Source organism: Pelodiscus sinensis, chromosome 5 (genome assembly GCF_052426305.1).
Source record: "Pelodiscus sinensis isolate ZL-2025 chromosome 5, ASM5242630v1, whole genome shotgun sequence".
In the NCBI taxonomy this organism is placed as follows: domain Eukaryota; kingdom Metazoa; phylum Chordata; order Testudines; family Trionychidae; genus Pelodiscus; species Pelodiscus sinensis.
In genome coordinates, this window is record NC_143056.1 from 32,538,193 (window position 1) to 33,080,930 (window position 542,738).

A 542,738-nucleotide genomic window follows, 5' to 3' on the forward strand; every position below is an offset into this window, starting at 1 on the left:
GGGCAAGATACGGCCCCCAGCTTGCCTGGATCCAGCTCCAGAGGTTCATGGCTCCCCTGCTTTGGGGAGCCTGTGTTGGTGCTCCAGCCCCCTCCTGCTCTACTATGGGGCTGGAGCACACAAAATCTAGTAGGCTGGGTCCCCTTAAGCTCTGGTGAGCAGGAAGAATGTGAGGAGTGTCTTTCTGCTTCTCAGTCGGGCGCCACATCAGAGAAGGTTTTTTGTTTGTGGCCTCCGACTGATTTTTCTGTGCATCAGTGGCCCCTGACGCAAAACAGGTTCACCATCCCTGATCTATGTAATAGGGATGTAAGCAAGCAGTCAACTACTCTCATTCCCCCTCCCTGCTACCTCTGTAAAAGACTCGCCGCAGGCAGAGGCTGCTCCAGTAGCAGCCCCTGACCGCAGTGGTATGGGCTGGCTGCAGGCAGAGGTTGCTCCAGCCGGGCAGGTAGCCCGGCTCAGTCCCAGCTCGCACTGGGTTTGGGATCTATCCCTGCAGCAGCTCTACAGTTTAAATGTAGTAAGAGTCGGGTAAGCAGGCAGCCCGGCTCTTAGTATATTTAAAATGCAGAGTCACAGCAGGGGTAGGTTGTGGACCCAGAGTGAGCTAGGACTAAGCCAGGCTGCCTTCCCTTATTGACTAATTGATTAGTCAATTAAAATTCTATCATCTACTCCATTAATCAATTAACCACATCTTAACATCCCTTAACACAGGGGTAGGCAATAATTTTTGACAGGGGGCCACTCCAAGAATTTGAAAATGGGTCAAGGGCTGCACTCCTCCATGATATTAATGGAGGTGGGCAGGGTCTGGGATGGAGGTTAGGTGCAGAAGGGAGCTTGGGGTAAGGGAGGGAATTTGGGTGAAGGAGGCCGTTGTGACCTGGGGCAATGAACTGGGGTTCCGGGGGTTGGACTGAGACCTAGAGCAGGGAATTGGGGTACAGGAGGAGGTGCAGGGGTTTGAGTTGTGAGCTAGTGCAGGAGGGGACTGTGATCTGGGGCAGGTGATTTGGATGCCATATCTGGGGGGGGATATGGGTATGTGGAGTAGGGGGCAGGCGTTTGGAGTAGAGGGTTGGAGAAGGGAGGGGCTGGGGTGCCAGAGGTAGGGTCTGCCCAGGAGATTTACCAGCCAGCAGCTGGTTCCTGGATCAGCCTCCCTCCCTGCCTGCCTCACCCCTGCACAGGCTGCAGCCATGTGCTCTGTGAATGTCTACGAGCCCCTTGTTCTTCATGGCTGCCTGTTACTGAAACAGGTAACTCCTATTGGCCACTTTCTGGCCAGAAGCTGGCCAATGGGATTGTGCTGGGGGCAGGAACAGCTCCTAAAGCTTCCTTCTACCCTCTGGTCTCAGTTTTGAAAGTGAAACTGCCCCCCAGCTGCATTTCTGAGCAGTGTGTGGGTGGGGTGAGGCAAGCGGGGAGCCTGTCTGGAGCATCTACGGGCCGGATCTGGTGGCTTGGTGGGCCAGATGCGACCACAGGCCATATTTTGCCCAGGGCTGATGTAATGGGTCTAATCACAATTAAACTCCATGTGGCCTTCTTCCAATTGTTCAACAAGGGAAGCTACTGACCAGCTTTCACTAATAGGTACTAGAAACTATGAAACATAATCAAACTCAAAGAGTAATATACAGCAGCATTCTCATTTAGTTCAGAATACAACTAGTAGATGAAGAGAAATGTGAGAAATCTAAACAGCCAAAATAGGCAACAGGTTGACTCTGTTACTGATTTATTCATTGCCTAGAAGATAGATGAAAACTCAGTGGGTATGTCTACACTACCACCCTAGTTCGAACTAGGGTGGTTAATGCAGGCAACCGGAGTTGCAAATGAAGCCTGGGATTTGATTTTTCTGGGCTTCATTTGCATCTTGCCGGGCACCGCCATTTTTAAATGTCCGCTAGTTTGGACTCCGTGCCCGCGGCTACACACGGCACGAACTAGGTAGTTCGGATTAGGCTTCCTATTCCGAACTACCGGGACACCTCGTTCCACAAGGAGTAACGGTAGTTCGGAATAGGAAGCCTAATCCGAACTACCTAGTTCGTGCCGTGTGTAGCCGCGGGCACGGAGTCCAAACTAGCGGACATTTAAAAATGACGGCGCCCGGCAAGATGCAAATGAAGCCCGGGAAATTCAAATCCCGGGCTTTATTTGCAACTCCGGTTGCCTACATTAACCACCCTAGTTCGAACTAGGATGGTAGTATAGACATACCCAGTTGCTTTTGTATCTCAAGCATAAGCTACTTTGTTGTTCACAGCTCTTCTGCAAGCTGTAGGCTCACAAGGTGTCAGCATAGTTCAAGGGAGTTGTAAAAGCCACTGTCAATCAGAAGAGCTATAATTATCATGATCATATTCTGTGGTGACTAATTAGGAATCAAATGATGATGTTACTCTTTTTTGTCATACCATACCCTGTAGTTTCTGAAACTCTGATATTTGGTAGATTAAAATATTATAATTTCTGTACTTATTTGACATAATTATTTACTGTACTCATCCTGAGAACAGATGGCAGGAATGTTCACAACTGAATAATGTTCTGATAATGGAAAACATCAACAATTCATCAGTTAATCAGAGAAAAACACTACAAAGTTTAACCAATGAAAAGCCTAGATTTTTCAAGGCATTTAGATGTTACTCCATTGAGCAGAGCAAGACCTGAATAGGAAGGTATTATAATGCTAAGTGGAGCAAAGCCTAAACATGTTTAAGATTCTGGACCCAAATGCTTTTCTTTAAGGTTATATTCCGCGACTGCTAATATGTGTATGATGGAAACCTAACATGGAAAACTACAATGAGCTGGCTAGTGTATTTTTACCTCTGACCTCTACTGGAGTGAATCAGAACTTCTCATCTGTGTTTCATAGGCCCTATACTACTAACAACTAAAGTAATGTTAACATTGGCTCAAAGAAAAATTCTCTTGGTCCCCACCTCATTTGAACCAGTGCAAAGTACAGTTCTGCTGGACCAAAGAATTGGACCCTGTATGTTACAGTTCATGTGACCATTGAACTTTTCCCTCCATCTGCAAGGGAGTGGCCCTTCTGCATCTTCTTACATTAAAATATTGGTATTTAGAAGCTCTTTTCCTTTTTCAAACTTACCAGCAATTTAGCAACTATATCCCACCCCTCAGATGCTAGTACTGAGGTGTAAATACCCAGCAGCATGCTCTACAACTGGCATCCAGCTACAACAATCAAAAATGAACTTAGCAACACTTTATCTGTTCTAACCAACAGACGGTTCTCATGTTAGGTGTCCTGTCGATCTCCACTTGAAGTATGGACTTTTTGCCTTTATTTATGAGAAATCCTGTTATACATTAACTTTTATATTTTCACTCCACAGAAGCAAACTCACAAGGGGAGACAACAAGATCACATTAAACATATTTTGACACAGGGAAGAGATTGTCAATTCAGAAGGCTACTGGCATTATTAGAGATATTTTGTTAGCTGACATGTTTTCACAGTTAAGTTTAATTTAGGCAGTCATGCTGAGATATTGAATCAGTTTCCAAATATGCCTTAATACTGATCTGTAAAACTGGATTCTTCAAAAGCTTATCACAGAGGCATCCAACCACCATGTAGGCTGAGCATTCATTAGAAAAAATTGAACTTTTCTGATGAAAAGATATTCAGTTTTATTGGGATTGTACACCTCACAAAAGATTGTTGCCTAGGCAGGCCCAGTACTCTGGATCAGTGCTACAGCTGTTATACTGCAGTGTTACACTGAAATGGAAATGTTTGTAATTATTCTATATTTAAACACAAGTCCAACCACATTTTAGCCATTTTTCATACTGATTAAAGCTAACTGCATTTAAAAAAGGGGTTTTCCTCCTCAAAGTCTGGCATCACCATTTGAATTCCCAGAGTTAACTCAGCATTAAATTCTGGTACTTCTTGCAAGCCCAACTACAGATGCTTTTTTTTTCTGGGTGACAAAATCCTCCTCTCAGACCAGAAGCAAGACTTGGGTATCCGTGCACTGGACCGCAGACACACCCAAAGGCCATATTAGTACAGCAGCTCACTATACTCTTTCACCATCACCTCCTGTGTTTGGCTTACTGATATATATAATCTGCAGTGCAGACTTCCTCTTGGCTAAATCTCTGCAGACCCCTCCATACTCCAGGCCTCCTCACTTCCCACCACTTCCGCACAGCAGAACTACAGCAGTTCCATTGGTTTTGTGGCCTGTGGGCACACCTCTGTTCTTATTCAGCAGAATTCCCAAGAACTTTAATTGGGGTTTCACTTAAGTAAAAGAGCCAGCTAAAAACTGCAGAGTTTTGCCCATGGTACTAAATGCAGAACATTGCCATTTTCTGCACAGACTGTAGCGGATACGGCTTGAAACTGTGATAGGGTTGCCAGGTGTCTGGTATTGACCCAGACAGTCCGGTATTTTTGCCTCCTGTCCAGTAAAAATATTCAGAAAATACCAGACACCTAAAATGTCCAGTATTTTCTGATTTTTTTCCCCTACCAGGAGGTGAAAATACCAGACACCTGGTAACCCTACGACACACTCAGCAACTGGTCCCAGCCCATGGCTCGCCCTCCCTTCCCCAGACTTCCTGCTTACCTGGGTCTGCAGGGAAGCTCCCTTCTGGCTCAACAACAAAAATAAGATGGCTGCTGGCAAAAAGCCTGAAGACCTGAGCACGGGGAAGCAATGCCTTCCCTGAGTCTTAGTGCTCAACCTCTCCTCTTCCTATTTGTATTCTGACTGCACGCACTTAAAGGGGACATGCTGTTTTAATGCTGTTTTATTTATGTATTTATTTATTTATTTTTGCTTAATAACTCTTGGGGTCTTTTTTTTGCTCAACAACTTTGGTCTCCCCCCTTTTTTTCCTCTCAACAGAATTTTTTCCCCAGTGGTTTTTTTTGGGGTGGGGGGAGAGGGAGAGTGGTGTTCGGTATTTTTGATTAAACCATCTGGCAACCCTAAGTTGTGATAACATTTGCTTTCTTTGCACTGGACCATTTATATACATTTATATAGCAGGAGGAGGAGGGGGAGGAGTCCCACAGCACCTAAGCTGTGTTTGGGTTCTACTCATGGACTGACACCCTGTTGAGCTAGGAGCTCTGCAGCACAAAGACAGTCCCTGCTTCAAGGAGCTTCTTATCACTCTGCCATGTAACTAGTCACTTGACCTTTAGCCTCATGTGCCTTAGAATAACACCCCTAGATACAGATGCAGTATGGAAGGCCCAGCATGCAGTGGAACTGGTGCCCTTCCATTTTATCGGAAGCAGGCAGGATGACAAGAGTGCAAATGAGAGGTCCACGTCCCTGCCTGCAAGGAAGCTTTGCTCTAGCTGATGTCCAACAACTTCTGTATAAACCTAATTTCTTTTCTTATTTTCTGGTGCTCTGGGAAGACGCTTAGGGCTATAATTCCAGCTGCTGTTTCTACTTGCTCTGAGTTGACATGGAAACATTCCCAGACAAAGTGGCTGCATAGAGGCTCCTGTGACTACAAACAAGTGGCTGATATTTCTCTGCAGCTGGAGAGAAAGTATAGGAAGTTGCTGCTGTTTTAAAGCAGATGTGGAAGGCATCATTAAGGTCAGGCATTGCTGCTTGCACATATATATACTTTTCATTAGAAACTGCTAACCCATCAGTACTGTAGTGCTTTCCATAAGGGTACACAACTGGCAGCCATTTTGAACACCAGCTAGAATCAGCCCAGTTTTGTAGTCTAGAGAAGACTGACCTGACTGAGGCAGCCTCCACTGAATCAGTGCATCAGGTTCCAGTACAGTTTCCTATAATTTTGCAGGTTAGTTGGGCCTCATTGCTTTGCAGCACTTACATGTTAAGATAAATTTAAAGTTCTTAGTTCTAAGAAGGAAAATAAGTATTTTTAATATTTATTTATTTATAAATAATATAGACTGTTGCTTTACTCTTGTTATTCTAAGAAGCAAGCTTAGAGCTAAGTAAATGAGGCAGCTGAATTTATGTGAATTTATTATCTCTTGTTGAGATACAAGGCATGGCTTGGCTCTGTGATAAGTTGATGAGCACCAGTCAGATCAGGGGTGGACAATGATTTTTGATTGGGGGGGCACCTCAAGAATTTAGTAAGTGGTCAAGTGCTACATTCTTCCATTATATTAATGAAGGAGGTATGGGGAATCTGGGATGGAGGTTGGGTTAAAAAAGAAGCTTGGGGTAAGGTATTGGGGTATGGGAGGGAGTTTGGGTGAAGGTGGGGATTGTGACCTGGGGCCATGAACTGCGGTATGGGGGGGTTAGGCTCTGGGAGGGGAGTGTGACTTGGGGCAGGATTGCAGGAAGGGGTGCAGGAATTTGGGGTAGGGATACAGAAGGGGGCAGAGGGTTGGGAGAGGGAGAAGCTGTGGTGCCAGAGGCAGGCTCTAACTGGGAGACTTTACCTGGGTGGCTCCCAGCCAGCAGCCCAGCAAGTTCCTTAACCAGGGTCCCTGCCTTCCACACCCCTGTACTGCTCACAGCAGCTACAGGGGCCATGCTGCCTGTCCTGTTTTCTTTTGGCTGGAAACTGGCCAATGAGAGCTACTGGGGGTGGGAGCAGTGTGAGAAGACTCTGTCCGGTCCCCCGGGCTCTCAGCATTCAGAAATCCACATGGCCCTGCAGCAGCCAGCTTCACTGAATACCTGGGGGGAGGGGGGGGGAGACAGGCAGAGTGCTGGCTGAGGCTCTTGTGGGCCAGGTCCAGTGGCTTGGCAGGCCAAATTCAGCCCACAGATCATATTTTGCCCAGCCCTGAGTTAGATCCAGACCAGCCCTGCAGGGGGAACACAGAGCTGTTAATAGTGACTCAGACTGAATCTGTGAGTTGGGTTGCAATACAGTTTCTGGTAATTTTACAGAAGGCAGTGGGACTGATATTGAGAAAACACCATAAAAGAGAAATTGTAGACTGGAGGGCAAATGTCTTCATGCGTTGTACAGTGTAACTGTACAAAAACACAATGTGAGCAGAACAGCTACAGTAATTGTTAGTTTTTCTTTATCTGAAATTGTGTACATGCTGAAACAGTTGGTTTTATCTCATTGGCTCTATAATACCCAGGATGAGGCTATGTGAAAGCAAATCTCAACTTGTCAGAAGTCCCAAAAACTACATTTGTAAAATATAAATACATACACTTCAGAATGTAGGCCCTGTATTATAGTCTTAATTGTAAAGGAAATTAATAAATCTGTAGCTGTTCAGAGGAGGGGTTGTGTGGTTAGGGTGCTATATGTTTGTCGAACGATGACTGGGCTGTAACAGTTTTATCTTTGGAGTGTTGCTCAGTAAAAAGAAACTGAAAACTGCTGTGTATTTGTGTGTGTGTGTGCATGCAACTGTCTTATGATAAAAACTGGTACTGGATTCTTAAGAAGAGAAAGTGAACCCTAGTATAGTTTCCACTTTTATTAAAGCTGTGTCTACACTATACACCTTAGATTGGCACAGCTGTACTTAGGGTTGCCAGATGGTTTCAACAAAAATACCGTACACACTTGACATTACATCACAATCTACATTACATCTTATTTAGAAAATACCGGACATTTATATTTTCTCATTTATATTTACGGAAAGCTCAAATACTGGACAGTCCAGTTCAGAATCAGACACCTGGCAACCCTATCTACATTATACACCTTAGAATGGCACAGCTGTACTGCTGCCAACTGCAATGCTGTATGGTCTCCCGTGTAGACATTTCTTTGGGCATAATTATACCACCCCCAATAAGCAGCAGCATCAGCCCAATGAGAGTGTCTCCTGTTGGCACAGCATTGTCCACACTGAGGGTATATCTAGACTACAAGCCTCTTTCGAAAGAGCCTTTTTCGAAAGAGAGCACCCAGGCAGTCTGCATGATCTCTTTCGAAAAAGCAGTTTGCATTACATAGCACCTTTTTTCAAAAGAGCACTTTTGAAAAAAGGCATTTTTCCTCATAAAATGAGGTTTTCCACGGTCGAAAAAGCTGCTGTGTTCTTTCGATTTACTTTCGAAAGAACGCGGCAGCAGTCTAGAGGCAGGGGAAGTTTTTTCAAAAACAGTCCACTTTTTTCAAAAAACCCCTGTAGTCTAGACACACCCTGACACTTTAGTTGGTGAAACTAATGTTGGTCAGACATGTTTTTTCACACCCCTGACTGACAAAAGTTTTACTGACAAAAGTGCTAGTGTTCACAGAATCTTAGAGGGTTCCTATAGAAAATGCATTAGAAGTCTCTGAAAAAGGATAAGCATTCACCATCTCTGCAAACCTCCCCTCTATATGGGTTATATCATCATAGGTGATGTTCACAGAGCATGGCCAGCAGAGGCAAGGGGATGTGTTGGGGTATGGCTGGTAGATCTATGACTACGTCAGTTCAGTGATCAAAACCGTCTATTGGGAAAGAGGATGAATCTGCCACAGAGACCACCAGGGCCACTAGGAGTCAATTTGGATGCATACGTTAGGGGTGGAGGAATGGGATTCCTCAAATTACCATGGAATCCCATGCAGAAAGCATGAGCTTTTGGGTGGAAGCTTCGCTCAAATGAGAAGGCTTGGCACTAATTCCCAGGCAGAAATAGGCTGTAATGCCTTATTGCTTCAACACCTTTTACCTTTCTTATGAATCCAGCCTCTGTTATTTCAGAAAGTTGATATAGATGACACTGGACAAAGTAGTTCCTATTTCTGTGGAGCATGTGTCACACTTCAAATGACCCATTTTGCAGGAAGTGTGTTGATGTTAAATTTAATTTAAAACATTCTAATTCAAGACTGTCTGACGCACTTTATTTTGTTTCTTCAGTTGCTTGTATGGCATGGTATCCAGGGCTGGGCACCTGAGCACCTCATTCATTGCCAGTTAAGACAGACTTTGACAGTCCAGAAAAGAGGGATTGGTTCACTATGCTGACTGCTGTGGTCCTTTGAAGCTCTGCTCCTTGTACTGGCAGCCAAAGCACCCCCTACAACTTAACTGTGAGAACTACCTGGGCCCTTAATGCTGTAGGACTTTTTTGTACTGATTAATATTTGTAAAATTAATAGTAATATAACAAGCAAAATAATTAATAAATAATAACACCTTTCATATTAAAGATCCAGTGCAAAGAAAACATTATACAGCTAACAGTGATAGCCTTTGACTTCAGAGAGAATCAGATCAAGGCCCAAGTGAGAGCTGTCAATACAGGCAGTCCCCGGGTTACGTACAAGATAGGGACTGTAGGTTTGTTCTTAAGTTGAATCTGTATGTAAGTCGGAACTGGCATCCAGATTCAGCCGCTGCTGAAACTGATCAGTTTCAACAGCGGCTGAATCTGGACACCAGTTCTGACTTCCATACAGATTCAACTTAAGAACCCCAGGCGTCCCCAAGTCAGCTGCTGCTGAAACTGATCAGCAGCTGATTCCAGGAAGCCCAGGGCAGAGCAACTCTGCCTCGGGCTTCCTGTAGTCAGCCGCTGGTCAGTTTCAGCAGCGGCTGACTTGGGGATGCCTGGGGCAGAGCATCTCGGGTGCTGCTGGGTTGGTCCAGTAGCGCAGCCGCTCCTCGGTGCTACTGGACCAACACAGCAGCACCCCAGCTGCTCTGCCCCAGGTGTTCTGATTCAGCCACTGCTGAAACTGATCAGCAGCGGCTGAATCAGGACTCCTGGGGCAGAGCAGCTGGGGTGCTGCCGGGTTGGTCCAGTAGCGCCAAGGAGCGGTGCTGTGGGACCAACCAGCAGCGCCCCACCTGCTCTACCACAGGCCCCGGGCTTTGCTCCACGTCTCCCTGGTCTGCTGGGTGGGGCACTAGCTGCGTCCCCCCCAGCAGACCAGGGAGACGCTGAGCAAAGCCATGGAGGACCCGGGCCGGACCCGCGGCGCTTCCAGATCATCCAGAAATGAATACATTTCTTCTTATGCCTTTCTGCAGCTTGCGGCACATCCCTTTATTTCAAGATACAGCATACAACATTTTTACTCTTAAACTCTTGGTTCTGTGAATATTGAAAATGAAATATACAGGCAGTCCCCGAGTTACGCGGATCCGACTTATGTCGGATCTGCAGTTACGAACGGGGATTTCCTTGCCCCGGAGGACTGGAGCGGTGGGACACCTGGTCCCGCCGCCCGCCTCCTCCGGGGCGAGAAAAGCTGCTCCCCATCTCCCTGGTCTGCTGGGGGAGCCAGCAGACCAGGGAGACGGGGAGCAAAGCAGCGGAGGACCCGGGGCCGGACCCGCGGCCGCTTCCAGATCAGCTGGAAGCGCCGCGGGTCCGGCCGGGTCCTCTGCGGCTTTGCTCAGCATCTCCCTGGTCTGCAGACCAGGGAGACGCTGGAGGAGCAAAGCCGCGGAGGACCCGGGGCGCTTCCAGATCAGCTGACCAGGGAGACGCTGGAGGAGCAAAGCTGCGGAGGACCCGGACGGACCCTCGGCGCTTCCAGCTGATCTGGAAACGGCTGCGGGTCCGGCCCCAGGTCCTCCGCCGCTTTGCTCCCCGTCTCCCTGGTCTGCTGGCTCCCCCAGCAGACCAGGGAGACGGGGAGCAGCTTTTCTCGCCCCGGAGGAGGCGGGCGGCGGGACCAGGCGTCCCGCCGCTCCAGTCCTCCGGGGCGAGAATATCCCCGTTCGTAACTGCAGATCCGACATAAGTCAGATCCACGTAACTCGGGGACTGCCTGTATATTTCATTTGCAATATTCACAGAACCAAGAGTTTAAGAGTAAAAATGTTGTATGCTGTATCTTGAAATAAAGGGATGTGCCGCAAGCTGCAGAAAGGCGTAAGAAGAAATGTATTCAGTACTATAGCTGTTTCACAGAAGTGCCTATTTTAACAATTATATCAGTAACTACAGTAAAACTCCAATAGTCCGGCATCCAATAGTCCGGCACTCCTGATAGTCCAGCATCAAAATGGCAAGAGCCTAGTGAGTGAGCTTCGGCAAAAAATGAGTCACAAGGTAACAGCGGCAGCAGCTGAACTGAGCGAAAAGGGTAAAAAAGGCTTAAAAAAACTAAAACGTTACAGTATACAGTATGTACAATAAAAAGGGTTAAGAACATTTTATATACAGTATATAATGTATACAGTATATATATAACCAGTTTATAGTACCTCCTGATAGTCCGGCATATCTGATAATCCGGCACCACCTAGGTCCCATAGGTTCCGGATTATCGGAATTCTACTGTACTTAGGTTCTTAGAATTGTTGGGCCCTTCGTCAAAGCAGGAGTGGTGGTGGCTCTGTACCTGAAGAAAAGGGTGGGGCCTCAGGCACAAGGGTCGGGTCTGGGGTCTAGCCTCCCCCTGCCAATCCTTCAGTGCTGTCTGGAGTTGGCCAACTGGGTCTTCAGCAGCAATTTAAAGGGGAAGCTGTGGCTCGAGTCTTGGTTCATTGAATCACCAGGCCCTGGGGCAGTTGTGCTCTTCTCCCCTCCATCCCCATTGGCAGGTCTGGGTTGATTCATTATTATATTTGCTACAGCAAAGGATAATCATTTCCCTGATCATGCAATATTAGAACAAAATGATTTGGGACTTTCATAAACCTTACTTTGGACATTTTGAAGAGGTTTTACAGGTCACTGAAATTGTCATATAATGTCAGTCACCAAGATTTATCCATAACTAGTACAATTGAAAATTTTACCCAAGTGACTTAGAAGCTTAAATCCCATAATCAAAAGTGACATTATCAAAATTATCAGACGCCTTACAAACAAACAAAAACTATTAGGAATTTAGGGCCAGATTTTAAAAATGTGTTATCTAGTGGAATTTTCAAAAGCAAGCAAGTAAGTATCATTAATTTCCATTGGCGATGGGTACCAGGTGATTTTGCAAACCCCACTGTGCTCCCATTTGCATCTGTAGGCTCCAATACAGTAGGTATTAATGTCTCACTGAAAGCCCATTGGACTTAGGCATTTTTGAAAATTTACTCTTAGGACCCAAATCTGGCAATCAGTTATAGACATGCATGACTACTGAGGTCAGCATAACTTCTTGCATGCTTGAAAGTAAGCAGCTACATAAATATTTGCAAAGTTGGTACCTTAAAGCATAAGTAGGTATTAAAATAGGTGGCTTAATTTTCAACCATGACAGCTATTCCCATTGGTCGTATCTATTCACTTAAAAAAAATCCAAAATCTTGACATTTATATTTGCCTAGTTTAAAGTCAGGTTGTTGGGTTTTTTAATATTTATCCTGCCATCTGGAACTTCGTTAATATTAAATCTGGGCAGGCTGGTGAAATACAGCAGAATCATTTTGACCTTTTAGATACTGGTAATTGGTTTCCTACTATCCTGCCGAAGTTTGGAGGAGAAAAATTGAAGTTTTTTCAAAGCATTCCTGTTTCATGTGAGGGCCCAATTCAATCACTATATTCAGGTGTTTGCATCACAGAAGCATGCACATGGCAGCAGAACTGTGAAAATCCATTTTCTGTAGCCTTACAGCAGGGCTGTGCTTTATTAAAACTTTATTTATATCACACAGCTGCTGGACATCCAGTTCCACAAGCTGAAAACATTCTATTGGATAACTGACAATTAAAGACAAAAAGCCAGGAGAGACTCTGCCTCAAATATTAGCCCCTTTGTCATTCTTAAATAAAGAACCTCTCATCTCTCAAATCAAAATGTTCCCCAGTATAAAAACACTTCCTGTTTATTCACACTTAGGAAGGTGATAATATTCACAAAAGAATCATTCAAACCATATGATGCAGCCCATAAACTTTGGGACAATGGTCAAATGTCATCCCAGTGCTCCCTGAAAAATCTTCCAATTTAGATCTTTCTGGTCTCTCAGCATTGTGCTGTCTCGACACAAAGTTTTTAGGAAAGGTTTGAGGTAGATAGAGCATTGGGGTTGTGAGTCAGGAGATCGAAGCACTATTCCTCTGTTACTGTTGCATGACCTCTTCTGTTTTCCCTCCTACCTTTTATCTTGTCTATTGAATTTGAAAGCTCTTTGAGGCAGGAACTCTCTCTTTCTACATGTTTGTAGTATTCCTAGTACAATGGGGCTCTGATCTCTGTTGGTGTCTTTGGGCACTAGCATAATAGATAAGCATGTGGGGAAGACATCAAATGGGCACAAATGCAAGGAAAGGTCTGTCTGCCAAATCTGTAGGTGAATTTTCAAAAGTATTGACTCAGCTCATAGGTACTGGCTCAGCCCATAAGCTTCCAGCAAAAGGTGCTGGCTTTGATTGGGGGTTCATGTCCCATTTCTGTCTCAAAGGCTGAGAAGTTTGATTGATTATTCTCAGTGTTAAATTTGGCCTGCACCCACTTTTTGAATGGGATATGAAAAGCACTTCACAAGCAATATAAATATAAAGCATTCCTGAAATGTACAGTAGAATCTTGATTATCCAACCTCCTTTATTCGACATTCTGTGTTACCCGACATGCCTGTAACTGCCTAAGGCAATTGAGCGGGCAGTGGAGCCGGCAGAGAGTAGCGCGGAAGGGAAGGCGTCAGGTGGTGTGGAGACAAAGGTGGTGAGAGAAGAGGGAGGAGGGAGCAGGGCCATGCAGCAGGATGCAGAGCCCAGCCGTCCCCACCCCCTGAAGGTCGCGGGGTGCCCTGATTTCCCCCATCCTCTCCAGCCAGCTGTGCTGCCCCCAACCTCCCCTATCTCTCCAGGTCAGTCGCGCTGCCCCCGACCTTCCCTATCTCTCTGTCAGCTGGTGGTCAGGGCAGTGAGTGGTGTGTGTGTGTTATACACCCAAGACAACTGCTAACACTGGGGTCCCTTTGCAGCGGGCAACCTGGAGAAGGTTGACGGGCGCCCCAAGAAGTTTTATGTCTGTGTCTTTGACCGCTAGGACCGGGGTCCCTTTGTGGCGGGCAGCCAACAGGCTGACAGACACCCCAAAGTTTACAGGGAGAGCTTATTACACCTTAGACTTTAACTGCTAGGACATAAGGTCCCCTCTCAGCGGGCAGCCTAGGGAAGGCTGAAAGATGCCCCACGGATCTGTCCCCTGGAGGCAACATGATCCAAATGCCCAGCTCTCCCTATATCTGTCCCTTATGACCGGCTGGAGTTCTTTTTGTTTGTGTTCGGTTCGGGTACAGCAGCACGGGTTCAAGTCAGAAACCTGACAGCACTTGCTTATTTGTAGGAGAAAGAAAGAGAAAGAAAAGGAAAGAAAACTTGGTTCAATATATAAAGTGAATGAGGGCACCAACTAATTTTTACTATAATTTAGGCAGAGGTCCGAAAGCAAACCACGACGATTTGATTGACAGGAAAATGATTTCTCGGGGCTTTAAAAATGGCCATCCAATTTATGAATGAAGCAAAATGGCTGCTGCACCTTTGATTGACAAGCTAATGATTTTTCTGCAGTCTGATTGGATAATTGCTGACCGCAGGTTTCCAATGAAACAAAATGGCCACTCGGAGTGCTTCAATTAAGGAGAAAGTTTTCTTAAGTATGACTGACAGCCTAACAAGATACCGGAGTTTACATAGAAGGGAACGGACGTTCTAATAGAAGTTAAGTGTTTATTGCAGTTTACAGGTAGATACAAAGACTCCCTGCGGTTTGATTGACAAATTAATTGGGTTCCGCAGTTTAGAGCTAAATCACATTATCAAAGGCAGTTTTACAATAGAAATGAAACAGTTTGACTTAAGAAACTATAATAAAGTAATTGTGATAGAAATGTAGCCATGTTAGTCTGGTGTAGCTGAAACAAAAAACAGGACTATGTATCACTTTAAAGACTAACAAGATGGTTTATTAGCTGATGAGCTTTCCTGGCCAGACCCACTTCCTCAGATCAAATAGTGGAAGAAAATTGTCACAACCATATATACCAAAGGATACAATTAAAAAAAGAACACATATGAAAAGGACAAATCAAATTTCAGAACAGAAGGGGTATGGGAGGGGAGGTAAATGTCTGTGAGCTAATGATATTAGAGGTGATAATTGGGGAAGCTATCTTTGTAATGGGTAAGATAATTAGAGTCTTTATTCAAACTTAGGCATAAAGTGTCAAATTTAAGCATGAATGACAGTTCAGAGGATTCTCTTTCAAGTATAGTCTTAAAAGGCCTTTGAAGCAGGATGCAGGTAATCAAGTCGTTGAGACAATGTCCTTTCTGGTTGAAATGGCAAGAAACTGTTTTTTTCTTTGTGATCCTGTCTAATATCTGTTTTGTGTGCATTGATCCTTTGGCAAAGTGTCTGAGACGTTTGTCCAATGTACATATCAGGTGGACAATTTCGGCACATGATAGCATATATTATATTTCTGGATGAGCAGGAATATGTGTTCTTGATCTTAAAACTCACTTGGTTAGGTCCAATAATGGTATCAGCAGAGTGAATATGTGGACAAAGCTGGCAACAGAGTTTTTTGCAAGGGAAGGTACCAGGGTTGGTATTAGTGTGGTATGTCCTGTGGTTGTTGGTAAGAATCATCTTGAGATTAGGTGGTGGTCTATAGGAGACTATGGGTCTGTCTCCCAGAGTCTCTTGGAGTTTATTATCCTGTTCCAGTATAGGCTGTAGTTTATTGATAATGTGTTGGACAGGTTTAAATTGGGGGCTGTAGGTGATGACAAGTGGTGTTCTGTTGTTGGTTTTCTTGGGTCTGTCTTGAAGTCGACACTTTACGCCTAGGTTTGAATAAAGACTCTAATTATCTTACCCATTACAAAGATAGCTTCCCCAATTATCACCTCTAATATCATTAGCTCACAGACATTCCCCCCTCCCCCCCCATTCCCCTTCTGTTCTGAAATTTGATTTGTTCTTTTCATATGTGTTCATTTTTTTAATTGTATCCTTTGGTATATATGGTTGTGACAATTTTCTTCCACTATTTGATTTGAGGAAGTGGGTCTGGCCCACGAAAGCTCATCATCTAATAAACCATCTTGTTAGTCTTTAAAGTGCTACATAGTCCTGTTTTTTGTTTCATAAGAAAGTAACTAAGTTATAACAGAGTGACAATTAAAGTGTACACATAAAGAAACACATTGCAGGTATAATTCTCACCCCTGCGTTCCAGACTTGGCGTGGCCAGCGTCTTTCTCTCAATCCCTCGGGAAGAAGTAGGGCGAGGTTGGGCGTCCCACAGACCTCAGGAGACAATCAATACCTGCCAGCAGGTATAGGTGATTGGAGCTCAAATGGGGTGGGCTACTAAACCCCTCTTTATACCCCTTGGGTCACGTAGGCTTCTTCCTGGTCTCAAGTGGCCAGTTAGGAAAAATGGCTTTGAACGCCAAGTTTCCCACGAAGGGTGCAAAGCATAATTTACACCTGGGAAAATGCAGACAATGGGCACCTCTGGTATGTGATGGGTGAAGATTTCTCTCCTGGGACAGCGCGGGCGTGTCAATTACTGGTACTAGCCATCAGGGCGACGGGGGGCCCCCAGTCGTCAGCTAGCCCATTTACTGTCTAGTTTCTGTTTGTGGTAGAGTCAGGGACAGGCAGCACACCTGCGTTCCCAGGGTATCAAAGGCTGACTGCCTTTCTCTTCCTCTCTGGGGGTGGGGTGGGGAAGCAAGATGGGGTTCATGTCTGGCTACACTCTCCCAGCCAGTCTCCCAGCCAGGCAGTGCGACTGGCTGGGAGAGATGGGGAGGTTGGGGGCAGCGTGGCTGGCTGGGGGAGATCAAGGAGGTCAGGGGCAGCACGGCTCCCCATGAAGCAGCCGAGTATCTGCAGAGTGGCAGCTGATGGGGAAAATACCTTGGACCCCACAAGGTATTTTCTGTATTATCTGACATTTCCATTATCCGACCATCCTTCGGTCCCCTTTAGGTCGGATAATCGAGACTCTACTGTAGTTACCATCTGGCCATGAAGCACACTACATGAATCAGCAGAACAGAGATTGTCCAAGAGTATAGGTCAACCTCTTACCCTAACAGTAAAAGCCAAGGAATTTTTAACAATAGATGCAAATAGATGTGTTTAATTAACTTTTCAGTTGATCTAACAGCAGCCAGTTTGAGACAGGTCTCCTGCAGAGCTTCCCATCTAAAAAATGCTGACTTTGTCAAGGTCTGAATCCAAAGTTTCGAGAACGATGTTTGCTACGAGTGAAAGATGCTGTTTATTCTTTAGCATTAACCCATTTTACAAGATGTATCTGTCCATGCAGACCTGGTTTGGATAGTCCCATTTATTTTTAAATTTTCTTTCATGCTTTTTCTAATTTAGCCCTGAGCTCACCTATCTAGTGTAGATTGCCCAGAAATAAGAAAATATTCTATTTAACTGAGGTTTCTGCTGCTCTCCCTAGAAAGTAAATCCTTTGCTGTTGCTGGTGGATCTGTTCTCTCTCATCATCTCTTTCAGGATAAAATCCTGTTTTCCCTTTATATAATCATTCATACAGCATTGTATAATCAAATGCTTTGTTCAGTAAATGGTCCTGAGAGAACAGATACATGAAAAGTGACACAAAGGTGCTGTCTAATTCTTTTTTTATCAGTCACGTAAATGTCTGATAATATCACATTATTCTCTTTTCTTTAAGAAACTCTTTTTTCTTTCTTTCCACTACTTCTGTATCACAAAATACTTTTGAACTCTGGCTTTAGAATTTTGGCTTTAAAATGTTCCCAAAAACTTGGATCTGATCTTTTAAACCCCACAAAGTTCAAAGGTGCTCAGATCCTTAGTGGCTGAGCCTATTAGAGACAGGGTCCTCTCTCGATTTAACTTAGGCATTTCTTCAAGGGTTGGGTAAGTTCATGCCTGGATTTTTGGTTCAGACTCTTCACTAAGATTTATTCATGATTTATTTGTATTGCTCCGTATCTTGACACTGAAAAATACAAGAGTTTCATAAATCCAATATTGGACCTAGTGCATATCTGAAACCAAATTTGACTCAGAATATTGTAAAAATATTGTAAGAGCAGGATGGATAGATGGATGGAGTTTATCCAAGTCCAGGGCTTAGTTGGTTTTGCCAGTTAAAAAGGTTGTTTTGTTTTGTTTTTTAATAAAAGAAAACTTCTAGGATTGGTCTTATATTTCCAGATTCTATGGGAAGAACATTATTTAGTAAGAATATTTCCTGATAGTCACAGCCTCACTCATTTCATGAGAGTGTTCTCAAGAAACAGCAATCGGAGTCTTATTGACACATATTTCACTTCAGCACAAACACTACAATGCATTGTATTTAGTCGAAAATAGTACATGCTACTATGTGTTAGAGAAATGGGAGCCAGGAGAGATCAGGTAAAACTTCCCAGTCATCCCCTGCCCAAGTAGACTCTATCTTGTTTGTTTCAACAAGGTTTACGTTTTAAGTATTAAGCTTACAGTTTGTTTTCCACTTATTATTTATTTCTATTGTGACAGAACCTAGCAGCTGATGCCAGGACGTTATTGTTCAAACAGAGAAACAATGCCTGCCAGAAGAGCTTACAAGAGAACAGATTAAAAGTTTCAAAAAATCAGAAAGTGGTTCCTGTCATAATACATCTCTTGTTACGTCTGGGACAAAGAGCTTCAGAGGACATCAATCATAATCAGTGCTGGTTTCGCTCTTCCAGATAAATTAAAATCTGAAACAGGTAATAAGTCTGCAGGACTCACAATGAAGCATAAATGGCAGCTCTTCTGAACAGCTACCACTTTGGGTGAGGATGCAGGAAGTTTGAGGGGGAAAGATGGGAAGTAGGTCAGAATGATGAAAAGCCAATACGATGAACAATTTTTCAGAAGATGAAGCATGATGAGCTATGCTTGCAGGGAATGGGAATCAAGTTCCTTAATTATTTCCTTGGATGTGCTGACAAGCCCCTAACACTTTTCTGGATCCTCCTGTTGCCTCATTGTAAAAAAAAAAATAGTAATTGAGGGATAATTCTATAACTAAACTGGATTATATTGCTTTTCTGATAAACAGAAAACTACATTGTTTTTGTCAAAACAAATGCTTGTGAAAAGTGCTGCCTTTCCATGGAAAGTTTTGATATTGCACCAAAATCCAAAAACAAACAACTCTGTGAAATATTTCAGCTGAAAATTGGAGCATTTGCCTCATTAGAGTTGTTGTTCGAGAGCCTTATACTCCTATTCTCCTCATGGGTTGGACTCTCTGGCTGGGCTCTCCCTTATGTAGTTCACTGAGGGCACAGGAAAATGTCTACAATAAAGTCTTTAATAAAAAAAATACATTTGCTTGTCTTCAAGTATGGAATGAATTTTACAGGTAAATGTATTTAATGTCATGCAAGGTTGCAATGCCAATAAGAGTTAAACCTGAATGGCAAGGTGTTCCATTTTAGCCACTTGAAGTATTGGGAGGTCTGATTATCCCATTTTACATGTAGGGAATGGAGGAAGAGAGAAACTAAGGGTGCGCCTACGCTGCACCTGTAGCTTGAAATAAGCTACACAATTTGAACTACGCAAATTGTGTAGCTTATTTCAAGTCAATTTTGAAATAGCTTATTTCAAAATTTGGCACTGTCTACACAGCACTTATTTTGAAATAAATCACTATTCTGAAACGTCCCTTATTCCTTGTGGAATGAAGTTTACAGGGACGTTGGACTAGCAAGCCGATTATATTTTGAAATAATGGGAGCGCTCAAATGATGCGGAATAGCTATTTTGGGATACCTTTGGTATCCTGAAATAGTGCTGCAGTATAGATGTAGCCTAAGTGATTTGCTCAGGAACACACAGGAAGTTCCTAACAGAGGACAGAATATAACCCAGGTCCTCAGCTAGCACCCTAACCACTGGCACAAACTTCCTCTTATCCGCTCACCTTTCTTCTACAAGGAGGGATGTTGTAAACCTTTCAGTAGGAAAACTTAAAATCATAGGGAAAGGAATGTGGTACACAGATGTTCACTACCCCCTGCCATATAGGAGACTATGTTGCTGTGTGAGGTATGTTTGCTTGCATTTGATGGTTTATTCCCATTTTGTGCTTCAGATTAAAGCAAAAATACTCCAAAGTCTTGTCCAATGTCTTCAAAGGGGGAATTTCTATCTGACCCCAATTTTAGTGACCTGTTTAATGCTGTGCTTTAAGCAAGAATCATATTCTTTTAGTATCCAATCCTGTTTATATTGCTAATGTGATCTGAAGCCCAGTAAAGTGGATCTTCCCAGAATCTCCAGTGATAGAGATATTCTGACACTGATTAGACATTTGGGGGAGGGGGGGGAGGGTTTCTGTGTATTTAATTCAAATGTTTAAACTTTTTAATTTCTACCATGTTCCTGCTTGTCAAAATACATTAACAAGTAAAATAAATATGAAAATTATGAACTAGAAAGTATGGTGGAAGAGGTAGGTCAGATTATTTAATGGAAAGATTGTATTTAAACCAAGTGTCTAATCCTTAGTTTGTTTGCTTTTAGGATCAGTCCTAATCTTTATAACAGATATTCCTCAGAGCAGTAGTAAACTCCATGGCCACTGCTTCTTCTCTCCATAGGAGCATTTGGTTTGTGGATCAATAAGTTTTGTAAGGACAAATTTTTAAAGGTATTTAGATGCTGAAAGATGCAGATAGATGCTTTTGAAAATCCCATTGGACATCTAGGTGCCTGAATACCTTTAGAAACCTGGTCCTTATAAGGTTCTGCTTCCACTACAGTGAGTAGCCCCTTTTCCACAGACCACTTCCTGAAATAAACGGAGCTATAGGGGAATAAGGGACAAACTACAATATTCTTCCTCAGTAAAAAGGGACTGTACTCATTTAAAAACACCACACATTGTGACATGAACAGTTGCCAATATTGCCAAGCCCAAGCGTTAAAAGAGCAGGAGTCAGCTCCTCCCCTGTCATGAGATTTAATAAATGATACATTTTAGGGTTCTTATAATAATATATTCTGATATCCAAACTTTTGGGTTGCACTTAGGTCACATTTTCTCCTACATTTTCTTCACATTTCTGTTTTTTTTTAAAAAATAAAAGCTCAGCGCCTCATATAATCATTTGTCCCTGCCCAAAGGAAAAATAAGACAATGCACAATTTCACAAGAGTCAGGAAGAAACAAAGTTGGCAATGAATTAATATTTTTTAAATGTTTTCATTTTTTCCATTCATCATCATCATCATCATCATGTTTTGTTATTGTCCACTTTACCTCTTTTGTTGTTTTTATTCTCAATTGACTGATCCACTGCCTAGTGTTGTTAGGCAGTTATTACAATAAATGTCTTCCTTCTTCAAATGAGTTCTGCAGTTTTTGCAAGTTGCATAAGCAGAATGAAAGATACTTGGTGCTATTGCCTCTTATTCACAAACTATGTTACTGTATTTACCAAGATCCAGGGAACAATGGTGCCAGTATAAAGGGAAGGCTCATGTTAAGCTCTTAAAATAGCTGTTAACACCTGTGGCCCTAATTTGCACAGTCTCCTTATTAAGAATCACAAATATCATATTTGTGAAATCAATGGGAACCACCCACACATGAGCGTAGGCAGAATTTGGCCTATTGTTTGTAACCAGTGAATGACTGACTATATGTACAGAGCCAAGTTTCAGAGCACAGCATAGCTACTGTGTTCCACTAGCTATTTCAAAAGGCAGGTGACCAGTTTGTACATTTGCAGAATGAGTGAGTAGTGTGGATTTTCATGAATAGAGTGCAGAAGTATGGATTAACACCCTTCAGACAATAACAGTGCTCACTAACAAAACTCCCTACACCATTGTTTCTCAACCTTTTTTTATAAAGTACCCCTTTAAAAATATATATTTATGCACCTCCTTTAAAAAAAAATATAAGTACCCCCAGTACCTACAGTTTTCAGACACACAATTTTTTTCTACCATTGCAACACTTTTGTTTAAACAACTTAATCATAGCCAGGTGGACTATGAAATTTTTGGGTGTAAAAAGTACAAAAATAATAAAGCGCTGTAAAATTTAAAACAAAAATTCAGTTTTCTCCAAATTTCAGTTGTGGTGACGTACCCCCCAGATTTCTCTCGAGTACCCCTGAGGGTACTCGTACCATTGGTTGAGAAACACTTCCCTACACCATTATGTCCACAGTAGATTACACAGTGTTGTCACCATGTCGGTCCCAGGATGTTAGAGAGAAAAGGTAAGCGAGGCAATAGCTTTTATTGGACCAACTTCTGCTGGTAGAAAGACAAGCTTTTGAACTTACACCAAGATGAAAAAGAGCTCCGTGTAAGCTTCAAGCTTGCCTCTCTCAAGAAGAGAGATATTACTTTATCCACTATGTCAGCAGTAGATTCTGAAATACTGAAAACATAGGATTAATTCATTGAATAAATGCCAAAACTTCCCTCTTCCCACATGTTACCCTGAACTAGTCATAGAGTGGTAAACACCACGCATATAGCTCATGGGGCTTACAGGAAAACACAGATGATGTTACCAAAAATCTGTTCCAAGGGAATACCACACAGGGTCAATCTTACTCACTCCACTGAGTTCATCATGTGCGAGTAGGACTTTGTCCTGGGCATATTAAACCTTTATTATAGGGACTGTGGTACTCACTCACAGCATGGAATGGATACACATTGATCTGAAGATATTGTTGCCGGGATCTTTTCAGAACAAAAGCTAAAGGCAGTATAGCTCATCTAAGTCGAGGGATTGTTATAAACCTGAGACGAATGCTCAGGTTTTTGAGGTTACCAAACATATAGCACAAACCTGTATAGTGATTGCATGTGTTGCAGACAACAACTTTGATTGATAGAGGTTACCTGGGCAGCTCAGACTAGAACCTTGGTTCTTCATTTTGAAAACAAATCCTCTGTTACTTGGTGTGATGTGATGTAAAAGGTCTTTCAACATCTCTGTGGGCCAGCCACTAGAAGCCCATACCCTGGTCCCTTGCCCCTACAATGAGTTTTCAGAGCTACCTGATTGGGGTACAACTGATGCTGTTATGCTGGGAGGTATTACAGGCAACTCTATGAATCAGAAACCTCTTTGAGACTGAGGATGAATGCACCCTTCACTAAACATGACTGTCAGACTAGTTAACTAGAAGCCTCCGCCTAAGACAAAAGAGGGTTGTGAATCCCACCAGGATTCTGGACTGAGCAAGCTGAGGGATTCTGCTGAGGATTGTTTGTGTGTGTGCAGGAAGGTAGAACACACAGAAACTGAGATCAGACACAGAGGCTGTGTCTACACTGGGCCACTTATTCCGGAAAAGCAGCCGCTCTTCCAGAATAACTTGCCAGCTGTCTACACTGGCCGCTTGCTTTTCCGGAAAAGCAATGACGATCTACTGTAAAATTGTCAGTGTTTTTCCGGAAAAACTATGCTGCTCCCGTTTGGGCAAAAGTCCTTTTCCGGAAAAACTGTTCCGGAAAAGGGCCAGTGTAGACAGCACAGTAGTCTTTTCCACAAAAAAACCCCGATCACGAAAATGACGATCGGGGTTTTTTTCCAGAAAAGCGTGTCTACATTGGCCACGGATGCTTTTCCGGAAAAAGTGCTTTTCCGGAAAAGCATCCTGCCAATGTAGACGCGCTTTTTCCGGAAATACTTATAACGGAAAACTGTTCCATTTTAAGCATTTCCGGAAAAGGGTGCCAGTGTAGACGTAGCCAGAGAGAGGCAGAGGCAAAGAGTAAGAAAACCAAGCAGTAGCTAGTGAGCACAGTATAACCAGAAAAAAGCTAGAGTTCATGGATCTGCTGGCTAAAGCGTCTTGGGGCTGTAAAGTAAGAAACTGCTCCTTTTTTACTTCATTCCTCCTGTGTTCAGAGCAGAACTTTGAATGTTCTTTGTAAATAAACAAGATTGCATCAAAGAAGATAACAGACTCTATTAATTTCTATATCCAGCTGGAACATCCTGGGGCTGATCTCTGCTTATCTGTTCAGGTCAGAAAGGGGTAATAGTGCATCAGGAGTGCATCAAGGCCCTGGATCTGGATTCACAGTGCTTTCTGTTCCTGACTGCCACAGTCATTCTATGTAATTTTGAGCAACTCATTCATTGCTTGCTGAACTTCAACTGTCCACTTTTAAAAGGGGAAGATAATACTTCTCTACCTCTCAGATATTATGTTCATGGTTGCTATAGAAAGGACAAACTATGGCAAAGCAAATGTGAAAATCTACACAGTGTTTCTCACACAGCTGATTGCTGAAGATAGATTCCCCAGTTTCATATAACCTCAAACAAAGGTAGCTTTCACACTCATCACATTATTCATTTAAAATCCATTGGCTCTTTTCAGTGAGTTGAGGTGTAAATGTGAGGGGACAATCTTTGAAGGACTGAAATAAAATCATCCCTCAAAGGAAGGATTTAGCTTATTAGAAGATGAAATGACTGAGTGCCAATGTACAGAGAAGCAGATAATGATAGAATGATTAATAAACTAATCACAGTTCATAAAAGTTATTTGCAGTGTTGCTCTGGCCATGTTCATCCCCGGATATGAGACAGACATGGTAGATGATGTAATATCTTTTACTGGACCAATTTTCTATAAAAGTTAGTCAGGTACTGTTTGTTAAAGAGACTGCAATGACAAGATAAAACGTGTTCCTGTTTTTTCTGTTAGCTTTTTGGAAGATTTGCCTTATTTCATCAGTGGAATTGTCTTTAAAATAGCCCTGTGGAGTGAGAATTTTGCAAAGTCTCAGCATGACAGATGCAGACTTCTGCTTAATAATATTTGCAGTTTGCTTATCAGATGTGAAAGTGGCTCTCCTGCTCTACCTTTGGAAAGTAGAGATAGGCAAACTACAGCTCCTTATTCTGAACCAACTTGAATATCGTATGTTGGATAGAGGCTAGAATTTGGGAGACCTCATTCAAGTCCCTTCTGCACCAGAACTTTAGAATCATAGAATCATAGCATTAGAAGAGACCTCATTGAGTCCAGCCACCTGCCCAAAGCAGGACAAACCCTAACTAAATCATCTCAGCCAGGTCTTTGTCAAGCTGGGATTTAAAAACATCTATGGATAGAGATTCCACCACCTCCTTAGGTAACCCATTCCAGTGCTTCACCACCCTCATAGTAAAATAGTTTTTCCTAATATCCAACCTAGTCCTCTCCCACTGTAACTTGAGAACATTGCTCCTCATTCTGACATGTGTCACCACTGAGAACAGCCTCTCTCCATCCTCTTTGGTAGTTAAAGGCTGCTATCAAATCTCCCCTCAATCTTCTCTTCTGTAGAATAAATAAGTCCGAATCCCTCAGCCTCTCCTCGTAAATCATGTGCACCAGCCCCCTAATTATTTTTGTTTCCTTCTGTTGGACTTTCTCCACATCTTTTCTGTAATGAGGGGTCCAGAATTGCACACAGTACTCCAGATGTGGTCTCACCAGTGCCAAATAAAGGGGAATAATCACTTCTCTAGATCTGCTGGCAGTGCTCCTCCTGATGCACCCTAATATGCCATTCTCCTTCTTGGCTACAAGGGCACACTGCTGACTCATATCAAGCTTCTCATCCACTGTAATCCCAAGGTCCTTTCCTGCCAGGCTACTACTTAGCCAGTCAGTCGCCAATCTGTAACAGTGCTTGGGACTCTTCCGTCCTAAGTGTAGGACTCTGCACTTGTCCTTGTTGAACCTCATCAGATTTCTTTTGCCCCAATCCTCCAATTAGTCTAGGTCACTCTGGACCCTATCCCTGAACTCCAGCATATCTACTCTCCCCCTAACTTTCCTGTGTGATAATGGAGAAGTCTTAGTTTCTGTGCCTTAGCTTTTTAATCGATAAAATGGGGATTATAGCATTTCCCTACCTCAGAGGGGTGTTGTGAGGATAGCTACATTAAAGATTATGCAGTGCTCAGGTCTTACATGTACCATAGGCAGCCTTGAATTATAATGAGTTTGTGTCCCACATAAGAGGTCTATGAAAATTATTCAATAGAAGTATTGAACATGACCCATGAAGGAAGATGGAAAGAACTGGGCTTGTTTAGTTTGGAAAAGAGAAGATTGAGAGGGGACATGATAGTGGTTTTCAGGTATCTAAAAGGGTGTCCCAAGGAGGAGAGAGAAAAATTGTTCTCCTTGGCCTCTGAGGATAGAACAAGAAGCATTGGACTCAAACTGCAGCAAGGGAGGTTCAGGTTGGACATTAGGAAAAACTTCCTAACTGCCAGGGTGGTTAAACACTGGAATAAGTTGCCTAGGATGGTTGTGGAATCTCCATCTCTGGAGATATTTAAGAGCAGATTAGATAAATGTCTATCAGGGATAGTCTAGACAGTACTGGGTCCTGCCATGAGGGCAGGGGACTGGACTCGATGACATCTCAAGGTTCTTTCTACTCCTAGTATTCTATAATTCTAAGTATAGATGAAAAATGGAATAGAATGGAGAGAAAGTGAAAAATACTGTAACTGTGAAAGAAGAGAACAGAGGGTAGAAAGGAAGGAAAAGTAAAGGCAAGTAATATATATCATTCCCACTAATGAGGGGAGGAGACCAAACCCGATGGATCCCGAGGGAGGCAACATGAAAGGGGACTATGCTTTTTATTATCCTCCTTTGGCTACTGACTGGGGGTACGTCTAGACTACATGCCTCTGTCGCCAGAGGCATGTAGATTAGGCTACCAGACATAGGAAAATGAAGCGGCGATTTAAATAATCGCCACTTCATTTAAATTTACCCTCCTGGGATGAGGTTTACCTGAGTGGTCGACAAATACCTTTGATGTCGACACCCGCGCGTCCAGACTATCGCGCTGAGCCGACAAACAGCTGATCAGCTGTTTGTTGGCTCAGCACGGCAGCCATGTAAATTTAAATGAAGCGGCGAATATTTAAATTGCCGCTTCATTTTCCTATGTCTGGTAGCCTAATCTACATGCCTCTGGCGACAGAGGCATGTAGTCTAGACGTACCCTTAGTGGAAGCCTCTCTGTGGGTGCATCTACACTGCACCCGTAGGTCAAAATAAGATACATATGCTATGCAAATTGCATATCTTACTTTGATCTAAGTTCAAAACAGCTTATTTTGAAACGTCCCTTAACCCTCATGGAACAAGGGTTACAGGGATGCCAAAATAGTGAGCCCATTATTTCGAAATCTATTTTAAAATAACAGGCACACTTAAATACGTGGAATAGCAGATGTAGCCTGTGTGTTCTGAAAATTAAGAGGTTGTGGGGCTCTCTCCCTATCACTGAGTCTGTCCCACGTCTATAGGGAAATCACCCAGTATGTTGGTATTGACCCCGCCCCTCCATAAAAAAGGAGTCAGAGATATCTGCAACTGAGAGCTTGTGTGAAAGCTCCTATTGGATTCATATGAATCATCTGATACTGGCTACTTTAAGGCATGGGACTAGATGGGAATTGCAATATTGGCTCAAATGAATGGTCCATGTTCCTAAGGCATTTTAATTAAAGTCCCAGACACATTTTGAGGAAAAGCTAAATTGCATTTCTAAAGTGTCTCCTATAACTTTGATGTTTCTAATGTCAGTTCAGAGGAATTCACTCCTCTTTGAACAAGTATTGTAAATGTTACTTTAAAATGCTGCTGAGAAGCACAGGAGAGACTTGAAGCCTTGGGAAATTTGTTAGAATTGAATAATATGGAATTTGGGGCAAAAGTTACCAGTGGTCAGGGAAGGTAGCTATGAAACTTTTGCATTTGTATAACACTCTTCATATTCATGAGTATCTCAAAGGCACTTTACAGATATTACTTAAAGAAAGCTGAGAGGTATTAGCCCCAACAGGAGACTGAAATGCCAATAGGTTTAACAGCCAACTGGGTATGTCTGCACAGCATTTTGGAGTGAGCCTCCCAGCCGAGGGATGATAGATTCAGACCAGTGGGCCTTGTGCTAGTGCTGAAAAAACACTGCCTAGACAGCACTTTGAAATTGTGGGTCAGGCTCTCAAGACTAAGGAAGGGGATGGGCTTCAGAGCCCAAGTCACAACTTCAAAGTACTGTCTAGCAAGAGAGAGCTAGCAGGAGTTATGTCAATCCAGGCTGCGAGGCTGACACCAAAAGACTGTGTACACACACCCACCATGGCAAAACTGGGAACAGAACCCAGAACTGGATTGCAGACCCTATGCATTAATTCACTAGTATCTCACATAGAGAAACAGTTCAACAATGTGCTTTAGCCCATCTTTCAATGACTGGGCAAAGAACAATTTAGAGATTATAAAGTAGATTTAAGAACAAACTCTTATTAAGTATGAAGTTCATTCCTCTGTAGTGTGTCAGAGCACCCACAGAACTTTCAGGATGGCATGGACAACCAGCTGGGACCACAGTATTTATGCTGTTGCTTGAACTGGATCTGTCACATGTTGACTTTCTAATTTCAGAATATTAATGACTACTCAACAGTGAAAAGAAAACAGAAAAAAATAACAGGCCCAAAGGTTGATTGCATTGATTTTTTGGGTTGGTATGGAATGAAGAATGGTGTCTTGCCTGTGGTAATGTGCAAAGTTAGCCCATGTCTAAACATTGTCTCACACTGGCTATGTCTACACTGGCCCCATAAAACGGAATAGTCATGCAAAGCAGGTAAGTCAGAATAGGGAAATCCGCGGGGGATTTAAATATCCCCCGTGGATTTAAATAAACATGTCCGCCGCTTTTTTTCCGGCTTGGGGAAAAGCCGGAAAAAAGCGTCTAGACTTTCAAGTAGGAATAAGAGATCCTCCGGAAAAGGGCTTTATTCCGGAGGATCGCGCCAGTCTAGACGCTTTTTTCCAGCTTTTCCCCAAGACAGAAAAAAAGTGGCGGACATGTTTATTTAAATCCGCGGGGGATAATTAAATCCCCTGCGGATTTCCCTATTCTGACTTACCTGCTTTGCATGACTATTCCGTTTTATGGGGCCAGTGTAGATGTAGCCACAATGTCCCTGTTTTGAATTCAGTGGCAGAAAAGACCTAGTAGGTCACTCAGTTCATGATTATTCTCTTTAATACATTCTAGTGTTTTTCCAGACCAGGTTTAAATGCCCAAAAAATGGAACTTCAACCCTCTCTTTTGGAGAGAAGACAGGCTGAATGAGGCCTGGGCGGTGTATTCATGGACAACATTGGGAAAGTAAGGGTGCATCTACACTGCATCGTAGGTCAAAATATCTTGCATATCTTATTTCAATGTTATTTAGAAATAGCTTATTTTGAAATTTGGTGTTGTCTACACAGCACTTATTTTGAAATAAATCACTATTCCAGAACATCCCTTACTCCCTGTGGAATGAGGTTTACAGGGATGTTGGAATAGCGAGCCCATTATATTGCCAAAGAGGTCCGGGGCTCCTGGCCACCACATGGCAGCAGCTGGAGCCCTGTGTACTTTAAATTACCACTGGAGTACCACGCGGCGTGTTCCATGTGGCTCTGAGGGCTAGAAGGTCATGCCACATTCTGGGCAGTGTGGAGGCTGGCTGCTCTCAACCCCTCCCCTTCTACCTGAGGCCCTGCCCCTTCTGGAAATGCAGAGCTGCTCCATTGCCTTGCCCAGAGGCTGTTGGCACCCCTGGGACAGATTTGCACAGAGAAAGCATTTCATCCATCATGCTGGACATGGACAAATGGACAAGTGAGATTGGCCTCTTTGGCAGAGATTGCTAAGATAAGATACAAGAGCAGACGGATGGAGGCAGCCAGGGGTGCAGGAATTATTTGTATACTAGAAGTGCTGACAGCTATTGAACCAAACTGTAAACCCTCTATTGTGATGGAAACCGCTTCAAGCCAAGGGCTGCAGCAGCATCCCAGTACACCTAGTTTCAGCACCTATAGGGGACAGCACTCTGATGAGCCTTAAAGATGACTACAAGTATCTTAAATTTGCTATGGTGGGAAAGGGAGAGCCAGTGGAGAGACTCAAAGAAGGAGTAACATGGACAGAAATACTAGCACATGTAGGCTCACTAATATAGATGTATATAGATGCACCTGTCTGAGACTGGGAAAGATGTAGCCCATTTATAATAATCAGTCCAGATGGCCTTTATTAAGTCCAAGTACTGGATAATCTCCTCTTCCCCATCCATTATGAAATTTTGCCACACCTGGTGGAAGAGCCAGACAATTGAAAGAGAAAGGAGGGTGGTGTCGTATCTATTAACTGGAGCAAAGCCTAATAAAGTCTAACAGGATTGCAGCTAATTTTGCCACAGTTCGTAAGAGAGATTGCTGCCCAGTGACACCAGTTAGAGAGGCCATTATTTGATAAAATGTCAGCTGATACCCTCAGGTATGGTGTGTTGAACTCCAGCTTTGCCTAGATAGTGAGTCATACAAAATTTCAGCTAATAGGGCTCTTCAAGTATACGGGGATACTATATAGACAGTTTGCTCAGTACCATGACAATAGGAAGAGGGAAGCAGTACAACTTATGATCTATCTTTAAACTAACAGTTTCCTTCTGAAGTGTTTGTCTGAGTTACCAGGAATACAAATCAGTTGTTTAATGAGAGGTGGAATTAGCCTCTCTCTTTTTTTAAGAAGGCTCTGATTTTGTAATTGCCAGGACCAGGCTGATCTGCAAAATCTCAAAGCACCATTGTCATTTTCCCTTTCCTTGGACTCTAGTTCTTTTTTGATGAGGAAATACTCAGAATAGCCACTTAAAACTGATGAGGTTTCAGAAGCTTATCATGGAGAGGTGCAGCGGTTATACATGGAGAACTTTAAATGGCAAGTTATCTTGATAGTCTTGTGATAAGCACACAGTGAGCCACTGTCTTGGAAGCTCTACAACAAGTCTGCAAGATCCATTTCATTAAGAATTTAGCAGCAAATTGGATATTATTTTATGTTCAGCACAGATATGGAATGGCAAAGCTGCCACATTATATGGCACTATGTAACACTGCCTCCCTGAGTTCATTAAAGAAATGTATAATAGTGTAAGTGCAAGCCAGAAATGTAGACCCGGAGCAAGCTGCACTACTGGTGTAAATCCTGCTGTATATTGGTGGAGCACAAATGCATAATGTATGTGGAGCGATACAACCAGACTGATGTTATTATTCCACTATACATTTTGCTACTGTAGACATGAGCTTTATTTCTCCAGATCTAAAAAGTAATGTCTGACCATTACCTAGGATATGTGAAATGTAACAAAGGGCCAAATGCAGAGTTACACATGCTTATGGCAGAACTGAATTTGCTCCCATTTTTGGCGACAACATGATATGTGCCAAATCTGAGACCAAGACACTCCAGAATGAAAAGAACATGGCTGTGTCTAGACTGGCAAGTTTTTCTGCAAAAGTAGCTGCTTTTGTGGAAAAACTTGCCAGCTGTCTACACTGGCCGCTTGAATTTCCGCAAGAACACTGACGATCTCATGTAAGAAATCAGTGCTTCTTGTGGAAATACTATGCTTCTCCTGTTGGGGCAAAAGTCCTTTTGCACAAAAGGGCCAGTGTAGACAGCTGAGATTTGTTTTGCGCAAAAAAGCCCCGATCACGAAAATGGCGATCGGGGCTTTTTTGCGCAAAAGCGCGTCTAGATTGGCATGGACGCTTTTCCGCAAAAAGTGCTTTTGCGGAAAAGCATCCGTGCCAATCTAGACGCTCTTTTCTGCAAATGCTTTTAACGGAAAACTTTTCCGTTAAAAGCATTTGCGGAAAATCATGCCAGTCTAGACGTAGCCCATATGTTTGGAATTCGAGATTTTAAAATGTTCAGTAAAGGCTTCTGCGGAAAATGACATTTTATGTGAACGGGTAAAAAGAGGATTTTCATTAAGATCTCAAAGAGATCTTAATGAAGGCAGAATAACAATTGAAGATAGAAAATTAACATGGCTATTTCAGACATTTTGGTATAAAGTCCATAAATGGCTAACAAGCGGAAGTATGAGTAACAGATTATATTGTTGGCCCTGTTTGCTTCTTGCAACTAAAAAACCCTGTGGCTAATGAAGATTACTGTGACTAGAAAAATCTGCCAGGAAGCACGTCTATATACACCTTATCACAAGAGCACAAAAAAATGAAGTTTCCTTGAAATTCTTAGAGCGGGCAAAAACTCCTATGGATGTGTTGCTATTTTAGAGCACAAAAAGAAAGTCAGAAAGAACAGAGAGAATTTGAAGTGACTGATATTTCAGTTTTATCATGGCAAGAACTTTCATACCATTGCTATTTTGAGACAGAGCAATCATTTAGTCACTGTAATCTCAGGGAACTTGTTGATTATTTTTTCATCACAGAACTGGAAGGGACCTGAGGAAGTTATCAAGTCTAATCCCCTGAACTCATGATAGGACCAAGCACCATCTGGACCATCCTTGACAGATATTTGACTAACCTGCTTTTAAAAATCTCCAACAATAGAGATTCTGCAATCTTAGGCAATTTATTCCAGTGCTTAACTGCCCTGACAGAAAGTTTTTCCTAATGTCCAACCTAAACCTTCCTTGGTGCAGTTTAAATCCATTATTTCTTATCTTGTCCTCGGAAGTTAAAGAGAATAATTTTTCACCCTCCTCCTTGTAACAACCTTTTATATGCTTGAAAACTGTTATGTACCCTCTCAGTCTTCTCTTTTGCAGAATAAACAAACCCAATTATTTCATGTCATGTTTTCGAGACCTTTAATAGTATTTGTTGCTCTTCTCTGGACTCTTGCCAATTTCTCCACATTTTTCCTGAAGTGTGGTGCACAGAACTGGACACAATACTCCAGTTGAGGCCTAATCAGTGTGAATTACTTCTCATGTATTGCATACAACATTCCTACTAACGCATCCCAGAATTAAGTGGCGTTTTTTGGTTTTTTTTTTTTGTTTTGCAACTGTATCACACTGTTGACTCACATTTAGCTTGTGGTCCACTGTAACCCCTAGATCACTTTCTGCAGTACTCCTTCCTAGACAGTCATTCCTGATTTGTATGTGTATAATTAATTGATTCTTTTTAAGTGGAGTACCTTTAATTTGTCCTTATTGAACTTCATCCTATTTACCTGATATGTCTACTCTATGCCTTCATCTGTAGCAGATGACACAGTGGAAGTAATTTAAAATGTTTTTACTGTAAAACTGGTCCAAAGCCAAATCCTTAAGAGGAAAATGAATCTGAAGGAGGAGAACTACATAGCAGTGAAGACTGGAGACATATTTGGAAGCAGGTAGGCAAAACTGACAAGTTAAGATTTGCTCTGAGCTAATATGCAGCAGTGGATAAAGATCATACTGTACCAGTGTCAAAACAGGTAGGCAAAGTCTTCCTGTGCCTGCCCTGAGGAGTCTCCACTGCTAGCCTTGCAAACAATGTAGGCTGTCAGCATTTAATAAGGACCTTCATGTAAGTTTATTTCTTAGCTTTTCACATAAACAGCAGCAGTTGGCATTTTCACGTAAGCTATGAAGTGTTTCAGTTCTCATCCACCTCAGGAAATCTACAGGGTTGTATTTTGTTCAGTGGAACTGGAGGCAGGGGGCCACAAGTTCCCTAGAAAGACTGTCACTGAGGCTACATCTACACAGCAGAGATATTTCAGGATACTGAGGTATCCCGAAATAGCTACCCCATGTCTTAGAAACGAGCCTGTTATTTCAAAATGTTATTTCAAACATTTTTTGAAATAATGAGGGTAAAGGGATGGCTCGAAATAGCGTGTTACTTTGAAATTGACTTGAAATAAGATATGCAATTTTCATAGTGCGTAGTGAAAATTGCGAATCTTATTTTGAATTTAGGGTGCTGTGTAGACACGAAGGAAACAACAGGTCATTTAGGCTGAAGGCAACTCAGCTGAATGTACAGGGTTTGAGAAAGTTCCACTTGTTCAACTTAACTGGTCTTCAGTTTCATTTTTTGCAAATGAAACATGGCGGAAGCATGTGAGCTCTGAGCGTCATCCATGGAACTCAGTCTGAAGCCCTTCAGAGTCCAGGATTTTGCAGACACAAACCTAATCCAGCAATGGACCTCAGGTCATGCACACCATTACAAGGAGATGGCCAACAATCCAGTGGAAGCAGGCAGTAGAGTATGACAGATAAGCCAAGGCTCAACCAGCCCTGCAAAAATCCAGTCCTGGGAGGATCCAGCCATTAACATGTCACCAGAGGGAGTGGGCTAATGGAGTCTGAGGGATGCAGAGGCACCCAGATCATACAGGGTGACTTCAAAAGAGAAGCAAGTGATCTGAAGGAAAAGGAAGGAGACAAGCCAGCAAATACAACACTCAAATACAGCCTACAGGGATCACTACAGAATGAAGAGACAGACAACCATCCAAAGGTCGGCTCCACAGAAAGCTTGTTTGCTAGATTTAAAAAGGGTGATAGGGAGATGTTGTGGGGTGGTCCTCTCTTCTTTCTCCCAGTGTAGGATCTCAGGTCCCCTGGGCTGTCTGAATCCAAAATTCACCCTGCACGATAGGTCAAACACCAGTAATTAGACCCTTCCCCTGGGGCTGGATAGCCTGGGGCCAGAGTCAGTAAACTAAAATCAAAGGTTGGCCCTTTAATGCAGGGCTGGATGGCCCAATGGCCAGAGTCAGTAAGTTAGAGTCAAAGCTGGCCCTTTAATGCAGGGCTGGACGGCCCCCTGGCCAGAGTCACGGGGTGGGGGCTGTGCCCTGGTACGGGGACCCAGCCCCACCCTACTTCACCGGGTCCTGACCCAGGGCCCTGTGAGTGGCAGAATGGTTCACCACTCCCTCGGCAGAGAATCTGACCAAAACACACCGAGGATCTCGGGGTGGGAGAGGCCGCTTCTGCACCCTCCCAGGGCTGCTTCCTACCAGATCTGTCGAGTTGATGTCCCACGTGGCAGCCGGATCCTCTGGCTCTTCAGGGGCCACTTATCCCTGGTAATCTGCCGGGGTTGCGTTCCTGCTGTCGCCGGGGCCTCCACCACGCTTGGCTTGGACAGCTGACTGCTGCTGCTCAGCAGCTCCAAACAGAGCTCCTTCTCCTTCGACCACCAGCCCAGACTGAGCCTCTCCCAGGCTTTTATACCACGGCTACAGCATGAGCATGTCTGGCAGGGTTGTGGGGGAGAGGGCTCCTCCACCCAGGGCAGCCTGGCTATACCCTGCTTGTTCACTGCGGGGCTGGTACACCCTGCCACAGGAGACAAGACAAATCACTCCTGGTGTGGCTGACTGATGAAGAGACCAACTTACCTCAAAGACTGTTTATGTGGTAAAAATGAGATTCCAAATCAGCCATCTGCTAGCAACCTCTCACCGAGGGGAAACAGGGTCCGGGTCTGAGCACTTATTATTTATTTATAATGTTTATATTAGAATGGTTGTAAAACAGGCAAGATGTACCATGATCATTGGAACTGAACTTACAGGCAACACATTCCCTGGAGGAATGGCACTGTGAAGGGACACCAGAGAAAAAGATAACTGGTGAAGTTAGGCTAGAAGCATCTCAGCCACATAGCTAGAGTAGTCCACAAGGCTTACTCAAGTTCCACTTGTTCAACTTAGTATGCATTCAGCTTCACTCTTTGAAGCTAAAATGGTGGTGGGAAAGTGCAACATAAAGATGGAGAAGAATAGAAGCATTGGAAGGTTTGACTCAAATAAGCAGGTTAAACCTATGCCCTACAAAGTTGGCAGAATTCTAGGAAAATTGGTTTGAATGAGTTCAAGCAGCTGTTAGGCAGCTATAATGAATATGGCTAGGAGTTACAGAGACAATACTCTAAGTCTCATTAGTTGGAAAAAACAGGCAAATAAACTGGCAGCATTAGCTAATACAGTTCAACAGCCAAAGCTTTTTGGAGAGAAAGCACTTTGGGGTGAAAGGTTGTAAAGCCCGACAGATAATTATGTTATTGTTGTCATATAGCTGTACTTCTTTTCAGTGGAGTTTCCCCAGGGTGTATCTGGACAAATCTTCTTCCCCGAGGGTTTTGATCTAGCAGGCTACTTTAGATTTTACTCTCAACATTGGTGATTACATATCCGTTTCTTCCTAGTCACCAGGGGGAATAGTTTGCCTTCGTATTATTTGAAAACTCATGCCTAGAATTTTGAAGCTTAAACTGCAGCCCCAAGTGGCTGTGGTGATGCAGATATCACTTAGAATGTTCATTACTTTCGCCCAATGCTCCTGCAGTGCACACCTATCATCTGCTGGTCCCATGCCAAGGAGTCAAATCAGAGGTAATATACAGGAGTATCTTTTGAATGTTCTTGGAACAAAGTATAGGGCACCATATTTTGCTGAGCACCTCTCCCTCAATAAAAAAGAATGGGAGTGAAGGTTCTCAGCCCTTTGCAGGAGGCAGACAGAACCCTGGGGGACTGGATTCTGTCATGCAGGCAACAAACACAAAACTTCATCTGACAAATCTTACAACTCGGAAGATAGATAGGTCTTCTAGCTAAAAACAAGGCAAAGATGAAGATTCAATATCACCTGGCATTAGGTATCGGCTCTACTCTGTGATACTTTCTCTAGTAACAAAATATATTCAAGTTAATTTCAAGTGAAAAAGAGAGACGAGGTAATTTTTCCACAAGTACCATTTCTGTGCCACATTTCAAATTCCATTTAAAATTCTCCGAGAACCCTTGTGTACCACAATCAGGAAGAAACAGAACCTATAATCATCTCAATTTCAATCAGACATTTTATCTTGAAGAAGTATACTATGGTACGGGAAGGTATGAAAACTCATTTTTCTGCTGCATATCAGATAATTAACTTGTAAGGGTTACATCAGCTGCATATGGGGGAGAAAAGTAGAATTGACTTAGAAGTCAGAGAATGCCTTCAGCATGCTAAATGGCAAATTTCCACAAGCGTCTATCATTCTACATACCGAGGGTCTCCAGTCTAAATGGAGTGTCTGACATGCTGAACCAAAATGATGGCCATGAGAAACAAATGAAGCCTCTTGCATTTATTTTAATCAGCAATAAGTAGGTTTGAATTGTCACACTGGCATTAGCATATGACAAAAGCCTACGTCAGTCTGGAAAGAAGTATTCCAAGAAAAGTAAAAAGGCTTAGTAGAAGAGATAAACAATGTGCAGAGATGGGGGAAGGGAGGAGAGGCCTAGAAGGGGAAATGGTGACAGGCTATCGTTCTTGAAAATTCATTCATCTCACTGGCTGAGAGTTAATGCCCTAGCAAGCCTCAAAAAAAAAAATTATTATATTACTAAGAACAATTTTTTTAACTGTCAAAATGGCAAAGCGTTTGGCCCATCATATTTCAGGATCCAGTTCATCAGTCCACTGAAGTAAGTGGATTTACAGCAGGGATGAAATTGGCCCATTGTTCACTAGCACAAAAGAATCCCACTCTCCTGCTACTGCCTATTAAATATGTTTAATTCCTTATGCTAGTTAATGTTTCAGAACAAACATTCTTTTGGACACAGACTCTTCTGAAGTGACAGGAGTTAAATGAGGCTTGGGGCCACACATTGAATATGGAGGATAAACAAGAAACACTGAATAATTGAATGAGATAAGTGTCCCGTGGGAAAAATAGCATGTGATTCTGTAATTAAAGACTAACATATATGCAACTAAAAGAGCTGAATTAACCTATACCTAGGCTGCCACAAATTTTGCATTTTGTAATTTTTGAGTGCTGGATTTTGCAAACTTCACTTTAATTTTAGAAATATAATTCCATACGCATACTATGGGGAAATACACTGATGTCTCTATTAATCAGGCCATTAGGGGTAAGAAGTGCTCTCTTGAGAGAGGTTGTTGTTTACTAATGGTGCATTTAACATCTTTGGCTGTGTGGGTAGGTGTGATGGAGAATGGACCGTGTGTTGAAGGATGCTGAGAATGTAGCAGCTCCTCTGCCCTGACCAGTGTTTCCTGAAGAAGCAGCAATGTTTGTGGAAATCAAGGAAGCATTTTTATCCCTAAAAATGTCCTGGACCAAGTTGTTTGGAATTTGTAGCTTCACACCACCCCAATGCAGTCTAACAGACTTGACTGAGCCATTGTTTAGATGAGACATGTGTGGGAATGGAATCCTGCTTGTTCTCCCATAGCTGCGCTGGTGCTAACGGAGTAAAAGTCATCTAAAGTCATCAGCTACGACCCTGAATACACTCAGTAGGCAGGCCTGATGAGTAAGAAGGAGGCCTTTTTTATAGAGCTGAATTGCACTTGAAAAAACAAAACAGGTCTGCTGGCTTGATTTACGATTATAGATACCAATTAGAACATAAAAACATAAGAACGGCCATACTGGTAAGACCAAAGGTCCATCTTGCCCAGTATCCTGTCTTCTGACAGAAGCCAATGCCAGGTGCCCCAAAGAGAATGAACAGAACAGGTAATCATTAAGTAATCTCTCACCTGTCACCCATTAAATTAGAATACTCATTCCACATGTAACCCTTCTGCCAGGCCGAGTAAATAGCAGCAAGGGCCGGGTTCTGTATCTAGGGGTCTCCTCCCAACAAGGTAATACAACACCGGCTCGAGCCCCCACCCAGTGACCTGGGAAATCTTACATACACCTCTGGGTGCCTCAAAAGAGGCAATTCTTCCCCTCTCGCAAGCACAGAGCCTCAGTATAGTAGCAAACCTTTAATAACATGAGGTAACCACCATCAGCATTAAATTGGGGAAACAGCAGAACTCGGATTTACAGACCAAACATGAGCGAAGGCCCGCCGCTCCGTGGGGTTCTGGGGTTGTTCTGCCGCTGCCGTCGACGCAAGTCACTCCACCTGTCGTCCAGTGAGCCCCTGTCGTCCAGTGAGCCGCCTCCACTGTCCGGCTGGTTGCCAGCTGGTTGCTCCTGCCGCTGGTCCACGCCCTGGCTGCCAGCTGGTTGCTCCTGCCGCTGCTCCGCTAGCTGTCTGCTGCCGCTCCTACCAGCCACAGGCTGTCCCGTTCGCCCCCACCAGCTGCATCTGCAGTTCACCTGCAACCACCGGTCGTCCGTCCGCCTGCGCTTGCTGGTTGTCCCTTGCAAGCTGCTCTGCTAGTAGCCCAGCAGCTTAGCACCAGGCTCCCCTCAGCAACAGTGATTTCAGCTCTTGTTCCACAGCACAGCACCAGGTTCCCCTCAGCAACAGTGATTTCAGCTCATAACAGAGGAGCCTTAGCACTAGTGCTCCACTGGCTCACAGTGAAGTTAACTCCACAGCTCACAACTAGACTCCTAACAGAATCCAAATTAACTCTGATAGTCCACAGTGGAGAGGAGAGGAGAGGAGGGTACAATCAGTGTTATATAGGCCCTCAGACAGGGCCCCACCACCAGGTGGGTGTGTCTATGCAAATTGGGCTCAGCCCCTGAAGTCTCTTTGTACCACTTGCCACAGTTCACCACCAGATGTCAGGATAGAGTTTACCCTGACCCCGCTTACACACACAAACAAATGCGAGTGCAGGGGATAAACTTTACTTTGCTATTACTTGCATATGCCAACAATATGAGCTTGCAAAAAAACCCAACAAAAACAAAAATAAACAAACACCACAGCCATACCTCCCCCAGAAGATCAAACCCCAGAAACCTCTGCTTATTCTTTGCAAACAGCTAATTTATTTCAAATAAAGGGAAAATAAAAAAGTCTGTGTGTCACATTGGTGGCACATTAGTCAGGAATGGAAAAGCAGCCACAAAAATAACGTCCTAAGAATAAGACAGAAATGAAGATGTCAGAACAATCTTAAGTTAAATTCACCCTCCATAACTGCACTAATGGAACTATCTGTCTTTCCATGATAGGTGTGCATGAGAGCCACGTGTGTAGATTAGCAGGAACAAATATGTGATTTAGCCATTTACTGTCATTTCCTTAACATCTTGTTTAACTCATGAGAGCATTTTGATGAATGGTGTTTAATAGGCTCTGTTAGACACATCATCTAGCAATAATCAAAGGCTAATTTCTTGGCCTAAAGAGGAACTGAGGCACTAACAAGCAAATTAAATTAGACCATATTTAATTGATATACTCTCCTTTCAAAAATGAACCTTGATGGTCTCTTCTCACTGAGAGTGCTTAGCAATGGCTGATGTTAGGCCTGCAAAGTGGCTTGAGCATCAAACTATTATAAGGATACAATATGAAGTGAACCATAGATATTGAGGTCAGATAAAGTCAGGCACCTTCTGTCATGCACCCCGGCCATCCATTTTGAAGAGTGAATCATTGCTGCACTGGAGCAGATCAACAGGCTTGTAACCTGGCATTACTTATATGTATGAGGAGGCTCTGCCACCTGTCTAGGGTTATAATGGGGTCAATGTCTAGTGCTACAAAACAGGGCCAGGTTAACCATTTGTGGACTCTGTGTAACACTGATAGGTAGAACTGAACCTGGGACCTCTGGAGCTTAGTGCATGAGCTCTACAGCTTAAGCTAAAAGCCAGCCAGCTCTCAGCTAAGGTGGTAGAGCAGACTCATTCTCTCACTCTCTCTGTAAGTGGCCTAAGTGCCAGTAGGTAGAACTGTGCACAACACACAAAAGGGTGTAGGTTACACCAACACCAAACATATTTGGGCCCCCATACAACAATGAATCAGGAGTGTCAGACTCTTCCTGTGCCGTGCATCTTCTGCCCAAGGCCCCACCATTCACTGCTCATTACTCTCCCTCTTCCTCCTTACTCATTGCTTGATCCTCTCCATTTCCCTGACTCCCAGGCTACGTCTAGATTGGCATGAAAAGTTTTCCGTTAAAAGCATTTGTGGAAAAGAGCTTCTAGATTGGCACGGATGCTTTTCCGCAAAAGCTCTTTTTGCGGAAAAGTGTCCGTGCCAATCTAGACGCGCTTTTGCACAAGAAAGCCCCGATCACCATTTTCGTGATCGGGGCTTTTTTGCACAAAACAATACTGCGTTGTCTACGCTGGCTTTTGCCCAAACGGGAGCAGCATAGCATTTCCGCAAGAACACTGACAATCTTACATGAGATCATCAGTGTTCTTGCGGAAATTCAAGCAACCAGTGTAGACAGCTGGCAAGTTTTTCCGCAAAAGCCAGTCTAGATGCAGCCCCAGGGTTTAAGCAAGGTGAATGAAGTCATCGTGTGCTTTGCCTTTACATATCTATATACTTCCTTTCAGACATGCAAGAAAACTTAATCACATGGACCGTATATTCTATTTACGAGAAATGTAAGTATAAACATGGATGAAGCATAATTTCTTAATCTGATAAAGAAGTACAGTGTTGAATTTCTTTGGCATCCAAAAATCAAAGGCGTCTAGACATGATAACAAATTCTACATAATAATAAAATAATAAAACAAAGCTATATATCTGTGTGTGTGATATATATCATATAATATATTAAGAATGTTAAATTTAGATTAATCAGCTAATCAGATAGTCGATGCAATTTGCATTGATTATTCAATTAGTTGATAAGAGTACTTCCGCCTTTGTAGCAAGGGGTGAGAGGTGCAAGCTGTGCGAGGGAATCTGGGTGTAGGATAAGGTGGACAAGAGGATGCTGGCTCAGGGAGGGGACTCAGGGCTGGAGAGTGTTGGGGTCAGGTGGAGGGTTGGAGTGCTGAGCAAGCCATAGGCTTGTGGAGGTGGGGGTGCAGGAGTTTGGGTTGGGATGTATCAGGGGCTCAGGGCATGGGGATTGGGTGTATGATGGGCTCAATGCACAGGTTTGTGGTGTGTGAGTTGTGCAGGAGTGTTGTGGAACAAGACTGGGAATGTGGGAGTGCAGGAGTTTGAGGATGTGGGGGGCTCAGGGCAGGGGGCTCAGGTGTATGATGGACTCAGGGTTGGGGTGTGTAGGAGATGCAGGGATGTTATAATGCTGTGGCCAGATGGGGGCTTGGTCCCATTTAGGGACTTGTTCACTTTTTGGCCAGGCTTCATTTTTAAATAAAATATTAAGTCCAACACAAAACGTTTCAGCATTGTCTTTATTTATGAGAGGGGCGGGGAACCAGTTTTGGGTTAGGAGCCACTGACCCATAGAAAAATCAGTCTTGGACCACACAAGTGAGATGCAAAAATACAACTCCAACCTCTCCCCGTACCCCAAGCCTAACTGATGTGGCCCCCGACTGAGAAATCTCACTCCCCCTGGCACTCCAGCCCCATGTGGGGGGAGGGTAGGTAAGACTGAGGTTCAAGGCCTCAGGCCAGATTAACTCTTCTGGGGTTCCAAGGGTAATGGATTTTGTAGCCCCCTCTAGGCTCTGGGGTGGGGCCAAAAATTAGGGAACCAGTGTGTAGGACAGAACTGCCAGTGAGTGGGATAGGGATGGGGGGTGAAGAATCTGGGTGGAAGGTAGGGTACAGAAGAAAGCTAGGGGTAGGAGCAGGGGAGGATGTAGGGCAGGGCGAGTGGGGCGGCTGCCCTGGGCCCCGTGCTTCAAGAAGCCCCGCGCATGCCCCGTGTCAAAGGGGGGCCCTGCGAAATTGTGCTGCCCTGGGCCCCACAAAATCATCATCTGCCCCTGGGTAGGAGTCTAGCCAGGAGGGAGGGGGGAGGAGCATGGTGCTGGTAGGTGTCTGGCTGGGGACAGGAGCAGGGTGCTAGTGGATGTCTGGCCAGGAGGCAGGGGCAGGGTGCCAGATGGTGTCTGGCCAGGGGATAGAGTGCCAGATTGTGTCTGTCCAGGGTGCAGGATGGTGTCTGGGCCAGAGTGTTGGTGGTTGTCTGGCCAGGGGGCAGGAGGCTGGTGGGAGTCTGGCCAGGAATACTGGTGGAGGTCTGACTAGAGGGCAGGAGCAAGGTGCTGGTGAGTGTCTGGCGAGGGGAGGGGCCAGGGTGCTAGTGGGAATCTGGCCAGGAGAGAGGGGGCTGGTTAACAAGTAAGTACCTAGGGGTCTCCAGGGATGAGGATCTCTGGGGCAGGATCTGCAGATAGTGCTCAAATAAGCACACGTGTAGCTCCTTTAAGAAATCCAGCTGCTCCAGATCCTGCGCCACCATCTTAACCCTCCCCACCCTCCCACCTTCCCAGAGCACGGAAGGAAGACAAGAAAGAGCACGCTGTCGTGGGGAGGGGAGGAGCAGCATGTGCTTCCTGAGAAATCATATCTTGCATGGAGGTGCAGGATTTACCCCTCAAGCCGCAGGAAACCAGAGCTAGCTCCATTTTTGTGGGAAGCTATAGCGCCATTTCAGGCTCTGGTTAGGGATGGGGGGGACTAAAAGGGGGCTGGGAAAACTGCCTTGTGATCGACTGGTCAGTGACTTACAGCTTATCTGACTTACAGTGAGAGATAAGTACAAGGGAGCTCTACAGCCTAAGCTGAGAGCCTGCTGACTTTACAGCTCAAGCTGTAGACGCTCCTACATGTTGTGTAGCAGGTCCTTTTGACCACAGCCTTGCGCATATTGCCCATACTGCCACACAAAAGCCCCTCACAAGAAAAACACAGGCTGCTGAGGCGGATCCAGAGACAGAGCTTGAAGTCCCTTGAGTGCTCAGCATAGTTCTCAGTAAATGGAACTTAACTTGGCAAGCACACGGACCAGGGGCCTTCAAGCCTCAGTAAATGGAACTTAACTTGGCAAGCACCTGGGCCAAAAAGATAAGAGCAGGGACACAAGCTGTCCCATACACTAATTAACGAGCACTAAAAAAAACAGGACAAGATAGGAATAAGAGAAATGAGCTGTCATATACATCTGTTAACAAGCACCTGGAGCAGGGAAGCAAAAACAGCTAGCTTTCACATGTGCCAGTCATGTCTGCATCAGGCACTGACCACAATGCCCTGAGGCAGACATCATGTCACAAGGAAGGAACCCTAATATGGTACCGGATATCAAATAACCCTAATATGGTACCGGATGTCAAAATTATAGTATAAAGCACCCTGAGCCCTAAGCTTCGGGAGGTTCCGTATCAAGATAGAAGGCACGTATCGTCCAGCCTGGCTAAGGGGTTGATCACCCAAGGCCACCTCCCACCCACTGAATCATGAAAGGGTGTACGAATCCAGAGCATGCTATGTGTTGTTTTGTGTCTGTGTATCGTAATTGTTACTCGTCTTGTGAGTATTGCTTACTATATTGTATTAACCATTTCCTATTTAGAGGTTAAGTATATGTAGATTAATGACTAACTCCACCAGCTGTTCAAAGATAATCATAGAAGGATTGGCTATGGGAGGAGTTTTTATTATTGCTGTATTGGTTGTATTTGTTATACAGGCAGTCCCCGGGTTACGTACAAGATAGGGACTGTAGGTTTGTTCTTAAGTTGAATTTGTATGTAAGTCGGAACTGGTACATATTGTAGGAGAAACTCTAGCCAAACATTTCTCCAGAGCTCAGTTTTATTCTCCCACACCTCACTTCCCTCAGTCCTTTATGCTCAAGCTGAGGTGTCTGCTGAGAAAAGCCGCTCCGCGTCTCCCTGGTCTGCTGGGGCGGGCGCTAGCTTCGCGTCTCCCTGGTCTGCTGGGGGGAAGCAGGTAGTGCGGGGTTGCCTCACCCCGTTTGTAAGTAGGGATCCGATGTAAGTCGGATCCATGTAACCCGGGGACTGCCTGTATTCTTTTTTTGCATGCTGTGCTGTCTAAGATGAATTAGAGACAGCGATTTAATATAATCAAATTAAGTTTGTAATTGGTTAAGTGCATTTAAGTCTCAGGCTTTCCTCCTTCGCAGCCCCAGTCCCTCACCACAAATGCCACCCCCCTACATAATCTTCAAACCTCTAGTTCATCACTACACTAAGCTCCAGAGGTCCTTTGTTCAAAACTGCCTTATGGTGGTTACAATGAGTCAATATAGTCTATCTTTCACCTATTTTCCTGTCCTGTAAGCTTGCAGGTACCTCTATCATCCATTCTCCTTCATAGTCAGAAAGACCTTGCTTGTGCACAGCAATCCCAGTATTTCCAGCACTGAAAAACTTTGGGTTAGACTTCAAAAAAATGTTTTTAAGGTTATGTTGTGGGTTTTGGTCTGTCTTTTGATTTTTAAACCTACTACACTGTTGCCAGCTTTATGGAGTAGGGTGACTTTGGCTCCTGCTGTAGGGGCTCTCATTGGCTGCCATGGGGCTTGCAACTTCTTACCAAACCCAAATATTATAAGTAATTAATTAGGTGCCCCTTTTAGCCTCACTTCTGCACATCCCAGTCATAAATTAGCAAAATCCAGATTATAGTGACTTCAGAAGCAAAATTTCCATTGATTTGAATTGGACAAAAATTTGGTCCATTACAGGTGTAATTTGAGGGTGAAATCAATATTTCCAAGGCAGAAGCCTGGGTCACTCGGTAACTCAATAAAAACTCTTTAGTGGCAGTCTTTCAGTCCCTTTCCTTCAGAGTGGGTGCCACACATAAACCAGGTCCTTTCCTCTGACTGGCAGGACTGGAAAATGGGCAGTGCAGGGGAAACCTTCAGGAGCTTATCTACTCCCTTTAGTAATCAGTGATCTGTAGACCAACCATCACACCTACTCTACCATATCATGAGGAAGCAGCAACAGAACACAATCATAACCACCATTTCCACTTCTCCACTGACTGAGCAAGGAAATGCCTATATACTCCCCAGCAGGCAGTCTTGTGACTCAGTCAGCTGGGCCCTTTCCTAGCTAAATGTGGTGACCCTAACAGTCTGAAACACATGTTCTTAAAAAGGCCCGCCCTTTGGAACAGAGCAATCTGTCCCAAGCTCTGGGCTACTTTGAGTTTAGAGGCCTCAGCCCAGCCCCAGTTCCAACCCCAGGTCGTATCTAACTTCTCATCCATAGGGTCATACTAAAACGAAAAGAATATATCAACAGGAACACTTGAGACATTTATTTATTAACAAGTCATTATACCAATTATTGAAGAAAAATCTAATTTACATGCAGCATCACTATTAATGTTAAGCATCACGAGCCCATTCAAATGCTCTTGTACCATTGTAGAACGATGATAGTTCTTTACTTGTTTTAACACAATGAATGTGCATTCACCCAAAGCCACTGATGCAGGCAGAATGACAAAAATACATAATGCAGTTGTGACAGTAGGAAATGCAGTCAACAGGGCAAGATTGAATATTTCTGGAAGCAGTTCTTTTGGCTTGCAGTCTGATTTAAAATTGGTGGAATGTATGTGTTGCAGGAATACGATCTCATCACAGAGATCTCTTGAAATTTTACTGTTGTACCTTTGTTGAAACTGTTCAGGTGCTAAATACAGATCTTTATCACTTAGTTCTATGAAATCCTAAAGGAATCGAAAAAGGGCACAAATTTGTTGCAGTGATACAAAGCAATGTGTAATACCAGATTTGATGGAGTCAAAAATAAAAAAAAATTGACTCGATAGTTCCTTTCTGCATCAGACTGAGATGTTAGGTTGCAACTCGTGGAAAACTCAGGATACGTCTACACTGCAACACTGTTTTGAAATAACTAGCTCTATTCTGAAATAACATAGGGTATGTCTACACTACAGCGATATTTCGAAATATCTTATTTTGAAATACTTAATTTGAAATAAGTTATTTCAAAATAATATGTCTACACACAAAATGCATTTCGAAATAGCGTTTTGCTACTTCAAAATAGCATGTCCACACTGAGTGGACGCTGAATCGCATTTAAGGCTAGCTGGAACCAGGTCCGGCAGGACATCAGGTCAGGAGTTACTTTGTGTGGCTGCTGCCTGAGGCTATCTGAGGCCTGTGATTAAAGGGACCCCACTCCCACTCTCCCCCCCCCCAAACAGCCAGTTCTCAGGTTTCCCTGCTTGCTTACCTACCTCGATGAGGGACAGCAAAGCATTTTGTCTCTGCATGCTCTGGTTGCCCTTACTCGGGATGCCACAGCACTCTGCAACATGGAGCCAGAGCTGCCCCTGAGCACTCTGGTGCTTCTCATGGACGCGTTGCTGTGAGCATGGCTGCACTTTCTACAGGCTGCCATCTGGGAGGTCCTTCGGGGAGCTGTCAGATTCCAGGATACCCTGCGGGAGAGCTTCCACCCTGAGGAGCCTCCCTGGTCTGCCCTATGGGGGCTTGTGCCTCATTCCTCCCTCACGTCCTTCCACTTACCCCTCCCTATCCCCCCTTCCTAATGTCAAATAAAATACATGTATTTTCATTAACAAAAACTCTATTTAACAAAACAGGGGGAGGGGGATGAAACTCGGGTGAGACTGGGGAAAGGAGGCAGGAGAGGGAAGAAGAGAGGGTGTGGGAGGGGGAAACCTGGGAGGAGGGAGCTGGAAGGGGGAAGCAAGGGGAAGAAGGGGGAGGGAAAGCTCAGGGCTCAGGGTTGGGGGTCTCGCCGGACCAACTTGATTTTCATGTGAACCTGCTCCTGGGTTCACATGTGGCCGTTAGTGGCCAGGCTGGCAGCTATCCTGCCATAGATGGCCGCATTCCTCCATCTAGTGTGGAGATCATGGATGTTGGGGGCATCCCCCCCGAACCTGAATAAGGTCCATGATCTCCACCCTTGACCAAGAAGGTGCCCGCCTTCTCTGTGCCCTGGTAGGCTCCTGGGAGCTGGCAGATTGCTCCTGGGGAGCAGTGGAGGGCTGGCTGCCAGTGGCTTGCTGGCTCATGTTTTGGGCCCACTGGGTCAGGGGCAGTGACTGCTGGTTCAAGGCTGGCAGGCTTGGAGCTGGCACAGGCACTGTGGCCAGAGTCTACACTTTAAGGGCTCTGGAGAGGGGGGGAGGGAGAGGAGTGTACTTGGTTGAGGCTGGCGTGGCCACCAGGGCACTCTGGGGCGGGCTGGAGGCCCCCTATTTCGAAATAAGTATCTACACAGCACTTAGTTCGAAATAGCTATTTTGAATTTGGTGTTATTCCTTGTGGAATGAGGTTTACCAAATTCAAAATAAGCTCTCCGCTATTTTGAATTAATTTCGAAATAGCGGTTTGACTGTGTAGACGCTGGTAAAGTTATTTTGAAATAACGGCTGTTATTTCAAAATAACTTTGCTGTGTAGACATACCCTAACTCTGCATCTACACAGCAGGCAGTTATTTCGGAATAGTGTCAAAATACTGTCAAACTGGAATCTTTCCAACTCCTGTAACCCTCATTTACAAAGAGTAAGGGAAGTTGGTGGAAGAGTGCTATATTTTGAAATAAGTGCTGTGTAGATGTTCCCTATTTCAAAATAAGCTATTTCGAAATGAGATACACAATTGGTGGAGCTCAATTTGTGTAGTTTATTTCGAGTTAAGCCCTGCAGTATAGACATACCCTCAGATGAAATATCAATACCCTGTACTACAGATTTAGACTCAGAAAGGATTGTGTCTCATTGATCACGAATCTTTTGAATATCTTTAAAAAGTCATTCAATGTTATACCTCTCAACATTTAAGGTAACATTGTGTGCTTCAATTATAAAATTAGTTTTGTGGATCATTTTTAGCAGCTTCATCCACATGGACAACATTAAAATGCGTTCAAATTTGGATGTATAATTCTGAATGGACTTATGCTCAGTGTGAGTCTGTGCTGTGAGAGTAAGAGATTCAAACTCACTTAAAGCTAATCATCTTGTTGTTGACATACCGTGAAGGAAAACAGATACTGCTTCAGAATTTTCCACTGTCGAGGACTGCTACTGAATGAGTTGTACAATTGCTGGATTGTTCCAAAGTATGTGATTGCTTCCTTTCATGATTCAGCACAATCAATGCTGACAAGATTTAGTGTGTCGTTGCCATAACTAGAAAAAATACAGTTTGGATTTTACTCAAGAAGGACTGCTTGTAATCCTTTGCAATTCAAAGTCATATAGGATCCATTGTCATAGGCTTGGCTAATGAAGATTTGAAAATTTAATTTGAAGCCTTCCAGAATTTCTACTACACGAGCAAGTGATTTCTTTTCCAGGTTTTTTTTTGTGAAATTATCTAACAAAATGAATCATTCTTCAATTGAAACCTCTGAACTTCCTACATTTTTAAAATATCGAACAAACAAGGTAGTCTGTTCTTTATGAGAACAGTCTGGAGTTGCAACAATAATAATCAAAAAGTACTTTGCATGTCCAATAAGAAGTCCTGTGGCACCTTCTAGACTAACAGATTTATTGGAGCATAAGCTTTTGCGGGCATGTTGTATCTTTTCAAGAACTGTTGTTTGCACAAATGTCCTACATAGCTCAATAAATTCGTTTTGCATTCTGGTAGATAATGGACTTGCATTTGTTTTCCACTCTCTTGTGATTCACAAACATGATTAACATGGCCTGATAAAAGTGGGTCATACTTGCTAAGAAGCTCAAGTATACCAAGAAAGTTTCTGTTCGTAGGATCACCGATATGTTGACTGTAACCAAATAAAGCCAATCCTCATCCAAAAAAACAAAGAATGACATTCATAATGCACTCAAGACTTTTTTCCAGTTATCAGTTTCTGTGTTTATTTCACTGAGGAGTAAGTTTTCAATTGAACTGTCAGCTAGTGCTGCTCCAGTAGCTGATTTCCATCTAACATAGTTATCCTTATGTGATATTGAAGTCTCATGTGCAGATATTCAGTCTTTCAACTTCTTCCAACCTCTACTGATGCTCCAACCAGATGGATCAGACAGTACTGATGCATTTGAAGTATTGCTGTTAAAAATGACACAGGGCACAGTACAGAGCCTGCTTTTCCATGCTACAGCAGAAGCCATCTCTTGTGTAGATCTTTCCATTTGGAAGAGTTTTTGTCAGCATACGAATAGGAAAAGCATTTTCAGCAGCTTTTGGTATATTATATGATATATTATATGGAATCTGAAAAAACTGCATTTGAGCAATATAGTTCTTATCAAGAAGTCTAATATCAGGTTCTGATGCCACTGTTGTTATACAGTGTCCTGTGTTAGTCATAAGTTCTTGCTTTTGCTGCGTAGCACCTGCAAGGTCCTCATTTTCTGCCTGCACAGTCTCTAAATCAAGCCTAGATTCTGCATGTATCAGTACTGTAGGCATATCTGTGTCTTGATTAATGACCTCCTCACTTTGAGGCTGTGGCACTGAAATGTCATTTGTGGGTACAAAGTTTGCATCATCAGAACTGGAAGTGTCACTGTCAGTATGGTCAGTGTCTAATGGCTGAGGAGTCTTTTTCTATAAGAAATGATGTTATTGGCTTTAAACTCCTAACTGCTGCCTCACTCAGTTTCTTTCACGGTCTCTTACTTGCACCACTTTCAAATCTGCTTCATTTTTATAAAGGGATTCTTTTAAAACAGTAACACACAATAAATTAATTCACTAAAGGCTATTGGTTATACAAAATTGTAATTGTATATACTAAGCAATTAATATTATATAATAATGGTTTGAGGGTGTTATTTCCTATGGCCAGTATAGCCTTATTTCGAAGTCTTCAAATTTCATCTGCTAACATGTTCCTGTTATTAAATTCCTCTAATAACTGGTGCATTATTATGAATATGAATATGCAGTGATTGCCAGATTAAAGTTTATTAAACAACTAGAATTAAAAGTTTATTATCACAAAAAAGCCTTTAAAAGTGAATCTAAAACTGAATGAAGAGGTAGCTTACAGCTGAGCCTCAGATGGTTATTGTATACGAAGACACACAAGAAAAAACAGGAATACAAAAATCTCCTATGCAGAGATAAACATCTTATTTAAAGGTTAAACTTACTCTAAGACCAAGCAAAATAACTTAACAGTAACAGAATTAATTATGATTTTCAAAACCCCTAAATTATGCAAAGACTATAAACAGAATTTAATAATGTAGAATCACTAATCACAGAAGCTACTCCAGTCTCCAGTCACACAAATGAAAACTTGGATATGACTGAAAAATTGGTGAAGGCCCGAGGTCCAACAATGATTTAAATCAATTTTTTGCAGGTATATATATATATATATAGCTTCTTTCGTTGTCTCTGTTATAACTGCAATGTGTATAATAAATGGAAGTGACTTGGTAGAAAAATGTCAAAAATTGAGGCCCTTTTGTCTCCTGAAGCCTGGGCCAAATGCCCCCCCCCCCGATAGAACCTGATCTGGCCCCAAACTCTACTGTCCGGAAAGGTGAAGCCTGCCTTGTTATACACGTCAAACTGCTATTTGTTAAGGAATGTGTTCTGTGCTGTGTACTCATTAACAGGACAAAGCAAATAACTTGGTCTGGATTATGTGATAAAAGAAAAAAGTCATCATATATATGATATCATCACTGTCTTTTATTAAATAGAAAAATAGCATCAGTATATTAACTTTTAAAATAACTTACAAACCATGTTTAGCCAAGAAAATAAATGGATTGCATGCTATCAAATACTTTCAACGGCTTCTAACATTCAGAAAACAGACTCTGAAGCTTTATGATCAAGAATATTTCAGAGAAACAGCTGTTACATTATTTTATTGCTTACCAATAAACTACACAAATCTTTCTCATATCTGGTCAATAAGTCAACCTCATTAGGACACCTTCCTGAGAAAATGTCATTAAAATGGTACAAAATGATTCCAAATGATTTTAATTTGATAACATTTTAGTCTTAGTTTGTCTATTTTTATAAACCTCACTCACCTGTCTTTATAATTAGCTTAATGTTCGATCTAGATTAAGTTTTTGTTCCTGTTCTCAAACACTGCAAGTAAATAGCTACTAAAAATTGAATTTGACAGATGCACATAATTTCTAATAAACCAGACAAAACAATTCATGCTGGAACACGTATTAATTAGTACGCACATATTTACTTCCATACAGGGCCCTTAAGTTAAATGAAGTCTCAGTACTGTTCCTGTAGTCTTGTTATTCTAATATTTTATTGCTGGTAACATGAAAAATATGGAAACCCCAGAAAATTAATATAATAATTTCATATGAAAGAGATGGCCTAATGTTTTAGTTGTTGGTGGCTAATGCTTCAAAGGCCAGATTTTCATCTGGTGTTGTGTATATGGAGTTATGCCTGTTTACACTGGCTGAAGATCTAGTCTCAAAAGCCACATAAATTTTAAACATTTATAAAATTCACCCCAGATAAGAGGACACTTCAAATGTTTTGTATAGAATTAGAACAAACTTGCATTTGTACTAAGTAACCCTGAGCCTAGCAGAAACACTTTTGATAAATGTGCACACAATTATACTGTTTTGTTATTTTCATAAAGATTTTACTCTGACATTGAATATATTTTGCTTTTGCCAGAAATATATTTAAGTGTTTTTTTTCTTTAAAAGGTCATTTTTTTATAACTGTGCAGCCTAGGAAAACAGGAATTACCTTACAGGCTATCAATAGAGATCTATTTAGCCTGGTATCTAGTCTCCCGTGCCAGATGTTTCAGAGGAAATTGCATTTAATTGCACAATAATATAGCCATAATCAGAGGTGATCATCACCTAGCTGACCCTAGCTGGTTAACACTTTATGTCCCGAAGCATGGAAATTTAAAGCCCTTATAATTTTATCCCATTTAGTGCAACTATTATTTATGTAAAAGTCTAATAATTTTTCTTCTTACTAAACTATTTGCCTGGCTAATATGTGGGAGAAAGTTCTCTGGGTTAACTACACATTGCGTAAGAAGCATGCTATTTCCTTCTATTTGCTTTCAATTTTTGCCTTTTAATTTCAATTAGTGCTCCTTTGTTCTTCTATGGGAATTTCCATGACTGGGTCTTCTACAATATTTTCTTAATTAATTTACAGACCTCTCTGATACCTCTTTTCACTATTCTCCAGTCTAAACTGTGGTCCTAAGGCACTGCATTTTTATATAAACAAAATTCATACTGATTCAGTAAGTGGGATCTGTAATTACACATTTTAAGCTCTCATTGACTCTCTTTGTACTGAAGTCATTTTCATTGTCCTTCTTTGGTATCTGGACAATTTGATTTCTGCCTCTAATGTTCTTTTTGACATGCCGTGAGAAAAATATAACTGAATAATCACCATAAAGTTATATCACTGATCTATAAAATGCAATAACAATAATGTCTGTATTAACATGTATAGTCTTTTTTCATATAGTTCAGCATCTTAAACATTCTTTTGACCTATGTAGCACACTGCAGATTTCTTCATTTAACTGCACACAATCACATAGAGCTTGACTGTTCACATACAATTAAGAACTTATTGTGGATAATATAATATTTTCTCTTTAATGTACAGTACATTGCACTTGATTGTAGTGAATTTTATCTGCTACCATGTTTCCTACTAGCCCAGTGCTTCTGGAGTTACTTAAAATACTCCAACAGCCAGACTGTCGCAGGTGGCACAGATGTGCAAGGGGAATGGCAAGGGCAAAACAAACCTCTCTATTCTTTCAAGGACTCTCATGAGGTGAGCCAAACTTGCTCTGTTGGCTACTTCTAGACTGCAGGAATTTGTCAGCAGAGGCAATGCAAACGAAGTGTTCATTAGCAGGGCTCGACAATTAGGGCAATTACTCCCTTATGCCTCCTGCAAGGAGGTTACAGGATCTGTCGAAAAAGCCTTTCTTTCTCAACAGATCCCCCTCTAGACTGCCACTTTTTGCCGACAAAGTGCTGAGTTGGCAAAACGCGGCAGCCATTTTTATGCAAATAAGCATGGGATATTTAAATCCCTGACTCATTTGCAATGTCGACCTACCTAATCTGCATCCCTCTGCCGACAAAGGGATGCAGTCTAGAGGGATGCAGTCTAGACATACCCTCACAGAGAAGATTTCATGGAAGAGATCCTATCCTGCTTGGGCAGCACATGCACTCTTTCACATTATCTCACCAATGTGTCCCAGCTCTCTTTTGCAGGAAATAATCATCTCTATTGTAGAGAGAAGAATTTTAACCTCACCAAAGTCAGGCCAAAGTCAGATCTGATGTAAACAGAGTGAATTCATCTGCTATGAATTTGGTGCCATGCCTATTTAATATATGACTTCTCTGTTGAGACTGGGGCACAGTTACATTAAAGGTGATGGCTGTATAATAGGAGGTGATTGCCCAAACCTCCCACAGCATTCAGTGTGAATTTAGTATGCTCCACTCCACACAGAAGGGGCACTGAAGAAAATGCAGAAATGTGCCCTTCTTCCGTAACCAGCATTACTGGTGTAATTTTACATTAGGTGGTTTGGCACAAAGAATGCTTACCCCTTAAAGGAAAACTGCAAAGTAATTTAATGAATTACAGTGACATCTAAACTCTACAGGCTTTTTTGTGCACCTACTGAAGTCAATGGTAAAACTTTCATTGATTTTCAATGAAAGTTATAGTGAGTCCTGAGGCCCTAATTCAGCAAAGAAGTGAAGCACACGCTTAAAAAGTTCAACATGCGCCTGAGTACTTTGCTGAACTGGGACCTCAGTTATTAATTATAATTAGAAGTTCAGAATAATTAACAATCCAGAAGAGTCTGCCATCTTAACCGTATTCATTGCAACCCCTTCAGAATGGATGGGAAAGTACGATCCTCAAGGGTCACTATCAGCTACATTTAATTATTTTATGGTCGTTTTAGGGCTACTTTATTGGCAGAAAAGGATAATGGATTTTACTTCTCCACAGCTGTGGGGGCAAGATTCTCAAACTGCCTCCCCTAAACATACCCACAAAACTGTCTGAGAGTTGCTATTTGCTAGTGACCTAGTATGTGTACATACCTGAATGATGATCTCCCTCCTCAAGCTTAACGGGGGAGGGGGCGAAACATAATAGGAGTTGACAATACTCACTGGCTAGGAGGGAATAGCTGCCTACAGCTACCCGGTACAAAATGGCAGCTTTTGGTGTAGAGCTGCTAGTCATTCCCTACTAACTAACAAGAGCATGACTTACACAACATCGATGTCAGCAATGACTAGATTAGTACAGAGGAAGGCGTATTTGGGCAAGTGCCTGCATTCCCATCTTTCTGTGAGGAAGGGAGATGTCATTTTCAAAATTACCTAGGCAATTCAGGAGGCAAAGTCATTTTCAAAAGTGACTGGGGCACTTCAGACCCTGAGTGCCATTAGCTTTCAATGACACTTAGGCTACTGAGCCACTTTGGTGCTTTGGAAATTTTACTCTGAAGCTGGTGCCTGGTTTGTTTGAGAAAGTTACATCCTTTGCTTTGATGTTAGGCTTCCACAATAAAAATTAAAATGCTTTTCAGACACCAACTGCTCAAAGTATTTAATGTTCACCTGCCTTGCAGGATTACTAGATCTATGTCTACAAGGGGGACTTTTGCTTGCACATTTCAGGAAGGCACTTCTGAGCTAAATTTTACTCTAATTCACACCCTGTTCTACCTCATCGACTGTAAGGGGATAACAGGAATTTTCATTAGGATGTCATAAATGTAACTAAGAGTGAGCTGTGGGCTCTGCTGATGGCCCTGTGCACCAGTTTCTGCTGCCACTGCCAGCACCACACACCAAGTTCCAGCCCCCACATCTGGGTTCCCATCCGCCACTCCCTATGTCAAGATCCCAGCTGCCGACCTGGTATGCTGCTGGGGCTTTGTTCCTGGCTTCAGATGGAGCAGGTGTTGGACACAGGTAAGGAGGCTGGCATTCAGCACCCCCGCTCTTTAAAATGTCCTCCCTCCATAGCTCCATTTAGGACTAAGGACTCCTTAAGCTAAGTGTTGTTTACATACTGCTGCCATGTATCAGAACAAATGTATTCACATTCATGAAGCCTAAGGGACAAACACGTACAGTATATTGAAATACTATCAAGACAATGCATTTTATACATTTAATAAATATTGAACTCTCCCAGGTACTGTGACTAATCAAAGCAGTTTACCGTTAACAGGTGTTCGTTGAACTTTCCTTGTGATGTGTATTTAGCAATGAATCAAAGGACATTTGTATCCTCGTTTCTTTTCCTTGTGAGTGATCTGACACATATAACACACACCATTAAACTTCCCCAAAATAATCCTTAGAATGTTGCTTTTAAAAAAATCTGAACTTAATTTAAAAATTGTCAGTGATGGAGAATCCTCTACAACACTTAGTAAGTTGTTCCAATGATTAATTACTCTATTAAAATGTACTCCTTCTGTTCAGTCTGAATTTGTTGAGCTTCAACTTCTAGCTGATCACCTTATACCTTTCTCATCCCCTCACAGATCCATAGTTCAAAAAGACAATCAACAGTGTGAAGCCTCAAGGCCACTTACAGGCAAACAGTGTATTGAAAAAGCTTTTAGACACAAAAGGACATGGCTGTTCTCTCCTGCAATGCCCTTTCCAATCAGGTTAAAGAGTAGGGAGAGATAATTACACTTAAAACAACACTCAACAGGCAAAGTTAAATTAAACATTGATTATAAACATATTGTTGATGGAGAGCATTATTCTGTTCTGCTCTCGCATGACTTGTTTTAGGGATTTATCTTTAGACCGGAAATTGCTGATGGGTAGAATCATCCATGTATCCTCCAAAATACTTTCATAAAAACAGAAATCTCCTATTTGACATTTCCACTAAGTTTGTCATTCTTGCCAGCATTTAATGTGCAGTTATTTACCAAAAGAAGTGACACTGCAAAATGGCACTGTGGAGTTCCAAGTTTGGGTCTTAGTCAATGTTCCCTCTAATATTTTCCATCCATGTGTGGAATAATATTTTTATGTGCACTATGGCATGCGTGAATGTGCAACACCAGTAGAAACAAAAAACCTAGCTGTGGACACTCTGCTAATCAGCTGGGGAACATCTGAATCTCTCCTGACTGGCTGCACAAAATGCACATCTTACAGGGAATGATGGTCTCAGTGACTGTAGCTGACATGTGCAGGGTTTACAAGTAAAAATATTTTTTCCAAACAATCAGCTCGGGCAGCTCGCCCCAGCTGTCTGTGTGGGCCTTTCTGGCACATGCAACAGTCACAATGAGCTATGAGAAATTTTTCCAACACATCATTATTTAAATGAAAAATACATTTTCAGAACATTATATGCAAAATAAGTTGGAAAAAATGCATTAATAGTTTTGACTGAATTTTTGTAAGCATCTAGGCCCTGGACTACACTAAGAAATTATTTCAATATAACAAGCGGAGAGTCCATACTATTTTGAAATAAGGGGCTGGTTATTTCGAAACAGTGGTAGTATGGCTGCTTCACTGCTGCTGTTTTGAAATAACTACTCCCCAGAGTCATTCAAAGTAATTGCTCCCCAGTGCTTCCTGGGGCTCTAAGTTGAGGTAGCACATCCACACTAAGGGCATTAAGGACATTAAAGCCTGCAGCTTTCAAAATTGGGTGTATATCTTCTTTCAAAAGCTGCGGGCAGTCTAGACATGCCCTAAGAGAGCCTGCCTCCGACTAATTTTAAGGCTTCCCTGTAGTGTGAACACGCTATTTCAAAATAGTTATTTTGGGAGTTATTTTGAAATTTCCTACTGTAGACATGGCCTAAATATTTAATTTTGACCATTTCAAAACATTTTGTTTCAATATTTTGATTTGAAACAGGATTTCAATATCAAATTTGGACAATTTTTTTTAAACCCCTCAAAAATGAATGGGTAAAAAAAAAAACCACCTGAAACAGCTGAATTGGGAAGAAAAAAAACCATTTTGAGTCAATCAGAACATTTCAGCTTACTGGAACAAAACAAAATTTTTGCAGTTGACAGAAAAATAAAATTGGTTTGGTTAAAATCAAACCAGATACTTTGCTCAATTATTTGGATTGGCCCTCAAACTAAAAATTCCATTATTTGCTCAGCTCTAATCACTAGCAATAAAGATTTTTCAGTTGTAACTTATTGTCATTAACAATTCTGTTGATGGACCAGATAGAACAGAATCTACCCCACTCTGGTAGCAGCAGACATCAGTCAACGGACACGGACATCTGCCAAGTCACAGCATTATTTACATGGTGTAAACACTAAACTTTGCAAATAGGGTGATTTATTTCAGCTGTACTCTTAAATAGGTAAGTTTAAGTACCCCCAACTCAAGCCTAGGATATCCAAACAAGGGAATAGAGATGCTAGTGCAAATAGCAAAAAAGTTGATTGGAATAATAATAAAACCCTGACAAGATTAAAGGGATCCTAATTTAACAATGTTAGAACACTGCAACAGGCCTCACCCTGCCTTGCAAGTATTACCAGTTCTATGACATATGGGAGGGAGAAAAATCTTAGTGTCAACATGGAACAAGTTCTTGAGCCAAAGACAATTAATTACAAAATCACTACAAACTAAGGGTAAGTCTACACTTGCTCCCTATCTCGAGATAGGGATGCAAATGTAGCCGACCGAAATTGCTAATGAAGCAGGGATTTAAATATCCCGCGCTTTATTAGCATAATCTCGCCCACGCGCTATTCCAATCGCCAGTTGATTCGAACCAGGAAGTGTGCTCTCGGTTCGAACTAACATTACGCCTCATTTTTTGAGGAGTAACATTAGTTCGAACCAAGGGGTTTGATTCGAACTAATGCAGCCCAGAGCGTGCTTCCTGGTACGAATCAGCTGGCGATCGGAATAACGCGCCGGTGAGATTATGCTAATGAAGCGTGGGATATTTAAATCCCTGCTTCATTAGCAATTTCGATCGGCTATATTTGCATCCCTATCTCGAGATAGGGACAAGTGTAGACGTAACCCAAGAGATTAACACACAAAGGAAAAATACAGTAAGAATGCCATAGTGTTGCTCCTATTACAAGTGTGAAAGCATATTCAATTTCAAACAGACAATGGCTAAAAAACTGCTGTGGAAACAGCTACACAACCTATGCCAGAGATGCCACTTTCATATCATCATTTTTTTGACCACAACTATCCTGATAGAAGTAGACCACTCTTAGGCTATGTCTAGACTGCAGGCTTCTTTTGGAAGAAGTTTTCCAAAGAAATCTTCCGAAAAAACTTCTTCCGAAACAGTGTATCCACACCGCCAAAATGCATCGAAAAAGTGATCTGCTTTTTCAAAAGAGTGTCCACACCGAATGGACTCTATCTCACATTTCAGCTGTGTTTACTATGGGCGGAATGGTGACCAGGGCACCTGTGTTTTTTCCTCTTTCCTCTTCTATTGAAAGAACTCCCTCTTCCCCGTCCATACATGCCTTTTTCCGAAAAAGCTCTTTTGAAAAAGGCATTCTCCCTCGTAGAAAGAGGTTTACCAATGTCAGAAAAACCCCTCTGTTCTTTTGATCTTTTTTCAAAAGAACGTGATTGCAGTGTGGACATAAGTGAGGGTTTAAAAAAAAAAAAACTGCCGTTGAAAAAAACTCTGTAGTGTAGGCATACCCTTAAAATCAGCCAGACCTATGCTTTTATCTCACGATAGTAGTTTAGAAGACCTAAGTGATATGAAAAGACTGCTTTGATTTAAAAGACAGGTTTATCCCAGAACTAAACCCTATTGTTTTGTAGCCCAGACTTAGATCTCAAGATGTTTATGCTCCAGCGACGCTCATCAATAGGGAGTGAGCAGAGTCTATTTAGCATTTGAACAGCTACAAGTGAAGGCAAACCACAATGGCCAATACAGTTCTTTGCTTCTGCAAATGATTTTAAAGTAAATGTAGTTCTTTTGAAAGGTGCTGAAGGAAGAGCCCAACAGGAAAGCTCCCCTTGATTTCAGTGGGAGCAAAATTAGTTCCAGTCTAGTCAGAACCCAAAACTTCACTACACATGTGCAGACCCAGTGCAGGGTTCTACAGCTTTCCTACTGAAGGGCATAAAGCCCATTCTGGAGGAACTACATATAGGGGAATTTAGGCTGACTGACGCTTTCAATCCTTGCCTTCTGGAATAAAACTGCCAACAAGGATGCTAAGTAGGGAAAAGGACAGGGGCAGAGGCAGGTACACCTGTCTGCTATTAGACTGAGAACAAGCCTTCCCATTTACCACAGTGTCCAAATGTAAAGGACAGAGTAAAAATTCTGGTGTGGTAGCAAGGCCAGGATTGCAGTGTGGGGAGACAATGCACAGATACCATGCCCTCCTTAGCACAGCACTGGATTTCCAGCTCTAAAGGAGTTTCCTTCACAGCTGTAGACCAAGCTGGTTAGGGGTGGGGTAGGCAAAGACTGGTGATCTGCTGGATGTGCTGGTTCTCAGATCGACTTCTGCCCCAGTGCAGGTAATCTAGGGATTATGGCAGCTACTGGGTTCCTATAATGGCTAGAATGGTTCCATGTTCACTACATACACCGGTAGGGGATGAACCCTACTCTTTTAATCCCCCTTCCCGCACCTCCCTCCAGAGTTCAGTAGCTCACTACTCAGGGAGCAAACTGATTCCTGTGATTTGGGTTTAAATGTGAAACTTAAATATTCTGGTTCTTTATTTTTAACTGGAATTGACCATTCAGAAAACCGTTCCCTATCAGAAAGCAGGAGAACTCTGTTGTTAAATTCTTCATGTTAAAGTGATTTAGCAGCACAAAATAGAAACATGTCATTTTTGTTTTATTTTCTCCGCTGGCATAGTTTTCATTTCAGCTTAACAGAGAAATGTTAAGTATCTCTGGTGCAGACCACAAACATAACCTCTCTGTGTTGGATGCTTGCTTAAAGGACTGTGAAAGAGATACCTACTTATCAAGGCATTTCAATGATAAAAGTTTGAAAACTGGGCCACCTTGAATATGTCTCTCTTACAGCCTCTGCTCAGACATAAAAGCTGACTTAATAAAAAAGCCATAGAGAATCCTAAATAAGGAAACATATGAGACATAGAAAGTGAGGTTCTTTATTCTTCTCTTATGAAACTTTCTCTTTATAAAAAGACCATGGAGCAAACAAAAAGTTTTTATTTTAAATAAGTCCCATTGATATCTCACTCAAATCCTTGTAAACACATTTATCCTGCTAAGTTGCAAATAATTCCAGCTGAACAGAATTTGGTTAAAATATTTATAATAGAATGATAGAAAGCCAAAATAAAAAAAAATGGCTCATCTGTTCCATTTCCTATATTTACTTATGCTTTGTGTTGATTAGTTTAAATGTCTGACGTGGCAGGACTTCTCTCTGGTTTATGCGGTACAGTGGGCCTGTTGATATTACTCTCTGCTTTGCTGCAGCACACAAACTTCTGAGTACCTGGATCTACAACACCTCAGGGCTTCATTCTGCAAATTCAAATTATTTTTTCTCCATGCCTGGCCCTCCTTCCACTGAATAGCGATTTTTCCATCAGCTTTGATAGGAACAGGATCAGGCCCTTAACACCAATGGGTCTAACCATGTGAGTAATGGCTTTACAGGAATGGGACCTTTGCTCTTACAATTAAATGTAAACTTTCAGCTGGCAAGCATGAAGCAAGTGAGGGAAAAGAATGCAATTGAATATAAAGGCAATGCTACCAAAAGCAGATGGAAAAGGGGGAGCACATTCTTACTGTGCACTAAAGGAGTAGAATATAGTGATTTCTTTCAGACAGACCCTAAACACAGATATATTTAACAGTTTTTGCTGCCCAAATGAAAAGCAGCAGGTTAGTGATTCTCCACAACTTTAAATGTAACTTCCCAAATGAATTTTCACTCCTTGGAGAAGCCTGGTAATCTGTGCGGACTACTGGACTATAATTACGCTGACAAGAAATGGGAACTAAGGTCACTTTAACCGCTATGTTGCTATCTCAACAAAGACAGTGATATTTACAGACTGCATGTTCCCTCTGTACAGGCACAGAAGGTGAGGGAATCCAAAAATGAAGTTTCTTCCACCTTGAAATGAGCTTTCAAAAGGAATGTAATCAGCCTGCCTGAAAGCTCTCATCCCTCCTCTATTAGGGTACGTCTACACTACAGCACTAATTCGAACTAACTTAGTTTGAATTAGTTAATTCGAACTAAGCTAATTCGAATTAGCGCATCTAGACTTAAAAACTAGTTCGAATTAGCGTTTTGCTAATTCGAACTAGCATGTCCACACTGAGTGGACCCTGAACTGAGGTTAAGGATGGCCAGAAGCAGTGCCGGCAGGGCATCAGGTTAGGACTTAGAGCGTGGAGCTGCTGTCTCAGGCTGTGCTTAAAGGGATCCGACCCCCACCCCGGACAGACAGTTCTCAGGGGTTCCCCGCTTGCAAAGCAGTCCTGCCTTGGAGTGCCCTGAGTGCCCACACTCGGCACATCACAGCACTCGGCCATCAGCCCGGCTGCACTTGCCGCAGGCTGCCATCCGGAGGGGGGGGGTCAATCAAGGGGTTTCAGGAGAGTTTCCACCCCAAGGAGCCCGCAGAGCCAGCCCAGTACTCCCCATCGGGGGCTCGTACCCCATTTCTCCCTCACTTCCTTCCACTTACCCCTCCCTAGCCCCCCTTCCTGATGTACAAAAGAAAGGACATGTGTGTTCAAAAATAGAAACTCTCTTTATTGAACAAAACTCGGGGAGACTGGAAAAAGGAGGTGGGAGAGGGGAAGAGAGAGAGTGGGAGAGGGGAGGGCAACTAAAATGATCAGAGGTTTGGAACAGGTCCCATATGAAGAGAGGCTAAAGAGACTGGGACTTTTCAGCTTAGAAAAGAGGAGACTGAGGGGGGATATGATAGAGGTCTATAAAAGCATGAGTGGTGTGGAGAGGGTGCATAAAGAAAAGTTCTTCATTAGTTCCCATAATAGAAGGACTAAAGGATACCAAATGAAATGAATGGGTAGCAGGCTTCAAACTAACAACAGAAAGTTCTTCTTCACAAAGCAAATAGTCAACCTGTGGAACTCCTTGCCACAGGAGGCTGAGAAGGCTAGAACTATAACAGAGTTTAAAGAGAACTGAGATCAAGTCATGGAGGTTGGGTCCATGGAGTGCTATTAGCCAAGGGTTAGAAATGGTGTCCCTGGCCTCTGTTTGTGGAAGGCTAGAGATGGATGGCACGAGTCAAATGGCTTGGTCATTGTCTTCGGTCTATCCCCTCCAGGGTTCCTAGTGTTGGCCGCTGTCGGCAGACAGGCTACTGGGCTAGATCGACCTTTGGTCTGACCCAGTACGGCCATTCTAAGCTCAGGGCTCAGGGTCGGGGGTCTCACTGGACCACCTTGATTTTCATGCCATCCTGCTCCTGGGTGGCCAGGCTGGCAGCTATCTTGCCCTAGACGGCCACTTTCCTGTGCCTAGTGCGGAGGTCGTGGATGAGGTCCACAATGTCTGCACTAGACCAGGCGGACCCCCGCCTCTTGCGGACCTGGGCAGGCTCCCGGGAGCCGCCAGCCTGGTCCCAGGAAGAGGCGGAGGGCTGGGTGGCAGTGGGTGGCCGGCTCGAGCCGTCTCAGGTGCAGGGTCTGCTGGCTGGGTTCTGGCAGGCTTGCACCTGGCACAGGCACTGTAGCCAGCCCATGCCCCTTTAAGGGCTCCGGGACTGGGAGGGGGGCAGAAGAGTTTCCCTGGTAGTGTCCAGAGTGGCCACCAGGGCAAGCTGGGGAGGGCTAGCCTCCCACTAGTTCGAATTAAGTGGCTACACAGCCCTTAATTCGAACTAGTTAATTCGAACTAGGCGTTAGTCCTCGTAGAATGAGGTTTACCTAGTTCGAATTAAGTGCACTGCTAGTTCGAATTAAGTTCGAACTAGCGGTTTGCATGTGTAGCGTCTATCAAAGTTAATTCGAACTAACATCTGTTAGTTCGAATTAACTTTGTAGTGTAGACATACCCTAATGTGTTTCTCCCAGTGAATTAAATGTGAGAAATAAAATCATCCTGCACCTGATGGGTGGCTCCACCTTCTCCTTGCTATTAAATTTCTAGATAGTTCTAATGCAATTAAAATTGGAGGAGGGCAAGGTTAAGTGAATGAAACAGTAACCCATTGCTGCAGATGTTTTGGTCTACATGAAAGCTTCACTACAAAAGGCTTTTAAATAAATTGCTCCAGCACAGCAACACTTGAAAGTGCTGGCCCCACAATGTAGTCACATTTCTTAGGGACATGGCCAGGTCAATTTAGACTTAAAATATAAATTTTGCTGCAATTTTTCAATGTGCCTAGGACAATTAGTGATCCAACTCCCACTGAAAGTCAAGGAGACTTGGGCAACTAATTGACTTAAGTAGGAGTTAGATGCCTTTGAAAATTCAAATCCCCACCCTTTGTAAAAATAGAGTGAAATCCTCAAATGGTGTAAACCAGCTGAACTTCACTGCTACCTACTGATGCCAGAAGATCCAGGCCACAAAGTTTTATAAAACCTATGATCAATTGAAAAATGTCAAAGAACTATTATTTGGTTAATTCCAGTGTAATTTTTGTTGTTGTTGTTTGTTTTTGGTGTTCAGTGTGTCTAACCTTTACATCCCAGCACTATGCTAGAGTTCAAGAGCCAAAGTATGAAAAACCAGACATTAGCTAGTATTATTTTCACTCCCCAACCTGAGTGAACTGCAAAAACTAAACTACCAGAATAACAATTAAATGTAAATAAGAGTTAAATCTCTTTTGGCACGTCTATACAGTAGGACCAAGGCCAAAATAAGCTACACAACTTAAGCTACATCAATTGCATAGCTTAAGTCGAAATAGCTTATTTCAGCTTTTGGAGCTATCTACACAGCAGGTAGTCTGAAAAAGAGCACTCTTCCTCCAACTTCCCTTACTCCTCGTACATTGAGGGTTTTAGAAGTCAAAGTAAGAAGTCCTTCAGCTCAACATTATGTTGACATTATGTTGAAATAACTGCTTGTTGTGTGGATGCAGACTATGTTATTTTGGAATAATGTCAGTTCACTGTGTAATTCATTGCCTTCAGTCATGCTACATATGGTCTCAAGACCTGACAACTGCAGGACCAACACCTCATTTTTCCAAGGTTCTCTTAAATAGCACATCTATTACAAAATATATATACATGATCCAAATCCTGTTCTTCTCAGTGCAAATCCACTGCAGCAATGGAGAAGCACAAATGTAAATGAGAGCTGAATTTTGACCTATGGGCTGAGACATCCAAAGCTAAGTAAGGTCTACACAGTAGCGTTATTTTGAAATAACAGGCTTCTTAGTCTGACTTAGTCAGTAACCATCATTTAATGAGGAGTAAGGGAAGTTGAAAGGAGAGTGTTCTTCCTTCAACTCCTGAAATGTAGACAACGCCAAAAGCCAAATTAAGGTACTTCGATTTCAGCAACGCAATTAAGGTAGCTGAAGTTGCATATCTTAACTTGACTTTAGCCCACAGTGTAGACATACCCTCAACTGTTTACGTGCCCAATTCCCATTAAAATTAAAAGGAATAAGGTATCTAAATCTGCTATGTAGCTTTGAAAATCACAGCCATGGTTATTAACCTGAGTGTGTCCATTTATCTTCCCATTGCTATTTTAAAATGGCATTTACCTCAAAATACTCTCTAGTAGCCTAGAAACTATTTGGCTCGAAAGAGAGGCATTTGGCACCTCTATGCTAAGATACAGGCTTTGGCACATTGATGCTAATGTTTGCAAGCAATTCTAAGCCCTCACTATTACCATGGTGAAATGTGAATATGCCTTGTTTGAGCTGAGGATGTCTCAGTCCCAGGGTATTGTGTAACAATTATTCCAGTATCACTGAAATGGGGCCTGAGCTTTTTTCAATTCCCAGAATTTCATCTGTTCATAGATGTTTTCTCTAACAATCCTTCTCTTCTTAGAATCAGACATTCCAACAACCATTGTTCAGCAAGTCTCCTAAAGGTTAGGAAACAGCATGCTACACCAGCATGAAGTGGAACACATAGTAAAGGCCCTAGTCCTTCATCTCTGAGATCTGGATTCTAATCTGGACTGGGGTTACTAGATAAAAATGGCTGTGATAGTCTTATCTAAATACACAGGGGACATGTGATCAGATCATAACCACTATAAAATTAATTGCAACTGCTCATAAGAAGCCCCTGCCTGAGATAGCACAGGAAAGTGAAATTCAGGATTGGTATATAATGGCAGAGCTACAGTGTATGGAAAAGTTTATGCAGAACTGTTCTACTCTATTTCTAACTCTAGACTGAATCATAGAATATTGAAACGGGACAGTACCTTGAGAGTCTAGTCCCCTCACTCAAGGCAGGACCAAATACCAAATAGATCATTCAGGAATAACCTACTCTTAAAAATCTCCAATGATGGAGATTCCACAACCCCTATAGGCAATTTATTCCAATATTTAACCACCACCCTGACAGTTAGGAAGTTTTTCCTACTGTCCAACCTAAACCTCCCTTGCCGAGACTTATGCCCGTTGTTTGTTGTCCTATTCTCAGAGGCTAAGGAGAATAATTTATCTCCCTCCTCCTTTGAACAACCTTTTAGGTACTTGAAATTTGTTCTCGTGTTCCCATTCCAATGACTGGTTGGGGGAACAGTCAGCATAGTTTTTATAAAGGGAAACCATGATTCATCAATGTATTACAATTCCATGCTAGGGCAGCAAATATGTGGACAAAGATATTTCAAGGATATAATACAGTATTCTTCTATTTTCAGAAAGCCTTTGACAAGGCCTCTCTCCAAAAGCCCTTAAGCAAAGTAAGCAGCAGTCATAGGATATGAGGGAAGGCCCTTTCATGGATCAGAAACTGTTTAAAAGACAGGAAACAAACAGTAGGAAAAAATGGCAAAAATGGAGCAAGGTAAATAGAGAACTGTACTGGGACCAGAGTTGTTCAACATATTCATTAATGATCTGGGAAAAGGTTAAACGGTGTGGTTGCAAATTTGCAGATGATACAAAACTGCTCAAGATAGCAGACTGCAAACAGTTACAAAAGGATCTTGAAAGAGTGGGTCATTAGGCAACACAATTGCACATGAAATTCAGTGTCGATAAATGAAAACTGATGAGCATTGGGAAACATAATCCTAGTTATACCTACAAAATGACAGGATCTAAATTAGCTGTTACTACTCAAGAAAGAGATCTTGTAAATAGTTCTCTGAAAACATCCACTCAATGTGCAGTAGCAGTCTAATAAGCTAACAAATTGTTAGGAACCATTAGGAAAAGGTCAGATAATGAGACAGAAAATGTAATAATGCCACTGCATAAACTCGATATGCCCACATCTTGAATACTGCATGCAGTTCTGTTTGCCCCGTCTCAAAAAAAGGTTAGAACTGGAAAAAGTACAGAGCAAGGCAAGAAAAATAATTAAGGATATGAAATAGCTTCCATACGAGGAAAGATTTAAAAGACTGAGGTTTTCCACCTTGGCAAAAAGATGACTAAGAACAGATATGATAGCAATCTATAAAATCATGAATGGTGTGGAGAAAAAGTATTATTTGCCCCTCCACATAACACAAGAACCAGGGCTCACCCAATGAAATTATTAGGCAGAAGTGTTAAAAGAAACAATAGAAGTTCTTCACACAATATGGTCAACCTGTGGAATTTATTGTCAGTGGATGATGTGAAGGCCCAAACTATTGCAGGGTTCAAAAAATAATTAGGTAACTTCATGGAGAACAGGTCCATCAATAGCTATTGGCCAAGATGGTCAGGGATGCTAAACTATGCTCTGTGTATCCTTAGCCAGAAACTGGGAGTTGTCAACCAGGGATAAATCACTCGATGACTGCCTGTTCTGTTTTTCCCCTCAGAGCACCTGGCACTGGCCACTGTTAGAAAACAGGATACTGGGCTAGATCAGTGTTTCTCAACTTTTTTTTTATAAAGTACCCCTTTTAAAAAATAAATAAATAAATGAATAAATAAATACAATGGAATCATAGAACACTAGGACTGGAAGGACCAAATACTGTCTAGACCATCCCTGATAGACATTTATCTAACTTACTCTTAAATATCTCCAGAGATGGAGATTCCACAACCTCCCTGGGCAATTTAGTCCAGTGTTTGACTACCATGACAGTTAGGACCTTTTTCCTAATGTCCAACCTAAACGTCCCTTGCTGCAGTTTAAGCCCATTGCTTCTTGTTCTATCCTCAGAGGCCAAGATGAACAAGTGTTCTCTCTCCTCATGACACCCTTTTAGATACCTGAAAACTGCTATCATGTCCCCCCTCAGTCTTCTCTTTTCTAAACTAAACAAACCCAGTTCGTTAAGTCTTCCTTTATAGGTCATGTTCTCTAGACCTTTAATCATTCTTGTTGCTCTTCTCTGGGTACTGGGGGTACTTACATATATAGGTACCCCCAGTACCTACAGTTTTCAGATACACACATTTTTTTTCTACCATTGCAACTCATTTGTTTAAACAACTTTATCGTAGCTGGGCAGGCGATGAAATGTTTGTGTGTAAAAGTACAAAAAGAATAAAGTGCTGTAAAACTTAAAACAAAAATTCAGTTTTCTCCAAATTTCAGTTGTGTTGACGTACCCCCCCAGACTTCTCTTGAGTACCCCTAAGGGTACTTGTACCACTGGTTGAGAAACACTGGGTTTGATGGACCATTGATCGGACCAGTATAGACCTTCTTCTGTGTTGTTAGTGCCTTGCTTTAATGACCATTATATTTTCTCATTATTTTTTAATGATGGTAAATGTTCTTTTTTGACAGTGAATAACAGGAGCTTAGCATCAAGAATAAGATTCCTTAGCTAAAGAAAAACACAATAATTGTCACACACTTGAGGAACACTGGAAACAATCCATTGCCCAGGTTAGTGGTCTGCTACTGGGATGCACCATTATTCTATGAGCTAAATAACCATTGCCATACTGTTAGCCAACTCCACAGATTATAATACTTTACCAGTCTCCTCTACTATGCAACTCCCATGTTCTTTTTCTGTTTCCTTTCCCACTGCTGTCTAAGACATGTATGTCTATAAACAGAAGCTATTTCTTTTCTAATTTAAAATACCTCATTCTATCTAAATTATCTTGTTTGTGTTGCAGTTAGAATGTTTGCTTCATGAGGCAGAGACCTTGCCTTCCTCTATGTTTATATAACACTGACCATCAGATAGAATAATGGCATTCAAAAAATAATAAACTGTTTGCCTATATATTCTGGCCTGATTCTGATCTCATGTTTGCACAAATAAAGAGTGATCCCATTGAAGTCAATGGAAATGCCAGCTGTAAAAAAACTCAGTGAGATCAGAAGGCTTACTGTCTTCAAACAGAGCTACTAAATGTGTAAGCAAGATGAGCAGGATTTGGCTTTGGATCAGGACTTTAGCTGTCGAATCCTATGAACAGCTTACTATTCTTTGCAATTTAATTGTTAAATAGGCAGTGCAAATGTGCAGTATCTTAGGGCCAACCAACATTTTTTTTAAAGTGCTGAATTGTAAAACCCTCATGAGATGTCAACATATTTTTAAATGCAGTATATATTTAGTGTGTGTAAATATTCTCCTGAAGTGTTATGAACTCAGACACAAGAGCAACTAGCAAGGCAGAAAGGGAATCCTAACACAAATGAGGCCAGTCCACCATGATCCACGTAAATGAAATGAAAAAAGAATCTGCATAAATATGAAAATTATATTAGATATTTAAAATGTCTTTAAATTGTGATAATCTAAACAGTATTATGGGTAACACAAGTAAGACTTTGTTTAACTCTCTCTATCCAAATCCCCTGACTTCAATAGACACTAAAAAAGGACCCATGTCACCAAATTCTTCACATTTACTTCCACATATCCTCACTTACTTTAATAGCATAAGTGTAAAGGAAGCAAGAATATGACCTAGAATTTTTACTTAGCAATATCCTTTGAATTTAATCCCTTATTTTTACTGTCACCTAATGCAAAATGCCACGCTACCTCCATTAACTTATCTAATTTCCTGTTTCCATGTTTTTCTGACCATTAAAACAGTTCTCATTTAGGTCTTCAGCCAGTTCATAATCAGCACTGAGATCCTTTTATTTAGCAAAATGATGAGTTATACATTTTCCATTTTCTTAATCAAGACCCTATCATTATCATCACCAAAGGCCAGAGCTGGTGGAATAATATACCAACTCAAATGTTAAAAAAGAACACTCAAAAGTGTTTTTCATCACTTCTTACATTTCTTGTGCTAATGGGTACTTGGAATAATGTCTTGTAATGCTGACGTTGTAATCTGTTTCTGCAATGAAATCTGTTCATTGTGTAAATATTCTTACACGGTACATCAGTGCTCATTAACTGCAATCAGTATGGGGCACTGTACACACATTTTTAGAAGCAGTCCTTGTTTGTTATTGTAGGATTGCTCATGAGATCTGTCTATCCATATTTAATTTTTTTAAAGAAAATTTAATTGATTCAGTTTTTAGAGGAAAAGTTAACTTAGAAAATATTAAATGTACTTTGCAAACGCACATAAGAAAGCAAAAGTAGGTCTAATTTTCACTTTATCATTTTTGACAATGTCCTCTCAGGGGAAGACTAAGTTACATTCTTAAGACCAACTTCTGTTCTCAGTTACACTAGTGTAACAGCAGAATAATTCTGTTGACACTGATGAAATTACTCCAAATTTATACTGCTGTACTGGACAACAAATTTTTACTTTACTGACATAGTTGTTTCAGAACAGGAATTTGTTTTGAGAAGACAGATTTAGTAAAAATAGTTTGCTTTTTACTCACTTAAATTAGGAGTGCAAAAATATAGATGGTGCAGAGAAAGGCTTATAATGGTTCCTCTTTTGGTTTCAGACAAGCTACATTCAGAAACCAGGTCTAAAAGGATTGGAACAAAAGCAAACAGAAACCCCAATATCAATTCTGAACTAAAAATAAGCTCAATGCAGAATTTCATTCCAATATTATGGAAGGTGATTTCTCCCAAGCCATCAATTCTTTATTCCTGAAACTAACCATAATGTAAATACACGGGGGGAGGGGAGGCCCATAGAAAATTGGTGTTGGAGCTACCTTATATTTAGTTTGAAAATTCTCCTTCAGTGACCAGGGTCCAAATGGAAGGGGGGAAAAGAAGGTAGAGAGCTGAGTAGTGCAAAAAACAATAGATATTAACTGACAGTTCCTTGCCAAAAACTGAGAGATCTTCTCACAGAAGGTGTCCTTTTCATTTAGCTCTGCCTCTCTGATGACATTCATTGGCTAGTTATTTCTATACTTGTTGATGCATTTTCCATTGTTTTGACTTTTTTTTACCTATCCACGCTTGTCTCTGCCAGCCTGTTATTCATAATTGCCAGGGCTCCTACCCCGCCAGAGAATCCATTATGTTTAGAACTAGAGTTCAACTGCCTGGGGTAGCCATTGGCAGTTTCTGACAGCTGTTTCTGCATGATGGCCAGTGAGACTTTATTGGAGGCTAAGAAGTCTTTCATAGAGATCATCTCGCCAGACAACCGGCGTCCGTCGGTGTCACTCTCATTGACACCATCAGTCTCAATGGAGATGTTTCGCCGGCTCCGCACATTCCCCGGCATCACAACATTCCGCCGTGACCTAAACAATTTTCTTTGGCATCTGGGGCAGCACCGGCAATCCATCTTCTTTAATACCCAGTTTATGGACTGTTTGATAACAATTGAGATCACATTAAATAAGGAATAGATGCAGCAAACCCCCATGAGTATGAAGACAAAATTGCCAAATCGGTACAGGCCTTGGCTCTCATACTTGGCATTTTGGCTACTAACCAGGTCACCAAAACCAATAGTACTGAAGGCCACGAAACAAAAGTAAAGTGAGTCAAAGTAACTCCACCCTTCGATAGGTGTGTACATTGCAGAGGCACAACAGGAAATGATGAGTGATGCGACACATAAAATGAGCATGACGTAGTACACAGATGGTTTCCACCCTGCTAAGCTGTCCACCTCAGAGTTCCCTGAGCCCCGCCGGCTGTCATGAGGGAGGACCCCTTTTCTCCTCAGCTGTCTTTCATGGCAGGATTTCATGATGTAGGCTATGACTGTGATCAAGCGCTCCAGGAACAGGTTAAAGAATAAAATGGTCCCTGCACATCCTATAAGGCCATAAAATATCAGAAAAATTTTCCCTCCAACGGTGGCTGGGGTGGTCATGCCAAACCCTGGAAGACAAAACAGAAGAGTTTAGTAAAATAACCCCTTAATTACAGCATCAAGGGTTTTGCCATACGCAAGCCAAAACAACTGGCAGGAGGAAATCATTTGGCTCCTATTAGCTCTAACAGAGTAGCTGGGAATTCTACATTGTTGCAGTGTTAAAAGTAAGCAGAAAGCACAGACGCAGAACGAATGCACTTCCCCCAATTAGAAAGGAAATGAAATAAAAGATGAAAGCAAATAAATTTGAAGGAAGAGCTGTTGAAGTGAGGATCTGAGCTCAATTCTCTGGTTCAGACCTAATCTTCTGAATTACTATGTTGATCTCTTCTTCTCCTGCTCTGTTCTGCTTCATCAGCCCAATCAAAGTCCAGTGAAGTCAATAAAAAGATTCCCATTCACTTCAGCGGTCACTGAACAATCAGGCCTATGTTGGTGCATTACAACATTTTCCCTTCTTTCCCACTTGCCCAGGCTCTGCTTCACAGTTCAGATCTATATTAGAACATTACAGGGGCAGCCTTGGTTTCTCATCTCCTGCTGAGTTGTTGTTTTCCAACTCAGATCTCTTTTGTAACTTAATAAATGTTCCCTCATGAATTTTTTTTTCTTTCCACTCTGAAAATTCTATTTTTGCTTGGGGTTAATATTTCTGAAAAGACAAAATTGCTGTAAAGATTTTTATAAAGAATCAAAATGAATAAAGATGTCTTCAATGTAATGGGCATATTAAAGGTAATATACATGTGGAATATGTTTGCTGTTATTTGAATAGGGTCTAGAGAAGTGGAACAAGTGATTAATTAACTGTCTAATTAAGTTAAAGCTGTCTTCTTGAGAGAACAAAAAAATAGCACATTGAATAAGACACGTATCTGCATTTGTCCTCCTCCGTCTCTAAGTGCAGGATATTAACTGCATGACAAAGGAACTAGAGAATTAGATACAAGGGAAATGTACTCAGTATTTCAAAGTGCATAGGTCTTGTCCTCGGAGACGGGATGGGGAATTGGGAACATTCCTGTTTTTACATCTACAACAGGCCGTAAGGAAAAAGAATGATTTGTAGACTAAATTGCAAGTGGAGAGGAGGTGGGGGTTTGCACAGGATAATTCCCACAGGGCACAGCAAAACGTATAGCTAGCCCAAGGTAGTTAAGGCAGATTATTTTAAATTATGTGTTGGTGTTAGTGAGGTGGCATATCTCATGGAGGCTTGATCCCCTACCAATGGAAACCAATGTGAATTTTGTTATTTTCTTAGTAGTTAGAGCTGGAGTCCAAGCCTATCAAATTCATATCCCGTATAAATTAAAATTCTTATCTGAGTCCGTATTTCCATAGATGGAAGTCTAGCAAAGTGTCTACAAAGACATTCAAACAGTCAAGAGATGAAACCCATTATGAACTGTAAATAGTGGAAATTCATGACATTAAATCAGAAAACAAGTGAATCCAGCCTCTTTCTTGTCCTTTTTTTCCCCCCCTGGAGGGGGCTCAATTTTGACCTTTTAGAGAAAGAAAATGCCTTTTTTTCCTTTCTAATTATAAATCTCAAATGTATTAATCAAAACTAATGATAATTTCATGTAGTGAAAACTAAAAATGCTGTACAGTATAAATATTAATCTAAATCTAAAAACATTATTCTTTTGGAGGTTGTGGAAAAAAACTGTAGGCTTCTAATCACAATGCTAAATTAGTATGAAAAATTGCTTGTAGATCCATAAATACTTTGGGCCAGACTGGTCTCTGGTGTCACTCTAAGGACCTCAGTGAAAGATTCTATTTAAAAATACTAGGTGGCTGCGCCCTCTGCTCATTATGTTCGCTCTTCCCTCCCCACCCCACCGCTGCCGCCAATCTGGCTGCTTTCGCTTCGCTGAGAGAGCCTCTTGATGCTGCTGACGTGATGATGTCATTCTGTTGCTTGGCAGGAAAAACTTTTTTATATATAGAGGGAGATTGTTATGCAAACAGCCCAACTGGTCATTGCAAATATTATATGATGGGAAATTGTTTCCCTTTTCTCCCTTTTTTTATTCTAGTGTGACATCGGGGTAGTATAGATCATTCAGTGTCTAAAAAGAAAATCAATAGAATTCATGTCTAGGTAAAAGTACCCATGCTTGTATACTCTGCAAACACAGCATCTCTTTGCCAAAAATCAATCTCTTTGCTAGATCATAAGCAGCTCTAAAACTAAAACCTCCCTTTTCTAACCAAACAGCAACAAAACAGCATTGCTGCTTGTTGTCTGCTTTCATAAGCCTTCTCCTTAAAATGTCAAAGGGTTTGGGTGAGGAACTAGGGATGTTAAATAACGACTAACTGACTAATCGAATAGTCGATGCATTTTGCATCGACTATTCATTTAGTCGATAGATTGTCTCTGACTTTGAAGTGTAGTCCTAGTGCTGTTGCTACATTTCAAAGGCGAAAGCGCTGCGTGGAGCCCACGTTAGCATTTGGGCTCCCCTGATGACCTCAGGCTCCATGTGTGCTGCCGCTTTGAAACACCATGGGAAGCCTGGCATCAGGCTCCTTGCAGCGTTTCAAAGCAGCAGAGTTGCACAGAGACTGGGGTCTGTGGGAGAGTCCATGCAGTGCTTTCACCTTTGAAACGCCATGAGGAGCCTGACGCCGGGCTGTATAGACGCAAACTAAATTATTTTGGAATAACTCTAGTTATTTAGAAATAGTGTTGCAGTGTAGATGTATCCATCATGTCTAAGCTCCCTTTGCTAAGCAAACTAAATGAGAAGCTAGCCACCACACCCTCTGTCAGCACCTGTCAGCTTCAGGTATTCTGGAGAAAACTGGTTAGAAATTTTTTCCCCAGCTGCAGAAAATTCTACTTTTAGGAACAAAAAAACAAATTAATAAAGGAAATGTGTTTTTTTTTCATACAAACAATTCAGGATTATTTGGGATTCCATATTATCTCCCTTTATGAGCTTCCTTTAATTTTCAAAATGCTCTAAAAACCTTGTGCATAATGAGATTACTTCCCAGAAAATACTTTTGTCCATTCTCTCTTACTGCCTCTACCTGGTAGATGTGCTGTCAGCTACCACCTGCCTTCCTCTCCATTCCTCTCCAGCCCTACTGGAGGACTTCTTGTGCCTCTCTCAGTTGTGCCCAATCATGGCCCTTTAAAATCTCTATTCTCTCATAAAACATGGAAAATGTACTGTCCCAAATCTATGTTAAATCTGATTGGCAATGCCTCATACCCTTCCAGATGAGCCGCGGTCCTGCCGCCTGCGTCCTCCGGAGCAAGAAAAGCTGCTCCCCGTCTCCCTGGTCTGCTGGTCAGACCAGGGAGATGGGGAGCAAAGCCTTGGAGGACGCCCGCAGCGGGACAGCTGCAGCGCGCCTGGGCTGTCCCGCTGTGGGCGTCCTCCGCAGCTTTGCTCCGCGTCTCCCTGGTCTGACCAGCAGACCAGGGAGACGGGGAGCAAAGCCTCGGAGGCCGCCCACAATGGGACAGCCGCGGCGCACCTGGGCTGTCCCGCTGCAGGTGTCCTCCGCGGCTTTGCTCCGCGTCTCCCTGGTCTGCTGGGGGGGGGGGGGGGGCGCAGCTAGTGCCCCCTCTCCCCAGCAGACCAGGCTTTTCTGCCCACGACACCTGGGGTAGAGCAGCTGGGGCGCTGCTGGGTTGGTCCCGCAGCGCCGCTCCTCGGCGCTACTGGACCAACCCGGCAGCACCCCAGCTGCTCTGCCCCAGGCGTCCTGATTCAGCCGCTGCTGGTCAGTTTCACCAGCGGCTGAATCAGGACACCTGGGGCAGAGCAGCTTGGGTGCTGCTGGGTTGCTCCAGTAGCACCGAGGAGCGGCGCTACTGGAGCAACCCAGCAGCACCCAAGCTTCTCTGCCCCAGGCGTCCCCAAGTCAGCCGCTGCTGAAACTGACCAGCGGCTGACTACAGGAAGCCCGAGGCAGAGTTGTTCTGCCCCCGGCTTCCTGGAATCAGCCGCTGATCAGTTTCAGCAGCAGCTGACTTGTGGACGCATGGGGTTCTTAAGTTGAATCTGTATGTAAGTCAGAACTGGCATCCAGATTCAGCTGCTGTTGAAACTGATCAGTTTCAGCAGCGGCTGAATCAGGACGCCTGGGGCAGAGCAGTTTGGGTGCTGCTGGGTTGCTCCAGTAGCACCGAGGAGCGGCGCTACTGGAGCAACCCAGCAGCACCCAAGCTTCTCTGCCCCAGGCGTCCCCAAGTCAGCCGCTGCTGAAACTGACCAGCGGCTGACTACAGGAAGCCCAAGGCAGAGCTGCTCTGCCCCTGGCTTCCTGGAATCAGCCGCTGATCAGTTTCAGCAGCAGCTGACTTGGGGATGCCTGGGGTTCTTAAGTTGAATCTGTATGTAAGTCAGAACTGGCATCCAGATTCAGCCGCTGTTGAAACTGATCAGTTTCAGCAGCGGCTGAATCTGGACGCCAGTTCCGACTTACATACAGATTCAACTTAAGAACAAACCTACAGTCCCTATCTTGTATGTAACCCGGGGACTGTATTAGGCTGTAGGGACGTGCTGGTATGTATCTTAACTCTGCATTTCCTGATTTCCGATTTGTTATATTTTAGTTCTTTATTTCTGAATTTCAGAAGATTAAGCATGGCCACTCAGTACCCTGGACTGCTGGTCAACTACAATTCTACATTAGTTACTTGTGGAATAATGAATTTATGTATGTGTGGGGGAGAGGAGAAATTATGATACATTTTTCAATCCATTTTAGATCATGCAGGGTTTTTTTTTACAATGCTGTGAAGTTTCTTTCTTGCTACTTACTGCTCTAGCAGGTTTCATTTCCTTTTTTGAATATGTGTGTGTTTGCTATCAGTGTTATAATTAGATATTCCCACCCTTTCCCAGAAAGATGAAGTGGACAGAAAGAGGGGCTAACACTATAGCAACAGTGCTGCAGGATCATTCATTGTTTTTTAAGTTTTTACTATAGCAACAGAAATGAGTCACTGTGATGCTGCTAATATTGAAATGACTTTGCAATTTAACCTACAATCAGACCTTTGATTGTCTGCAATACTGTACCTATACTTATATCATCTTTTTCAACCAATACGTTTGATTCTTTTCCTCAGTTTTATGCACCAATTCAATTTCTTATTGTATTTTTTATTTGATTAAAAATCCTTTGGCCCTACTGCTTTATTTGACACCTATAGGTTTCTATAACTATCTCAGGATGCATTACCTGCTGTACTCAATTTTTTCAGGCTAGATGGCTTCATAGTACTACATGATATGTGACACCTGGAGGTACTCAAGATGTATGGGAACACCCTACTCTTACACCCCTAAGAGCAATTACCAGTGTTGCAGATATGGAGTGTCAGCTAACTAGCTCCATCATCCTTCCCAGCCTCATTTGAGGAGACTAGCTCCCATAAGAGCTGGGATTGAGCCTGGCCCCTGTATAGAGGAGAAGATAAGACAGTTTTGATGTTTACACCTTCTCTCATTCCCTGCCCATGGGCACCCACAATCTGGGCCTGTCATTAGAAATCAGCACACCAGCCACAATGTTTGTGTCTTATAGAGCAGTGTTTGGTCTCATTTTGTAATCCTTACTCATATGAAAAGCTGGGTTGAAGCCAGTGAGAGCGGATACAGAAAACAATTAACCTCCTAGACTAAATAAGCCTTATAAATAAAGGTACTTCTCACAAACACAAAGAGCTGCATACCTGAGCTAAGTTGTGAAAGTGCTGAGCATTCCACTCCTTTAATGAACAGCACTTAGGGTGCCAGTTACAAGGGTGATGGACATTAGAGTTCTGGTGTTATTAAGGGAGGGAAGGCATAAAAAAAAGACTAACTTTGTAGTTTTAAAATGAAAATCATATTTTTTTCATTCCTGGCCTGCAAAGCTCCTGAATTATAGTTTCCATAAATTGCCTCCTTCATGTTATAACTGCATGAAATATTGAGCTTTGCTTTGCTTTGCTGTTCTCTACCTGCCATGCTGCAGCTTTTATCACTTAATCAAAAGGAAACTTATAAAACATTCAAATCTTCCTCATCTTAGAAATAACCAGATCAGCTAGCTAAACAATGTCATAGGTTGTTGGGTAAATCCATATCTTATCCAGTCATACAACAACATGAAAATAGCTGAGGTGTGGGGAATCACGAATAAATATCCATAAGACTTTACACTGCATCAAGGGTGTCATCAACACAGCAGTAAAAAGTTAGGGGAAACATTTCCCTCTTTTCTCCCAGTGGTTGTATCTACTGTCTTGTGTATCTAACCTGAGTGTTGCTCTACTTTCCTCTCTCCAGTTCTACTGTAGAGGAGCAGACAGTCTATGTTGTAATGTCAGGAAATAAGAATGGCTGGGAAACTGATCTATACTTATTTTTTGCTGACATAGATGTGTATGGAATGTTTAAAAAAATCACTCTCCTGACATAACTATGTCAGCAAAAGCCCTGTGGGGTAAATACTTATTTCAGGAAAAAAAGTTATTTTGTCAGAATAGTTTATTTTGTTTGCAGAACTGCTATAAAACTTATCAGAAAAAGCACTCTTCTTCTGATGTGGCTGAGCTACATTAGAACTGTATTGCTAGTACTGTTATACTGGTATAATTGCACTGAAAAAACATTTGTAGAGCTGTTCTACATCTAGACACACTCCTGCTAAATATTCTTATGCTGACCTAAGCCCTGATATGGACACCACTTTAGATTTCTGTCAACTTAGCTACCAACTAAGTGATTTAGTTGGGATTGGTCCTGCTTTGAGCAGGAGGTTGGACTAGATGACTTCCTGAGGTCTCTTCCAACCCATATTTTCTATGATTCCATGAACTCTTGTGGGGGTAGATTTAATACAGTGATGAAAAAAAAATTCTTCCATCAGTGCAGCAAGTGTCTACATTGCAGCCACAACATTGCAGCTGTGCTGCTCTAGTGCATCTTGTACAGACTTACCTCTAGTGTTGGTATGTCTATACCAGCAAAACTGTGCTTTTGCTAGTGTAGGTCCTCTTTACTATAGGAGCCTCTGACTTTTATTGGGAAGATCCTGCAATCTAGCCTGAAAGACTACAACTCCCATAATGCCTTGGGAAAACAGGGGCAACTGCTTTCTTCCAGGAGTGCTCAGTGCAGAGAGCAGATAGTTGATGTGATGCTCTTTCCATACCAGAAGCGGCCACTAAGAAGCTGTAGCCTGCTGCTGAGATCCTACTGGGCCTTTGATCAAGCAGGAGCTTTCAGAGATGGTTGGTGGCTTTCCCTAGAGCAGCAGTCCCCAACTGTTGGTCTGTGGACTGGTGGCAGGGCGTGAACCTCTGTCTGCTGGACTGTGGCACATTGCCAGGCCTCTCCCCCAGTTTTTATTAAGGCCCAGCCCCTGGGGGTTCCCAGGGAATTCCCCTTCCCACCCACTTCCCCATGCAGCAGTAGGGTGAGTGGCGAGGCGGCAGTCGGGTGTGCTGCGGCAGGAGCTGGGACTGTGGTGAGGCTGTCCCTACTGGGGCAGTCTCACAGTGGCCCCAGTTCCAGCCTGGCAGTTGCTATGTGGCCTGGCTGGCAGGGCCAAGTGGAGAGTGGCTGCCCCAGCCAGGGGGCCAACATCCTAGTGAAGGGAGGCTGGCCAAGCGCCCGGGGGAAAACAGCTGCCCTGGCCAGTGGGGACAAGCACCATGTGTTGGGCAGCTGCCCCACGATCCCATTCTCCTCCCTCTATGCTTTAAAAATACTGAAATATGCTGAAATTTACATTCATGCATAAAATAAGTTAAACTGAAGTAAATGTGCTGTTTTGAGCCATTTAATACGAATCACCATGAACAAACTTTTACTCAAACTGGATTACTCAGAAATCTTTAACTCTCAATCATCCAATCAAAGAGAAGCCAAGATTTACCACACAAAGCACTGTTATCTTGCAATATCTTCACATGCTGCTCTTAGAAGCTCAAAGAATCTTCACTAAAGTGTAAATTGATTAGTATTCCAGCTGCAGGAATATTTCTATTCTAGCAGAGATGTTTGGTTCACTATTCTTATAAAAATAAGGCTTCTCCAAAAATGAGTGAAAACCAGATCTATTCTGCATCCAGATGGAGTGGACATTCTGGGGTGGGATAAATGGTGGCAGTGTCAATGCCAGTTAGATAAGTTTCATTTATTACTATAGCCATATTAGAATGGGTTTATTCCTGGAGGTTCCTAAGGCACACTATTGAGTGTGTACATGGGCCAGCCAGGTGGAGGCACCACCAATTTTGAATTATTTTAGAAGGGACTGCAGCAGAGAGGTGAATAGAGGAGTCCCACCTTTCCAACATCATCATGGGGATACTCAGGGTCTCCTTTAATATCAACATCAGGCACCCAGGCAAACAGGTGAATCTTACCTGCTCCCAAACAATCCAGGAGGAAAATGGCAGTTATATTTTGAAGGTTCATTGTTTGGTGAGAACCTCCCTTGACTACATGGGGGATGAGTAATTTATTGTGGCAAACATTTGACAAATTTGTGTTTTTAAACAAAATGGAACCCCCTGGTGTGCAACAACATTTAATTCATTGATGGTCCTCCCTGCCATCTCATTCATGGAACTTCTTAGTGCACTGCTGCAGAGAGGAAAGCGACTGGCATACACAGCAGCACCTACTTCCCCTTTGTTCTGTTTCAGCTGCAGATCTGCATGTATGAATGGACTATGTAGTTTACACCCATAAAACTCCTGAAGGGTCAATTCCATTCATATAGGCAATATTGAAGTAGAAGCTAATGCCAGAAAATGTTTTGGTGAAACAATAAAAAACATCCACCACGCATGCTTTTTTTATGCTTAGAGATCCCCCCCTTTCTAATCTCACTGGCAGATAACACTGTCTCTACTGTGTCCAACAATGTTATCTTGTTCTTAAAGGAGGTGGAGACCAAACCATAAACCACGTTTGTCCATAATTATTTTTAACCAAATGTTTAATCAGTGCTAGAACTGGCCTCATTCCAATCATTAGAAGTTTCCTACCTCATTTTGCAGTCTTGTCACATAAATCTGTAGTCACAAACAACGACAAACACCAGCAAAAGGGATCTGTAATTCTGGAATCTCCTTTTATGGGTCCCCCATTATTGAATTATCTGAACAATCTTTAATGTATTTATTTTCACACCACTCCCCTGAGGTAGGAAAGTGCTATTATCTTCTTTTTAAAGATGACACACAAATGACTAAGTAACTAGGGATGTTAAATTTAGATTAACTGGCTAATCGAAGAGTCGATACAATTTGCATCAACTATTTATTAGTCGATAAGGGTGCTTCTAGGGCTGTTGCTACACTTCAAAGATGAAAGCGCTGTGAGGAGCACAGGGCCAGAGGGGGAGTACCCCTTTAACCCTGGCTGACCCCAGTCCCCAGCTGATCCCGGGCTTCACGTGGCACTGCTGCTTTGAAGCACCTGCACCTCTTCCCCCCGCCTTGCTGCCTTTTTCTGACAAGATTTAAATAAAATAATTTATTTAAAATAATGGAGATTGCCTATCTCCCAGAACTGGAAGGGACCTTGAGAGGTCATTGAGTCCAGTCCCCTGCCTTCACAGCAGGACCTAGTACCATCCCTGACAAATTTTTGCCCCAAATGGTCTTCTCAAGGATTGAACAATTGAGAATGGTCTCCTCACAACCCTGGGTTTAGCAGGCCAGTGCTCAAACCACTGAGCTATCCCTCCCCCTGAGGTGAAACAAGAAATTAAATCCAGGTTTCAACAGTCCTAGACTCTACCCACTATATTATTCCTTCTCTCAGCCCAGTCCTTCCCCATCTTTTATGATTTATATTAAAATTCTCCAAATGTATTGTTTTTCTATCTTTCTTTATTTGTACATTAAGTGGTCAAAATTCTATCTAAAAGGGACAAACAAAAGAACTCCACAGTGCAAAATTAAAGGAGCTCTCCAGTCCTGCTAAAGTGCCCACATGCTCAAGTCACTTGGAGCACTATGGTCTCCTCTGTCCTCCATCTATGCTTTAGTAACCTATACACAATGGGTAAAATCCTAGCCTATAAAGTCAAAGGAATTTTTGCCATTAATTTCAGTGGGGTCTGAATTTCACCTTTAATATAAGAGCATAAAAAGAGAAATGAAGAACTATATGGTCCAAAAACAAATAATTAAAAAGTAGATTTCACATGAAAGAGAGAGAGAGAGAGAGAGAGAGAGAGAGTTCTAGTTGTCTGTTCGGATATAATACATGGGTGAAGTGTGTGTTGTGCCCCATGTGTCCATCAAATGACAATAGCAGGGGTGGGCAATAATTTTTGATGGAGGGTCACTTCAAGATTTTGGAAAGTGGTTGAGGGCTGCACTCTTCCATGATATTAATGGAGGGGATGCGGGATCTGGGATGGAGGTTGGGTGCAGAAGGGAGCTTGGGGTAAGGGACTGGGGGTGTAGAAGGGAGAATGGAGTCTGGGAAGGGAGTCTGGGTGAAGGAGGTGTTTGTGACGTAGGGCAGGGGACTAGAATGCAGGGGTTTGGGATGTGACCTAAGGTAGGAGGGGATTGTGATCCGGGGCAGGAGATAGGGGTGCCAGATCTGGGGGGGGGGTATGGCGTAAGAGGGGGACAGAGGGTTTGAATATGTTGGGGGGGGGCAGAGAGTTGGGACAGGAAAGGGCTGGGGTGCTAGAAGCAGGCTTTGGCCAAGAGACTTACTTGCTAGCTGCCAAACTAGACTGCCTGCCTGCACAGCTTAAAATATTTCCCAGCCAGCCTGCCTGCTTGCCGGGTCATGTGCTTCAAGAATAAACTGAGCGGAGTGGTTCTTCTTGATTGCCTGTTACTGTAACAAGCAGCTCGCATTTGCTGTAGTCTGCCAGAAACTGGCCCATGCTGCGGGCGGGGTGGGGCGGCTGCTAAAACTTCCCTCCTCCTCATTGCAGGAGGAGTAATGGTAGTTCGAATTAGAAGCTTTAATTTGAACTACCTAGCTTGTGCCGCATGTAGCCACGGGCAGGGGGTTCGAACTACCAGGCATTTAAAAATGGCGGCACCCGGGAACATGCAAATAAAGCCCGGGATATTTTAATCCCGAGCTTCATTTGCAAGTTCGAATGACTACATTAGCCACCCTAGTTCAAACTAGGGTGGCAGTGTAGACATACCCTCGGATATTGAGCCGTCAAATAGTTTAAGGACCCCAAGATGCAGAGAATCCTCCAGCTGTGATCTGTGCCCCATGCTACAGAGGAAGGCGAAAAACCTCCAGGGCCTCTGCCAATCTACTCTGGAGGAAAATTCCTTCCAGACCCCAAATATGGCGATCAGCTGAACCCTAAGCATGTGGGTAAGACTCACCAGCCAGATACCCAGGAAAAGTTCTCTATAGTAACTCCTATCATCCCTCCATTGGCCTATTTACCGCTGATAATGAAAGGTCAATAGTTATCAAGATCATGTTATATCATCAAACCATCCCCTTCATAAACCCATCTAGCTTAATCTTGAAGCCAGACAGGTCTTTTGCGCCCACTACTTCCCTTCGAAGGCTGTTCCAGAACTTCACTCCTCTAATGGTTAGAAACCTTTGTCTAATTTCAAGTCTAAACTTCCTACTAGCCAACTTATATCCATTTGTTCTTGTGTCCACATTGGTATTAAGCTTACATAATTCCTCTCCCTCCCTGGTATTTATCCCTCTAATATATTTAAACAGAGCAATCATATCTCCCCTCAGCCTTCGTTTGGTTAAGGTAAATAAGCCAAGCTCCTTGAGTCTCGTTTCATAAGACAGGTTTTCCATTCCTCGGATCATCCTAGTGGCCCTTCTTTGTACCTGTTCCAGTTTGAATTCATCCTTCTTAAACATGGGAGACCAGAACTGCACACAGTATTCCAAATGAGGTCTCACCAATGCCTTGTATAACAGCACTAACACCTCCTTATCCCTGCTGGAAATACCTTGCCTAATGCATCCCAAGAACGTATTAGCCTTTTTCACAGCCATGTCACAATGGCGGCTCATAGTCATTCTATAATCAACCAGGACTCCGAGGTCCTTCTCCTCCTCCGTTACTTCCAACTGATGTGTCCCCAGCTAACAACTAAAATTCTTGTTATTAATCCCTAAATGCATAACCTTACACTTCTCACTATTAAATTTCATCCTATTGCTATCACTCCAATTTACAAGATCATCCAGATCTTCCTGTATGATATCCCTATCCTTTTCTGAATTGGCAATACCTCCCAACTTTGTGTCATCTGCAAATTTTATCAGGACACTCCCACTTTTGGTGCCAAGGTCAGTAATAAAAAGATTAAATAAAATTGGCCCCAAAACTGATCACTTATCCACCTCTCAATTTTCATATTGATCCCCATCTTTTCCAATTTAACCAGTAATTCCCCATGTGGTACTATATCAAATGCCTTACTATAGTCGAGGTAGATTAGATCCACTGCATTTCCTTTATCTAAAAAGTCTGTTACTTTCTCAAAAAAGGAGATCAGGTTGGTTTGGCACGATCTACCTTTTGTAAAACCATGTTGTAATTTGTCCCAATTGCCATTAACCTCAATGTCCCTAAATACTTTCTCCTTCAAAATTTTTTCCAAGATCTTGCATACTACAGATGTCAAACTAACAGGCCTATAGTTACCTGGGTCGCTTTTTTTCCTCTTTCTTAAAAATCGGAACTATATTAGCAATTCTCCAGGCAAATGGTACAGCCCCTGAGTTTAGAGATTTATTTAAAATTTTTGCTAATGGACTTGCAAGTTCATGTGCCAGTTCCTTTAATATTCTTGGATGAAGATTATCTGGGCCCCCCGATTTACTCCCATTAAGCTGTTCAAGTTTGGCTTTTACCTCGGCTATGGTAATATTTACCTCCATATCCTTATTCCCATTTCTTGTTACCCTTATCCCTAAGTTCATTAGACTCATTAAAAACTGAAGCAAAGTATTTGTTTAGATATTGGGCCATGCCTAGATTATCCTTAACCTCCACTCCATCCTCAGTGATTAGCGGTCCCACTTCATTTTTTTGTTTGTTTTTCCAATTATATGACTATAAAACCTTTTACTATTGGTTTTAATTCCTTTTGCAAGGTCCAACTTGTCGTGTTTTAGATGCTGCTTGTAATTGAGAGCTACAGAGGGGAGCAGCAGCAGCTTTGTAAAGAGGTTTCACCTTTGTTAAATAAAGGCCTGTTGAAGTTTGTTACTACCTTGCTTGCATGATACAACACAACTCTACATGACTTTTAGTCTGTCTTACTTTGTCCCTACATGCTCTAACCTCAATAAGGTAGCTTTCTTTGCTGGTCCCTCCCATCTTCCACTCCTTATATGCTTTCTGCTTTTTCTTAATCACCTCTCTGAGATGCTTGCTCATCCAGCTTGGTCTAAAATACCTGCCTATACATTTTTTCTCCTTTCTTGGGATACAGGCTTCTTATAGCTTCTGCAACTTTAACTTAAAATAATCCCAGGCCTCCTCTGCCTTTAGATCTATCAATTCTTTAGTCTAATCAACTTCTCTAACTAATTTCCTTAATTTATTAAAGTTAGCCCTTTTGAAATAAAAAACCTAGTTTCAGATTTATTTTTGTTTATCCTTCCATTTAATTTGAACTAAATTAGTTCATGATCGCTCGAGCCAAGGTTGTCCCCTACAACCATTTTATCTATGAGGTCCTCGCTACTCACCAAAACCAAATCTAAAATGGCATCCCCCCTTGTTGGTTCAGCAACTACTTGATGAAGGAATCATCAGCTATCACATCTAGGAAAATCTGAGCCCTATTATTATTACTAGCACTTGTTCTCCAGTCTATATCTGGAAAGTAGAAGTCTCCCATGATACGCAGTTTCCATGAGTATTTACTTCATTAAAAACATTAAAGATGTCTCGGTGGAAAAGATTCTCTTACAATGTTGCTGCAATAGTGAGCTCAATGGGGCTCTGATTCTGGTCAATACAAATAAACAACAATAGATATTTGCAAAAATAATGATACAAGATACGGTGCATTGTCACTCAGCTTTAAGAGGTCTGAACAATTCAAACTAAAGACTTATTCTGGCAGATACTACTGAACAAGAGCATGTCCATGTGACTAGTCCCCTTACACACTGCAGATGCAATTCTGAAAGATGTCTAAATGATCTGATCATCCAATTGGTTCAAATGTCCCGGATGGCTTTGAAAATCTCACCTGCTATTAATATTTTACAGAATCAGGTCTAAAGGAAATATCAGTCTCTAAATACACACTTGAGAAGATTTTCCCTCCATTTAGTAAAACTACTGAATTGCTGAAGTGACTCTTATTCCAATAGAATCCCCTCCTGGAGGCTGACAAATGGGACCAAAAATACCATCCTTATTTTTGCTTGGGTCTTTTGAACACAACCCCAACCTGAGAAACGTCTTGCTGGCTTCTCCACCAAGTAATCTCATAGAACAAGAGAGGCAAAACTTTTTAATTTTGAAACTTCTACATGTTTTCCATAGTTTTTTTAAAAATGCATTTCCTATTCCTTTGTAAACTAGGCTAATCCCTATTCACTACTTCTTATGTTAAAAAATACATTTTTAAAAAAAGCACAAAAACAACAGAGGAGTACAGTTTAAACTCTTATCAGTGTTCTCAATGCTGTGGATAAATTTGCCCTGAATAGTTCTTATGTTCTAGACACGGGGTTATCAAACATCATTGCACTGCCACCCTCTTCTGAGAACAAAAAAATATTTCACAACCTCTGGAGAGGGGATTCAAGCCTCATCCTGTTCAGCACCATTGCCCTGGGCCAGGGAACCAAAGCCTGAGCCCCTGCCCAGAGCAGGGCTTCAGCCCCAGACAGGAGGCCTGCAACTTGAATTCTGACACTCAGCGTGGAAGTCCTTAGGCTTTGGCTTTGACCCTGGGTAGTGGGACTCGCGCATCAGCCCAGGGGCTCTAAGCCAGCCCTGGTGATGTCATTTAAAGGTGGTCCTTTAGGGTCCTGATCCACATTTGAGAACTGCTGTTCAAGATAAAGTAAGAATATGACAAGCACACGTTTCTCAGATATTAATTTAAAAGAAACATAAATGCTGTAGGAAAGTTAAAAGTATGAAATAGAAAGATGCAATATGGATCAATATTATGACATTCATGTGCAGATTCCACCCCAGGAAATTAATAAGAGTAAAATTTTTTTTAAAAAAATTACCTCTTAAGACTTAACAAGAAGTTCTGTGGAAATTGAACAGCAAATGTTTATTCTGTTGCTAACTAAGTACAAGAAAAATAATCCAGAATTCTTAGTAATTGTTAAAATCTGTAATGACTTCAATATCAGAGCACTTAAAATTTGCTTAATTGCTTGATGCTAAAAAAAATTCTTCTCTCTCTCTCGTCCTCATTTCAGCATCTTCCTATCAGCATCTTCCTCTTTCAGCATGATGAAAAACAGGGAAGTGGAACCAATCAAATCTGATACCCCTTGCAGACAGGGGCTGCTGCCAAAGCAGCCTTTGTTCACGGCCAGCCCAGGCCCACTGTGGACAAGAGCTGCTCCGCAGGATGCAAGGCAGCCTCTGCCCACGGCAAACCTGGGCCCAGTGTGAGCAGAGGCTGTTTTGCATCATCCCCCCATGCTGCAGCCTTTGATAGAGGCAGCAGCATGGAAAGGGGGCAGACAACACTGCGGCAGCAAGGGGGTGGGAATGTGAGTAGTTGACTCATCTACACGATAAGCCTAGGCTTACTTGGTAATTGACTACTCGCGTACATCTTTAACTGCTATACTGTTTAACTTCAATGTAGACACTAGGGCTTGGACTGCTGCCCCAGTTCTGGGACTGTCCCATCTCGCAGGGTTCTTGAGCCCAAGCCCAATTGTCTACATTGCAATTAAAAGCCTCTTAGCCTAAGCCTCATGACCGAGTCAGCTTTCATGAGCAAGCTGTTGGTTTTTATTGCAGCATAGACATATCCTGAATGTCTGGGTGCTATGCATCCTTGAATCAGCACCTTTCATCTTAGCATCCTATCAGCAACACTCCCTGATTTCTACCTGGCCTGTCTAATACCCTGAGTCCAACACAGCTATAGCACTGCAAATGATTATAATTAGTGAAATTCATCCTGTGCAAAAGCTCAACACAGGACCTATATACCCACTTAAGTACTCAAAATATGTCATAGGCCTTGTACTGGTCCTCTATGCAGAGATGGATTTAATCCTCTGAGTTCCACAGATGGAATTATACCAGGTGTATCTGAAGAGCCCTTTTTATCAATTTTTCATTCTTTTAAGTGACCGATAGATATTAAAACACCAGGCAGGACTGGGCAAAATTTCCTCTTTGTTAAAACATAGAAGATGTGGTTTCACACAACAAGGATATGAGCTGGAGAGCTGGGCATTCATAATGAACAGATCTCTGCAAACAAAGCACATAAATCTTAAATGATAAAAAAAACAAGTAAATGTGTCCAATCTGTCAGCATCTCACACCTCTAGAACATAGGTTCTTCATGAAGTCAGTGTTATGGAGTCCTTTGTGATTTATAAGGTGCCCATCACTTGGGTATATCAGGGCTTGATCGCTTTAAACTGCAGGCTTGCTCCCTCCATGTGGCTCTCACCTCCAGGAAGCGAAAAAGGTTTGTGCTGCCCCCATCCTAGTTCCTACTAGATCAGTGCTTCTTAAACTTTTTGAGACTGAGGAACACCAAACAATAATTTTTTTATGAGGAACACCAATGATTTGTTGTTGAACCAATAAATAAATAAATAGATAAAATAAAAATAAAAGTTTGGGGTGGGAGTTATTGAAGAAAAAAAAGGTCTTCTGCTCTTTTAACGGTGGCCATTTTGAACTCTGTTCTCCACAACACACCTCTGACTGCCTCGCAGCACACCAGTGTGCCACGGAACACAGCTTAAGAAACACTGTACTAGATGGTTGTTTCCAGCCAATAGGAGCTGAGAGATTGGCTGGGGTTAATTCCTATTGGACGTTTGTTTCCAGCCTATAGGAAATGAGGATTGGGCTGGGGGGCCAGAAGATCACACAAAGCCTCCCCCTCCCTGCAGAGAGCTGCATGGACTGCACTTTAAACCATGGAAGCTGCGTGCCCTTGGCCCGTATTTTGCATAGCCTTGCATTAACAGCAGTGTTGTGAGCAAGACACAAGAAGTCATTCTTCTGCTCAACTCTGTGCTGATTAGGCCTCAATTGGAGTATTGTGTCTAGTTCTGGTCACCACTTTTCAAGAAAGATGTGGAGAAATTGGAGAAGGTCCAGAGAAGAGCTACAAAAATGATTAAAGGTCTAGAATACATGATGCATGAGGGAAGACTGAAAGAATTGGGCTTGTGTGGTCTGGAAAAGAGAAGACTGAGAGGGGACCTGACAATAGTTTTCAAATACCTAAAAAGATGTTACAAGAAGGAGGTAGAAAAATTCTTCTCCTTTGCTCTGACGATAGGACAAGAAGCAATGGGCTTAAATTGCAGCAAGGGAGATTTGGGTTGGACATTAGGAAAACTTTCCTAAGTGTCAGGGTGGTTAAACACTGGAATAAATTGCTTAGCGAGACTGTAGAATCTTCATCACTGGAGATATTTACGAGCAGGTTGGATACACATCTATCAGGGATGATATAGATGGTGGTTGATCCTGCCATGAGGACAGGGAACAGGATTTGATGATCTCCCGAGATCCTTTCCTCTTCTAGTGTTCTATGATACCATAGGTTTGCAATGTGGTCCAAGATCATACAGAAACACTATACAGCAGCTTTGCCTGCTAAATGAATAACCTAATCACCGCTGTCTTGAAAGCAAATAATTTTATATACAGGACATGAAAATTCACTTGCTAAGAGACCACCTGGACATTGGATACATATAAAAAAATATTGGTATGAAACAGATATTCACTGTGGAGCAAATCCTGTGCATATGTGGCTTGAAATAATTTCCATCAAATACAAGGTTTACAGTTTGGTCCAATGTCTGTCAGCACTCCAACTATGCAAATTGTTCCAGTGCCCCTGCTTGGTATTCAAAACTCAGTTATGTTGCTTGGTTTTGGATGTACACATACATCACATGGTATAGTTTCTCTTCCCTATTTAGACAGAATTAGTGGTCTTGTGTGGAGCACTTGCAATTACAAATTCAAATTTCACTTCCCACAAATATCTTTTCACAGTCACTCACAATTCACTCCCTTCATAGTGATAGAAATGTAGCCGTGTTAGTCTGGTGTAGCTGAAACAAAAAACAGGACTATGTAGCACTTTAAAGACTAACAAGATGGTTTATTAGGTGATGAGCTTTCGTGGGCCAGACTCACTTCCTCATATCAAATAGTGGAAGAAAATTGGCACGACCATATATACCAAAGGATACAATCAAAAAAATGAACACATATGTAAAGGACAAATCAAATTTCAGAACAGAAGGGGGAATGTGGGGGGGGGAGGTAAATGTCATTAGCTCCTAACAATATCTCCTAAAAATTTCATTGGGAACTGGCTATGATCAACATCTTGCAGGATTCAGCCCCAGAAGGATAACTACCCTGGCCAATTTGTATTCAGTATCACAAAGTACTTTCGGTCCTATCGTATAAAAGAGCCCATTAGATTATGAATTAATAATCAATTGGCTTTAACCTCTTTCAAATGCATGGGAGTGCATCACAGTACAGTGAAAACTGTGCACACAAGTGTAATAGAGGATTTAGAAAGACGAGATCAATGAGAATATATTTATTGGGCCCAGCTTCTGTTGGTGAGAGAGACAAGCTTTCAAGCTTACACAGAGGCCATGTCTACACTTGCAAGTTTTCTCACCAAAAAACCCCCCTTTTTGGCAACGAAGCTCAGAGAGCGATTACACTACAAGACAAAAGTTATGTCAAACACCCAGTTTTGGTGCCAAAAAAATCCACCTCCACACAAGACTTTTGTCTCTCTTCTTGCCATTACTGTTGACAATCATGTAGTGTGTACTACAGTAGGCTTTTTGTCGATTTATTGACCTCCAGAATGTTTCCCACAGTGTCTGATTACCCACTCTGGCCAGTGTGGTTAGTCACTGTGTACTGTAGCAGGTAGGGGTGGGCTGCAAAGGCACAGGTGGTAAGCTGCTGTCGGAGAAGAATGAGAGAGGGTGGATGGTGGCTTGGAAAGTTGCTCTTGCAGCTGGGGTGCAGTGGGTCAGTGCGGGATGAATGGAGACTGTCTTTGTGAGAGCTGGCTAAGCCCTGCCTGAGTCTGTGTTGTGTCCACACACAACACTGATGTACACAGAGCTATTAATAGAACTTCGCTGGGAGATGGTGTCAAAGCTTTGCCTGATGTACTTATCAATTTTCTCATGGATATGCCATGGCAGGGCTGCCATTTCAGACCAGACCTTGAGATGTCATGCATGTTCACCAGCAGACAGACTCCATCAACTAAGGAAATAAACATGGAAGATGAGGGAGGATCTGGTTAAGTATGTGTTGCATCACTCAACACTTCAAGCACAGAAAAGATTTACAGAGTTCAAAGGGAGAACACAAATCACTAAGCGCATGCTAAAGCTGATGGAAGACCAAAATGTCTTATCATGCTGCAGAGCGAACATCACCAGAAGCCCCACTGTCAACACATAAAGAAATCTTTTCACAGCAACTGTCCCTCCACATCCACACATCAGCCTCCATGGCCCCACAAGCAAAATTCTCTATCCAGTATCCTCCCTCTATGCCCACACACACATTTTCACAATCAAGTAATGTTGTTTTCCCCATCACATTCACTCCCTGTGAAAGCAGCTGTGACATTAACAGCTGGACATTAACACCATTGTGAGGTTTTCCAGTTACTCTTACCATTCCTTAAAACCGTCCATCTTGATTGAAAGACATCAATAAAGACAAAGGTTTATAAAGACATGAGTTTATTTTGTACCACACAACCTGCACCAATCACTCTGGTCCCTATAGAAGCCTGAAATATCCTTTGGGTTTCATGGGAATGCCGTGGTCATGATGAGCACTGTGATGAGGAAGGGAAGAAATCCCAACACATAGAAACGTCAGCGCCTCTCATTATTGTCAACGTTATTCTTCAGAGCCTCTCGGATATTGATGGCCACCCTATGGGCTCCTCTGACCGCACAAGACTCTGGCTGCTCATACTGGGTGCCCATGTACTGTTTCATTGTTCCACCCATGGTCAAATGCTTCACCCTTACTCACACACAAATTATGTAAGCAACAGTATGCAGCCACTGCCTTCAAAAGGTCCAGACTGCCACACTTCCATCTAGCTTTCAATCTGCCAAAGGCACATTCAACAACTACGCAGCATCGGCTTACCCTGTAGTTGAACTGCGCCTCACTGCTATCCAAGTGCCCTATGTAAGGCTTCATAAGCCAGGGCTGGAAAGGGGTAAGTTGCGACATCTGGGATCACTGTGGGCATTTCCACATCTCCCACTGTAATAGTCTGGTTTGGAAATAAAGTCCCAGTATGCAGCTTTCTGAATAGGCTAGCAATCCTGAAGAACCTTTCCAGACCACCCCACTTTTTTGTATGTGAAATGGCCATGGTCATCCACAAGCGCCTGAACCACCATGCAGAAATACCCTTTATGACTGATGTACTCTGAGACAAGGTGAGGTGGTGCTACAATAGGAATATGGTTCTATCAATTGCTCTGACACAGTTTGGAAAGCCAATGTTAGCAAAGCCAGCTACTATGTCATTCACATTTCCCAGAATCACAGTCCTATGCAAGAAAACGCAATTTATTGCCCTTGAAACTTGCATAAGTACTGCCCCAATGGTAGTCTCCCCGAATCCAAACTCATTTGCAAATGAACTGTAGCAATCGGGAGTCATCAGCTTTCACAAAGCAGTGGCAACATACTTCTCTATCAAGACAGCAGCTCTCATTCGGATGTCCTTGTGCTGCAGTTCAGGGACCAGCACTGCACATAGCTCCAAGAAGGTTACTTTACACATCCAAAAGTTCTGCAGCCACTGGTCTTTATCCCACACCTGCATGACAATGTGATCCCACCACTCAGTGCTGGTTTCCCTACCCCAAAAACGATGTTTTATAGTGTACAGATAATCTGTGACAGCCCAGTGCAATGCCAATTTATCAGTGTCCCTTTCACCACTATCATCTGTATCTGAGTTGTCCTCAATATCAATTGCAGAAGTAGCTGTGCTGCAAGACACAATGTCTTAAACACACTGAACACAGCAAGGGTGAGGATTGTGGGATCCATGATTTCTCATGGCAGATGCTGGCATTTGCAGCATGAACTGTCATTCAAGTGTCACAAAAGTAAGTCAGGAGCTCAGGGAGGGCTGAGAAGCAAAGGGGTAGCTAATGGGACATTTTTTCACATTCCCAAAATGTATAGTGCTATGTTGTGCATTCCTACAATGCCTGGCAACTGAAGATGATTCTGACCCACATTGCTTTGCTCTATTAGTCCACAGGGTGCTAGCAATGTGGCCATGAAATGTCTACAGTAGGAAGCAGAAAAACGTGTTTCATGGGTTTCCATTTCTCTTTTGCTGTCAACAGGGTGCTAACAAAGTGCCTATGAAATGGTGACAATGGGAGGCAGGAAAACCAGTTTGACTCTTTTTCACTTCTGACAACTTTTGCATGTCAGCAGCACTTTTGTTGCCAAACCTTCCCAATGCAGACATAGCCAGAGAATCTCTCTTAAATCCTGGGACTAAAACATCTGCAACATCACTGCATACAATAACAGATCACTTGATTTTTAAACCCTGTATATTAGAATGCTCACACAGTGGAGAAGCAAATGAATATGTAAAGACATAGGTAGCACCACATGTACAAATAACACATTTTAAAGGGAGAAGCATGCTGTTTTTATATTAATGAGAAGCATTAATGAGCAAGCATCCCTTTCCTACACATCAATTTAAATTTGAATGGGGTGTTTTAAACCTGAAAACATATACCTTGAACTTCAGATCATTATAGTCTCTACATATACTAGCACGTGTCTGTAATCACAGATTTTCTTTCAATGACAACCTGGCAATTCGTACAAATGCTCTGAACAGCCTTGCATAGCATATTATTCATCAGTTAAAATGCACAGTGCTCCATAAATGACTTTCTGCATCTGTTATATCACAAGTGAATGCCTTCAAGTTTCCAAGGAGTAAGTTGTACTGTACCCTGCACTGTCCTCCTTCCACAGAACATTCACAGCTAAAAAAGTAAATGCTTTTTCATTTTTACTGTGTGCCAGTTGACTCTGAGGAGATCTGATGATCCAAGTAAACATACTAGTGGCATTCAATGTTTTTAATACAAGGAAATCATCACAGCTGTCTCTCAGGAACCTGACTCAGTAATGGTGAATTATTTCTGGGTATGGCTGTCAGCATCAGTCAGTTACTTTGATAGCTGCTAACAGCCAACTATCATAGGATATCACCTAGCCTTTTAAGAAGGAGCAGGTCCTATGCACCTATGACTGATCAGTTGACTCCAACTGGGCTAAAACAAAAGGGAATGGGCCCTAGAAGGGAAAGGATGGGTGAATCAGGCCAGGCCTGAGATGATCAGGTGGAGGAGCAAAGACCTGGGGGGAATGAAAGGTAAAGGACAAATAGCCTTGGAAGCTGGAGTCCAGGTTGGGCTGAAGAATTGTTCAGTCTTACTTTTTGTTCAGCCAATTGCTAAGACAAAGAAGTCTGGGTACATTTGCAGAAGATAATGCTGACCACTTCTTTATAATGTCTTCTTAAAGTGAGAACAGATGTTTGCAGGCTACTGTTGTAGCTGCTGTTGCAAGGTATTTTAGAGCCAGATATGCTAAATGTTCATCTGCACTTTCATACTTTGATTTGTAGACTTTAAAGTTTTACATTGTTTTGTTTTTGAGTGGAGTTTTGTAAAACAACAAATTCTACATTTGTAAGTTCCAGTTTCATGAGAAAGATTGCAGTGTACTTGTATTAGGTGTGCTGAAAACTAACATTTCTTTTATCTTTTTAACAATGTAATTATTTCTAGTAAAATAATACACAGTGAGCACTGAACACTTGCATTCTGTGTTGTAATTGAAATCAATATATTTGAAAATGTAGAAAACATCCACAGATATTTATAATACATTTACATTGGTATTCTATAGTTATTTAACAGAGATTAAAATTGTGATTAATTCTAATTTTAATCTCATGGTTAATTATGATTATTTTAATCTAATAAGTAACACAGAGCTTAATAGCATTTTCTTGCATGTACCTGCAACTCAGGTGGAAATTCTATGTTCTCTCTAAAATTCCAATAAGACTTCCATCTAGTATTTAAAGGCTTATTAATTGTCTCCATCCCATGAGCTTTGACTCACAAATGGTTCCTTCTCAACCATTCACAGTTTATCAGGTTTTGCTGTAGGTTTGCCACATCTATTTCTCTTCTAGATTTTCATTTGGACATGACAATAGCCATAGCTGGGGGAAACAGAAATAATGCTCAGCAAAATAATTTTTTGATGTGAGAGTGAGTTTAATGATTGTTAAAATGGCAGTGACCTGATCCAAGAATATGGCACACAGAAGCTATAAACTCCCTATCAACAACTCTGACACAACACTATTATCCATGACTATTATCTATTATTATCAACATTCTGTGATTGCAGTCAGTAATCAGAGATCTAATTAAGCTGAATTGAGCCAAATGTTTGTGGTGGTTTTGCTATGTAAATAAATGGGACTAACGTAATGTAGAGGATACATGGGTACAGACCTGGTCCCATGTAGCTTAACAGGGTATTAGTGGCTCATGTTGAATACAAAAGGCCTAAAATCTGACCCCAAGTATTGAGGTTGTTGTGATCAATGGTCTGCAGTATGCATGGTAGACTAAGGAACTGTGTCCATATTGTAGTCCTTGTGGTAGCTAACTTAGGCCATGTCTTCACTAAATGGAAGATCAACGCTGCTGTGATCAATCCGGAGCTTGATTTAGCAGATCTAGTAAAGATTTGCTAAATCGAATTCAGAGGGCTCCGCCATAAATGGCCTATTCACCTGCTCCTCGAGGTGTAAGGGAAGCTGACGGAAGCGTTTGCTCCCATTGGCCTCCCACTATGGAGACAGTAGGGGAATTAGAATCAAGGTAGAATGCCTCCTTCAGTGTAATGTTAAAAAAAGAGCTAGATAAATTCATGGAGGTTAGGGTCCATCAATCGCTATTAGTAGGATGGGTAGGAATGGTGCTGTTAGCCTCTATCAGAGGCTGGAAATGGATGACAAGAGACAAATCACTTGATGATTACCTGTTCTGTTCACTCCCTTTGGGACATCTGGTATTGGCCACTGTTGGCAGACAGGATACTAGGCTAGATGAACCTTTGATCTGACCCAGTATGGCCATTCTTATGTTCTTAGATCTGGCCTCATACCAGTGGCTTTCAACCTTTCCAGACCACTGTACACCTTTCAGGAGTCTGATCGGTCTCATGTGTCCCCAAGTTATACCTCACTTATAAACCATTTATTTACAAAATCAGACATAAAAATACAGAAGTGACACACTGCACTATTACTGAAAAGTTGCTTATTCATTTTTTATCATATAATTGTAAAATAAGTCAATTGGATTATAAATGTACTTACAGTGTATAGAACTGTATATAGAGCAGTATCAACAAGTCACTGCATGACATTTTAGTTCATACTGACTTTTCTATTGCTTTTCCTGTAGCCTTTTTTAAAACTAGGTATCTATCTAGATGAGATAATGTACCTACAGGGTACACATATAACTGTTTGAAAACCACTGTTTTACAAGGTCTACTTTGTACTTTTCACCCGGGATAGGGCTTGAACCCACCTGCAAATTGCCACTCTCCTCTGGCTTTGCTTTGTATACCCAGTATAACTGGCCTTCCATATTTGTACCATATTTCATACTCTGCTAAATGCTCTTCCACATTTGGTAACAGTTGCTCTCCAAAGATACATTTCTTTTATGACCTTACTCACCAGGAGAAGTTGAGAAAGCAGAGCTCTTTCTGCAGTTACTGCAGATACTGGCAGAGCTTCACTCTAGAGAAGCCTGAATTGATATTACTGCAGGCCCCTTCAACTGAGTGTTACTATGGGAAACAATATGCAGGAGAATGCATGCTAATGGCAGAGAAAGCCAGAGAGATGAAGGGGGAACAACAGGTCAACAGGAGCAGCTCTCAAAACTAGTATAATTGCTAGCAGATCTAACAGTATAGGCAGCCTGGAGCGAACTGCAGGCAGTATACCATGGCTTGAAGTCACTACTCAGCCCTGGGAGAAGGGTGGAGCTATGGGCAGTCATGATGGTATGGCTGGGGGAGGCAAGCCCCAACCATGCCCCTTTTGCTGGGACCTGCCCCTCACGGGAGCCAAGCTGCCTCACCACACTCCCACCATGGGGAAGTGAGGCAGCACCCCGCATGTGCCCCCACATGGGGCTGGGGGTATGAGGGTGCATGGCTTCAGTCTCCCTGGACCCAGAGCATGGGGAGGGCAGAGGGTGCACCGTTTTAGCCTCCCTGGCCAGGAGTACTGCAACACGTGTTCAAGAGGCAGGGCCAGGCTGGCAGTTTGGGAAGGCAATGCCTTCCCGCGCCTAGCATACCGGCCGCCCATGAGTGGAGCATTTGTACTTCCTAATTGCCTAAGCCAGTGTTTCTCAAAACAAGCAAGCAAATTAGAGGGGGGGTCACAGCTGGATTCAGTTTTTCACTTGAGACCCCTCTCTCTCAGGCCACAAAGAGCAGCAGGGCAGCGGAAGGCAGCCACTGGCAAGCCACGCAGCGTGGCTGGGGTTGCGGGACTCGAGGAGCGTGGCTCAGCTGAAGCAGGAGGCAAGGTGGCAGCAGAATGAGGCTGGCGCCGGAGCAGGGGCGGATGTGCGAGGGGCTGGCTGGGGCACGGTTGCCGTGCAACCGAACGCTTCCCAGCTGGGAGATAGGGTTGCCAGATAATTGAAACAAATATACCAAAACACTCACCCCCCCCCAAAAAACGGGAACAAATTCTGTTGAAGGGGAAAAAAGGGGGGGGGGGGACCAAAGATATTGAGCAAAAAAAAGGACTCCAAGGACTTATTATGCCAAAAAAAATTAAAATAAAGTACAGGGATAGCAGTGAGTGCAGGGAGCACTAAGACGTCTTTTGGCCGGCAGCCATTTTGTGCAGTCAGCCTTGGGGAATCAGGTAAGCATGGTGGTTGGGGTCGGGGGCTTGGGGGTGTTGGGAGACAGAGAGGGGCTCGGGGAGGGGGAGGCCGGGCTCTGAACATTTGTAGGGTTGCCAGGTGTCCGGCATTTTCACCTACTGGCCAGGGAAAAATTCAGAAAATACCGGACATTTTAGGTGTCTGGTATTCTCTGATTTTTTTTTACCGGACAGGAACCAAAAATACCAGACTGCCCGGGTGAATACTGGACACCTGGCAACCCTACTGGGAGAGGGCGGGGTCCCTCAGGCAGCGGGCTGGGGGATTGGGTCGAGGCAGAGGACCCGGAGGTAAAAAAGGGCACATGGGGGTCAGAGGAGGAGGCAGAGGAGACACTGGAGAGGAGTGGAGGATGGAGGAGAGGCAAGAGAGAAGGAACCAAATGGACGCGGAGTGGAAAAGAGGCACAGAGGAGAAAGAGATGGGGGAAAGGAGTCTGCAGGGGGGAAGGGTATTGAGGACCGCAAATGCCTTGAAGGAACCCCAGGACGGCAAGGAGTCTGGTGAAAAGGGGGGAGAAAGTGACCCAGAGCAATGAAGGGCTACGTCTACACTGGCCCCTACTTTGAAGTAGGAATAAGACCCTCCGGAAAAGGGCACTTTTTCCGGAGGATCGGGGCCAGTGTAGACGCTCTTTTCCGGCTTTTTTAAAAGCCGGAAAAAAGCGGCGGACATTTTTATTTAAATGCCGCGGGGGATATTTAAATCCCCCGCGGATTTCCCTACGACGACTGGTGAAATTTACATGCCCCTTCCGGAAAAGGGGCCAGTGTAGACGAGCCCAAGGTGTGTGTGTGTGTGGGGGGGGGAGTCACACACATTCATTTAGCATTATAGGGGGTCGTGGTATCACAAAGTTTGAGAACCCCTGGCCTAAGCAAATGGAGCTGGTTATTTCTCTGAAGATGTAGAGCAGATGACCCCGTCAGATGGAAGATGGTGTGGAGTGAAGGAACAAATGAGCCAACTCAGCATCTTTCTGTGCTGCTGCCTTTCCTCCTGGGAAAGTTAGCAAAGCCTTATTCCTCTGGGGCAGTGCTGTCTGCAGTGAGAAATAGCTATTGCCGCTTTCAAATCTAGCATAGCACAATTACATCTGGTTCATTCTGTACTACCAGAGAGATTTGTTTTTGTCTCCTAAGCAACTACAGAGCCCTTTAAATGTCTGTACAGATGATGGGACAAACCAGATTAACATTACTATTTGATCTTCTGGAAGGGGGGTCAGGGCCATCAACAAAGTGCTGCTCCACAGAGTCATCCGCCTCACTGATGTGGACGTGGTGATCGAGGGCAGGGGTGGATGAGAGTTTTGCGGGGCCCAGGGCAGCACAATTTCGCGGGGCCCCCCTTTGGAGAAAAAATAGAAAAAAAAAAGGCATCACATGCATAAATTGAAGGCTATTTTCGTATTAAATGTAAATTAGGTACGTTTGATAGAAACATTTAGTTGGATAATTTTTATTTTAATTATATTGTAAGTCATTATTTTGTAAGTCACAAAATTCTGCATTAATAATTAAAGATTTTCATTTGTATTTGTCTCCTCCCCCTCCTGCCTCTCTCTCTCTCTCTTCTCCTCCTCCTCCTCCTGCCTCACTCTCTCTTTCTCTTCTCCTTAGTCCTCCCCCTCCTGCCTCTTACTCGTGGCGCCCAAACAACTGTTTGGGCGCCGCGCGGCATCCTGGCTGAGCGGCACAGAACTAAACCGAGTGCCACGGCAGGAGGCGAAGGGGGGCGGGGCGGTGATGTACACAGCCAGGGGGCGGGACCTGGAGCCTCTGTCATGCCCTTCGCCTCCCACCCCCTAGTCATGCCCCACTGGGCATGCCCCACTGGGGCCTTGTGCCTTATTCCACCCTCACATCCTTCCACTTTCCCCTCCCTAACCCCTCCTTCCTGATGTAAAATAAAAATAAAAACACGTGTTGCCAAAAACAAACTCTCTTTATTGACGATAACTGAGGTGAGGGGGGAATGAGGGTAGGAGCTGGAAGGGGGAGGAGAAGCTCAGGGTTGGGGGTCTTGCTGGTCCACCTGTCTCCTAGCACTGCAGGTGCGGGGGCCTTGGCGTCCCCGGGGGGGGGGGGGAGTGGGTGGGGAGGAAGAAGCGGGAGGGGGAGCAGGAGTGGGAGGAGGAGCGACAGCTAGGGCAGCCATGGGGGCTGGCGGCAGCAATCTCTGCACCAGAGTCTGTAGGTGGTTGCAGATGGCACGGCCCTGGTCAAGCAGCTTCCGCAAGCTCTCCCGCTGCTGGCCCGGGTGTGGGAGGATGTCCTGGGCAGGGTGGTGCATCCTGCACTCACAGCTGGTGCGGCTCTGGAGAAATACGAGAAGTGGTCAGTTATCCCTGGGGACACAGTGGGTGAAGCCCCGCCCTGCTTTGAAAGGCGAGGATGGCAGGTCTCTGCACCATCATGTCCTGCTATCCCCGGGAGTGTGAGCTGGCCTGGGGCTGCACCCATGCCCCTGTGATGTATATAGTGTGGGGGGAGGGGAGGGGAGATGTGCCCTGCCTCTGTGTAGAGGGGGCTTGTGGAGGGAGGGTATTATGCAGTGTCCCTCCCCGGGGTCAGGAGCATGTCATGTGCCTTCATACATACATGCGTGTGGGTAACAGGCCAGCACCCCTGCGTGGCAGCCAGCTGGGGCCACATGCCTTGGCTGGCACGCCACATGCACAGGTTGCTGCGTGATCTGTGGTCAGCAATTCCCACATGCACAGTCCCTGGGTTCCCTCTTCCCCCGCCCCGCATAAGGGGACAGTGATGGCACTCACATGACAAGGCCTCCCTGGCCTTGGAAGACAGTGGTGACATGGCTGCTGTGATGGCTCGGGGGTTCTGGGCGAGTGCCACGCTCCCTCCAGGCTCCTGCAACTCCTGGCCATCGCTGTCCTCCTTCTCCTCCTCCTCCTCCGTACCCTGGTCAGGGCCCTCTGCCCCAGGGTCAATGACCACCTGAGGGGCACGGACCACCCAGTCCTCCAGGATGCAGTCCAGTGCATCAAAATAGGGGAAGAGGTTTAGGCCTGCCCCTGGTTGGGAGCTGCCCCCTGTAGCCCAGGCATAGGTCTGCCTCAGCTCCTTTATTTTTATGCACACCTGCTCCTGGGTGCGCATATGGCCTTTGGTGGCCAGGCTGAAAGCCATCTGTCTGTAGATGGCCGTGTTCCTGCGTCTAGTGCAGATATCATGGACATTGGAGGCATCCCCCCAAACCTCAATCAGGTCCATGATCTCTGCACTGGACCAGGAAGGTGTCCACCTTTTCCAGCCCCTGGCAGGCTCCTGGGAACTGTCAGACTGCTTCTGGGGAGCGATGGAGGGCTGGCTGGTAGTGGCTGGTTGGCTCATGCTGGCAACAGGGTCAGGGGCAGTGCCTGCGGGCTCTGGACTGGCAGGCCTGGAGCTGGCACAGGCCCTGTGGCCAAACAGACTCTACCCCTTTAAGGGCTCTGGGGCTGGAGAGGAGAAGAGGAGTTTTCCTGGTTTGGCCCAGAGTGGCCCAGCTGGAGGCCCCTTATTTCAAAATAAGCATCTACACAGCGCTTATTTCAAATTAGCTATTTCGAATTTGGCATTATTCCTCATAGAATAGAGGTTTACAAAATTCAAAATAAGCGCTCCGCTATTTCAAATTAATTTCAAAATAGCAGTTTGGCTTTGTAGACATACCCTTAGTTAAGAGGACCCTGAAAGAAGCATTATGCCAGCTTCATTACTGGCGTCACTCGGGAGAAATCTTCTATACAGTATATTTTCATACATTTTCATACCTAGAATGCAGAGAAGAGTCACATTTTTCTGATATTACATCAAATTTGCCCTCCTGAAGAACGCAAAACAACATAAATAAACCACTGTAGGAAAAAGTTATGAACTTTGTGTGTTTCCTTGTGGCATACATCATCAAGAGAATATACAGACAACGACATAAGACCTTAGAGGAAACACAAGCCAGGTCTACACTAGAAACTTCCATCAGTATAATTCCATCTTTATGAGGTGTGAAAAATTCATAACCCGAGCAATGCAGTTATACTGACTTAATCCCTGGGGTATACAGTGATAAATTTATTGGAGAATTCTCCTGTTGACATAGCTACCATCTCTCATGGAGATGAAGTAACTATACCAATGGAAGGAGTCCTCCTCCAGTGTAGGTAGCATCTGCACTGATGCACTGCAAAAGTGCTGCTTTTGCTATATTTCAAGGGTAAATCTACTCATATGCCTAATTATTTAGCTTTAGCTGTTTCTGCGTATCTGCTTGAAGCTATCATGAAACAATAGTGGACTCTATCTTGGCAGTTAGTTAAAATGTTTCTGTCAAATTAGAACTCACAAATCAAACTCTAAAGACAAGAATCCTCACTTATAAATAAATGCTGAGAGCCAAATTCTGACACCCCTCCCCAGGGCAGCACAAAAGGACTACAAATTGGACAGCTGCACAGCACACAATTCCCCTGGCTTGGTACAGTCCTATGTAGACAGAACAATTGGCTCTGCACCTTTCTCTGCAGCTGCTGAAGTAGTGGTTGTATTAAGGACATTAAGCATGGCCAGAAAGCAGTTATGTTCTGGCTATTTCTGACTGAAAATGGGCATGAAGGTGCTATAACCAATCGAAGAATTCATTTTGTTTGTTTGCCCTGCATAATACACACAGCACCTCTTTGAATTAATTTCTGCTTCAAGTCCAATAGCTGTAGTTAGAGTATATCTTTTAGAAAAACTTCCAATTCAATCTTCTATTTTAAAAATTTCAGTAATCCACCACAACCATTATTGGTTCCATCTTCTTCCAACAGTTAGTTGATCTCACTATTAAAACTGTTTGTGCCTTATTTCTCATCTTAATTTATCTACCTTGAGCTATTAAATCTTGTCATCTTTTAATCTGCTATATTGAAGAGCCCTCTTCTCAATTTTTTCTTAATAAATTCTGAGAGAACTCTAGAAACTTTTGTTGGTTTTTGGATGCCTCACATTTATCATGATGATGGCCTCAGGAGTGGAAAGTGGTGTGATACTGGACCCTTTTCCGGTTAATAATGTCACTAAATACGGTTGCATGGTCACTCTCACACTCTCTTGAATTCTTTTTTTAGCTTTGTTTATGGATGAATGTCAGTATATTGACAGGAGTATTTATCCAGTTCCAGAGTGATAGGAAGTTGTCCAATCTGCAATGCTTCTGTGTTTGCATGAAATGTCAGATTTTCTCATTAAGGAGCTTTTATTTGCTCTTGACTGTGAATTGATTGTTTTCTTGATTGATATTCAATTTATAACAGATAACTTTGCTCATGCAGTCAATTGTTTTGGTTTTACAATCAGCCTAAAGAAGACTAAAGTAGTGTAGCAACTTGTGCTGGAGGCGTGTTCATATCTATCCAATTATCATGATCAACAAAGCTGATCATGTCCATAGAAAACTTTCTTTTACCTATGGATTGCTCATCCAGATAGCTGCAGCGACACAGGAGCCAAGCAAACAGAGCTGTAAACAGGGGAGTTTGAGTGGGAGTTCTGTTGGAGGAGAAGGGCAGTGTGCTGGGAGAGAAGCTGTGCCCTGATTAGGGGGCGGGGCTTCACTGATTAGGAGTCCTATAAAGGCAGCCTTCTAGTCAGGTAGTGGCACAGATAGCTGCAGTGGCACAGGAGTCAAGCAAACAGAGCTGGAAACAGGGGAGTTTGAAAAGGGAGTTTGGATATTGGAACTTGTTTGTTTTTGCTGTGGAGGGGGTGTTTTGGTTTGTTTTTGTGTTCAGCGGACTAACAGGATTTTGGTGAGAAAGTAGATAAAACACAGAGGCATTAGTGGCCATGGCCCAAGTAGTAGAGAACACAAGGAGGATGATTGGATGTGGTAGCTGCGGTATGTACATGATTCTGGAGGGGGTACCTGAAAGGAGTTTTGTTTGCATGAAGTGCCGCCTGATAGAGCTGATGGAAGAAAGGATCTGAGGATTGGAGATGCAGGTGGAAACTCTGGTCGAGTTTAGAAGGGGGTTTGAGCAGATGATGGGGCAAAGGCATGATATGGCTAAAGGGGAAAGCTTAGATATGCAGATGGAAGCAGGATCAAGGACCTCAGAGGGGGGACTGCTGGGTGAAGAAAATGCACAGTGAAAGCATGTGACTCAGAACCAGGCATAGGAAAAGATGGGTCAGTGAAGGAAAAATAGAGCTCAAGAACAGGTATCTGGAGCTGGAGAATGAAGAAGGGGTACAGCAGGTAGATAATGAAGATGGAAGGGTAAGGAAGAAGAGAAGAGTGGCTAGTCCCATAGATAAGGGGAAGACTTAATGGAGACAACACCAATAATGAGCATTAGGAGGATACAGGATGGGTTAAAGAGGATTACAAGGGAAAATAGGAATGGCAAGGACTTGCAGCCAGAGGAAGCTAGAGATAGACTAGAGAATTTCACTGTCACCAGGAAAAGGCAGGTCTATGTGATTGGGGACTCCTTATTGAGAAGAAAAGATAGGCCTGTAACCAGAGCTGATCCAGAGAATAGAAGGGTGTGTTGTCTGCCAGGTGCTAAGATACGAGATGTGGAACTGAGGTTGAAGAGGATTATTAAGGGAGCAGGAAGGAATCCATTGATCATCCTTCATGTAGGAACAAATGATTCAGCTAGATTCTCGCTGGAACGAATTAAGGGAGACTATGCTAGGCTGGGGAGGATGCTCAAGGAAATTGAGGCTCAGCTGATTTTTAGTGAGATTCTGCCTGTCCCTAGAGAAGGGCAACTAAGATGTGATAGGATTATGATGATCAATAGATGGCTTAGGCAGTGGTGCTATAAGGAGGGCTTTGGGATGTATGGTCACTGGGAGGCATTTATGGACAGAGGACTGTTCTCTAGGGACGGACTTCACCTAAGTAGGGAGGGAAATAGACTTCTAGGATGGAGGCTGGCTCAATTGATTGAGAGCTTTAAACTAGGAATTTGGGGGAGACGGTTGGGAGATGTCCAGGTAATCTCTACGCCAGATTTTAACACTGAGACGGAGGAAAACGAAGTAAGAAAGGATATAGTTGGGGGTAGGAGAATGAACATGAGGAAGGGTGGGGTGGATACTAGTCTAATAGGTCATATTGGAGGTATAACGTCTGTGCCAAATTGGGTAAAGAATGTGAATGAGGCCAAACAGCAAAAATAAAGATGTTTGTACACCAATGCGAGGAGCCTAGGTAACAAAAAGGAGGAACTAGAGCTATTGGTCCAGGAAGTGAAACCAGATATTATAGGAATAACATAAACATGGTGGAATACTAGACATGACTGGAGTACAGGTATTGAAGGGTATGTGCTGTTTAGCAAAGACAGAAATAAGGGTAAAGGTGGTGGAGTCGCATTGTATATCAAAGATGAGGTAGATTGTAAAGAAATAAAAAGTGATGGAATGGAGAAGACAGAGTCTGTTTGGGCAAAAATCACATTGGGAAAGAAAACTATCAGATCCTCCCCTGGGATAGTGCTTGGGGTGTGTTATAGACCACCAGGATCCAATTTGGATATGGATAGAGACCTCTTTAATGTTTTTAATTAAGTAAATACTCATGGAAACTGCATAATCATGGGAGATTTCAACTTTCCAGATATAGACTGGAGAACAAGTGCTAGTAATAATAATAGGGCTCAGATTTTCCTAGATGTGATAGCTGATGAATTCCTTCATCAAGTAGTTGCTGAACCAACAAGGGGGGGTGCTATTTTAGATTTGGTTTTGGTGAGTAGTGAGGACCTCATAGATGAAATGGTTGTAGGAGACAACCTTGGCCTGAGTGATCATGAGCTAATTCAGTTCAAATTAAATGGAAGGATAAACAAAAATAAATCTGAGACTAGGGTTTTTGATTTCAAAAGGGCTAACTTTAATAAATTAAGGAAATTAGTTAGGGAAGTTGATTGGACTAAAGAAATTATGGACCTTAAAGTGGAGGAGGCCTGAAATTATTTTAAGTTAAAGTTGTAGAAGCTGTCAGAAGCCTGTATCCCTAGAAAAGGGAAAAAAATTATAGGCAGGTGTTAGATCAAGCTGGATGAGCAAGCATCTCAGAGAGGTGATTAAGAAAAAGCAGAAAGCATATAAGGAGTGGAAAATGGGAGGGATCAGTAAAGAAAGCTACCTTATTGAGGTTAGAGCATGTAGGGACAAACTGAGAGGCTAAAAGTCAGGTAGAGTTGGACCTTGCAAAGGGAATTAAAACCAATAGTAAAAGGTTTTATAGCCATATAAATAGGAAAAAAAAAAGAAGTAGGACTGCTAATTACTAAGGATGGAGTGGAGGTTAAGGATAATCTAGGAATGGCCCAATATTAGAACAAATACTTTGCTTCAGTCTTTAAAGAGGCTAATGAAGAGCTTAGGGATAATGGTAACTTAACAAATGGGACTAAAGATATGAAGGTAGATATTACCATATCCGAGGTAAAAGCCAAACTTGAACAGCTTAATGGGAGTAAAACGGGGGGCCCAGATAATCTTCATCCAAGAATATTAAAGAAACTGGCACATGAACTTGCAAGTCCATCAGCAAAATTTTTTAATAAATCTCTAAACTCAGGGGTTGTACCATTTGACTGGAGAATTTCTAATATAGTTCCGATTTTTAAGAAAGGGAAAAAAAGCGACCCGGGTAACTATAGGCCTGTTACTTTGACATCTCTAGTATGTAAGATCCTGGAAAAAATTTTGAAGGAGAAAGTAGTTAGAGACATTGAGGCTAATGGCAATAGGGACAAATTACAACATGGTTTTACAAAAGGTAGATCGTGCCAAACCAACCTGATCTCCTTTTTTGAGAAAGTAACAGATTTTTTTAGATAAAGGAAATGCAGTGGATCTAATCTACCTTGACTTTAGTAAGGCATTTGATACAGTACTACATGGGGAATTATTGGTTAAATTGGAAAAGATAGGGATTAATATGAAAGTTGAGAGGTGGACAAGCAACTGGTTAAAGGGGAGACTACAGCAGGTCATATTGAAAGGTGAACTGTCAGGTTGGAGGAAGGCTACTAACAGAGTTCCTCAGGGATCAGTTTTGGGGCCAATTTTATTTAATCTTTTTATTGCTGATCTTGGCACCAAAAGTGGAAGTGTCCTAATAAAATTTGCGGATGACACAAAGTTGGGAGCTATTGCCAATTCAGAAAAGGATGGGTATATTATACAGGAAGATCTGGATGATCTTGTAAATTGGAGTGATAGCAATAGGATGAAATTTAATAGTGAGAAGTGTAAGATTATGCATTTAGGGATTAATAACAAGAATTTTAGTTATAAGCTGGGGACACATCAGTTGGAAGTAACGGAGGAGGAGAAGGACCTCGGAGTCCTGGCTGATTATAGAATGACTGAGCCGCCATTGTGACATGGCCGTGAAAAAGGCAAATACGATCTTGGGATGTATTAAGCAAGGTATTTCCAGTAGGGATAAGGAGGTGGTAGTGCCATTATACAAGGCACTGGTGAGACCCCATTTGGAATACTGTGTGCAGTTCTGGTCTCCCATGTTTAAGAAGGATGAATTCAAACTGGAACAGGTACAAAGAAGGGCCACTAGGATGATCCGAGGAATGGAAAACCTGTCTTATGAAAGGAGACTCAAGGAGCTTGGCTTGTTTACCTTAACCAAAAGAAAGCTGAGGGGGGACATGATTGCACTTTTTAAATATATTAGAGGGATAAATACCAGGGAGGGAGAGGAATTATTTAAGCTTAATACCAATGTGGACACAAGAACAAATGGATATAAGTTGGCTAGTAAGAAGTTTAGATTTGAGATTAGACGAAGGTTTCTAACCATTAGAGGAGTAAGGTTCTGGAACGGCCTTCCAAGGGAAGTAGTGGGGGCAAAAGATCTATCTGGCTTCAAGATTAATTTAGATGGGTTTATGAAGGGGATGGTTTGATGAGATAACATGATCTTGGTAACTAACTGACCATTCATTATCAGTGGGAAATAGGTCAATGGAGAGATGATAGGAATTACTAGAGAACTTTCTGGGTGTCTGGCTGATAAGTCTTGCCCACATGCTCAGGGTTTAGCTGATCGCCATATTTGGGGTCGGGAAGGAATTTTCCTCCAGGGTAGATTGGCAGAGGCCCTGGAGGTTTTTCACCTTCCTCTGTAGCATGGGGTACAGATCAGAGCTAGAGGATTCTCTGCATCCTGGGGTCTTCAAAGTAGTTGAAGGCTTCAATATCTGAGATATAGGTGAGAGGATTATTCTGGGAGGAGTGGGTGAGATTCTGTGGTCTGCACTGTGCAGGGGGTCAGACTAGATGATCATAATGGTCCCTTCTGACCTTAAAGTCTATGAGTCTATCATCTAGTCATCACACGTTCATTATAAGAATACTTTCTCAGCAGATTTGACAAAACACAAAGATTTCTAAAAATAGCTACAGCACTCAATTTAAGACTTAAAAATCTGAAGTGAGGTACAAAATCTGAGAGGGCCAAGGTGTGGTGCATGCTCTCAGAAGTCTTCAAAGAGCAACACTCAGATGCAGAAATTACAGATTCCTAATCACCAAAAAAAGACAATCAAACTTCTGACTCAGATGATGAAAATGAATGTGCTTTTTGGTTTCTTATTGAGGAGAACCTATCATCACCATGGACATGTGTCCTCTGGAATCATGGTTATTTAGGTTATTTTCTTTATTTTGGGGTTCATTGGACTCCTCTGTGCTGTGTCCAGCTACCCTTCTCCCCACACTGTAATTTTCAAACTGTATCCAAGGGAAGCAGTTCTCTGTGTTTAATCTTGTCTTTTTCAATTGCTCTGTAACACCTACCAACCAACTAATGCTTTACCACATTTCTTCTTTGTTTTGTTAATAAAATAATCTTTTTAAGACTATGATCTGATGCCTGTATCTTTGAAGGTAGGAGGTTATTTATGCATGTGCCTAAAACTACTAAGTCAGCTAGGAATTACAGTTTGTTTTCTAGATCTCTCCTGAGGGAGAGTTAAAGAACTTGAGGGTATCTTCAGGCAGAAATTTCCAAGTTCATCTTCCTGGCTTCTCAAAGGGGTTTTTGCATTTGGGTGTGGCAGTGTATTACCCAAGGTCAGGAAACCTATGACTTTGAGGAGGTTTTTTTTAGCAGAATTTTTTAGTGGCAGGATATTTTAAAGTCTCTTGCAGGCCCCCACCTTTTGCACTCAAAGTGCCAGAATGGGGAACAGCCTGGACAATTTATATGGGAATATTAGGGTTGTATTTACTCACCCCCTGCCTCTTTAAGACACACATCCAGCACTGTCAGAGCCGCAGCAGCTCTGTAGAAGGGCAGAGGGAGGGGCTAGGAATCTACTCAACTCTTTTCCCTCTGGGAGGGGCACTGAGGAAAGAAGCAGAATTTCCAGTCCCATCTCCAGCCTCTCCACAGAGCTCTGTCTCTGGGTACAGGTCTGGAGGAGAGAGGGGCAAGGCTGGCAGTTCTGCTCCTTTCCTCACTGCCCTTCCCAGGAGAGAATGGAGCAGAATTCTGCCCCCAGCCTTGCACACAGACATGGCAGCTTTATGCAGGGGATGAGGGTTCTGTTACTTTTCTCACTGGCATCTGCCGTACCACCCCTCTGGCCCTGAGATAATGTGGGACGAGAAGGTGAAAGAACATGGGGGGTCCTGAGCTGAGGCCAGGAGGGAGTCACATGTGGAGGGGGGGCTGGCATGTGGAGGTCATGTGTCCCTTCCCCTGTCATACCAGCAAAAACTTTTGTTTGCTTGTGTAAGGGGACTGTTAGTCCCTTACTAAAATTATCAAAAGGGGAAGGATCCATGAGAAATCAGGGCCCTGAGACTGACAGACCCAAGTGACAATGGAAAGCAGCCAACACTCCAGCTCGGCCTGATTGACAGGTTGGACAGGCCAGTGAGGAAAGTAAGAGGCCAGGCCTCGTCCTCCCTGTGAGCTAGGATTTTTCTGGATCTCTCTGAGCAAGGAGAGAGAGCTGAGAGACAGTTAAGAGGAGCAAGCTGTGTGGAGAGGCAGTCCTGCAGCAACAGAGCCAGACACACACAGCCCAAGGAGTGCAGACCCTGTGTTGAGCAGCAGACTGGCAGTGCTCAGAGAGCCAAAAGGGACAGAGAAGCAACAGAAGAAGCTGGAGACTGGCAAAGCAGCACAGCCTGCAGCTGGGTGTGGTGAGCAGCTGGGACCAGCAAAGTTGGGGGAAAGGCTCCGGGCAGGGAGATATCACCAGCCAAGAGGCCCAGCAGGCCTGACTGGGAGAGGGGTCTGACCACCTAGAGCTTGAGGCTGTGTGGTCACTGCCAGAGCAAGTGTCCAGCCTGCAGAACCCCTGCAGCACATCCAGGGCCTCTAAAGAGCCTATAAGGAAGAGACTGTGAACTGTCCTTACACTCTGCGGACTGTTGTTTGTGATGTCCCCGTGTTACAGAGCAGGACTGTGTGTTCTCATTTAACCACTCATTTTTTTTCTTCTTTTCTATCTAATCAGTTGATGTTTAATAAATTGTATTTGCTTTGAACTTTATGGAATGATCACTGGGCCAAGAAAGCATGCGGTGTGACGAGAGCACCCCAAAGTGGGGACACTCTAGCCCCTGCCCCAAGTGACTACAGGTTGGGGATTAAGCTCCAGGAAACCTGGGCCCAGCTTTGTTGGGGTTTTGAGGACTCTGCTACTCAGGAGAGTGGAGGGGGGAGCCCTCAGGATCAGGGAGGCCGTGGAGTGAAGGAATTGGGAGCGGGGACTCAACCTTTCGTTGGTCCATTTCACCGGGATGGTATAGAACTCAGAAAAGTTCCCCACAATAGCGGGACCATTCCCCCGCTTACACTTGCACTACTGATGGATATAGACATAAAATCAGAGCAATAGAGTGGCGAGGCAAACCCAAGAATGCAAATTCAGTGACACAAAAATGTACTGTAAACAACAGATGTAAAATTTTGTACAAGTGACTCAGAATCTAATAAACAAAACAAATATTATCTGGTGCTGATGACTAACATTGAGGAAAAAACTTAAGTAGGTTTTTAATTGCCTGTTTGACGAGTAATTAGTTGCATTACACAATCAGCTATCTGTGTTCTGATTTTACACAGAACCGCTAAAAAGGTTTTGCCATCTGAAAACTAAATATTGAGTATTAAAATAATTTGTATTAAAATCAAATATTCATTGTATCATAGAATCTAGATTCAAAGGACCTATTATTCAGAGGGCTTATTTCCTTCCAAGTCTATTTCCCTGGAATTGTAGGAAGTTAACATATACCAAGTAACGGGACTCATACATCTTCTCATGAAGAGCTTTTCAGGGGCTAATTAGAGGATCTCATTTTTTTCATAATGTAGACCACAACTCACCTCTTCTCCCAATCATGATTTTGCAGACCAGTTCTCTTCCCATTCACATGCACAATTCACCCTTACGCTGCAGTAGTTAACTTGGAAAGTAATAATAGGAAATGACTAGGTATATTTTTTTAGCTTCCTTTAATGCAATTTATCTCAGAAAAAAGGGGGGAGAAAGAAAAGGATGCACCATAAGTGCTAAGTGGACCACTAGTAAGCCACGAACCACAGTTTACTCATCAGTGAGCTAAAAGATCTCAGTTCTAAGAAGATTTTCCTGAAACATCCTAAATTTTCTCTTCCTTAATTCCAGTCCTTTAGACCTAGACCTCTTTATTATCCTAAATAATTCCTGTTCTTTCTGGATATTTTTATCCTTCAAACATTTGTAGATTATTATGAGGTTTATCCTGCACTATTAAATATCTGCAGTCTGTTAATTAGTTGTCTCATGCCTCACTAATATTTTTCTCCTCACCTTTCTTCATCCGTCAATCCTTCCAAACCCTTAATAATTTTTGCAGCTCTCCTCTGAACTCCATTCAGTTTGCAGACAGGAAGTCCAAAACTGGACACAATAAGCCAGATGAATGGCACTAACTTATATCAGCTAAAGTTTGGCTTGATACACGTAGGCTGAGATTATCTCCTTTCCTTCTGTCAACAGAATGGACCTTTTGCATGAACAGATCCTCTGTACATTAAGGATAAACAAATGTCATCCCTGACATCACTTTCTTCTGGGACTCTATGTAGGGCTTATGAACCAGGAAGGGTTACCACCAGGGACTGGCTGTGTCACATTACCATCTCCCAAAGACACATACGAGTCAACAATGGAGTCATGAAAAAGAAAACATTCTGGGATGTATTAAATGGAGTGTCATATATAAGACATGGGAGGTAATTGTGTCATTCTGCTTGGCACTGGTCAGGCCTCAGCTGGAATATATTCAATGTAAGGATGTAAAATTCTGATTAACTGGCTAATTGAACAGTCGATGCAATTTGCAGCAACTATTTGATTAGGCAATAAGGGCACCTCTGCCTTTGAAGTGTAGCAACAGCCCTAGGGATGTTGCTACATTTCAGAGGCAAAAGCACTGCAGGGAGCATGGGGCCAGCAGGAGACTCAAACAATCCCCCCACTGGCCCCATGCTCCCCACAGCATTTCAAAGCAGCAGCACTGCAGGGAGCCCAGGGTCAGCTGGGTACTTTAAGTCTTGGACTGGAACCCTAGGCTCCACACAGCGCTACCGCTTTGAAATACTGTGGGAAGACCAGCGTCAGGCTCTACAGCACATTTCAAAGCAGCACCACCACATGGAGCCTGGGGTCAGTGGCTCCACCCGGCACTGCCACTTTGAAGCACCCTCTCTTCTTTCTCCCCCCCCCCATTGCTGTCTCTTTCTGATAGAGGCAGCAAGTGGGGGGGGGGGGAGAGGAGTGACTAGTCAACTAGCGTGTCAACTATCCGATAAGCATTTGCTTATTGAATAGCTGACTATTTGTTCACATCCCTAGTTCAGTGTTGGGTGCCACATTTTTTGGAAGATGTGGACAAATTGCAGGGAATCCAGAAGACTGAAACAAAAATGATGAAAGTTTAAGAAAACCTGTGCTATGAGGAAAGGCTTAAAAAAAAGGGACAGGTTTAGTTTTGAGAAAAGAAAACTGAGGGAGGACCTGATAATGGTCTTTAAATATGTTAAGGACTGTTATAAAGAGGATGGTCATCAATTTTTCTCCAGGTCCACTGAAAATAAGATAAGAAGTAATGGGCTCAATATGCAGCCAGAGAGATTTGTTAGGGTATGTCTACACTGCCACCTTAGTTTGAACCAGGGTGGCTAATGTAGGCATTCAAACTTGTAAATGAAGCCCAGGATTTAAATATCCCGAGCTTTATTTGCATGTTCCCGGGTGCCGCCATTTTAAAATGCCCCGTAGTTCGAACTATCTGCACGCGGCTACACGCAGCATGGACTATGTAGTTTGAATTAGGAGCTTTAATTCAAACTACCTACTCCGTGCCGTGTGTAGCCGTGAGCAGGTAGTTTGAACTACGGAGCATTTAAAAATGGCGGCACCCGGGAACATGCAAATAAAGCCCAGGATATTTAAATCCCAGGCTTCATTTGCAAGTTCGAATGCCTACATTAGCCACCGTAGTTCGAACTAGGGTGGCAGTGTAAACATAACCTTAGCTATTAGGAAAAACTTTCTAACTAGAACACTAGTTAAGCAATGGAATAGGCTTCCAAGGGAGATTGAGGAATCCCTTTCATTGGAGATCTTTAAGAACAGATTAGACAAAGCAGCTACAGGCAGTCCCCGACTTATGTCGGATCCGCACTTACGAACGGGGCTCTCTCACCCCGGAGGTCGGGGCGAGAAAGCCCCGTTCGTAAGCTGCTCCGGTGCCCCTGGTCTGCTGGAGACCGTCTCCAGCAGACCAGGGGCACCGCGCGGGGAACCGCCGCTGCTGCCGCTTCAGTCTGGGTGCCTGTGGTCTGCTGGGGACGGTCCCCAGCAGACCACAGGCACCCAGACTGAAGCGGCAGCAGCGGCGGTTCCCCGCGCCTCTGAGGCTTTGCCAGAGCAAAGCCTCAGAGGCGCGGCACCCCGCTGCCGCTGCGGCTCTGCTCCCCATGTCCCTGGTCTGCTGGGGGGAGGGGGCGCAGCTAGTGTGCTCCCCCCCCCCCCCCAGCAGACCAGGCTTTTGTTTTGGACTCTGGGGCAGAGCAGCTGGGGCGCTGCCGATTGGTCCTGCAGTGCCCGCTCTGGGCACTACTGGACCAACCCGGCAGCACCCCAGCTGCTCTGCCCCAGGCGTCCCCAAGTCAGCTTCTCCTGAAACTGACCAGCGCTGACTACAGGAAGCCCCAGGCAGAGTTGCTCTGCCCCGGGCTTCCTGGAATCAGCTGCTGATCAGTTTCAGCAGCAGCTGACTTGGGGACGCCTGGGGTTCTTAAGTTGATTCTGTATGTAAGTCAGAACTGGCGGTCAGTTTCAGCAGCGTCTGAATCTGGACGCCAGTTCCAACTTACATACAGATTCAACTTAAGAACAAACCTACAGTCCCTATCTTGTACGTAACCCGGGGACTGCCTGTATTAGGTACTGCCTCTCTGCAGTGGCTTGAACTAGATGATCTCTCAAGGTTACTTCCAGTTATACTGTACATTGCTATGATTCTGTATTCACTGTACTGAACAAGGAAAGAACCACAGTTAATGATAAGAATAAAATAGCCAAAGCACATGGACATTGGGGCAATGTTACCATTTTCAATTAATAGTTATTATAGCATGTGTGAAGAGTATTCACTTTATCTAAAAACTGAATTATGTAGTGCTATAAGTACATACATTACTATCCATATGCAGTAAACTTCCGATAATCCGGCACCTTTAGGACCCAGGGGGTGCCGGATTATCAGATATGCCGGACTATCAGAAGGGGGGCTATGAGGGGTCTGGGGTGGGGTGGGGTGGGGGGATGCTACCAATGGTCCAGCTGCCCGGAGCACTTCCGGGTTCCTGATGGTGCCGGACCATCAGGAGTGCCGGACTGTCAGATGCCGGACCATCAGAGTTTTACTGTAGTTACTATGGAAAATAAGCCATTTGGGAGAAAACCACCTTTTTAATATACAGATCATTTTGACATTTGCCTCCAGCTTTCCCATGTTCTAGAAATGCAGATAAGCCCATTTTCTTGCATGCCAGCTGCAATTTGAAGCTTTCATGACAGTCCCTATACTGAGTCTGGGTGTGATTCTCCTCTTATACCAGTTTTACACTGGCGTAACTCCAATGTACATTGGCCCTTCTCCAAATTTACACCACACTAAATAAGATCAACATCAAAACTTCTGACTTGCTACCTAGAAAGTAGTGAAATGTTCAGAAGAGAATTTCCAAAAGAAACGAAGTATGTCAGCAGACTGTGGAAAGATACAGTATAAACAAAACACACCAAATAAAAGACACAAAGCAAACTCATAAGAAAAAGTTTTAATGAACAGGGATATCCTGATACCAGCCTTTGGAAATAATGTCAAGAGGGTCACAGCAATCCATAACAACACAGAGACAACCACAATAAACAGGGAGATGGGCTCATTGACCCGTAAAAAAAGCATTTTATTGCCAATAAAAAAAAAGAGTAAAAATAATAACCGAGTTAAAAGACTCAGCATCACTGTATAGAGCTCAATGAAAATCTCTGCTCAGTGCTTAGTCAACAAAATATTAAGATGTGTAAAGAATGGGATAGAAAATAATCCTGGAAATATTACAGTGCCAATAGGATTACACCCATCTTTACAGATAAACATGTTTTGCCAGATTTGCAGTCAAAATAATTGGCATCTTCCAGGATGGGCCCCTAAATCATGCATTCCCTCATGTGACATAGTGAGTTCAATGCCTTATCATATCCTTCCTTAGTTTCCTCTCTTCTAAACTGAACATTCCAAGTCTTTCTAATTTCTTCTCTTATGGAATCTTTTCCATACTCCTAATAATTTGTTGCCTTTTTCTGCACCTTTCCCAATTCCACTATATCTTTTTTGAGATGGTGGTTGACCAGAACTGCATGCAGTATTCCAGGTCTGGCAGTATCATGAATTTATACATCAACATTATATCTTCAATTTTTTTTAATCTATCCCTTTCTTAGTGGTTCCTAACGGTGTTAGCTTTTTTTGACGGTCTCTGAACACTGAGCGGATTGATATTTTCATAAAACTATCCAGGATGATAGTCTTTCCAAACTGGAGAGAGAAATACCACTCTCTGTGCCTGAAGCTGAGCCAAGCCAGGCCCAGCCCTTGCACCAGGAATTGAGATGTGGGACATGAAATGGAAGAGGTGGGCCTCCATCTTAGTACAGCAGACTTCCGATAATCCGACACCTTTGGGACCCAGGGGGTGCCGGATTATTGGATATGCCGGAGTATCAGGAGGTACTCCGGCAAGGGGGCTATGAAAGGTCTGGGGGGGGGGGGGGGTTTGGGCAGGGAACGGCATGGTATGGGGCGAACCGGGTGCTGGTGAGGGGCGGTACTGCAGGACCACCCCAGCTGCTCTGCTCCACAGCTTCCCCAAGTCCGCCACTGCTGTAACTGACCAGCGGCGAACTTGGGGAAGCCCTGGAGCAGAGCAGCTGGGGTGCTGCTGGGTTGGTCCCACAGCGCCGCCCCTCACCTGAGCAGCGCTACGGGACCAACCCGGCAGCACCCCAGCTGCTCTGCTCTGGGCCACTTCCCCAAGTCCGCAGCTGGTCAGTTTCAGCAGCGGCAGACTTGGGGAACCCGTGCGGAGCAGCTTCAATTGTCCGGCTGGCCGGAGCACTTCTGGGTTCCAGTTGGTGCCGGACTATCGGGAGTGCCAGACCACTGGATGCCGGACAATTGGAGTTTTACTGTAGTAGCAAAGCCGGGAAAAGAAGATAGATGACACTTCCTGTTGTAACCTTCCAGCCCTGAAGACCAAACTGGGCAGCACCCAGTCCCCTGAGGAGACTGAGGCTAGAGAGGAGCTGCTGAGCTTGCTGGTGGCCAAGTACCCTGAGGATCAAGTACAATGTTCAGTACCAAGACAGAAAATCCTTATCCTTTCAGCACCTTCCTGGATTATGGTAGGAAGTAGCCCTGGGAAACCAGACTTTTGTCCGGTTTTGCTGTTAGTGTTCAGGATGGTGTGTTTTCGTAAGATGCCTGCTGACCTAGTGATGAAGCCCTCTGTCACTGTCAGAGCCATGGGCTGGGACCCGGTGGAGTAGAGTGGGTCCAGAACCCTCTGCCTCCCCTGGAGTGACTACCCAACCATTTTAGACCAAGAGACCATTGTTTGTCTGCCATCTGCCTGAGCAAGGAGAAAAGTGGATTGTTGCTTTGCCCTGCCTCGAGACCAGGCTTATCAGTTAATTGTATAAATGACTATAAGCAGACATCCCTAATTTAAAAACAATCTCCCTCTCACAAACATCAGTTGGCTAGCTCAAGTTAAATTATGCTTCTCACACAAACGAGTTTTCCTTTTGTGAGTATTGAATTATCATTTAAAATTCCATCCTTGAGTGAAGTTAACACAGCAGGTAGTTACAGACCTGCACATTTGCGGTGCATATGTATAATTGTATACATTCTACCACTAAGCAAATCATTAGTCAACTTCTAAAAAAATGTCCATGAAAATATTGCTAATTTTTAGTAATTTCTATTTCCATTTTCTGTACATCACCTAAATGTATATGATCTGGACCTACTTTGTCTGCCTCTCTGAAGTGTGTCTGACTGTAATCTGCACTGTTCCTATCCATATGTACCAGAACATACATATAAATACGTTTTTCACAGTGCTGTTGTAGTAGTATTGATCCCAGGGTATTAGAAAGGCAAGATGAGTGAAGTTGATCCAAAAAAATATATATATTACCTAAGCCATCTTGACTCTCCAAAAATATCAGTTTGTTGATAAATCTCCATCCTCTTCTGGGAAAGCAGAATCATTTTCTTGTCATTTCATTATTCCCCTGTCCAATTCCACAGGATCATTTTTAACCTTACTCTTAGTTCCTGCTTACTGTCACGTCAGTATGTTTAAGCTAATATCAAGTAGAAAGCCACATAGTCCTATTCTACATGGCATAGTTTTCAGTCCTCGTCCTCATGAATTGTCTTGTGTTCTGTACAATCCTTTAAAACTGCCATTTAAAGGTGAATTGCGAAGTAAAATGTTTTTCCCTGGGTATGTCTAAACAACATCCCTCTTTCGAAAGAGGGATGTAAATTAGACAGATCGAAATTGCAAATGAAGCCGGGATTTGAATTTCTCATGCTTCATTTACATAATGGTGGCCACGCAGTCTTTTGAAAAAAGGGCTTTTAGAAAGTAAAACTGATGTCTAGACACAGTTCTTTCGGGGGGGGGGGGGGGAACCCCTCCCACCTTTTTCAAAAGATTCCGTACTCATTTCGAAAAAAAAAAATTTTTCCAAAAGAACTGCATCTAGATGGCGGTTTTAGTTTCTAAAAGCCCTTTTTCAAAAGACCGTGCACCTGCCATTATGTAAATGAAGCGTGGGAAATTCAAATCCCGGCTTCACTTGCAATTTCAATCAAAGTTACATCCCTCTTTTGAAAGTTACATCCCCCCTGTGTATAGTTCTTTGATCTGCAGGAACATAGCCTCATACATGTAAGAGTTCTTCTACTTGTTTTTATATGAGAAGTAGCAGGATTTCCCTCTTTTTTGTAGAGGAATTCTTCAGAGGACTGTGAGGGACTGAAACATTAGATTACATTATTCTGATTTGACAAAGATGTGACAGGGCAGAATGAGCACGTGCAGTAGAAGATGAGTAACATCTTCATAAGAGATTCAGGGCTTGTCCACAAAGAGGCAGTGGGAGGCCCTAAGTATGCAAAGGCTTGAGTGTCCATGCTGCATATTGTCCATAGATTGAAAAGGTCTGGACCTGACATTGTTGTGAGCCCATTTCAAGAAAGATGGGGAGAAACTGGAAAGAGTCCAGAAGACAGAAAGAAAAATGATTAAAAATCTAGTGTTTGGTCCTGCCGTGAGGGCCGGGGATTGGACTTGATGACCCCTGGAGGTCCCTTCCAGTTCTTGTGTTCTATGTTTCTAATTGTATTTCAGTTGTGCCTAGAATTCCAAAGCACCATCACATATGCAAGTGAAATGCCAGTAGGCACAAATATGAAACATATACTAGGGTTGTATAATCCTGTTTAATTGGCTAACCAATTAAACATATTGTTTAACTGATTAAGAGGGGTAAACAGAGGGGCTGTTCTAGCCAGCTGCTAGGCTGGAGCTCCCTCCTTTCTGCCACAGGCAGGGGCTGCTCCAGCCAGGTCAGAGCACCTTGTGCCTGCGCTGCCCAGCCCCGCTGGTCGGGATGCTGGAGCAGCCCTTGCCTATGGCAGACCAGTGTCCTGCAGGCAGGGGCTTCTCTGGTGTCCGGTTTGACCACCCCTGCCTGTTGGGTGCCCTGGCTCATCACGGACAGAGGTTGCTCTCGCTGGGACATCGGAGCAGCCCCTCCCTCCCTGCAGCAGGCTGGGGTACCATGCAGGCAGGGGCAGGTCTGGCATCCTGACTGGAGCAGCCTTGCATGCGGGACACTCTGGGTTGCCATGAACAGAAACTGCTTTGGCCAGGACACCAGAGCAGCCCCTTCCTGTGGGGTGCCAAACCTGCCACAGGCAGGAGCTGCTCCAGCTTAGCCCCCACTAGTTAACATGAACCAATTAAACCTTCACATCTCTAGCATATACATGTACAATCTTTGGACATGACTTCTGACCTACATTTAAAACTAATGCATGGCTCCTAGTATATATATCGGCTGTATGTGGCCTCATGAACAGCTCATTTTCAGCTACATTCCCAAAGTGATCTTACACACTGGTAAAATTCAGTCTAGTTTAGTTGTCTTCTTCACTAGGTTGAGGTGTATTTGCACACACACACAAACAATACTTTGACAATGTGAAGCTATTCTGTAACCACAGATCAGCTCTGACCAGGCAGGATGTTTAGGAACTGGCACTGAAGCACTCCAGTACAAGTCCTCTAAATGAATTGCCCTTCTTTGAACATGTTTATTATTATAATTCATAGCCACCATGTTAAAAATTAATCTATAGTCATAAGCCTCTAATGTCTGAAAGTTCACAAAGAGAAAGATTGTCCTATCAGGATGCTAATTTAAGGTTCAGGAGACCAGGATTTTTGTGACCCTGGAGACTTTGTTTAGTCTCCCTATCTTATGAGATTAATAGTGCTTTCCTACCTCACAGGTATATTGACAGGACAAATACATTAATGATTGTGAGGTGATGATCTACTAGGTGAGCCACATAAATAGCACAGAGCAGTGTATTTTCTTCAGTTTTCTTGGAAGTCTGGAGCAAACCCCGTAAGTCATCTGAGAATTTATTAGAAGTCAAGCAGAAAAACAATGTTCTTTGTTGTACATTTATAGCATTTTCCCCTACAAATTCAATATCATCTCCTCCCAACAGTAGCATTTTTCACTCTTCTGTCTTAGTTTAGCTAATCCTTTTGTAAAATCTGTTGACCAATTTTGAATGGAAATTTTGTATCAGTGAGGCTAACGGAGTGTAAACATTGCAAAATGTGGCCCTATTTTATAATGCCAGAATAATTTTCCTGGTATACTCATGTCGCGTTTGTTCAATTATAGCTTCTCTCTAAAGAAGTGCTATCCACTTTAGTTTACCTTTTGTGGGATTGTACTATTTGGGTGTAATATATATTGATTTTCATCCTTTTGCACCATTCTTCTTTACCTTCATATACATCATAGCATATGAGGCAGAATCTCAATAAATCCTTCATTATAATCAAAATATCCACAGGGTCTTATGTATTGGCAAGCAGATCTCCTGCCTCCTAATCCCAAGATGTAACCCCATGATGATTCTTACATTTATATAATACAATCATCAACAATCACCCTTTGAAGTCAGTAGTTACTCCAATTTACACTAGTGTCAGTGAAAGCATTTGGCCTGCTTTATACAAGACAGGGTACTGTGTGATACTTGTAGCGCTGAGAATCCATTTATCTGTGGGATTTATCCATGTTGTACAAAAGTTTGGGGGGTAGGATTTATCCTTTGTTTTGTCAGACTTATTGCAGAAATAAATGTTGGTAAAACCTTGTTGCTGCAATAGATTGGCACCAGCGTCTTATTACGTAACACAGGTCACTGAGACAGATTGGCCCCTCTGCTCTTTGCAAAGAAATTATTTAACAAACAAATCTTGTTCTTTCATTAAATGCAATCTGCCCTTATCTCTCTGTTTTCACTTTGAATTGGTGACACAGAGAAAGATGAACGCTGCTTTATTTGGTAAGAATGACAGAATAAGCGGTCTTTACCTGCTGGCCTTAGAATGAGACATTAAACCAACATCCCTTCTACACGTGCATGGATGCTGTGAAGCCAGAAGGTAAAGATTTTCAAAAAGCATAAGGGATGGCTCTGTAGCTGCTGCTGTAGCTGAGAAGTGCCCCTCCCCCAGCCAGGCAGCTCTGTGCATTGAGCCCTGAGCCTCTGGCTAGGCAGGACTCATTAACCAGATGTGAGGCCATGCTACTGTGCAGCTTAGAGGGAACCTTAGTACTGACCAACATTCCTCTTGCAATAATTTATTTTTCTATGTAGCCTTTTCTAGCTCCAGTCATACCAGTGTAGGCTGTAATAATTTTAATTCTAACAAAGTGCAAACCCAGGATACTGAAGAAGGTGAAGGTAGATGATTTCAATAGTCTTCCTTTTGTACCAAAAAGGTAAAAAGCCTGGAATCTATTAATTTTTTTTCACGTAGCCTCCCTATTCCCCCTAATAATTTTTGTACTTTTCACAAGCACATTTTCTTCCCTCTCTTAAAAGGGAAACTTGCCTCTTTCTGCTGCCTTACAGGCCCACACAGGCAGAAGAAACAGACTATACAAAGTGCTATCAAATGCATAAAGGAAACAAGCTGATAGAATAGAGACATGTATTTTTCTTCTAATATTTCAGTAACAGTAATTTCAGTAACAGTAATTTTAAGTGTCACTGTTAACTGTACCAGTTAAAATATTTGCAGGCAAATACAATTTAAGTCCCTGATCCTCAAAGACTTTCTCATGTTCTTAATTTGATACACATGTAACCCTTCTGCCACACCAAGTAAATATCTCTCAATTTGACTGGGTTTGGAACCCATGCCCCTTGTCTAGCGAGTGCTACTTAGGTTATGGCGAATCCCTCTGTCATAAACAGTTCCACCATTCCATTGTCCTTGATTCACCTAATCAGGGTAACACCACTTTTATCCCCCCTGCCTCAACAGCAGAGAGACGGGGGATCCCACAGTGGCCAAAGTGACCATTTGGGCTGCTGTGAGCACATACTAGACAGGGTGGGTGTGTCTATGCAAATTGGGCTCAGTCCCTGAAGAATCTCTTTGCACCACTTGCCACAGTTCACCACCAGATGTCAGGATAGAGTTTACCCTGACCCTGCTTACACACACAAAGTAATTCTATTGACTTCAAAGATCCAGATCATCAAATGTTTTTGGACTTCTATCTTCCACTACTTAGAGCACATAAAGTATGTGCATAAGTCTTTGCAGTGTCAAGGCCTACATTGACTTTAAATGGATTAAAGCCCTACACTGAACAGAAATGTTGGCTAAGCATTGGCAGGACAGTACTGCATTGGCAGGACAGTACTGTATAGTGGTGATTAATTTATTAAAACAGTCTGTGATTCTGGTTACTGGATGACAACACAACTACAGCTGTGACAGGCCATCACAGTAGCTAAATAAAACAACTAGGAAAGTGGCATTTATGTCACAAAGATTTGCCCAAAGAGAAAGTGATGCTCTTCTTGACACTGGAACATTGAGTCACCTGACTCTCCTTTACTCATTCCTAATGGCTGGTTTGTATCTTCCTAACAATTGGAGGAAAACCAGATATTATGCTGCCAATTCAGGCCATTAGCCTTTCTCTGACAAAAATTCTTGCTGCCAGTGAGGATGGCTGCTGTCCCGAAGGCAGCTAAAGCTCCAGGTAGCTGTTTTCATTATAAGTCCATATATGACTCCAAGATAGGTTTTTTACTTCATGACTGCAAGATACAGTGAAGCGATCACTCATCCACTGCATGTGGAAAGGATATTTGTGAGGTCAGCAGTGAAAAAATGTTTGCCCAGTTCTCTTCTGACTTACACTGTTTTTATACCACTGTAATGTCAATAACCTAAGCAAGATTATTACAAATATATAACAAGTGGGAGGAGTAACATAACTGAAGTCCTTCACAGGTTTATGACTATAGAGATCATGGATGGCCCAACATTCCCTTTTGCCCCAAGAGAAAATAAGAAACTTCTAAAAAAGCTGCTAATGGCACCAGCCTCCTCTTATTAGCCACATAGTTTGCAGAGGCAGAAGCTAGATCTTTTAGATAACCAGTTACAAGTTAATCCAGCTCTGGAGTAGCACTTTTCAGTTAAGATAACTCATGGTCTAGTGGCAGCAAGAGAGCCTCAGTTCCACCTCGGTGATCACAAAACACATGTGAAATTGTCAGAAAAAAAATATCCTCATGCAAAGTTGGAATCCACTCAAAACATTTTTATAAAAAAAATATAAAACACATGAATTGTGTATATTTAGCAATAGTCATTTATATCATTTCACTATTAGATGTGACGTTTTAAAATCTGACAACATTAAAATTCTGTAAAGGTTTTAGAATCTCTGGATTGACCATTTTTGTGCAACAAGTCTCCTTTTTAAGATGAAACATTTCTGTTTAACTATCCAACTTTATGACTTCTATTAGTCTATATTTGGCCAAGATAGAGCACATGATCAGATGAAACAAAGGCAAGCCAATACATGCCCACCCTTTAGCTCTGCAATGTTTATATCCACATGTGCTCTGATGGGTCCAGCAGTCATTTTTTTTTTTTTGTCCTTGATGCTATCAAATTGCTCTGCCCTGAAAAGGCAAGTGCTAATGCTAACAAAGAATCAGTGGTTCCTTTTGAATAAAATTCTGTTCAGAAGTCTCCAGTCCTTTGGAACAGCTGCTGTTCTTAGTATTTAAAAGTTACATTTGATGACTGGCACTTTTGCTTCTTTATGTCTGTAGGCTCTTTGATCACCTCCTAATTAGTGAACTGATGACAACCAATTAAATTTATACATAACAAATGATTATGGCAGATTACAACAATACACATGGTCTTCCCTCTGGAATATTATCATCATGTTGTCATTTAGACTATTTTAGATCTTCCACACCTCTTCTTGATGTTTATTCCTTTTTAACAAAGTGAGGACTGTTGATAAATATGACTTGCTAGAAAAATTAGTCTTATTAACAGCTCAAGGAGAAATTATCCTAGCTGTTGTGAGGATGCAGAGAGTCCAAAGTGCAGGGGAATTACTGATGTTTTGCTGTGCAGTAGTTGAAGATTTCCTGAAGCAATGACAGACTAGACATCTTCCAAAGCCCAGAGCACACTCAACCAAAACAGAAGTATTGTTCAGGGAACCATAATATACATAGTTTCCCAGTGGAAACAGTGTGTGCACTGGAATGTTTTGTTAGAATTACAGGTGATCCTAACAAAACAAAACATACAACTGTACACACCATGGGAAGAAAGTGAAAGAAACTTACATGACAAATGTTAGTCATTTTGTTTCATGCACTGCTGTGAAGTAGTCATTTAGTAAGGTGATGAACTTATAGTATGATATAATAACCTCTCTAGAAGAGAAGTTCAGTTAACAACAAAAAGTCAGAGAAATCAGATGAGATTAATTTGGTCACACAGCATTGCAGCAACCTTCAAAATAATCCCATATGGATCCAAACACTTCTACTGCATATGGATTTGACAAGCTTCAGATTAAAAAACCAACCAACCAACCAAACAGTAAATTTCAGAATTTTGTGGCTGAGCACAGGACTGAAAGAAAAGCAACTCTGCCATTGCCAAATTACTTAGGCCGAAAATGTTTAATGGCAGGTCTACACATAAAATGCTGTATCAGAATAGCTAAGTCTTTGTAGCACTTAACCGAAGATGCCTGACTGGAGAGATTGTCCAGTCAACATAGTTAATCTACCTTCCTGAGAGGAGGTATCTATTGTAACAATCTTGGGGTTCATTAAATAAGCCAGAGAATGAGAAAGGAATAAAAAACTTTAATAAAACAAACTAGAAAGCATCTCTGGTGAACTCTGCACACAGTCTTGAAGTGTTCCCAACCTCCGCCTCCAGAGCACATCTTCAAATTCCTATGTTCATAATACTATTATGAGGAAGCATCTCTAAACTAGAATATTCTATAAACATATCTCTACATCTTCTCTCAAATAAAAAACAAGTCACTCTTTCTCTATATCTATATCTGTCTATAGACAGATACAATTACCTAACAACACATACATGAAATTCTCAACCCATGCAGTACATTTCCATATATCCAATGTGTCAACTACCTAGACAGGAGAAGTACCAGAACATCACTCCCAAGTGAATCTTTACCACTTACTTTCCACAAATGCCCCTTCTTCAAGCAGGTTAGAAAATCTCTATAAGTCATTCTGGACTTTGAATCTCACTTTGTGATCTGCTCAGTATTAGCCTTTCATTAGAGTCTAAATTGTTCTCTCTCCTAACAGCTTTTTCTTTGTGTGTTGATGATAAAGGATCAATCAGATGGGAAATGCCAGAGTTCACCTCAGCTGTCAGTGTGTTGGTTGGAACTTTCTGGAATTACTTATAAATCCCTTTGATTTAATCTAGTCTGTCTAAACTACATAAGACCTTGGATGCAGGTGTTCTTTAATAGCTCCCCTTGGCCCCAATATTAGAGGTGTGATTCTTCAGGCACACTGTCACGTAGGTTAAGAAATGGAAGATCACAGGCCCCTTTTGTCAAAATAATATTTCTGCTTCCACTTGTGATTTTCTTTCATCTTCTTTATGATTTCACGGCTATGAGATTTCAGCAAGTTATCAGTAATTGGTAAATTAGATCTGATCCTTCTTTGCATTAACAGCTGAGCTGGAGAAAAGCCATTTTTCAGGAGTGTACTTTGGTAAACCCAGTGATGATTTATACAAATTATCTCATTGTCAAAAGTCTTTCATAAAGGTTCTTTACTGTCTGTATAGACCTTTCTAGAAGTCCATTTGATTCGGGGCAATTTGGCCTTGATATTTTGTGATGAAAATCCCTATTTATAGCAAATTGCCTAAAATCTGCACTGAACATTGCAGCCCATTACCTCTAACGACTTCATTTGGAATTCTATTTCTCAAGAGAATAATCATCTGTGACTATTAAATAATTTGTTGCCAGATAAATAAGTCAGTACCTATCTTCTCATATGGCCTTTGTGGAACTGGTTTTGCTCAGCGTTCCAGGGCACATCTCCAAAATACGTGTGTTCACAATAATGACCCTCATGAGGGAGTTTCTCTAATTTATAATCTTTTACAAAAACATATCTTTACAGCTATATCAACAGGAGAAACTCCTCCATCAACATGCAGGATTAAATTGGCACAACTGTGTTGCTCAAGCCCTGACTGATGTAGAGTATAAATCTGTAATGTACACCTGGCCTCAGTCCTCAAGAACAGGCTATTTTTGGGTCAAATTCAGCTCTCTGCCTGTAGGTCATACTCCTTCACATGGTATCCACTTATGTCAAGCTTAAAATTGGCTCTGAGGTAGGGGTACAGTCTTCTGACAACCTCTGTTGACTATGCCATTGGATTCCAGTGAAATATTGCCTGGCAATGATAGCTTAATTGCATTAGAATAAACTGAGTTTCAGATACTACTATTGTTGTTTGACAAGAGAAAAGCCTTGCTTTTTCCCCCTCTGATGTATTCGTTATTGCCACATATTGGCTTAATGATTATTTTAAAAATCAGAAAATCTCAAGCAAACCTCCCCCCAAACAAAAACAGAAAACATCTCACATACAAGTTGTCACTAAGTAGCAGGGCTCCCCCTAGATCTCAGGCTTGTAGCACTGTAGCTACTACTCCTATTTCCCCTTCACCCTGGACCCGTCCAGAACTCTCTCCCATTTCTGGGTGCTTTTGTGAGCTCCAAATTCTTTAATTCACTCTTCACCAGACTGGCAACAGCGTTTGTCACAAAGCAGAACTCAACAGCTCAAACCAAACACAAACTATTTAGTCAATTCCAGCTTCACTCAGTCTCCTATTTAGTGGGCTTCCTTAGCTTACCAACAGGCAACCTACCCCTAGTAGTCTCTCCCTCCCCGCTTATATTTGAAACACCTGGTTTCTCTCAGGTAAGCTTGTTTTGTCATCAAAGCTGGCTTTCAGGCCTTGGTTCTTCAGGCCCCAGGGCAAACCATCCCATTACAAAGTCTTTCAACAGTTTACCGATTCTCCATTTTAATACTTGGAAATGTAAGTGAGCTGCAAAGCTCTGAACTGGATTATTTCCAAAGTTCACAATTGTTCAGATCAGGGGATTTGTTCTGGACCTATTACTAAGTTGTTTCTGTTATTACTAGAGTAAAACATCTGTTTTATAAACAATTATGTTATGTAAAGCATCCTCATTGTATTACTGTTTCTATTATGAACAATTACTTTGCAGAACTCAGGGCAAGGCCTTGGGCAGCCACATATATATCTGACAGACATATGCCCACCACTAAGAGATGGATGATTTTATAACCAGTGACACCATATAAATTATGGAAACTGAGATACATGTGAGCAATGGAAAAGGAAGTGTAGAGTGTTTGTCACTGGCATTATCCTTATTATTTCAACAGCTGTTGAGCTTTATGCCTCACAAGTTGACAGCCTTTGCTAAAATTCCATCCTTAATCTGTAAAATAGGCAATTCTACCTGTGAGCCTGCTGCATCTCACAGCTCTAGCAGGAAAACACACATCAGAAGCTGAACCGAAGTCTTTGCACATATCAGATGTGTTTACTTTCATGTAGATCTAGGCTACTGTCCATTACTTTCTTCTTGGGCAACTTTTCCTCACACACACACACACACGCACGATCAGTCATCCATTTAAAGAGTTTCTCATAGAGCACACAGAAAAAATAAAGAGGGGGGGAAAACATATTTTAGGCCAGGCATGTGATAGCATACACATTTAAATGGTTATACACAATCCCCCCACTTCCCACAGAAGTAGCAGAGAGCTGATGCTCACAGGGAGCCTACCTAAAGGCCCACTCCCCATGTGGTTCAGCTCCTACCTCCTTCCCCCTCCCCGCTGCTGATGCAGCTTTTAAGCCAGCTCCCCATGAGCACCAGGTCCTGCATAGTCGGTCCCTCCCTCCTCCATGTATAAACATGTAAGCACTGAAAATTTCAGCAGTTACACGTTTACCAAAAAATCAAAAAGCAGCTTTTTTAAAAATTTATTTTAGACATGGATTCTAGCCAGCAGCAGCAAATAAGATACAGATCACATAATTAACCCCAATGACAAAGTTGGGGCCAGTTATACCCCAGGCACCCACAACACAAATAGTTCTGCCTACAGGATTCTCTCCTAGGGGACTGCAGTTAGCAGTATTACATCCAGATGACCCACTGAAGGCCCGATTTGAATTCTGGCAATAATTTTACAACAGCCCCTTCGAGGGAGGATGCTGAACAAATGATAGATCTCTGACACTTGGGTGCTAAAGTCTCACCTGTTCCGTTCAGAATATTTGCTCACAGAAGTCAGTTAAAAATATTCTTGCTGGAAGGTAGCAATGTAACAATATTTTATTTCTGAAGATTCAAAATTACACACAAGAACACAAACCTACACACAGAGGATAAAACGGTCTGCTCCCTGAGACAAAGAGGAATAACGCACCACACCCTGCTTCAGCAACTTATTAAATACTGACTGCTGCTCCTATATGCTTCACTACAGAGGACCCTCCCAGCCTACAAGCAGAACCAGGAGAATGCCCTGCTTCACTTTTATAATGATAACTTACAACACAGTACACCACCTTAGTTGATTTTGGGGCTGGGGATAGGGTTGCCAGGTGTCAGGTATTGACCCAGACAGTCCAGTATTTTTACATCCTGTCCGGTAAAAAATTCAGAAAATACAGGACACCTGGAATGTCCGGTATTTTCTGTTTTTTTCCCAGTCAGGAGGCAGAAATACTGGGCACCTGGCAACCCTACACACTTGGCAACTGGGCCGAGCCCCCGGCCTCCTCCCTTCGGGCTCCAGCCCTCCTGCTTACCTGGTTTCGCAGGGAAGCTCTCTTTTTGCTGCTTGACCAAAAAACCAAGATGGCTGCCAGCAAAAAACCTCAAGACCAGAGTAAGGGGAAGTAATGCCTCCCCTGGGTCTTCCTGCTCAACCTGTCTTATTCTTATCCCTGGCCTATATTGACTCTGCACACAATTAAAGGGGCCATACTGTTGTAATGCTGTTTTATTTTATTTATTTATTTTTTGCTTAATAACTCTTGGGGTCCTTTTTTGTTTTTTGTTTTTTTTTGCTCAACAACCTTTTATTTCCCCCCCCCCAACAGAATTTTTTCCCCTTTTTTGGGAGGGGGGGTGCGGGAGGGGTTTGGTGTTTTTGTTGAAACTATCTGGCAACCCTAGCTGGGTGGCTATGGGCTTCATCACTTCTGTCCAATGAGATCAACCTACAGAGGCCATTCAGCCACTGGAGTGAACACATCTCAGAATACACAAACTCCAGATGCAAATACCCCCCAAACTTTGGAAAAATTGGGATCTGTATCTAGATCTTAATAGACTGGGCCTTTGAGGCAACGTGCACTGTTTCTTTAACCAGGCAGGAGAAGGGGCCAGAGAAGGTTCAAGACAGAAATGCCACAGTAAAATAAACAGAGAACAGTGATAGAATAATATGCTTTTCCTTTTTCTAATAAAGCTCCTCATTAGAAGAAAGTGACTTCCTCTGTGACTTGTTAGTATTGTCACATGACAGGGCGTGTTTCTGCCCCAGGATTGACAACTTTCTAATCACACAAAACCAAACTCTCTTGGCTGATTCCAAGGATAGGTAACAGGGACCATACACTCCACAGTGGTTTCCTGAAAAGACAAACAGGCACATGGTGTATGCAGTAAATGATCAGCTGCACTGAAAAGATCCTTTAATTACATTAAAGCTTTTCTCTCTCCAGGAAATACAGCTTTGTCAGTTATTAAAGAAGCCTCTAGCTGTAAGTCGCTAATGAAGGAGCAAGACATTGTGAAAAGCAGCATCAGTGCAGTGTAATAACTGTCATGTATATGGAGTGAACCTCTTCTTGACTCATTAAATTCAGAGACAGAATGTGAGGGAAGAGCTTATGGAGCACAACTCTACTGTTTGAAAGGTGGTGTCTAGTGTAATCAAATTGCATATGTTGTTTAGTTACACCTGTGTTTCTGTAACATCTGGAATCTCTTTTAATGAGGGATAAAGAAAAGGTATTAAGCATGGATAATGTTCAGTGCTACTCAAGCAGAGAGGCTGGGATTAGTACCTTGCATTTCAAGTAATAGTCTGCTGCTCCTGGGGCTGAGCAAGGACCAAATTGTGATTCACAATGACAAGGTGCTCTCCACTTCGTTCTTGCTCCATGGTGGATATAAGCCAGGGATGGGCAATAAGTTTTGAAGTGGGGCTATTTCAAAATTTCTGAAGTGGTCATGGGCCACCCTAGAAAGGATGGGGGGCCTTCAGGTGGTAGGGGGGGAACCTTTAAACAGCAGGAGTTAAAAGGGCTCGCATCTCCTCTGTGGCTCCCAGGCAACAGGTTAACAGTGGGTCCGGGGGCTGCGAGCCCTTTCAACTGCTTCTATTTAAAGGGCTCGCACCTTAGCAGCCACATGGAAGGAGCAATTGAAAGGGCTCGCAGCTCCTGGCCTCGCCACTAACATGTTGCCTGGAGCCACCAGAGAGACACGAGCCCTTTCAACGCCTGTTATTTGAAGGCTTGTGCCTTCCCTGCAGTTGCTAACACATTGCCTGGCAGCCACTGGGAAGGCACAAGCCCTTTAAATAGCAGGAGCTGAAAGGGCTCACACCTCTCCCGTGGCTCCCAGGAATTGTGCTAAAGGTAGGGCCATAAGCAGCCATGAGCGGGATGAAAGTGCTAGGCAAGCTGAATGCAGTCCTCTGACAGCCTCTTGCTCAGCCCTGAAATAAACCATGCCAGCCCTTTTCCTGATGCAGCTTATTTTCTCATGCATGGTGGCCCAGCTATGTTGGCTACTTACTACCCATCTTATCTGTCTATTCCCCACTCTCCTGCTTTGGGGAGGGGACTGGCAACTGTGGATGGCTGTTCTCCATTCTATGCATGCCCTGCACTGATAGCCTGAGTAGGGGAATAAGCAGGTGCTTTTTGCCATCTTACGCAGTCTTGTTCACTGTCTCACAATTAAGCCCAAAACATTTGAGAAAAAGCTTTAGAAATAAATCAATAAAATAGCAACAATGGGAGAGATATTATGATATTTCTCCTCTTCAGCATATCTGTTTTCTGGACATTCACAGTCATACAGTGTTCCCTCTAGATTGTCAGCTCAACATGTGGCTGATGTACAACATGCACCACCTAGCTCCAAAGAGCCTCCTTAACATTAAACATGGAGATTTCTAGCAACCCTTCCGTTTAACAGATTTTTCAAGACTTAGTGTGTCCTTTTAAAACAGGAGTGGGGAACCTTTTTCAGGTCAGGAGTCATTGACCCACAGAAAAATCAGTCAGGGGTCACACTCAAGTGAAAAGCAAAAAAACAAAACAAAACAACCCCCAAAACCAAACCCCACAACCAACATAAGAACGGCCGTACTGGGTCAGACCAAAGGTCCATCTAGCCCAGTAGCCTGTCTGCCGATAGTGGCCGGCACCAGGTGCCCCAGAGAGGGTGGACCGAAGACAATGATCAAGCGATTTGTCTCCTGCCATCCTTCTCCAGCCTCTGACAAACAGAGGCCAGAGACACCATTTCTGATCTGGCTCCCTAGTGGAAATGAGAAAAAAACCTTTCACAACAGAGAAACTTCCACAGAAGGGAAGAGAAGCTGAAGCTCAGGGCTTATTCCCAGAGCTGGATTAACTCTTCTGGGGGCCCAAGACTAGTGTGATCTCTCTAGGCTCTGGGGTAGGACAAAATGAAGGGTTCAGTGTGCAGGAGGGGGGCTGCTGGGAAGCAGGCTGGGAATGGGGTAAGAGGTCTAGGTGGGAGGTAGAGTACAGAACCAGGTTGGGAGGAGGGGAGAGGTAGGCTGCAGGTTCTGTATGGGAGGTAGGGTGCAGGAGCAGGCTAGGGTTGGGGTGCAGGAGCTGGGCAGGAGGTAGGGTGCAAGAGCAAGCTAGGGTGGGGGTACAGGTGAGGGTACAGAATCTGTGCAGGAGGGAGGTGCAGGAGTGGGGTGGAAGTGCACAGTCTAGGCGGGAGGCAGGATGTAGGAGGAGGCAGGACATGGGGATGTCTAACTGGCACAACTCATGGGGTAACATAGGTGTCTCCATGTGGCTCTGCGTGCTGCTGGGAAGTGCTTCCTGCAGATCCACTTGCCATGTCCCTCCCATTGGTCATGATTCCGGACCAATTGGAGCGATGGGAGGTGGTGCCTGCAGGGAGCAATTCCCTGTACTGTTCAAAGCCATGTAAAGCTGCTTCCTCCTCCCTGCCAGGCAGTGTCAGTTGGCTCAATGTGGCTGTGGCTTGCTTTGATCAGGCCTGTGATGCTCGGGACTCGCACCTCTCACCAGTGGTGCGAGACAGTACTGGTGCTCCAGCCACAGTGCCCTCCACATAGCTGGAGCTGGAGCTTGCACCACTCCAGTGAGGCCAAGCCCTAGCCTCACAGGGCACATTTGGCCAATGGGCCATAAATTCCCCATTGTTAGAAGTAAATAAGACCACTTTTAGTCAGAAATAGGCATGTAAGCGACTAGTCAACTATCCGATAAGCAAATGCTCCATCAGATAGTCGACTCAACTAGTTGCTCCCCCCCTTGTTGCTTCTATTAGAGAGAGGCAGAAGGGGGGGGGGAGCAGGAGCCAGTGCTGGGGGGAACTGGTAATTCTGGTTTCCCTCAGCACCATCTCTTCAGGGGGCTGGAAAGACAGAGGCACAGTGGGAAACGGCTCAAGCGGGAACTGCTTGAGTCCCCACTCATGTTGGTTCCCACTATGGGCACTTCTGCTTTTGAAATGTACAAGAGCCCTGTGCTGCAGGAAGCATGGGGAGAGCAGGAATTCAAGCAGTGCACTCTGCGGCACCTCCCCCCCTCACTGCAAGGAGAGGCAGCAAGGGGGGGCGGAAACAGGAGCTGGTGCTGGGGGGAGCCGGCTTAAAAGCCAGTTCCCCCCAGCACCATCTCCAGAGTACTACCTACGCCTTCCACTGCCTCTGTTAGCGGCAGCAGAGAGGGGATAGGGGCCACTGCTGCGAAGCAGCCCCTGCCCGCAGGGGTCCTAGCCGGGAGGCTGTCTGTCCTCCCTTCCCCTACCCCTGAAGACACAGGCTGTCATGGCCAAGCAACTCCTGTTCACAGTAGCCAGAGCTGGCCAAGTGCAGGGGCTGCTGGACTCAGCCTGAGCCGGGACTGAGCAGACCTGGCTCACGCTGATCACTGCAGCTCTGCATTTTAAATCTAGCAAAAGACCAGTAACTCTTACTACATTTAAAATGCAGAGCCGCAGCGTGGGTGGCTCTGGAGCCAGCACAAGCCACGACAGCTCAGTCCCGGCTCAAGTCAGCTCCTCTCGAGCTACCCCCACGGCGGCTCTGCAGTGGCACTTAACTAATCGTTCAGTTGATACAAATTGTATTGACTATACAATTATCCAAATCGCATTTTAACATTCCCTTATTCAGAAAACAGTATTCTATATTTCCCTGTCCATGATTGCATCTAAACACTTTGTAATCAATATGAAGCATGTTATAAAATATTCCTTTAAACTATAAACTAACCCAAAGTTTCTGCTGTAAACAGTGGTCCTGTTAATTCACTCCTCAGGTGCTCTCTTGAACTAGTTCACTAAACAGGAGATAACTCATCTCTGAGAAAGCAGCAGGGAAAATACAGCAAAAGGAATATTTCTTTTTAATGAAAGGATCATTTACAGAACAATAATCCAGATCCCACTGCATAAAGAACAAAATATCCAAGAACTAATTAAGAAGTTCTCTCTAGAATTGTCAGTCCTCCAAGATAGTCTGGTAGGTCTCCTGGAATTAAAAATTAATCTCTAATTAAAGATTATGTCATAGGGTGAATCCTTTACGAACTGGCAATGCTACTCTGCACTTATTTCCTGGATTCCAAAGAAATCAATAATAAGGATGAAATCCTGGGAATTTTGCAATTGTCTTTAATGGGATCAATATCAGGCCCTTAGAACTGAAACATTATTTCTACAGGAAATTTATAATGCTAATAACTTCAGTAGCACATTTAATCCTGAAACATGTTATGGATCTTATAGTGCACAATAGTAGCAGCCACATAGATTTAGGGTCTGACAGGCTGGTGTGTTTGTCACAAGGCATGCGTGCTCTGTCATTCTCCCTTTGGGCCTTCTGAGGCAATGCAGTCTCCTCTCTTTGCTCAGGGATTGTACAGCCATCTCCTCGGGACCTGCAAGTCTCAGTCTGACTCTCTGACCTGTAGTCTCTCCTTGGGGCTCTGGAGCTGCACAGTCCTTCTTGGAGCATATTGTCTCTGGAAGTGCCTCTACCTTAAGAGAGCTTTGCTCACTGTTTACAACCTGCTTACAATTAGGCCCCAAGGGCCTTTTTTCAAGCCCAGGTGTTCGTTATTCAATTAACAGCCTAGATAGGCTCACTCCCGTTAAATTAGCTCATTATGTGCAGCCTAGGCCTGGACTTACTATGAAGGGTCAGCTACCTCATGACATCCCTCCCTTCCCATGCCTGTGGAGACGATGTAGTATAGGTAGGCTATGATGTAAAAAGGTAGGCACCACAATGACAAATACTTAGTCATGTTCACAAGCTGGGGGAAGCTTTCTGTTCAGCAACAACCAGGAAATCTACTAAGTTCTTGGAAATGTTCTTATCCTCTTCAATAATGTATTACTTGACCAGAATTTGGATTCCACTATGTTGTAAGTGCCTCATGTGGTGAATATAGTCCTCTGTTGTTCATGGTATGTCATAGTTCATTACATGCTGTACTCCCTGCATGTCTAGTTTCTCAACTACTTCTGTTGTGGTCAGCATCACAGAGCTTTCACCACAGCTGAAATGACTCAAGGCTATAGTTTGGTCCCTTGGGGTACAGACACAAGAGCAGCCACTAAAATAAACATCACTATCCACATCCAACTTCCTTTCAGGTCTTCTGAACACTAAGGAGTAAACTCTTTTCCCTACAATTATTAAACAGTTGAGAACTCAGAACTCATTCCTGCTCTTCCCAGTCCTAGAATACTTTTTGAATGTACTGTAGTGTTAGATGGGTCGTCTTCTTTCTTTGGGCAAACGCCTTAATTTTAGCAGGCAATGGCTGTAGTTTGGCCTTGCAGCTTTGCTGTGATCCCATTTTTTTACACTCATGGCAGGGCAGTTCTTAGCAGCAGGCTGATTTACCTCCTTGCTCAATCCTTCTTCCTGTTGTAGTGGCTGTACCACAGGCTTCCAGCTCCTTTTCCTTAGCGACAATGGATTTTAACCCCTGCAGGATCTGTAGGTTCACGAGCTTAGTCAGCTTTTTCTGCAGCAACAATCGCTGGTGTTCCCATTTCCCTTCCATCTCTGAGACTGGTCAGTTCCTGCCCAGGCTTTATGGTTAGTTCTATGATCCTTTGCAGTGAAGAGCACATCTCTTCCAGCTCCCATCAGGAGTCAGACATCCCCATCTGAAGTTCCAGGATGATTCTATCAGTAGCTGGAGCCTTCCCATCCAGTTCAATCCATTTGATCATCATACAGTGCTACTGCCATTATCATAGCTTCTATTGTGCACAGGATCCTAATGTTTGTGCTGCAGGACACTCAGTCCTTTGTCAAAAACAGTCAATTGTTCCTCTTGGAAGACCTTTCCAAGCCTTCTGATACACCATTTTAGTGCTGTCTCATGACATCTCTACAAGTGCTCCTGCACAATCCTGGGCCAGTTTTCCACACTGCAAAGGTATGTCTGGCTGGGTGGGTAGAATTACTATTTTAGTGGCCCATTCTTGAAGCTCACTAGTCTTAGGGTGTATCTAAACTACAGAGTTTTAGGGTGTATCTAAACTATACCTGCGTCTACACTACCGCTGAGTTCTGTCGACATAACGTCGACAGAACTCAGCAGTTTTGTCGACGCTGGTAAACCTCATTTTACGAGGCATAACGCCTTCTGTCGACAGAGTTCTGTCGACAGAAGATGTTATTGCATGTAAGGTTGTGTCTAGACTACAGGGTTTTGTCGACAAAGCAGTTTGCTTTGTCGACAGAACTGAATGTAGTTTAGACGCTCTTTGTCGACAGAAGCTTTGTCGACAGTATCTGTCGACAAAACTTCTGTCGACAAACCCCTGTAGTCTAGACGTACCCTTAGTGTTCAGTTCCCTTTCAATCTTGGTTTCCTGCTGCTTCAAGGTATGCTTCACATTCTCTAGTTCCAACTTCACTTTCAGACTTTCTTCCATTCTTGTGCTCAAGAAGAGGGTTTCTCTATCACCTGTTTCTGTACTTCTGTACCCGTAGCTTCCCATTTGTCTCTACAGTAGCAGAGCATTTCCTCTTATAAACAAACAGAAATGAGCTGGAATGTCTATCACTGAAGTTTGAGACCACTTTCCCAAGGTTCTGGTTTAGCTTGGCCCCTTTCAGTACTTCTTCTCATATTCCTTCTGGTCCACCTTGGTACTGAGACTCTTGCAACATCTGCGGTCAGGGTTCTCAAGTCTGTCAATTTACTCATTGGCTTAAATGGCATGCTGTCCAGTGGGGTTGGCTGTGGGGAGCTGCTTTTTTTGGGCTTATGCACAGTTCTGTTATTTCCTGTTAAGCTACTAGTTGTTCGTTTGAAATATAAGGCACATGCCCCATGTTATTGAGGCCTGCTTGTAACATGCCCCATGTTATTGAGGCCTGCTTAAAGGCCTGTACTTTAAGGCTGTGTCTACACTGGGCCACTTATTCCAGAAAATCAGCCACTTTTCCGGAATAAGCTGCGAGCTGTCTACACTGGCCCTTGAATTTCCGGAAAAGCAACGATGCTCTACTGTACAAAATCAGCCGCTATTCCGGAAAAACTATTCTGCTCCCGCTCGGGCATAAGTCCTTATTCCAGAACACTGTTCCGGAAAAGGGCCAGTGTAGACAGCCCAGCAGTCTTTTCCGAGTCTTTTCTGAGCACTGCGGCAGCCAGGTTCCACATGGCACTTGGCCCCAGATAAGCACCATGGCAGTCGGGCCCCTGCTAAGTACAGCTGCAGCACTCGTCCAGGGCCAACCGCCGCGTGGAGTCCAGCTGCTGTGGCGCTCAGCAGGGGCCTTGGGTATCGTGGCACTCAGCTGGAGCCAAGAGCCACATGGAGCCCAGCTGCTACAGCACTCAGCTGGGACCAAGTGCCATGTGGCAGCCAGGCCCCTGCTGACCACTACGGCAGTCAAGCTCCACGCAGGGTTTGGCCCTGGCCAAGCACTGCAGGTGCCCCTCACAAGACCCCATCATCCTCACCACATAGCAGCTGCTGGAGCTAGAACTGGGGCCACGGTGAGGCTGTCCCAGCACGGACAGCCTTACTGCGGCCCCAACTCCAGCTGCAGCACACCCAGTTGTCTGTCAGGCTACTCACCCTGCTGCTGCATGGGGAACTCCAGCGTGTGGGCTTATTAGCATCTGGGGGGTGTGGCCTGGAAGCATGCTGCAGCCCAGCAGACAGGGGTTTGTGGCCCACGGCTGGTCTATGGACTGACGGTTGGGAACCGCTGAGTTAAGATATACCTACAAATATTACATCTACGTTGGGGCAAAGAGGAAGCAGGTGGGAAAAAACAATGGAACAAGGAAAAAAGGGGAAAAGGGAAACTGGATTCATGCTTGCTGGAAACTAGTTCCAATAAATATTGAATTGTTTGCAACTCCGGACTTTGAGTATGACTGTTCTCTGGTCATGCAAAAAGGGCAATGGAAGTGGCAAAGGTGAAGGAATAAGCCCTCCAACACCCCACACTGAAGGAACATATAGGTAGGAAGTAGCCCAGGGTGGCTGACAGACTCTCTGCAGAGAAGATCTTTCTGATATTACTTCCCACCAGGCTCTGGGCAGGAATCTGTTGGACAGGGAGGACACATGTCCTCCTACCATGGCAAAAGCTTAAATGTGGTGGGAGGCCTGCACTGGGGTGGAGTGCCATCCCCCTCCCCCACCTCAGCCAGGCTGGAGTGGCCCCCAAGCCACAAGCAAGGGCTGCTCCAGCCCAGCTGCTTCTGGTCCCGAGCTGGGAATCAGCAGCCTTGCACAGGTAGAGTTGCCAGGTGTCCAGTTTTGAACCGGACAGTCCAGTATTTGAGCTTTCTGTTCAGGAAACAAATGGAGAAAATATAAATGTCCAGTATTTTCTAAATAAGATGGAATGTAGATATGTGATGCAATGTCACGTGTGTCTGGTATTTTTGTTGAAGCCATCTGGCAACCCCATGCACAGGGCTGGAAGTGGCAGTCCCCTCCCCAAGACTGCCATTTCTGGCCCCGCGTAAGTCTGCCAAGTCCTAGCCTGCACAGCGAGCCGCAGGAGGGAGGCTGCTTAGAATGGTCATGAGCAACACGTCTTGAAGAAAGGTAAATAACCGTTTTCTTGTGTGTTCCCCATAATGGCTTAGAAAAAAATAGTTACCTAACAAGCAATGTACAGATGTTACCAATAAAAAAATATCTTAAGGGCACTTAAGTACTGTGGTGATGAGGCAAATGTAAGTAGTCGAAAAGACATATTTTCCCATTTATAACTGAGATTCAGAAGCAAATTAGGGTATGTCTACACTACTACCCCAGTTCGAACTAGGGTGGTAATGTAGGCAACCGGAGTTGCAAATGAAGCCCGGGATTTGAAACGAGGAGTAATGGTAGTTCGGAATAGGAAGCCTAGTCCGAACTACCTAGTCCATGCCGCGTGTAGCTGCGCGGCACGGAGTCCGCACTAGCGGACATTTAAAAATGGCGGTGCCCGGCTTTATGCAAATGAAGCCCGGGAAATTCAAATCCCGGGCTTCATTTGCAACTCCGTTTGCCTACATTACCACCCTAGTTCGAACTAGGGTGTTAGTGTAGACATATCCTAAATTAGTTGTTACTTTACTGAAGGTGGTCACTGGTGGAATGGGCTTTCTGATCAGTTGGTGCAGTCAGAATTATTGTATATTAGTAAAATGTGAATGACTATAAGGAATTTAATAAGTTAAATAGGAATTAGTTTTATGGCTGTATGTAGCTGACCACTATTCCTGTGATTCTAGAAACTTTTCTCTGGTCATTCTACTTACATCATCCTGGTGGTGGGCTGGTGGGGGGAAGGAAATAAAGAATGTTTAGACATAGATCTTTTCCCTTTTTTGATTCAAAAAGTGTACTTTTAAAAACTGTTTTTAAAAGTACAAAGAAAAAATGTTTCAGAATATTTTCAAAATTTTTAGAAATCATTTAAAAATGAAGTTAGAGAGAGGTGACAGTTGTCATGGACAATCTGAGAGAAGACATGAAAATTAATTTATGACTATGGATTCATCCCCACAGATTTTGAACATTTACAGTTTGCTTCTGAACATATTCCAAAGTTTTGTTGGCAATAAAAGGGCTATTGACATCTACCTAAAGTCACCTCCAATGAGTGGATACAGAGTAATGCTGTGGAAGTTAGCTCTACAGAAAGTTAAAGCAAAGTACTTGAGTCTGTAAACAGAGTATCCAAATCTCTAAACTTACTGCTCAGAAAAAATGAACCACAGTATAGAAAGGAACTTTTTTCATATGTCCATAGTAAAGCTTGCTGAATGCACTGATTGCTGTGGGACATCTAGGCTCGACAACAGGGATGGGGTAAAAGGGGCAATTGCCCCATGGCCTGGTATTTCATAGTGGTGGCAGCGGGAGCTCCGAATCCCTTTGAATTGTCACCGGAGTGCCATACCTGGAGTTCCATGCAGCTTTAAAGGTTGCAGGCAGGAACCTAGGGCCGTTCTCCGGGCAGCACTAAGGGCTGACTGCTCTGGGCTCTGCCCCTTCCAGGGTCACGGATCCAGGCCCCTCCATCTTGCCCAGGGCCACTAGGGCTGTTGTTGCCACTCGGGACAGGAGAAGTTCTCAGTCTAAGGCTGTTTCTGGTGCAGATTGACCCTAACCACTTCGCTCAAAGCTCCCCAGGATAATCATACTTGTCTGCTCCTGTGATGGATCCCCTTCCTGTCCATGGCAGAAAGATAGTGACAGGCTTGTTAAGAACACCAAAAGAAAGAGGAGCAATTTGCACCTTTTCTAACAAGCAGAGTGTAGCTGGTCCATTCACTAAAGAGAGAGAGCAGATACTACTTTCAGAGATGTGATGCCCTGGGGCTGAGCAATACACTTCACAGGCTAATTGTGACTCATTTCCGGACCTTTGTTTAGCGCATTGTGACCTGAAAACTAGGTACCAGGACTGTCATTGCATTGTCTAATTCTAAGGCATCCATCAGTTGTCAAACCCCAGGCATACTGAGTAGCACACTGCCATCTAAGCTGGAGGTTAATGCCACATAATGCAATATACAGTAATAAGGCTGTTTTTTGGCAGGAGTTGGTAACACACACAGTCCCAAGCTTCTCTGTTTCCTGGAGGGAAATTACTTTTCTAATTGAAAGCAAAAGCCTAATCAGTGCTGAGAACATTAGACGTGCCATGAAGTGTGAAAAGTTGGACAGAGAAAAGAAAAAGAGTAATGTGATGAAATTACTTTCTGGATATAGGAGCAATTGTAATTTGCGCAGTGGATCAGTGTTACTGACACACAAAGTTTTGGTACTTGAAATAATGGGACTGTTCTAAATACTATACAAGAGGCTATTCTGGCAAATCGCAATATTATAATTAATATTTTTATGAGTCTTATACCTGAATCTCCCTTATGTTTAAATTGGCAAAGGAGAATTATCAAATATCTTATAACAATAAAATAAAATCTGGTGGAGTTGCTGAGTATAGTGTGTTTTCTATTGCACAGAAGAAAAGTGCTAAGATCACAGTATAGCACTGGTAATCATCTGAGATTTGACTTGAAAATGTGAACAATTGCAACTATATCATAAATTTAAATAACTACATTATAAAAGTTTTTTTTTCAGTGTAGGGATGTGAACGGGTAACCTTAAAGGGCGATGTTTACTGGGTATTGGTTAAGCGTCTCAGGCATGCAAAAGAATAGTGGCCAGTTCAGTAACTCTACGAGTGGATGTTATGGCTAGTAGGAAAACCACCTTGGCCATAAGTGTGGATAGTGGGCAGGTGGCTAGTGGTTCAAATTGAGGTCAGGTAAGGGTGTCTAGGACCATTTCTAGGTTCCATATTGGTGGTGGTGTTCTATGCAGTGGGTTAAGATTGCAAAACCCTTGATGAATCTCTTTGTAGTACGGTGTACAAACACTGAGAAACCATCTATCATGTGATGGAAAGTGGTGATCGCTGCCAAATGCACTCGGAGGGAGGTTATAGCTAGCCTGGATTGTTTTAGGAAGAGAATATAGTCTAAAATCTGGTGCAATGGAACTGAATATGGTTCAAGTCGTCTACCAGTGCACCATGAGACAAATCTGTGCCATTTTTGCAGGTAAGTAGAATGTGTGGTGTTTTTCCTGCTGTGCATCAAGCTCTCCTTCACATGATCTGAACATCTCATCTCGGATTCGCGGAACTAACAAGGAACCAGGCTATCAGCTACAAAACACGAAGCTGGGGATGCAGAGTGCCCCATTTCTGAGTCAATACATCATTGTGTTCGGAGAAGTGATAGGGTGAATGACGAGACATCTAATAGAGATAGGGAAACCACATTTGACAGGCCCAGAATAGGGCTCTGAGTACTGCTATCACCCTGTCCTTGTTGATCTTCAAGGACTCTTGAGATTAGCAGGGTTGGAGGAAATGTATAAAGTAGGAGGCCCTTCCAGTCGAGGACCAAGGCATCCCCTAGCAATCCCGATCTGGCTCCGGCCCGGGAGCAGTACTGAGGGCACTTGGCATTCTCGCATGAGGCAAAAAATTTCTATTTGGGGGAATCCCCAAAGACAGAATATAGGATGAAAATCCTGGTAATGTAGTCCCACTCATGGTCATGTACAAAATGTCTGCTGTGACATTGATGATGCCTGTTAGGCATGATGCCTAGGGATGTTAAATATCGGTTAACTGAATAGTCAAGTAACCTCATGATTTTTTGTTAGTTAGCTGACTATTCTATAGCCCCACTCCCGACAAGCCCCCTGCCACTGTATCAGAGCCCACTGGTCTGCGAGGGGAGTCAGTTTAAAAAACAGCTGTCCTTGTGGACCAGCTGTCTGTTGCCCTGTGCTGCTGCCTCTGATAAAGAGGCAGCAGTGCAGAGTGGCAGCAGTCCCTGTCCAGGTGGGATCTGAGCTCCCAGATCTAGCATGAGCCAGAATTGAGTTGGGCTGCCTGCCCACCTGGCTCCTAGAACACTTTAAATGCAGAGCTGTAGTGGGGGTAGATCCCAGACTCGGTGCGAGCCATGACTGAGCCAGGCTGCTGGCCACCCTGCTAAAAAAATAACTGGTAAGAGGAAGGGGGAAAAAAATGCATGTAATCTATAGCATTAACCTATAAGCTTTTGCTTATTAGTTAATCGGTTAACCAGCTATACTATTACATCCGTAATGATGCCACCAGTGTCACCTTGTTGTGGATGCACCAGTTCCATAAACATATGGCTTCTGCACCCTGGGAGCATGATCAGGTGCTGCCTTGATAGTTTATGTAATACATTGTTGTCATATTGTCAGTAAGTATCGTGACTGTAGTATTCCGAATGCGTTGGCGACTGCTCTCAATTCCAAAAGATTTATATGGAGTGATGATTCTTTTGTGGACCATAGACCCTGAGCAAGATGACCACCCAGCTGTGCTCCCCATCCAAGTAAGGACGCATCTGTAGTTATCTATATGGTGGGTTGGTTCCAATGGAATGGTACACCCACAAGTAAATTCTGTGGGTTGGTCCACCACTTGGGTGACATTGGGTGGAAGAGAGACATGTTTGTGGATATTGTATCTGGATGGAACATACATGGAGGCTAGCCAGTGTTGCAGGCATCAAAAGTGCAGACATGCATAAGAAACTACAGATGTTATTGCTGCCATGTGCCCGATGAACTGAAGGCAGGTAAGTAATGGCACTACAGGGCTCATGGTCATGATCGCAACAAGGTCCTGTCTTGCCTGGAACTTCTGGGACGACTGGACTCCACTACAGCATGGGCATACCTAACAAGCTCCCATGAAATCCAGGGACTGAGTTAAGCACAGCAATAATCTCTGATCGTTGATAATAAGGCCTAGAGATTTGAATATTTTCCTAAATGCATTTGTCTTTGAGTGTTTCTGGAAAGGAAGAGCCTTAGACAATCATCAAGGTAAGGAAATATTCTGATGCCCTGTCGACATAGTAGGCCGCAACCACTGCAAATATTTTTTAATACACTCTGGGCATGGAAGAAAGGCTGACAAGTAGAACCCAGTACTGGAAGTGCTCTGATGCTATTTAAAATCTGAGAAAACTTCTGTCAGCAGGATGGATGGTGATGTGGAAGTAGGTATCTTGTGGGTCGAGGGCTGCATTGTCCAGAGCTGGGATGATGGATGCCAGGATAACCATTTTCAACCGCTGTTTGAAAAAATATCAAATGAGTCTTCAAAGATTGAGAATAGGCCTCCAACAGCCTATATACTTCTGGGTGAGAAAGTAGTGAGAGTAGAAGCCCTTGCCCCTCATCTGGCACCTCCTCTGCTGCTCCAATGGAGAGGAGGCGATAGACCTCGTGCTTCAAAAGGTCCTTGAGAAGGGTCCCTGAAAAGGGATGGGGAGGGTGGGAAAGGGATATAAACGGGATGGTGAAATGGTAACCAGATGTAATGATTTTGAGAACCCAGCAGTCAATTGTAATGGAGGTCCAGCGGTGGTAAAATGGTTTCTAATGATGTTGGAAGCTAAGTATAATAACATTTAACATTCCTGGGGTGGGAAGAACACCTCAGCAGTCCAGCACTTTGACATTTAATTTCAAAAAGGGGAATTACACAAAATTGAGGAGATTAGCTAAACAGAATAAAAAGGCACAGTGACTAGAGCGAAATCCCTGCAAGCTGCATGGAAACTTCTTAAAAGACACCATAATAGAGGCCCAACTTAAATGTATACCCCAAATTAAAAACATAGTAAAAGACCTAAAAGTCATTGTGGCTTAACCACCAAGGGTACGTCTAGACTACATGCCTCTGTCGCCAGAGGCATGTAGATTAGGCTACCAGACACAGGAAAATGAAGCGGCGATTTAAATAATCGCCGCTTCATTTAAATTTACATGGCTGCCGCGCTGAGCCGACAAACAGCTGATCAGCTGTTTGTCGGCTCAGCACGATAGTCTGGACACGCGGGTGTCGACATCAAAGGTATTTGTCGACCACCCAGGTATACCTCATTCCAGGAGGCATACCTGGGTGGTCGACAAATACCTTTGATGTCGACACCCGCGCGTCCAGACTATTGCGCTGAGCCGACAAACAGCTGATCAGCTGTTTGTCGGCTCAGCGCGGCAGCCATGTAAATTTAAATGAAGCGGCAATTATTTAAATCGCCGCTTCATTTTCCTGTGTCTGGTAGCCTAATCTACATGCCTCTGGTGACAGAGGCATGTAGTCTAGATGTACCCCAAGTAAAAGAAGCAGTGGGGGACAAAAAGGCATCTTTCAAGAAGTGGAAGTCCAATCCTACTGAGATAAATAGAAAGGAACATAAACACTGTCAAACCAAGTGTAAAAATGTAATAAGAAAAGCAAAAAAAGATTTTGAGGAACAGCTAGCCAAAAACTCAAAAAGAAATAACAAAATGTTTTTTAAGTACATTAGAAGCAGGAAGCCTGCTAAGAAAGCTGTGGGCCCCCTAGACAATCGAGATATAAAAGGAGCAATCAAGGACGATAGAGACATTGCGGAGAAACTAAATGATTTATTTGCTTCAGTTTTCACGGCTGAGGATGTTAGGGAGTTTCCCAAATCTGCACCATCCTTTGTGGGTGATGAATCTGAGGAGCTGTCCCAGATTGAAGTGTCATTAGAGGAGGTTTTGGAACAAATAGAAAAACACAATGTTAACAAATCACCGGGACCGGATGGCATTCATCCAAGGGTTCTAAAAGAACTCAAATGAGAAATTGCTGAACTGTTATCTGTGATTTGTAATCTATCCCTTAAATCGGCTTCCGTACCTAATGACTGGAAGGTAACTAACGTGACACCAATATTTAAAAAGGGCTCTAGAGGTGATCCTGGCAATTACAGACCGGTAAGTCTAACTTCACTTCCGGGCAAATTAGTCAAAAGAATAGTAAAGAATAAAATTGTGAGGCACATAGAAGAACATAATTTGTTGGACAAAAGTCAACATGGTTTCTGTAAAGGGAAATCATGTCTTACTAATCTATTAAGAGTTCTCTGAAGGGGTTAAGAAACATGCAGACAAAGGGGATCCAGTAGATATAGTATACTTAGATTTTCAGAAAGCCTTTGACAAGGTCCCTCACCAAAGGCTCTTGTGTAAATTACATTGTCATGGGATAAGAGGGAAGGTCCTTTCTTGGATTGAGATCTGGTTACAAGACAGGAAACAAACGGTAGGAATAAATGGTAAATTTTCAAAATGGAGAGGGGTAACTAGTGGTGTCCCACAAGGGTCAGTCCTGGGACGAATCCTGTTCAACTTATTCATAAATGATCTGGAGAAAGGGGCAAGCAGTGAGGTGGTAAAGTTTGCGGATGATACTAAACTGTTTAAGATAGTCAAGACAGAAGCAGACTGTGAAGAACTTCAAAAAGATCTCACCAAAATGAGTGAGTGGGCAACAAAATGGCAAATGAAATTTAATGTGGATAAGTGTAAAGTAATGCACGTAGGAAAAAATAACCTCAACTATACGTACAGTATGATGGGGGCTAATTTGGCTACGACAAATCAGGAAAGAGATCTTGGAGTTATTGTGGATAGTTCTCTGAAAACTTCCACACAGTGTGCAGGGGCGGTCAAAAAGGCAAATAGGATGTTAGGAATTATTAAGAAAGGGATAGAAAATAAGACACAGAATATCTTACTGCCCCTGTATAAAACTATGGTACGCCCACATCTTGAATACTGTGTACAGATGAGGTCTCCTCACCACAAAAAAGATATTTTGGCCTTAGAAAGGGTTCAGAAAAGGACAATTAAAATGATTAGGGGTTTGGAACAGGTCCCATATGAAGAGAGGTTAAAGTGACTGGGACTTTTCAGTTTAGAAAAGAGGAGACTAAGGGGGGATATGATACAGTTATATAAAATCATGAGTGGTGTGGAGAGGGAGAGTAAAGAAAAGTTATATATTAGTTCCCATAATAGAAGAACTAGAGGACACCAAATGAAGTTAATTAGTAGCAGGTTTAAAACTAAAAAAAGAAAGTTCCTCTTCACACAGCGTGTAGTCAACCTGTGGAACTCCTTGCCAGAGGAGGCTGTGAAGGCTAGAACTATTACAGAGTTTAAAGAAAAGCTAGATAATTTCATGGAGGTTAGGTCCATAAAAGGCTGTTAGCCAGGGGATAGAAATGGTGTCCCCGTCCGCTGTTTGTCAGAGGCTGGAGAAGGATGGCAGGAGACAAATCACTTGATCATTGTCTTCGGTCCACCCCCTCTGGGGCACCTGGTGCTGGCCACTGCTGGCAGACTGGCTACTGGACTAGATGGACCTTTGGTCTGACCCAGTAACGGCCATTCTTATGTTCCAAGCTAGGAACCTGATCTTGGCGTGGACATATGTGGGGGAGTCTTGCATACCCGTGTCCAATGCCTCAAACCAGCTGTCTACTGTTCTGCTGAGCAGCAGTATGGTTATTTTGTGGGCGCTTTCTGGTATGGGATTTATCGGATCCCCTTTGTTGGTATCTTGAGTATGCAAATTCACAGTATTGTTTTCAACGATAGGGGGAGCATAGATGCTCAGCATATATAGAGTTGGTTTAGAGTCCTTATTCATGTGTAGGACCTCATAAGTATTTTCTGCAAACAACGTGAAGGGGAGGTCCTCTACTTTGGATTGAACCAGGATGCTCTCCACATTATGATTAAGATTGCGGTGGAGCACGCTGCTGTATCTGCCATGTCAAGAGCCATTTATAAAGCAATTTGCACCATTCTAAAACCCTCGAACAATCGACTTTAGAATTGATCTTTTGTTATCTGGTAAATATTCCATGAGACCACTGAGTTTCAACTAATTATCGAAGTCATGATTGGCTAGAGCCATGGAGAACTGAATAGTTTGCGATGCGCAATTGCAAAGTAGAAGAATAGACTTTTCTACCGAAAAGGTCCATGTGCTTACTCTGTCAGCCTCGGTTCTTGTACTGTGGCACCGTAGCTCTCTGCTGGGCTATATCTGGGTATGTCTACACTACCCCGCTAGTTCGAACTAGCGGGGTAATGTAGGCATACCGCACTTGCAAATGAAGCCCAGGATTTGAATTTCCCGGGCTTCATTTGCATAAGCGGGGAGCCGCCATTTTTAAAACCCCGCTGGTTCGAACCCCGTGCAACGCGGCTACATGGGGCTCAAACTAGGTAGTTCGAACTAGGATTCCTATTCCGAACTACCGGTATACCTCGTTCCACTAGGAATCCTAGTTCGAACTACCTAGTTCGAGCCCCGTGTAGCCGCGCTGCACGGGGTTCGAACCAGCGGGGTTTTAAAAATAGCGGCTCCCCGCTTATGCAAATGAAGCCCGGGAAATTCAAATCCCGGGCTTCATTTGCAAGTGCGGTATGCCTACATTACCCCGCTAGTTCGAACTAGGAGGGTATTGTAGACATACCCTCAATTACCAAGGAGTTTGATTGTGGGTGGGGAAAAAAAAAGTACAAGCCTTTGGTAGGGACAATATACTTTTTATCGGCCCATTTGTTAGTGGGCGGGGCAGAGGCTAGGGGGTCTACCAAATCTCATTGGCTGCTTCCATAATGGCCTCATCAATGGACAGTGCAATTTTTGCCCATTGGGAGTGTCATGATCATGAGGGTTAGCCAGCAGGGACTAAGGGGTTAACTACACCTAAGCCAGGTGGAGTTAGCCAACAGGAATGCGTGTAGGAATTTCAAACTGGGACAAAGGAATTTTTGGGTCTTCCCTCTTTTGTCTCTGGGGCAGTTTTCTCTCCGGCTACTGAGGGAGACAGACAGAATGTCTCCCTCCAAGAATAGACTCTTCACTCTTCTTTAAGTAGGGTAAAATTTAGATAAATCAGTTAGATTTTATTGTTTTATTATTTGGGAATTAGGATCTGATGTCAGTGCATTTAAATGGGTTTTTCTCTCTTTTACAACTAAGTTTGGGCCCATGGTGGAAATCCCCATGAGTATATTACTATGTGACTCTACCATCTAGTCATTATGCTTGTAACAGGAATATTGTGGTGATAATAAAAGTTCTTTCTCTTTTCTTAACCTGGTATTGGTTAATTTTTTTGTCCTGGTTTGTCCTTTAGGGGTGAGATTTCCCAAGTGATCTCTCCCCTGATTTTCTTATCATTACTTGGGTGGTGGCAGTGGAGTTTTTAATCTCCAAACTCTAGGTTGTTAAGATTTTTGGGGGGAAGTTTCTACCAAAGCCTGGAAAGATAAGGTTTTGTGGGCCCCCACTGTGCATTTATCATGCCAGAGTGGGGAAGGAACCTTGACAGGGAGAGTTGGAGATTCTTAAGGAGATGGTGCTGCTTGTTGAACCTCAGACAACTGAACATCCTGACTGGCCACTAACCTCTTAAGTCCTGAAATTATTTCAGGTCATCCATAGGCGAGGTATCGCCAGGTAACACTGCTTCGGCTGGAGAGGAAAAGGACTGGTCTGAGTGAGCTGTCAGGTGGTTGTTCAGGTTCAGACAGTTGTCCTCCAAGTTCAGGTTGTTGGTGAGGAGGACTGGTGCTCTGAGGAGGTGAAGTGGCAGGGAGTTTACAAGCAGTGATTGAAGAAGCTGTAGAATGGCATCTGGACATGGGTCGGTAGCAACATGGAGACCAGTGCCTATGATAGGTAAGCAAGTAACAATATTGTGTAGCCCAATGGGGCAAAGGATCATGATAGCCTCTGCATCTGTGATAATCTTAGTAAGATTGCATGGGGGAAGAATGTCTAGAGAAGATACTCCTATGATCTTTATAAAAGGTTGCATTTGTTGGTAATGTTGGAGACCTGGGGAATCTTACCGAATTTCTCAAGGAAGGAGGAGATAATGATCGGTGCCAATGTGGTGCATCATGAGTAGATATAGGATACAGCACAGGAGAGTAGGGGGAAGACATGCATCGATTCCAGTGAAGACGGCACCAGAGAGAAAGTTACCTGTGCCAGGATAGGGGACATCAGTGTCTTTTTATTAGTCTTTGAACAACCCTTAGACAATGCCAGCAGTGCCATAGTGGGGGATTGAGTCTCTGGCTCCTGAGGTCTTGAAGTGGCTGGGGGCATGGCTGGCATCAGTGACGGTGTCAATTTCTGTGCCAGTGCCACAGCTGTAATGGACGGTGCCAGATGCCATGATTTGATTTGGGAAGAGTTCTTGGAGCAGGAGGAACCTGCGCGGGATGTCTCTGGTTTATCACTGACACGGGTGGATGAATATGGTGGTAAAGACTACGCCAGTGGGGCCCTTTTCTTAGCGAAAGAGCCTGAACTAAGGGAAGTGGCTCTGCATTTCTTGGCCCTAACAGGGTCCGAGAGAGGCATAGAAGGTGCATCTGATGGCTGAAGGGCCTTGTCGAACAGGAGCAAGCGGAGCCGCATCTCTCTGTCTCATCGCATTCTAGTGGTCAGTTTAGAGCAATGAGAGCACTTCTGTAGCATATGAGTTTCCCCGAGGCACCTGATACACAAAGAGTGCCTGTCTGGCTAGCCTGACATGATATTTGTGGTGATGATTAACCATGAACAATTCTTCTGACTAGATTCTGTGAAGAGGAGCTTGCTCCATCTGCAACCGAGGACGGTAACAAAGGAACTGGTGGGAGCCAGACCAACCGCATGAAGACAAAGGCGTGAACAGCACGAGGCACCTACCATGCATGTGCGGTCCTACTGGCTACTGCTAGAGAAAACTCAGATCTGCAGTGCCGGGACAACCCAACACCGGAGCACCCACAGGAACACCACTAGAAGAAGAATGTTCAGCCACCATAGGTAAAAAGGCTGAGTGTGGTGTAAGCTGGAACTTGTCCTCATAAAAAACTGTGTAAGGAGATTCCAATGTCAATGCCTTGAGTTCAGAAACCTTCCTAGCCACTGTGATTGCTACTAAAAAAAAACCACTTTCCATCATATATTCAAGAGGGAGCATGTTGCCAGTAGAGATGTGAAAGTGTAAATGTGCACACTGTTAACCAATGAGCCTGAACTCATCATTCAACCTTCATGGTTACATATAGCCTGCCTCTGATCCTCCTTGTCAGAGGCAGTGGGGGGAGGGGGGGAGGGAGAGGATCGGAAAGAAGAGGTAAGCAGGATCCAGTGCTAACAGTTGTCCCCAAAGACAGAATTCTGTTACTATTACCATTGTCTGAGTCAAAATTAAACACTCATGTTGACTGTGTCTAGACTGGCCAGTTTTTCCGGAAAATCAGCCGCTTTTCCGGAAAAACTTGCCAGCTGTCTACACTGGCCGCTTGAATTTCGGCAAAAGCACTGACTTCCTACTGTAAGAAATCAGTGCTTCTTGCGGAAATACTATTCTGCTCCTGTTCAGGCAAAAGTCCCTTTTGCGCAAAAGGGCCAGTGTAGACAGCTCAGATTTGTTTTCCGCAAAAAAGCCCCAATCGCGAAAATGGCGATCAAGGCTTTTTTGAGGAAAAGTGTGTCTAGATTGGCACGGACGCTTTTCCGTGAAAAGTGCTTTTGTGGAAAAGCGTCCGTACCAATCTAGACGCTCTTTTCCGAAAATGCTTTTAACGGAAAACTCTTCCGTTAAACCTTTCCATTAAAAGCATTTCCGGAAAATCATGCCAATCTAGACGCAGCCTTCAGGTACTTACACAATCACAGTAGATTATTAGACCAACCATGTAGTCAGCAACTCTGAGCCAGCTGCAGAGATAGCTGTTTTCCCAGAACTTATCCCTGTGCCATTTAGTGAGGCCCTTTCACCAGAAATTCCAATTAGTAAAGTCTTGCCTGATTTGTGCTATGACTTTACCATGATATTCTCCCCAAATATGGGAAACATGCATATGATAAAACATCATCTGCAGACAGCATGAGAGCAATTTGTTAGGAGAATCCCCAGCCTTTACCAGCGAATGTGAGACACACAGCCAGTAGAAGAGCAGGTGATACTGAAAATCATTGACATCATGAGAAGTCCAAAAGCAACTGGAGAAGCCCTATTTTCTTGGTTTCCTTCAACACAGATGAAATGGCCTGACTTTGTGCCAGCTTTTGTAAGGTCAGTTCCATCGCAAAGTTTCTTCTTACTCAATGAGTGATTGGACCCAGTGCAGAACCTCAGCACATTTGACCTTTATCTCCATCCTTCCAGTGAAAACAAACAAACAAACACACATTTTCAGACACCTTTCATCATTTTAAACTATGCTGTGGCTTACCTAGATGACATGACCATCTATAGCCAGACATGGGACAACCACATGAGACCAATACTGACTTCCCTAGAGCAGGCTGGCCTCACAGCTAACCCTGCCAAGTGTAAATTGTCCATAACAGAATCACCTTATTTAGGGCAGTAGTTCTCAACCAAGGGTATGTGTAATCCAAGGGGTATGCAGAGGTGTTCTGGAGAATACATCAATTTCTCTAGATATTGGAATCAGGGATGGTCTAGACAGTATTGGGCCCTGCCATAAGGGCAGGGGGCTGGACTCGATGACCTCTCGAGGTCCCTTCCAGTCCTAGTATTCTATGATATTTGCCTAGTTTTACAATAGGTTACACAAAAAGCACTAGTGAAATCAGCACAAACTGAAACTACATGCAATGACTCGCTTCTACTACTTTATATAGTGAAATATAAGTACAGTAGTTATATTCCAGTAGATTTATTTCATAGTAGATGATAAAAAGGAGAAAGTAAGTAATTTTTCAATAATAATTCACTTTTTATTTTTATGTCTGATTTTGTAACTGGGTAAGATGAATTTAGGGCACGCAAGACAAATCAGACTCTGGAAAGTTTGAGAAACACTGGTTCAGGGTATCAAGTAGCAGGAGGCCTCATGAAGACTATGCTGGATACAGTCTATATATTTAACTCCTGACACATACCCTAGTCCAAAAAACATCTATGCTTCTTCCTGGCCCTAGCAGAAATTATGATGGTTACATCCCCAACTCTTCTAATTGACCTTTATAAGGTCCAATGGGACAACCAGTGTGATGAAGCTTTTAATGCCCTGAAAGCAAGGGTGGGCCAAGTGCCTGCGGCTTGCTTGACCTGGACTTCATTCTGTATATGGGCACATTCAACACTGACCTGGGAATAGAGCTCTCCCAAAACTTTGAGGGGGAAGATTATCCAATCCTACAATTAAGCAGAATAGTGATAGAAATGTAGCCGTGTTAGTCTGGGGTAGTTGAAGCAAAATGCAGGACAATGTAGCACTTTAAAGACTAACAAGATGGTTTATTAGATGATGAGCTTTCGTGGGCCAGACCCACTTCCTCAGATCAAATACATATTTGATCTGAGGAAGTGGGTCTGGCCCACGAAAGCTCATCATCTAATAAACCATCTTGTTAGTCTTTAAAGTGCTACACTGTCCTACAATTAAGCAGACATATATATTATTATTGAGAAAGAAGCTCTGACTATCAAGTGGACTGTGGACTTTCTCAAGTCATGTTACTGAGTTGTAATAGGAAAATGTAGAGTAGTAGAGCAATGTTGCACCCACTGTGTTTTTGCCCCAAACTCTGTGTAAGGTGGGCTATGTGAGGTATCTAATGAAAGTTTATTCTAGGCTGATTCTGTCTATGCTAGTCATATACTTGTATGATTTTTGTATGTACAGTTATGAATGTAGGCTCTGTACTTGTATTTTAAATGTTTTTAGTTTGGGAGACAGCAGCAGGCACCGTCCACCTATTGTGAGGGGTGGTGGCCCAGTGAATGCTGCATGGACACTGGCTCTTAAGAGTTGGAATTGACACCTGAGAAGCACACAATGGCCCCTTACCTTAGAAGGACACACCTGGATACTCTATGGCTCCTTGCCCAAAAAGTGACAAATTTTTGAAGTGCTTATACTCAAATGTTAGAAGTCTAAATAATAAAATGGGTGAACTAGAGTGCCTAATTTTAAAGGAGGATATTGATATAATAGGCATCACAGAAAATTGGGGAAGTAAAAATCTTAAATGAGCCAAAATGTTCTAAAGAATCTCTATGAATAGTATTTCCATGCTCCAATAATAAGAATATATTGAATATATGGAGGAGAGAGAGAGAGACGGAGAGAGAGGCAGAAGGCGGAGGAGAGCTGAGGGGGGGGAGGGAGGAAGTAGGAGGAAGAGGAGAGAGAGAGAGAGAGAGACACACACACACACACACACACACACACACACACGGAGCGAGAGACCAGAGGCTCAAGAGAGAAGACCGACGTGGAGGAGAGACCTGAAAATCTACCTTATGACAGGCTAATTGGCTAGTATAATAAGAAAAGCCAAAAGTTTGAAGAACAGCTAGCCAAAAACTCAAAAAGTAATAGCAAAATGTTTTTAAGTACATCAGAAGCAGGAAGCCAGTTAAACAACCAGTGGGGCCCTTGGATGATCGAGATGCTAAAGGAGCACTCAGAGATGATAAAGTCATTGCAGAGACACTAAATGAATTCTTTCCTTCAGTCTTCACGGCTGAAGATATTGGGGAGATTTCCAAACCTGAGCCATTCTTTTTGGGTGACAAATCTAATGATACCTCAATCTGCAACAATTCCTCAGAGGAGGTTTTAGAACAAATTGATAAACTTAACAGTAACAAGTCATCAGGACAAGATGGCATTCACCCAAAAGTTCTGAAAGAACTCAAATGGGAAATTGCGGAACTATTAACTGTGGTTTGTAGCCTATCCTTTAAATCAGCTTCCGTACCTAATGACTGGAAGATAGCTAACGTCACGCCAATATTTATAAAGGCTTAAAAAGGAAAGCTGAATTGGAGAGAGAATCTGCTGAGTTGGAGAGAAAAGCCTGACAAATTGAGGAGAAAACTGCCAGATTTGAACTCCAAATGAAAAAAATGGGAAGAATAGCAGAGACTTTATCCTCTTTGGAGTTCAAGGTATAACCATGTTAGTATGTGGTTTGTGACATAGCAGATAGGTTTAATCAGGCTAATGACTTAACCCTGCCCCCAAATATGCATGAGTGTAACTGTGTATGAGTGTATGTTTTAACTGCAACTAACAGGGAGATTTGTGAAAGACGAGGTGCGTAACTGTAGGCAGTTGTTGGTGTCTAGCCAGTCTTACTGCGACCAAGCGGAGAGTTTCTATAAATGTTTGCCTGAGAAGATAGCTTTTTGTGTGTGCAGGAAAGGAGTGTATATGAGAATGACGTTTTTGAATTCCTGTCTAATGTCTCAGGATTAGGGATGTAAACGAGCAGTCGACTATACGATTAACTGATAAGCCTAGGTGCGCCATGGAGCCTGGGCATGCTGTGGGCTACTTCGCAGCAGCCTCCCCGGTTCCCTCCTACCGCTGCTGCTCTGATACAGAAGCAGCAGGGGTGGAGGGAGGAATGCGAGTAGTTGACAAAATTAACCAGCTTATTTGTTAATCATGTAGTCAACTACTTGTTTACATCCCTAATCCCGACATGACACTAACTTGATTTAACCAAGTTACAGCATCATTCTCCCCAGCAGATGCAAATTTAAGGCCATTTGCTTTCTGGGCTCTTGTTCTATCCAGAGCCAACTATGGAACAACTGCTCTAGCCTCAGCCATCACAGGCCAAGAGGCGCCTTCTACAGACAAAGGACTAAAGAAACTCTTCCTCCACAGGCATGCTGCTGCCGTGGCCACACATAGACAAACAATTGGAGACAGTCTCTCCTTTGTCCCAGTACCCATGGCTGATCTCAGACACACCTGGAAACTGAGACAGCTTCTTTCATAGACATATAGCCACTCCCAGCAGGTAAACTCCTAGTCTCCACACACAGTGGCTGATCACACTGAACTCACTCAAACAAATCATTTTCAATTTGTTCAGGCCCAGTTTCACAAGCTTCACTAGCCAACATTCCATCAACACATCACTATCTTTTTCCTTTTTCTTGGGCCTGCAGCAAGCAAAGGCTACTTTGGTGACAGCATCCCCTGTCCTTGGGTTGTCCAAGCTCCCTGTGGACACAGGCTACACTCAGCTTCTTTCAGAGCAGCCTCTGTCTGTGGCGAGCTTGGGCCCACTGTGGACAGAGGCTGGTCCCCAGCTGCAGCCCCTGTCTGTGGTGAGTAGTCAACTACTAGTTTACATCCCTAATCTTGATATGACATTGGATTTAACCAAGTTGAAGCATCATTCTGACCAGCAGAGAGCTAGTATGGGCTCATGCACTGAGCTCCAGAGGTCCCACGTTTGGTTCTGGCTGTTGGAATTACATAGGCACCTCTCACCATTCTACATGAGGGCCCAATTTGGCCTCCTAACTTATGCCGAAAAGTACTTTGTAACAGGATGGCAGTTTCTGAGACCGTACATATGAATGCCAACTTCCTGTATAGAGCCACTCTTACCTCAAGTGCTAGAATCCCTCACAGAATGCAGACAGCTGACAGGTAGATTTTAACAACCTCAATTAGGATGTACGAGGGTTTGGAATATCTCTTTGGGATGTGAGGAATCAGAGTCAGACAGTGGAAGTCTGGCAGGGAAGCTCTAGAAGCAGCCAAGTTTGGGCAGAAACTTTAGACCAAGGGGTTTCAGATTTTTTTTTTTTGAGTTATCAATAAAACCAAACCCTTGGAAGGGGTTAATTTTGTACTATTCATATATGCAGAAACTACAGCTCCTCATATACCTCTTCAGGACAGCAGTCAATAGGAGGAAGAGAGAGATACAATTGTTTTCCAAAGCTGTTAGGTAAGAGGGCCAAGCTCCTCAAAGCTACTTTGGCATCTAACTCATTGATTTCATTGGAAGTTTGGAGCTTAAATACCTTTGGAGATCTGGGCTTACACAGATAGAACAGTTGACTAGGATTCTGAAGCCTGTACCTTATCTCATTTAGCAGAGCAGTAAAAAGGCATTATAGTGCCCAGGGCAAGCAAGTACATTTGTGCCCCATCCTTTTAAAGATTACATGAATTAAGATGTGATAGAATAATGATAATGCATTTATTTTTGCATATACATTGCAGACAATAAAAGCTACTGTATGATTCTATTAGATGCCACATTAAATGTTCACACAATATGGATACAGCAATGACAATGATATGAAACATATTTGACAAAGCATTGCATTTATGCTTATAAAAGGGATACTGGCTTTTTTTCATCACTCTACAGTGACATTGTGACTGAATAAACAGCCACCTCTCTCAGTGACACTTTGGAGAATAAAACAGACTTTGAGAGTAAAAAATAAATAAATAATTAAATAAATAAATTACCATGGAGGTGGATTATATAGAAATTGGTGATAGTCCTAGTTTCGTAGAAAAGGGTGTCAGAAACAAACTGGTTGGGTCACAGCCCAGAATGCTACACACACAGGTCACAGTAGACATACTTCTTTACCAGTGCATCACTCATCAGCAGCCCATGGCAGTTTTCCCTGTTGGTTTCTTCACCTACATAGTGAATGGTCTATATTTTTACCTGTCTGGGCACAATTGAAAATTGTCCCTACTCCAAATGAGAGGCCTTTTAAATGAAAAGCTAAGGCGTATTCAACATCTGGAGCCAGTCTGCCCTAAAGGTGTCAGTTCCCTCATGTGCAAATATACCAATTGTTTCCCATAACTGTAGATCACAAACAGTCCAGGACCTCTTCATTTTCCTCATCTGAATGCTTGCTCTTAAGCATGGAAGCCCTTATCTCCCCCACTCTTTTTGCAAACAGAGCAGAAGTCTCGTCTCATCAGGGTAGTATTTATCCCTTCAGCCTGCCTCTCTCTCTGTGCCTATGCCCTCCATTCCTGCTAAGGATCTTTCTCATAGATGGAACTGGAAAAGCCCTCCTGCTTCAACTCATTTTGTACTTGCTTTATTATGCGTGTGGCTGTGCTTGTTCTGCTTGTAAGAAGACAGCACTGCAGTTTTATGACAGATCGTTTGTTGCTCTCTACGTTTCTCACAATGCAGCTTTGATTTATTCAGATTTGCCCTATGACATAAAAGCATTTCAGCAAGTGAATGCCGTGATGTCTCTGACAGGCAGCCCAAGCAAATAAGCCCCTCCAAAGCTTGTGAGCTGTCCACAGTATGCCTGACAGACGTAATTCCTATTGTGCTGAAATTGCTGCCACCAAGCTAGGAGGCAGAAACAAAACATCACAGTGAGGATGCAGCCAGCATATATCTTGCTCTCACTATAGACTAAAGATGTTAAAGACTAGTCAATTATCTGATAAGCAAACAAGGGGGTACTTCAAAGCGGCAGCACTGTACAAAGCCTGGGGTATGGGCTTCGTGCGGCGCTGCCACTTTGAAATGCTGTGGCAGAGTTTCAAAGGGGCAGCGCTGCACAGCTGATCCTGGGCTCTGTGCAGTGCTGCCCCTTTGAAACACTGCCACAGCGTTTCAAAGTGGCAGCACCGTACGGAGCCCTGAATCAGCTTGGGAGTTCCCGGCTCCACGCAGCATTTCAAAGTGGCAGTGCCGCATGGAGCCCGGGGTCAGAGGAGGACTCTCAGTTCCCAGCTGACCCCAGGCTCCATGCGGGCACTTCTGCTTTGAAATGCACAAGAGGCCCCACTGGAGACTCTTGTACATTTCAAAGCTGGTATGCCGCATGCAGCCCAAGGCCAGCAGGAAGTTTCACTGACTCCGAGCTGCACATGGGCCTGCTGTGCATTTCAAAGCGCATGGAGCCCAGAGTCAGCGGGACTTCCTGCTGGCCCGAGCTGCATGCAGAGTTCCAAATTTGAAATGCACAGGAGTCCCTGCTCTCTTGTACATTTCAAAGGAGGAATGCGGAAGTGCCTATCAACTAGTCGAGTAGTCGATGGAAATGCCATTGGCTACTAGACTAGTAAATTAATCTATATTTAACATCCTTACTATAGACACAACTGGCTGGGAGTATGAAGCACAAGTAGAACAATGTCAGGTGAAGGCCACAACATCAGCAGTGCTGACAAAAAGAGAAGGTCATATATGAAACACAGAAAAAGGTACTTTGGAGTAGCTTCTGACCTCCTCCTAAAAGTGATAGTAAGGGCTGGCCTATGCTACTGTGACAAGTTGACCACTTACGCTACTCAGTCACATGAATATCATAACTGAAGTCGATGTAACTTAGATTGACCTACACAGCATCTCCACCACACTATGTCAATGGGAGATGTTCTCCCACCAACTTCCCTTACTCTTCTCAGCGAGGTGAAGTATTGGAGTAAACCAGAGAGCACTCTGTGATTGATTTCGTGGGTCTGGTGAACACCCACTAAGTTAACATTGCTTTGTTGCTTCAACTCTAGTTCAGGCTAGAAGTGGTTGACACACAGTTCTGTTGATGGCTATTTGGTAGCTTTTGGGAAATAAGCTAGTGATGTCTGTCCAACTGCTAGACAGATGTCGACATCCCACTTGGTACATTTGTTGGACGTTTCAGCAGAAAAGTCAAGTGTGGCTGTGGAAAGTTAATTATTTTCAGACACAGAAGCAGTCCCTCCCAAATAAGTTTTAGACACACTGGTTGGGAACCACTGCACTGTCTGTACTCTGTGAATACATTACTCAAGTTTCCATGGCTGTTAGTTCAGCATTACATTCACTTTTAAAAATGTAATTGATAAAAGACATGGGCAGGACACTGTGCTTCGCTGACACACCAGCAAGTACTTTGTGATTGTGATTTTTAATTCTAACAGTGTTAGAGCACAAAGACAAGATGTTTTCTTCTTTTTCACTCTGCCAATTGTTTGTAGCCTTTAATTCCAGCCTCTTTGTTTAACATCTACTTTCTCTTATTGGCACTGTGCAGGTCTTGCCATTGCTTGGTCTTGTTTTTTTTTGGGGGGGGGAGGGCAGGGGAAAGTATCTAAGACATCTGCTAAGGAAGGTGTTAGGTGTTTTCTTAATTAACAATTTCTTTAAATGTAATTGCTGCATTTCCTGAACAAGTTGTACCTCTGTGCTTTCTACATTAAGGCCAGGTTGTTCACATCTATCAATAAGTAGGCATCTACAGGACCAGTATCTGAAATTATCAGTGTAATTGTTTGAGGCTTTCTTGGTTCTTAGGCTACGAAGGGTTCTCCCAACAGAATGTTTCATTGTAAATATGAGCTCTATAATTAATAGTGTTCATTTACCCAAAAATATTTCTTAGACTCCATTCTTTTCACATACGTATACCCATTGTTTCTTAACTGAGTGTAGTGCCTAATACATGCAATGTTAATAACTCCTACCATGCTTCTGGTGTCTCTTCTCTGCTATTTCTATTTGCCAGGATTCTTCTATTTTCTGCAGAAAAAGTAAGATCTCTGAACACATTCAGTAATTTGCAACCAGGCAAAAATTAGTCATTTGAAAAGTATGTCAAGAGACAGATGCTACGCACAGTACATTCCGAGTTCTGGACAAGTGGAAGAGGTCAGACAAATTACAAAGTGCATTGTATGGGAGATTCAAAACAAATAAAAGGAATGGATGCCTGGGGAATTATAGACCAGTCAGCCTAACTTTGAAACCTGGAAAGATACTAGAACGAACTAGTAAGCAATCAATTTGTAAGCACCCAGAGGATAGCAAGGTTATAAGAAATAGTCAGTATGGATTAGTCAAGAGCAAATCATGCCAAATCAACTGAATTTCTATCTTCAGCAGAGATACTAGCCAGGTGGAAAGCAGAAGACAGGATATATCTTGATTTTAACAAGACTTTGATATATGATATTTTCAAATGAGGGAAATGTTGTCCATATGAAATAACTATAAAGTGAGTGCACAACTGGTTGCAAAACCATATTCAAGGAATAGTTTTCAATGTTCACTATTAAACTAGGAAGCTATATCTAGTAGGGTACCACAGGGGCCATTCCTCAGTCTGGTGCTACTCAACATATTAATTAATTATTTAAATAATAGAGTGGAGAGTATTCTTATAAAATTTGCAGATGAAAGCAAACTTGGAGGGGGGGTTACTTGTACTTTAGAGAACTAGAACTTTGGAGGATTAGAATTCAAAATAATTGACAAAGTGGAGAATTGGTCTGAAAAAAGGTAAAATTCAATAAAGACAAGTGCAAAGAATACACTTGGCAAGGAAAAATCAAATGCATAACTATAAAATGGGCAATAATTGGTTAAGTGGTAATACTGCTAAAAAAGATATCTGGTAATAGTGGAATATGAATCAAAAGAGTTACCTGTTTTGTAACTGGTGTTCTTCGAGATGTGTTGCTCATGTTCATTCAACATAAGTGTGTGTGCCTGCCATATGCACTGGTGCCAGAACTTTTCCCCCAAACAGTACCCATATGGGCTGGGGTCCCCAACACCCCCTCGAGTGGCACACACATGCTGCACTATATAAGGCACCCTGAGCCCTTCCCTCCTCAGTTCCTTCTTGCCAGCATTCCAGAGGAGAGGAGGGTGTCAGGTTGAGTGGACATGAGCAATACATGTCAAAGAATACTAGTTACAGAACAGATAACTGTCTTTTCTTCTTCGAGTGCTTGCTCATGTCAGTCCAGCACAGGTGACTGTAAGCAGTGTCTGCAAAGGTGGGTGGGAGTTATGGGAATGCAGACTGCAATACTGCTCTGCAAAACACAGCATCGTTCCTGGCCTGCTGCATGATGACATAAGACGTGAATATATGTATAGACGACCACATCACTGTTCGGAAAATGTCCTGAATTGGGACATGTGGAAGGTAAGCAGGTAAGGAGGCCTGAGCCCTAATCAGCTATGGTGGCTGGGCCCCTGCCAACTCGTAGCACATGTGGATGCAAGAAGTAATCCATTTGGACAAGTGCTGGTAGGAAATCAGAAAACCCCTCCTGCCCTCTATATAGGCCATGAAAAGCTGCGTGGAATTGCGAAAGGCACGTGTCCACTCCAGGTAAAAGGCCAGTACCCATTGCACATCCAGTGCATGGAGGCGCCTTTCCTCATTGTTCGCATGAGGCTTGGGATAGATGACCAGTAGAAAAATGTCCTGGTCCACATGGAAAGAAGAACTGAGTATATGGCAGTTCCAACATCAGTGCTCGGAGCTCTGACACCCGTCTAGCCAAAGTGATGGTGATCAGGAACGCTACCTTGAAGGAGAGCAGCAACAAGGGACATGTGAGCAGAGGCTCGAACAGAAGGCCTTAGAGCCGCACCAAGTCCAGGTCCTACTACAGGAGAAGATTTCTGGCCTGAGGGCAGAGACGCTGCAGGTCTCTCAGGAACCGGGAGGTGACATCATGGGAAAATACTGAATGGCCTTGCATAGGCAGATGGAACGTGGAAATGGTCACCTGGTGGGACTCTCATGGCAGCCAACGCAAGGCCTTGCCACTTCAGGTGTAGCAAGTGATCCAGGATTTCCTGGATAGAAGCTTCGGTCGGGCTGACTTGCCATTGCCATTGCATTTGTGGTATGCGAAAGAGTAACTAACACCTCCCTATTCACTTTTTCCATATCATTCGTGATATCTTCTGTTTTATTATCTATCCCTCTCTTAATGGTTCCTAACATTGTTTGATTTTTTGATTGCTTCTGCACATTGAGTGGATGTTTTGGAGAACTATCTACTGATGACTAAGATCTCATTCTTGAGTTTTAACAGCTAATTTAGACTCCATCATTTTGTATGTATAGTTGGGATGATGTTTTCCAGCGTTCATTATTGTGCACTTAACACTGAATTTCATCTGCCTTTTGTCAACCAGTTTTGCAAGAGCCCTTTGAAAAATCTTTGCACTCAGCTTTGGAATTAATGATCTTGAGTAATTTTATACTGTCTGTAAATTTTGCTACCTCATTGTTCACCCCATTTTCCAGATCACTTATAAATATGTTGAACAGCACAAGACTCAGTGCAAATCCTCAGGGACCTCACTATTTACCTCTCTTCATTGTGAAAACTAACCATTTATTTTTCCTACCCTTTGTTTCCTATCTTTTTAACCAGTCACTGATCCAGGTGGTGCTCTTTCCTCTTATCCCATGATTGCTCACTTTTCTTTAACAGCCTTTAGTAAGGGATACTGTCAAGGCTTTCTGAAAGTTCAGCTACATTATATCCATTGGATTACACTTTTCCCCATGCTTGCTGACTCCCTCACACAATTCATGCCTCGCCAATCTACAAGATTAACTTTTACAAAAGCTCATGTTGACTCTTCCCCAACAGATCATGTTTATTTACACGTCTGACAATTCCATTATTTATTAGTTTCTATCAATTTGCCTGATACTGAAGTTAGGCTTATAGGTCTTTAATTGCCAGGATTGCCTCTGGACCTTTTAAAACAGGCATGTCAAACAAGCGTCTGGAGGGCCGCATGCGGCCCAATCAAGCGTTTTGCGGCCCACCACTACATTTTATAAAAGAATAAAGTGCGGCCTGTTAGTCGCTCAGAGCACGTTACCGAGTGCAGATCACAGCTGGCCAGCTGCTCTGCGTAGTGCGCCACAGCAACTGCTCACAGCCAGCTGGGCTGCTCGGTGCTCGGCCCTCCAGCACGTGCTCACGGCCGGTCAGGCTGCTCTGCACAGGCATCAAGCAGCTGCTCACAGCTGGCCGCTGTACTCACACCGCCCCAGTGCCTGAGGAAGAAGTGTGTGGCAGTGACGTGGCTCTGGGAACCAGGCATTAGGTATGGGGGGGGGGGAAGGGGGCTGGGAGTGCCTGGCTCTGGCGGGGGGCACTGGAACACAGCCCTTTAGCTCTTCCCCTTGTACAAGCATGCAATTCAGTGTTAAATGCATGGTGTGTCATACTGTTTCTCAAATAATGATAGCATACAGTTTTTTTCCACCAAATGGAATGGAATCAAGAGTACTGTAATACACACACACACGGGGCTGATTTGTGGTTGTCAGTTTAATTTTCATATGTCCTAAGTTTTAAGTACCTAACTTAAATACTACTGTGTTAATATTTGTCATATGATTTCCTTGGAAGGTAGGCATTGCTAAATCAGCCAATGGGACCCTCTAGTCTAGTCCAGTATTGTAGCTACAAAAGTGGCCAATACGAGATGTGTCATAGAATGGTGTGTGTGTGTGCGCGCACGCACTTGCACCTGTCCACAAGAAACTATAGTGGACAGTTATCTCTAGATAGGGAATGTTTCTTCTTCTCTCCCATCAGTTTGTGGCTGGCTTATGACCTGAAACATGAGTGGGCTTTAATCTGTTTATCTTACCTATGGTACTTTAGATGTTTTCATTATCAATAAGCCTTCATCATTTAAAAAAAAAAAAAAAACACTTACAAACTTTTGACCTCACTGCTATTTAATGGCAGTGAGTTACACAGATGAATTGGGTAAAAAAAGTTTCCCTTTATCAATTTTTTATCATGTTTTGGCAGTTTGCTCATCAATTCCCACTTTGCACGCCTGATCTTACATTTTACCTATCCTTATTTCATTTTCTGCTCTGTAGACTTAACTTGGGATATGTTTCCAATTTCTGAAGGATACTTATTTGGCTCAAATAAGATCTGCTTTAAAGATAAAAAAGGAAAAGGAAATTATCGAGTTTTATATCTAAGAAATACCAGCTAATCAAGGGTAACCTGGGCATACCAATATTGCTAATAAATATGCACTTGTACATCAGTCAACCAAAGGGCAATTAAGTTGTTAGTCTTGCATGGATTATCTGTGTAAGAATATTACATGTACCTTTGAAAGTGCAAAGTTTAAGAAATACTAAGGATAGCATAAAGGCCAGCTTTGTAAGCCACTCGATTAGTTTTGGTAATCCTTCTGGGGGACAAATAGACACTTAGAGCAGGCGGGGGGAGGAGGTATGGATGCAGAATAAGGCAGCCAATACATTTAAAGATGTCATCTTTAAATTCCAGGGCAAAAAAAGAATCAGCATGTACCTGGTTTACACTGTTTCTTTAAAGAAAATTCAAAGGCGATGGTTTGCCAGGCTGAAGCACTTATTCTGAAATATGAATCTCCCTTATTGTTTTGATCTATACTTGTTTTTATTTCAACAAAACAAGTTATGTATCATAAAAATAATTTAAAAGTATCTTAAATTTATATTTAAAAATTATATATTAGCAAAATTATATATTCACACAAATTATTGTATTAAATTTAAACAAGACCTGAAAAATATTATACAATATACCTAAAACATAATCTAATAATAATAATAAATAGTTACAACTTTCCGATAGAAGTACATTGGTGGCCCTGAAAGCTATCAGTTTGTTTGTGTGGCCCTCAGCAGGCTTCGAGTTTGACAAGCCTGTTTTAAAATATAGGTATTACATTAGTAATGTAACAGACTGATTTAAGTGACTGGTTACATAACAGAATAGTGATAGAAATGTAGCCGTGTTAGTCTGGGGTAGCTGAAGCAAAATGCAAGACAATGTAGCACTTTAAAGACTAACAAGATGGTTTATTAGATGATGAACTTTCGTGGGCCAGACCCACTTCCTCAGATCAAATAGTGGAAGAAAGACTACTTTCTTCCACTATTTGATCTGAGGAAGTGGGTCTGGCCCACGAAAGCTCATCATCTAATAAACCATCTTGTTAGTCTTTAAAGTGCTACATTGTCTTGCATTTTGGTTACATAACAGTTAGCGGTACTGTAATTTCATATCAGAGTTCCTTCAGAATGGTAAATATGACTTCTCTGTTTAATTCAATTTATTCCAAAACTCCTCCATTGATACTTTGATCTGGGACAAATCCTCAGATTTGTCACCTAAAAGGAAGGATTTGGGTGTGGGTATCTTCCCACACCCTCTGCAGTGAAGACAGGCACAAGAAATTAATTAAGTTTTCTCCACAATGTTTGTGTCTTCCTTGAGTGCTCCTTCAGCACCTTGCTTGTCTCCCCCCTGAACTGTTTTGCCCAGTGATCTGGTGTACTTTTTTAAAAAAGCTTCGAGTATACTTTAGTTTATTGTTCTTAGCTAGCAGTTTTTCAAATTCTTTCCTGATCTGTCTTATTATACTTTTACCTTTAACTTACTATGCTAGACTTGATGCTCTTCTACTTTACTCACTAGAATCTGACTTTTAGTTTTTAAAAGGATGCCTTTTTGCCTTTAATCACCTCTTTTATTCTGTTGTTTAGCCATGGTGGCATTTTTTGGTCTTTTTTTTTTTTCTTATTTGGGAGTATACATTTAGTTTGAACTTCTATTATGGTGTTTTAAAACAATCTCCATGGAATATGCAGGCATAACTGTTCCCTTTAACTTCTGTTTAACAAACTTCCTCATTTTATGTGATCCCTTTTTGAATTTAAATGCTACTGTGGTGCAGTTTTTCTTTGCAGTTTCCCCCCCTACAAGGATGTTAAATTTAATTACATTATGGCTGCTGATAATGAGTGCTTCTGATATATTCATCTCCTGGATCAGATCCAGTACTTCACTTAGCCAAAAAGAAGTCATTAATGGTGATAAGAAATTTTACTTCTGCATCCTGTCCTGACATGACATGTACCCATTCAATATGGAGGTGGATAAAATCTCCCTTATTGTTGTGTTTGCGGCTTCTCTACTCTCCCTGGGCATTTTGGTCAGGTGAACAGAAGAATATTCCTACTACTATACTCTTTATTATTCAAGCATGTAATTTCTATCGCTGTTTAATAGTTTGAGCCATTTAAGATTATTATATTTGACTCTATACTTTCTTTCATGTATTCCTATGTATTAGTACCCCAGTGATATCACGTCCTGTTGCTTATTGTTATTTTCCCAAGTTTCCACAATGCCTGTTATATAAATATCTTTATTTAATACAAAGCACTCTAGATCACCCTACTTAGTTTAAATATTTGCATTTGTATATAAGCACCTGCACATTATGTCACTATTCAGCTGCTTGCCTTTGTGTGTTATATGTAAATTTCCAATCCTTCGAAGTCCAACACCATCAGCCCCTCCTATCCCCTATAGGCTTTTCTTCCACTTCTCCAACCCTGCAAAGTTTGGGACAAAGCAAGATGTACAGAACACACTGACTTGTTGATTACTTTCTATAGCACAAAGAACTTGCTTGATTGAGAGTAAACAATCTATAAAGCCAATTGTACATTCTGTAAAGTGTGTTGTATGGGATATGTTATGCAGGAGGTAAGTCTAGATCATCACAATGGTCCCTCCTGAGTTTAAAATAAAACAAAACTTTAGTTTAGGTTTTGTTATAAACAAGATTTTACAAAACCTAAAAAAAAATCAAGAAACATCAGTGAAGACAAAACTTAGGGTTTATATGTAAATATTCCTCTAAAGGGTTCCTCAGTAGAGAACTGGGGGAATTCATCAATGCAGGCACATGAAACTGAGCAGGAAAAAGTCAAATTGACTACTGTCACTGCCCCAGTGGAGTAAAATGCAAAAAACAAGAAGTTAACATGAATGATTAAAAGTCAATGAGAATTTAAAATCTGCTTCCCATATAAAAGGTGTGAGGTGCATCATGTCAATATTAGGGATGTGAAAGCCTAACCAAACATACAGTTAACAGATGAGCCTAGGCTTATCAGTTAACCTTCATGCTTACAGTCTCCCTACATGCACCAACTCCCCCTCCCCCCACGTAAACATGTAAGGCTGCAAACTTCAGCAGTTGACACATTTACTTAAACACATTTTCACATCCCTAGTTAATACACATAGGGACATTTGCTTGTTTTACACCTGATTTTTCAGTTGAGAGTGTCCCTTTAATAGAAAGTGAGAATGAATGAGGTGAAAGATGTGACCATTTAATCTGTACTCTAGTGAAGTGTGTGTTAAGCCACCAATTCAAGCAATTGGGGTATTTAAAAGGATTATTAAAAGAGAGGGGACTTGTATGCCATGTGTGGGGGCACTCTGTCCCATATTTTCTCAGTCAAGAAGCTGCCTAATTAGGGTTTCATTATGAGTGGGGTATCCCATTTTCTCTGGGTGGCTGTGTAATCTTGGGAGTGGGATAATGTAGACTTTTTAGGGGAATAAAGTAGGGGCAAATGATAGCTCCAGGGGATTGAATCCCCCACCCCGATGGCTAAATTAGTTATTTCCCCCATGCCACCCTCATGGGTCACACTAGAGATTCATCCTGATCGCCAGAGACATTACTGCCATTTAGACTTACCTATTGTTGAAACCACAGTCCCCACAAAATAAAAGGCCCCGGTAAAATCCCATCGGGGTCTGATGTCATCGACCCGAATCCCGGCTACACTGGCTTCTTGGTATTCCCGGAGGAAATCTTGCAGCTCCGCCCGGCTCAGGTTGTGCCTCTGGCTGAAGTTCACGAACCTCTCCTCCCACTTCTCCTTGGCTTCCCTCTCGGTGGGCAGCTCGATGGCCGAGAACACGGCGGCCCCGCACAGCATGTACAGGATGATGAGCGCGGCCAGCAGCAGGAAGCGGGCGTTATCCTCATTCAGGTGACCCAGGCTGGAGCAGCAGCAGCCGCGCCACGCCATTCTCCGCCCCCGGGGACCAGGCCAAGGGGACCGCTGGAGCCCGGCAGTAAGTTTGCACCCGGCTGTAGCGGCCCCAAGCTCCCACAAGCGTAGCGGCGACCTGGGTTAAACACCCGGGGCCTCGGCTGCCAGCGGCCACGAGCAGAGCGATCCATGGCCGCCCCGCATCTCTGCCGGCGGATCCAGCCCGGCTCTCCAGGGCACTTGGACGGCTAGGACGTGCTGCGCTGCGTGGACCTTTATCGCCCCTTTCCCGCGGCTCTCGGAGCTGGGGCTCATCCTCGGGTGCTCGGGGCCATTTCTTAAGGCGCCCCCTGGGGTCTGCTGGCTCAGACAGTGACTTTCCGCCCTCGGGACGCTGGCGCGGGCAAACAGCCAGTCTGCGCGTCTGAAGTTTCGGGTCCTTCCTTCCTCCGCCCCACACGCCTCCACTTCAAGAAGGGAAACCAACTAGCACAACTTCAGCTTGCCACGGGGCCTGGAGGGGACCTATCTCCATGCGAAGTGGCTGCCTCTGAGGCGCTCAGGTGCGAACTCGTGAAAGACGCGGAGAGACCAGTCAGAGCCGTGCTGTACCTGAGCCTCCCCGGCATGTCTGCGCTTCAGAGCGGCCGCGGGAGCTCCCCGAGCGCGCAGCCACGCGGGAGTCCCCCTTCCGCTTCAACAGGCAGGGGAGAGATCGGAGCAGCCCCCTCCATGGTCACCGAACCGTGCCCGCAGCCTGTCTCCCGGCACAGTGCAGATCGCTGGGCCGACGGTGTGGAAAGAGCCCAGCCGAGCGGGCGGCACTCCGGGAGGGACTCGTGCAGAACCAAGGGGAGTGGAGCCTAGAATGATCAACTCGGTTCAGAGCCTCGAATCCTGGAGCTGGAGATCTGGGGCATCTCTCCCCCCATCTTGCCTAGGGAAAGTCCTCGCCGGCTTTCACTCCCCGGCAACGCCGGGTTCGTAAACTTGCTCAAATCAAACCCGACGCCCCGCGGCGGAAGCGGTAAAGCCCAGACAAGAGTCAGGCACCTGCTGGCTAACACGGCTCGGTAGTAACCGCTGAGCTAAAGCGGAGCGACGCCTCGCACCGACCACGCGGTGTCAAGGCAGAGCTCACCAGCCCGAGGGGCTAACATCCCGAGCCAGAGCGGATCCTGGGTCCGTGTCCTTCGAGCACCCCATTTACCTCCAGCTGCCGAGGTGCCTGTTGGGGGAGGGGGGTCAGCCCTGCAGTGGTGGTAGGGGTGCCAGAGCAGGGCGGTGCTGACAGCCCTTCAGCCCCGCCCTCTTTCCGGACGGCAGGTGGGGTCACTCCCCGCCCAGTCTGCTTCTCTGCCAGCTGCAGAGGACGAGGCTCGGACTGTCCCTCGGTCTCTTGCCGGTCGGCGGCCGCTGTTTTCTCCTCCGGGAGTCTCAGCTCCTTCCCTATGCCCGGGGACCAGAGCAAGCAGCGCCCCCCTTCTCGCGGCGCCCGCTGGGCAGCAGCCGGGTCAGCGTCTGGGGGAGCCTGCTGCTTCGCTTCGTCTCCGCCTCCGCCTTGGCGCCCTCCCGCTTTTCGCCAAGTGCAGCCGGGTGCAGCGATTCCTCCACCAGCCGCCGCCTCCCGCCACAGCGCACCCTAGGCGGCACACAGCGCTGCAACAGGCGGAGAGCAACTACTGCAGCTCCCGCGCTCCCCCGCCGCTGGGGGTCGTGCAGCGCTGGAGCGGGAAGGCCCCTAGGATGGAAGGAGGAAGGAGCAGGAACTGCCCCAGTCCACAAACGAGCTGTCCCTTGGCGCATGCTGTTTTCAGCGCACCGTGCTGAATGCTGCGTTTGGCCGGTGCAGCAGCTCGGCCAATGTTTGCGCGGCTCAGTCGGCGGTCAGGTCAGCGCTGCGCTGAGTGCGGTGGGGGAGGGAGGGGTGAAAACCTCTGTGCTTTGAGCGGTGTGCGTGGGGGCGCGTCCAGCCTCGGTTTCGGGAGCTGGACAGCCAAGCACAAGGGAGGGCCCTTCCCTAATAACAGGCTTTTTTACACCTGACGTCCAGAAAAGGCAAAAACAGCCTGTGGCTGCAAAGAGAACCGTAGAGGTTAGGTATTTCTGGCTTCTCCTGTAGTATCCGGGGGGGAATGGCCAGCTGTTAATGGCTAAATTGCGTGCAACACCTTTTAATGATTCTGGACCATCACCTCTTGTGCACAAATCTTGCCAAGGTTACAATTTGATCTTTTATAGTTCTCTTCTTCCCTCCTATTGTTTGTCACACTCATCTGTTGCATCTTGTCTTAAATTATATCATCCTGGAAATACTTTAGTTGGCACCAGTAGTACCAGGGAAGTCCACAGACTCCTCACCATGACTAATAATATCTAGCTGTTAAAGGTTTTTCATCATTAAGTTTCAAATGATAAAGTTATGCATGTGCTTAAGTGTTTACAAATCTCTTTGTAATTCTTTCAGGGCATATTATGTATTTGTACAGCAAATAACGAGTCATCTGAAGAAGTGGGCTGTGCCCATGAAAGTTCATGACACCATATACATGTTTTGTTAGTCTATAAAGTGCTACCAGACCATTTGTTGTTGTTTTTCTGTACAGACTAACTCGGCAACCCCTTGAAGCTTTAGAACCTCAGAGTTAGCTTTAGAACCTGAAGACTGGAGATTAAGTTGGAAAGGTTCTTAACTCTGGGAAAAGGTTGCTCTTTCAAAAGTTTACAGCTGAACATAGACTTCATGCTGCTTTGAAACTTTACTACACAGAAGAAAAAAATCCTGCTTTCCTTTTTTAATAGTTTATATTTATTATGGTACTGTGCTGTGTTTACTTGTTTTTATCTTGTCTATGTTGCTGCCTAATTGTTTTCTTCCAATTCCAAAGGAAGTATGCGATTGATTTGTCAGTTTATAACTCAGGGGTTCCTAATTCTTAGAGTCTAGTGTACAACTTGTTGCTCTTTTCTTAAAAAGTTGCTAAATCCTCCACTGTGTGAGATGCAGTTCTGAAGTTGCAAGAGGGTTTAAAGATGTAACACATTGAAAAGTCCTCTATCAGCATAGTTTTTGGAAAGATAATTATGAAGAAAAAGATGAAAACAATGAAGTACCAAGCAATATCTAGCAATTATAATAATGATAAATTGTGGTTGAAAATCATTTGGATACATACTAGACATTATTAATTAGGGGAAAGATGGCTTTTCATTGAAGGAATAATAACAGTCAGCATTTTATTAAAATGGCAGTTCAGTGATTTATTATTACAGTGCTTACATACTGTATTTTATTATGTATATTGCACTAACAGTGGTCTAGGAACTAGAGACCTATTAAAAACAAGATCCTAAATCTTTATATGATATAAATGTAAAGATATTTTTGCCTAGTAACAGAGAGGAAATTAATATTATAAAACTTGATAAAACTTTGTTTAATCAAAAACATCAGGTTTACTAACATATTTTAGTAATATTTTCAATTTTCTACTATTTTTCACTAGAGTTTAAAAATAATCTTTTACATACTTTTCCCATTGGCCAGTAAATTTAATTCCTACTACTATAGATGGTCTTTTAAAAATATTACCACAAAATTGCAAAATTCTTACCTTATGTGTCAAAGTTTGGGGGCTACTGGGATCTGGCGTGTTGAGCTGAGTCCCTGAAAGTACTTTTTTGCACTTATGAACTGCTCTAGTGAAAGGTACTAAAAAGTGCTCTTATGTTTTACATATGGAGAAACTGAGACACCGGAAACTAGGTGACTTGCCCAAAGTCATGCCCATGGCAGAATCTGACAAAGAACTCAGATCTTTAAAAATAAGGTAAATTCTGCTGCAGATTGTTACTTTATTATCCATTATTAGCCACAGACTAATGTATGGCAGGAAAAATTAGCAGTAGTGATGAAAAGAAAAGTTAGTGTTAATCTTCCTATAAATGGAAAATTAGATGCTGGTTGAGAGCTAGGCAGAGAGTACCAAGTGATTCGGGCAAGTCCATTCCAAGGGTCAGCATGCCTATACTGTAAATATGGACAATTTCCAAAAGGAAAGGACCATATTTCCCCACTAGCCTTTACTACATATGTGAGTCTAAAGCACAGACTGTGGGGCAGAATTCTCTCAGCACATCCAGAACTTTAGTGAGAAACACCAGCCTTCATTCAAGCCTCCATCCTCTCAGGAACCTGCTCTTGCTTGCTACCATCTTGCTAATTTAAGACATGATCCTGACATTTTTTTGCTAACATCATATAAAATGAGATTGTTACATAGCAGCTTCATGTCCACTACACAATCTAATTTATATAATATATTATATGCTATTATATGAGTGAGAAGAAGGTAAATTCTGTCAGGGAATGATTATTTTAAGATCTCCTTTTCTCTGACGTGCTTTTGTTTTATATAATACTTGTTTGATGACGGGATACTACTCTCTCAGCTCCCAGAAGTAACAGAATTGCACGTATTGATCACAAATTAGACATGCTGAGGTAATCACAGTTGATACACAGGGGACTGCAACTCTGATGTGTGAGAGAAAATCATATAATTACATCCTGAGAGAGGTGATGGACCAAAACCCAAGAGAAGAGTGCACTTAATGAGACCAGGAAGAGTCAGAGGGGCAGTTACCCTGGTAATAGTGAGATGGAACATTTAAATGTGGTTTCACCAAAAATGCCCAATGGGTTGATCAGAATAGTGTTTTGAACCTATCAGTATCTAATGTCCATGTATATAGCACGAGAGCTCAAGCCCTTTATGACTGAGCCATTAGTGACTGAGCCGTGTCTTGTCCACGCTTCATGCTAGAACATTGCTTCCCAAAGGTATGTTAATGGGATACACAGGGGATGTATAGGGAATAATTTTCTTCTCAGAGTCTAGTATGATCCTGTATTACTGCAAGATACAGTATTCCAGTCCCTTACTCTTTCACAGGGTATGGATTTAATATGATTGTTTCAAAGAGCCATGACAATGTAAATATAGATAATCAAAGAACAAAAAATCTACATTTAAATTTGGATCAAGTAAAAAATATCCTTACAACTCTTCCTGGCAAGTAAATTAATGGAAAGGTGGAGTAAACCTCTCATGGGGCAGGCAATTTGATGCAGGTCATTAACCTTCACAAAATGCTCATTCATAGTGTCACATAAATGCAAATTAATTGAGATTACATTACATCCTCAGAACAATGAAACAGTTAAGCATCATTGTGTTTATGTATTTTCATATTTATCACTAATCTTACAAATGAAGGTTGGGTTTTTTTTAGTAGAACTATAAATAGTTAAATTACTATGTTGGGGCTTTTTAGTGTTTGATTTAAAATATAGTTTTGTTTATACTGTGCCCTTTCTTTAAGGCGTGATGCAATGATTCAGTATCCTTTATATATTAACAATGATTATTTTTCCAACAAAAAAATTGTGCTGCCAAAATAATGTCATAATTAAGGCACAGTAAATAACCTGAAGCAATCTCACTGAGGATATTTTGCTAGTGTGTCTCTTTGACACACTGATGCTTTTTAATTAAGCCTCACATTTGGAAGAGTAAAGCTGGTGCACTTTGAATTAAAATGGGAAGTTTGGGTTTGATTCATGAAGGGAATTAAGCATTGCAACTCTGAGCATCATAAAGCCTAATTTTTAGGCACCAGAGAATATTTCGACTGAAGAGGTTAATTTTTGTCTTAGGCACATAGCACTGTAGAAAGCTGCACAAATTCACATGAAAAGCAGTAACTGGGGAATTAGTTTATGGAGACAGAAGGGAGACAGTAATTGTGAGACATTTGAAGTGGATAAATTGTAGCATACTAAAAGGGAAAACACGGGAGCTGAAAGAAGGTGTAATTGAAATGTGAGACATTTTATTTTAATTCCCAGTTCTTTATAACCTCATTAGTGCTGTTCTTGCTATGTTCCTGTCTTTAGCCTGCTGCAACTTTCATCCGGAGGAGCTACGTGGGCCAAATTCAGAGGGTATGAAGATGGTTGGTGCTACTCCTAAGGCCAGATTCTGATACTCTTACTCATAGTGAGTAGTACTCTACTCAACACATAGTTCTGAAATCAATGGGACTATTCATTGGGTAAAGTATTATTGTCCCCGAGTGATGGTAGCAGAATCTGGTCCTAAATTTGTATGATGTGGGCAGTGGAAAAAGGAGTCAGTTTACTATCTAAATTACACTTGTTTATTCACCTTGGAATTAGGCTCTTGATATCTAAAGTGAGAAAACCTGCATTTTTTTCTGCTGATTTTATTTGGATTTACTCTACATCATTTTTTCTGATTGTTTTGTTCATATTTAAAGTGTTTATCAGCAGAAGTATCAATATATGGAAGTTCTAAAGTTCCAAGAGTACAAAATACAATACTGTACTGTGGCACTGGAGGCACTGACTCAAAAAACACAGTAGCTATTTAATAACACCAGAAGACAATGAAAGTACTGTAATATGTCACATTTTTGTATTCAGTTTGAAACATTTGTTATAACTTTAGTGTCTTGCTTTTTGCCTTTTGTGCTGCTGGCTTCAAAGGAAAGGCTCTAGTCACTTTGTGGGGCTTTAGATGATGGTCTTCAGTAGGGCTTGGTAATTTCTGAACTAAAGAAAATGCATAGTTGTGCTGCCCCAAGAACCACCAAGGAAGAAAACTTGAGTCAGGAGAATCACACTGTCTCAGTCACTCCCCTGTTCTAGGGAGAAGGTAAAATGTACTGAATGTCATCTGCAGGTTATATAGATTAAGTACGCTTTACTGATTTGTAGCTCTGCAAAGCTTGGTTCCTTCCCTGCCACGTAGCACTGATCTAGCTTTTACAAAATTCAACTTCTTGTACTAAGTCATTAGAAAAAAAATCTACTCTTTCTTAGTAATCCAATAACAGGCATCATTGCAGAATGTATATCCATTAACATGCCTGTTATAGGATAGGCTGCTACACAAAACCCGGCTCCTGACCTGAGATAAAGGCAGGCTGCCTGCCTTAGTTTCCCCCTTCACATTTCCAAAAAGTCCACATAAGGAGAAGTCTTTGCACAAAAAGAAACCTAGGGTTGGGTTTCTCAACATAAAAGTAAAGTTCACAATGTCCAATTCAATTTACCATTTTTACCAGACCACACTGCTCAAGTTGGCTGGAGTCTTGTTCTCCCAGCATCTCAAATCTGTTCTGAAATCCTCATCTCTGCAGTCTACAGGAACTTCTTATCTCCACCACATCTTACCAGACCTTAGCTGTGTCTAGAGTGCAGGCTTCTTTCAGAAGAAGCTTTTTTCAGAAGAAATCTTCTGAAAAAAATTCTTCCAAAAGAAGGCGTCCACACTGCAAAAGTGCATCAAAAAAGTGATCTGCTTTTTCGAAAGAGCGTACAGACTGAACGGATGCTTTCACATTTAAGCTGTGATTGCTATGGACGGAATGGCCACCAGGGCACCTGTGCTTCTTCCTCCTTCCTCTTCTTCTGGAAGAACTCCCTCTTTCCCATCCACACACGCCTTTTTGCAAAAAGGCTTCTCTCAGAGAATGAGGATGACTAGTGCTGGAAAAAACCCTCTGTTGTTTCGATTGTTCTTGCGGAAGAATGCAGTTGCAGTGTGGACGTTCCTAAAGTTGCAGGAGGGATGGGACAGGAGTAGTAGCTGCGGAGCTCTGGCAGTGGCAGCCATGGTGCTCCAGCTTCGGCTGTGGTACAGCTCCAGCCCTGGCTGTGGAGTTCTGGTCCCAGCAGCAGCCAGGGAGCTCTATCCCCAGCTGTGGATGTCCAACCCAGTGGCAGACAGGGAGCTTTATCCTTGGCTGCAGCACTTCAACCCCAGCGGCAGCCATGGCCGGGCAGGCAGCAGCAGGTTAGGCTGGAGCCCTAGCCAGAGGCAGCAGGACAGCACAGGACATGTTGGGAAGGACCTCCCCTGGTCCAGCAAATCCCCTCGTTCGGGACCTGTCAGGTCCCCAAGGTGCCAGATGAGGGAGGTCCAACCTATATTACTAAGGTTAATGTCTCATATATTTTTTAGTAAAAGTTACAGACAGGATACAGGTGATAAACAATCAAGGAAGCCTCAACACGTAGGGCTGTAGTTGCAGAGGTCATGTAAAGTTATGGAATCAATGACTTCTGTGATCAACTTGTCGCCTTAATTATGATCTCTGTCATGCTGTCTGAATTGGTTCAGACCATGAGTGCCTACCTCAGGGCAGACTGTCAAAAATACAGCAGAAACCTCAACGCTGGTGATATGTTCTATTATTAGATTTTACCAAGCCAACAACAAATGTAAACTCCTGGATCACTATAACAAGACTTGCCACGAGACATAGACAGTCCTCTTAGACCAGTGGTCTCCAACCTTTTTAAGCACAAGATCACTTTTTGAATTTAAGTGGAATGTAAGATCTACCTCAGACCCAAACACCCTTGCCCCACTTCCTTTGTGCCCCTTCTCCAAGGCTCTGCCCCTGCTCACTCTGTCCTCCCTCCTCCATTCTCCCTACCTTTCACCAGGCAAGGGCAGAAGGTTGGGGCTCAGGCTCTGGTCTTGGGCTAAGGGATTTGGAGTGTGAGGGGCCTCTGAGCTGAGCCTGGGGCAGCAGTTGGGGTGCAGGAGGGGGTTCAGGGTAAGGCTCTGTAAGGGAGCTTGGGTACAAGGGGCTCAGGGCTGGGACAGGTTCTTGGGGTGCAGGAGGGGTTCCGGTGCTGTAAGGGAGTTGGGATCCAGGGGGCTCAGGGCTAGGGCAAAGCCTTGGGGTGCATGAGGGGGTTCATGACTGGGGCAGGGTTCAAGACAAACAAGGCTGTTTACAGGTCATTCAGTTGATCATGAAGCCATCAGGCATCCGGGGCATCAGTAACAGCTCTCATTAAGAATAGTGATAGAGATGTAGCCATGTTAGTCTAGTCTAGCTGAAACAAAAAACAGGACTATGTAGCACTTTAAAGACTAACAAGATGGTTTATTAGGTGATGAGCTTTCGTGGGCCAGACCCACTTCCTCAGATCAAATTGTGGAAGAAAATAGGCATGACCATATATGCCAAAGGGATACAATAAAAAATGTGTTCACTTTTTCTTCCACAATTTGATCTGAGGAAGTGGATCTGGCCCACGAAAGCTCATCACCTAATAAACCATCTTGTTAGTCTTTAAAGTGCTACATAGTCCTGGTTTTTGTTTCAGCTCTCATTAACACATTTAAAACTATAAACAGATGCACACTTCATATTTCTAACTTCACATGCAAGAATGATACATACATTAAAATAGGATATACAGACCCAGCAGATTGTAACATTAAAATTGATAGGTTACATGAGGCATATTGTCTAAAGCTTTTTCAAATTATGCACATTTATATGCATAAGCCAGTTTTCATAAAGTATTGGGAGGGAGGAGGGGTGGAACCCATCACAAACTGTTTTTAATTTTCCTCTTCCAGCATTCAAAGTGATGGGATGAGATTCTCCTTGTCTGCTGCCCTGACTTGGACTCCTGCCCTTTTCACTGCCCTCGGCCCTCCTGAGACCTGCCCCCCTCCACCAGCCCTTCTCTCCCCCCTGTGTCCACTCCTCCAGTAGCTCCACTCTGATCATGTGAGCTACCCTCCTCATCCCCTCTCCTAAAACCTTCCTCTACACACCTGCCCTGCCTCTCTCCTCTGGTGCTGATCCCTCCGCGGCAGGTGTCTGAACATAAGAACATAACATAAGAGGTGTACCGGTAGTTCGGAATAGGAAGCCTAGTCCGAACTACCTAGTTTGTGCCCCGTGTAGCCGCGCTGCACGGGGTTCGAACCAGCGGGGTTTTAAAAATGTCGGCTCCCCGCTTATGCAAATGAAGCCTGGGAAATTCAAATCCCGGGCTTCATTTGCAAGTGCGGTATGCCTACATTACCCCGCTAGTTCGAACTAGGAGGGTAGTGTAGACATACCCTTAGTAGTGGATTCACTAGCATTGTATTATCACGTCTTGTGCAGCTGCCAGTAGCACTCCAGGGCCTGGCAACTATGTCACAATGCCATCCAGGCCCGAATTGTCAAAGCCCTGCCACTGAGCCTGGGTAATGTCCATCAGGACTCCATCGTGCTGAGCATGGACAGTCTCCTCCGGCCTGACATCATCATCACCAACGAAGAGGCAAAGAAGATCATCATGGTGGACAAGTCCGTCCCGTTTGAGAATCAGACCGTGGCATTTTGAGTGGCAAGAATGAGGAAGATAGAGAAATACACCCCCCAGCAGACACCCTGAGAGCCAGGGGCTACACCTGTGGCATTAGGAAGAGGTACGCCCACCTCATAATGCAGCTGATGGTCTCAAATGCCATCCGATGGTCCTGTGACATTTACATGGAATACATCATGGGCCAGCACCAATACCAGGAAGAGTAACGGAGACTACTAGGGAGGGATGTGGGGGGCCAGCCACCACCCCTTTTCCCCACCACAGAGATCCACCCACCTTTCTGTCACCCACCAACCTTGCAGGTAACGTCTCTCAACTGCAAAACTTCACAAACATCAATGACACGTGGGACATTGAGACACTCTCTGCTCCTCCCCCCACATATTGAGTTACATACTATTGCCCATTGAGGGGGGCATGGCAAGAACACAACTAGAAGCACACAAGACTATGGGAGGGCTTTTTGGGTTCCCCCCCCTATTTTCCCCCCTCCATAAGGGCCAAGTTACCATTGCCCACCAAAGGGGGTATGGCCAGATCACACCCGGGGCACTTCCTCACCACCCCCAAAAGGCCATTTTCCCCTCAACAGGGGCGGCTCAAGAAGAAAAGAGGACAAGAATGCGGTGGAAGAGGATGCCAAGGGATATAGAAGACTTGGGAAAGCATTGGCTTCCCCCAACAAAAGACTAAATGTCACATGAGACTATGGGAGTTTTTTTGGGGGTGGTTCCCCCTTTTTCCCCTCACATGGACTGGGTTACCACCACCCACTGAGGGGGACATAGCCAGGACACATCCAGGGGCACACCACTCACCTTTCCCCCGGAAGGCTATGTTCATAGGCGGCAAGTTATATGGGTTCGTGGTGTCCATGCTCCAAGAATATTCAGAGCCGGGGGCCCTGCTCCACCTATATTTGGAGCTGGGTCTGTCCACCAGCTCTGCCTGGAGCGGGCCCTGGCCCCTACCTGTCGGCTGCCCCCGCCCCAGAGCATTCCACACCCCCCCCTCCCCGGCTCCAGAGCGCATGTGCGGCATACTGAAACGTCACGCAACAGCTGAGAGGGGAGACACCCGGGCGTGGCATGACATCACGGCCCGGGACTTTACAACCGCGCCACCCAGCTCCAGGGCCAGCAAGTGGTCTGGAGCCCTGGAAGCAGCTGGGGGCCAATCACAGACTCCAGAGCTGCTAACTGGAAGGAAGAAGGTAAGGTAAGGAGGGGTAGGGGAAAAATAGGGGAAAGGGGTGAGAGAGGAAGGGGCTTGTGCTGAAGAGAAAGGGCAGATCAGGAGAAGAAAGGGGAAGATACCAAGGGACAGGGTGGAGGAGAGACAAATGCCAGGTGTAGGGTTGCCAGGTGTCCGGTATTCACCTGGACAGTCTGATATTTTCGCTTCCTGTTTGGTAAAAAAATTCAGAGAATACCAGACACCTGAGATATTCGGTATCTTCTGATTTTTCCCCCGGCCAAGCGGTGAAAATGCTGGACACCTGGCAACCCTACAAACACTCAGAGCCCGGCTTCCCCCAGCCCTAGTCCCCCTTCCCAGTCCCCAACACCCCCAGCACCCAACCCCAGCTCCCATACTTACTTGGTTCCCCAAGGCTGCTGGCACAAAACAGCTGCTAGCCAAAAGACCAAGGAGAAGCTTCCCCTGGATCTTAGTGCTCAACCGCTCCCCTGTTCCTATCCCTGCACTCACTCTTAAAAGGGACATGCTGTTTTAATGCTGTTTAATTTTAATTTTTTTTTCTCAACAACTTTGGTTTCCCTTCCCCCCCCCCCCTTTTTTTTCTTTCAACAGAATTTTTTCCTGGTGTTTTTTTTTGGGGGGGGGGGGCGGGCGGGTGTTCAGTATTTTTGTTTCAACCATCTAGCAACCCTAGCCAGGCAGCCAAGTGGAGACTGAGGAAAAGGGCAGGAGGAGAAGTGTCAGTGGGAGGGGGGACAGGAGAGAGGAAGGGCATTGGGGACTAGAGGGGGGAGGGGGAGGTGCTGGGAGAAGAATTGAAAGAAGGGGTGGGCATGAGGAAGGCCGGGATGGAGCAAGTCATATGTGAGGGCACAGGGGCATGAGAGGAACAGGGGGAAGACTGTGGTAAGGGGGTGGGCATCAGGCAAAAAAAGGGCAAAGGGGGCAGGAGTAATGAGGGAAGGGGGAGGCACCAGGAGGGTGCAGCAGTAAGGGAAGGTGCAAGTGCAAGGAGATTAGTTCCCATAATAGAAGAACTAGAGGACACCAAATGAAATTAATGGGTATCAGGTTTAGAACTAGTAAAAGAAAGTTCTTCTTCACACAGCGTGTTGTCAACTTGTGGAACTCCTTGCCAGAGGAGGCTGTGAAGGCTAGGACTATAACAGAGTTTAAAGAGAAGTTAGATAATTTCATGGAGGTTAGGTCCATAAAAGTCTATTAGCCAGGGGATAGAAATGGTGTCCCTGGCCTCTATTTTAAGAGGCTGGAGAAGGATGGCAGGAGACAAATCGCTTGATCATTGTCTTGGGTGCACCCTCTCTGGGGCACCTGGTGCTGGCCACTGTCGGCAGACAGGCTACTGGGCTAGATGGACCTTTGGTCTGACCCAGTACGGCCATTCCTATGTTATGTTCTTATGTTCAGACACCTGCCGCGGAGGGATCAGCACCAGAGGAGAGAGGCAGGGCAGGTGTGTAGAGGAAGGTTTTAGGAGGGGATGAGGAGGGTAGCTCACATGATCAGAGTGGAGCTACTGGAGGAGTGGGCACAGGGGGGAGAGAAGGGCTGGTGGAGGGGGGCAGGTCTCAGGAGGGCCGAGGGCAGTGAAAAGGGCAGGAGTCCAAGTCAGGGCAGCAGATGAGGGTGAGGGGTTGGGGGGCAGCAGGCACCAGGGGAGCTGATGGAGCAAGGGGAGGAGACATGGCAGCAGAGGGAAAGGATAGAGGTTTATAAAATATTTATTAATAACTTGGGTGCCACAGTGGCACATCCAAAGAAGCCACATGAACTCAGTACTGGTGCAGAACACAAAATTCATTCTGCTCATGGGAGGAAACTCTTAGAGGGAACACTTCCCCCAGCCTCTCTGCCCCCGAGTTAATGTCACATACAGTGGATTAATGCAATTGCAGGATAGTTGCATGAGGGGGATTTGATGGGGGCCAAATTAATCCCTGTTGGTAGGAGAATGGTGGGAAAAGTCCTTAGAGAGGGGACTTTATTTCTGGTCATGTGTCTATGAGAGAAAACATTAAGAACATTCCCATTTCATCACAACAGGTAGAACAAAATATAATATAGTATATTTGATGCACAATGGAATCCACAATGGGTTTGTTCCATGCTTATGCTACTATGGTGTTTGTGTGGATAACCCAGGAAAAAAGGTTGCAAATATAAAAAAAAGTGTGAAATATATATTTCAATATATATTGAATATTCAGTATAATATATTGAAGTGGTCGAGTGCTGCTTCGGACTTTCCACTTTTACATTATTTAATAAAATATGTATCGGCTTACAGGGTGGGTGGGCAGGTGAGAGGGGCGGGACTAGACCCATTCTGGGCACCACCAAAAATTATACAAACCTGCCACCGCTGGCTACGTTCCCCCCAATAGGTGTGGCTCAAGAAGAAAAGAGAACAAGGATGCAGAAGAGGACACCAAGGGTCACAGAAGACTTGGGAAAGCACTGACCTATCCCCACCAAAAGTCTCTGGGACTCCTTAAACCACCCATCGAAGTGGGACGTGGCCGGGGCACCACCCACTTCACTCCCCTAGTGGTCATGAGCCCCATGACGGAGGGCACCAAAGAAATCATGAGGATCAGAGTGGGGGAAAGCACAGATTTCATCCCTCAAGTAATAATATATTTACTACCCCCAAAGTAACTGGGGACATAGGTCTAGGCCACACTGTGGGGTGTGCACTTACCCTAATAATATAGACCAGGGCTACTCAACATGCAGCCTGTTTGTTTGCAGCCAGTCGTGTGGTTTGGGTTTATGCAGGGCTTAACACACATCTCTCTGATGGGATCCTTTGAATGTGGCCTCCACTGGGAACACACTTCACAGCAGCCAGGCATCTCCCAAGCAGCATGAGCATTGAAGGAAGCAAGCAGACAGGCTGGCTGGAACAGATGTCGGCTTTTTTTGCCTTTAGGAAGGAGGGGTCAGGAGCGCCGGGGCATTGTGGGAAGTGCTTTGTATTCATGCCCATCAATGTGAAAGAAGCTATTTGCATATATATTTGCATGCATATGCAACCACACTTAAGTTGCAGCTTTTGGCATGTGCGGTGAGTAGCATTGTGGCCCCCAGGGCTTCCAAAGTTGAGTAGCCCTGATATAGACTGTAGTATTACCAACGGTTTGCCTACTCTCAAGGGAAGGCACCCTCAACTAAATATAGACTTTGTTACTAAAAACAACCACTCACCTGAATCTGGAGCAATGCAGGATACACTCCTTGGCTGCGTCTAGACTGGCAAGTTTTTCCGCAAAAGCAGCTGCTTTTGTGGAAAAACTTGCCAGCTGTCTACACTGGCTGCTTGAATTTCCGCAAGAACACTGATGATCTCATGTAAGATTGTCAGTGTTCTTGCGGAAATACTATGCTGCTCCCGTTTGGGCAAAAGCCCTCTTGTGCAAATGCTTTTGCGCAAGAGGACCAGTGTAGACAATGCAGTATTGTTTTGCGCAAAAAAGCCCCAATTGCAAAAATGGCGATTGGGGCTTTCTTGCACAAAACTGCGTCTATATTAGCATAGACACTTTTCCACAAAAAGTGCTTTTGCGGAAAAGCATCCGTGCCAATCTAGACGCTGTTTTCCGCAAATGCTTTTAACGGAAAAACTTTTCCATTAAAAGCATTTGCGGAAAATCATGCCAGTCTAGACATAGCCCTTATGTTCTGTTTGTATCTCAAAATTCATCTGCTGTAACTCCCCCCACCCCAATCCATCATCCACCAGAATCTGTACAGGCAGTCCCTGACTTACGTGGATCCGACTTACGTCGGATCCCTAGATACGAACGGGGTGAGGCAACTCCCGCACATGCGCAGCAGCATTCCCGGGGCTCGCTCACCTGGGTCCTAGGATCCTCCTCCTCCTCGGGCCGGCTCCGACTGGGGTCCCGCAGAGCTGCCGGGCAGAGGAAAAGTGCCTCCCCACGCCCGCTGCCCCCCCCCGCCCACCTGCCAGCAACAGGCTGCCCCCCCCCCCCCCTGAGCAACAGGCTGCCGAACAGACAAAAGCAGCCTCTCTGCCCCTCCTCCCCGGCTCCCGGAGCGCAGCAGCGTCCCCGGGGCTCGCTCACCTGGGTCCTAGGATCCTCCTCCTCCTCAGGCCGGCTCCAACTGGGGTCCCGCAGAGCTGCCGGGCAGAGGAAAAGTGCCTCCCCACGCCCGCTGCCCCCTCCCCTGAGCAACAGGCTGCCGAACAGACAAAAGCAGCCTCTCTGCCCCTCCTCCCCTCTATACATGCCGGGCTCCCGGAGCGCAGCAGCGTCCCCGGGACTCGCTCACCTGGGTCCTAGAATCCACCTCCTCCTCCTCTTCGGCCGGCTCCAACTGGCCTCTGCCTGCAGCAGCTGGCCACAGGGACAGGGATCCCGCAGAGCTGCCGGGCAGAGGAAAAGTGCCTCCCCACGCCCGCTGCCCCCCCCCCCCCGCGGCCTCGTATCCTGCACGCCTCCCCCCTCCCCTCCTGCCAGCAACAGGCTGCCCCCTCCCCTGAGCAACAGGCTGCCGAACAGCAGACAAAAGCAGCCTCTCCGCCCCTCCTCCCCCTATACATGCTGGGCTCCCTGGGCAAACAAAGACTCCACCAAAACAAACAAAGTGCTGGCCTCATTGTGTTAGCAAAAAAAGGACCCTCCTCCTAGAACCCTGGGTGGTGTGTGGAAATAAAGCTATTAGCTCAAAGCATGGTGCAGAGCTGTTTGGTATTTGATGAGTTACTCCTTTAGTCCTGAGTTTGTCACAGGGACAGAAATAGATGTGAAATCTTCTGAACAGGGGAACAGACAGCAAAACAAACATTAGAGGGGAGTTAACCTTTCCCTATGCTATCCAAAACTAAAAAAAATGTTTGGCTAGAGTTTCCCCTACAATATGTACCAGTTCCGACTTACATACAAATTCAACTTAAGAACAAACCTACAGTCCCTATCTTGTACGTAACCCGGGGACTGCCTGTATACGTATTTGTCAACCCACATATGGGGCATAACATATATTCACAGCAATGTGGGTCTCCTTTATGCGTGGGTCACTCCCACCGGGTACATGATGTAATGCAGCAAAAGGGCATGGAATAAGTGCACTGGGCTTGGGCAGCACGTTACTGACCTTGCTCGTTATGTACCCACCCTCCCCCAACCGAAACTTGTCCCCACATTCTCTATTCACTCCATAACTGTTAAACTTGTAATTCAAACTTGCTTTCAAACATTCGCTTAATACAATTTGTCAATCTATTTGAGCACCAGGAAACTGATGAAAGTCAGTGCCAGGTTCTCTGAGACTGAGAGTTGTGGCCAGAATTCAACCCTTACATTCCATAGTGCCAAGTGCCAATTGTCAACCACACAATACTTAGAGCTGTGCACAGCATTGATAAAAACAATACAGATCTAACTCACATTTGTCATCTCAGGTTTATCAACTGTTCTCTTCAAACAGCCCATCTTTTAAACCATACAAATCTTTTCTCCTAAGGTATGGGAATCCAGGGCAGCTAAGGAAATACCTGGAGAACATGTATTCAGCTTTCCAATTAATGACTGACACGAGCAGTGTTTCCAGACAAGGTATCCTTTTATTGTTGCAAGCTACAATCCCACATACAACAATAATCTCATACACAAATCCCTTACAAATTAAAGAGCACTGCCTTATGGTTTCAAGCGATGATAAAAGATGTGTCTAGTTTCCGATGGTCAGTCTTCCAACGATTGCTGACAGCAGTTCTTAGATTTTTTTTTGGTGTTACATACATAAATTCCTCTTACAATCAATACAGCAAAACACATTAATCTTTACTAATCCCCCCACCTATACACAACTTAACTATGACTATAGTTATAACTATAACTTTGTCTGGCATTTATTCTGGTGACTACACTGCATTCTCTCCTTTGTACTCTCTCGGAATATTTGTTCCTCTCCCTCTTCTGAACTGTCTATTTAACCTGTCAGCTATACCTGAAACAATGACCTTTAGTGTTTCAATCCTATATTTAGACACATCCTTATCCTACTTGTTTACCTTCTTTTGTTAACTGCCAGTGGTATTTTTAGACGTGTAACTATTATTTACCGCATTATGGCAATCTGCAGAGTCACTATTGCTTATTACCTTTTCCTTAAACTATTTCGGTTTTCCCGGCAGTTCTATATTTAGTGCTATGTGACCTGCAGCCTCCCATATAGTGGTAGAGTGACTCTTACTTATTCAAAATGGAAGCCAGGAATATAAAACTGAAATTTGGGGATTTCAAGTGTGTCCTGTTTGAGGACAGACTCTCTCTTTTCCTCAGTACTTGGGAGGTGATAAATACCATAAGACTGGGCTACTGAGTCCAATTCCATTTCATGTCATCATCCCTTTTTAGAGACCAGTCTCATAAGCCTGTGCTCCTTCAGGAAGTTTGGTCTCTTTTCACTATGGCTGTGTCTAGACTGCAGGGTTTTTTCGAAAAAAGTAGCCTTTTTTCAAAAAAACATCACCTGCGTCTAGACTACAGCTGCGTTTTCGAAATTAAATCGAAAGAACGCGGCTTTTCTTTCGATGGCGGTACTCCTCATTTCACGAGGAAGAACGCCTTTTTTCAAAAGTGCTCTTTCGAAAAAAGGCGTTCTTGATGCAAACAGGGCTTTTTCGAAAGAGAGCATCCAGACTGCCTGGGTGCTCTCTTTCGAAAAAGCAGTTTGCTTTTTCGAAAGTACTGCTTGCAGTCTAGACGCTCTTTTTCGAAAGAGGCTTGCAGTCTAGACGTAGCCCATGGGAGCAACCAAGGAAGTTACTCCGCAGTTTGTAGGCTAGGGTTTTTATTTTCACTATTGATCACCAAATTCTAGAGAGACTGAGACCCATATTAGGCCTTCATGCTCTTAATGGATGGGCCATGCAAAGTGCATGCAAGGGGTCCCCTTTGCTCAGCCTTGTCCATCTCTGATACTTATGACTGATGTTTCTCAAATATTATGGAGCTCTCACACAGATGGCACTCAATCCCCAGGGGTCTGATCAGAACACAAGGGGAATCTCTACATCAACATCCTCTTAAGTTCTGAGCAATTTGCAGCTTTAGGGGGCTTTCTTCCATATTCTGGGACTGTTAGTACAGACTCTCACTGAAAACACCACCGTAATATACAATCTAAACAGGGTGGCCCCTTGTTCCAGTCAGGTCTATTAAGAGGCACTCGGCTTTCACGAGTTTTGCCTCACAGAGGACATCAAAGCTGTAGCTGCACACTTAATTGGAGCCCAGAATTGGCTGATTTCTTCAGGAGGAGATTCTCCCTTAACCACAAATAGTTCCTCAAGAGCAGAGTATTAAGGCCCATCTTTCAGTCATGGGTCATTCCTTCAATTAACCTGTTTGCAGTAAAAGATAACTAAGAAATGTCACCCATTTTGTTCTTGGGCAAATCAGTCTAGGTTCAATAACTGCCAATTTCACGTTGGACTGAAGACCAGATCGAATGTTTGCATGCTTCCTTCATCTTGCAATCCTTCTAGTTCTGGCAAGTCATTCAGAAACTGAAACGAGACCATGGCAAATTACCCTGAACTGGCTAAGGCAATGCTGTTTGAGTTTTTTTTTTTTTTTTTTACTTCCTCTAGCTTTCAGTTCATCCTTTTCACCTCCTGTCTCTTTTCTCAGATTTGCTGTCACAACAGAACAGTTAAATACTGTATCTGAATCAGTGCAGCCTCATGTTTCAGGTTCGGAGTTGCTAGCTGAAGAAGAGTGTGTACTTTAGCAGGTCAGGAGATTCTCCTCAACAGTAGAAAGCAGTCATTGAGACCTACTTACCTGGTCAAATGGAAATGGTTTTCCATTTAGTCCACTCATAGTGGAATACAACCTTTGAGATCCCAGATATCCTTGCATATCTACTACATCTGAAATCATTTGAGTTACTTAAAAATTCATCTTGCAATGATCTTGACCAGCCACGCACCAGTCTAGGGTCAATCAGTATTCTTCAATCCCATGATTACTAGAGTTCTTAAAGCCACAACTCATCTCTTTCCAGTAATCATGGACTCAGTGCCCTCTTGGGACCTCAGTACTGTACTGGGATCCCTGATGGGCCCAGTGGTTGAACCTATGACCACTTGTTCATGGCCTCTCCTAAATCAAGAAAGCACTTGCTGTAGTGCCACTACACTGGCCAGGAGAGCATCAAACCTACAAGCACGGATGGTGGTGTCAAGCTATGACTGATGAGCATGGATACCAATCTCAGGGCACACTATGAAGAACCAGTGTACCAATCCCAGATTGGCTGGAAGAACTATATTTATATTTTACCAACCAAATATATCAAATGTAAACTCCTCAGGCACTACAACAACCTAACCATAGTCAATCTCTTGTCACCTAGGCAATCTTACCTTTGTGATAGATGGTATTTTACACCATCCATCACAGGAATCACAGGAATATTCAGGATAGCGTATGCGCTATCCCAAGAGTTACTGATGTGGGGAAAAAGTCTGACTATTGTGCGCCTGGCACGAATACATTTAAGTGGAATATGCATCTGCACACATCTCAAAGAACACGTAAGTAACCATTTGGGGATTTTGTTTTGGAGGTTGGCTATTTTGTTTTGTTTTTTGCAAGATTCCTTGTTCTTGTCTCAATGATTTGAAAAGAAAATCTGCTCCATTTACAAAACTGTTTTCCTGATTTCCATCTCTACAAACTCAACATGGAATAGTCACAGAAAGGTAGCTGTGTTAGTCTGCTACATGACTGCTTTTTTGTTTCAACATGGAATGTGAGTGAAACTGGATTCTTTCTAGCATAAGAAGTAAAGGTTAAGCATGTGCAATTTAGGCTACAATGCTGTTGATTCATGAATCAGACTAGACTCCAATTAATTCACTAAAAGATATGCTGGCTCTGCAGAGCTAATTGGAGTAAAACAATATTTTATGTTAAACTAGAACAATCTAGTCAAACTAAGCAGATGTGACTTGGAATATACAAGTGGCTTTTTAAAAAAATAGTAGTTTACTGGCTATAGCTACACATTACATATAAGGCCATATTTAAAGTCAGAAACTCACTTGGTTTTGTACTTTTAACTTTTCACAATTAAAATAGAAGCTGGATACTGATCAAAGTCCATTTTAATAACTTCTTTATCTATAAATCAATAGTTCAACTACTTATACAAATTACAGTTTGTTTCCATGTTAACCAGTTCTACCTTTTGGTATATAGCGAATGTAATTAACTCAGTGACAGTATTTAGTTAAGAACAGAAGATGGAAAACAATCATATGGCATAGTTATTACTGCAATATACACCATCTGTCACTTTGCATTTCCTTTTCGGATGTCATAAGCCATTACTACATAACGACCCTTCTGAAGTCATCTCTGTAGTTCTGAAAGCCCAATAGTGGAAGTGTCAAGTCACTGCATGCAGATAAAATTAACTTAGAGACAGACTGTGCTATTTTTTATTTCTTTCCCAACTGACTGCAGTAGAAATAAGAAATTACAAATTCAATAGGAATGTTTCAACTTCAACTTCAAATGCCATATTTTTGTCTGTTGTAGCTATGCCTGTGTATCAGGGCAAGAGGGTGGGGGGAAGAATTACTCTGTGCTATTTATGGACATGACGCATGGTACTTGCTCCTCAGTGCAAGGGGGCATCTGGAAGGCAGACTGTGAAACTCTGAATCATGATGTGTCTTTTACATTGTTCTAGGGGCAGCGCAACAAAATACATTGCCCTTTGCTCAGGGGTAGATGAGTTGCAGAACTCTCAGGATACATAGAAAATGTTTATTAGGAACATTAAATGTGGTTTAAGTGGTTAAATTCTAGGTCAAACCCATTGCTGGCAGCAGTTATCAGCAACAGACAGTCTTTATGGTATAGACATAATCTAAACCACCCTTGTTACAATTTAAGCCCATTGCTTCTTGTCCTATCATCCGAGGTTAAGGAGAATAATATTTTTCCCCCAACCTTGCGACAACCTTTTATGTAACTGAAAACTGTTATGTCACCTGCCCGTCTCCTCCTCCCCAGATTAAACAAACCCAGTTCTTTCAAACTTCTCTGATGGATCACGTTCTAGACCTTTAATGCAGTGTAGAGAGGAAGAATTACTTCTTGTGTCTTTCTTACAACACTATTAGTAACACATCTCAGAATGACATTGAGAATAATGAAAAAGAAACAAGACAATAGGAAGGGCAAGAAGGACAGGAATAACAGTTTATAGGGTTGTCCACTTGGTACTTGATTGATTTTCTGTTTAATTTTTGTTTGTTTTCATTAAGTGGATGTTTTTCCTGCATAATTTTATGTATTAAAACAGGGCTTGAACATGGGGGGGAGGGCTTATATAGAAACTTCTCTTTTGGATCTGCAGAAAAGGGAACATTACATTATTGCTATTAAAAGTAGCTTTAATTCCCCTGTTCACTCTGCAACTTTCTCCTCCAAAAGGGACCTCAATGTCTAAATGGCAGCACTGAAACAGCTATCCTGAAAGATTTGGTTGGCATCTGATGGAGCTTATTCAGGAAGAACTGCACTGTACTGTTGGGCTTCAGACTGGAGAACAGCTGTGTTGCATGTGGCCTCATAGCACTCAAATCCAGCTACTTGCTTTTATATAGGATTTGGACTTCGGAGAAGAAATGGGGAGGAAATGAATCCAACTCTGTTAAGCTCTCACAAGAGAGGACAATAATTATCAAAGAGGTGAAAGCAAAGGGCTGGTAACATGTTGATGAAAAATGTAACAAAATTTCCTTTTATTCATTTTCTAAGTTCAAATATACATACACATCTCTTACTATGATCAAGAGGGGCCCCAAAACAGTCCAAAAAGAATACGAACACATTTGAATATATTCTGGCTAAGAACAGTAGAAACCTCTGATCATAGCTTATATTGTCATTTTAATATGTTCCAAAATGCAATGGCTACTACACTAGGAATATATAAAATGGTATTTTAAAATTACAGTTTTAAATGTTTAGGAAGTCCATAAAGATCTATATGGCTACATATTCTCCCAGGATTCATCCTTCCTCTCCTCCCCCAAATAATACTTCAATGTTATTGACATATGACGTAAGACGTTAGTTACTCAGTGAAATGCCACATCTTAAAATCAGAAACAATTAGTTTCACAGCTATGGTAATAGGTTCAGTGTCAAATCCTGATATCCCACAGTAGGTTTGAAGCTTTTATGATGGAACCCACATGTTTCCATGTGTATCAGGTGCTTTGGTATAAGGAATATTCCAAATCCATGGGCGATCTGCAAAAAAAAAAAAAAAAAGAAGAAAAATCAATACATACAAAAAAAAAAATGCTTATGACAGACTTATATACCTTGACCACAGTGAAGTCAATGGCGAATTCCCATGGACTTTATTGTGGTTCATCCCAAATGGAAATTCAACGTAGTGATAGCATTTACTAAGCTACTACTAGCAGTGAGATACAAAGATACATTTTAAAAGGCTATTTTCCCCCACATGGGCTGTTCTTTTAAATATGGATATTATAACCTGACAATTATCCATTAACTATGATAGAAAGTACTTTTCATACAGGGTTTATAAACATTTTGCTATTTCAAAAAGTTTGCTTTAGTTCATTCAGTAGAAATCAGGTATTGCAACATAAGAAGATTATAGCATGGAAATATCAGTGTTTTTCACTGGGTCAGCTATGATTATATTTGGAAAAGAAGATACTGTTAAGTGATCTGAGAGCAGCCCTGCATAACATGAATGGCTGAGCTCATGTCTCAGCTCTGTTAACATTCAAACGTGCATGTCCATCAGTAAATCACAAAGCCCTGTGCTTCCTCTCTCCATTTCCGAAAATAGAGAAGCCAAACTTTCCAAAGCCTGCCCTTGCAGGAGGGAGGAAAGTGAATTGGACAGAAAGGATAGAGTGGGAGTGCTGGCTCTTCAATATCTTCATGTGCCAATTCTCCAAAATTCCTCAATAGGCTCTCAAAACAACAAGGGTTCCATAAAAGTTTAAGATGGAATGTGGGCACAAAAGTCAGGACATTTCCTCAATCTGTGACATACTCCCCCAGATTTTCTATCAGAACTGTGATTGGAGTTAATACTTCTTCAAGAAACACTGAATTCTCCTATAGCAATGGTCCCCAATCTTTTGGGGCTGCCAGGCCGGGCGGGGGCGCAAACGGGGAGGTACCAGAAGCAGCTATGCTGCCACTGACAAGTGTACCACAAAAAGTGGAGAAAGAAGGTCCAACAGAACAACTGTACCGAAGCAATGGACTTCCGTGGGTATTTTATGAGCAGTATATGTCTCAGGGTAAGTGCTGGCTTAAGCAGCCAAACTTACTGAATCTATTTCTCCTAGCTCTCTTCTAATGGAATGAGGCGGAAACAATTTGAGGGTCAATTTTCTTAGTTGTGAGCGTTGCAAATAAGAAACTATTCTATAGCACAGGCTGTCTCAGTTTCCACTGTGTAAAACAGAACTTGTAATTCTTACCTATGATACAGAGGGATTAAGATGATTAATTTTTTTAATGTTCTTAAGGCACACAACGTGGAAAGTGATAACTAACTGTATGCATGTATAAATACTACATGCATCAGAGGGGAAAAGCAGTGAACAGTCACCTCATACAGATTCTGTATTATGAACTAATCACAAGAGTGGCACAGAGCAGGTAGGCAAGTCACTTTATCACTCTATGCCTCAATTTCCCCTATTTGTATGATGGGGCTAATATGCTGACTGCCTTTGTAAAGCACTTTGAGATCTGCTAATGAAAGCTGTAAAACAGCAAGGCATTTAATGTTCAGTTACCAAAATAACAAAGACACTTTTCTATGCGACTGTATCTAAAGTAGTGCAGTAATATATGACTCTGTTGGATGTGGAAAATGTAAATAGATAATAAGGTAAGAAGATTCCTTTAATAGTAATGGATTCTATTAATAGATTTTTTTTTTTTTAGTAACTACTATGTAATGTTAATTCTGTGGGATTCACCTGGGATTCTCTTAAAAACAGAATATTAACAAAATATGAGTAGGTCAACAAAAGGGGAGGTAGTTATTTTGTGTATTTTACAACAATTGAGACACTGTATTATAACAGGCCCGGGCAAAATACGGCCCACAGGCTGCATCCGGACCGCAGAAGCAGCAGCGAGCCCCAACCAGGTTCCCCTGCTTGCTCCACAGCCCCATGCAGAAATGCGGCTGCTGGGCTCCGTTTCTGTTTCAAAACTGGAGGGGAGGGGGAAGCTTCAGGAGCTGCCCTCACTCCAAGCACAATCCCATTAGCAGGTTTCTGCCTAGCAACCAGCCAATGGGAGCTGCTTGTTTGAATAACAGGCAGCCAAGAACCACCATGCTCCTTCTCCTTGGCTCAGTTATTCACTGAAGTACATGGTCAGGCAAGCTTGCAGGCAGGCTGGCTGGGAAATGTTTTAAGCTCTTCAACCCATAGCTCTTCAGGTGGGCAGGCTGGTTTGGCTGCTGGCTGGTAAGTCTCCTGGTCATAGCTTGCCTCTGGCACCCCAACCCCTCCCTGCCCCAATCCTCTGCCCCCCCCCCACACTCAACAAACCCAAGCCCTCTGTCCCCCTCTTACACCCTTACCCCCTCCCAGATCTGGCACATCAATCTCAGCTCGAGATCACAATCCCCTTTTTCCCTAGGTCACATCCTAAATCCCTGCACTCCAGGCCCCGCCCTAGTCACAACTGCTTCTTTCACGCAAACTCCCTCTCAGACTCCTGTCTCTCTCCTGCACCCCAATCCATTACTCCAAGCTCCCGTCTACACCCAACCTCCATCCCAGATCCCTCATCTCCCTCCATGAATACCATGGGAGAGTGCAGCACTTCACCACTTTCCAAAATCTTGTAGTGGCCCCCTCGTCAAAAATTATTGTCTACGCCTGCTGTACAGGGAGATCTTGGAGGACCAGTAAAGTGCTTGGAGCACTCCTGCTTATTGCCAAAAGCAACCAAAGAAGGAGTCTTTTCATAGGCATAAGCGGCGAGGAGTCCTGTGGCACCTTATAGACTAACTGAAGTGTAGGAGCATAAGCTTTCGTGGGCAAAGATCCACTTCATCAGATGCATGTAGTGGAAATTTCCAGAGACAGGTATAAATATGCAGGCCAGAATCAGGCTGGAGATGATGAGGTGGATCCAATCAAGGAGGATGAGGCCTACTTCTGGAAATTTCCACTACATGCATCTTGCAAACAGGGGGTAAAAAGATGTCCATGTTGTCTCAGCATTAGATCATAAGGGAGGTCTTGCAGATCCTTGACCACACCCTCAAATCTGCTGTTCTGTGGCTTGGTCACTAGAGGGGCGACCCTAGTTGGAGCGCTTTATCTGTGCCTTCTGGCTTTGTCTGGTATCTTTATAGGGTCTCTGTGGTAATTGATTATATTGCCCATATCTGTTGCAGTTATAGGGGGTGTTTTTGCCTGTAGGGTGGAGTGTACATGCCCAAAGTACAAAGCGTAGTTCTTGAATTTTTACTATCGTGCAGAACTTTGTTCGCAGCTACGACAGACTACTTCAATTTATCAAATGGTAAGTCTTCCACTTTGGACTGAAGTTCATGGGCAACACCAGAGGCCTGTAGCCAGGACGCTGCTGTAGCTGTCGCTCTAACTGCAGTATCAGCGACATCCAACACTGTAGAGCAGTGCGGGTGATTGTATGACCCTTGTGGACTATTGCTTTGAGGACAGGTCTTTTTGATTCAGCGAGGTGTTGCATGAGATCTCCCTATTTGGAATATTTATCAAAATCGTGGTTTGCCAAAAGGGCAGAGTAATTAGAAATTCTCAACTAGAGTGTGGAAGAAGAGCATATTTTTCTGCTGAAGAAATCTAACTTCTTATGATCTTTGTCTTGGTTACCAGACCTATACTGTGGCAATTGAGATCTCTGCTGGGCTGATTCTACCACCAAGGAATTTGCTTGGAGGTGGGGGGAAACAGAAATTCCATGTCTTTTGGAGGAACAAAGTATTTTCTGTCTGCCCTTTTGCTGGTAGGTTGAATAGATGCAGGTGTTTTACATACTTCATCCGACGTTTTCATAATTGCCTCATCTATAGGTAAGGAAATCGTCCCATTTAATGTAGGGTATAGATTTTTAAGTAAGCGGTGCTGTTTCTCTTGCACTTCTCGGAGGGAGAATTGTTGGCTTGCTGCCACTCTTTTAAATAACTCTTTGAATTGCTTAAAATCGTCTGTCGGGCAAGTGTCAGATGGTATGACCGCATCATGTGTTTGTGATGGAGAGTTATTTGATTGAAGCACATCGAGAGCATGAGTGTCCATGTCTGTCAGGAACTTGACCCTCCTCCTTCTCCTCTGAGTCTTCTGTAGGAGGCAGGAATCAGGGCAGGGACAAGCTTCTTTTTGCTGGTGTAGAGTGAGCTGAGGACCAGTGTCTAAATGGGTCCCCAGTGTTCCCAGTGTCTAAATAGGTACCAATGTTACTGTAGTGGATAAGGTGCGGGTGGGTAAGCCCAGTATGGTTGCCAAGGGCTTTGATGTGGGCAAGCTCCATAATGGTATGAGCATGACCTCATCAGCAATGTATGCTGTGAGGAGAATACTGTAATCTGATGATCATCATCGGCTAAAGGACCTGGTGAGACAACTGCGGAGATTTTAACATGTGAGGAGAGCCACTAGCTGAAGGCCTTGCAGGTGATAGACCTGCAGAAGGAGGGCATAAGTACTGATTCCTGCTCTGTTTTGAACATCTGAATGGAGCATTTTGGGTGCTGTCCAGCTCAGCTTCAGGTCCGTGAGCACAGTCAGCGCAAGTGTAGAATCACAGGACACTAGGACTGGACGAGACCTCGAGAGTCCTACACAAAATCCACATAGAAGGGGCTCTTGTCATCCTGATAGCTCCATCCTGGTCGCGCCACACTTGATACCCATACCTGTACAGACTAGTGGTTCAACCTCTCTACCCATTACCATGGCGAGCAGACCTTCTCTCTCAGAACGGGAAGATGCTGCACCCACAACTACATACACTTCATCTCCAGGCATGGCTTCTCTCTGGTTCTCAGAAGTAGAAGACCGATGTTCACAGTAGGTGAAGAATGTTCTCCATATCAGGAGACTGTCTACACGAAAAACTTACCTGCAGAAATGGACATGGTTCTACCAGTGGTGTCAGAGAGCCGAAATAGACCCTTGGACCTTCCCACTGAACACCATTCTTGACTACATGCTAGATCTTAAGATGCAGGGCTTTCACTATCTTCTCTAAGGGTCCACCTTTCCACAATAACAGCTTCTCACACCTTTGTGGATGGTTTCTCCATATTTGCTCATCCCGTCACAAAAAGGGCCTCCACAACGCTGTTGGATCTGGTGCCGCTTTAACTGAGTAAGCTGCTTTTTCTTGCAGCTCCATGGCTTTTTCTGATGCCGGTTTCTCATGTGGTGCTGCATGTATGGAGTGCTCTCAGGCTTCTGCCAGCACCCAGGAAGCACACACCGGACAAGGTTCTAAACCTGAAGCTCTCCCAGCTGCTCTGGTAGCAGGGGTCCCCGTGTCTCTCCTCTGCTAGTTCCTGGGGAAGAGAAAGCGTCTGATGATGAGGCTCTCTTTTTTGAAGTTTTCCTGGGGAGTGGGGAAGTCTTTTTTGAGGCACGTCTTTCCATGGTCGGGGGGTTTTCTGTGCCTCAGCCAGCTGTAAAGCTTTATCAATAGGATCATCCTGAGGTAGAGCTCTCTATCTTTACTGGCTCTCGCTGTGAGGGAGGAATAATGGTCACATTTTTGTGGTGTGTGGGTTTTCCCCCCAAAACTGTACGCATAATGAATGACTGTCCGATACAGGCATGGGTTCCCGGCACTCCTCACATATTTTAAAGCCTGAGGAGCCTGACATATTTGGTTGTTTAAGGTGCTCTCTCAGTATTTCCTTTCCTTTCTTCTTGTCTTTCTCTTGGTTTTTTTTTTTTTTTTTTTTTTTGAGATGGGGAAGAGCTGGGAAAAGCCTGGTTCGCAGAGGCACTGAGTGGAAAGCGGCATTCAAAACCCGAGGGGAAATTTTTAAATTTATTTTTGGTAAATGAACAAAGGAAACTAATAACATGTGGAACAGTAAGAGAGGTAACAGGCTGACAGGGAGATACTGGAGTTCCATCTGCTAATGTGGGCGGTTAAAGAGGAACTGAAAGGGAGGGATTGAGCCGTGCGACTAGCACACTCTTGTGGGAGCATCTCGAGACGCTTCTTGCACATGCATGGCCCAAAGTGTGAAACTGTTTTGCAAGGCTCTGATCTGCGGCTCTGGGCAACCAGTCTCCGACAGTGGAGTACCCATGGGGACATCACTCAAACTGTACTGGGCTGCTAGTGAGATATGCCCTGGTGAAAAAGCATGTCCACTCTGATCTGTGCTAGTAGCATTCTGGGCTGTGACAAAGCCAATTTCTGACACCCTTCTCTATGAGACCAGGACTATCATGTTGGTGATCTGCCAATCTAGCCCCTGTAACCATGGCATTGACATAGTCTCACACTGAAGCACAGCATAACCTAATTTCTCAATCACCACAGCCATATGCCTTCTTCTGTCTACACACAGGTGCGAGTGGCCTCACCTGGCCAGAAATCAAATAGGACCACACAGAGTTAGAAGGCACTGTAAGAGTTACCTAGCCAAGCCCCCTGCCAGGATGAGTCATCCCTCTTATCCACCGTCACAACATAGCTTCCCAAATGGAATGATACTTCCTTCCCTGGTCATACACAAACAAGTCATGCTGCTATAATTCTTCACCTTTAAAGGGGCATACTCACAATTTGCGTGGCAGGATTCAGCAAGAGAAATGATCAGGTCTTAATATTGTAAACCTTAATCAAACTTTAAAGATCAAACCTTAATATTGTAGCAGGAAGCAAACAAAAATTAATACTCTTCTTAAAAAAAATCTCAACGCAAAAGGTATAAAAACAAGTCTTCCATGATCCCCCACCACCATAAAAGGCTGTTTCCCTCATATAAAAGCCAGAGAAAGAGTGGCTTTCTTATTATATCAAATCAGGTGCTATGTTGGTAATTCTATTGCTAGATAATCCACCTCCATGGTACATTCATTCTTTGTTTACTCTCAAGCCCCATTCATTCTCGGCTGTGTCATTAAGAGATACAGTTTATTCTAGTCACAGTTTCATAGAGGCGTGATGGAAAACCACCAGTATCCCTTCAATTACAAACATAAATGAAATTTTACGTTGAATATATTCCATGCCATTAAATCATGCCTGGGCAAAAATACAGCCCAGCCACTGGATCCGGCCTGCAGAGGCAGCAGGGAGCTCCAGGCAGGCTCCCCAGCTTTCCCCATAGTCCCGTGCAGAAATGCAGCTGCTGGGCTTCGTTTCTGTTTCAAAACTGGAGGGGGGAGGGGGGAAAGTTCAGAAGCTGCCCCTGCCCCTAGCATAATCCCATTGGCCAGTTTCTGGCCAGCAAGCAGACAATGGGAGCTGCTTGTTTGAACAACAGGCAGCCAAGAAGAACCACGCCCCCTCTCCTCAGCTCAGTTATTCACTGAAGCACATGGCCAGGAAAGCAGGCAGGCACACTGGCTGGAAAATGTTTTAAGGTCTGTAGGCGGGCAGGCTGGTTTGGCTGCTAGCTGATAAGTCTCCTGGTCACATCCTGCCTCTTACACCCCAGTCCTTCCCCACCCCAATCTTCTGCCCCCCCACGCAACATACCCAAACCCTCTGTCCCCCTCTTGCACCCATATCCCCTCCCAGCTCTGGCATCCCATCTCTAGCCCCAGATCACAATCCCCTTTTTCCCTAGGTCACATTCCAAAGCCCTGCACTCGTCTCCTGCCCTAGGTAACAACCAGCTCTTTCACCCAAATTCCCTCCCAGACTCCAGTCTCCCTCCTGCACCCCAAGCTCTTATTAGAAGCTCCCGTCTTCACACAACCTCCATCCCAGACCCCACATCCCCTCCATTAATACCTTGGAAGAGTGGGGTCCTCAACCCCTTTCCAAAAGCTTGGAATGGCCTCCCTTCAAAAATTATTGCCCACACGTGCATTAAATAATTGCAATATCCATATTTGTGTTATTTTCAGGGGAGATTTTTTTTATACCTATCAATGAGTTTACCTGAAGCTTATATGGGAGGATACTGCAGAGATGGTAAAGGATTATGTAAAAAGTAATGTGGTTCCTAAAAGAATAATACAGTAACTTTTACTGTCTATGTAATATATGCAAATATAAATGTATTCTCATTACCCTGTAATATCTTAACACATATCATCTTAAAAAAAACAGTGAGAGGAGTAAATGTACTTGTTCATCCCAGTGCTAAAATGCCTAGTTCTAGCTCTCATGCTGCAGAACTTCAGTGTTATTAAAAATAAAATATCTGTTCCACACAACCGTATTTCTTTCCGCATGCTGCTTCCTATAAGTCCCTACTATTCAGTAGAAATGTTGAAGCACATTGTGGTAAAATACTGGTACCTTCGTATTTGTCACAAGAGCAACTCCAGAATAGACCTGAACCAAATTCCCTGCAACTATTGTTGGGAAGAAGGGATTGGAGGTTTGGAAAAAATTCAGACCTTGTCTGTCTGTCTGTCTCTCTCACCACCCACCCAAATAATATCTTAAATCTAAATGCACTGGAACTTTGGGCAAATCTGAAGTCTGGATATGGAGCTACATTATGTGGCTTGAAACAATCTACACAACACACTGCAATAACCTTGTTTAACTTAATATAACATGAAGCATGTGGCAGGTTTTGCTGAAACCAGAAACTTCAAGATCTCTACCTACTGGAGGAAATAAAAAACAAATTGAAAGAGCCAGACGAATACCCAGGAACCATTTACTTCCAAGATAGGCTCAAGAAAACCAACAATAGAAGACCACTAGAACACCTGTAGCCCCCAACTTAAACCTCTCCAACGCATTATCAATTACCTACAACCTATACTGGAACAGGATACTACACTCCGAGAGGCTCTGGGGGGACAGACCCATAGTCTCCTATAGATAACCACCTAATCTCAGGAAGACTCTTACCAACAACCACAGGACATACCACATTAATATCAACCCTGAAACTTTCCTGTGTAACAAACCCCATTGCCAACTTTGTCCACATATTTACTCTGGTGACACCATCACTGGATCCAACCATGTCAGTTATATGATCAAGAAAACATATTCCTGTTCATCCAGAAATATAATTTATGCCATCATGTTCCAACAGTGTCCTTCTGCTTTTCCCTCCCTCTTTCTCACCCCACCTTCTGTACTCAATCTGATTTGTCAGTTTAATAATGTGTTCGCTTTTTTCATTGTATTCCTTTGGTATATGTAGTCATGCCAGTTCTCTTCCAGAATAGCAAGGCTGGCTGGAAAGGTATCAGGAACTGAATTGCCACCGAAAAGTCAAGCAACATGCTCTATAAGCGCTAGCATGGCCAGGCTGGGGCTGTGAGGATCACCTGCACTCTGTCTTGCTTGACTTTCATAAGGATCCTGGGGAGCAATGGCACCAGAGGGAAGGCATACGTAAGAGCCCTCATAGGAGCAGATAAGCATCTGACAGGGATCCCTTGTCCAAACCCCTCACTGATCAAGAGACATGGCATTTCACATTATGTCTGGAGGTGAATAGATCCATCTAGGAAGTTCCCCACTTCTGGAAGATGAAACTAACCACCTCACCTCCACTCGTGGCCAGATAAAAAGGTCCCACTGAGGCAATCTGCCAAAGTGTTCTTGGCCTCTGGAAGGTGAGCAGCAACAAGATGCATGTTGCACTTCAGACAGAGATCCCAGAACTTGAGGGCTTCTTGACAGAGAGCTGTCAAACAGGCTCTGCCCTGCTTGCCAATATAAAAACACAGCAGCCATGTTGGCCAGAAGGAACCATATTACCTTGTCCTGTATGAGGCAGGAAGGGTTGATAGGCTAGGTGAACCACTCTGAGTTCCTGGACATTCATATGCAAGGAGCAGTCATGGCTGGACCCATGAACTTGTATAAAAAGACTGCCCAGGTGGGCTCCCCACCTCCAAGTCCAAAGTGTTGGAATGAGGGTTGTCCGTGCAGCCAGAGCCACAAAGCAGACCCCCTTCCAGCACTGTTGTGGGATCTTGCCGCCAAATGAGAAACAACAGCATTCCATTCCTGGGGACAAACTGAAACCAGCCATGTCTGCAGGGCCTGAGGCACAGCCTCTTGCGCTGAACCATGCAAGTGGAGGCTTCCATGTAACCTAAAAGGCTTAGGCACACAGAAACTCTGAAATATATAGTAGGTAGATATCTCTTTCTCCACCCCTGCTCCCCGCATACCCAATGGGGTCATAAGCTGTCCCAGTTCCCATCTCGGTCTCTTGCCCCCCCCCCCCCTCCCACCATGGTCATTCTTTAGTATAAATGTCCTTTCTGCCAGACCCCTTCTTTTCCATTTTATGAGAAACAACTGAATTCCAGGCACCTCCCATTGTCCTGGCACAATGAAACCCTTACGTTGCTTTAAGTTATGATAAGAAGCTGCATACCAAATTTGGTGGTTCTAGCTCTGACCATTTAGGAGGAATTTTTGAACAAACGGCCTCACAAACAGACACACACAAATTTCTTAAAATATATAGTAGGAAGAAGATAAAGCACTTTGTGATCCTTCTAGAAGAAAAGTGCTATTAAGAAGTTTAAGATACTGTTTCAATATAATTGACAGTAGAAATAAACTTGACTCTTTTCCTTGATGATTAATTTAAAAATGTTTCCCCTAAAGAATTTTTTAATTGAAAGGAATTAAGCATATCAGCCTCTGTGACTGTGCTGTGAATGAAATATTTTTCCATTTATTCTGAAAATTACTCTAATTATTGGAAGCATAGAGAATTTCTTTTCTTCAAAGCATCAGACTCGCTTCATTGTCATTATATGAGCAACTATTCAAACTATTCTTCAAACACGTAACATTAATTCACAGAGCAGTAGTCAACTTGATTGTGCAATGTACTTTACAATGTTCCATCTACCTTATATTTAAGCATAAATGAGGCAGTCAGTAGAATCATTGATATCACCACCCAGCTAGTCATTAACCTCAATTAAGCATTCAATAGGACAGTTATGACTTATAGCAGAAATTCTATAAAATGGTATTCAGTTTTACAGAAATACATTTTGGGGGAGCGGGGAAGATGCTGGTTGTGGTGGATCTTTTAGTTTTTAATGTTTTGCAAAGTTTTCTCTTTGGTGAGTGTGACAGGAGACACTCCAATTTTAAATGGTTTAAATTATCCCTATATTTTGTTTTTACTTGTAGAAAATGTTAATCTGTTTTTAGCTAGGTAAATAAATTAATATGGTACAAAATTCTGCTGTTGGCAAATACCTGCACTTGTAGAGCTGTTTTTATAGAAAATGCTTTCCCAGTCAGTTTCACTCTCCTGGTGCAGGGTCTTGGGGGATGCACATGTCCAGCACCAACACAGATGTTATCTTCAACAGTTTCCTCTCCATTTAGTGAGGGCCATTGCCACAAATAATGCAAAATAATACTTTTCACGCTCCTACACCAGCCCACCCAATCACTAGCGAAGGACAAAACTGACCAGGACTGTGTATTTCACACTTCTTCTGAGGGTGCTACTGTCGAATTGCTATCTGCACTAGTACAGGTACAACTATAGGAAAGAGGAAGGCAGGGACATTAAAAAAGCAAGGAATATGGAAGGAGGAAAGAAAGAAAATGAAAAATGAAGATTTTCCTAATGTCCAACCTAACTCTCCCATGCTGCAATTTAAGCCCATTGCTTCTCATCCTATCATTAGATATTAAGGAGAATATTTTTTCTCCCTCTTTGTAACAACCTTTTAGATACTTGAAAGTAGTTATGCCTCTGGTCGGTCTTCTCTTTTCAAGACTGAAAGGATTTGGATTGTTTAATCTGCCCTCAGAGGTCCTGTTTTCTAGACCTTTAAATTATTTTTGTTGCTCTTCTCTGGACCTTCTGCAATTTGTCCACATCTTTCCTGAAATGTGATGCCCAAAACTGGACAAAGTACTCCAGTTGAAGTCTAGTCAGTGCTAAGTAGAACAGAAGAATTATTTCTCGTGTCTTGCTTACAACATTCCTGTTAATGCATCCCAGAATGATGTTTACTTTTTTTGCAACAGTGTCACGCTGTTGACTCACATTTAGCTTGTAGTGCACTATGACCCTTAGATCCCTTTCTGCAGTACTTCTTCCTAGACAGTCATTTCATATTTTGTATGTGTGAAACTCATTGGACCTTCCTAAGTGGAGTACTTTGCATATATCCTTATTGAATTTCATCCCATTTACTTTCAGCCATTTCTCCAGATCATTTTGAATTTTTATATCTCATCTTCCAAAGCACTTGCAACCCCTTATAACTTGGTATCATCTGCAAACTTCATAGCGTATCTCTATGCCATTATCTAAATCGTTGAAGAAGATATTGAACAGGACCAGTCCCAAAACGGATGCCTGCATAACCCCACTTGTTATGCTCTTTCAGCATGACTGTAAACCATTAATAACTATTCTCTGGAAACAGTTATCCAATCATACCTAGACTGATCTCTGGTATGACTCAATATGGCCGGTCTTATAAAATTACAATCAATTACTTATGGGGGTAATCATGTAAATATGTAGGATAGATACACACATGTATAATACCCAAGGTTTAGTTTTGTATATAAACAGTTTTATATAAACTAGACCCGTAGAATGTTGCTTGTGACAGGTTTGCTTGTAAACTGAAAGAATGCCTTCTGTTATATCATCCGTTAGAAGAGTGTATTTTGCAGCTAAGTCTCTAAAGGATCCAAAGTGTAGACAGACACTGAAATACAGCTTTTTATCCTTACACCCTGGTTCATGAAGGAAGTGAACAGTCATGCTCATTAACAAGGAGTGTGATTAACAAACCCGTGGCAATGTATAACCTAATTCTATATTGGTAAAATAGTAAAATATAAAGCTATATTTAAACTTCTGTGAATTTTCTTAGCTTTCCTGTAAAGAACTGTCATTAAACTGTTTCTTCACAAATTGTGTGCAAATATGCAGCAGTTAAATCTTGATAGATCCAAAATTATATAGACAAATGAGACTTTGTGCTTGCACCAGGCCTTCCACCCAAATAACGCAAAGACATTTACAAACATGCATTAGGGCACACACTGTCCTTCTGAGATTCTGTAGGTGAGAATTATCACACATTTTATAATGAGTCTCAGAGAAATTAAGTGACCAGCCCACAATAAAAGAAGCAGTTTGTGGCAGAACAAAGAATCCCACCCAGGCTCCTGATTATCCACTCAACCGAAGTTGCAAATTAAGCCAGGGATTTAAATATCCCGGGCTTCATTTGCATCTTGCCGGGCGCCGCCATTTTTAAAGCCCCGGTAGTTCGGACTCTGTGCCCGCGGCTACACGCGGCACGGAGTAGGTAGCTCGGATTAGGCTCTCTAATCCGAACTACCGTTACTCCTCGTTCCACCTTCCACGAGGAGTAACGGTAGTTCGGATTAGAGAGCCTAATCCGAGCTACCTACTCCGTGCCGCGTGTAGCCGCGGGCACAGAGTCCGAACTACCGGGGCTTTAAAAATGGCGGCGCCCGGCAAGATGCAAATGAAGCCCGGGATATTTAAATCTCTGGCTTCATTTGCAACTTCGGTTGCCTACGTTAACCACCCTAGTTCGAACTAGGGTGGTAGTGTAGACATACCTAATTTTATTAGCATAAATTAGAAATAAGTCCACTGAACTGACAGACAATACACTGGATTAAAATATGTGCGATAGGAAAATCAGGATCTATGTCTCTTGAATCCAGTCCTATACCTTACTACAAGATAATCTTTCTCCTTAAGTAAGGCTAGTTAATACTGGTGAAAGAGTATCCTTCTTCACTGAGAAGAAACAGAAATCTAGTTACATAAAGAATAATTTTTTTTTCCAGAAAAAGAGATTTATGGTCCCACCCCTAGTTTGTTTAACCGTATATGTTCAGAGCTGACCGCACAATGAATGTAGTCAATGGTACTGTACTTTGCCTACAGAATTACGAAAGGGTAAAGGTGAGATGTGACAAAAGAGTTTGCAACTGAAGTTACATCTTAAAAATAAAACATCTGACATCCCTCTGAATGCATCCCAAGAAAATTAAGCATTAAGGTCACCAGAAGACTCGTTGGAAAAACAACAAAAAAACCAGCTTACAGTTCATGTGCACATCTCCCAGACTGAGCTGGGCAATATAATTGTATTTTTGTCTACATTAATTATCTGAGTATTGAGTGGATGACTCTCAAAGTGTCATGCAGAACTTCATAAGCTGTAAAATGTCCCTTTGTTGTTTAAATGGCCTATTGGTTAAAAAAAAAACCTCACAGGTAGTTATGTGAGAGACTTATACATGAAATGATGACAGGTGAACTGTCCACATTATCAAAGCAATAGGAATAGCTACAATATGAATTTCTTTTGTAAACGCCATAATAAGTATGTTTTTCACAAGTGTATGGAAACTAGCGATAAACTTGTCAACAATCTGTTGCTCACAAAGGAACTTTGGTACTGTTAAAAATAGCTACATATCTCCAAAGAGTTGGCAAATAAGCGTTAGTCATACACATCTGTAAATTAGGTGCTAAGAACAAATGACAGCCACTTCACAGAGCAAGGATGACATTATTGGAATAAAGGCACCATGAAAATAAATTTCCAGATTTGAAATAAAAGAGAAATTGTTGTTATTTGACATATGTTGTCATATATACCTTCCATTGTAGATGTAAGTGCACGCAATGTCCTTTATGATGAGACTCTTGCCAGCAATACTACTAAGCAGCTTGTACACTACTGATCACCTCACGTATCAAGCTGAGGGCACTGCCACTGCCTCCATGGCCACTGCCTCCATCTTCGCTCCTTTGCATCTCTGCATATACAATGTCCAAAGTAGTGGGGAAGGTGGGAAGATTTTTCGCCAAGTAATGTTGTGAATATAACTGTAGGTGACTCACTAACAGTTCCTTTACAAATGACAGGACTTTGGAGTTATTTAGATTGCAGCATTGATTTACCAAATCTAGTGTGTCATCCTTAGAAGCATGAGTAATGGCATAGTATCTGGAGAAGGTTTGTAAAGATGACCACATTGCAATGGGTGGAATAGAGGCTTCAATAACAGAAGGGCAGGACCATACGCTTCTGGATATCTTGTACAAGTATGGGTAACTGTGGGAAGGTCGCAGCACTAAAGAGAAAAGACATCTGTCTTTCCAGATAGATTGGAAAAATGTGGTCTTGGTACAGCTGCTATCTCATCATCTAAGAGCAGACTAGGATTTAAGAAATGCCAAATATTGCACACTGTGTTTACAAATTTTGGCTGTTCTGCTATCAAGGACACAGATATAAGCATCACCAAATCTTCCAGCTGCTTCCCTGATTCACTAACATTATTGCAGTCCTGTCTGGAGTAAGTCAAAGTCAGCTAGTTCCTACCCAAGCCTGAAGTTTATTGAGGCAGTGGGCAATTCATTCCACTAATCTAGCTAGTCAAATGTGATGGAGATATAGAGCTAGGTACAGCCAGCCCATCAACCTTTTCCTCAGCAACCTTCCTGGTCATTTCACAGATACAGGGAACAAGAAAGGTTACGCTACATACCATGGTGATGCCCTGCAAGAGATGGTACTCTTAAGGCAAAGGAACAATTGCCTACAGCCATCCTTTGCATTCTCCCAGAAAGAGAACAAAGCCATTCAAGAGCAGTTCCATCCATCCAGTTCCAGCCACAAATGAACCAAGCCAATTTTCAGATAAAGTATAAAGCAGTATAGAGTACACAAGCTTCCTAAAACTCAAGGTCAACCAAAATTAGGTTACCTCTCTCCCTTTCTCTCCCCAGTGCTGGTGAAGTCCATCACCATTCTTTGGTAGTACGTTTGAAATGTAAAAATTGCCACAATTTTTGTTTCTTTTCTCCACAAGAAGAAACTCCATATTACTGAAACGCTTGGTATTAAAATATTTTCGATCAGGATCCAGTGGTGGTTTCCTATAGAGTTCCTACCTCAGCTTAAAGCTACTCCACCATTGCAAACTGCATTGGAGCACAGGCAAGAATACTATCCTATCTTCCCTTGAAGAGAATCCGCTCTTCAAGGGAAGGTGTTATAATGACACTATCCTGCACCAGCTTTAGAAAACTTAACTTCTATTTCATTCAAGAGTGAGCAAAAGACATACTGAAATACAGTATAGCTGAAAGCTTAGGGAGAAACAACAGATGTATTTTAAATTTACTTTGTGCTATATAAAAATGTACTCATTCATAATTGCTATATCAGTGCCATCTTAAACACACAATTCTCAGTGAACAAAGCAACATCTCAATCCTTGATTATTCAGCCACAGTGGGATAATGAATCACTGTAGGAGGCAAAATAGGAAGAAAAAATAGTTATTGGTTTCTCATGAACCTAGCAATAGCTACTTTTTGGAAAGCAGTGAAAAAGTCGGAAAAAGACATAGCTAGGACAGTTCAGTTTCTAAGAGTTCTAGAAGTCACCTGATCTGTCTGAATTTAGTATTTACATGTAAATCCTACGTGAAAGAACCCAGAAGGCTCAGTCAGATTTTCTCTGGGAGTGTACAAGGCTGCTGATTCTATCTATAATGAAATATGCACATTCTTTAGATTCAGTGATCAAGAATTATAGGGAACTTTGCTATAATCATGTACCTGACACATATGGGCAAAATAGTTTTAGAAAAGGAAATAGGGGCCTCATCACTTTATTCCTACTGACTTTAACTGGCTTTAAGGGGAGCTGGATGAAGCCCAAATATTACTGTAGATGGAATCACCCTGCAATGGGACTCATCTGCTGAAGAATTTTTCACTATATATAGTAGAAGTGGTCCACTGCTCCCACAAATTAACAATTGTTATTACACTGGAGTGTAGGTCTTATTTGTTACGAGGTATAATCTATATACTAGATGAAGAAACTCGAACCGGATGTAGTTTTTCTACTACTTTTGCAAGTTGAACTACTTTTTCTTGGATAGGATGTTCTTTAATAAATTGATCCTTTCACATTGTGCTTTTTTAAATGATATGAGGTATAGTAGAGCAGATGTCTGGCCCAACTAGTATATGTCTGGTCCAAGAACTGATTTTGTACTAGTATGAAATAATATAATTTTCTTCTTCATACCTTCTTGATACCTTCCAACAACTCTTATATGGAAGCCATATTAGATTCTTCTGACTGTTCATCATGTATCCAACAGTTCCATCAGTTCTCATCTTCTGTTATTGATGGGGATTTTTCTGGTTATATGACAGTGCCTTGTATGGTTCTTTGGCTTCTCCATAACCATAGACTTCACTCATTTATGAAAATTCCTTTGAGCCATTGTTTCCAGGAGTAGTAATCCAGTCAGTAGGAATTCTTCTTTAGAGGAAAAATAATGACCCATTCATATTTCTCCTTCTCAGAAGACTTCATTTTAAATGGATTCCTATTTACCCAACCACATTCCCCCTCCACCAAGAGTTGAAGAGTGAGGATAGCAATCTTAATGACTGATTTGTTTTGGTGATGTTTCCATATCGTCCTATAAATATTCTTTGGGCATCTATTCCATTAAGATTTCAAGCAGCTCTCTACTTCCTGCTCATCAAGGAAATGAAATGGAATGGAATGTCCTTGGAATGGACAGAGGAAAGAGGAGACTGAGGCACTGATAATTGGTCTATGAATGAGATTGGTTTGCCTCTGCCTCAAAAGATCTAACATCTTTGCAATGGTGACTTCTGGTTTATCTCATGATAAATAGCTGACATAAAAATAGGAATCCAAAAACAAAAATTACAGCAAAAAGAAGTACAAGGGCAAAAGTTCTTTTGACGTTGCCTGTTTTAAAATATATTTTGATTAAGTATAATGCCATTGAAAGCACTGGAGTGGGTTGCCTAGGGAGAAAGTAGAATCTCCATCTCTGGAGATTTTTTAGTCCTGACTTGACAAAGCCCTGGCTGGGATGGTTTTAGCAGGGGATTGGACTGAATGACCTCCTAAGGTCTCTTCCAATCCCATGATTCTAAAGGGAAGGTAGAATGCCAGAACTGTAGTTGGAAGAGGAGGGCAGGGAAGGAAGAAATATTAAGTAGCTAAGAATTTTTATAGGAGGGGAAAAAATAATTCTAGTCAGTTTATGATTAATCACGAGTCTGGATTTTTAATTTTTAATCTTTGTTTTAAAACAACAAATCTGTGCAAAACATTTCAAGTAAACATTTAAAAAAGCACAGCTTGGATGAATTATGTATATACTGAGTGTCAGTTAAGTCCTTGACATCAGCAGCTAGATTTCTCCAAGCACAACATCAACTGACTGCAAATAAGAGTTTAATTTGTATGTTTATGCGTGTACAGTTCCCACTGGAACTTCAGTTAGCACTTGCCATTTAGTGATTTATTAGAAGAAAGTAGATTTCACTAATTGTGAATTGCAGACACTAAATGTTGCCCCATTCCATTAGTTATTTACCCTGTTACTCTGAAAGACGAACTGATTTAGTAGTATTTACTAGTCCTACAGACAATGTTGAATTTTACTCTTAGATACAATATTTGTGGTATGGCTACATCTGCACTTCAAATTTAAGTCTGTATTTTCACCAGGGAAATTGAAATGGCACTTAAAACATTTGAATATGTGGGGGAAATGAAGTACTGAAGAGTTCCACAGACCAACTTTTTTTTCCTTTTAGCTTTTCCTAACACATTATACAAACAGTGTGACATACTCTAACTGTGTACGTCTTATGATGATGGGCTCAAATCTTTTCTCAAGTTAATGGCAAAACTTGCAGTGACTTAATAGGAGCAGGATCAAATTTAATGTGATCACAATTTTGTGGGTGACTGACATTGTAGTAGATGTGAATTAAAAACAGGCGAGTCAAGAGGGCAAGGTGTGGAGGAAAAGAGAAGAGCGAGGGGTAGCAGGGACTGTGCCTGAGCCAGGAATCAGCTGAGAAAGATTCCTTCTGCTTTTGGAATAGCTGTCCCAAAGGAGGATTCAGCAATAGTTTTCGACAAAAGTATACTATCTGGCAAGTATCTGGATAGAACTCCACATAGCTGTCCTGCAAATATCAAGCTGGGTCACCTCTTGAAATGATGCTACTGAGACTGCTTGTGCCCTTGTACGGTGAGCCCCTACCCTGTGAGTAGAAGAAAGGTGTGCCAAATGATAACAGAGTAATGATACAGGCAGCGATTCACTTAAAGCTTCTCTGAAACATAGCTTACTCTTGTACTCTGCTATGGCAACAAACAGTATACGTGACTTCCTGATCTCTTTACTTGCCTGCAGGTAAAAAAAAAAAATATACAGTGTTCATCTTCATTGCAGGAATGAAGTCTCCTTCTCAGCAGAGTTGTGACTTTGGGGAAAATACCACAAGTAAGTGAACTGACTGGTTTATGTGAAATTGCACTATCTTCTAAGTGAATTTCAGGTGTAATCATAGTGAGACATTTGTCCTTCTGGAATATTGCATATGGTGGATGGGCCTTTAGGGTCCCAAGTATACCTACTCCTCTGGCCAAGGTTATGGCAACGAGGAAGTGACCTTCACTGACAGGTGAGACAGAACACATAGCTAGTGGTTCAAAAGGTGGCTTAGTGAGTACCAAAAGCACTAAGATCCCTGTGAATTTGGCTTCTTTACCGTCAGAATTGTTCTGATCAGACTCTTCAAGAACCTGGCGGTTACTGATTGAGTAAGATCAACTTCTCCTCCACTAAGAGATGCTGCAGTGAGATAAGAGAAAGGTCAGTAATCATGCCAGTAAGATGACACTTTAAAATAGCATAAGTATCTGCTGTATCGGGAGATATAATTTTGCTGGATAAAAACAGAGAATGTTTCTATTTGGCATGATAACACTTCCTGGCAAGTTTTCTGCTGTTAAGAATGGTTTGCACAGATTCAGAGCGGGAATGCTCTATACTTTATGCCCATCCACACAGCATGCATCTGGGTTAGAATACCTGACCCTACCATTCTTATGCGTTGAGAGATCCATGAAGGATTGAATGCTGATAAGATGGATGGGATGACATTTGAGAGAGACTTTGCAAGAGAACACTCTGGACCATTTGGGGCAATGAGGATGATTCATGCCCTTTCCAGATTAATCTCCCCTAGAACCTGAAGTAGTAGAGGGATGGGAGGGAAGCAAAGCTCAAGTGTGCTGCCCAAGGCAGTAGGAGTGCATCACTTCTAAAGTACAGTTCTTGAGCTCCCTGGTGCACTATATGTTGCATTTCCTCTTTGCCTGGGAAGCAAACAGTTTCCAAGTGTGGGGTTCCCCACTGAATGAAGATGCTGTAACTTCCACTCACAATTCTGAAATGTGTGCCAGTGAATTCCAAGCATCCAGGTGATAAACATTCAGTAGGGTGATGCATTTCTAGATACTCAACTTCCTCCATCTATGGTTACTTGGTTATGTTGTCTGACATCATCTGGCCATGCGGGGACTGTGTGAATGGCAGGAATGGTATGTAAGCTTCGGCTAATGTTCTCAGTTTCAAAAGATTCGTGTGTATTCTGGTTTCCTGACTATACCACGTGGCTTGCACTAGGGATGTTAAAATGTGGTTAATTGACTAGTCAGAGGCAGAGGGGCCGGGGGGGGGGGGGGGAAGGGGGAAGAGAATCGACTAGTTGAGAGACTATCCGATAAGCAAATGCTTATTGGATAGTTGACTAGTCCTTAACATCCTTAGCTGCACTATAAAACTGCTCACCCATCTGGGCTCCTCAGTCTAACAGGGAGGCAAATTGATGGAAGCTCATCAGAGTACCCAAAGTGTGACTTCTATCCATGGGGAGGAAATTGAAGGCTAAGTCCCTGAAAATGTTTTGGATCTCTATGGGAAACCCTGAAGACTGCAGTCATGATTCCCACTGCATCACAATGGCTGTTGCCATGGGTCTCGTTGCTGAATCATCTGCAGCTTATAATGAAGTTTTGGCCACTAATCTGTCCTCATCAATAAAGGCTTGAAAATGAGCCCTGTTCTCTTAAGTTAACTTGTGCCAAGAATCCAGGAAATCAGAGTACAGGCAGTCCCCGGGTTACATGGATCCGACTTACATCAGATCCCTACTTACAAACGAGGTGAGGCAACCCCGCACTAGCTGCTTCCCCCCAGCAGACCAGGGAGACGCGAAGCTAGCGCCCTCCTCCCCAGCAGATGAGGGAGACACAGAGCGGCTTTTCTCAGCAGACACCTCAGCTTGAGAATAAAGGACTGAGGGAAGTGAGGTGTGAGAGAATAAAACTGAGCTCAGGAGAAATGTTTGGCTAGAGTTTCCCCTACAATATGTACCAGTTCCGACTTGCATACAAATTCAACTTAAGAACAAACCTACAGTCCCTATCTTGTACGTAACCCGGGGACTGCCTGTAATTCAGAAAATTGTATTTGGTAATAAGGGCTTGATAGTCGGAGACTCTAAACTGAAGGGCGGTAGATGTAAACAGTTTCCTCTTGTGTCTGTCACAGAGGTAGTAGAAATCATGGATTCTGTGACCTTCCACCACCTCCATGACTTCTGCAGTTGACAGTGTGGCTGGCGCTGGGACTAGCTGCTCAGGTAGCCTCAGAAACAGCCATTCCAACAACTGCTGGAGCAGTTCTTCAACTAGCCCGTTAAGGTAACCCCAAGACCAGCTGTACTGACCATTGCTCAGGTGGCCCCAAGCAGCTAGCCTGAGATTACCCAAGCAGTGGCCACGGAGGCTGGCCCCTGGGATGGCCTGAGTAGCAGTCTCAAAGGAGACAGGAGCATCAGCAGCTGCAGCTCAGAAGTCTCTAGCAGGAGTGTCAGGGGCAGCTTAAGAACCATTATTTGGCACCCCCAGCAGCTAGTGCTGCTGGCTCCACAGCACCTACTCAAGCAGTGTCCCTCCCTCCCCACATGTCAAGCAGCAGCCCTCCCTACCCCCAGCTAATATTCAGTCAAGGACAGTTGTAGTATAAGTTATGGAGAGGTCAGGGATGGTGATTTTTTGTTTATTGCCCTGACCCTGTATACGACTTTTAGTAACACATCCATGACCGAATCATAGCCTTATCCATAAAATATAAGCTTATATCAGTCTCTTCTCAATGTTTTCTTCAGTCTTTCATGTATAACCTAGAACGTAGTCAGGAATTTTTTTCAATTTTTTTTCCAATTGCATTTCCTTTAGAAAAAGATATATAAATTGAACCTAATAGTATGAGACTTTCAAAAGTCTCCAATTCCACAAGGTCGTTACCTTACCCACAGAATAGATAAAGCAGTAAACAAGTATATGCATGATGCTGCAGGAATAGTCAGAGCTTAGAATACCCTGAGAATTATGGTGATGCTTCAGGGAAGCCCACCAAATAAAGGATATTTCTTTGGATGCGGGTCTCTATGTTTATTCTATTCCTGGATATCCTACAGTCTGTGAGATCCAGTCAGGTTGTGGTCCCAGTAAATGAAGCCATACCAGAATTGACAAGGGCTGGATGGCACATACTGGCTACTCCAAGTCCCGACTCCCAAGTGGCAGAAAAGCAATACTCTGTACCAGACAAGGGAGTAGAATTGATGTTCACCCACTCTACCCTGAATTCCTTGGTTTTTCCAGGCAGCTATGGAAATAGCCAGACAACATCCAAGAGCTACTCTTGTAGATAGAGAGGCCACAGAATCTAGATCTTATGTAGAGTAGCCTTCCTTATGGATTTATTTTTTCTTTTGAATTTATTTTTTCTTTTGAATTTTAGTTCACACACACTTTCTTATTTCATGTTCTCTCTGAACTTTGTTATTTTTCACCATACTTAATGCTTCTCCTTCATATCTCTACTTTCCTTCTCCTAAAGTCTTTGATTTCCTCCAACTCCCAGACTCTTTTAAAGCAGCTGTGCAAAATCATTATAACAGAGCACTTGCCCAGGAACAAAATCTACTTGCCCTATCCCTAGAATGGAAAGGGTAACTATTCAACTCACTTAACCAAACCAAAAAATAAATAAACCAAATCAGTCAATAAAAGAACAAAAGACCTTTGTGAAGTTTACAAACTCTGAAAATCACACTAGAAGTAAATACAAGACTTCATGTTTCTACATGCATATACCCCCTAGCTGTATTAACCTCTTGCTCTATCTTCTCACTAGTAACATTACAAAAAATCCTCAATCCCTTGCTTTCAAGCCACAAAGCAGTGTACTGGAAGGCATAAATGCCAACACAGAGCATATGAGGGGGTTTGAAATTGGACAAAACGATTTGGCTTTGGTGTACTATGCACACTTTTCCCTCCAAGAGTACAGTACGTCTTACCTTTGCTTCCATACTGTTCTGGGGGCAGATCATAAGGCACAGGAAAAGATGTCATAGGCTCATTACTTCCTGAAAACATTTTCGTCTTCACATGGAAGTAACCTGTATCCAATCCCTGTCAAAAATATACAAAAGGAAATGACTGATTTCTTAGTTTTATGAAAGTAAAAACACTCACCTTATCACAGGATGGATTTCCCTCACTATCAATAACAGCAGCTAAAAATACAGAACAGTTTTGCTTCTCTTTCTGGGATATAAACTGTGTACCAAACATGGTTCCATCTTGACAGCCCAGGCTCCCTTCCCTGGCTCCAGTCCTTTCTTCCTCTTTTGATAGCCATCATCTTGGCCCTGCATGTGGAACAAACCGTAACTGTACCCATCCTCTTGTCATTTAATTCTTTACTAATCTAATTCTATACAAGACTAGGAAAAGTTGTCTTTACCTGGGGAACCCACACAAACTTTTGTATATTGATAAGCAGGCCAAGTTGGGAAAAACATCCCTGGTAGCAGTTGTCATCATTATTGTTTGTTGAAAAGAGGAGCCTTTGATAAGACAATTGTCAAGGTAAGGGAAGATGATGATGTTCTGTCTTCTGAGGAAGGCTGTAACTATGGCTAGCGTCTTCAAGAATACTCGAGGGGCTGTAGATAGACCAAAGGGGAAGCCCCTGCATTGGTAATGGTCTTGACCTATGATGAATCTGAGAAATCTCCAGTAGGTCAGGTGGATGGTTACATGCAAACATGCATCTTGAAGGTTGAGGGCTGAGAACCAGTCCCCTTTGTCCAGAGTAGGTATAATAGTTGCCAGAGCCACCATCCTGAATTTTGTGTTGAGGATGAACTTGAGTTTCCTGAGGTCCAGAATTGGTTTCCATTCCCCCATTTTTTTTTTATTCCCCTGTTTTTTTGACTGTTAGGAAATAGTTGGGAGTAGAATCCGCTTCCTCGATATTCTGTGGGAACAGGTTCTATTGCCCCTAGGGCAAATAACTTTTGCACCTCTGCTTGTAATAGGGGCTCGTGAGATGGGTCCCTGAAGAGGGACAGGGTAGGAGGTTGGGTGGGGGGCATGGATGTGAAGGGGATTGTGTAACCTGATTTGATCATTTCCAGGACCCAGATTCCAGGTCTGTTGTAATTTGGGCCAACTGTTGGTAGAAGGGTCTCAGGCGGTGATGGAAGGTGGCATTGGAACACACTGGAACTGTGGGGTGGTTGCTCAGACCTCAACCAAGACTTCAAATTTGTTGGTTGTGTGAGGTCTCAGACTATGTCTACAGTCGGAGCTTCTTGAGTCAGAAGTATGCAAATGAGGCTAAGCGTGGGAATATCACCGAGCCTCATTTGCATACCTAATGAACTGCCGATTTTGCAGAAGAGGCTCTTGCGCCAGAAGGAGTTGTCTACACTGCCCCTTCTTGCGCAAGAAAAACCTTCTTGCGCAATCTTGTTCCACCAATTATTTTCAGGAATAACGGCATTGCGCAAGAGGGTTTTTCTTGCGCAAGAAGGGGCAGTGTAGACAGCTTCTTCTGGCGCAAGAGCCTCTTATGCAAAAATGGCGGTTCATTAGGTATGCAAATGAGGCTCTGTGATATTCCACACTTAGCCTCATTTGCATACTTCTGATGCAAGAAGCTGCTAGTGTAGACATAGCCATAGACTTTAAGGTCAGAAGGGACCATTATGATCATCTAGTCTGACCCCCTGCACAATGCAGGCCACAGAATCTCACCCACCCACTGCTAGAATAATCCTCTCACCTGTGTCTCAGATATTGAAGTCCTTGAAATGATGTTTCAAAGACCCCAAGATCTTTCAAAGACCCCAAAGACCGCAAGTGACCTGTGTCCCATGCTCCAGAGGAAGGCGAAAAACCTCCAGGGCCTCTGCCAATCTACCCTGGAGGTCGATTGAGTGGTGGAGGACTGATATTTCTGCATCCTTTTCCTGTTAGGGCACTGTTTAGGCCTGTTGTCATATGGCCTTTGGTGTTGCCTGTAAGTTATAATTATAGTCCCTTGGCCTTTGGTAGGGGGTATACTTGAGTTTATTTAGGTGGGGGTATACATCTCCAGAGTGTGGTGCGAGACTCCTTCATTGAGTGCAGGACCTCATCTTTCTTTGTGACGAATAGCTGTTTTCTATCAAAGGTGAGGTCCTCCACCTTCTACTGCAATTCTTTTGGGACTCCCTGATGACTGCAGCCACAAGGCTCTATGCATTATGATGGATGTGGCTGTGGCCCTAGCCGCAGTGTCAGCGACATCCATTGCGGCCTGCAGGGCTGTCTTTGCTATAGATAAACCCTCTTTAATAATGGACTGGAGATGTGGTCTCTTAACGTCAGGAAGGTCCTGCAGCAGGTCCTGTAGTTTAGCATAGTTGCCATGATCATAGTTGGCCAGAAGGATATCATTTGATATCCTGAATTGGTGGCAGAAGAGTACACCTTGCGGCCAATGGTGTCTAGCCACTTACACTCTTTGTCGCAGCGCGTAGACTTAAACTGTGGGTTCTTAGCCTTGTGATTAACCGAGTCTATGATCAGTGAGTTTGGCTGGGGATGTGCGAAGAGGAAATCCATATCTTTTACAGGGACAAAATATTTTCCTATCTGCCCAGTGGTTTGAGTTGGATTTTGCATCTGATGGTTCTAGGATAGCCTCGTTGATCATAGAATCATAGGTCTGGAAGAGACTTCAGGAGGTCATCAAGTCCAGCCCCCTGCCCAAAGCAGGACCAATCCCAAATAAATAATCCCAGCCACGGCTTTGTTAAGCCAAGACTTCAAGACACGAGAAGTCTACTCTGCACTGGTTAGGCCTCAATTGGAGTATTGTGTTCCGTTCTGGGCATCGCATTTCAAGAAAGATGTGGAGAAATTGGAGAGGGTCCAGAGAAGAGCAACAAGAATGATTAAAGGTCTAGTGAACATGACCTATGAGGGAAGGCTGAAGGAATTAGGTTTGTTTAGTTTGGAAAAGAGAAGATTGAGGGGGAACATGATAGCAGTTTTCAGATATCTAAAAGGGTGTCATAAGGAGGAGGGAGAAAACTTGTTCATCTTGGCCTCTGGGGATAGAACAAGAAGCAATGGGCTTAAATTGCAGCAAGGGAGGTTTAGGTTGGACATTAGGAAAAAGTTCCTAACTGTCAGGGTGGTCAAACACTGGAATAAATTGCCCAAGGAGGTTGTGGAATCTCCATCTGTGGAGATATTTAAGAGTAGGATAGATAAATGTCTATCAGGGATGGTCTAGACAGTATTTGTTCCTGCCATGAGGGCAGGGGACTGGACTCGATGACCTCTTGAAGTCCCTTCCAGTCCTTGTATTCTATAGGGATGGAGATTCCACCACCTCCCTAGGTAACCCATTCCAGTACTTCACCACCCTCCTAGTGAAATAGTTTTTCCTAATATCAACCTAGACCTCCCCCACTGTAATGTGAGACCATTGCTCCTTGTTCTGCCATCCATCACTACTGAGAACAGCCTCTCTCCATCCTCTTTGGAACCTCCCTTCAGGAAGGGAGCCCATTGAGGCTGGAACTATTATGGAAGATACATCCACAGTTGGTTGGGCCACATGGGATGATGATGTAGGGAATGATCCGGATATAAATGCCAGGAAACCATTGATCCCTAGGGAGATGAATGGCATGATGAAAATCTGCTCCTATGCTTACTGCCACAGTCAGTTCTTGGTGAGAGCAGTGTAGGCAAGTGAGGAGCCCTCTCACATATGAGTGCACCCCTGGGTATAAGACACCACTGACGAATGTGGTGAACAAGCTCCTGATCTGAGTGGTGTGACTGGCTAAGGAGATTTTTGTAAGTGCCACGTCTTGTGCAGTGCTTTTTTATGCTGAGGTGTCAGAGCGCAGTCAAGTTTGGTCTGACTAGTCTGTTCAGGAACTGTAGAGGTGCTTGTAGGAGCTGGTACTGGTAGCATATGCGGATTTGTGGGTGCTGCTGCCTCAGCAGCACCAATCGGTGTTGTGCACTTGGGTTCTGATTCAGCTCTCCTGGCTGGTGCAGACTTGCATTTCTCTGCGGTACCGGAGACTGAAGGCACTGGGGAATGAGAGGCTCTGGGCAGTGCTGGTAATGAGCCTGCTGGGGAACCCCCCTGAGGCTTGTGAGCCTTTGCGGGGTGGTGAGGCAACCCTGTCTGTGGGCTTCTGCTGTCCCTGTGGGTCCTCAGGTTTGTCCCATGGAGGTTGTAGGGACTTCTCCCAGAGGAGGTTTTTGAGCTGCATTTCGGTCTTTTCTGGCTCTGGCTGTCAGTTTGACAGTGAGGGCGCTTATGTGCTGCATGAGGACTCTCCTGGGCATTTAGCACTGGACATAGCCATCAGAAATAGGCATCGAGTCTCAGCATGAGTTGCATCTTTTAAAGCTGGAGAACCCAACATGTTGAAGAAAAAAGCCGCCGCCATGGCACTTGTCTTTTTTTTTTTTTTTTTTTTTTTTTTTTGATAATGAACGTTGAAACAAACAATAACTGACTAAACTATGAGGGAAAAGTCTAAACCAATTCTAATAATCTGGTTTTCCTGTCAGGAAGAAGAGCACTGCTCTGACTCCATCTTCAGCCAAGGACGGTAAAAAAGGACGTGTGACCAGATTCGCGCCGCACGCACACTCAACAAACGGCCGGGGTGCAAGATACTGGGTGTGCAGGCGTGGCATGAGGGTCACTGCTCACCAAAAATCTCTGATAGGCAGGGCAAGGACGCACTGAGACCTGAGTGGAGCACTGTAACAGATTCAGTCCCATCAGCAAGAGTCCCTTAGAGGCTACAAGGGGGCTCACAACAATGACCTCACCCACTCAGGGTGAGATACAGTCCAATTGGCGGTCAAGGTCCAGGGCTCCCCCCTGGCCCGGGGTTTCTTCCACACTGCCACAGGCTAGCCTCCTGTTGCAGGATCTAGCCTTGGTTCATTGAAAAGGTCCAGCTCCCACTCGGAGCTGGCCCAGGTGCTGATGCTCCCAGCCAGCCCAGAGGTCTGGCTAGGTTGAGCTCCACAAAAGAACTAACTGACCTTCACTCAACAGCTCCTTATATACCAGGCTGCCGAACCCCGATTGGCTACAAGGACAGCTGCCCTTCTGCCCTGCTTGGAGGCCCTCTCTACTGTCCCCGCTGCTGGCCAGGGTGCTGAACGGCCTCCAGTGGAAGATGGGGCTCTATCCACCAGATCACAAGCACCCACAGGGGCACCACTCGCTTAAGAAGTGTGTTTTATTCGATATGGAGTTAAAAATCCAAATAAAAAAACCCACAATGTTTGTGAAGAGAATACAAACATCCCTTCACAGACAAATCTCCCAGGTACTATTATGCTGACAAGTTCATTAAAGTTTTAAGAACTCTGGTATGAAAACAAGAAAATGTCTGGAAATGGATGACAGGAGAGGGATCACACAAAGATTACCTGTTGTGTTCCCTTCCTCTGGGGCATCTGGTATTGACCACTGTCAGCAGACCGGATACTGGGCTAGATAGACCTTTGGTCTGACCTAGTATGGCCATTCTTATGTATGTTCTAAGCCTCTGAAGTGTATTAAAGTTTTGCAATGGGCATTATTATAGAGAATGAAAGCTTAGTGATTAGGAGTTTGAAAACAAACAAAACAAAGACATCTGTTTTATGCAATATAAAGGAAGACAAGGTGGCCCCATGCATTTTAAATACATTTGGCAGATGCTATTAGGTCAATGGAATCCCATTATCAGACTTTTATAACAAATTGCCCAAAATCAACCCTTTTAGAAATTCAGACTCCTTTGGGTGAAAACAGCATCAGTTCTATTTTTTTACATGAAGCTAATATAAAAATTAAATATTTTAAAAACATAGACTACGATCTGAGGAAAAAAAATCTCCATCCGTTTGATATACACAACCCTTTACAAATGCCATCATAGCTGTGCTCTTGCTAGTCTTCAACACCTACCATTATCTGAATTTTGCTTGATTCCTGGACTATTGTTTCTGTAATACTAGAAGCACAGTGTCAAATAACCCTTGAGTTAAACGTTTGTTTACAGCATAATTAAATGAAACTGTTGGTTGAAAAGACCACAGCATTTATGTACAATAACCCTCTACTACTTCATGTGTCTCTATACTAAATTGTCACTTGATCTGAATACTACTGTTTTAAAAAGGTATGTATGGATGGATGGATGGATGGACGGACTAGCTAGAGGAATGTGCATTGTGCTGTCACATGGAAGAATGATGTAGAAAAATGGTCACTGATCTTTTTTCTTTACATTTTGGAAACTGTGAAAGCTGTATGTATGACACTTTATCCTGAATAAAGCTATACTAGGGTGGCTCCTGCTGGCTAGTCCATGAAATAATATGGAACTTGATTTGGAGGAAGATGCCCATTTTGTCCCATGACTGGAAGTACTAAGCATCCATGACCTAAGGAAATGGATGACAAGAAGATCAGAGATGGTACCTAAGTGAATATAGACACATATATTAAAGGAGGACAGAACAGCTCATCTATGAGAAGGAAAACTTTGATATCAAACCAAAGGGGTCAGTCTTGGAAAGCCAACTGGGAAAGTCTGTCCAATAGATATGCTCATGTGAACCAACATCCATGTCAAATGTACCCTAGCAGGCTAGGGTATTCACCACTTGCACCAGTTAGTGTTGCAAAAAGGCAAGGGCCACCAAAGTTAAGGAAGTGAGTAAGCTGAGATGTGCAAGTTGGACTTTATGAACATTGAATGGGAGAACTTTCAGGAATCAAGTGATATAACTGACTAGGATAACATAATGGAGAAAAGACCATCTATACATTCACCAAGGCAAGAAAGACAATAGAGAGATGTGATGTGAATGAGTTTGCTAACATTAGAAATGCATATGATACATTGCAAATGAATGGCCAACCAAATTTTGTAGTGATTATTTGGAAGACTGATGAATGAGGAGAATCCAAACAAGTAACTAAGAATGTAAGTGGAGCCAGGGCATGATATATTGCATACAGGAAATAAAGGTTGCAGAGGCACTTAGGAGAAATGAGAAAATACCTGGGTCAGATGAAATACCAGTAGTTATAGTAAAACAACTAGGAGGGAAAGGCATCTTAGAAAGCGCAAAATGGTATTCGCAAGAAAGGAAAAATGCTAAATGAGTGCTGTTAAAGACTTGGGGGAGGGAGTGTATTTTTAAAGAGAAAGGAGATGTTACACTGTGTGCTAATTATTGCCCACTTAAGCTGACAATCACATGCTATGAAAGTAGGGAAGATTATTGGAAAGTGTCTACATGATGCCTGCAGGAAAAGCAAGTTAACAAGAAAATGAGAAAAGGGACAGAGCATCAGCACTCTTGTTGTTTGTTTCCCAGAACACTTTGCAAGAAGAAGAGGGGGAAAAATACACTGATTTTTCACTATTGAGGGAAACAGAAGACAGCACTTTTTATATCAGTGGACAGTGGATTCCCAGCCTTATGGATCAGCAACTCTGAGAGGCAGCTTTAGATGAGAAACTGCTTTATACAAGGATTGCAATACACTCAATACACACATCCTAAAGCTACTCTCTTACCAGTATAGTAAGATTAAGCAGCATTGCATGTATTGTTGCATTTATTTGACCCAGTGAAATAAACATATCTGTAGTCCCTTAGCAAGTCACAGTCTGTGTCTATCTATAATCAAAATGCTGCTGCGGCACGAACAGTAGAGCTGGGACCGTAGTTGATACATGGAGAATTTGCTAGTGCTCTTTGCAGAGCCAGGTGGACACATTGTCATTTTCCCTATATTTTTACTTCCCCACCACCTTTTTTAGTTTTTTCTTTAGCTGTGGTTTTCTACTTGGAGCCCCTGGGCAATGTTTCAGAGGTCAACAAAAGGTTAACACAAAACAGTGGTTTCAACCTATGGTTTGAAGACTGCTGGAGACACACAGATTATATCTAAGTTTTCTGAAGAGGTCCACAACTCCACTCCAAAAAAAAATAAAATAAAAAAAAATAAAAATTAAGAGTTCACAAAAGAGAAAAGATTGAAAGCCATTGCCCTATTAGCCACTGAAATTAAGTGTTAACCCTGGCTGCCTATAAAAGCACCTGGAAAAAAGAGAAAAAGCATAGCTGTCCCTAAGGATACCTAATTAAGAGGACAGAATATAAGATTTGTTCTCAAGGAATGGAGCTACCAATGGAACAATTAACTATTTCTCATGTAAACAATTGCTGCAGTTACCACTGAGAAGTTGAGCAATTTGTGAATAGGAGGGCTGGATGTGGTCCACATTACAAAAATATCAGAGAGTCCACAGATCTGGACAAAAATTCATGGACAAGAAAAGAGCAAAACCAGAAAATACACAATTCAGTTGCTGGGAGTCTGCTGGCTTCGAGAATGTATCAGACGTATCCATTGGTTGTTTCACACCCAGTGGCATAGATATGGGGTCCTTATGGGTATATTTAACTTAACTGATAAATGTATAATCTGTAAATTATTCATTTTCTACCAGGTCTCTTTAAGAACAAAAAATGCACACAGTTCAGAAAGCTGATGAGTCATTTATTTAAGAATAAGCACAACTTGGATCAAAGAAGAGCTGTGGAAGTTCAACCTACAGATGTTTTTCCAATTATTACAGATTTTATCATTTAACAATATCTAACATTTCAGAGAGCTAAAAGGAAATGAAAATGGGTAATATTAAAATAATTTAAAGCTAGTAACTTTAATAGAAAGTTATTGTAATGTTGCAAGTATTCGATACATGCACTTCTTGATTACTATAGTCACTTGAGCTTGGGTCTGTTCTGTTCTGAATGTTCATGGTAGACTGGAGGCCTAGTTGCATCTATGCTGGCACATAAATATAGAGCAAATCTTAGTAAAATCCAAACACTCTTGCCCCACCTCCTTCCTGACCCTTCTTTAAGGCCCTGCCTCTGCTCACTCCACCCTCCCTTCTTTTCCCACCTTCACTCACTTCTATCAGGCTGGAGATAGAGGGCTAGGGTGCGAGGGAGGGGAATGAGGTCTCTGATCTTGGGCTAAGGGATCTGGAGTGTGGCAGGGGTTCTGAGCCGAGTCTGGGTCAGGGAGTTGAGGTGCAGGATGGGTGCAGGCTCTGGGAGGGAGTTTGGGTGCAGGGGGATTCAGGGCGAGGGGCACGTGTTTGGAGTGCAAGAGGGGTTCAGGACTGGTCCCAAGGTTAGGCTTAGGCACCATTTACCACAGGTGGTTTCTGGGTGATGGTGCAGTGGGGCTAAGGCAGGCTCACCAATTCCCTGGCCCTGCACCACTCCCAAAAGCAGCCAGCAAACTCTCTCCATCCTTACCCCTCTGCTCTGTGGAGGCAGGGTACAAGGTAGAGGGAGGGGCACCCTGACATCAGCAGCCCCTCCTTCTTTTTGGGTCCTGCACAGCAAGCAAGAGGCTCCTGGGGCTAGGGCAGCTCCAAGGCAGAAGACAGGAGCAGCATGGCAGTGCTTAGGGGGGCAGATGAAGTGGCAGCACTTGATAGCCTCCTGGCCAAACCTGTCAGGATCACCTGTCAAAGGCTCCAAGATCTGCCAGTAGATCCCGATCTGATGGTTGGTGACCACTGCTCTAAGACTACATATAACTCAGTGCTCAGATGTGGCTGCTGCTATTGCTTTGCTACACCAGTGCTCCTACTTTTACATGGTAAGATTAGTGTGCAATTTTAGGGAAAACTTCCTAACAAACAAAGACTCTGAGTCTCTGCAAATTCCTTTGGGTTCTTAGTCTCATGTGTCTTGGGGGCTATAAGCCTTTTTAAAAGATATCCCTTGGATTTTGCAGATTCTGATGAAACTCATGGGGCTGCTTCTTCTCAAGTGGCAGGTGGCAACCTGAACTTTTGCTGAAGGGATGTTGGTACTTCCTCTGGAGGATGGGTGAATTCTGGTTGGTTTAGTGTGGATTTAAATCTTGTTTGTTTGATAGTTTCCTCTGTAAAGCTTTTCACTCTTGGGTTAAGTGTACTTGCTTGGAAAAGCTGTGTGGTCACTGCTAAAAACATTGTCATTGTCCTCTCCATCATTCACAAAGGACGAGGTCTGCCCCACACCAGCTAGGTCAGGTTCCTGCCTTCCTATTGGCTCCTAGTTTCCACAGTCAATTTGACTGTGGCCTGTGGTCCTTGTAAACTGAGATTTGGCGGCTACCCAGCTGGTACCATGTGTTTCTAAATATGGTGCACACCCACACATGCCTCGATGAACTTAAACATTTATTCCGTAAATGGATGAAAAAAATAGAACATTGACTGTGGCCACACCCACCCACTTCCTGAATGGAAGTGGGTCCTTTGCAATGGGCGAGGCAGTAGGTAATCAGAGCTTGGTAGTGTAATGGCAGAGCCCCTTCCCTGCTTCATGATGAAAAGATAATGGGCCAGGGCAAATCTGAGTGGTGCAGAAACCTGATGCAGGGGATCCTGCTGTCCCATCTTTGCCTCCATTCTAATCTCCCCCAGACACAAGCCCATACAGTAGGTTCCGCATGGTCACAGGCTATAGCTCTATCTCCCATTGCCAAGCACCGTTAAATTCCCATCTTAGCACGTGGAGGTACATGATTTTACAAACTGCACATGTGGAACAGATCGGCTTGTCAGATTATTATTGCTGAGTAGCTTTGGGAAAACAAATTTATTTCTACTTATTACTCAAAACCCCAGATTCTGAAATAAGCATAGTTCCTTTGACCAAGGATACTTAAGGGTACTTTTACCTTTGCTCCCCCACCTGCTTTTTTGCACGCACACACTATCTATCTATCTATCTATCTATCTATCAACAAAAATGTCTGAAAACAAAAACAAAAAAACAAAACCACACACAATCCAAAAACAGAACAGGAAACCACTGACTACACACAGACTGGCCTTTGAGGCATCTGTAACACTTGAGAAGGTTGATGTTAATAATGCAGAGAGATCTGTCTTTTAAATGTCTCATCCCTGTCTCAAGTAAGCTGACTTTCCTTAACAGCAGCTGTAAACAGCAGAAGCCAGTTCATTTCCGTGGGGTCAGCTGCTGACAGAGTCAAATAAATCTTGGCCCAGTGATAATTTCTGCCTAAGTCACTTCATGACTATCAACAAGAATTATTAAAATGAGTTTCTTTTTTGCTGTTTTAGAGAGTTTATTGAATCCAAAATGATCAACCCTTCTAGTCAATTAGGAGGTTTTCTTATTTCATATCCCAGCACTGTCACTAAATATTCTGTTGTACATCAGGAGAGCAGCATTTGAGGTTATTATGAGTCTTAGATAATTCTAAGGACCTCTGAGAGCAATACGTTTTTGCTTCCCTATGATTTTTGCGATTTTTTTTTTAAATTATGGAAATGCTGCCACCATCTATGGATGTCACCCAGTACTTGCTTTCAATTGCTTAGTAAGTTTCAAGAGTGTAATGTGACACTTCTCCCAGAATAAAAAGCCACAGCAGGAAACCAGCAATTCTATTTTACTAATCAGAAACTGTAATTACAAATTATTATGCATAAATATTTTCATGAAATCTCATTCTTTAAAAGTGCTCTGTTGGTTATTTATGTATTGTCAAATTAAATGATGAAATTATGTGTTCAGTATACATGATCTTGGAGGAATTTTGTTCCAATGAAAGATGCACCTTAATTTATTTTCTCTGGCAGCTAGAAAATCATCACCATGAAAAAGGGAATTTCAGTGTTTTCTGGTCATAGACAAACTGCTACTGCTGGTCTCATTTTGATAATAGATTCATGTAGCACTTTCCAGCCCTTGAAGATTTGTATTGTTTTCTATCTAGGAATTATTTTTAGCATGTTCATCTATAATAAAGTAGAACACAAAGCAGCAACAACATATTCATACTTTGCAATTATATTGCATTTTTCATCAGGAGAACTTACAAGTCCTGTTTTGCATGAAGAAACCGAGACACATGCAGGTTAAAGCCAAAACTTTCAAACTCGTATGCTTTAAATTTTGATATCCATCCAGACATAGCTAAGTCTGGAGTGACAGAGCTGATAAGCACATTTACCTTCCATGGACTTCAACTGGAGTTTTGTACTCTTAATCTCTTTGAAAATCAGACTAAGTGTCAAGGTAACTAAAAACTGAACTACATGAATTGAGTGTATGTTCTTGAATATTTCTGCTTACTTGCCCTACAATGAACCAAGTAGAGAAACTGAAGTTTTCTAACTCTCAGTATTCTGTTCTACTGCTGCTTCTCAAAGTCTATTTTGTGAGTTTATATATAGTAAGAATATCTAGTAGCAATGCTTCTACTTTCCAATTTTGCCTTTGATAACTAGATTATTAGAATACTATCAGTGGTATCAGTAGTTTGCACAGAAATATGAAAGTTTGCTCTTAAAAGTAGTGACTCTGGGAAAGGGCAAAGTGACACTGTCTGATGACTATCATCAGTGGATTTCAGGAAAGTGAGTGATCAGAGGGGATTAGAAATATGATTTGCAGCTCAAAACAACTTTTATATAGCTAGGATATTGTGGTTATAGCTTCTTTTTAAAGATCACAGCAATGGCAGAGTGTCTGAGTTTTAAGCATTTGTTGCTAAATTATGAACTTACAAATGCTGATGGCAGGAAAAGGACTCCAAGCTCATATGAACGAATCATCAATTGGGTACCGTTTTTCTCCAGAGCTCCCCAAGCAGCTTTAGAAAGATTGGCACTACAAAGAGACAGACAACAAGTCAGTGAGGCACAACCTTCACAACAGCAACACACAAATACTACAGCTGTAACAATAATGCACTTCAATGAACAGTAAAGCCTTTCCCCAACCAGGAAGTAATTTCACAAAGAGTAATTAGGGCATTGTTCTTCATTACTATTACTAGGGAATTGTGAAGGTTCCACATCTCAGGGCAGTTAAGTACAATGGTATTTCCAGCTTCACCATGTGCAAGTAACCACTGTCAGCCTTTGCATTACTACCAGGGACCTTGAATAAGGAATTGTGAATAATCAACCAATTTTGGCCTTTTCCCTTATGCATCTCCTAATTTGGACTACTTTATATTTCTTGATACATTTATTACCAAACACCTACAGAAAATAAACACATAAGGCATTTTTTCCTCATTGACACTTTCTCCTTTGATAAACTCCATGAAGATTCATTACTTTATAAAACAAATAATTTTTTAAAGCAAATGTTGCTTTCAGCTCATCATGTCCCTATTCCCATATCAGCCAGGAAACAGTTCTCAAACGCAATCTGAATCAAGAAAATGTGATGATCCGTTATCAAAATCTGTTCCGCTAAATAAATACATACATTTCTTTGAATTAAATCGGAATGGATAAACACATAGTATATGTCTTCTAGCTGGGGCGAAGGAAAGGGGGAGGAGAGAGATGGATCCTGCATTAAAAATTTGAGTTGGCTGGATCAGTACCTACTTCGCAATATCACAGCGAATATACTGGATCAAACCAATGAGCCATCTAGCCCAATATCCTGTCTCTGGCAGTGGCAGTCTTAGAAGAAAGACCCTAGAGCTGGATCTACGTGAAGGACAGCTGTTTTAACAGCCAGCTTCCAGATGCAAGTAATTACCATGTGCTTTTGGTAAATATAATTATTTACACTAGTCTCAGTTTATGAACAAGTTTATTTTGGAACACAACGAAAAACTAAAATTTATAATGAATGAGGGACAGGTGTGTGAAAATGAAGTTATTTAGAGGGAGTTGATTAGGTTCCTATACAAACGGATTCAGATCCACACAGATTCTCTAAGATTCTGACCCATACCGCATATTGAAACAAATATAACCCAGACTTCCTTTGCATAATTTACAGATAATCACCCTTAGATATCCTAAAAGAGTGGTCACCAACCAGTAGATCCAGATCTACTGGTATATCTTGGAGCCTCTGATAGGTGATCCTGACTGGTTTGGGCAAGAGATTATCAAGCCCAGCACTTCAGCTGCCCTCCGCAGACTGCTGAGCATTTCCTGCCCTTTGCCTTGGAGCTGTCCCCTCAGAAGCCTCCTGCTTGCTGTGCAGGGCAGGAGGGGGAAAGGGGGAAAAGGGGGCTCTGATGTCAAGGTGAAGACAACAGGACTTGGGATGGAGTTTATTGTCTGACTTGGGATGGAGTTTACTGTCTGCTTTTGGAAGTGGTGCAGGGCCAGGACAGGGGTGAGCCTGCCTTAGCCCCACTGCACCATCACCCAGGAGCCACCTGAGGTAAGCAGTGCCCACATCCCAAAACTCTATTCCAGTCATGAATCCCCTTCTGCATCTCAAATAATTATGTAAGTGCAAAATTTTGATGTAGTTACACAATTATTAAATTATTCAGTATCTAACATCCCTAAAGCAAGATAGACCCTAGAGTTCTTTCAGATGGCATCGCCCTGTTCAATACTATTAAAACCCTCAGAGGACTTGGAAACCAGAAAGGAAGCAGGGATCTCAGTACAGACAACTCTGCCTCTCTCTACATTGTAACTCCATTGGCATCTTTCTCCTGGCAATACAATTAATGCCATACTTGGAATCCTGCCAGAACATATGGGGAATCTTCCCCTCTCCTCCCCCCATTCTTCCCTTTAGCAACCATCTATTTTTTGGCATGTCTGGAATGGAATTACCTCAGCCAGTGGTTCCTACAGCTTATCAGCAACGGGTATGGAATCCATTTCCAGTCCCTTCCTGTCTTTCACCCTGCTTCCCAGTCCCTTTTCATCAGGGACCTTTCACAAGATACTCTAGATGGGAATCTGCCTCTTGCTTCAGTAACTCAGAACAGCGGAAGAAGTGCCATTAGAATTCAGAGATAGGAGTTTTTATTCCTACTATTTTCTCATTTCAAGGAACAAGGGTTGTAATCAAATTTTGGCCTGTTGATGTCTCAAGTTTTGATGTCTTTTCAAGTTCAGGATAACTCTGGTCTCCATAATCTCTTCATTAGAGTTAAGGCTAGCTTCTGGCTCTCTGCGTCAAGATGACTATTTTCATTGACTTATAAAGCCAGCCACAAGCAATACCGCAGATTCCTAGAAGGAACATCTTTCGAGGAGTACAGGGTCCTGCCTTATGGTTTGTCCACAGCGCCAAGGGTGTTTACCAAGTGCTAAAAAGTTGTGGAAGGTCATCTAAGCAGACAAGGGATCCAGGTTTTTCAGCATCTTGATGACTGATCCAGCAGCTTTACCTTACTGGATGACTTCATCTGAATAACATGGAGCGTGAGGTCAGAAGAGTGTGTAAGCAACTGGAAGTGGGGAACCAAGAAAATCTTGTTGTCCATGGTGGATGTGATGGAGCACATGGCAGCTTTCCAGGATGCTCACACGCACAGCCTCTCCCTCCAGCCTTTTGGACCAACAAGGAATATTTTCAAGTATTTTGTGTATTTACTTGAACTGCTGCACTGGGAATGACTGTCCAAATCCAGTAGAAAGGGAAATTGTTTCTTAAAAGGACAAATAAGCTAATAAGGCAAATTACTGACCTTCCCTTGTGATCATAGGGCACAGGTAAATGATAATATGAGCAAGAAAAATAATGGTATATTAGAATTCATTTGTTCAGTACAAATTTTCTCTGCTGATCTTTTTTTGACAAATATTACATGCATATTATAGAAAACAGTACCATAAGGAAAAAAATTAATGAAGAATTTTAAATAGCAGTTATTCCACTTTACTGATTTTTGCATTGAATAGTGAAAAGCTTCATTTATTATCAGTGGTTATTTCCACTTGCAAAAATGTTTTGGCTATGGTCATCATGATCATTTTTCTTAATTGTTCATTCAGTTACAATCCTAAATTACTTTTTAAATGAATAATTAACCTCCGCAGGTAGCAAATCAGAATGAGGCCACTGTGCTGTAGAAAGCAGGATATTGATGTCAGGGTGTTGAGCCAGGGCTGTACAACACAGAAGCAGTGAGGTTTACTGAAAAAGCAGGGACAACTCTTTATTGTTCTGGGTGAATTTTCGTATCTTTGAATGAATTATGTAACATTAAGAAAAACAGTTGAGATATACAGGAGGACCCGTCATGCAACTGCCCGAGTTCTAACCCCCTGCACTTACAGCCATTTTTGTAAGTGTGGAAGGGGCTAAAAGACCCCCAACTAACGTGCTCAGCCAGCACTTATGACAGGTGCACTGCACCTATAGTAAATGAGGGCTCGAGTTATGACGGCCCCAGCTTGTGACACTTCCCCAGGAATGGATTGCATCGCAAGTCGGGGGGGGGGGGCAGTCTCGCTATCTCACTGTAGACACAGTTACATTATGTTAAACAAAGACAACACTGATCAAATTCTTTCTTATCTTACTTCCTTACACTTGTATTGGTGGGATTGTATATGAAAAACAATTTGTAGTCTAGGATGTCTAATTAAGCTAACATGTATACAGTGCTTCTACAATGTCATATACACTATGGTCCCTATGATAAAAATACTTTAGCACGTGTACAAATTTACTCACATGTAACCCCATTGATTCTAATAGTTCTTTTCATGTGGTCAAGTTACACCTGGTTTGAGTGTTTGCAGGATTGGGGCTTATATGAGGGAATGCTATAAGTTATCATATTTGCCCTCTGTGACGTGTTTTGAGATCTACAGATGAAATGTGACATTAAAAGCTAAGTATGATAATAAGTTACAAAACGTATTCACTATTGGGTTAAGATAATGCACAGAAAATTAGTCCAAAGGTAAATGTTTGAAAAAGCTGAATTTGTGTTATCAGAATGGAAACAAATTTACAACCTTAACTACCTGCAATAATAAAAATATCCAAATAGTCTCGTTGGCTAATATTTTCAGACAAAGAGGAGGAGAGAATCAATTGAGAGTGAAGTTAAGGTTTAAAGAGAATTGATATGGGAAAAAGAACAAAAAAATAAATAAAATAAATGGAAGGAATCTAGAAGGAACAGGTTTTTTTAAAAAAACAAGATTAGTACTTTTGACAAAAGCTTATGCTGTTGACTATTTCCTTCTACACCCACCAATCTTCCAGCTTCATTTTCTCAACCCTACATCCACTTCAAGTGCTTCTATGTCAGCATAGGCTACAATCAACACTTTGCAATGACATGAATGGCAGGAGTGGGATAAGTAAGGCTGACAGACCCCTGAGGAAATCAAGTGCATCAGCTCTGCTATCCACCAACCTAGGGAACAGACATACAAAAGCTGATTTGAAGCCCAGGAATCCTAAGCTCAGCTATCAGTTTTTACTGTAATTTTGAAGAAGTAAACAAATATACATAGAATATAGGACTAGGGTGCAAAAGTTGTTCATGTAGTATTTTCCTCGTTACAACGGGGCTGCATCTGATTATTTAGCAGGTACCAACTCTTAGTAGCATCAATGTTCAAAGCTTAACAGTTTGAAGTTCGATATGCTCTTTGAGCCTTACATCTCAGCTTCACTGCTGGCTAATGATAGCAGAGAAATTTAGTAAGTGATCTCTACAAAGACTTCTTTCCCCCATTCTAATTTTGACCCAAGTTAAAAAGTTACCTCTAATGGTTAACAAATGAAGAAAACTAGGCTCCCTATCATAAGATGACAACCAGTAAGAAAAAAGATTAACTTGTTTCTAATAAGTCTTTAACTACTGGTCAGAGTTTGTAATCCACACTCAGTTTGACTGTAGTAGTATATACTAGTTTGAGTAGAGTTGAATATGCTGGTGTTTCACAGGGATCTCTTTACTAAAGAGAAGGCTTTTTCAGGAACAAGCACAATTCCACAGCAATAGCTAATAGCTTATTCCACAGCTGACACGTACACATGGTCCCCAGTATTTCACATGGAAATTCTGTTCTAGTTTAAAAAGGGCACACTATTTTGAATTTCACTCCATAACCAAGTCATTGTTCTGCAGCAGTCACTTTCAGCAGCACTCTGAAATTCACCAAGTTTTCACTAGAATATTGGACCATTAGTGGAGACGTATTGACACACTAACATTTTTCAAGTTTTACTAACCACCATATTCTCTATAACACTTATTCCGAGCAATGAAATCATAAATGATGGTATTTGGATGCGACTGGTCTGTATACCTGCTGAGCTGCTAATAGCTAATGCCCTGCAGAGATATACTCTTCAAACGAAACAAATACAGATTTCATCTACTTGACACATTAAAACTCTGGAAGGCTTTAATCACAGTACAGAATAACTCATCACAATTTCTTATTTAACCTAATACACTCCTTTCAACTCACTCATTTCTTTTATTCATAGAACTACTTTCTACCTTATCATAATTGATCCAGTCCACGGAATGACTACCCTCTGAGTAGCAAAAGGCAAAATTGTATACAATTTTTTTTAAAAGAAGAAGCTACACCTGTCATGATTATGAGGGTTAGCCAGCAGCCAGGTGGAGTGACCAGTAGGAATGTAGGTGGGACTTTCAAACTGGGACAAAGGAATTTGGGTTTTTTCCTTTCCCTTTTGTCTCTCTGGGTGAGTCCTCTGCAGCTACAGAGAGGGACAAGCATGTCTCTCTCTCCAAGACACCATTCTTCATTTTCTGTAAGTAGGGTAAAGTTTAGGTAGTTTCGTTAGGTTTTATTGTTTTAAGGATTGGGTATGGGATCTGAGATCTGGCACTGTTTAAAATATGTTTTAGCTTTTCTTTGTAACTAAGTTCTAGGCCCATGGAGTTTCTCCATGAGTATATTTTGTTACCTCCCTATCTAGTCATTATGCTTGCAACAGGAATATTGTTGTAATAATAAAAGTTCTTTCCTTTCTTTTTATTAACCTGGCATTGGTTAATAGTGTGCCCTGATTTTTATTTTAGGGGTGAGATTTCCCAAATGATCTTTCCCCTGGTTTCTTTAGCAACATTTGGGTGGTGGCAGCGGAAGTTTTATTCCCAAGATCTAGGTTTTTAAGATTTTGGGGGAAGTTTTATACCAAATCCTGGTAGATAAGGCTTTGGGGTACACTTGCTGGCCCCCACTTCTGCATTTATCATGCACTACATTTCACTTTTGCAGGAAGTTACAGGGGAGGTCTGACAATTTTTTATTTAGATATTGAGATTCAAAAAGTTAATTTATCATACTTAAATATTAAAAATAAATAAAGCACTATTTTTCTTACTTAACATGTTTGAAAAATTTTATCATCAATGGACTTGTAGATTTGTGCATGCACAGTGAAATCAGCACACTGACATTTATCAATAAAATATGATTATTCCAAGCCTACATATTGTTTCTCCTCGAAAGAGAGACAAAAAGTTAAATGAAAGTTAGTTCAATCAGATATTTCTAAAATTAAGGTTTTTTTCCTACTGTTTCCAGAGGTCTGTTGTGTAAGAGAATGGACAAAGCTCACACTGAATTCCTAAGGTTGCAAGTTTGATCCCATAGACTGATTTTAAAAAAACCACACAACAAAAAAGCTCAAAGCAAATGGACAAGGGAGGAGAACCTTTTTTCTGTCACGAGCTATTGACCTCCAAAGGAAAAAAAACAAACAAACAATTATAGGCCACCACAGAGACTTGGGACTTCCCCTGCAGCCGGGCAAGTTGGCACATGCAGCTCCAGCCCCACCAAGGTGTGTGTGTGTGTGTGTGTGTGTGTGCGCGCGCACAGGCACACTATGGGAGGGATGAAATTAAGCCACAGGATGGATTGGGTATGTGTTGTAAGTTCCCATTCCTGGGTTAGAGATCCCTTAGGTCCATTCCGTTGTTGACAGAAAAATTCTTGTAATATGCAGCATTGCCAAAGCCAGACAGCCAAACCAATTCAACACTCCATAGAATCATGAGATTTTCATGAATAGATTTTAGATTGTTTGTTTTCTAAGTTTTTAGAATATATTAAGGTGATGTTTTTTAAGTTCTCTCCATAACCACAAGGGCTAGAAACGTCTTTAAAAATACCACTTCCATCCTATTATACGCATACAAAGCTACTACCATCAAATACTTATACTACATCTTCTAAGGTGAGTAGAAAAACATCTTGCAACTCATAACATCTCAAGAGTTGGCAGCATTGAATTTTTTTCTACCAGACTATGTTTTTCAACTACAGAAATATTGGAAAGTTGACTCTTAAAATTAGCCAGTTTAAGAAAATTCACACACAGCATCCCATTAAACCTGTTCCCAAAATTATCAACTCCTCAGCCAGAGATTTATTAGAATAAACAAGTAATAAAATTGGTTTAGAATTGCTCAGAATTGGCTTAACTTTTCTCATCGATGTCAATGAGAGTTGCCTTTGAAATCAATGGCACAGAATGAAGGCAATGCTCAGCTGAAAAATCTACCAGCTGTCTCCAATGAACATGCTCATATAAACCATGACTGAATTTGGACCCTACTAATTAAGTTAGTGTCCAAAAGGTTGACCTGAATACTGCCTTGCACAAACAGATTGTGAAACATGGAAGGCATTTGGAAGTACACACACAAGGCTGTGTCTAGACTGGCAAGTTTTTCTGCAAAATCATCTGCTTTTGCAGAAAAACTTGCCAGCTGTCTACACTGGCCGCTTGAATTTCCGCAAAAGCACTGACTTCCTACTCTAAGAAATCAGTGCTTTTTGCGGAAATACTATGCTGCTCCTGTTCGGGCAAAAGTCCCTTTTGTGCAAAACTTTTGCACAAAAGGGCCAGTGTAGACAGCTGAGATTTGTTTTCTGCAAAAAAGCCCTGATTGCGAAAATGGTGATCGGGGCTTTTTTGCGGAAAAGTGCGTCTAGATTGGCCACGGACGCTTTTCCGCAAAAAGTGCTTTTGCAGAAAAGCGTCCGTGCCAATCTAGACGTTCTGTTCCGAAAATGCTTTTAACGGAAAACTTTTCTGTTAAAAGCATTTGCGGAAAATCATGCCAGTCTAGACGTAGTCACAACTGCTTAGGTCAAGACTAGAAATTCCTTTGCCTCCTTTCATGAGCATGATGAGAAAAAGTTGCTCTCAAATATACACCAAAGAATTTTGCTAGTTTTACAATTAATGTCTTTAACTGGATACATTCTCAATGTGGTCAGCAGAGGCTTTTATACCCCCTACTCTACAGGGGCAACAAAATCTAATGATCTAATATTTTGCTTTCCAAATTTAGCAGTAATCCTAGAAAAACTAAAAAGAGCATCATGAGCAGAAATCAGAATGAGGAGCTAAAGAAGAAGAAACTCGCATCCAGGAGCTGGCATTTGAAATTGTTTCTAAACCTTTTCCTTCAAAAGCAGACTACCTTCTATATTTGACATACCTCAGAAAGAACGAACACTGGCTAATTTACAGCTCAGAAATCTTTTCCTCATTACATCTTTAAAACAATTTTTGTTTTTAATAAAAACAAGTTAAAAGATACAAGATTTTGGGTAAAAATAATGAAAGTGGAAGTCGTTTTGATGTCACTCCACTAAAGAAATACCTTTTAAAAAAAGTAAGACTGTTACCAATCAGCTATTGCTTTTCCTAGTGCCTTAGCTGAAAGCAAGTGTTCCTGTAAAGCTACAGCTTACTGGAAATTTTGGAGCAGCAGGTGAAGAAGATCTGGAATAAAAAACAACAGCAGGGGAGAAATTCTAGGGGCTATGGGAAATGTCACAATTCATACATTTTGAGAGAAGGAAAACTGCAACCATGGATACAACTCAACCTAAATGTCTAGGAGGCAAAACAAGAATTGGAATTTTGCACTTTAACTTGCTTGTGGAACTAAATCTAGTATTGGCTACGGTTAGAATATGGGACATGGTGTCAGGACATCAGGTCTGTCAGACATGCCATGACCTCATGTAAATCTTATTCGCTGCCTTAATTTACACATTGGCAAAAGAAGAACACTCTCCATTCATTTTATAGGACATTAAACACTAGCATTGGGCAAACCATTTTTCAGGACCAATGCATTGAGATAGAGAGAGAGAGAGAGAGAGAGAGCGAGAGAGCGTGAGAAAGAGAGCATAAGAAAAGGATTATGTCAAATATTTTAAAACAGAAGCAAATGGACAAAAATCTGGAGCAATGAACAAGATAAACATTCTGGCTCTGTAGTCCACATAATTGTCAATATGATATTCTAACATTTGAATGAACACAAAAATAATAAAAATCACATTCATTATTATTACCACAGAGCCTCTGAAAATGTATTACTGCAGAGTGTCTTCAAATAGAAACTGTTAAATTTTATTTCTTGATTTGAACAGTGTTTTAAGGTCATTTCCTAACTGTCTCATGTTGTAGCCATCCTGTGCACTGAATGAGGGGGGAAAATGACTGTAATTTTGGAATGGAGAGGGAGGAGAAGAGTTTGGAGAAGCAATACCCAAACTCTTTGGAACTTTAATGCTATTTTGGCATGCTTTCATATTTCCCTGAAGATCGCTTGTAAAAAAACAGAAACTGCCATTTTTAACTGTTTACAACTCAGCAAAAGCTGAATGGATTCTAAGGAGAAGCGAAAGGCACATCTCTCACTCCAAGACTTTATCCCTGATGAACCTCAAAGGTTTGCTGTAAAACAGTGAAAATGTAAGAGCATCTTTAAAAGAAATTGCAAGAACCTTTTATAATTGTAAGTAGCAGGAAGGATTTTATAAATATGGGGATCATGACCAGCCCTCCCTATTACAGTAGTAACAAACATGCATTGGAACTTAAAGTTGGCTACAAATCATCTTTTTTTCCAGTTTATTAATGCACACTTCACAGCTTTCTGTATATTTTCTGTTTCACTGTTTCCCCAAATAGTAGATTTCTATCTTGTTGAAAAAAATCCTTTAAGTATCAACAAAAGAGCAGAAAATTACTTATAAAAATATCTCCCCCAAAACAGCTCAGACATACTATTTAAGAGTGACACACCATAAACTGAGACTTGTTGAAATTAAAAAAAAAAGTTGAGATTGTTCCTTTAAGTCGCACAATGAACTCTTAAGTGGCAATCTTGCAAATTTCAGGTGGCAGGACTGACTTAACCTGCTTGCAGTATTATCTGTACTTTAGTTGAATTACTTGCAATTTCATCCTCAGAGGTTATTATGCCAAACAGGAACTAAAAAGGCAGAACACACAGTTCTGGCACTTGGTACCAAGAATGATACAGAACTTTTCATTCATATTTTCACATGTCTATTGCACAGTTTGGTTTTTTTGGATTTGTGTTTATAATTTATAGTGAGGTAACATGGCATCACTCCTGCAGATTAACCATAATGTCTGAAATAAATGTCAGGTACTGTGGTTATCAGTTAGTATTCTATGAAAGATTAAAAAAAAAACCCTACTGGTACCGTCTCTCATGAATACATACTTATGCATTTGCAATAGGTCGAATGCCTTGTCCAAAATTCCCACAAAATCATTGTGTAAAATTTTATCTTGGTAAAATATTTTCAAGCAACTGTACTGAAATTTTATTTACTGTTTCACTGAATTCTATAACATTCTTACTCTATCCATTTCTGCTGGGATGCATACAAATATGGCTAGGGCAGCAAGACAGATGGGAAACACTACTTCAATTTATTTATCCTAACCAAACTATCAAGTTGTGCACATTTGACCTTTTTGTTACTATCATTTTCTGTGGACTATTCCCTAATGTTTGCTGCATTTTCTATCAATTTAGACTAAGCTCTTCAGAGCAGGGACTGTATGTTCTCAGGCTTTTTTTGTACTGCAGTCAGCACAATGTGGCCTGGACTCCAAGAGCAGTCTTTCAGTGACAATACTCAATGTATTTAAATAATTTTTCTCCCAATCCAAGGTAGTTAGGCTATATGCCCCAAAGGTAGAGGGGTTTATGTTTATTTTTTACAGGTTTTTAGGAATTGAATGAAATTCCTTTTGATTACTACATCAAATCCCAGTGCAAATTTTCAAATGATGCATTTATCTTCAAGCAAGATGCATTAGAAATAGACTGTAGCAACACTGCCCCTATTTACTGACAGGAGACTAAGGAAAATAAGATGGATCACAGGCATTAGGGATCAGAGGTTTTTGCCTTCTGCTCAGACGTTTTTGTGAAAAACACTTAGTCAATTAAAAGAATACAGTTTCAGAGAGGGGAAACTTACAGTTTTACACAAAGCATAAAGTATTAAATGCAATCAGTTACAACAAAAAGATCTATTTTGGGAGAATTTGCATTACCGTATGCGGGCAAATAAATCAAGCAAGACAAAGTGACTGGTCACATGATTAGTGTTCCCTCTAAAATGCATGGCAACACAACTTCACAGGTGATTAATCAGCACAGAGGCTCAGGGATCCATTCATGGGGCTGAATTACTCGGCAGGCCTGATGCATCACCAGTGATGCTGTGCTATCACGCAGCTTAGGGGGAAAACACTGCACATGATGCACTTTTTTTTGTCCCATAATTTTATCTGCATCCCATCACGTTTTTGCCTCTTCTTAAAAGCCCTGCAAACCTGTGCATCCATCATCTGTCCGAGAAGCATGGATCCTGAACAGCTCTGCATTACTGTAATGAGCACTGAGACCATAGCACGCTGATCCTGCAGTATTTGCAAAGCCACCAGAGGAGCCACAAGGAATATGATGATTACTCCGAGGCTAGTTTGCTGTTATACAAAGAAACAATTCAGGGTTGTTGGCATTCACGAAGCAGCAGAAAATAGTGAAGAGCTGGCTCTGGGTCCAAGAAACAAGCAGTGATTGGTGTGATTGCTTTCTTATATGGGTATGAGATGACAAGCTGTAGTTGCAGAACTTTGTTCCTGGATGTGTGTTCAAAGCTTGCTCTAGCCCTCGGCATAGGGACACCAAAAAGAATGGTAAGTGGAAAAGTGACTGATGTGTGGAAGCTTGCAACATCAGATTGTTACTGACCATTTGGGAATCAATTTGGAGTTGGGAAATCCACTGAGATACAAGTGTGCAGGGCCATTAATTTCATCCTGCTATGAAGATCTGCAACTCTAGGCAGTGTGCAGGAAATAATGGATGGTTTTAAAACAATGGAGCTCCCACACAGTGGTGGGGCTATAGATGTCATTCATATCACTATTTGGCATCAGATATCCTTGCCCACAGAACACTTCAACAGAAAGGCTACTTTTCTATGTGACTGCAAATGCTAGATGATCACTGGTGATGTTTTATCAACATGTAATAGTTAGGGAAGATGCAGGATGTATGCATTTTTAATGACAGAGGCCTGTTCAGAAAGCTGCAAGTAGGGACTTTTTTTAAACCAGAGGAATCTCACTGAGGATGGTGAAATAAAGACCCAGCCTATCCCTTATTCCCAGGGCTTAGGAAGACAGGCCAGCTGGACAGCAGCAAGGAGTGTTTCAACTACAGGGTCAGTAGTTGTAAAATGACAGCTGAATGTGCCTTTGGCCATTTGAAAGGCTGATGGCACTATCTACTCACAAGATTAAACTTATGGGATTCCCCCCTCTCCCCCACTATAACTGCTGTTGTGTCCTTCATATGAAGTAAAGGGAAAAAAGTTTCTGCTGGGGTGGAGGTGGAACTGCTGTATGCTATTTTTTAGTAATCAAATACAAGAAGAGCTCAACAGGGAACAGATCATTTTAATCGTGCCAGAAAAATCCTGGCATAGTTTTATTTGCACTCCAGTATGACTCTTGTAATGAGTGCTCTATGTGTAGTACAACGTTGCAAATGTACCTATTGCTATTATCTGTGAATGATGTCAGCCCTACCTTTCATCTTCTATACTTGCCTCCTTCCCACTAGCATTCACTATGGTAGACATTCCTTCAACAGACTTCTCGGTGAAGACCGAAACAAAGAAGTCATTAAGCATCCCAGCCATTTCCAAGTTTTCTGTGACTTTCTCCCTCCTCAAAAAAGCAATGGGATTACCCTGTCCTTGGTCTTCCTCTTGCTTCTAATATATTTATAGAATGTCTTCTTGTTTCCCTTTATGCCTGTAGCTAGTTTGAGCTTGTTTTGTGCCTTTGCCTTTCTAATCTTGCCCCTGTACTGTTTGCCTATATTCATCCTTTGTAATTTGTCCTACTTTCCATTTTTTATAGTGTAGGGATAACATATTAATGTATTGAAAATGATTCCCCCAAATGGAAGTGACTCCCCATAATTTGTTCCCCACAACTTAAAGTGTTTAGATTTATTATTAATTCTTCTTCTTATTATTATTATTATTAGTTAAGATTGTTAAATGTTTAGATGTATTATTATTATTGCCCCTTTAGAATATAATGTATTAGGTCATGTAACTTAGAACTGTTAAGAATATAATCCTATGTAGCCAGAAACAACCCCTCCCCCCCCCCCCCCCCCCCCGTGTCCCAGGGCATGCTCAAGCTTGTACAAGGGGCTGCTTGAAATTGACATTGCAGAGATACATTGTAACAATGCATTGTCAAGCCACTAACTCTGCTATGGGAGCCATGCCCTGTAATTGACTAAGGGCATTGTTACATAATTGACGCCTGTTCTTTTTAAAACATTGTAACTTTACTCAGCACTCAGAGAATGTTTTAAGCAATACCACCCAGAAACTTTTGTAACTACAACTTTTTTTATTATACAAAATACTGTATGTGAAACATTAATTAGGGAATGTATGTAAGAGATAGAGTGCTTGGACGATGAATGAATGGTTCTGAGAGGTGCCAGCCTGAGAATACAGCAACAAAGGGCTGAAGAAGGCATCAGGTGCCAGTGCAACCAAAAGGTGTCAAGTGGAGAAAACCAAGTACTGGAGGTCCACCCGATGAGATCACTGACGAGCACCTGGCAGCCACCCTGGAGACATCAGCATGATGCAGCAATTTCCACAGACTGGCATAGGAAGAAATTCCTATAAGAACTGGACTAAAAAACTATGGAATCAGAGTCCAAGGTTCTGCTGCCAACCTACCAGGAGCTCCAGATGCGCATCTGATCAGGACTTCGCTCCCCACTACCATCACTTGTGTACAGAATACCCGGCCAGTATTCTGTCACAAGCAACTTCCAGGCTGGTAACTATAACAAATACACAGAACCTGAATGAATGGATGAATGAATGTTTATATGTATAAGGGTTAAGTAGTTAAACAACTTTGTTTGCTTCTATCTTTTCTTTATTTTTTTATTATTATCTTTACAATAAATGTGGCTTTTTGCCTTATCCCCCTCATAAGATCCTGCTTGCTTTTATTTGGTATAACAATAGGACTCCTTTTTTATTTTTAGATCATGCAAGATCTCCTGATTGATCCAAGGTGGTCTTTTGCCATATTTTCTATCTTTCCTATGCAGCGGAATAGCTTGCTTTTGGGCTCTTTATAATGTCCCTTTGAAAAACTGCCAGCTCTCTTCAGTTGTTTTTCCCCTCAGTCTTGCTTCGCATGGGACCTTACCTAGCAGCTTTCCAAGCTTACCAAAATCTGCTTTCCTGAAATCTATGTCTCTAATTTGCTGTTCTCCCTTCTACCCTACCTTAGAATCACAAACTCGATGATTTCATGATCACTTTCACCCAAGCTGCCTTCCGCTTTCAAATTCTCAACCAGTTCCTCCCTATTTGTTAAAATCAAGTCTAGAACAGCTTCCCCCCAGTAGCTTTTTCAACCTTCTGAAATAAAAAGTTGTCTTCAATGCAGTCCAAGAACTTATTGGATAGTCTGTGCCCCGCTGTGTTAGTTTCCCAACATATATCTGGATAGTTGAAGTCCCCCATCACCACCAAATCCTGTGCTTTGAATGATTGTTAGTTTAAAAAAAAGCTTCATCCACCTCTTCCATCCCATCACAGTCCAGCCCTTGTCCCAGCTGCACCCACAGCAGTTCCAGCCTCAGGACAGAACAAGGGACCCTCTGCCCGAAGCCCCCAGAAGAGAAGAGGTGACAAACATAGCAAGCAGGGTGCACAGCCCCTTAGCATTTTACATTAAAGCATAGATTCTGATACACAACTCCATAGTATGGGGTTAACTCCATAGCACAAACAATAGCACAGAATCACAGAATTCAGAAGGTCTTGATTTGAGGTCTGCAAAGACTAAGATGAACTCTAACTATTTGAATGGATAATACTCCCAAGAGACAAATTTAGCATTGTACACGGGTGTATTAAGTCTTTGTAAACAACTGCAAAGGTGGTATTTTATGCTAAATATCAGGAAAAGCTTTCCAATGATAAGATATTGGGCTTTTGTTAAATAGTTAGAACTCAACAGGCATTTTTCTTTCAGGCTGTGCTTTGGCAACTCTGTTTTGTTAACAAGAGGAATGTAAACCTCTTATTTGCTAAATGCTGCTTTAAGAAAAGAGAAAAATAGCATTCCAGCAAGAGACTTTATTACCTGAAAGGGTATCTCAAGCCAGGAAAAAGCATACTGAACAATGAAAACTAAATTGAATCCAGCAATTTTGAATCAGGAAAAAAAAAATCTAGATTTACACTTGTAAGACCCTCACATCTGGTTAATCTAAGTAGCACTACTGAGCACCATTACAGTATTTAATAATTTATAGCTCACAGAACAATTTATATAGTAACCCAGGGTAAAGCTAATGACCACACACAGCTTGCTGAGTTTGTTTACAATTGGACATATTCACAATTTGTTTTAAAAAGCGGAATTAAAAACAGATAATACAACCACGCTGGCATAACTCATAATTCCTTTTGCTCTTTACAAAGGCACTTGAACAGTAGTCTGAACACCTAGGTGGATAATGCACCTCTCTCACCCATGTGAAAACTATACTGCTTTTGCTCAGTGACATTTCTTTGGTTCCACAATATCGCTCCTGCTGGTTGCTAGGCAACCCTAACAGTTCCACCACATGCATGCAGCCAGTTGTAAATGATAGTGTTTTGTTACAGTTCTTCACACAGAGATTTCTCATAACTGCCCTTGTTTACCAATTACCATTGTTAGTAATGTTCAAACACTCCTACATCCCATTTTCTATTTCTAGTCTACCGTGAAATGAAATCAGTATTGCACTTTTTTGAAAATATTTTGCACTAATGCTGTGTTTTCTAGCTGAGTATCTCAAAGCACTTGGAGAATACTGATTAAGCCTCACAACTCTTTTCTGAGGATGCATTATACCCATTATACAAATGGAAACACTGAGGTACAGTGGTTAAGTTATTTGCTCAAAGTCACAGAACAAGTCAGTGAAAGAGCCACGGTGACATCTCAGGAGTAATTTAGAGGCAACATGTTTTACTCCATCTGCCATATAGTCATGGGTTATATACCCCTTAACAAGGTAGGCTCAAATAGGAGGAAACCCTTATTGAACATCTAGCTCTTATACAGGCAGTCCCCGGGTTACGTACAAGATAGGGACTGAAGATTTGTTCTTAAGTTGAATTTATAAGTCGGAACTGGTACATATTGTAGGGGAAACTCTAGCCAAACATTTCTCCAGAGCTCAGTTTTATTCTCCCACACCTCACTTCCCTCAGTCCTTTATTCTCAAGCTGAGGTGTCTGCTGAGAAAAGCCGCTCCGCATCTCCCTGGTCTGCTGGGGCGGGCGCTAGCTTCGCATCTCCCTGGTCTGCTGGGGGGAGAGGCAGCTAGTGCGGGGTTGCCCTCACCCCGTTTGTAAGTAGGGATCCGATGTAAGTCGGATCCATGTAACCCGGGGACTGCCTGTACAAGGCTTTTCATCTGCAGAATTCAAACTGCTTTACTGAAAAGGTCAGTATCATTCTGTTCATTTTACAGTTGGAGAGCCAGGTGAAGTAATTTGCCTGTGTCAACTCACAAGGCCATGGATGAACAGGATTAAGGATTTGCTTCAACAGAGTAGATTACGGAAAGTTTGTTATATTAATCTCATTACGTCACTGCTACTACAGAGTTAATGTTGCTGAATTGCTGTTTTACAGCTATTATAGAGTGCACATCAGCAATGCTACAGAGCAATGCATATAAGAGTAAAAGGCACTTGGAATGCTTATGTTCCTTCTACCACAGGGACTCTAGTCCCTGATCCTCGCGTCAAGGGCCATGACAGACATGGATCCAGCTGGGAGGGGGAGGGAGAGGAGGAGGGAAGAGAGAAATCCAGGGCATCCTTTGAGGTCTAGGTCCCTGGTGAAAACCCACCAGATATAGGACTCCTCATACTATTTATATCACAGTTGTTTACCAGGTGTGAGCATACTGACCCCACGCCACTCTTAGCATTCTCATCAAGCTGAAATTGAGGTTGATGTGATTTATTCCTCACTACATTCACAGCTCAAATGCATGGGCTGCGACCAACAAAGGCCATCTGGTGTTTGCATTTTCAGGGATCAAAGCTGTACTAGGCTGCGTACTCCAAGGATGGAAACTTCCATCCTGGCCCTCTGGGCTGCAGGCCCCGTGTATGGCTTCTTATATGACAGCCTGATGTCACCCTGCAAGCAGGTGATGAGACTATTTTTTGCTTAGACACTCAAATACATGATAAAACCTTCCTACGGCTACAGCCATTCAAAGCTATGTTTTACTGGTTGAAGATGGTAACTAACCTAGAGACCGATCAGCCAGGAGAATAAGTTCTATTTATTGATTTCTTCTACTACTGGAATAGACCCCAAAATGTCATAAAGATAAACAGATAGGATTAGCTATATCCAGACATGTTCAAGGTTAGAAAACGAGGTGCGATGTAGGTCAGGATTGAATTGCCATGAAAGAGCTATGTGGTAAATTTACACAGCCATGGATTTTACTTGGAGAGGTTCACATTAGTGTCATTCAGAAGCACTCAAAATTTAGAAAAAAATAGAGCAATCAATAGGCAAAACAGAGACTAAATCGAGCTACAGATTTGACAGGTCTGAAAGAGAATGCAAAGTCACTCCTAGGTTCTAAACCACATTAATAAGTATTTACACAGTGATGATCTATATTGCTGTACAATGTGTAACATTCCATTTTCAGATGGAGAAACAGTACAAGTAAAGTACTCAGTTACAATCAGATTCATTCAAAGGGCAGGGTTTCTTTATGCCATTTTTCACTGGCCAGTGATGCAGTAGCTATGGCAACTATAAACCACAAAGCCTCCCAAAACATACTGCAGTGAGAGTTGGAGCCCAGATAATACGTTTTTGCATAAACAATTGCATATGGAGTGATGAGTTCATGAAATCCCTTTAATAAATGAATAAATAAATAAGAACTCTTAATATTTTCCTGTCACAGACCTGAAAGACCACTACTTCTCAGAACAATTACTGAAATTTAAAGAAAAGTCAGTTAGAGACCCCAAGAACTTAGTATCTTCCTTTTACCTGTGGATGAGATACCTGACTTTTCATAGTCATCACAAAGAAAATTCTCAAGTAGAAGTTATATGAGCTCATGGCTTAAAAGCCATTTGTCACTTTAAGATTTAGAGTTCTTCAGCTAGTTTTGTTGCATGTGTTATATGTAAGCTGTTGGTGAATAAATAGAAGAAACCTGTTGGGCTATCTAATCCATCTCCTTGTTAGTATAGAATTGTTCCCAGCAGTACATTTTGTAGTTCTTTGGCTGGTATGCTTTAAGTACAAAATATTGTGGCTTCCATCACTTCCACTGGGAGGGCTTAACAGACATTTCACCATCCAAAAAAAGAAGAAAAACCCACAATGGATCAAAGGTTTTTAGCCACTCTGACTATAGATCATGGAAGAATTAACCAATACTAGGAAATGTAAGCTCTGCTAATGACTTGTCCAAAGTCACACAAGTTATGCGGCATTCCCCCCCGACCTGTAAACTGGAGCTAGTATTCACTTCCAGGCGTGTTATGAAGTGTAATTGTGTCACTATAAGCAGATAGGAGGTACAACAGAAGAATAAAGCATTGCTATTAGGGCGGGTTTTGTGGACAACTTCAGCATATGTTTTAGGGTTACCAGGTGTCCAGTATTGACCCGGACAATCCGATATTTTCGCCTCCTGTCCGGTACAAAATTCAGAAAATACTGGACACCTAAAACGTCTATTTTCTGATTTTTTTCCCCCCCACTAGGAAGCGAAAATCCTAGGCACTTACCTGGTTCCGCAGGGAAGCTGTTTGGCCCAGAGCAGGAAGACAAGATGGCCTGTTAGGTCCAAAAAGCCTCAAAGGCATTTCTTAAAGGGGCCATGCTTTTTTTTTTAATTTTTAAATTTTTTTTGCTTAACTCTCGGGGTCCTTTTTTTGCTCATCAACTTTGGTTTTCCCCTTTATTTTTTCCCTCAACAGAATTTTTTCCCTGATGGCTTGTGTGTGTGTGTGGGCGGGGGAGGGGGAGAATTTTCGGTATTTTTGTTTAAAACATCTGGCAACCTTAATGTTTATACACTACCATTTACTTTTGTAGATGAGGTAAGAATTTTGTTCTGATCAGCAGGCAGCCTATTTTGCTTTTAACAGAAATAATTTCTTTGTAATTTTAAGCATCATCTCTTCAAGAAGGGAAAGTAACAAACAAACTGGAAACAGAAAAGCTGGTATAATAGTGGAAGACTTTCATACAATTCATCAGGTTAACTATTTACCAAAGGGAAAAAAACAGATTGTCAGCGCTAACCACCAACAAAAAAAGAAGAGGCAAATTCTGACTTTAGAATGTCCCTGGTGCCCAGTGCATAGATTGTAGCACTGAATATTTTCAAAACCATGTACAGAAATAATGGACTTCTATTCAGACAAGAAATTCAGCACAAAATTCTGCCTCTCTTGAGTTAAATAAATCTTTTTCTTTTTACATTTTTTACTGACAATATGTTGGATACTGGTCAGTCTATGGATCTAAGTCTCAGAGACCCAATGACCTATAACATGCATAGATCATACCCAGATATCAAACTCACAGCTGCTTCTCATTCTGATCATTAAAATGCATAGTTTTTAATAGCACTGTTGCCTTGTTCACCCCACCCTCATCCGTTTATAGTACTCACTTGTTGTCTCAACTTAAGATTCCAAATTCTTTAATGCTGGTATGTGTTTGTACAGTGCCTACCACAATGGGTCATCAACCTGGATTGGGAATTCTTTATGACACCATAAGAGTAATGATATTTACATCAGAGAAGCCCTGAATCACTAATTAAAGTCTTAGAGTCTGCCATGCTGTTATACACCAAGACACCTGTGTCATACAGAGGGGAGGCTGGGTTGTCACAGAAAAGGGTGAAAAGAGACACTAACTCCTCCACCTATTTATCTTTGTCACCTAGCCATTTTTACCAATCTGGATAGAGGTAGAAAAATACAACTGCAGCAGAGGTGCTTCTATGAAGATTAAAATTTACGCATGAGAGGCATCCATGGGTCTTTAAGGCAAGTAATTTTCCAATTAACTGATGGCATCACAACAAAAATGAGCTGTTAAAGTTGACATTTAAATTTCCAATAATGTGGGTTTTTACAATGCCTCCCACAATGGAAGCCTATTGTTGGTTGGCTCTTTGGCACCGCTACAATAAGCATAAAAATAATCTAAATATAATGAATGTACACTACAGCAATGAATTTATTCTACTATTAACTTTGACACATTGTTCAAGGGATTGTTTCAAACATTCCTAGCATGCCTATATATCTCTTTTTACACTGTACAGTAAAACTCTGATAGTCCGGCATCCAACTGTTCGGCACTCCCAATACTCCCGGCATCAAAATGCCAAGCACTCCTGATCAGCTGATTAAAAAGTCTGCTGCTCAACACAAGTGCTGGCTGTAACCCCAGGGAGCATAAGGTTGGGGGGTGGGGGGGAGGGGAAGAGTGGGATCCTGTTACAGTATGGAGAAGAGCATTTTGCTTCAGCAAAGGGGAGAGGGGAGGGGAAGGGGAGGAAGATCAGGTTACAGCATGGAGAAGCAAAGACAAAAGGAGAGGGGAGAGGGAGGGAGATTGTGTCCCTGCCAGCTGTTAGTGCAGCTGTACCAGGACCTCCCGATTCTACGGCAAATCTGATAATCCGGCACCACCTAGGTCCAAAAGGTGCCGGATTATCGGAAGTCTCCTGTACTTTGAAATATCTAAGCTGACTTACTATGCAAACACCAAAAATGCATGAAAACAAAATATCTCTTATGCACATAAGGTACAATTTACTGATTTTAATGACTTACCACAACTTCTTACAAAGTACTTTTTTTTTTTTTTAAATGGTGGTGGTTCATTCATACATTTCTGCTCTTTGGACCTGATCCTGTTTCCATAAATAGCAGCAGTTATTCTTACTGAACTCAGTGATAACAGATTTATTCATTGGGCAGCTGGTGTAGCTGGGGCTTGGGGAAGCAGGCCCCGAACCCCACCTACATCCCCATCCTGGGGAGAAGGAGCAGGAGCAACAATACCCTCCCCCCACTACAGGGAGGGGAAGAGCGTGCACACCCCTGCATACCCAAGAGCAGCAGGGAGGGAGGCGGCTGCGTGGCCTGAGCTGGCCCAAGCCTCTCTGTCCCCAGGAGCAGCAAGGAGGTAGGAGGCCATAGGGCTCCAGACTCCCCAGACCTCGGAGTGACGGAAAGAGAGGCAGCTGCACAGCCCAAGCTTCCACAGAGCAGTTGGAATGGAAGTGACCCCAGGCTGCCCAAGCCTCCCTTTCCCCCAGGAGCAGCAGGAAGGGAGGCAGTGGCCCGAGCCATCCCAGATCACAAGGAGTGTGGGGGTACTGGGGGGCAGCAACGCTCCACCCCCAAAATGCCTACAGCAGGCGTTCGGGGGTGGAGTGTGGGCGGGGCCAGGCTGGCACTTTGGGAAGGCAGAGTGTTCCCCTACCAAACACACTAGATTACCATGGAATTTTTTTTAGATTACACAAGCTTTTCCATAAATACACAGGAGGAACTTTAAATGGATCAAGACGAGGTGAACCTTACATACAACTTTTTTTATTATTACTTTTCTAAGTAACAAAAAGATTAATATGGTTCAGCTGAGCCGACAAGAAATATGCAATCTAGGTATAGCAGAAATTAGCTTTTTAACAATAAGTACAAGGACTCCACACCCAAAAAGGATAATTATAACAATCTAGTCTGACCTCCTGTATAATACAAGCCATAGAACTTCCTACATAAAATGTCCAGAACCTATCTTGGTGAAAAAAACATCCAATCTTGATTTACAAACTCAAATATTAGAGAATCCATCATGACTCTTAATTTAAACTTATTTCCAGTGTGAATTTGTCTAGCTTCCACTTCCAGTCACTGGATCATATTATATCTTTCTCTGCTAAATGAAAGAACCCATTATTAATTATTTGTTCCCCATGTAGGCACCTATAGTAAATCAAGTCACCCCTTGGCTTTGTTAAGATAAACAGACTGAGTTCTTTGAGTCCATTGTTATGATCACCTGGTGCGCACCTGCGCAGACACGCACAAAAAATTCTCCGCCAGCCCACCTCCTTTGTAGAGTTGCACAGCAGCACTCATTTCCTGCTTGAAGGTGAGGGGTGTGACAGGTAGCTACTCCAGCAGGTGGGGCTGACTGCAGCATTGCGGTGGGGCTTCCTCTGGTGGCTGGAGCCTGTTGTAGCTCCACAGCCACATGGGGGGGGGGGGGCCTGCTGCAGCCACATTGGGCGGGGGGAAGGGAGGAGGGACCCTGATGCAGAGCCTAGGGGCCTGTGCCAAGGCCATGTAGTGGGGGCTGGTTGGGGCCCGCAGAGCCTGCTCTGGTCATGTGGTGAGGGGGCCAGTGCCTGCTCTGGCATCTCTGTTTCCCCCCTCCCTCATCTTTCCTTCTCCCCCTCAGAGCCTCCTGGTTCCTAACCCCACCCCACATATGTTAGTGAGGTGCTGTGGGTGGAGCAATCTCTGCAGATGCTGGGTGCTGGAGCAGAAGGAAGCTGCTGCCAGGTGGGGGCTCACAGACAGCCCCACAAGGGGCATCCCCTGCCCTGCACACAAATGACCTAGGGAGCAATGCTTCCTGGGTGGGTGGGCAGGCATGTCTCACCTTCTCCCATGAGAGGTGTGTGTGTGTGTGTGTGTGTGGGGGGGGTACAACCTGAAGAGTCTCTCAGAGCCATGTCACTGGTGGGTGCCACAGTGGCACACATCCAAATAAGCACACGTGCCTTTATTGTTGGCGCACAAGACAGAACTCACTCTGCTCATGGATGGAAAAATCTTAGAGGGAACAGGTTATGAGATATGTTCTAATCCTTTGATCATTTTAGGGGTCTTCTCTAAACCCTCTCCAAATTTATCAACATTCTTCTTCATCTGTGCTCCAGAAGCGATCACACCAATGAAAATAACTTTTCTACTCCTACTGCAGAGTCCTGTGTATTTGCACTCAAGGTCTATATTAGCCTTTTGGCCACAGTGTAACACTAGGAACTCATATTCAATTGATTATTTACCACAACCCCCAAATCTTGTTCTGTAGTTACTGCTTTCCAGGACCATGTCCTCCATCATGGAAATATGGCCTGCAGTCTTAGTTTGTAGTAATTAGGAATGTATAGTTCATTTACCTTGTGACTAAAAACCATGCAATCTTCTGGAAGTCAGGAGATGGCCTCATGTAAGTCTTAATGTGTGGCATAGCATGACTGCGGCCTGAGGCTTCTGCTGACCATTTGCTACAAAACAAAAAAAGGAATTTACTTCAAATAAGCAGCTTTAGTTTTGTAGCTCCAAAAGTCACTGTACCATATAAAAAATATGTAATTCCATACTTACTCTAACCACATGGCTGCAACAGTCCAAGTTTGATATATTTTCTAAATTAGATTGCTATACTTAAAATTAATTTTACTGTAAATAAATAATTTGAAACCTTTTTCAGTTAGGCATCTAGAGATTACCTGAAGCTCAACACACAACACAGATGGAAGTCAGGATATATTCACATATTACAATTTTTATATAAATAGATAAGTTTATGTTGTGCCCCAGCATGACTTGAGGAATATTCCATTCCTCTATCCCAGTTGTTCACCACAAAATACTTTAAGAACTTATTCCAAACTTCCAGCTAAATTGAAGAAAATAGCACATCCTTTGGAATTAAATGATTTACCCAGCCAGAGGTTCATTAACAGTACTTTTGATTTGTTTGGCATATTCCAAGACGGTCCTAAAGAAGCACACTAATGTTTAGTCATGTATGTCTCCACAATTCTGTTAAGTGGGACCAGCTTTAGCTCCATCTGTAATCAGTGGTGAAATGAAGGCAAAATGAGATTAAGTAATTTTCCCAAAGTTACATTAGATTTTTATGATAGAGACAGGAATTAAACTCAGATCTTCTGAATTCTGTTTCTTTTCATAATCTAAAATACCATCCTTTCTGTTGTCCACCAAGCTTATATTTAGCCTTTGGAGTAATCACCTGTTTCCACTTCTCTTCTGCCTCTCCCATCATACAAACTAATTTTATTTTAATGTGAACACCAATTCCCTTTTATTTAAGCACCAGAATAATCTAGCTACTGTAAATCCCTGTAACAGCCCAAAAGACCTACACAGACAGTGGTGTTTCCTCCAAAAATAAATAACTAGAGCTATCAGAAAGTTAAATTGTTATGGCTAAGAATTTCCTTTGATAGGGCAGCACCATTTTGAGCAGCCGAGGCAGGAAAGAGGAAGGAGAAGAATCAAACTTCCCACTTAATTTTTTCTTTTCAACTTTTTTTAGAAAGTGATGACAAAAAATGTCACAGGAGAGTTTAGTAGCAGGGAAAGTGAGATTGGAAAGAGTTTTTAAAAGATGCTGTCAACCTAAAAATATTATATAGCAAGGAAACAAAACATTTTTAAAAACTGGATAAGAGAACTTAAAAAACCAAAGTAACTGGCAAGAGATTCTGGGCAGATGCAGTATCTGCTTAACTCCATGTTTGAAATCTAACTAGACTTCAAGCAGACAGTGGATTTTTTTGGCATATTTTAAAATCCTACCAAAACAGATTCTAAAACCTAAATACAGAAGATTGGGGAAATCATTTTTTGGCAGCAAGGTTGAAAAAGGGGGAAAAGGCATTTCAAAATCTCTCTCTCTCTCTCTCCTTCCTGTTATACATCTTAATTCGCTGAACATGTATGCATGAATGTAGTTAGCCTTGAGCACGGCTAAAGGCTGATCTTGTGCCACCCTAACAACCTCAGACCTGTTCAATGTGCTTCAGGTTAAATAAGGAAAGTTCAAAGTGTCTAGCTTTGAGAGATTACAGGCAGTCCCCGACTTACGCGGATCCGACTTATGTCGGATCCGCACTTACAAACGGGGCTTTCTTGCCAGAGCAAAGCCTCAGAAGCGCGGGGAACCACCGCTGCTGCCGCTTCAGTCCCGGTGCCTGTGGTCTGCTGGGGACCGTCCCCAGCAGACCACAGGCACCGGGACTGAAGCGGCAGCCGCGGCGGGGTCCCGCGCCTCTGAGGCTTTGCCAGAGCAAAGCCTCAGAGGCACGGCACCCCGCTGCCGCTGCGGCTCTGCTCTCCGTGTCCCTGGTCTGCTGGGGGGGGGGGGGCACAGCTAGTGTGCCCACCCCCAGCAGACCAGGCTTTTGTTTTGGACCCTGGAGCAGAGCAGCTGGGGCGCTTCCGATTGGTCCTGCAGCGCCGTTCTGGGCACTACTGGACCAACCCGGCAGCACCCCAGCTGCTCTGCCCCAGGTCCTGATTCAGCCGCTGCTGGTCAGTTTCAGCAGCGGCTGAATCAGGACGCCTGGGGCAGAGCAGATGGGGTGCTGCTGGGTTGGTCCAGTAGCACCGAGGAGCGGCGCTACTGGAGCAACCCAGTAGCACCCCAGCTGCTCTGCCCCAGGAGTCCCCAAGTCAGCTTCTGCTGAAACTGACCAGCGCTGACTACAGGAAGCCCGAGGCAGAGTTGCTCTCTCCCGGGCTTCCTGGAATCAGCTGCTGATCAGTTTCAGCAGCAGCTGACTTGGGGACGCCTGGGGTTCTTAAGTTGATTCTGTATGTAAGTCAGAACTGGCGGTCAGTTTCAGGAGCGGCTGAATCTGGACGCCAGTTCCGACTTACATACAGATTCAACTTAAGAACAAACCTACAGTCCCTATCTTGTACGTAACCCGGGGACTGCCTGTATTATAATACAAAAGCACAGCTTGAAGTAATTATTTTGTTGAAAGTTAAATTGTGTTAAAGTGTCAACTAAAGGCTAAGGCATGCATGGCAACGGGAAGAAGAAACTGTGTGATTAATTTTGCTTACTGAAATTATGTAATCGGCATTATAGCCAAACAGTTTGTGCCATTACCCCCTCAACCCTCAGTAGCAGTTTACTTTCAAACAAGAAACCCATTCCTCCTCTTAGTTTTGCTAGTACTTAGTTTCCTTTCCTCTTGAAATTTTGCAAATTTTGCCCATTGCTCAATTATGTTATGACTCCACTTCTTTAGGGGAACACTTGTTCCATTTGGCAGTCTGCTAGTCACTCTGTCTTCAAGGGACATGTGTCTCGATTATATGCAGCACAACATAGTATGCTAAACTAGCTGTTTTAGTTACATTACCAAATTAGGGTGGAAGAGGAAAATCTACCATCACCACCACAATAGGGGTTCTTTAAAATTTCAGTCAACACAGAGCTCCTTCAAAACAACTCTAGCACAGAGAGACACTTCCTTCCTTCACATTCATGCTAGTCCACCACAGTGCCATTCAAGGGTTATTCCTTACAATATATTCTGAAATGTTCTTCCCAGTTCACTCTTACATGAATTGAGAATTGGACTTTCACCACACCTCTTGGAAGATATTGCCCAAAGAAAAAAAGGCTAAAGTCTGTTTGCTCAGTTTCATCTCCCTACTTTTAGGCACAACTGTATTGCACTGTTCTAAATAATTCCTTCTACTTAATACTTACAATATTTTTTCAGAAGAATTGTAAACTGTTAAGTTTCTTTTGGGATTCACCCACCTGTTTCCATGCTAGCAGATTTTAATAGCATTCCTTACTCACTAAGGATGAGACTTAAAGGACGCAAAAGAAGGGATGTGAACCAGTCAAAACACTAGTCAACTAGTCGCTTCCCGCCCCCTTCCTGCCTCTATAAGAGAGTGAGAAAGAATGGGGTGCTTCAAAGCAGCAGGGCCGTGTGGAACATGGGGCCAGACCTTGGGCTCCACGCAGTGCTGCTGCTTTGAAATGCCGCCTGTAGCCCAAGGCCAGCTGGGGAATCTCCCACTGGCCCCATGCTCTCCAGAGCTTTCACCACTTCAAAGGTGGAGGCACCTTTATTGACTAATCGAATAGTCGATGCAAGTTGCATTGATTATTCAATTAGAAGATTAATCTAAATTTAACATCACTACTCAGAAGTTTAAGCTGAAAGTCAACTGGACTTGTGCTCCTAATTTACTTATAGGCACTTGTAAAGCATAGCAGTCTTTATTTTTTCACTTCTCAAAAATTGGGTACTTGAAATCTACTATCCTCACAGTGTATATCTTGTGATCTCATTCTCTATTATTCTAAATTCAAGTAGCTCCTGGTTTCCAGATTTTATTTTTATCTGAATTTCCAAATGTTAAGTAGATAATGTATGTTTTTCCTCCGGATGGAGTCACTACTTTTTAATTTATGAAGCTGCCTTCTATGTAATTTAGGAACCAATTTTATTATGTGTGTCTGGTTATTTCCCACCCACCATTTACCTAGCTAGTTGAAATCCTTCAATAGTACAGCATCCTGAACATAAGGTGTATTCTTTAGTCATCTTGTAGGTTTTTTTATTTTGGGTTTTCTCCTATCATGGAAGACAAAGTGCCACAGTCCCTTCTGTTTTTCATTCCTTGGATCCTTCTCTAGAGTATTTCTCCACAACCTAAAATGCTGCATAGGTGCTAAACACACGTAAGCTACATAGAAACACCCTATCACCTTTTCTTCCCATCTCTACTGATATTCTATGTATAAGAATCATCTCATAATTTTATTGTTTTAGCCACTAAATTCTAATTACCATAGATTCTAGTAGATCTTTACTTTTCATGTTAATGTCATTGTACATCAGCATCTGTCTTAGACTTCATAGTACATCAGAATCTGTCTTATTTGTCAGCTTTTATTTCAGAATTTCATCTTCAGCCTTGATTTGTACGTTGGGAAAAATGCTAGACTGCTGTCCTACCCAAATTGAAGATATTGAAGATGGAAAAGACCAAATAGCCCACATAATCAGAGCATCATGCACTCTTTGAACACCACATACTTTTCAAAAAATTAACATTATGATGTGCTGTAATATACTTATAATGCTTCACAGAATTTTTTACACGGTCATGCATTTTGGAGAGCAAGATGATCTTTCTATTTTGAGCTAATGCAGTAAGTCACCTCCTTACTTCCACTTTGAATTTTTGAAAAATTACTCTTAAAAAGGCTATTTTAAATCTACCTCATCCTCACGCTGTTGAGTACTATGGCACTGAGGCATGTCTTCAGGGTGGCAGACTGAGAAAGCCCACTATGGAGTGATACCAAGGGTTGAATAATGTGAAATAAGGTGCTGCGAACCAATAGTACCCTAGGAAGAGGAAACCATGAATTTCAAACTAGGGCAGAAAGAATTCACTAAGCCTTTTTAAGCACATCTGTCTGATTGCAAACCTGCACTCCCTCCCTCCAGGCTGAACGTCACAATTCCTGTGCATGACAGTTGGTATAAGAAGAAATAGTGGGGCTGGAACTCACAAGTCAGTCTCACTTAAATCCATTCATATGTGACAATATCTCTCTTGACTAGTGATGTTAAATTGTGCTTAATCAACTAATCAACTAGTCGCACCCAGTACTCCCGCTGTGCTTCAGCCTTTTAAATGTATTAAGAGCCACCAGGGGTCTTAATACATTTAAAAAGCAGAGGTGCGGCATCTGGGACTGGGTGCAAGCTGGGAATCAACTGATTCCTGGCTCACACCCAATCCTCCGCTATGCCTCTAACTCCCCTACCCCCCATGGAGACTGTGCTGGGGGGGAAAACCAGCTTTTAAGTCAGCTCCTCCCAGCACTGGTTGCTGCTCCCCCGCACTCCTTGCTGCCTCAGAGCGAGTGGGGGAGGGCAGTGACTAATTAAGACACTAAACTATCCACTAAGCTTATGCTTATTGGATAGTCAAATAGTCTGCATGTAGCCTGTGGGGGTGACTGTCCACTGAACAGGAACAGCCTCTAATCCTGTGGGGGTGACAAAAGCAGCCCTATTTAGGGAAAGCGCTGCTTTCCTTAAAAGAAGAGGGGGAGAGAAAATAATCCCTCATTACAGCTTGTTCCAATTGACTCCTGTTGGTTAACCACGACAGACTGGATACCCCATTTTGCAGTCACAAGAGAAAAATCAATGATTAAACAGAAACTATACTTTGCATATGGGAACGTGTGAATCCTTCTTGTCAGCAATGATTGCCATGAACACAAGTCAGCAATTATAGTAGAGAACTTGCATGTTATAACATCCATGTCACAGCCTTAAGCAAAATATGCATCTCTGGTTCCAGACAGTTCACAGAGATTGGAGCAGGCTATTCATACTATTTGTGTGAGCTATACTGAGGTGCACCCAAGAGAAGTGGGAGTTGGCTTTACCATCAGGACTTCACTAGTTTCCCAGCTTGAATTCCAGCCACACACCATCAGACCTCACCTCATGACTGCAAAGCTTAGACTGAAGCATGGACAGTGCCTTTCATGTGTTAGTGCATATACTCCCATGCTGCCTGCTGCAGATGATGGAAAAGAGGCTTTCTAGGAGAACTTGGAATTAAAAGACACTGAATTCAGGCTATATGTACTTGGCAATTTTAATGCTAGATTTGGTCAAGACATCACATGGCATAAGGTGCTTGGACATCATGGTATTGGAATGAGAACTCAAATGTCAGCCTCCTTCAAATTTGTGTGCAGCATGAGCTTGCCATTGCAAACACATTCTTCTAACAGGCAAATACAAAGATGTGAATTCACCTTCATTTTAAGCAATGGCATATGATTGACTATTTCATTATAGTACAAAAAGAGACATCTCAGATATTAAGTTGACTTGTGCAATTGTGGAACTGGCTCCTGGTCTGGCCAGGAGATGGCATGCAGTGTTGTTTCTGAAGTTCTGTCTACTGAAACATCATCATGCAGCTGTGTGTCAAAAGAGTTGGATGTAGGTAAACTTGAATTTTCTGTGACATGTGTATTGTTTCATCTCAGTCTTGACGCCTCCTTAACCATTGACAATGAAGGACCAGAGCAGACAGTCACTATTAAAGACAACCTATAAAACTGCAGTTGAAGTACCGGGTTTCCAAATTCAAGGACTGGACTGAGAAGGACAAAGATGCCTGAGACACACCTGCCTTGGATAAATGATTAGAGAATGCCTCCAGGAAATCAACATACATTTGAGCTAGGCAGAAGGCACAAGTCAAATTATATCAAATGAAGCATCTCTAAGAAAAATGTAGTGACCAACATCAGGATCTCTACCTGATTTCCATTGACCTGACCAAAGCAATTGAAAGGTAAATAGAAACAGACTTAGGAAGGTATTTGGGTGAATCAGCAGTCCTGAAAAATTCATCAATACAGTTCGGTCTTTTCATGAAGGTATGCTGGATCACATCCTTAAAAACAGACACATCAGTATCTTTTGAGGTATCAAGGGGGACAAAGCAAGGACGTGTCCTTGTTCCTCTCCTGTTCTGCATCAACTTTCCAGTGATGCTTTTAGTTACTTTCAAGGATTGCCAGTTGGACAGACCCATTCAGTCTGAACTGACATCAGCATTTCCAACCTCTGAAGACTTCGTGCTTACACCAAACTGTTCTCTACAACTGTCCTCTAAAACTGATCTCTTGTTTGCTGATGACTATGCATTGGTGGCACATTCAACTGAGGATGCACATAAGTTTGATCATTTTACTATTTCTGCCATGTGGACTCACTGCGAACCCCAGAAAAATAGAGGTTGTGTCTCAAGTCTGTCCAGAAAGAGCCCAGCACTGCAAGGTTCACTATTACTGACCCTGTCTTTTAACCGTGACAAGTTATTGACAAGTTCTACTACCTTGGAAGCATAATGTCCTCAAGCATAAACAATGACGACTAAGTAGCTGCTCCACTAGCTAAAGACAGTGTTGCCTTCAGAAGATTGAATAAACACTTACAGAATTACCATTGTGTTAATTTAATATGAAGATAGCAGTTTCAGGCAGTCTTCCTGACTATCTTGCTGTATGGTTTAGAGTCATCTCTGCTACCTTTCAAAAGATTACCTATTCCATATGGTCTGCCTCAGGAAGATCGCTGAAGTCAATTTGAGAGACAAAATTCCAAGCATGGGGGTCCTTAACATGCATGGCATCATGGACAAGGATGCAATGCTTATGAACAAAAAGTTTCACAGGATTGGTCATGTTATGAAGATGGATGACACATGGATACCAAAGATGGTCTTCTATGGTCAGCCTGTTTGTGGAAAATGTTTTCTGTCAGTCAGCATAAGCATTATATAGATAGCCTAAAGACTAGTGTGAAGTCACGTGGTATATATATCTCAGTGATCTGGAAGAGATAGTTCAGGACAAACTAATCTGGTAGCAAACTATTGCACAGGCTCTCAAACACTTTAAGAGTCAATCCATCCAGACATTACAAGAAAAGTGTAGAATTCAAAAAGAGTGCATAGCACCTACAGATGGAGGTTTAAGTGACATCTGCAGATAGATTTGCTGATCAAGGACTGCTTTAGTTGTTCAGCAATGGGGTAACAGAACAAGAGATCCATCGATTGACAGATAGTCCATCACCCCATCCAGAAAAAGTAACTTGGTTTGTAAGTTACATCTTATGTCTTTTATGATTCCACTATAACTATAGCTTACCTGACTAATACACAGGCTAAAATGAAGTCTGAACAAGAGACTGATACAAGTATGTGCTCTTCTAGACGTACCAAATAAGGACCAATGAGATAATTCCTCCATCTGTTAAACACCAGGAAATTGGCATATCTTAACGATGTTGTTAATCAGGCAAGATAATATTATAATGAGTAATGTTATTTCAAAATGCAGATCTTTGCTACAAAAATAGAAGAAAACACTTATAAATTCCTTCACAATATATGGTGATAACTCGTTTGCTATCATTATAGCCACCTGCACAGTTTCAAAAGCTTGGCGCTTTTACATATTTGCTGGATAAATTTTTTTTGTTCCATTCAGAACTCATGCTTTTGAAAACAAAATGAGAAGGGCAACCACCCAAACAGGAATTCAAAGGACTTTATATGAAAACACAGTATTTTTCATCTCTTCAATTTATATAGCCATTCCAGCCTCTCTGGTTTTTGGTACCTGCTTTTTCTCTTCAGGGAGAGGGGAAATTTGTCTAGCACAACACCATTCAAGCTCCTCTATGCAATCTATGCCTGCCAATGCATGTCATTAGAGCCAGGAATGATCCATTTCCTTTAATATCAGCCCCCTGTAAAATCACAGAAATTAAGAAAGATTAGTTACAGATTTTATAAGATTAACCAACATCTCAGGAGGTTGGTAATCAGGCCCAGGCATGACCAGAGGAGTCTATCAGCAACACTGATGTGAAAACAAGTGATGCTTGGGAAGCAATTGAGACACTTCTGTGGATAACTTGAGGTATGAGAATTTGGTGACTGAGGGGTTAAAAGATGACGCAGTTTGCAATATAGGAAGGCAAACCTGCTTTACCCTGAATTTAACAGGCCTCAAGGAACAACACTCACTAAATATGATCAACGCTCACTAAATGTAAGAAATATAATTAAATGCCAGTCCACCTAGTTGTATAAAAAAAACCCCAGACCTTCTCAAACTAATATGATTTAATTATCTGATGATAATATAAAATTGGTTGATAAAGCTGACAGTGTTGATAGAGTATACTTAGATTTTGGTAATGCATTTGACTTGGTACCGCATGACATTCTGATTAAAGCACTAGCACTATCCAGTATCAATTGTGCACACACTAAATGGGTTAAGAACTGGCTAACTGACAGAAAATAGTTAATGGAGAAACATCATCAAATGAAGATGCCCACTGAGGATTCACAGAGACTGATAGTAGGCCTGACACTATTCTACAGTAAATAAAAATTAAGGCTGTTATAATTTACATATGACAAAAATTGGCAGAGTAATACATAAGGAAGAAGATTTCTCATACAGAATGATTTCAATGATGAGATAAAATTAGCTTATTCAAACAAAATTAGTTTTAGTACCACCAAATGCAAAGTTTTCTATATCTAGGAAGAAGAAATGCAGGCCATACCTACACCAGAGAGGATTGTATCTTGGACAAGAGCTGGGAAGGATTTAGTTGTAATAGTGGGTAAGCAACTCAACGTGAGTTCTCAGTTCAACGTTATCGCAAATAGGGCTAATGCAATCATTGGGTGTAAGAACAGGGAGAGAGCCAGTAGGAACAAGCTTATAATATAGCAAGTAAGTCATCTTACTGCTATATTGTATTTGGAAAGACTAATACTGCAATACAGTTCTGTTATTCAGATTTTTAAAAGGAAGTTAAAATTTGGAGAAGATGCAGAACAGAGGCACAAAAAAGATTCAAGGGTGAGAGAAAATGTCTCACAGGGAAGACTTAAAAAGCATCAGCCTTTTGGTTTATCAGAAAGAAGATACGGTGATCTGATTAAAAGCCATAACCTTTATGGGGAAAAAAATACCACATATTAAAGGGCTCTTTAATAAAACAGAGAAAAGCATAATGAGGACTAGGGGCTGGATGAGAAATTCAATTTAGAAATATGGGTTGCATTTTTAACAGTGAAGATGATTAACTACTGGGAAGTAATGGATTCTCCATCTCTTGATTTTTTTAAAATGACTGGATGCTTTCTGTAAAATTTGCTTTAGCTAAACCCAAGTTATTGGGCTCTATACAGGAGTAACTGGGTGAAATTTTATGGCCTGTAATATACAGTAGGTCAGACTAGATCAGCAATAAGCAACCAAGGCTAGTGAGAGGGCTGCATGAGTGGCCCTCCATCTCAGTGGGCTGCAAGATTGGTGTCAGGCCTGTTCCCCTTACCATGATCCCAAGATTAAATACATTGATTCTCCTTTATCATGCCTTTTCAACACAAAGAGATCCATCATTAGGAGCAAGTTAAATTGCTGGGAAAAGCACCAAAGAAACAGAGGGATTTTGTGTGCAATCAGCACGTGCCTCACACATGCCCTCGCTTAAAGTGCACATCACTTCTCATTTTTCCAGGGGCTGCTCAACCTTCCCTGCCACTACTGGTCCCACCCCCATTTTAGCCCTTCCCTCAACTGCACCACCCTTCTCTGCCTCTTCTCCTGAGCGCACAGTCCCTTCTCCTTTCTCTCCCTCCCAGCATTTCCAGAACTTTGTGAATGGGCTGATTTGCATCCAGTCTTTGCTCCTCCACCTCCCTCCCAGCCCTTCAATGCTGTGAATCAGCTGAAGGGCAGAGGGAAATGGCATAAGCAACATATAGAACCCCAATGGGCTGTATGTAGTCCATGGAGCATAAGTTGCTCACCCCTGGATTAGATGTTCTAATTCTTCCTTCTGACTTTATACTCTAAGAATATATATGAAGCATAAAGCACAGAACACCAGGATCACTTCAAGTACCGGATGTAACAGAACATCTTGTGTTATCTTAAGGGTAGAGTAAAAATGGCATAAAGGGTACTCTAGCGAAGACCTTAAAGGTTTATCAATCTGGACAAAAATATAGCCCAGTGATAAAAGAGAACATAGCTAGAGGAAAAAAAATGTATTCTGTATCACAAAAGAGTAGCTGCCTTGGAACAAACCGTACTACTTTTACAATTACACTCTAGTGCCTGATGCATGATTTGCCATGCTCAGAAAAGTGCATCCATGACATGAAGTTGTGCACATCTCATTCTTCTTATAAGCATGTACTTCAAAGTTCATCTATTTAAATAGAGAATGGCATTACAGGGTGTTGGACTCATATTTGGCTGTTGGAAGTGTCAAATTATCTATTAAAACTGTCTCACTTTCAAAATATAGGAAGGTATTACTAGCTTTCTTTCTCTGGGAGTATAAGAAACCATTGCGTGCATAATATATCAACAAGTTCCCTGTCTCTCTCTATTCCTTTTCCCTTTCTTTAGAATGTTTATCTTCTCTCAACATCTGTTTATTTCTTCCAATTCCTCAATTGTGTCTCCAGGTTTTAGTCTCACTCATTTTTGTCAGTGAAGGAGACCCTTCCAAGGCACTAACTTCATCGCTCATTTTCTCTCCCACCCGAAAGCCCCATAACAGCAAGCTTCTAGGAACAAACACCACCATAGCTCATCAGGAACAAAGTAAGTCACATGTTAGAGGACTACTAGACATTCTGAGACGGGTTGGATAAAAATCAATTATGTAAAAAAAAAAATGTTCATCTTGGAGAAAACTTGTTCATCTTGGCCTCAGAAGATAGAACAAGAAGCAATGGGCTTAAACTGCAGCAAGGGAGGTTTAGGTTGGACATTAGGAAAAATTTCTTAACTGTCAGGGTAGTTAAATACTAGAATAAATTGCTCAGGGAGGTTGCGGAATCCCCACCTCTGGAGATATTTAAGAGTAGGTTAGATAAATGTCTATCAAGTATGGTCTAGTCAGTATTTGGTCCTGCCATAGGGGCAGGGGACTGGGCTCGATGACCTCTCGAGGTCCCTTCCAATCCTAGTATTCTATGATTCTATGAACTCTCTCATGTGAGTTTATCTATCTTCACTTTAAATAAATAAAGTAAAATATGTCCAACACAAAAGGTTTCAATGTTTTCTTTATTTATGGCAGGTGTGAGGAACCTTTTTTGGTTCAAGGGCCATTGACCCACAGGAAAAAAAAATCAGTTGGGGGACCACACAAGTGAGAAGCAAAAACACTCCTCACAAAACCTCCAATCTTCACTGATGTGGCCCCCAACTGAGGCACCTCACTCTTCTGACACTGCAGCCCCCACAGAGTCAGGGGCAGGGACAGGGAGGACAGAGGTTCAGGGCTTCCCAGATTTACTTTTCTGGGATTCCAGAGTTAACTCATTTTGTGGACCCCCTCAGGCTCTGGAGTGGGAACAAACATGAGAGGTTCAATGTGCAGGACAGGGCTGCCATTGAGTGGGACAGAGATGCAGGATCTGGATGGGAAGTGGGGTACAGGAGGGGGTGAGGAGGGCAGGGTATGGAAGACAGTTTCCAGCAGGAGAGGGTGTGGGATGGGCCTATGAGAGAGAGTTTGGGAACACAAGGGTCCTGGGAAAGTAATGCAGAAAAGGTGACAGGGTTAGAATGCAGCCAAATAGCTAGCTGGGGAGGGAGGCAAAGTGGGGAGTAAAGGAAAGTGCAGCTTCTACAAAGTAAAATTGTATCCCTCCCCCCCCCCACATCCTCCCTCTTGCTCCAGCATCACTCCCCCTCAGCCCCATGATTCTCCCCTCCCCCCAGCAGCCTGATCTCTCCCATTGCCCCATGCCCCTCATTGCAACCACTGCCCCTTTCATCCTGCCCCTGCAGCCTGATCCCCAGCACTGCCCCACAGTACAGAAAGCTGCAGTAAGAGAAATCTTGAGTTGCCTGTTGCCAGTGTTATTTTCTTATTTTATATTACATAATATATAATACATGCCTCCTATTTTGGAACATCAGGGTCACAGACCCTAATGATGATGCAATAAGCCTATTTTCTATTTTACTTTAGCATAATTCAGCTTTCCCAAAGGAATCCTATCCTATACTTGTTTTCCATGGGGCTTACACCAAAATTAAGTGCACTGTAAGCAGTCCGCCATAGCTTTTTTGGTAACTTGGAATCAGATCTGCACCAAAATGACAGTGGGGATGGGGAAGAGGAGAGCTACATTGTAGAAGTTTAAGGACACCATACATTTAGGCTATGTCTAGACTGCAGGCTTCTTTCGAAAGAGGCTCTTTCGAAAGCATCGCGTCTAGACTGCAGGCGGATCTTTCGAAAGAGAAATCCGCTTTTTCGAAAGAGAGCACCCAGCGAGTCTGGATGCTCTCTTTCGAAGACGGCCTCTTTACATTGAAGAACGCCTTCTTTCGAAAGAGGAACTTTCGAAAGAAGGCGTTCTTCCTCGTGAAATGAGGTTTACCGCCATCGAAAGAAAAGCTGCATTCTTTCAAAATAATTTCGAAAGAACGCGGCTTGAGTCTGGACACGGCCTTAGTGTTCTGAGGACTTGCTTGTCAGGCAGTGGTTTTCAAACTACAGATCACAACCCAATACTACATTGTGAAATGTCAGGCACTGGGTCTCATTACTGCAATCAGATGAGCAGTGGGTGTACTAAGGCAGACTGCACTGTTCCCCAAAAGCAGCTAGATATAGGCCCAGGTCCTAGGTGGGGGAGGAGGAAGAAGAGCTCTACACACTGTCTCTGTTGTGAGCACCAGATCTGCACTCCCATTGGCTGGGAACTTGCTACTGGTTGCTTTTGGGGAGCAGAGTGGTCTGCAGTGCCAAGAGAGACAGAAAGCCTGCCTTAGCACTCCTGCACTGTACAGGGTGTCCCTGCTATGTTGCCCTGGTATACGTTGGTTCCACACCAGTGTCACTGAAGCTTGTGGGAACTGTTCTAAGTCCTCCTTTTCCCCGCTACTCTGTCACACAATACACAAAAAAGACCAATTTGCACAAACCTAAATCAGCTGTAGGAAAAAAAAAAATCTCTGCTTTATGTCCTTTTGCTGTATATCTACTTTTTCTGAACACATCTTAGACGTATAGCAGGGACCTCTGTACCACTAAGTGGGAGCCCTCAAGGTAAGCCCCTCCTGCCCCAGTCCTGACCCCCTCAAAACTGGAGCCTCTCCTATACCCCAAAGCTCTTATCTTCAGCTCCACCCTGGAGCCCACACTCTACCCAAATTTTGTTGGGTGGTAGGCATCAATAATTTTCTTCAGCTGGGTCTGAGGAAAAAAAAAAGGTTGAAAACCACTGTGTTAGAGTTAATCTTTTTTATTTCAATATTCAAGAGTTTGACAGCCATCAGCCAGCAACTCAGAAGACTGCTGTAACTGAAGATGTGAAACATTTATGTAACCTTTTTTAAACTGAAACTTAAGTAAGGGCTATTGTGTTTTTATGATTTAGTTTTTAGTTTTCCTAATGTACTGCTGCTGCATCTGAAACGTGACACAGGTAATGTGTATTGTGTACTATTTTCTAAATTAATAAAAAACTAAAAAAAATTACACAAATATACCCTCTTAGATGTTGTAAAATGTTGTACTGAACTGAAAGTAAACATGTTTTAGTTATGTTTGAACCACTGTTTGAAGAAATATGTCAAGTATCACCAGTAGGAAACTTGTTTTAAATCGATTATTTTTTGGTATTTAAATTGAGATTTAAATTACCTTGATTTAAAAATCAACCCATCCAGCTCTGGCTAAAACAAAACACGGATTGCTTCTGCACTCAGTTGTCATGCTACACTCCTCTAATTTCCAACAGGAGTCACAGCATGGACTGATTTCAGTGCACAACCTGGCAAGATGTTGTAGAAGCTGGTGGAGAGGGTCAGTGCCATTGTTCTAGAGACACAGTCATTAATCAGAAAGGAATATTCTTTAGTGCTCACAAGTATTTTTGTATATTGCAAAGGCACAATCACTGTTGCATATAAGGTCACAAGTGGTTTTTAATGTGTGTACAAACAAAGAGTTAATAGTATGCACTTAACATTTACTTTAATTTCCGACTACTTGAGTATTAAATTTCCCTCCAGTATATATTACTTTAAAAAATGCTAATGCATTTAAAATAATTTGGGAATGGGCTTTCATTTGAAGTTCTTAGAAAAGGGATCAAAAAAGGAGCTGCACTGAAACGTTTTCTGGTGTATAAATGGCAGCTGGTACAATCTGTCTCATTTATTCGTATGTATTTTGGTCTACAGCTGAGAATGCTTTTTCATTTTTCTTGGTTTCAGAATGCTAAAGAAAAACAAGTTAAGTGCTTCTGGCTGTAGACAGAATGAAGTACGCAAGAATCTAGAAAAGAGAATGACATCTATATTGCCATGTAAAAGGAGACCAATGCATTGCAGACAACATGCTGAACAATTTGCAAAGGAAGGCCTAACTGACATGACACTTCAAATGTTGGTCATCTATCTACACTAAAGTTCTCTAGGTTGCTCCCTTTTCAGGAGCTGAACCAGTGTTAACGGGTCTGAGAAATGTTACAAAATTTCCCTATGCAGGTAAAGTTTGATTTTTAAATAGTGGCCCTTTAAATTCTTGGAAAGAACACAGCACTTGTATTAAAAAAATTGGACAACTGAAGACGACATCTAAAAGCCTCCTGCTTTCAGTCACTCACTTACAACACATTTCAATAAATTATAATCTGTTGTAAAGCGTTTAATCAATAATGAATCCAATCTGAAAGTTCTGCAGTCAAAGGAATTATATAGTTAAATCACAAAAAGGGAGGCTATGCAAAAAATGGTAGTTTTCTTACTCCACAGATTTTCTCCATGTTTGTAGCATATGCTCATTTTATACTGGCAAAAGTGATCACTACTTCCTCATTGCTCTCTCCACTGTTAAATATTTTGGTTGTGCAGTGATATGGGAATGTGAGCTGGATTCGATTCTGTTTCATGCATCAGACTTAAATACATTCCTGTTTCAGAATTTTAATACTGCTGACAAGCCAGGGTGTTTCAGGGGAACTTTCATAATGCAGCTTGCAGGACTGGCTGAACATAAATTATTTTCATGTGTAAATTAACCAATTTATAACTCACATCATGAGATACCACAACACCATTTTCAGACTAACGTTTTTAAGAGTTTAACCACCCTTTAAAGTTGCATTAATGCATTTTTTCCCATTTAAAACCATGAAGAATGTATCAGTCTCTTATAAAGCATCTAGAAAATAAAAAAGAAATTAGACAAGTTATTTGGTAGAAAACCAAGGTCCATTGGGCTGTAGAAAGAATCTAGTGCAAATTCCTGTTCTTTTTTTACTTTTAAATGGAGTATTCCTCAAAGACTTCACCTGAAGTCCTGGCCCAAGTGAGATCAATGGTAACATTCATGATGACTTCAATGGACCTGTACCATAGCTGCTGCACTGCAGTAAAAAATGTCTTCCTGACCCTGCTGGGACCAGCTTAGTTAGGGCCTACAGCAAAACACTCCTGCCCAGATCCTCAGAATATGGGGCTTAGGGGAAAATGTAGTACAACCATACATCCTTTCCAGGTTGAAAAGGAAAATTTAGACAAAGTCTTATTGTACAGATTTCAGTTTTAAAAGCAAGTTTCTGGTGACTGCCTGATCTGGACATTTCATAACAAGATTCTATAGTGTCTGCAACTTCTTGTAACAGAGCATATATTGAATATCTGTGTGGTACGCAAAACACACCTAACTTTGGCAGCAAAGAAATTAAAATCCCACCAGGCATCTGAGTAGTTTGCCTAAATTTTCATTACACACTATAGTGTACTGTAGCAATATAAGTTTAACCATACTGTCTGATAATCAATTCTGTAAACTAAGAACCAAGAGTTTCACTTACTGGAAATAAGAGTGCAGCCAAAGTTGCTTCTGTGCAGTTTGTATACTGTATGGAAGAGAGCCACCAGCTCAAAAGAAAAACAAAAAATTATAAAACATTGGTATTTGATTTTTTGAAAAACGTTTTGAAAACAGTACAAAAATACATTCTCAGTGGAGGTGGTACAGGAATACATTAGCTCCATTTTCATCTCATAAAATGTTTCCTTGAAAAACAATTCAGAAGCCTCAACTGATGCTAATCGGTTTGTCTAGTCAGAAAGAAAAAAATTAAACACAAATTCCCAAACATTAGGTTATAAATTTGCACCAGAAAATGAATTCAGAAAGTTCCGATTTATGATTTACAGTTCAATCTCTTTTTAAGATACCTCTGTGGATATTTTTCCTTATAATGCCCAAAGGAACGTGCACCCCATAATCAAGTCCATAGGTGGATGAGCATTATTCATTTATAAAAAAAAATGAAGAAAGCTTCTCCAACTCAGTAATCATTGTTTGAGGGAGCACTTTTGAAAATGGGTATCACGAACTAGCCATTGAGATATGACACTTCTGAAAACATGGTCTGTGTCAAACTTTAAGACATGCATTTTTGCACACAGACTTTAGGAATATGGACCTGGGAAGAATGAACTGATCAACTGTAGCATGGAATGTTAAAATATCACATGAGCAACCATTGCCATTCCTAGGATAAACGTATTATTCTCTATTACATTCCAAGTCTAGGCCCTGGTTCAATGTCAATCAAGCCTTCTACTATTCTTGCTTTCAAAATGCAGTGTAGAGAAGACTGTGACACAAGCACAACAAAATGTTTCCGTTTTTTGTTAGATCCCACGTACCACTAAATCACATTTGTGACCTGGAGCAGTATTCAAGGCCTGACATGCAAACTGGACAAACAGATTTGTAATTTACAAACCAATACATTAAAATCTTTGAAGTGCTGGTGTCAGAGTTACAAAAACAAAATCATAAGACTGGCTGGTTGGCCGACCAATAATCTAACAGTCTTCCCAATACAACCAGCAGCTTGAGGCTCACTCTGAAGAAACACCAATTGCTGAAACATTTACACATTGGCAGACAGTGCACTGTCACAAAAACTTTAGAAATATTTTTTCTATTCATTAATTTACCAGGATAGCCTTCCAAACTTTGCCTCACATTGTCCACAGTAGGGTAAATCTAAAAAAAAAAAAAATAATAAACAAAAATCAAACCAAGATAACGGAAATAATGCAGTTCTACTACAACTTTACTCACCTTGACATAAAGGTATCAGAATCCTATCTTTTTAGGCATTGAATATTCTGAGAAGTCAAATTCCTAGCAAATAATGTAGAGTAAAAAGGACACTCCTCCAGAAAAAACAAGACTCAAAATTTATCACGATACAGGAGTCTTATTAGAATAATAATAATAATAATAAAAAGCTACAATCAAAATGTCATTGGAATTAAACTAAACAAAGTAGGAAATTAGTCATGATCCAGTAACAAATATTTAATGCTTATAATGTCCGTCATCTCCTTCTAGGTGAATATACATGAAATTCAAGGTTGAAAGGAGTGGAGACTCTAATGAGCATATTCCAAGTAATTCTCTTGAGGTTACTGTTGGCTTTTCCCCTCACTGAAAGGTTTATTCTTAATTCTAGTTTAGAATACTCTGTCCTTGCTCTTATTTTATTTTGTTTCTAAGATGGAGGAGTACAAGTAATACAGATACAGCCATTAGAGGAAACAGATACAGCCATTAGAGGAAACACAAAGAGGGAATTTTAAGATGTGGAATAACACTACACCTCACATTTTGGGAACTCCAATTTAGAACACTTTGGTGACTGAACTTAAAACAAAAATAGATATTTCTGTAATCCTATCAGTTTCCAAAATAGAAAACATAATTAAGATGTGGGAAGAGATTGCAGAGCACTTTGAGGGACCAGGTATGTTACTTCATCAAGCCAAATACATTTTCCCTCCGTAGGGTAAGTCTACACTTAAAATGCTACAGCAACACATCTACAGTGCTCCTGTGTAAATGCTCATCTCAACAACAGGAGGACTTTCCCATCACTGTAGTTAACCCACCTTCCTGAGAGAGGGTAGCTAGGTCAACAGAAGATTTCCTCTGTCAACATAGCCCCGACTACATCAGTGCATTAGGTTGGCACCGCTATGTCTGTCAGGGGTGTGGCTCTTTCAATATAAATTTTCAGCAGGGGTGAAAGTAATTGTCAGGACTTAATGGAGTCCTTGGCAAGATAGATGATGTGGGGTGGGGCCAGATGCCCCTATGCCAGCCCTTGACCTTCTTTAACCACTGGCTGCCATGGTAGCAGCCCGGCCTCTGGTAGCAATTTCAAGGGCCCAGGACTGCCAACCAATCAATGAGCCACTTCTACATTCTTCCTCTCCCCACTTTCCACTCTGGCCAAAGGGCTACCAGCAGGACAGCCAACGGCAGGGGGGCAGGAGGGAAGAGAGGAGGAGATCAGGGGCAAACGGGGCACCAACTTTAAACTTTAACACTGGCCATGTATGGACCAGTACTGGAAGCCAGCTCTTAAAGGTATGCTGTACTGGCACACTTTGACCTCTGGTTTTCAGCCCACAATCTTTTCATTTTCCTTGCCACTCAAAAAAAAAAAAGTTATTTCTTTCCTTCTCTTCCCAAAACCTAATATGTTGCTGTTCAAAAATTACTGCTACATCCTACTCCAGCGGAAGATGCATTTTAGTGATGGCCAACTCTCCTGCATATAGCCTCAGAGGGGTAGCCATGTTAGTCTGTACCTTTAAAAACAATAAGCAATACTGTAGCATCTTAGAGACGGACACATTTATTACAGAAGCTTCAGGGGGCAGCCGAGTTAGTCTGTACAGGATAAACTTAAAAAACAACAAAAGGTCTTGTAGCACTTTATAGATTAACAAAATATGTAGATGTGATCATGAGCTTTTGTGGGCACAGCCCATTCACTTCTCTGAAGAAGCGGACTGTGCCCATGAAAGCTCATGATACCATCTACATGTTTTGTTAGTCTATACATTTATTAGTTTTCAAGATGATCTAGGATCTTTTTACCAGTCTAGAACTCTATTTCTCCCTCCCTTTGACTGTTAAAACCCAGATGGCCATGGGGGTGCTTTAAGAATACTGACATAATTACAATACATCCTCTTAATGTTAAAATGAGTTTTTCTACTGGAATAGACAAAATGGAATAGGCACAATATACAGATGTATATAATAATCAAGAAGTAACCCCTGGGAACTAGTTTTGCCTATGTTACCGACAAAATACGACAACATTTTGAAATAATTATGAAAGTGAGAAAAATACAAAAAGACAAAAAAAATAGAGTTCTAGTTTTTACAGAGTTATCATCTCCAATGATTACAGATTGAAAATAACTGCATTTCTTCTGCCAATTCACCTCCTTTATTATTGAGTGTAATCACAGAGGATAAACTTAATTCTCAATCTGCTGATAGAATGCCAATGTCTTAGCCTGACATAAGAAACGCTGTCCAGTAAGTTGAAACCTGGCAACAAACAGATTGTACAGCTTATTATACTTTTTAAGTGTAGCTGTATGATTTTGTACATCACATAGCTATAGTGTATCACAGGGCTACTCAATACACGTCCCATTTGTTTGTAGCCCGCAATACAGTTTGGGTTTACACCATGTTCAAGGGTGGGATCCTTTGAACATGGCCTCCACTGGGCATATGTTCCACAACAGCGAGTCAATATAATGGTCTTCTGTTGATATGCGTTTTAGTAGTCAAATTCCTGGACTGTCATTGCTCATTAAAAGTGAGGTCATATGGGCAGAAACTGGGTAAATATTGCATTTTATTAATATCAGCAGAACTGACTTTAATGGGGCCTGCATGTTGTGAAGTCTTGCCTTAATCTTTATATTTATGCCCCTCAGTATAAAAGAAGCTATTTGCATATATTTGGATGTATATGCAACCACACTTAAGTTGCGACCCTTGGCATGTGCTGAGAGTATCACTGTGGCCCCCGGGTTTCCAAAGCTGAGTAGCCCTGGTGTATCATTTTATCATTAATTGTAGGAAAAAATTCTTCCACTTTGGCGCTAAGTGAAAAATCCTGAAGGTTTTTTTTGGGGGGCGGGGGAGGGGGAAGGAGTTCCCCAGAAGCATTGGTAAACTCACGACAACAACGAGACTTGTCTGTTATCCTAGCTTTGAACACTGGCAATAAATAAATAATCAGAAAATAAAAAATACTAACTACTATTACCTACAAAACATACCAAATGAATAGGAACATCAGGTTTTGCTAGAGTCTTCGTGTTACTGCCTAAAGTAACCAGGCTTTCTTGAAATTCTGAACACAACCATTTGGACTGGTCCGCTCCCATTGATCCAATACTTGAAAACTGTCCTATCACTGGCCAAGATTCTTGTGCTGGAATTTGTGATGTATACTCTTTCAAAAGCTATTCAGGAAAATTAAAACACTGTTAGACCCCAACATATCAAACAACATAACAAAATATTTATAGCCAGGTTTCAGTTTAAGATCTTGTATAATGCTCTCTATAATTAAGCAGTTTATTTGCCACCAATGGAAAAAAATTGGATTTTCTTGTCATGATTCCAATATAAAAACACTACTCAACTCCAAAGAAAAACATAATGCTCTTTTCCATGGAGAAAAGAGATTATGAATAGTTTCGTTCAGATGTGCTAAAACCACCAATTTAATAGATGAGTATTTAAAAAAAAAATTCAAGATACTTCCTGAAATTTATAGGCTGGGATTATCCACTAACCTAAGAATCTAAGGAAATTAGTCACTCGAGTCTTTTGAAAACAGATGGATATCAGACACCTAACTCATTTTCTCTCCTTTGAAAGTTCCCAGGCTCATATGGCCCAGAAAAGAGTGAAAGGGACAGAGAGAAAGGTGGTGGTGGAGGTAGGGGGTACCAAAATAATGTCCTCTTCAAAATTCTTCCTAAAATATTCTTACTGAAAGGCTAATTAGAAAAAAAAATACACAAAGCCAAGTTCACAAGGACATGAATGCCAATTAAATTATCTGAGAAAAGGACAGACATCACAAAAGCTCTAACTAGCTTATGAGAAAAGCATCTTTCATACGCTAAAAGGCACAAGTTTTACACGCCAATTATATATATTTATTTTACAGCCGGAGTGTAAAACTTGCACCTTTTAGCATATGAATGCAGCTCTTATCATGAAGCCAGTTAGAGCTTTTATTCAAACATCCATTTTACAAGGGGGATATAACTTTTACAATTTTCTTGTATAGTGAAGGATTGACTTTGTCATAATGAGGTAGCATGCGTAGCTCAGATTCCAATGAGAGAGCAAAAGAATGGATATTCCTTTGAGTAGAAGACGAATGAACTAAGAGGACACATTTCACAGATCACAGACGTCCCCTTGGGGTTGTCTCCAGGTATACTAATCATGCCATTGACATCTACCTTCCTTCCCTCTGGGATTCCCTACCATCCTGATCTGCTGGGCCAGAAGCTCTGGTCTCCCCCAGACAAAACAGAGTTGCAGTAACAAACCCCCTGCAAAACAAAATGGACACTGAGCCAGTTAGGGCTCAGCTTCAACGGCTCAGGAACCCTGGAAACCAACCCCCAAAAGGGACCAAGATGCCAAAATAAATCCATCTTACTCTGAGAAAGTTTTACATAGTGATATCTTATAAATTTGCCCTCTATATCACTGAAAGAGATATATGCACAGTGGTTGCTCCTCCCCAGGTAAAATTATTTACATTGGGCTTGATAAAAGTGTTTTTATTAAATACAAAAAGGAGAATGTAAGTGGTTGCAAGTGAAAACAGTCAGACCAAAGTAAGTTACTAAACTAAAACAAAAAATGCCAGCTAGTCTTAATCCATTAAGAAACTTGTTACATGCAAATTTTTACCCTAAATAATTGTTCTAAACATTTTTCACAGGCCAAGCAGCCTTCTAGCTTGGACCCGATCCTTCCTTCTGTTCAGTCTTAAATGTTTCTAGCAGGCATCTTATGTGGTAAGTTGGAGGCGGGTGGTCTCCTGGCATCTGGCAACTGCCCCTTTGTGTAGTTTTCCACTCCCTTGTATCCCTTTTGTCCAAGTGGCGAGGGCGGCAGGGGGTGATTCTTGGTGCTCAGTTTAAACTTCTCTCACCTCAAGTGGAAAAGTACAAGATCCAAAATGGATTTCAGCATCAGATGGCCTAGGCGCATGTCTTTCTAGGACTACTCACAGCGTTTGTTTACAGGTCAAATAAGATTATCCACAGCTCTTTGCCTTGAGTACCAAGTCATTAAAATCCTAATGGCCCTTATTAGCATTAAGTGAGGTTCATACTTCATATTTCTAACTTGACATACAAGAATGATTCATGCACAAAAATAGGAAATACAGATTCAGAAGATTGTAACTTTATGTAAAATGCACCATGTAACGTCAATTTTAACATCTCAAGTTATCCATATTTCATAAGCCAATTTTCATAAAGCATGGGGGGAGACTGTAACAACTGACATTTGTGAAAGATGGTGTTAGAATCTCGACCATGACAGGTAAAAAGTTTGGAAGAGTATGAAATTACCATTTGCCAAAGAGGAGTTAGCTACAGGGTACCTTCCCAACTTTGGGAATGTGCATATAAAAGACAATATAAAGGCATCTTCTTGCAATTCTGAATAAATTTGTACAGAAGCATAAACATACAATTCCTAGTGGAAAGATTCTCCAGTATACTATGTAATATTATATGAAGCTTTATGAATGTGGCTTAATAAATTGATTATTTAGCAAATGGTGTAGAAAATCAGTTACTCTCTAACCTTAACCAGTTACAGCAAGCCAAAAAACCTCAAGTGAACTTGAATATGCTTATTTTGTTCAATCATATTTGCAGGCCAACCTCCTGCATTTTCAATTCATTATCAGTGTAGTTACACTTGAAATTATATAGCGTTTTCTTTCCCAGTCATTTAGGGTACGTCTAGACTACGGAGGTTTTCCGGGATACTGTTTTTTTTGCGGAAGAGCTCTTTCGGGGAGCCCTGTATACCTCATTCAACCAGGAGTAAGGGCTCCTCTGAAAGAGGAAGTTTTCCCGTCATATGGCCCCATCTAGACGGCCTCTTCCAGAAAAGCAAATAGGAAAAAGACACGCAAACTGCGGCACGCAATTTGCGTAGCTTTTTTTAAAAAAAGGCTATACTGTAGACCTAGCCTTAGAGACAAGGTAAACAAAAGCCTATCTAATAGCGACTACAGCCACTTTTTAAGTATAACACTGAATGATCCTATTCTGTAGGTCAGTTATACTAAATTTGCCCTTTTAAACTATCATGCCAACTGTCACGCCTACTGACGACTTCTGCTATGCATCTTCTGAGGGAAGTAGTCTTCTTCCAATAAAATGGCTTCTGATCTGATATTTCCCGACACATATTATAAGTCTGGCATCATGATGTACAGTCCATAATGTATGGTTTTAGAATGGTCCTTAGAAAGCGTCATTCCGACAGCAGTACATATTGGAAACAACATGTTAAGCAGCTTATAGTTAATATTAGAAAACTGTAATGCAGAGATGGAAAGTTTAAACACAAACCAAAAGAATTTCCCACTAACGTTGTTTATGAAAAAAGAGGGAAGGAAAAGAGAATACAACAATTCCTATACCTTTCTAAGCCTAAGATGACCCCATTTTTCTTTTTGGTTGCCTTGGTATCGTCCTGGTGTGGATCCAAGCAGATATACTCTTAAGAAGATGAAATAAGTTAATTGCAAAGTGTGGAACAAAAAGTGGAAGATAAAGCACTTTATAGACAAAGCCATCATTTACCATTTAGCATGTGCATCTCAATCTGGATTGAAAAATCCGCTCACTAAAGAGAAATTTACCCAACAGTTTCTGTAATGGAATACATAGTTTTCATTTACAAGATTCAACACTGATTTCAATGTAAGTAATTATCAGCATAGCCTGATACATACATTAACAAAATACAGTATACATTACTACAGCAGAATTAGTAATACAAAGTAGCTGGACTATATTTGGTGTATTTTGTTAATACCGTCCATTGCTGATTTTTAGACTGATAGTAAATGCCAACCTCTCTCTCTAGCATCTTTTCCTCTTCTCCCAAAGTGGCACACAGTTTTGTTTTTTCCTCTTTATCCAGCAGTCTTACACTATTGCTAATAGAAAATCCCTTCCTAGATTTTTTTTTTTTTATTTTGTACAAATGACATAGGAAAGGTTTTTTAATCTCTTCTCTGATGTTGGGTTCTTTGAATTTTCAGCATGGTTTACAGATGGCCTTTTAGTTTTCCAGTTTGTTATTGCATATTCTACTGGGCTACGTCTACACTACAGGCTTCTTGCATAAGAACTTTTAGGGCAAGAGTTCTTGCACAAAAGTTCTTGCACAAGAGCACATCCACACTGCCATGTGCTTCTGTGCAAGAGATGTGCTTTTCCACAAGAGTGTCCATGGCAGTGTGGGCGCTCTCTTGTACAAGAAAGCTCTGATGGCCATTTGAGCCATAGGGGTTTCTTGCACAAGAAACCCCTGTTCCCATCCACACTGCCTTCTTGAGTAATAGCTCCTGCACAAGAAGACTTATTCCTCGTGTGAAGAGGAATAACTCTTGCGCAAGAAGCCCTCTCTTCAGACGCTTCACTGTAAATTTCCTTGCGCAAGAACACGTGTGCAGTATAGATGCTCCACAAGTTTTTGCACAAGAATGGCTGTTCTTGCGCGAAAAGCCTGCAGTGTAGATGTAGCCAGGGGTTCCAGTGATTCGGGCTAAATTTAGTATTAAAAAAACCAAGAGACTTTGTACCTACTAATGCACATTCCTAGATTTATTTTTCTTATTGCAATTCTTAAAATCAATATAACAAATCTCTTACATAGAACCCTGCAAACTCTACATAACCAACGGATTCAGTGCCTAGTCTTTTAAAAAAAGAGTTAAAAAAGGTACCCACATTAAAAAATAGGCTGAGATGATACATACCTAGTCTCTGAAAGATCATGCTCTTGGATGATGTCAGCCCATTCCTTGAGAGTAGGGGAATTATAAGACATCAAATAATTTATTAGGTCAGACTTAAAATTGGTTAAAGATTCACCAGCAGAACCAGTAGTCCCATGTGGTAGCCGTGAATATAGGGGGCTTAGCCATATTCTAAAAGAAAGTAGCAATGAAACAATAAGGCACTACATTTTCAAGTCACTATATTTATTCACTTATTACATATCATATTACATATATTCAAAGAACAAGATACAGCAGCCTACTCAGAATGCCAGGTAGAAACATTTGAGTTATTTGATGATTCTGGTAATTGTACTAATAAAATGACTGTCTTAATTTGTTAAGCATGCATAGTAACCGCAGATCACACTTCAGACGTAAACAGAAGGTTAACTATGAGTGCAGTTTATTATTCTGCCAGAACAGAATTGAAAACATACTATCCATTATAAATTTCCTAGAACACTAAACTGTAATTACACTCAATAGGTCACAGACTATGCACTACTTTGACTATTCATCCCCTGTAGATGTACAGTGCTGTGTAAATGTTATATGGTCTGAATGCAAATATTCGGCATGACTAGTAATAGTTGCATCCAGAACTGTGATAAGTTGAAAATTGCACTGCTTTAAATTAGAATTGTCTACCAATTCATGGAACGAGAAACAGTGAACCAAAGCTAGAGAGCCTGAAAGATCTATGTCCCACTTCCTTCTTCTAAGGATAATCATTTGTCACTCCAAAATGCATAGAAGAGGGGACACAAGAAGAGGGAGTCTGTCATCTCCCAAAATCCTTTCTACTATTGAGAATATGGAGCTGCCACCATCCTCCTTCAAAGGAACCCAGTGTTGGCCTCTTCGGAAGATTAGGATTCTAGACAGGGCACCATTGCTCCTGTCACGAGTCTCCTCACTAACCTAAGTCTCCAGTTCTAGCTTCTTCGATATCTTAAGAGGAGTAAGGAAGAGTTTTTCTCTCAGCATACTAGAAGATAAGACAACCTTTTGAAACTACTAAGGCACAAAGAAGTTCTCCACACATGATTTCTATGATATGCTGTTTCTCAGTTTCCAAAGCTAACATTTCATGGCCAAATTCATGTTGGTCCCAGGACATTAGAGAGACAAGGTGAGTGACCATTCTACTGGACCAACTTCTTTTGCTGGGACTGAGTATACTGACCAGAGAAAGAAGACGAGCTCAGTGTAAGCTCAAAAAATTGTCCTTCTTACCACCAACAGTTGGTCCAATGAAAGAAATAACCTTATCCATCCTATCTTGTTTTATTGCTAAGAAATTACAAACCACTCCTTGAATTAGATTGTGCAAATCTAAACAGTACTGCAGCAATTGCACAGAAGGAAGAATGGCTACAGATGGCCCTCATCTTGCAAAAGGACTCTCAGGAAATAGCCTTATTCCCATAATGGGTCTCATGACTGAATGGTTGCCAGAGTCTGCCCACATGGATACTTTGGAGAGTCTGGGCCTAAACGAGCAGAGCCATTACTATTTAAAACAAAAAAGAAAATTAGAGGCTAATTATTCAGAGTAGTTTCAATAATAACCCACTGCATCTCAATAATTCCTCACAACCCAGACGTAAGCAGGTTTCCTTCTACGTTTGCCACTCTGCTTTGATTGGTTTACGTAAGTAACACCTAAATCTGGAATAAAAAGATGTATATTTAATAGTGGGTGTAGGCTTCTTCATCAAAGCAACCAGTACCAGCTACAGCAGAGGATGACACACAAATCATATAGTCTGCCAGTCCTATCTCTTCATCTGTTCTCTGAATCAGGAGGATCTGAACACAGAAGTGTCCCTGCCTTCAAAGCGATGACATCTCTAACTTTTGAAACTTGAACTCTGGATTTTTCTCTTAATTCACTGTAATGCCATTAGTACTCCTTCAGATCTGCTCTGCATCCTACCCACACAACTCTTTAAGCTTTGTAGCTTCATTCTGCTGTTTGCCCAGTGTACTTCCTACCCCTCCCCTCTCTTCTATCCAACTTCATTTCCTTTCTACTTTATGTTCTTTCATTCACCCCCACCCTCCCGCCTTCTTATGCCCCAAGAATCCTTTCCTCATGTCATTCCAGAGTCCTCCCTCACCAGAAAAAGATGGTTTTGGTACAGAAAATAAAACCATACAAACATTAAACAAAACACATGGAACCAACATTTTAACTGTCTGCCACCACCTAATTATTCTGTGTATAGATTATAAGTCTCCCGCACCATTTAGAGGAGCACAAAAGCGTGGCAAGGAGAGAGGTAGAGAGTAGGGAGACAGAGGTTACCTTTTTAAATTTCAAATTCTGTGGGAGGAGAGAGTCCTTCCAGACATTCATCAAGTCTAATAGCCCCTACTCATGATTTGGGGCCTTTTGACACTAATGCTATGTAAAATAAGTGGCATTCAAAGAGATACAGATGCTGAAAATGCCTTGCTGCTATTGCTTACCCCATCAGTACAGGTTCGCTCAAGGTTTCCAATTAGTGATCATAGAAAATAAAGCACTATCTTGGACATTCCAGAACAGTGAGTAATGCTTCTTTCAAATTCAGGAACAATAAAATATCCTACTGTATGCTGATCGAAAAGACAGAACCTCTGCCATTAGTGATGTCGATGTAGCATAGATCTGCTTTTGTGTGAACAGTGGTTTTATCACATCTAACAATCTACTAGTTGCTTTTAAAAAAACATTTTCTCTTTAAAAAAAATCTCTTGTCCTTCAGCAAAATTGTCATACACAATGTATTTTTTCCTTAGGGAAAGAGATTAAGAAGGATTATTTATAGTCAATTTCAACCACCACTACACAAACCAGAATTAAACACAGACTTTTTTTGAAAAAACAAAACATTTGGGTTTTATTTTCTTCCCTGTGGCAAATGGAAAAGCATCCTTATGAGTTAATCTGCATTCTAGGTAGACTAAACCAACATCAAGATTTCTCTCCAGTTTTACATTACTGTAGCTATAGTAACGAAAGCCTTTGTTAAATTATCAAAGGATATGCACGGTCTTCCATAACTGAAACATCTACAATTCTTGTGGAAGCCATCATACCAGGAATCCTGCATGTTGTTACAACTAGATGCCAGAGGTTCTACACACACAAATTCTGATGGAGGAAGTTCTGATCAATAAGAAATTATTCTTTATTTTTAAATGATTCAGAAGTAGGGAAATTTGTTAGGCCAGTTTCATGCCTGGTTGGTTCTCTGTAAAATCCAACTGGAAGAAAAACACTAGATAGCATTAAAGCTCTGAAGTGAAAGACATCTCTAAACAGATATTTTAAACCCAAAAATTATGATGTTTTTTGCTGCTTCTGAAAAACCTATAAAAGGCATTTGCTTCTGTGAAGTGATGAGCTCTAAAATTCGGACGTGTCTAGTAGAGATTAAAGATGGCTGATGGAAAAATATAGCTCTTGTACAACTATTTTAGAAATGGTTTGCCAAGAAAAGTCTCTCAGAGCACATCTACACAGCAGGGCTAAAGCTGAAATAAGCTACGCAACTGGAGCCACACCAATTGTGTAGCTTAAATTGAAATAGGTTATTTCAGCTTTTGGCGCTGTCTACACAGCAAGAAGTCCAAGAAAGAGCACTCTTCCTCTGACTTCCCTTACTCCTTGTGAAATGAGGGTTACAGGAGTCGGAGAAATAAGTCCTTCAGCTCGACAGTATTTTGACATTGTGTCAAAATAACTGCTTGTAGTGTAGATGCAGACTGTTATAGAATCATAGAATACTAGGCCTGGAAGGGACCTCGAGAGGTCATTGAGTCCAGTTCCCTGCTCTCATGGCAAGACCAAGCACTGTCTAGACCATCTCTGATAGATGTCTATCTAACCTGCTTTTAAATACTTCCAGAGCTGGAGAGTCCACTGCCACCTAAGGCAATTTATTCCAGTGTTTAACCACCATGACAGTTAGGAAGTTTTTCCTAATGTCCAACCTAAATTTCCCTTGCTGCAGTTTAAGCCCATTGCTTCTTGGCCTCTGATGAAAGGAAAATGAGAACAATTTTTCTCCCTCCTCCTTGTGATATTTCAGAATAACGTCAGTGAGGGATGAGAAAACAAAGATATTTTAATGGAAGCTCTTCTTCCAACACTTTTCTTAATTTACTGTCACTTATCAGACCAGCGTGTTAGCCAGGACTTCCCGCCATAAGAGAGTGATTTAAGAAGGCCCTAAATACTGTTTCAGCCTTATAACTGTCTTGAGAGAATGCTTACGAGCCAATATTCCTCAAAAATCTGTTAAGTTACATTTTTTTCTCATATTAGTATCTGTTACAAATCAACAGAATTGGTATATATCTGCCAACTATAAAAGAAAACATTTAAATTTGTGTATTTTTAAGTATCTGCTTTGGTTTCTTCATAATATTCAGAAAGTTCTATCTAAATGGGTGAATCTTTGCAAAACTAGTGAGTACAACTTCTCATAATGAAAGGCCTGAAATTTGCCACAAAACCGTAAGTGGTCAGAAATGATAAAAACGATGCCTGCTTAGATTTCTGATATAATGGTAAGGGGACAATGTTTACATATAGCTACTACAGCTAAGAAAGGTGTAATTTTTTTTAATTCTGAAATTGTGACCACAATTTGTTAAAGTTGTGGTTTTGATGTGGGGTTAAATTTCAGTTCTCCAATCACAATGCCCCTCACTCAAATTTTGGGCAATCAGACCAAATTTGAGCGTGTATGCTGTGCACCAGGTTGCAAAGCATTATATCACCACTCAAATCTTTAGCAATTAAAAAAATTAGCCAACTTAAATGTATGTTGAAGTTGTGGATTTCACAACAAAATTCCCCCTACCAAAATCTGAAACGGAAGCACGTTCCTGCAAAGATGAGCTCAACTCTTACTGTTGAGAGTTACCTCCCACGCTGCTCATCCTATAAGACGAGCCATCCTTGATTTCTTCTCATCGGTAATGACATTTTAGTGAAGACATTTAGGGAATTAGTTGACTCACCTGATTAGGGGATTTTTCAAAACATTAAGCACTTCACTACTAAGGCTGTTAGAAAGCATTTTTTAAACTTGTAAATCGCTGAATTTTTCAGCAGTTATATGTTTACACAGGTGGGGAGACAGCACTGTGAGGGGAAGGGAATGGTAGGCAGCTCCGTGGGAGCCAGTACACATGGGGAGCTTGCTTAAAAGCCTGCTCCTCTCCCAACCTCCCAGGCTACTGCCTCTGATACAGAAAGCAGCGTGTGGGGTACTCACTACATCTTTAGACACCTAGATTGCTTTGACAATCTGGCTTAGGCAGTGAGAATTATACACATACAGTATTTGAACAATCAACTCCTAAGGAAAAACAACCATTATTAATACTCACCTGGAAGCCACCACATTAAAGTGCAGTTTTATTCTGAAAAGATACACTCTAATAATGGGATCATGGAATGTTTAGTTGCATCTCAATTGTTTCCAGACAAAATTTGGTCAGTTAATAAGCAAGAACATACAATAGGCCAAGAATATTTAAAAAAAAAAAAAAAAACATACTTGGCTGCCTATATTTAGACTCCTATATCTACCTATCGTTTTTTAGCATATATAACCTGTGGCTTATACACGTTTTTGCAAACCCTGCCCCCGCATCCCCTGTGAGGTATACAAGTTTATTTTTACTCGCCTGCACTGCGCTCTCCATTCCCCCCACCCAGAGAAAGATGGGCTGAGCCTGGTTGCAGGTGCAAGGAGCCTGGGTGCGAGTGCAGCTCCCCTCCCACAGGCCAGCCAGCTCACCTGTGCTGCGCTCTAAGTTTCCCCCGCTGGCAGCAGGTTGGCTACCTAACAGAAGATGCAGTTTATCCTGGTATGTGCTATCACCTTAAAGTAGCGTATATAACCCGCAGGTTATACATGTCCACTGGTTAATTTTTTTTTTTTAAATATAAACACGTTTAGGAAAAACCACGGGTTATGCACAGGTACAGGTTATATATGCTAATTTACAATAAATCTAGACATCTCAGAATACCTCCCTATTTTCAGAATGAACTGAGCAACTGTATCTTTCTTGGAAGTCAATAGGGATGCACAAGTTTATGCATGAGATAGTCATTTCACTTGCTGAATGACTAAGTGAGGATTAACACATCCAAATCTTAACATTTTGACGATAATTTTTTCAAATCCATCCATATCTGAAAGTCTGACTGTGTTTTTCTATGATCATGAATTAACATCAATTAAAGGCGGTGTGGGGTCCAAATCTTGTCTCCAGTTGTGTGTTCATTGTGATTGCCCAGATAATACCAGTTTCTCAACATCATGTTGCAGAGCCAATGCAGATAGTAAAACTAGGACAACCTGCCCCTCCCCAAAATACAGCCAAACATCTGGCCTTACTCATTTACCAAGAAAAGTGGAGGTAAAAAGTCCATTCCTAATAATTTTTCAGGCCATCTTGAACACACAATACAGCATAAGACATGCAGCCTCCTTATTTAAGAGCTGGTAGGTATCAAAGACTCTAATATAACAAAGAAATGGTTGCTTACCCCTGAGTTTTCTGGTCCCAATCATCATCAATAAGATTTGATGTATGTATCACCACTCGAAGACCTTCTTCATATAATAACAACATCATTTTCCTTAGATATAAATGCACAAAAACCATGAAGTATCACAGTAAGAAAATACAGAACACAATAAAAATGCAAAAGATTATACTATTAAACCCCATTCCTTCCAAATAATTTGGAAATTAATGACTGTATAGGACTGGTGCTTTAGTAGGGTCTGGTCAGCCTGACACCTAAGTGGAGCTCACTGCAGTATCAGGGTCTAAAACTTAAATCCTGTAATGTGCGTGCGTGTGCCCACACGGACAGTTTTGATTTTTTAAATACACATGAGTGCACACCCCTGCAGTGAAAACAGGTTTACAATGGACCTCCAGCTCATCCTTTGCAATAATATCATGCAGCCTCCTTATTATGGAATCTAACTTGAAAATCATAAGGCTGATACAGCATTCTGAAACTTTGCTTTAATCTTTGAACAGTGCTGAACACTAAACTGGTATTGAATGGTACCAGATATTGAAAAATCGATACCATAGTTTCACTTGTGCTCAGGAAGTAGTTGAGACAAAGTACGTACAGATCTCAACATAATTTTGGGAAACTCATACATCAAATTCATTATCCCGGAAGGTTAAACTATGAAGTATTTTTATGCTACAGTGTGAGCCAAAGTCAGCTTACATTTAGTACTCAAAAAGATAATGGAGCAAGTAATTCAGCATTCAGTTTGCAAATATCTAGAAGATTATAAGGTAATATGTAAATGTCAGCAAGGATTTGTCAAGAACAAATCACATCACGTCAACATATCATATTTGACAGCAAAACAAGCATTGCAGATGGAAAGAAGCAATAGTAAGGCTTTCAGTACTGTCTTGCATCACATTCTCATGAACAAACTAAGGAAATACAACCTAGATAGAACAACACTTAAAGTTTGCAGACATTACAAAGCTGGGAGGGCAAGATTAAAATTCAAAATGATCTAGACAAACAAGAGAAATGGTCTAAAGTACGTAACCCGGGGACTGCCTGTACAAGATAGGGACTGTAGGTTTGTTCTTAAGTTGAATCTGTATGTAAGTCAGAACTGGCGTCCAGATTCAGCCGCTGCTGAAACTGACCGTCAGTTCTGACTTACATACAGATTCAACTTAAGAACCCCAAGTCAGCTGCTGCTGAAACTGATCAGCCGCTGATTCCAGGAAGCCCGGGGCAGAGCAACTGTGCCTCGGGCTTCCTGTAGTCAGCGCTGGTCAGTTTCAGCAACGGCTGACTTGGGGACGCCTGGGGCAGAGCAGCTGGGGTGCTGCTGGGTTGCTCCAGTAGCGCCGCTCCTCGGCGCTACTGGACCAACCCAGCAGCACCCCAGCTGCTCTGCCCCAGGCGTCCTGATTCAGCCGCTGCTGAAACTGACCAGCAGCGGCTGAATCAGGACGCCTGGGGCAGAGCAGCTGGGGTGCTGCCAGGTTGGTCCAGTAGTGCCCAGAGCGGCGCTGCGGGACCAACTGGCAGCACCCCAGCTGCTCTGCCCCAGGGTCCACAACAAAAGCCTGGTCTGCTGGGGGGAGGGGGGCACACCAGCTGCGCCCCCCCCCCCCCAGCAGACCAGGGACACGGGGAGCAAAGCCGCAGCAGCGGGGTGCCTCGCCTCTGAGGCTTTGCTCTGGCGCGGGACCCGCCGCCGCTGCGGCTTTGCTCCCGATGCCCCTGGTCTGCTGGAGACGGTCCCCAGCAGACCAGGGGCACCGGGGCACCGGGAGCAGCTGCCTGCGAACTCCGGGGCGAGAAAGCCCCGTTCGTAAGTGCGGATCCGACATAAGTCGGATCCGCGTAAGTCGGGGACTGCCTGTAAACCGAATGAAATTCAATACAGACAAATGCAAGTACACCACTTCAGAAGGAACTATCAGTTTCACACATACTAAATAAGAAATGACAACCTAGGAAGGAATACTGCGGAAAAGGATCTAGTAGTCATACTGGACCATAAGTTAAATATGAGTCAACTAGGGATGCAAAAGTGCAATAGTTTAAATGGTTGATAAGCATTAGCGTATCAGTTTCCATTCTGGTTATACACCTGTTCCCCATGCTAAGGGCTCTGCAGTATAAAAGTTATATCGCACAGCCCGCAGCACATATAACTGTTATGCTTTTACATCTCTCAAGTCAGTGTAAGACTTGAAAAAACAAAAGACCACACCATTCTGGGATGTATTAGTTGATCATCATGTGATCCATAAGAATGGCCATCCTGGGTCAGACTGAAGGTCCATGTAGCCCAGTGGCCAATGCCAAATGCCCCAGAATAAGTGAACACAGGTAATCACATGATCCCTCTCCCATCATCCATTTCCAGACAGAGGCCAAGGACACTATTCTTACCCTTCCTGGCTAATAGCCATTGAAGGACTTAACATCCATGTATTTATCTAGCTCTTTTATGAACCCTGTTAAAGTAATTCTTCCGCTCTGTGCTAATAAGGCTTCAACTGAAGAATCATGTCCAGTTCTGGGCAACACATTTCAGGAAAGATGTAGACAAATTGAAGGCCCAGGAATGATGAGCTATGAGGGAAGATTCAAAGAATTGGGATTTGCTTAGTATGGAAAAGAGAAGACTGAGAGGGGACATAACAGCTTTCAAATATCTAAAAGGTTGTTGCAACGAGGAGGGAGAAAATACTTCTCCTTAACCTGTGATCAGGACAAGAAGCAATGGGCTTTTTAACTGTCAGGATGGTTAAACACTGGAATAAGTTGCCTAAGGAGGTTTGGGACTCTCCATCATTGGAGATTTAAGAGCAGATTAAACAAATACCTGTCAGGGATGGTCTAGATCCATGGTCACCATCTGGCCGCAGCATCATAACACTCCTGCACCCCCCCCAGACCCTAGATCTGAGCCTATCATACACTGGAACCCCCTGCCCTGAGCCCCTCACATACCCCAACCCAAATTCCTGAACCCCCACATCCACAAGCCTGTGGCTTGCTTAGTACCCCAACCCTCCATCTGACCCCAACACTCCCCAGCCTGGAGCCCCCTCCCCGAGCCAGCATCCCCTTCTTCACCTCCTCCTGCATCCAAATTTCCTCCCAGAGCTTGCACCTCTCACCCCTTCCCACACCCAAATCCCTTATTCCCACCCCAGAGCCCACACATCCTGTCTCAACCCAGTGAGGGTACAGCTAGACTGCAGGAGATTTTCCAGGATTTCAGAGATATCCTGGAAAAACTCTTCTGCATCCAGGGATGCATTTGTTCTGCTTTTTTTAGTGGAAGAGAAAACATGCTCTTTCGGTAACCTCTATATTCCTCGTTCCACAGGGAATAAAGGGGATTCCAAAAGAAAGGGGTTTTCTAACATAAACCAGTCTAGACAGGCCAAATGTTGGGAAAACCTCTTCCTACATAAGAATTGGGGAAAACAAGTGGCAGTATAGTGTATAAGGGCTAGGGATAGCAAGTGATGGAGAGAAGTAGAATAGAGAGGGCGGGGCTTCAAGGAAGGGGTGGGGTCTTGGGGGAAGGATGGGGCGGTAGATCTTTGCTTGTTCTGAGATTTAAAAAGTGATCTTGGGTGCAAAAAGGTTGGAGACCACTGGTCTAGATGGTGCTTAGTACTGTCATGAGTGCAGGGGATTGGAGTTAATGACCTCTCAAAGGCCCTTCCAGTCTTACGATTCTAGGAAATTCTAATCTTCATAAGAACGATCAAGTTAAAATTTGTCAAAAATACTCCTCCAGCAACCTAAAAAGAACCCCCCACAGCGGTTGACTCTGTGCAGTCCGATGCCACAAAAACAAACAAAAACCCACACAAACCACCCACCCACCCCCCATAGGAATACACAAAGAAAGGGTACACTCCTATATTATAGTCCTTTCAATTTGTCTTGAAATGAAAAGGGTATTGTCATGTTCCAAGATCTACAATTAAAATATTTTCACTTGCTGGACCCACAGGAGACCACAAAGCTCCATCTGCAACAGACTGGATTTTTAGGGTAATGCAGCTTTGATAGTCAGAGATACACCATTTAAAAACATTAGTCAGAGAGAAATAATATCATAATTTAAAACTAAAAAAAACCACATTGGGAGAACAGAATGTAGTGCAGGATACAGAGAATACATTAATGAAGATGGAATGTTCATGCTATGCTATGGAATATTATTTGTACCACTTAATTATACACACAAACATTTGAAGAGTTTTTAAGGATGATAGTGGAATGACAGCATTGCTATTGTTGAAGTAAAGAACTGCTTCTTTTGTAAATAATGAACATAGCAGCCTAATGTTTTTAAGTCAGGAAAAGACAGTCTCATCTGCAGAGAGAAACTGACTGGAACAGTATGACTCTGTTACAAGTACTGATTTCTTTTCCCCTGGCCCTACCTTCCCATCCCTAGATAAACAAGATGAAGGTCAGCTGCAGGCATATTAATGAAAAAGTTCATTTAAGATGCTAATTCTTCCAAAATCACTTTCTAGTTTCATTTAATCTTTTTATAAGTTTCAATGAAAGTCAGCAACCATTTTCAACAGGGCTAGGTGTTGGAACATCTAAAGTCTAAGTACCTTTTTTCTATCTTAAAACCAGAAAGTGTCCAATGACTAAGAACATTTTCAGCTTTTGGTTATCAGATTGCAAACTCAATATGCCACTAGACCAAGCTGTAAAGAGTCCATCTGTGACAGTTTTCCCATTTTCTAAAATTCCTTTCTGAGGCAGTTACTTAAAGATCTAACACTTTTGCTTCCCGTTTTTTCTACTCCTCCCAAAACAAGACTGTTTTATTTGCCTATAACTTTTTTTCTAAAACAAAGAACAGATGGAGAAAAAGAAATGTCAAAGATGTTCTGACATTTCATTCTGCAAGAGCTTTTGCGGTCATGTCTAAAATCAAAGTTGTCCAAGATTAAAATATGCCACTGGAAAGTATCAGTGATAATCAAGTGGAAAGGTAGGGTCCCAAGCCATATATCAGTGTCCCTGCTCCTCTTCCATACTATGTGTGATCATGGGAAAAAGTGTAAGAGCATCTAGGGTTAAATTCATACCAGTTCAGAATGTGTAAACCAGCATATGCATCATTAAACAAAAAATTATTATTGCTTAAATAGTGCTTAGAGCATGGGTTCCTAAACTGGGGGGAGTGCCCCCTGGGGGCTGTGAAGAAATTCCGGGGGGGGGGGCGGGAGAGACGTGAAGCGACCCAGCCACACATACCCCCATCAATCCCACCCCAAGTTTTGCTGCTTTTTGGGGAGGGGGTATGAGGGTTTCTCAAAAATAAAAAAAGGGGGCGTGATGCTGAAAAGTTTGGGAACCACTGGCTTAGAGAATGGTAAGTTCCTTCTCAACTCAGTGACTTTCACCATAACTTCTGTTTTACTGACAGAAAAGTTCTTAGCTTATTTTATCATTAAAAATCCAGGAAGGCTGCTGCTGATTTATTATACAATGCTCAGATTCCAATCTTGACACTGTTAGAAGTGTTGTTTTTAGCAATACATCCTGTCAATCACAAGCATTCTATAAAATGCAAGTTTCGTCTTAAATGTGTGGGTGGAGATCATTCACACACATGCGCATGCGCACGCGTGCACCCACCCCCCATTTAAACTTTCCAACAAGACATCAGCTTCCTTTTGATCTTTATTTGGTACACAATGACCATTAGTCTGGCTTAGGGATGTCAGTGGTTAGCCACTGCCTGCCCCCATTTAAAGAGTTAACGGATTAAATGAGATTTTACATCCTTAGTCTGGATTTGTAAAGATTTTTAAAGATATGTTCGTGTGGCACCATAAGCAAGAACTGTAACTGCAAGAGTAAATATCAGCATATCGGAGTGACCTGTTCTACTGAAAGCTGTTCAACATTCATTACAGAACAGCTGCTTTAATTCCTAAACTATTTCCAAAATTTGATTCTTCACTGTTACCTTTAGTTTCCAGACTACGTAATTATCCCTGTAACTCGCAAGCCTCCATTACTCCCCCAATTTCAATTTTTTAAACAACCAGCTTATTCTAATTTCATAGAATTTTTTGAATCAAAGATTAGAAATCAAATAAAAAAAACCAAGCTAAAAACATTAAGCCTCCTTCATATAGTTAGCTATGGCTGAGAAATGAAACAAGTCACTGTGAATGGGGCCCTACCAAATTCATGGCCATGAAAAACTCATCATAGCCCATGAAATCTTCTCTCTCCCATGATATCTAGCTATTGTAGGGGAGGGGCTGGAGGCACCTAAGCTGAGAGCTCCTACCATAGGTGGTCCACTCCAAGGGACACCCCCATATATCCTGTGACAACTCTGTGCTATTTCTGGAATCAATGCTGGAACTAGAACTGGGCACTGCCAGCTTGAAAGGCTGTGCCCCTGCCATCAGCAGTGCAGAAGTATGAATGGCAATCCTGAAACTCTTCACACCTCCTTTGGGAGGGCACTCTTATGGTAACAGCAATAAAAGACTGAAAAATTCAACTGTAAACATCTGAAGAACTATGAAATTGATTATTTTTAAAATCCTATGACTATGGAATTGACCAAAATGAACTGTGAATTTAGTAGGGCCCTACTTATAACCATTTGTAAATAATTAGTGTTCTGCATGGTCTTCAAAACCTCAGTCTCAACCAATGTGCAGACTAGCCTTTAAGTTCAAAAGCAAATCTTTATATCCCTGTTTTCCTACCCTATGAATTTTTCTTTAAAGTACTAGAAGTAACTTGTCCAAATGAGCCCATTTTATACAGCATCCTCAACATTCTCTTTAAAAACTGGACTTTCCTATTTCATTGAAATTACTTACGTGTGGTGGGTTCCAAACGCAATGTCCAGCTTTGCCTAGAGTAACAAAAAAACTACGTAATTATTTTGTTAAAAAAAATCCTGCTGCTTGTATTTTACTTTAGCTTACTGCTCTCTAGTGGAAAAGTCACATAATTCCAAGAACGTCACTTTTAACCCAAGCATCTATACATGCAATCTCCAATTGCTAGAAGTGAGTAATCTTTATATATCACACCATTAACCATTGTTGTTTGACACTGAAATTAGTCCCAAGTTCTTTTGGTATCGTAAGAACAGTGTATTAAGCATATTAGATATAGTGTAATTGAATAGTTATGTAGAGACATGAAATCTTAGTGGTTACACAACTATTTGTGCCCCATGGACAGAGGCTGCTCCACAGCAGAAGCAGCCCGTCTGCAGGGACCATGGGCCTGCTGCAGACAGAGGCTGCTTCATGGCAGTCTCCGCTGCTCTCCCTTTTTCCAGCAACTGCAGTGCGGGGGGGGGGGGGGGGGGGGAGAAGCCGGCCCTCAGAGCCGGTGCTGGTGGGGGGGAGGGGGAGAAAATGGCTTTTAAGCCTCTGTAGGAAGCAGCGGGGGCGGGGGCGAGTGAGTCTGCGGGAGCCAATACACATGGGGAGCTGGCTTAAAAGTTGGCTTCCTGTGCGTATGAGCTCCAGTGTATACCCCTCACTGTCTGTGCTGCTGCCTCTCTATCAAGGTGTGAAGGTGGGGGGACAGGTAGGTGCGGTGCTCATGGGAGTCAGTTTTTAAGCTAGCTCCTCACAGGCAGCAGCTCCCGCTCCCGCCGATACAGAGGCGGTGAGGGAGGAGGAAAATGCATGTAGTTGATAAGATTAACTGAGAAGCCCAGGCTTACTGGTTAATCATGTAGTCATCTACACAATGACATCCCTACAGTGTATCCAAAGACACTAAAAGCCTTCTGGGGTGTAACAGATTTGTTGCATGCAGCTTCAAATAAGGTTTATTTGATATGGAAAGAGAAGCGAGACATACAGGAAACTACACATGCAAGATAATTCTGTATTTCCACACTATTTACACTGTCCAGGGAGAAGAGGAGCAACACCCTCAGATCATGCCACATCATATACTTTTAGAGTACAATATTTTACTTTGTAAACCACATGAATTGATTTTTTTTTAAGATATGGTTTCCTTTTAATTCAGTAATAGGTTGAATATAATGCATGTTTTACAGTAGAAGAGCCTACAGCAACGGTAGGATTTATGTTCAGATACATAATGACGTTGTAGACAAAACAAACCCTCTACGTGAATTACCTGGCAAAGGCGAACATTTTCATATTGGTGTGCCTGCGCATGCAGCTCAGCCTTGGATTCTCGCTTTTCACCGTGTACTATTAATAATGGTTTTTTCCTTAAAACAAAATTAAAAAGTGGTCATTTTAATAATGATTAAAAGTGGATTGGTAGGATTACTCAGGCAGCAATTGACCATAGTAGCTCTTTCACGTAACTACAATTTCTGGTTCTCATCTCCCATGCTCTGGCAGAGAAAGGGAGCTATAATTTGCAGTGCCCATCAATAACATCAAGGGTTGGTTTAAAGAAGTAATTAAGACACAAGCTTCTGAGAAAGAAATTTACAAACTCATTTGGAAGAAAAGTGGAAGCAATTTAGAAACCATGAAGGTACGGTCTCAGAAGAAAGATTTCCAGCATTGTAGCTGTGTTGGTCCTTGGACATAAGAGAGTTAAGGTAAGTGAAGTGATATCTTTCACTGGACCAAAAACTGCTGGTGAAAGAACAAGTTTTTGAATTGCACAGAGCTCTAGGTCATCTGAAGAAATGAAAGAGAAGTTTCAAGCTATAGGGAACATCATCTTCAGGCCACTCAGAACTCTGTATAGCTCAAGAACTAGAGAACTTGATTCAATACAATTTCTGTCCCTGCTTACTTTTTCTTCTTCCTTCTTAGAGAGACAATAACATCCCCTTGGATCTATATAGCACTGCTGTTCAAAGTTCACCCCAGCATTTTGACAGTTCTATTCACTCCCTGATGCTCCAGTTCTTTGCATTTCTACTGTGAGGGAAACAGCAAAGTGACATTTAGAAGAACAATGCACACATTTTGATTAGCAGCCTAGAGCACACAAATATGAGAATGAAGAGAAGTGACTGGGATATATCAACAATAGCTTGTACTGTGAGAGCACCCAAACTCTTATCCTGGGTGCTGTGTGAATATGCTCGCTGCCTGCAAATCATGACTAGTCTGGAAAACAAAACAAAAAAAGGAAGGAGAGTGAAAAAACCAACAACATACCAATAAAATAATCTCTAGGGCAGCAGGCACTTTTGTTAATGCTTCTCTTTAACACATTCACTTCAAGAAGGAAGAAAACGTTAAGCCACATTCAAGTCCGCTTCTGCATAAGGATCAGCTTCTTCTCCAGTGAGTGCTCTATACAAGAAACTAGGAGATACTCGGACATGGGGCTCCCTAAATCTATCCTGTTGAAGAGTCATTGGAATTGGGGGGGGGGGGGGGGGACTAGTTCCTAGGTCTCTCACATCCTGGATAAGTGCTCTATCCATCAGGCTACAGAGTCACTCTTGCTTGCTTTCTCTATCTAGCCCAAATGACAAAATATTTATCCAAAGAGGGACAGTGTCAAACAGGAGAGATAGAGGGAGTCCCACATCAGAATAACTCCGCAGTTAGGGCACTCCCCAGAGAGGTGACAGATTCCTCTTTAAATCCCTTCTCCCTCTCAGGCCAAGGAGAAACTTGAGTTATTGGTCTTCCACAGCCCGGGAGAGTACTCTCGCCAATGGTCTGAAAGTTGTCACGAATCATGGTTAGTCTGAATGATTGGCATGAGTGAATTAACAGTAAGTGAGCTGAAGAGAGGCCATATTAGGGTCCGAGTCAATGCCCTGATGGATTATGGACTTATCACTTTGAGAAAAAGACTGCCTTCTTTTGTGCAGATTTGCTTCTCTCAGCACGCACAAAGTTCCCAAATAAGAAGAGTCAGCAAGGGAGGAACTCGACCAAAGACATTCCACTATTTATCGCTCGTGGTTAGGCAAGCAGAATTGGGTGTTGTAAGTAGGATGTTCCAAGATCAGTCGTAAGCACACCCGCAGGTGGTGAAATCAACAGACATCACTCCACCCGAACTGTCCCTTGCCAAGGGGATATATACCCCACCACTTTGTCACACAAGTCGGAGTCCATCGATTCGGCATATTGGGGTGACGTGCATGTCAGACTTCTGCCTCAATCAAAATAACCAACATTACCTGGGGTTTGGCCAGCCCCAGAGGGTGAGAGGTGTGTGAATGGATATCAAAATTAGGTTAACATTAGACTAACTACTAAATTTAAACATTGCTTTTAAACTGCTTCTGAATTGTTTGCAATAAAGTTTGGTAAAGTCATATTTTGTCTGCTGTGAATTCATCGTTCCATGTTGGGCCTTTCTACGGGACTGTTGCCGGACTGATCACCCATGCAATAGCACCCTCTTGTGACAGTTACAAGTGAAGGACATTTTTCTAAGTTCCTGGCTTCTTTCAAAAACAGCATAGGAGCCTAACTCCAACAAAGGGTTCATAGCTGAGAATGGCAGGGATACATGCCTCCCTGAAACCTGGACTTAGGCGCTTCTATTTCCATGATCACAGTCTCTTGTTGGCATCTTCCACTAGCTAGCTTAGCAGCTCCTTGCCTAGCATATTCTAGCTTTTGTTAACCAGTCTAAAATGCCTCTCTTCCCATTTATTCTATAGAGAGTTCAGACACCCAACTCTGAATTGGTGAATCAGAAATTTTTCTAGGAGCCGAGACACTCAGCATTACAATATTTAACTCCTTTTGTACATCCAAACAATATAGTTTTAGGGCTTACCACCATTCATTCATTTGAAGCTGACCCTTAAGTTTGTATTTGTTTAATCTTTTTAGCAGCCACAGAAGTATCTGGTTGTTTTCTTCCTGCTAAGACACTTTGAGTGTGTATGTTAGTTAAAAGTTAGGCATTAACAAAAAGTGCTATTACTACATAGACTATTTTGCTTATAGAGGTTGCACCTCTATAAACCAGGACTCTCTGGTCTGATAACATCACAGATATTCCAGAATCAGAGAGTCCCACCACAGTGTGGCGGTGGTGGGGGGAGGGGCGAGGGGAGAGTCTGGCCCCATGTGGGGGAAGGGGAGCCCAGTACCTGGCCCAATTGGGCTGCCCAGGGGGGCTGGAAGTTGGGAAGCTGCCGCACTGCTGGGGGATGGAGGAAGGCACAGCTCAGCTAGGCTGCCGGACTGGGGGAAGAGGGGAAGGGAAGGGAGCTGGGAAGCCTGGTGGGGCAGCAGGGTGGGGCTGGAAATAATTTCCTCTGATCTGGCAAAATCCCTCATCCAGGACCAGCGAGGTCCAACCTGTACTTGGTTTTCCACGTCCCCCCCCCCCACTCCTTTGTTTCTTGCCTTTTCAAATTGCTGGGGGCAGCACCTATGTTTGTAAGGAACCTACAGAATGTTTGGACATTGATCCCTGGACACTATCTCCCCACCACTTCACAACTGTGTGTGATGTAGGCATGGTTAGAATTCTCCTATCATATCAGTCCCTGCATGTGACTTGGAGATTTGAATGCTTATCTTACCCTGGTTTGTGAACTGTTGTAGGGCTTGTGACTCTGTATGGAGTATGAGTGACCATTTACTATATTACTGACACCAATATTGTAAAACTGCATTAAAATGTATATAAAAGATAGGCCATGTAAGGAATCAGTAGAAGAATTAGGATTTGCCTAATGATAATTTTGTTTATATATCTTTCTAGTGTGTGTTATAATTGTGTGATATCTGTATCTCCAACCTATGCTTTGTTTCGGAATACTACCCCCAGACAGATTGGCATCAGCATGACCCAGCCTATTTGATGTCTCCTTCAGGATAATTAACTATACAATGAACTCATTACGAGAAATTAGGGACTTCACCTATGAATCAGCAGGACATGTAGTGATGTAATGGCTAACAGGGGACCCACATGTTCTGTAAGTTTGTGTTTGAGACAAAAATATAACAGCACAAAGGATATACAAAGGCAGTTGCATAGTCTCCAATTTGTCTTCAAATCCTGCTTCTTACCTCTAGAGCAATTTCTCTACAAACTGAAGCACTGAACAAAGGAAAGGACTGACAGACCCATCCAAGCCTTGCATGTGTTCCAAAGGGACTCCACAAGTGAGCAAACTCACCCATGTAGCTAAAAACCCAATATATGGACTCTGAAGTCTTATGTACATTGTAGGGATGTAAAAGGTAACAGAAGAACTGCTAAAAATCTTAGTGCTTATACGCCCTGCAAGGAGCTTATAAGAGCAACCAGTCAGGGCCATGTTGGCCCACATAAGAAGAATTGCAGCACAGCGCAGCTTGAATCAACCCCTGGAGCTTGAGGATGAAGGAGGACTGGTTGCTTTGCAAATGGAGGACAGCAAGCACGCTGACATAGCAGTGCTGCAGACAGAAACTCGGGGTCCTAAAAAGCAGCTCCTGGTAAGCTGCAATGATTGGCAGGCTGAGGCCAGGGCAAAGAGGGTTCTGGGGTCACGAGGATGAGAAGCAGGAGATCTACAGAGGAGTCAGAAGGGATGCAGCAAGTAGCAGACATCTACAGGGCCCCTCGGCCAGGAACTGGAGTAGTGGGCAGGCCTGGGCCCCTCTTCATCTGCACTGACGAAGTGACTGGACTGAGAGACTATAAAACTATCCCCTGGAAGGATGGGGATAACACAGAAAGTGGCATAGCCAGAGGGCTGTGTCATGAAGAGGATGCTGCAATCCTGGCAGTGATGTGAAATGATACTAGAAGAGGGTGCCCTGGCTAATCCATGTGACAGACCAAAGGCGGCACTGGAGTGGGCTAAGCCCTGTAACATATAGCAAGCAGAGTTTGAGTAACTTCTCATTTTCCTGGACCTAGGAGCTGACTGGGAGTTGGAGAACTAGACAAAATAAAGAGGTGTGTGTGATTTCTTTTTTCAGCTTCTTTACAACTTACATGGTGATCTTACTTCTCCCTAAGGTGTGCATCTGTGCGGCCGCACACAAATTCTCCACCTGCTTTGCAGAGTCGTGCAGCAGAGCACCAATAAAAAGTGAGCTGTTGCTGGGGGTGGGGGAAGAGGGGAGGAAGGTTCAGCTGGGAAGCTCTTTGCTGTCCCAGATCCCCCAAGACTGCGGCCAGGGCCAAGTAACTGCCCCACCTGCTCCAGAGTCTGGACCACATGGCTGCGGCAGCAGCTCCTTTGCCTGCCGGGGCTGGCACCGCGTGGCCACTGACGTGGCTCCTTTGTCTGCTGTGGCTGGCTTGGGACTGCATGGCCGCAGCATGGCTCCTCTGCCTGTCAGGGCTAGGACCACGTGGCCATGGCTGCTTCTTAGGCAGCCAGAGCTGCCACCCAGGAGTAGCTGGGAAGTCACCACCCAGCCATGGCCCCCCATTTCAACCCTGGGGAAGGGCTGGAACTTGACTAGGGCTGCATGGTAGCTTCTCCTGTGGCAGGCCACAAGGCAGCTACTAGGCCTGGAGCTGGGGCTGCAGTGTGGCTGCTCCAGGAGCCAGGCCACAGTGTGGCATAAGGGTGCCAGGAAGCAGCTGCGGGAGGGGTAGGTGGGGGGAAAATCAGGATGCCATTCATCTGCCATCATCACCAGTCGAAGTGGCACTGGAGACATTGGATCTTCATCCCAGACCTCAAGTGAGTTGCCTTTCCCTTCTGCCTTGGGGGTGGGGGCAGTCTTTGAGGGAAGGATGCATAGTGGCATTTCTCAGCACCCTGGGCCTGCAGCAACCCACACAGCACTATTTGCTGCTTGTCCTGTTGCTGCTCTGCTGCCCTGTGCAGACAGCAAACAACGTGGCTCAGACACTGGGTGGAGAGTAGCTAGGGCAGGGACCCAGCCATGGGGAGAGGGGTGATGTTGACTCCCATAGTAGTGTGCCACAGGCTCCCATCACTGCCACAGAGGAGGGGAAAGGAGCACCCTGCCCTGGATTATGCCTGGCTGTGTCAGTGGGTGTCCTTGCTATTTGTGCAGCATTAAGCAGTGTGGCGATTTTACACTCCTGTGGCACAAAGGTACCCTAAAGGCAGTGATCTCACTTCTTTACTTGGGTCTTATCCCCTGTGTAGGTAGGGCATGCCCAATCTTGCTTAGAGCCAAGGAATTAGCTCTGTGGTGTCCATCCCCCCACTATAAAGCTCCCAAGATAATATTTTGGAGGAAAACTAGAGCAGTGCTGCACTGTGATTATTCCTGACCTCCTGTGACTTCTACGCAACTGTGAGCAGTGCAGACTTAGAGCAGCCTTGAGGCTAATTTAACATACAACAGCAGCTGGACTTGCTTCTGGCAAGATGGAAAATACAGAAGGAACAATAGGGACTTAGATACATCTTTCAGCATCCCTGCATTGATGCACTGTGGTCATGCCTTAGTATCCTAATAAAAGTTGAGAGATGCTGTAGTTCCAACTTATCTGCTGGATCTCATACTTCTGATATTGCTAGTAAACCCTCCAACTTCCTTTTGATGTTTGAAGTCCAACAGTAACCATAGAATCATACAACTGGAAGGAAGTTCACCTACTCTACATCAAGCTAGGGGAGAGTCTGGGAAAGGGTTATAAACAGAGGAAGTTGGTCACTAAAAATTTTGCAATATTAATTTTCTTTTTATTTGACTTCATATTAAACATTTAAAATCATGAACCTTATTATTATCCCTTGTTTTAATATTCTTTCTTCCATAAGATTTTACAAAATATACATAGAAGATATGTTAATAACTTGGCTGCCACAGTGGCAAATGTCCAGGCAAGCGCACATGACCTCAAAATTGGTGCACAAGACAAAACTCACTCTGCTTACAGATGGAAAAATCTTAGAGGGAACACTGGTAGCCATCAGGAGCATGGTTTGCGAGTCAAACCTTCACGGTTACATGCAGCCTCCCCACTTCTGAACAGTGCAGGGCAGGGGAAGGGAAATGGGAGGGAGCCAGTGCTCATAGGGAACTGTCTGGAAAGTATCTGACAGCTTAGTGTGTTGCTCAATTTGGGGAACACTCCTGTTCTGCCCTGCACTAGGGACACAGCAGCAGCAAGACTGCTATGGTGAGAATATGAAGGCAGCTCCTCAGCATGAAGAGCTTAGAGAACTACTCTTGATGCTGCTCCTGAGAGCTGAGAAGGCCATGGGAGAACTCTGAAGGAATCCTAAGATATGCAGAGATCAGCCTTCCCACACCACTGCACTGTGAGATACATACTGTGCCTGGCTCACACTGTAGATGATGGTGTCTCAAACGTGGACATGTTCTGTCTACAAAGGAAGCAAGTGTGAACACCCTTTGTTGATTTTTGTTCTGTCAACAAAAGTTGGCTATGTAGACAAGATTAATGTTCACCTCCAATTTTGGGAGAATCTGCTTTGCTCTTTGCAGCCTACCCTGACCTGGGCATTTTCAATGTGGGTTACCCTAGGTACCACAGGTCACAGGAGGGCTTAGGCAGGGAGAGTGAGGCAGCAGCATGCATGATCAGAGGCAGAAAGACTCTTAGAAAACATTTACAGCACAATCTTAGGTGCCACATAGCAGCAGAAGTTTTGTGCACGGCTTTGAAGCTGAAACAGAAACAAGCACCTAAAACAGAGACCTAGCTCTTTTTATGCATCCAGGTCTAGGTAACTTTCAGACACGCAAAATTCATTATGAGTAGTATAAAACATTCTTAAAATTCATACCTGAATTCTGGTGGATACTGTCTTATGAGCCATTTCACATCTATACAATAGTTAAACTTGCAAAGAGAGAAAAGGAAAGGAAAGGTTAAAAAAAAAAAAACTTCAACAAAGAAAAAATTCCAGAGGAAAATATTTGGCATTCAAAAAATCACTGATGTGTATAGTAGTATTCATATTTAAGACTACATTTCAAGTAAGGATAGCAAACATATCACAAGATTAAAGAAGTCACAATGAATTGTGGTTTTAATCACACTGTTAAAGAATAAAATACCAATTTTAAATTAATATTTTGCACTTCTTAGGGATGTTACATTTCAATTAACTAATCGAATAGTCAATGGGATTTCCATTGACTACTCGATTAGTCGATAAGGACTTCTGTGTTCAACCTTTGAAAAGTACAGGAGTCCCATCAGGGGCTCTTGTGCATTTCAAAGATTGAAACACTGCATGGAGCCGGTTCCAGCAGGGAATCCTACTGACCCCAGACTCCACGTAGGTGCTTCTGCTTTGAAATGTACAAGAGCTCCTGCTGGGCCTCTTGTACATTTCAAAGTTGGCCGCCTGCTATGCACCTGCTCCCTCCCATGGACCTAGAGGGAACTGACATAAACCAGCTCACACCAGCACCCCCTCCGCTTCCCACCCCTTGTAGCCTCTTTGTGATAGAGGCAGCGGGGGAGAGGGGTGGGGGGCAAAAGACTAGTCAATTAGTGTGTCAACAATCAGATAAGCTTTTGCTTATCAGAGTTGATTAGTCGCTTACATTCCCTACTTTTTTCTATATTTTCAAATATATTAATTTCAATTAAAATACAGAATACAAAGAGTATAGTGCACACTTCATATTTAATTTCATATATTTGCACTACAGAGAAAAAAATAGTATTTTTCCATTCACCTGTTCACTTGGGCCTCCTCGTTCACCCAGTTGCTAAGATAAGTTTGTTTACATTTGCAGGAAATAATGCTGCCTGCTTCTTATTTACAATGCACTGCATTGATGTAGCCAGCATTGCAAGGTAGCTACATGCCAAATATTCATATGCCCCTACGTACTTAAACTTGTAGGCTCTGAAGTTTTACATTATTTTTGAGTTATGTAAAAAGAATCTCTACATTATGAAAATGCAGCTTACAAACAAACAGATTGCACTGTAGTACTTAGATGAGGTGAATTAAAAAAAATATTCCTTTACAATGCAAATATTTGTAATAAAATAAAATGAGCACTGTACATTTTGCGTTGTGTAACTGAAATCATTACATCTGAAAATATAGGAAAAATATCCAAACAACACAATCCTAATTTAAATTAACACTGATTAATGGGGACTTCAAATCTAGTTAATTTGTTCTGCATTAATCACATGCATTAACTTCAATTAATTGAAAGCTCTACTTTCAAGTAAAAAACAACAAATGGTGTAGTAGCACTTTATAGACTAACAAAAATGCAGATGGTATCATAATCTTTCGTAGGCACATCCCACTTCTTCAGATGACTGGAGTTTTTTCATCTGAAGTGGGCTGTGCCCACAAAACCTCATGATACTATCTACATTTTTTGTTATAAAGCGCTACCAGACCATTTGTTGTTTTTTAGTTTATCCTGTACACACTAACTCAGCTACCCCCTTAAGCTACTTTCAAGTATTACAAATAAATTTAAGTTTTCATTTTCATACACATCTTCTTACAAATGTACTGCTTACTACAGAATACGGAATATAAACATTTATGCAATAGAACACAAGCAGAAGAACATTACTTTGAGAACAATGCAAATATAAAATTTTGGGGGCAGGGCCCATCTTTTTTTTTCCTTTGTACAGTGCCTAGCACAATGGGCTCCTGGTTCATGACAGGACTCCTAAGTGTTGCCAAAAATATAAACAAATGTAACTCCTTAGACATCATCTTGCTCTGCATATTTGTTAAGTTTACCATTATACACCAAGCAGCAGACACAGTATACAACCATCCACTTTTCAATGCTTATCCATTCCCAGAAGATACAGGTAGTTAAGACCTTGGCTAGCCTCGTATAGGCAAACAGGCTATGTGTAACTGCACACCACAATAAAAAGTAGGTTGTGTCTATACAGCAGTGTGTAGCTACACATGACAGTGAAACACTCTGGAAGCAGTGAAAGGCTCTGCTGGTGGATAATGATCTGAGCCCTTTTCCATTGCCAGAGTTTTTCACTGCAGTAGGAAAAGACTCCAGCAACACGGAGGCTATATTGCTAAAAACAGGCACATGGGAGGCACTCCGTTGGAGTGTAGATAGCAGCTTAGGATAAATACCCAGAAGATCTGGCCCACCTCACTCTACTCACCAAGGCAGTACCTTACCATCAACATTGCTACTGGGGTATGCGATGTCTGTACGCTAAATGTCATTGAAAATGAATATATAAATGTGACGTAGTGGGGGTACTTGCTGGGCTGTGGTGACCCCTGCTGTCTGGAGCAAGACCCAGCAGGGAAAACCTCACTAGGCAGAGGTAATGCCAAACTTGTTGAACCAGTGGCCAGACACTCCCCATGGAGAGGAACAAAGGAAGGTGGAATGCTGCCCTGGCTGGGGGGCAGGGCTTGGAGAGGGTTAGTTAGTTCCTATCTGGAAGGCAGGGAATAAGGAGCTGGGGAGGGGGCTGGGACTCCCCTATCTCAAGGGGGGCACTGAGGCCTCTTAGCCCAGTTCCTGTAACCAGATTACATCTGTGCTGCACTGTGCTGGAGGAGCAATAAACCACCCTCAATTCCACTGGCTGGTGCAGTCTGTTTGTGCCATTTCGGGGTGCAGCAGACGGGGAACCCCCAACGCGCCGTCACAATAAACCCAAGAAGAAATTCTTTAGAATCAGTCTGAATTTTGTATGAAAGAGAACATTTCACTCAAATGTAAATGTCTCCTTCAGAAAACTTGTGGTTTTAACCATTTTCCCCACTGTTCCAGTTATATTTAAATGGGCTAGGCCTCATTCTGATATTGGTTATATTGGATGAGTCTGGAATAGCAACCTTGAAGTCAAGGAAATTACATTACCATAAAACCACTGAAATGGACTTCAAAATTGGAAAGAAAAAAACAAACAAACAGCAGAAAGATCTAACACTCACTTGAGCAGAAGATACAAGAGTCCCAAAAAGAGGAGACAAAATATCTATAAAAAAACCAAACACATACTATTAACTACATCTTTATAAGTAAAATATTTACATACACTTCATATCTAACAATTTGTTAATTACAGTCCCAGTAAAGCAGGAAACTCTTATCTACATTGCTGATTTACATAAAGTCCAGACAAGCATCATCATCAACTGTTTGCAAAATAATTTGGGATGACAGTCCAGCTCTCATTGATTGTCTTTTAAAAAAAAAAAAAAAAAAAAAAAGACAACTTGTTGACAGAGAAAGAATATAATGAGCAATAGCAAATGAGCTACTCTATTATCTCTGATTGGATGGACCCTCCAAAACAGGTTTGAAGGACATCAGCACGGTAACATGATGCTGCCCACCTTGTGCTTGTGCTAGTGCTAGACATGAAAGACTTCAGTCTCTTTGTAAAACTTCAATATTTTCCACTTCCTTCGAGTGGAGGGGATGCAAGAGCAGGAGGAGGAGGAGGGAATAGCAAATGCAGATGGAACAGACTCTGCCTCCGATCCTTTAACTGGATTCATAAAGGTCAACTCCTTTAGCTAACCGGAACCCTTCTGAAGTCAGCGACGACACACAAGCAGGATAAAGCTCCATGACAGAAGCTTGATATTCTTTGTGTATTAGAGTTATAATAGACTGCCCACATATAATTCACTAACAAAATCTTAATGTTTGAACACTAAAAAGATTTACTTCAAAATATAATCACATACATGTTTTCCCAAAATATTAATCAGATGACATAATTTAACCCTCTTCCCACAAAACCTGGTTTTGCAGATCAAATGCACAAACATTCTCTCTTAGCTAAGGGATAAAGCAAGTAAGATGCTGAGCACTCCTGAAAAAGGATGAGAGCCCTCAAGTGCCAGTGAACTCATATATGAGAATCCTTAGCATCTTGATTTATTTCTGTAAAATCTTGTGGGATGGATACCTCAGACAACACATCAGTACTTTGGGTACGCTGGCTAAAGAATCAAACAAACCTTGAGACCTGACTCTTGTCAATTAATTTAATTGTACATAAGTACAGGGCTACAAATATTGGTACAAGCACTTCCATGTTGCTAGAGGTCAGCCCACAAGTATCATACAAATATGATAATAAATCACAAAATAGTCATGCAGTGTGCTTTGATCAGATTTCTAATTAAATGCGCACAGAGTGTTAGTGTAATGTTACTGCAGAAGTTCAATATGTAAAGTATATTTATCAAGAAACATGAACTTATTTTTTGCACATCAGCTATAACTCTGGACTATTTCTCTGGTACGGCATCTTTGAAGTATCAATTACACAGAAGCAGTTATTCAACCTTGGGTTATAGCTAAGGATGTTAAAATGCAGTTAATTGACTAGACAATGAAATTTCCTTTGACTAGTTGATAGGCACTTCTGCATTCCTCCTTTGAAACGTACAAGGGCCTGGGGCTCTTGTACATTTCAAAGGAGGAATGCAGAACTCCAGGTACAGCCCGAGGCCAGTGGGAAGTCCCACTGACTCTGGGCTGCACTCAGGAGCCTTCTTTGACATACACAAGATCCCGGGAGGGGCTCTTGTGCATTTCAAAACCATGGGGGACTTGGTCCCCCACTGAACGCAGGCTCCATGTTACACTGAGCTTATTCACCAACTAGTGTAGCTGTTTAAGTGTAGACATAAAGTATGTATCACATGCTTTAGAGGGTTTCTAAATGAGAAGCATTCTGGATGGCTCCGTGACTTTGAAATACACAAAAGCCCCTCTCGGGATTTTTGTGTATTTCAAAGAAGGCATCTGTCTGCAGGCTGCAGTCAGCAGGACTTCCCGCTGGCCCCTGGCAGTATGTGGAGTTCCGCATTCCTCCTCTGAAATATACAAGAGCCCCAGGCCCTTGTACATGTCAAAGGAGGAATGTGGAAGTGCCTATCGATTAGTTGACTAGTAAAAAAAAAAGTGATAAGCAAATGCTTATCGGATAGTCAACTAGTCTATAACATCCTTAGTTACAGCCAGATTTTAATTTCTACAACTACAGATCGGAGTGGTATAAAAATTCAGTTTTAAGAGCATTTACAGTAGTATAAGGCAATAGCAAATTGTGATGGATGCAGAGTTTAGCATCTAGGAAATGCACTTCATTCCACGGAACCTGCAAGGGTGTGCACTCTTGAAAAAAAAAATCACAAAAATGAATTAAAAGACACTTCTCTCAGCAGAATCCCAGAAGGAAGGCAGTAATGCAAACACCATGCAACCTCCCTCCAGGTAGATGCACACCAGTCCACTCTAACCCATAAGCTGTATTGGAACTGGTACCCAAAGGGTTATGTATGGTCATAAAACACAGCTTATACCATACTTATATTACAGATTTCCAGAAGAGGAAGTATAACTGAATTTCATTACTTCTATGTTTAGAAAGTCAAGTCACATTACTATAGTAATTCTTATATATACTTACAAAACACTTTAATGTTCCCATTCTACCTGAAACTATGTTACTGTACGAATTAAACACTTACCTTTTATGTGAAGTGCTCCAGAATTGTACTTAGACTTAATACCTCTGACTTTAGTGACAAAGAATCTGAAAGGGTTCCCTTCATTCAATAAATCCCAAGTGTCCTGGCCTTTACTTGCTACATTATAATGTTCTTCTGGTTTTTGGCTCACTGAGAGCTCATTATCTTCACATCTACGTAGAAACTGCTTTTCAGGTACAATGATTTGTGGTTCCTCCTCTTTGTCTACTTTTTGTGAATATTTTGGCTGATTTTCAGATTCAGGATCCTCATCACTACTTGAAAGGCACCAGCCTAAACCCTCTTGGGAAGTTCTCTGTTTTTTTGCTGGTGAAATCTCCGTAGAAATACTTTTATCAGTACATTTCGTAGGGGAGACTTTTCTCTTATGAGCAACATTTCTGGCCTCTGAACATGGATACTGTGGTCCACTTGTTTTACCATGTCCACTACGAGACAATGAAGATGTAGACGGCTTCTCAGCGTCAGCATTTTCTTCCATACTTTCATCACTGCTAGATATGGTCCATTTCCCATGCTCACTTTCTTGATACATGTTTCTGGAAAAAAAAAAAAGCAGTGTGTTATGCCTATTGTACTTCTCACAAGGGTGTTTTCCTTGCCAGAGCTTATTCACCAACTTGAACTATCACCATGCCTTTGAGATTTTCTTATTTAAGAGTCCATCCAGAGTGCTTCTCATTTAGAAACCCTCCAAAGTATGTGATACTTGCATTATGTCTACACTTAAACTGCTACAGTATAGACATTCACTAGTGACAGGAGGGGTTCTCCCACTGCTGTAGTTAATCCAACCACCCCAAGCAAAAGCTAGGCCTACAGAAGAGAAAAATATATAGAATTCTTCAGTCAACCTACAAAAGTGACAAGGAGTCATCTGACAAAGTGGGTCTTTGCCCACTAAAGCTTATGCTCCAATACATGTTAGTCTATAAGGTGCCACATGACTCGTCACTTTTGCAAATCCAGACTGACACGGCTACCCCTCTGTCAGCTGACCTACTACTTTCTGCACTGGTGATAACTATGCATCTTAAGCATGTGGATTTTTTACAACCCTGAACAAGGTAAGTGGTTTGACAGCCCAGGAGACTGACTGTAACAACTGCTGACTCTCTTAATGGAACGGCTAATCAGAATGACAGCTACTAACCAATGGGGGAAAAGTACTATAAAAAAAAAAAAACCAAGCTTGAAAAAAGAAAAGTTTTTTTAAAAGGCTGAAATAGAAAAGAGGTCTGAAGTTCAGGATAGTTACTTTCATAATCAGTTCAGGATAGTTACTTTCATAATCAGTTCAGGTACTATTGCTAGTATACTATACCTGTAACAATAGCCAGCAAGAAGTGAAAGGCAACTAGTTTATTAATCCAGGGATTAAAAAGAGAAACGAAAGACATTCATTTAAAAAAAAAAACTATAAAAGCCTCTGGAGCCATGATACCTGTAAGAAATCAGCCAGTAATTAAGGGCTGAATTGAAATAGCTAGCACTTATTTACAAAGAGAAGTATATACAAATTGTGCCTATTACTGCATCCCAGACAATCTCTGCAACAAAGAATAAATGGACACAAATCAGACACCAGGACACACAAACTTGTAGCGGAACATTTTAACCTACCTGGACACTCAATCCTGAGTTAAAAATAGACATTCTTCTTCAAATTACAGGGAGAGAATGCAGAATTGGTATTCTTTTACAAATTTTACACAGTTACCCTGGGCCTGTATAAATACATTAACTAGTTAACCCACTATAAAGCAATTTCCCCTGCCTTTGACATTTGCATTTTCATATCAAAAGCTAGGAATGGGGCATATCAAGCCCATTTAACTAGCTTCATTAACACCAGTCCTACAGTTTTTACTGTTATATAGATCTTGGATTCTGTTATTTCCACTCCAACGCATCTGATGAAGTGGCTTTTACCCAGGAACACTCATAATCAGATATATTTTTGTTAATCTCCGAAGTGCCACTGGCCTACTTGTCCCTCTTATATGTCACTTTCAGAATTAGCACTGATTTTGCAAAAACGTATACACATATTTAACTAGATGGAACGGTGTGTGCGTGTGTGTGTAAAGTTAAGGCATTACATCAGTTAGGGTCATAGGGTTTCTTTACACCTGCAGTTATTCCAGAAAAACCATCTTGCTTCTGGTTAGAGTGATCCACTTAAACAGTCTCCTCTGTGCGGTCGGAGTGAGCGTTTGTCCTTCCAGAACAGCTCCACGTGACACCTATTAGGCTTTGAAGTCAAATCGTACATTGGCCCTGTTAGCTGTCAAGCGCAGACAAGCTCTTAGCTCCTGAGGAACGGGGAGCAGAATTCTGTCTCTCCCCAGCCCAACATGGCCCCGATCTCAAGTCGAGCTACAGCGACACGCGCAGCTCACAGGACCGCCCGCCACAGCACCCGGCCGCTGCCACCCAGGACTCCCAGCATGCTGCGAAGCCGCCACCAGGAGTGAGAACCGGTCGCCCGCTCCCCAGCCGAGCCTGCCCACGCGTCAAGCTCTCGATGGGCGCACACAGCCCCCGCCCCAGCCCCGCCCAGGTTCCTCGCGCACCTGCGCCGGCTCGCCGGGCCCCCCCAGGCTCAGGACGATGCTCACCCGAGCTGCCTCCCGCGCAGAGCTAGATTCAACCTCTTCCAGTTCCGGGTCGGGCTCCCTCTGAGTCCTATCACCTGTCCATCATAGTGAGGGGGCCTAACGTAGGGGAGGGGGCGGGGCCATCGTATTCTTCTCAGCCAATGGCGCCTTCCCTGCGCTCCGCACCAATAGCAGGCGATGCTGTGGTTGCCCCGCGGAAGTTAAGGGAGGCGAGCGGGTTGCTAGGGACGTTGGAGGTGTTTGTATCCATGTGCGCAGCCCCTAGTCCAGCGCGGTGCGGCGGTTGGGGCAGGGAGCGCTACGTGCGGGTAGGTAACGGATGGGCGGGCGCCTGCGGCTCCCTCAAGCCCGGGGCGCCGCGAGCGGGTGCGGGGGAGGCGCCAGGCCGGCGGGGTGTGGGGAGAGCTGGTCCCGGTCAGTGGCCTGAGAGTTCCCGGGCACAAGCAGTGACCCCTAGCGCTGCAGTGGGCTGCGGGCGGTCCTCAGTGCCCCGCTGCCTGTGTGCCAGTTTCCGTGGGAGGGGGCTCGCCCTTTGATCCCATGCACCTGAAAACCCCTCCGAGCTAGATGTGCTGCCAGGAGGCAGAGAGCTGGGGAGGGGCTGGCGCCGTAGTGCGGAGCAACGCAATGTTCACACCCCTGTGTCCCGAAGAAACCTGGCTGTTCATTTGGCCTTGAAGCTGGTTCAGGGCAGGAGACTCAGAGTAGCTTTTTGCATAATCATTCCTTTAGTTCATCATTAAATACTGCATGAATGAGAGTAGCTATATGATGGTTTAAATCAGCGTTTCTCGACTTTTTTTTTTTATAAAGTACTCCCTTTTAAAAAGTAATTGTACCCCCAGAGCCAGGCTCCCCCAGGTCCCCCACTCTAACCCAAATCCCTCTCCCAGAGCCAGCCCCACCCAACCCAATGTCCTCTCCTCCCCCAGAGCCAGGTACCCCCATGCCCCATCTAAGCCAATGCCCCTACCCTCCTCTTGAGCCAGACACTGGACCTATGGTAACCCTAACTTTGAAATGCCTGCTTCCGCTGCCCAGCCCTGCCTCGGCAGCTTATCTGCAGGGAGCAAGTGGCCTGCCAGTACTTGGCCCGTCGCACAGGGCTATGCGCTCCCACCCCAGGCTGCCCTCCTCAGCGGGGTGCCTGGGGGCAACTGCCCCCCACTATACCACAGATGCGGGCCGGGTCCTTTGGAGCAAAGCTTATTGTGCTGCTTCACCACCTTTTAGCTCCTTTCCACAGTACCACGAGGAAGGGGGGGGGAGATACATTATACTGAGCTGCTGGCGGGGGTGGGGGTAATGTGCATATCCAGGTTTAGCCGCCCTCCCTGCTGGGGAGGCTGCCGGAGAGGAAACAAAGTAGGAGAGGCAGCTGTGGAAGTGATGATTTTTTTTGTTTCCTCCCTGCTCCCCATCCTGGAACTGCCATGGGTCTTAGTGGAGCCACGGACACAGCCACACACTTTCCCCATCAGGCACTGGGGTGCGTGCACAGAGCGCCTGTTATTGTCTGGGCACATGGCTCTGAACATTCAATCTGACAGACACATGCCGTTGCCCGATTCCCCTTTGCAGAGCAAAATCCCAGGCATTTTTTGCCAAATTTCACTTGTGTTGAGATACCCCTAAGGGTATGCATATCACTGGTTGAGAAACACTGGTTTAGAGGGCAGAGTGGGAGAAAAACCAGCATAAAATTAATCAAATTAAAACACACTCTACATCGAATTTGGCTCATCTTAACAAAACAAAGTCAGTTTTGGTTCCTTTTGTATTCTAATTTATTACAAGCCCATGAGTAGAGCTAAGAAGGAATGTAATTGCAAACCCCTGATATTAGACTGCTGATGAACTAAGCAGATTAGACCAGATAACCTGATAATGAAAGGCCTGAACAAACAGAAATGTCATTGGTACTTTTCTCTTAAATCCTTGCGGATCATAGCAACCCTTTGTCTTTTTTTCCCCCGTTGTTTTCTTTTACGTTCTCACCTAGAACAGCTCATAAATATACCCCTCAATATTTCCAAAATAAAACTGGATACCATGTCCTAGTTTGTTATAAGCACTTATTGGAAAAAAATCCTTGAAACTATGATTCAAAATTTGTTGTGTTAACTTTCCTTTTAATACTATACTAAAAGATTTACCTGGTGTTGCTCAAATTCTTAACTCAGTTTATTTTTGTGAGGGTTTTGTTTTTTGTTTTTAAAGAAACTGAAAATGTGCATCCTTTATTTAAATCATTGCTCTGGGGTGGGGCTGGGGATGCAGTATGCCAGTGTTTCCCAATTTTATTTGGCCAAGGAACCCTTTTCAGAATTTCAAGGAACCCCTAGGTTTGTCAAGCAAAAAAAAGGGGGGGGGGGAGGCAGAGGGACCCACCAAATGCATGAAAATCACATTCCGTCCCCAAGACCCCCACCCCGCTTCCTTGAGGCCTCATCTGCTCTGTTCCTCTCCTCTCCGTCACTTGCCATCCCCAGCCCTTATACACTCTCACTAGGTTGAGACAGGAGGTGTGGGGTGGGAATGAGGGGTTTGGGTGTGGGAAGGGGTGAGAAGTACAAGCTCTAGGAGGGAATTTGGATGCAGGAGAAGGGGATGTTGGCTCGGGGAGGGGGCTTCAGGCTCGGGAGTGTTGGGCTCAGGTGAAAGGTTGGGGTGCTGAGCAAGCCATGGGCTTGTGGATGTGAGGGTGCTGGAGTTTGGATTGGATATGTGAGGGACTCAGGGCAAGAAGGTTGTGAGTATGATGGGCTCAGGACACAGATTTGTGATGTGTGGATGGTTCAGGAGTGTGGTGGCAGAAGACTGAGGATGTGGGGATGCAGGAGTTTGGGGATGTAAGAGGCTCAGGACAGGGGGTTCCAGTGTATGATAGGCTCAGATTTGGGGTCAGGTGGTGCAGGAGTGTTGGGAGTTTGGCCCCAATTGGGGGCTTGCTGGCCAGGCTTCATTTTTAGGGTTTTTGACATAAAATATTATGTCGACTCAAAAAGTTTTAGCATTGTCTCTATTTATGAGAGGGGTGAGGAACCTGTTTTGAGTCAAGGGTCACTGATCCACAGAAAAGTCTGTTGGGGCCACACAAGTGAGATGCAAAAAAAACCCAACAACCCTCCAAAGACCCCCAAGCCTCACTAATGTGGTCCCAAATGTGCTGGTGGGAGCAAGGGACAGAGTGAAAGTGGGTGCTGGGGCTCGGGAGAGGGTGCTGCTGGGTGGAAGGATGCTGGCTCAGGTGATGGGGTGCTGCGGCAGGCAGGTGGCGGGGTGCTGGGGTCAGGGACATGGTCCTGCTGGGCACTAGGGTGATTGGCAGGGTGCTGGGACAAGGAACAGGGTGCTGCTGGGTGCTAGCGTGGTTGGCAGGGTGCTGAGGCCTGGGCGGTTCTGAGTCCTGGGGTGTGAGGCAGGGTGTTGGGGCCGGGGTCAAGGTGGTGCTAGGTGCTAGGGTGGATGGCAGGGCTGCCAAAGAACGGGATAGGGATGGGGTGCAGGATCTGAGAGGGAGATGGGGGGGCAGAAGGGGGCAAGGTCTGGGTGGTAGGTAGGGTGCAGAAGCAGGCTGGATGTAGGGTGTCTGGCCAGTGGGGAGGGAGCAGGAGCAGATTGGGGGTAGGGTGTCTGGCTACGAGGGAGGGTGCAAGGAGGGGACTTGGGTAGGAGTTGGACCTCCCTGATCTGGCACCCTCTGGACCTGACTGGTCCCAGATGAGGGATTTTTGGGCCAGGGGAGATCATTTCAGGGCTCCTGGTTCCCGCCCCCCCTCCTCCCCAGTAGGTTTCTTTGTACCTCCATCCCCTGCAACCCAGCTGAGCTGCTCACCCCTGCTGGTTCCCTGCACTTCCCCCAAAACCATCCCCCACAATCCAAGGTAGTGCAGCACCAGTTCCCTGCAGCCCCCACAGCCCAGCTGAGCTGCCCATCTGTTCCGTATGCCCTCCCCCATCCACCTCAGCTCAGCTGAGCCCTGCACTGGTTCCCCACATGCCTCCCCCACAGCACAGCTGAGCCCTGTTTCCCTGCACCTCCCCTAAGCCCTGCAAAACTGCTGAGCCAAACGCCGATTCCCTGCCCCTCCCTCCCCTTGAGCCTAGCCCCAGTTCCCAGAACCTCCCTCCTCCTGCAGCCAAACTGAGCTCCACACACACACCCCCACCCCGCAGCCCAGCCCAGCTCCCTGGATCTCCCCACTCTGCAACCCAGATGAGCTCAATTTCCCTGCACCTTCCCCCAAACCATGTAGACATGCTGAGCCAGTGCTGATTCCCTGCCCCCCTCCCTCCCTCCTCTTGGCTGTGTCTACACTGGCGTGATCTTGCGCCAAAGCGGGCCGCTCTTGTGCAAAAACTTGCTTCCTGTCTACACTGGCCGTGTATTCTTGCGCAAGTACGCTGACATTCTCATGTATGAAATCAGGGCTTCTTGCGCAAGAACTATGATGCTCCTGCTCAGGAATAAGCCCTTTTGTGCAACTGTTCTTGCGCAAGAGGCCAGCATAGACAGGCAACATGAATTTCTTGTGCAAGAAAGCCCTATGGCTAAAATGGCCATCGGCACTTTCTTGGGCAAGAGAGTGTCCACATTGCCATAGATGCTCTTGTGCAAAAGCACAGCTTGCACATGGCAGTGTGGATGTGTTCTTGCACAAGAAACCACCGGTGTAGACATAGCCTAAGAGTTTCCTCGCATGAGCAAAATGAATTTTGTGTTGTGCACCAATACTGAGTTCATGTGGCTTGTTTGGATGTGCCACTGTGGCATCCAAGTTATTAATAAATATTGTTAAACTTTTACCTTTTCTCTCTGCTGCCATGTCTCCTCTCCTTGTTCCATCAGCTCTCCTGGTGCCTGCTGCCTCCCAACTCCTCCCCCTCCTCTACTGTCCTGACTCCTGCCCTTCTCACTGCCGTCAGCCCTCCTGCAACCTGCCCCCCTCCACCAGCCCTTCTCTCCCTCCTATGCCCACTCCTCCAGTAGCCCCATTCTGATCATGCGAGCTACCCCTCCTCATCCCCTCTTCTAACACCTCCCTCTACACACGTGCCCTGCCTCTCTCCTCTGGTGCTGGTTCCTCCCCTGCAGGTGTCTGCCCTTCTGCTTCACCACCAGAATCCCCTGGCACCTGCACCTTCCCTTAGCCCTGCACCCTCCTGGTGCCTCCCCCTTCCCTCACTGCCCCTACCTCCTTTTCCCTCTTTTTCCCTGATGCCCACCCCCTCACCACCCTCTGCCCCCATTCCCCCTCATGCCCCTCTGTACCCTCACACATGACTTGCTCCATCCCCACCTTCCTCATGGCCACCCCTTCTTTCAAGCCTTCTCCCAGCACCTCCCCGTCCCCCCTCTAGCCCCTAATGCCCTTACCCTCTCCTCTCCCCTCCCAGCATCACCCTGTCACCCCTCCCAATGACACCTCCCCTCCTGCCTTTTTCCTTATTGTCTGCACTTGCCTCCTGGCATTTGTCTCTCCCTTACCCTGTCCCTTTGGTGCCTTCCCCTCTCTTCCCCCTCTCCCCTCCCCCTCCGCACAAGCTTCTTCTCCTCCCAGCCCTTCCCCTTCTTTCTGCCTTCCACTTTGTGGGGCTGGAGTCTGCACTCCGTCCCTGGACTCCAAACCCGCAACTCAGCCATACGGCGCAACGCAGCGCCCAGCAGTTTCAAAATCCCGAGCCGTGATGTTACATCACACCCGGGCATCTCCCTGCCTACCGGTTTGAGCATGCCGTGCAGGGCAGCAGCAGCCAGCAAGGGGGAGCTCAGTGTAGGTTGCACACGGTGGGGACAGGGGAGAGATGCTCTGGGACCGGGGTGGGAGGATGCGCGGGGGGTGGGGGGACCGGGGCCTGCTCCAAGTATTGGTGGAGCATGGGCACCATGAGCCCATACAACTTGCTGCCCATGCCTCTGCTGGCTAGCTGGCTCTCTCTCTCTCTCTCTCTTTCAGAGGGGGTGGGGGAGTGCCAGCTCCTTGCGGAACCCCTAGTTTTTCTTCGCGGAACCCCAGGGTTCCCCGGAGCACCAATTGGGAAACACTGCAGTATACAGACTGCCCCAGGGAGAAAGGACTATCCCAGCCCGCTGTCACAGCAGCATTTTGGGGCCAGGTGAGAAGCGTCACTCCATAGCCACTGCAGCTCCAGCATGCAAACATGGGGGAGGGAGCATGACCCCCGCCTGTAGCTGGTCCAGGTTTGTCTGCCCCCGCTGCACTCTCAAGCCAGTGTGAGCAGTGTAGCGAACTGTGCACTTTCCCTTGCTCCCTGACAAAGGGGAACAGCCAGAAATGTTCCCTTACAAATCACGAAGAGAGAGCTTCAGCCCCCTTCCCTGACCCAGACTGGAGCAAGTCCAGATTTGTCTAGGAATGCAGCAAGTTGTGTAGTTTCCCCTGCCTTCTTGATGAAGGTGAACATCTAGCAACTTTCCCATACAAATTGGAAAGCAGAGGTATCTTGAGCTCCTCCCATCCTCTTTAAAGGGCACCCCGGGGTGGGGAGCTTGAGGTTAGAGCAGTCCTGGACAAGGGGTTGTGCCCCCAGCTGCCTCTTTCATCTGCCTGGGGAGTCTGATTTTTTTTTTTCTGTATGTTTTTTAGAAATGCAATCCGCTATTGGGGCATATGTGCAGAATGAACGATGAGCAAAAAGTTAAGACCCTGGTATTTGGCATATAATGGACGGTCCGAATAGGAAGAATGGCTCTTGCACAAGAGGGGGTGTTTGATCAAAAAGGAGCCATTTACACTAATCTTTTTTTGTGCAAAAGCGGCTGCTCATTAATTATGCAAATAAAGCGTGGCGATATTCCACGCTGAGCTTCATTTGCATAAGTTTTCTGCAAGAAGGCTACAGTGTAGACGTAGCCTTAGGTTGAATCAAGGCAACTTACATCAACCTACCTATTGAAGTGTCTTCATTTAAATTTGTCTCCTGATGTAAGTCTCTATTATGCTGATTTAGTAATATCATATCCATGAGTGGTATAGTCACACTCACTGTAACTAGGTTGATGTTGTGTTAGTGCCAGCCCGTCGATGAGTGGGGCGGGAGGAAAAGGGGACAGTTGCTACTGCAGTGACGTTGCTACTGGAGTCCAATTTGGTGTGTTCTGGACAGCGCTGAGGGGAGGGGGGAACAGCATGCTTCACGTGGTGCTGAGGGCTGGCTGCCCCCAGCCTCCCTCATGTGACCAAGCCCCCCCTCCTTGTCCAGGGGCCCAGTGATTCTGGTGTCTCTCTCTCTCCCTCCCCTCCCCCCCCCCCCCCCCCCCCCCCCCCCCAAGGCCTGGTCAGTCTTAGATACAGTACTGTTGACTGTTACTGGCTTTCAGGAGCCATCTCACAATGCCCAACACTGACAATAAAATAGGCACAAGTGCGCCTGGTGAGGATGTGCACCACTGACCTAATAAGCCAAGGGTGCTCATCCACAGGTTATTTAATAATTATGGTGATTGTACACCAACGTAAGTTTGATATAATTTTGTAGTGTAGATGTGGCCTTCAACTCCCACAAGGTGCTAAATTTTTCCAGATACTTATGCACAGTTAAAATTAAAAGAATATAAAACACATTAATAAGAAAACGTTTTGATGTGAGTTAATAATTTACTAAATGAAAAAAGTTTCTATATCAACATCAAGTTGAAATTTGCAGATGGGAGGTTGTTCAGGTTTTTATGTGCTTAAAAGAAGTAGCAGTCCATTGGCTGTGTCCCTTTGTAAGATAAGGCACAGAATATTTTCAGACAACAATATATTTTTAAGTTGAAGGTTTGTCTTGTTAAATACAATATCTTTCCCCAAATAAGTATTTGTTTTATTTTTCACAGGCTGTTTTAGTAAGTAATAACAATAACTTCAAGTTTGTTTCTGAATGGAAATCTATTTACTTTTCTTTAGGTCTTTGAAGCATGTGATGAAGATAAAAAAGGATATTTAAGCAGAGAAGATTTTAAGGTTGCTGTAGTGATGTTATTTGGTTACAAGCCCTCAAAGGTATGGCTTATTTCTCTCTCCATGTCTTAGTCTGAGTTTACAAGGATATCTCACAATTGAGAACACTGGGTATAAAGTAGTCTAACTGATCTAGTTGAGCAGAGTTGTTCCAATTAATTAAATTAACAGAAATCTAATGGGTCTCTTAAAAGTTGGATGTCAGCTGTATTTTTTCTGTATTTAAAAACAAAAGGTCTGAGTCCTTAATTTTCATGTTGGGAGCACTGTCACTATCCACACGAATTTTGCAAGATTCTTCTCTGTGGATGCACAAATGTAAAGGTGGCTGGGAAAAGTGGGTGTAGTGAGCCCTGCTTAGTTTAAAGTGTGATATGAGATCCAAATGATTGTGCATTAAGCAAATGGCTTATATGTTTATTATTTCCTGATGCTCTTTGAGAAGAAATTACTTTGTGGGAACATGTTTGTTCATTGTAACAATCACTTATGGCTCCAATAAATACAAAATACACTTCCTCGACCTTGCCTTTTCTAACAAACACGCAGCAGCATGCACTTTAAAAAACAACACCAACAACAACAAAAAACATACCAGAACACTGTACCACATACTGGGTTGTTTTGCCTCAGGAGAAAATGAGAGAGAATAAATACATCTGAGAAATCTTAGACTTGTTACTGATTACAGTATTGGAATACAGTCATATGCTATGGGAATGATACCTGATCAGAATAGATAGAACATGTATAAAGGATTATATGATCATGGTCTTGTATGCAATCACTGAAATAAATGTATCTGGGTCCATCACCGTGTTTTATCCAGACCAGGGCTGTAGATTAATTGCAGTTAACTCATGATTAAACTAAAAAAAACCTAATTGTGATGAATCACATTGTTAAACAATAGAGTACCAATTGAAGCTTATTAAATATTTGTGGATGTGTTTTCTACATTTTCAAATATTTGTTTCTATTACAACTCAGAACACAAAGTGTACAGTGTTTGCTTTATATTTTTGTTACAAATGTTTGCACTGTAAATGATAAACAACAGATATAGTGTATTTCAATTTACCTCATAGAAGTGTGGTCTCTTTATTATGAAAGTGTAACAAACAAATGAACATTTTTTGTTACATAACTGCATTTAAAAAGAAAACAATGTAAAACTTTAAAGCCTATATGTCTACTCATTCCTACTTCTAAAACAGGGCTATTCAACTTTGGAAGCCCTGGAGGCCACAATGATACCCACAGCACATGCTGAGGGCTGCAACTTGAGCATGGTTGCATACGTATGCAAATATATATGCAAATAGCTTCTTTCATCCTGATGGGCATGAATATAAAGATTAAGGCAAGACGACACAACACACAGGCCCCATTTAAGTCAGTTCTGCTGATATTAATAAAATGCAATATTTACCTGATTTCTACCCATATGACAGCACTTTTAATGAGCACTGTCAGTTCAGCAATTTAACTATTAAAACACATATCAACAGAAGACCATTATATTGACTACTTTTTTGTTTTGGCTTCACAATTTTAAAAAAATCAAACTAAATGCCAATACAATATTTACTGAAATATAAGTACAATCAATGTGAAGTTAAAGGTGCTGAGCGGAGAAGTGGCATGACTAGAAAAGGAACTCAGGAATCCTGCTTCCCAGAATCTCTTCCTTTCCCCTGCCTGCCCCACCAAGCATCAGCTCCCACAGTCCCTACAGATCAGAGACTGGAACTCCCAAATCTAACCCAACAAGATCCACTGTCCAGTTCTCTACTCTAACCCAGTGCCCACCTCTCCCCTAGAGCCAGGCATCCTCCAGCCCTGTGCTCTAACCCAATGCCCTTTCTCTCCCACAGAGCTGGGGACATAAATCTTGCAGGGCAGAGGGTAATGCCCTGGGTCTCACCAGTGCCGTGTGATTCCGCTCATGGGGAGGTGATGCCGCTGTGGCAGATACGGCAGGTGTGCTCTGCCGTGCCTTTTACTGCCCCCCGTTGCCAGCCAGCAGCTCCTGCGCATGTGGCCTGGCTCAAAGCCACACAGCTTGGTGCTGCCACTGGAGCCCCAGTGATGAGGCAGGCAGGTGGCCCAGGAAGCGGCTCAAGGCGCTGTGGCCTGCATACAGCCCATGGGCCGTGTGTTGAGTTGCCCTGCACTAAAACAAGCAGGCTTGTTTACACTGATGGAAGATGCTGATGCTCACTTCTGTTGACATTGTAAACAAGAAAGTGAGAAGTGTATTCATATGGCACTTCTGTAGCTGGTATTGCAAGGTATTTACCACCATACATGCCAAACATTCACGTGCCCCTTCATGCTTCACCCACTATTCCAGAGGACATGCTTCTATGCTGATGATTTTCTTTGAAAAAAATAAGTTAATTATATTTGTGACTGAACTACTTGAGAGTGAATTGTATGTCACCTGCTCTGTTTAACCTGCCTTCTGTCATATTGCCTATTGTATCTGTCTCCGGTGATGAACCAACACATGTTCATTTTAAGAACACTTCGGCAGCAGATTTGACAAAACACTGTGAGATTTCTAAAGTAGCTACAGCACTTAAGCAAGGTTTAAGAATCTCAAGTGCCAGCCAAAAAACTGAGAGGCATGAGGTGTTGAGCATATTTTCAGAAGTCTGTGGAGCATGATTTATTGGAGATTTATTGGAGCATAAACTTTCATGGGCAAAGACCAACTTCGTCAGATGCATGTCAAAGAGCAACACACTGATGTGAACACTATAGAACCCAAATAATCAAAAACAGAAAATCCACCTTCTGCTGGAGACATCTGACTCTGATGATGAAAATGAACAGGCTTCGGTCTTCAGTGCTTTGGATCATAATTAAGCAGAACCCATTAGCATAGAAGTATGCTTTTGGAGTGGTGATTGAAGCATGAAGAGACATATGAATCTTTAGTGAATTGGCAAGTAAATATTTTGCAATGGCATTTTGCAATGCCAACTACAGTGCCATGTGAAAGCCTGTTCTCGCTTTCAGGTAACATTTCCAACAAAAAGCAGGCAGCATTATGTCCTGCAAATTGTATCCAAATTTCTTTGAATGATTGGCTAACAAGAGTTAGGACTGAGTGGATTTGTAAAATCCAGAATTTTACATTGTTTTATTTCTGAATGCAGGATTTTTTTATACATAATTCTATTTTTATGCTTGCACTACAGTACTTGTACTGGGTTACATGAAATATATCCATATATTTTCTTTACAGTGCAAATTTTTGTGACAAACAGTGGCACTGTACATGTCATATTCTGTGCTCTAATTGAAATAAATTAGGGCTGTCAAGTGATTAAAAAATTTAATCGCAATTATTTGTGTGCACTGCCCCCTTTGAAATGCTGTGGCGACATTTCAAAGGGGCAGCACTGTGGAAGCCCGGAATTAGCTGGAGTCCTCAGCTGACCGCAGGCTCAGTGCAGCTGCCCCTTTGAAACGCAGCGGCGGCGATACAAAGGGGCAGCGCCGCAGAAGCCCGGGACCAGTTGGAGTCCCAAGCTGACCCTGACTCTGTGCCTTGCTGCCTCTTGGAAACACCTGACCCACACTACAGAGGAGCAGCGTAACGTGTAGCCAGGGATAAGCTGGAGTGCCCCGGTGCCTCAAAGGGGCAGTATGTTAGGGGCCTGGGATCAGCTGGAGTGCCCAGCTGATTCCTGGCACTGTACTGCACCTTTGAAGCGCCACTCCAGCTCTTCAAAGGGGGCAGCACAGCATTAACGCCTGCAATTAATGCATCAAAAAATTAATGCATTAATCCTGCCTTGTGTTAATCCCAGGCATTAACCCAGATCACTTGACAGCGCTAAAATCAATATATTTGAAAATGTAGAAAAAATCAAAATATTTAATAAATGGTATTCTATTGTTTAACAGTAAAATTAATGGCAGCATTAAATTTGTTTTAATTGCTTGACATACAGACATTTGCACATGTAGCTATTAATCTTATGTAGTGTGCACTTAATAAAGAAATAATATACTGTGGACTATGTTTAATTTCTCAACCCGCTTATCCACTCCCTTTTCCTAGTTTATCAAAACAATCACTCTTCACGGAAGCCATCGTGCTGCAAACTATCTCCAAGCCAGTTGTCATTCATTTAAGTGTTGAAAGTGTCCTAAAATGTTAGTGTTTCTTTTGCACTCATGACCACGTTACTTACCAGACAACAAAAATATTCACCCTGTGGCTGAGAACAGATTTGAGAAATTTTATGGAAACATTAACTTTTTATTCCAAATGAGAAAGGGACTAAAATTGGAGACTACAGAAACACCATTTGGTTACACTGGTATTTCTGATGTGACAGGTATTTGTATCTCCATTTTAAGACTATAAGAGTTGGTTGTAGGCAGGGATGTAAAATTCTATTTAATTAGTTAAACATTATGTTTAACCAGTTAACTGATTAAATGGGAATGGGCAGGCGGGAGTGCCCCTCCCTCCACAGCAGGCAGAGGTTGCTCTAGCCTGGCCAGAGCTGCTCCTATCCATGGTAGATCCAGCACAGGCATGCCATGGATGGGGGCTGCTTCAGGCCCTCCTGGGCCAGACACACTACAGATGGGGGGCTGCTCTAGTAAGTATCACCAGGTAAGGGCAATGCTTACCGGTTAACTATTAATATCCCTAGTTATCATAGAATACTAAGACTGGATTGGACCTCGAGAGATCGAGTCCAGTCCCCTGCCCTCATGGCAGGACCAAATACTGTCTAGACTAGCCCTGATAGACATTTATCTAACCTACTCTTAAATATCTCCACAGATGGAGATTCTACAATCTCCCTGGGCAATCTATTCCAGTGTTTGACCACCCTGACAGTTAGGAACTTTTTCCTAATGTCCAACCTAAACCTCCCTTGCTGCAGTTTAAGCCCATTGCTGCTGCTTCTATCCCCAGAGGCCATGATGAACAAGTTTTCTCCCTCCTCCTTGTGACACCCTTTTAGATATCTGAAAACTGCTATCATGTCCCCCTTCAACCTTCTCTTTTCTAAACTAAACAAACCCAATTCCTTCTGACTTCCCTCATAGGTCATGTTCTCTAGACCTTTAATCATTCTTGTTGCTCTTCTCTGGACCCTCTCCAATTTCTCCACATCTTTCCTGAAATGCGGTGCCCAGAACTGAACACAATATTCCAACTGAGGCCTAACCAGCACAGAGTAGAGTGGAAGAATGACTTCTTGTGTCTTGCTCACAACACACCTGTTAATGCATCCCAGAATCATGTTTGCTTTCTTTGCAACAGCATCACACTGCTGATTCATATTCAACTTGTGGTCCATTATAACTCCTAGATCCCTTTTTGCCATACTCCTTCCCAGACAGTCGCTTCCCATTCTGTATGTATGAAACTGATTGTTCCTTCCTAAGTGGAGCACTTTGCATTTCTCTTTATTAAACTTCATCCTGTTTACCTCTGACCATTTCTCCAATTTGTCCAGGTCATTTTGAATTATGACCCTATCCTCCAGATTAGTCGCAACCCCTCCCAGCTTGGTATCATCTGCAGACTTAAGTGTACTTTCTATACCAATATCTAAATCGTTGACAAAGATATTGAACCAAGCTGGTCCCAAAACAGACCCCTGCGGAACCCCACTTGTTATGCCTTTCCAGCAGGATTGTGAACCATTAATAACTACTCTCTGAGTACGGTTATCCAGCCAGTTAGGCACCCACCTTATAGTAGCCCCATCTAAGTTGTATTTACCTAGTTTATTGATAAGAATATCACGAGAGACTGTATCAAACGCCTTACTAAAGTCTAGGTATACCACATCCACCGCTTCTCCCTTATCCACAAGACTTGTTATCCTATCAAAGCTATCAGATTGGTTTGACATGACTTGTTCTTTACAAATCCATGCTGGCTGTTCCCTATCACCTTGCCACTTTCCAAGTGTTTACAGATGGTTTCTTTAATTACTTGCTCCATTATCTTCGCTGGAACAAAAATTAAACTAACTGGTCTGTAGTTTCCTGGGTTGTTCTTGTTTCCCTTTTTATAGATGGGCACTATATTTTCCCTTTTCCAGTCCTCTGGAATCTCTCCTGTCTCCCATGATTTTCCAAAGATGATAGAGGAGGTATCTGAGCCTCTAGCTATCAGCTCCTTGAGTATTCTAGGATGCATTTCATCAGGCCCTGGTGACTTGCAGGCATCTAACTTTTCTAGGTGATTTTTGACTTGTTCTTTTTTTATTTTACCTTCTAAAACTACCCACTTCCCACTAGCATTCACTATGTTAGGCATTCCTTCAGACTTCTAGGTGAAGACCAAAACAAAGAAGTCATTGAGCATCTCTGCCATTTCCAAGTTTCCTGTTACTGTTTCTCCCTCCTCACTGATCAGTGGGCCTACCCTCTCCTTGGTCTTCCTCTTGCTTCTAATGTATTTATAAAAAGTCGTCTTGTTTCCCTTTATTCCCGTAGCTAGTTTGAGATCATTCTGTGCCTTTACCTTTCTAATCTTGCCCCTGCATTCCTGTGCTGTTTGCCTATATTCATCCTTTGTAATTTGTCCTACTTTCCATTTTTTAATGAGACTCCTTTTTTATTTTTAGATCATGAAAGATCTCCTGGTTAAGCCAAGCGGTCTTTTGCCGTATTTTCTATCCTTCCGACACATCGGAATAGCTTGCTTTTGGGCCCTTAACAATGTCCCTTTGAAAAACTGCCAACTCTCCTCAGTTGTTTTTCCCCTCAGTCTCGATTCCCATGGGACCTTACCTATCAGCTCTCTGAGCTTCCCAAAATCCGCCTTCCCAAAATGCATTGTCTCTATTTTGCTATTCTCCCTCCTACCCTTCCTTAGAATTGTGAACTCTATGATTTCATGATCACTTTCACCCAAGCTGCCTTCCACTTTCAAATTCTCAACCAGTTCCTCCCTATTTGTTAGGATCAAATCTAGAACAGCTTCCCCCTGGTAGCTTTTTCAATCTTCTGAAATAAAAAGTTGTCTCCAATGCAGTCCAAGAACTTATTGGTTAATCTGTGCCCTGCAGTGTTATTTTCCCAACATATATCTGGATAGTTAAAGTCCCCCATCACCACCAAATCTTGGGCTTTGGATGATTTTGTTATTTTGTTTTAAAAAAGCCTCATCCACTTCTTCCACCTGGCCTGTAGTAGACTCCTAGTATGACATCACCTTTGCTTTTAATCCCTTTTAGCTTAACCCAGAAACTCTCAACACTTCTCTCTCCTATGTCCATCTCCACCTTACTCCAAGTGTGTTCATTTTTAATGTCTAAGGCAACACCTCCTCCCTTTTTTCCCTATTTATCCTTCCTGAGCAAGCTGTACTCTTCCATACAAGCATTCCAATCGTGTATTATCCCACCAAGTTTCTGTGATGCCAACAATGTCATAATTGTACTTATTTATTAGCACTTCAAGTTCTTCCTGCTTATTTCCCATACTTCTCGCATTTGTATATAGGCATCTAAAATCCTGATTTGACCTTGCCTCCCAGTTTTGCCCTGACCCTCCTTTCTCTCTGCTATTGTAGACCATGCTCCCTCCCATTTCCGACCCATCTCCCAGGTCTCCATGTTCTCCACTTACCTGTGGGCTTTTCTCACCTGTCCCCATTGAACCTAGTTTAAAGCCCTCCTCACTAGGGCTGTGTCCAGACTCAAGGGTTTTTTCGAAAAAACTTCACCTGCGTCTAGACTACAGCCGCGTTCTTTCGAAATTACATCGAAAGAATGTGGCTTTTCTTTTGACGGAAGAAAACCTCATTTCACGAGGAAGAACGCCTTTTTCAACAGAGATCTGTTGAAAATAAGTGAGTGTGGATGCGGGGAGGCCTTTTTTTCGAAAGTAATGGCCTCCAGGAAGAAGCCCTGGTGGACAATCTGGCGAATGCCTTGCATGTCTCTGGTTCCTGTCTGCAGCCATTTTTTAAAGGGACAGGCACCCTCACAGCCACTTGTGGCAGCAAAGCAGCCAGAGCACATGGCTACTTAGGTGCAACATGTCCCAGCCCCAAGACCCTCCTGGCCCTTCTAGAGAGCCTTCTGGAGACCCAACCAGGGGTTCCAAACGCCGGGCACCGGCATGGTCTGGGCCAGAGCTCAAGACGCTTCTCGAGCTCTGGGCAGAGGAGGAGGCCTTACAAGCCCTACAAACCAGGTGGCGAAATGCGGACATTTTTGCCTGCATAGCAGAGGCCCTGGCCCAGAAAGGACACTACCCCCACACCCAGAACCAGGTGCGCTCCAAAGTTAAGGAGCTGTGCCAAGGTCATGTGAAGGCCAGGGAGGAGAGCTCCCATTCTGGGGCAGCCCCCCCACTCCTGCCCTTATTATTCTGAGCTGGACCACATCCTGGGTGGTGATGAAGCACGTACACCACTGCGTCTTGTCCAGTCAGGCTTGGGGGATCCTGTGGTGGACGCGCCAGAGCAGGAGCCAGAGCAGTCTGGAGACGGGGACATGGTGCCAGAGGAGGAGGACAGTGAGGAGACGGGGACCCTCACTCTGGAGCCAGTCACGCAGACCCCAGAGGCCTCCCAGGTGTCATCTGATGCCGGAGATGAAGCAGCAGGTGAGTGCAGAGAGGTTGTGTAACATGGGGGGGAGGGGGGGGGCGGGAGGTGGGTGCACCGTGGGTGATGCACAAGGGAAACCTGTTATGCTCAGGCTGATGCCCAGGTCACACATGGTGTTACCTTCAGAATGTCTGATTCCCCTGTCTGAAGGAGAGGGCAGGCCCTTTTGGACAGCTGTTGCACACATGACTGATTGTGATAGAAATGTAGCTGTGTTAGTCTGATCTGAGGAAGTGGGTCTGGCTCACGAAAGCTCATCCCCTAATAAACCATCCTGTTAGTATTTTAAGTGCTACATAGTCCAGTTTTTTAGGACTGATTGTGTCTTCCTCTTTTCCTCCACAGCCGGACCAGCCGTGCAAGAGGGCTGCAGCACCCCAGCCCCACCTCCATCTCGGGGACATGGGAGCCGCAGACACAGGCGTGTGTATGCGGACATCCTGAGGCAGAATGTGGCGGCCCTGCAGGACCTCAACACCATCCTGCGAGAGAGGGCGGAGTCACAGGCTCGGTGGCATGATCGGCTGATGGAGGAGCTTGTCCAGCAGCGCACGTCCCTGTGTGCCACTCTCAGGGAGGTCTGCGGCTTGCCTGGTCCTGCTCCTCCAGCACCCCATGACCCCGCCCCACCAAACCCCCCTTCCACAGCACCATCCCTTTCCCCCCTTGTACCTCCCTCTCCCCCAGCCCCTCTCTCTCCCTGGCCCTCCTCTCCCCCAGGCCTCCCAGTCCCAAGGGCACCTACCCTCTGTTGTCCAGCCAACGGACAGTCACCCCACCCGATCCCGTGGCCATGGTGGACCCCGAACACGAGGCCCAAGCAGGAGACTGCGAGCAGGCAAGCACTGTGCAACCTGATCCCCTTCCCCCCTCCAGGTTTCAAGCACCCCCATCACCCCAGTTAAATAACAAGGATTGTGTTAAAGAAAATGTTTATTGTACGTAGTTTGTCATGAAAGTATATTTTATACATCAAAAATCAACAAAAGCTTTATGTTTGCAACGTTATACAATTTTTCAGTGACTGATATTTATAACAATATAACAGAACTTATTCTTTTGAGACAAACCCTGGTATTTATTATTTCTAACAGCAGGGTCAGGAGATGGGTTGAGGAGGGAAGCTTTTATTGGGCCAGGGCCCAGTCCCCAGGCAGTAGAGTCAGTGGCCTCCAATTGAGAATCGCTCTCATAGGGCCTCCCGTATGCAAACAGCAGACCGGTGAGCTTGGCTGATGGCAGCTGTCCGGGGCTGGGCAAAGTGCCTCTCCTGACCATCAGCACCTGTACCCCACCCTGGTAGGAAGGCCTCCCCTTTCCTCTCCACCAGGTTATGGAGAATGCAACACGCGGCCACCACCTCAGGGATGTTGCGCTCCCCCATGTCTAGCCGTGTGAGCAAGCACCGGAATCTCCCTTTTAAACATCCGAACGCACATTCCACCTGGTTGCGAGCCCGGTTAAGGTGAGCATTAAACTGCTCCTTGCTCGCATCCAGGTGACCGGTGTAGGGCTTCATCAGCCACGGCATCAGGGGGTAGGCGGCATCAGTTACTATGCACACCGGCATGTGCACATCCCCAACTGCAGAGTCGTGATGCGGGAAAAATGTTCCTGCCTGAAGCCTCCGGTAGAGGTACGAGTTCCTGAAGATGCGGGCATCATGTGCCCGCCCTGACCACCCAACACAAATGTCCGAAAACTGGCCACGATGGTCAACCAGGGCCTGGAGGACCATAGAAAAGTAGCCCTTTCTGTTAATGAATTGGGCTGCTCGATGGGGCAGTGCACGGATTGGAATGTGTGTCCCATCGAGTGCCCCTCCACAATTCGGGAAGCCAAGGGCAGCAAAGCCGGCCATGACGCTGTCCAGATCTGCTAGACAGATGAGCCTGTTGAGCAGCTCAGAATTGATGGCCCTCACCACCTGCAGAAAGAGACAGACAACAAAATTTTAGAAGGGGTGCCTTATCTCTTAAGAGGAGAACCCACCACCCAGCTTCCCTCTCAAACATCCCGAGAATCCCCTCCTCAGAACTCCCCCCCCCCCCAGCAGTTCAAGGTGAGTGGAGGAGCTCCCTCCCACTCCCACTCCACTTTCCCCTTCCTGACAGTCTCCCTCCCCCCCACCCCAAACTGTGACTGTCCCCAGACATTGACTTACCTCCATCAGGATGTATCCAACAGTAGACCTGCCCACTCCAAATTGGTGTCCCACGGAGCGCTAGCTGTCGGGGGTGACCAGCTTCCAGAGGGCAATAGTGACCCTCTTTTCCAGGGGGATAGCGGGCTGCAGGTGGGTGTCTTGCCTTTGCAGAGCCGGGGCGAGCCAGGTACACAGCTCCTGGAAAGTGGTCTTTCGCATCCGGAAGTTGCGTAGCCACTCTTGGTCATCCCAGAGCTCCATAATGAGCCGGTCCCACCAGTCAGAGCCGGTGTCAAGCCTCCAAACACGCCTGTCCACAAAGAAGTTTGGAGGCAAGGGCAGTGGGGCTGCATGATGGACGATCCCTTTGTACCTCTGGTCTGGGTCCAGATGGGGAAGTAGCCTCATGACTGTGTCATGCAGATGCAGCAACACTTGCAGTATGATGGCGTGGGGCCATCGCCTGCCCAGGGGCAGCTCTGGCTCCGTGCCAAAAAAACAGGTCTAAAACAGAAAAACCTCCAAACAAAAAACCTGCTGGGGTGTCATAGGAAGCTGAGCACTCCAAACCAGCACTGCAATACCTTGCTTACCTCCTAGAGGGACAGCAAAGGCAGCTGCAGGAGCAGAGCAATGGGTGTTCAGGAGTGTCCCTTTAACCACGCGTCTCTGCAAAGGGCAGGCAGCAGCACCCGGAAGGAAATGCTGCCCCCATACACTGGCAGAAGCAGTTCCCGGTGGCTTTTCCTTTCGAAAGAGCGTCCAGCAGTCAGGATGCTCTTTTTCGAAAAAGCGGATCGATTTTCCGATCTGCGTATTGTAGTCTAGATGCTCTTTTTCGAAAGAGGCTTTTTCGAAAGTATTTTTCGAAAAAGCCTCTTTCGAAAGAGGCTTGCAGTCTAGACGTAGCCTCGGTTAGCCATTCTGTATTCAAATAAGGTCTTCACCCTCCTCGAAAGGTGGATGCCATCCCTGCTTAGCAGTCCTTCCTGCAATAGCATCCCATGGTTGAGGAAGCCAAAGCCATCCTGGTGACACCATCCTCACAGCCAGGGATTCACCTCCAGGATGCACCTGTATCTTCCTGGGCCCCTACCTTCGACAGGAAGGATCAAAGAGAATACCACCTGTGCTCCAAACTCCTTCACCCGTACTCCCAGAGCCCTGTAGTCACTCTTGATCTGCTCGGTGTCACAGCTCACACTATCATTAGTGCCCACATGGATGAGTAGCAAGGGGTAGTAGTCAGAGGGCCGGATAATCCTCGACAATGCCTCCGTAACATCTCGGATATGGGCCCCCAGCATACCTCCCGAGATGAAATGTCAGGGCGACAGATTGGTGCCTCCGTCCCTGTCAGAGGAGAGTCTCCGACCACCACTACCCTATGTTTCCTATTCAGTGGTGGAAGCAGACCTCCCAGCCTTGGGGGTACGGGGCTTCTCCTCCTCCGGTGTAGGGGATGATTGCTTATCTCCTGTATAAAGAAGAGCATAATGGTTTCCTAGTACCATGGTGGGAGGGTTCGGAGCAGGGGTGGAGCAGTGCCTGCTGCCAGAAGTAACCAGCTGCTACTGTCCACCCTGAGCCATCTCCTCCTCCACCAGTGGTGTGTCCACAGTCCTGTGTACTGGGACAGCTACCTCAGCTGTTTCCTCATGAACACGGTCCAGGAATTTCTCATGGATGCAGGTGCTCCTCAATCTAGCCACCTCCTCCTGTAGCGCTGCCACCTGCTGCCTGAGAGATTCCACCTGCACGCACCTCTCGCATTGGATGATCTCCCCAGCCTGGATATTAATAAGTGGGAATTCAAATCTACAGTCCCTGCAAAACCACACCAGGATCTGGGTAGAGGCATCCATGCTCAGGCGCTCTGTCTGGTTACAGGCGCCGGTGGAGGCGACCGAAGCAGTACTGGCACAGGTGTTGCGGGGCTTCCTGACAATTGTAGGCCTCTCTGTCAAACTCCCGTCTGCAGCTCCTGTCTTCTTCGCTCCCTGGTCGCTCTACCTCTGGCTTTTAAAGCCTGCTTGCCTAGGCCAGGCCTACCCCCTTGTGAGTCACACAGGGGAAGGCTGACCAGATGCAATCAAGAGAGCATTTGAGAGAACAAAGGGTTAGGCACTCAGTCCCAACTGCCACAGCAGCTGAAACTGAAACTGCAGTCACCTGAGATCAGAATCAGATTTCAACAAACAAACAAAATTCAAAGAGTCGAGCAAACTCACTCACACTAAAAGCGAGTACTCTCACCAAGTAGCCTGTTCAGCGGGGGGATCTCTTGTGGTCCCTCTCAAACTCCCATGTCTGCAGCTCCTGTCTGCTTCGCAGGACAGGAGCTGCAGACAGTGAACAGATATATATAGTTGCAGGTAATGAACACCTCTCAGCTATATCTATGTCTATATATCTATATATCTATATCTATAATCTGTTTTGTCTCTTTAAGCACATAATAATGTCATATTCATCATTAGGAGTACGTCTAGACTGCATTGCTCTTTTCGGATATTGGAAGTATCCCAAAATAGCAACACTGCATCTTTAAAAGTGCCCACTATTTTGGAAAATAGTGGGATGTCCCTATAAGCCTCGTAGAGGTTACGGGATTTGTCAGAATAGAGCCTTATCTTGAAATTTAGCGCGGTGTAGATAGTGCCAAACTTCAAAATAAGCTCTTTCGATTTAGACTCAGAATTTTTATTTGTGCTATGCAAATTGTATAGCTTATTCCAACAGAAGGGTGTTGTCTAGACACACCCTACAAGTGTTAATGTGCAACATTTGCACCTGCAAGAACTTCTTATACAATAGCAGATGGAAAAGTTTACTGATTATGTGCAATCTATTAATTTTAAAAACTAAACAACTCAAGATATTGTGTGATCATTCTTGCAAGAATAATTGTGATTGTAAGCCACCTTTTGAGTAAATTGCTTTCAAAACTTTGTTTTAAAATACAATGTTATTTTAAAATTAATTATACATTGATTTCAAACTATATTTAGCTGTATTGTTTGTTCTAAGTACCCATTGCTGTCGATTTAAAATATGTATAGGCTTTTTATTTTAACTGGAGGCTTGTTGAGAACTGCTTAATTTTTGCACGCAATTGATGCCGAAACCTTTTCTAGAGATTTACACAGAATGCATTTTTAACTAACAATTTCAGTTTGAGATCTCTATTTACAGTTTTTAAATTTAAATATCTTTTTAAACCACAAGGTGTCATCAGTAAACTCTTTAGTGGAAGATATATTAAGTGAAGATTGAATTACTAGTACAGTTGTACTATACTGCTGATAGAGTATTATTCACAACTCCTTGCTTTTCTTCAAAATAATTTCATTTTGTCTGACAAGTAGTTTGTGGCCATTTGCTATAATGTATTTTATAAAATACTATTTGTATTTTATAAATTTATGACCTTTATAATATGCAGTATAGCTCTCTGTGGGCCCCCAAAATTCTCTCTCTTCAACCAATAAAAGATATTACCTCACCTACCGTGTCTCTCTATTAAAATGACATTTCTAACAATATGACCCACCTGAGAAGTGTCTAGTGATGAGTTAACCTGGAGAGAGAAAACACCATTTTTTTAATATTGATATTTCTCTGTTTTGTCAGCGCTTGTATAGCTACACAACAGGTGCCTTAGATTTACTGTCTAGGTAGAATATCTTGCAAATCAAAATGTTTGAGTGCAAAGCATTTCCCCATATGTTTTACCATTTTCATCACTTTAGTATTCAGCAATTAGTTATTATATCAGGACAGCATGCTTCCAAAGTTCTGAAAGAAGTTATTTGTTACTGGGGAAAAGAAACAAACTTTCTTTCTGCAAATCTGATTGTTACCTTCTAGCCATCTAAGCTGATCTAAAATGCTTTAGATTAAGAAGGAGTCTGTTTGTTATATAATAAAGGCTGCCCTGACTCTCTCTCCCCCCCTCACCCTCCCAAGGCTCTTTGCCCACCCCTGGACACCAAGGAGGGGGGCCAAGGCGAGTTTATACCTAGCTTTCCCCCTGGCTACTGGGGATGGGAGGGCTGGACCCACAGGCAGCCCCAACTCTCCACGTGGGCTCTGGGAAGGGCCAGGCTGGGAATGGGTGGGGCTTGGCTTCTGTGAATACAAAGTGACATGATGACATCACTCTAGAGAGAGAGACAGACAGACAGACAGACTATTATTTCAGGGGCAGTTTGGTATGCTAAAATGCATATTTGGAGCTCATGTTCCTCAGCACAATGAGATCACTGCAGAAGCACTAGAATCAAGCCATAGGGGAAAGAGAACATCTCAGATTGTTCTGGGCTACATTAGGGATGTTTGATTATAAATGATTAACTATTTAACTGATAAGCGGATGGTATTGGTTAAGGGTATCTGCTACATTTTTCCAGGAGCTGGGCGGGCAAGAGTTGATTACTGTGCTCCAGGGGAAGTGGTTTTTAGCTCAAGTTTTATACCACAGAGCCCACAGCACAGGTAACCGTGTAACCGCTGAGATTTTCAGTGGTTACGCAATTACCCTATTACATGATTTTTAACATCCCTAGACTACATTCTCCTGACTGCTGCAAACGAGCCTCAAAGGGAGCCTCATCAAGTATATTCATTGGTAGGAGGAATGTTGCAATACATAGCTTTTAAGGATGGAGGTTGGAGAAACTGGGTTATCCCAGTATGGGTGTGTCTAAACTACATGGCTCCATCAATGGAGCCATGTAGATTAGGCTGATCGGCAAAGGGAAATGAAGCCGCGATTTAAATAATCGCGGCTTCATTTAAATTTAAATGGCTGCCGTGCTGAGCTGACAAACAGCTGATCAGCTGTTTGTCGGCTCAGTGCGCTAGTCTGGACGCTCCTGCACCGACCTGAAAGCCCTTTATCGACCTCCCCGTTATGCCTCGTAGGATGAGGTTTACCGGGGAGGTCGATAAAGGGCTTTCATGTCGGCAGGGGAGCGTCCAGACTAGCGCGCTGAGCCGACAAACAGCTAATCAGCTGTTTGTCGGCTCAGCATGGCAGCCATTTAAATTTAAATGAAGCCGCAATTGTTTAAATCGTGGCTTCATTTCCCTTTGCTGAGCAAACAAATCTACATGGCTCCGTCGACAGAGCCATGTAGTTTAGACGTACCTTAGGTTATCTCCTCCCATTTTGCATACCACTCTTCCTACATTTTTAGTTAAATCATTCATTCTAAATTTTTAACACTTCTATTTTTGAGAAAATGTCTTTGAAATACTGAGTTGCAAGATGGACTGTTGTTGAAACAGGAGCTTCCTTCCTTTATTTTTAAAGGAACTAGGCCCCATCCCAAAAATATGAAGTGCACTCTTAGTTAGAATTGGTTCACTCTTTGGCCTTGTCTACCCTACACAATTTTGTGAATAAGTCAGTTTTTATTGACAAAACAAGAGGTATACACGCTACAATGCACCTCCCACCAATTTTTCTTGCCCCCATTACGCTAAGTATATAAAACTCATCACGAGGTGTAGAGCTTTTTGCAGTCAAAGTCAGATTGACCCGGTGCCATATAGACACTACTCTTGCTTATTATAGAAAGAAGAGAGCCTAAGAAGTAAGCTCTTGTAGAGAGGCCTTATATGAAGCAGAACCTGCTCACAAAATCTGGCAAGAACAGGGCTGATATTGCAAAAATACACATTCCTAAGAAGTGTTAGTCACAGAGTACTCATCCAAAAACATCCTGATATCAAGTGGTACCAAAATATCTTGATATCATGAATGGTTCAGAAATATTCACTTAGGATAACAAGAACACAATGAAACCTTCTAAAAAGAGGTACACAGAACTGTGAGTATACTAGTATAAGAGAATACTAGTACTATGCTTTGTCGACAATAAACCTGGCTGGATGCTTTCATCCTTTAATGGATTTTGTGGTTACTGGGTAGTTCGCTTGAGGTCTGCCATGCTAAGTATCTGCACAGGCCTGGGGTAGCACACAAAGCAAACACATGCAGCCATACATCTATCAATGTCTAATCATACTTATGTCACCATAAATGGCCTCTAGGAGTTGTCCAATAATACCCATTCTGACCACTTTGGCTAGCAGTTTGGTTACCCTGTAGCCAGGTACATAGGCATCTGCCTTGTCCTTTTAAAGGACTGGAATTCTTAAATTTCCACTTCTTCTTTGCTCAGTGTGTAGAGCTCACATTGCATCTTCCCAGCTGACTATGGCAGCTCCACACTGCAAATGTTCTCCCTCTTGAAGTATACTGGAGTTGCTAGATCTGCTGCATTTGTAGGAAGAGGAGGCTGTGCTGGCCGAGCTCTGCTCCAGCCATAGAACTTTGATATTTACAGCAAGATTTCTTGTGGCATGTTGGAGAAGAGCCATGAACAAGACATGTACCAGTGCCATGTGAAAGTTAAGGAGCTGAGGCAGACTTAACAGAGGCAAGCGAAGCAGACTGTCGCTTTGGTGCTGCACTGAAGACCTGATGCTTCTGCAACAATGGTGAGCATCCTGCGGCCTGAAGACCACTAGTGGCCCACAGATCTCCCTGTCTCTCCCATGTGCCCTTCTCCCCATGTGCCTCTCGCAAACTGGAGCACTGCAGCCCCGCACTTCCTATTCCTCTCCCAGGCTACGTCTACACTGGCCCCTTTTCCGGAAGGGGCATGTTAATTTCACCTATCGTAGTAGGGAAATCCGCGGGGGATTTAAATATCCCCCGCGGCATTTAAATAAAAATGTCCGCCGCTTTTTTCCGGCTTTTAAAAAAGCCGGAAAAGAGCGTCTACACTGGCCCCGATCCTCCGGAAAAAGTGCCCTTTTCCGGAGGCTCCTTCAAAGTAGGAATAAGAGCCTCTGGAAAAGGGCGCTTTTTCCGGAGGATCGGGGCCAGTGTAGACGCTCTTTTCCGGCTTTTTTAAAAGCCGGAAAAAAGCGGCGGACATTTTTATTTAAATGCCGCGGGGGATATTTAAATCCCCCGCGGATTTCCCTACTACGATAGGTGAAATTAACATGCCCTTTCCGGAAAAGGGGCCAATGTAGACGAGCCCCCAGTGTTTTGGAGTGCCACAAATCGCCTGATTTGCACTCCATCCCTTCACTTCACCCTCTCCCCTCCCAGAGCAGAACAGCAGATTTTCAGCATTCCAGCTCTGGGAGGGAAGGGAGTGTGGACAGCACATGAATCCGGTGGTTTGTGGCACGCTGAAAGTGCTGGGAGGGAGGGAGAAGAGTGTGGGGCTCCTGTGCCTAAGTGTGCAAGAGGCACATAGGTATGGGGGGCAGACAGGGATCCATGGGACTGCAGTGGGCCATGGGTTGCTGCGGCCCACTCAAAGGGCCATTCATGTGGCCCACTTGGTTGCCCTTTGCTATTCTACAAGGAACTGGATGCCATCCTGTGTGGTGACACAACCACCACCACCACCATCAAGAGCCCTCTGAATATTTTGGGATAGACCGTGGCCAGTGGATTCAACCCTGAGGATGAAGTGGTGGACAAGGAAGTGGAGTTGGAGAATGAGTTGAGACAGGTGACGGGGTCATCTGCAGTGTTTCCATTTTGCATAGCTGGAGTTGCGCACCTTATGCCCACCATCTAGGTCCTGTATAGACCTGGCCTCCTGAGTGGCTGCACAGTTTATAGGGAACACTGGTTGTCTGGTAGTGTGGCAAGCCAGGATCTCCTCTGCACTCCACAGAGTTCAAGCCAATTCCAGTCCTAGCATGCCAGTTCTGGGGCTGGTGATGCAGCAGAGAGGAGCTTTGGTACATACTCATTTTTATTTGATACTACTTGGTTGCATGAGCTAGACCCGTCCTTTGTTTCATTATTTGCTGTAAGTGGGTTAAGGAATAGAACTGTACAAGACTAGAAATATTTGCTTCTGCTTCCCATTTAGTCATGCATCTACACAGTGGGAACCCGTGAAAAAGTTTTTTAATACATACCAATATTTCACAGGAATCTTCCAGAGAAACCTCTAGGAAACTTTTCTAAAGGTACTTGTCAATCCTTTGCCAAAGGTTTCTTGGCAGAACTGTATGAAACTTGGTGCCAATCAGTAATCACTTGTGCAGGGACCAAAGCAGTGCACAGACAAGCAGCATGGGGACCCAGTCTGGAGTTGCACATGTTCAAGAGATGTACCCTTTCAGAGTAAAATATCAGCTTTAGTTTCCCTGGCCTATGGAAAATGATGACAGAATTTACAATAGTGACCCTAGTTGCTTGGAGTGATCCCCTTAAAAAAACATCTCGACCCTTGGCTCCATCTTAGACCTCCCTGTCTCCACCTCAGCTCAACTCACCAATTTTAGAGTTCTTGCCAAGCTATGTGCTTACTAGTGGAAAGTGAGAAAGAGGTGTACTTAACTCTGGCTACGTCTAGATAACGATCCTCTTCCACAAGAGGAAATGGAGCGCTCATTTGCATATGTCGTACTCTCATTTGCATTTCCTCCTCAGATCCCTTTTGTGCAAGAGGGTTTTTGGCAAAAAAGTACTGTGTAGATGGCTACTTTTTACGTGCGCGCATGCGCGCACACTTTTTTTTGAGCAACTCCCCCCCCCTCATTTGAGGAAGAACAGCTTTTGCGCAAAAAAGAGCCCTCTACACAGTGCTTTTTTGCGCAAAAGCCTCTTGAGCAAAAGGGATCCAAGGAGGAAATGCAAATGACATATGCAAATGAGCGCTCCATTTGCATTTCCTTTTGCGGAAGAGGATCATAGTCTAGACATAGCCTCTTACAATTCAGTGCTGTGGGTGTACAATCAATACTGCCTTTGTTTCTTATGCCTCTACAGATGTATCCTTGGGAGGCATTCCATATGTACCAGTAGAGTGCCTCCATTAAACAAGGAGGCAACCCAAGAGGAGTAGGGAGGACACAGTTTAGGGAAGTGCTCCAATCCTCTGATGCCACAGATCATGATCGCAGGTCATAGAGAGAGACAATTAACAAAACAAAATTCAAATAGATAGCCTGGAGAGGAAGCAAGACCAGGAGTGTATTTTAGAGGGACAGAAGCAGTGGATGGAAACAAAAATGCCGAAGTTCCTAATTATACTGCAATCAAAACATGTTTGCCTTCCTCTACAGTTTATATAGAACTGTATGCCATGCCATCCTAAAATTCCCTAGACAAGATCTCTCTCTTGAGTATTTGTAACTAAACTAGTCCCTATCATTTTGTATGTATAGTTGGGATTATTTTTTTCCAATGTGCATTACTTTACATTTATCAACATTAAATGTCATTTGTCATTTTGTTGCCCAATCACTTAGTTTGGTGAGATCTTTGTGAAGCTCTTCACAGTCTGCTTTGATCCTAACTGTCTTGAGCAGTTTAGTACTGTCTGCAAACTTTGCCACCTCACTGCTTACCCCTTTCTCTAGATCATTTATAAATAAGTTGAATAGGATTGGTCCCAGGACAGACCCTTGGGGGACCCCACTAGTTACCTCTCTTCACTTGGAAAACTTAACATTTATTCATACCCTTGTTTCCTGTCTTTTAACCAGTTATCAGTCCATGAAAGGACCTTCCCTCTTATCCCATGACAACTTACTTTACTTTAGAGCCTTTGGTGAGGGACCTTATTAGAGGATTTCTGAAAATCTAAGTATACTATATCCACTGGATCCCCATTGTCCATATGTTTGTAGACCCCTTCAGAGAACTCTAGTAGATTAATAAGGCATGATTTCTCTTTGCAGAAACCATGTTGACTTTCCCCAACACATTATGTTCATCCTCTATGTGTCTTTACAGTTTTATTATTTCCTATAGTTTCAACTAATTTGCCCGATATTGATGTTAGACTTACTGGTCTGTAATTGCCAGGATCACCTCTAGAGCCCTTTTTAAATATTGGTGTCACGTTAACTGTCTTCCAGTCATTAGGTACAGAAGCTGATTTAAAGAATAGGTTACAAACCACAGTTAACTCAAATGTGAAAGTGAGGAACTATTATTTCAGAATTAACTGGAACATTTGCAGACTATAAATTGTGCTCAGGAAGCAATCACCCTAAGAGTTATTCTAAACAGCAAGTAAACAAAGCGTGGGTGAATGCATTACATAAAGATACATTACCTGGAGCTTCCTTGTCAAAGTGCTCTACATAAGCCTCCCTGATTCAAATAGCCCACTTTTGAGCTCCTCTAATAGCTTTGGTATCTGGCTGTTCCAAATGAGCTGTCAGCCCATCCGTCTCAATGCTTTGTGTTTCCTAGAGAAACTTTTTCTCCCTTAGCATTACAAACATTAGGTAGAGTACAGCACTCTGCTTATGACCATGGGAATATTTTCCTAATTTAAGTCTAACTTGCCATAAAGGCAGTACCAGCAAGCCTTTAATGGTGGGTTGACATTTTACAGGTGCTGTAGAAAAAAATCTATGAAACAGAAACCCATAGGATGATGGGACAGAAAAAAATTCCTTCATGGGATGGTGAGCTCATATCCATGATGCCTCTATTCCCCATTCCCATAATGCCTAGCAGCAAAAGGTGGCAGTTATCCCACTGTGCGACTATCCACAATGCACTGCTCTCTCAGTGCTAGAGCACCGACTGAATGCACTCTGCCACACACAAAGAGTGTTGTATGAACATGCACAGGCAATGTGATTTTAGCGGTTTATAATTATTGACAGAAATTATGTCAACTTAACTGTGTAGTGTAGACTTAGCCTTTCATTTTTTTCTGAATGTTTAATGTGGGCCATATGTGCATTGAAGTCATAGTATTGAAACTAATACTTCAAATGATTTTACAGAATAACTATTTACTGTAATACTTATGTGATCAGAACTGAATTTAGTTAATTACATTTGATACAAATTGAAATAACTTTAATGGATCATATTCACTACACGGTATAAGTAGGCTCAGTAATATTGCCTGATGTTTTTTCTCTGTTCCAGGTGGAGGTAGATTCAGTAATGGCCTCAGTGCAACAAAACAATTCAGGTAATATGCAAACAAGTCTTCCTTTTTTCTCTAGTCCTTTTAAAAGAACCTGCTACAAATTAATTGCAAAGAGATTTACACAAACTGTGAATGAATCAGAAATATTTAGTTGCTAGAATCTTGGGACACCAATATTGAAAATTAGCTTTTAGGCTTGTCTTTGGTGTAAGGCTGGCAGTTACCCAGGGAAAAATAATTTAAAGATTAAACTGGGAAAATAAAATTATTAGAATATACTAACCAAATTAACAGAAAAACATTTACCAGTTTGATGATAGTTTTATTACATATAATATTGAAAACTGAAATATGGTGACATGTATAATTTTCTTGGAAGGTATACCAAACCAAAGTGTATAGATATTATGATGTTCAGTATTATGTGTCATATATATTAGTATTGCCTTTACTGCAGTTGTACTTTTTATTTGTACAAGCTTAAATTAATTCCCAAATCTAGTGTCTTGTGTAACCACTATTTGAATGTGTAACTAAAGGTAAGGATAATATGGTGTGCATTAATGAAACAGATTTTAAAATAGAAAATGCCTAGAAATGGGACTAATTCATTTTTTTTCCCCTGAGTGGTGAAACACAGGATTTACTTGGTAAAAACCACTTCTGGTAAATACCATATTATCCGTATGTTGGTACAAATGTAGTTAATCAAAATTGAGGTTTTAATAGCAAGTTTTTACAGCCTAATTGAAATCTGTGTGTATGTGTATATAAAAAGTTTTTCCTGTGGGACGACAGAGTGACGGCATGTACCATTCTGCATTCTACAGCCCCTCTCTCCACCCTCATTCACATGGCCTCCCCCTCAGTGCTCTGGGGGATTATGAGCTATGTGGCCTCCCCACCTCGCCCCTTCTCTATCCTTCAGGGGGGAGCTGCGCAGGTCTGACAGCCTCAGCCAAGCACAACCCCCTGGTGGTTGGGGTGAGGAAAAACCAGGCCTGCCCCCTCTTGGCAGCTGGAGGGGGAAAGCTAGGCCCATCCCTCCCAGCGGCCCATGGTGGAGGGGGAGCTAGGCCTGATGCGGCTTGGCGCAGCCCATCCTAGTGGCTGGGTGAGGGAAAGCTTGGTCCAGAACGGCTTGGGCATGGCTCCTCCCAGAGGCTGGGGGGGAGGATAGTCCAGTCTGGCGCAGCTTTGGCCCACCCCCAGCAGCCAGGGGGGAGGGAATGCAAAGGGCTGGGAGGGGCAAGAGGCTGGGGGATAGGGCCCAAGAGCCAGGGCAGCCTTGATGTCGGGCCTTCCCTGGTGACTGGAAAGGGGAGGGGAGGGCAGAGAGCCAAGGCAGCCTCAGATCTTTCCCGGTGGTGAGGGGAGGGTGAGGAACCTGGGCCTGGTTCCTCCCAGTGGCTGGTGAAAGAGCCTGTCACGGCTTTGGCTTGGCCCCTCCCGGCAGCTGGGGGGAAAGCCAGGCCTGCTGTGGCTTGGTTCAGCGCTCCCAGCAGGTGAGTGGCAAAGAGCCAGGGCTGGCTAGAGAAACTTTGAGTCTGCAGCCCCTTAGTGGTCTATTAATTCTAAGTGTACTTTTTAACAAATAAAAGTGCATCTGCAGTATATGCTTCCCAAATACAGTGGCATTGTATTAGATCTGAGGCTCTCAAACTGTGGTCTGTGAGCTCCATTCACGTGGTCTGCAGATAGTTCCCTCTAAGGTGTGCACCTAAAACAGTGAAGGACCGCCCATCTAATTAGTGGAGACACTCAGGCATGGCTCTGCTAATTAGGTACTTGGACCCTCAAGAAGATATATATGGAAGGAGAGGTGGTGGCCTTGGGGGGGGAATAGGGAGTAGATGGGAATGGGCAGTGGAGTAAGGTGGGGGAAATAGGAGTGTAACGGGTTCCACCCTTCTTATGAGCGCCCCACAGAGTCCAAGAGGAGTCTAGTCATCTCTATCCAGCTGCCTGCAGGAGAGGAAGTGTCTGGTATGTGGCCTGGGACCACTGCAGCCTCACTGTAGCCCCTTACTTTGGGGCAAGCCACAGTCCATAAAGGCCACTCCTCAGTGTGGCTAGGTGAAGTGCAAGGGGGAAACCCAGTCCTTCCCACTACTGTGGGTCAAGGCCGAGGGATCATTTGGTAGGAAATTTGTCCTGTCCTCCTTGTCTTGTCCTCCTTCTCTCCTCCTTTACTGCCTCCTGTTCCCTGGGCCACTTCTCTTGGGATCCGCGCACCTCTCTGGCCTTTGCATCAAGGCCTGCATCCTGGCAGTTGCCTAGCTGGAGCCGTTCTATCTCTTTCTAGCTCCCCTGAGCACTGCTTTTTCTAAGGTACTTCCCTGGGAACCAGTCCTGCACCCTCCCTGGTCAGGACCCATCAACCCTCTCCTAAAAGTATCCAGTTGAGACAGCACTTTATATTTTTACCTAGAAAGATGGGTTCTTGCATATTGATGTAGCTTTGTATTCTGTAGTTATTATCAGTAACAAGCCAGCACTAAGGGATCAATGAGTGGGTGGCACAATACTTTAGGGGTCATTCTATAAAAGGAAAATTGTTTGTACTATAATTTTTCAGTCATGTGTCATTTTGAAAGAGAAAATACATAAATAAATGGATTGCTTTTCTAAGGCTTCACGTCCATAGTTATCCAATTGAAAGGGATGTTGCTCAGGCAGGCAAGTAGAGTGTATTTCGGCATCCCTTATTATTAAAGAAATTGTGCATTAACACAACCTAGTAGTTGAAACCAGCATGTGTCTATAATTCTAGAAACTGAGAATGTAATGGCTTTTAATGTGGTGTTTTCAAGAAGCAGTAATGGAAAAACATGGGGACCTTGTGAGCTTGTAGTTTAAGATTTGAATTGACAGTATTCAACTAAGAGCTAAAGGAGCTATGCTTCTGAGCTATATTAGAAATAAATGGATATGGAAAAACTGTAAGAACAAAAATCACAGAGGTCTTGTGATGTTATTTGTTTTTTTTAAAGGTGACCAATACAGTGATACTGTTCTTGATAAATTATTTCAGTTATATAAAATAGTTCTAGGTCTGTTTATTTCACAGATATAAGGCAAAAGATTAGACTGTGTGTGAAGTCAGAGTTGAAATTACGTTTTTCTGTCTTGCCTTGTTCTATCTTTAAAAAATAGGGCATAAATTTTTCCTAAGATTATGTTTTTGCACAAGTACTTTGCTTTCAGAAATACCAGACAGTTAATTAGGGCTGGATTTAACAAACTGTATACGCATTCAAATCTGTTTTATTTAACTCTCACTAAAAAAATCAGATAAATGTACTTAGAAACAATTTTACACAATAGGTAAATGTAATAAGCAATCCAGTGTTACCATTCATAGGAAACCAAACCTGAGGCTTCAGAGCATTTTAGAGGGTTTGGAAAGTGCTGGGAATGATGCCAGCTATATTGTTTGTGCAATACACTCTAAGTCTTTATTTGTGGAATGCAAGAACTATTGACTTTGGAGAGACCATTACTTTGACCTGTTTTCCCATTGTAATGTAAGATTGCTTTGTAGCATGCAAATGAGAGAGAGCAGAAATATATTGCTGAATTTTGCAAATCTCTAGTAGAGTATTTTCACATAATATAACAATATGGAAGATAATTGTTTCAATTCTTGTTCTTACAATTACTAATCAGTTACAATTCTATTGCCTGAGTCATTCATAGTTGCAGAGGTCAATTAAAGCAGAGGGGTTTTTTGTTTTCCATTTTTCTAGGTGTATTACTCGAAGAATTTTTAAAACTTATGAGTGCAAAGAAGGCTGCACAACTGTACCATAGTGAAAAAAGGCAGATATTCACAGCTTTTGACATGCAATGTAAGTTTTTCTTTACTGCAGAGTTATTTAAGAGAGACTTCCACACTGAATCAAATATGCTGTAGAGCAGTGTTTCTTAAACTGTGTTCCGGGGAACACCGGTGTGCCGTGGAGAACAACAGAGTTCAAAATGGCTGCCTTTTTTTTCTCAATTATTTTATTTTCCCCCGATTTTCCTCTCCCCCAAAATCCTTGGTGTTCCTCATAAAAAAAATGTTTGGTGTTCCTCGGTCTTAAAAAGTTTAAGCAACACTGCAGTGGAGCCTTAATATAAAAGTGGACAGTATCCTAGATGCGGGTTTTCCAGCCCTACTTTCCTATGATTTTGTGTTTCCAAGTAAAGTAACTGATATAGTAACAGCATTACAAATAGATGATTAACAGAAGCCGGGACCGCAGACAGTTGAGAACAGCAGTAGAATCCCAAGTTGTCTGTTCCACTGCATGCTTTTCCAGTTTTGAAAAAAATATCTCTAGCGATGCACCTGTCCTGACCCCACTTACTGTTACCACTATCATATCTCCATCCTGATTTCTGTAACTCCCTCAGGATCGCCTTCTCCTAATATTTCCCTGCTTACTCAAGCACACAATTTACTCTGCTGATTCTTCTCCCAAGAGATGGGTGGGAATCTTTACTTCCCTGCCTGAAGGATGAAGGGGAAGAAACAAAGCAGCAAGGATGTTCTCTGGCTTATTCTGGGACTCAGATTTAGAGGTTCTTTTCCTTTTCTGGTAGGCTGTGGGGACAGAATGTGATTCCTCTTCTCTTCTCTTCTCTTCTCTTCTCTTCTCTTCTCTTCTCTTCTCTTCTCTTCTCTTCTCTTCTCTTCTCTTCTCTTCTCTTCTCTTCTCTTCTCTTCTCTTCTCTTCTCTTCTCTTCTCTCCCTCCATCCCTTTTTCTCCCAAAGAGGAAAGAAGCTTGAGTACAGGTCCACTGAACCAAGGACATGTAGAATTTATATTATCCTTTTCACATTATTTCCTCTCTCTCCCTTTTGCCTGAAACTTTGGTGTGGCACATGGTGAACATAGGTGGGCCAAGTGCTGGAATGAGTCAATCAAGGATCCTCTGCAGCTTGATCAGAACACACAAAACACCAAAATAGATTTTAAATGACAAGCTGCGACTTCATTAGCATGTAATATTGGAGAGGTGCATTATCTGCTCTGTATTTTCATATGAGGCCTGTTAGTAGGGTTTACAGCATATCTATTTTATAGCCCATAACTCAGGAGAGACTTTCATGTGCCTATCTCCAAGCTTACTCGGCCGAATCTTTGCACCTTTCCTTCAGCAAAGGGGACAGATGGAACCACAGGATGACTTGTGATCTCTCATTTTCCATAGACACAGAGTCCACTAGCAAAATCCCATGTTACTTACTTATTTTCTGATCTCTAATCCTTTGGCCTTTTTATCCAGCTTTGACACTGGTTGCAAGTTGTACTAAACTAATATACTGCTACTAAACTCTTGTACTCTAAGAGGAGTTTAGGTCATCTACAAGTCTCCTCCACTTTACTCTGCCTCAAGACAAAACTTCTAGCTGACCCCAGGGGTACCCCAGCTGTTGTCCTTCAGTCTCAGTAGATCTTCTCCACGTTATCCAAGGTCTTCCTCTTTTGTGTTTTCCTTGTGGGTTACACGTGAGAACTTGATGGACTATACTGGAAGGTAGTTTTCTGAGTGTGTGGCCTAGCCATCCCCACTTTCTTCTCTTGATTTGAACGTCAAGTGGTTCTTGTCCTGCTCTGTTCCAAAGCTCCTCATTTGTAACAAAGACTTGCCATTTGATGTAAAGAATGTACCTCAGGCATCTGTTTATGATTGTCTGTAGCTTGTGATTTAAAAACTTTTTAGTACACCAGTTCTCGTATCCATACAAGAACACGCTCTTTGCATTTGTGTTGAAGATCCACAGTTTCATCTTTGCAGGTATTATTTGTGAGCTACATATGGGACAAAGAGACTTGAATGCAGCTGTTGCTTTCCCTATCCTAGCATTGATATCCTTATCTGTTCCTCGTCTCTGCCCATAATACTCCCCAAGTAGGTGAACTGCTCCACATCTTCCAGATCATCCCCTCTCAGTGTGATGGTGATAGACTGATTGATCCTCATTGTCTTGGTCTTTCCCTTGTTGATGCTCAGTCCAATCATTGAGGCAGTTTTGTCTAGTGTTACAACCTTTTCTTCCATGCTTTCATGTTGGCGTGAAAGGAGGGCGACATCGTCAGCAAAATCAATGTCCTCTAGTTGTTTGAAAGGTGTCCACTGAATGTCCCATTGCTGGCCATCTGTTGTTCTGCTCATAATCCAGTCCATTTTGATCAAGAACAGGAAAGGTGGCAATAGGCACCCTTGTTGCACTCTGGACGGTATGCTGAAGGATTCTGTCAAGACACCATTGCGTACAACTTGGCATGTCAAGGGTTCGTACATTGAATGGATCAGGTCAATAATTTGAGATGGAATGCCACGATGTTGCAGCAGTTTCCACAAGGTGTCTCTATCAATGCTGTCAAAGGCTTTTTTGAAGTCTATGAAAGTTACAGACAGTGGGGAATTCCACTCAAGCGACTGTTCTATGATCACTCTGAGACTTGCTGTTTGATCAGTACAAGATCTCTTGCTTCAGAAGCTGGCCTGTTCTTCTCTGAGCTATCTATCAGTTTCTGTCTTCATTCTGTCCAAGAGAATCTTATTGAACACCTTTCCTGGAATAGACAGTAATGTGATGACCCTCCAATTCTTGCATTCCTTCAGGTTGCCTTTCTTTGAAAGCTTGATAAGGTAGCCATGTTTCCAGTCTTGTGGGATCTCTTCAGTGACCCAAATTTTCCCAAATAGATTATACGTCATATTGACTGATGTCTCACTATCTGCATTGATTGCTTCTGCGGGGATCTTGTCTGGACCAGGTGCTTTTCCACTTTTCAGATGGGCAATGGCTTTTCTGATTTCTTCCTTTGTAAGTCTGCTGCTGTTAATTTGCAGAGGTATATTTGCAGGTGGTAACTCCACAGGTTCTGTGTGGACAGGGTGATTCAGAAACTCCTCAAAATGTTCCTTCCATCTACTGAGCTGCTCACTTGGGTTTGTTAGCACATGCTCCTCCTTATCCTGTACTGGCTGATCCAGCTAGCTTCCGTGTGATGTCATACAGTTCTTTCAAGTTCCTCCGTCCTGCAGCTTGTTCTGCTTATTGTGCAAGGTTTTCCAAAAAGTTGTTCTTGTCCAGTTTTACAGCCTTTTTAACTTCTCTGTTGGCTTCCGAATACAGTATCTGAGCTTCCACCTTGGCTGGTCTTGTTTTCCTGTTGTTAATTGCTGCTTTTCTGTCCTTTCGTTCTTTCACTTTTCTCAGAATTTCTGCTGTAATCCTTTCTTTGTTCTGCCTTGTCCTCTTTCCAAATATTTTTATCACAGATCTTTCCAGGCTGTTTTGGTGTATTCCCAAATTTGTTCCATGGTAGCATCTTCCAGAATAAGTTTTGACAGAAGTGCATATCTGTTGGACAGCTCCACTTGGAAACATGTTCTTGTCTCTAACTCCTTTAGCTGCTCCGTGTTGAATCTCAATCTCAGTTTAGTCACTTTTGTGGTGAACCTCTTGAGCTTGAACTTGAGTTTTATTGTGACCAGATGATGGTCTGAACCTATATCTGCTCCTTTTCTAGCATGGACGTCCTGCATCGATCTTCTGAAAGAACTGCTGATACATATATGATCAATCTGATTTTCTGACTGGTGATCTGGGGAAACCCAAGTGACCTTATGGATCCTTTTGTGTGGAAAAACACTACCACATATCACCAATCCGTTGAAGGAACAAAAGTCACTGAAGAGCTCTCCATTTTCATTCGTGTTAACTAGGCCTTCTTTTCCCATGATCTATTCTCTGCCTGTATTTATGCTTCCTATTTTTGTATTGAAGTCATCCATCAAAATCAAGATATCCTTCTTTGCTTTCTGGTTCACAACACATTGCAGTTTCTCATAGAGGTCTGTTTTACATTCCTCGGCTGCTTTGTTGGTTGGTGCATAGCTTTGCATAATCAATACCTTCTGCACTTTGTTATAGAATCTAGCTGTGATGATGCATGATGATACTGCTGTCTACTCCATTAAAGCTCCAGATGCCTCCCTTGATAACATCAAGCCCATGCCTTATGTGTGTGTTGTGCCCTCTTCTTCATGTCCTGAGTAGATGTGGGTTTCACCTGTTGCTGGGCGTAGCTGCCCAGATTGTGTCCATCTTGTCTCTCTCAAGCCCCAAACTGTAAGCTTATACTAATTAAACTAATATAAAGCAACCTGAAACATAATTACTGTACTGTAGAACTACAAGTAGGTTGCATAGGTTCATCTAAACATGCAAAAGTCTTTATAAACCATGGGCTAGGATTTCAGTAAATGATGGTGGGAACCAATGATCAGTTAGTTCTTGTCTCGTTAGATGGCCATTGAACAGTAGAAACAGGGGCGTACCCAGCCTACCCAGCCAGCTTGACAGCCACCACAGGCCCTGGGGCAAGGTGTGTGTGTGAGAGGCTGGCTCCACGCTCCCAGAAGGGGTGGGTCTGAAGGTGAAAGAGGCGGGGCCAAGAGCAGTCAGCTCTTAGCCCTGCGCAGATCGCGGCATGTTCCCCCTGTCCCTCAAAGACATAGAAATTCAAAGGGGCCTGGGTCTTGATAGTGGCCAGAAGCTCTGGCCACCAAAGCAATTATCCCGTTTGCCACCTCCTGTTGGCAGGCCTGACCCTACCCCTTTATATTTTCTACCTTTTATCCAAAGCTGTCAGGTATGTTGTGTATCCAATCAGGTTTCCCCTTTGTTAAATTAAGGGCTAGCATTCTTGCCCTGAACTGCTAGTAGCAGCTTCAAAAAGCTTTTTAAAGAGGCTTACGTGCTTAAGAAGCTACATCATTGCTCCTTTGTTTTGTATATTCTTTTCTGTCTTGCTCACTGTCTCTGTCCTCTCCATACGTACCCAATGACAACTCTGTTTGAATTGTCACTTTCTTGTTCTCTTGACTCCTGCAATGAAGTCACAGGCTTGGTCTGCACCTAAATGTTAAGGTAAATAGTGTGAAAAAACACATCTTTAAGCATTGTGACTATGGTGACTTAGCCCCAGTGTAGTTGCAGCTATGTGTTTTGAAGAATACTTCTGCCATCTTAGGTAGTATCACTCAGAGAAGTGTTCCTGTACTTTCTGGTGGTATAGACTGCATTTACACTACAGGGTTATGCTGCCATAGTTATAGCAACCTAGCTCAGTAGTGTAGACATTCCCATAATCATAGTTGATTAGTCTCTTTCGTGAATTTTGTTTTGCTATTATATGGACAGTTTCATTGCAAAATTCATCTAGAAGAGAAAATGAACGCTCATGGAAATCTTGTTTCAGTACAGCTCCATGTGTGGAATTTTGATAACAAATATGGGAAGAAACATTGTGAAACACACGTGAAAGGAAATTTCATGTATTTTAAAGTGTGTATTTGAAAAGCTTCTCTGGTACAAAAATTTACGAACGGAAAAATTTTAAAACGAATTCTTAAATATGAAACGGTACAGTATAGATGTTGCTGGTGTAATTCCTTTGAATTGAGTTCTTGGTAGCACACCAAAGTGACAGTATAGAATCATTCTTGAATCTCCTCATCTTTTGGAAACCCCATTGCCATACCCAATGTGGATCCCAGCCATTTTCTCAAATACTTTGGTTGAAATTATAACAACTTCAAAGAGTGTATTTTGATTCTGAAGATCTACTGGACATTCTTATAAATATTAATATATACATAATTAATGTTTGGCTCTTGAGCAAGCATAACTCTTCACAGTATTTTAATCTTATTTTCCCACTTCTTTAAACAAGATAAAGGATTTTTGACTTTGGAAGATTTCAAAAGAGCCTTCAATTCTGTTGCTCCAAAGTTACCTGAAAGGATGATAGTTGAAGCTTTCAGGTAAGACAAATATAAGTCTTGTTTGATTCTTGTTCTTTAATTTTCTCTTAATTCACATATGAATAAAATTCTGGAAACTGTAGATTAGGTTCCAGAGCCAAAGATACAAGCCTTTAGCACATTATTGTTTCAACATCCTTGCATGTATAACATATAGTATAAGAAAAAGGGATTTGTCTATTTATCTACTGATATTTTGAATAAATACTGCAGCAGTGATGGGCAACCTGGGCTAGTGAGTGGGCTATATGAGTTGTTCTCCTTCATCTCAGAGTAAGGATGTTAAATATCAACTAATTGAATAATCAAATAGTTGATGCATTTTTGCATTGATTATTTGATTAGTCGATAGAGTGATTCCACCTTTGAAGTGTAGCAACAGCCGTAGGGTGCCAGTTGATCCTGGGCACCACCCGGCGCTGCCACTTTGAAACGCGGTATGCAGCCTGATGCTGGGCTCCCTGCAGCATTTCAGAGTGGCAGTGCTGCATAAAGCCCAGGGTCAGTGGGGGAGTCCCCTGCTGATCCTGGACTCCATGCGGCGCTGCTGCTTTGAAACACCACGTGCAGCCTGGGAACACCCCAGATGGCCCCGGGCTGCATGCAGCGTTTCATAGCAGCAGCGCTGCATGGAGCCTGGGGTCTGGCTCCAGGCTTCAAGCGACATTGCTGCTTTTAAGTACCCCCTCTTCATCTCCTCCTTGCTGCCTCTTTCTGATAGAGGCAGCAAGTGAGGAGGGAAGCAACCAGTTAACTAGCATGTCAACTATCCGATAAGCAAATGCTTATCGGATAGTTTACTAGTCCTTCACATCCCTATCTCAGTGAGCTGTAAGATTGTTGTAACCAAGGTGGTCTTCTAGAATAGGATAATTGTGCTAACTGTGCTTGCATACTTTCAATTTGCTGGGTAAGCTGATTGAACCATAGCAGTGCTTTGATTAGATGCAGAGGGAGAACACAGTTCTCATAATCAGTGTTGTTTGCAATCCACAGTCCCAATGGGCTGCATGCAACCCACAAGCCGCAGAGGTTGCCCATCACTGCACTACAGGCACTGATAAAATATTACCAAGCATGAAAAACTAATACATTACATCCTACAATGCTTCTTCTAAGGTCTAAAAATATTCATTTTCCCAATTTAATGACTTGTTTGAAAAACTGGAACCTGATAGTTGTCTCCAGAAAACTGTGGAACTAACATGGTAGCGCACACACTCTCCTTTTGTACAAAAGAGGAGTTAATTGAAGTGGGCTGGAGCTGCTGCTAAGTCTGATCCCGTTTTATCTGAAGTGTTGTTTGTGTTTTAGCTGGAGCTGGCAGATGTGGTGATGTGGGAAGTTTTATATTGTAGGAGTGTTTTTCCCACTGTCCATTTCTGATGGATGAAGTTTGAGTGGTATATAAATTTTATTTTTATTTTTTTTAAATATTTAGCTATCAATTGCATAGTCACTGTCCCAAAGGTACATTCCAGTATGCAGGAAATACTGGTTTTATTTGAGCTAATATGGCGGCATATATATGCTTGGTTTCTAAAAAAGTTGTAATAGTTACTTACAATGTTACCACACTAACAGTATTCATTGTATTGAAAAATTTAAAATGAAATTATACTATATTTGTCCCAAAGAGTCCATGTTAATTTATACCAAATAGCCACTTTTAAATTTTATTTGATTTTGTATTGTGTTCTTTTTTTCTCCCCCTCCCCTCCTGAAATCACAGTATGGTGCATAGTAATGTGTCCTATAGAGCATTAGTCAGTGGATCTTCACAATAACTAAAAAAGGGGGAGAAAGGATATTAAGTATGGAATAACTTATTTCTTGAGTGCTCTTTTTATCTTTGCGCATTAAGGATTGAACCCAACACTGTAGGGCTAATCATTTTAAAAAGCTCTTTTGTGGCCTTTTTAAGGAGAGTATATAATATTTGTGGGTGAACAAACTGAAGATAGGCCAAGAAACACCCATTTATATTAAATCTTAGAATCATAGAATCATAGAATACTAGGACTGGAAGGGACCTCAAGAGGTCATCGAGTCCAGTCCCCCACCCTCATGGCAGGACCAAGCATGGTCTAGACCATCCCTGATAGACATTTATCTAACCTACTCTTAAATATCTCCAGAGATGGAGATTCTACAACCTCCCTAGGCAATTTATTCCAGTGATTGACTACCCTGACAGTTAGGAACTTTTTCCTAATGTCCAACCTAAACCTCCCTTGCTGCAGTTTAAGCCCATTGCTTCTTGTTTTGTCCTCAGAGGCCAAGATGAACAAGTTTTCTCCCTCCTCCTTAAGACACCCTTTTAGATACCTGGGAACTGCTGTCATGTCCCCCCTCAATCTTCTCTTTTCTAAACTAAACAAACCCAATTCCTTCAGCCTTCCTTCATAGGTCATGTTCTCTAGACCTTTAATCATTCTTGTTGCTCTTCTCTGGACCCTCTCCAATTTCTCTACATCTTTCTTGAAATGCGGTGCCCAGAACTGGACACAATACTCCGACTGAGGCCTAATCAGCGCAGAGTAGAGCAGAAGAGTGACTTCTCGTGTCTTGCTCACAACACACCTGTTCATGCATCCGAGAATCATGTATGCTTTTTTTGCCACAGCATCACGCTGCTGACTAGTATTCAGCTTGGCTACGTCTACACTGGCATGATTTTCTGGAAATGCTTTCAACAGAAAAGTTTTGCATTAAAAGCATTTTTGGAAAATCTTGTGTTACAACAAGAAGAAAATGCAACACCCCAGAAAGAGGACAGAAAATATGCTTTTTTTTCCTCGTAAAGGTTTGAAAATTTTTCTGTTCTCCACTCCAGTCACTTAGGGTATGTTACCTATAAGTGAATGGGCAGATGTAAGTAATATATAATAGCTAGATTAGACAAAGTGGCCCTTGTGGATATGTCATTTAAGGTTCTTTTGTTGTATTAGAAGCAGCTAATGTTTGGTTTTTTTTCTGTGCTTTAATTGGTTAAAATCCTCCTTTTTGTCATATAACAATCATAATGAGTTATGGTAAGATCTAATTAATGTTATCCATAATTAAATACAATATATGTATCCATGTAATTGGTATTTGTATCGTTTTGCTCTCTACTACTTGAAGAATTGTTTTGTTGAAATTTATAATTTTATTATCTTTTACTTTAAGAAGTTTTAAATACATTTAAGCATGGCATTGTTTTGTAAATCATTTCTGAAAATGTTGGGCCCAATCCTGCTTCTAATTTTGCCATAGATTTATGGGGAACCAGGATTTGATTTCATATGGGGCTACGTCTAGACTGCAAGCCTCTTTCGAAAGAGTCTTTTTCGAAAGATACTTTCGAAAAAGCTTCTTTCGAAAAAGATCATCTAGACTGCAATCTCTTCTTTGGAAAAAGTGAGCCGCTTTTTCGAAAGAGAGCACCCAGGCAGTCTGGATGCTCTCTTTCGAAAAAGCCCTGTTTGCATTCAAGAACGCCTTTTTTCGAAAGAACACTTTTGAAAAAAAGATCTTCTTTCTCGTGAAATGAGGAGTGCCGCCGTCGAAAGAAAAGCCGCGTTCTTTCGATTTAATTTTGAAAGATCGCGGCTGTAGTCTAGACGCAGGTGAAGTTTTTTCGAAAAAAGGCTACTTTTTTCGAAAAAGCCCTGCAGTCTAGACACAGCCTATGAGAGAACATAACAGAATAGAAAAGAGTACAACAAAGTTTTGTGATATAACATTTCTCTAATGAAGGAAAAGGAATGCTGTGCTTTTTTTTTTCTTTCACTGAGATACAACATTCAAGTTTTAATAGATAACAGCTGAAAAACAGCTTGCACTATTTCTTTCACGTCACAAAAATTGTCATACCTGTAAAATGTTGCTAACCATATTGATTAGTAGATACTATACTACAGTATTGCCAAGTTGTGTGCCTTGTGATTGCATATTTATGGACTACTCGGATTGCAGTTTCAAAGAGTGTTTCTTACAGAATTGTGACCGCCTTAGGGCCAGATTCTGGCATTCTATGTCGAGTAGCACCTTATTCCACTAATAACCACCACTGAAATCATTGAGAATACATGTTCCTCGTAGTATGCAAGTTTTAATTTATTGGATAAAGTTATGTCCAGAAAATTTTCCTAGACTGGTGAACAGAAAGAGCCATCTGGTGAATTAGGAACATATAAGCAGTAACACAGAAATGCATGTTCTGAATGTATGGACCAGAAGCATTAATATTGTCATCTCACAAAATGTGGTTCTCTGTAGTCTCCCATCAGCCAAAACAAACAGATCAATATATGATCAATATATTTAAACTGAATGTGTGGCTGTGTTTCTCTCTTCCCTTCCCTATCCCTCCCCCTGCACACCCAACTTTGACCTTTCTTTCACACACAGATCAGAACTGAGATCTTTGGTTAAATTTAGATCTTAGGTACAGAGCTGATGTGTACTTTATGTAATATTTATAGTACATATGCATGTAAGATGTATGGCAGTGGATGCTTTGATGACCAAAAGGTAAGCAAACTCTAAGATAGGCTTGTGGGGACTAGAAAGAAAAAAGCTTAATGAGTACATTTTGGAACGATACGAAGTTGTCACCTAAATAACTTTTATTTTAGATTAACTTTCTTTCTTAATATTGTAAACCCTGCAGGTTGCTTAAGATATGGTCTCTGTGGCATTTCACATACTGCTGCATCACTTCAATTTTATGAGAAAAATCTCAAACTTTCAATGGTTTACTTTTTTAAATTAAAGTAAAAATATATAAAAGCAGCTGAGTCTGCTTACTGCAACAGGAGACTAGACAAAATAACTTTTTAAAAGAAAGAAAATTCAAGGTCATAGCTTTTAATGCCTATTTAGCTTCTCCTGCTGCTTTTCCCAATGTTATTATTTTTAGTAAAAATTTTAAAAGTGTATCAATCACTGAAGCCAGGAAAATCTTTAGTAGTACAAAGATAGTTGTTACACAGCAGAAGAGAAACTCTGACCCCATTGAAATCCTTAATAGTTGTGCCATTTTCTTTAATATACGTAGGATTTTATCCTACTTATGTATACATTCATGTATAAACATGCACTGAACAGATGTGTTTCTGACTTCAGATCCTAAAGATAGTGAATTACATGTTGACCTCAAAAATGCTTTTGAATTGCCTTTTAAAATGTTCTTTTTTTCTCTGATTACAGGCATTATTTGTCATTACTCTATTGTAGTTTACATTAAAATAAACAACCATCATAATCTCAATATTCAGAGCCAAATTTACAAATCCCTTGTACAACAGATGAGCTACTCAAAAAACACAATTAGGCATAGAAGTAAAATTCAACATTTTCATGCTGAGATTAGAAAGCACAGGTTTTACACATGCAGTTATCTGAATTTGTGTGTGCAAAAAATTCTCATAAAGGTGCACACACATTTTGTTTGCTCACTCCCTACATGGTGCTTTAAAATCAGTTGCCTAGTTTTTCCATTTATATATTTTTATTACTATGAAAATGCAGTTTACATTTTTAATATAGCATAGCAAAATAAACTGGATTACTATGCATAGTGTACTTCTCTAACCCACCGAAAATGAACAGTTAATTCCTGTGCTTCATTTTGGTATTAGATAGATATAAAGTATATTTATGAACATAAGATATATTGAATGACTATAGTCTGCTTCAGAGGGGTGGTAATAGATGCTCTTAACCATTTGGTGGTGCTAAATGCTCTGTTAAGGTAAGGACTGAGAATAAATAGTTGATTCAAAAGTGTTTCTGAGTATAAGTAAGTGTGCAGATTTTTTAAAATCTTATTTGAAGGTAATAAGACCAATATGAGAGTATTTGCATGTCATACAAATCAAAGGAAAAATTCATTTAGAAATTGTTATATATATATTGTGGTTTTTCCAAAAAGTTATTAATACTCAGTGCAATTTGCACAAAGATTCATGTAAGCTTCAGATGAACCTTCTGTTTATATTTGATCACATTAATTGACCATAGTACATGCATAGTTATTGTAGTAAAACAATTGTAGAGTTCAATTTTTTCTGTGCTAGCTTAACAGGTATATTAAACAAATTGCACTTCAGATACATCTGATTGAAATGTCAATGTTCCATAAGAACATTGGCCATTCTAGACAGAGACTGTAGTAATGCCTAGTTTAATGACTAGAATGGTTTAATAGCAAGACACTTATTTAGTTTGATAGACAGTTGATTTATGAATTAAACCTTATTATAACCATGTTATTCTTGCTCTCTTTGAGAGTACATATATGAATTGTCAGAAAAGTTTAGTTAAATAGGATGATGTGACATTATTAAGTATAACATCTTTTAATTAAAAGTGAACATGGTATCCTCATTGAATGGTGGTATACCAGTTGTTGTCAGAAGGTACAGCAAGAAATTTTTTGTTGTGAAACTTTGATTTATATTTCGTTAACCTAGTTGGAAATATAGAGCATTATTAATTACTGTTTTCAAAGAAATATCTGTCTTAGCTATATCATTTGTATAAGACAAATATATTTAATTGTGGAGTCCTTAAACTGTGATAATGAAAGAGAAGTAGTAGAGAAAAGCTGAAAAATGATCATTCTTATGAAGATGAAAATGTGAAAGAGCCAGTAAATGGCATACGTCTCTTAAAAAAAAACAATAAACAAGTTTCTGAATTGAGCAAGCATACATCAGAGTACACTGATCAGAAGCAATGTATAGTGTTCATGATCTGCATTTTATTCTGCTTTGCACTTAATAGGATCACATGCCAGAGGTGTATTAATACTTTAGTGTATTGGTTCATTCTCTGCTAAAAATGACCCAGCTGTTTCATATTTCTTTCTTTTATAATTATCCAGTAACAAGAAAATAACCTAGTTTTGAGAACCACCCCACAGAAGAAATCTTAGGCTCTTTATGCAAGTTTGATTTATAGACATGTACTGCAAAGCAGAGTGAATATGAAACATTCATCTTCCAATGGCTAGTTGCTATGGAAACATAGTACACAGTACAATATCATTCCAGCTCTGGTGATGCCTGCAATAGTTTATTCCTTTGTTGTTCTCATTTCTTAAGCAACCGTCTTGCAGCCTTTCATATTATCACAGTTAATCACATACACAAGTCTGTATTGTTATCTCTTCAGAATCTTCTCTAATGGATAAAATACATTTTTCTGTGTAGATGTGCATATATTCATTGTGAATGTATACTTGTATTAAAATCATTGGTTAAAAGCTGGTCACGTCTCAGAAATAATATATTATTGCTCATAATCTAACATATCTGCTCAGTATACCATGTTGGACATTACTGGCTCACTTAGGATATGTCTACACCGCAGTGCTATTTCAGGACACCAGAGGTATCCCGAAAAAGTTCCCTTGCGTCTTCACAAGCCACCCGTTATTTTGAAATATTTTTCAAAAATGAGTGTACTGTTTCGGCATCCCAGTAACCCTCGTTCAATGAGGTTTAAGAGAGGACTCGAAATAGCACTTCATTTTGAAATAAACTCGAAATAAGTACACAAATTATGTAGCGCAAATTGCATATCTTATTTTGAGTTTAGAGTGCAGTGTAGACATAGCCTTACAGAGAAAAGAAAGCTACTTTCTTTTCATCTAAGAAAATATTTTCTTGCTCAGGCCCTCTAGCTTCCTTTTGAAGTTCCTACCAGGGATTGGAATCACATCTCCATTGCTTCTCCACAGACAAATTTCTTCCTTCTAGCTCCCACCCAGCCCCCGGAGCACCAGGCAACCCCAGATCCCTTCTGGAGCACCAAGCAGCCACGTGGCCCCAGCTCACAGAGCAGCCAAGCAGCCACATTCCCCCAGCCCCACTCTGTTCCCTAGAGCACAAGGCAGCCTTTCTGTAGCCCTAGCCTTCCTACCCAGGTGGAGCATGGATGAGGCTACCCCTGTCTTTTTGGGAACGCAATGACTTCCTTTCCCTACATTACTCATCGCCCATACTGCAGCCCCAGTCGGAGCCCTCACCTTCTCCCACACCTACCGTCCTGCCTCAACCCAACTCTCTCCCACACTCTAAACCCCTCATTTTGGCTCCACTGCAGACCTATTAGCCCTGAGCCCCCAATGAGTTAATTCAGATCTGAGCCCAATAGCTCTTCCTGCCTTCCCCCCAGACTGCTTTTGCTAGATAAAAGAGAATCCAGAAATTATCAGAACACTCAGGCTATGTCTAGACTGCTTTCTTCTGCCGGAAAAGATATGCAAATTTGGAGCTAATTTGCATATCTTCTTCCAGTCGCGTTATCGGAAGAGGTTTTGTCAAAAAGGAAAGCAGTTTAGATACGGTTCTTTTAAAGAAACAAAACAAAACAAAAACCCTTTATTGAAAGACCCCCTACTTCCTTAAGATATGAGGCGTGCAGGGGTCTTTCGAAACAGGGATTTTTTTTCTGAAAGAACCACGTCTAAACTGCTTTCTTTTTTGACAAAATCTTTTCCGATAACATGATTGGAAGATATGCAAATTAGCTCTGAATTTGCATATCTTTTGGCAGAAGAAAGCCGTCTAGACATAGCCTTAGTCTGTCCCTGCCCTTATCTGGTGAGAAATAAGAGAAATTGAGGCGGGAGGTAAGGACTAATTTTATGTAATTAATACATAAAATAACAGCTATGTACCAGGGTGATAGATAAACAAAAATATTGCCCTCCGATTAAAGAGTTCTGGAGGTTATGAAATTTGTTTAGGAACCAAAGGTTCCTTCTGATATAGTCCCTTGATATTAATCAATGGGCCTGATCCTGCAGTGTTTACAATAATAAGGAATACAAACTAAGGATCATTAATGTTAATCATAATAGTGGCATACAGTTATGTGTAACTAGGCCAGTTCATAAATAACTAATAATAAAGGGAAGTGGAATGCTCCTTTTGGGAGCGTTATTTCATAAGAAGTAGGTCTCTTAATGTATTTTTGTTAAAAAAATGTCTTGGGCTTTATTGTTTGGTTTGTGTGTTAGTGTTTTGTTTTTGTTTTTAATATGATAAGGCCCATGAGCATGAATGAATAACAGAGTTGCAATTGGTGTTAAAAAGCAAATCAAAGGGTGCTTTTTTGGGAGAAGGATGGTTCCTCACTTAATGGAGGTCATGGATAGTCAAGTTAATCTACTTTCCTCAGTTATTCTTTTGGCAAAATTAAAAATGCACTTCAGTGGATAGAAAAACTGATGTAAGTAAATCTGACACCAGACCTACTCCAATATAAGAGTCAGTCATGATTTTGGATTTTAAAATATGGATTTTAAACAAATACTATCCCGAGCCTGTAATCTTTTCCACTCTGCGTTCAAATTCTGCAAATTAAGCAAGTGGATTAGATCCATTGAAGTGAAGAGTACTTGCATACTTAAAATTAAGTATATGAAGGATCGGGGTCCTGGAATGCAATTCATGTGAAAATGTATGTATATAGTCCTGTGTATATGCATCAACTGCATCTAAATAATTAGGTGTATTTTTTCCTAATGTAGGAATATGCCATTACACAAAATAAACCTTAAAACTTTTTAAAACTAAATCCAGACTAATATCATTACTTAAATGAAATGCATAGATATTTTCTGCTTCTGTGACCTTCTCTTATTTTAAAGACTGTTTACTTCACAAAGGGTAAGTCTGTAGAAAAGCCTATAAAACATATAAATGTAGCATTAATAAAATGTCAAATTGACAGCTTTGAAGACTAAATTATTATTTAGATACAACTAAGATAGGTTCTTCAGAGAGTGGCGTCCCTGTGGGTGCTCCACTTAGGTCTCTGTGTGTCCTTGCGCCGCGGATCGGAGAATTTTGCTGAGCAGTGCCCCTAGCACCGTGCTTGCACACCTAGCATCTCGCACCCCTGCCGTTTGTGGAGTGCGTGCGCAGCATGAGTCCCGTTAGTTCCTTTTCTACCATCCTCGGCTGAAGACAGAGTTAAACCCTCTTCTTCCTGACAGAAAAACAAGAATTTTACAATTCATTTTAGACTTTTACCTTGTAGCTTATTATGTTATCGCTAGTTTCAACATTTGGTATGCTTTGAAGGAAAAAAAGGGGGGGGAAGTGGCAACCTCTACGGTGGTGGCTTTTCTCTTCAACATGCCTGGTTCCCCTAGTTTTAAAAGATGTGACTCATGCAGAGACTCGATGCCTATCTTGAATGGCCCATGCCTCTTGTGTTAAATGCCTGGGAGAGTCTCATTCAGCACTTAAGTGCCCTCACTGCCTGAACATGACAGCCCCGGCCAGACAAGACAACGAAATGCAGCTTAAAATCCTCCTCTGGGAGAAGTCCATTCAGCCCTCAAGAGACAAACCAGAGGACATGCAGGGACAGCAAAAGCACTCTGACAGGGCAGCTTCATCACCCCGCAAAAACTCTCAAGCCACCAGGGCTTCCCCTGCTTGCTCACAGTCAGTGCAGCCCAGAACCTCTCGTTCCCCAGTACCGTCAGTTTCCAGCACCATGGAGAAACACAAGTCTGCACCAGCCAGGAGAGTTGAGGCAGAATCTAAACTTGCCACGTGGTTGGCACCACAGAGGCAGCAGCACCAGCAAGCTGCATATGCCCCCACCATCAGCTCCTGCGAGCTCTCCTTCAGTGCCCGAACAAACTGGGCAGAATGACCTTGACTGCCCCCTGGTACTGCAGCATAAAAAAGTACTGCGTAAAATGCGGCACCTACAAAAATCTCCTTAGCCTGACACAAGAGCAGCAGTTTGCTCACCATGCTCCACAGTAGTGTCTTACTCTCAGGGCCACATGAATATGCCAGAAGGTGCCCCCACCTCTCCTACACCGCTCTCCCCAGAACAGATTATAGCAGTAGGCACAGGAGTAGGTTCTCATCATGCCATTCCTCTCCTCCATCACTAGCTTCCTGGCACTCATTAAGGGATCATTCCCTTCAACAGCATCCCATGTGACCCAACCAACCCTGGATGTATCCCTTCATAACAGTTCCAGCGTCATTGGGCCCCCTTGGATACTGGCCATGTTCTTCCCGTGCCTACCACTCAAGACACACATTTTCTACATCTCAACAACAACACACCTCCAGGCGCTCACCCACAATCTCCGCGCATTCCTCACCTGCCCAATGTCTCAAAAGGGTTCTAATGAACATGATAACTTACCTACCTTACCTTCCTTACATGAACCCAGATCCAGACAGGACCAAGGAGTATTCCAGATCTTGCCTTCCCCACCGGCAGATGATCTGAAACCATTTCAGGATTTGTTTAAGCGGGTAGCCCAATCACAAAACATCACATTACAAGAGGTTCAAGATAAACAATACAAATTACTGACAATATTATAACCCCAAGCATCCTCGAAGATAGCTCTACCCATAAACGAAGCTATCCTTGAACATTCAGATGCTCTGTGGCAAAATCCAGTCTCTATTCCTCCTACAAACCGTACAGAGGATAGAAAATATTTTGTCCCTGTACAAGACGTGGACTTTCTCTTTGAACACTCCCAGTTGAACTCACTGGTGGTGGGGCTCTGTTAATCACAAGACTAAGAACTCACAATTTAAATCTACAGCTTGTGACAAACACAAGTGACTAGACACCTTTGGCCGCAAAGTGTACTCTTCTGTCACACTCCAATTCCATATATCTAAATTATACTGCCCTTCTGCTACAATCATGTCAACTATGCCAAGTTACAAGACCTCCTACAGGACCTTCCTGACTATAAATGACCTCACCTCCAGTCCATCATTAGGGAAGGTTTATCAATAGTGAAAACTGCTCTCCAGGCAGTTATGGAGCCACAGCCATTGTAATACATAGTCATCGGGATCCCAAAAGAACTGCAGTCAAGTGTGGAGGACCTTCCCTTTGACAGAAAACAGCTATTCGCAAAGAACACAGATGAGATTCTACACTCAGTGAAGGACTCTCGAATGACACTCTGCACTATGGGGATCTACACCCCACCTAATAAGAAACACAAATATACCCACTCCCAAAGGCCTCGGGACTATAATTACAATTACTATAGGTGACAGCAGAGGCCATATGACAACAGGCCCAAGCAACATCCTAACAGGAGGATGACGCAGCAAAACCAGTCCTCCACCACTCAATCCACCTCTCACAAACAACAAATTTGAATTCTTGGTCGGGGGTCTGAGCAACGACCCCGCAGTTCCAGTGCATTCCAAGGTCGCCTTCCATCACCGCCTGAGACCCTTCTGCAAACAATGGGCCCAAATTACCACAGACAAATGGGTCCTAGAAATTATCAATTTGGGTTATACTATCCCCTTCACATCCATGCCCCCATCCAACCCCCTATCCTATCCTTTTTCAGGGACCCATCTCACGAGCCCCTACTACAAGCAGAGGTGCAAAAACTACTCACCTTCGGGGCAATAGAACCCATCCTCAAAGAATACATAGGGAGAGGGTTCTACTCCAATTATTTCCTCACAGTCAAGAAAACAGGGATGAAGACCAATCCTGGATCTAAGGAAACTCAACAAATTCATCCACAACACAAAATTCAGGATGGTGACCCTGGCAGCCATCATACTTGCACTGGATGAAGGAGAGTTGTTCTCAGCCCTTGACTTCCAAGACGCATATTTTCATGTAACCATCCACCGATCCCACAGAAGATTTCTCAGATTTGTTGTAGGCCAAGACCATTATCAGTACAGCGTTCTCCCCTTTGATCTCTCTACAGCATTTCGAGTGTTCTCAAAGATGCTAGCCATAGTTGCGGCCTTTCTCAGGAGACAAAATGTCATCATCTTCCCTTACCTAGACGATTATCTCATCAAAGGCCACACCTGTCAACAAACTACAGTCATGACAACTGTTACCAGGGAATGTTTTTCTTGACTTGGCCTTCTTATCAATATACAAAAGTCCACCATACAGCCCATGCAAAAGATAGAATTTATCCGGGCATTACTAGACTCGGTCACAGCAAGAGCCTACCTCCTACCACAAAGATTCAAGGCAATCTGTGATCTCATTCAGGAGGTCAGGCAGGCTCCCTTTTCCACAGTCCAGATGTGCCTCCAATTATTGGGGCCTATGACAGCCACAACATTTGTAGTCCTATTCTCAAGGCTCCACATGCATTGCCTACAACATTGGCTCACAGCCAACTACATCCCTACCCAACTCAGCTTTACGAAGCGCCTCACACTTCCTCCACTAATACTGCAATCTCTCGAATGGTGGACGTCTCCGACCAACCTGCTCACCGGCATACCCTTCCACCGACCAGACCCATCAGTAATTATAATGACGGATGCATCACTGCACAAGTGTAAGCATCTTTTGTGTTGGGCCCATGTACCATCAATATAAGGTACATGGGCCCAACACGAAAGACACTTACACGTCAACATCCAGGAGCGCAGGGCCGTTCGCAGGGCATGCACCCATTTCCTGCCCCTGGTAAAGGGCAGAACTATCTGTGTCCTTACAGACAATACACCTTTTATGTTCTGTGTCAATCGACAGGGGGGTGCCCAGTTACCTCACTATGTGCAGAAGCAGTCAGATTTTGGAACTGGTGAATCAGGAACCAAATAGCCCCAACAGCCATGTATATATCAGGACAGCAGAATGTGAGGCTGACATTTCTCAGGGATGGTACTTGGTCCTGCTATGAAGGCAGGGGACTGGGCTCGATGACCTTTCAAGGTCCCTTCCAGTTATAGGAGATAGATATATCTCCATTCTTTTTTATTAGATCAGCATGAGTGGGAGATCAATACCAATATTCTCCTCTCAGTCTTCTGCAAATGGGGCTTTCCAGGTATAGACCTCTTTGCGACATCTCACAACTGCAAATGTCACAGGATCTGCTCCCGAGCAGGCCTAGATAAGAGGTCGGAAGGGGATGCCTTCACCATTCGCTGGAGAGCTCTCTTACTATACGCCTTTCTACCAATTCTGCTTCTTGCCAGAGTGATTAACAAGATTTGATTCGATCAGGCCATGGTAATTCTAATAGCCCCAGCCTGGCTGAGACAACTTTAGTTTCCTTATCTGAATTACCTATCAATATATCAACCCATTCCTCTCTCCGCGGTGCTGAACCTTCTGACGCAGCACCATGGCAGCACATGCCACAACAACATCAAAACTCTGACAATCATGCCATGGCTTCTCCATCGTTCCAGAATGAGGAACTCACCTGTTTGGACAGAGTAAAACACATTCTACTAAACAGCCAACGTCCCTCCATGAGAAACACCTACCAAAACAAATAGACATGCTTTCAACAATAGTGCATGACACGCAATTTACATCCCACTACTGTCCCTATACCTACCTTGCTGGAGAACCTCATTGGACCTCAGTGACATGGGCCTTTCTATCAGCTCTATCCGAGTCCACCTGGCAGTGATCACGGCTTCCCATGATCTGGTGGATGGCTTTCTCTCTCTTTGTGCATCTCACGGTGAAGCGATTTCTCACAGGCCTGCAGAAAACGTGCCCAAACCTGCACCTCAGTTTGGTCCTTGATACGCTCACCAGGCCACCCTTTGAACCACTAGCCAGCACATCACCACAATACTTATCCATGAAGGTGGCCTTCACAGTGGCCATAACATCAGCCAGAAAGGTAGGAGAAATTTTAGCCCTCATGGCAGACCCACCTTTCACTATCTTTACTAGGGACAAGGTGATACTCAGGCCCCATCTGAAGTTTCTCCCAAAGAAACTTCCACTTAAATGAACCCATTTCCTTACCTGCTTACTTCCCTAAGCCTCATACCTCCTCCAAGGAGGCTATATTACAAACTCTAGATGCAAGGCAGGCAATTGCGTTCTACCTCGATAGAACTAGAGCAACCAGGAAATCAGAGAGACTTTTTGTGGCATGGTCTGGACCACACACAGGAATAGTGATTTCAGCACAGTGCCTATCCAAGTGGATTGCAGGCTGCATACGTACAGCTTATGAACTCTGAGGCAAGTAGACACCACAGACTATCAGGGCTCACTCCATGCATGTGATGGCCATTATGACAGCCTTCCTGAACAATGTACCATTAGTGGATGTTTGTAGGGCAGCCACATGGTTATCACACCATACTTTCGCACAGCACTATGCTCTACAGAAGGCGCCAATACCCTCCACATCTCTAGCAGATGTGGTCCTTCCTTCCTCGACATAAATGACTCCAATGCTCACCACCATCTGGAGGGTACCGCTACTGAGTCACCTGGGTGGAGCACCCACGGGGACACCACTTGCTGAAGACGAAGTTACTCACCAGGTGCAGTTACAATGGTTCTTTGAGATGTGTGTCCCTGTGGGTGCTCCACTACCCTCCCGTCCTCCCCTCTGCATGGAGTCTTCCTGGGCTTCAAGTAGAAAAGGAACAGATGGGACTCGCACTGCGCGCATACTCCACAAATGGCAGGGGTGCGAGGCGCTAGGTGCGCAGGCATGGCGTGAGGGGCACTGCTCAGCAAAATTCTCTGATCCCTGGTGCGAGGACACACCAAGACCTGAGTGGAGCACCCACAAGGGGACACATCTCGAAGAACCATCGTTACTGCACCTGGTGAGTAACTTCTTTCTTTTCTTTCTGCTGACAGTGAGTCAGTTATGAATGAGATCATCCCTAAGAGTGAAAGGATAGTTTGAGACTTATGATCATTCAGTCCATGGTCTGTTTTGTTGGGACTTCCATTGAGGATGTTGATTATTTTTTGTTGTATTAGCTTTTGGTATGATGTAGCCTCTATCCATGGGAATTAGACTCTGGACCATCAAATTTATCTTATATAGACTACTAAACAAGTGTTAGCAGCAACTATTGGTCACGACCATCCAGTACCAGGCTGAACTGCTGGCGTGGAATGGAAAGCTTCTGCTACCCCATTAGATCACTCAGAATATTTCCCCTTGTTTTGAAATTAGATTTAGTTCCAGTGATAGGGTAAAAGATTATCAGTATCCTCCAAAATGTACCTTTTTATTGAAATTGTAATCTGTACTAGACATCTTGATAGCCGAGGAGAGAAGAGTAGTTAGATGTGAAAAAGGCAACTATGACTGAAATTTTTCACTTATTCCTAACTAGAAAATGTACCCAGTGTTGGTTGAGTCTTTAACTCAAATAAGATTTGTTTTCTTTTACTTAAATTTTTGCTCTTGGATAGGGCTGAGAATGAGGTGTTCATTATGCAGGCTACCCGAGAGAGAGAGAATAACCCCAGCTGTCTCTTACTGCAGAAGCTTTGGGCCAAATAAGAAGGGCCAAGTCCATAGCTGCTGCAACAGGCAGAGCCAGAGGACGGGTGTATGTCACCTGGCTGGGGAACAGACAGGCACACAAACAAACTCTCTGAAATATATAGTAGATAGTTGTATCTTTCTCCACCCCTGCTGACCCATTGGAGTTATAGCTGTCCTGAGCCTCATCTCTGGACCCTTGTTGCCCCCCTGTGATCATTCTGGACTATAACTTTCCCTTCTACCAGACTCCTCCCTTTGCTTCTCATAAAATGGAATCACATTCGAGGCATATCCTATTGTCCTGGCACAACCAACCCCCTATCTTGCTTTAAGTTATGATAAAAGGAAGCTGCCTAACAACTTTGGTTGTCCTAGCTTTTATCCTTTAGGAATTCTTGAACAAATGGATTTTCTCTCTCTCTTACACACACACACTTTCTAAAATACATAGTAGATGATTCATCTAAAGAGTTGCTGTTTGTATTACAGTAGTGTCTAAATCAAAATCCAGGGCCATTGTGTTAGTTCCTGTACTAACAGACATTAAGACAGTACTTGTCTTTGAGACTTTATGATTTAAGCAGACAAGACAGGTTATAGGTGGAAAGGCACTTTTAAAATCCCATTTTTAAAGATAGAGGACAGAGGCACAGATAAATTAGATGACTTATCCAATATCACAAAAGAAATCTGGGCAGAATCTAAAGTTAAACCACCCCTCCCGAATCTTATTCCAGTTCTTTACCATAACAACAAACTTTCTATTTCTGGTTGGAATTAGAAATCAGCTGTCTCCAATGTGTTTACATTTAGTTCTGCCTTTTGCTGTCTCTTGTAAGTGTATTTAGCTACATATTAAGAAAGGTAATACATGCCTTTATAAGTAAAATATGATTCAGGAAAGGATACCATAATAATTCATATTTATTAAACTTAATAGAATTAATGCCTAGTTTTAAAATGGTGAAAGGGCTTCTACTTTGTTTTTAACATGACATATTAAGTCATTACATGGTGTGATAAACATGGTTAAACTAACTGTTAGTATGTACTAGCACATTACAGTATGTACTAGACAACTATAGTTCACCCATGCCTTCCTTCATTTGGTGTTACGTATATTACTTTGATTCAGATTAAAATATTGGTAAAAGTAAGGACAAAGTGATTCTCCGTACATACCCCAAGTTTCTCCCAAAGGTACTTACCTCATTCCCTTCCAAAGAACCATTATACTTACCTGACTTCTCCCCCAAACCCCACAAGGACTGCAGGGACATGTCACTGTATACCTTAGACATCCGCAGAGTAGTTGCCTTTTACTTACAACACATGAAACCCTTCCGCAGAACTCCACGACACTTTGTCTCATCTACAGAGAGATCACAAGGGTTACCCATCTTAAAACAACTAACTCTCCTAAATTTCCATAGGTATTTCTGCTTACAAAAGCAAATATATTAATCCCTTTATTAAAGTATTGCATTATAGATTCCTTTTCAGTTTTTACTGTGGTATATTTCTAGTATACATATCATTCTAATGTCTCCCATTTTGTCTTTGGCTCCTAATTATGAACTTTTGGTATTTGTAACCTCTTTTAAAATCATGGACTTTCAGACTCACTTTTTCTAGCAAATGGAATGTCACTCAACGTCTCTTGTCATGACTGATGTCTTTTGGTTCCTCCTGCTTATTGTAATCAACATTATCTCTTGATTCAGTTAATAAATACTGAGCTGTTTTTCTTACACTTCTAAATTGCAAACTCACAGCAATTTCTTTCCTTCTTTGTAATGGTATTTACATGCCAGCTCTTCTAACAAGTAATATAAATATGGTGAATATTCTGTATGTTATGCCAAAATGCAATGTTATTTCTCTACATAAATTAGCAAATACAAATACATATGCAACATTCATTCTGCTTATATGTAAATACATATTTAGGCTGTGACTGGCATTTTTCACTGTGATTGTTATATAATAAAAGCATCTAATGAATGCATCCTGAAAAGTCATAACCTTGTAATTTTTAACAATTTAAATGTAATCTAAATTGGTTTTGATGTTATGTTATAAATATCAGTAGTTTGAACTTTTTATTGATAGCTTCTAAATATTGAAAGGTTACGAAATCCTTCAAATTACCTTTCTAATACTGACAAACTGAGCCTCATAATAAACATTTAAAATAAACTCTAATCTGAAGTCCGTCTAGTGAAAAAGGTCAAGGAAGGGTCACTGGTGCATTTAATTAACAAGCATATAAATTAACTAATTTGTTTTCCTGCCCTCACTTAGTTCCTGTTGTTGTTTTCAAGTTGATTTTAGTAGATATGCATTACATTTGTTTGTATGTGTGTGTATAGCACAACAATTCTGTTTTGCAGCTTGTTCCCTTCATTTCATACTCTCTTAATGTTTTAAAACATTGGGCTGTGTGACTAGAAATTTTCCAGTTTTCTCTTCTTGGGGCGATTATAATTTTTTTTTTTCCGTCCAAGTGCTGATGACTCTTTAGTTCAGGAACACACAATTTTTTATGCTTTCATGTTAAGGTAAGGTTAAGACATGCTAAGGAGTGCTGTCATTTGTAACTATTGAGTGCAAGTAGGAAGTGCTTCTCAGACTCCTATCAGAAATTAATCTTTCTGGTCATTAATTCAGGACCAGTACTTAGAAAAGTATGCTTATCCTACAAAAATTGTACTAGTCTATCAAATGTTTCTCTGGACTCACAATTTATGCAAGTTTAGCGTTTTTTAAATTGGGTGTAATCTAATTTACTTCTTGCATTTTTATTTTTTAAAACCTGAGCCATTTTACAAAGGTTGGAGAAAAGTTAAGTTCTGTCCCTCAGCTGTGATATTTTCTGACAACCCAGGACTTGTCCATGATCTAAAAACAGTGTCACGGACCTGGGGACTTAATGTTTAAATTAGTAGTGTGGATGTGAAATGTATCTAAGATCTTTTCAACAGTGTAAATTGGAACCATGTAATAAACCAGGTCTTCTGACTTAGATTAATTTGAAGCATGGACAGGCCTTTGGTTATACATTATGGGCATACTTCTTATTTAGTACTGTACCTACATAATTTTTTCTTGCTATTTTTGAACTTGCCTAGCCCTGCAATTTAATCATATACCACTCACATCTTCACTTCTTGACCTGAACTGTTCTGTACTACTTCAGTGCTCTTCTAAATATCTCATGTTCCTCCCAACTTGAAGCCACATCTCGTATATATCCTTTACCTACTTCACAGATGTAGTTAAATCAGCTTTTCTGCTCTATATTAAGGGTTGCAACAATAGTTTTATTTGTCATGTCCTTTTTACTGCCAAATGCACAGGGTATTTTGTCAAGGACATCAAGTGCCAGATGTCAATAGAAATTCTGACACATGTTGATGAATCTGCTTACTCAAGACTATTTAATTTTTTTTAAATTGCTACTATAAAGAGATGTTAGAAAAGAAAAAAAAATCTGTTTAAAAAAGATATGTCTGAAAAGATTGGTGTAATACTACAGGGAAATAACAAATGAAGATAAGGTGTTACTGTCACCCCCAAAAGGATATAATCCTTCTCCATTTTACTGAAAGAGTGACTCTGGGAGTTCCATTTCAGTTGTATACTTGATGTTTCTGATGTTCAGAATAATATATCCTGTGCTTCACTTGTTGTATGTGCCATTGAACATATTCATATAATGGAGTGCAGAACACTTTCCTCATTGCACAGAATATAAATTGTTGGTTCAAAATGTCACTATTGTAAATTTAATTACAAGGTAACTCAAAATGTTTTGGAAAAGATCTTTTTTTGTACTGATCTGCTGAAAGAAATGAAGGAAATGGTTCCCTGAAGCTGTAGTGTGGAGGCACCCTGGGAAAGAACAGTTGGGGATAGGATTGCCAGGAGTCCGGTATTGACCTGGACAGTCCAGTATTTTCGCCTCCTGTCTGGTAAAAAAAAAAAAATTCAGAAAATACCGGACACCTGAAATGTCCTGTATTCTTAGTCAAGTAGTTACCACGAGGGTGCTCCACTTGAGGTGCTGGGCTCGTCCCGGCACCGCAAACCGGAGGATTTTCACTAGCAGTAGACCCCACCAGACCGCGCACGTGCGACTGCTGCCTCGAGCCACTCAGCTGAGCGTGGTCCAGTCTTGTCAATTTCCTTCCAACCGTCTGCGGCCGCAGATGGAGTTCGGTTACGCTCCCCGTCCTGTCTGAGGAGAAAGGGAAATTGTTCTCATTTTTTCTTATAGTTATTAGTGTTAATGTAGTTGTTTTCTCTAGTTGTAGTCCTGTTCAGTTTGGAGGGGGGGAAAAAAAAAAAGCCTTTTTTTCCCCTGTGTTGTCAAGTTGCCTCTCACCGAAATTAAGGACTATGCCAGGATCACCTAGTTTTAAAAAGTGTACCCAGTGCCAGGATGCTATGCCGGCATCGGATGGGCACTCCCAGTGCGTTAAGTGTCTTGGGGACGGACATGTCCCGGTAAAGTGCAGCCAATGTGGTAAGCTGATGGCGCGTGCCAGGTGAGACTGGGAGCTAAGATTGAGGGTCCTCTTATTTAACAAAGCGCTTCAGACACTGGAGATGCCCGAGTCACTCACCACTGGAATGCATAAGGATCACCCCACACAAGAGACTCCCCACAGGGCTCCGAAGACGGCGGTCAGGCTGAGCAGCGGAGACAGACCAGGACCCTCTGGCTTTTTGCCAAGGTATCCCATGGAGAAGTAGGGCAAGGGCCGTAGTTCCTCGGCCCCCATCTTAGCCCGCGGCAAGGACTCTACCCCAGCACCCGCAAAAGGCTGTTCTGAAGCTGTCAATGGATGCCCTGGCACCGGCATTTCCCGTGCATTCGCAGGTAAGCGCAGCTATGCCGGCACCTGCAGCAGCAGTGCTGGCGTCGTCGTCTTCTGATAATTAGCTCTCCCCGATGCCGGAGGCGTCGGCGCCTCAGTTGGCGCCGCGGGAGGGCACTCTTACTGTGCAGCCCTTGGCACCGACATTGCCTCCACCTGTCCTGCAGCCAGCTATTTCAGCGGCACCGAGCCTCCAGCCAATCAGCAACCAGGCTATGGAGGCTGCTTTGTTGCCTGTCAGTACATTGCGGTCAGCACCATTGTCTCCTCTCAACTCCTCGGTGCCGACCAAAGCACAGCACAAGTCAACACGGGACCGAACACCATCTTTGACACCGGATCATGTGAAGTTTTCACCTGGACTTGTTTCACCTACCTTTTCTTACTCTGGTAGCCATCACTGCGCTCATTGTTATACCTCAGCCAGAGAACATTACTACAGGTCACATCGCCGCTCACCGCCATGACGGTATTATCGAGAGCACTACTTTCGATCTCCCTCTCGCTATTCCAGGAGATCTTTTTCACCAAGGTCTTCAAGACCCTCGGCATATTCTTGTCGATATGAGACACTGAGAAGGCATTCTCCCAGATGTTCCCCGAGCCCATACCACAGACAACAGTATGATTGATACTATCACGAGTGCCCTTCTTTTCCCCACAGAAGGTATTCGCGTTTGCCATCGCTACGGTCCAGTCGACCTGTGTTGCTGCATGCTCCAATAGAATCTCCACCTTCTGCTGCCCCACCAACCCCTGCAGAGGACACAGCTTCAATCTGCCAGGAGGATGAACACAACTACACTCCTCACCAGGAACACCAGAACCCTGATTCCCCGACTCATCACTCTTCTTCGTCGCCAGATGACGCGGTAGTCCCCAATGACTTGTCTCCCACAGAAGACCGCAAGCAATTCCAGGAGCTCTTCAAGAGGGTTGCTCAATCCCAGGAGATTCAAAGGACGGATGTGCAGCAAAAACAACATCGGCTGTTGAAAAATCTGCAACCTTCCCAGAAATCAAAGCTGGCGTTCCCATTTGATGAGGCTATCTTTGAGGTTGCTGATGACATCTGGCAGACTCCAGCCACATCGCTGCCAACCAATAAGAGGTCGGACAAGAAATATTTCATAAGCCAGAAGGGAATGGACTTTTTGTTTACACACCCTCAGCTCAACTCCCTTGTTATGGACGCTGCACAACAGAGAGCGAAAACGATTTAGGCCAAAAACACGCCAAGCGACACAGAGGCTAAGCTCCTAGACATTTTAGGCAGGAAGGTATATTCTTCTGCCACTTCAGCTCTGAGGATATGTAATTATGCGGCACAATTAGCAAATCACGATTTCTATAATTATTCGAAAGTAGTGCCTCTATTCAAACACTTGCCGGACTCCAACTGTCAAGTTTTGAAGGCGGTGATACAGAAGGGCCACATAGTTGCCAGAACAGCATTGCAGATAGTGCTCGACACAGCTGATGCAGCTGCCCGAACCACAGTTATAGCCGTAGTCATGCATCGGGCGTCTTGGTTACACCAGGCCGCTGTCCCGAAAGAGTTACAGTCCAAGGTGGAAGATTTGCCATTCGATCGCCAGTCACTCTTCCCTCAGTCCACCGATCAGGTCTTTCACTCGGGCAAGGATACGCGCACAACCTTGAGAATAGTGGGTATGTACGCACCTCCATATAAGCATAAGAGATACATGCCCTATAACAAGCAAAGGCCCTTTTCTTGCGCGACACCTCGGGCCAAACCATACGATCAGCAGAGACCAAGGCAACGTCCACAAAAGCGTCGACAACAACCTCGTAAGGCGCCGGTTCAACAGCAGAGTCAGCAGCAGGTTTGACGTGTTGATCGAGGGACTGTGTACCACCCCTTTGACAGAGGCTCCGAGCAATGTGCAAGGTCTATTCCATCATTGCCTGAGGCCTTATCAACATTGTTGGTCTCTTATATCCGCCGACCGGTGGGTCCACGGCATAGTCACTTCCGGATACGTCACTCCCTTCAGTTCTCTTTCCCTTTCCTTCCCCATCCCTTTTCCGGGACCCCGCTCACGAGATTCTTTTACAACAAGAGATCTCTCATCTGCTCGCCATAAGAGCAGTGGAGAGAGTGCCAACCCAGTTTCTGGGGAGCGGATTTTACTCTCATTACTTCCTCACCCAGAAGAAGTCGGGGTTGGAGGCCTATCCTGGACCTATGTCGGCTCAACCGTCATCTGCGAAAGCAAAAATTCAAAATGGTCACATTATCTTCGATCATTCCAGCTCTCAACAAAGGGCATTGGTTCGCATCCCTTGATCTACAGGACGCCTATTTTCATATAATGATACATTCTGCTCACAGAAGATTCCTTCGGTTTGTAGTGGGAGCCGACCATTATCAATACCAAGTACTACCTTTTGGACTTTCGGCAGCTCCATGAGTTTTTTTTCCCACGACCCTTGCGGTAGTGGTGGCCTACCTTCGGCGCCTCTACATTACAATCTTCCCATACCTGGACGACTGCCTGCTAAAGGCTCCCGCTTTTCGACGAAGCCAAGTGGGCAGTTACCACTACCACCACTATATTCAAGGCCCTCGGACTCATAATCAATTTTGAGAAGTCCTTCCTGACACCGAATCACAATTTAGAATTCATCGGGGCAAGACTCAAATCCCTGACCGCAAAGGCATATATATCCAGGAAGAGGTTCCAACTAATCCGGGATTTGGTACAGGCTGTATCAATTTCTCCCAAATCCTGCATACTTACCTGTCTACAGCTGCTGGGACATATGACGGCTACCACATATGTGTTCATGGCTTCACGTGCGCAGTCTTCAGCACAAACAGGACAGTTTCTATTTCTAAGCAGGTCCGGACTTCACTGGCATGGTGGGACGACCCCAAGAACATGTTAATAGGGGTCCCTTTTCATGCCCAGAAGCCATCATTACAGACCATGACAGATGCCTCCCTGCTCAGTTGGGGCACCCATCTGCATGATCACTGAGCTCAGGGTCTCTGGACGCCCCAGGAATCACTGCAACATATAAACTTCCTCAAGTTGCGAGCAGTCTTCAATGCAATACAGATTCTCACCGAGAACATATGCACAGTGTATTATGTCAACAGACAAGGAGGTGCACATTCCCATTCCCTTTGTACAGAGGCCATATGCCTGTGGAATTGGGCGATTCGGCAGGGTGTCACCCTGACGGCAGCATACTTTCCCGGCAAGGATAATGTGATCGCCGATACCCTCAGCAGGCACTTCCTCGCCCAACACGAATGGGAGTTAAACACCGAAGTCGTTCGCAACTTCGCCACTCGCCACAACAGGAAGTGCCATCAGTATTGTTCGCGAGCGGGTGTCGGCACAGGGTCTCTGGGGGATGCCTTCCTACCTTTCTTCCTCTCCCACTCATCCCAAGAGTGCTGTAGAAAATAGCGTTGGAGGATGCAACAGTAATTTTGATAGCACCCTTCTGGCCCCGACAGACATGGATAACACAGTTATTGAGAATGTCGGTTGCCAAACCACCATGACTACCAGAACTGTTCAATTTACTATCTCAACAGCATAGCGCAATGATCCACCTGGCCAGTGAGTGCATGCACCTGACAGCATGGCTCCTAGCTGGCTCCAAGCGTCCAAGCTGATCTGTTCTCAGGAGGTGAGGCACGAGTTGATTAACAGTAAGCGACATACCACACGTAAGACTTACCTTCAGAAGTGGTATCGCTTTCAGTCACTGTGCTCGGTGAGAGATCTCGATCCTCTCTCGGCATCTATCCAGCAAGTGTTGGATTATATGATGCACCTGAAGACGCCGGGGTTGGCGATTTCTTCCCTCAGAGTTCATTTAGCGGTGTGATGGGGCACGGCTGTATCGCACCCGGGAGCCACTGGCAGCGGCCCTGTACAGGGCGCGGGGCAGCAGGGAAGAGGCCGGTGCAGCATGGCTCCAGCCCACGTGAGACGGAACTCAGCGCCTTCACCCCTCCTGCCTCCTGGTGGGTGATGAATCTGAGGAGCTGACCCAGATTGAAGTGTCATTAGAGGAGGTTTTGGAACAAATAGAAAAACTTAATGTTAACAAATCTCCAGGACCAGATGGCATTCATCCAAGGGTTTGTAACCTATCTTTTAAATTGGCTTCCGTACCTAATGACTCGAAGGTAGCTAATGTGACACCAATATTTAAAAAGGGCTCTAGAGGCGATCCTGGCAATTACAGACCGGTATTTCTAACTTCAGTACCGGGCAAATTAGTCGAAACAATAGTAAAGAATAAAATTGTGAGGCATGTAGAAGAACATAATTTGTTGGACAAAAGTCAACATGGTTTCTGTAAAGGGAAATCATGTCTTACTAATCTATTAGAGTTCTTTGAAGGGGTTAACAAACATGCAGACAAGGGGGATCCAGTAGATATAGTATGCTTAGATTTTCAGAAAGCCTTTGACAAGGTCCCTCACCAAAGGCTCTTGTGTAAATTACATGGCCATGGGCTAAGAGAGAAGGTCCTTTCTTGGATTAAGACTGATTAAAAGACAGAAAACAAAAGGTAGGAGAATAAATGGTAATTTTTCAGAATGGAGAGGGGTAACTAGTGGTGTCCCCCAAGGGTCAGTCCTGGGACCAATCCTTTTCAACTTATTCATAAATGATCTGCGGAAAGGGGTAAGCAGTGAGGTGGTAAAGTTTGCAGATGATACCAAACTGTTTAGGATAGTCAAGACAGAAGCAGACTGAGGGACTTCAAAAAGATCTCACCAAACTGAGTGATTGGGCAACAAAATGGCAAATGAAATGTAATGTGGATAAGTGTAAAGTAATGCACATCGGGAAAAATAACCCCAACTATATGTACAGTATGATGGGGGCTAATTTGGCTATGACATATCAGGAAAGAGATCTTGGAGTTATCGTGGACAGTTCTCAGAAAACTTCCACACAGTGTGCAGCGGCAGTCAAAAAAGCAAATAGGATACTAGGAATTATTAAGAAATTGATAGAAAATAAGACACAGAATATCTTACTGCCCCTGTATAAAACTATGGTATGCCCACATCTTGAATACCGTGTACAGATGTGGTCTCCTCACCTCGAAAAAGATATTTTGGCCTTGGAAAGGGTTCCGAAAAGGGCAACTAAAATGATTAGGGGTTTGGAACGGGTCCCATATGAAGAGAGGTTAAAGTGACTGGGACTTTTCAGTTTAGAAAAGAGGAGACTGAGGGGGGATGTGATAGAGGTATATAAAATCATGAGTGGTGTTGAGAGGGCAGATAAAGAAAAGTTATTGATTAGTTCCCATTGTAGATGAACTAGAGGACACCGAATGAAATTAATGGGTAGCAGGTTTAAAACTAATAAAAGAAAGTTCTTCTTCACACAGTGTGTAGTCAACCTGTGGAACTCCTTGCCAGAGGAGGCTGTGAAGGCTAGGACTATAACAGAGTTTAAAGAGAAGCTAGATAATTTCATGGAGGTTAGGTCCATAAAAGGCTATTAACCAGGGAATAAAATTGATGTCCCTGGCCTCTGTTTGTCAGAGGTCGGAGAGGGATGGCAGGAGACAAATTGCTTGATCATTGTCTTCGGTCCACCCTCTCTGGGGCACCTGGTGCTGGCCACTGTCAATAGACAGGATACTGGGCTAGATGGACCTTTGGTCTGACCCAATACGGCCGTTCTTATGTTAATAAGCCTACCGACGTTCTATCCAAAATGCCATTCCTCACTGAAAGAGTCATGCCTGCATACCCTAGATCAGTGGTCCCCAAACTTTTGGGGCTGCTGGGCGCCCGGGGGTAGGGCTGCTGTGTGCTCAGTCCTGGTGCCCAGAGTCAGCAGTACTTCCCGCTGATCCTGGGCAATACACAGAGTTCCTCATACTCCCTTTGAAATGTGCAAGAGCCCCATTCAAAGGAGGAATGCAGACGTGCTTATCGACTAATCAACTAGACAATTAACCGCATTTTAACATCCTTACTTTGGAAACCCTGGGGCCACAATGATACAGCACATGCTGAGGTTGCATATACGAGGTTACAAATAGCTTCTTTCACACTGACGGGCATGAATACAAAGATTAAGGCAAGACTATACAACACACAGAACAACCCAGGAAACTACCCCAGGGAAGCCCCATTTAAGTTAGTTCTGCTGATATTAATAAAATGCAATCTTTACCCGACTTTCACCTATATGACAGCATTTTTAATAAGCAATGACAGTCCAGGAATTTAACTACTAAAACGAATATCGACAGAAAACCATTGTATTGACTCACTGTTGTGGAGCATGTTCCCAGTGGAGGCCATGTTCAAAGGATCCCACCCACAGGCAGCGTGTTGAGCCCCGGGTTTACCCAAACCACACCATGGGCCACAAACAAACAGACCACGGACCGCAGGCCGCATGTTGAGTAGCGCTGATCTAAATCATTGATGAAGATATTGAACAGAACCGACCCCAAAACAGACCCCTGTGGAACCTCACTTGTTATGACCTTCCAGCATGATTGTGAACCGTTAATAACTACTCTCTGAGAACTGTTATCCAGCCAGTTATGCACCCATCTTATAGTAGCCCTATCTAAGTTGTTTTTGCCTAGTTTATTGATAAGAAGGTCAAGAGAGACTGTAAATGCCTTATTAAAGTCTAGGTATACCACATCCACTATTTCTTCTTTATCCACAAGATTTGTTATCCTATCAAAGAAAGTTGTCAGATTGGTTTGTCATGATTTGTTCTTTATAAATCCTTGTTGGTTGTTACCTATCACCTTATTTTCTTCCAGATATTTGCAGATGATTTCCTTAATTACTTGCTCCATTATCTTTCCTGGCACAGAAATTAAACTGACTGGTCTGTAGTTTCCTGGGTTGTTCTTATTTCTCTTTTTATAGAAGGGCAACCTTTTCCAGTCTTCTGGAATCTCTCGTGACTTCCATGATTTTTCAAAGATGATAACCAAAGATTCCGGTACCTCCTCTATCAGCTCCTTGAGTATTCTAGAATGCATTTCATCAGGTCCTGGTGACTTTCAGACATCTAACTTTTTAAAGTCATTTTTAACTTGTTCTTTTTTTGTTTTATCTTCAAAATCTACCCCCTTCCTACTAACATTCCTAACTATGTTAGGCATCCTGTCACCATCCATCTTCTTGACAAAAACCAAAACAAAGAAGTCATTTAAGCACCTCTACCATTTCCAAGTTTCCTGTGACTTTCTCCCTCCTCACTAAGCAATGAGCTTACCCTGTCCTTGGTCTTCCTCCTCCTAATATACTTGTAGAACATCTTCTTGTTACCCTTTATGCCTCTAGCTAGATTTAGCTCTTTTTGTGTCTTTGCCTTTCTAATCTTGCCCCTGCATGCCTGTGTTGTTTGCTTATATTCATCTTTTGTAATTTGACTTTATTTCAGGGAAGCCTTCAAGCCAGAGATCTTTTACTTTGACTCAGATCCTCGTCTGTCCACTTGGGTGTGTCATGCCAGCCAAAGACAGAGAGACTGATAGCTTTCCAGCTTAAATAGACTTCCTTTTGGGTGGGCTTTCATTTGCACATTTAAAACCATAAACCATTCTATGCCTCATATTTCTAACTTTACATAGAAGAATGATATACAGGCAGTCCCCGGGTTACGTACAAGATAGGGACTGTAGGTTTGTTCTTAAGTTGAATCTGTATGTAAGTCGGAACTGGCGTCCAGATTCAGCCGCTGCTGAAACTGACTGCCAGTTCTGACTTACATACAGATTCAACTTAAGAACCCCAAGCTTCCCCAAGTCAGCTACTGCTGAAACTGATCAGCGCTGATTCCAGGAAGCCTGGGGCAGAGCAACTCTGCCTCGGGCTTCCTGTAGTCAGCGCTGGTCAGTTTCAGCAGCGGCTGACTTGGGGACGCCTGGGGCAGAGCAGCTGGGGTGCTGCTGGGTTGCTCCAGTAGCACCGCTCCTCGGCGCTACTGGCCCAACCCAGCAGCACCCCAGCTGCTCTGTCCCAGGCGTCCTGATTCAGCCACTGCTGAAACTGACCAGCAGCGGCTGAATCAGGACCTGGGGCAGAGCAGCTGGGATGCTGCCGGGTTGGTCCAGTAGTGCCCAGAGCGGGCGCTGCAGGACCAATCCGCAGCGCCCCAGCTGCTCTGCTCCAGGGTCCAAAACAAAAGCCTGGTCTGCTGGGGGGGGGGGGCACACTAGTCGCGCCCCCCCCCCCCAGCAGACCAGGGACATGGGGAGCAGAGCCGCAGCGGCAGTGGGGTGCCGCGCCTCTGAGGCTTTTCTCTGGCAAAGTCTCAGAGGCGCGGGACCCCCCCGCGGCTGCGGTTTCAGTCCCGGTGCCTGTGGTCTGCTGGGGACGGTCCCCAGCAGACCACAGGCACCGGGACTCGAAGCATGGGAACCCGCCGCTGCTGCCGCTTGAGTCCCGGTGCCTGTGGTCTGCTGGGGATGGTCTCCAGCAGACCACAGGCACCGGGACTCAAGCGGCAGCAGCGGCGGGTTCCCACGCTTCTGAGGCTTTGCTCTGGCAAAGCCTCAGAAGCGTGGGAACCCGCCCGGTGCCCCTGGTCTGCTGGAGACGGTCTCCAGCAGACCAGGGGCACCGGAGCAGCTTGCGAACGGGGCTTTCTCGCCCCGGAGCTCGCAGGTAGCAATCCGCTACCTCGACCTCCGGGGCGAGAAAGCCCCGTTCGTAAGTGCGGATCCGACATAAGTCGGATCCGCGTAAGTCGGGGACTGCCTGTATACTTCAAAATAAGATCTACGGATCGAGCAGACTGTGACATTAGGATTGATTGGTTATATGAGGTATTTTGTCTACAGCATCTTTGAGTTATGCATATTTGTATCCATAATACAATTTCATTCAGCATGGGGGAAACTGTCACATATATAATGTCAATTTAACAAGCCATACGCTGGATCAGATTATTGACATTTTATAACCAGTGTGCTACAGAAAGTAGTTTTCAGGAGACTGAAAGATGCATACTGTGCACCAGACAGGATCAAATTTTGTCATCTTATTGTCAGTGTTGCCTGTGCCTGCGTAAGTGTAGAATATCTATGACTCATTGATTTACCCATGAAACTCCCTTATTTGAATCTCTCTTCAAACTCCCTCTTCTCAACTGCATCAAGTTTAAACTTGTTCAAAACCCTATACAATTCAACTCACCTGCAACTCTGATACCACCTATGCGCCAGGAGTGCCAGACTCAATAACCCCATTCTCTACTGCTACTCTTGGCTGCATCCCATCCTCTACATGAAATGACCTTTTGCTGCCAATTCTTATTAAAATTTATCCTAAAGAGTCCCTGCTTTATTCTTCCCACAAGAAGTGATTATTTTTTTTAATTCTCCTGCTCTGCAAGTGCATCCCGACACCTCTGTCCATTAGACGGTATTTTTTTCAGGGTAGGGATTGTCTTTTGTGTATTTTTCTGCATCAAGCAGATGGCATTAAATAATAACATGAAGAAATGTGAGAGACAAATATTAAAGACTATTTAGAAATTATCAAAGAAAATAAGTAGGGAGGAGTATAGTTTTTCTGGGCAAAGAAAGATTTGAAATATAGAAATCATGAGTGAAATCAAATGGGATAAAGTAATGGAGGGGAATGATACAAATGGGAAATAGCAAGTGTTCTAAGATAAATGAATGTATGTCCTAATGTTATGCATGTTGCTTAGCAACAAGCAGTAAAAATGTGGATGAACAAGTAAGAACAAAAAGTAATTAAAGGAGAGAAAGGCATATGTGTGGTACAGTATAATAATCAGGTAGAGGGGGGAAATATGAAAAAAAGCAAAGACGGAGAATGAAAAATAGATTTCAGAGAATGTTAAAAATAAACGAGACCCTTTTTAATCTGTATAGTCTGATTCTATTTTTGCATAATATTAGAGCAAACAGGTATCTACTTGCACTAACACATAATACCTCATTGTATGCGCTCAATGTTAAAGAAGAATTTATAGAAGAAAAGCAATAAAGTGAGTAATTCCATAGCAAGAGTTTATTCTGCAACATAGAATTAACACAGCTTTTAAAAAATTCCAGTCACATAGAAAATGAGCAATTTAAATAATACTACTATCTTTAGGCAGAAATCCAACTTGCCCATAGCCTCTGTCTCTGAATCACTTCTGGGGAGAGCGTGTTCTTGTGACTGCTTTCAAAGCTTCATTTCCCAGTTTTTCAAATAGGCACAATTTCCTAGAGTATGTTGCGGCACTAGAATGTGTTCAAATATTATTTTGATTTTATTGAGAGATTTGTGGTCAAAATGTATTAAAATAAATTCTTCTTGATTTTTTTTTCATCTCACAGCTGTCCTAGGGAAAATATACAGCATAGTACTGATAGTCACTGAATCTTGCATGAATGATAAATCCCTTTAAAAGAAGAATTGTCTTGTCATCGATGTGGGAATCAGGAGACATGGTTTCTATTCCTAGCATTGCTACAGGCTTTTTGTATGCTCTTCATCAAGTCACTTAACATCTAAGTGCCTCAGTTTCCTCACTGTTGAAATGAAGATAATTTTACCAACTTCATAAGGATGCTATAATGTCATAATCATTAATGCTAATACACTGAGATTCTCTGGTACATGCTGTAGAAGTATTATTATGCCAGCTATTACATGAATCTTTTTTTTACAATGTTTGTAATTTGTAAGTATTATCAAAAACAGAAAGTTTTAAAAATATGGTGGTGAAGACGTTTTGTATAACTAAAGGACTTACCCGCCATTGCCCGGGTTCTTCAGCACAGGGGCCTGGTAGTGTTGAGATGCAGGAGGCAGGGTAGGAGGCTGGAGGTGTGTGAGAATTAGGGTTGGTAGGTGAGAGGGGGTCAAGGAAGGGGGTCCCATCGGGCAGGGTTTTTTCTCCCTCCATCTCTAGCCAGCAGAACCTTCAGTTCTTCTTCGAGTTATGTCCCCGTGGGTGCTCCACTGTTGGTGATGGGTCACCTGGAGCTGCAAATCGGAGCATTGCACAGCAATTACCCCCACCCTCCTCAGGCCATGCATGGACAGGAGGAGTCTCACGCTGCTGCCTCCTGAGCTCCTGACGCTCGGCCTGCCCCCTCCCCTTCAGTTCCTCTTCAACCGCCCTCTCATTACCTCAGATTGTTAGTTATTTAGCGTTTGGGCAGTTTCTTTTATAGAGTTAGCATTAGATATTTGTGTAAATAGTTTCCTTCCTTCATTTTTACCTAAAAAAAATTCCCCTCAGGGGGTTTGAACAGGGCGCTAGCCACTTGCACTCGGTTTGCTGCGCTTATCTCGGTTCCTGGCCCCTCTCTCTCTCTCTCTCTCTCTCTCTCTCTCTCGCTCTTAAAAAAAACAAAAACAAAACCCTGACGGTGTCAAATCAACAAATATTAACTAATATGTCTGCCTCCTCAGGCTTTAAGAAATGTACTGACTGCTGAGAGCCCATGCCAGTATATGATGACCATTCCCTCTATATATGCTGTTTGGGGAAGCCCACAACCCACAAAAATGTAAGCACTGTTCAAGCCTGAGAGCGAGAAGAGATAGAGAGGCCCACCGGAGAATGATACTGTTTGATAAGGCTATACAGCCTGCTAAGGCGCAAGACACCACCTCTAGCCAGGTTGGCTCTCCAATGAAAAGGGCTGCTGCCCACCCCCCAAGAAAGCCACAAAGAAGAGAGCTTCTCCAGCTCACGCTGTCCCTCCTTCCTCCTCCCCAAGAATTAGCAGGGGAGAGAGACCTGGAACATCTGGGGCAAACACCATAAAATCAGCAGACAGAGCACATACTGCAGCATTTACACCGGTGTGTGCCTCTTCGGTGCCGAGAGAAGCACCAGGGTGCTCTGCTCTCCCGGCCCCGCTTAAGAGCTTGACGTAACAAAAAGCCAAGGCACCGCAGGCAAAAGTGGCACATTTTAAGCTGGCATCACCTTCAATGCCACTGTGTCCCCGTGGGTGCTTCACGACCCTCCCTTTCTCTCCTCTACTTGGAGTCTTAGTTGCTTGGACATAGAAGAGGAACTGAAGGGGAGGGTCTGTGCTGTGCATGTCGTGTGTTTGGGAGGCAGCGGTGTGAGAGTTGCTTTGCAATGCTCCGATTTGAGGCTCCAGGTGACCCATCACCATCAGAAGAGCAACCATGGGGACACACTTCTCAAAGAACAGTTGTTACTGCACGAAGTAACTAACTCCCTTTTCCCTCCAATAGTCAGCAGGGCCTTCTCCTCCTCCCCTGCCCCCTCCCCCCCCCCCCCCCCCCCCCGGCACAGGCCTTCTCTCTCCCCCTGGTTGGCAGGGGTCTTTTCTCTCCCCCTCAGCGTCCACTTCTGGCTGGCATGGGCCTTTTCTCTCTACCTTGGCTCCCATCCCCAGCCGGCAGGGGCCTTCCCATTTCCCCATCCCCACCCCCTGTCACTTCACCCAACTGACAGGGGGCTTTTTTCTCACCCTCCTGGCTGCTTCTCCAGAGCTGGTGGGTAGAATGGTTTTGGGGCACGGACTCTACTTATCCATTCTGGTTGACAGGGAGTATGGCAAGCCCCAGTCTCAGCTTGCCACTCTCTTGTAGGTACAGCTGCTCCCTATGATCACTACATTATAGCTCTCCCCTCTGCTTGCTTACTGCCCACTAGTAGTCACTCTGTGGTATTGCTTCCCTCTAAACAGCAGCCCCTCCCTTTGTATGTTATGGAAAACAGTCTCATTCCTGGGGCTTCTGGTTGTCCCAGCACAACCAAATCCTGATCTTGCTTTAAGTTAGGAGAAGAGGAAGCTGCATTCTAAATCTTGTGTCCCTAGCTCTTACCATTTAAGAGGAGTTCTTGAACAAATGGACTCGCAGACCTACACACTTTTAAAAATAAATATATATTTTTACTTAGATGCAGTGCTTTGGTTCTGGAATGGCAGGTCCAAAGACCAAGAAGCAAATATTTAAAAGATGTGCTTCATACCTAGCATCTTCCATGCATACAAGATGCCTGATTTGAGAAGAAAATGGACACACTTTATCAAGGTGCTCCATTTGCTCCACTTTTACTTGAAGAACATTTAAAAAGCAGCAATACAGATTGCAAACTTAGTTCCTTTCTGGGAGAGATTGATGGTTAATCGAGCCAGATCCAATCCTTCAGGGGGAGCCAAGAACTTTATAGACCTTATTTTGCCCCTAATGTATCAGAAAATATGCAATAAATGACTCTGCAGGACTCACCTGCTGTGGTTCTGAAGCTTGAAGAATGCTGCGGTTCCAAAGAAAGACAAAAAACTGTCTGATCTAAATCCAAAAAGCATGAATCTTTGTAGTAGTGGCAAACTTTGTGACCAGAGTTGCAGACATTTTGTTTAGAAGTGCAAATAATTTTACTTAACTCTAGAAAATAATTCACAGTCGCTTACATCCCTAGATCAGATACTAGATTTAACAGAATTCTTGAGTTCCTTCTTATTTAGGAATTCATATCCCTTGTTCCAGAATGTGATCACTGCTAGCTAAACTAGCCTGTGAGTGGGAATCTGGAGAGGATGCTTGAAAAAAAATTAAAGTTGTTCACCTGTAACCAGAAGTGTGGTTTTTTTAATGGACTCTGTAAATTTATACTCTCTGCTCCCCTTCACCACTGTTTTGGAATCTTAATTACATAAGGATATAGGCTTAGATGGGAGCTTCTGGAGGGGTCATTGAGGCACATTAAGGAGCATGGGGAAGGAGATTGAGAGTGTGAGCCATTTGGGAGGCAACTGGAGGCTATCAATGTGGAGATGGACAGACTGTGGTTCCAGGAGGGGGAGCAGGAACTTCAACTGTAGCTAGGCAAAGGTACTGAGAATGTGAGGGAAGACAGAGGTGATGAGTCCATCTCCAGAGGGCAAATCAAGGACTTTCTGAGCAAAGATGGGGACTGGGATCAATCGTCCAAGGCAAAGAGACTAGGACTTGCTAGGTGAGGAGAATGGACTGGGACAAGGAGCCAAGTGGTAGGAAAGAGAGAAAACTTGAGACAAGGACAGTTTGGAGGGGAATGGGCAGAAAGGTGTGTGCCCATTAATTAATGTTGCCCTCCAGAGTCTGAAGTGGAACCCAAGATTCCTGAGTTTCATCATTCTCTGCTGTAAGAAAATATCTGTGATACCAGTGGCAGACTGCGTCGCTCCACATAAAGTATAACAATCACCTACTGCTATCAGTTACCATGGCTACGTCTAGACTACAGGCTTCTTGCACAAGAAGCTTTTTTCGGAAGAGATCTTCCGAAAAAACTTCTTGTGCAAGAGAGCGTCCACACTGCAAAAGCACATTGAAAAAGTGATGCACTTTTTTTGGAAGACAGCGTCCAGACAGTCTGGACGCTATCTTGCATTTAAGCAGCGATTGCTATGGATAGAGTGGCCACCAGGGCACCTGTGCTTTTTCCTCTTCCTTCTTCTTCCAAAAAAACTCCCTCTTCCCCATCTGCACACACCTTTTTGCGAAAGAGCACTTTTGCAAAAAGGCTTCTTCCTCGTAGAATGAGGAATACCAATTGCACAAAAACCACTCTGTTCTTTTGAATACTGTCGAAAGAACATGCTTTCAGTGAGGATGTAATTCAGGTTTTATCAGATAAACAGCCATTTTTCTGACAAAACTCTCTAGCCTAGACATACCCTCTGTTGACTTATTTGGAGGAGGTCTTTGCATAGGCACTGACTCCGTGGGTGCTCTGGAGCTGGAGCATCCATGAAGAAAAATCAGTAGGTATCCCACCAGTATCAAATTGCCCCACCCCTGTCCTTCTGCCTATGTGTCCCTTGCGCACTTGCAGCCCTGCACTTACAAACTCCTCCACCTCCCGTCCACCACTTCCTGAGAAGTGGTCAAGCTCTGGGAAAGATGGGAGGGGTTGGGGACAGGTCATGCTTAGGGGAGAAGGTAGGGGAGAGGTGGGGACAGAGTGGAGTGGGAGGCAGAAATTGGGGAAAGGGTAGAAGGGGGGAGAGGCCTAGAGCAGAGGAGGGGATTGAGCACCTTACAGCAACAAGAGAATTTGGTGTTTGTAGCTCTGCCATGTATAAAGGTTCCAACTCCAGTGATGCCCCATGTAAGTATGATGCTGTCACATGATGGAATTTGTTTTAGTTTCCTTTTAAGAAAAATGCTAGGAAGTTGCACATAAAAACTATGCTAAAGTAATGCTATTAATGTTGCAGCTACATGTGCAGTGGGATAGGTTCACTGCCCTGAACCTAAGATTCCTGTTTCTAACTACTCTCTATTGTAAGAAAATATCTGTGATACTAGTGGCAGATTGTGCCGTACCCAATAGTGCTACACCACATAAAGTATGATATCTACCTACTGCTATGAGTTACTCTGTTCACTTACATGGAGGAGGTCTTTGCAAAGGCACTGACTCCGTGGGTGTTCCAATGGGGGAAAATTAGTAGATGCAGAGCACCCACCAGCACCAAGCTGTCCTCCCATCCCTCTCTCCACACTCTTAGGTGTCTTGTACATTGGCAGCCCCATGTACCATCCCATCTGAAACCCTAAGGCTGCGACTACACTGTAGCCTTCTTCAGGAAAAGCTTACGCAAATGAAGCATTGCATGGAATATCGGCATGCTTCATTTGCATAATTAATTAGCAGTCGCTTTTGCGCAAGAGGCTTTTGCTCAAAAAGGAGCTGTGTAGACAGCTCCTTTTTCGCAAAAACCTCCTCTTGCACAAGAGCCCTTGTTCCTCATTTTTTCAGGAAGAACAGCTCTTGCGCGAGAGGGGGTTTTTGCACAAAAAGGAGCCGTCTACATAGCTCCTTTTTGCGTAAAAGCCTCTTATGCAAATGCAGCTGCTAATTAATTATGCAAATGAAGCACTGCAATATTCCATGCAGTGCTTCATTTGCATAAGCTTTTCTGGAAGAAGAATACAGTGTAGCCATAGCCTTAGGGTTTCAGATGGTATGGTACATGGGGCTGCCAGTGTATAAGACAGATAAGAGTGTGGCGAGATGGATGTGGAGAGAGGGATGGGAGGACAGCTGTAGCATCAGTATGGGTATGTCTACACTACAATGTTAGTTCGAACTAACGGACGTTAGTTCGAACTAACATTCATAGGCGCTACACTAGCGCTCCGTTAGTTCGAATTTAAATCGAACTAGCAGAGTGCTTAGTTCGAACTAGGAAAACCTCATTTTACGAGGATTAAGCCTAGTTCGAACTTACTAGTTCGAATTAAGGGCTGTGTAGCCCCTTAATTCGAACTAGTGGGAGGCTAGCCCTTCCCAGGTTCCCACTCTGGCCAACACCAGGGAAACTCTATTGCCTCCCTCCCGGCCCCGGACCCCTTAAAGGGGCACGGGCTGGCTACGGTGCCCGTGCCAGGTGCAAGCCTGCCAGCACCCAGCCAGCAGACCCTACACCTGGCACGGCACAGAGCCACCCACCCGATGTCCCCCAGCCCACCCCCTCTTCCCAGGACCAGGCTGGCGGCTCCCGGGAGCTTGCCCGGGACCGCAAGAGGCGGGCACCTTCCTGGGCTAGTGCAGACATCATGGACCTTATCCACGATCTCCGCACTAGGCACAGGAAAGTGGCCGTCTAGGGAAGGAGAGCTGCCAGCCTGGCCACCCACGAGCAGGTGTGCATGAAAATCAAGGGGGTCCACTGAGACCCCCGACCCTGAGCTTACAATGGCCGTACTGGGTCAGACCAAAGGTCCATCTAGCCCAGTAGCCTGTCTGCCGACAGCGGCCAACCCTAGGGACCCTGGAGGGGATGGACCGAAGACAGTGACCAAGCCATTTGTCTCGTACCATCCCTCTCCAGCCTTCCACAAACTTTGGACAGGGACACCACTCCTACCCCCTGGCTAAGACTACTCCATGGACCCAACCTCCATGACTTGATCTCACTTCCCTTTAAACTCTGTTCTAGTTGTAGCCTTCACAGCCTCCTGCAGGAAGGAGTTCCACAGGTTAACTATTTGCTTTGTGAAGAACAACTTTCTCTTACTAGTTTGAAGCCTGCTACCCATTCCTTTCCTTTGGTGTCCTCTAGTCCTTCTTTATGGGAACTAATGAAGAACTTTTCTGAATGCACCCTCTCCACCCCACTCATGCTTTTAGAGACCTCTATCCTGTCCCCCCTCCGTCTCCTCTTTTCTAAGCTGAAAAGTCCCAGTCTCTTTAGCCTCTCTTCATAGGGGACCTGTTCCAAACCCCTGAGCATTTTAGTTGCCCTCCCCTCTCCCAGCCTCTCTCTTCCCCTCTCCCACCTCCTTTTCCCAGTCTCTCCCAGTTTTGTTCAATAAAGACAGAGTCAATGTTGGAAGAAACGTTATCTTTATTTTGTACATCAGGAAGGGGGGCTAGGGAAGGGTAAGTGGAAGGAGGTGAGGGAGGAATGGGGTATGAGCCCCCGATGGGGAGGACTGGGCTTCTGTGGGTGGAAGCTCTCCTGCAGCCCCCCAATTGCCCTCTCTCCCCAGATGGCAGCCTGCAGCAAGTGCAGCCGGTCTGATGGCCGAGTGGTGTGATGTGCCCAGTGTGGGCACTCCAGGTACTCCAAACCAGGACTGGTTTTCAAGCGGGGCACCTCTGAGAACTGTCTGTCTGGGGTGGGGGTCGGGTCCCTTTAAGCGCAGCCCTCGGCTAGCCTGAGACAGCATCTCCACGCTCTAAGTCCTCCTCTGATGCCCTGCCGGCACTGCTTCCGGCCATCCTTAAGCCCTGTTCAGGGTCCACTCAATGTGGACATGCTAGTTCGAATTAGCAAAACGCTAATTCGAACTAGTTTTTAGTTCTAGACGCGTTAGTTCGAATTAGCTTAATTCGAATTAACTAATTCGAACTAAGTTAGTTCAAATTAATGTAGTGTAGACATACCCTATGATAGTTGGCTCATCCTGCCACTCATACAGAAGTGGCTGTCATGGTATTTTTAGTGTGCTTGCTGACCTGAGCTGGAAATTTTACTTTCAATCCCAGTGTAGGCATACCCTTACTACCATCGTATAAGATTGTAAACTCACTGAAGAATTGACGCACGTCATTGGCAGCTGAGAGTAAGCAAGCAAACAGCAAAGCCATGTTTGGGTTATTGTGGTCCAACTGGTGTAGTACTCACCTGTGTGTGTTACTGGGACTTCTGGAGTCATATTGTGTGGTTCTTTGTACTGCAGTTAACTGAGCCACTTTGTGAGAATTGAAGGAAGGCAATGGAGGACTAGCATCCAGGGAGTGAATTAGGCTGCATCCTTACCACCATCCTCACTATCTCCCTTTGCATAGTTCATGGTATACACCAGGGGTGGAAAACCTTTTTCGGGCCAGGGGTTGCTGACCCACAGAAAAATCAGTTGGGCTGCACACAAGTGCAAAGAAGCAAAGTAAGAAACCTCTGACTGAGAAGGAAAAAGACACTCCCCACATTGCTCTCACAGACCAGAGCCTAGGGAGGCCCAAGCTTGTAGATTTTGTGTGCTCCAGCTCTGTGGGTGGGTGTCTGGGGGTGTTGCAATGCCAGGACAGACTCCCCAGTGCTGAGCCTCGGGGACCAGATCGAGGCAAGCAGGGGCTGCATCTGCCCCCCCAGGCCTAAGGTTCCACACCTGTGGTCTACATTATTCCAACAGTTGAGGCTTTCCTCTATTCCCTGTTCATTCACTTTTCCACTAACTTTTCTGCTTTGTTCTGTACTATCTCCTACACCTGTAGCACCCTCCCTGACCTGGTCTACATGGTCCGTTCTTTTTTATCTTTCAAGTCACTCCTTAAGAGTCCCTAGTTGAATAGCTGTATGCTGGTCATACTTAAAAGCTGGTGATGGATGATTGCTGTTCTTCCCCGATGATGCTTTCATATGTGGTTCTCTATAGGGGTTTTATTGACATTCTTTCTCTTCTGTCTTATTAACTTCATTTGTTTGTTGTAAAGTACACTGAAAACTCTTCAACATTTAGAATCATGTCATTTTATGTGTTTGAACAGTTCCTAGTTCAGTGACACCCCAGCTCGAATCTCTGAATGCTACTTCAAAAGAAATAATGCTGTAAATGATAACAAAGACTGCAGGAATCTTCAGATATATTAATGGTGCATGTGAGAAAACTAAGCCTAATGGTCAGAGGGCGCCTCAGGTATCAGTGAAAAACCAAGCATCTCACTAAGCAGCCTGGTGAAAAAAATCAAGGAATCAGAGTTGTGACAGTAGCTGGGCAGAAGAGTGCAATGCACAGGGGACTTGATAGGTTTCATTTTGTTTTTGGGGGGAATGGAGGACAAGGGAGAGGAGAGAGGAGAGAGACAAATTATGGAAGATACAAGTCCTATATAGTCTGGCTGTGTCTAGACTGGCAAGTTTTTCTGCAAAAGCAGCTGCTTTTGAGGAAAAACTTGCCAGCTGTCTACACTGGCCGCTTGAATTTCTGCAAGAACACTGACTTCCTACTGTCTGAAATCAGTGCTTCTTGCGGAAATACTATGCTGCTCCCGTTCAGACAAAAGTCCTTTTGCGCAAAAGGGCCAGTGTAGACAGCTCAGATTTGTTTTGCGCAAAAAAGCCCCAATCGAGAAAATGGCAATCGTGGCTTTTTTGCGCAAAAGCGCGTCTAGATTGGCACGGACGCTTTTCCGCAAAAAGTGCTTTTGCGGAAAAGCGTCCGTGCCAATCTAGATGCTCTTTTCCGCAGATGCTTTTAACGGAAAACTTTTCCGTTAAAAGCATTTGCGGAAAATCATGCCAGTCTAGATGTAGCCTCTTAGTTTATTCTGCTTGCATAGAGCAAAAGGAAATTGAGAATGAAGACTGGCCACTGAAAATAAAATTTCAAATGTACTGAAGTCCTAAATGCATGTTAATACCATAGTGTGTGACAAAACAGGAACATGAGTATGTATATCAAACTGGCTTCTGCAAGGAGACAAAATTAAGTAATGAATAGTTTTGTAGTGTTACTGTCTCTGCTGCTCTGTTTCAAGAAGCACAGTATTCGTGAATGAGTGTCATTTTCCCTTATGATTTATAATTGGTCCCTATGAGGAAAATCAATTACTTCATGTGGAATAGGCTTGAAAAGGCAGAAGTGTAATATATTTTTATTCTTGTGAGATGTAGATTTGCCTTTATTCAGCAGCAGAGAAATAAACAAAACGAATACTTTAATCTGATTTGCAGAGCACTTGAAACAATGATTTGAGTTTAGGAAGATGGCAACAATAAACCTCCTACAGGAGAAACCTCAAGCTCGCTGACTCACTGAATTAGAAGTAGAGATCTGCTGTAGAAATCTGCGAAATTCCTGCTTCATATGCTCTGAAACATTTTGTGAGAAAATTGTATAATCTTTCACAGAGATAATGTGTAGGCTAATTTGAGGTTTTTGAGAGTGTTTTTCTGTTTTAATTTTTTGTGTTTGCTGTTTTTATGCTAGGAAAACTATTTTTAATATAAAAAATATCCTTTAGGGAGTTACTGCTCCAAATGTGCTGGTGATGCTGTGAAGTTAAAAATAGAGGTTTGCCAAGTCCTCTTACTGAGAAAAGATTGCATTTTCAAAACATTCTATACACATCCACTAACTAAGCTTGCAAAAAGATATTGACAGTAAGTTCTTGTGAACAATTTTAAGGAAATTAAGTAGCCACAATGGCTGAGACAGTAAGCAGTCAGTATTCAATTTTGTTGTACCAGTATGGTTCCGGGGTACTAGGCTATGTCTATACTGCTTCCTTCTTGCGCAAAAGCCTATTCAAATGAAGTACAGATTAGTATATTGCCATGCTTCATTTGCATAATTAATTAGGGGGTGTATTTGCGCAAAACCCCCTCTTGCGCAAGAGCCGTTCTTCCTCATTTTTTCAGGAACAACAGCTCTTGCTCAAGAGGGGGTTTTTGTACGAAAAGGAGCTGTCTACACAGCTCCTTTTTGCTCAAAAGCCTCTTGTGCAAAAATGGCCCCTAATTAATTATGCAAATGAAGCACAGCAATATGCTTATCTGCACTTCATTTGCATAGGCTTTTGCGCAAGAAGGAAGCAGTATAGACGTAGCCTTAGAGAGACAAGGTGGGTGAGGTAGTATAGTTTATTGGGCCAATATAAGATATTACTTCACTCATCTTTTCTCTCTTGTAGCCTGTCAGGTCTGTTTTTATCATGCCAAAAGATTGACTGGTATAGTCCAAGAGTTCATGTTAGGGCCAGAATTGTTTATATGAGTGTACTATTGATCTGGAATAGAAGGTGGCGGTACTTAGAGGTTATTTTGGTTAGTCAAGAGTAGAGAAAATACTGAGGAACTTCGGAAGAACCCAATGAAACTAAGTGAATAGACAACATAATGGTAGATTAAATGCGGGGTTGATAGTGCAAGATAACAGACTGAAGTGAATAATTGCAGAGTTCCAAATTTATTGTATCATCTCAAGAAAAGGACTCTGGGCATGATTATGAGCAGCATGATGAAAATCTCTGTTCAGTGTCAAGAAAGTGAACAATACATAGTGAAAGAGGGAATAATACTAAAAATACTGAAATGGCATTTTATAAATTTGTAAATCCTGACAATTAAGGGCCAGTTATCCTTATTTTAGTGAACAAGAGTGGACTTAGAAATATAGTATACTTGTATTTTAAGAGTCTTTGACAGAGTCCCACACCAAAGACTCTGAAGCAAACTAAGAGAGATAGGCGGGAAGGTCCTCTGATGGACCCTCAACATTTTTTGTATTGTGAACCAGCAAACCCATTCACAAACTTTTAGTGGACCAGTAACATTTTATTTGAACATTCATTATACACATATGCAAATAAAATGTTACCTCTCCACCTAGCCCCAGCCCAGCCCAGCCCCTTGCATTAACACCCTTTGAACCCCCCCCATACCACATGCCCTTTGACTCCGCCCCACCCACACACTCCCCAGAACCAGGCTGCCCTATCTAGGGAGTGTGGACTTTCCTGTCCCACTGGCTGAGGGAGAGGCCATTGCCGACACACATACTTCTTCCTCCTTCGTGCCCCCATGGGTAGAGGTGGGGGGAGTGTGGAGCCTTGGCTGGGTTACCACCTGTCATGAACAGGGGGAGTGCTGACCAGCACCTGGTGACTAAAGGGTTAACTCAGGTACCTAGCAAAAGTGTCAACCAGGGGAGAACCAATCAAGATACAGGGTTGAAATTTGAATTGGATATAGGTTCCCTGCCTGCTTTCTTTGTGTGGGAGAGTTAAACCAGGAATTGAGAGACACGGAATGATTTAAATCCAGGCAGGACTACCATGTTCCCCCCACTCTCCCGAAATTCAAGGCATGGGAGTGGACTGAACAAAGAGAAAATTAGAAGTGAGTACCAGGGAAATGTGAGTCCACTCGTATTCAGGGTAGTAATTTTTCTTTATTTTGTGGTTTAGTTTGAACTGCTCTGTGTGAATCTATGCCTCCCCTCCCCATTTACTACCATCTAATCATTGTGCCAGAGGTTTTTTTTCAGTTTTTAATCTGTTTCCTCAGTTGCTCTGTAACATCTAGCAACCAAGTATGCTTTATCAAGTTTATCTTTTGTTTTGTAATAAAAGTCACTGCTTTTAAGGTGATTTTATTTTTCTGTCCTAGAAGGTCTGCCTGTGTGCATCTGCATGCCTCTGACTGAGGGGTCAGCTACCAGAGACTGCAGCTTGTTTTTCTCTTTTCTTTTATAATCTCTTTTGGGGCAGAAGAGCTTGGGGTACCCCTGGGGGTGGCTTCAAGTGTTCACCCCTGTTTTTTAGGGATCAAAAAGCACTTTGTGGTGGCAGCAAATTCCCCAAAATCTGTGTATTAGGATTTGGGGGAAGGAGGGTTTGTAACCAGTGCTTGTAGAGGCAAGGTTTTCAAGCTCTCTTGCAGGACCACACCTTCTGCATTCGGCGTGCCAGAGTGGAGACAGCCTTGACACCACCTTACTGCATGGGAGAGGGGAACAGGGAGGGAGGTGCCTCCTGCTCTGCCTCCTCCTGCTGTTTCCTTAGCCCTAGTGCCAGGCACAATCAGCCACCATGGTTGCCGGAGCTGAGCCGTCGCAAACAGCTGGCTTGAGCTCCGGCAGCTGCCATGGCCCAGCAGCCAGCAATTCGCAGACCAACACCGGTCTACGGATGGGCGGTTGGGAACTGCTACTCTAATGGATCACTAACTGGTTAAAAGATAGGAGATAAATGGTTAGAATAAATGGTCAGTTTTCACATTGGAGAGAAGTAAATAACAATGGATCCCCAGGGACGAGCACTGTTCAACATGTTCACAAATGATCTGGAAAAAGAGGAAAATAGTGAAATGGTCAAATTTGCAATAGAAAATTACTCACTACAGTTAATTCCAAAGCAGATTGAAAAGAATTTGAAAGGGATATCACAAATTGGATAGAAGAAATTTAGTGTTGCTAAATGAAAAGTAATGTACATTGGAAAATATAATCCCTACTATACATACAAAATACCAGTGTCTGCATTCGCTGTTACCACTTAAGAAAGTTACTGCCTCTTCCCCACCTTCTACCCTCTGTCTTGGTGCTACCTGAACTGTTTGCAGCACTCTGGAAGCACTGGGAGGGTAGGGAAGGAGTTGGTCAGTGGGACTGCTAGTGGGCAAAAGGCACTGCAGGGGAGAGAAGAGTTTGGCTACTGGTGGGTGCTTATCATCACTAATTTATCCCTGTGGGTACTCCAGCCCCATAGCACCCACAAAGTTAGCATCTATGGTACAAACACAGAGTAGTAGGCAGTCTCTGCCCTGAAGAGCTTACACTCTAAATAGGCAAGACAGAATCACGTTGAAGGAATGGATATAGCAAATGGCATGCAAGTTCCATATTTTTTTCTAAAAGTGGGATGTAGGTTTAATTAGGCAGGGATAAGCTAAATGGAAAGAAAAATGAAGTGAGATGAGGAAAACAGTGCTGGGGAGAGGAGTATAAAGGGCAGGTGTGGAATGAATCTGAGGTAAAGGGACTGTGCGGGAGGAGGAGGAGGAAGAAGGTATAGCAAACAAACAATCAACATATGGCAGAAAAAGTACAGTGGAGACTGAAAAAGTTCTCTGAAATTTCCTGCTTTGATTACTTCTCCTCCTACCAGCTGTAAAGCTGCTATTTGGATTTTCCATTTTCCAAGCATTAAAAAAATCTTTTAGCATCCACAGATGCTTCCCTCTGATGCAGCATCCTGATGGTATCCTTTCTATGTACAGCCAGTATGAAATAAAAAAAATCAATAATTTTTTCAGTTATTTGGCGTAGTTTCTTGCTTCCTTTCCTCCCTAACAGTTGTTCTGCTGCTTGCTACTTTGATACCGCTCTCTCCTGATTTATAGAAGGCCACTTCTTGAGAATAAAACAATTTTGTCTTTTTCCTATTGGTTTTTCCAAATGGTTCTTCTCATGAAGTGAACTATTGCCAGTTCTGAACATATTTCTTTCAGTTTGGCCTTCACACACACACCCTGTTGCCTTTTCAGGATTTTTCCAGCACTGGAAGCATTTTCTGGGATCTTGAATGTTAAACTGTCTCTGAAGGGCTGCAAGACGCTGGTACTCAGAGAGAGACATACATATTCTCTCACAGGCAGTCTCTTCCTCCTGGAGCAGTAGTGACATCCTGGAGTGTGGAGCATACACACACTCTAAGATCAGTACAGTAAACTCTTGCCATTTGCAGTGGATGAACTCCTTGTGGCTCCCAAACTCACTGCAGCAGCCCAGACCCATGGGGAACTCACCACAGAGGCCGGGAGTCATGGTAAGTTCCCCGCAGCTCCCAGCCCCAGCCAATGGTCCGGCTGCCCGGAGCACTTCCGGGTTCCTGATGGTGCCGGACCATCAGGAGTGCCGGACCGTCAGATGCCGGACCATCGAGTTTTACTGTAACTGGAAATGTGCAGTAAAATGTGCAGTATCATTGTCTTCCCTTTTGGCACCTGGAACAAATAGCACATCAGTGCAGATAGTAGTGTTAATTCTTTCTATAAAATGTCTCCTGTCCTTCCAGGATGATCAGAGATTAGTGATGGGCAACTGCTCCTCTGCTTCCAAAGGGCTGATCTCCAGATTTCTAGAAGGCTGAGTTTTCTTCCCCACCCTTTTAATATCTATATGAAGCCTTTGTGAAAAATTGAAACACTTTATCTAAAATGCCAGCTGCATGCAGATTTCACATAACTCTGTCCTTTACCTTTGACACAAGTAGTACCATCTTCCTACTATTCCATTCTCTGGTTGAGATAAGAACCTGGATGAACAATGGCTGTCAGAAACTGACCCCAGTAAAGATGGTGAAAAGAAATACTTTGAGACCTAGCAGACATTATCAACATTCTGTCCATTCACATAGCAACAACTGTGAAAACAAAAAACAACTCCCTTTTTAAAAACATATACCAGTAGTCAGAAGATTGTGATCTATCATAAGATAATAATGCACAGGAGCATGCCACAGTAAAGCCTGACTTCATGATCCAATGAAAAGAATGTTAACTTAGTATATGTAGATAGAGCTTTCCAACAATTTTAGAAAGTTTCTTAGTCCACGTACTGTCACTAAATTCAGACCCCAGTTCTTTATGCAGGACACATTCACTGTTCAGTGTTTTACTGCACATTTCCAATTATATATAATAGCTCTCCTAATGCATAATAAAACTTTTGAGAAAAGAAACATAACACCTACATGCACCTATATGCTTCCATAATAAAGAATGCAGTCTTTCTGCCAGAAATATTAACATAGACATTACTTATTAAATTGTCTGTTCTCATTTGCCTTTTTATTATGCTCTTATAATTGTTGGAAGTTTTACCTATAGTACTTTAGCTTTGCATGAATACCTATATAGTGTCTGAGGGTATGACTACACTACCCTCCTAATTCGAAATAGGAGGGTAATGTAGGCATACCGCAATTGCAAATGAAGCCCGGGATTTGAATTTCCCGGGCTTCATTTGCATAAAGCCGGCCGGCGCCATTTTTAAATGCCGGCAGTTTGAACCCCGTGCCGTTCAAATCCCGGGCTTCATTTGCAATTGCGGTATGCCTACATTACCCTCCTATTTCGAATTAGGAGGGTAGTGTAGACATACCCACAGAGTCTAAGTATTTTCTATAGTTGAGGAAAACATAACTCTAACAAAGAAATTGACAGATAATTGAATAATATTCTAAACTAAAGAAAGATCTACTAGTTTACTTATTCCATTCCTCTACCATTGCAGAATGATTTTCTGTTATATATTTGCCTAGTTTACATAGGTATCTGCTAAGTCATGGGCATTCACTATTTCCAATGGATATTATTCTTCAGGTTTAAGGAAAGTTCTGGAAAGGAGGGTGAATAGTGAATTAGCAAAAATTACAAGGGTGCGTCTACACTGTAACCGTAGTTCGAAATAAGCTACGCAATTTGAACATAGCCCAAGTGACACAAAACTATATACAGTAAAACTCCATTCGTCCGGCATCCAATGCTCCGGGACTCCTGATGGTCTGGCACCATCAGGAACCCGGAAATGCTGGGGCAGCCTGACAGGCTTCCCCCATTCAGCTGCTGCTGAAACTGACCAGCAGCTGAATCGGGGAAGCCGGGAGCAGAGCAGCTGGGGTGCTGCCGGGTTGGTCTCGTAGCGCTGCCCCTCGGGGCTGCAGGACCAACCCAGCAGCACCCCAGCTGCTCTTGGGGACGCCTGGGGCAGAGGAGCTGGAGTGCTGCCGGGTTGGTCCCACAGCGCCAAAGGACGGCGCTGTGGGACCAACCCGGCAGGACCCCAGCTGCTCTGCCCCAGGGGTCCCCGATTCAGCCGCTGCTGAAACAGATCAGCGGCTGATTCCAGGAAGCCCGGGGTCAATTTCCAGCAGGCTGGAATCCGGACGCCTGGGGCAGAGCAGCTGGGGTGCTGCAGGGCTGGTCTCGTAGCGCCGCCCCTCGGCGCTGCGGGACCAACCCGGCAGGACCCCAGCTGCTCTGCCCCAGGGGTCCCCAAGTCAGCCGCTGCTGAAACAGATCAGCGGCTGATTCCAGGAAGCCCTGGGCAGAGCAGCTCTGCCCCGGGCTTCTTGGAATCAGCCGCTGATCTGTTTCAGCAGCGGCTGAATCGGGGACCCCTGGGGCAGAGCAGCTGGGGTCCTGCCGGGTTGGTCCCGCAGCCCCAAGGGGCAGCGCTACGGGACCAACCGGGCAGTACCTCAGCTGCTCTGTCCCAGACGTCCCCAAGAGCAGCTGGAGTGCTGCTGGGTTGGTGCTGTAGCGCCGCCCCTCGGCGCTGCGGGACCAACCCGGCAGCACCCCAGCTGCTCTATTGCAGGCATCCCCAATTCAGCCGCTGCTGAAACTGACCAGCAGCGGCTGAATCAGGGACACCTGGGGCAGAGCTGGACTATCGTAAGGGGGGGCTATGAGGGGTCTGGGGTGGCATCCCCTCCCACCCCACTCCAGACCCCTCATAGCCCCCCCCCCTTCTGATAGTCCGGCATATCTGATAATCCGGCACCCGCTGGGTCCTAAAGGTGCCAGATTATCGGAAGTTTACTGTAGTTCAGTCAAGACTACAGAAGGCTGTGAGGTATTCCAAAGAAGCCTAACAAAGCTGGGTGAGCAGCAAAATAGCAGATGAAAAGCATGATCAACAAATGAAATATCATGTACATTTGAAAGACTAATTTGAATTACTTACACATATTTTTAGGTTCTAAATGAGCTAACCAATAGGGAAATGACCTGGATGCTATTATGAGCATATAAATGACTTTTCTCAGTGTTCAGCAACAGTAAAAAAAGTGTGTGTGCGGGGAGGAGGGGGAGAATATTAGGAAATAAAAAGAATAGAAAATGAACAATACCAAAATATTTATAATGCACATATGTAAATGGATACAGCCTCCCCTTGAACACTGTATAGCCATTGTTTTTCAAAAAAAGCCAGATGAGAAATGGAAGAAATCCCGAGATAAACAACAAAAATTATTAGGCCAGGGCAAACTTTCGTGTGACGGGAAAGATTGGGACCATTTAATTTGGAGGGGAGATGAAAAAGGGACATGATAGAGATAAAAATGATTTCATTCCTATGATTTGCTTTCTTAACTTTATTCTTTGAAGTACAAATAATGTAAAGGGAAAACTGTTCCATCTCAGAGGCTATCCAAATGGATTGGTTTCTGCATACAATCCTCTTATGTTGATGTAGGATATAACTGGACCACATCATCTAGCCACACTATTTAAGAAACTTCCATGGGTTGCTGAAAGAACATGTAGATTTAGGAAATTTGTAAAAGGGCTATAAGAAGCTATGATCTCTTTTTAAGTCTACTCTTAAGTTAAACTCCAAAGACCCAAAGCTGCCTGTATCCACTGACTTGGGCTGCAGGGATGTTAAATTGTTGTGTAGACATTCAGGGTTGGACTGGAGCCTGAGTTGTGGGACCCCCTAAGGGGGAAGGCTGCCTAAGTCCAGGCTCCAGCTCAAGCCTGAATGTCTGCACTGCAGTTTTACAGCCCTGCAGCCCAAATCCCCGCAAGACCAAGTCAGCTGATACAGACTCAGTCTCCACCATTTAATTGCTGTGTTGACATACCATTTATGTGTCAAGTCCGATGCTTGTTTTGGGTAAGTAAATAGTAACGCCCCTATTTTTATATAGCAGTTTTCATCAGTACATCTCAAAGTGCTCCACAATCTTTAATGTATTTATCCTCACAACACCCCTCTGAGGTAATGAAGAATTATCATCTTCATTTTAGAGACTAGGGCTGTGTCTAGACTACATGCCTCTGTCGGCAGAGGCATGTAGATTAGACACATAGGCAAAGGCAAATGAAGCCGCGATTTAAATGATTGCGGCTTCATTTACATTTACATGGCTGCCGCGCTGAGCCGACAAACAGCTGATCGGCTGTTTGTCCGCTCAGCGCGCTAGTCTGGACGCTTCCCTGCTGACATCAAAGCCCTTTGTCAGCAGCCCCGTTATTCCTCGTGGGATGAGGTTTACCGGGGCTGCCGACAAAGGGCTTTGATGTCGGCAGGGGAGCGTCCAGACTAGCGCGCTGAGCGGACAAACAGCTGATTAGCTGTTTGTCGGCTCAGCGCGGCAGCCATGTAAATGTAAATGAAGCCGTGATCATTTAAATCGCGGCTTCATTTGACTTTGCCAAACAAACAAATCTATATGGCTCCGTCGACGGAGCCATGTAGTTTAGACGTACCCTAAGTGACTTGTCATGGGTCACAAAGGATTTCCATGGCCGGAGGCAGATTATGGTTTTCTGGGGGTGTAGGCCAGAACAAGTGGGGGCTCCTCCCCACCTCTTCCATCTGCAGTTCCTTCTGCTCACCGGGCAGAACCAAGCAGGAGATCCCCATTTTTCTGGGGGCCCCAGTTGGTGTGGGCATCAGCCCTTTGACTGAAGGGCTAATCCGCCACTATCCATGGCAGAGCAAGGAATTTAACCTTGGTCTTCCACATCCTAAACCAGTGCACTAACCACTTGACAATCCTTCCCTACTAGTTTTACAGCTTTCAAGATTTCTCCTTCCCATTTCCTATGGTTGTTATTACTTGTTACACTAACGTCTCAGTAGTGGGAATCTTGCAGAGCCAATTCTTAAAAGAGAAGGAAGGTTACTTACCAATTATTTTAGCTCAGGTGTGTTGCCTTTATAGACATACAGTCTCCTATCCTCCATCCCCCTCTTCATATTTTCTTTTTATGAATTTAGGCATTAAATGATCTTGGAGAGTTAGGGCCACAGATTTTATGCACTTTCATAAATAGTTCAGTATTTATGAGGTAGCATGCACAAGACTTACTGGCCATTGCTTTCAGCATGGAGAGCATGCTCTTCCCAGTTGTGTGGATCTGCAAAGGCTCCACATAATGGTAAATAGCCTTCTTTTTCTATAACAACATTTAATGTAAATATTTGTGTTTCTTTTTTTGAGGCACAGCACCTACCTGTATTGAGTACCTTAGAAGAGTTGTCACTTTATATTGGTAAAATAAAATTATCCACTTTCAGTGCTTTCACAAAGACTATATAGTAAATAAAAATAATTATCTGAAAATAGGAATTGGCCAATTTAGAAATCCAGTGATTTTTTTTTCTAATCAAAACATAACAAAAATCTGATCATCTATATTGTTTTCTTTCCCTTGCTGCTTATAATGTGTGCCTATTATTATGTTTTGATTAATATCTTCCTTATTGAAGAGAGTTCTGCTGAAAAGAAACATAGCTAATGACCTATACAGGTTTAACGATAGTTTGGCATATGTCTAAAGAGTGTATTAATGTACCATTATTTTATCAATTTTATAGTCTTGCTAACTGGCACTATTTTCTTTTAATAAATATTAAAGGCTCCTGTTCTTAAAAAGTATATCTTAAGCAATTGCATATGTTAAAGATAATATTTATATGGTTCCATCTGTTCTTACAAAGGCGGCTTTCGTGGTAGTCTGCGTTGTTCAGCTCTACGCTACCCTTATGTGTCATTTTATACTTAAACAGATGGTGAATCCAATTGCCAAAGAAGGAAAAATTACAAGAATCAATCGGAAGACATAGATTTCTAAAATCTTAATGAAAAGAGTTGTGTGCAGGCTTAGCACTATTCAACCTCTTGCATGTTGAAGTATTATCAGTAATCTATAGTAAATGGAAACATTGCAATTGTAAATAAGGTCTTTTTCATTTTTTTTAAGCTGTTTCCTAAAAAAGTAGTCTAAGGGGATGTCTACACTAGGAAATTATTTAGAAATAACTTAGTTCAAAATAATAACTCTCAAAATATCAATTACTCAAAATAACCTGTACTGTCCACACTTAAATGGAAGCTTTGAAATTAGTCAGAGGCAGGCTCCCTTAATGTGGACACACTACCTCAATATAGCGCCCTGGGAAGCACTTAGAATGACTCTGGGGAGTAGTTATTTTGAAATAGCAGTAGTAGAGCGTCCACACTACCGCTATTTCAAAATAACTATTTTGAAATAATTATTATTTCTCGTGGAAAGGAGGAGTTGTTATTTCAAAATAACCAGCCTGTTATTTCAAAATAATGGGCTTGGCAGTGTGGACGCGCTCTGTTTGTTATTTCGAAATAAGGGAAGCTATTTCGAAATAATTCTCTAGTGTGCACCAGGGCTAAAATTCCTATTGTCCACTACTATTTAGAAACTTAAATATCATGTGAACCCTAAGGAACAAAATATATGTATAGGACAAAAAACTGAAATACTTCAAAATTACTGTCTCCTTTTTTTTTTTTTTACATGCTAACTTCTATATTTCCTTTGCAGCTGTCTAAAAGAGAGAGTACACGAAAAAACTCTCTTCTATGATTCTCATATTTGCAGCAATATTCGTGGGGTAAAGAGCAGTGTACAGCACAATGTAATGGTTCAAACTGGATTTTGGCTGTATAAGCTCAGTGTCACTGTTTTATTTGAGGAATTATATTTCACATAATGCTAGTCACAGATATTCTATTGGTTTATGTAGTTTTCAGTACATAGAGGGTAAAGAACTCTGTTCTGAATTAACAAATGATGGTGAAAGATGCTTACAAAGAGAGACTGTGATTTGCCAAAGGTCTCAAAGGAAGTCACCATTTTTCTGGGGCCTTTTAACTCAATGGCTAATCTGCCTCTATCCTAAGTCAGTGCTGCAAACACTGGACAGTCCTTCCCCACTGATAGTTTTACAGCCTTTAAAATTTCTCCTCACCATTTCCTTTGGTTGTTATTACTTGTTACAATAATGTTTTACTAGTGGGAATTCCAGAGCCAATGCAACTATATTGCATTAAACCAGCAGTTCCCAAACTTTTTACCTATATAACACCATTTTCAGATTTACTGTTTCCCATGACTCCAGACAGCATCGAGGATGCAGTTTTGTAGAGCAAAATGGTGTCCTTCACATATGGACTTGTAACCTCATCTGCAGATGGAGCAACCCCACTTTGGGTCACAACCATAGTTTGGGAACTGCTGGATTAAGCACTGACCATTTTTGACAGAATGGCATTTTGGGAAATCTTATGAACAATCTGGAAATTAAATAGTGGATAAAAATCTCATTTAAAAAAACAAGATCTTTCATGCTATCAGAATTTTTCATTTACCAAGCTTGAGAGAGAGAGAAAGAGAGAGGAGGACCACACAGCCCCAAACTTTCCACCCTCCAGACACCCTTCATCCTCAGCCCCACCTCAGAGCAATGATTTAAATGACAAAAAAAAAAAAAACAATTAATTGAGTTAAAGACTTAAGCAATGCCCGTTAAATCTTCTAGTTGGGCCTAGGGCTGGGGAGTTTGGGGTGTAGGATGGGCTCAGACAGAGGGTTGGGTTCAGGTATGAAGGGTTCATACTGTAAGGGGGGCCCTTGGGACGTGACTAAGTGTTGAGGTGCAGGAGGGAGATGTGGGCTCTGAGGTGGCTGGGGATTAAGAGTTTGGGGGTACAGACAAGCTGCCTCAGGGTTTGGCCCAGAGAGGAGGACTCCCCCCATCCCTCTTCCTGCTGGTAGCAGCAAGTTTGGGGGAAGTGACCCCCTTCTACTCCCCAGCAACACACTCACCTGACATCACTTCTGACTGCACATGCTCCTAGGGTTCCTCGGGGGTCCAGGAAGCCCCTTGCTTTCCCTGTCGGAGAAGGTCTGCCATCACATGTGTGCCTTCTTCCCTACTGCTGCCCTTCACCAAAATCTTACTGGAAGTGAGGGATGAGGCTGCCCCTTGTCCAGCATGTGGCAGGAGCAGTGACCGTGGGCGGGGAGGCCTCTGTGCTGGTGGAAGGTCCCACCGGAAAAGTGAAGGGTCTGTCCATCTGAGGCAGAAGGTCAGGGGGAAGCTCAGCTTTGGTCAGCTTTTCCTGGCACTAGTGGTTGGGAGATGCTAGGACCCTGTGGCAGCAGTTGATCTGGCAGAGAGGAGCACAGCACAGAGCCATAGGGAGAAGCCATCTACTGCCCAGGGTGTAGGCAGTAATGCTTGGGCAAGGAGTGTGGAGATGGCAGTTAGGATTGTGGGGGGAGAGAAAGAAAGAAAACTGTTGGAGGGGGGCAGAGGGTTGGGGAAGGGAGGGGCTGGGGTGCCAGGGACAGGCTCTGGCCAGGAAACTTACCAGCCAGCAGCCAAACCAACCTGCCTGCCTGAAGAGCTAAATGCTTGCAGAGCTTAAAATGTTTCTCAGCCAGCCTGCTTGCCCTGCGCCTGCACAGACTGCACAGCCATGTGCTTGTGTGAATAAGTGAGCCGAGGAGGGGGACATGGTTCTTTCAGACTTGTGTGAATAAGTGAGCCGAGGAGGGGGACATGGTTTTTTCAGACTGCCTGTTATTCAAAAAAGCAGCTCCCATTCATCAGTTTCTGTGCTGGGGGTGAGAGACAGCTCCTGAAGCTTTCCCCCCTCCCCTCCAGTTTTGAATCAGAAACAGGGACTGGCAGCCACATTTCTGAGCAGCGTTCAGGGCTGCGGGGCAAGCAGGGGCGCCTGCCTGGAGCTCATCATTGCCTTCATGGGCTGGATCTGGTGGCTTGGTAGGCTGGATCTGGCCCACAGGCCATATTTTGCCTAGGCCTAGGATAGCTTCTCTGTTCCATTGGTTGCAGTGCTCCGTAATACACCAGTAGTTGACATAGGCCAATTGTTTCTTATGGATGCTGTCTTCCAGATAATCTACTGAATGGACAGTGATCTCAATTTATCAGATACGTCTGTGTTAGTATTTAGCATTGGTATCCAGACACTGAATGGTGTTGTTTTGAATGACATATGCCTCAGTTAGGATGCAGAGTCACTGACCCAAATAATGATTGGTACTAACAGAGAATTAGAGAATTTGTTTACCCAATTTGTAGCTACTATGTAACTTAATTTTTTTTAACCAATTCTCCCCCCCCCCCTTTTTTCCATGTTGTTTTCTACCATCCGTTTGTTGATTATTTTTTTTACTTGTGTGTTGGTTAAACAATTTAGCAAAGTTAGGTACATTGTAAATGGTATACAACAATAATACAATACAGCAATAATACAGTGATACAGTAATAATATAATTGGTTTTACATATCATCTGACGAAGTGGGTCTTTGACCACGAAAACTTATGCTCCAATACATCTGTTAATCTATAAGTTCGAACTAGGGTGGCTAATGTAGGCATTTGAACTTGCAAATGCTTTATTTGCATGTTCCCGGGCTCTGCCATTTTTAAATGCCCCGTAGTTTGAACTACCTGTCCGCGGTTACACACGACACGGACTATGTAGTTCGCATTAAAGCTCCTAATTTGAACTATCGTGAAACCTCCTTGCAGGAGGAATAACGGTAGTTCGAATTAGGAGCTTTAATTCAAACTACCTCGTCTGTGCCACGTGTACCCATGGGCAGGTAGTTCAAACTACGGGACATTTAAAAATGGCGGCGCCCGGGAACATGCAAATAAAGCCCAGGATATTTAAATCCTGGGCTTCATTTGCAAGTTCGAATACATACATTAGCCACCCTAGTTCGAACTAGGGTGGCAGTGTAGACATACTCTAAGGTGCCACAGGACTCCTGGTCACTTTTGGAGATCCAGACTAACATGGCTACCCCTCTGGTTTAATACAGAAGCTAAGTTTAAGTAAACTAACAGTGGTTTCTAGCTGATTGTCAACTTAACTGTCCATATATGGTAGACTGAAGTGTATTTGACCAGTCTCTCATATATAAAGCTTTTCTTTTCTTTTCCTGATACTTGGGCATTTCTTTGCTGTAGAATGATAGTGTATACTGTAGTGTATACTGTTATCTTCTGGTGTCCTTGTGATGTGATATCTTCTTGTGTCTTTGGTATGTGGGATGTAATCTTAAACAGCTTAAGTTAGTTAACATAATAAAGGGTTTATTGTTTGGTTGTTTTACATTTCTCTTGCTTTTAGTAACCTACATTTAATGCAGATTAATCTAGTTTGTTTATAATGCAACAGGGAGCAAATCTTTTATAACGTAAGTTATACTTTTGCAATTGTTGTATAGACCTTGAATTTTACTTGGGATATATTACTAATAATATATAATAATAACACCTACTACTTCCCTTTAACGTAATGTAACAAAGTGTTTAAAATTAAACCAAGTATATAATTAGACCAAAATAAATGTTTAAATACAGGTCTATGCATATCCTATGAGGACATTAAACTTTCATGGTGCTTTGTTATGATTAGGAATCCAAGGTGGAAACGTGTTGAAACTGTTTGGTTAGCTTTATGCATAAATGGTCATTTTTAAACATTATTGCTATGCCATTCTTAAAACTATATTTAAAAGTAAAAATAAATTTATAAAAACCCAAATAAGAAATTGACATTTTGTTAATATTACCTTAACCATAATGGTGAGGATTCCCTTACTAATCACAATTTTACTTTATATTTTTTTAATTTAAAAATGTAAGGGAATTCTTTTTTTTGCAATTGCATTATTTGTTGAGGCAAAATCTATGTATATATATTTATAACTGAGACCTTTCTGAACTTTGCAAAAAAAATTTGGTGTTAATAATGTAATTATAACCCAAACATGATAGCAAAATAACATGGTACCACATTTAAAAAAAAAAAAAAAAAGGCTGTAAAATTAACTTTTGTTGCAACAAAATAAAAGCAATTTTAAAAGTAGTCATGTGACACAGAACTTACAACTAAACCCAAATGGCACCAGATTCTAGTAACTACTATACAAAATAAAAAATAAAAAATAGAAGAACAAAAGGGTTAAACATTTAAATGAGTAAGTTATTCCCTTATTTAAAGTTTTTAATAAAACGATAAAAAAATTTACCCATATTTGTCCAATTTTTTCTATTAATTTAGTAACTTAAGGCATTTTTTATTACTTTATATTAAACTTTATTTTAAAACTCTTCTATAGTGGAAAAAGAAAAGCCAATGTTTCAAATTAGTCAGTGGTTAGGATTCTAAGCAGAGTGTGCATGTCTGATGCTTAGCAACCAAGAAAGGTAGGAGTAACTCCAGCTGTTGCATTCCTAAAGGGTTAAAATAATTAATTTACTGGATTTATTTAAAGCAAAGTTTTTTTTCCTTGTTTTCTCTTTCTTGATCTGTTTTGTTTTCAATTGCTTTAACTTTTGGAGGTTTCTGTAAAAAATATAACTTTTATCTTTTAACACAGAAAGGGTGCATCTACACTGCACGCAAAGCTCGAAATAAGCTACGCAATTTGAGCTACACAAATTGCGTAGCTTATTTTGATTTAATTTCAAAATAGCTTATTTCAAAATTTGGTGCTGTCTGCATAGCATTTATTTTGAAATAAATTGCTAGTCCAAAACATCCCTTACTTCTCATGGAATGAGGTTTATAGGGATATCGGAATAGCGAGCCCATTAAATTTCAAAATAACAGGTGTGCTCAAAATATGTGGAATAGCTATTTTGGGATACTAGTATCCGGAAATAGTGCTGCAGTGTAGATGTAGCTAAAGAGAGTCAAAGTGAGGAGAGGCATGAGAAGCGGAAGATACATTGGGGTCATCAGTGTAGTAAGGTCACCAATGTGGCAGGTCGAGATTTACTGTCGTGGTGTCCTGACAGGTCTTCTGCTCCATCAGTGATTATAACTAGAAGGCTGCATGTGTGTGCTCTCAATGACCCGTGTTGATCTTCTCAATTAGTCAACCCAGCAGACTCCAAGAGAGCCCCCAAAGTCCACAAATCAGGTTCAGGTTTATTGTTAAGCAAAGTACAGTAATAGGTGTCAGTAGACTCTTACCGAACCACTATGCATATGTACCTGTGACGGGGTGTATCAGTCTGCACTGTGAAAGCTGAGCCTAATCAGGCTCACCTGGCTGAAGAAGCCTTGCCCCCAAGACTCTGCTGGGCATGCTCAGACTGCAGCCCAGGTATAAAAGCCTGGAAGAAGGCTCAGTCTCGGCTGACTGCAGGAGAGGGTGTTACCAGATTTGCCCAATACTCTGGGGTATGCTCATTTATCAGGATTACCCTTATGGGACTGGGGGAAGGTTGACAGTTCTATCAGTGTGCTGTTGGTGCTTACTTGTGCTCTCATATGGAGCTGAATTCTCCCTGCTGCCAATTCCCCCTCCCAATGGAGCTCTCCTGCAGGAACTAGGTTCCTCAGGATGGGGTTCTTACCACCTTGGCAACACACACAGACACTCACACCCACTAATCAGAGCACGTCTGAGAGGACTGGGTACTCAGCACTCACAAGCTGACCCCCTCATATGTCCCTGGACTCAGCTGGCTGGGTTTCACAGCAATGCCACACTGCACCCTCATGTGCCTTTGGACTCCGTGGGCTGGATTAAACAGCACTTTAAGCTGCCATCCTCATAAGTCCCCAGGTTCAGCACCCCGTATCCCCACTTTCACACCACAGTCATTCACTGGTAAACCACACGATGAGCAAACCCCACAGGATTTTGGGCACTACAGGGATCTTTTGCTTGGGTACAAGAAGCGTTGTTGCAGAGTGAATGGGGAAGCCAAAACAACACCCCTTAAGGAAGAGTGAGCAAAAGAGAAAGAAAGAGAGAGAAGCAACCAGCTTAACAATGAAAGTGATTTATTTCTGAGTAATGAATAGATATCAAAAAGTTACAATATTAAATCTAACAATTACAATATTAAATCTAAATTGAAACTGATTACAAATGTTAGGTAACCATATAACAGTTTACACAGGGCAGGGTCAGGAGGCTATGCTTAGATAGTTGAGAGAGAAATGAGAGAGAGAGACCTCACCACTCCACGGAGCTTGCACTGATCGGGGTTCCCAGATGATGATGGTAGCCGGGGGTCCAGAGGGCAGGAGAAAAGCAGGACAGAGCCCCCAGCACGATCAGACAGGAGATGAAGAAGTCTCAATGGAACTGACGCAGTTTAAGTCCAGGTATCAGAACAGTTTTCTTGGGGCAAGGATAGGAGTTTTTATAGGGATAGTTCAAAGAGAAAGAGGAGAGACAATAGAGACTGATTACCCCTGGTTATGGGTGATGTTCCTTGAACGAGCTCACAATGCAACTAGGCAGTTTCAGTATTTTAGGTGTCAATAGGATTGTTACTAGAATTGGTCTGATAATGACTAATTTGGGTGTGAGCAGGTCTAGGTTCATTAGCATCTGGAGCAGGGATTTCCCATCAGGCAGTGCTTCTCTGCTTTTGGTGTCCCATAGTTCACTGCGGTTCCTGCCTTGGAAGAGCTGCTCTCCATTCTGTATGCTAATGAGATGTCCCTCTGTTCCATCTTTAATGCAAATGAGGCTGGGGTGTTTCCTTAATTATATCACCCTTGTCTGAAGCAGTTTAGGTGTGTCTTCCCCGGCCTTTTCATTGCTTTGTCTTTGATTCTAGCCGAGGCCTGAGGGAAGGGAATGGTTTTCCATGAATGTCACTCCCTGGCTCCCCAAGAGCACAAGGCTGACAGGTGACCATGTTCTGGTTTCCCAAGAATCACAGAGCTGGTGGGTAACAAGGGAGGGAAGCTCCTGACCAGCACCAACCAGCCAATGAGAGGGAAGACAGCAGAGACACGAAGGCCAGTTGGGACGTCTCCCTACTTATCAATGAGGGAGAAGCAGCCCCCAGGGAAGTAATGAACCTGGCGAGCACCTGGGACTCTATCCCGCTGGACCAGGTAGGAAGTGGCCCAGGGAGGGAACTGGAGCTGCCTCTCCCATCCTGGAATCCTCAGCATGTTTCGGACGGATTCCCCGCTGAGCAAGTTGTGAGTCCTCCTGCCACTCAGAGGGCCCTGGGCCGGGACCCAATGGAGTAGGGTGGGCCCGGGTCCCCCTACCCTGGGAATAGCCGCTACCCATGACTTTGTGTATTGACTCTGGCAAGTGGGCCAGCAGACCCAGCTTTAGAGGGCCAGTGAGCCTTTCTATATGACCAGTTCTGGTTGTGCAGCCCATCAGGCTCTGGAGTCGGGGCCAGGCTACAGCCTGGGGTAGAGTGCACAGGGCGGACAGTAGACCCGGGAGGGGGAAAAGAGAAGCCACCCCACAACAGTACCCCATAACAATGGACTCAGCTCAATCACTGCCCTCTCAGCTGGACAAAGACTGTTCCTCCAAAACACCACTTTATAAACAGGTACAAACAAGTTATACATCACTCCTTATGTGTCAGGTTGCCACCCTCTGACATTGTTAGTTTACCACCCTCTGATGCTACTTAGATACCAATCATCACCCTGCACCTCATGGTTTGATTAGAACATATCTATCCACCATGCTGTCATTTTAGACCCTTTCCTGAACCTAGGTCGGTATCTGTGGAGAGTGTGGGTACCAAGGTCTTTTTTAATGAGCTGGTATTACCATCCTTTTGGAATGTGCTTTCAACTTATGACCAGTTCCAATTATTGTTGTACACCTAGGCCTATTATCAGTTAGGCTGTGTCTACACTGGCATCCCTTCCGGAAAAGGGATACTAATGTAGCACATCGGAATAGCAAAATCCGTGGGGGATTTAAATATCCCCCGCAGTATTTGCATTAACATGGCTGCTGCTTTTTTCCGGCTTGGAGATAAGCTGGAGAAAAGCGCCAGTCTAGACGTGATTCTCTGGAACATAAGCCCTTTTCCGGAGGATCTCTTATTCCTACTTTGAAGAAAAGGGCTTATGTTCCAGAGAATCACGTCTAGACTGGCTCTTTTCTTCTGTTCATGCCAAGTTCTGTGAGCAGGGGCCTGTCTCTTGCTCACAACTTAGCTTTGCTTTATATTTAGAGTTGCCAGGTGTCTGGTTTTGAACTGGACAGTCCAGTATTTGAGCTTTCTGTTCTGGTAACAAATTGAGAAAATGTAAATGAGAAACATAAATGTCCAATATTTTCTAAATAAGATGTAATGTAGATTGTGATGTAATGTGAAGTGTGTCTGGTATTTTTGTTGAAACCATCTGGCAACCCTATTTATATTAGCCAAGTGTTATCCTTTGTTAGCTAGGCTACAAGCCTCAAACAAGGCCTGTGCTACATGGGCTTTTGTTTCAGATCCTCATCTGAGTATAGGAGGGTGGAGAGCTAGCCTAGATCTCTGCAGGTTGAGAAAGTTCCTGCACAATGTTTCAGAATGATTACTCTCACAGGGTATGTCTACACTACAGCGCTAATTCGAACTTAGTTCATTCGAACTAAGCTAATTCGAACTAACGCATCCAGACTTAAAAACTAGCTCGAATTAGCATTTTGCTAATTCGAACTAGCATGTCCACACAGAGTGGACCCTGAACCAGGGCTAAGGATGGCCGGAAGCGGTGCCGGGAGGGCATCAGATTAGGACTTAGAGCGTGGAGCTGCTGTCTCAGGCTAGCCGAGGGCTGTGCTTAAAGGGACCCGACCCCCACCCCGGACAGACAGTTCTCAGGGGTGCCCCGCTTGCAAAGCAGTCCTGGCTTGGAGTGCCCGGAGTACCCACACTGGGCACATCGCAGCACTCGGCCATCAAACCGGCTGCACTTGCTGCAGGCTGCCATCTGGGGAGAGGGGGCTATTGGGGGGCTGCAGGAGAGCTTCCACCCACAGAAGCCCGCAGAGCCAGCCCAGTCCTCCCCATTGGGGGCTTGTACCCCATTCCTCCCTCACCTCCTTCCACTTACCCCTCCCTAGCCCCCCTTCCTGATGTACAAAATAAAGAAAACGTGTGGTCAGAAATAGATTCTCTCTTTATTGAACAAAACTCTGGGAGACTGGGAAAAGGAGGTCGGAGAGGGGAAGAGAGAGGCTGGGAGAGGGGAGAGAAACTAAAATGATCAGAGGTTTGGAACAGGTCCCCTATGAAGAGAGGCTAAAGAGACTGGGACTTTTCAGTTTAGAAAAGAGGAGACTGAGGGGGGATAGGATAGAGGTCTATAAAAGCATGAGTGGGGTGGAGAGGGTGCATACAGAAAAGTTCTTCATTAGTTCCCATAAAGAAGGACTAGAGGACACCAAAGGAAAGGAATGGGTAGCAGGCTTCAAACTAGTAACAGAAAGTTGTTCTTCACAAAGCAAAGAGTCAGCCTGTGGAACTCCTTGCTGCAGGAGGCTGTGAAGGCTACAACTAGAACAGAGTTTAAAGGGAAGTGAGATCAAGTCATGGAGGTTGGGTCCATGGAGTGCTATTAGCCAGGGGGTAGGAGTGGTGTCCCTGGCCAAGGTTTGTGGAAGGCTGGAGAGGGATGGCACGAGACAAATGGCTTGGTCACTGTCTTCAGTCCATCCCCTCCAGGGTCCCTAGGGTTGGCCGCTGTCGCCAGACAGGCTACTGGGCTAGATGGACCTTTAGTCTGACCCAGTACGGCCATTGTAAGCTCAGAGCTCAGGGTCGGGGGTCTCAGTGGACCCCCTTGATTCTCTTGCACACCTGCTCCTGGGTGGCCAGGCTGGCAGCTCTCCTGCCCTAGCCGGCCACTTTCCTGTGCCTAATGTGGAGATCGTGGACGAGGTCCACGATGTCCGCACTAGACCAGGCGGGTGCCCGCCTCTTGCGGTCCCAGGCAAGCTCCCGGGAGCCGCCAGCCTGGTCCCGGGAAGAGGTGGAGGGCTGGGGGGCATCAGATGGCAGGCTCGAGCTGTGCCAGGTGCAGGGTCTCCTAGCTGGGTGCTGGCAGGCTTGCACCTGGCACGGGCACCGTAGCCAGCCCGTGCCCCTTTAAGGAGTCTGGGGCCGGGAGGGAGGCAATAGAGTTTCCCTGGTGTTGGCCAGAGTGGCCACCAGGGAAAGCTGGGGAGGGCTAGCCTCCCACTAGTTCGAATTAAGGGGCTACACAGCCCTTAATTCGAACTAGTAAGTTCGGACTAGGCTTAGTTCTCGTGCAATGAGGTTTACCTAGTTCGAACTAAGTGCTCCGCTAGTTCGAATTAAGTTCGAAGTAGCGGAGCGCTTGTGTAGCGCCTATTAGAGTTAATTCGAACTAACGTCCGTTAGTTCGAATTAACTTTGTAGTGTAGACATACCCACAGTTATTATCCCAGCACTGGATGAAGAGGACTGTTTGCAGCTCTCAAACTACAAGATGCATATTTTCACATCACCATTTATCCCTCTCTCAGAAAATTTCTCTGGTTTACCATCAGACTAGACCACTTCCAGTACAGGGTCCTGCCCTTTGGATTATCCTCTGCCTGCAGGGTTTTCTTGAAGACCCTAGCAGTGGTAATGGCTTACCTTTGCAGATAGGGGGTCATTATTTTCCCTCACCTGGATGATTGGCTTTATAAAAGGTAAATCATGACAGAGACCCTTAACATTGTGCGCATGACCAGGCAACTCTTCAAGGCTTTAGGACTCCTAATCAATGAACAGAAGTCCACACTCATACCGACTAAGTCTCTCAAGTTCATAGGCGCTCGCCTAGACTCAGTAACATTTTGCTCCTACTTACCACATCATCGCTTCGAGGCCATACAGAACCTAATTGTTAGTGTCAGCGAGTCCTACCATAACAGCTCTTACCTGCCTCCAGCTTATGGGGCACATGGCAACAACTACTTATGTTCACTTCCATTGCCTTCAGCACTGGCTGGCCTTGGTTTACACTCCTTCCAGACATCCTCTACACAAGACAGTCTTTGTTCCATGTGATGTCCTCGCTTCCTTACGCTAGTGGATGATCTCCAACAACCTTCTTGCTGGAGTTCCTTTTCAGCAAACACAACCATCCATCCAGATTACAACCAATGCCTCCCTGTTGGGATGGGGCACTCACTTATAACACCACTTGGCTTAGGGCAGGTGGTCCCCACTGGAATCCAGATTTCACATCAACTTGCTGTGCGGAAGTCAGGTCTGTGTGGAACACCTGCATTCGTTTTGCCTCCAGTATCCACAACGGCACTGTCCATATTCTTACCAACAACACGACCACCATGTTTTATATACTGATAGGGTATGGCTCGCTCCCATATCTGACACAACGTCATGCTCATAGCTTCATATCTACCTGGCGTGAGCAACACTACAATGGATACCCTCAGCCAACACTTCTCCATGGACCACAAGAGGAAACTCCACCCTCTCATCCTGGCTTCCATCTACTGATGGTGGGGATACCCCCTAGTACAGGACTACTCAACATGTGACCCATTTGTTTGTGGCCTGCAGTGCGGTTTGGGTTACACGGGGCTCAGCACATGGCCCACGGGTGGGATCCTTTGAACATGGCCTCCCCTGGGAACTTGCTTCACAATGGCGAGGTATCTCCCAAGTAGGGTTAGCATTGAAAGACGCAAGCAGATGGGCTGGCCGGAATAGACTGGTACAGGGTGTCAGCGTTTCTAGCGTGTAGGGAGGAGGTACCATGAGCACCCGGGCATTGTGTGAAAGAAGCTATTTGCATATATATTTGCATATACATGCAACCACACTTAAGTTGTGGCCCTCGGCATGTGCTGTGAATATCATTGTGGCCCCCGGGGCTTCCAAAGTTGAGTAGCCCTGCCCTAGTAGAACTCTTCACATCTCACCACAACACCAAGTGCCTGCAGTGCTGTTCCCAAGTGGTCTAGGCCTGAGGTCCTTGGGGGATGCATTCCTCATGACATGGAGTGCTCCACTGCACTACACCTTTCCTCCAATTCCCTTCATCCCGAGGGCCCTGCACAAGATTTGAGTGGATAGGGCTCGAGTTATTCTAATAGCCCCCTCATGGTTCAGGCAGACCTAGTATCTGTACCTCCACCAAATGTCTCTTCTGCCTCCATATCCTCTTCCAGACCATTATGACCTACTCTCTCAAAACCAGGGCACAATCTTAATTAAATCCTCAATCCTAGTCTCTTCACCTCAATGTGTGACTCCTGTCTGGTTCAGAGACTCTGAAACACTCTGTTCTAACCAGGTGAAGGAGGTCCTTCTACATAGAAGACAGGAAACAACTCACGCCACTTATCACTCTAAATGGAGGCCTTTCTCTGTCTAGTGCTCTTGGAGGTAAATTGAGCCCTGCTTCTCACCTATTCATACCCTCCTAGATTATGTCCTCAAGTTGAAAACTATAGGCTTATCCATCTCATCTATAAGGATTCACTTTGCCGCAGTTACTGCCTTCCATCTGCCGGTGGATGGATTCTCTATATTAGGTTCCTTAAGGGTCTCTCACTCACTACACCTCCCTTTGAGCCCATGGAGACTTGTTCCGTCCTCTTCCTGTCCATGAAGGTAGTGTTCTTTGTTGTGATTACCTCTGCCAGCAGAGTCAGTAAGATTGGGGATCTTACAGAGGACCTGCCTTACACAGTCTTTACTAAGGACAGAGTTAGTTTACGTGCACACCCCACCTTCCTGCCAAAGTTATGCACATTGTTCCACCTCAATAAGCAGTCGTGTTACCAGTGTTTTACCCAAAACCGCATGCCTCATACCAGGAGGCCATCCTGCACACTCTGGACATCCACAGAACCCTTGCCTTCTATGTTGACAGGACTAAGACCGTCTGTAAAGCGCAGCACCTGTTTGTCTGTATTGCAGACCAGCTAAGGGTATGTCCATCTCTGTTCAGCATATCTCCAAGTTGATACCATACATTACTTGGTGCTATTTCCTACGGAATAAGACTCTCCCAGCTCCACTTAGAGTGCATCCCTGCCACGCCATGTCCACATCTACGATGTTTCTTCTCAATGCCTCACTCAAAGACATTAGCTATGCAGCCACTTGGTCATCTGAACACACCTTTGTAAGACACTGTGCTATCATTCCACATCCATTGACTAACATTTCAGTAGCCACGGCGGTCGTCTCATCCGCTGCCAGTCAGTGACTCCAAAGCCCACCTTCCTCTCTGATCACTGCTTTGTATTCACCAACAGTGGAGCACCCATGGGGCCATCACTCAAAGAAGAAAGGGAAGTGCAGTAATGATGTGTGTCCCTGTGGGTGTTCCACTACCCACCCTTCTCCCCTATATTTCGGAGTACTTAGCTACTCAGGGCCAGATGAGGAACTGAGGAGGATCAGACCGCATGTGCACGGCACAAACACCATGAGGTACCTGCCCAACAAGGTACCGCTATGAAAAACTCTGATCTGTGGCACTGGGACAACCCGTCACCTATAGTGGAGCACCCATGGGGGGACACATCTCGAAGAACTGTTGTTACTGCATAAGGTAAGTAAATTCCCTTTTCACAACTGCCTCCCTCTCTGTCTCTAAACAAATAAAATATTATAGTGCAAAAGGCAAGTGAGTTACATATGCAGAAGTCTTGGATTCTTGTTTTGTTTTTCTGAGTATGACAAGGAGGTATGTGGCTTGGAAGTTATGTAACAAGGGAGCAGGAGCAGCATGTGCAATTAAAAAAGGCACACTCATGTGCATATCTTCTTCCGATTCCTTTTGTGGAAGAGGTTTTGCCTCTAAAAACCCCCGTGTAGTCAGGGCCATTTGTTGGGAAAAAAAAACTTTTTTTTTCAAAATCCCTTATTCCTCAAAAATTGAGGTTTACAGGATCTTGCGAAAAAGGTTTTTTTTTTCTGACAAATGGGCCCATCTACATGGGACTTTTTAGTGGCAAAACCTCTTCTGCAAAAAGAATTGGAAGAAGATATGCAAATGAGCATTTCATATGCATATCCTCTTCCGCAAAAAAAATTGCAGTGTAGACACAGCCTGAGGGAACAAGGAACAACATTCTTCAGAGTGTAGCCTCTAATGTTGATTTCAACACTGGAGGAAAAAATATTGCTATGGCTTCAGGTCATAAAACTGTTCCTATTTTGGAATATTTTCAAGAAATTCCTGTTCCTCTGGGTCAAAAAGGAACATGTGCCTTATGTAAACAGTGCAACAAAGACACAGTGGCTGTGTCTACATTGGCATCCCTTTCCGGAAAAGGGATGCTAATGAGACACTTCGGAATTGCAAATCCACGGGAGATTTAAATATCCCCCGTGGCATTTGCATTTACATGGCTGCTGCTTTTTTCCGGCTCGGGGTTTTTGCCGGAGAAAAGCGCCAGTCTAGACACGATTCTCCGGAAAATAAGCCCTTTTCTGGAAGATCCCTTATTCCTACTTGAAAGTCAGGGCCTTATTCCTACTTGAAAGTAGGAATAAGGGATCCTCCGGAAAAGGGCTTATTTTCCGGAGAATCGCGTCTAGACTGGCGCTTTTCTCCGGCAAAAACCCCGAGCCAGAAAAAAGCGGCAGCCATGTAAATGCAAATGCCACGATGGATATTTAAATCTCCCGCGGATTTGCAATTCCGAAGTGTCTCATTAGCATCCCTTTTCCGGAAAGGGATGCCAATGTAGGCACAGCCAGTAGGTTTGGTTATCATAATTAGGGCCCTACCAAATTCACGGCCAATTCTGGTCAATTTCACAGCCGGAGTATTTTAAAATGGGTCAATTTCATGATTTCAGGTGTTTACAGGCAGTCCCCTGGTTACGTACAAGATAGGGACTGTAGGTTTGTTCTTAAGTTGAATCTGTATGTAAGTCGGAACTGGCGTCCAGATTCAGCCGCTGCTGAAACTGACCACCAGTTCTGACTTACATACAGAATCAACTTAAGAACCCCAAGCGTCCCCAAGTCAGTTGCTGCTGAAACTGATCAGCAGCTGATTCCAGGAAGCCCGGGGCAGAGCAACTCTGCCTCGGGCTTCCTGTAGTCAGCGCTGGTCAGTTTCAGCAGCGGCTAAATCAGGACGCCTGGGACAGAGCAGCTGGGGTGCTGCTGGGTTGCTCCAGTAGCACCGCTCCTCGGCACTACTGGACCAACCCAGCAGCACCCCATCTGCTCTGCCCCAGGCGTCCTGATTCAGCCGCTGCTGAAACTGACCAGCAGCGGCTGAATCAGGACCAGAGCAGCTGGGGTGCTGCTGGGTTGGACCAGTAGCGCCCAGAGCGGCACTGCGGGACCAACTGACAGCACCCCAGCTGCTCTGCCACAGGAGTCCGGAGAAAAGCCTAATCTGCTGGGGGGGGGGGGAGGCGTACTAGCTGCGCCCCCCCCCCCCCCCCCAGCAGATCAGGAAGACACGGGCGGCGAACCGAGACGCACCGCGGTCCCGCCGCCTGGGTCCTCCGCGGCTTTGCTCCCCGTCTCCCTGGTCTGCTGGAGACCAGCAGACCAGGGAGACGGGGAGCAAAGCCTCTGAGGACGCTGGCAGCCGGACAGCCGCGGGGCGTCTGGGCTGTCCCGCTGCCGGCTTCCCCCGCGGCTTTGCAAAGCCGCGGGGAAGCCGGCAGCGGAGTAGCCCAGGTGCGCCTGGGGTGCCCCGCTGCCCGAGCCCCCCCCCCCCCCCGCCACTTTGCAAAGCCTCGGAGAAGCCAGCAGCGGAGCAGCCCAGGTGCGCCTGGGCTGCCTCGCTGCCCGAGCCCCTCCCCCCCCCGCAGCTTTGCAAAGCCGCGGGGAAGCCGGCAGCGGAGCAGTCCAGGCGCGCCTGGGGTGCCCCGCTGCCCCCCGCCCCCCGCGGCTTTGCTCTGCGTCTTCCTGGTCTGCAGACCAGGGAGACGCAAAGAAAGCCCCAGAGTACACGGGCGGCAGGACCGCGAGGTCCCGCAGTCCATGTACTCTGGGGCAGCCCCGTTCATAACTGCGGATCCGACATAAGTCAGATCCGCGTAAGTCGGGGACTGCCTGTATTTTCGTTATTAAAACTGGGATTAGAAGAAATTATACCATTTCTGTCAAATTATATCATGATAGAGATGCAGTAATAGGAATCTTTCATTTACAATCTCGCATTTTTTAAAGCAGCTCTCTGAGTAATAGTGAATGAGTAACTCTTACCATTTTTTTCACGGATCTAGGGTGTGTGACTGAATGCACACAACTGAGAAATCAGAGTGCAGAGAGTAAATAGGTGAGCCTGCACTCTGATCACTCAAATGTTAATTAGCTCCCCTTGAAAAAGCTGACACAGGTCATTAGGAAATCAGGCTTAGCAGTTGGATAGGACAAGGAGCAAGGATTAAGGCTAGTTCAGCCCACTTACCCTGGTCTACACTAGGGCTTTATTTTTAAATAACCTAGTTATTTGAAATAGCATTAGTGTGAACATACTGGTGCCACTATTTCAAAATAACTACCCCCCAGAGTAATTCAAACAAATTACTCCCCATTGCTTCCTGGACCTCTAAGTCAAGATAGTGTTTCCACATTAACGGAGCATGCCTCGGACTAATTTCAATGCTTCCGCATAATGGGGACATGCTATTTCGATTTTGTAAAATCGGGAGTTAAGTCAAATTTAGTAATTTTTAAATTATTTCCTAGTGTAGACATGCCCTGACAGAGACAGAGACAGAGAGAGACAGTTATACCTGTTGTAACTTTAGAGTTATGTGCCAGTACCACCAGCAGTGTTGCCACTAAACATATGCAGATAGTAAACTACTGATATTAAAAAACTTTTTTTTCGTCTAGTAAAATCAAGGTTGAGTTCATAATCAGGACCAGCAAATTCCAGCCAGACTCCATACATTATAAGATTGCTCGGTTCATTTATGCAACACATTTTCTCTACATCTTGTTCAGAACAAAACACTTAATTTACCTGCTTTTTTAAGCAGGGGTGCAAAGAGTGAGGTGTTGGGAGCGAGGAAGGGCTCAGGAGAGGAGCTTTCTCTCCTCTCTGGCCAGCGGGTCCTTTTCTCCCCACTCCGCCTGGCCTCCTTGGCTAGCAGGGGCCTTCTCTCCCCCTCCCACCCCCTGGCCAGAAGGGACCTTTTCTCTACCCCAGTCTCCTCATCCAGCAGGGCTTTCTCTACACAGTGCCAAATCTTGAAATAGAGTGCTATTCCAAAATTTCCCATAATCCCCGTGGAACGAGGTTTACAGGGGTATCAGAATAGCGAGCCTGTTATATTCCAAAATAACGAGTTTGCTCATAAGACGCGGTATAGCTGTTTTAGGATAATTCTGGTATCCTGAAATAGCTCCGCAGTGTAGATGTAGCTTTACTGAGCAGAAGTGTAAGACAGCAAAGCTACAGGGTGAGGCTGTATCTGCCTCAGGGATAAAATAACCGGGGCTGTGTCTGTTGGCAGAGGGATATAAATTAGACGTTTCAAAAGTGCAAATGAAGCGGGGATTAAATATCATAGAATCATAGAATAATAGGACTGGAAGGCACCTCGAGAGGTCATCGAGTCCAGGCCCCCGCCCTCAAGGCAGGACCAAGCTCCGTCTACACCATCCCTGACAGATGTCTATCTAACCTGTTCTTAAATATCTCCAGAGACGGAGATTCCACCACCTCCCTTGGCAATTTATTCCAATATTTGAAGACCCTGACAGTTAGGAATTTTTTCCTAATGTCCAATCTAAACCTCCCCTGCTGCACTTTAAGCCCATTACTCCTTGTCCTGTCCTCAGAAACCAAGAGGAACAAATTTTCTCCTTCCTCCTTGTGACACCCTTTTAGATATTTGAAAACCGCTATCATGTCCCCCCTTAACCTTCTTTTTTCCAAACTAAACAAGCCCAGTTCATGAAGCCTGGCTTCATAGGTCATGTTCTCTAAACCTTTAATCATTCTTGTCGCTCTTCTCTGTACCCTTTCCAATTTCTCCACATCTTTCTTGAAATGTGGCGCCCAGAACTGGACACAGTACTCCAGCTGAGGCCTAACTAGTGCAGAGTAGAGCGGCAGAATGACTTCACGAGTTTTGCTTACAACACACCTGTTGATATCCTGTGCTTCATTTACATAATCGCATCATGGCGCTGTTTCAAACAAGCGCCATTTTTAAACTGAAACCGTGGTTTAGACACTGTTTTTTCGACAACAGGGTGCTTTTTTGAAAGACCCTGTACAGTGCAAATGATCCTGTACAGGATCTTTCAAAAAATCGCCCAGTTGTCAAAAGAAACCACATCTAAACTGTGGTTTTAATTTCGAAATGGCACTTGTTCGAAACAGCGCTGTAACATGATTATGCAAATGAAGTGTGGGCTATTTAAATCCCCACTTCATTTGCACTTTCAAAACATCTAATTTACATCCCTCTGCCGACAGAGGGGTGTAGTTTAGACGTAGCCCAGGAGTTTAAGAAGATGAGGAAGAGGAAAATCACAGCCTCTAAAGTTGCTAGGAGAGGTGTTATGGTGTTATGAACCAGAAATTTAGCTAGAATTGATAAGTATCAGAGGGGTAGCCATGTTAGTCTGAATCTGCGTAAACAAATAGAAGTCCTGTGGCACCTTATAGACTGACAGATTTATTGGAACATAAGCTTTCGTAGGCAAAGACCCACTTTGTCAGATGCACGTAATTAGTCTAGAATTGATATTACCCAGCATATTTGCAAAATAGGGGACATCTTTTTTGACAGCTTTGTGCTATTTGCAAAACAGGACAATTTTTTTGGCAGCTATGTGCTTTCTGGTGTTGGCCTTAGACAAACTAAAGGCTGTACGGTGAAGAACATTCTGCCTCGTAGCTATCTCATCTCATGGTCCCTCCTCCACATTTTCTCTGCAGCATTAGTACCCTGGGTTATGTCTACACTACAAAGTTAATTCGAACTAACATCCGTTAGTTCGAATTAACTCTAATAGGCGCTACACTAGCGCTCCGCTACTTCGAACTTAATTTGAACTAGCGGAGTGCTTAGTTCGAACTAGGTAAACCTCATTTTACGAGGACTAAGCCTAGTTCGAACTTACTAGTTCAAATTAAGGGCTGTGTAGCCCCTTAATTCGAACTAGTGGGAGGCTAGCCCTCCCCAGCTTTCCCTGGTGGCCACTCTGGGCACTACAAGGGAAACTCATCTGCCCCCCTCCCAGCGCCGGAGCCCTTAAAGGGGCACGGGCTGGCTACGGTGCCCGTGCCAGGTGCAAGCCTGCCAGCACCCAGCCAGCAGACCCTGCACCTGGCACGCAATGAGCCAGCCACCCGATGCCCCCCAGCCCTCCGCCTCTTCCCGGGACCAGGCTGGCGGCTCTCGGGAGCCTGGCCAGGACCGCAAGAAGCGGGCACCCGCCTGGTCTAGTGCAGACATCATGGACCTCGTCCACGAACTCCGCACTAGGCACAGGAAAGTGGCCGTCTAGGGCAGGAGAGCTGCCAGCCTGGCCACCCAGGAGCAGGTTGGCATGAAAATCAAGGTGGTCCACTGAGACCCCGAGCTTAGAATGGCCGTACTGGGTCAGACTAAAGGTCCATCTATTCCAGTAGCCTGTCTGCCGACAGCAGCCAACCCTAGGTACCCTGGAGGGGATGGACCAAAGACAGTGACCAAGCCATTTGTATTGTGCCATCCATCTCCAGCCTTCCACAAACTTTGGGCATGGACACCATTTCTACCCCCTGGCTAATACAACTCCATGGACCCAACCTCCATGACTTGATCTAACTTCCCTTTAAACTCTGTTCTAGTTCTAGCCTTCACAGCCTCCTGCAGCAAGGAGTTCCACAGGCTGACTGTTTTGTGAAGAAGAACTTTCTGTTACTAGTTTGAAGCCTGCTACCCATTCCTTTCCTTTGGTGTCCTCTAGTCTTTCTATTATGGGAACTAATGAAGAACTTTTCTTTATGTACCCTCTCCACACCACTCTTGCTTTTATAGACCTCTATCATATCCCCCCTCCGTCTCCTCTTCTCTAAGCTGAAATGTCCCAGTCTCTATAGCCTCTCTTCATATGGGACCTGTTCCAAACCCCTGATCCTTTTAGTTGCCCTCCTCTCTCCCAGCCTCTCTCTTCCCCTCTCCCACCTCCTTTTCCCAGTCTCCCCGAGTTTTGTTCAATAAAGAGAGATTCTATTTTTGAACACACGTTTTCTTTATTTTGTACATCAGGAAGGGGGGCTAGGGAAGGGTAAGTGGAAGGAGGTGAGGGAGGAATGGGGTACGCGCCCCCGATGGGGAGGACTGGGCTGGCTCTGCGGGCTTCTCGGGGTGGAAGTTCTCCTGCTGCCCCCTGGTTGCCTCCTCCCCCCGGATGGCAGCCTGTGGCAAGTGCAGCCGGGCTGATGGCCGAGTGCTGTGATGTTCCGCGTGTGGGCACTCAGGGCACTCCAAGCCAGGACTGGTTTGCAAGCAGGGAACCCTGACAACTGTCTGTCCAGGGTGGGGGTCGGGTCCCTTTAAGCACAGCCCTCGGCTAGCCTGAGACAGCAGCTCCACGCTCTAAGTCCTCATCCGATGCCCTGCCGGCACTGCTTCCGGCCATCCTTAACCTCTGTTCAGGGTCCACTCTGTGTGGACATGCTAGTTCGAATTAGCATAACGCTAATTCGAACTAGTTTTTAAGTCTAGCTGCGCTAATTCGAATTAGCTTAGTTCAAATTAACTAATTCGAATTAAGTTAGTTCGAATTAGCGTTGTAGTGTAGACATACCCCTGCTGCTTCTCTTCTCATCGTATTACAGAATGGAAATGTATGGCTTAATACCTGACTCTAGTTAGTGCTGTGTCATATTTCTATGGCCACTAAAATGCATTCCCCAGGATAACTTTTCTTATATATGTATAGTGTCTCTTTCTAACAATGGAGTATTTAACTAATCTGTTTCTTTATTAATAAATCACTTTAATAATAAAGAGATTTGAGAATTTAGATTGCACACACGAACTTTTAGTTAACCTACCCTGTGTTACCCAATGCATTTCTAATAAACTGCATTTCTTAAAATTGCACCAACCCAACATATGGTTTGTCCCTGTTCTGATTTGTTTTTTGTTCTTGTACTTCACATATTGAATGGTGTAGCCCATTGGAGGGCTCACGGAGGGGCTATTCCCCCTCCGGGTCAGTGGGCAGCCACTCTGTCAATGTTTGTAGAGCCCCTTTTAGTCCTGAGTCTCAGGCCAATAGTCAGTCAAATTCAGTACCATGGCCCAAGCCCAAGTTCAGGGCAGGGCAGCAAACAAGCACAGCCCAGAGTTCGAACTCTCGGCCCCAGGTTCAGGGCGGGACGGCTGGCAAACCAACAGTTCTGAGGCCGGGCCCTAGCTTGGGGAGAAGCAGCAGGCAAACTGTGGGTTCTAAGGCCCACTTTGAAGCACCCTGTCGGATCCCCTTGCTCAGGCGGGACTCGAGCAAATGCAGGCTGCTGCTCAGGGACAGCAAAGTGGGGAGACTGCCACCCAAGAGCGGTTGTGGCAGGGGGGATGCAGGCCCACCCACTCCACTGTGTCCCAGCCCTGGTCCCTAACAACAGCAGAGCAGTCTGCTGCTTGGTCAACGGGGATCCACACTGCAACATGCTCACCGCTGCTGTTGCCCCGCTATACTGGGGCCAGCTCTCCCTGGACTACTTCCATCTCCCCCTCCGTGGGTACCTGGGTCTCCAATAGGTCCAGTGGATGGTTGGGGTCTGTCAGCACCGGCATGTCCGCTGATCCCAGCCACTCTTCAGTTCCTGGCAGACATGAGGGTCCAGGCGAGTCCCCGCCTTTGGCAGGTGTGGGAGTCCAGGCTCGTTCTCAGCCTCTGGCAGGTGAGGGAGTGCCGAGCAGACATCTGTCTCCTCTGCTGGCTTGGCACTTACTGACCTCCTGGGCAGGCCTTTTATAGTCCTGGCCCACCTCCTGACTTCCGGTCAGGTGAGGGGGTGGGACCAGGCTCTGCCCAAAAGGGCTTACGAAGGGGATCCTCTCCCTCCGGGTCAGTTGGCAGCCACTCTGCCACACTACAAATGGTTAATACTAAACACTGCTACTTGTTTTACTATGTTAGTTTCACAATTTAAGTTATGGGGCTTTTTTATCATTTCCTTTGGGAAATCTTTGTTTCCCACAATGGAAAGTTTTGATGTAAAATAAGAAAAGATATATTAACTTACAGGAATCCCTCCTGTTCAACTTCCATCTGCACAGGTGGAATGCTGCAGCTTGTCAGTTGCCTGCAACTTTACCTTATGTTCATTCTGGGATTGTTATCGTATTAAAAATGCATATTTCCTCCTAAATGAGTATATATTATGGCAATATTCTTTTTTGGAAATAAAACAGAATATATATTTAACATTTGTATTCTGATTTTTATTATTTTCTAATTTTGTATGAGTGAATTATTTTGTTAAAATAAGGGGACTAACAGGACTGTATTGTTAAATTCAAAAATTAGACTCTTTGATGAAAGAATATTCCAACTTCAGGCCAGTTTCCTGAAATAACTCTTCTTTATTAATTTTTTATATTTTGTAATTTTTCAGGTATATGTCTATATAAAATGTTGCTAAATCCACTGCTAAAATATTGGATTCATTTCTGCTAAAATATTGTATCCACAATAAACACGATGCTGAAAAAATGTAAAGGATTCAGAGTCACCAGGACATTTTTACAATGAGACTAAAGAAATGCAATATGTTTAGCTTATCAAAGAGGATAAGGGCGACTTGATCACCATCTATAATCATCAATACATGGGTAAAATATCTGAATTAAAGAGCTACACTAGTGGATGTCATAACAGGATCCAAGAATGGAAGGGTGTGTCTATACTGCAAGGCTATTTCGGGATACTGAAGGTATCCACGGAACACATCTGCTATTTTGAAATAATTTTTGAAATAACAGACATGCTATTTCATCATCCCTGTAAACCTCATTCCATGAGGAATAAGGGATGTCTCAAAATAGTGCTTTATTTCAAAATAAAATAAAAATAAGATACGCAAATTGCGTAGCACAAATTACATATCTTATTTAGATTTTAGTGTGCAGTCTAGATGTACCCGAAGTTGAAGTCAGCAAAACAAGAAACATTTTTTTTACCATTTATTGTAGTTTGCCATTGTAACAGATTAATGACTGGATAGTAAATTCTCCATCACACAGTCTTTAGCTCAAAATAGGATATCTTTCTAAAAGATAGGCTTCAACCACATTACTGGACTAAGACCCCTCTGATTTTAAAAATTACAAAACTATTAACTCTTACAGAGTTTCTATACATAACACATTCCTTCCCTGCTCAATCACAGGAATGGTTTCCTAATATGACTATAATAAACTAGTAAAAGAGAATAGACTACTTCAAATTGTGATGTAGCCTGGAAAGCATTATGTTCCAGAACATGAACATTTCAGTAGTTATACGTTCAAATGATTGAGTAGTTTTCTGGCTTGTGCTGCATGGATTGCTGTGTACTGGAAATTTGTTAATTTTGAGAATATTTGTAACTGGAACTCTCCTGATGTCACATTGTATTATGAATAAAAAAATTAGCACAATCAAATGAGACTGAAAAAAGCAGAAAAGAATTCAAAGGAGCATGAATATAGCGAAAAGTCTCAGGTTTGATAAGGAAATATTTGTGAGTTACCTTTGGGGGGGCATTAGAAATAAAGAGGAGAAATGAGATAATAGCACTGTACTCTTCTCAGTCCATTCAAAATCCTGTCCATGCCTTATGTTCCTCTTGGCAGCAAAGGCCTTTGTCACATTTAATCTTAATTATTTGGCATACAAGTTGCACAGCAAGGAAGATGACTGCTATACAAAGCTTCTACATCCCCGTAAGTGGCACCTTAGGAGTCCTAGGTGACTGCTGGCTTCTCGTCAGAGTATCTGCCAAGATAGCATTTCAGTTCTTTCTGCCTCTCTACCAATGAAAAAAGGTCAGGCTACTCTAGTCTTCGCTACTGTCCTAGTTCTGAATTGTGAAAGATCTCCCTCTTTATTGTGCTAAACAGCATCAGATTTTCCTGAAATATTTGTTGTACTAATAAATAACACATTATGGTTATCTCTTATTGTCCACACTTATGGTCCATCTTCCCCAACCCTTTGTGAACCAATGCACAGAGTCCACGTGTCTGGGACTCTGTATAATCTTTGCTACATTTACTCCTGAGAGCTCAGGTTCTTACTAAACCTTCAGTCAAGGGATATGAACTTATTACCTTCAGATAGTATGCATCTGTGCAGTCATCCACTACACCATCTGTTAAAGTGGTCAGGATTCACTTTATTACCTCTTTTGTGGAAGGCTCTGCTACTGTAAAACCCAGTGTTACGGGAAACATAATTTTCTCATCATTATTCTTCCTTTCTTGCTGTATCATAACATACTAGAAGGCGTTTGAGCACAGTGTAAAAAGCTCTTCAGAATAGCCATTCTTATGGGATTAAATGATTACTATCAATGTCCCATTTCTTTTATCTCATAATCAAGTTCAAGATGGTACTAGATATCTCTGCTGAAGTGATTATATATTTGAAATAGAAATTACTTGATCTCCATTTAGGTACCACAGTGTTTAAGACAGACTCATTTCTTTCCATTAATGTTAATATACTTCCATCTCTTTATTACTGTCCCTTTACTTGAAGACTTGAATTACACTTTAAGCACGAATCTATTTAATAGGTGAGATATTAGGTTCCTTTATTTACACTGGTACTAAGTAGTATCATTCAGAACAATTGCATTACACTGATAGTGTAGCTGTATTTCAACAGTTATGAAATGTGGAAGCTAGATTATTTGCAAGATGGCAGTCCCTATTGACAACAGGCATGTAAGGTGCCTTTTTGTTTGAGTGAATCCCATATCTCTGTACATATTCAGTATGCAAGTCATTTTCTAAATAGCCAGAAGGATGAATTAAAATGATTTTGCTCGGCCTCCCTAGGTGACTGTGATGGAGTGTGGCCCCCTGCTGGAAGCCTTGAGTTCTGGCCACACTCCACCCCAGAAAAGGGCAAAGAGAGGCCTACGACACCTATGTATGAAGCAGCCAATCACAGCCCAGCAGGTCAGTATAAGAAGAGCTGCAGAGCCAGAGCAAGGGGAGTTCGTTGCTAAGAGTTAGAGGAGAGCAGATAATGTTCTGGGCTGACTGTTGTGATTCCACCAGGACAAGGCCCTGAGGTTAAGGTAAAAAATGTGCTGGAGCCATGGGGGAAGTAGCCCTGGGATTTACAGCAGCTACACAATAATTTAAAGGAACATTACCGACAGCTGCTATCTATAGGATCCCTGGGGTGGGACCAGGAGTAGAGTGCGGGTACAGGTCCCTGCCCTCTCCAACCCATATTAGCCACTGGGGAAGTGGCCTGACAGTGAGGCAACCCAGAGGTAGACCCAGGTGAAAAGCTGTGGCCAAAAAACCCTGAGAGGGTGAAGACATTACCTCCCAGGAAGATGCCCTGGAGCACTGCTCTAGTCCAAATTGGGGGCAAACAGAGAGAAAGATGTTATAGATGGCATGAGAGAGGCCTTGTTGGACTTGTACTCCAGAAGAGGTTTGCTATATTTTATTTCACATACAGACTGTGTGTTACTAGGCTGGAGGACTGAGTCACCATAGAGAGTGCAGGCACATGCGTTCAGCCAGGGGGCACTCACAAGAGGTGAGTGCACTCTGTTACAGGACTCATGTTTTATGAGTGTAGTTGACTTCCCTAGACAAGACCCAATTGTATCAAGAAGTACCCCATCAGTTTCAGATCTGTCAACTATTGGACTCCATCTTCCAAAGTTCCAGATTAAGAAAACTTTAATAGTTTCTTTCTGTTAAATTTGTAGAAGTAAAGGAGAATCTTCTAAATCCAGGAACTGATCTCCTCAGAGAACTTCTGCTATAAAGTGCGCTAAATTGTCTCTTCACTCTCTTTCCAAGGAGACTCCATGGGCTGAATCAAGAACTCTGAAACTTGAAAGGAGCACAGTACCAACTCTTTAGTTTTTTATCTCGCCGGTATTACCTGTTGCTGGCCAGACATGGCCCGCCATTGAAACTTAGCTGGCTGGACAAGACCCCCTTCTGTTTCCCTCACCTACCCTCTCTTAGCCACAGTTTGAACAAGTTTCCTGTTATATTGAGTAGCTGCAGTTGACCGTTGCTGTTCAGGAAGTCCCCAGTAATGTTAGATATTTGATAAAACCACATTATGAATATGTAACCTGTCAGTGTATGCATGAGGAAATATGAGAGAAACTGCCAATCATAAAGCAGCACAGCATGCATTACCTTTTATGGCTAAGGAAAACTCCTGCAAAGTACATAAATAGATGTGAAAGGCGGTCAGAGGGGTTCTTCCCTTGGAAAGATATAACAGCATACTAAACTTGGGACCAAACCAGAAGCAGAGAACTCTCCCGTGGATCTGAACAGACTTTGGGGATTCTCCACTGCCTCACAGACAATCTCTGGGAAAGCTGTGGCCTGGCCAGTCTCAGCCACCTGTGAAATCGAAACTAACTCTTGCCATCTGCAGCCTCAGCATGAATGGTGTGTGTGTGTGTGTGAGTATTGCCATACCATTAAGAATCTGTACGAATAAACAAGCTTCAGTGCTGCTCAAGTTCACCCTTTGTCTGGGCTTATTCCTTGGCTGATTCCAAGGGCAGGCAACATTTCCTACCTCTGGAACTGAGGCAATGTCCTCAGGAGACAGTGTGGTACTAAGTGTTTCGGTATTGATCGTATCCTCCTTTGTATTGATTGCTTCAACAGTTTTAGATAATTACTGCATCTTGGCAGAGGGCAAGACTAGATGACCCTTGAGGTCTCTTCTAACCCATTGATTCTAAATAAGTTGGCATCGATACACCAATGAGTTACTCTCCAGTAGGGATGTTAAATAGTGTGTAATTGAATAGTCATGTAACCACATAAAATTTTAGCCATTACACAACTATTCGATAGTCCCCAGAGGGAGAGCTCAGACTCCCCGCAGATGAGGGCTGCTGCCACGGATCAGCCTCTGTCCGCGGTGATCCCGTGCCCACAATGGAGAGTGGCTTCTTCGCAGCAGCTTCCCCTGCCTCTGTAGGAGGCAGCAAAGGGGGTGAGGCAGGTCTGCGGAACTAACACATGTAGCGAGCCAGCTTGAAAGCCAGCTCCTTGCAAGTATCGGCTTCTGCCTACTTCCCTCACCCTCTGTGCTGCTGACTCTATATCAGAGGCAGCAGGGGAGGAGGGCATGCTTGTAGTCAACAGGATTGAGCTCAGTGTAAACCCAAACTGCACCGAGGGCCGCAAACAAATGGTGCTTCAGAGTATCAGAGGGGTAGCCGTGTTAGTCTGAATCTGCAAAAGCGACGAGGAGTCCTGTGGCACCTTATAGACTAACTGAAGTGTAGGAGCATAAGCTTTCATGGGCAAAGACTGACGAAAGCTTATGCTCCTACACTTCAGTTAGTCAATAAGGTGCCACAGGACTCCTCGTCGCTTCATCTATTTAATGTATTCAGTTTGGACGAAGCAAGAGAACTATAGTTGTATGTTTGAAAAAACACTAAGCAAAATAAGTTCCATGTAAAATGTTACTTTGCCAGGATGAAATAAACACCTGACAAAAAGTGTAACATAAGTCATTGTGTGATCCCCTCTTACATTACTATATAAGGGTATGTCTACACTACCCTCCTAATTCGAAATAGGAGGGTAATGTAGTCATACTGCAATTGCAAATGAAGCCCGGGATTTGAATTTCCCGGGCTTCATTTGCATAAAGCCGGCCGGCGCCATTTTTAAATGCCGGCAGTTCGAACCCCGTGCTGCGCGGCTACACGCGGCACGGAGTAGCTAGTTCGGATTAGGCTTCTAATCCGAACTAGCTGTACTCCTCGTGGAATGAGGAGTACAGCTAGTTCGGATTAGGAAGCCTAATCCGAACTAGCTACTCCGTGCCGCGTGTAGCCACGCGGCACGGGGTTCGAACTGCCGGCATTTAAAAATGGCGCCGGCCGGCTTTATGCAAATGAAGCCCGGGAAATTCAAATCCCGGCCTTCATTTGCAATTGCGGTATGACTATATTACCCTCCTATTTCGAATTAGGAGGGTAGTGTAGACATACCCTAAGAAACTAGAAAGCACTCCAGGCTACTTCAAGGATAAGTACCTTTACACTTTGATGATAACGTGATTCTATGACAATTTAAATACCTCCTTGAGACATCCTTCTCAAAATAGAACTTTTACCTATTAGTGGTCCAATGATATAGCCAGCAAAACTACAATAATCTTTTTCTTCTGTGTTTACTAAATATCAGAGTGGCTTTTCCTAACACTTATGTCTTTAAAAAAATTAAATAAATATAAGCATTACTAACTAAACTGCTGTAGGAACCATGCAGGAATCTCATCAACAAAGAAGCAAGCACTAGAAGTAGAAAGAGCTGGCTGGTTAATCAGAAAAGAAGGCATCTTGTTGGAGAAGCTGTCATCCTTGAATCTTCAATTGATGGGTCATTTCATCCCCAGCAGGGGTTCCTTGCATGAAGTGTAATTTTTACTCTCATTGTTCAATCAGTATGACAGCTTTGGCTTTAATGTGATGGAAGTTTTGACTCTAGTCTGAATTATTCCTCTGACAGTTGGTAAAAAAAAAAAAATCCAGAACCAAACAATGAAAAATAAAACACAATGAAAACATTCTTTTTAATATGAGACTCCCTGGCTGTTAGAATTTTACTCTTAATATACCCAATGAGGTTATATACATAACGGTCAAATTCCATAGTTCTTTGCACTTTATATAGGTTTTTCAATTAGTGAATCTGTTATAGTACAAAGCATCTACTACTAACTTGAACAGTAAATTCTCAAGTTTTTATGCCCTCTCCATGATTTACTGTATGCGCAAATGATAAATTATAGTTATACTCTAGAATTATATATTTAAAAGAAATACTTTACTACTGTAGTTGGTATTCCACAATGAGGCATTTTGTACAAGTTCAAGAGCATGTTTTGTCATTGTGGTTCCCATAAACACTTGTCCATGTGAAAATGTCATTTTGGCAATTTTTTCCAGTTGAAATTCCTGTGATTTTTTTCTAGCACAAACAAAATTCCCATTGCAGCAGACATCTCAGGAAATGGTAATAGCCATGAACATTTAACAGCTGTGAATGGACATAAGAACATTAGAACAGCCATACTTGGTTAGACCAAAAGTTCATCTAGCCCAGTACTCTGTCTTCCAACAGTAGTCATTCCTTGGTGCTTCAGAGGCAATGAATAGAACAGGTAACCATCAAGCGATTCATCTCCTGTCACCCTTTCCCTACTTCTGAGAAAGGCTAGGAATATACTGTCTTGTATTATATTTAGTACTTTTATCAGTGCTATAGTAATTCCCAGAGAGATAGTGCAGGATTGGGGGTCCTCATAGTAATGGTTATTGAACATATAAAAATAAAAAGGTAACCCCTGTTTCAAAGTACAGTAGACTTCCGATAATCCGGCACCTTTGGGACCTAGGGGGTGCCGGATTATCAGATATGCCAGAGTATCAGGAGGTACTGTGGTAGGGGAGCTGTGACGGGTCTGCTGGGACTGCACTGCGACCGGTGGGGCGGGGGAGGGGCAAACCCTCCGCCATTTTGCAGTGACAAGCCAGCTGGGGCTGCAAGCGGCAGCGGTGGACTTGGGGAAGCGGCTGAGCAGAGCAGCTGGAGTGCTGCCGGGTTGGTCCCGCAGTGCCGCCCCTCACCTGCAAAACGGTGGAGGGTTTGCCCCTCACCACACTGTTCCCCACTCACCCCGCCCCCTGGCTGGACGCAGTGTGGTCCAGCAGACCTGTCAGAGGGGTATAATCCCCCTCTTCTCTCCTCCCCTTCCCTTTTCCAGCCTATTAGCACGCGTGGGGCTCACAAGAGTTCCAATTGTCCGGCTGCCCGGAGCACTTCCAGGTTCCAGTTGGTGCCGGAATATCAGGAGTTCCAGACAATTGGAGTTTTACTGTACTTACAATTTAAATAAAGTCAAAATGTGACAGCTCAATGTAAAACAGAATGAAGGGGAAAGACAAGGGGAAGAGACTGTAATATATTTACTCAGTGTCATTTACACATACTAGATAATGTAGTCTGGAAAATTTCAACTAGAGGTCTCAGGCACTACTATAAAAAAAATAACTAATAATTGTAGGATACATGTGATAGAGGACTAAACATTAATGAAGATATAACTTCCTTAGAAGATGGAATTGGACATTTGTGGTTGATGCAAGGGAAGGAAAGTGCCAGAGATGTTCAGAGCAGAGCAGCTTTTTGGGAGAAGTCACATTTCACATATACAGTGCTGCTGAGTGGTTTGCTAGGCTTCTTTGCAATTAAGGTGCCATCATGGTAATTCAGGAAACTGCTGAACTGTTCATGTGCAGGACACCAATGTTCCAAAGTTATTTGAAGAGAATATAGCCTGTCTTTTAAGTAAATGTCACACGTGGATGAGGAGAGAGCAGACAGTGTGGAATAAACCAAGATTTGAAGATTTATGAAGGAAACTTATTCCAGAGATACTTACATGACCATAGCAGATAAGGAAAAGCCACTAGTACTCTTAGCCTATATTAAGCCTGTTGTCTGTAAGTTGTGGAGAAACCTAGGCATGAAAATGTGAGCTAACTCAGCTCTCAAATGTCTCATAGGAGCTGTGACTCATATAGCAATGTCTGGTAAAATCCTGGACAAACCTTATTAAATTAAGTTGAAGTTTAAAAGGAGCTAATTGTATTAAAAATTCAAATGCTCATTTACTATTGTGGGATTGTATGTAACTTGTCTAGAAGACATGACAAAAGTCAATCTTGGGAAAAGTTACAAGCAAAGAATGAACTGTTAATTGAGTAGGCTTCCTAGGAAATCCTTGGCAAGAAGGGAATGCAGATTACCCACCTATAGGTCCATCCTTTTGAAGCTGAAACCTGAAGAGAAATCAGTTGTCTAGCTGCTACCAATTCAGTCTTTTCAAAGACCTAAACTGGATAAAGGAGTGAAACTTGAATTCATAAGGATGCTTATTCTGAGCTAATAGATGTTATGAATTTGTGACCACAGAAAATAATCTTTTTTTGAAGGACCGTTTGCTGCAATTGTCTTTGTTGGAGTCATGGAGTGATGTCTGGTAAATTTATTAGCTTGAATGTAGGTTATTTTATTATTTTTAATATGATTTCTCATAACGCTATTAACTTAAAAAGAGCTACATGTTGCTAAGTTACCTATGTCAGTTACAATGCATATGGTCTCTGAGGAGAAAAGTAAAGTAAACTAGCTTAGTCAGTCAGATTTGCTGGAAATTCACAGCATAGGCAGGGATTTGTGCAGCCTTGAAATACCATGATCAATAGGGAGAGAGATGCATGTCTCCACTCAATGACGGTGACATCTGGGGAATCCAAACTCTGAGCAAGAGCATTTGCTAGATCATAGTGGTAGAAAAGCAGTGCACTTGACCTGAACTGTGACAGGAATACCTCATATTACTCTCACTATCCCCTTCAGCTAACTATAGAAATCTGGTTGATGTGTTGCAGTGTCTTTGCCCTGGTCTACACTAGGGAGTTATTTATAAATAACCCCCCTTATTTCAAAATAATAAGCAGAGTATCCACATTACCAAGCCTGTTATTTCAAAATAAGGGGCTGATTATTTTGAAATCTGTACTCTTGCTTTCCTTGGGGAATAATGCTTTTTTCGAAATAGTTATTTCAAAATAGTGTTATTGTAGAATAGCTGCTACTATTTCAAAATAACTACCCCCCCAGAATAATTTGAAGCAATTACTCCCCAGTTCTTCCTGGGACTCTAATTCAAGGTAGCATATCCACATTAACGTAGCCTGCCTTGGTTTAATTTTGAGGCTCCACCATAGGAGGGACATTCTATTTCAATTGTTATTTCGGGAGTTGTTATTTCAAATTTAGTTTTTTCAAAAATAATTTCCCAGTGCAGACATGCCCTTAGAGCAGGGATGGACAATGATTTTTGGTGGGGGGGCCACTCCCAAGATTTTGGAAAGTGGTGAAGGGCCGCATGTTTCTGTGGAGGAGATGCAGAAGCTAGGATAGAGGCTGGGTGCACAGGCTAAGGGACTGGGGTGCAGGAGGTGATGTGAGGTCTGAGACGGAGTTTGGGGAAAGGAGGGGGTTGTGACCTGGGTCAGGGAATTAGGGTGTAGGGTCAGGGAGGTGCAAAGTCTGGAAGAGAATTGTGACCTCAGAGAAAGGGAAAAGGGGATGCAGACTGTAAAGGGTTTCAGTGGTGACCTGGTGCAGGGTCTGGGAGGGTGTTTGGGTGCAGGAAAGGATTCTGGCCTGGGAAAGGACTGTAGGAGAGGGTACAGGGTCTGGGAGGGACTTGTGACCTGGGGCCACGGGGTGCAAAGGGTTTGGATGGTGACCTGGGGGAGGGAGTTGGAGTGTGGGAGGGGCAGGGGTGCCAGAGGCAGGCTCTGACTTGGAGGCACTTACCTAAGCCAGCAGCCCTGCAGCACTCCCAAGGCAGGCTGGGTTCCTTGCCTGCTGCAGCCCCAGATCACTTTAAATTGCACACTTGTTCCCTCCATGTGGCTCTCAGCTCTGGGAAGAAAAAGAGCCTTGTGCTGCCCCCATCTCCCAGGCCAATCTCTCAGCTCCTATTGGCTGATTGTTCCCAGCCTATAGAAGCTGAGGATTGGGCTGGGGGCTAGGAGATCACACGAAGCCTCTCCCTCCCTGAAGAGCAGAGAGCCACATGGCCTGGGCCTTAAAGCATGGCAGCTGCCTGCCTGAGGGTCCCAACAGAATGGTCAGTGGGCTAAATCCAATGGCTTGGCGGCCAGGTCCGGCCCCCAGGTTGTATTTTCCCCAGCACTGGTATAAACTGTATTTATAGGTAATAGAAGAAAGGAAAATAGTGGCACTCTATACATAATATTGTTATTGATAAATTTAAAGGGTGAAAATATATTTTCAGTGCATGGATAACTTTTTAAAGTAAGTACTCTATTTCAGTGATTAATAAACAGGAAATTTTAAGAGGCAACATATATTAAACATTACTCTTGTTGATTATTCACTTACACTTCTCATTGAGATTTCCAGTTAAAATATTCCTGTTGAGAGAAGAGTACCATTTATCTAATCCAGTTCTTCAAGAAAAAATTCTTTGGTGGTTTCAGGAGTCTTCAACTAACTAATTTAATAAGAGAGTAATTTATATTCCAGTCAGTAACTTGTAATACCGTTATTACTGAAATTCAAGTAAGAGATCACACAATCTGACTTATCTACTGCATACCATGAAATATCTACATATATATTATTATTGAAAGTTAAAAAAATAGTGACCTCTGAGGTATGCAGTTATTTTAGATCAATATACTATAACACATTATTTTCTTAATCACAACAGTGAGTATTTTATATGTCTCCAGTGATGAAAATGAAGATTTAACTCTGAGACCATTGTGGTTTTCACATTATTTCATCAGAGCTTTCAAAAACCCACATTTTAAATTAAGTGTAGTAATTTCTTAAAATGTAAGAGTTTTAACCAGCTTATTTACCATTTATCAGTCAACATGTGCTGTTAATCTTTGCCAAGAAATTGTTCATATAATGAACTTTGATTTAAAGGAACCTTTCAGAGGCTTTTGAGATATTGAAAATATATCCCCATAGAGTGCTAGGGCCAAATTTTCAAATACTGCTTCCAGAGGCACAAATGAGGAAGGTAAACATCTATTGCCACTATACTATCCACTACTCAGGTAGTCAGACATTTGGAATGAAATCCTGGCCACACTGAAGTCAATGGCAAATTCCCATTGATTTCAATGAAGGACTTCAATCCTAAATTATAAAAATGTGTGCCTGTAATTGATTCTGAGAGAAAATTTAGAGGCTTGAAGATCTTTGTAAAAACTAGATTGTTCATGTCTGATAATAATGTCAAGAGACTTTTCATTTGCATCAGTCTGGATGTATTATTTACCTGGATATCTTTATTAGCAAATCATTACAGGAAGTCACACTAGCAAACATAATCACCAAAACAGACCTTAAACATTTTTTCAGTAGCTGATCTTTTTAAAAAGTAAGTTGCTAGAACATAGCTGTGGTCATTCTCCTCTCTAGGGCAGTGTGAGGAGCATTTATACTGTAAGATCATTCAGATAAAATACCAGTCAGTCTTATTTTTCTGAAAAGAATCAGGCACATTTTTAGACTCATAGAAACATAGAACACTAGAACTGGAAGGGATCTCGAGAGGTCATCGAATCCAGTCCCCAGCCCTCACGGCAGGACCAAGTACTATCTAGATCATCCCTGATAGATGTCTATCTAACCTGTTCTTAAATATCTTCAGAGATGGAGATTCCAACCCCCCCCCCCAGGCAATTTATTCTAGTGTTTAACCACTCTAACATAAGTTTTTCCTTATGTCCAACCTAAATCTCTCTTGCTGCAGTTTAAGCCCATTGCTTCTTGTCCTATCCTCAGAGGCCAAGGAGAACAATTTTTCTCCCTCCTCCTCGTGGAATGAGGTGTACCGGTAGTTCGGAATAGGAATCCTAGTCCGAACTACCTAGTTCGAGCCCCGTGTAGCCGCGCTGCACGGGGTTCGAACCAGCGGGGATTTAAAAATGGCGGCTCCCCGCTTATGCAAATGAAGCCCGGGAAATTCAAATCCCGGGCTTCATTTGCAAGTGCAGTATGCCTACATTACCCCGCTAGTTCGAACTAGCGGGGTAGTGTAGACATACCCTTAGGTATTTGAAAACCACTATCATGTCCCCTCTCATTCTTCTCTTTTCTAAGCTGAACAAGCCCAAATCTTTCAGTCTTGCCTCATAGTTCATGTTCTCTAGACCTTTAATCATTCTTGTTGCTCTTCTCTAGACCTTCTCCAGTTTCTCCACATCTTTCTTGAAATGTCGTGCCCAGAACTGGACACAATACTCCAGTTGAGGCCTGATCAGCGGAGAGTAGAGTGGAAGAATAACTTCTTGTGTCTTGCTCACAATACTCCTGTTAATGCATCCCAGAATCATATTTGCTTTTTTTGCAACAGCGTCACACTGTTGACTGATATTTAGCTTGTGGTACACTATGACCCCTAAAGCTCTTTCTTCAGTACTCCTTCCTAGACAGTCACTTCCCATTCTGTATGTGTGAAACTGATTGTTCCTTCCTAAGTGGAATACTTTGCATTTGTCCTTATTAAACTTCATCCTGTTTACCGCATATCATTTCTCTAGTTTGTCCAGATCATTTTGAATTATGACCCTACCTTCCGAAGCAGTTGCAACCCCTCCCAGCTTGGTATCATCTGCAAATTTAATAAGCGTACTCTCTATGTCAGTATCTAAATCGTTGATGAAGATATTGAACAGAACCTGTCCCAAAACAGACATCTGTGGAATCTCTTTTGTTATGCCCTTCCAGCATGATTGTGAACCATTAGTAACTATTCTCTGAGAACTATTATCTAGCCAATTATGCACCCACCTTATAGTAGCCCTGTCTAAGTTGTATTTGCCTAGTTTATTGATAAGAAAGTCATGTGAGATCGTAAATGCCTTACTAAAGTCTAGGAATACCACATCCACTGCTACTCCCTTATCCACAAGACTTGTTATCCTATCAAAGAAAGCTATCAGATTGGTTTGTCATGATTTGTTCACCAAATCATGTTGGCTGTTACCTATCACCTTATTTTCTTCCAGATATTTGCAGATGAGTTCCTTAATTACTTGTTCCATTATCTTTCCTGGCACAGAAGTTAAACTGACTGGTCTGTAGTATCCTGGGTTGTTCTTATTTCCCTTTTTATAGATGGGCAATCTTTTCCAGTCTTCTGGAATCTCTCCTGACTTCCATGATTTTTCAAAGATGATAGCTAAAGACTCAGATACCTCCTCTATCAGCTCCTTGTAGAGTTGGCAGGTATCCAGTTTTCTACTGAACAGTCCAGTATTTGCAGTATTGTCTGTCCAGTAGAAAAATTCAGAAAATACCAGACATGTGCAATGTCCAGTATTTTCTGAATTCCCGGCTAGGTGCTGGATGGAAGCCTGGTGGGGGTGGGGGAGTGACTGGGAGGTGGGGCCGCGATTGGTGCTGGGAGCCCTCTGGTGGCGTGCAAAAGCCAGGTGGGGTGGGGCGGCGGCGGGGGCTGGGACTCCCAGCCACTCCCCTCACCCAGCTTCTCCACGCAACCAAAGGCTCCCAGCACCAATCGCAGCCCCGCCACCCAGCTGGGAGCCTCTGGTGGTGTGCAGAAGCCGGGCGGTGGGAGTGACTCCCAGCCCCTCCCCCGTCCCTGCCCCCGCCCGGCTTCTGCTCGCAACTAAAGGGAGTGCCTGCCTGGGGCGCGGCGCGAAGGACTCCGGCTGCGGCCAGTGGCTGCACCCTTCTCCCCCTCCAGGTCTGCTTCCCATCCCCCTTCCTCCAGGACCCCTCTCCTCCCGTCCAGCCCCATGGCCCCCGCCCCCCCCAGCTCTGCTTCCCTCCCCCCCTTCTTCCCAGCCATCTCCACGGCCCCCAGACACCTCTCTCACCAGCTCTGCTTCCTGCCCTCCCCCCCCCCGTCCTCTGCCTTCCTGCTGTCTAGCCCCGCGGCCCCTGGATCCCCCGCCAGCTCTGCTTCCTGCCCCCCCTCCTCCCGGCCAGCCCCGCGGCCCCCACCAGCTCTGCTTCCCGCCCTGCCCCCTCCTGGCCAGCCCCGCCCCCCTCCCGGCCGGTTCTCCCTCCCCCCTCCCCAACCAAGTGAGTCCGGTTTTTGGCGGGGTCTACCTGGCAACCCTAGCTCCTTGAGTATTCTAGAATGCATTTCATCAGGTCCTGGTGACTTGCAAACATCTAACTTTAGTAAGTAATTTTTAACTTGTTCTTTTTTTATTTTATCTTCTAAGTCTACCCCTTTCCTACTAACATTCACTATGTTAGGCATCCAGTCACCATCCATGTTCTTGATGGAAACCGAAACAAAGAAGTCATTAAGCACCTCTGCCATTTCCAAGTTTCCTGTTTTTGTTTCTCCCTCCTCACTGAGCAGTGGGCCTGTACTGTCCTTGGTCTTCCTCTTGCTTCTAATATATTTATTGAATCTCTTCTTGTTATCTTAGTAATAGAGATGTAGCCATGTTAGTCTAGTCTAGCTGAAACAAAAAACAGGACTATGTAGCACTTTAAAGACTAACAATATGGTTTATTAGGTGATGAGCTTTCGTGGGCCAGACCCACTTCCTCAGATCAAATTGTGGAAGAAAATAGGCACAACCATATATACCCAAGGGATACAATTAAAAAAAATTGTTTTTGATCGTATCCCTTGGGTATATATGGTTGTGCCTATTTTCTTCCACAATTTGGTCTGAGGAAGTGGGTCTGGCCTACGAAAGTTCATCACCTAATAAACCATCTTGTTAGTCTTTAAAGTGCTACATAGTCCTATTTTTTCTTGTTATTTTGTTATTTATGCTGAAGTGTAAATAAAAATAATAGAAGGCAACACTGATCAGCAAGTCTAGTCTTCTGTATCTTGTTTACAAGGGTCAGACTTCCCAACCAGAGCACCAGGCAGGCTGGTGGATCGACATGAATACAAAATGTGTAGGCCACCGCCCACTCAGGCCCACCCTTCGCTTCAACTCTTCTACACTGCTGAACATTTCAGATTGAGGAGGTGTAAATAGCAGTGCAGACCAAAGTCACCCTTCTGTGTGAATGCTGCGAGCATTCGATTCAAGGTCCTAAGTTTGAATTAATAGAGTTCAGTAGTCTAAAGTAGGGACCTTTAAGTACATGCCTGCAGCATCTGCACAAAGGAGTTACAGCACAGAACTGGTGAGCACTGCTATTCAGACTGCCTTATTCTGAACTGTGTTGCACTGTAGATTACCCCAAGTCATTTGGTTATCATGATTGTAAAGTCCTTTTCAGCATCACTGATATCCTGGATGTATCTCCCCATTTATAAATGTAACCTACATTCCTTGTTCCTAGATGGTTAACTTTGCATTTAGCTATATTCAGGGTCATTTGTTTGAATGGGCTCAGTTTACCAAGCAATCCAGATTAGTATGTGTAACTAATCTGTCCCCATCATTATTTATCACTCTACCAATTTTTGTATCATCTGAAAGTTACACAAGCAGTGAGATTATATTTTCTTTCAGACCTTTAATAAAGAAATTGAATAGCAAGTGATCAATTTTTATAGGGCTATATTGATTTGTGTGGTTCTATTTTTTTGATCAAATAGGTATGCAGAACTATGTCAAATGTCTTACATACATGCAGGTATATTGCATCAACACAGTTACTTTTATCAAACTTGTAAATAGATCAGAATATATAAAGTTTGTTTGACAAGACCTCAAAGCTAGGTTGTTTGACATGAATGATGATACTACACTTTAATACTTTACTATTAACTGCTTTGAGATAATTCATGTCAAACAACCTAGCTCCTCTCTCTGAAGCACTATGATACAGTGGATGAGAAGTCAGGGGCTTGAGTTCTATTTTCAGATCTTTCACTAACTTTGAACAAATCATTTTACCTATTTATGACTTTGATTTCCCTTCTGTTGATGTGGATAATGATACTAAGTTCTGGTCTACACGACAAAATTACTTGATATATCTACATGACATAGGGCTTTGAATGATCCACAAACCTGAGCAATGTAGTTATATCACCAAGTGCCATTGTGGACAAAGCTGTGTCAGCGGAAGAGCTTTTCCCACCAACATAGCTACTGCTTCTCAAGGATGTAACCCAACAGGAGACCTCTTTCCTTTTGGCTTAACAGTTTTCACCAAATGCACATCAGCAGCGCAGCTGCATTGGTCCTCTGTGCCAATGTAAATTCCTAGTGTATACCTGCCCTTAGTCTCTTTTTTAAAAGAACTTTCAAAAAGGTAAGGCATTTTGTTTTATTTTTATAATGCTAGTGACATCGTACAAGGAATAGTCCAGAAGAATATTGGCGAATTATAATACAACCTATAATTTAATTAAAATACCTTTTGGGGTTTAAGTATCTATAATATTCTTTTCTTTTATAGGGAAGTCGATCAGGATTCTGATGGCCACGTCAGCTTCAAAGAGTTTGAATCTGCAATGAACTATGGACAAAACGAAATATCACAATTGCACTTTTTCTAAATGTACTCTCTGGTTTAAAAAAATGAGATATTTAAAAATCAATGAAACTTCAGTTGTTTCAAATAGAACTCTTACTATAAATGCAGCTCTGATGACGTCAACTAAAGTATATTCGCGTGTGTGTGTGTGTGTGTGTGTGTGTGTGTGTGTGTGTGTGTATAAAATACTGACAATATTTAAAATCTAAATTGATCCACAATTTACCTTTGGTGGGAACTTCAGTTATGTACTTTTTCTCTTTGGCTCAATAAATGAAAAGAGATTGACTACTTTCCAGGTACTTAGTATTTTATTTGTTGATTTTTCAACAGGATTTCGCTAATGAGCCAAAATGTCTCCTACACCTTTACAGAGAGGCTACTTGGGACTGAATGGATGATTTTTATTTTCCATATAAGCACCTTTCCTTTTTTATATAGTATCACACATTGTTTTAATTGCAAGATCATTTATTGTTGGATAACTCTGTGATCTAATTCCAAAGCATTGCACTGTTAAAAAAAATGAGAATTGGATAATATGAAGTGTTTAATCATCATAATAAAATAAGGTAAACTTTCTCACTTTTAAAGTTTTTCTCTTTTAAATTCCTTTAGAGGTAGATTTAAAAAATAGACCCCTTCAAATTTGCAGATATCCGCAGGTATCCACATTAGTGGATGTCAATGAGGATATCTGTAGCTCATTTTTGTGGATGCAGATACAGATCAGACCACCCTGATCCGGCATCCTTGGGACATGAGTTGTCCTGAAACAGGGATTTTGCTGGACCAGAGGACGTCATTTCTGCTCCCCTGCCACCAGCCTCGCAGGTTGGCTCTGCTCCTGGCCTGGCCTCTCCTCCCAGCCTGCTTCCTATCTGCTCTTAGCTCTACTGCCCAGCCACAGCAGCCCATGGTCCTGCCACTGGGGCTCCCAGCTCTGGCGCAGAAAACCACTGTCCAGCTGCCAGTGTTCCTGACCCCACCCTGCTACAGGCTCAGCCAGACTCCCATGGCAGGGCTCCCACCCACTAGCCTCGAAGCCAGCCAGGCTGGGTTCCTAACCCCTGCAGGGCTCCCTCCATTGGGTCTCTCTGGTCCAGCAACATTTGTGATTCTGCTGGACCACAGATGTTGTTGGACCAGGGAGTCACAGTTGAGAGATGTTCAACTTTTACACTTTTTGCATCCATGCAGGGCTATATAAAACACTCTCACTGATAAAGAGAAAACTCTGAAGTTTGGGTTACAGACCTAAACTTGGCCCGACAAAAAGATACATACCCAAATGCTGAATGGACTTACATGAATACTTTTGTTGTATATCTTTTGGCCAGGTCAGGAGCTGTGAGGAAAATAAGATGAAATCTGTCATTGCCACCACAGATGCACCCACCCACTCATGATTATCAAGACTGTGTACTGTTTGAATAAACTGCCTGTTCTCTTAGCTTCAGACATGCCTCTCGGAGCCACACTATGGCTAAACGTACACAAATCCATAGGTCCGGATTTAGTGCATCCGAGGGTACTGAGGGAGTTGGCAAATGTCATTGTGGAGCCTTTGGCTATTATCTTTGAAAAGTCGTGGAGATCGGGAGAAATCCCGGATGACTGGAAAAAGGCAAATGTAGTGCCCATCTTCAAAAAAGGGAAGAAGGATGATCCAGGGAACTATAGGCCGGTCAGTCTTACCTCGGTTCCTGGAAAAATCATGGAAGGGATCCTTAAGGAATCCATATTGAGGCACTTGGATGAGAGGAAAGTGATTAGGAATAGTCAGCATGGATTCACAAAGGGCAAGTCGTGCCTGACCAATCTGATTAGCTTCTATGATGAGGTAACTGGCTCGGTGGACATGGGGAAGTCAGTGGATGTTATATACCTTGACTTTAGCAAGGCTTTTGATACGGTCTCCCACAATATCCTTGCCAGCAAGTTAAGGGATTGTGGATTGGATAAATGGACGGTAAGATGGATAGAAAGATGGCTAGAAGGCCAGGCCCAGCGGGTAGTGATCAATGGCTCGATGTCAGGATGGCGGTCGGTTTCTAGTGGAGTGCCCCAAGGTTCGGTTCTAGGACCGGTTTTGTTCAATATCTTTATTAATGATCTGTATGAGGGGATGGATTGCACCCTCAGCTAGTTTGCGGATGACACTAAGCTGGGGGGAGAGGTAGATACGCTTAAGGGCAGAGATAGGGTACAGAATGACTTAGACAAATTGGAGGATTGGGCCACAAGAAATATGATGAGGTTCAACAAGGACAAGTGTAGAGTCCTGCACTTGGGACGGAAGAATCCCAAGCATAGTTACAAGCTGGGGACCAACCGGTTAAGTAGTAGTTCTGCAGAAAAAGACCTGGGGGTTACAGTGGATGAGAAGCTAGATATGAGTCAACAGTGTGCCCTTGTAGCCAAGAAGGCTAATGGCATATTAGATTGCATTAAGAGGAGCATTGCCAGCAGATCCAGAGATGTCATCATTCCCCTTTATTCGGCTTTGGTGAGGCCGCATCTGGAGTATTGTGTCCAGTTCTGGGCCCCCCACTACAAAAAGGATGTGGACGCATTGGAGAGGGTCCAGCGGAGGGCAACCAAAATGATTAGGGGGCTGGAGCATATGTCTTATGAGGAGAGGCTGAGGGAGTTGGGTCTGTTTAGTCTGCAGAAGCGAAGATTGAGGGGGGATTTGATAGCAGCCTTCAACTTCCTGAAGGGAGGTTCCAAAGAGGATGGAGAGAAGCTGTTCTCAGTAGTGACAGATGGCAGAACAAGGAGCAGTGGTCTCAAGTTGTGGTGGGAGAGGTCCAGGTTGGATATTAGGAAAAACTATTTCACTAGGAGGGTGGTGAAGCACTGGAATGGGTTACCTAGGGAAGTAGTGGAGTCTCCATCCCTAGAGGTGTTTAAGTCTCGGCTTGACAAAGCCCTGGCCGGGTTGATTTAGTTGGAATTGGTCCTGCCTAGAGCAGGGGGCTGGCCTTGATGACCTTCTGAGGTCTCTTCCAGTTCTATGATTCTATGATTCTAACTTAAAGCAAGGAAAGTGTTTGGTTGTGCCAGGAAAATGGGAATGAGCCTGGAATGGGACTCCTCATAAAACCATACAGAAAAGACTATGGGTATGTCTACACTACAGAGTTTTTCCAGAAAAACATCAATTTTTCCGGAAAAACTACACTTACATCCACACTGCAATTATGTTCTTTTGACAGAATGTCAAAAGAACACATGGGTTTTTCCAGTAGCGGTAAACCTGTTTCTACAAGGAAGAAGCCTTTTTCCAAAAGAGCTCTTAAGGAAAAAAGCGTGTGTGAACTGGGAAGAGGGTTTTTTTTCAAAGAAGAGGCCTCCAGGAAAAAGCAGATGGGTCACTCCATCCATAATAATCACAACTTAAATGCGAAATAGCATCCACATTGATTGGATGCTATCTTTGAAAAAAGCAGATCGCTTTTTTGATGTGCTTTTGCTGTGTGGATGCTCTCTTTCAAAAGAAGTTTTTCTGGAAGATCTCTTCCAGAAAAGCTTCTTCCGAAAGAAGCCTGCAGTCTAGGGATAACCTAAGAGGGGCAGTCATATTAGTTTCTAACTTTAAAAAAACAACCAGTAATCCTGTAGAACTAAAAGACTAACAAAAATTATATATGTAATATTGTGAGCTTTCATGGGCAAAACCCACTTCCTCAGATGAGAGTGGAGAAAAAAGGAAAAACCTCTCAAATTATAACAGAAAAAGAAGGGGGAGGGGAGGCCTGTCAATTGTAGTGCCTGTGCTAATGAGGCTAATTGAGTGGGCTGTAAGTGTCCCAGAGTTAGTTTATGATTCATCTACAAAGGAATTTCAGGAACCAACTGCAAAGAGAAATTGCAGAACTGGCATTCATAAGCAAATTTGACATGATCTGGGACTAAAATAAGACATGAACTGGATGGGCCATTATATAGAACACCCAAATGACATCAAAAGCTAAGTATGGGACACTAACAGCCCACTCAGTTAACCTCATTAGCACAGGCACTTCAATTAACAGTTTCCCCCCTTCTTTGTCTATTATAGTTTGGGAGGTTTTTTTCTTTTTTCTCCACTCTCATCAGAGGAAGCTCACAATACTATATAGATATCATTTTTGTTAATCTCTTAGGTGCTACAGGACTACTCATTTTCATACAGAAAAGAGAATCACCAAGCACGTGAAAGGGACTGGCTAGGGGTGTGCCCGCTGCCCCACCCCCCATATCTGGGATTGCCCCAGCTCCAAATGTCCCATCCCCCAGGAACCCTTTAGGGATGGTAGAGAGGGCTGAAGCTTCCACCTCCGTCTTCCCCCCCCCCCCCCAATTTGTATGGGAATACTGCTGGCTGTTTCCCTTTGTCAGGTAACAAGGGGAAACTGCACAGTTTACTGCATTTCTCATGCTGGTTGTTCGATATCTTCATAAATGATTTATATCAGTGGTTCTGAAAGTGTGCTCTGTGGGCCATCTTGCAGGTGGGCCATGGGCTAGGGGCTCACACACCCTCCCCCAGCCAAAAGTAGTCCACACTGGTTCTTCAGTCCCTCCCCCCCCCATACCCATGAGGTTGGGGCGCCAGCTTCCTGTTGCAAGGGAGAGATTCCCAATCCTTGCAGGCCTGATCCAACTTGCAGGGGAAAGAAGCAACTCCACATGCTACCACTCCCCCTTCCCTTGGCTGAGGGAATGGCAGTAAAGGAAAGCATTCATGCTGGAGGCTTTCCCAACTGCTCCCATTGACTAGAATCTGGGCCTATGGTAGATGCACGGGCAGTGCCTGAGAGCAGCAGAATACAAGGAGCCAGATAAGTGTCCCCCATTCCCTTCATGCCCAGACTCCTCCCCAATCTCCCTCACACACACCTCTCCCACCAAGACTCCCACTGTCAGCCGGCTCCTGCTCCCTCCCTCTTGCCCAGACACCCCAATCCCAGGAGCACTCTTATCCCTTCTCCTGCATCCTCCCTACCACCCAGACCTCATATTCCACCTCCTCCTGCATCCATTTTGTCATCCTGGTTGGTTGGCTGGAAGTCTGTGGGAAGGTTGATGGTGAGTAGGATGGGCCATGAGCCAAACAGTTTGAGAATCGCTGATTTAGATAATGGCACAGAGAGTACACTTAAAATGTTTGCAGATGATACCAAGCTAGAAGGGGTTGCAAGTATTTTGGAGGATAGGATTAAAATTCAAAATGATTTGGACAAACTGGAGTAAATAGGGTGAAATTCAATACGGACAAATACAATCAATTGCACACTTGCAAAATGGGAAATGACTACTTAGGAAGGAGTACTGCAGGAAGGGATTCGGAGGTCATAGTGGACTACAGCAGCAAGGGAGGTTTAAATTGGACATTAAGAAAAATTTACTGACTTTCAGGGTGAGTAAGTACTGATATAAATTGCCTAGGGAGATTGAGGAATTTCCTTCATTCAAGATATTAAAGAGCAGGTTAGACAGGTTAGGCCTGTCAGAGATGATCTAGATAATATTTAGTCCTGCCATGAGTACAGGGGACTGGACTCTCTCAAGGTTCTTTCCAGTCCTATGTTTCATCCAAGGTACTGTCACATCTGGGGCAGTCTCATAGGTGGATGGGAAGGAAGTTAGACAGACTACACCTAAGTTATTGGAGGAGTATTTTACAGAAATACTGGGTATTTTACAGAAATACTTTGTTTGCACACTTATTTTATTATGATGGCTATTCTTGTGATTGGCATGCTTGGGATTGAACCAATGCTCTCCTGAGTTGAATGTATGAGCAACTACAGGTTGAGCACAATAGTCAAGCCTCTGTGGTTGGGGGCTATAACTTATCCTCCTTGAGGGTATGTCTACACTACAGAGTTTTGTTGGGAAAATGGCCATTTTTCCGACAAAATCTGAGTTATGGCCGCACTGCAATTGCATTCTTCCAAAAGTAAATTGAAAGAACAGAGGGGTTTTTCCGGCATTGATAATCCTCTTTCTACGAGGAAGAAGCCTTTTCCGAAAGAGCTCTTTCAGAAAAAGGAGTGTGTGGATGGGGAAGAGGGAGTTCTTTCGAAAGAAGAGGAAGGAGGAAAAAACACAAGTGCCCTGGTGGCCAGTCTGTCCATAGTTATCACAGCTTAAATGCGAGATAGTGTCCATTCAGTGTGGACTCTATCTTTCAAAAAGCAGATCGCTTTTTCGATGTGCTTTTATGTGTGGACGCTCTCTTTCAAAAGAAGTTTTTTCAGAAGATCTCTTCCAAAAAAAGCCTGCAGTCTAGACATACCCTGAATTGGCACATGAAGAGATGTGGGGACCTGTAACACATGCTCACCGGTGATTTGAGTAAGTTTCTTATTCCTTGTTGTATACCATCTTGGAGGGCTTGTGAGTGGAGAAGTTCTGCCTGTTAAAGGCACCTAGGGAAGGGGGTATTTAGTTTTCCTTGTTTCTTGGTGGGGGCTTGAACTGGTTTAGTTATTTGTCAAAAGGACCCGAGAGATACTGAATCCAACTTTATTGCTGTTGTTAACCACCTGGTGGAAGAATTATATGTGTATGATTTATCTTTTGCTCTCCTGGGACTAAGTTGCTATAACTGTTAAAATCTAGTACAGTGTAATTTACTTTTTAAAGGATCTGTATGTTTGCTTGATTGGAATATGAGTGTGCTGCTTAAATTACAGTCTGTGGGCAGCCCAGGATCTGTGAAGCCTATCCTGCTGGTCTTCAAAATGAAATATCTTGAGAATCAAGCTGAGGTCAATGGGACTTTTACAAACAAGAACCTGCGAGATCAGCCCCAACATAAGATTGTCCTTGCTTATATTGATTGTTTCTTCACTTATACCAGATGGCCATTATTTCATATATATAGTCAATTTTTAAATTGCAGTTGCATTTATATAGACATTCAAGTGAAGCACGTTAGTGTAAACCAGTGATACTCAGACTAAGTTTCGGGAGATGCAAGTGGTTTTTTATTGTGTCTCTTGCTACTTTTTGCAGCACATGATATTAAAACATTGATTTAATTATTAAACAATCTATATTATTAATCTGTCAGGATGCTTTTACTATGTTATTAACTAATTATAGAATACTTGGTGATTTTCTGTGAGAATATGTGTATAAAAATAGTAAATCACTACTGTGGCTTTTCTGGTTAATGTTGGTTTCTAATTTGGCTCCTGAACCATGGAGGTCTGAATACCACTGGTTTAAATGTTTTAACCATTGAGTAGCTGAAAGAATGGCATTGCAGCAAGTCTAGATGGGAATCAAAGAGCTCTTGCCAATGGATGCTGCCTTCTTGGTCCCAGCAACAAAAGGGGAGACATGAAGGCCCCACTTAGTCATTTGCAGGACATCTGTTGAGTCTGCATTTGAAAAAATTGAGTCAACCATTCTTGGTATGGAAGGTCAGAACCGGGGGGGCTAAACTGTTGGGTTTGGCTATGTTTAAACTTTGTTCTTGCCACCTGATACACTATCAAGTGGTGACATTGAGGTTCTTAAAAAGGAATTGTCCAAATTGGGTGCCTTGAGCTAACTCTGTAAATTACACACTTCTTTAAAAAGGGGCAGATGTGTTATGTCTTACTCCTTAATAAGCCGATTCTGTAAGGTGATTTGTCACAGGATATCAGAAGAGGCAGTGCTGGGCAGGACCACCAGCAAGGCCAGGTTGGTTTCACATTGCCAGTTATATACAGAGTTTCATTATTTTTGCTGAATGTCCACTAGATCTAGCTGAGCCACACCAGGAAGCAGTACTCTTCTTCAGAATAGCACAGGGCAAGCTCAGAGCTTCTTAGGGTACGTCTACAGTAGCCCCCTAGATCGATCTGGGGAGGCTAATGAGGGTGACTGAAATTGCAAATCAAGCCCAGGATTTAAATATCCCGCGCTTGATTTGCATGTTCCCAGCCGGTCACCATTTTAGAAATTGACTAGCTCGAAGTAACTGCCTGCGTTTACACGCAGCAGTGAAACGGGATTCCGATTTAAAGCCCTAACTCGAATTAGCTGGTATTCCTCCTGCAATGAGGTTTACCAGCTAATTCGATTTAAGGGCTTTAAATCGGAATCCTGTTTCACTGCCGCGGCTGTGAACAAACAAGAGAAGTGGTCAGTTATCCCTGGGGACACAGTGGGTGAAGCCCAGCCCCCCTCTGCAAGGCAAAGATGACAGGTCTCTGCACCATCAGAGCCGATGTGCTAGCACAGAGGCCATGTTCGGGATGTCCTGCTATACCAGGGAGTGGGAGCTGGCCCGGCAGTGCACATATGCCCTTGTGGGGGGGGGGGGAGATGTCCCCTGCCTCTGTGTAGAGGGAGCTTGTTGAGGGAGGGCGTCCTGCTGTGTCCCACCCCGGGGTCAGGAGCACATCATGTACCTTCATACATACACGCGTGTGGGTAACAGGCAAAGGTCCCTGTGTGGCATCCAGCTGAGGCCAAGTGCCCAGGGGTGGCACGGCAGATGCACAGGTTGCTGCATGATCCGCGGACAGCGCGCAGTCTCCCTCCTCTACTGCCCCCGCATAAGGGGACAGTGATGGCACTCACATGTTGTTGCCTGCCCGGCCTCGGACAACACCAACAACAGGCTCGCTGGGACGGCTCAGAGGTCCTGGCTGCGCAGCATGCTCCCTCCGGGTTCCTGCGGCTCCTGGCCCTCCTCCTCCTCTTCCTCCTCCTTCTTCTCTGTGCCCTGATCAGGGTCCTCTTCCCCAGGGTCGATGACCATCTGGGGGGCACAGACTGTCCCGCCCCCTAGGATGCGGTCCAGGGCATCAAAATAGGGGCAGGTGTCTGGGTCTGCCCCTGTTTGGGAGCTGCCCCCTGTTACCCTGGCATACGCCTGCCACAGCTCCTTGATTTTCATCCAAACCTGCTCCTGGGTTTGGATGTGGCCTTTGGTGGCCAGGCTGGCAGCCATGTGGCTGTAGATGGCTGCGTTCCTCCATTTAGTGTGGAGATCATGGACGTTGGATGCATCCCCCCCAAACCTCAATGAGGTCCCTGAACTCCGCACTGGACCAGGAAGGCACCTGCCTTTTCCAGCCCCTGGCAGGCTACCGAGAGATGGCAGACTGGTCCTGGGGAGATGTGGAGGGCTGGCTGGCAGTGTCTTGCTGGCTCATGTTGGGGCCACTGGGTTGGGGCAGCGAGTACTGGCTCTGGGCTGGCAGGCCTGGAGCTGGCACAGGCACTGTGGCCAGACTCTACCCCTTTAAGGGCTTGGGGCGGGGGGAGTTTTCCTGGTTGGGGCCAGAGTGGCCAGCAGGGGACCCTGGGAAGGGCTGGAGGCCCCCCTATTTTGAAATAGCCCCTATTCTGCATCTACACAGCGCTTATTTTGAAATAGCAATTTCGAAATAGGCGCTATTCCTCATGGAATGAGGTTTACCAAGGTCGAAATAAGCCCTCCGCTATTTCGATATAATTTCAAAAGAGCAGTTGGCTTGTGTAGATGCTAGTAAAGTTATTTTGAAATAACGGCTCTTATTTTGAAATAACTTTGCTGTGTAGAAATACCCTGAAGGTATGTCTACACTACAAAGTTAATTCGAACTAACAGCTGTTAGTTCGAATTAACTTTAATAGGTGCTACACAGGCAAACCGCTAGTTGAAACTTAATTCGAACTAGCAGAGCTCTTAATTCGAACTAGGTAAACCTCATTCTACAAGGACTAACGCCTAGTTCGAATTAAGTAGTTCGAATTAAGGGCTGTGTAACCACTTAATTCGAACTAGTGGGAGGCTAGCCCTCCCCAGCTTGCCCTGGTGGCCTCTGTGGGCACCACCAGGGAAACTTGTCTGCCCCCCTCTCGGCCCCAGAGCCCTTAAAGGGGCACGGTCTGGCTACGGTGCCCGTGCCAGGTGCAAGCCTGCCAGCACCCAGCCAGCAGACCCTGCACCTGGCACGGCACGAGCCAGCCACCCGCTGCCATCCAGCCCTCCGCCTCTTCTCGGGACCAGGCTGGCGGCTCCCAAGAGCCTGCCCGGGGCCACAAGAGGCGGGCGCCCGCCTGGTCTAGTGCGGACATCATGGACCTCATCCACAACCTCCGCACTAGGCACAGGAAAGTGGCCGTCTAGGGCAGGATAGCTGCCAGCCTGGCCACCTAGGAGCAGGTTTGCATGAAAATCAAGGTGGTCCAGTGAGACCCCCGACCCTGAGCCCTGAGCTTAGAACATAAAAACATAAGAACGGCCGTACTGGGTCAGACCAAAGGTCCATCTAGCCCAGTAGGCTGTCTGCCGACAGCGGCCAACACCAGGTACGCCGGAGGGGATGGACCAAAGACAATGACTAAGCCATTTGTCTCGTGCCATCCATCTCCAGCCTTCCACAAACAGAGGCCAGGGACACCATTTCTACCCCCTGGCTAATAGCACTCCATGGACCCAACCTCCATGACTTTATCTAACTTGTCTTTAAACTCTGTTCTAGTTCTAGCCTCCACAGCCTCCTGCAGCAAGGAGTTCCACAGATTGACTATTTGCTTTGTGAAGAAGAACTTTCTCTTATTAGTTTGAAGCCTACTACCCATTCATTTCATTTGGTGTCCTCTAGTCCTTCTATTATGGGAACTAATGAGGAACTTTTCTTTATGCACCCTCTCCACACCACTCATGATTTTATAGCCCTCTATCATATCCTCCCTCGGTCTACTCTTTTCTAAGCTGAAAAATCCCAGTCTCTTTAGCCTCTCTTCATATGGGACCTGTTCCAAACCCCTGATCATTTTAGTTGCCCTTTTCTGAAACTTTTCCAAGGCCAAAACATCTTTTCTGGGGTAAGGAGACCACATCTGTACACATATCTGTACTGAAGATATGGCGTACCATAGTTTGATACTTCCCCTCCTTCTTCTTCCCCTGGCTTCCCCCTTCCAGCTCCCTCCTCCCAGGTTTCCCCTTCCCCTCTCCCACCCACTCTCTTCCCCTCTCCCACCTCCTTTTCCCAGTCTCCCCAGAGGTTAATTCCCCCCCCCCAGTTTTGTTAAATAAAGAGAGTTTCTATTTTTGAACACACATGTCCTTTATTTTGTACATCAGAAATGGGGGCTAGGGAGGGGTAAGTGGAAGGAGGTGAGGGAGGAATGGGGTACGAGCCCCCGATGGGGAGGACTGGGCTGGCTCTGTGGGCTTCTTGTGGTGGAAGCTCTCCTGCAGCCCCCCGATTGACACCCCCCCCCTCCAGATGGCAGCCTGCGGCAAGTGCAGCCGGGCTGATGGCCGAGTGCTGTGATGTGCCGAGTGTGGACATTCAGGGCACTCTAAGCCAGGACTGCTTTGCTGTCCCTCATCGAGTTAGACAAGCGAGCAGGGAACCCCGAGAACTGTCTTTCCGGGAAGGGGGTCGGGTCCCTTTAAGCACAGCCCTCAGCTAGCCTGAGACAGCAGCTCCATGCTCTAAGTCCTAATCTGATGCCCTGCCGACACTGCTTCCGGCCATCCTTAACCTCGGTTCAGGGTCCACTCAATGTGGACATGCTAGTTCGAATTAGCAAAATGCTAATTTGAACTAGTTTTTAGGTCTAGATGCACTAGTTCGAATTAGCTTAGTTCGAATTAACTAATTCGAATTAAGTTAGTTCGAATTAGTGCTGTAGTGTAGAAATACCCTAAGACTCTGAGATGTCCAAAGATCTGGTGTACTTGGTTGGGACATACTGTTTGAATCTACATGAGTGCCACAACCAGAGGTGACTGGTGATGGAGGGGGTGCACCAGTCACATGTTCCACCCACTCCAGATAAGGGTCAGGACAACCCCCTTCTGCCGCAGACCTGCTCCTGCCCCACCTCTTATCCCAGTCTAGGTAGCTCAGGGGATTAGCAGGGCTGGTGATGGGGCAGGTGCAGCAAGGTAGCTCCGGCTATGCCACTGCAAGGGAAGCCACTCCAACAAGAAGTGGCGCTGCTCTGCCTGAAAGTAGCACACTCTGCTGCCTCCTTGCTGTTCTTCCCCGCATCCCTGCTGCCAGTGAGTGCGGGGAGTGGGGGGGACTGAGCCACCTGCTGCCAGCGTGTCCCCCTGCAAGCCCACGCTCCCTCCCCTCCCCCAGCCACACTCCCTGGCAGCGGTAGGAAAGGACTGCAAGGTGGCTCAGCTCGTGCTACTCTCTGGCCGCACTGCTCCGCTTCCTGCTGCAGAATGTGGGGGCGGTACAGCCCCTCACCCCTGAGCAATGTGGCCGAAGAGCAGCATGAGCTGGAGCCACTTTTCTGCGCTTTCCCTGCTACTGCTGTTGTGCAGGGGCACAGACTCCTGCGGAAAGCACCTGCCCCGCTACTCCCCCTCCAGGATGCTGCCTGGCCCCTCCCATCTTGTGATCACAACATGGATGCATTATGATCAATATCTGAACAAACCTTAGACATTTTGTTCACAGCAGCCCATGATACCAGCTGTAGATTTGTAAATTTACCAAATCACCTGAGTTTAAGAGAAGTGAGTCATTGTGGCTACAAAAAAAAATCAGTGATTTAATACCAAAACTTATTAGACACCCATGACACACACCAGCCACACACTGTAGTAAAATCAGTGCCTTGGTTATATGTTTGCAATTAAAGAGAAAACAGCATAAGGCACAGCTGGTTGCAGTAGAGCCCAGCTTAAATCAAGAAGAGAAAGAATTCTTTTTATTCAGATTTGTTTAGCTGAGGTCCAGAATTCCAGGACCAGATACTCAACTCGAGACAATGAGCTACAGTTAGAGCTGAGGCGGGGGAGCACCTCATTCTGAGCCAGTTCTGTACTGTCTTTGTCTCTTCCATAGTTTAAGGCAACCTTGAGATGCTTAGAAATGTGGGACAGTGTACTAAGTGTCTGAAACAACTAATCAGCATATTTCTTCCTGTCTTAAGACATCTGAGAGGAGTGGAAAAATATACTGATAGTCTTCGAAACTGTCAAATATTAAAAAAAGAATAGCTTGTGGGAATACTTATAGCAGAATGGCATGGACGACTCTGCTAAATTTTGGAAAAACAAAGCAAACTATGTCATGAGAAAGCTGGTACAGTCAAGGTTGTGGCATTATAATACATTTGAACTTTGCTATATAATATATACCCACACACATAAAATAATCTTATGTTTTGTGTGTTTTATAAAACCAATCTACTGAGATTTTAACTAATAAGTAAAGATGTGTAGAGAGTATGTACGCTTATTGTCTATCAATCCAAGTCCTTATCTAAAAATGCTAGTCACATGAAGAATGCCTGCTCATGCTGTAGGTTACAGGTAATGTTTATGAATGTTCAGCAGAAAAGATTAAAACAAATTCTAAGGTGCATATGTATTTGGACTTGTTGAATGTCTAATTTTTCCAATATAAATTTAAAAAACAACAAATGGTCTGGTAGTACTTTATAGACTAACAAAACATGTAGATTGTATCATGAGCTTTCGTGGGCACAGCCCACTTCTTCAGATGACTGGTCGGTCATCTGAAGAAGTGGGCTGTGCCCCTGAAAGCTCATGATACCATCTATATGTTTTGTTAGTCTATAAAGTGCTACCAGACCATTTTTTTTAAGTTTATCCTGTACAGACTAACTCGGCTACTCCCTGAAGCTTATTTTTCCAAGTTATCATGCAGATACTCTAGCTTTTAGTGCCTGTAGTGATTATAAATCTGGTGAACAAGTAAGCTGTGATTGTAGAAAGTTGCAGGATGCTTGTGTTGTAGATATGAAATTCCCAACAAAGCTTCCTTTGCCCTGCCTTGGCCCTGCAAGGAGCATGCGGCACATCAAAGTGCCACATGCTCCTCGCAGGACGGGAGGAGGCTTCGAGCGCTCCCCCACCTCCAGTCCCTGATTGGCCTGGAGGTGGGGGAGTGCCCGAAGCCTCCTCCCACCCTACCCCTCCTCGCAGGGCATGGCATGGGTGCCTAGTGGGAAGGGGGGGGCAAAGGAGCTCCCTCACCCACAGACCCAATCATGGTCTGTGGGTGAGGTAGCCCAGAAGCATACTGGCCCCGCCCCTTCCAGTTTAGGTCCTGCCCCTTCTGGGCAGCCCGGGGGCACTTCAAAACTTTTTGAACTGGCCTCCAGCCAAAAATTAGTGCCCACTCCTACCCTAACAGAAAGAAGCTGAATGAGAGACAGGCCATTGCCTGCTGATTGCAGCTTCATCCAAACCTGCCTTGCCACCCCAACAAACCTCGCTTCCCTATCTCATCAACCTGGCGCCCTTGGATTGGATCTATCAGACCCTGCAAGAATTGCACCAGACTACTTCTAATACCAGTAGACTTACTGACTACCCATGTATCACTTCATGGCTCTGGACTGCTCCAACTTGGCATTATATGGACAAATACATAACAAGAACATAAAAACCCAAAATAAACATTTAAAATTTGTCTTATTAAAATGACTTGCTAAAATATTTGAAGCATAAAATATCAATTAAAAGCCAAATAAAAAATATTTTAAAAAATTATCATTATTGGCATAATTAGATACTTTGGCAGCTGCCTTAGTGCAATGAGAGCAGTTTGAGAAGGCTTTATCCTGAACTACTTATTGTCTGACATAAGAACTGGCTCTCCAACTCTAGGCTGTTACATTGGTAGGCAAATGCCTTTGTACACCTCCCCTGAAGATAATTAGGACATCTATCTCCAGGGCTGTCAAACTATTCAAATCAAATTTTGCAATTCTTTTTAAATGGGATGTTCAATGAAGGTGTTTTTGTTTAATTTATTTTGTCCATTAAGTTTGATATAAAGTGAAAGTATCAAGAAAAAAAAAGCCAAGTTTAAAAGTTCAGAGTTTCTCAGAGAATTTCTACTGTTAAATAGGGATTACTTCATCGTTGTGCTGCTGTGCTTCAGAATATCTTGGATTCTTGGAAAGGAAACTCTGTACCTTCCAAAATGAATGACAACAGTTCTCACTGAAATGGCAATCTGCCATCTCTCACTTGAGCGTTTTTTCTTAAACTGTTTCTGTTACACAGTGGTTTTGCATTTGACTTCCTGTTATTACATCAAAATAATGTGACTTCCTGAAGATATTCTCAGGGTTGATGTAAAAAGTCCTTTCAGCACACATCCTGGAATGTCCATTTAAAGAGCTCTTCCATAGACGAGTATGAAACAGAGCAATTGTCTACAAAGTTACTAGTTCAATTACGACAGATCTTAATACTTTTAGATTAATGTCTTCAGAGTGCTGTCCATTTACTTTTATAGAACTTTATGTTTTGATCAGATAAGTCATTATATGGCTTTAGATTATGCCGTGAATTTGTATGGAAATAGTTTAATTGTAGACTAAATCAAAAATAGGCAAAATGATCACTTATATTGATAGTAATGTTGCACCCAAGAAAGACACACTTAAAAAGGTCATCATTTTTAAATAATCCTGCCGAGAGCATAATAAAGGTTCTGATAAGATTTTAACTACGTTTTGGCTCTGTACAATAGGCCTGAGAAGAATCAAGAGACAAACTAGAAAACTATAGATCAGTGAATTTCATTTGAACAGGGGAAATTAACTTTCAGAGTATTAAAGAAAAACCAGGTAAAATACATTATCTGATTAAACCAGGATTGTCACCCAAACATGGTTATGTTAAAAGGAACCTTCCTGTTAAACAGATTTTTTTTTTCCTATCCATATTCAGTTTTCAGTGATAAAAGTAAGTTTTTGCTATATCAAAAGCACTGCATCACGGTCAACATAGCTATGAGAGATTTAGAAAATTCTGTTCCTTCTTCATCAAGAGAGTCAGCATTATGTTTGTATCACAGGGCTGGGCAATAGTTTTTGACTTCAAAAAATCAGAAGGGGCGGGGCCAGTACGCTTCTGGGCTACCCCACCCACAGACCATAATTGGTCTGTGGGTGGGGGAGCTCCTTTGCCCCCCTCTTTTCTACTAGGCACCCATGCCATGCCCTGCGAGGAGGGGGTAGGGTGGGAGAAGGCTTCGGGCGCTCCCCCACCCCCAGGTTCGAAACCTCCTCCCGTCCTGTGAGGAGCATATGGCACTTTGATGTGCAGCACGCTCCTTGCAGGGCCGAATTGGCCTGGGGGCAGGGGGAGCGCTCGAAGCCTTCTGCCACCATATGCCTGCCCTGCAAGGAGCACGCAGAACATCAAAGTGCCAATCAGAGCCTGGGGGCAGGGGAGCTGCGTGAAGCTTCCTTCGCCCTCCCCCATCCTGCGCGAGCGTATGGTACTTTGAAGTGCTGTGCATGCCTCGCAGGGGCGGGGGAAGGGCAGAGGAAACTTTGTGTACTCCTCCTCCCCCAGGCCAATCAGGGCTTGGGGTGGAGGAGCACGTGACTTCTCCTCCCGCCCTGCAAGGAGCACCTAGCACTTTGAAGTGCAGCATGATCCTCACAGGGCGGGAGGAAGTTTCGCATGCTCCCCTGCCCCCAGGCTCCAATTGGCTTGGGGGTGGGGGAGCTGCAGGGCCTCCACGGGCCAGATTAACCCACTTGGTGGGCTGGATGTGGCCCACAGAGGCCTTTTTGCATACCCCTGTTGTAGCAGATAGGGAACTGGCAGAATGGACGACTAAGTTCACCAGTTTCTGGGCAAGATAGGGGGCGGCTCTGGGCCCCTGGGAGGGGTGATGCCTTGGCCACAATGGGGCAGGCTAGTCTCCCCTAGTCAGGCCTTTAGCGCTGTCTGGGACACCAGCAATGATTTAAATGGCCCAGGGTGCCAGTAACTGCCGTTGCTGCAGTAGCGGCAGAGGTGATCAGGAGCCTTGTGCCTATTTAGATCGGCAGGCCCCAAAGCCGCTGCTCCCTTTCCCCCACACCATCGGTGGGTCTGGGCACTGAACTACCAGTCAGTACTTCAGTTGTGTTCCTGGATTTGCCGTTTATTTGCTCTATAACCTTGGACAAGTCAATTCATCTGTCTGTATTGCTGCTGTTTTCCCTCCATGCCTTTTTCTTTTCCAGTCCACTACTACTTATTCTATATCTACTTATAGTTGCCATCTTGCCTCCAGGCCCAGTCAAACAACCATTGAGGTTTTTTAATTTTTAACAGAATCCATTGATACCAATTTCTGGATCAATCAGCAGAAATGAACTATTCATCTTCTATGATGCATCTAGTATCTCTGAGGCTTATCTTGGGATTCAAGCCTGGGCACATAATATTTTGCATCTATATTGTTGAGCCACTTTGTATTTTCTCAATCCCTAGACCATGTGAAATATGCACATAATTGCAGTCTAGATGCAGTATGATCTGCTTTGCTTATTAATCATTAAAGATACTATTTGGCCGTGTACAAACACAATCATGTTTCATATGATCCCATTTAGTTTTTATAAGGACCTGATATAAAAATAATGTCTTGTCAAAACCTTTGTAAGAAATGCATGCTAAATAATAAATTCACTCTCCATGCCCAACTGAATAGAAACACTGATTAAGTTTCCAAGAAGCTCTCATGTTACTTTAAATTTAAACTTTTCTATGAACTGTAGTTGCAAAAGTGACACCTCAACCAGCTGTAGCAAAATGCAGACAGACAGGTAATTTTAGGAAAAGATGGGATTCAAAGGCACTTGGGAAAAACATTGGACCTGATCCAACTTCAGCATAAGTAAATGGCAGAACTCCCATTGATATAAATGAGTGTAGAATCTAGCTCATCTTTCTGTGGCTATAAGTAGAGTCCAACCAAATTCATGGTCCTTTTTGGTCACTTTCACACAGTTGTAGAATTTAAAAAATTGTAAATGTCGTTATTTCAGCCATTTAAATATGAAATTTCACAGTGGAGCAATTGTCGGAATTCTGGCCCAGAATGAGTTTTAGGGAGCTCACAACATCAGTATGGGGAGGCGTGCTTTGGGACTGCTATACTTACTTCTGTGCTGCTGCTGGCAGTGGCACTACCTTCAGAGTTGGACAGCTGCAGAGCCTGGGCTTCTGGGAGGGAACCCAGTTCTGAAGGGAGAACCATCACCAGCAGCAGTGCAGAAATAAGGATGGCATGCTATAGTATTGTCTGCTTACTTCTGCACCGCTGCCTTCAGAGTCGGGCGCCCAGCCAACAGCCACTGCTCTCTGACCACCCAGTTCTGCAGGCAGTGCAGAAGTAAGAGTAGCAATACTGTGACCCGTCACCCCCCACACTCCGAACTACCTAGTTCATGCCGAGTGTAGCCGCGCGGCATGTAGTCCGCACTAGTGGACATTTAAAAATGGCGGCGCCCGGCGAGATGCAAATGAAGCCCGGGAAATTCAAATCCCGGGCTTCATTTGCAACTCCGGTTGCCTACATTACCACCCTAGTTCGAACTAGGGTGGTAGTGTAGACATACCCCTAATGATTATACCAAAATATTAAGCATAGTATATGGCCAGGTTGATCTCTAACCTGTATTTGAGCTTAGAAAACTGATATTTTATTAAAATCCGCTAGTATATAAAATATATTTGGTTTTATAAAATCTCTCTTTTTAAAAATGTATCTACCTGACAATGTCTTTTTAAAACAGTGATTACTGTCATTTCAAATGTGTGCAAAAGAGATAAAGTAGGTGACTAGAAGCTCATTATTAATTTGCTGGTTTTATCTTTTTTGAAATTAACATGCTGGCACCAATTTAATTGAGCTTTTTATAAATTCTCATGATGAGGCCTTGTTTTTGTCTTTTGGGACTGCAGATAGAAACCAGCATCTGGTGTTTGAGGATGGTAGGAATTTACACCATAGTATGTGTAATATTTCTACTGTAAATAAACAAAATGAATTATTAAGTGAATAATGAGGTGTTCTGAATAAAGACTTTTCTGACAATACCTATAGAAAATGTAAGTAATTTTTCGCACTCCTGCAGTGTGTTCTCTGTTGGGCATCTTGAGTGTGGCATTGCTCACATGGAAATTAATAAGAATATTTCCCAAGCAAAAGCTGGAAATACCATGAATCAAGGTCATCAAATATAAATAAAGAGCCTACCAGGCCACAGTTATAGTATCTGCTTACAGTAAAAAGTGTAATACATCAGAATATCAGAGTGTTAACTAGGTTTTTTTATTTAAAGCAGATTTAAAAGGAAGTGACGTTGAAAGTGTGATTTTGTCTCATACCAGGACAGAACATATGTGCTAAAATACCATACATGAAACCATGTATAGATTCCTGGAATTTTTCAGTTTTCTTGTAATAAAGGGTGTGTCTACACAGCAGGGCTTAACTCGAAATAAGCTACGCAAATTGAGCTATGTCAATTGCGTAGCTTATTTTGAAGTAGCTTATTTTGAAATTGGGAGCATCTACACAGCACTTATTTAAAAATAGAACACTTTTCCTCCACCTTTCCTTAATCCTTGTACAATGAGGTTTACAGAAGTCAGAGTACGAAGTCCTCCAGCTTGACAGCATTTCAACATTATTTCGAAATAACTGTCTGCTGGGTAGACTCAGACTAAGTTACTTTGAAATAATGCTAGTTATTTCAAAATAATGTTTGTGTGTAGATATACCCAAAGATAGTCCAAAGGGTTAGTTTCCCCTACTAGCTAGAGAGTTCTTTATATATTATCTGATGGCATGTGATAAGTATTCATTGGTTCATAGTCCTTCCATAATAATCTAAAATAATAATCTTTCTCAAAAGAAAAATACCAAGTTTTTATTTTTAAAGTTACCTGAGATCCAGGGGTAAAGCTTCCACTGTATCACCAGCTCTTCCCAGAATATCTACACCAAATAGCACATCTAGACGCATGTTCTACCATAAATTAGCAAAGTCTAAATACAGGCAACTATGGTGAAGTCTAGGATTTTGCAAGGAGTTCCAATTAATAGGAATGAAGTTGTGCAAATCACTGCCATATTGTTGGTGTATGTGATGGGCCTATCCACTCACTGCTAAGTATGGTGTCTCCTCCTGGCATTTCTAGAGAATACCTTGTGAGGTCACTGCCTCTTCTCTCAGGGTACGTCTAGCTTTACGTCTACACTACAAGCTTCTTTTGAAAGAGGCTTTTTCAAGAGAATCTTTCGAAAAAGCCTCTTTCGAAAGAGAGCGTCTAGACTGCAATCACTTCTTTCGAAAAAATGAGACACTTTTTTGAAAGAGAGCACCCAGGCAGTCTGGATGCTCTCTTTCGAAAAAGCTCTGTTTGCATTCAAGAACACCGTTTTTCAAAAGAGCACTCTTCCTCATAAAATGAGGTTTACTGCAGTCGAAAAAACGGCTGCGTTCTTTCGATTTAATTTAGAAAGAACATGGTGGCAGTCTAGATGCAAGGGACGTTTTTTCGGAAAAAATCCTGTAGTCTAGACACCCCCCAAGTTGCATGCTGTTTTTTTGTCTAGGTACGTCTAGACAGCAGATTTTTTCCAGGATACTGGAGATATCCCAGAAAAGCTCTGCCGCATCCAAGGAGCATGTCTGCTTTTCCAAACAAAAATTCAGAAAAGCAGACCCATTTTTTCAGCATCCTTGTAAACTTCGTTTTATGAGGAAGAAGCGATGTTTTGAAAGAGGCTTTTTTTCTGACATTTGGTCCTGTGTAGATTGGCCAATTGTCGGAAAAGCCTCTTTCGGAAGAAAAGTGGAAAAAGATACGCAAATTGTGGTTTGCAATTTGCGTATCTTTTTTCAATAGAACTTTGTAATGTAGACACAGCCTCTCTCTCTCTGGGTTTGCAGCCCCTTTCTGACTTTAGGAACTACGTCAGCCTTTCATGACTCAGCTCTCCAGCCAGGTCACACTACATGTTTTCCCCCTTCCAAGGTACCAAAGTCTTCCTTCCATTGTTATAGGCAGCAATGTTCCCTCTAATTTTTTCCATCCATGTGCAGAATACATTTTGTAATGTGCACTGAGGCATGTGTGGATGTACACCACCAGAATAAACACATGCAGCCAGCTGTGGGTGGCTATGGACACTCTGCTAATCACCTGGGTGGCATTTGAATTTCTACTGAGTGGCAACCCAAGCACTCAGCTTTTAGGGTGCACTGGTAGGTTATTCTCCCATTCGCTCCTTTGTAATGTCACTCCCTCACTGTCTGGTAAAGAAACGTGGGTCCACCTCTACTCTGGGTTCTGGCTCAGGGACCCTCTAATAGATGTCAAGGCTTGTTGTTCCCTTCTAGGCCTTACTTCTATTCCCTGCTCTTTGTTCTTGTTCCCTGGCTTCCCTGCTGTGTAGGTTTGCTAGTCTAAACACAACCCTCTTCTTCTAGGGAGTGACTGAAGACTTTGCCGGCAGCTCCCTCTGTTTCCAATTTCTGGTCTTTATAAATCCAGCCTATCTCTTTTCACCTTAGTCAGGGAACTACTTGGCCACCTGATTCCCCCACCTGTGGCCCATTGGGGCAATTAGCCACCTGGTCACCCAGCATTCACTCTTTCTGGTCAAATGTGAGCTAAATATTCCATCATGCTGTATAGTACAGGTAGTGCTCAAAAACCTTACAACAGAGAGAGGATGCTCTTGTGGTAAGTTAGAGCACAAAGGATCAGAAAATCTATGTTCTACAGCCAGCTCTTTTATTGACTTCCAATTTGGCCTTAGGAAAATTAGTTACTCTTTCTGTGCCTCAGTTTCTTCATGTGTACATTGAAAATAACAAGATTGAACTGTTTTATTCACCCTTAGATAAAAGAACTATGACAATGCAAATGTTAACATTACCAAGCCACTGTCAGATGTTAAACAAGGTTCACAGTTTGAGATACAGAGACCTCAGCCTGCTTAGTCCTGTGACAAACATATCACCTTGTAACTTTATTAAACCCCTTGTAACTTTATTAAAATTAAAGAAAAGAAGGCAAAGCAGACCAGATCTGAGATGCAAAATATTAAGTAAAGGTTTAGTTTTAACAGTGTGCCTTGTTCCCTTTTCCTTTAGTTGGAGAGAGTTTTTAGAAGGATAGTCTGGTATTAAATATGGTAATAACTGTCCTTTTGGGGAAAAGAGAGGCAGTTGTCTGAGAGGGCTCGAACTGTTTTTGTTCCTGTTAAAATCTAGTCCCATTTCATCCCAGGCAATGTCTGGGATTCAGCTGACGTGAATAGACATGGTAATGTCATCTGAGGCCCTCTCTCAGGCCTTGTCTGGTCAGGCCCTCAGCATCAGGATGATGGGAGCCTGTGATCCCAGGAAATGGTGGAGGTGGCAGCCAAAATGGTTCCTCTGGCTCTGCAGGCAGGTACCTTATCCCCTGCACCACTGGAGGAAACCCCCAACCTCTTTACCTGCAGGGCCCCCCTTATGCCTCCCTTGTTCCCAGAGTGCCAGCTCCATCCCTTGGGCAGTAGCCAATTTTTCTCCCATAGCCTCTTTCTTTAAGAACCAACAAAGCAGGCAAAGAGTGGAATACCCCATTCTTTCATTATTTTGTCTACAAGTTAGACCTAGTTTCCAACACAGCAATTTAGTTTTGCTGATTTCTGGTTCTACACATTTCTTGTTTACCAAGCCTGATCTTAACATAGTCCTTGATTTATATCAGTAGGTCTTTTGTCTCAACTAATTCAGTTTTTCTGTCTATCTTGCGTATCTTTTCTCACTAGCATTTGTTATTATAGGTGATTGTGACACCTTACTATCTTTCAAATACTTTTTACATCTGAGCTCAAATTTAGGCTAATTTTATAGGTCCAGTTATTACAACAGTTTTATCAACTCCCTGGACTTCTAGTGAGCTTCAGGGGCAGATATAGGGCAGGGCGAACGGGGCGGCCGCCCCGGGTCCTGCGCTTCAGAAAGCCCCGCGCATGCGCCGTGGTGCCGCTGCACATGCGCCGTGGCAAAGAGGGGGCCCCGCGGAATTACGCTGCCCGGGGCCCCGCAAAACTGTCATCTGCCCCTGGTGAGCTTCATGAGGAGATGAATGGAATGGACTGGGCTTGCTGTGCACATTGCTTCAACTCCATCTCTGTTACTGAAAAATACAGTCTTTTTGGGTCCTCCTTTCTGGGGGGCTTCCAAAAACTAAGGGAATTCAAGCCATGGTGGAGCAAGGTAATTCCAATGATCTATTTCAGCTTTCCATCTTAGAGGCATCTTCATTTCAGTGGTGGACAAAGAAATTCATATGTACATTTAATACAAAAATTATATTTTGAAGTTTAATCATGTTTTTATCTAAGGATTGGAAGGGAAGTTAAATTACTTTGCTAAGTCAGACAATGAAATAGAGTCAAGGCTGAGAGTAGAACCAATCAGCTGTGATTCAGCCTCATGCTTAGTCCACTGTAAAATGCTCCTTCCACCAAGGAAGTTTGTGCAGTCAAAGCACAAGATCATTAACATTTTTTCAGCCTTACAGTCTGAGTTTTCTGACACCACCAATTTGCCAAGGTTGGGGGAGGGGTAGCTCAGTGGTTTGAGCATTGGTCCACTAAACCCCAGGTTGTGAGTTTAATCCTTGAGGGGGTCATTTAGGGATCTGAGGCAAATCTGTCAGGGATGGTATTTGGTCCTGCTATGAGGGCAGGAGAGTGGACTCCATGACATCTCAAAGTCCCTTCCAGCTCTATGAGATGGTATAGCTCTAAATATTATAACAACCAAGTCATACTCTTGAACAGATCATAAAGTCCATAGATGTTACTATATCTACACAAAGAGTAGTTTGTCCAATAATTACACTACCACCAAGGGCAAACTATTTTTAGAGCTGTCATGTATAATTGCACCTGAGCTTTATTTGTCCTGTGATTAAAAGAGGCTTTACTTCAGATCAGTTAACTTGATTTTATGCTCATTTACTAAGTTGCATGTTCCAATTCAATTTATTTTAAAGTAGATTCTTTAGGGAAAATCATAATGCTAATTTGAATTGATTATTTGGAGATTCTGATTTAAATGAAATGCCATAAAATTGGCAAAGTGAAAAAATAGAACAGTATGTTATACATTTTACTTGGTAAACATAGTAGGGATGTTAGCATATACTCAAACAATTAACCGATAAGCCTAGGCTTATCGGTTAATCCTGTCGGCTACACGCACTCCCCTGCTTGCTGCCTCTTTATAGGAGGCAGCAAGTGGAGGGGAGCAGAGCCAGTTCTCGTGAGGCACTGGATTTAAGCAGGCTCCCTGTGAGCACCACATCTGCCTGCTCTCCCACCCCCACACTGCTGCCTCTGATGGGGGCGGGCTGGAGCCAATACACATAGGGTGCTAGCTTTCAAGCAGGCTTCCCACGCATGCCAGTTCTGCAGACCTCCTGCCTCCCTCATTGCTGCCTCCTACAGAGGCAGCAAGGAGGGGCAGGCAGGAGCTGATGCTGGGGGATACTGCCTCTTATCAGCAGGTGGTCCATCTGTCCGCAGGGGGTCCAAACTGCAAGCCTGGGCCCTCCATGGGCAGAGGCTGTTTCAAAACAGCAGTCCCTGTCCACGGGGGCCCCAAGGTCCCTACAAACAGAGGAGCTCAGACCTCCCACGGACGGGGGCTGCTGCCACCCCACACCACTGCCTCTGATAGAGGCAGCAGTGCAGAGTGGCAAGGGGTTCCCTGGGATTGGGAACAGACTGCACTGGCTGCTGACCCCACCCCCAGGGACTGTTGAATTGTCGTGTAACTACAAACATTTCATGGAGTTACACATCTATTTAATTACATGATATCTAACATCCCTGAGACATAGCCATCTTACTCTTTCCTACTGCTGAGGGTTTTGATATATTGTAGTTCAGACACTTTAAACAACACTGAAGTTTTAGTTACTAAGAAACTTGAAGAGATTTTCCCTTGAAAAAATTATTCAGAATGAAACGTTATGACTGAAAGGATCATTAAGGGACTAATTCTCCACTCCCACCAGTGTAACTGCAGACTATACCAGATAAAAGAATCAAGTCCTATATTCATAATATCAATAAAGTGGTGATTTGTCATTTGATGCTAGTTGTTTTGCGTGACTAATGAGTGAGGGATCATAGTTTTACTGTACCTACAGCTCATTTCATTTCCAACTCATGGAGCAAAATTTTTTAAAAAGTAATTTGTCATTTTTGGTGTCTCTGTAATTGGGACCCTATCATGAGACAGCTGTACCACTCTGTCTGGAAGGGATTAAAGAAGGGTAATCAGGGAGAGGCGTGTAAGAAGCCAATCAGAGGGCAGCTTGCTGGGTCAGCCCTGTATATACGTAGCTGCTCAGCGGAGCAGATCTCAAGCGGGTCCCGACCAGGGATGGTGCAGGACTGGTTCCCAAGTGGAAGCACCATAACGGGAGTAGGAGAGATGGTAGGGTCAGGGGAGCAGGAGAGAGGCACCAGCCTGACACCTGCCAGGCTTCAGGCCTTTACTCTGGAGATGCAGAGGTCACAGGGAAAGTGGCCCAGGGAACAGGATGCAGTAAAAGGGGAGAGAAGGAGGGCAGGACAAGGTTATTACCAGAGGGTCCCTGGGCCAAGACCCAGAGTAGTGGACAGGCCTGGGTCCCCCACCCTTGCAACATACCTAACCACACTGAGGAGTGGCTTTTATGGATTGTGGCTTGTCACTAAGATGAGGGGCTAGACTGAAGCTGCAGTTGGCCGTGGTGGCAGTCATGAGACTCAGGACTGCTGATACCCCTGGAAGGGGGTGTCAGCCGACGGTCAGGGCGTGAGTCCCTTATGACCGGATGAAGTTCTTTTAAATTGTGCTTGGTTCTGTTACAGCAACTGAAGGAGTCAGGTTAAAACTTAAACAGTTACTATTTTATTGTTACAGGGTAAACTTAGTTGTTAAATGCTACTATCTGTTACTACAGATAACACAGCCACTACAAAGGACAGGACAGAAATTACACTAATAAATCACTAATAGGTACCATGAAACCCCTTTGGTTCTCTGAGCTCTTATTAAATGCATGCAAAATAGACACACAGCAGGTATAATTCTCACCCCTGCATTCCAGACTTGGCGTGGCCAGCGTCTTTCTCTCAATCCCTCGGGAAGAAGTAGGGCGAGGTTGGGTGTCCCACAGACCTCGGGAGACAATCAATACCTGCCAGCAGGTATAGATGATTGGAGCTCAAATGGGGTCTGCTACTATATCCCTCTTTATACCCCTTGGGTCATGTGGGCTTCTTCCTGGTCTCAAGTGGCCAATTAGGAAAAATGGCTTTGAATGCCAAGTTTCCCACGCAGGGTGCAAAGCATAATTTACACCTGGGAAAATGCAGACAATGGGCACCTCTGGTATGTGATGGGTGAAGATTCCTCTTCTGGGACAGTGCAGGCATGTCAATTACTGGTACTAGCCATCAGGGCGACGGGAGGCCCCGGGTCGTCAGCTAGTCCATTTACTGTCTGGTTTCTGTTTATGGTAGAGTCAGGGACAGGCAGCACACCTTCGTTCCCAGGGCATCAAAGGCTGACTGCCTTTCTCTTGCTCTCTGGGGGAGGGAAACAAGATGGGGTTCGTGTCTGGCTACATTCCACCCCCTTGACACGCCTCACTATGTCCCAGAACGCAAGATGGCGGTGATGCCAGCACCTTTTGCTCTCCTTGGAGGAAGCTAAAATTGCCCTATCGGCAGGGTCTGATCAGATAATTTTGGATCAAGAGATTGATTAGGATCACTTCCCAATGCCATATACCGGATTTGTGCAGAGGAAGTAGCAGTGTACACAAAACGCCTAACAATACATAGAAGCATGCAGTAAGCAATTACAACAAGTAAAATGGTTAATATAGCATTTACAATAGAGTGAAGGAATGGAGTTAACAGAAGTCCTAGGTGTTGGGCTAGCCAATCTAGCCATGAGGCTTTACATTCTTAGTTACAGCATGTCTTATCCCATACCGTTCGTTGCCACTTCCCTTGCCTTCCCCTCTTGACTTCCCCCCAGAGTTATTTAGAGGATTGCGGTAGTCGCTGTCATCGAACCATACCGGTCCCCATCGGAAGATGTCACTCTTGTTTCACCAGTCATTTGGGCTGAGAGGGACAAACTCGATTCCCAGTTCAGTAGAGGAGTCAAGTAAGGTGTTCTGGTACAGCAGTAGCAGTTGGGATGAGGAAGAAGACCATGGAGAGTTGGAGTACCATGTCTCATATCAATAGTCTGTAACTGACAACAGTGGTTGCAAGCGCTACAACAGCAAGCGGTATATATATACAAAAAGTTCATGGTGGTTTCCCGGATCCACACCAGCATTGGGAGGGATCCATCCCACTGGAGCACTGTTCAGGGCTATTGCCTCAGTTTCCTGTAATAAAACATAAGGTTTGCCGGTCTTGGATACAAACCAAGCCTCAGTAATGGTTATTGGTGTTAGCCCAGCATCTGCAGTGGTCCAGAATCCTTTTCCCTTGTAGGAGTGCAGTACATGGGTTTGTGTCCCCAAACTGGGGTGTTGGGACAAGGGCTATTAAGCGGTTTAGTCCCATGATCGTAGACAATCTTGTCGTCCATCGGGTTGGGTAAGCAAAACCAATTCTTGAAACAATTTCTACTCCAGTTAAAACATACTTCCACCCTTGCTTACTGGTGGGTGGTGGACCAATATAATCTACTTGCCAGGTTGCCCATAGTATTTTTCCATCTCTTAGCATGGCAAACCATTGCCTATCTATTATATGTTTCCTTGAGTTCAGCACATAGGGTGCAAGCAGATCTCTGGCTTGTTTGTGGGTGATAGGCCACCCCCTGGCATGTGCCTGCCGCACCAGCTCATCACTTTCTGTGTCCCCCAAGGTTTCATGTCGCCAAATGTACAGGCGTTCCCAATCCACCTGGGCAGCAAAAATTTGTACTGCTACATCTGCTAGGTTATTTAGCTGTGCAGTCAGGGTGTTATTCTTTTGGTGAGCTGCCACATGACCTATGCTTAAGGCATTTTCGGTTGCATACTGGTGTATCCATTTCCAATATTCCAATCTCCAAACAGGCTTTCCCCCTATTTCCCAGTTATTATTCTTCCAGTTAGTTATCCACTGGGTGGCTCCAGCCCATATAGCATAGGAGTTAGTGTAAATGGTACTGGCATCTGCCTCATAAGCTAGTTCGATTGCTGCCAGCTCTGCAAGCTGAGCTGTTCCTTCTATGTTTGTGGTCAGGGGTGCAGTGGATGTGTCTGCTGAGACAGCAGCAGCCTTCCCTGTCCACTTTCCTTTGAAATAGCCAGGCAGCCTGTATTCACATATAATGTTGAATTTAAAAGCAAGCCAAAAGTGTTATCAACTCAGCCTTGAAAAGAGACAGTGAAGTTTCAAAGCTTGAATTTCTAAACTAATAATTTGGTTTCTAGAAAGTTAAATTTAACCTTAAGAGTTGAATGCCCAACAGAAGCACTAACCAATTTGTGCCTTGTCTATTTGCAGTTTTAAGCAAGAGGACATTATCCAAAACAAAATAAAACTAGTTCATTTGAAACCCACAAAATAGTTACAATATATAGAGCTCATTCTTTTATGCAGTTAACCAATTAAGTTTCAGTAGAATCCCTAATTTTCCTTTGCAGATTTAACAAAGGTGTGCAAAGACAAAATGTTTACATTTGATTGTTTCTTTGCCTAGATGGTTTGCACAGTGCTTAAGGAAGAGGCTGCAAAGAAACAAGGTGTCATTTTAAAACAAGATTTCCCTTCACATATTACAACCATTACTTAATTCCTTCCACACTCCCAGGGAGTCCACCTTTTATCTTCACATTCCCTCAAATCACTTGCTTTGTCCTTTCAAAGAAAATGTTTCTCATTCCTAGTAACTTTCCAATGTCTGCTCTACTTTCCTTATTCCTTCAACTATGCCCATAGGGCTCCAAACTTTTTTCCTTCCCCTTCTTATGGTCCATCCTAATTCTTGCTAAATGACTTTTCCCAATGAGACAGGTTTGTCTACTATTAATTTGGTAAGGAGGGTGAGCTTGTTCACTAAGCCTCATACCTCCTGGTCCTTTTCTTAAGCATATTCCTGAGGGAAGAAAAAAAATAATCTGAGAGTTGCTTTAACTCTCAGCACCCATCCTTAAGGGAATCTAGCTTGTCTGGGTACTGAGGGACATGCATGTCTACCTCTCCACTTCTGAAGCAGAGGCTTTTACATTTTTGCAGTTTCATATTTGCATTCTTATATTCAGTCAATTTTGAAGAACACCTCATTACAGGTTTTCCACAGAAGACAAGCTGCAGCTGTTTCCCTCTCCACTGGAGCCAAGGGTTTACATATCCACAAGTAGTTAGCCAATTTGTCTTCTAGGTCTGAAATTGTCTGGACAGCAATTAACACTTGATCAGACCAAGGGCTATGCCCGAATCTTTGCAAGATTTTGTTCAAAAGGGGTAACATCTTTTACAAATGCCAATTTCTCAGTCTTTTCTCTGGGAGCCTTCTTAAAAGACTGTTTACATTTAAACATTTGCTAGTATACCCAACCTCCTATTGGGACTAAAATAGCAATACCAATACCTCCTTTTTTTTCTGGAGGGCTACAATTTGAACTTTCTGATCTCAGGTAGTTTGCTGATCAAACTTAGCTATTACCTGCAAAGCTTCTTTGTGCTACCAGGTAGGGCATTTGCATCACAAAGGAAATTACAACCTGTTGTGGCTCCTGGAGCATCCACAGCATTTTTAATTTGTTTGCAGTTTTTACCCATTCTACAGTATACATGGCATGTCACAGGAAAATGTGCAATCTTTGTTTACAACACTACTTAGCCACATTAAACTTTGCATAGAGTGTAACTCTTTCTTTATGCTTACAGTTTTCCTGTACCTTCCTTAAACTACTTGGACTAAAATGGTCTTACTGAAAATAAACCAAACCAATTTGTTTTAAACCTACAAACAAGATTACTGGACCTTGAAAACTTCATTTATTTACACTATATATATATGTATATTTACACACAGATACACATACATTCTCTCTGAACCTTTCTTACACTATTTCTACATAGCTGTACAACAATTACATTCCCTTTTTATTCATTGGGGGTAGTTAAGTTCCAATAGAACCCCCTCCCTTTAGAATTCTTTTAGCAGTATCTATAATCAAATGTACGAATTTGAGTCAAATTTGCCTGGATTATTTACAGACATTCCTTTGGAAAAAGGGCCCATTTTTCCTTCAGAATGGCTGCAAAGAAACCACAATTTTCTATCTACACCATTTTAGCATGTGCACAACTGCTCAATTCTCTCCATTCTCTGTAGAGTTAAATCCTCTGTGGGTTTTCTTTTCTTAAAACACTTTCTTATCTCTAAAAATAAAAAACACTGGCCTTGTTTCAGATATTACTCTTGTAAGTATTGTTTTAAGGATTTAGATTTCCAGTACTTGTACTTACTGCCTTTTTCTCAGTTCTACCACAAGGCCTTCAATCTATCTGTTACCTGCCTGCTTGTCTGGGCCTGATCCTGTTTTCCTTGCTAAATGGAAAGTGGCTCCTTCCCACAGACTCAGGCTTTTTCCCATTCCTTAACTTGCAGGCAGTTCTATACTTACAGAACTGAACCCACAACTCCTCAGGATTTCCCCAATCCTTTTCTAACATTTTTCTATCCCATTTTGGGTTGCCCCAACCTTCCTGGGCAAACCCTTTCTCTATACCACTAAAATCCATGTCTATCATGACAGGCTTCATGTTGCTGTATGTGAACCAGTAGCACAATCCTGCCGACTATGCCAATTCTGTCAGCCGACGGTCAGGGCAGTGAGTCCCTTATGACTGGCTGAAGTTCTTTTAAATTGTGCTTGGTTCTGTTACAGCAACTGAAGGAGTCAGGTTAAAACTTAAACAGTTACTATTTTATTGTTACAGGGTAAACTTAGTTGTTAAATGCTACTACTGTGTTACAGATAACACAGCCACTACAAAGGACAAAACAGAAATTACACTAATAAGTCACTAATAGGTACCATGAAACCCCTTTGGTTCTCTGAGCTCTTATTAAATGCATGCAAAATAGACACACAGCAGGTATAATTCTCACCCCTGCATTCCAGACTTGGCATGGCCAGCGTCTTTCTCTCAATCCCTCGGGAAGAAGTAGGGCGAGGTTGGGCGTCCCACAGACCTCGGGAGACAATCAATACCTGCCAGCAGGTATAGATGATTGGAGCTCAAATGGGGTGGGCTACTAAACCCCTCTTTATACACCTTGGGTTATGTAGCTTCTTCCTGGTCTCAAGTGGCCAATTAGGAAAAATGGCTTTGAATGCCAAGTTTCCCACGCAGGGTGCAAAGCATAATTTACACCTGGGAAAATGCAGACAATGGGCACCTCTGGTATGTGATGGGCGAAGATTCCTCTCCTGGGACAGTGCAGGCGTGTCAATTACTGGTACTAGCCATCAGGGCGACGGGAGGCCCCGGGTCGTCAGCTAGCCCATTTACTGTCTGGTTTCTGTTTACGGTAGAGTCAGGGACAGGCAGCACACCTTCGTTCCCAGGGCATCAAAGGCTGACTGCCTTTCTCTTGCTCTCTGGGGGAGGGAAACAAGATGGGGTTCGTGTCTGGCTACAGGGGGGCAAGATACCAGTGTGGGGGGGGGGCACTGCCTGATGGCACTGTCCTGAAGAGGACATAGTGGTCTGAGGAGTGAAGCAGGTCCAGAACAAAAGCATGGAGAGAGTGCAGAGAAACAACAGGTGAGAGAATGGCCAAAAGGGGGCACCCTGCTGAGGCCAGAGCTAATTCCTAGCGTGACCAGCAGGAGGCGCCATAGTGGTGAGTCACACAACCTTGTTACAGATCCCAGTATGAGACACATTAAAGAGGTCTGACTTCTGGAGGGCAAAGGCTCATTGCTTTCAAGCTCCCGTTAAGATGTTTCAAGTTGAGAACCCAAAATATGCGGGATCTAAAATCATTAGTTATTTCTGAAAATCCAATGATCATAATGTATTTGGAAATTCATGTAAAACAAGTCAGAACTTTATTTTAAAGGCCTTCCTGTACCCTTTTACATTCTGAAATATTTGATAAAGTTTGTGGGTATACTCAGTAAAATGAGAGCTATGGCTTTACAGAATTTATGTTCTTTCTTTTAAAATCTGAGGCATTTACAGCTTGGGGAACTCACAGAAATAATGGCAGCGCAGCCTGATGGTTCAATTTCCTGTCACATAAATTACTGGAAAAATGTTCATTACTCCATCAATTCAATGTTCCTCAAACCTAATCAGAAACAGAAGTTAATATATAAAGGAAGGTGGAATGGAACAGTTCATTTAACTCCATTATTTCTTTTAGATTTACATTTGGTCATATATTAGTAAATACTGCAGAAAGAAAGAAAGAAAGAAAGAAAGAAAGAAAGAAAGAAAGAAAGAAGCTTTGATACATTTATATACATTTTAAAAACATGCTTGAGTCATAGAATTATTGTGTGACATGACAAAGTTTCCAGTAATTTCCAGTACAGAATGGACAGATAGATGCACAAACTCTCTGAAATATTCAGTAGATTTTTTTTGACCGGCATTGCAGTTACCCATAGGCAACCTTATTGCTGATATTTTAATTCATGTACACCAATACCTAGATCAAGTGCATAGATTTTGACATTACAGTGGTGGTTTTCAAGGACAGAAATAGTAAATTGGCTGAGAAATTGCCTTTCTTTGAAAACTAACCATATTTCTTAGTCATGGAAGCTGACAGAAAAGAAACACCTGACAGAAAACATTCCACTACAGGAAGTCATTGATGAATACAAAGCAGAGATAACTGTATTGCCTGTGTTCAGTGTGCTACCTCTTAACAGTGTTGTCTTATATCCTTACAAAGACATTTGTGGATGTTTTCCATGCAGATGGTGCACTTTTGCTGGCAGATTCTTTCCAGAGCAATTTCAAAGTTAGTTGGGTTGACCAGTTTCATTCACTTTTTTAATTTAATAAACTTTCTTTCTTTCTTTCTTTCTTTCTTTCTTTCTTTCTTTCTTTCTTTCTTTCTTTCTTTCTTTCTTTCTTTCTTTCTTTCTTTCTTTCTTTCTTTCTTTCTTTCTTTCTTTCTTCTGACTCAGGAATATTTGTGTTGTCTTTTAAATCTACTATATATTATAGACAGTTTGTCTGTTTGATCAAGATCGCCTCCTAAAAGGATAAGAGCTAAGACCGCAAAATTCAGTATAGTTTCCTCTTATCATAACTTAAAGCAATGTATGGGTTTGGTTGTGCCAGGAGAACAGGATTGCTTCTCATTAAACCAAACAGAAAAGAGACAGAATCACCAAACCAAATACAGTCCTTAAAACTGACATAATTGAGCGAACATTGAAAGAGACTGAACCAAGCTGAGCCAGAAAAATAGGATGAACCTAGAATAGGATTGCTTCTCAATAAACATTATGGCTACGTCTACACTGGCCCCTTTTCCGGAAGGGGCATGTAAATTTCACGAGTCGTCGTAGGGAAATCCGCGGGGGATTTAAATATCCCCCGCGGCATTTAAATAAAAATGTCCGCCGCAAATAAAAATGTCCGCCGCTTTTTTTCCGGCTTTTAAAAAAGCCGGAAAAGAGCGTCTAGACTGGCCCCGATCCTCCGGAAAAAGTGCCCTTTTCCGGAGGGTCTTATTCCTACTTTGAAGTGTAGGCGTAGCCTATGACTATGTCTAGGCTGCAAACTTATTTCAGAAGAAGCCTTTCCGGAAGATCTCTTCCAGAAAAGCTTATTTAGAAAGAAAGCCTCCACACAGCAAAAACGCAAGGAAAAAGCATTTAAGTTGTGATTAGTATGGATGGAGTGGCCACCAGGGCACCTGTGTTATTTCCTGCAGGCCTCTTCTTTCGAAAGAACTCCCTCTTCTGCATCCACACATGCCTTTTTCTGAAAAAGCTTTTTCGGAAAAAGGCTTCTTCCTCGTAGAAAGAGGTTTACCACTGTTGGAAAAACCTCTCCATTCTTTCAACTTCTTTATGTCAAAAAAACGTAATAGCAGTGTGGACATAAGTATAGTTTTTCTGGAAAAATGTTGCAATGTAGACATACCCTATAAAAAGAGAGAAATTTGGAGTAGCGATCTGTTTTGGCACAGCTAAATCAATGCTTAAGGCTTGAAAACTAGAAGAAAATGTTATTGGAAACCAAATTGACTCTAGTCCTTTTTTATTAAAACATAGTGAATTATAAGAGTTTATAGAGATGAAGAAAATAATACATTTGATGGAATTCCCATTTAAAAGAATTTACTAAAAAAACCCAGAAACATTTTAACAATCCTTTTTTAAAGAACTCTTAAGTAAAAATTAATAAACATTTTATTATTATAATACTGCCAAGTGTGAAATATAATCAACTGATTTCAAATTAACTGATGGTAACTTGAAATAAAATATTTACATATACAACAGTTTAAAACACATATTTAAAAAAAATCCAAGTGATCCAAATATGCCGAGGTTTATTTAATTCGGGAAGCATGTATGCTACACCTTTTTAGGACAGTACAGTAAAAAGTTAGTGTGGCACGGATGTTGCAGGACCAGAGAGTCCCGGTGGAGGGCCAGCAGCAAGGATCCCTGCGGGTTGGGCAGGGCAGTAGGCTGCCCACAAAGAGCTGACAGCGGGGCTGCCAAGCGCATGGCAGCAGGGCTGCTGACTAGGGTTGGGAGCCCTGGCGTGTGTTGTGTGCAGTGGGACATGCTGCTGCCCAGGGAATCCTGGCATGCGGTACGCGTGGCTGCCCAGGGAACCCTAGTGTGCAGTGCACATAGCAGCCCATGGAGCCCCAGCATGGAGTCTAAATGACTACAGAGAATCTGAAAGCAGAACTAAAGATTGCAAAAAGCAGCATGCCCTTTTGAACTAATTCTAGAAAGTACCATATATGTATCTGATCAGTAAGCAAAGTTTTTAGAATGCAAATAAAGATAACAGATTGTTTTCTTCATAATACTATGTTGTTCAATATGTTCAGTGTACAGAAGTAGGAGAAAGCAATGTTTGGAAACTATAATTGGTTTTATAATGTTGTATAAAGAGTCCAACCTACCCTTACTAACATAAGTACACAGTAAAATGCATTGGTATTACACTACATAATTGAAGGCACAAATAGACCAAGATTTTGATCTGGTTGTAAATTTCAGCGGCAAATTATCTGTAATCAATCCTTGGCCATTTATCATTCACCAGAAGATTTTGCATTACTTTCAGCAACTTTAATGTGAGCCTACTCCATAACCACATTCACGCAGTGCTTATTGACACATGTTGAAAACAGTGATTAACACACATTGAGGAGTATCAGATAGGCTGTATGCAGCTGTCATTTAGCCGGCTTGTCTTTTACTGCTTCACTCCCTTGTGGGAGAAATATGCTTAAATAAGGACTGTGAAAACACTCAGAGCCAAACTATGATGGACATAATATGGAGGAGTACACAAGGAGACCTTACCCTTACTGATGATCTATCATAAATGCAGCCAAAGGGCACACAATGCTCCAACCGTGATGGATAGGGACACTTATTATTCTCCATTCTTTCTTTTTTCCTCCCTCCTTCCCTCAGTTTTCTAGATTTGAAAGACTAGATAAAGATAAGTCTGTCTATAGGTAATAGCTCCATATGATACATAAATAGTATGCAGATTTAGGTCTGATATCACAGGGTATGTCTACACTACCACCCTAGTTCGAACTAGGGTGGTTAATGTAGTCATTCAAAGTTGCAAATGAAGCCCGGGATTTAAATATCCCGGGCTTCATTTGCATCTTGCTGGGCACCGCCATTTTTAAATCCCCATTAGTGTGGACTCCGTGCCTTCGGCTACACGCGGCATGGAGTAGGTAGTTCGAATTAGGCTTTCTAATTCGAACTACCGTTACTTGGTGATTTAACTAACGGGGATTTAAAAATGGTGGTGCCCGGCAAGATGCAAATGAAGCCCGGGATATTTAAATCCCGGGCTTCATTTGCAACTTCGAATTACTACGTTAACCACTCTAGTTTGAACTAGGGTGGTAGTATAGACATACCCATATATAGGAAGGTATATAAGTTTACCTTTAGAGGATGCTGAATGCAAACTTCTATGGCAAAGCAATAACCCATGATCCTAACCTCCACTACTATCAATTGCTGCCTAACCTATCAACAATATCTGAAACAGGTGAGCCATAAAGCAAAATGTTATATCAATATCACCCACAAGCTAGCAGGTTCTAGCTGGGGTTTTAATGCTCAAATGCTACAAATGGCAAAGCTGGCTTTAGTTTATTCTGTGGCCCAGTATCTATTTGGGGAAGAAGCTCACACATGGACCTGGGACCTCATCCACATCCAGATCAATATGCCTATGAGAATTGTAACTGACACCCTGAAGTCAACACCTCTGCCTTGGTTTTCAGTCTTGCAAACATACTGTGATCATCTGGTGAGAGATGGCTACGTTCCACAAGTACAAGAAAGCTCTCACTATCCACAGACTCCTGCTTCATGACAACAGTGTTTCCTACCGTTCACTCTCCTTGGTCCTGCCAACCTTTCTGGATAACTGGAGAAACTCTTCTGTCATCCACTTCAAACCAGAAGGACCGTGGTGGATAAAATGAACAGGCTTCGATGTAACCAAGTGTAGATGATCACACTGTCAAGCCAACTGCTTCCTTGCTCCACTGAAGAGAGTAGATGATCGTCAGCCTTATTAAGATGTTACATGGAAGATGCAAGCACCTGATGCAAATGCAAAGGCCTCCAGACCATCAAACACATTGTAAACAAATGCCTCATCTTTTCACTTCCAGGAGATATAGCGAAGGTGCCCTCTGCAGCCCCTGAAGCCCTCAAATGGATTTCAAACCTTTTTTGTTAACTGGAAAATGTTGCTCTTTGCAAATGAAAGAAGTGCAAAGGTTCATGGAAACTTAATGGGTTTTGTCATATAAACACAACTATTGCCTCCACCTACTGCTACAGTAATATTACTTATACAGTATATTGCTGTGTCCGAATGTAGAAAAGACGGTGTAGGGTTTCGCTATGTGGGTGAATTGTTAGATACATGAATAGTTCAGTCAGAATTGTACTCAGATAAAGTATGCAGGGGTAAGAACTTCCAACTTTTGGAGTTCTTTATGAGTGTATTATTGTTATTCAGTTCTTATTCTTATGCATTGCTTGCTTAGGCAGAATCCCATTGAATTCCATGAGCAAGGGCCACAGGATTCTGTTTCTGTATATGCATATGTATGAATTCATGTTTCTGAACTATGCAGCAAGGTGTTCCTTTAAAATTGCTCCCCTCCTAACAGCACCTAGATGAAACAAATGGCAGACAATGTGTGCTGCAGGTGGGTCAGCAAGAATACACCTACAGATCTGCACTGCTCATACATTTTTGATACTGTACTGTGTCGTTCATCAGATTTTGCAGTGAGGGCGGCAATAGTTCTAGTATAAAAAGGGAAATTAATTGGCACTAATAATCCTCCTTTACAGCAGACTTTTAGCTTAAGATAGAGCTTCTTCACCCTCTGCATTCAGCCTGCCAAAATGTGAGTGAGTGTCACTGCTGGATTCTGTTGAAGAAATTGTTTTGGCTCGAATTTGACAGGCACAGATGGTATCGCAAGCTGTAAGTTCCCCAGTTCTCTTTGGCTGAACAACAGCTCAGGGCCTTCTCACAGTTTGCTGAGTAGAGAACGTGAGATCATTGATTTGTTCCAAACTATATCTCCCCTGGTTTTCTTAGATTGGCAACAACTGGCATATTTTAGCTTGCTTTTAAAAAGTACTCAGCTGCGATTTGCAGGCTTATAACCTTGGGGTCATCTTTGTTTCCTCCTTCTCCTATATATACTGGTCATTATGTCTTGCAATTTCTTAGCCCTGGTCTATTCTTAAAAATTACATCAACCTAGTTATATTGCTCTGGGTGGTAAAAAATGTCATGCCTTCAATGATGTAGTTAGGTCCACCTAACTTTTACTGTAGAAAACATCAATATCAATAGAAGAGTTATTCTGTTAAACTAACTGCCATCTCTCAGAGGAGTAGATTAACTATCCTATCTTTTACACCAACCCTGCCTATGTTCTAGTTATTCCCACCTTGACTAGTGTACTCACTTCCTCTTTACCCTCCCTGGCTTTGACATCACTTTCCTCCAATCTGTCCAAATTTATTTAACTGAAGGAAAGATTTCGAGTACAGGGCAGAAAAGATCCAGAGTTCCCTACTTTGTCTACTTCTGTAGCTGCTTCTTCTATCAGTTGGAGTCTCTTGCTACATCCTCTCTGTAGTTTTTCCTCCAGGGGCATGTGATAGGGTGGAGGAGATGCACTGCCAGGGTCCCCAGAGTGTAGGGTGGATCTTTCTTGCACAGTTCAAGTTCTGAGGGATAATGAGGTGGGGAGTGGCCCTATTTATTCCTCCCATCTAGTACAGCAGTCCCTACTTTGGCTGCTTCGGCAGACTTCCTCCCACTCCCATTGTGCCAAGACACCACCCTCCTAAAAAGTCATAAAATGTTCACCATTTCTTTCCTGCCAGGTAAGCAACTCTGTGTCCATCTCTTTCTCCCAAGACTCCCTGCTAGAGTGGGGATCTCACCTTTTGATTAACTGGCTTCTCTCCATACTCCAAAATGGAATTTTAGAGCATGGTCTCCTTTCTGATTTGCCTCCTATTCCCCATAATCTGGGCAGAAAATTCTTGAAACCTCTTCTATCTGGACAGGTTCTAGTTGAAGTATCGTTCCTTCCAAAGTACAGTAATAACATAAGGCTGCATTGTGGTGCCTGGGGCAGCCACCTATCCAGACCTGGCCTGAAGCTGCCCTTGTTCAGACTAATTCATATATGATCACATTTCCACATTTCTCTAATTTTTCTGTTCTGCAACAAACTTCCCAGCCCTGCAACCTTCTCCCTCCACACAGGAAAAAAAAGAGGAACTCATAACAATAGCACAAGGAAAATATTGTGACTACATCACAGTGGTTAGCGGGCACAAATGAAGTCAGTGGAACTGAGCTTCTTTATACCATAGCTGAATCTGACCCCTTTTCTCAGGTTTGTCATTCTTACAGATTTAGAGAAGTCAAACCAATGTCAACTACTTGCTGTTGCTTTTTCTCTCAAAACAATTCTATATTTCTGTGCTTACAACCACTTTTCTGTTAGGAACAGTGAGTTTTGTAACAATAATGAGCTTGTCTCTGATTCTCCATCAATCTAATTCTCAAGTCTTTTGGAGTTTGCCAAGCTCTATGGTTTACCAATCTGTACTTGAGGCTCCTCACAGCAACTGTGAGACAGTTGCCAAGTTGCTATATAGTCAGAGTATTTGTCTATTTGGTTGTTACCATGATCTGTCAGACTCTGTCTCTGTTGGAGGCATGATTTATTTCCAGCAGCAAATTATAAGCACGTTTCAGCTAAGTTTGTAAGGGGTGGGATTTTCAAAAGTGCCATTGATAGTCAAGTCAATTGAATTCATTCTTTTAAGTCACTATTATGGTATTTTGGGAGACAGGCCTAGCAGATACATACATTGCTTTTGAGTTAGGTTTAAGATGGTGAAACAAGTGTCCATGTGGTTGGATCATCCTCCTGAAACCCTGTATAGACAATCCCATTTAACAACATGCAAGTGAATGTCTACTTGACCCATAGGCTATCATAGGTTCTAAGTATATAATATATTACCATATGTTAGTTGTGCTAAATGTGATAGAACAGTATTCAAGTTGCTTGGCCAAAACACACAACACAATTGTATACAACAATAAACTGAGAATTATTCCCTCTTTTACATGTATTTCAATTTGAAAGATTATACGCTGTTAAATAATATATGTTCTAATAAAATGCTGCATGGTTACTGGAAAGCATTTGTTTGAGGTGCGAGGACAGGTCTTTCCCCCTTTCCAGTAGCCACGCAGCATACCTTCATCATAATCATCCAGGAACCCACCCCTGCAATCAACCTCACTGCCAACTCTGTCCACACATCTACACAAGCGATTCCATCGCTGGACCCAACCACATCACCCACCACATCAGGGGCTCATTTAACTGCACATCCACTAATGTGATCTATGCCATCAAATGCCAGCAATGCCCCTCTGCCATGTATGTTGGCCAAACTGAACAGTCTCTACGGGAAAGAATTAATGGACACAAATCAGATATCTGAAAAGGCAACACACAAAAACCTGTTGAAGAACACTTTAACCTGCCTGGGCACTCATTAATGGATCTCAAGGTCACCATGTTGTTTCAGGCCAATTCCACAAGCCAAATACACATGAACTTAACTTCATTTACAAGTTTGAAAGCCATCAAAAAGGTATAAATAAAGACATTATATGGCTAGCACACTACCTTCCACATCCTAATGACTTAACCAACTGAACAATGGATACTTAAGAACAATTTGCACCTTCTCTATCAGCTTCTTGTAACTTGAACACTAGTCTAATTCACTATTTTCCCCCCTTCTTCCCTCCTCCCCATTCCCTATTTATTTTTGGAACTAGACTTCTGAAGAAGTGGGTTGTGCCCACGAAAGCTCATGATACCATCTACCCGTTTTGTTAGTCTTTAAGGTGCTGCTAGACTATTCATTGTTTTTTAATTTTTTTCAGGGTTAAGGCAGTTCAGGAGACAATGGTGGAGCAGTGCTGTGAGTGAGAATATAGGTCTCTTGGGCAACTCTCCCCCTTGTTCCTTAACTAGAAGAACCCTGGGCTGCATTTTAAAGATTGTACGCATGTAGCATGCCTTTTTTGTTGCAGTCCTTTTAAAAGCCAGGCAGTGTTAATTACATTCTGGCTCACACTGGAGGTGATATAAAGCTACAGTGCCCAAGGGGACTCCAAATGGGCTTTTTGTGGAATGGAAGTTTGCAGGCTGTGCCATCCTTTCAGATCCAGTACAGACCAATGAGGAAGGTGTAAGGTCTATCACTCTCCCTTTCCTACCCTTTGGGACAATTGTCACAGTACCTAAGCTCCCACACATGGAAGTGACTGAGCTCTTCCCACAACAACCTCCCCCGCTCACACACACACGTGCAAGGTCAGGGACATTTCCTTCTGTCAGCATCCTCACTTTGGATAAACTGTAGTGTTCTAAGTGTGCTCTGTAAATGTGTCCAGTATAGAAAATACACTTGTGATATCATTCCTGTGTTGTTTGACTCCAGTGAAGAGAACAGTGCAGAAACCATGGGTGTTTAACGTCAGTAAACCATTTCTGCAGTCCTATCAAATGTATTTTTAATCCTGAATGAATTAGTCTGTCTGCAACGCTATGTCTCATTGCGTCTCCAAGCCAGGAGTGAAGTTTGGAATGATGATGCCAAAGCAAACAGTTCTTCACATCAACATTAAGCATGATTAGAGTAACTTCCTTCTCCCTGCATTTGGCAGCATTGCACTTGTTAGTCTCCTGGGCCCACCCTGGTTGTGCTTGCTTCCTTATAATGAGAAACTTCCAAACCATCTATGCTTATGCTGCATATGCTTATCGAGTAAACCTAAACCAGGGTGGAACCAGACTGCTGGCACTAAACATTAATAAGGCCGTAGAGCAGTTTTTAAACTAAGAGATGGGGGAAAGCCGATTGGTGCGGAGATGCACGTAAATCGGAGAGAGACTTCTCTTAGAGGAGAATCCGTTGATAGAGATTCTCTAAGCTGTAGTCGGAAAGAGAGGAGGGGAGAGGGCAAACCATTGGCCAGAGCTGACAAACAACCACATACAAAGGAATCCAATGCATCAAGGAAGGGCAGACAAATAACCAGTGGCAAATTTTTAAAGTGCTTGTACACAAATGCTAGGAGTCTGACTAATAAGATGGGTGAACTAGAGTACCTCGTATTAAATGAGGAGATAGACATAATAGGCATCACTGAAACCTGGTGGAACGAGGAAAATCTGTGGGACACAATCATACCGGGATATAAAATATATAGAAAGGATAGAGCAGGCCGGGTGGGTGGCGGAGTGGCACTGTATGTGAAAGATAATGTAGAATCAAATGAAATAAAAATATTAAGTGAATCAACATGTTCCATAGAATCGCTATGGATAGAAATTCCATGCTCCAATAATAAGAAATTAGCAGTAGGGATATATTACCGACCACCTGACCAGGACAGCGATACTGACATAGAAATGCTGAGGGAGATTAGAGAGGCTACCAAAATAGCGAACTCTATAATAATGGGGGATTTTAATTACCCCCATATTGACTGGATACATGTCACCTCAGGAAGAGAAGCGGAGATAAAATTTCTCAATGGCTTAAATGACTGCTTCTTGGAGCAGCTAGTGCAGGAACCCACAAGGGGAGAGGCAATTCTCGATTTAGTCCTGAGTGGAGTGCAGGATCAGGTCCAGGATATAACTGTTACAGGACCGCTTGGGAATAGTGACCATAATATAATAACATTCAACATTCCTGTGGTGGGAAGAACACCTCAGCAGTCCAGCACCCTGGCATTTAATTTCAAAAAGGGGAATTATGCAAAAATGAGGAGGTTAGTTAAACAGAAATTAAAAGGCACAGTGATTAGAGCCAAATCCCTGCAAGCTGTATGGAAACTTTTTAAAGACACCATAATAGAGACCCAACTTAAATGTATACCCCAAATTAAAAAACATAGCAAGAAACCTAAAAAAGAGTCACCGTGGCTTAACCACCATGTAAAAGAAGCAGTGAGGGACAAAAAGGTATCTTTTAAGAAGTGGAAGTCCAATCCTAGTGAGATAAATAGAAAGGAACATAAAGGAACTGTCAAATCAAGTGTAAAAATGTAATAAGAAAAGCAAAAAAAGATTTTGAGGAACAGCTAGCCAAAAACTCAAAAAGAAATAACAATGTTTTTTAAGTACATTAGAAGCAGGAAGCCTGCTAAAAAGCCTGTGGGTCCCCTAGATGATCGAGCTATAAAAGGAGCAATCAAGGACGATAAAGCCATTGCGGAGAAACTAAATGATTTCTTTGCTTCAGTCTTCACGGCTGAGGATGTTGGGGAGATTCCTGAATCTGCACCGTCCTTTGTGGGTGATGAATCTGAGGAACTGTCCCGGATTGAAGTGTCATTAGAGGATGTTTTGGAACAAATAGAAAAACTTAATGTTAACAAATCTCCGGGACCGGATGGCATTCATCCAAGGGTTCTAAAAGAACTTAAATGGGAAATTGCTGAGCTATTATCTGTGGTTTGTAACCTATCCTTTAAATCAGCTTCCGTACCTAATGACTGGAAGATAGCCAACGTGACACCAATATTTAAAAAGGGCTTTAGAGGCGATCCTGGCAATTACAGACCAGTAAGTCTAACTTCAGTACCGGGCAAATTAGTCAAAACAATAGTAAAGAATAAAATTGTGAAGCATGTAGAAGAACATAATTTGTTGGACAAAAGTCAAAATGGTTTCTGTAAAGGGAAATCCTGTCTTACTAATCTATTAGAGTTCTTTGAAGGGGTTAACAAACATGCGGACAAGGGGGATCCAGTAGATATAGTATACTTGTATTTCCAGAAAGCCTTTGACAAGGTCCCTCACCAAAGGCTCTTATGTAAATTACATGGCCATGGGATAAGAGGGAAGGTCCTTTCTTGGATTGAGAACTGGTTAAAAGACAGGAAACAAAGGGTAGGAATAAATGGTAAATTTTCAGATTGGAGAGGGGTAACTAGTGGTGTACCCCAAGGGTCAGTCCTGGGACCAATTCTTTTCAACTTATTCATAAATGATCTGGAGAAAGGGGTAAGCAGTGAGGTAGTAAAGTTTGCAGATGATACCAAACTGTTTAGGATAGTCAAGACAGAAGCAGACTGTGAGGGACTCCAAAAAGATCTCACCAAACTGAGTGATTGGGCAACAAAATGGCAAATGAAATTTAATGTGGATAAGTGTAAAGTAATGCACATTGGGAAAAATAACCCCAACTATACGTACAGTATGATGGGGGCTAATTTGGCTACGACAAATCAGGAAAGAGATCTTGGAGTTATCGTGGACAGTTCTCTGAAAACTTCCACACAGTGTGCAGCGGCGGTCAAAAAGGCAAATAGGATGCTAGGAATTATTAGGAAAGGGATAGAAAATAAGACCCAGAATATCTTACTGCCCATGTATAAAACTATGGTACGCCCACATCTTGAATACTGTGTACAGATGTGGTCTCCTCACCTCAAAAAAGATATTTTAGCCTTGGAAAGGGTTCAGAAAAGGGCAACTAAAATGATTAGGGGTTTGGAACGGGTCCCATATGAGGAGAGGCTAAAGAGACTGGAACTTTTCAGTTTAGAAAAGAGGAGACTGAGGGGGGATATGATAGAGGTCTATAAAATCATGAGTGGTGTGGAGAGGGCTGATAAAGAAAAGTTATTTATTAGTTTTCATAATAGAAGAACTAGAGGACACCAAATGAAATTAATGGGTAGCAGGTTTAAAACTAATAAAAGGAAGTTCTTCTTCACACAGCGTGTTGTCAACCTGTGGAACTCCTTGCCAGAGGAGGCTGTGAAGGCTAGGACTATAATAGAGTTTAAAGAGAAGCTGGATAAATTCATGGAGGTTAGGTCCATAAAAGGCTATTAGCCAGGGGATAAAATGGTGTCCTTGGCCTCTGTTTGTCAGAGGCTGGAGAGGGATGGCAGGAGACAAATTGCTTGATCATTGTCTTCGGTCCACCCCCTCAGGGGCACCTGGTGCTGGCCACTGTCGGTAGACAGGATACTGGGCTAGATGGACCTTTGGTCTGACCCAGTACGGCCGTTCTTATGTTCTTATGTATGTTCTTATGAGTAATTGAGTAGTGATTCTACTAGTTCTTTCCCCCCGTTGCCTCTATTGGAGGGGGAGCAGGAGCTGGTACTGGTAGGAGATGACGTAAAAGCCCGTTCCCCCAGCACTGTCTCCACGGGGGGCAGTCCCTCCTTGTGCCAATCCTGACTGCTGTACCTCTCTCTTTGAAATGTACAAGAGCCATCCGCAGGGTAGTGAGCACCCCCCTTATTAATTAATCAAGTAGTCGATGGAGAATCTATTGACTAGTTGATTAATCAAAATTTAACATCCCTACTCTGTAACATAGGACATATAACTTTCCCCAAATAATTCCTAGCATGTGTCTTAGAAAAATACTCAATCTTGATTTAAAAATTGTCAGTAATGGAGACTCCAACATGACCCTCGGTAAATTGTTCCAACAACTACCCTTTGTGGTGGGGTGATTGCCCCACACTGGCTGAAAGGATTTAAAGCAGGCAGGAGGGAGCCTGCACAGAGCCCAGGCCCGTGGGTAGTTTCCTGGGGCAGCCCTGTTTATAAGGAGCTGCCCAGCAGAGAGAATCAGTTAGGCCCTGACCAGGGAAGGTGCAGGACCTAGTTCTTGGTAAAGCATCTCGGGAGAGCAATGCTGGGCAGTCTCAGGGGGGCTAGAGAGTGAGGCTCATGCCTGATACCTGCCACACTGTTGGCCTTGCTGCAAGGGCCAGGATGGTGCAAAGGGTCACAGGGGAAGTGGCCCAGGGAACTAAAAGCAGTAGAGGAAGGCAGAATGAGGCAGCCTTCAGAGGGTCCCTGGGTCAGGACCCAGAGTAGCGGGTGGGCCTGTGGCTTTGCACCATGTCTAGCCACTATTGTTGTGTGGTCTGGGTGTCCTGTGGCTTGCCCATGAAACTAGGCTAGACATTGATAGGCTCTACATGAAGGACTGCTGATAACTGCCTGAAGTGGGAGAAAAGAACACTGTAATGGGCACTGCCAGAGGGCAATGTCTGGAAAAGGACACCGTGGTTTGGGAGCAACCACGAAACGGAGACAGTGGAGTGATGGGTGAGACGACAGCCAGCGGGAGGCACGTTGCTGGCAACAGAGCTAATTGCCAGTACTACCAGCATGAGGCGCTGCAGCAGTGAGTGCTCAATCATGTGACACCCTCACTATCAAAAATGTGTATTTTATTTGCAAGTCTGAATTTGCCTTGCTTCACCTTCCAGCTATTAGATTCCATTATACCTTCCACTGGTAGATTAAATATGTTCCCCATGTGGATGCTTATAGATTGTAATCAAGTCACTACTTAACCTTCTTTTCGTTACACTAAATAGATCGGGCACCTTGAATCGATAACTATAAAGCATGATTTCTAATCCTTTAATCCTTCTCATCGCTCTTCTCTGAATCCTCTCCAATTTAGCAACATTTTTCTCTAACTGTGGACACCACACCTGGGCACAGTACTCCAGCAGCAGTCACTCCAGTGCCAAATACAAAAGCAAAATCACCTTTCTACTCCAACCCAAGATTTGCTGTTGCATCCCACAATTGCATGAGCTCTTTAGGTAACATTGTTACATTGGAAAATCATTTTCAGCTGATTTTTTGCCATGACCCCCAAATCTTTTTCAGAGTCACCGTTTCCCAGAGTAGAGTCCCCTGTTTTGTAAGTACTGCCTACATTATTTGTTTCTGCATAAATACCTTTACATTTAGCTTTATTGATGCACTGCACTGGCTGCTTGCTCCTCCAGTTTGCTCTGAATCAATGAGCTGTCATCTTCATTATATACCAATGTTCCTATTTTTGTATGTTAAATAAAAACTCAATACTTTGCAAAATATTTTTATTTTCACCTTCAACACAAAAAATTACTGTCTGGAAAAAATATAACATGTAAACAAAAGAGATATAGCAGAGCACCGTAATGTACAATTTTACAGAATTGGTTTTCTGTTTAATTACTGTTCCTACAGAATGATAATAAAAATAAAATAAGTTTAAATACCACGCAACAAAAGAAAAAGTATACATACTATACTGTCTAGCACAAATTTAACTTGTAAACATGAGAAATGGTAGAGCACTGAACTGTATAATTAGTGGTTTTCTGCTTAATTATCTTAATATGAAAATGAAAACAAGATAAGAGTTTATATACAGTGCATTACAGATCGGACAGGTTGTTAATGCACAAATGATTTATCTTATGGTATACTAAAAATGTACAGTACTCTATAATGGTTTGTATGTACAAAAGCTTTAGTAAAACACTTTGTTTACTCTTCGTTATGACAAACACCCATTGTCTGAAAAACTCCATAATACAGCATAGCCTATTTCCTGAGGTTGTAGGATTAAAGAGGTTTGTCAGTACATTCTGACAAAGCTCTACTTCCCCACTCATTGCATCATATATCTATTGTTCTGTCATTATATTTTCAGTCTAAGTGTAGGAATTAACCAAAATATAGATTATTGGAAGAAACTTATTGAGGTGAGTGTTTTTCGGATTAGGCCATAATGCTGTAAATCTCTTGGAACAGGGGCCTTGGGCCAAACTCTGCCTTCAGTTACACTGATTTATTATAAATTTGGAATAGCTGTTTACTTCAAAGGATTTATTCTGAATTTACATCATTTTAAACAAAAGCAGAATTTGACCCCTTGTCCTTCTCTTTGCCTGTAAATTACCAGACACAGCTTTCAATCTGTACAATAACAAACATCAGAAAGGGGACAAATTCTTGTGTCCTCCTCAGTAGTTACTTTAGTCAATGGGAGTTTTACTTAAGAATGGCTTTCTGGGTGTATGCCAAGAACAGTACAGCTGGTCCACGAGTTGCAAATGGTCAACTTATGACCATTCGCAGTTATGACCAAAGCTATCGTAAATGGCAGATCCCAAGTTATGAACGCGATCTGCGCTTACGAACAGTGAGGTCACGTGTAACTCAGTGGGGTCTGACTTACGAATGAACCGAGTTACGACCAATTGGTTGGTCCGTAACCAGTTCGTAAATTGGAGAGAGGCTGTATTTTGAGAAGGATAGAGATTGGGGGAAGTCAAGAGAAGATAAGACCATCAGTAAGAAGATGAAGAGAGAACGGAACTAAGGAGGTGTCAGAGCAAAACAGTGAGAGAAAAAAACCTGACTTCAGCCTGCCATTAAAGCAACAGTTGGATAAAGAACAGAAAATTCTGACGATCTGTTAAACTCTAATCTGCTTCAGTGTCAATAGGCTCAGCCCCTCAAAGAGCCCAGACATGCAGCATGCAGACAATTAACCTGCAGTACTGTGGGACAATGATTGTCAGCCTACTAACTCCCATTTTGCTTAATTTTTAATACAAATCTGTGTTCTGAAAATAGTGAGCACTTTGAAGCTGAAAAACGGATGTGTGTATGTCATAGAGAAGGCTGAAATAAAAAACAAAGTCACACCATTGAAACAGCTCCACTAATATTTCTGATGTTATGTCACTATTTAGTCATGACTATGGAATCTAAATTTTACTTAGTGGGATTGCTTTGTCTGATAGGGGCCCATTTTGGCCCCTGAGGTAGGGTGACTGCTGCACACTGGCCAGAATGAGTTAAAGTAGGCTGGAGGAAGCCTGCACAGAGCTCTGGTCTATCAGAGAGGAGCTTTGAAAGAGCCAACTAGAGGGTGAGTTTTTGAGGCAGCCCAGTATATAAGGAGCTGCCCAACAGGGAGTGAACAGTTGGACTCTGACCAGGGAAGGTGCAGGACCTGATTCCCAGAGATGCACCTTGGGAGAGAAGTGCTGGGCAGGCTCATGGGGGACTAGAGAGAGAGGCCCTTGCCTGATGCCTGCTAAGCTACAGGCCTTGAAATGAGGGCAGAGGAGATGCAGAGGACACAGAGGAAGTGGCCCTGGGAACGAGAGGCAATTAAAGGGGAGGATAGGTCAAGGCTGCCACCAGAGGATCCTTGGGCTGGGACCCAGAGTAGTGGGTGGGCCTGGGTCCTCCTCTTTCCTTTCACCTTGCCAACAAGGTGTGGCCCATACTGACTATGGCTTGCCCCTGAGACAGAGGGGCTAGGCTTGGAGACCACAGCTGGCCACAGAGGCAGTAGAGACTGAAGACTGCTAATACAAGCCCTGGAAGGGGGCAAGAGATCATTGTAGTGGGCACTGCCAGAGGGCAGTGTCCCAAAGAGGATGCCACAGCCTAAGAGCGACACGAGTCCGGAATGTGAGCAAATATAGCGAATGAGACCGAATGGGGGAGACACCAGCCTGAAGGAGGTGCCCTGCTGATGAAAGGACCAATTCCCTGGAGCTACCAGCAGGAAGTGCCACAGCAGTGAGTCATGCCATATGACAACCTCTTTAGAAAATAAAGTGTGATATGTCATGGTGACAGTCATCCTTCTCCTTCCAATGATCCATTACTCTGAACTTTATTTGATTTTTTTTTCATTTCTTTCCATTTGGACAATAAAAATACAGTAGGTTATTTCAATGTATGTATAGTCAGCTTCCGCAATGTTTCACTTTTGAACCTCATGCACTAACCCAGTCTGCAATGTTAAGTTTGCATGTATTGAAAGACAGTCTTTATTTGGCTTTGCATATGTTTTTGTTTAAAAATTGTTTGAAGTGGCATTTATTAGAATCAATTTTCATTGATTTAAAGTGTTTTTAAAGAAATGGTGCCATAAATAAGTGCTATGTATATTAGAAATAACAGTGTTATGTGACACTAGTAAGGGCTAACGCAAAGAGCTGTTTTCTTGTAACATTGAACAAGGAGTTTTATTAGATTAAGGAAAATTGGGAAATGTTCAAAGGAACCTTAGTGACCCACGTCCCCTATTCAAAAGTAAATTATCCTGTTAGAAGCCAAAATCTCATTAAAAATCAATTGAGCTTAGATTTATAAGGGCCAGACTTTTAAAGATATTACTAGGGGGCCCCAAAATGCAGGTACTGTAGGTACTTACTGGAATATTTAAAAGTACCCATTTTATTGTTAACTGCCTAAACACCTCTAAGAATCTGGCCATGCATGCCTAATTTGCTTCTGAAAATGAGACAGAGGCACTTACATCCTTTTTACCTGTTATCCCTAAAACTACAGAGGAGTAGTCATGTTAGTCTATAACTGGAAAACTTAAAAAACAACAAATAGTCTCTAAGGTGCTGCTAGACTATTCGTTATGTTCTAAGTTTATCCCTAAAACTACTGTCTTTCTCTGCTTCCCTGCAGAATTTCTGTGTGGAACCCTCTGGCAGCTAGCCGCTAGCCTGGCTTCCTGCTATAAAGCAACTGTGTACCTATCTTCCAGGAGGAGGAATGGAATAAAGCTATTCAGAAATGTTAGCTATAACTACAGATAAATTACATGCATTGCCCACTTCATCTCTTGTGTGCCCACCATATATCAATATCCTTTTATTCCATCCCATACTATGTGGCTCATAAGACATGGCTAATGAGATGAAGACAGCTGGGGGTCCATCTACACAGCAGGGGTTTTTCAGAATAAATGATGTTATTCTGAAATAAAATAGTGCACATCTACACTGCAAGCCTTTATTTCAAAACTAGCAGAAATACCCAGTGTTGCCCAGGGAAAATATAGTAATAGGTGTGATGAATGTACTATGTCAATTACACAACATAACATATTTTATTGAAAATACTTTTCTCTTATATATTACTTTACGAAATTAACATAGCTAATGATGGGCTTACAAAATGCATTTACATTTAACTCATTTCTTGATAACAAAAGGTGTGGTGAATGAACTACGTAAATTACTTTAACATATTTTATTGGAAATACTTTTACTTTTATCATAGGGAAAGGATCTCATAGTTGCAGTTTATGTGACATGCTTAACATAAGAGTCCAGTAAATGCCTATGATCAGGAGCTACTAAAAGCTAATTATCAGTGGGCCCAATTGGGGCTTTGGGGGAACTGATTTCAAGATATAACCAATCCAGTTATTTAAGTTAGGAAATCAGTAATATCCGTTCAAAATTTTGTGTTTCTAGCTCTTACCGTTTTGGAGATCTTTCAGGACAAACAAACAAACTTTCAAAAATATTTATAAGATAATGTCAAGCTGAAGAACTTTTTACTCCGACTCATGGTAACCCTCATTTTACAAGGAGTAAGGGAAGTCAAAAGAAGAGTGTTCTTCCTTCGACTTCCTGCTATGTAGACAGCAGAAAGAAGCAGGTAAGAGAGCAACAAGAGAAGCTGGCTCCTCTGAGTAGCATGTTGTTGCATGAGGAATTCATCAACAACATGCATATAGAGACACCTGGAATGGAGGATGCAAGCCAACTGGGAAACACTACAGCAGGATCAGAGGAAAAAGAAGAAACCACTGCTCTATGGGAAGGATGGTTTGTAACTAACTTGGGCAGCAGGTGGTGTACCGCCCCTATCCCTCACGTTCCCCATCAGTTAAGATCAAGAAACAGTGTGCGGTATTGCAAACAGGAGGAGAAAGTCAGACTGCAATAGCGGAAGAAGAGACACTTGCCCTCAAGGCTGAGAGGCTCTCAACAGCGGCGTAGGAAGGCTGGGGCACTTGGGTGGGTCCCACTTTAGGGTGTGTGGGCAAGGACAGGAGGGCAGGGCAGGAGCCATCAGAACCATCTGCCCCACTTCCAGCACTACAGCAAGGGAGTGGGATTGGGGGCTTGCCCCATCTGTGTGGCATTCCCTCTAAAGAGCAGGGCTGAGGAAGCGGAGGCTTGACCCACTCCACCTGCCCAGTGCTCCTGCTGGGGAGCCAGGTCAGGCAGCGCGGGCTTTTTCCCACCAGGGCTCTGTGGCTGGAGCATGGGAAGGGAAGAGCAGGGCAAGCCCTGAGCCACAATCCCAGACCTCAGCAGGAGCTCCAGGCAGAGCTGGACAAGCCCCTGCAACCAGCCCTGCTTCCCAGAAAGAGTGCCAGACCGAGCGAGGAGGGCAGGGAGCACTGGGAAGACAGGTGGGTGTCCTGGATAATAAGTGGCTGGGCTATGGCCCATTCAGCCTGTGGCTGTTCCACTGGCTGTTAGCCACCACACTGAAGAGGAAGAGGCATGGGTGGTGATGGTCCAGGGACTCTCTTCTGAGTGGGAAGCGTGCATCCGTCTGCCAACTTGTTCTGACATCCTGTGCATGGTGCTGTCTCCCTGAAGCTCACATTATAGTAAGGTTAACCAGGCTCATCCATCCCTCTGACCATTACCCTTTGGTGCTCATCCACCTGAGCACAGACTAGCCGTGACTACATACATAAATTTGCGCTTCATTTGAATTTTTGATCTTCATTTGCATTCCTCTTTCGAGAGAGGAATGCAGTCTAGACATAGCCAAAATGTCTAGCAAGTTATTGGAATATACTAGGAACAGTTTCTAGTTTCAGAAGGTAGGGAAAGTGAGGGAGAGGAGGAAACTTTTAGACCTAGAGGAACTGGTGGCAAATCTGAAGGCAGAAGGCAATTTGGGTGAAAGATCATGAAAGATTTCATGATTCTAAGGAAAGGAAGGAGCAAGAGCAGCAGAATAAAGACAACGGACTTCAAAAAGCAGAGTTTAAGCAAACTCAGAGACCCGATAGGTAGGTCACAGAGGAAGAAAATCTAAGGAAAAAAGGAGTTCAGGAGAAATGGCAGTTTCTCAAAGAGGCAATATTAAAGGCACAGCAGCAAACTATCTGATGCAAAGGAAAGACAGGAAAAATAGTAAAAGTCCAATATGGCTCCATCAGGAGTTCTTTAATTGATTGATGATCAAAAAAAGAATTCTACAAAAAGGAAACAGAGACAAATTGCTAAGGATGTGTTGTAAAGAATAGTAAAAGACTGAAAGAAAAACACAGAAGAGCTAAGGCACCTAGCAAGGGATTAAAAGGCTACAAAAAGAAGTTCTGTAAAAACACTAGGAGCCAGCGAAAGATGAAGGAAAGCCTAGCCCTCTACTTAGCAGGGAAAGAGAGCTAATAATGAACAACATCAAGAAGGCTGAGGTCTTACACTCTATTTTGCTTTAGTCTTCAGTACAAAGGTTAATTGTGACCAGATAATTAATAACAAAAGGAAAGGAACACAAGGCAGAATAGGGAAAGAACAGGTTAAAGAATATTTAGATAGGTTAGATGTATTCAAGTCAGCAGGGCTTGATGAAAATCTATGTTAGGATACTTAAGGAACTAACCAAAGCAATCTTGGAACCATTAGCAATTATCTTTGAGTACTTGTGAAGGGCAGGGGAGGACACAGAGAACTGCAGAAGGGCAAATAGAATACTTATCTTTAAAAGGGAACAAAGAGGACCTTAGAAATTATAAATCAGTCAGCCTACCTTTGATATCAGAAAAGATACTGGACTAAATTATTAAACAATCAGTTTATAAGGAGCTAGAGGATAATAGTGTTAAGGTACAACCAGCATGGATTGGTCAAGACCAAACCATAACAAAACAACATAGTTTTCTTCTTTGACAGGGTAACAGGCCTTGTGAAGTTGGGAGCTGGGAGGAAAGGAGTAGGTGCAATGGGTCTGGATCCCCTATGGGCTGTCACTTGATATCCTGAGATGCTGCTGAGCCTGGGCACTCGATAACACTGGCTATGTCTAAATTGCAGAGCTTTTCTGGGATACTGGAGGTATCCCAGAAAACCTCTGCCTTGTCCAAGGAATGTGTCTGCTTTTCCAAAAAAAAAATTCAGAAAAGCAGATGCGTTTTTTCAGCATCCCTGTAAACCTCATTATATAGGGAAGGAGGGATGTTCCGAAAGAGGGTTTTTTTCTGACATTTGGCCCCTTATAGATGGGCCAAATATCAGAAAAGCGAAAAGAGATATGCAAATTGCGGTTTGCAATTTGTGTATCTTTTTCCAACTTTTCTTTGTAGTGTAGACATAGCCCCTTCTTGTTGAGCTTAGCTCTCCAGCCTGCTTCGCTGAGACACAGGGAAGGAGCCACACCTCCAAGGCTGCAAATACAGACTGAAAGCAGTACGGTGTGAAATCTTTTCCCGGCATTCAAGTAAACAGCCCTTCTGGGAGCTGAACCCTAAATAAATCTTTCTTATATTATACTAAATCTATACAGTGTAAGCTCATGAAATTCACCCTCTTTCTCAATGTAAAGAGAGATATGCACAGGTTCCTTGCTCCCTGTGGTAGTAACTACTTACATTAGGTCTGTTATTAAACAAAAGTGATTTTATTATGTATATAGGATTTAAATGGTTATAAGAGGTAGAAGACAGAACAAAATAAGTAAGTGAGCAAAAAACTTGCATCGAGAATATTTGAGATGACATATTCACATCATAAACATATTTTCATAAAGCATATAGAATAGTATGTCACAGACAGTGGCAACAACTTGGGGGGGGACACAAAGTGGACACCAGTCATGTGACTGCTCCTGCATATGACTCCTGCCCATACTACACCTAGCTCAGGGGAGGACCATGCCTCTCACCAGCAGGGGGCAGCCCCAACCTGCTCTGCTTCCCTGGCTCCCAGCTGCATCACTCTGCTTCCCACTGCTGGTGCATGTGGAGTGGGATACCTGCTGCCAGAGCCAGGACCCTCACTATTCCCTTGGGTTGCATAGCTTGGGGGAGGGGGCTTGCAAGATGGGGTGAAACTGCCCCCGCACTCACTGACAATAGGAAGCAGAGTGACAATGGGAGTCAGTGAACCAGAATGGGCTGAGGCCAGGGTCACTCTGCTTCCCACTGCTGCTAGTGAGTGCAGGAGGAAGTGACCCCTGTTGCTGGTGCCAGGCTCCCCGCTAGTCCTCCAGGCCTCTTGGGCCCCGCAAGGCCTCCCAAAGCACATGGCCCAGGATGTCTCTGTCTGCTAACTGCTGGTCCTTTGTGCCTCCCCCCCCCCCATACATGGTGTTTGAGGGACATAATCCTTTCTGCTCTCCCCCACCACACACACACATTGACACATTGCAGATGTAATATTCCTTGATTCTTGTAGGGCTTTTGAGTTGACACATTCCCTAATGACACTCTCATAAGCAAATGAGGACAATGTGCTCTAGATGCAATTTACATAAGAAGGGTGCTCAGATAGACTAGCTTATCAATGATTTAGTGTCAGACTTGGAGTCCATATCTAATGGGGTCCTACAGGAGTCTGTCCTGGATCTAGTCCAATTCAATATTTTCATTAATGACTTGGAGTGGAGAATGTGCTTAAAATTTGCAGATGGCACTAAGCTGGGAGGGGTTTCGAGCACTTTGGGGAACAGAATTAAAATTCAAAATTACTTAGACAAGTTGGAGAACTGGGCTGAAATCAACAAGATGAGATTCAGTAAAAGCAAGTGGCTTACTGGCAGTACTGATGAAGAGGTTCTGAGGGTGCCGGGGATCATAAATTGACTGTGATGCAGTTGCTAAAAAAGGTGAATATCATTTGGGGATGTGCAGAGCCAAAGAGAACATGCTGGCCATAGCCCAACCATTTCTAAGCCTGGGTATAGTGCTGCTAGAGTGGTCCAGAGCATCCCGCTGGCAACTGAAATCCAAGACCTGCACTTCTGAATTTCCTTCTTTCCCCTGCCCCTCTGCCATTGGCTCCTTCCAAGGCTTGCACTCCTCTTTGAAGTGTCCCTTACTCTGTTGCCCTGAGAGACTGTAGGCGGGAGGGGGCTTAGTTTGTGGCCGAGCTGACTAGCTACCCAGTAGCATGACAAGCAGAGATAGTCCCCAGATGTGGGCAACAAGGAGTGTCCGTGCACCCCAGCTTGGTTTTGCAGGCAGATTCGAGCACTCAGCAAGCCAGCACCACCCCTGGTGCGGTGGCAATGACCCTGTCCCTGGTTGGTGCCTGTGAGCGGAGCCAGGGCTCGGTGCAGAGAAGAAGGAAGGAAGGAAGCCAGCAAAACAAAGGAGAGAGGGAAGGGCCTGTGATGGAGGGAACCAGACATGGACATAGCCAGCTCTGGTTATTGGCACCACCACCCCGCTCCCTGAGCACCCAGCATCTCCCTGCCACATCAATCCCCCTCTCCCTCAACAAACTCAGCTCATTGTAGAACACCCTCCCCCAACGAAATGGTCCCTCAAACATCTTCCTGCCAAAACCCTCCTGCAAAGCGCCACATGCCCTCTCTCTCTAACTCTCCTCTGCTCCTGCTCGCCATCCTTGCTATGCCCCTTTCTCTGCCTCTTAAAAACCACCCCTGCTCCCTCAAGACCCACCATCCCCAAATCACATCCCTCCCTATTCAGCCCTATGACTCCCACTCCACCAGTACACCATACTCCCCTATTCTTCCACTGATCCCAGCATCTGAGTCCTTCTCTCCTATTCCTGGCTGCACAAACATCCTCAATCTTCTTCAGTGGGTGCAGTCCCTGAGGGCTCACCAGGAACCTCCCACAGGGCCCCTTACCCCCTCACCTCACCACAGGGCTTCCTTGAGGGCTCAGGAAAATTCTTGGCAGAGGATAGGTGTAGGGACTCAAAGGAAAGGAAAGAGTAGAGACCTTGAACAACAATCAGCCCCCCTCTTCCATCTCCACTTGTGGGGGGGAGGGCAGAAAGGGGCCAGGTTGCTGGGGACACCTTAGAGGAGAAGAGGAGGGTTGGACTGTGGAGGGGTATGGAGTCCATTTATACCCTCCATCCCCCCACACACAGTGGATCTCTGCAACCTTTGAACAGAAGTGTTGTATGTAAGACAGGGGAAGTAACTGTCCCTATTTACTTAGCACTGGTGAGGCCTCAATTGGGATACTGTGTCCAATTCTAGGTGCCATATTTTAGGGAAAACATGGATAAATTGCAGAGAGTCCAGAGGAAAGCAACAAAAATGATAAAAGGTTTAGAAAAACAGATGTATGAGGAAAGGTTATTAGATATGCCCAATGTTTTTCTTGCGAAAACAAGACTGGGGGAGGGGGGGGCGAAGGGCTGATAATAATTTTCAAGTATGTCATAAGCTGTTTTAAAGAGACTGGTGATCTATTGTTATGTTCTCTGGACGTAGGAAAATTAATCAGCTTAATTTGTAACAAGGGAGATTAATAGGCAAAATGTTCTAATTATAGGGCTGTGTCTACATTGGCAAGATTTTATGCAAAAGCACATGCCAGTATAGACGCTCTCTTGTGCAAATACTTTTAACGGAAAAACTCTTCCGTTAAAAGTATTTGCACAAAATCATGCCAGTGTAGACGCAGCCTAGAAGTACTTGAACTCTGGAATATGTTTCCAATGGAGACTGAGAATCTCCATCACTGGGGGTTTTACAAACAAGTTAGTCAAAGTCTTTCTGGTCCCGCCTCAGTATCCCTCCCAATCCTACATTACTGTGGTTCTATAACATGAACAGGCAGAGATGCTGACTTTCTAATATATGGGGGGAGGTGCCCCCCCCCCCCCCGCTCCACCTCCACACCATCCCTTTGCCCCAAACCCCTTTCCCATCCCACCTCTTCCCACCCTGTCCTGTCTCCTCCCCCAAATTGCACACCACCCTCACTCCTCTTCCCCAAGTGACTGAACAGTGGATCACTGGCAGGAAGTACTGGGACAGGAGAAGGAGCTGATCAAGGAAGGTTGACGAAGTTGGTACCTTTGTAAAGGAATGGCCAACACTTATAGACAGCACTGTGTTCATAGCTCCCATGGTATTAGCAGAACATCTTAAAAGCTCTTCACGTGTAATGAATCATCTGTGTACTTGAGAACCCCTCTTTTCTTTCTCAGTCAAGCAGTTTAAATTCTCTTTCTCCCAGAAAGCTGTCTCTCTCTGATGGTACTTCTACTACACCAGGGCCACCAGGGGCGGCGCTGCAGCAGGGGCTGCCACCTATCCCTACTTCCCCGCCCTCAACCAACTCTTGGGGGGCGGGGCAGTCCGTGCCAGCCCAGGGGACAGCGAGCCGGGACCAGAGGGCCCTGACCCGGGCACACCGGAGGAACCATCGCAAGCAGTTCCAGCACCAGAGTCGGCAGGGTCATCCAGGGAGACAGTACCAGGTAAGTAGTTCGAGTTAAGTAGTTCGGGGGGGGAGGCGGGAGGGAGACCAGAGACCGCACGTGTGGGCCATGCCTTCCACGGATCACGCAGACACCTGTGCACGTGCGAGCACGTGCCATGCCACCCTTGGGCAGGTGGCTCCAGCTGCGTGACACCCAGGGGCCATGGCCCAATAGGCACATACATGTGTGAAGAGACCTGACATGCTCCCGACCCCGGGGCTGGAGCATTCCCTTCACATGTCCCCTCTACACGGAGGCAGGGGACATCTCCCCCCCACCACCACCTCGGCCACATTACACATGGCACAGGGACATGGGTGCGGTCTTGGGGCAGCTCCCAGTCCCGGGGAGAGCCAGACATCCTGACCATGGCCTCTGTACAAGCACAGCGGCTCTGACGGTGCAGGGCATGGTTGCCCTCACGTTGCAGGGGGGCGGAGGGGGCTGGGCATCATCCGCTGCGTCCCCAGGGAGAACTGACCACTTCTCTTCTTTCTCTACAGCTGCACCAGCTGCTCGTGCAGGGTGCACCACCCCGCCCGGGACATGCTCCCGCACCCGTGGGCTGCTCCAGACGACCACCATGGAACCGGAGTACGGGGACCAGCACCTGGGGTCCTTGCGAGCCCTGCACTGCACAGTGGAGGCCTGGATGCGGGCAGACCTCCAGCTCCGCCAGGAGCAGCTGGCTGAGGTCCGAGGGCTGAACTCAAACCTGCAGGCCCTGCTGCAGAGCATGGTGCCCCGTGCTGGTCCTGTGCCTGCTGCCCCCCCAACTTCTGTCCCTCTTTCCACTCCTGCCCTCCCTCCCACCTCTTCCTCCTCAACCCCCACAACCTCTTCCACAATGTCCACACCCCCCACTTCAACCTCCGCACCCTCCACCCCATCCCACTGGGGACGCCGAAGCCCCCTCCCTCGCCGTGCTGGGAGGCGGTTGGCCCGGCGAGACCCCCACCCCAATCCCTGAGTTTCCCCTCCTCCTCCCTTCCCTTGCCTCCCCCTTCCAGCTCCCTCCTCCCAGTTTTCCCCCTCCCCTCTCCCACACTCTCTCCTGCCCTTTCCCGCCTCCTCTCCCCCGTCTCCCCACAGTTTTATTCCCCCCCCAGTTTTGTGAAATAAAGATAGTTTCTATTTTTGAATACGTGTCCTTTATTTTGTACATCAGGAAGGGGGAGTAGGGAGGGGTAAGTGGAAGGAGGTGAGGGAGGAATGGGGTACGAGCCCCCAATGGGGAGGACTGGGCTGGCTCTGCGGGCTCCTCGGGGTGGAATCTCTCCTGAAGCCCCTTGATTGACCCCCCATCTGGATGGTAGCCTGTGGCAAGTGCAGCTGGGCTGATGGCCGAGTGCTGTGATGTGCCGAGTGTGGGCACTCATGGCACTCCAAGCCAGGACTGCTTTGCAAGCGGGGAACCCCTGAGAACTGTCTATCTGGGGTGGGGGTCAAGTCCCTTTAAGCATAGCCCTCGGCTACCCTGAGACAGCAGCTCCACGCTCTAAGTCCTAACCTGATGCCCTGCCGGCACTGCTTCCGGCCAGCCTTAACCTTGGTTCAGGGTCCACTCAGTGTGGACATGCTAGTTCGAATTAGCAAAACACTAATTCGAACTAGTTTTTAAGTCTGGATGCGCTAGTTCGAATTAGCTTAGTTTGAATTAACTAATTCGAACTAAGTTAGTTCGAATTAGCGCTGTAGTGTAGATATACCCTTGGAGACTAACAAAAATATACATGTTATGATTACAGATGGCTAGAAAGAGGTACAATAGGCACGTATACATTCTCTGAAATGTTTGCATGTCTTTGTATGTTACTTGATTCTCAGTCTCTTGCAGTCTCTCATTCTTATTTACAGTGCACTGTATCGCAGATGAATTGGATTGAGCATTTAAAGCCACAAAGGGTCATTAGGATATTTAAAATGGAACTAGATGCTCACAGAAGCCTTCTCTAGGTAGATGTTTATGTGGGCTGAGTTAGTATGTTTTTACTGCCAAAGAGGATGACAGAGCTAGGTACGCTGCATCTGGTCCTCCGTGGCATTCTGGCAATATGATTTCCTCTGCAGAGGAGTAAATCTGAAAAATTAGAAGTCAGCAGTGAGACTTAAAACATTAAAATCGAAGTGGGATAGGAACACTATGTAACTGACAAGGCATTCTGAATGAATATCTTTGATAAGGCAGATCCTTGCACCTTAAATTGAAAAATAGAACAGCCAACTTTTTGTTTTAAGCTTAGCATAAATACAAAAAAAATTGCTTTGTAGAAAACACCTGAAGCAACTACTCCTTGCTGAGTAAGAAATGCTTAGTTAGGAGCCTGAAGACATCACAATCAAGGATAGCAGCGCTTAGGATTTACAGTGTTTTCATCTTCAAAGCTTTACAAACATTATCTAATTATTCTTCACAAAACCCAGGAGAGTTAGCCAAGTACTGTAACAAGTCTGTGGCCAACAAGGAATTTCACTGTTGTCACTGATTAGTGTCATTGTCCCGTTTTGGCAACAACCAGGACAGAACTCAGAGCTTCTAGCTTTAAAAACACAGGCCCCAACCACTACAGGTTAATAGGAGATAGGGATGTTAGATGTTGTTTAATTGAATAGTCATGTAACCACATACAATCATAGTGGTCACATGACTATGCAATAGTACCCGGAGGTGGGGCCAGCAGCCACTGCGCTCCTGTCTCTGCTCCCCAGGAGCCTCCAGACATCCCGCACTGGTGCCTCTGCCTCTGTTTAAAAACCAGCTCCCCATGCAGACTGGCTGATTGCCACCCCACGCTGCTGCCTCTGATAGAGGCAACAGTGTGTGTGTGTGGCGGGCGGGGACAGGCAGCACTTTGGAGCTGGTGCTAGGAGAAACTGGCTTTTAAACAGGCTCCCCCCAGCACCGGCTCCTGCCTTCCCTCCCCCTTGCTGCCTCTGTAGGAGACAGCAAAGGGATGGGGGAGGCAGGTCTGCAGGAGCCAATATGCACAGGGAGCTAGCTTGAAATGTATGGTCGCATGTATTGGCTCCAGCCTGCCCCCCTCACCTTCCATGCTGCTGCATCTCTATCTATTTTGTGCTCATGGGGAACCTCAAGGGCACTGGCTCCCGCTCCTGCCCACCCTCCCCCACACACCTTGCTGCCTCTGATACAGAGGCAAAGAAGGGTCAAGGGGCTGATTTTCAGATCTGAACATCACAACTCTAAGTCACTGAGAGATACGGGTACCTAGGCTTTCTGAAAATCAAGCCTCAAGGTGAATTATCAAAAACCACACAGTACCAGAAGTAAAATGTTGACCTTCCACCCCTGTGCTCCAGCCCAAGCAGGCAGGAACAGAGGTAACTCTACTGGTAGCAGAGACTAAAGAGTGTTGATACAGCCTTATAGAAGCCTTACTTTGTTCAATTCTAAACAACTTGTATCAGAAGAGATTCAAGAGACAAAGGTACAATCCAGAGTCAGGAGATGAATGTGATTAGAGGAAAGGAAATATTTCCTAGTGAGGAAAAGATGAAAAGATTGAGATTGTGTAGTTTTCAGGGGGTGAATAAGAGGGGACCTGAAAAAGGCATTGCACACAAAATAGCAAATGATGCGGAGAAGGTAAATCAGGCTCTCCTATTTACCTTCTCTCAAATTACTAGAAAAAGGGGATGGTTAATGGAATTGAGGCAACACATTTTGAAACCCAAAAGAAATATTTTACACAATGAATAATTATCCACTGCCACTTACTGCTACAATATATCACTGGGGCCAAGTGCATAGGAGGATTCAAAGAAAGAATGAGCAATACATCTTCATGCTTTAGAGCTGAAGGCAGCTTCTGGTTGGGAATGAACTGGCTTTTCTGCTGTTGAGTTTATGGCATTTGTTCTGAGGCATATGGTAGCGGTACATGGACAATGGATCTGATCCACTGTGTCAGTCTGTACATATTTGCATGTATGTTCATTTTGGCACCACTCCACACAATCACAAAACAAGGATGTTTGTGAATCATGAAATGAAAGATGAGAAATAATTGTTTTTGTCTTCAGAAATTTCTAAGTTGATTTTCAGGACACTGGAGATGCAAAACCAAAATGTTACATTTGAAAAAGAAATCTTGGTTAAATGTTTACTAGAATGGAATTTAAGCCAGAAACAAAACCACATCTTTATCTGTTATCTCTAGTTTTGAAACACTTAAACCATGAGTCCAAACTATCATCCCAGTATAACTAGGTTTTGTTCTTATTTGCTTTTTTATGTTCAACATCTCAGAAAGCTGGCCCCTGAAAGTCACTGAGATTACAAGATTCCTTTGCCTTCCTATGTGTTCCCCTGAGGAGTCACACAATAACCAGAACCAGTGGTGATATTAATTCATGCTATAATACATAGATCTCCACCTATAGTTGTGTGCATTTGTTTTCTTTCCTATTTTAAACATTTTTGAACGAGATCCTCAGCTAATGTAAGCTGATAGAGCTTCATTGACTTCCATGGAGTTTTATTGATTTATACAAATGGAGGGATACAGTATTATTCCTCAGCTATTACTATTACCTCTGATGGGCTGCTCAGATTATACAGCACCATACACTTTCAAAGTGCATGTAATAAGCAACATAAATTATAATAAATGCTTCAATTTAACTACCAGGAAATTTTAAAGCTCTTGGGTAATTATAAGAGAGGAATAATAATGTATTTTGGAAGATATTTGTACTGTTTCAGAAATCAGCCACCAGGCAAGAAGGGTCTAGGCCAGGGGTGGGCAATAAAATGGCAGAGACCAGGACACCACTTCCAGAAACTCCTGTTGGCCAGGAATGACAGTCCACAGTGAACAGGAGCTGCAATCATATGTAAATATAGAGGTGTCAGCCCACCAGGAGCTAATCCTAGTGGATTGGATCCGGCCTTTGTCCGGTATTTGCCCACCCTAGTAAAGGCTTTATGCTACAGTGAGAAGAAGACAAACTAGCTCTGGGCTGTGCCCAAGAAAGTTCATGATACCATCTACATGTTTTGTTAGTCTTTAAAGTGCTACCAGACTATTTGTTGTTTTTTAAGTTTATCTAAAGATAATGTTTGCTTTCTTATGTTAATAAAGTTCTTTGTTCAGTGTTAGGAGACAATGAACTTTTCTATGGGTATGTCTACACTACCAGACAAGGTTGAATTAAGATATGCAACTTCAACTATGTTAATTGCATAGCTGAAGTCAAAGTACCTTAACTTGACTTTTGGCGCTGCCCACACTGAGGGAAGTCAAAAGGAGAACACTCTCCCTTCAGCTTCCCTTACTCCTTGTAGAAGCAGGACAACCAGCATCAACTGGAGTGCCCCTTTCACTTTGAATTAGCTGTCTTAATTAGACCTGCTACTTCAAACCCTGGAAGATCAATAGCAGCAGCTTCGATTTTCTCTGTACTGTAGACATACCCTATGATTCTTTACTTTTATCATGCCATTCCTTATGGTCATAGTGAATATTGGCAACCCCCTTTGCCTGCCAGACCAAGCAGTACATAGTTTCAATAGCACACCCTTTCATTCTCGTCTTTGACTGCACTTTACTGCAAGCTTCAGACAATATTGACCATTTTTTTAGCAACTGACCATGCAAGAGATATAGTTAATCCTCATCTAGTAAACCTGTTTGGCTTGCTTGAGGAACAGGTATTTCACTGACTAGTGGGAATGTCTGACCTCTACAAATACTGCTCTGACCTTTTTCTCCCTAGCAAGGAAAACAGTGTATTGAGCACATTTTACCACATACCTTCCCTGACTATGGCACATTCAGGAACTCATCTTCTTTTTTTTCTTCTAATTATTCCTTGCATATTAAAATCTCTGTCAGGTGTAGATTCCCTGATGCACACAGTTTCTCCATGACAATTCCTTTCATCTGAAATGTTAATGTTATCCCTTTTTGAGAAATGCATTTAGTTAAATTTACAACTAAATATAGGTTGTTTCCATTGGGACAAATTGATGATGAGGATCTTTGATGTAATCCTGTTTATTTACAAGAATGTATGAAGTCCTGTTTTCCTGAACACAGCAAGAGTCAAGCAACAGACATTGCCTTTGTTTACAGTTCTAATCCATTCTTCCAATCAGCATTTAGCCCCAAAGCTCTCTGTTTCTCAGTTCAACATTTCCAGAGCTTGTTCTGTGACTATGCTTCCTTGATGCCTTCTCTCTCAGCTTCTCTGGTATTTCTGCCTTTATTTCAGACTCATCAAAATACCAAATCAAAATACCAATATCCAGTGAAATCCCTCCACCCTACATATACCTTGCATACACTTTTGTTTTGAGCTGTTTTGTTTGGAGTGGAAACTACTATTGTTTCAGCTATATGATTTCAATTTAACTCTTTTTTTATAATTATCTTAAATGAAAGGTGGCAGTCATGCCGAACCCATAAGATTTAGAACAGTGGTGTCCAACCAGTTCTGAAGCACTAGCTGCAATAGTGGCTACTGCTACAGTGAACTAGCAACACTCAACAAGTCAAATAGCCACACTCAACTGGACAAATAGCCACATGTGGCTATTGGCTAGTGTGTTGGACACCATAGATTTAGAACTCATAGTTGAGAAGGTTAAGAAGGTTGTGTAGAAGTGGCACTGATACTGCTAACTTGTTTCAATTTATTTTTATTTACATAACAAATCTGAATCACTATAGCATGAACACTTTTCTGGTTAAGCATCTGTGCTGCAGAAGGGCAATATCTCTGCAACATGACAGGAGTCAAAATCCACTCACTGCAATGGCTATTGTTATCTTCCATTTCAGAAAAAACATAACATCTAAAAACAACTCACATAAAATGATATAATCAGTTAATAAAACACCTGAACCTGTTGACACTTGAGTGGATTTTTCTGCCTCTTATTGGACATCTGTCACTATCTCTGAACCTGGACAGCTTTCTGATTGCGTGACCTCCTCTTGCTCAAAACTCTCTATGCATCCTGACTCAAAGAGAAACATAGTCTTTAATCTTGCCATTTTTTTGTCATGAGAGACCATAGGCTTTGGCATGTCACAATGAAGTTGCTATTACTGTAACATATAGTATTTACAATAAATATTCTGCATCTTACATTAGGCAACCAACTCTTTCTGAGAGGTTATACAGATCCATTAGCTCTGTGGGAACTATATATCTATTTTAGATAAAAATATAGAGTTCCTGTGTACTAACTGTTATTTTCTTTTAGATTCTGATACTTAACGTAAAATAAACTGCAGACGGCTGAAAAGTTCTGAATAGCTTTCTCTATCTATATTTGGATATGCCTATGTAATATAACAAGATTCTGGGGGCACTGCTGAGAGGGTCACATCAGGACAAATTGCTTAGAAACAGAGCTACTTACTGCCCAAGACTGAGGGTCCTTCACTATAAGGCACCAAACCAGTCATAAAGAATACTTATATTTACCACACTGGCTAGCAAGAAGTCATACAAGCAATTCCCTTAGACACTCCAGCTTCCCATGTGCCACAACTAGTACCACACCTTACACAGATGAAACCATGAAATCATGAAAACCAATCTCACCAAATCCAAACAGGTTCTGCCTATCCCAAAGGAGCAACCACATTGTCAGGTCAATTTATACCTCAGATCTTACCCCAAAGAGCATGCTGTGCCAATACTTTATAATCTAAAATCTAAAGGTTTATTAATAAAAGAAGGAAAGAAAAGTTTGAGAGTCAAACTGTTAAAGGAAACCACAGTTACAAGAGCTCTTTGTGGAGGCTAGTAGCTGATATGGAATAATCTGCTATCTTAAAAGTCTCTGGAATACATCCTTTGTTAGGATGGGTCATCAGTCCTCCTAAGATCAGTTCATAGCAAAGATAAGACAGGAATGCAGATAAAGATGGGGGAAACCCATCTTGCCCATGTAAAGGGAATCCCATTATTCTCCTTGGGTGAAAGTAAGCCCCAGATGGAGTTTGTCACATGAGCAAGTCACCTGTCCATGCATGACTCAGTCCTTAGCATCCATCACTTTCATGCTGGTCTGAACATTCACAGCAAAGTTTCTCTGTGGATTGGCACCATTTCAGGTACATTGTCAGTGAAGCACAGCAACTCACTTCACAGTAGGTGAGTGAAGCCTGTTGATAATCTCCCAGAAGCAAACATTTGAAATATGAGTAATGGCTATGTACTTGTAACTTTAAATACAAAAATATGTGCATATGAATAGTATAAACAGAATTAGCAAATCATAAGCTTTCCATAGACATCTCAGTTGGCCCACTTTGCACAAGATTTGGTGCAAACATAACAGTGGTTGCAATAATATTTTGCATGTTCATATCAGAATCCAATAACATCACAGCCTACAATAATTTTGACAAAACACATTGAAAACTTAAGACAATTGTCTAACAGTCTTTTAATGCTACTATCTGCATCTATTTGACATTTTATCTAAGTACTTTCTCAAAGTCTCAAATGTAATTTATTATATCTTTCTTGGAAGTTACTTTTAGTTTATACAGTAGTTTGATTTTATTTTTATTTAATGCATTAAATTTTTAAGCAACAGGCCCTGGGAATATTTTGCAGCATTGAACATGTTCATTGCACAGGAGTACTTGTGGTGTGAAAAATGTTTCTCTGGAGTTCAGACCCTGATTATACCTTGATTAAGAAATTTGGACTTTGACCAAAAATAATTCACCCCTGTGAGAATTTTGTCATTCTTTGTTTTATCAATATTGATTTGCACCAAAGTCTGCATCCCCTATGCACTCAAAACTCCAACTCATTTATTTAATCTAATTTAATTCTGAATAAAACATCCCCCAAAGATATTCATCTTAAAAAGAACCAGCAACAGCAGCAAACCTACTGGCAACTCTCAGCAAATAAAACTCTTTCACCACACAACCATCAGCTCCTGCATCCCCAAAAGAACTGAGTCTTCCATCATGGTTTGAAGGTCAATCAATTCTTCCAAAGCACTTATCTGTTCCTCATCATATCTAAGCACCTCTCACACATGAATGAATTTATCTTCACAGCACTTTTGTGGAATAGGGTATTATCATCTCCATTTTACAGATGGGAAAGTGAGGCGGAGACGAAGTCAAAGTTTTCCAAAGCACCTAATCATTTTGAACTTAGGCATCTTTTGAAAAATATTCTAAGCATATGTCTACACAGCAAAGTTATTTCTGAATAATGATCGCTATTCCAAAATAACTTTGCGAGCGTCTACACAGCCAAACTGCTATTTCAAAATAATTTCAAAATAGCGGATGGCTTATTTTAAGTTCTGAAAAACTCATTCTATGAGGAATAGAGCCTATTATGACATAGCTATTTCTGAATAGGCGCTGTGTAGACAGGGAATAGGGGCTAATTCGAATTAGGGGGGCCTCCAGCTCTTCCCCGGGTGTCCTGCTGGCCGCTCTGGGCACACACAGGAAAACTCTATTCCCCCGCCCCTCCCTCCCATGGAGCCCTTAAAGCTTCAGACTCTGCAGGCAGGGTTTGTGGCTCGCAGCAGGCCTGACAGCCCTGATCCACCCTACAGCTGCTGCTGACTGCATTTTGGCTCAAGATGAGCCAGACAGATGGTGCCAGACAGCCCTCCACCTCTTTCTGGGAGCATTCAGCCAGCTCCCAGGAGCCTGCCAGGGGCCGCAAGCGATGTGTGCCTTTCTGGTCTGGTGCGGAGGTCCTGTCCCTTATTGAGGTGTGGGGGGAATGAGACAAACCTCCAGGATCTCCGCACCAGATGCAAGAAGGTGGACATCTATGGCCGCATGGCAGCCAGCCTGTGGAGCAAAGACCACATCCACACCCGAGAACAGGTGCAGACGAAGGTCAAGGAGCTCCACCAGGCTTATGCCAGGGCCAATGAGGGCAGCTCCCAATCTGGGGCAGAGCCTCACACCTGCCCAGATTGTAAGGAGCTGTACCGCATCCTGGGGGGCAGGGCAGTCTCCCCTCCCCCCGTAGTTACAGACTCCAGGATGGAGATGCCCTTCGTTGTCATCACTGGGGTCCCAGATGATGGTGACGAGGAAGAGGAGGAGGCCCAGAACCAGGAGCCCAGCCTGACCACTGACCTGACCCTGGAGCCCCGAGACCTCCCTGCGGACATCTCCCAGGCTTCGTCCAAAGCCAGGGAAGGAACATTGTGTAAGTGCCATCACTTTTGTGTCATGCAGGGGGTATGGAGAGAGCTAGGTGCTCCACACTTGGCCCTTGCTGGCTGCAGATCACGCAGCAACCTGTGCACATGGAAGTATGTGCCATGCCGCTCCTGGGCACGTGGCTCCAGCAGGCTGCGACACAGGAGCCTTGGGTTCTTGACCACAGGGTGTCTGGAGAGACCAGCAAGGGGTGAGACACCCTCCATCCACAGGTCACCTCAAGAAAGAGGCAGGGGACATCTCAAGAAGGAGGCAAGAGACATCTTCCCCGCCCCGCCATCCCCCCCACCCCACACACACACACACTCAGCACTCCCGCACACAGCACACGGGCATGGCCACAATCTCGGGGCAGCCTCCAGTCCTGGGGACATCAAGGGCCACTGAATAAAAGGGCGCACTGAATAATAGTGAATGTGGCCTGGCTCCAAGCATATTGGCTGCAACGGCGCCGAGAACTGTCGCTCTCGGCTTGCAGAGGGGGGCTGGGCTTTAGGCACTATGTCCCCTGGGATGACTGACCATCTTTCTTTGTTCTCCACAGCCAGACCAGCTGTGAGTGGAGGGCGGTCCACACCACCCAGGACATCCTCCCACACCCGAGGCTTCTGCAGGCGCACACATCCAATAAACGAATACCAGTGACAGCACGTGGCAGCGCTACGAGTCCCGCGCAGGACCATCGACTGCTCGGTGGAGGAGGACCTGCAGCTACAGCGGGAAAGCTGGTGGGATCTGCAGGGCCGCTCCCTGTTCAATGATGTGCACACCCTGGTGCAGGGCATGCTGCCTCCTCCCGCTTCTCCCTCTACACCCTTCCCACCCCTGTGTGGACACCGAGGCCCCTGCACCCACAGCGATGGGATTCACAGAGGCCAGCGCCACTCCAAGCCTGAGCCCTGAGCCTTTCCTCCTCCTTTCTTCCTCTTCCAGCTTCCTCCTCCCAGATTCTCTACATCCCCTTCTTCCATCCTCTCTCCTCCCCTCTTGCAGGTTCTTTCGCTTCTCTATCCTTAGTTTCTTTTAGCCCACAGTTCTGTAAAATAAAGACAGTTACGTTTTGCCCCCAAAAAAGTGTGTTTATTTTTTCATCGGGAATGGGGGTAAAGGGAGGGGTAAATGAAGGGATGGCAGGGAGGGGTGAAGCAGAAGCCCCCACTGCGGTGGACCAGGGAACAGTGTCACTGCTTCCCTGGGGAGAAACTCTCCCTCAGGGTCTCCCGGATGTGTACAGCCCCCTGATGGGCCTGCCAGATGGCAGCCATGCACAGCTACTCATAGGCCCTGCCTAAATGGTCTGCCTCCACCCCCCACCCTGGCAGGAAGGCCTCCCCCTTTCTCTCGCTCACGTTGTGCAGGACACAGCACGCAGCCACCCCATGCAGAATGTTGTGCTCTCTAAGCTCCAGCAAGTGAGGAGGCATCTAAAATGCGCCTTCAGGTGGCTGAAGGCACCCTCAACCACCATGCAGGCCCTGCTCAGCCTGGCATTAAATGCCTGTCATGAAGGGTTGAGGTGGCCGGTGTACAGCTTCATGAGCCACGGCTGCAGGTGAAAGGCTGCATCCTCCACCAGGCATACGGGCATGTCCTAACCCTGATGTGTTGGTCAGGGAAGAAAGTCTCAGTTTGCTGGTTCTGGCAGACACTAGAGTTCCTGAACACATGTGCGTCGTGTGCTTTGCCTGACCACCCAACATTTATGTCTGTAAACTGGCCCCAGTGGTCAGTCCCAGCCTGCAGGACCACCAAAAAGTATCCCTTCTGGTTAATGTACATTGAGGCCCAGTGGTCTGGGGCATGGATAGGGATGTGTGTCTTGTCAATAGTCCCGCCTCCCCTCCCCCGCAGTTGGGGAAGTCCACAGCATCAAACCCCTTGATGATGGCATCCAAATTTGCCAGGCGAATGACTCTGCACAGCAGGATGCTGTTTATCGCCCTGCAGAAGGAGACAATCTGAGAATCATAGGGGTGCCAGGATGCCTGAGAGTTCCTCCATTCCCCCTCCACCAGGAGCAACTCCCTGCAATCACAGCCACCCCAGGTTTGTGCGGGCAGGTCAGAACAAACCCTCCTGGGGAGGGGGCTTGTTCCACCCTCCAACCCCCTTTTCCCTGGAAGCCCATTCCCTCCTTCTACCCCATCCTGAGACAATAGCCTGATAATGCCATACCTGCATGAGCAGGGCCCTGACAGTCGATCTCCCCACACCGAACTGGTTCCCCACAGATCGGTAGCTGTCTGGCATGGAGAGTTTCCAGAGGGTGCTAGAGACACGCTTCTGGAGGGGGGGAGTGGGCCTCATGTGTATGTCCCATCACCTCAGGGCAGGGGCGAGCCACTCACAGAGTTTGAGGAAGGTGCCCTTCTTCATTTGAAAGTTCTGGAGCCATTGTTGGTTTCCCCAGCGCTCCAGAACGATGTGGTCCCACCGGTCTTCATTAGTATCCAGACGCCAGATGTGGCAGGGCATGTTGCCCAGACCACAGTGGGCAGTGTCCAGGTCCTGTAGCCACTCCCCCACATATCCAAGGAAGGTCTCCAAGAAGAACCTGGGGGTTGGGTTCCTGCAGAGCCTGGGAGGCAGCCTGCAGAAAGTGCTGCATGACTTGCAGCAAAAGTTCCAAGAGCTGAAGAGTGCCTGGAGCCAGCTCCTGCTCCATAGCAGCATGCTGTGGTGTCCTGAGTAAGGGCAACCGAAGCAAGAAGAGAAAATGCTTTGCTGTCCCTCAGAGAGGTAGGCAAGCAAGCAGGGAAACCTGAGAAACAGCTGTTCAGAGGGGTCCCTTTAAGCACAAGTCTCAGATAGCCTCAAGCAACAGCCACATGAGGTAACTACTGTGTGATGCCCTGCCTGGACTGGTTCCGGGTGGCCTTAAATGCAATTCAGTGGCCAATCAGTGTGGACGTTCTATTTTGAAATTGCTAAGTGCTATTTCAAAACGCATTTTGTGTGTAGACGCGCTATTTCAAAATAAGTTATTCTGGAATATTTCTTCCGGAATAGCTTATTCCAAAATAATGCTGCTGTGTAGACATAGCCTATGTGACTTGCCCAGCGTCATCCAGGAAGTCTGTAGAAGTGTCAAGAATTGAATCCAGGTGTCTTGAATTCCAGTCCAACATCTTAATTGCTCCACCATGGATCACAGTTACAGGGTAATTGGACTTCTGTTCCCTCTCTAGTCTCTCTGAGCGTACCCCTGAGGTGCCATAACTCATGCTTTTACATCTCCAGCAAGCACATTTTGCAATTATGCCACTCTCAGACCAGGCCCGGGGCTGTGCCATCCTGTATATGCACTGTGCTCAACTCGCAGTACCAAATGAGAACAGCAACTGAATTTCTTGCCTTCAGGAATGTGGTGGCCAATGGCAAATGTAATGAATGGACATGTTTCTTAGAATTGAAATATTGATTATTTTAACATGAGGAACAGAGCATCAGAGTAAAGAGGATTTTAAAACGCACTCTCCACACATTTATCTTGCTATGGTGACCTACTCTGGTTTACCTTCTTCTGACACTCCTCTTGGTTGCCTGTGTGCATCAGCACCCCTGAAAAACTACCTGAACAGCCAAACCCATCTCCTGAGAGATTCTCTTTTTAAATGATGTAGTGGTGCTTTATTCTTGTTAATTCCCAAGCTTTGATCCTGCTTATCAACTCACTTCTGTAAGTTGGCTGGAGCCAGGAAATAGAATATTGAAAGTGAATAGTTTTGGTACGATCTCTTGATAACCCTTAGATATGTTTGCGAAGGAGGGAGGGCAGATTATCTTGACCCATAGTTTTACTTTATGTTTCATTTTCTTGCAAACTGCAATTAAACAAAACCAACATGCATACTGTAAATATCCCAGGTCACTATGCAGCATTAATAAGTTAGGGTAAATGTACACAGCAGGACTAAAGTCGGAATAAGCTACACAACTTGAGCTACGTCAATGGCGTAGCTGAAGCTGAAATAGCTTATTTTGGCTTTTGGCACTGTCTATACAGCAGGAAGTCAAAGGAAGAAGACTCTTCCTTTGACTTCCCTTACTCCTCATGAAATGAGGGTTACAGGACTTGGAATAAGAAGTCCTCTAGCTTGACATTATGTCAAAATAAAGGCTGGCAGTGTAGGCATGCACTCTATTATTTCAGAATTACTGACGTCAGTTATTTTGAAATAACACTGCTGTATAGAAATAGCCTTACAGAGCAGCTCCATATCCCTCCCATCATCCTTCTTCATGTTAGTTGGACCATTGCTGAGTTAAGGGTATGCTAGGCTCAGTCATGTAATAAAACCCTTGTTTGTTGTTACACTATTAAAATAATTCATTTTGATTTGTGAGTCTATATTGCAGCTACCCCAGCAGCCACCCCAGAGGCACGTTTTAACATACAATAAGACACATAAAGAAAAGAAAAACAAACCAGAATCCATTTCCAAACTGAACTGACAAATACCTGGCAAACTTTCCATTTCTGTATGACCACTTTTCACCTCCTTTGGTCATCAGTAAGGATCAGCCTCACCTAACCTATGTGTGGTCAGATTTTGCAGTCTCTTACGCCCTGGTTGCCTTCTCTTTATTCAACATCAAATCCCTGCCTCACCTTTCAGAAAAAGCCTTTGAAAAAATAATTTGGAAATCATGTGTCTGTGTCCATGAGGATTTGATGTGATGTAATGTGACTGGCAGATCTTCTGAGACTCTTATCACTTCTACAAAATGAGAAGCATTCCTTTGTAAGTTTGAAGCCAAAAAAAAAAAAACCAAACCCACACACCAACACATCCTCACTGAGAAGGAGAAAGACACTCCCCACATTCCCCTCTCACACCAGAGCCTGGGGCAGCCCAAGGTAGTAGCTTTTGTATGTTCCAGCCCTATGGAGGGACAGTAGGGGGATAGAGTGCCAGTGTGTGCTCCCCAGCGCTGGGGGGAGCTCTGAGCCTGGGGGCCAGATCCAGACAAGCCAGGAGCTGCATCTGGCCCCAAGGCCTTAAGTTCCCCACCACTGCATTCAGTCATGCAGCTGTGCCTAAAATGTGACTAAAGTCTTATGCTACTTGATTAAATGTTAAGCATAAAATAGGAATAATAAAGCCAGGAGAGCTGACAGAATTGCTGGGCCCCTGGGCAAAGTGTGTGTGGGGGGGTGAGCTCTGTGCTCCCAGAAGGGGCAGGGCCTTGGTCTGGTGGGGCACTGCTGGAGATAGCTCTCCCCACCACTAGCCCTTTAGTGCCACCTGGAGCTCTAGTGGTGATTTAAAGGGCCCAGGGCGCTGGTCACTGCTGCAGCTACAGTAGCAGTCATGGTGGCTGGAGTCCCAGGGCCTTTTTGAATTGCCAGAAAGTTGCCCTTTTGCCCTCCCCTGTTGGCAGGCCTGAACAGACCCATGCTTTCCTCTCACTTACACTCATACAATCTAACTGAAGCGAACAGAGAAGAGAACTTGGCTCACATGGGTGTAATAGAACAGATCTCTGTTGTGTTGCCTGGCTGGAGGGGAGAGTAGAATATTGCCCATTGTATTTACTACAGTGTTTGTTTTAGGAGCTCAGTTATTACTACTAATTCTGTTAGAGCTGTAAATACACTGTCTCGGTAATAGAAAGCATATGAAAGCAAACAGATGGTAAAAGCAGAAAACGGAACATGTCCTGATAATGTGGTACAGCAAGTTCGTCTTTCATAACCACAGCATGGCAATCACATGCACAGTCACATTTTTAGAGCAGTTCATAAAAAAATACTGAGTTTCCTCACAGAGCCATGAAAAATGATCTCCAATACTTTTGTAGGGATGAAATTTAGATCTGAATATTGCTGAATTGGGCCTACAATTTATTATTGCTAGTAAATGAGTGACAGAGCTGATACTAGTCAAGTGGCTCTGTCACAGCGCTTGTCATCTGTCTTGTCACAACTGTAGAACGTTTTTCCATCCACTGATCTGCAAATATGCAACCATTCGGCATTCCAGAAATCCTGCATATAACTTTGTGATAAAGTTGCTATTGCCATAAGTCAAATATATAACTATATTTTCCTTTTTTAAATATCAAAAGCTCTTATTTAACATTAAAGCTTTCCCATTCCTTGCATGTGCAGAGTTCTCTATAGGTCCCCCCTCTCACCCGAGTACTTCCTCACCTTTCATTTCTTGGCAACACTCTAAGGGTATGTCTACACTAGCCCCCTAGTTTGAACTAGGGTGGCTAATGTAGGCATTCGAACTTGCAAATGAAGCCCAGGATTTAAATATCCCAGGCTTCATTTGCATGTTCCCGGGCGGGCGCCATTGTTAAATCGACTTAGTTCGAACTGACTGCCCACGGCTACACGCGGCAGTCAGAAGTTAATCCGAACTAAGTCCTTAGTTAGGATTAACTGATACACCTCATTGCAGGAGGAGAACTCTAATAGATTAGTAAGACATGATTTCCCTTTATAGATGCCATGTTGACTTTTATCCAACAAATTATGTTCTTCTACGTGCCTGACAATTTTATTCTTTACTGATGAGGTTCAACAAGGACAAGTGTAGAGTCCTGCACTTGGGATGGAAGAATCCCAAGCATAGTTACAAGCTGGGGACTAACCGGTTAAGTAGTAGTTCTGCAGAAAAGGACCTGGGGGTTACAGTGGATGAGAAGCTAGATATGAGTCAACAGTGTGCCCTTGTAGCCAAGAAGGCTAATGGCATATTAGGTTGCATTAAGAGGAGCATTGCCAGCAGATCCAGAGATGTCATCATTCCCCTTTATTCGGCTTTGGTGAGGCCGTATTGTGTCCAGTTCTGGGCCCCCCACTACAAAAAGGATGTGGACGCATTGGAGAGGGTCCAGCGGAGGGCAACCAAAATGATTAGGGGGCTGGAGCATATGATTTATGAGGAGAGGCTGAGGGACTTGGGTCTGTTTAGTCTGCAGAAGCGAAGAGTGAGGGGGGATTTGGTAGCAGCCTTCAACTTCCTGAAGGGAGGTTCCAAAGAGGATGGAGAGAGGCTGTTCTCAGTAGTGACGGATGGCAGAACAAGGAGCAATGGTCTCAAGTTGTGGTGGGAGAGGTCCAGGTTGGATATTAGGAAAAACTATTTCACTAGGAGGGTGGTGAAGCACTGGAATGGGTTACCTAGGGAAGTAGTGGAGTCTCCATCCCTAGAGGTGTTTAAGTCTCAGCTTGACAAAGCCCTGGCCGGGTTGATTTAGTTGGAACTGGTCCTGCCTAGAGCAGGGGGCTGGACTTGATGACCTTCTGAGGTCTCTTCCAGTTCTATGATTCTATGATCGTCTAGGGGACCCACTGGTTTTTTAGCAGGCTTCCTGCTTCTAATGTACTTAACAAACATTTTGCTATTGCTTTTTGAGTTTTTGACTAGCTGTTCCTCAAAATCTTCTTTTGCTTTTCTTATTACATGTTTACACTTGATCTGACAGTGTTTATGTTCCTTTCTAGTTATCTCACTAGGATTGGACTTGCACTTCTTGAAAGATGCCTTTTTGTCCCTCACTGCTTCTTTTACATGGTGGTTAAACCACGGTGACTCTTTTTTAGGTCTCTTGCTATGTTTTTTGATTTGGGGTATACATTTAAGTTTGGCCTCTATTATGGTGTCTTTAAAAAGTTTCCATGCAGCTTGCAGGGATTTGGCTCTAGTCACTGTGCCTTTTAATTTCTGTTTAACTAACCTCCTCATTTTTGTGTAATTCCCCTTTTTGAAATTAAATGCCAGAGTGATGGACTGCTGAGGTGTTCTTCCCACCACAGGAATGTTAAATGTTATTATATTATGGTCACTATTCCCAAGCGGTCCTGTAATAGTTATCTCCTGGACCTGATCCTGTGCTCTACTCAGGACTAAATTGAGAATTGCATCTCCTCTTGTGAGTTCCTGTACCAGTTCCTTGTGAGTTCCTCTAAGAAGCAGTCATTTAAGCCATTGAGAAATTTTATCTCTGCTTCTATTCCTGAGGTGACATGTACTCAGTCAATATGGGGATAATTAAAACCCCACATTATTATAGAGTTTTTTATTTTGGTAGCCTCTCTAATCTCCCTTAGCATTTCAATGTTAGTATCACTGTCCTGGTCAGGTGGTCGATAATATATCCCTACTGCTAAATTCTTATTATTGGAGCATGGAATTACTCTCCATAGCGATTCTATTGAACATGTTGATTCATTTCAGATTTTTATTTAATTTGATTCTACGTTATCTTTCACATACAGTGCCACTCTGCCACCCACACAGCCTGCTCTATCCTTTCGATATATTTTATATCTCGGTATGATTGTGTCCCACAGATTTTCCTCATTCCATTAGGTTTCAGTGATGCCTATTATGTCAATCTCCTCCTTTAATACGAGGTACTCTAGTTCACCCATCTTATTAGTCAGACTCCTAGCATTTGTGTAGAAGCACTTAAAAATTGCCAATGTTTATTTGTCTGCCTTTCCCTGATGCATTGGATTCCTTTATATGCGGTTGTTTGTCTGCTCTGGCCCATTGTTTGTCCTCTCCCCTCCTCTCTTTTTGACTTCAGCCTAGAGAATCTCTATCAATGGATTCTCCTCTAAGAGAAGTCTCCATCCGATTTACGTGCTTCTCTGCACCAATCAGCTTTCCCCCATCTCCTAGTTTAAAAACTGCTCTACGGCCTTTTTAATGTTTAGTGCCAGCAGTCTGGTTCCACCCTGGTTTAGGTAGAGCCCATCCTTCCTGTATAGGCTCCCCCTCTTCCAAAAGTGTCCCCAGTTCCTAATAAATCTAAACCCTTCCTCCCTACACCTTCGTCTCATCCACGCATTGAGACTCTGAAGCTCTGCCTGCCTACCTGGCTCTGTGCGTGCAACTGGAAGCCTTTCTGAAAATGCCACCATAGAGGTCCTAGATTTCAGTCTCTTTCCTAGCAACCTAAATCTGGACTCCGGGACATCTCTCCTACCCTTCCCTATGTCATTGGTACCTACATGTACCACGACCACCGGCTCCTCCCCAGCACTACACATAAGTCTATCTAGATGCCTCAAGAGATCTGCAACCTTCGCACCAGGCAGGCAAGTGACCATACAGTTCTCCTGGTCATCACAAACCCAACTATCTATGTTTCTAACAATCAAATCACCCACTACTAACACCTGTCTCTTCCTAATAACTGGTGTTCCCTCCCTCTCAGAGGTATCCTAAGTGCAAGAGGATACCACAACATCCTCTGGAAGGAAGGTCCCAACTACGGGATGGTTTCCCTCTGCTCCCATTGAATGCTCTGTTCCCTTGAGACTTTCATCCTCCTTAAGAGCACTGGGGCTCTCAGATTGGAGGTGGGACAGTACTACAGTGTCCGGGAAAGTCTCATCAACATAGCTCTCTGCCTCCCTTAGCTCCTCCAGTTCAGCCATCCTGGCCTCCAAAGCCTGAACTCGGTCTCTGAAGGTCAGGAGCTCCTTGCAACGGGTGCACACATACACCACCCACCCACAGGACTGGTAATCATACATGTTACACTCGACGCAATAAACAGGATAGCTTCCAGTCTGCTGCTGGGCTTCTGTCTGCATTCTTTGCTATGAATGAGTTTGATTGATAAGGATTCTAGTTAAAACAGGAAGGTTTTATGAAAACCTTTAAACTAAACTATAAAGACTGGCAAGAGTACCTTGGCTCCTTCCCAACTCCCTCTCAAAACTCCCTGTTTGCTGCTCCTGTTCGCAAGCTCCCTGGTCACTGACTCACAGCTTTATAAAGCCCTGGTAGCACCGCCCCCTGACTAAGGCTCAGCCAATTAACAGAGGCTCCTGGATTTCAAACCTTTAAAAGCTCACAGCTTCCAGCTGCCAGCCACAGCACACGCCCCTTCAAACAAATAAACTAAACAGACAAACACAAGCTCATCACACATTGTACAATGTGCTGCCACTAGCCAGCTAGGTTCACACATTTTTAAGCATCTCAACCCACAATGTGGGTAGAATTTGGGCAGGCTCACCGATGGGGAGGCCAAGGGGGCAGTTGCCTGTGGTCTGGTGATTCTAAATGGCAGGGGCAAATGACCATTTTGTGGGGCCCAGGGCAGCCCAATTTCGCGGGGCCCCCCTTTGCCATGGCACATGCGCAGGGCTTCTTGAAGCGCGGGGCCCGGGGCGGCCGCCCTGCTCGCCCTGCCCTATATCCGCCCTTGCGAAATGGCTCTGGTGGCAGTGGCAGCCAGAGTCCTGGGTCCTTTAAATTGTCACTGGAGCACCATGTTGGCCCTCTGGGTGGCTCTCAGGGCTGCCTGGGGGTGGAGGAGCCCCACTGCTTCCAGGAGCATGAAGCTCCTCTGCACACACACCTTACCTAGGAGTCTGGCAAGGTTGTTGGACCCCCGCTAAATTTGAACCAAATTCACCACTTATCTAATAAAATGTAAATATATTAAAATCACTGAGGTAAAGTCATCCTTGTATTTCCACGAGAGTCAAGAAAGTTACATCAGGAATTAATCTACTTTTGAAAGGGTGCACCACTGAACATTAGGGAAGCTCTATTTTTGGATTAGCCTCTGGATTTGAACCCTGTGGCAAAGCCTACCTCTAGTTGAAACTGGGGTAGGAGTTTCTTTATGGAAGACAGACTGCAGCAACAGTGAAAGGGAATGTTAATGTAAGATAGAACAATAAACAGGGATCCAAGTCCATCCATTGCTTTTGTGAGGAACTGAGGGGTGAGACAGTGCTTATTCTCTTTAAAGGGCAGAATGGTTACAACATTCTCATTGCATCATACAATAAACAAAGTCTATTAAGCAATGGAAGTTCCTGAAAACATATGCATCTGGTTCATTCCTGGCTTGAAGAAACAAAGGCAAGAGTCTGTTTAATTGCTTCATCCCTCTGAGTCCTCTGCACTCCCTGCTTCCTGAGGAAAGTTGTCTTCCTTTATTTTTTAGTAAATGGCTTGCTGATTTAGCTTCCCAGGAAATATCGTCTGTTGTTTCTTCTGTATTACTCAGAGCATTGCTGGGAATAGGTGCATGGAATCCATTCAGGAGATCTTACGGATGTTCAAGTTCCTGCATCACTTTGTCTGTATGGCCAGGTTGAGAGATGAGGACCAGGAGAAAAAGAAATGTCGTTAGTGGGTCTAGCTGTTTTCATTCTCCTCATAGTCTCGTGTGCTGAGACTAGTTACAACCCCAGTTCTAGTGTCTATTCAGAGGGTTTCATAAAAGGATTGCATATGCTCTTTCCCTACAAAAATCTTCTTTATGAACAGTTACAGTATAGATGCCATATTTTTTCTCCCAGCACATGACGTGGAACAAAAACAGTCCAAGACTCTTCCATCCACCCTACATTTTCAGCAGGACAGATAGGCCATAAAGCTAAGCTACCCAGCTAGCTAAGGATTCCTCCAACTTTATATTACACCTGGGTCCCAGATGTAGGGTTGGGTGGGAGTAGGTGTAAGGAGGTGTTGTTGAAGCTCTGCTGCATTCCAACTGTATCTGACTGCTGGATCTGCTCTCAAAGGGATGTTGATCAGCATAATTGCTCTAAATTATGCTGGGAACTGGGCAGGCACAGATTGGGCTCCAGAACCAGAGAACAGCAAAAAGACTCTTTGAGCAGCTTCTCAGCTGCACCCAGCACTCATTGGGTCTACCTGAGAATCTGTCTTCAGAGTGCACCGCCAAGTGTGATTGGTGCTTATTTTCCTGCTAACCTAGGGTATGTCTACACTAAGGCACTAATTCGAACTAACTTAGTTCGAATTAGTTAATTCGAACGAAGATAATTCGAATTAGTGCATCTAGACTTAAAAACTAGTTCGAATTAGCATTTTGCTAATTTGAACTAGCATGTCCACACTGAGTGGACCCTGAACTGAGGTTAAGGATGGCCGGAAGCAGTGCCGGCAGGGCATCAGATTAGGACTTAGAGCATGGAGCTGCTGCCTCAGGCTAGCCGAGGGCTGTGCTTAAAGGGACCCGACCCCCACCCCGGACAGACAGTTCTCAGGGGTTCCCTGCTTGCAAAGCAGTCCTGGCTTGGAGTGCCCTGAGTGCCCACAGTCGGCACATCACAGCACTCGGCCATCAGCCCGGCTGCACTTGCCACAGGCTGCCATCTGGAGGGGGGGGTCAGTCAAGTGGCTTCAGGAGAGTTTCCACCCCGAGGAGCCCACAGAGCCAGACCAGTCCTCCCCATCGGGGGCTCGTACCCCATTCCTCCCTCACCTCCTTCCACTTACCCCTCCCTAGCCCCCCTTCCTGATGTACAAAATAAAGGACACGTGTGTTCAAAAATAGAAACTCTCTTTATTGAACAAAACTCGGGGAGACTGGGAAAAGAAGGTGGGAGAGGGGAAGAGAGAGGGTGGGAGAGGGGAGGGCAACTACAATGGTCAGGGGTTTGGAACAGGTCCCATATGAAGAGAGGTTAAAGAGACTGGGACTTCTCAGCTTAGAAAAGAGGAGACCAAAGGGGGATATGATAGAGGTCTATAAAAGCATGAGTGGTGTGGAGAGGGTGCATAAAGAAAAGTTCTTCATTAGTTCCCATAATAGAAGGACTAAAGGACACCAAATGAAATGAATGGGTAGCAGGCTTCAAACTAACAACAGAAAGTTCTTCTTCACAAAGCAAATAGTCAACCTGTGGAACTCCTTGCTGCAGGAGGCTGTGAAGGCTAGAACTAGAACAGAGTATAAAGAGAAGTGAGATAAAGTCATGGAGATTGGGTCCATGGAGTGGTATTAGCCAGGGGGTAGGAGTGGTGTCCCTGGCCTCTGTTTGTGGAAGGCTGGAGAGGGATGGCACGAGACAAATGGCTTGGTCATTGTCTTCGGTCTATCCCCTCCAGGGTCCCTAGTGTTGGCTGCTGTCGGCAGACAGGCTTCTGGGCTAGATGGACCTTTGGTCTGACCCCGTACGGCCATTCTAAGCTCAGGGCTCAGGGTCGCGGGTCTCACTGGACCACCTTGATTTTCATGTCATCCTGCTCCTGGGTGGCCAGGCTGGCAGCTCTCCTGCCCTAGACGGCCACTTTCCTGTGCCTAGTGCGGAGGTCGTGGACGAGGTCCACGATGTCTGCACTAGACCAGGTGGGTGCCCGCCTCTTGCGGACCTGGGCAGGCTCCCGGGAGCCGCCAGACTGGTCTCGGGAAGAGGCGGAGGGCTGGGTGGCAGCGGGTGGCTGGCTCAAGCCGTGCCAGGTGCAGGGTCTGCTGGCTGCGTGCTGGCAGGCTTGCACCTGGCACAGGCACCGTAGCCAGCCCGTGCCCCTTTAAGGGATCCATGGCCGGGAGGGGGGCAGAAGAGTTTCCCTGGTGGTGCCCAGAGTGGCCACCAGGGAAAGCTGGGGAGGGCTAGCCTCCCACTAGTTCAAATTAAGTGGCTACACAGCCCTTAATTCGAACTAGTTAATTCGAACTAGGCGTTAGTCCTTGTAGAATGAGGTTTACCTAGTTCGAATTAAGCGCTCCGCTAGTTCGAATTAAGTTCGAACTAGCGGTTTGTATGTGTAGCGCCTATCAAAGTTAATTCGAACTAACGTCTGTTAGTTCGAATTAACTTTGTAGTGTAGACATACCCTTATTTCCTTTCTGAAGGCCCTAAACAGAGTGGCTGCCTCCTATATGCCCCTTTGTAGGCTTGCTTCCCTTCTCAGGCTATGTCTGCACTGCAGAGTTTTTGCACAAAAACCCACAGGCTGTGTCCAGACTGGCAAGTTTTTCCGCAAAATCATCTGCTTTTGCCGAAAAACTTGCCAGCTGTCTACACTGGCCGCTTGAATTTCCGCAAAAACACTGACGATCTCATGTAAGATTGTCAGTGCTTTTGCAGAAAAACTATGCTGCTCCCGTTCGGACAAAAGTCTTTTTCCGAAAGACTTTTGCGCAAAAGGGCCAGTGTAGACAGCAGAGATTTCTTTTCCGCAAAAAAGCCCCGATTGCGAAAATGGCGATCGGGGCTTTTTTACGGAAAAGCGCGTCCAGATTGGCCATGGATGCTTTTCCGCAAAAAGTGCTTTTCCGGAAAAGCGTCCTGCCAATCTAGACACTCTTTTCCGAAAATCATGCCAGTGTAGACCTAGCCGTGGAGCGTCCATACTACAAGTGCGTTTTTGAGCAAGTAAATTTACAGTAAATCGGAAGAAGAGAGGGCTTTTTGCACAAGACTTATTCCTCTTTCTAGAAGGAAGAAGACTTTTTGTGCAAGAGCTCTTGTGCTAAAAGGTGTGTGTGGACCACAAATAGGGGGTTCTTGTGCAAAAACAGCCCATCAAAAGAAGCACAGGTGCTCTCGTGGCCATTCTGTGAATGGCAATCAGAGCTTTCTTTCACAAGAGCGCCCCTGCAGTGTGGACTCTCTCTTGTGCAAGAAGTTTTTGCAGAAGATCCCTCCCGCAAAAAGTTTCTTGTGCAACAAGCCTGCAGTGTAGACGTAGCCTCAGACAACCCAAAAATGTCATTCATGTGCTACTTTCTCAATAATACCCCTCCTCGGGGCTGGTTTGTTTTTAAACTCTCAAGCAAAGAAGTCCATGGCAATAGTCCTGACATCATAATTATTTGCCCCGGAGGTGATAAGTGGATATTAAGACCACCCCTCATTTCATCCCTCAAAGCCCCACATATCACACAATGATGCCTGTGGCCACACCCGGCCTATCAGTCCTCTTCTATTTCTGAGGCCATCCCAGCCTCTTCAGCTATAGCGCAACCCTGCTCTTTCCCTCAGGAACTCTCACATGCGGGAGCATCCGTGCTGGGGAGCATTCCTCTTGAACTAGCTGTCTGGCCCTGGAAATATCAAGAGTCATGTTCCCTCATCACTCCCTTGCCTTCAGCCTTCTCCAGCACATGGTCTCTGCCTTGGGGACATCAGCCAGCAAACCCATCTTGATGCTCTCTAAGGAGCCCCATACAGTCTTTGCCAGCTCTCTTTTCCTCTGGCAGCCCTGACTCCTCAGTACCTTCTCTCCTAGGGCCCAGGTACCCTCTCGTAAGGCCAAGTAATTGTCCACATGGATGTGTGCTGAGAAGGCACAGGTGTACTGGCCATGCTCTCTTTTAAAGCTTCATGTCACGCTGTTAGGGTCTGCTTCAGACACCCTTACTCACATAGGGTGTATCTACACTACAGAGTTTTGTCGACAAAAGTGGACTTTTGTCGACAAAACTATACCTGCGTCTACACTACCACTGAGTTCTGTCGACATAACGTCGACAGAACTCAGCAGTTTTGTCGATGCTGGTAAACCTCATTTTACGAGGCATAACGCCTTCTGTCGACAGAGTTCTGTCGACAGAAGGTGTTATTGCATGTAGGGTTGTGTCTAGACTACAGGGTTTTGTCGACAAAGCAACTTGCTTTGTCGACAGAACTGAATGTAGTCTAGACGCTCTTTGTCGACAGAAGCTTTGTCGACAGTATCTGTCAACAAAACTTCTGTCGACACAACCCTGTAGTCTAGACGTACCCATAGACTAATCCCTTAATCCAGAAGTAATCCTGTTGATTTCAGTGGGATTGCTCCTAAAGTAAAACACTGTCCAGTGTAAGTGTGAGGGAGCAGAAAGGCTCAAAGGCTCCACCCAGAGAATGAGAAGATTAAAGAAATAATGTGGATCCACCCCACTACACAAGGAGTCCATGAAAGGCAGGGTAGCCCGGTTTGGAACTGACCAGGAAGGACGGCAGAGCACTGCTTCTTTTGGTGGGAGAGAAGCCTGGTTGCAGAACTCACTTACCAGCTGGATCAATCCTCCCAGTAAGGATGTCCAGACCAAAGCATCACTATACTGGATCTCATAAATACAGAGAGTGTGTCTACACTACACCGTTGTTTTGAGATAACTAGTGTTATTTTGAAATAACAATGCAAGTGTCTACCCAGCCATTCCATTATTTCAAAATAAAACGGCTTATTCTGAAATCTGTAAACCTCATTCTGCAAGGAATAACGCCTATTCTGAAATAGCGTATTTCAAAATTAGCATGCAGTGTAGTCGTACCCAGAGAGGTACAGCAGCTGGATGAATGGTACCTTAAAGGGCTGCAAGGGGGCATCACACCAGCAATATCTGAACTGGCACTTAATTCTTCCTTGGTATTGCTTGGGTAGAAACTGGCACAATATTTTGTATTTGTGGATATTTAGTCTCTCTTGGGCATATTTCTCACAGTGTTACATACACATGTCTTTACCTTTTCATGCATACATTAAAAGGCTTGTTTATAACTCCTTAAACTAGGAGCAGCTGCGGCAACACCAGTTACTTATGGCTGGTAAGACTGGCCTCCAGGGGCTGGTGATACTAAATTTAGAGCTAAAGGAAAGGGGTGAGTGGACTCTGCCCAATGTAAACTAATCTCTCGTGGCAAGTTGTGTAAATTATTGGTTATAATCACACTGGGAAGTATAGAGAAGTGCTTTTAAGGGATAGCTGCTAGTCTAGAGAATTAAATTTTGGCTAGAAATTAGAAGACCTCAGCTCTATTCCCATCTCACTCACTGTGTGACCTTAGGCATTTAATTCACACCCCTGTGAAGAGGGAGAAGTGAGGAAAGTTGAATTAACTGTAAGCTTTATAGAGCAGGAATTGTGTGTGTGTACACCTCAATGTTCATGCTGCGTCTTGCTAAGTAGGACCCTGATCCTCACTGAGAGAACCCAGTGGTACTGAAATGTACTGTATTGCAATACACAGAAATGCTAATGAATGCTTCCAGTGCACTGATGATACGTCTACCCAGCACCCGAAACTTGAAATAAGATACGCAATTTGTGCTACATAAATTGCGTAGCTTATTTCAAGTCTATTTCAAAATAGTTTATTTTGTCATTTGGCGTTGTCTACACAGCACTGAATTTCGAAATAGAGTGCTATTTTGAGCCATCCCTTACTTTTCGCACAATGAGATTTGCAGGGATGGAGAAATAGCGCGTCCGCTATACTTCAAAATAGTGGACACATTCAAAAGACATGGGGTAACTATTTCAGGATACCTCAGGTATCCCGAAATAACAGCTGTTATTTCAAAATAACTTTCCCTGTGTCTATACTGCTAAACCGCTATTTCGAAATTAATTTGAAATAGCAGAGCACTTATTTCGAATTTGGTAAACCTAATTCTATGAGGAATAATACCAAATTCAAAATAGCTAAATCGAAATAAGCGCTGTGTAGATGCTTATTTTGAAATAGGGGGCCTCCAGCCCTTCCGAGGGTGCCCTGGTGGCCACTCTGGGTCAAACCAGGAAAACTCTTCTGCTTCTCCCACCCCAGCCCTGGAGCCCTTAAAGGGGTAGAGTCTGTTTGGCCACAGGGTCTGTGCCAGCTCCAGGTCTGCCAGCCCAGAGCCCGCACGTGCTGCCCCTAACCCAGTTGCCAGCATGAGCCAGCCAGCCATCTACAGACAGATGGCTGACAGCCTGGCCACCAAAGGCCACATGCACACCCCGGAGCAGGTACGCATGAAGATAAAGGAGCTGAGGCAGGCCTATGCCAGGACCACAGGGGGCAGCTCCCAACCAGGGGCAGACCTAGACCATTTATCCTATTTTGACGCCCTGGAACACATCTTGGGGGGCCGGACGGTCAGTGCCCCCCAGGTGGTCATCGACCCTGGGGCAGAGGGCCCTGACCAGGGCATGGAGGAGATGGGGGAGGAGGACAACGACGGCCAGGTGTCGCAGGAGCCTGGAGGGAGCGTGGCACTCACCCAGGACCCTCGAGCTGTCACAGCAGCCATGTCACAGCTATCTTCTGAGGCTGGGGTGGGCTCAACATGTGAGTGCCATCACTGTCCCCTTATGCAGGGCGGGCTGCGGGGAGAGGGATCCTTGCTGACCACGGATCATGCAGCAACCTGTGCATGTGCCATGCCAGCTAGGGCATGTGGCCCCGGCTGGCTGCCACACAGGGGCCCTGGCCTGTTACCCACATGCACATGACATGCACATGACATGCTCCTGACCCCAGGGAGGGATACTGCACAATGCCCTCCCTCCACAAGCCCCCTCTACGCAGAGGCAGGGCACATCTCCCCTCCCCACCCCCACACTATATACAGCACAGAGGCAGGGGTGCAGTCGTGGGCCAGCTCACACTCCCGGGGATAGCAGGACTTGATGGTGAGGAAACCTGCCGTCCTCGCCTTGCAGAGGGGGGCTGGGTTTCACCCACTGTGTCCCCAGGGATAACTGACCACTTCTCTTGTTCTCCACAGCTGCACCAGCTGCGAGTGCAGGGCACACCACCCTGCCCAGGACATCCTCCTACACCCGGGCCAGCAGGGAGACTTCACTTCTCCTCCATCAGGAAACTCTCCTGCAGGGCCTCCCAGATATGGACAGCCCCCTGATGGGCCTCCCAGCTGGCAGCCGTGCAGGCTGCGCATACAGGCCAGCCAAGTGGTCAGCCTCTGCCATCTAGGCTGGCAGGAAAGTCTCCCCCTTCCGCTCACACAAATTGTGCAGCACACAGTACACCGCCACCACGTGAGGAATATTCCGCTCTTAGAGGTCCAGGCGGGTGAAGAGGCATCTAAATTGGGCCTTCAGCTGGCTGAAGGCACCCTCCACCACAATGTGGGCCCTGCTGAGCCTGGCATTAAAGGCTTGCCGGGAGGGGTTGAGGTGTCCTGTGTAGGGTTTCATGAGCCAGAGTTGTAGGGGACAGGCCACATCCCCCACCAGGCACACTGGCATGTCCACGTCCCCGACCCTGATGTGGCGGTTGGGGAAGAAGGTCCTGGCATGCAGTCTTTGGCACATGGAGGAGTTGCCTGTGGCCAGACAGACTAACCCCTATATTATCCATCTTATTTGCCTCTCTGAAGCATACAGGACAGAGAAGGAGCAATAATATCAGCATAGTCTATGCTGGCTCATCTGATCCTGAGAAGCTGAAAAAAAAACCAGATATGTGGATAGAGAGCAGTTAAGTCAATAAGCTGGCCTCGAGGCTGCGGCTGGCACCTATGTTGATTCGAACACACACAGTCCCTGGAAGGGGAATTTCCCACTGAGAAAACAATGTCCCGTACTTCCAATTTAATCATCTCAATTCTCTCTTGCAAGTGTAAATTAAGTTCACAACTCCCTTGTAAGAACTGGTCTCACAAAAGACAGACCAGCCCCATTTGGCATGACAGACAAGAAAGAGAAAATACGTGACCCCATGGGTATATAAGATGGGCCCAGCACACACTCACTTTGAGTGTCATTCTACCCTCTACCTGCTGGTCAGGTTAGGTGTTTGACCTCCCGAGGTTCTATGGGGACGCCCACCTCGTATTTTCGTCTTTCCTAGGAATTGAGGGACCGGCCCTGGCCTGACATGCTGGAGTCGAGAGGCACAGAAGGGGGTAAAAATGGTACCTGGATGTGGTCCTCTGTCTTAAGTGTACACATAGAAAGAGTAAGCTGTTACTTGGTACCATTATTTCTATTTTTCTATCTTTATCTTCTTTGTAACCATTTTTAAGACCTATATTTTGCTAATAGTTAAGAAATAGAGCAATAGCCATTGTAACCATATGATTTATAAGCTTCTTTAATAAACCTGTAACTGTTTAAGCTTTAACCTGACTCCTTTGGTTGCTGTAACAGAACCAAGCACAATTTAAAAGAACTTCAGCCGGTCTAAAGGGACAGTTATAGGAAGAGCTTGGGCGTTTGGATCCTGTCACTCCCAGGTGACAGGATCCACTGGGGCATCTTTCAGTCTTTCCCCAAGGCTGCCCGCTGCGAAGGAATTATGAAATTCTAGCAGCTGAAATCTAAGATGTAATAAGCTCTTCCTATATAACGGGGCGTCTGTTGGCCTGCTGGCCACCCTCTGCGATGGGACCCCGGTCCTAGCAGTAAAGGCACGGACGTTAAACCTTTTCTCGGAAACATACACACACACACTGCCCTGACCGTCGGCTGACAACACCCGCGCGTGGTGTGCTTTGCTAGACCAGCCCATGTTTATGTCCATGAACTGGCCCCACTGGTCAAACACAGCCTGTAGGATGACTGAAAAGTATCCCTTCCAGTTGATGTACAGGGAGGCCTGGTGGTCCGGAGCATGGATGGGGATGTACGTCCCATCAATTGCCCCTCCTGCAGTTGGGGAAGCCCAGGGCGCCAAACCCCTCAATCACTATGTCCACATCAGTGAGGCAGATGACTCTGCGGAGCAGCAGTCTGTTGATGGCCTTGCAGCAAGACATCCAAAATGAGCACCAGAGTGCCCAGAGGCAGCTCTGGCTCCATGGTGCCGAGTGCTGTTGGGTCCCAAGTCAATGCAACCAAAGAAAGCAGAGAAAAAAATGCTTTGCTGTCTCTCAGCGAGGTAGGCAAGCAAGCAGGGAAAGCTGAGAACCAACTTTCCAGGGGGGTCCCTTTAAGCACAAGCCTCAGATAGCCTCAGGCAGCAGCCACACAAAGCAACTACTGACCTGATGCCCTGCTGGAACCAGTTTCAGCTGGCTTTAAATGCAATTCAGCATCCAATCTGTATGGACGCGCTATTTCGAAATGAATTTGTGTGTAGAAGCGTTATTTTGAAAGAACTTATTTTGAAAGATATTTCGAAATAATGCTGTAATGTAGACATACCCTAAGAGATTTGTGGAAGCAGATATGACTTAACACTTGGGCTCATAAAAATTCTTGTAAAGAATGAATTTTTACCTTTAAAATAAACCATTTTCTACTACGTGGAAGATAGGTTTCAAAAAAGACCCTCAAAGATAACTCCATATCTTCCTACAAGGCCTTCACCTCCTCTCCTACTTCAGATAACACATACTAATGACACTATACCATCAATACTTGGTGTAGATTTTATGAATAAGGTATAAATATTTCCAGCAAAGTATCTCATGATGCCTTCCTTGCTCATGCAGTGCTGCTGCTTCTATCTTTGGTTACAATTGTGGGTGGAGGGAGAAGGGGGGCGGGGGGTTGTGTAAGTAGGAAAACAAAATGAAGGAGCCCTCCAAGACCTGATGTTTACCACAGATGAGAGAATGCATTTAACATATTGGCACTAACCACTGCATGGAGGGAAGGCACTCTAGAAATTCCAAGTGCTGTTATAGATTGGATTAAACCTCCTTGACGCTAGTGGTTTAAACACTATCCTGTTTTCAGTCAGAATACATGTAAAAAGCAATTGAGCTGAGTTCCTTTAGGGAACCAGTCAGCTAAAACAGAAACATCATCACCTCACCCCAACAGAAAAACAAGCAAACAAGCAAAACAAGAAACAAGCACATAGGAAGACTTGAGGAGAAGCTGAACCACATGCCCCCAGGGTTTCCCTGAGAACGGATCAGTAAACATGGGGAGCAGGACATTGTTTGTTGGAGCTGTGTGTGAGAGAGAAATAGCAGAAGAGCCATAGAAGCATTGGTTGCATGACCTTGAGGAAAAAACTAAAAGAGTTTTTGGACTAAGTGCTGACTGGAAAGGGACTTGGAACTGTAAACAAAGAAACTATCTCCTGCAGTTTGATTCCTGGGGAAAGCAGGATTTTGCACATTGTTGGTAAATAAACAGGATTGCATGGAAGAAATATTTGACTTTATCATCAATTTATCCCCCTAACAGAAGCAATTTACTAGCCCCCCCTCCCCCCGACACTGACAAACTGTGAGGTCAAAAATGTAACAGTATTTATTTAAATATGCAATCTCTGCTTTGCACAGCTACCCAGCGTGACCAGTATTCAACCTCACTGACAGGCTCTGAAACCCATCTGATCTCTACTCTCCAGAAACAACCAATCAACCCTCCAGCACAAACCAAAGTCAGGGATAGTCAAGGAAGGTGGAGCACCCAAACCAAATCACAGCACACAGCCTAATCTTCCTCCCAGATGGAAAATGCAAAAAGCTAAGTTAGTAATATGCTGAGATTTTTGCCCAAATGAAAGCCAGGCAATTCAGAGTTATGGTTCCCACAATAATTATAAAACCAGGTATATGGAACATATACTGTAAATTAAAGCACTAAAATTAACTCCATGTACAGTACAAAAAATACAACATCGAGTGCACCCAAGAGGTTCTGAGGTAGTAGCTGTAGAAGGTACAATTTTGAATTTCTAGTGTAAAAATCAAACCCTTTTGAACTTAAGAGTCTGGATTTAGATCCATACTGTGGCTGACCACTGTTGCTATAAGGGGACACATGTGTGGGTATAGGTATTGAATTACAGGTAACTATACAAATGAGAGGATATAAAACTAGTATTTGAGTAGATGTGCTAATACATGCATTAATCCTTTGAACCCAGTGGGAATTGGATGGCTATGGAAATCTGAACAGACTAGATCAAGCTGCATGTTCATGGAGTGTAATATAGTTTAACAAGGATACTTCTAGAGCATATATTATATTAGTATGGGTGCGTCTACACAGCAGGGCTTAACTAGAAATAAGCTACGCAAATTGAGCTACATCAATTGCAGAGCTTATTTTGAAATTGGGAGCATCTACGCAGCACTTATTTTGAAATAGAGCACTCTTCCTCCGACTTCCCTTACTCCTCGTACAATGAGGGTTACAGGAGTCAGAGAAAGAAGTCCTCCAGCTTGACACTATTTCAACATTATTTTGAAATAACTGCTTATGTAGACGTGGACTAAGTTATTTTGAAATAAGTTACTGTGTAAGATGTACCCTGTGTGATCATCTCAGTCTTTAATATATTTATCCTTGCAGTCCCTCTGAAGTAAGGCAATGCTATTATCACTGTTTTGGGGTTAGGGACTAGAGGCACAGAGAGGCTAAATTATTTGTTCACGATCACAGAGGAAGCTTGTAACAGAGAACCCAGGTCTCCCAGATCCAAAGCTAAGGCCCTAACTAGTGAGCTGTGCTCCCTCTTCCAGCATACTTGACCCCTTTGCGCATTACAAAACAATGGCTGAATACTCTTCTGCATCTTCTTAGACAGGCACTCGTGCACTGTATTCTGTCCAATACATGAGCATCTTATCTAGCTAACTGGGTTCTTTGATCAACACCTAGATAACAATCCTATAGGCTGACAAGGGGTATGTCTACACTACAAAGTTAGTTTGAACTAACGGACGTTAGTTTGAATTAACTTTCATAGGCGCTACACTAGCGCTCCGTTAGTTCGAATTTAATTTGAACGGAGCGCTTAGTTCGAACTAGGTAAACCTCATTCCACGAGGATTAAGCCTAGTTCGAACTTACTAGTTCGAATTAAGGGGTGTGTAGCCCCTTAATTCAAACTAGTGGGAGGTTAGCCCTTCCCAGCTTTCCCTGGTGGCCACTCTGGCCAACACCAGGGAAACTCGTCTGCCCCCCTCCCGGCCCCGGTGCCCTTAAAGGGGCATGGGCTGGCTACGGGGTTTGTGCCAGTTGCAAGGCTGCCAGCACCCGTGCCAGCACACCCAGTAGCTGACACCCCACGAGCCAGCGACCGGATGCCTCCCACCCCTCCCCCTCTTCCCGGGACCAGCCTGGCGGCTCCCAGGAGCCTGCCCAGGGCCACAAGAGGCGGGCGCCCGTGTGATCTAGTGCGGAGATCGTGGACCTCATCGAGGTTTGGGGGGAAGTCTCCAATGTCCACAATCTCTGCACTAGCCACAGGAACGCGGCAGTCTACGGCCGCATGGCTGCCAGCCTGGCCGCCAGGGGCCACCAGTGCAGCTGGGAGCAGGTGCGCTGGAAAATTAAGGACCTACGGCAGTCCTACTCCCGGGCCTGCCTGCCAGGGGCCGACCTGGAGGCCTGCCCCCACTTCCACGCCCTGGACTGCCTCCTGGGGGCTCATGCCGTCCCTGCCCCCCGGGAGGTGATAGACTCCGGGGCAGAGGAACCACTCCCTGACACGGAGAAGGAGGAGGAGGAGGAGGGCTCGGAGAGCCAGGAGCCTGCCGGCAGCCTGCCCAGGACCCAGGACACCCGAGGCACCCCACAGAGCCGCTTCCCTGTGTCGTCCGAAGCCGGGGAGGCGTCCACATGTGAGTACCATCGTGCTCCCCTTATGTGTACAGGGGGCTGGGGCGAGAGGGAGCCCAGGGACCGTGCGCCTGGGCCTTGCCCACCACGGAGCAGCAGCTGGGGATCTTGCAGGGGCCCTGGCCTTGCAGAGGGGGGGCTGGGTTTCACACACCTGGGCCCCTGGGGTAATTGACTGCTGTTCTTGTTTCACCACAGCCGCAGCACCTGGGACTGCAGGGCACACCACCCCGCCTGCAGCAGCCGCCCGCGCCCGGGCCAGCAGGAGAGCCAGGAACCAAGAGGAGTACCAGAGGCGGCACCTCCGGTTCCTGGAGCACCAGCTCCGCATCCAGGACCACTGGGTCCAGAAGGACCTGAGGCTGCACCGGAGGAGCTTGGAGGCACTGGAAGAGCAGGGCCGTGCCCTGCGAGGCCACCTCCAGAGCCTGCTCGACCGCTTCCCAATTCCTCCTGCTCCGGCTCCTGCTCCTGCTCCTCCTGCTCCCCCTGCTCCCCCTCCTGCTCCCCCTGCTCCCCCTGCTCCCGCTCCTGCTTCCTCCTACACCCCCCGTCCCTCCTGCCCCATCCTCCACAACCATTCCCCACCAACGCCCCCGGACCCGCAGTGTTGCGAGACAGGAGAGGCAGCTGGACCCCCACCCCTGAGCTTTCCTTTCCCTTCCTCCCTTCCCTCCCCTTCCAGCTCCCTCATCCCAGGTTTCCCCCTACCCTCTCCCACCCACATTCCTCCCTCCCCCCACCCCAGTTATGTTAAATAAAAAGACATTTTTGTTTGAAAAACAGGTGTCTTTATTTGACAGTAGGTAGGAAGGGGAAAGGGGAAGGGGGGTAGGGTGCAAGGGAGAGGTCAGTCCTCCTCCTCCACCAGGAAGCTCTCCCGCAGGGCTTCCCGGATCCAGACGGCCCCCCGCTGGGCTTCCCGGACGGCGGCGGTGCGGGGCTGACCGTAGTGGCCAGCCATGTGGTCAGCCTCAGCCATCCAGGCTGGCAGGAAAGCCTCCCCCTTTCTCTCACATAAATTGTGGAGCACACAACATGCTGCCACCACGGGAGGGATGTTGTGCTTGGCCAGGTCCAGGCGGGTGAGGAGGCATCGAAAGCGGGCTTTCAGTCACCCGAAGGCCCCCTCCACCACGATGCGGGCCCTGGTCAGCCTGGCATTGAAGGCCTGGTGGGAGGGATTGAGGTGCCCCATGTAGGGCTTCATCAGCCACGGCTGCAGTGGGTAGGCGGCATCCCCCACCAGGCACACGGGCATGTCCACGTCCCCGACCCTGATGTGGCGGTCGGGGAAGAAGGTCCCGGCCTGCAGCCGCTGGCATACAGAGGAGTTGCGGTACACCCGGGCGTTGTGTGCTTTGCTGGACCAGCCCACATTAATGTCCGTGAACTGTCCCCGGTGGTCACACAGGGCCTGCAGGAGGATGGAGAAGTACCCCTTGCAGTTCACGTACCGGGACTCTTGGTATTCCGGGGCACGGATGGGGATGTGCGTCCCGTCGATGGCCCCCCCGCAGTTGGGGAAGCCGAGGGCGCCAAATCCCCAGATGACGGCGTCCGGGTCGGCGAGGCGGACCAACCTGCGGAACAGCACACGGTTGATGGCCTTGACCACCTGCGGAGAGACAGCAAAGTGCCAATCAGTGGGGCGCCTGGGTGGCTGGGAGCATTCGTGCCCTGGCAGTGCCCCGCGCCCCACTCCCGGAAGCAACCCCCTGGCGGCATGTATTACGGCTGGGACAGACCGACCCCTCTGGTGCGGGGCACTTTCGCCTTCTCCCACCCCCCCCTTTGTCCCTGGGGCGGCCCATCCCCTCCTTGCAGCCCCCTTCCCCCCGGCGCAGTGGCCGACGAGTGCCATACATGCATGAGCACCGCTCCGACAGTGGATCTCCCCACGCCGAACTGGTTCCTGACGGATCGGTAGCTGTCCGGCGTGGAGAGCTTCCAGAGGGCGATGGCCACCCACTTCTGGAGGGGGATGGCGGGCCTCATGCGAGTGTCCCTTCTGTGCAGAGCAGGGGCGAGCCACTCGCAGAGCTCCAGGAAGGTGTCCCTCCTCATCCTGAAGTTCTGGGTCCACTGTCGGTCCTCCCAGCGCTCCAGGACGATGCGGTCCCACCAGTCGCTGCTGGTGTCCAGACGCCAGATGCGGCGGGGCACGCCGGTGCCGGGGCACCGCCGCGGCTCCTCCACAGCCCCCATGGCGGCCAGGTGGAGAGGCAGGGGGCTGATGTGCACCAGGTGGTGCCAGGCAGCATCAAGCCATTGCTGGCAGGCTTGCAGCAGCAAGTCCAGAAAGTGAACCAGAAGGTGCAGGGCGAGCTCTGGCTCCATGTTGCCACCTGTGGCGGCGTCCCCGAAGGGAAGCACCGACACAGACGGGCACAGAGACCAACGCTTTGCTGTCCCTCGGCGAGGTTGGCAAGCAAGCAGGAAAAGCTGAGAACCGGCTGTCCGGGGGGGGGGGGAGTCCCTTTAAGCATGAGCCTCAGATAGCCTCAGACAGCAGCCACACAAAGCAACTACTGACCTGATGCCCTGCTGGAACCGGTTTCAGCTGCCCTTAAATGCGCCCCTGCGTCCAATCAGTGTGGACGCGCTAGTTCGAATTAGCAAAATGCTAATTCGAACTAGTTTTTAGTTCTAGATGCATTAGTTCGAATTAGCTTAGTTCGAATTAACTAATTCAAACTAAGTTAGTTCGAATTAGCGCTGTAGTGTAGACATACCCAAGATGGGTGAAGCAGTATCTCTTTTTGGACCTATCACTGCTGGTGAAACAGACAAGCTTTCAAGCCACACAAAGCAGATGGCTTGTCTCTCTCTCACCAGTAGAGATTGGTTAATTAAAAGATATTGCTCTCTAATATCCTGGGTCTGACACCGCTACAATTATACTGCATACAGTTCTGGCATTCCTTAACCTGCCAGATTAGCCCCCTCAAGTTTTAAGTCAACACTACGAAATTTCTAAGAATGCAAAGTATGAGACACTTCCAGCCCACTTAATTAGCCTTATTGCCACTGGTCCTACAATTGACAGATAACTTGTTATGAATTCTGGGTTTCTGTTATTCCTCTCCAGCTCATCTGAAGTGGGTTTTGCCCACAAAAGCTCATGACACTAAATATATATAAATTTGTTAGTCTCTAAGGGTGCGTCTACACAGCAATTCCATTACTTCGAAATAAATTTGAAATAATGGACAGCTTATTCCAACTTCTGTAGGCCTCATTCCATGAGGCATAACTCCTATTCTGAAATAGCTATTTCAAAATTGCTGTAGTGTGGATGCTCCATTGCTGCTATTTCAAAATAGCTCCTCGTCAGGGCCATTTATAGTAATTATTCCCCAGTGCCTCCTGGTGCTCTAAATTGAGGTAGCACATTAGGGAAGCCTGCCTTGGACTAATTTTAAAGCTTCCTTGTAGTGTAGACGCACTATGTCAAATTAAGCTATTTTGAAGTATTTCTTCCAGAATAGCTTATTTCAAAATAAGTATGCAGTGTAGATGTACCATAAGGTGCCATAGGACTACTCTGAGACTTTTTAAAGAATGTCTATTATTCCAGGACTTTACTGTAGTTGAATTTGTCTGGTTTAGCATAAGTGTAACAGGACTGTGGTTCACTGAATTCCCCCTCCTTACCAGGGTCTCTGTAGGTTCCCCACCTCTGTTTTCCTTCTTTGGGACCCTTCAAGATCTCAGAGGTGGGTTAACAATACCACTGCCTGGAGCCGGCATAATAGCAGAATCAGTTTAGAACAACCCAGTCCAAACAAAAGTCCATTCCAATAACAAATAAAGAAAAAAATCCATATTTAGCGTTGGCATTTTCTCTCATCCCCAAGGCTCTTCTTTCCCCATCTCATCTCCCAGCTCTCCTTCACTAGGGCTTTAACATCCAGTCCCCAAAACAATCAGGGTTTCCCACTCCCAAGAAGCCTCCAAGCCACTGGGCTTTACTCTCCAAATTCCCTGGTGTCATGGTGCCACCATTTCTTAAGCTTCTTCTTTTACTGCAGCCACCTTGCTCCTTAAAGGGAATTGTCTGATTACCCTCATCTGGGGCTCATTTCATAATCCAGGTTAACCCAGGCTCTCCAGCCCACAAGTCATGCAACCTTGCTACAATAAGCCATTATCACATTTTGTTCTGACATCTTTCTGCAGAGTGAAATGACAGCAAACCAGTGGTGTCTATTTCCAATAGTTTGGGCCAGATTTCTGAAACTGGAAAATCTGTATTAACTGCACTCTCTTCAGATCAGTCATTCCATATACACACTGATGTAAATAAGAGCAGAATCTGGCCTTAATGTTCCAGTCTGGGCCATTGTAGAGAGCTATCAAAGCTATGAAGTTTTTGCATCACAACATACAATTCCTGGAAGTATGAGGAGTTTCAGATATTCCAGAGTAGGCCTATCTTTTCATAGAAGTGCAAATGTTATTAAAAGCAACTATTCATATCTATTTTGGCATGCGAAGAATGTGTCACTTGCCTTGTTGCCTTAAAGGCAATACATCTCCTTTTTATCTTTATGGTTATGACGTGGTCCCCGAGGTGCACAGTCCTAGATTGTGAGACCTATGAGCCCTTCAAACCTATCAAGCTGAGCTGTGTCTCACACTGATACTGATGACAAGCTATCAACCTCTTATAGGCACTGCATTTACACAGACATCCACAGCCACTCAACTCTGTTACATGAATGCTCTGGGCCACTCCTGAACCAACAATAGGGAGGCTCAAGGCTGGATTTAGGGGCAGGAGCCCCAGGTGACCACCTGAGCATCATTCTTGGGGTTGCCAGGTTTCAAATGATGTAAGGTTTTCAAAAGTTTAATAAAGGAGGGGAGAAGAACACTGAAGCTGGGCTGCCATTTAGTCTAGGAGCTACAGGGGGTAACCGAGTGAGTCTGTTACAGAAAAAAACAACAAATGGCCTGGTAGCACTGTATAGACACATGTAGATGGTATCATGAATTTTCATGGGCACAGCCCACTTCTTCAGATGACCGGAGTTATGAGTTTAGGATGTGCAGACCCAAAATAAATAGGAGAGGGGAAGGGGAGGAGGAAGGGGAAAAAAAGGAGGAGGTGGACACAGGGAGCTAGAGGGGATCAGTATCTGAAGATTGGGTCTCCCCCTTCCCCTCTCCTATTTATTTTGGGTCTGCACATCCTAAATTCATAACTCCAGTCATATGAAGAAGTGGGCTGTGCCCACGAAAGCTCATGATATCATCTACATGTTTTGTTAGTCTATAAAGTGCTACCAGACCATTTATTTTTATTTTTTAGTTTTTTTAGTCTAGGGTCAGCCCTTTGAAGGATCCAGACAATTTTCCCCTGGCTCTCAGTATTGCATCCCAGAACTGGAATGTCTTGTACTGGTCAGAAGCCTGGCTAGTGTTAGTTTAAGTAATTCACCACGCCATCAATGTGGATAGGACAAACTATAGCCCAGGGACGGGGAATCTTTTTTGGCTCGAGGGCTGTTGACCCAGAGAAAAATCAGTCAGGGGCTGCACACAAGTGAGCAGCAAAAAAAATCCCAAACAAAACAAAACAAAACAAAACAAAAACACACACAAAAAAGCAACCCAACAACAACAAAAATCACCTCACTGACCTGTCTCCCCCCCCCCCCCCCCCCCCCCCCGACTGAGGAGGAGAAAGACACTTCCCACATTCCCCTCGCACAGCAAAGTAGATTTTGTGTGTTCCAGCCCCACGGGGAGGCAGTAGAAGGGTTGACACACCAGCGCCAGCGCCTCAGTGCTGGGGTGGGGAGTCACAAGCCACGGGGGCTGGATCTAGGCCCCCAGGCTTTGGATTCCCCACCTCTCCTCTAGCCTTTATAAACAGAGCTGAAATTTCCACACGCTTCAAACAAAATGTGCTGGTTTTGGTAAAACATAAAACATGTTTATTAACTACAGAAAGATAGACTGTAAGTCATTGTAAGTGGTAAGCATACAAGACCAAGACAGTTATGTTTAAAAAGTAACAAGTAAACACATCTTCTAATAAATCATAAACTTTTAGCAAGACTTGAATCAAACAGCTTTTCTCACCCTGACAGATGGTACCAGCGGATCAGCTTTCCTCAATACACAGTGGGTCCACACTTCCCCAGTTCAAAGTCAATTTTTGTCCAGACATGCTTCCAGGTGTTGAGATTGTGGGGAGTGAGGCCAAGTGATGATGTCACTGTCTCTTTTATGTTTTCTTACAGCTTGATGGACAGATCTTTGCAGTAATGTGGGTTTGTCTGCCCCTATGGCATTATGTGCCTCCTCTGAGAAGTCTCTTGAATAGTGGATTTTTTTTTCTTGGTGGGTGTTGATGAGCTGTTAACACTGTCTGGCTACTGATGGCTTGTCCTTTGTTGTAACAGGCTGGTTGTGGATGTTCCCAGCCTCACAAACATTTCAGTAACACAGATAGTAATACTTCATAACTTCACTTACAATGATAGTACATACAATCCAAAAGGGTATTGAGTTTCAACAGATCAAGACATTTAAAATGATACCTCACAAGGTACAGTTTGTACAAAAATATTCTAATCGTGTCACTATAATGACTGGAGATGCTGAGGTGCTACTTTAAGGTATAGAATGGTCACAATGGAATGAATGACAGTGTACACATCAGTTATTTGAAAGTGATTAACTGATCACTTGCTCCACTCTATATAATTTACTTGATAGACTCAAAATACTTGCCAGTTCTCTCTGTCATATTAGAAAATTTTCCACCCAAGGATCAAAAATCACTTTACCATTTGGATTCTCATCCTGACTCAGCAACTTACTAGTGCTGTGGCTGTGGATAAATCGATTTCTCAAACAGACTGTGTTTTGTGTTCCCAAACTACAGAAGAGAATAAGGATCCATGCCCACCTTTGTGAAGTGTTTTTAAATTTCTGTAAGGAGAGTGTTGTTATAGCATCAGCTGTCAGTAGTAGTTGCTGTATTCATTGGTCATTTAATTCAATTAGGGAAAGTGATGGTTCAGTGGCTAGGACATCATATCGGAGTTGGGAGGGATACCTATGTTCAGTTTCCAGCACTGTAACAGATTTCCTATGTGGCATTGGGCAAGTCACTTGATCCCTTTGGGTATGTCTACACTACAAAGTTAATTCGAAGTAACGGATGTTAGTTCGAATTAACTTTGATAGGCGCTACACAAGCGCTCAGTTCGAACTTAATTCGAACTAGCGGAGCGCTTAGTTCGAACTAGGTAAACCTCATTGTACGAGGACTAAGCCTAGTTCGAACTTACTAGTTCGAATTAAGGGGTGTGTAGCCCCTTAATTCAAACTAGTGGGAGGCTAGCCCTTCCCAGATTTCCCTGGTGGCCACTCTGGCCAACACCAGGGAAACTCTATTGCCCCCCTCCCGGCCCCGGACCCCTTAAAGGGGCACGGGATGGCTACAGTGCCCGTGCCAGGTGCAAGCCTGCCAGCACCCAGCCAGCAGACCCTGCACCTGGCACGGCTCGAGCCACCCAGCCGATGCTCCCCAGCCCTCCCCTCTTCCTGGGACCAGGCTGACGGCTCCCGGGAGCTTGCCTGGGACTGCAAGAGGCGGGCACCCGCCTGGGCTAGTGCGGACATCGTGGACCTCGTCCCCGATCTCTGCACTAGGCACAGGAAAGCGGCCGTCTAGGGCAGGAGAGCTGCCAGCCTGGCCACCCAGGAGCAGGTGTGCATGAAAATCAAGGTGGTCCACTGAGACCCCCGACCCTGAGCCCTGAGCTTACAATGGCCGTCCTGGGTCAGACCAAAGGTCCATCTAGCCCAGTAGCCTGTCTGCCGACAGTGGCCAAGCCTAGGGACCCTGGAGGGGATGGACCGAAGACAGTGACCAAGCCTTTTGTCTCGTGCCATCCCTCTCCAGCCTTCCACAAACTTTGGGCAGGGACACCACTCCTACCCCCTGGCTAATACCACTCCATGGACCCAACCTCCATCACTTTATCTCACTTCTCTTTAAACTCTGTTCTAGTTCTAGCCGTCACAGCCTCCTGCAGCAAGGAGTTCCATAGGTTGACTCTTTGCTTTGTGAAGAACAACTTTCTGTTGCTAGTTTGAAGCCTGCTACCCATTCATTTCATTTGGTGTCCTCTAGTCCTTCTATTATGGGAACTAATGAAGAACTTTTCTGTATGCACCCTCTCCACCCCACTCGTGCTTTTATAGACCTCTATCATATCCCCCCTTGGTCTCCTCTTTTCTAAGCTGAAAAGTCCCAGTCTCTTTAGCCTCTCTTCATATGGGACCTGTTCCAAACCCCTCATCATTGTAGTTGCCCTCCCCTCTCCCAGCCTCTCTCTTCCCCTCTCCCACCTCCCTTTCCCAGTCTCCCCCAGTTTTGTTCAATAAAGAGAGATTCTATTTTTGAACACAATTGTCCTTTATTTTGTACATCAGGAAGGGGGGTTAGGGAGCGGTAAGTGGAAAGAGGTGAGGGAGGAATGGGGTACGCGCCCCCGATGGGGAGGACTGGGCTGGCTCTGCAGGCTTCTGGGGGTGGAAGCTCTCCTGCAGCCCCCCAATTGCCCCCCTCCCCAGATGGCAGCCTGCAGCAAGTGCAGCCGGGCTGATGGCCGAGTGCTGTGATGTGCCCAGTGTGGGTATTCTGGGTAGTCCAAGCCAGGACTGCTTTGCAAGCGGGGTACCCCTGAGAACTGTCTGTCCGGGGTGGGGGTCGGGTCCCTTTAAGCACAGCCCTCGGCTAGCCTGAGACAGCAGCTCCATGCTCTAAGTCCTCATCTGAAGCCCTGACAGCACTGCTTCCGGCCAGCCTTAACCCCGGTTCAGGGTCCACTCTGTGTGGATAAGCTAGTTCGAATTAGCAAAACGCTAATTTGAACTAGTTTTTTAGTCTGGATGCGTTAGTTCGAATTAGCTTAGTTTGAACTAAGTTAGTTCGAATTAGTGCTGTAGTGTAGACATACCCTACCTTTCTTGGTTGCCCATCTGTAAGATGGGGAGAATACCACTTCCCTATCTAAGGCTATGGCTATACTGCACCCATTTTGCGCAAGAAATATGCAAATGAGGCTAAGCGTGGACTATCACAGAGCCTCATTTGCATAATTAATGAGCATCCACTTTTTGCAGAAGAGGTTTTTGCACAAGAGCCATTCCTTTGGAAAAAAATGCGGAAGAACGGCTCTTGCGCAAAAGCCTCTTGAGCAAAAAGCAGGTGCTCATTAATTATGCAAATGGGGCTCCAAGATATTCCATGCTTAGCCTCATTTGCATATTTCTAGTGCAAAACAGTTGCAGTATAGACATAGCCTAAGAGGCAAGTTATAAGGATAAATACAGTGACAATTATTAGATGCTCAGATGCTATGGTTATGAGGACCATATAAGTACTTGAGATAGACAAAAAAATGTTTGGTATCATGAGCTTTCGTGGGCATAACCCCCATGAAAGCTCATGATACCATCTACATGTTTTGTTAATCTTTAAGGTGCTACTAAACTATTCATTGTTTTTTATGTTTTTCTAGTTATAGATTAACTCGGCTACCCCTCGGAAGTTTTAGAAAAATGTTTGGTGAGCTTGCAATGCCAGGGCATATAACTATTTTTATTTATTTAAAATACATAAAGAAATCAAACTGTATTTGAAATTACTAGAGACAAACCCCAATCAAACCCACGGATCCAGATGTCTCTGAACTGCAGAGGGTTCAGACACCAAATCAGGCCTAGATATAAATTGCTTATCTAGATCCTATTTATTTATAATGGTCTGAACCAACAACCCCTTTTCATCCCCCAATTTTGCAGCATTGGCTCATGTCTAGCAATTATTCAGTTGTCTATTTTAATCTACTCTAAAGCTGTGGATTTTTTTCCATAAGAGGCAGGGAAACATATTATGTTGCCAAAGTACTTCACATCTTTTCCAGAATTACAAGTCAGGGGATGGTGGGTAAGTCTTGTGATTTCCATTCTACAATCTAAACCAGATGGGCTACCCTAACAGCATAAACATTTAAGCAAAAAGAAAGCCAACATTTGGCAGAAAAAGTATTTTTTTCTAATTAACTGCATTGTTACAGCTTACATTATTTAATGAGATATTCATAAAGCTAGTTTGCAAGATAATTTGATCACAGTCTTTGATTTATCCCAATAAAATTTTCAGTTTTTGTTTTCTTAGGGATAATGAGGTAACTATAGCATAATAAAGTGGGGTTTGTTTATTAGAAACAGAACATTCTTGGCCTATACAAGAAAAAAACCTCTGCTGGTAAAGCTCATGTTTTAGTTAATTAGTACATATATACAATTAAATATGGTCCAGTAAATATTATATTACAAATATCAGCCTCTGTGAGACAGAGCAAAAACTTTGGCAGGTGACAGGAAGAGGAAATTTGGGTCCAAGTCTTTCAGTCCATTGACCTACTAGTTGACACATTTTGAACCTCTGTGGTCCGGCAACATCCACGGTCTGCCATGGTTTTAGTTAGGCAAATGTCCACCTATCATGAGTGTAGCCAAGTTTCCTGCAGTTCCATAAAGTTAGTTTACAGCCACCAGTCCTGGTTCTCCGTGTTCTGTGCTGTTATTTAGCTCTAATTTACCCTTAAATGTCTTCTAAGCGGTGAAAGTGTTGGCAATGCTGCTATTAGCTTCCATTATTTGGTAAATTCTTTTGTTTGGCAGTAGTCAGATTCCAAGAGTGCCAGATTAGAGAGGTTCAATCTGTATAACTATGTAGCTTAGTGGTGTGGATTGAGTGATGTATTTATACCACTCTAAACACCAGTGTAAACAGCTCTATGTCAATGAGAGGGCTTCTGTTGTTTTAAAACCCCTTTTATGTTCTATTCCTACGGTTAAATAAATAATACTTTTGTTTTAGGAAGGCTTTGAGAGTCATTGTAATGAACTGTTGCAAGCTCTCATAGGGAAGAATCATAGGTACTGAGCCTGTCAGACCTGCTGGGTAAGCACAGTTTATACATGGGGTGCTATAGCGCAGGACCCTCTCTAAATGGAAGAATTGATGATTCCACCCAGGAAAGGTAAAGGCACAAGACCTAACACTGGTTGAGAGTGCACTTGGGCATCAGAGGTACAGCTGACCCTGCAAGTATCACAGTCCCCATCACCTTTCTTCTGACTGAACCCTGGCATGGAACACTTTTATTAACTAGTTAGGCTGAAGCATTCATGTGATTCATATTTGTAACAAAAGCACCCCATTAAAGCAAAATGCAAGCTGAAACGAAGTTAATGAGTCCTAATACTTGCAGGATAATTCAACGTTTAAGGGCAATCTTAACTAAAATAAAATAAGGAGGAATGAAAAAGATTTAGTTTCAATATGTACTACAGATCCTACATTTTATCCTCTTGGTTCATAAAATCAAATCGACTGCTCAAGTGACTCTCATACTGTTATTAGAGGAACACAAGAACACACATACGTGCATAATTAAGTATCCCTTTGTGGCCATAAAAGGAATGCCAAGGGGTATTTGTATGGGACTTGATTAATAAGCATGGACGAGAGAATGTGATTACCCTAATCTCCTTGTATGTTACTATTTTGTGCATGTCTAGGGCCATTCTTGTGTAATGGAATGAGTAGGTATAGAGTACCATAACTGTATCCCTATAGAGAATGTGATCAGCATATATGGAGACACAGATGGGTAACATTATTATAAGCTGGAACAGCATGGTACTGATCAAATATTTAAAGTACTGAATAACTGCTCTGTGAAGAACAGAAAATTAGATACCCCTGTAAGGTATCTCAAGTCAGACATCCAAAAACTGAGACATTGGTCAAAATCTCTGATCTCTGCTGAAAATTTAGGCCAATATGTTTATAACTGTATTCTATGTTT

At 43.6% G+C, this 542,738-nt stretch overlaps 3 protein-coding genes across 7 annotated transcripts; 1 reads left to right on the forward strand and 2 right to left on the reverse strand.

Moving 5' to 3' along the window:
- Positions 1-58,494: 58,494 nt before the first annotated feature.
- Positions 58,495-170,250, reverse strand: KCNK13 (potassium two pore domain channel subfamily K member 13). Its single transcript, XM_006122345.5, has 2 exons — positions 167,879-170,250; positions 58,495-71,821 (listed from the first exon to the last, which is right to left on the reverse strand). The coding sequence occupies exons 1-2, from the start codon at positions 168,213-168,215 to the stop codon at positions 70,929-70,931; spliced, it is 1,230 nt and encodes a 409-aa protein (XP_006122407.1). The 5' UTR covers positions 168,216-170,250; the 3' UTR covers positions 58,495-70,928.
- Positions 170,251-190,383: 20,133 nt separating this feature from the next.
- Positions 190,384-307,559, reverse strand: TDP1 (tyrosyl-DNA phosphodiesterase 1). Of its 5 annotated transcripts, none has more exons than XM_075926727.2 (17): positions 307,430-307,546; positions 304,788-305,347; positions 302,229-302,272; positions 299,097-299,152; positions 291,581-291,677; positions 290,290-290,324; positions 283,424-283,516; positions 276,838-277,008; positions 275,491-275,569; positions 272,069-272,254; positions 268,907-268,955; positions 267,763-267,829; positions 250,653-250,760; positions 226,792-226,894; positions 214,414-214,497; positions 214,144-214,258; positions 190,384-190,925 (listed from the first exon to the last, which is right to left on the reverse strand). In XM_075926727.2, exons 2-17 carry the CDS (start codon positions 305,341-305,343, stop codon positions 190,852-190,854), a joined length of 1,917 nt encoding a protein of 638 aa, XP_075782842.2. In that variant the 5' UTR covers positions 305,344-305,347; positions 307,430-307,546; the 3' UTR covers positions 190,384-190,851. The 5 variants fall into 5 exon arrangements, with proteins under 5 accessions (XP_075782842.2, XP_075782843.2, XP_075782844.2 ...); XM_075926728.2 differs by having other exon boundaries at positions 307,385-307,476; XM_075926729.2 differs by lacking the exon at positions 307,430-307,546 and adding an exon at positions 306,941-307,328.
- Positions 307,560-307,589: 30 nt separating this feature from the next.
- Positions 307,590-439,227, forward strand: EFCAB11 (EF-hand calcium binding domain 11). Its single transcript, XM_014573261.4, has 6 exons — positions 307,590-307,737; positions 315,346-315,441; positions 337,105-337,150; positions 340,858-340,959; positions 346,852-346,942; positions 438,858-439,227. Exons 1-6 carry the CDS (start codon positions 307,678-307,680, stop codon positions 438,955-438,957), a joined length of 495 nt encoding a protein of 164 aa, XP_014428747.3. The 5' UTR covers positions 307,590-307,677; the 3' UTR covers positions 438,958-439,227.
- Positions 439,228-542,738: the final 103,511 nt, after the last annotated feature.

Coding starts and splice junctions, on each gene's coding strand:
- TDP1 (XM_075926727.2), bottom strand. CDS start 305,343: ATGTATCAAGAAAGTGAGCATGGGAAATGGACCATATCTAGCAGTGAT. Junction 283,517..290,289: donor GCGTTTGGAACCCACCACAC/GTAAGTAATTTC, acceptor TTTATATCTAAG/GAAAATGATGTTGTTATTAT. Junction 268,956..272,068: donor CTGATGTTCCTATTCATTTG/GTATGTTTTGTA, acceptor TTTTTTTTTTAG/ATTTACCCTACTGTGGACAA.
- KCNK13 (XM_006122345.5), bottom strand. CDS start 168,215: ATGGCGTGGCGCGGCTGCTGCTGCTCCAGCCTGGGTCACCTGAATGAG. Junction 71,822..167,878: donor GACTGTGGTTTCAACAATAG/GTAAGTCTAAAT, acceptor TTTGTCTTCCAG/GGTTTGGCATGACCACCCCA.
- EFCAB11 (XM_014573261.4), top strand. CDS start 307,678: ATGTGCGCAGCCCCTAGTCCAGCGCGGTGCGGCGGTTGGGGCAGGGAG. Junction 307,738..315,345: donor GCAGGGAGCGCTACGTGCGG/GTAGGTAACGGA, acceptor ACTTTTCTTTAG/GTCTTTGAAGCATGTGATGA. Junction 346,943..438,857: donor ATGATAGTTGAAGCTTTCAG/GTAAGACAAATA, acceptor TTTCTTTTATAG/GGAAGTCGATCAGGATTCTG.